This window comes from Ranitomeya imitator, chromosome 1 (assembly GCF_032444005.1).
Source record: "Ranitomeya imitator isolate aRanImi1 chromosome 1, aRanImi1.pri, whole genome shotgun sequence".
Lineage (NCBI taxonomy): Eukaryota > Metazoa > Chordata > Amphibia > Anura > Dendrobatidae > Ranitomeya > Ranitomeya imitator.
Window position 1 is genome coordinate 163,874,448 of NC_091282.1, and position 476,987 is coordinate 164,351,434.

At 44.0% G+C, this 476,987-nt stretch overlaps 1 protein-coding gene across 2 annotated transcripts; it reads right to left on the minus strand.

The window, feature by feature from the left end:
- Nucleotides 1–150,774: 150,774 nt before the first annotated feature.
- Nucleotides 150,775–435,916, minus strand: LIX1 (limb and CNS expressed 1). 2 transcript variants are annotated; one of them, XR_011318406.1, is made up of 7 exons: nt 435,557–435,916; nt 329,243–329,406; nt 296,774–296,914; nt 221,588–221,683; nt 180,132–180,209; nt 154,294–155,878; nt 150,775–154,240 (listed from the first exon to the last, which is right to left on the minus strand). XR_011318406.1 is itself a non-coding variant. In XM_069752093.1 (6 exons), exons 1-6 carry the CDS (start codon nt 435,636–435,638, stop codon nt 155,591–155,593), a joined length of 849 nt encoding a protein of 282 aa, XP_069608194.1. In that variant the 5' UTR covers nt 435,639–435,765; the 3' UTR covers nt 150,775–155,590. The 2 variants fall into 2 exon arrangements, 1 of the variants encoding a protein (XP_069608194.1); XM_069752093.1 differs by having other exon boundaries at nt 150,775–155,878; nt 435,557–435,765.
- Between the last annotated feature and the right edge of the window lie 41,071 nt (nt 435,917–476,987).

Consider the following 476,987-nt stretch of genomic DNA (forward strand, 5'->3'; position numbering starts at 1 on the left):
ATCAGTGAAGCTTCCGATGTGGAGACTTGAGTCAGGACCTTTAGTGAAATCACGATTATGTGACCAGTCATGTGACCGACTGATGGTAAGTCCGTGTGGCTCTCTGTGTGTGTGGCTGGTCCTAGAATGTATGGACTCCTCGTAGGTCCTTTCATACAGATGGATTCCTGTGGGTGGATATTCTTCAATTACTATAATTAATCCCTTTACGACCTTTGACTTACATTTATGTTATATGTCTTGTCCATGAGTTTGATGCGGGCCATCATGTACAGCTAACAGCTGCGGGTGCTCTGCCTGTGGCTGTTAACATGTAAAATCCCACTGTCAATCCGTGGCAATAGCATTTATCACACACTGGAGGGTGCACGTTGTTCCATGCTCCCCTTAGCGTGCCTGTGACGTGCTCGCGTGGCGCTGATAGATTATCATGACAGCAGGGGTATCTGCCTATGACCTCCATGCCTGTCATTATGATTCTCCTGTGACTGTTGGCCGGTGGCTGGCGTTCACAAGAGATTGTGATTTTCACTATACATAGTAAATGCTCATGCCCTGTGATATACTGTATAGCACAAGCGATTGGATGAATGCAGATTCAAGTCACCTAAGTAGTATTGAGCCACCCCCCTAGTGTTCGAGTTCGGTTCGGTTCGTAGAACTGGGCGTGTTCGACGAATGTTCGTCGAACGTTTGACGAAGACCGTTGAACCCCAATGAAACCAATGGCAGGCAAACACAAATACATACAAACACATAGAAAACACATAGAAAACACCTTAAAAGGTGTCCAAAAGCTGACAAACTGCTTAGAAGACACAACAAACACATGGAAAAGTCACAACTACATATAGTCATGCGAAAAGAAAAGAGGTGGAGGAGTAAAAGGAGTAGGAGACACAGATATAGACATGTCATGCCCTTCTAAAATCAAGAAAGGCTGGAGTAAATATCTAAAATCACCCTACCAACACCCAGACGTCGAGACAAAAAAAAATAAAATTAAATATCTTTAGGTAGAATGGTGGCGGGTCCATTCAGAACACTTTCCTTAGAAGACGTAGTGGTACCCCCGTTGGGAGTTGTGCCAAAAAAGGAACCCAATACATTCAGACTAATACACCATTTGTCATATCCAAGTAGCAGGTCAGTAAATGACAACATCGACGCGGAACCAAGTACAGTACTATGTACTGTACCTCCTTTGGTGAGGCAATCAGGCGGGTCAAGAAGATGGGAAGGGGCACCCAAATGGCCAAAACAGACATTGAGGGGGCGTTCCGGTTACTACCTGTGCCTCCGAATAGTGTCATCTCATTGGGCTGCTTCTGTGAAGGAGCATACTACATAGATCGCTGTTTGCCCATGGGGTGCTCCATATCCTGCTCACTATTTGAGGCATTTAGTTGCTTCCTCGAATGGGTCGTCATGGACGCTTGTAAGGCGGCACATATTATCCATTACCTCGACGACTTCTTATGCCTGGGCCCAAAAGATTTACCACAGTGTGAATACACGCAGTAGTCCATCTGTGAGAAGGAGAGAGCTGGAGGGAGAGTGGACACTCCAGAGCCGAGGGGTTAGATTGAGAAAGGAAGAAGACGGTGTAGCTTGCTTCATGGGTGGGGTACTCTGCTGAGTAGCACAAAATGCTACTAGGCCCAAAAGGATTTCCTGGGCTAGATGCAGTTAAAATATAGTACTTAGGTAAACAGGTAGTGTAGCTTGCTTCATGGGTGGGGTACTATGCTGAGTAGCACAAAATGCTACTAGGCCCAAAAGGATTTCCTGGGCTAGATGCAGTTAAAATATAGTACTTAGGTAAACAGGTAGTGTAGCTTGCTTCATGGGTGGGGTACTATGCTGAGTAGCACAAAATGCTACTAGGCCCAAAAGGATTTCCTGGGCTAGCTACAGTTAAAAAATAGTACTTAAGTAAACAGGCAGTGTAGCTTGCTTCATGGGTGGGGTACTCTGTTGAGTAACAGAAATTGCTACAAGGCCCAAAAGGATTTCCTGGGCTAGATGCCGCTAAAAAATAGTACTTAGGTAAACAGGCGGTGTAGCTTGCTTCACATATTCCTCACTGTAATGAGCGGGACCATGTGACCGCTCACACAGGACCTGCTGCCAGCGCTATTTTACTCGCAAGTCATTGACCTTTATGATCTCTTATATAGGCTAATTTGGTAATCATAGGATTTGTGGAGTATGAACGATCAGCACTTTTTGTAAGCATTTGTGTATACAAAAAGGACACCCTTTTATGCTCTAATACATCTATGTAACATCCTGCCTACCCTTTTATTTAGGGTCAGATTAGTGTAGTCGTCGTGGAGCGGGGGCGCCATTTGCGTCCATTTTAGGGTGCCGACCCCCGCGGATAGGAAGTATTAGTGCAGCTAGCAAGATAGGGCATTTTGGGTCATTGCTATTGACTCACTATCTTTTCTAGAGGGGCACTGAGTGTTTGCTTTTTCCGCTCCCTGTCCCAGTAGGGCCCACTAGGGATAGCAGGGAGAGTCGACGAGGAGCGGGGGCGCCATTGCGCAGGTGTTGTAAGGTGCCAACCTCCGCTGTTAGGTAGGGTGTTTTTTAGTCTAGTGTAGGGATTGGCACCATCTCGGCCTTTCCTGTGGTATGCTGTTAATTTTGGTGATGGTGTAGTTGTGCACATATTTGGTATTTAAGTATTTTTATGATATTATATTAATAAATGTTAACTTTTAATTCTTGGGATTTTTTCTGTCAGCGCTGAGAGGAGACATCGCAGGAGCTGGGTGAGTATTTCCCGGCAGGCAAGTGGGGGGGGGCGCACAGGGGATGGGAGGCGGGAGGGGACGCACAAACTTTATTTTTAAGGGAAAATAAATAAAAAAACATTGATTTTTCATTCCTTCTCTCCAGCGAACGCTACTGGGGAGAAGGGATGAATACCGGCTTCAGCACCACACGCAGGGGACAGCGCTTAACTGTAGTGCTGTCTGCTGCACGGTCCGTGTGGTCCTCAGTCGGCACACGGGCGGCACACGGCTGCCTCATGTGTGCCACACTGATGTGCTACATGAGCACACGGACACGGATAATTCCGGTACCGATTTCTCCGGTACCGAAATTATCTGGACGTGTGAAAAAGGCCTAAGAAGATGATCCTATAAAAATGTTGTTACGGACTGTCCAGTTTGTAAAACCTATTTTATTAAACATTTTTATGCCATAATTAATATAAAGAGTCCTATAGTCAGAATCCTCATCTCTTGGTCAGAGTATAAGTGGTTATGAAGAGTGTCTCTCTCTGGAGGGCCTGTCCTGCATGACACAGACAGCCCAATGATGTGAATGGACGTGTGTGTGTCTTAGTCTGATTTTGTCCGTCTGTATATTTCTCTGTGTGTGGTTGAGACTAGAATATATGGACTCTTGATGGTATAGACAGGTGCTTCTCACAAAATTAGAATATCATCAAAAAGTTAATTTATTTCCGCTCTTCGATACAAAAAGTGAAACTCATATATTATATAGAGTATATTACAAACAGAGTGATCTATTTCATGTGTTTATTTCTGATAATGTCGATGATTATGGCTTACAGCCAATGAAAACTCAAAAGTCATTATCTTAGTAAATTAGAATAATTAACAAAAAATACTTGCAAAGGCTTCCTAAGTGTTTAAAAAGGTCCTTTATTCTGTTTCAGTAGGCTCCAAAATCATGGGGAAGACTGCTGACTTGACAGATGTCCAGAAGACAGTCATTGACACACTCCACAAGGAGGGTAAGCCACAAAAGGTCATTGCTAAAGAAGTTGGCTGTTCACAGAGTGATATATCCAAGCATATTAATGGAAAGTTGAGTGGAAGGAAAAAGTGTGGTAGAAAAAGGTGCACAAGCAACCGGGATAACCGCAACCTTGAAAGAAGTGTTAAGAAAATTTTTTGGGGAGATTCAAAAGAAGTGGACTGCTGCTGGAGTCATTGCTTCAAGAGCCACCACGCACAGACATATCCAGGACATGGGCTACAAGTGTCGCATTCCTTGTGTCAAGCTACTCATGACTAGGGTTGAGCGAAACGGGTCGGCCATTTTCAGAAGTCGCCGACTTTTGGCAAAGTCGGGTTTCATAAAACCCGACCCGACCCCTGTGTGGGGTTGGCCATGAAGTCGGCGATCTTCTGAATCTGGTATCGGAATTCCGATACCGAGTTCCGATATGTTTGCAATATCGGAAATCGGTATCGGAATTCATATTTAAGTGTAAAATAAAGAATTAAAATAAAAAATATCGCTATACTTACCCTCTGACGCGCCCTGGTACTAACCGGCAGCCTTTCTTCCTTCGAATCAGCGCTTGCAGGACCTTGCGGTGACGTTGTGGTGACGTCACGGCTTGTGATTGGTCACGCGACCGCCCATGTGACCGCTCGCGCGACCAATCACAAGCCGCGACGTCACCGCAAGGTCCTGCAAGCGCTGATTCTTAGGAAGGAAGGCTGCCGGAAAGAAGCAGGGCGCGTCCGAGGGTGAGTATATACCTAATAGGAATATACTCACCCTCGGACGCGCCCTGCTTCTTTCCGGCAGCCTTCCTTCCTAAGAATCAGCGCTTGCAGGACCTTGCGGTGACGTCGCGGCTTGTGATTGGTCGCGCGAGCGGTCACATGGGCGGTCGCGCGACCAATCACAAGCCGCGACGTCACCGCAAGGTCCTTCAAGCGCTGATTCGAAGGAAGGAAGGTTCCCGGTTAGTACCAGGGCGCGTCAGAGGGTAAGTATAGCGATATTTTTTATTTTAATTCTTTATTTTACACCTAAATATGGATCGCAGGGCCTGAAGGAGAGTTTCCTCTCCTTCAGACACTGGGAACCATTGGAAACCCAATGCACTGCATTGGGTTTCGAGTTTCGGCCGACCCCGACCCCGACTTTTTTATAGGATCGGCAGATTTCACTCGACCCGACTTTTGAAAAAGTCGGGTTTCGTGAAACCCGACCCGATCCTATAAAAGTAAAAGTCGCTCAACCCTACTCATGACCAATAGACAGTGCCAGAAGTGTTTGACCGGGGCCAAGGAGAAAAAGAACTGGACTGTTGCTCAGTGGTCCAAGGTGTTGTTTTCAAATGAAAGTTAATTTTGCATTTCATTTGGAAATCAAGGTTCCAGAGTCTGGAAGAAGAGTCGAAAGGCACACAATCTATGCTGCTTGAGGTCTATTGTGAAGTTTCCACAATCAGTAATGGTCTGGGGAGCCATGTCATCTGCTGGTGTAGGTCCAAAGTCAGCGCAGCCATCTACCAAGAAATTTTTGAGCACCTAATTTTTCCCTCTGCCAACAAGCTTTTGGATGTGGAAATTTGATTCTCCAGCAGGACTTGGCACCTGTCCACACTGTCAAAAGTACTGTAACAAGGTGGCACGGGGTGGTAGTCATGGGCGAGTTCACTAGATCACAGTCAGTGAGCACCCCAGCCCCTTGCCCATGAAAAGACAGTTCTAATCCCAGTCCTAGGTCACAGTTGGTTACCATTTGTCACACGGCTGCTCTCCATGCTTGAATGGATGCACCACACATCACACTCTTTAGGGCCCAACAGTGGCAACTTGTTTAATGAAGATAAATTAGAGAAGAAAGTAGCAATTCCTGAACTGTCCCTATTTCACAGCAACGGCTGCAGTAGCAGAAGCATCAGCTCCCAAACGGCTCCTGGGAGCTAACAGTCTCTTGGAGGGCACTTTCACAGTCCTTGTGCCTGTTCTTATTGCCCAACAGTCCTGTTGCAATCCTTTCCACAGCCGGGGGTCCTTTCTATCCCAAACGGGGACACACACATTCCACAGACTGGGGTCCCTTCTGTCCCAGATGGGGACACACGTCTTGCCACGAGCAATCCTGCCCAGGCTTTTCGCAGAAGTAGGACTTCCTGCTTCTTTGAGGCTGCTAATCCAGCCCCTTAGTTAACTATTCCTATCCCTGAACTAATCACATACATGTTGCATATTACAGTACATGCACAATAGTAAAACAGTAGTACAATATCAAACACATTAACCAAACTTTAATACATAGCAGCACCATGTTACATATATAGCCAAACTATCAGGGCACCACATGGGACAACACACGTGCCCAAAATATATAGGAGGTAGAAGGCAGTTGAGGGTCCCTGCCACCTCCTTCAGTACCAATACCTGGTTTAAAAACAACAGTATCACTGTGCTTGATTGGTCAGCAAACTCACCTGAAATTAACCCCATAGAGAATCTTTGGGGTATTGTCAAAAGGAAGATAAGAGACACCAGAACCAACAATGCAGATGCGGAGAAGGCTGCTATCAATGCAACCTGGGCTTCCATAACACCTAAGCAGTGCCACAGGTTGATTGCCTCAATGCCATGCCGCATTGATGCAGTAATTGATTGCAAAAGGAGTCCCGACCAAGTATTGAGTGCATTTACAGAACATACATTTCAGTAGGCCAACATTTTGGATTTTAAAATCATTTTTCAAGCTGGTGTTATAAAGTATTCTAATTTACTCAGATAATGACTTTTGTGTTTTCATTGGCTGTAAGCTATAAGTCACGCACGCGCCCAGACTGGTTGGCGCGGGCATACGGGGGTGTGGCCCCACTGGACCACAGACCAAACTTCCCTGGAAGGGGCGTAACTAAGTAGCTTCCTAGGTGTTCGCTGGAGCCTCTGATGGTGAGGTCAGACTTGTGCAATAGGAAGCTACCAGGTGCCACTCCAGGGTAATGTCTGGCTGTGGCTGCTCATCCCACTAAAGAACGGAGCGGGCACGGCTGGCACTCTGGCTGACAGGCAGGCACGGCTGGGACACAGGCAGGCAGACGGGTACAACAGACACTGGCGGGCAGGCGGATACGACTGGCTCTCTGGTAGGCAGGCAGGTACGGCTGGAACATAGGAAGAACCAGTAGGGACCGGTCTGCAGGCAGGTATGAGAAACAGGTTGGAACCTGTTCAGACAGGAGGACTAAGTAACAAGTAGAGAAAGACCGCAAGAGCGGATGCAGAGCGAATGCACAAGAGCTAGAACCAAGAACAGAAACGCAGGAGGCTGAGTACGAGTAGAAGGTGGAACTAAGAGAAGAGAAGGAGAAGGCAGAGCCAAGGGCGGAGCCGCAAGAGGCGGAGCCAAGGGCGGAGACGCTGGAGGCGGAGCCAAGAGCGGAGATGCTGGAGGCGGAGCCAAGAGCGGAGACGCTGGAGGCGGAGCCAAGAGCAGAGACGTTGGAGGCAGAGCCAAGAGCGGAGACGCTGGAGGCGGAGCCAAGAGCGGAGACGCTGGAGGCGGAGCCAAGAGCGGAGACGCTGGAGGCGGAGCCAAGAGGGGAGACGCTAGAGGCGGAGCCAAGAGCGGAGACGCTAGAGGCGGAGCCAAGAGCGGAGACGCTAGAGGCGGAGCCAAGAGCGGAGACGCTAGAGGCGGAGCCAAGAGCGGAGACGCTAGAGGCGGAGCCAAGAGCGGAGACGCTGGAGGCGGAGCCAAGAGCGGAGACGCTGGAGGCGGAGCCAAGAGCGGAGACGCTGGAGGCGGAACCAAAAGCGGAGACGCTGGAGGTAATGCCAAGAGCGGAGACGGAGCCAAGTGCAGAAACACAGGAGGCGGAGCCAGATAGAACCGCAAAGAGTGGAGCCAGATAGAACCGCAAAGAGCGGAGCTACAGAGCAAAGCCAGAGAGTGCGAAGCAAGGTCTGAGTGCAGAGCCGCAAGAGTGCGGAGTGTAAACAGACTGAGAACACAAGGAAAGACAAAGCAGGGAAGGAAGCCACAGACAAGGAGACCAAGAAAAGACAAAATACAGACAAGGCAATGGAACAAGACACAGGGACAAAGACACAGGGACCAGGATATTCTGCCTCCTGGAGGGCGGACTACAAGATCAAGGCAATAGCACAGAGAAAAGCCTCCAGAGAGGGAGTAACTCAGAGCAAGGCCAGGCAAACTCAGCAGCTAAACACTAACTGAGCTAACACATTGCACAGGCCCAGACCACAGGGTGGTGCTGCACTATATACAGGAGGCCTTTTGGTAATTGGTCAGGAACTGATTAGACAGATGCACCTGATTCCTATAAGAACCAGAGAGTTCAGGCGCCGGCCCCCTATACACATAGCCATGAGGCATGCAGAGAGCAGAGACACAGAACATGGAGCTGGCATGAAACAGAAACCACATCATGGCCTGGAGCAGTGGGTAAGATTGTGTGAGAGATGTGAGGCCATGATGTGATGCCAGCAGAGTTGTTACAGTACCCCCCCTTTACGGCCCCTCTTCTTCAAGCCCGCCAGAATAACTTGTAGAAGAAGGATAGGAGCACACATAGTCCAGGCCAAAATGACATCTTCAGGGTAGAATAAGGCAGGCGGGTCACCAGGAATCTCATAAAACAAAGTCTCTTGGTGCTCAACAGGGTTAGCTTCCACAATGAGCTGGACCACCTCCTTCAGGTAGACAGGTAACAGGGAATTGAATGCTGCTGTCTTAACATCTTCACCAGCCGGACACATGGAAACTGGAAGCGTTCTCATAGGATTCAACTTTTGCCAGACAGGTAGCAGAGATGTTCTTAGGTACGGAACACAAGAAAAGTCATTAGAGATGAGATTGGAGAACAACAGCTCCACCGGGTCAGAGAAAAATTGAGGTGAACAAACTTCTGTTTTGAAATCTTCACCAGCCGGCCACAAGGACGCTGAAGGTATCCACATAGGAACCATCTTCTGCCCGTTATCCAGAAGAAATCGTCCAAACGGTGGGGATGTTCCTAGGAACGGATTATAGGAATAGTCGTGGGAGATGTGTGGAGAGATAGTCACCGCTTCCTCATCTTCAGTGACGTCAGCACACCTTGACTCGACGACTAATTGTTTACTGGTATAGTCATTGGAGATGTGTGAAGACATCGTCACCGTTTCCCCATCTTCAGTGACGTCAGCACACCTTGACTCGACGACTAGCAGACCAGCTGAAGAAGGTGACACTGCTGAGAGTCTTTGATGCATGGGAACCAGACACTTCTCAAGACTGGGTAAGTTCAAACGAAGCACTTTACTGGAACTCTTGACCAGAGCGGGTGGTAGAGTCCTTGGCTCAGAATGACCCATGGGCATAACAGACAGCATACGGTAGACAAACTTCTTCGTGCATAAGGCTCCAACTTGGAGCTGTAGTTGTCCTTGCAGGACTAGACTGCTCTTTAGCAGGGCTCGGCCATTATCAGGCAACGCCCACACCGGGTTCTGGAGCTGTAGAACGGAGACCATACACTGACTCCGAATGATAGGCGGCTTAAACACACCAAAGCTCCCAGAAGGCAGAGAAACAGTCGTTAACTTTGACGGAGAGGAAGTACTCTCGCCAGGGGCAGCCTCTCCTACTGGCCCAGGGTTTTGGAGTACAGGCTTCACAGGGCAAAGACCATCTGAATGTTCTTTACAACCACAGGGATACCGTATTTCAATCTCAGCACCAGATTCAGGCTGCAGATTTGCCAGACCCCTCTTATTAGACCTCTTGGATCTTGCTCGGGTGGCCGTTTTGGCGGGTTGTGGAACAGATGAGCCTTGGACGGTCATGGATGGAAGTGACGGTTTACCTACAGGTTTCTTTCGTCTGGACCGTCTCTGTGAGCTTGAAGGGGAAGACTTTTCAGGAGATGCAGTACTTGGCTCATCGAAGGCTTTACAGAAGGCCACCAGGAAGGCCGGCAGATTCGAGATGATGGGGTCCCCTGCTTCCCAAAGGGGGTCGCACCACATCAAATCATCTCCTCTAAGGTAGGCCATTAAGAAACCTACTTTCAACCAGTCAGTGGGGAATTGGGGAGCATGCCACTTGAAATAACGCAAGCACTGCTCCAGGAACACACGACATTGCTTTGGGTCCCCATAGTAGCATGGAGGATCGGCTGGCTTGGATTCGTTATTAGGAGCGCAGGCTTGAAGTCGATCAAACAGCTCATTAGAGATGACAATAGGGGATGGAGCAGTGAAGGACTGGCTTTCAGACTGGGTAAACATTTTCCTCGGAGTTCATCTTGCTCCGAGAGCGAAGGCACATGGGACTCAGCGGGGACCATGGCCTGTGCAAACTCAGAAGCAAGAAACAAACTGAGCTAACACATTGCACAGGCCCAGACCACAGGGTGGTGCTGCACTATATACAGGAGGCCTCTTGGTAATTGGTCAGGAACTGACTAGACAGATGCACCTGATTCCTATAAGAACCAGAGAGTTCAGGCGCCGGCCCCCTATACACATAGCCATGAGGCATGCAGAGAGCAGAGACACAGAACATGGAGCTGGCATGAAACAGAAACCACATCATGGCCTGGAGCAGTGGGTAAGATTGTGTGAGAGATGTGAGGCCATGACGTGATGCCAGCAGAGTTGTTACACTATAATCATCAACATTAACAGAAATAAACACTTGAAATAGATCACTCTGTTTGTAATGACTATAGATAATATAGGAGTTTCACTTTTTGTATTGAAGAACTGAAATAAATTAACTTTTTGATGATATTCTAATTTTGTGAGAAGCACCTGTATTTGCGAAGGCACATATGCATGTGCTCTGTATGCATGAGTGTATGTGCTCTGTATACATGTGTGTATGTTGTCTGTATACATGTGTGTATGTGCTCTGCATACATGTGTGTGTGCTCGGTGTATGTATGCGTCTTCAGCATCGGACTGGAGCACCTTAGGCCCACCAGAGAAAATCATTCTTGGCGCCCACTATCTAGCTACATAGAAATAAATACAAGACCACCAATTGTGTGGTAAAACACGCTACTATCAGGGTATAATATAAGGTAGTACACGACTTAATTATGTAGCAGGGGTTGGTGTAACCCCCTCATAGAATATAATGTAGCCCCCTCATAGAATATAATGTAGCCTCCCTCATGAAATATAATGCAGACCCCCTCATGGAATATAATGCAGCCCCCCTCATGTAGGAACAGATGACCCAGGAGGTCGCTTCCAACTCTACCATTCTATGATTCTATGATTCATGGAATATAATGCACCCTCCTCATGGAATATAATGTAGCCCCCCTCACGGAATATAATGTAGCCCCCTCACAGAATATAATGCAGCCCCTCATGGAATATAGTGCAGCCCCCCTCATAGGGTATAATGCAGCACCCAACAAAATATAATGCAACCCCCTCATAGGGTATAATGCAGCCCCCCTCATTCAGTATAATGCAGCCCCTCCACACAGAATATAATGTAGCCCCCTCAGAGTATAATGCAACCCCCTCATAAGGTATAATACAGCCCCCCATAGAATATACTGTAGCCCCCTCATATGGCATAATGCAGCCCCCCTCATATAGTATGATGTAGCCCCAGAATATAATGTAGCCCCCTAAGAGAATAATGCAGCCCCCACACTGAATATACTGCAGCCCCCCACAGAATATACAGTAGCTCCCTCAAAATAGAACGCAGCTCACCTCATAGGGTATAATGCAGCTCCCCTCCATGATTGTACTCATCATCACCTCCATTATTGCCTTCTCACCCACAACACCTATCATTGCCCTTTCTGCCACCTCCATCATTGCCTCCTCCCTCACCACTATTGTCCTTTCCACCACTACCATCATTTTTCTTTCCATCACCTCCATCATTGCTTTCTTCCCCACCACCCCATCATTGCCCATTCCACCACCTCCATCAATGCCTCCTCCCCCACAACCACCATTGTCCTTTCCACCACTACCATCATTTTCCTTTCCACCATCTCCATCATTACTTTCTCCCCCACCACCCCCATCATTGCCCATTCCAACACCTCCATCATTGCCTCCCCCCACCATCATCATAATTGTCCTTTCCACCACAACCATCATTGCATTCTCCCCCACCATTCCCATCACTGCTCTCTCCATCACCCACATCATTGCCAATCTCTAATACACACAGCACCACACACACACACAGCACCATGCCACATACACTCACGCAGGCAGACAAACAGAAACACAGCAACACTCACCTATCCATACGTTCCCTGCAGCCGCAGCACATCCAAGAAGCAGCATCTTCGTTGCTGGCAGCTTTCTCTCTGAAACAGCAGCGCTGATGATGACGTCATCCAGCCACGCTGTGTCAGACAGGAAGTGACGGGCAGAGGACAGGAAGCAGGATGGAATCGGATCCCTGCAGCTCCGCTTCGCTGCCAAGCTCCAGGGATTAGCTGCCCTGCAGGGGCCCACCTCCTTGGCCCCAATGCAGCCACTCTGGATTTACATGTGGGCAGTGTTAGCCTCAGACTGCGGCTAACACTGCCCGCTATGTGAAATGAATACTCACTCTTCTCCATGCCCATGGGGGCGTGGGAAAGAGTGAATATTCATTTCTCTTTATCAGCGGGGACAGGTTCCTGTCTCCAGCTGCTGCTCAGCTGACACCGGGCGGGCCCCCCTAACACAGGGGCCCCATTGCTGCTGGGTGTGCTGCTATTAGTGACACACCACTGGCTGGGGGCCTCTGGAGCAGAGGGGGGCCCTAGGCAGCTGCTGGCCAGTATGCCAGCAGGTGTCAGTGCCTGGGCCCACCGGAGAATCCTCCGGTTCTCCAGTGGGCCAGTCCGACCCTGTGCGTCTTTGCTATGTGTGTGTATACAAATGTGTGTGAGTATTAAATACAATGTGTGTGTCACATACTGTTGTGTATGTAGCATCCACATTTATAAATCCTGGCAGCGCAGACAAGAGTTCATAGGTGTAAAACATGTCAGCAAAATGCTGCTTATTCATTGGGTGATTGAATTGTTTATGGCAGAGCAAAAATCACTGTTCTCAGCAGCACATCACCCAACGTAAACTGATGATATGCTGATGATATTGTAATAAAAACAGACTGATTTACTAATGATCGTTCTGTGGCCATCATTCTTCGTCATCCTGTGTAAAGAGGAAAGTAAACAAGCATCCAACAACTTAAATATTGTCGATCACGCTCATTTAATAGCTTGAACTCAGCACATGTAAATGTTTGCTTGTGATGGTGCAATATGTTAGCATTTAGGGCCCCACTTTTTATAAAACTGGCCTTGCCAATAGCATGGCCTGATTGTAGGTTTTCTGTATTGAACTTCACTAGTTGCCACTTGCCAGTTTATTTTATTTTTCCATTTTAGGAGTCTAAGATACAGCGTGATATATTGTTTGCCAGACTCCACTATCTGGCTAACCGCTGAGTTCTGGATGAGAAGAAAACATCAGCGCAGTCCAAGCATTGGACATGTCATAGTGTTATCTGCCAAAGCTTAATATTGGCCTGGATATAGTTCATGAACAGATTTACGCCAACAAATTGAAAGGACATACTGTCTTGACGTTTAAGTACCGTATGTAATAATTACAGGGCTTAAGTAACATTTTACTTTAGTGACAAGACATTAGTTACGAATGCTTAATGGAGTCTAGTGATGAAGATTGCAACCCTCTAAGATACCTACTAACAGTATATGACATTTATTTATTAATATAGCTTTTATAGATTTAAAGGGGTTTTACAGGGATTAAGAAAATCAAAATCCACAATTAAAAATGTTTCTATGTGTCTAAGAAATCAGTTGACTATCTTTTTTTCTATATTTTTATTCTTAATCTTTCCCAGCACCCAATATATATGCCACATGATGACTAATGTCAATAATGTCAGCTAAACTTCCCTGAAGGGACATGCCTAGTGAGTCTACTGCTCAAAAGTCCATTTCCTACAATGCAATGCAAACCTTGCCTCTCTTTTCCTTATCAGATAATGCAATTATCAACATTGAAATTGCAACGACAAGAAGGACAAGCAAATGGAAGAAGTAGCAGGTGTTGTTAAGATCCGCAAATGATCACATTTTTAAGCACCTAGCCCCAAATCTGTTACATTTGGGAGGGACATAAAAATCATATTGAAAGCAAATTTTTTCTTAGCCACATGAAACCTCAAAAATTGGATCAAGTTATGTGGGATGATTGTGCGCTGCCTCCTGCTCATTGATGTCCCAGTAATTGCCACGTGTCCCAAACTGAGAGGGACAGAAAGCTTGAACTGAGAAATATTGTGGTAGACTGCTACATGCGTAGGCTGAGAAGTTCAACTTTGTGTACCCCAGTGGTTGGGAGAACAACATTAATACTGAAATAACAGTAAGTGGTCCACAGAGGAGAACCTCTGCAAAAATGGACACAGACCAAACCTAAGGCATCAAACAGTGTCTACAAAAACCATCAGAAGACATTTGCACATCACTGGGCCACGCGTCAGATGTCAAGCTATAGGTGTTCTATTGATCTCACACCACCGCTCTCAAAGGCTATCATCATACACAGCAAGATGGCAATGGGGATGGGAATGGAGGTCTATACTCTTCAGTGATGAGTCCTGGTTTTGTCTTGGATGCAATGATAGCCAGAGATTGGTCTTGGTACCATGTGGGCAATGCCATGAGGAGACCTTTATTAGGCAACATCACACTGGTCCTACTCCTGGGATTATTCTGTGGCACAATGTATAATAGCCAAACCCATTTAATCTTCATTCCAGGTATACTAGCAGCTTGGCGTTACATTCATATTCTTGGGGAACTAGTGGTACGGCCATTTTTCCAAAGTGTCCCAGAAGCCATTTTTCAAAATGACAAAAGCAGGTCGCTTGTTACTATCATAGCCTAGAGTATTTTTGGATTTATATGTCATTGAGCAAATCTATGACATTATTGATGACAATTGCAAAGGGAGATCCCAGAAGCAGATCTTGTTGTTTTGCCGAAGTGCATTCAGCATGGCTGAACATTCCTCTGACTACCATTAATAACTCCTTGAGCAGCACATCCATGCTGAACTTTCCTCTCACTTTGCATCTAAAGGTACAGTCACACTAGACGATATCGCTAGCGATCCGTGACGTTGCAGCGTCCTGGCTAGCGATATCGTCCAGTGTGACAGGCAGCAGCGATCAGGCCCCTGCTGTGCTGTCGCTGGTCGGGGAAGAAAGTCCAGAACTTTATTTCGTCGCTGGACTCCCCGCAGACATCGCTGAATCGGTGTGTGACACCGATTCAGCGATGTCTTCGCTGGTAACCAGGGTAAACATCGGGTAACTAAGCGCAGGGCCGCGCTTAGTAACCCGATGTTTACCCTGGTTACCATCGTTAAAGTAAAAAAAACAAACGCTACATACTTACCTACCGCTGTCTGTCCCCGACGCGGTGCTTCTCTGCTCTGGCTGCGAGCACAGCGGCCGGAAAGCACAGCGGTGACGTCACCGCTCTGCTTTCCGGCTGCCCGGCGCTCACAGCCAGAGCAGAGAAGCACAGCGCCGGGGACAGACAGCGGTAGGTAAGTATGTAGCGTTTGTTTTTTTCACTTTAACGATGGTAACCAGGGTAAACATCGGGTTACTAAGCGCGGCCCTGCGCTTAGTTACCCGATGTTTACCCTGGATACCGGGGACCTTGGGATCGTTGGTCGCTGGAGAGCTGTCTGTGTGACAGCTCTCCAGCGACCAAACAGCGACGCTGCAGCGATCCGGATCGTTGTCGGTATCGCTGCAGCGTCGCTTAGTGTGACGGTACCTTAACTCTCTCTTCAACAACCTACAATCTGGCTTCCGTCCCCACCATTCCACTGAGACTGCCCTGACCAAAATTACTAACGACTTACTTACAGCGAAAGCTAACAGACAATTCTCTATACTCCTCCTCCTAGACCTGTCCTCTGCCTTCGACACAGTTGACCACTGTCTCCTACTACAGATCCTCTCTTCCTTTGGGGTCAAAGACCTTGCCCTATCTTGGATCTCCTCATACCTTGCCAACCGCACATTTAGCGTTTCCTACTCCCATACTACCTCTTCATCTCGCCCCCTCTCTGTTGGAGTCCCCCAAGGCTCTGTCCTAGGACCCTTACTCGTCTCAATCTATACACTCGGCCTGGGAAAACTCATAAGTTCCTATGGCTTCCAGTACCATCTATATGCTGATGACACTCAGATCTACCTTTGTGGCCCAGACGTCACCTCTCTGCTGTACAGAATCCCAGAGTGTCTATCAGCCATATCCTCCTTCTTCTCCTCTCGCTTCCTCAAGCTTAATGTGGACAAATCTGAACTCATTATCTTTCCTCCATCACGCATATCTTCCCTACCTAATCTATATATCAAAATAAATGAAATCACACTTTCCCCTGTCCCCAAAATCCGCTGCCTCGGAGTAACCCTTGACTCTGCCCTGTCCTTCAAACTGCACATCCAAGCTCTCGCCACCTCCTGTCGCCTCCAGCTCAAAAATATTTCCAGAATCCGTCCTTTCCTCAACCCACACTCTAGCAAAATGCTCATGCATGCCCTAATCATCTCCCGCCTCGACTACTGCAACATACTCCTCTGTGGCCTAAATTCTAACACTCTCGCACCCCTCCAGTCCATCCTTAACTCTGCTGCCCGACTAATTAATCTCTCTCCTCGCTACACTCATGCTTCACCTCTTTGCAAATCCCTTCACTGACTCCCAATTTCCCAGCGTATCCAGTTTAAATTACTAACACTGACCTACAAAGCCATTCATAACCTTTGTCCTCTGTATATTTCCACACTAATCTCTCAATATCTTCCCTCACGTAATCTCCGGTCCTCCCAAGACCTCCTCGTCTCCTCCACGCTTATTCGCTCCTCACTCAATCGCCTCCAAGACTTCTCCCGAATATCACCCATCCTCTGGAATTCAGTGCCCCAACACATCCGGTTATCCACTACTTTTGGATCCTTCAAAAGAAACCTGAAAACCCACCTCTTCAAGGAAGCATACAGCCTGTAAAGACCACACGGCCAGCTCAACACCATTGGAGCTACTGCAACCCTCGACCTACTGTCTCCTTCCCCATAATCCTGTAGAATGTAAGCCCGCAAGGGCAGGTGTTGTGAATTCCGCTCTTGGGCTCCCTCCGGTGGTTTTAAGTGGAATGGCTGCTCCTTGGATTTAGCTGTCGCAGCTGCTTCCACTGATTGTCTATTCTGCTCGGCTATTTAGCCTGGCTCTTTCCTTCAGCTTGTGCCACTTGTCAATGGTTCCTGGTTGGATTCACATCTCTTTGGATTTCCCTGTTATCCTGACCAGTTCAGCAAAGCTAAGTCCTTGCTTGCTCTTTTCTGTCCACAGGTTGTGGACTTATCCGTTCTGTGCTTTCTATGTTTGTCCAGCTTGTCAGTATGAATTAATTCAGTTATGCTGGAAGCTCTGGGAAGCAGATTTACCCTCCACACCTTTAGTCAAGTGTGGAGATTTTTGTAAACTCTGTGTGGATTTTTTGTAGTGTTTTATACTGACCACGCAGTATTCCATCCTGTCCTATCTATCTAGCTAGACTGGCCTCCTGTGCTCATGCTGGTTTCATTCTGTGTATGTCTTTTCCCTCTCCACTCACAGTCATTACTTGTGGGGGGATATCTATCCTTTGGGGATTTTCTCTGAGGCAAGATAGTTTTCCTGTTTCTATCTTTAGGGGTAGTTAGTTCTCAGGCTGTGACGAGGTGCCTAGGGAGTGCTAGGAGCAACCCACGGCTACTTCTAGTGTTGTGTTGAGCTTAGGGACTGCGGTCAGTACAGGTACCACTTCCTTCAGAGCTCGTCCCATGTTGCTCCTAAACCACCAGATCATAACAGGCAGGGTTCTCGTCCCTCTGTACCAGTCTGTCATTGTTAGTTTTGTTTACTGTAAGTGATATTTGTATTTTGATGTAACCCCTTCTCGTGTACAGCACCATGGAATTAATGGTGCTATATAAATAAGTAATAATAATAACAACCTCATTGATAGCAGCCAAGGCGTGTAAGTGCATGTATTTCTGTTTGTGGCCCTCATACTCACTAATGAATAAACTTAGACTTAAAAAAAAAAAACACATTATGATTTTCATGTTTTTTTTCTTTTTTCTTATAATAATAATAATCATTTTTTTCATGCTTTTTTACATGTTGTAGGGTGGCAGCTGGAAAGGTCGTGAATGGGAGGTATGTGTCTCTCAGATGCCAAACATCGGTGAAGTAGGACCCAGAGAAGCAGGCTCCACCACATATAGTGCTGAGAGGTACTTTTATGAGCCTGGATTATGGGTCCGGGTTTTACGAACAGCTGAAAGAGCAGGGTGCGATCGGCTGCTCACTTTCCTCCAGTCCAGGTCTTGGATGGTTTGATTTAGGTCAGCTGAGGATGGCTCCCTTTGGTTTTGCAAGGTGATGAAGCCTTGTATGTGCTGCTCAGACTTGGAGGCTGAGAGGAAAAGATTCACGGCTGAGCCCGTGTGTTATATTGACTGGTTATTTTCCGTTTTGTTCTGTGATACCTTTGTTTACCTGGAAGGAATTTCTTTTGATAAACCACCTGCAGAGCCAATCCCTCACAGTATGAAGAATTCAATGCCAATGTATGAAGAAAAACATAACTAGAGCAAGATGCATTTTGAAAAACAAAAAAAAACACAAAACAATCCCAATGTCTGAAAAATGTGTAAAAAGCATTGTTATAAGTTTAATATTTTTCTTTTGTCCATATTTGGCTGCAGTTTTTTACACAAATGATGCAGCACTTTTGCAAAAGTAATGCTCCAAAAAAACCTTTAACTGTCTCTATAATGTGTGTTCAAATAGTAATAAAGTTGAAAACAAGAATAAGGATGAGGTAATCCAAATACTTGGCCTGAGCCCAAAATCATAAAACAGGTGTCAATTTTGGCATCATCTCATGTACTACTGCACATTTCATAGAAAATCTCTTGGAAGTATCAGTGTAGGTGGCAGCTCGAATCACTCTCTTTGGGTGTCACTGACTTACTAAGTTCTTTTGGAAAACAGGACCAATGACTAGTAAGAGTAATGACAGGGAGCTAATGGCTGTAATTTATACAAAAGGAACGTTTTGGTTGCATTTTCTTTTTTCCTGGAGTTGCCAACAGATGACAAAAGACAAAAACCCGACAGAGGCCTTGAGTTGACTTCATCCATATGCATGCAGTGTGGGTAGATTTGGGATTTTATAGGACAGCAGTTGGGTTATATCCATGTGTTGAATGTGTGTGGTAAAATGAAATCAATATTTAAGCATTTGCCAAAAGTAAATTTAGGGCAAAATGCCCAGAAACTCTAAAAACAAAACATAAGGGTGTCATGTAGTGTTACATTCCATCTGTATCCTTTATGTTCAGACTTACCACCCATGTAGTAACTTTTACAATATCCCTCAAGATACTGAAGAATAAATCCATACCAACATTAAGTGAAAAGACCCCATTTCATCATTTGTGTTTGTAAGTCAATTTTCTTTTTTTGTCTTGGGGTATTCATTGCTGTTTTTCAGTCCAAATCCTTCAAAATAACACAAGTGGTTCATGAAAATTTTGAATGAATTTTTCGAAAAGTCAAAGATGGTCTTTATTTTTTCTTTAACTGTTTTTTTGCCACTTTTTAGCACAATAATGTGCATGTTTCGCAAAACGATGCAAAAAGTTCAACAAAATATCTGTTGTAAATCACTCAAGTGGCAAGGGACTGAAGTACATTTGCACCAAGTGTTTTGACTTTTTATGTATCAGTCAAAAACAACTAGAAACCTAAAACCCCAATCAATGGCAAACATGTAAGAAAACAGACAAAACGCATATAAAAAAGCATGCATTAAAAGAAGAAAAAGATGAAATGAAAAAAACATGAAAAAACAAAAACTAGACCAAAAAAAGTTAAAATGCAATATTGAATCGGCTCAAAGTACTTCCTAACAATGACCTAAAGTACTGTAACATGGGACAGATATTTGCCACTTAATCTATGACAGGTCAACTTGTACTTGTCAGCCATGAACATGAAGCACTATGTAACAAATGAATGTAATGTTCTGAATGTTTACTTTTGAATAAGTGACTGACAGCAAAAAGATGTCTGCTCTGAGCCAAGAACTCTCAGGTCTGAGCACTGTGGGAGACAGGATATAGTTTGCAATGCTAATGCAATTTCCATTAAAGTATTTGACGAGTTGTAGTGATTTAAAGGTGCAGTGTAGCTTTACCTGAATGATTATGACCTTATTAGAATTAGTCACTTAAAATTTTTATTTAAAAGGTATCTGTGGTCTTTTTCTTTTTACTTTAATCAGTTCTACACGGTCACAGTTTGTGATAAGCGTGTAAGGAGGTGGCGGAGACCCTCAGTGCTCCCTCTCTTCTTTATGTCGAGCACGTGTCCCCCATGCTGTGTTTTGATAGTTTCACTATGTACTGACGTATTACTGTCATGTACTGCTGTTTTATTGTTGTATATGTACTGTGTGACTGTTCTCTTTATTTCATGTTCCTGTATTGTACTGCATTGTATCCAACATGATTAGTTCAGGGACAGTAAGGTAAACAAAACAGTTAACAAAAAGGGGCTGGGTTAGCAGCCCGGAAGCAGTAGCAATTTCCTGCTTCTGCAGCAGAGCCCAGGCAGGATTGCCCCTGGCAAGAGGTGCTCCTCTGATGGTAGCATGAGATACCCCCGGAGGGGAGAAAGTGCTGCCAAAGGACTGCTGGGTAGCTGGAATGGGCACTAGGACTGTGCAAGTACCCACTAAGGGACTGTTAGCTCTCAGGAGCCAAAAGGGAGCTGCTGCTGAATTTGCTATGGAATGCACATGACGTCATATCTCGTTCATTTCATGTTTAATAAACAAGTTTTCTACTGTTGGAACCGGAGCGTGCCGTGTGATGCATATGGAGAACACCGTTACTGTGTGGAGAGCAACCGACTGCTGAAAGTAATTTGACTGTGCTACAGGGCTGGGATTGGAACTGTCTTTTCATGTGCAAGGGGCCGGGGTGCTCTCTGACTGTGACCTAGTGGACACGCCTATGACTACCACCCCGCACCACCTTGTTACAATCGGATCAGCCAAAATGTCTCTTATTATGCTTTGGGGTCTATCAAGACCTGTCTAGCCTCTCCGCTCATCACTGTCACTTTTCTGGGCCTCAGTGCATCTTTTGATCATCGTCACTCATGCTGAAAGCTGCAGAATATCATGACTTCATGATGTCATGACATGTGTCATGACTTTATGCGTGCATGTGATGAGAATTTTAGTGAACTGTGATGATAAAATGATGTGGCAAGGACCAGACAGGTGATTATGAGGAGCAGAATGGCTAGAGAGGTGAGCACGAGATGAGTATAAGGATTTTTTTAACCTTTTGATGACCCTTTATGGTTTAGAGAAATGGGTGGCAATTTGTTGAATTTGCATGAAAGTGAATTACAAAATTCAAATTGCAAAATGCGAGTGGGAAAAATTTGTCAGATTTGAATATAATTCAATTCCAATTGAATATATTCATCATCTCTAGTCACAGGATATGTTTTTACTTCTCATTAATTTAAGAACATTTACTTTGTACCTTCAATCATTATCACAATTTCATCAATAGGTATTATTAATAAAAACGCATTATCTCATTGAATACCCTGCAGAAGCAGGACAACAAATAGGAATGTTTAGGGAGGAATCACAAAGCCCAGGATAAGCCTGGTGGTGACCAAGGATGGAGTATGGTGATGCCGGTAAACTTGGCCTCCATGTTATCAAGAGAGGTCAACTGTCTGAAATTCACTATATTGCGCTGGGATTGCTACAAAATTGGAGAGATTTGCCTCAGAAGAGACATAGAACCACCCCTAAGATGTTTTGTTTTCTCTTCAACCTTGACAAGCAAACTTGAATCAGGTCCTCTGAGATGCAAAAGCTCAAATCCTCTAGGGCAGCTCATAAGGAGTCCTCTGACGTAGTAAACGTAATTATCACCAATGCTAGGGAATGACCACTGATATTGGTGAAACTTGCCTTAATCACGTTGTAGCTTGTTAACGAGCAATGTGGTTTGAGGATATACATGGCAGCTGGAACTGCATGCCACAGCTCCGTTCTCTCTATATTCCGCAGTATCTAGAGGGCTTCTAATGAAAAATTAAATTTAAAGTAGATATGTCACCAGATTTCACAGCTGAAACATATATTAATATTTATGTTTTACACCAGATAAAGACTGTGCTTTTAATTTGAAAATCCATTCTATGTAATCATTTATGAAAGTTTAACTCAATATCCTCCTACCTAGTCAAGTTGGATGGGCAGAGACGGAATACAAATCTTCATCTTTATCCCAGCCACATGGATAAAGCATAAAATCTTTGTTATTGAATGTTGCATAAAAACATGTTGGAACAGAGTAACATCATAAAATAAGATACTGAGTCTACTAGTTTTGAGCGGTTAACTCGCTCTTAATCGTGCCATACAGTGTTCACCTCAAAAACAAACTTTAATATCCACACACAAATTTTTAAAATAAGCCCACTGGGGAGGAGAAAAATTAAAAATCAAGATTACAAACACCAGTATTCTACTTATTTAACCCCTTACTGCCATCGAACGGAATAGTACGTCCGATGGCAGTATCCCCTGCTTTGATGTGGGCTCCGGCGGTGAGCCTGCATCAAAGCCGGGACATGTCAGCTGTTTTGAACAGCTGACATGTGCCCGCAATAGGAGAGCCGATCAAGTTGTGGCAGCTTCTAGCCTACTATGGAGGCTATTGAAACATGCCAAAAGTAAAAAAAAGTTTGTAAAAATATGAAAAAAGTAAAAAAAAAAAAAATTAAACATATACATATTTGGTATTTCCGTGTTCAGAATTGCCCGATCTATCAATGAAAAAAGGATTAACCTGATCACTAAATGGTGCAGCGAGAAAAAAGTCAAACCGCCAGAATTACATTTTTTTGGTCGCAGCGACATTGCATTAAAATGCAATAATGGGTGATCAAAAGAACGTATCTGCACCAACATGGTATCATTAAAAACATCTGCTTGGCCCGCAAAAAATAAGCCCTCATCCAACCCCATATCATGAAAAATGGAGACGCTACGGGTATTAGAAAATTGTGCAATTTGTTTTAAGCAAAGCTTGGAATTGTTTTTTCACCACTTAGATAAAAAAGATCCTAGACATGTTTGGTGTCCATGAACTTGTAATGACCTAGGGCATCATAATGACAGGTCAGATTTAGCATTTATTGAACCTAGCAAAAAAACAGTGTGGGATTGCATTTTTTTTTTTGCAATTTCACCGCATTTGGAATTTTTTTTCCCATATTCTAGTACACGGCATGGTAAAACCAATGGTGTTATTTAAAAAGTACAACTCGTCCTGCAAAAAATAAGTCCTCACATGGCTATATTGACAGAAAAATAAAAAAGTTATGGCTCTGGGAAGGAGGGGAGCGAAAAACGAAAACGCAAAACCGAAAAAAGCTCTGAGGGTTGAGGGGTTAACAATTAACCCTTAGCATAGTAAGGGATATATTGCATCCTGTCTGAATATGGAAAATAACGAAAAATACAAATAAAAAACATAATTAGCAATTAATTAATTTATCTTTTTTATTTTATGTATTTATTTGTACTGCTTCATTTTGCAGTACCCTGCTCCACTCATCTATATTCAGACGCATCCTGCAGTACACCAATCCCTTATGTATGCAGGTTCCTCCTTCTGTACATAATTATTATTATTATTTATTATTATAGCGCCATTTATTCATTGGCGCTTTACATGTGAGGAGGGGTATACATAATAAAAATAAGTACAATAATCTTGAACAATACAAGTCCCAACTGGTACAGGAGGAGAGAGGACCCTGCCCGCGAGGGCTCACAATCTACAAGGGATGGGGAGGATACAGTAGGTGAAGATAGAGCTGGTCGTGCAGTGGTTTGGTTGATCGGTGGTTACTGCAGGTTGTCGGCTTGTCGGAAGAGGTGGGTTTTCAGGTCCTTTTTGAAGGTTTCAATGGTAGGCAAGAGTCTGATATGTTGTGGTAGAGCGTTCCAGAGTAGGGGTGATGCGCGAGAGAAATCTTGTATGCGATTGTGGGAAGAGGAGAAAAGAGGGGAGTAGTGAAGGAGATTTTGTGAGGATCGGAGGTTGTGTGCAGGAAAGTACCGGGAGACGAGGTCACAGATGTATGGAGGAGACAGGTTGTGGATGGCTTTGTATGTCATGGTTAGGGTTTTGTACTGGAGTCTCTGGGTAATGGGGAGACAGTGAAGGGATTGACAGAGGGGAGAGGCAGGGGAATAGTGGGGGACAGGTGGATTAGTCGGGCAGCTGAGTTTAGAATAGATTGGAGGGGTGCTAGAGTGTTAAAGGGGAGGCCACAGAGCAGGAGGTTACAGTAGTCGAGGCGGGAGATGATGAGGGCATGGACTAGGGTTTTTGCAGATTCTTGGTTTAGGAATGTACGGATTCGTGAAATATTTTTGAGTTGAGGGCGGCAGGAAGTGGAAAGGGCTTGAATATGTGGTTTGAAGGAGAGATCAGTGTCAAGGATTACCCCGAGACAGCGAGCTTGTGGGACTGGGGAGAGTGGGCAGCCGTTTACTGTAATGCATAGGTTTGTTGGGTGGGTCGCATGAGATGGGGGAAAGACGATGAATTCTGTTTTGTCCATGTTAAGTTTTAGAAATCTAGCAGAGAAGAAGGATGAAATAGCGGATAGACATTAAAGGATTCTGGTTAGTAGGGTGGTGATATCTGGTCCAGAGATGTAAATCTGTGTCTCGTCCGCATAGAGATGATACTGAAAACCGTGAGATTCTATGAGCTGTCCAGGCCAAAAGTGTAAATGGAGAAGAGCAGGGGCCCTGGGACTGAACCTTGCAGGACTCCGACAGATAGGGGGCGAGGTTAGGAGGTGCTGTGTGAGTGGGAGACGCTGAATGTCCAGTCAGTTAGGTATAATGAGATCCAGCATAGGGCCAAGTCTGTGATGCCAAAGGATGAGAGGGTCCGCAGCAACAGGGAATGGTCCACTGTGTCAAAGACAGAGGACAGGTCCAGGAGGAGGAGGATAGAGTAGTGTCGCTTGATCTTGGCGGTTAATAGGTCACTGGTGACCTTAGTTAGGGCAGTTTCAGTGGAGTGGTGTGACCGGAAGCCTGATTGTAAGCGGTCAAAAAGGGAGCAGGAAGATAGATAGGAGGACAGTTCAAGATGGACGTGTTGTTCCAGTAGTTTTGAGGCATAGGGGAGAAGTGATATAGGGCGATAGCTAGATACAGAGGATGGGTCTAGAGAGGGCTTTTTGAGGATAGGTGTCATTGAGGCATGTTTAAAGCTGGAGGGGAAAACACCAGTTGTAAGTGATAGGTTGAAGAGATGGGTTAGGGTTGGGATGAAGACTGTGGCGAGGTTTGGGATGAAGTGGGAAGGGATCGGGTCAAGTGCACAAGTGGTGAGATGCGATCTTGAGAGTAGAGTGGAGAGTCGATCTTCTGTAATGATGGAGAAGTTTGTTTTGGAGGTAGAGGCCTGGGTAGTTGGGAGGAAGGGCTCTGGGGGTTGTCGACTAAAATTGTCTCTGATGTTCTCAATCTTCTGCTTGAAAAATGAGACAAAGTCTTCAGCTGAGAGGAGTGGGGAGGGAGGAGGTTCATTAACTCATTACTGTCCCCTCTATATAAAGCCTATTCTTGTACATCACTCCTTTCAGCGCCTCTATATACGTACGTACATTCCTCTCAGCTCCCTCTATATACAACCCCATCCTGCAATATATCACTTCTCTCCACCATCTCTATACAAAGTCCCATCCTGCAGTTTATCACTCCTCTCAGTCCCTCTTTACACAGCCCCCACACTCATTTTGACCTCCTCCTGCAGTACATCACTTGTCTCAGCCCCTCCATATACAAATCCCTGTTTTAATACATATGTACTCTTGGCCCCTCTATTTAGAGCCCCATCCTGCAGTACATTACTCCTCCAGATACATAGCCCCTTTCTGCAGTACATCACTCCTCAGTCTCACCTGCAGTACATAAATTCTCCCAGCCTGCTGTCTACAGCCCCATCCTGCAGTACATAGCTCCCCTCAGTCCACTGTATACATCCCTCTTCTGCAGTACATTGCTCCTCAGCCCCCCTGCACTACATTGCTCTTCAACAATCTCTTACAGTACATCATTATACAAGCCCCTCCTGAAGTCCATCACACTTCAGCCCCATTATGTAACACATCCCTCTTCAGTCCCCTCCTACACTACATTGCTCCTCAGCCCTATCCTTCAGTACATTACTCCTCCGCCTCTATAGATACAGCCCTATCCTGTAGTCCTTGCAGGAGGAGGCAAATGCCCACCTGTTTACAAGTCAAATCTGCCCTTGGCCAAGGTCCATGAAAGAATAGTAGTGACCACTGTCATGCCTTAGTGTAGTAATTATCACATTTAAAGATTGTCTTACAAATGTGTTAAAATCCTTCAGAACCCTTCCAGTAAATCCATACAGGACCATAAGAGGTGGGAAGATTTCCAAACCCTGTTGGATCCCATCTATATGATCAAAGGTATTTTATATTATTGCCCGTCTGCTCTGTGTAATACAACTAAGGAAACTATCTTCTCATTCCTACAAGTTTACATTCAAATGGATGTTTGCTTTATATTATGATAAACTGAATTTGTCCAAGTCTGTCTCCTGAGGCCAAATGCTGGTTTTACTGGGAAGAACAGAATTCATGTTCAGTCATCTCAGACTCAGAAATTATTCCAGGCAGATACAATATATTTTAAATTGAAAGCAGGTATAGTGCGGAAGGAAAACCTGCAGTCTGGAAAGTTTAACCCTTGTCTTTCTTTAACAAGAATGATTTAAAATGGCGAATGGTAAACCTGTGGAAAATGTTCAATATATTTTACAGAAAGGCATTTTGTGGCTATTTATGCGGAATGTCGGAAAATAAATGTAATAAAATATAATGAATTCTATTATCATAATGTATTAAGGTTGTGATTTTATACAGTATTTGATGCACACTGCTCCAGTTTGTCGCTCAATGTTAAGGCTATATTCACACGTCCAGTAATTATTTACATTTTTAGATCCATTTTGTCATGAAAAAAATGGAAGCAAAACAACCCAATACAGGATCCATTCATTTGAATGGGGACTGAAATGTCTTAAAATGTCTTCGGATTGCCTCCTTTGCAGCTGCAATCCATTTTTTTAGCTGGATCAAAAAGCGCTAGTTCAACCTTTTTGTCTGACCAAGAAAATAGCAACTAGATCTATGTATTCTTTAACATTGAAGTCTATGGGTAACGGATCATAACACTTGGTCATCTGTTATCTCATCTGTTAATAGATCCTTTACAATCTGTTCCCGATCTGTTACAAACTGAACAGTAATAGAGGCAAAATGGAAACCAAAGTGTCCATTTTTAAAAGGATCTCTCTTTTTGTAAGACAGATTCAGTCTAAGGCCGTGGGTTAGACTAGCGTATGGCATGTGATGCGATATGCTAATGACCCTCGACTCTTACTCTGACCAAAAAGTCACCAAATCCTCATCATGGGAACTTTGCAATAGGGGTCATACTCATTTTCGAGAATAACAGACGAGTGCAATCCGATAAAAAAAAAAATTGAATTGCACTCGGACCAATGCTATTCAATGTGTGACATCTCATCTGCGATTTTTTTGCTGCGTATCTCGGCCAAGAGTCGCCAATGCAAGTCAATGGATGTGAGAAAAAAAACGCACAGCACTCGCACCATGCGAGTGCTGTCCATTTTTTTACACACCGGTGTCCTTTGGAAAGCCGGCAATTCATATGCGGTTACTGTAAAAATCACACTGACAGGTAATAGAAAAGATAGAATAGATATATACACATAGAATGCACATATATATATATATATATATATATATATATATATATATATATGTACAGTATTTATATTACATAAATAGAGAGATAGATAGAAGAATAGCCGGTAATTCATTTGCCGGGTTCTGTAAATTTACTGCAGGAGCCCACAGGACAGAAGAGATGGATTACATACAGTAAATACATATAGAATAGGTAGATATATAGATGTCAGTGACAAATACAATTAGTACAGTGTGTGTGTGCAAATTATCGGACATGTATGTAATTAATAAACGATTATTTTACGGAAAAAATGGCATGGGTTCCTGCGCAATTTTCAAAACCACATGAAAATTCCCTCTCTGAACCCTGCTTATACAGTTACTATACAGATGATCAGGTTTTTAAATACCGTATATACTTGAGTATAAGCCGACCAGAGTATAAGCCGACCCCCCTAATTTTGCCGCAAAAAACTGGGAAAACTTATTGACTCGAGTATAAGCCTAGGGTGGGAAATGCAGCAGCTACCGGTGAATTTCAAAAATAAAAATAGATGCTCCATACCGTTCATTATGGCCCCATAGCTGTGCCATACAGTGCTCTGCACCGTTCATTATTGCCCCATAGATGTACCATAGAAAGCTGTGCCATATAGGGCTCTCCATCGTTCATTATTGCCCCATAGCTGTGCCATATAGTGCTCTGCGCCGTTCATTATTGCCCCATAGATGTGCCATATAGTGCTCTGCGCCGTTCATTATTGCCCCATAGATGTGCCATATAGTGCTCTGCGACATTCATTGTTGCCCCATAGCTGTGCCATATAGTGCTTTGCGCCGTTCATTATTGCCCCATAGCTGTGCCATATAGTGCTCTGCACCATTCATTATTGCCCCATAGATGTACCATAGAAAGCTGTGCCATATAGTGCTCTGCACCATTCATTATTGCCCCATAGCTGTGCCATATAGTGCTCTGCGGCATTCATTATTGCCCCATAGATGTGCATATAGTGCTCTGCGCCATTCATTGTTGCCCCATAGCTGTGCCATATAGTGCTTTGCGCCGTTCATTATTGCCCCATAGCTGTGCCATATAGTGCTCTGCGCCGTTCATTATTGCCTCACAGCTGCCATATAGTGCTCTGCACCGTTCATTATTGCCCCTGTTGTGAATTCTGTGGCTGAGTTCACTTCTGTGGTCACAAGTGGTATTGCAGTCTCTGGGCTTCCTCCCTCAGGTGTTTTGGTGAGCTCGTTGGCTGCCTTGCTATTTAGCTCCACCTGAGTCTGTCTTCCTTGCTCCTTGTCAATGTTCCAGTGTTGGATCTGAGCTACTGCATCTTTCCTTGGGCCTGCTGCTCTGCTAGATAAGTGCTTCTAGTTTGTTTTCTGTTTTTTCTGTCCAGCTTGCTATTAACTTTTGCTGGAAGCTCTGAGAAGCAAGGGGTGCACCGCCGTGCTGTTAGTTCGGCACGGTGGGTCTTTTTGCCCCTTTGCGTGGTTTTCGTTTTAGGGTTTTTTGTAGACTGCATAGTTCTCTTTGCTATCCTCGCTCTGTCTAGAATATCGGGCCTCACTTTGCTGAATCTATTTCATTCCTACGTTTGTCTTTTCATCTTGCTAACAGTCATTATATGTGGGGGGCTGCCTATTCCTTTGGGGTATTTCTCTGAGGTAAGTCAGGCTTGTATTTCTATCTGCAGGCTAGTCAGCTCCTCAGGCAGTGTCGAGTTGCATAGGTAGTTATAGGCGCAATCCACTGCTGCTTATAGTTGTGTGAGGATAGATCAGGTACTGCAGTCTACAGAGATTCCACGTCTCAGAGCTCGTCCTATTGTTTTTGGTTATTGCCAGATCTCTGTATGTACGCTGATTACTGCACGCTGTGTTGCCTGATTGCCAGCCATAACAGTACAAGGAGCCGCACTAATGATTTCCAATAGAGGGAAAAAAAAAATCCTGACATCATTTTTTTTTCTTAGCTCTGTCTTCAGTCTTTTTTTTCCCCTAGACATTAGAGTGCTTCAGGACACAGCTGTGGACATGGATATTCAGGCTCTGTGCTCCTCAATGGATAATCTCGTTGTAAATGTACAAAAGATTCAAGATACTATTGATCAGAAATCGATGCTAGAACCAAGAATTCCGATTCCTGATTTGTTTTTTGGTGACAGAACTAAGTTCCTGAGCTTCAGAAATAATTGTAAGCTATTTTTGGCCTTGAAACCTCATTCTTCTGGTAATCCTATTCAACAGGTTTTGATTATTATTTCTTTTTTGCGCGGCGACCCACAGGACTGGGCGTTTTCTCTTGCACCAGGAGATTCTGCATTGAGTAATGTTGATGCATTTTTCCAGGCGCTGGGATTGCTTTACGATGAGCCTAATTCAGTGGATCAAGCTGAGAAAAATCTGCTGGCTTTATGCCAGGGTCAGGATGATGTAGAAGTATATTGTCAGAAATTTAGGAAATGGTCAGTACTCACTCTGTGGAATGAATCTGCACTAGCGGCTTTGTTCAGAAAGGGTCTCTCTGAAGCTCTTAAGGATGTAATGGTGGGATTTCCTATGCCTGCTGGTTTGAATGAGTCTATGTCCTTGGCCATTCAGATCGGTCGTCGCTTGCGCGAGCGTAAATCTGTGCACCATCTGGCGGTATTGTCTGAGAGTAAGCCTGAGCCTATGCAGTGCGACAGGACTATGACTAAAGTAGAACGGCACGAACACAGACGTCTGAACAGACTGTGTTTCTATTGTGGTGATTCTACTCATGCTATTTCTAATTGTCCTAAACGCACTAGGCGGTTCGATAGCTCTGCCGTTATTGGTACTGTACAGTCCAAATTCCTTTTGTCCATTACCTTAATGTGCTCTTTGTCATCATATTCTGTCATGGCGTTTGTGGATTCAGGCGCTGCCCTGAATCTGATGGATTTGGATTATGCTAAACGTTGTGGATTTTTCTTGGAGCCTTTGCGGTGTCCTATTCCGTTGAGAGGAATTGATGCTACACCTTTGGCCAAGAATAAGCCTCAGTACTGGGCCCAGCTGACCATGTGCATGGCTCCTGCACATCAGGAAGTTATTCGCTTTCTGGTACTGCATAATTTGCATGATGTGGTCGTGTTGGGGTTGCCATGGCTACAAACCCATAATCCAGTATTGGATTGGAACTCTATGTCGGTAACCAGCTGGGGTTGTCAGGGAGTACATGGTGATGTTCCATTTTTGTCTATTTCGTCATCCATTCCTTCTGACATCCCAGAGTTCTTGTCGGACTTTCAGGATGTATTTGAAGAGTCCAAGTCTGATGCCCTACCTCCGCATAGGAATTGTGATTGTGCTATCGATTTGATTCCTGGTAGTAAATTCCCTAAGGGTCGTTTATTTAATTTGTCCGTACCTGAACACACCGCTATGCGCAGTTATGTGAAGGAGTCCCTGGAGAAGGGACATATTCGCCCATCGTCGTCACCATTGGGAGCAGGGTTCTTTTTTGTAGCCAAGAAGGATGGTTCGCTAAGACCGTGTATTGATTACCGCCTTCTTAATAAGATCACTGTTAAGTTTCAGTATCCCTTGCCATTGATATCTGACTTGTTTGCTCGGATTAAGGGGGCTAGTTGGTTTACTAAGATTGATCTTCGTGGTGCGTATAATCTGGTGAGAATCAGGCAGGGAGATGAATGGAAAACGGCATTTAATACGCCCGAGGGTCATTTTGAGTATCTGGTGATGCCGTTCGGACTTGCCAATGCTCCATCTGTTTTTCAGTCTTTTATGCATGACATTTTCCGTGAGTATCTGGATAAATTCTTGATTGTTTACTTGGATGACATTTTGATCTTCTCAGATGATTGGGAGTCTCATGTGAAGCAAGTCAGAATGGTTTTCCAGGTACTGCGTGCTAATTCCTTGTTCGTGAAGGGATCAAAGTGTCTCTTCGGTGTGCAGAAAGTTTCATTTTTGGGGTTCATCTTTTCCCCTTCTACTATCGAGATGGATCCGGTTAAGGTTCAGGCCATCCAGGATTGGACTCAGCCGACATCTCTGAAAAGTCTGCAGAAATTCCTGGGCTTTGCTAATTTTTATCGTCGCTTCATCTGTAATTTTTCTAGCATTGCCAGACCATTGACCGATTTGACCAAGAAGGGTGCTGATTTGGTTAATTGGTCTTCTGCTGCCGTGGAAGCTTTTCAGGAGTTGAAGCGTCGTTTTTGCTGTGCCCCTGTGTTGTGTCAACCTGATGTTTCTCTTCCGTTCCAGGTCGAGGTTGATGCTTCTGAGATTGGTGCAGGGGCGGTTTTGTCACAGAGAGGTTCTGGTTGCTCAGTGTTCAAACCATGTGCTTTCTTTTCCAGGAAATTTTCTGCTGCTGAGCGTAATTATGATGTGGGCAACCGAGAGTTGCTGGCCATGAAGTGGGCATTCGAGGAGTGGCGTCATTGGCTTGAGGGTGCTAAGCATCGCGTGGTGGTTTTGACTGATCATAAGAACCTTACTTATCTTGAGTCTGCCAAGCGCTTGAATCCTAGACAGGCCCGTTGGTCGTTATTTTTTGCTCGTTTTGATTTTGTGATTTCATACCTTCCGGGCTCTAAAAATGTGAAGGCGGATGCTCTGTCTAGGAGTTTTGTGCCCGATTCTCCGGGGTTATCTGAGCCGGCGAGTATCCTCAAGGAAGGAGTCATTGTGTCTGCCATCTCCCCTGATTTGCGGAGAGTGTTGCAGAAATTTCAGGCTAATAAACCTGATCGTTGTCCGGCCGAGAAACTGTTCGTCCCTGATAGGTGGACTAGTAAAGTTATCTCTGAACTTCATTGTTCGGTGCTGGCCGGTCATCCAGGAATCTTTGGTACCAGGGAGTTGGTTGCTAGATCCTTCTGGTGGCCATCTCTGTCACGGGATGTGCGTGCTTTTGTGCAGTCCTGTGGAATTTGTGCTAGGGCTAAGCCCTGCTGTTCACGTGCCAGTGGGTTGCTTTTGCCCTTGCCGGTCCCGAAGAGGCCTTGGACACATATTTCGATGGATTTCATTTCTGACCTTCCCGTTTCTCAAAAAATGTCGGTCATTTGGGTGGTCTGTGATCGCTTTTCTAAAATGGTCCATCTGGTGCCCTTGGTTAAATTGCCTTCCTCCTCTGATTTGGTGCCTTTGTTCTTTCAGCATGTGGTTCGTTTACATGGCATTCCTGAGAATATTGTTTCTGACAGAGGTTCCCAGTTTGTCTCGAGGTTCTGGCGAGCCTTTTGTGGTAGGATGGGCATTGACCTATCTTTTTCCTCGGCCTTCCATCCTCAGACTAATGGCCAGACCGAACGAACCAATCAGACCTTGGAAACATATCTGAGATGTTTTGTTTCCGCTGACCAGGATGATTGGGTGTCATTTTTGCCGTTGGCTGAGTTCGCCCTTAATAATCGGGCCAGCTCGGCTACCTTGGTCTCTTCATTTTTCTGCAATTCTGGGTTCCATCCTCGTTTCTCTTCAGGACAGGTTGAGTCTTCGGACTGTCCTGGTGTGGATTCTGTGGTGGACAGGTTGCAGCAGATCTGGACTCAGGTAGTGGACAATTTGACCTTGTCCCAGGAGAAGGCTCAGCTTTTCGCTAATCGCAGACGCCGTGTGGGACCCCGACTTCGTGTTGGGGATCTGGTTTGGTTATCTTCTCGTCATATTCCTATGAAGGTTTCCTCTCCTAAATTTAAACCTCGTTTTATTGGTCCGTATAGGATTTCTGAGATTCTCAATCCAGTGTCTTTTCGTCTGACCCTCCCAGACTCCTTTTCCATACATAATGTATTCCATAGGTCGTTGTTGAGGAGATACGTGGCACCTATGGTTCCATCTGTGGAGCCTCCTGCCCCTGTTTTGGTGGAGGGGGAATTGGAGTATATTGTGGAGAAGATTTTGGATTCTCGTGTCTCTAGACGGAAACTCCAGTATCTGGTCAAATGGAAGGGTTATGCTCAGGAAGATAATTCCTGGGTTTTTGCCTGTGATGTCCATGCCCCAGATCTTGTTCGTGCCTTTCATGTGGCTCATCCTGGTCGGCCTGGGGGTTCTGGTGAGGGTTCGGTGACCCCTCCTCAAGGGGGGGGTACTGTTGTGAATTCTGTGGCTGAGTTCACTTCTGTGGTCACAAGTGGTATTGCAGTCTCTGGGCTTCCTCCCTCAGGTGTTTTGGTGAGCTCGTTGGCTGCCTTGCTATTTAGCTCCACCTGAGTCTGTCTTCCTTGCTCCTTGTCAATGTTCCAGTGTTGGATCTGAGCTACTGCATCTTTCCTTGGGCCTGCTGCTCTGCTAGATAAGTGCTTCTAGTTTGTTTTCTGTTTTTTCTGTCCAGCTTGCTATTAACTTTTGCTGGAATCTCTGAGAAGCAAGGGGTGCACCGCCGTGCTGTTAGTTCGGCACGGTGGGTCTTTTTGCCCCTTTGCGTGGTTTTCGTTTTAGGGTTTTTTGTAGACTGCATAGTTCTCTTTGCTATCCTCGCTCTGTCTAGAATATCGGGCCTCACTTTGCTGAATCTATTTCATTCCTACGTTTGTCTTTTCATCTTGCTAACAGTCATTATATGTGGGGGGCTGCCTATTCCTTTGGGGTATTTCTCTGAGGTAAGTCAGGCTTGTATTTCTATCTGCAGGCTAGTCAGCTCCTCAGGCAGTGTCGAGTTGCATAGGTAGTTATAGGCGCAATCCACTGCTGCTTATAGTTGTGTGAGGATAGATCAGGTACTGCAGTCTACAGAGATTCCACGTCTCAGAGCTCGTCCTATTGTTTTTGGTTATTGCCAGATCTCTGTATGTGCGCTGATTACTGCACGCTGTGTTGCCTGATTGCCAGCCATAACATGCCCCATAGCTGTGCCATATAGTGCTCTGCGCCGTTCATTATTGCCCCATAGCTGTGCCATATAGTGCTCTGCGCCGTTCATTATTGCCCCATAGCTGCCATATAGTGCTCTGCACCGTTCAGTATTGCCCCATAACTGTGCCATATAGTGCTCTGCACCGTTCATTATTGCCCCATAGCTGTGCCATATAGTGCTCCGCACCATTTATTATTGCCCCATAGCTGTGCCATATAGTGCTCTGCACCGTTCATTATTGCCCCATAGCTGCCATATAGTGCTCTGCACCGTTCAGTATTGCCCCATAACTGTGCCATATAGTGCTCTGCACCGTTCATTATTGCCCCATAGCTGTGCCATATAGTGCTCTGCACCGTTTATTATTGCCCCATAGCTGTGCCATATAGTGCTCTGCACCATTAATTATTGCCCCATAGCTGCCATATAGTGCTCTGTGCCGTTCATTATTGCCCCATAGCTGCCATATAGTGCTCTGCACCGTTCATTATTGCCCCATAGCTGCCATATAGTGCTCTGCGCCGTTCATTATTGCCCCATAGCTGCCATATAGTGCTCTGCGCCGTTCATTATTGCCTCATAGCTGCCATATAGTGCTCTGCGCCGTTCATTATTGCCTCATAGCTGCCATATAGTGCTCTGCGCCATTCATTATCGCCCCATAGCTGTGCCATATAGTGCTCTGCGCCGTTCATTATTGCCCCATAGCTGCCATATAGTGCTCTGCGCCGTTCATTATTGCCCCATAGCTGCCATATAGTGCTCTGCGCCGTTCATTATTGCCTCATAGCTGCCATATAGTGCTCTGCACCGTTCATTATTGCACCATAGCTGTGCCATATAGTGCTCTGCGCCGTTTATTATTGCCCCATAGCTGTGCCATATAGTGCTCTGCACCATTCATTATTGCCCCATAGCTGCCATATAGTGCTCTTTGCCGTTCATTATTGCCCCATAGCTGCCATATAGTGCTCTGCACCGTTCATTATTGCCCCATAGCTGCCATATAGTGCTCTGCGCCGTTCATTATTGCCCCATAGCTGCCATATAGTGCTCTGCGCCGTTCATTATTGCCTCATAGCTGCCATATAGTGCTCTGCGCCGTTCATTATTGCCCCATAGCTGTGCCATATAGTGCTCTGCGCCGTTCATTATTGCCCCATAGCTGCCATATAGTGCTCTGCGCCGTTCATTATTGCCCCATAGCTGTGCCATAGAAAGCTGTGCCATTGCTGCTGCTGCTACAATAAAAAAAAAATGCCATACTCGCCTCTCTTGCTTGCAGCTCCTAGCGTCCGGTCCCGGCGTCTCTCTGCACTGACTGATCAGGCAGAGGGCGCCGCGCACACTATATGCGTCATCGCGCCCTCTGACCTGAACAGTCAGAGCAAGAGGACGCCGGGAAGATGGAGCGGCGCCGGCATGTGGAACGCGGACAGGTGAATATGACATACTTACCCGCTCCCTCTGCCTGTCACACGGTCTTCGGTGCCGCAGCCTCTTCCTCTATCAGCGGTCACCGACACCGCTGATTAGAGAAATGAATATGCGTCTCCACCCCTATGGGAGGTGGAGCCGCATATTCATTTCTCTTATGAGCGGTCCCACGTGACCGCTGAACAGGGGAAGAGCTGCAGCACCGAAGACCGTGTGACAGGCAGAGGGAGCGTCAGGATCGCCGGGACTAGGTAAGTATGCCTCAGCGCCCTCTCCCCCTCACCCGCTGACTCTGCCACCCACCATGACTCGAGTATAAGCCGAGAGGGGCACTTTCAGCCCAAAATTTTGGGCTGAAAATCTCGGCTTATACTCGAGTATATACGGTACATCAGATAGGGATTATATACATTAGGTAGAACTGCTCTATATGGGTATACCTTGACGATTGGTGGAGCAGCTTAGTAGTATACATTTTTTTTTGCAAAAAAAGTATCAACTAAATACCCTGTTTTTTCCATCTTTTAACTAGCACTTGCTTATTATTGTGATTTTTTTTTTACAACAGAGTAGTTTTGACCTCTTTTGAGCTCTTTTGTGTCTTCAAGTTTCTTGGTGGTGTGTGAACAGGTTTCTACAGACTTGTTCATTGTGCAAGTAGCCCATATGTTTCTGGTTCTGTAATTTTCAAAACCAGCAGAGGGAAAACCAGTGACTGGGGGCAGATGTTTATAGCCTGGGAAGGGGGTAATACCCATGGAGCTTCCCAGGCTATTAACATCAGCTCACAGCTGTATACTTAGCCTTTACTGGCTATTAAAATAGTGGACCCCCAAAAAAACAAGACGTGGGGTCCCCGTATAATTAATAACCAGCAAAGGCTATGCAGACAGCTGCGGGCTGATACTAATAGCCTAGGAAGGGACCATGGATATTGGCCCCCCTGACTAAAAACATCAGCATTCAGTCACCCCAAAAAAGGCGTATCTGTAAGATGCGCCAATTCCGGCACTTAGCCTTCCCCTTCCCACTTGCCCTGATGCCAAGCGTACTGCACAGTGTTGGGCTGTGAGCACAACCCCCATCTGTGGACGTTGGGCACTCATCCTCATGGAGTCTGTTTCTAACCATTTGTGCAGACACATGCACATTTGTGGACTGCTGGAGGTCATTTTTCAGGGCTCTGGCAGTGCTGCTCTTGTTCCTCCTTGCACAAAGGCTGATGTAGCGGTCCTGCTGCTGGGTTGTTGCCCTCCTACGGTCACCTCCATGTCTCCTGGTGTACTGGCCTGTCTCCTGGTAGCGCCTCCAGCCTCTGGACACTACGCTGACAGACACAGCAAACCTTCTTCACACTGCTCGCATTGACGTGCCATCCTGGATGAGCTGCACTACTTGAACCACTTGTCTGGGTTGTATAGTCCGTCCCATGCTACCACGAGTGTGATAGCATAATCAACATTCAAAAGTGACCAAAACATCAGCCAGAAAGCATTGGTACTGAGATGTGGTCTGTGGTCCCCATCTGCAGAATCACTCCTTTATTGAGTGTGTCTTGATAATTGCCAATAATTTCCATCTGATGTCTATTCCATTTGGACAACAGCATGTGAAATTGATTGTCAAACAGTGTTGCTTCCTAAGTGGACAGTTTGATTTCACAGAAGTTTGATATTTACTTGGAGTTATATTCTGTTGTTTAAGTATTCCCTTTATTTTTTTGAGCTTTTACGTACTGAGAACTGCATTGTGTAAAAGCTCATGTTAAAAATCGCATTGCAATCGGAAAGCAATCGCAATGCACTTGGATGTACAGTAAATCGGATGCTAGGTGTGAAAATCGCATTGTACTCGTATGACACTCGCATGGCACTCGTATAGCACTTGTCCCGTTTTTTCGGTCCAGAAATCGGACCTTTTTTTTCCTCACATATGGGTATGAGCCCTTAGGCAGCATTCACACATCCGCGTGCCTTCTCTTAGTGCAGTCTAATTTTTTTTTACTTCAGCAGCATTCGGTCCCATAGAGAAAAATGGATGTATTCACACAGCTGTTAAAATCATGGATCTGAGCATGAGATCCTTCTGACTCAGGTATTATTTTCATCCGATCTGCGGATCACCTTCAGCCATTCAAATCTATGGGGAATCGTGATGAACGGATGCAGATTGGAAGGCTTCCAACTTTCTTCCATTTTGCATCCATGTCTCACGTATTTGTTGCTTAGTGATAAGCTTGAATAAAAATATGACCTTCCAAAGGGTTTTTAATTGACTTGGAAGCAAGGACACTTCTTCAGTGAAAAAAAGGAGAAAAAAGCAGAAACAACTAGGATGACACCCAATAAAAATTGGTCTGTTTCTCTTGGATTATTACCACCTGTAGGGGAGGTGACTATAATAAAAGTGCCTAAGGCAGCACGAAAGCCAAATACAGCCCTGCTCTTAGTTACTCATTCACATATAAATTTACTCTACAATATCATGTACATGAACAGCTCAAAGGCCATGCTTATCATTGAATCTACAAGACTGAGGTAAATCAGGATTTTGTTTACAGACAGTGAGAACTGAATCAAAAGTTTTTTTTTAGTTAATTTGAAGAACACTTTGTAATTGCAAGCATCATATCCTGAAATGACATACAAATCAGCAAAGAAACCAAGACAGAAATGAACACTCTCCAGGAAAACAAACAGCAAGCTGAGAACAACAGGGTGCAAATAGTGGTTATGTAAGAATCCTGAGGAAAAGGCCAAGACTTGAAGGCTGTTTTTTAATAAGAAATGCACAATGAGAGAAATGTCCCAAGATTACCTCTAGATCTGCTATTCTCACAGGCAAAGATACAGTCCAGGACAAACTGCCAGTACCCAACTGTAGCATTTTCTTACAATAATATAAGGCAAAGATACAGTCCAGGACAAACTGCCAGTACCCAACTGTAGCATTGTCTTACAATAATATAAGGCAAAGATACTGTCCAGGACAAACTGCCAGTACCCAACTGTAGCATTTTCTTACAATAATATAAGGCTATATTCATATCTCATTTAACAGAGGTATATATTTGGAGTTTTTATCTTTCCCATGTCCTTAGCCATTCATCATGTACCAAGAGTGCCCTTTTGTCACACAATAGGCTGATATGCACAATTAAGACTTTTTGTTTTACTATATACAAAAGTGTAGTCTACTATGTAATACTGTACAGTGGCATGTGTTTTTTTCTCATCTTGCCGGCATATCCCACAGTATGTTTGTATAGTGAGATAGGTCACAGTTATCCCTCAGATGTTGAATGATCATTATGCATAAGCTGAAAACAAGGTATGAACATTTCTAAAGTCAGTTTTTCACATACATGTGCTCTGGCAACAAACTGACACATTATATTCTATGATGCTATTTACATGTCAGGTTTTTTATTTTTGATGAGTAACGGTCCACAAACAAAAAAAGAGAGATCTGTTAGGTTGGACCATTTTGCAAACCAAACAATCCATTTCAGGTGGAGTATGGGAGCTATCCTAGTTGCATCAATATGCAGTTTGTTTTTCATTGACTATTCGCTAAGAAAAGCTTGATAATCCTTCATTTAAGATTAGCTGCTATTAGATATCTAACACAAACTGCTAATTAAAAGGAAACTGGCAGCTGATACATGCTGCCGATTCACAGGCAGCATGTATCTGACACTGGCTGAAAGATTTCTGCCAGGTATGTTTGACTCTGAAACACAGCGGCATTTAAGAAAAAACATGCTTTAAAAGCCGCATGGGACAGAGCCACATGGACAGGCTGATTCCCAGCGGCTTCTGCCTATCCACTCCTCTTGAGTGACAGGTCTCTCCATGTGTGTGTCTATATGAGGAGACCTGTCACTGCAGGGCAGAGGACAGGGAAGACAGCGGCGGATAGCTTTTAAAGAATGTTTTTATCTGAAATGCGTTTCAGAGTTAAACATATAAGGCTAAAATCTTACTGCCAGTGTCTGATACATGTTGCTCATTGATTAGGCAGCATGTACCCACTGTGAGGTTCTCTTTAACCCCTTAACAATCAGGGCAGAGGCAAAAAATCCGCCGGTGCAGCTGCACTGGAGCCCGAAGGTGGAGGGGAGCCCCTGCAGGGTGGCTAATAATGAGGGTCATCTGGCCTGTTTCTCCGGCCCCAAGGCTCCAGGGGGCCCATGGCCAGATTGCCCTCATGTGCGATGGGCAGGTAGCGATCCCTGCATCCCCGTTCCCTACAGGAGAAAATGGCAGCAGTGCGGAGCTGCAGGGATCTGTCCTCTGTTTCCATCTGGCGCTTCCTGTGTGACACACACACGGCTGCATGATGTCAGCATTCAGCGTGTGCCTGTGTAGGAGCGAGAGGAAGCTGCTGGCGATGGTGATGCTGCGGCTGTAGTGGAATGTGTGAGGTGAGTAGTGCTGTTTTTTTTAACAATATATTGGGGTGGAGAGAGCAATGATGGAGATGGGGAGAGGGCAATGATGGAGGTGGTGGAGAGGGTAATGATGAGGGTGGTAGAGTGGGCAATGATGGAAGTGGAAGAAAAGGCAATGATAGAGGTAGCGGAGAGGGCAATGATGGAGGTGGTGGAGTAGAGCAAATAAGATGTATAATTATGTGCTTAATTGTAAAACACTGGGCAAAACCGTCAATGAAAAAAAGACCTGGGTGTATAGGCAGCTGCTACAAAGGGAAATAAAGTAATGGGATGCATTAAAAGAGGCATAGATGCTCATGAGGAGAACATAATTTTACCTCTATACAAGTCACTAGTGCAACAACACATAGAATACTGTGCACAGTTATGGTCTCCGGTGTACAAAAAAGACATAGCTAAACTAGAGCGGGTGCAGAGAAGAGCGACCAAGGTTATTAGAGGACTGGGGGGTCTGCAATACCAAGACAGGTTATTACACTTGGGGTTATTTAATTTGGAAAAATGAAGGCTAAGGGGTGATCTTATTTTAATGTATAAATATATGAGGGGACAGTACAGAGATCTTTCTAATGACCTTTTTACTCGTAGACCTGAGACGGGGACAAGGGGGCATCCTCTACGTCTGGAGGAAAGAAGGTTTAAGCATAATCACAGATGTGGATTCTTAACTGTAGAAGCAGCGAGAATATGGAACGCTCTGCCGTATGATGTTGTAATGAGTGATTCATTGCAAAAATTTAAGAGGGGACTAGATGCCTTTCTTGAAAAGCATAATGTTACAGGTTATATACACTAGTTTCCTTGATAGGGCGTTGATCCAGGGATCTAATCTTATTGCTGCATGTGGAGTTAGGAAGGATTTTTTTCCCCAATATGGAGCTTACTGTTTGCCACATAGGTTTTTTTCGCCTTTCTCTGGATCAACATGTCAGGGCATGTTAGGTTAGGCTATGGGTTGAGCTAGATGGACTTAAAGTCTTCCTTCAACCTTAATAACTATGTTACTATGTAATGTTTGGGGTGGTGGAGAGGGCAATGATGGAGATGGGGAAAGGGCAATGATGGAGGGGGTGGGGAGGGCAATTATAGAGGTGGGTAGAGGGCAATGATGGAGGTGATGGGGAGAGCAATGATTGGGGTGGTGGAGAGAACAATGATGGAGATGGTAGGGAGAACAATGATTGGGGTGATAGAAAGGGCAATGATGGAGGTGGTGGCGAGAACAATGATTAGGGTGGTGGAGAGGGCAATGATGGATTTGGGGGAGAGGACAATGATAAGATGCGGGGGGAGGAGGACAATGAAGGATGTAAGGGTTTGGGATGGGAGTAAGGGGGACCTATAATGGACTTATGAACAGAGTGAGTGGGTGGAAGACGTTAGATATGGATGTAAAATGAATTGGGTGGTGGAGGAGGGTGCTAAGCCCCTGATAGTATTACAATAAATTCTGAGATGTGGAGGATGCTATCAGGGACTTAAAATTTATTGGGGATTGGGAAAAGAGGTGATAAGGTGCATAGGACACTTTATAATGAACTGAAAGGTGGGAGAAGACGCTGTTTGGGACAAGAGATGGGTGAACCCGAATGGCATCTGTACCGAACACCAACTTTTCGGGCACGGAAACTGAACATGGACTTCACCAGGAAGTTCATGCTTCTGTTTGGGTTCGGCTACCTGAACACTGGGTGTTTGTAGCGCTGTCATGTGCATGGCAGCACAGCAAACACCGCTTCTAATCAGCGGTGAAACCATCCCCGCTGGTCAGAGAGCCATAGTTCCCACGCTGTCAAAAGACAGTGTGAGCACTGAGCTATAATCGGAGGTATGCAGTTTACCTCCGGTCAATGATGACAGCTGATGTGACAACTGCTGCTCCCATCATCTGTCTTTCTGCTGCCGCTAATAACAGCGAGAGCAGGAACCACTGATAAGAGTATTCGTTAGCTGGCTCCCACGCTGTAAATAAATAAAAAGAAAACGGTGTGGGTTCCCCTGTATTTTTGTTAACCAGCCAGGCAACACTCACAGCTGGGGGTTGCAACCCTCAGCTGTCAGCTTCAGCAAGGCTAGTTATCAAGAATAGAGGGGTCCTCATGCCATATTTTTTAATTTATTAAATAAATAATTTTTAAAAAACGCATGGGGTCCCCCCATTTTTGCTAACCAGCCTTGCTAAGGCGGACACCTGGGGGCTGGTATTCTCAGGCATATCTACTAAATGCGCCAATTCTGGCTCTTCCAACTTGTCCTATAGCAGTGGCAAGTGGCGCTAATATTTGTTGGGTTGATGTCACCTTTTGTATTGCCAGGTGACATCAAGCCCATGGCTTAGTAATGGAGAGGCATCTATAAGTCACCTATCCATTAATAATCCTATAGCTACATGGTAAATGAAGACACAGCCAGAAATAAAACAAAACAGATTTCCTTTTTTTCAAAATAACAAACACAGTTATACTCACCAAACGCCTATTCCACCGAAGCTCTCTTTCTGTAATAAAATTAAAATAAAACAACAGTATCCCTCACCTCTCAATCGTTTTATCCCATGCCGTAATCCATGTCTGGGGGAGAAATAGTTTTCAACCTGGACGGTACCAAGATGCGACCATCCAGGCTGAGAACCACTGGTGACTGAACTGCTGCAAGCGCAGCCTCAGTGACTGGCGGTGGCATCATCGAGGTTACCTCCGGTCACTAAGGCTCCTTTCCCAGCCGGGCTGAGCTGCAGATGTCAGCCGAGGTATAGCACAGTCCTTTCGTATATTGTGTACTCATTTATTATGTATAGCACAGTTCTTAGTTGCGTAGTTTCTTCTTTTATCATGTATAACACCATCCCTTATTATGTACCATCCTCTCTAGTTACAGTGCCTTGCGAAAGTATTTGGCTCCCTGGAACCTTTCAACCTTTTCCCACGTATCATGCTTCAAACATAAAGATACCAAATGTAAATTTTTGGTGAAGAATCAAGTGGAACAAGTGGAACACAATTGTGAAGTTGAATGAAATTTAATGCTTACTTTAAACTTTTGTTGAAATTCAAAAGCTGAAAAGTGGGGCGTGCAATAATATTTGGACCCTTTACTTTCAGTGCAGCAAACTCACTCCAGAAGTTCATTGTGGATCTCTGAATGATCCAATGTTGTCCTAAATGCCAATCGATGATAAATATAATCCACCTGTGTGTAATCAAGTCACCGTCTAAATACACCTGCTCTGTTATAGTCTCAGGGTTCTGTTTGAAGCACAAAGAGCATCATGAAGACCAAGGAAACACAACAGGCAGGTCCGTGATACTGTTGTGGAGAAGTTTAAAGCCAGATTTGGATACAAAATGATTTCCAAAACTTTAAACATCGCAAGGAGCACTGCGCAAGTTATCATATTGAAATGGAGTATACCACTGCAAATCTACCAAGACCCAGCCAAGAGGCCCATGATCACTCTGGATGAACTGCAGAGATCTACAGCTGAGGTGGGACAGTCTGTCCATAGGACAACAATCAGTCGTACACTGCACAAATCTGGAAGATTTCTGGAAGAGTGGCAAGAAGAAAACCATTTTTTAAAGATATCCATAAAAAGTGTTGTTTAAAGTTTGCAACAAGCCATCTGGGAGACACACCAAACATGTTAAAGAAGGTGCTCTGGTCAGATGAAACCAAAATCGAACTTTTTGGCAACAATGCCAAACGAACTGTTTGGCGTAAAAGCAACACAGATCATCACCCTGAACACACCATCCCCACTGTCAAACATGGTGGCGGAAGCATCATGGTTTGGGCCTGCTCTTCTTCAGCAGGGACAGGGAAGATAGTTAAAATTGATGGGAAGATGGATGGAGCCAAATACAGGACCATTCTTGAAGAAAGCCTGTTGGAGTCAGCGTTGTTCGTTGCTACTCCATGAATTCTTTGTGCATGAAGCTGTAAGAGAAGTTTTATCTTGTATTTTCTTTTGAGTGGATTACCATAATAATTATTTTAAAATTAAGATATAAACTAAAAAAATTTTATTTCAAATTCCTACTGGATTTTTTAATATTTTTTTCTATGGACTGTGTGCTCCACCTTCCGTGCAGGAGCAGATGAGAGGTAGCAGATCCTCAGGTGAGCTGACCACTTGCGTGTTTTTGTATTTCAACGTCGGAAAGGGGTTAAAGGAAACTTGTCACTAGTTTCATGCTGCATGAACCATGGGCAGAATGTTGGCTGTGTGCTTTATTCTGGAATGCTATGGTGTTTCAGAGAAAACATAATTTGAAAAACCAGGGACTATAGGAGAGCCTGACTAGTCTTGTGCAGCCCCCGATGGGCTTCTCGCTGCACTGCTCCAGTTGATTGACAGGTCTCTCCCATGTGTGTGCATTTGTGCCTCCAGGCTCTGATTCATGTTGGCCATGATTTGGGCAGTATGAATAGAGGTTCTCTTTTAGGCCTCATTCACACATCCGTGTTTAAACACATCCGTGAAAAAATGGTACAGTTGTCATCAGTGTTTTGGATCAGTGTGTGTCTGTCTGTCTGTTTTTACCATCACTGCTTTTGACAGATGAATAAATAAATAAATTAATTACAAAGCTTTTCCAATCCTTAGCAATGCTACATATGGACAGCACAGAGATGTAAAAATACAGCTGAAAAAAGGGGCAGCACCGCTTACCTGCCCAGGTCTCTGAACAAATGCACTACGTGATGCAGCCAGCCCATCTACTTACCTACCTATCTATCTTTTTAACAAGTTGTGTGACCCATGGATCAAATGGGTGAATTATATATACCTATATAAGACCAGGTGAATTTACAAAATATGTGGTTAATAAGGTTTTCACAATCTGTACAACTTTTCAATATATTCTGTACATCTAAACTATATACCTTTAGTAGCTTTCAGTTCTACAAGATCAATGATTGATATGATGACTTGGGTATGAGGATGGTTGTTGGATCTATTATGATTTTCCATGATCTGTTGGGACTTTCATTTCAACCCTATTGATATATTATGGGTTAATCCAGGGGTCCCGAACTCCAGTCCTCAAGGCCCACCAACAGGTCATGTTTTCAGGATTTCCTTTGCATTGCACAGGTGATGCAATTATTACCTGGGCAAGACTAAGGAAATCCTGAAAACATGACATTAAACCCCTGGGTTAATCAGTGTCCATGTTTGTTATTGCTATTCTTATCAACATAAAGCAATGAGAAACCTAATGGAAAATAACAAAGTGAGCGGAGCCTTTTCTTGATGTTGCAATATATGAAAAATTGTCTTCAGTTTTATTGCTCTATCTATACATCTTGCTAAGGAGGTGGAAGTGCGGTGTGGCTGTCTAGTCTAAGATTTTATTTTTTTATTTATATAGCGGGTATTGTATCCTATTATAATAACGTGTCCAATATAACTACTAACACTCACTGCACAATATACGATGTAAAAAGTGCAGGATTTCGGTCCAGCAGTAGGTGTTATTCTAAGTACGGGTATTTGGAAACTTTATTAACTGAATAATATGTTGTAATAGTATTCAACTTTATATCTGAGCTACTTTAGAAAGGTGCCATAACCTGTAATCATTGCTAGAGGCGAATTGTGAAAATAAGTCCCAAGCCTGATATCAAACAAATTCATTATGTGCCAGCCGTTCACCTTATGCAAGATCTGATCAAGTGGGCTTGTGATTTAAAACATCTTTCCTTGCTTTATTCTGGTGCCTAGGATGTCCAGGTTCATATGAATAAGTACGGTGTCATTCCTGATCGCTGCCAACATTCCTACAGGTAATAGAGAACAGGCTTATAAAAAAATCCAGCTGGACAGTAACTGTTCTAGAAATGACTTTCAGATGTATAGAACCAAAGTACTTTGTTCTTGTAACATAAAGAAAGAAAATATTATAGCGGTCTCTATCCGAGATCTAACCGGATGGTGGAAACGCAATCACTATACATGTATTTTATATGCATATATATTAACCTTCATCAGAAATGTAACTTTACTTAGAAAGGTGCAATGTATTTAGCTTTAAATGCTAAAAACATTAAACAGCGTCTAGTCTGAAAAATTTTCACTCGCTATGAATACTGCCCAAGGACATATCTTGGGGGACAGGCAGGGCATTTACCCTGAGTGCAACTGGCAGTGGGGCACTATTGAGCAGCCTGATGGGGCGGTCCGAGGTGTCTCCTTGGTGGCTGCATTTTGCCACCCCCCTATAAGGAGAGTCAGCAGTTCTGTGAGCTGGCTGTCAAGCTAACATCGGGCTCAGAGAAGGTGCAGCCTGCCAGTTCCCAGCAAATCAATTGTATTTGCGTTTTTCAGGTCCGAGTGCAAATGAAACCCTGACAGCCAGCAAGTCTAAGTCAGGGCAATGTCAGCATCATGATCAGATCAGCTGATCACACTGCTGACATCACTTGTCGGTGCCATAGAGGCTCATACAACATTGTTGGTAAGTGCTCCAGTGAAGCTGAAGACACCAAAGATTTATTGCATGGCATCGAAAATTTAAAGTATCGGGGGTGACGAAGGGATGGGTGGAGACACAGTATTGACAGTGAGAGGGGGGAATGATTGCAGCTGCACTATGGGAAGACACAGTATGGGAGCAATGGGGGGATGGGTGTAGACACAGCATGGGCAGCAAGGGGGGATGAGAGCAGATGAAGTATGGAGAGCAATGGGGATGGATGCAGATGCAACATGGGGAGCAAGGAAGAGTGGATGGGTGTGGACACAGTATGGGAAGCAAGGGCGAATGGGTGCAGACATAGTATTGGGTGCAAGAAGGGGAAATGGATGCAGACACTGTATGGGGAAAGAGCAAAAGGATGGGTGCAGACACAGTATTGAGAGTGAGGGAGGGGAAATGGGTGCAGACACAGTATGAAGAGCAAAGTCGAAATGGGTGTAGACGGTACTTGGAGTGAAAGGGGAAATGTGTGCAGAGACAGTATTGTGAATGGGGGAAGGGTGCAGACACATTATAAGGAGTGAGGGGGTGGGTGCTGACAGTATGGTGAGCAAGAGGGGTGAGTGCATACACGGTATGGAGAGAATCGGGGGATGTGTGCAGACACAGTATGCAGAGTGAAGGGGATGGGTGAAGATACATTATTGCAACAGGGGGGAATTTGAGGAAACAGTATGATGATGCAATGGGTTTGGATATAGTAAGGTGAGCAAAGGACTGGGATGGGTGCCGACACAGTACAGGGAGCGACAGGGATGGCAAGAGTGTGGAAACAGTATGGGTAGCAAAGGAGATGTGTGAGGAGACAGAATAGACACCGAGGGGGTAAATATGTGAGGAGAGAGTATGGTTTGTGGGGGGAGGGTGTGTGAGGAGACAGTGTGAGGGAGGGGGGAAATGTGTGAGGAGACTAGAGAGAGGAGTAATGTGAGGAGACAGTATGATGGGAGAAAAGTGTAAGAGGGCACAGAATAGAGACTGGGTAGTGTGGGGGGAGGTATAGATGGGTCAAAATAGGGGGACAGTATTCCAAGGAGGGGGAATGTAGTGAGGGGCACAGTATAGAGGCTGGACACTATAGTTGGGACATAGTGTGAGAGGACAGTGTTAAGACGGGGTCCAATATGTAAAGGAGAGGGCAGTGTGGATGGCATATACCATAAGAGCAACAGTGTGTTAGGGGTCAAGTTCCCGCACTGCACAGAGGGAATCTCGAGCCATGTCTGCTTCGGTCTCGCATTCTGCATCAGCCACAGTGGAGCCTGCTCAGTGGAGACGTCGGTCCCAGCATCTCACTCAGCCTGATACTGTGCAAAGGGTTACTGCTGCCTTTCCAGGCTCTGCTTTTGTAGCCAGCACTGGTCAGCTGCGAGCAGGCTTTACTGGGACTAAGTCCTGCTTTGCACACATTGAGCATGCCCACGGGAGGACCTCTCATTGGAGGTCAAGGGTCACATGCTCAGGTCCTGTAGCAGCTCCATTTGTACCACTAGGAAGGTCCTTGTCTACTGCAGCTATATAAGGTTCGCATGGCCGCACGGCCATGCGCTAGTATCAACCTATGTTATGAGCTTTGCTGCTTGGTGGTCATGTCTGCATATGGTCAGGGTTGGCTGAAATAAGCCCCTAGAATACTGGCACCTCCGATGAGGAATTGTTTGTGTGCTATGCTGTCTGCATGACCACTCTTTGCTTTGCTCAGTTAGGTAGCTGTGATCCTCTGTGAGGTTAACAGGGCACAGCGTTTTCATATCTTTGCGATAATGTGAAGTTAACAGAGTTCGCTTGTACCGCCATATAGTGCCGCCAATTGCTTTGCGGCAGATATCTCTGCACGGTGGACCCCGGGCTGTGAACGCACCTTGTTGTTTCCTTCCTATACTCGGTGCGTTCCACTAGCCCTAACACAGTGTGTGGGTCATATTTTGTGCAAGCAACACAATGAAAGGCAATTATTTATCCAGAAACACGGAGTAGGGCAGATATTTTTATTCAGGAGCATTTTAATCACACTGCTATTTTTAAGGACATTGTGTGTGGATGTGCTGCAGAAGACAGGAGAAGATGGAAGTCTGCAGAGAGGACCAGGTGATTGTGAAAAGTCATTATGGCATCTAGACAAGATTAAGTTAAGAAGAAGAACAATTCCAGTCAGAGACTAAATCATCCATAAGGTACCTAATTACAAATGTTTATTTGTGATACTACTAATTCTCATCAATACTATGGTTCCTGTATGGTCCACAGTCTGATATGACTAATAACAACAACCCCCAGCATCTCCTTAAAATTGTTAACATACTGGGAGTTGTAGGTTCATACGATACAAATGTATATGGGGCTGACCTGATATTACAATTAATGTACCATGAAACATGGTTCTGATAATGCATTCATACACTGACCTTGGTTCAGGTGATTTATTCATTTAATGATGGTTTTTCTCATGATATTTTTCTGTATTGATGATGGTTCTGGTAATGTATAAGTTTACTGATGGTGGTTCTGGTCCTGAATTCATGTACTAATCGAGGTCCTGTGATGATGTCAGGGGTGGATTATAATAGGGTCAATCTGGGCGGTAGCCCAGGGCCCAGTGGTGTGAGGGGCCCTGGGCAACTGCTCAGATTGTCCGCCGCCATCAGGGCATTATTGCCCTGACTGGCGTTGGCGTAGTATGGGCCCGGTGGGCAGAGGGGGCCTGTATCGGGCCCCGTCTCATCTGCTCACCGGGCCCCTACCGGCGCTGCGGCAGTTAAACGCTATTGATGTGGGGGCGCGTGCCCACACGCACGTCAATAGTTAACAGCCGCCAGCCAATCGGAGGCTGGCAGCTGACATCTGCAGCGCACACGTCGCCGGCGTCTGACGTCCTTGTCAGTCGCCGGCGAGTGCGCGCTGCTGGAGGGAGCTGCTTCGCCAAAGGAGCCCGGACAGGTGAGGAGAACTCTTTTTTTTTTTTTTTTTAAATTGCGAACGGCAATCCGGGGGACCCGGGCCAGAATGCTGGAGACACTGAGGGCAATATGCTGGACACAGTGGGAGCAATATGCTGGAGACACTGGGGGCAGGATGCTGGAGACACTGGGGGCAATATGCTGGACACAGTGGGGGCAATATGCTGGAGACATTGGGGGCAGAATGCTGGACACACTGGGGGCAATATGCTGGAGACATTGGGGGCAGGATGCTGGAGACACTGGGGGCAGGATGCTGGAGACACTGGGGGCAATATGCTGGACACACTGGGGGCAATATGCTGGATACACTGGGGGCAATATGCTGGACACACTGGGGGCAGAATGCTGGACACACTGGGGGCAATATGCTGGACACACTGGGGCAGATTGCTGGACACACTGGGGGCAATATGCTGGACACACTGGGGGCAGGATGCTGAACACACTGGGGGCAGGATGCTGAACACACTGGGGGCAGGATGCTGGACACACTGGGGGCAGGATGCTGGACACACTGGGGGCAGGATGCTGGACACACTGGGGGCAGGATGCTGGATACACTGGGGCAATTTGCTGGACACACTGGGGGCAATATGCTGGACACACTGGGGGCAATATGCCAGACACACTGGGGGCAATATGCTGGACACACTAGGGGCAATATCCTGGACACACTGGGGGCAATATCCTGGACACACTGGGGGCAATATCCTGGACAAACTGGGGGCAATATGCTGGACACACTGGGGGCAGAATACTGGAGACAATGGGGGCAGAATGCTGGACAATCTGGGGGCAATATGCTGGACACACTGGGGGCAATATGCTGGACACACTGGGGGAAATATGCTGGACACACTGGGGGCAGAGATGCTGGACACACTGGGGGCAGAGATGAAGGACACATTGGGGCAGAGATGCTGGACACTGGGGGCAGAGATGCTGGACACTGGGGGCAGAGATGCTGGACACTGGGGGCAGAGATGCTGGACACACTGGGGGCAGAGATGCTGGACACACTGGGGCAGAGATGCTGGACACACTGGGGCAGAGATGCTGGACACACTGGGGGCAGAGATGCTGGACACACTGGGGGCAGAGATGCTGGACACACTGGGGGCAGAGATGCTGGACACACTGGGGGCAGAGATGCTGGACACACTGGGGGCAGGACTGGAGACATGGGCAGAATGTAGATACGGGGCATGATTGGAGACACGGGGCAGAATGAAAGACATGGGGCAGGATTGGAGACAGATCGTGCAGGATCATGGGACAGGATGGATACGATGGAGACTGATGGGGCAGGATGGGGAGATCATATGGGGCAGGATGGATACTCATGAGGGCAGGATGGGAGAAAATATGGCAGGAGCCAGGAATGAGATACACGGGGCCAGGATGGGGGATGATATTATTACCATAGGGGCTAATTAAGGGATATTATTACTGCAGTGATGTATTTATTTTATTTTTTGAGGACACTGTTTGAAATGGGGGGGCGGTCCTGTTACTGTGTAGAGTGACACTATGTCGCCTCTTTTTCTTCATGTGGTGTAATGTAGAAGTTGGGAAAAATTAAGTAATGTGTTCTACAAGCAGAGCTTGAGATAACAGTGCTATTTCCTGCAGAGACGAGTCCTGGCTGGATGAAGTGATGGCGGTCTGTGCTGGATGAAAGATGAAGGACTTCACCTAGAGACGTCACTGGTGAGTCCGTGTTGCTTACCTATACACTGACACTATACACTGTATACTATATACAGAAGTCCTGTGTACAATGTCACCGGTGATCACTGTATTACCTCTACACAGACACTGCATACTAAGTACAGATCTCCTGTGAATACTGGCACTTATAGTGATAGTATTGTGTTTTGTTTTTGTTTTTTGTTTTTTATTCTTCCTAACTGAAGGGTAAATTGACTAGATCAATGGATGTTTGACATGATATAGTTTCACACAGCAACTATTTTTCTGGAATAATCTGGTTCAGGTATATGATGATCTGGTCGCATGACCCCATCACATGACCGGGGGGCCCACAGTGTCTGAACAGCCTGGGGACCTGGCTACCCTTAATCCACCCCTGTATGATGTACTTATGTACAAATGGTGGCCCTGATTATGTATTCACATTCTAATGGTGGTCCTACTGATGTATTCAGGTACTGGTGCTGGTGATGTATTTCTATACTGATGAGGTTTGCAATGCTGTGTTCCTGTACTGATGAGTATTCTACTGATGTATTTCTGCACTGATGGTGGTTCTGGTGATGTATTCTTGGTTCTAGTCCTGTGCACATGTAATAATTAGTGATGAGCGAATGTGCTCACCACTACTCGTTACTCGCCCGAGTATCACTATGCTCGGTGTACTCGGTGAGCACCGAGTATTTCCGGGCTTATTCGGCAGGAGCTCGGGTCTCCGCCCTGCAATTCCGGCACTCTTTAGAGTGCTCTGTAATGCCGCAGACATCTTTGTTGTGGTATTACAGTGATTGGCTGGCGGCACGGCGTCATCAGGTCTATAAGGGTATGTGCACACGGTGCGGATTTTGCTGCGGATCTGCAGCGGTTTTGACGCTGCGGGTCTGCAGCTGTTTTCCATGAGTTTACAATACCATGTAAACCTATGGAAAACAAAATCCGCAGTGCACATGCTGCGGAAAAAAATGCTCGGAAACGCTGCATTGTTTATTCCGCAGCATGTCAATTCTTTGTGCGGATTCCACTGCGGTTTACACCTGCTCCACAATAGGAATCAGGTGTAAAATCGCAGGTGGAATCCGCACAAAAACTGCAGTAAATCCGCAGTAATTCCGCAGTGTGGTTTACCTGCGGATTTACAAAAACAGGTGTGGAAAAATCCACAGACATCCCACCTACGTGTGCACATACCCTAAGAGACCTGGCGCCGCCCTGCTTGCCGCATTCTGCTCCGGACTTAGCGAGTGTAGGGAGAGCTGCTGCTAATTTGGGGATCCCAAGATTGCAGCGCTAGGTAGGCAGGGGAGTCTATGTGCACATATCCACATCAGTGCAAGGCCTGCAGGCACTGTATGTTAGTATATAGCTCTCACTGCATACCTCCAAAAACTCCATTACTGTCTGCTGCTGCTGCTTATTTAACATATATGTAGCTGCAGCTTTCTGTGGGTTTTTTTTTTCTTCACCTGATACCTGCTCCTTTTATTCTAAAGCAAGCCATAGCCCCCTTATTTTAAACATTTATTTGCTTAGTCACGCTGCCTACTACAGCCAGGTTATTGAAAACTAAGAACGTGCAAATCTACCTTTTTTTTTGTCCCAGACACCAGATTTGAGTGCGGCAAAAAATCTTTTTTTTAATTGTTTTTTGTGTGTCATAGCCAACTTGTTGACACTATGTTTTTGTGCCCCAAAAAAATCAAGGCCACATTTAGATCAGTCTGTTATCTGAGGCTGACTGACGGCTGGTGTATCTGTATTGGAAAAATTGTAGCTTTGCAGGCATACGTATCATAGTTCTGCGTGCTAGCCTTTTTTTGCAAAAATTCACCCCCCCTCAAAAAAAAAATATTTTACACAGTCTGTTATGTCAGGCTGAGGCCTGTTGTATCTGTGGTGGAAAAATCGTAGATTCGCAGGCATAAGTTTCATAGTTCTGTCTGCTAGCCTCGTTGTCCTCATTTTAAATTTTTTGATAAATTTCACATACAAGAGAAAAAAATCATACAGTCTGTTGTTGTGAATTCTGCTTTTGGGTTCCTCCAGTGGTTGAAGGTGGGAATGCAGTTGTACCCGAGTTGCAGTCCTGGTCAGGTGTTTCTGCTAATTGCAGTTCTGACTGGGGTATTTAGGTGTGCAGGATTCATTAGTCCTTGCCAGTTGTCCATGGTTCTGGGAGGTTTTGGATCTTTGTCTGGTTCCTCCTGCCTTGCTGCCAATTCAGCAAAGATAAGTGTCTGGTTTTTGTTTCTGTGGCACACATGATGTGTGCTTAATAATTCTGTGCTATTCATTTGTTTTCTCTTGTCCAGCTTAGACTGTGTCAGTGTTTTCTCAGTCTTGTTGGATTCTCTGGAGTTGCAGATATATGCTCCACATCTTTAGTTAGATGGTGGAGTTTTTTGTATTTTCTGCTGTGGATATTTTTGGAAGGATTTTAATACTGACCGCTTAGTATTCTGTCCTATTCTTTCCTATTTTAGCTAGAGTGGCCTCTTTTGCTAAATCCTGTTTCCTGCCTGCGTGTGTCTTTTCCTCTACTACTCACAGTCAATATTTGTGGGGGGCTGCCTATCCTTTGGGGATCTGCTCTGAGGCAAGGTAGAATTCCTATATCCATCTATAGGGGTATTTAGTCCTCTGGCTGTGTCAAGGTGTCTAGGATTTGTTAGGCACACCCCACGGCTACTTCTAGTTGCGAGGTAAGTTCAGGATTTGCGGTCAGTATAGTTTTCACCAACTCCAGAGAAAGTTCCATGCGGCTCCAAGGTCACCGGATCAGTCTGTTATCTGCGGCTGCGGCCTGGTGTATCGGTGGTTGAAAAATCTTAGTTTTGCAGGCATACATGTCATAATTCTGTGTGCTAGCCTTGTTCCACTCTTTTTTTTTTTTATTTTAAAAATTCTCCAAACCCCCCAAAAAAATTATACAGTATGTTATCTGTGGTTGCGGCCTGGTGTATCGGTGGTTGAAAAATCGTAGTTTCGCAGGCATACGTATCATAGTTCTGTTTGCTAGCCTTGTTCCACTCTTTTTTATTTTAAAAATTCTCCAAACCCCCCCAAAAAATTATACAGTCTGTCAGGCTGATACCTGTTGTATCTGTGGTGCAAAAATCGTAGCTTCGCAGGCATAAGTTTCATAGTTCTGTCTGCTAGCCTTGTTCCACTTGTTTTTTTTTTAATTCTCCAAAAAAAAAATGTTTATACAGTCTGTTATGTCAGGCTGAGGCATGTTGTATCTGTAGAGGAAAAATCGTAGCTTTGAAGGCATACTGATCAGGTATAATTTTGCTCCAAATAAATACATTCGTATTGAGATATTGAAATAATTCAGTAGTCCTTTTAAATGGGCAAGGGACAGGGAAGTGGACGTGAAGCTGATGGTGCATGCAGAAGACGAGGCCGTGGCCAAGCTGAAAGTGGTCCACAGCAAAGACCCAAATGTTCGCGCTCAACCTTCCTGTCCCAGTTTCTAGGAGACAGCAGCACACCACTATTGAAGCCAGAACAGTGTGAAACGGTTGTTGGTTGGATAGCGGATAATGCTTCCAGTCACTTAGCCGCCGCCACCACCACCACCATGTCTTCCACATGGTCAAGTCTGAGTAGCCGTGATTGTGGACCGGATATTACTCACCCTGATCCTCCTTCCTCCCACCATACTGAGTTACCTGAGACAACTGATCCCACCCTTGGACACTCCGAAGAGCTGTTCAGTTTTCCCTTTAAATATTCCGAACTCTCGGCCAGTCAACTTGAAGTGGGGCCAGATGAGATCGCATGTAGCGATGCATAAACATTTGAACAGCCACAGTCACTCAAAGGCGAGGGTGGGAAAGTGTCACAAGAGGTGGATGACGATGAGACACAATTGCCAGAAAGTCAGGAGGAGGAGCAGGGTGCAGATGTGGAAGATGAGGTGGTGGATGACATAGTGACTGACCCAACCTGGCGGGAGGACATGCAGAGCGAGGACAGCAGCACACATGGGGAAGGAGGCATATCACCCCAACAGGCAGGAAGAAGAAGTGTGGTTATTCTACCTATATACAGCACTATTTTGCATTGAAAATAATAAAAAATACAGTCCACATATTTGGCAGTTTGGTATTTCTGTGACAGGCCTCATATATCTGCGTCCTCCAGGTTTGGGCATTTTAGGCCAGTTTTCCATTGTTTTTGCTGTCTGTTACTCTTGTTATATACAGCACTATTTGCAGACCCCCCAAAAAATACCGGCCATATATTTGGCAGTGTGGTCTTTCTGTTACAGGCCTCAAATATCTGTGTGCTCCAAGTTCTGGCAATTTAGGCCGTTATTTTAGGCTGTTATTCCAGTTGTTTTCCTGTCTGTTACTCTACTTATATACAGCACTAATTTGCATTGAAAAAAATAAAAAATATAGACCACATATTTGGCAGTGTGGTATCACTGTCAGATGTCTGATGTATTTGTGGCCAACAAATCATGGAAATTCAGGCCTACATTCTGCTGTATTTGCTGTCTGTTACCCTAGTTTGGTACACTATTTTAGCTTAAAAAAGTTTAAAAATACAGGCCACATACAGTGTGGTATCTCGGTAAAAATACTTCTGTTTCAAGTTGTTTCGGCTGCTTCATGACTGTCTTAAATGCTCCAACTACTACTACCACCATCATCATCTTCTGTCTAGAGGCAGTCACTGCGCACATAGAAAGTCTGAGGAGCAGAGTGTGAATGCTTAGGCGGTGTTGTTCTCTTATCGCTGGATTACGAAGGCAAAATCTTCTAGATTAAATCATGACTGGAAGAGCCAGCGCAAGAGCACGTGTAAGAGCACGTGGCCTGGACTCGCAACTACTGAAGCCTGCTGTTCCTGGTCCGTATTCTGACAATGCATCACCTACTAATCCTGAACTGGATCGATGAGGACATCAAAAAGGAGCCCCTGCATTTTCTATAACAGAAGCTAGATATTAAGACATTTCGGCTGTATTTCAAGAGCTGTCAATTGGTGGTCCTAGATGTGACTTCTACACCGCCTCACACACACCCCAGCTGCTGCAACCCCGACCTTCTGTTTCTTCCACATTATCACATAGAATGTAAGTTCGCAACGATGGGGTCCTCTGCCCTCTGTACCAATCTGTCATTGTAATTTTTTTTTTACTGTAAACGATATCTATTACTTTGTATGTAAGCCCTTCTCATGTACAACACCATGGAATAAATGGCGCTATATAAATAAATCATAATAATAATACTATATGGGTGTTTCCACTAGATAATCCATCCAACATGTTATTGAATCAAAATACCCCAGTGGATCTTGTCACAGTGTCATGTTGACTACAGTCCACAGATGTTAGGCTGGTTTCACATTTGCGTGTTTGCCGCTGTGTTTTTGCGCAAAAAAAGCATGCGTTTTTTTCCTATACTTAACATTAAAACGCATGCTTTTTTTGCATGCGTTTTGACAATGCATGCATCGTTTCTATGCATGCGTTTGGTTGCAGAAATGCAACATGTAGTAATTTCTAGCGGCGTTTTTTTGCCGCTAAAAAACACATGCGTTTTTTTGCGGCAAAAAAACTTATTGCGGTCTATGTAAACGCATGCGTTTTTAAGCAAATGCGTTTGCATACGTTTTTAAACGCATGCGTTTTAATAGAAAAACACAAGAATACACACTGATAAGCCAACCCCCAACCCTAACCCTAACCATAAGGGATCCTAACCCTAACCCTAATGGTTAGGGTTAGGGTTAGGATTCCTAGGGTTTGGGTTAGGGTTAGGGTTAGGATCCCTTAGGGTTAGGGTTAGGATCCCTTAGGGTTAGGGTTAGGGTTAGGATCCTTTAGGGTTAGGGTTTGGGTTAGGGTTAGGATCCCTTAGGGTTTGGGTTAGGGTTAGGATCTTTAGGGTTACTAGGGATCCTAACCCTAACCCTAGCTATTTCTGTTTATAGTGGGTTTTCTTGTTGATTTTGATGATTGGCAGTTGTCACCCACTTCTCATTGTGCGTTTCAAAAATGCAAACGCAGGAAAAAATGCATGTAAACGCGTCAAAACACCGCGTTTGTATTAAAACATGCAAAAACGCATGCGTCTAAAAAACGCAGCGTTTAAACGCATTTTTTCACCAAATGCGTTTGCGTTTAAAATGCTGCGTTTTTAAACGCAAATGTGAAACTAGCTTTATCTAGATCCCTAATCTCACCTCTACTTTACCAGTGTGAGGTTTTTGGAACTCCTAGAGTCAACCCGCAGATCCACGACAACGAACCTCCCAAGGGTGAGCTAGCCAGATAGACCACCCCCTATACAGGGAGCATTAGGGGCAGGCGCGAGGGAGACTATTGCTGCAGAAGCTGGCACCTGGGGACAGGGAATAGGAGATTCAAAAGAGAGTGGGAGAGCGTAGGACTAGACTGAACGGAAGAAGACGCAGAATGGACAGGTACGGACTGAACACAAGCGAGACACAAGGAAAGCTGGGAATGATGAAGGCACAGAGGTGATAAAACAGGTAGTGAGGTGGACACAGGGCAGGCAGGACTGGACAATGCGACGGGGAAGACTAAATACGGTGAAGAAACTGGATAGACTGCACTGAGCAAGGACACAGGACAGACCGAGCAGACACAAGAGAGGACCTGGGTCATAAGAAGCACAAATGACAATCAGGCAAGGAGCAGAGGAAGGATGTACCTTAAATACGTGGTGTGCAGGAGGACTTCCGGGTCAGGGTCCTCCAGGCCACAGAGAGGAAAAGCAGTGCGCCAGTATATCAAAGAGGAAGTGCGCGTGCGCAGAGGGAGATGGAGTGCGCACGCGCACCCGACAGACACCAGGAAGCTGCGGTGAATCAGGAGGAGAAGGAAGAACGCGCGCCTCGCAGGAGGAGCGCGCAGAAGAGGGTAAGTATGTCAGCGAGCGGGGAGCGGAGCAGCAGGCGGGGCGGCAGGAGCAGTGGCGCTGAGCGGTGCCGTGACAGTACCCCTCTCCTTACTTCCCTTCTTTCTAGACCAGAAAGGAGTTTGGCTAAAATACGAGGAGCCTGTATGTTTTCACAGGGTTCCCAAGACCTCTCATTGGGACCAAAACCCTTCCAATCGACCAAAGAGAGAGTTTTACCTCTAGACTTTTTCATGGCAATAATATCTTTAACCTCAAAGATATCCGGGTCAGAAACCGGCAACGGAGTTTGAGCAGGAGAAGCATGGAACTGATTGAAAACGACTGGTTTCAGAAGGGAAATGTGAAAAGAGTTGGGTATGCGAAGTGAAGCGGGCAATTTCAATTTGTATGCAACATCGTTAATATGAGCCAAAACCTCGAAAGGACCAATGTACCGAGGACCCAATTTATACGAAGGAATCTTAAGACGAATGAACCTGGAAGACAACCAGACCTTATCACCTGGCTGATATGACGGAGGGTCCAGGCGTCTCTTATCGGCATGTCTCTTAATCTTGAGCTGTGCCTGTCAGACCCTGGAGAGCTTCTCAGACAGATGATTGGCCGCTGGCACACCCGAGACAGGGAGTACCGGCAGAGGGATACCAGGATGTTGTCTATAGGGAGATTTGGAAGAAGAGTCATTGAAGTGATTATTGTATGTGAACTCGGCCCACGGAAGTAAATCAGCCCAGTTATTTTGATGACCATTGGAAAAATGACGGAGACAAGTCATTAGAATTTGCTTTGTGCGCTCTGCTTGTCCGTTGGTCTGTGGATGGTAAGCAGTAGAGAAATCCAAAGCAACATTCATCAGTTTGCACAGAGCCCGCCAGAATCGGGAGGTGAACTGGACTCCTCTATCAGAGACTATATGTTTGAGGAAAACCATGAATCCGGAAGATATGAGCGATGAAGATTCTTGCCAATTCAGGAGCGGAAGATAATCCATAATTACGGATGGTGCACTCCTCTTTAAACTTAGTTTTTCACAAGCATCCATCAGTTTGTTTGGTTTGCCTCTAACACTGATCTGCCTTCTCTAATTTAGCTTCTCACAAACATGTTGCACTTTGCCCTTTAGAAAGACACGTGCGTCTTTGGCAACATATTTTTGACAGGCATCTTTTAGGCCAAGTCTAACACGCGCACCTGTTACACCGATTTTCTGACGACAGGAAACACATTCTGGTAATTGGTGGTGGCTAAACGACTAATCATTGTAGGCTGTATCCTGGATGTCATACTTCCCATATCCACCATTGTTATTAATCATGTACGTTCCCATTCCTGTCATCACCATGCCGCTTTCCTGATCACTTCATCCAACGATTTGTCCGCCATATTTTTACTAAAAACTTGCACCTTCCCAGCAGCAACTGTGTAGGAAACCACTTTACAGTTTGGCAAGGTGTTTATTATGTCCGTAAACAATAAAAAAAAAAATTTGATCCCCCATAGGGAAATGTTTGTCAGTCCATGCATTTTGTGTATGGCCATTACAAGTCTAGGAGACCTGCTCCTTTACACTGGGCCTACTTTTTAATGAGGCCTTCATCAATGTCTCATCATTCTCCACCACTAGATCACCATAGTTAACGTGTTCCATGCTGTTACAGCCAGTCCAATTTTTGGCAAGGGTGTCTACGATGCCCATAAAATATATATTTTTTAAATGTACCCCCCATGGGGAAATGTTTGTCAGCCCATGCACTTAGTGTATGGGCATTACAAGTCTAGGAGACTCGCTCCTTTGTAATGGGACAGTGTTTCTTCTAAGGGGGATTGGGGTGCGTGCAAATTTGGGTTAAGGCGGCCCTTGCATTCAATGTATAAGGAAACAGTATGGCAGGAGCAACTGAAGAATGTGAAGTGGGTTTCTGTGGTCATCCAGTACCTGGTTTCAAAGGCTTATTGAGGTGCATATGACTTGATAGCAGGGCAGGCCTTGTATTGAATGCAAAATTTTTTCAGGAGGCCCTCCTGTACCTCTCGTGAAAGGGGTATTGGGGTGCGTTGTAATTTTTGGCAGCCCAGCCACTCACTTCATAGGCAATAACAGCATAGGAGAATCTCAAAAAAAGGAAAAAAGTGAAGCGTACTCACCGGTGATGAACCATCAAATTTATTCAGACATAACTTATGTGCTGCAGGGAGGGTTGTGAACACACACGGACGACGGCCGTTTCATGCTTAGAGCACTTCAACAGGTCCTGTGACGGGAGGAAGTGAGGTGGGTCTTTTTACCTGTGAGATCTTCTGACCCCTCCCTCCTCCTCACACGTCACCGTGGCTGAATAACCACATTCCGGAAAACATGTGAAATAACAAGTGAAATAACACACCATATAAAAGATTAAAAACAATTACATATCACAACAAAAAATACCATCTATAATACAAACTGTTCAATATCATAACCCTTTACAGAAAAACTGACATATCAATTTTTTCATTGAACCCTATTGGTCCCGATGCGTCTGCACGCAAAATCCACCTAGCTTCGTTTCTCAGCAAGATGCGATGAAGGTTTCCTCCTTGTTGTGGTAAGGAAACTTTTTCTAACCCTGCAAAGCGCAATACTTGGACATTACCTGCATGTTGTTCTCTTACATGTTTTATTAATCGGGGCACCCTCTTCCCTTTACGTATCGAATTGAAATGTTCCCTGATTCGGACAAACAGCGGTCGAATTGTCTTGCCGATGTAAAAAAATCCACATGGGCAATACAAGACATAGACGACATGTGTTGTCCTGCAGGAGATGAAGTCACGTACTACATGAAAAATGGGGCCGACTTTTACTGAATTTCCTGTGAGGTGGAAACTGCAGAAGTTACAATGACCGCACTTAAAGTTACCTTTTGGAACTCCTGCTTGTAACCAACTGCCCTGTGAAGACACTATTCTGTTACGAACTAAACAATCCCTAATATTCTTACAGCGGCGGCAAGCAAATAACGGACCTCTTTCTGCCATCTACTATATAAAGCTGAATGTGTGTATGTGTGTGTGTGTGTGTATGTGTGTATGTCCGGGATTGCCATCTGCACCGTCGCAGCTACAGCCACAAAATTTTGCACAGTCACACATCTGGACCCCGAGAGCGTCATAGGCTATGTTGTGAGGCAAAATTTTAACCCCGCGCGTTCCAATTCACCAAACAATTTTGCCCCTATCTACATAATGGGGAAAAAAGTGAAAGGAAAAGTGTTGGAGGCAAATTGACAGCTGCCAGATGTGACCAAGGGGGACTTAAAGAATGAGAGCGATGGCGCAAAAGAGTATATACCGTACAGTTGCTAAGGTGGGGCCCCGACATGAGATACTCACCACACACGGGGATATGAACACACACACAAAATGAGCCACACACTACCACGTGCTTAAACACATATACCACCCTCAGCACACATTTCACCACACATACACCAACCTCGCCACATAAAAGTCGAAACACAAAAGTCGCCGCTCAAAACTCGCCACGCGCAAAACTCGCCACATGCAAAAACTAGGCTCACGCAAAACTCGCCACAAGTGCAAAACTCACCTCATGGAAAACTCGCCACACGCAAAACTTGCACACGCGGAAAAATTGCCACATGCACAAAATTTGCAACACATGCAAAAGTTACCTCACACAAAACTTGCACATACTCAAAAGGCACCACACATAAAACTCGCCACGTGCAAAACTCGCCATGTGCAAAACTTGCTGCACACAACTTGCTACACTAACCTGTCACATACAACTCGACACACAAAAAGTTGCTACACTCATGTTGCCACACAAAACTCATCTCACAAAAGTCGCTACATGCATGTCGCCACACACAACTCAACACACAACTTGACAAACGAAACTCGCCCTAAAACACACACAAGTCTGGTATTATCCTTCAAAAATAAAAATCTGATTAATAAGCAGACAAACTACAAGAGCAACAAATGTACCATATAGGAAATACGGCAGCTGTCAGTGACATGACCTGTCTATTATGTGTATGTGTGAGCTAATATATACTGCCAGGGGGGAGGGCTTCCTGTTGGCTGGGGATTTATCAGGCTGCAAATTTATCTTACAAATACTGAGGTAAAAATACTGAGCAAATAATGTGTGAACGAGGTCTAATACAGGAGGAGATGACACACAGGTATATACTATATACAGGGGAGATGACACACAGGTATATACTATATACAGGAGAGATGACATACAGGTACATACTATATACAGGAGGAGATGACACACAGGTATATACTGTATACAGAAGCAGATTACCTACAGGTATATACTATACACAGGAGGAGATGACATACAGGTATATGCTATATATAGAAGATGACATACAGGTATATACTATATGCAGGAGGAGATGACACACAGATATATACTATATACAGGGGAGATGACACACAGGTATATACTATATACAGGAGGAGATGACATACAGGTATATACTATATATAGAAGGAGATGACATACAGGTATATACTATATATAGGAGGAGATGACATACAGGTATATACTATATACAGGGGAGATGACACACAACAGGTATATACTATATACAGGGGAGATGACATACAGGTATATACTATATACAGGAGATGACATACAGGTGTATACTATATATAAGGGAGATGACAAACATGTATATACTGAGGTGAAAATGAGAGGTGTGAGGTGAAACTGAAAAGGTGTGAGTGCAAAATGAGAGGAGTGAGGGAAAATAGTGGAGTGATCGGAAAATGACAGATGTGAGGTCGAAATGACAAGTGTTAGGGGGGAATGAGAGGAGTGAGGGCGAAAATGAGAGGTGTGAGGGAAAAAATGAGAGATGTGAGGGGGAAAATTAAAGATGTGATTGGGAAAATGAGAGGCGTGATGGGAAAATAAGAGAAGTGACGTGCTATAACTAACCACAGATATTTACTATGCCCAGGCAACGCCGGGCTCTTCAGCTAGTTTCTTTTAAATCAGGATCCTGGCTTAAAATCTGCCAATTTTTTCTGATCGCAGCCCTAATTTGTGTGTCCATTGGACCATATTTGAAGCAGAATACAAATTTTTTCTCTTTTTTTGTCTCTTCATTCGTTCTATTTGAAATTGTACTTGTTGCTTTTTCTAATGCCGCATTTAGGATAGATAGGGGATAACCTCTATTTTCAAACCTACTGTATAATTCCTGGGATTGTTTTTTGAAACCGATAGCGCTATTTATTCTTTTGACCCTCAAAAACTGACTGTAGGGCAGAGCTCGTTTGGTGTATGGGGGATGGGCACTATCAAAATGCAAGAGGAAATTTGACGCAGATGGCTTACGGTATACCTCTGTATGTAATCCTTCTGTATCTACTTTTAATCCTACATCCAGAAACACTAATTCTGCTCCACCAAAATGATAGGTGAATTTCATGTTCATGGTGTTGGACAGCTCCAGGTGCTCCACAAACTGTGTGAACGCCACCCGGTCCCCGTCCCACACCATGAACATGTCATCCACAAATCTTGCATAAAATTTAATATGCTTCAAATAGGGGTTATTTGAGGAATAGATATATCTATCCTCAAATACAGCCAGAAAGAGGTTAGCCAGGGTACATGCAACAGGGGTACCCATGGCTGTACCCTCTGTCTGTACCAAGTATTGTCATCACAGGACCTGTTGAAGTGCTCTAAGCACGAAACGGCCGTCGTCCGTCCATTACAATCATGAATATGCGGCTCCACCTCCCATAGGGGTGGAGCCGCATATTCATTACTGTAAATGAGCGGCCCCACGTGACCGCTCATACAGTAGAAGGTGTGGCCAGGACAGGAAGCAGCGCCAGCCAGCGAGGGAGCTGGGTGAGTATTTTAAGAACAGCGGGGGGGGAGCACAGGGGGTGAGAGGGGGGTGGGCACATGGAGCTTTATTTTAAACACGATTATTCATATCTTCTCTACAGCTAACGCTGCTGCAGGGAAGATATGAATCGCGGCTTCAGCACGAGTGGGGGGGGACAGCGGTTACAGTAGCACTGTCTCCTGCATGGCAGACGGACTGCACATGGACAACATCCGTGTGCGGTACGTGTTTTACACGGACCCATTGACTTTAATGGGTCCGTGTAATCCGTGCGCTCCCACGAACACTGACATGTCTCCGTGTATGGCACACGGAGACACGGTCCGCAAAAAATCAATGACATCTGCACAGATGCATTGATTTAACTGTGTCTACGTGTGTCAGTGGCTCCGGTACATGAGGAAACTGTCACCTCACGTACCGGAGCCACTGACGTGTGAAACCGGCCTAAGAGAAATAGGAAGAGCAGCTAGTTGACATGTGACTTTTTTTGTTTCAATAATTTTTATTTAAATTTAAAGATTAATACATAAATCTCCCAACATGGAAATTTTGATAGTACAACAAAAAGTCGCTCTTACATCATTAGAGTCATGAAATATCTATTATAATGGACCTATGTGTACCTACCTATAAGACAGGACAAGACAAAGACAAGACAGAAACAGAAGGGTAAGTGGGATAGGGTATGAATCATAAGAAATCCGATTTACAGTATTCTTTGCCACACTACAGTATACTTTAGGTTAACACCAACAGAGTTCAGATTTTAGGTTACTATTCATAATTTAAAAAAAAAAAACCCACACACCTATATTTATCTCTAAATAGTGATTTGCGGTCGACATGTGACTTTAAGTGTGCAAATTGCATATGAATGAGTGGTCATATGATGACTACTCAAACCTCATGGGGGAGCATCAAACTGAATTCTTGCCCCAGGTGCCAGAAAACCTAGCTACACCTCTGTAGTGTCAAAAATAAACATATAACTATATATTGGAAATATTAAGAAATGCTGCTAAGGTTTGGATATATCCATGAAATATTCAAATAATTGACTATGCATTCTATGAAATAAACCAGGATACCAATAAAATGAGGCCCAGTTGCTTCATTGAGTATACGCAGTATACGCAGGATAAAGTATACAGTTTGCTTCCCTAGACTTGTATCTAAATAATCTTGATAAGATTATGCTATATGAGAGAATTGGATCAAATATCTTAATGACACTCGGATCCGAGATTGATCACAGGATCAGCTTAGTGTGATCTGATTCACTCTGATGAGAGAATCACAGCATTTGATCATAGCATAAGTGAGGAGGAGATTAACAAAATGTCTGCATCTTCTCAATTTTGTGAGTCCTCAGAAATCAGACTGCATTTTTGACATCTGAGTGCAGTCTAATGTTTTACACACACCTATAGCCTTGAATGGATGAGGACAATCCAATTTGGGGAGGCACTCGCCGCAAGCAGCTATTTTTTCCTCATGCCAAATCAGTATGAGAAAATAAATCAGCACTGCCCCGTAAGTGCTATCCGATAAAACATCAGATATCACACGTCTGATGTATATGCTCTTGTGAATGAGCCCTAAGGTAGACTGGCTTTTTTTGTCCACTTGCTAACATCCAACCTCCCTTCTTAAACAATATCTAGGTGTTAGAAATTACTTGATTTTATTTTTTTCAACAGCTTCTGTTTATACTTGATTTGTGATTTAAGTCTTGCAGGGGTTCACGCTCTCAGGTAGCCACTTGGAACACGAAGCCATAGGGATTTTATATCATAAACAAGATAATGTTTATTTCTAGAGATGAGTGAACCTTTCAAGGTTTGGTTCAGTTTGGATTGGCGAACGTCCCGATGTTCACAGAACATGTTTACCGAACGGTTTGATAGAAATACCCGAACCCCATTGACTTCAATGGGAGGCAAAACCAAACGCATAGACAACACCTTCAGGGGAGACAAAAAGCTGCTACAATTAGGGGCAGACACCAGGAAAAGTTTCATCAATTTGACCCATCAATAGCACTATGAATAAATATTTTTTTCAAAAATTGATGTGGGTTCCTCTGTATTTTTGAAAACCAGCCATGCAAAAATGACAACTGCAGGCTGCAACCCTCATCTTTCAGCTTTTTCAAGGCGGATTATCAAAAATAGAGGGGTCACCGTGCCATATTTTTTAATTATTTAAATAAATAATTTAAAAAACGGAATGTGGTCCCCCCATTTTTGACAACCAGCCAAGCTAAAGCTGACAGCTTGGGGCTGGTATGCTCAGGCTGATAAGGGGCCATGGATCCTGGCACCTCAGGCTAAAAATAGCAGCTCAGCACCACCACGGAAAAGGCACATCTATCAGATGCGTCAATTCTGTCACTTTGCCCAGCTCTTCCCGCTTTTCCAGTGGCTTTGGCAAGTGGGGTTCACATTTGTGGGATTGATTTCACCTTTATATTGTCCGGTGACATCAAGACTATGGCTTAGTAATGAAAACCCATCCATAAGATGCCTATCCATTATTAATCCTATAGATATATTGTACTGTAAATAAACACACAGCCTGAATTAAGTCCTTTAACCCCTTAATACTGTATATCCGACATTGGACGCCTCCCTCTGTTTGGTGCGGGCTCCGGCGATGAGCCTTCCACCTTTTCCAGCACATGACAGCTGATTTGATCAGCTGTCATCTGCTCCTAACAGCCGCGGATGGAATGGCGATCCACCCGCGGCTGTTAACATGTTAAATGCCCCGTCAAACTCTGACAGTGGCATTTAGCATGCACACGCAGGAAGCGCGTCATTAACCTCGCCCATCAGCCCTGCTCTATGTAGCACAAGCGATCGGATGATTGCAGCTTCTAGTCTCCTATGGAGACAATATAATCAAGTAAAAAGTTAAAAAAAAAATTAAAAAAAATATGCAAAAATTAAAAAAATATAAAAGTTCAAATCACCCCCTTTTCGCTCCATTCAAAATAAAACAATTTAAAAAATCAAATATACACACATTTGGTATCGACGTGTTCAGGATCACCAGATCTATCAATATGTAAAAATAATAAATTTTATCGGTAAACGGAGAAAAAAATAAAAATGCCAGAATTATGTTTTTTTATTCGCTGCAACATTGCAATAAAATGCAATAACGGGTCATCAAAAGATCATATCTGCACCAAAATGGTATCAATAAAAACGTCATATTGGCATGCAAAAAATAAGCCCTCACCCGGTCCTAGATCCCAGTGTCTGTGAACTCATAATGGCTTGGAGAATCATAATAGCCGGTCAGTTTTAGCATTTAGTGAACATGGTAAAAAAAATCCAAAAAACAATATTGGAATTGCACTTTTTTGCAATTTCACCACACTTGGAATTTTTTTCCAGTTTTCCAGTACATATTATGGTAAAATCAATGATGCCATTCAAAAGTACAACTCGTCCCGCAAAAAACAAGCCCTCACATGCCCATATTGACGGAAAAATAAAATAGTTATGGCTGTGGAAAAAAGGGGAGCAAAAAATGGAAACGCAAAAACAGAAATACCCCTAGTCCTTAAGGGGTTAATTGAAAGAATGACACAGACTCCTTTAATGAATCTAAATTAAACCATACTCACGTCATCACCCATTCCACTGAAGACATGGTCTCTTGTAATAAAGCACAAATAAAAAACAATCATATCCCTAACCTGTCCCTCGTTCTGTCCCATGCTGTAATTGATGTCTGGGGATAAACAGTTTTCAACCTGGACGGTGCCAAGATGTGACTGTCCAGGCTGAGAACCACTGAGGAATGAGTGACTACAGGTGACGTAATCAAGGTTTCCACCAGTCACTGAGGCAGCGTTCCCAGCCAGGTCCCTGAACTACTGTGACCTCGGTGAGATCACTGCTAGCACAGTGAAAAAGTCACAAGGGACAGTAATGTGAGCTGTATTCACTTCAGAACCCGGCGGCAGGGAACAGCGCGAACAGTACTGCTGATTCCCAGGTGCTAATACATGTCACACTGAGAATGTCATCTGTGTGTCATCAGTTTGAACGTGTGTGGGACGTTTTGTGGCCCATGCTACTTCTGGAAACACCGACGCCTGAAATGAACTTGGTCATTTACCGAACTTTGGCTGATTTTTGCTGATTTTTAGGAAAAAAGCTTGTGAATCCGAGCACGAATCCAAATGTGCAATGTTCGTGCCTAATTTGAGATTGGCGAACGTTTTCTGGACAGGTTCGCTCATCTCTATTTATTTCCACTAGCTGAGCTAGTACCAGTTTGGTAATACAAAAGAGCAATCCTCCATAGCAACCAGGAATACTTGCAGTTTGGCGCACATGGCCTGTGCAGTCTTTTCTCAGAAAGATGCTGACTTGTCTCTCTACTGCTCCAACACAGCCCACTCTGCTCATCTTCCCTCAGCTGACTGACCAATGAACACATGACCTGGTTCTATTCATGGCTTTCCAGGTACACCTAATCAGGACCTATAGTGTGAGGATTTAACCCTAATCTACCTGGCTTTCCTACAGCCTATAATGGAAACCATGATTTATTGTTGCATATTACTGATTACTGACCTCATTTACCTATAATCTTTTTGAATAGATTGGTTTGTTGTTCCCATAAAATCTGTCAAAACCTGCCACGGAATCTCTGTACAGTGTCTTAAAGTGAAGCTATCATCGGAAAATTACCATATTGTTTAATTCCTTAATGACATATGCCATAGTGAAAATCATAAAGATCTTCTTGACAAAGAGCGCATCACTCAAAACGCATCAAAAGATGCCTATATTCTCTTTTTTTGTGAACACATAATTTTAATCTTTGCTTCATGTACCTTGGATAATAAAATGTATTTTTTGGATTTCATCTGTGAGCTGGAATTTTCTGCTTTCTACCAGAACAGTACCCGGACCCGAACCCTGACCCCATTCACATGAATGGGGGGCCCAAACATCCAGTTTTTACTGTGCAAGACAGCGCAGCAAACACCACTTCTGATCAGCGGTGAAATCATCTCCGCCGGTCAGAGAGCCGCGGTTCGCTTGCTGTCAAAAGACAGTGTGAGTGCGCAGTTGTGATTGGAAGTATAAAGTTTACCTCCGGTCACTGGTGGCAGCTGATGGGACAACTGCTCCCATCATCTGACACCTGCTGCCGCTAATAACAGCGAGAGCAGGAGTGGCGGATGGGAGTATTCATCAGCCGCTGTAAATAAATCATTTAAAAAAAACAGCCATGGGTTCCCCTGTATTTTTGCTAACCAGCCAGGCAAAACTCACAGCTGGGGGCTGCAACCCTCAGCTGTCAGCTTCAGCAAGGCTAGTTATCAAGAATAGAGGGGTCCCCATGCCGTATATTTTAATTATTTAAATGAATAATTAAAAAAAACAGTGCAAGGTCCCCCCTTTTTGACAACCAACCTAACTAAAGCAGATAGCTGGGGCTGCTATTCTCAGGCTGGTAAGGGGCCATGGAAATGGCCCACCCAGCCTAAGAATAGCAGCCCGCAGCTGCCCAGAAAAGGCACGTCTATTAGATGAGCCAATTCTGCGGCTCTCTGACCAGAGGGGATGATTTCACTGCCGTTCAGAAGCGGTGTTTGCTGCGCTGCCATGCACATGACAGCACGACAAACACCCGGAGTTTGGGCAGCTGAACCCGAACAGTAACACGGACTTCCTGGTGAAGTCCGTTTTCGGTGTCCATTCGGGTTCACCCATCTATATATATAATTGTCTAAGGCTGGAGTCACACTCAGCGTAAGACAATACGGTCCGTATATTACGGCCGTAATACGCTGAAAAGTCCCCAAAATAGTGGTCCGTAGCTCCTCCGTAGGCAGGGTGTTTCAGCGTTTTTTGCGCATGGCATCCTCTGTATGTAATCCGTATGGCATCCGTACTGCGTGTTTTTCTCACAGGCTTGCAAAACCGACATACGGCTATACAAGGGATCCATGTGTAAAAAAAAAAAAAAAACATATATACTGTCTATATATATATATATATATATACTAGCTGAAGAGCCCGGCGTTGCCTGGGCATAGTAAATATCTGTGGTTAGTTATAGCACCTCACTTCTCTTATTTTCCCATCACGCCTCTCATTTTCCCAATCACATCTTTCATTTTCCCCCTCACACCTCTTATTTTCTCCCTCACTCCTCTCATTCCCCCCTAACACTTGTCATTTCGACCTCACATCTGTCATTTTCCGATCACTCCACTATTTTCCCTCACTCCTCTCATTTTGCACTCACACCTTTTCATTTTCACCTCACACCTCTCATTTTCACTTCAGTATATACATGTTTGTCATCTCCCTTATATATATAGTATACACCTGTATGTCATCTCCTGTATATAGTATATACCTGTATGTCATCTCCCCTGTATATAGTATATGCCTGCTGTGTGTCATCTCCCCTGTATATAGTATATACCTGTATGTCATCTCCTCCTATATATAGTATATACCTGTATGTCATCTCCTCCTATATATAGTATATACCTGCATGTCATCTCCTCCTGTATATAGTATATACCTGTGTCATCTCCCCTGTATATAGTATATATCTGTGTGTCATCTCCTCCTGTATATAGTATATACCTGTATGTCATCTTCTATACATAGCATATACCTGTATGTCATCTCCTCCTGTATATAGTATATACCTGTAGGTCATCTGCTCCTGTATATAGTATATACCTGTGTGTCATCTCCTTCTGTATATAGTATATACCTGTATGTCATCTCCTCTTTTATATAGTATGTACCTGTATGTCATCTCCTCCTCTATATAGTATATACCTGTGTGTCATCTCTCCTGTATATAGTATATATCTGTGTGTCATCTCCCCTGTATATAGTATATGCCTGTGTGTCATCTCCTCCTGTATTAGACCTCGTTCACACGTTTTTTGCTCAGTATTTTTACCTCAGTATTTGCAAGCTAAATTGGCAGCCTGATAAATCCCCAGCCAACAGGAAGCCCTCCCCCTGGCAGTATATATAAGCTCACGCATACACATAATAGACAGGTCATGTGACTGACAGCTGCCGTATTTCCTATATGGTACATTTGTTGCTCTTGTAGTTTGCTGCTTATTAATCAGATTTTTATTTTTGAAGGATAATACCAGACTTGTGTGTGTTTTGGTGCGAGTTTCGTTTGTCAAGTTGTGTGTGTTGAGTTGCGTGTGGCGACATGCATGTAGCGACTTTTGTGAGATGAGTTTTGTGTGGCAACATGCGTGTAGCAAGTTTTTGTGTGTCGAGATGCACGTGACAGGTTAGTGTAGCAAGTTGTGTGCAGCAAGTTTTGCGCATGGCGAGTTTTGCGCGTGGCGAGTTTTATGTGTGGTGCCTTTTGAGTATGTGCAAGTTTTGTGTGAGGCAACTTTTGCATGTGTTGCAACTTTTGTGCATGTGGCAATTTTTCCGCTTGTGCAAGTTTTTGCATGTGGCGAGTTTTCCATGAGGTGAGTTTTGCACTTGTGGTGAGTTTTGCGTGAGCCTAGTTTTTGCATGTGGCGAGTTTTGCGTGTGGCGAGTTTTGAGCGGCGACTTTTGTGTTACAACTTTTATGTGGCGAGGTTGGTGTATGTGTGGTGAAATCTGTGCTGAGGGTAATATGTGATCAAGCACGTGATAGTGTGTGGCGCATTTTGTGTGTGTGTTCATATCCCCATGTGTGGTGAGTATCCCATGTCGGGGCCCCACCTTAGCAACTGTATGGTATATACTCTTTGGCACCATCGCTCTCATTCTTTAAGTCCCCCTTGTTCACATCTGGCAGCTGTCAATTTGCTTCCAACACTTTTCCTTTCACTTTTTTCCCCATTATGTAGATAGGGGCAAAATTGTTTGGTGAATTGGAACGCGCGGGGTTAAAATTTTGCCTCACAACATAGCCTATGACGCTCTTGGGGTCCAGACGTGTGACTGTGCAAAATTTTGTGGCTGTAGCTGCGACGGTGCAGATGCCAATCCCGGACATACACACATACACACACACACACACACACACATCCAGCTTTATATATTAGATGTCAGTAGACACATATATGTATATATATTATTACTTCATACAGCGCTAGATAGCTTTAAAGCTGGTAATTCAATTGCCGGCTTTTGCTATCTCCTTCCTAAACCCAACATGATATGAGACATGGTTTACATACAGTAAACCATCTCATATCACCATTTTTTTTTGCATATTCCACACTACTAATGTTAGTAGTGTGTATATGCAAAATTTGGCCGTTCTAGCTATTAAATTAAAGGGTTAAATGGCGGAAAAAATTGGCGTGGGCTCCCGCGCAATTTTCTCCGCCAGAGTAGTAAAGCCGGTGACTGAGGGCAGATATTAATAGCCTGGAGAGGGTCCATGGTTATTGGCCCCCCCTGGCTAAAAACATCTGCCCCCAGCCATCCCAGAAAAGGCACATCTGGAAGATGCGCCTATTCTGGCACTTGGCCACTCCCTTCCCATTCCCGTGTAGCGGTGGGATATGGGGTAATGAAGGGTTAATGCCACCTTGCTATTGTAAGGTGACATTAAGCCAAATTAATAATGGAGAGGCGTCAATTATGACACCTATCCATTATTAATCCAATACTAGTAAAGGGTTTAAAAAAAAACACACACACATTAATAAAAATTATTTTAATGAAATAAAAACAAAGGTTGTTGTAATAATTTATTCTTCGCTCAATCCTTCTGAAGACCCTCGCTCTGTAACAAAGTAAAAATAATAAACCAACAATATACATACCTTCCGAAGATGTGTAATGTCCCACGATGTAAATCCATCTGAAGGGGTTAAAATATTTTGCAGCCAGGAGCTCTGCTAATGCATAAAGTTTTGAGATATATTTGCATATTTGCACAAACTTTTTACTTTAGTTGCCTGTTCTTTATTTCACTCATTGGATTTTTGAGGGAGACAATATACCATATACAATATATTTTGTCTGGGTCTGATTAACCATATGTGGTCTGAAATACAGAACATATTGGATATATTGCTTTTTATATATTTCTTCTTTGTATTTTATTATTTAATTCCTTTTTTAGTCTGGCATAATATATTATTGTCTAGTGTGTGCACAATTTTTTAATTTTCATGTACAAATATCACGTCTATTAAATAAAGATATTTTCTACTATTATTATTCCTGTCTTGGGTCTCTTCTATGGTCTTCCATTGTGTTGTGGTCTGTTGTGAATTCCGCTCTTGGGCTCCCTCCGGTGGTTGTAAGTGGCACTTTTGTGAGTTCTGCTCTTGGGCTCCCTCTTGTGGTTTCAAGTGGTATGGCTGCTCCTTGGAGTTAGCTGTCATCAGTTGCCTCCACTTATCTTCTCATCTGCTCGGCTATTTAGGTCTGGCTGTTCCTTCAGCTAGTGCCACTTGTAAATGGTTTCTGGTTGTATTCACATCTCTTTGGATTTCCCTGTTTTCCTGACCAGTTCAGCAAAGCTAAGTTCTTACTTGCTCTGTTCTGTTCACAGATTGTGGACTTATCCGTTCAGTGCTTTCTATGTTTGTCCAGCTTATCAGTATGAATTAATTCTGTCTTGCTGGAAGCTCTGGGAAGCAGATTTACCCTCCACACCTTTAGTCAGGTGTGGAGATTTTTAGTAAACTCTGCGTGGATTTTTGTAGTGTTTTATACTGACCGCACAGTATTCCATCCTGTCCTATCTATCAAGCTAGACTGGCCTCCTGCGCTCATCCTGGTTTCATTCTGTGTATGTCTTTTCCCTCTCCACTCACAGTCATTATTTGTGGGGGGCTAATCTATCCTTTGGGGATTTTCTCTGAGGCAAGATAGTTTTCCTGCTTCTGTCTTTAGGGGTAGTTAGCTCTTAGGCTGTGACGAGATGCATAGGGAGAGTTAGGAGCATTCCACGGCTGCTTCTAGTGTTGTGTTGAGCTTAGGGACTGCGGTCAGTACAGTTACCACTTCCTTCAGAGCTCGTTCCATGTTGCTCCTAGACCACCGCATCATAACAGTACAAGTGGCCAAAGATGAATTAAATGCAGCTCAAAAGAAGGAAAAGAAAGTTCTGAACCATTTTTTTTCTGTGCTCTAGTTTGTCTCTTTTTTTTTCCTCTTGATATCTGGGTGGTTCAGGATATATGCTCTGGCATGGATGTTCAGGGTTTGTTTTCTCGTGTGGATCAACTTGCTGCAAGAGTATAGAATATCCAAGATTATGTTGTTCAGACTCCGGCTTTAGAGCCTAGAATTCCTACTCCTGATTTGTTTTTTTGGGACAGATCCAAGTTTTTGAATTTTAAAAATAACTGCAAATTGTTTTTTGCTTTGAAACCCCTTTCTTCTGGTGATCCCATTCAGCAAGTAAAAATCATCATATCTATGCTGCGTGGTGACCCTCAAGACTGGGCTTTTTCTCTTGAAACAGGGGATCCGGCATTATTGAATGTAGATGCATTTTTTCATGCGCTCGGATTATTATATGACGAACCTAATTCTGTGGATCATGCAGAAAAAACCCTGTTGGCCTCGTGTCAAGGTCAGGAAGCGGCAGAATTATACTGCCAGAAATTTAGAAAATGGTCTGTGCTCACTAAATGGAATGAGGAGGCTCTGGCTGCTATTTTCAGAAAAGGTCTTTCTGAAGCCCTTAAAGATGTTATGGTGGGCTTTCCTACGCTTAGCGGTTTGAGCGAATCTATGTCTCTAGCCATTCAGATTGATCGGCGTCTGCGTGAGCGCAAAGCTGTGCCCATATGGCAGTGTCCTCTGAGCAAAGTCCTGAACCTATGCAATGTGATAGGATTTTGACTAGAACAGAACCGCAGGAATTCAGATGTCAGAATAGGCTGTGTTTTTACTGTGGTGATTCGGCTCATGTTATCTCTGATTGCCCTAAGCGTACTAAGAGAGTCGCTAGGTCTATTACCATTAGTACTATACAGCCTAAATTTCTCTTATCTGTGACCCTGATTTGCTCCTTGTCGTCCTTTTCAGTCATGGCATTTGTGGATTCAGGCGCTGCCCTGAACTTAATGGACTTAACCCAAGAAGAGGTGCGAAACCGGCTAAATAAGATTAAAATAGATAAATCTCCGGGTCCGGATGGCATACACCCACGAGTACTAAGAGAACTAAGTAATGTAATAGATAAACCATTATTTCTTATTTTTAGTGACTCTATAGCGACAGGGTCTGTTCCGCAGGACTGGCGCATAGCAAATGTGGTGCCAATATTCAAAAAGGGCTCTAAAAGTGAACCTGGAAATTATAGGCCAGTAAGTCTAACCTCTATTGTTGGTAAAATATTTGAAGGGTTTCTGAGGGATGTTATTCTGGATTATCTCAATGAGAATAACTGTTTAACTCCATATCAGCATGGGTTTATGAGAAATCGCTCCTGTCAAACCAATCTAATCAGTTTTTATGAAGAGGTAAGCTATAGACTGGACCACGGTGAGTCATTGGACGTGGTATATCTCGATTTTTCCAAAGCGTTTGATACCGTGCCGCACAAGAGGTTGGTACACAAAATGAGAATGCTTGGTCTGGGGGAAAATGTGTGTAAATGGGTTAGTAACTGGCTTAGTGATAGAAAGCAGAGGGTGGTTATAAATGGTATAGTCTCTAACTGGGTCGCTGTGACCAGTGGGGTACCGCAGGGGTCAGTATTGGGACCTGTTCTCTTCAACATATTCATTAATGATCTGGTAGAAGGTTTACACAGTAAAATATCGATATTTGCAGATGATACAAAACTATGTAAAGCAGTTAATACAAGAGAAGATAGTATTCTGCTACAGATGGATCTGGATAAGTTGGAAACTTGGGCTGAAAGGTGGCAGATGAGGTTTAACAATGATAAATGTAAGGTTATACACATGGGAAGAGGGAATCAATATCACCATTACACACTGAACGGGAAACCACTGGGTAAATCTGACAGGGAGAAGGACTTGGGGATCCTAGTTAATGATAAACTTACCTGGAGCAGCCAGTGCCAGGCAGCAGCTGCCAAGGCAAACAGGATCATGGGGTGCATTAAAAGAGGTCTGGATACACATGATGAGAGCATTATACTGCCTCTGTACAAATCCCTAGTTAGACCGCACATGGAGTACTGTGTCCAGTTTTGGGCACCGGTGCTCAGGAAGGATATAATGGAACTAGAGAGAGTACAAAGGAGGGCAACAAAATTAATAAAGGGGATGGGAGAACTACAATACCCAGATAGATTAGCGAAATTAGGATTATTTAGTCTAGAAAAAAGACGACTGAGGGGCGATCTAATAACCATGTATAAGTATATAAGGGGACAATACAAATATCTCGCTGAGGATCTGTTTATACCAAGGAAGGTGACGGGCACAAGGGGGCATTCTTTGCGTCTGGAGGAGAGAAGGTTTTTCCACCAACATAGAAGAGGATTCTTTACTGTTAGGGCAGTGAGAATCTGGAATTGCTTGCCTGAGGAGGTGGTGATGGCGAACTCAGTCGAGGGGTTCAAGAGAGGCCTGGATGTCTTCCTGGAGCAGAACAATATTGTATCATACAATTATTAGGTTCTGTAGAAGGACGTAGATCTGGGTATTTATTATGATGGAATATAGGCTGAACTGGATGGACAAATGTCTTTTTTCGGCCTTACTAACTATGTTACTATGTTACTATGACTTAGAATTCGCCAGGCGCTGTGGTTTTTCCTTGCAGCCTTTGCAGAGCCCTATTCCTTTGAGGGGTATTGATGCTACACCCTTGGCCAAGGATAAACCTCAGTACTGGACGCAGATGACTATGTACATGGCTCCAGCACATCAGGAAGATTGCCGTTTTCTGGTGTTGAAAAACCTGCATGATGTTGTTGTACTAGGTTTTCCATGGTTACAGGAACATAATCCGGTGCTGGATTGGAAAACTATGTCTGTGACTAGTTGGGGTTGTCAAGGGGTACATAGTGACGTTCCTTTGATGTCAATTTCCTCTTCCCCCTCTTCTGAGGTCCCTGAGTTTTTGTTGGATTTCCAGGATGTATTTGATGAACCCAAGTCATAGTAACATAGTAACATAGTTAGTAAGGCCGAAAAAAGACATTTGTCCATCCAGTTCAGCCTATATTCCATCATAATAAATACCCAGATCTACGTCCTTCTACAGAACCTAATAATTGTATGATACAATATTGTTCTGCTCCAGGAAGACATCCAGGCCTCTCTTGAACCCCTCGACTGAGTTCGCCATCACCACCTCCTCAGGCAAGCAATTCCAGATTCTCACTGCCCTAACAGTAAAGAATCCTCTTCTATGTTGGTGGAAAAACCTTCTCTCCTCCAGACGCAAAGAATGCCCCCTTGTGCCCGTCACCTTCCTTGGTATAAACAGATCCTCAGCGAGATATTTGTATTGTCCCCTTATATACTTATACATGGTTATTAGATCGCCCCTCAGTCGTCTTTTTTCTAGACTAAATAATCCTAATTTCGCTAATCTATCTGGGTATTGTAGTTCTCCCATCCCCTTTATTAATTTTGTTGCCCTCCTTTGTACTCTCTCTAGTTCCATTATATCCTTCCTGAGCACCGGTGCCCAAAACTGGACACAGTACTCCATGTGCGGTCTAACTAGGGATTTGTACAGAGGCAGTATAATGCTCTCATCATGTGTATCCAGACCTCTTTTAATGCACCCCATGATCCTGTTTGCCTTGGCAGCTGCTGCCTGGCACTGGCTGCTCCAGGTAAGTTTATCATTAACTAGGATCCCCAAGTCCTTCTCCCTGTCAGATTTACCCAGTGGTTTCCCGTTCAGTGTGTAATGGTGATATTGATTCCCTCTTCCCATGTGTATAACCTTACATTTATCATTGTTAAACCTCATCTGCCACCTTTCAGCCCAAGTTTCCAACTTATCCAGATCCATCTGTAGCAGAATACTATCTTCTCTTGTATTAACTGCTTTACATAGTTTTGTATCATCTGCAAATATCGATATTTTACTGTGTAAACCTTCTACCAGATCATTAATGAATATGTTGAAGAGAACAGGTCCCAATACTGACCCCTGCGGTACCCCACTGGTCACAGCGACCCAGTTAGAGACTATACCATTTATAACCACCCTCTGCTTTCTATCACTAAGCCAGTTACTAACCCATTTACACACATTTTCCCCCAGACCAAGCATTCTCATTTTGTGTACCAACCTCTTGTGCGGCACGGTATCAAACGCTTTGGAAAAATCGAGATATACCACGTCCAATGACTCACCGTGGTCCAGTCTATAGCTTACCTCTTCATAAAAACTGATTAGATTGGTTTGACAGGAGCGATTTCTCATAAACCCATGCTGATATGGAGTTAAACAGTTATTCTCATTGAGATAATCCAGAATAACATCCCTCAGAAACCCTTCAAATATTTTACCAACAATAGAGGTTAGACTTACTGGCCTATAATTTCCAGGTTCACTTTTAGAGCCCTTTTTGAATATTGGCACCACATTTGCTATGCGCCAGTCCTGCGGAACAGACCCTGTCGCTATAGAGTCACTAAAAATAAGAAATAATGGTTTATCTATTACATTACTTAGTTCTCTTAGTACTCGTGGGTGTATGCCATCCGGACCCGGAGATTTATCTATTTTAATCTTATTTAGCCGGTTTCGCACCTCTTCTTGGGTTAGATTGGTGACCCTTAATATAGGGTTTTCATTGTTTCTTGGGATTTCACCTAGCATTTCATTTTCCACCGTGAATACCGTGGAGAAGAAGGTGTTTAATATGTTAGCTTTTTCCTCGTCATCTACAACCATTCTTTCCTCACTATTTTTTAAGGGGCCTACATTTTCAGTTTTTATTCTTTTACTATTGATATAGTTGAAGAACAGTTTGGGATTAGTTTTACTCTCCTTAGCAATGTGCTTCTCTGTTTCCTTTTTGGCAGCTTTAATTAGTTTTTTAGATAAAGTATTTTTCTCCCTATAGTTTTTTAGAGCTTCAATGGTGCCATCCTGCTTTAGTAGTGCAAATGCTTTCTTTTTACTGTTAATTGCCTGTCTTACTTCTTTGTTTAGCCACATTGGGTTTTTCCTATTTCTAGTCCTTTTATTCCCACAAGGTATAAACCGCTTACACTGCCTATTTAGGATGTTCTTAAACATTTCCCATTTATTATCTGTATTCTCATTTCTGAGGATATTGTCCCAGTCTACCAGATTAAGGGCATCTCTAAGCTGTTCAAACTTTGCCTTCCTAAAGTTCAATGTTTTTGTGACTCCCTGACAAGTCCCCCTAGTGAAAGACAGGTGAAACTGCACAATATTGTGGTCGCTATTTCCTAAATGCCCAACCACCTGCAGATTTGTTATTCTGTCAGGTCTATTAGATAGTATTAGGTCTAAAAGTGCTGCTCCTCTGGTTGGATTCTGCACCAATTGTGAAAGATAATTTTTCTTGGTTATTAGCAGAAACCTGTTGCCTTTATGGGTTTCACAGGTTTCTGTTTCCCAGTTAATATCCGGGTAGTTAAAGTCCCCCATAACCAGGACCTCATTATGGGTTGCAGCTTCATCTATCTGCTTTAGAAGTAGACTTTCCATGCTTTCTGTTATATTTGGGGGTTTGTAACAGACCCCAATGAGAATTTTGTTACCATTTTTCCCTCCATGAATTTCAACCCATATGGACTCAACTTCCTCATTCCCTTCGCTAATATCCTCCCTTAAAGTGGACTTTAGACAAGACTTTACATAGAGACAAACCCCTCCTCCTCTCCGATTTTTACGATCCTTTCTAAACAGACTGTAACCCTGTAAGTTAACTGCCCAGTCATAGCTTTCATCTAACCATGTCTCGGTTATTCCCACTATGTCAAAGTTACCTGTAGATATTTCTGCTTCTAGTTCTTCCATCTTGTTTGTCAGGCTTCTGGCGTTTGCGAGCATGCAGTTTAGAGGATTTTGTTTTGTTCCAATCTCCTCACTGTGGATTGTTTTAGAAATGTTCTTACCTCCCTTCTGAGTATGTTTTCCTGGGTCGTCTTTGTTCGAGTCTAATGTTTTTCTTCCCGTCCCCTCTTCTTCTAGTTTAACGCCCTCCTGATGAGTGTAGCGAGTCTTCTGGCGAATGTGTGTTTCCCAGGTTTGTTGAGGTGTAGTCCGTCTCTGGCGAGGAGTCCATCATACCAGTAATTCACACCGTGGTCCAGGAATCCAAATCCTTGTTGTCTGCACCATCGTCTTAGCCAGTTGTTTGCATCAAGGATCCTGTTCCATCTCCTGGTGCCATGCCCGTCTACTGGAAGGATAGAAGAAAAAACTACCTGTGCATCCAGTTCCTTTACTTTCTTCCCCAACTCTTCAAAGTCCTTGCAGATTGTCGGTAGGTCCTTCCTTGCCGTGTCATTGGTGCCAACATGTATCAGAAGAAATGGGTGGACGTCCTTGGAGCTGAAGAGCTTTGGTATCCTATCGGTCACATCCTTGATCATCGCACCTGGAAGGCAGCATACTTCTCTTGCAGTTATGTCCGGTCTGCAGATGGCTGCTTCGGTGCCTCTCAGTAGTGAGTCTCCCACCACCACCACTCTTCGTTGCTTCTTGGCTGTACTTTTTGCAGTCACTTGTTGCTGTGTGCCCTTTTCTTTTTTGCTTGCTGGTATTGCTTCATTCTTAGGTGTGCCATCTTCATCCTCTACAAAGATTTGATATCGGTTCTTCAGTTGTGTGGTTGGTGATTTCTCCATGGTCTTCTTGCTTCTTTTGGTCACATGCTTCCACTCATCTGCTTTTGGAGGTTCTCTGACACTTTTTGCACCTTCTGTGACCAGTAGAGATGCTTCTGTTCTGTCTAGAAAGTCTTCATTCTCTTTCATGAGTTTCAAAGTTGCTATTCTTTCTTCCAGACCCCGCACCTTTTCTTCTAAAAGGGCCACTAGTCTACACTTCTGACAGGTGAAATTGGATTCTTCTTCTGGTCGATCTGTGAACATGTAGCACATGCTGCAGCTCACCATGTAGGTTGTCACATCTGCCATGTTGCTCCTAGATCCTGCTGACTTGCTGTGTGTTTTCCTTCTTGTGTAATCTACTCAGCCAAGCTCTCTTGCAATAATGTCCTACAGGCAAAAATTCGCGCGCCGTAAGGCGCGCGGTTTGGTGATGCTTCCGAAGCAGCTGGTCCCGGCTGTACCCAACGATCTTCTAGCTTAGGGAGACTTCGCTTCTCCCAGAAGGCACCTGGAATATGCAAATTAGCCTCCTGAAGCTTGAATCCCTGGTTTGGTGATGCTTCCGAAGCAGCTGGTCCCGGCTGTACCCAACGATCTTCTAGCTTAGGGAGACTTCGCTTCTCCCAGAAGGCACCTGGAATATGCAAATTAGCCTCCTGAAGCTTGACTCCCTGGTTTGGTGATGCTTTCGAAGCAGCTGGTCCCGGCTGTACCCAACGATCTTCTAGCTTAGGGAGACTTCGCTTCTCCCAGAAGGCACCTGGAATATGCAAATTAGCCTCCTGAAGCTTGAATCCCTGGTTTGGTGATGCTTCCGAAGCAGCTGGTCCCGGCTGTACCCAACGATCTTCTAGCTTAGGGAGACTTCGCTTCTCCCAGAAGGCACCTGGAATATGCAAATTAGCCTCCTGAAGCTTGACTCCCTGGTTTGGTGATGCTTTCGAAGCAGCTGGTCCCGGCTGTACCCAACGATCTTCTAGCTTAGGGAGACTTCGCTTCTCCCAGAAGGCACCTGGAATATGCAAATTAGCCTCCTGAAGCTTGAATCCCTGGTTTGGTGATGCTTCCGAAGCAGCTGGTCCCGGCTGTACCCAACGATCTTCTAGCTTAGGGAGACTTCGCTTCTCCCAGAAGGCACCTGGAATATGCAAATTAGCCTCCTGAAGCTTGAATCCCTGGTTTGGTGATGCTTTCGAAGCAGCTGGTCCCGGCTGTACCCAACGATCTTCTAGCTTAGGGAGACTTCGCTTCTCCCAGAAGGCACCTGGAATATGCAAATTAGCCTCCTGAAGCTTGAATCCCTGGTTTGGTGATGCTTCCGAAGCAGCTGGTCCCGGCTGTACCCAACGATCTTCTAGCTTAGGGAGACTTCGCTTCTCCCAGAAGGCACCTGGAATATGCAAATTAGCCTCCTGAAGCTTGACTCCCTGGTTTGGTGATGCTTTCGAAGCAGCTGGTCCCGGCTGTACCCAACGATCTTCTAGCTTAGGGAGACTTCGCTTCTCCCAGAAGGCACCTGGAATATGCAAATTAGCCTCCTGAAGCTTGAATCCCTGGTTTGGTGATGCTTCCGAAGCAGCTGGTCCCGGCTGTACCCAACGATCTTCTAGCTTAGGGAGACTTCGCTTCTCCCAGAAGGCACCTGGAATATGCAAATTAGCCTCCTGAAGCTTGAATCCCTGGTTTGGTGATGCTTTCGAAGCAGCTGGTCCCGGCTGTACCCAACGATCTTCTAGCTTAGGGAGACTTCGCTTCTCCCAGAAGGCACCTGGAATATGCAAATTAGCCTCCTGAAGCTTGAATCCCTGGTTTGGTGATGCTTTCGAAGCAGCTGGTCCCGGCTGTACCCAACGATCTTCTAGCTTAGGGAGACTTCGCTTCTCCCAGAAGGCACCTGGAATATGCAAATTAGCCTCCTGAAGCTTGAATCCCTGGTTTGGTGATGCTTCCGAAGCAGCTGGTCCCGGCTGTACCCAACGATCTTCTAGCTTAGGGAGACTTCGCTTCTCCCAGAAGGCACCTGGAATATGCAAATTAGCCTCCTGAAGCTTGAATCCCTGGTTTGGTGATGCTTTCGAAGCAGCTGGTCCCGGCTGTACCCAACGATCTTCTAGCTTAGGGAGACTTCGCTTCTCCCAGAAGGCACCTGGAATATGCAAATTAGCCTCCTGAAGCTTGAATCCCTGGTTTGGTGATGCTTCCGAAGCAGCTGGTCCCGGCTGTACCCAACGATCTTCTAGCTTAGGGAGACTTCGCTTCTCCCAGAAGGCACCTGGAATATGCAAATTAGCCTCCTGAAGCTTGAATCCCTGGTTTGGTGATGCTTCCGAAGCAGCTGGTCCCGGCTGTACCCAACGATCTTCTAGCTTAGGGAGACTTCGCTTCTCCCAGAAGGCACCTGGAATATGCAAATTAGCCTCCTGAAGCTTGAATCCCTGGTTTGGTGATGCTTTCGAAGCAGCTGGTCCCGGCTGTACCCAACGATCTTCTAGCTTAGGGAGACTTCGCTTCTCCCAGAAGGCACCTGGAATATGCAAATTAGCCTCCTGAAGCTTGAATCCCTGGTTTGGTGATGCTTCCGAAGCAGCTGGTCCCGGCTGTACCCAACGATCTTCTAGCTTAGGGAGACTTCGCTTCTCCCAGAAGGCACCTGGAATATGCAAATTAGCCTCCTGAAGCTTGACTCCCTGGTTTGGTGATGCTTTCGAAGCAGCTGGTCCCGGCTGTACCCAACGATCTTCTAGCTTAGGGAGACTTCGCTTCTCCCAGAAGGCACCTGGAATATGCAAATTAGCCTCCTGAAGCTTGAATCCCTGGTTTGGTGATGCTTCCGAAGCAGCTGGTCCCGGCTGTACCCAACGATCTTCTAGCTTAGGGAGACTTCGCTTCTCCCAGAAGGCACCTGGAATATGCAAATTAGCCTCCTGAAGCTTGACTCCCTGGTTTGGTGATGCTTTCGAAGCAGCTGGTCCCGGCTGTACCCAACGATCTTCTAGCTTAGGGAGACTTCGCTTCTCCCAGAAGGCACCTGGAATATGCAAATTAGCCTCCTGAAGCTTGAATCCCTGGTTTGGTGATGCTTCCGAAGCAGCTGGTCCCGGCTGTACCCAACGATCTTCTAGCTTAGGGAGACTTCGCTTCTCCCAGAAGGCACCTGGAATATGCAAATTAGCCTCCTGAAGCTTGAATCCCTGGTTTGGTGATGCTTTCGAAGCAGCTGGTCCCGGCTGTACCCAACGATCTTCTAGCTTAGGGAGACTTCGCTTCTCCCAGAAGGCACCTGGAATATGCAAATTAGCCTCCTGAAGCTTGAATCCCTGGTTTGGTGATGCTTCCGAAGCAGCTGGTCCCGGCTGTACCCAACGATCTTCTAGCTTAGGGAGACTTCGCTTCTCCCAGAAGGCACCTGGAATATGCAAATTAGCCTCCTGAAGCTTGACTCCCTGGTTTGGTGATGCTTTCGAAGCAGCTGGTCCCGGCTGTACCCAACGATCTTCTAGCTTAGGGAGACTTCGCTTCTCCCAGAAGGCACCTGGAATATGCAAATTAGCCTCCTGAAGCTTGAATCCCTGGTTTGGTGATGCTTCCGAAGCAGCTGGTCCCGGCTGTACCCAACGATCTTCTAGCTTAGGGAGACTTCGCTTCTCCCAGAAGGCACCTGGAATATGCAAATTAGCCTCCTGAAGCTTGAATCCCTGGTTTGGTGATGCTTTCGAAGCAGCTGGTCCCGGCTGTACCCAACGATCTTCTAGCTTAGGGAGACTTCGCTTCTCCCAGAAGGCACCTGGAATATGCAAATTAGCCTCCTGAAGCTTGAATCCCTGGTTTGGTGATGCTTCCGAAGCAGCTGGTCCCGGCTGTACCCAACGATCTTCTAGCTTAGGGAGACTTCGCTTCTCCCAGAAGGCACCTGGAATATGCAAATTAGCCTCCTGAAGCTTGAATCCCTGGTTTGGTGATGCTTTCGAAGCAGCTGGTCCCGGCTGTACCCAACGATCTTCTAGCTTAGGGAGACTTCGCTTCTCCCAGAAGGCACCTGGAATATGCAAATTAGCCTCCTGAAGCTTGAATCCCTGGTTTGGTGATGCTTTCGAAGCAGCTGGTCCCGGCTGTACCCAACGATCTTCTAGCTTAGGGAGACTTCGCTTCTCCCAGAAGGCACCTGGAATATGCAAATTAGCCTCCTGAAGCTTGAATCCCTGGTTTGGTGATGCTTCCGAAGCAGCTGGTCCCGGCTGTACCCAACGATCTTCTAGCTTAGGGAGACTTCGCTTCTCCCAGAAGGCACCTGGAATATGCAAATTAGCCTCCTGAAGCTTGAATCCCTGGTTTAGTCCAGTTCCCTTCCACCGCACCGGGACTGTGATTGTGCTATTAACTTGATTCCTGGTTGCAAGTTCCCTAAGGGCCGACTTTTCAATCTGTCTGTACCAGAGCATGCCGCCATGCGGAGCTATGTTAAGGAGTCTTTGGAGAAGGGGCATATTCGGCCCTCTTCGTCACCATTGGGAGCGGGTTTCTTTTTTGTTGCTAAGAAGGATGGCTCCTTGAGACCCTGTATTGATTATCGTCTTCTTAATAAGATCACGGTCAAATTCCAATACCCCTTGCCTTTGCTTACTGATTTGTTTGCTCAGATTAAGGGGGCTAGTTGGTTTACTAAGATTGACCTCCGAGGGGCATATAATCTTGTTCGTATTAAACAGGGTGACGAATGGAAAACTGCATTTAATACGCCCGAAGGCCATTTTGAATACCTTGTGATGCCATTTGGGCTCTCTAATGCTCCATCTGTGTTCCAGTCTTTCATGCATGATATTTTCCGCAATTATCTTGATAAATTCATGGTCGTATATTTGGATGATATTTTGATTTTTTCCGATGATTGGGAGTCTCATGTGAAGCAGGTCAGGATGGTGTTCCAGATCCTTCGTGATAATGCTTTGTTTGTGAAGGGGTCTAAGTGCCTATTCGGAGTTCAGAAGGTCTCTTTTTTGGGTTTTATTTTTTCTCCATCGTCTATAGAAATGGATCCTGTTAAGGTCCAAGCTATTCATGACTGGATTCAACCCACATCTGTGAAGGGCCTTCAAAAATTTTTGGGCTTTGCTAATTTCTATCGCCGTTTCATTGCCAACTTTTCCAGTGTGGTTAAGCCCCTTACTGATTTGACGAAGAAAGGCGCGGATGTGACGAATTGGTCCTCTGCGGCTGTTGAGGCCTTTCAGGAGCTTAAATGCTGATTTACTTCTGCCCCTGTGTTGCGTCAACCGGATGTTTCTCTTCCTTTTCAAGTTGAGGTCGACGCTTCTGAGATTGGGGCAGGGGCTGTTTTGTCTCAGAGGGAGTCTGATGGTTCTTTGATGAAACCATGTGCTTTTTTTTCCAGAAAGTTTTCACCTGCGGAACGCAATTATGATGTCGGCAATCGGGAGTTGTTGGCTATGAAGTGGGCGTTTGAGGAATGGTGACATTGGCTTGAGGGAGCTAAGCACCGCTTTGTGGTCCTGACCGATCATAAGAATCTGATTTACCTTGAGTCGGCCAAGCGGCTTAATCCTAGACAGGCTCGATGGTCCCTGTTTTTCTCCCGTTTTGATTTTGTGGTCTCGTATCTTCCGGGATCTAAGAATGTTAAGGCTGATGCCCTCTCTAGGAGTTTTTCACCTGATTCTCCTGGAGTCCTTGAGCCGGTTGGCATTCTTAAGGAAGGGGTGATTCTTTCTGCCATCTCTCCTGATTTGCGACGGGTGCTTCAGGAATTTCAGGCTGATAGGCCTGACCGCTGTCCTGTGGGGAAGCTGTTTGTTCCTGATAGATGGACAAGTAAGGTAATTTCTGAGGTTCATTGTTCAGTGTTGGCTGGTCATCCTGTGATTTTTGGTACCAGAGATTTGGTTGCTAGGTCCTTTTGGTGGCCGTCCTTGTCGCGCGATGTCCGTGCTTTTGTACAATCCTGTGGGACTTGCGCCTGAGCCAAGCCTTGCTGATGTCTGTTATCTGGGTTGTTTGTGACCGGTTCTCTAAAATGGTCCATCTGGTACCTTTGCCTAAGTTGCCTTCCTCCTCAGATCTGGTTCCATTGTTTTTTCAGCATGTGGTTCGTTTGCATGGCATTCCGGAGAATATTGTGTCTGACAGAGGTTCTCAGTTTGTCTCTAGATTTTGGCGGTCCTTTTGTGCTAGGATGGGCATTGATTTGTGTTTTTCTTCGGCGTTTCATCCTCAGACTAATGGCCAAACTGAGCGAACTAATCAGACCTTGGAGACCTATTTGAGATGCTTTGTGTCTGCTGATCAGGATGATTGGGTGTCTTTCTTGCCTTTGGCCGAGTTTGCCCTTAATAATCAGGCTAGTTCGGCTACTTTGGTTTCTCCTTTCTTTTGTAATTTTGGTTTTCATCCTCGCTTTTCTTCTGGGCAGGTTGAGCCTTCTGATTGTCCTGGTGTTGATTCTGTAGTGGACAGGCTGCAGCAGATTTGGACTCATGTGGTGGACAATTTGACGTTGTCTCAGGAAAGGGCTCAACGTTTTGCTAACCGCCGTCGGTGTGTTGGTCCCCGGCTTCGTGTGGGGGATTTGGTTTGGTTGTCTTCTCGTCATGTTCCTATGAAGGTTTCGTCCCCTAAGTTTAAGCCTCGGTTTATTGGTCCTTATAAAATTTCTGAAATTATTAATCCGGTGTCGTTTCGTTTGGCTCTTCCAGCCTCTTTTGCCATTCATAATGTTTTCCATAGATCTTTGTTGCGGAGATATGTGGTGCCCATTGTTCCCTCGGTTGACCCTCCTGCCCCGGTGTTGGTTGAGGGAGAGTTGGAATATGAGGTTGAGAAGATTTTGGATTCTCGTTTTTCGAGGCGGAGGCTTCAGTATCTTGTCAAGTGGAGGGGTTATGGCCAGGAGGATAATTCTTGGGTTGTTGCCTCCGATTACCATGCCACCGATTTGGTTCGTGCTTTTCATTTGGCTCATCCTGATCGGGCTGGGGGCTCTGGTGAGGGTTCGGTGACCCCTCCTCAAGGGGGGTACTGTTGTGAATTCCGCTCTTGGGCTCCCTCCAGTTGTTGTAAGTGGCACTTTTGTGAGTTCTGCTCTTGGGCTCCCTCTTGTGGTTTCAAGTGGTATGGCTGCTCCTTGGAGTTAGCTGTCATCAGCTGCCTCCACTTATCTTCTCTTCTGCTTGGCTATTTAGGTCTGGCTGTTCCTTCAGTTAGTGCCACTTGTAAATGGTTTCTGGTTGTATTCACATCTCTTTGGATTTCCCTGTTTTCCTGACCAGTTCAGCAAAGCTAAGTTCTTACTTGCTCTGTTCTGTTCACAGATTGTGGACTTATCCATTCAGTGCTTTCTATGTTTGTCCAGCTTATCAGTATGAATTAATTCTGTCTTGCTGGAAGCTCTGGGAAGCAGATTTACCCTCCTGTTGTGAATTCTGTGGCAGAGCTCCCTCCTGTGGTCACAAGTGGTACTTCGGCTGATTCTCTCTGTGAGCTTCTGTTGTGGAGGGAAGTGGTACTGCGGCTTCTGAGTTTCCTCCCTCAGGTGATCTGGTGAGGTCGTTAGGTGCTTCTCTACTTAACTCCACCTAATGCTTTGATCCTGGCTTCCTGTCAATGTTCCAGTGTTGGACTTGCTTTTCCCTGGATCATTCCTGTGGCCTGCTGCTCTGCATAGCTAAGTTCTTCTTTGCTATTTGTTTGCTATTTTTTCTGTCCAGCTTGTCTAATTTGTTGCTGGAAGCTCTGGGACGCAAAGGGTGTACCTCCGTGCCGTTAGTTCGGTACGGAGGGTCTTTTTGCCCCCTTTGCGTGTTTTCTTTAGGGTTTTGTGTAGACCGCAAAGTTACCTTTTCTATCCTCGATCTGTTAAGAAAGTCGGGCCTCACTTTGCTGAATCTATTTCATCTCTGCGTTTGTCTTTTCATCTTAACTCACAGTCATTATATGTGGGGGGCTGCCTTTTCCTTTGGGGTATTTCTCTGAGACAAGGTAGGCTTATTTTCTATCTTCAGGCTAGTTAGTTTCTCAGGCTGTGCCGAGTTGCCTAGGCAGAGTTAGGCGCAATCCACGGCTGCCTCTAGTGTTGTTTGGAGAGGATTAGGGATTGCGGTCTGCAGAGTTCCCACGTCTCAGAGCTCGTTCTATGATTTTGGGTTATTGTCAGATCACTGTATGTGCTCTGACCGCTATGTCCATTGTAGTACTGAATTGCCTTTCATAACAGTACAGGAAGCCCAAAGTACTAATGATTCTCAATAGAGGGAAAAAAGAAGTTCTGAGACCATTTTTTTTTCTTTGCACTGTGTTTTGCCTTTTTTTTCCCCTAGACATTTGGGTGGTTCAGTACACAGGTGTAGCGATGGACATTAGAAGTCTGTCTTCATTTGTGGATCAGCTCTCGGCAAGAGTACAAAAGATTCAAGACACTATTGATCAGAAAGCTATGTTGGAACCAAGAATTCCTATTCCTGATTTGTTTTTTGGAGATAGAACTAAGTTTCTGAGTTTCAAAAATAATTGTAAATTATTTCTGGCCTTGAAACCTCGCTCCTCTGCTGATCCAGTTCAACAGGTTTTGATTGTTATTTCTTTTTTGCGCGGCGACCCTCAGGACTGGGCATTTTCTCTTGCGCCAGGAGATCCTGCATTGAGTAATATCGATGCGTTTTTCCTGGCGCTCGGATTGCTGTACGATGAACCTAATCCAGTGGATCAGGCAGAGAAAAATTTGCTGGCTCTTTGTCAGGGTCAGGATGAGATAGAGGTATATTGTCAGAAATTTAGAAAGTGGCCCGTGCTCACTCAATGGAATGAATCTGCGCTGGCAGCTATGTTCAGAAAGGGTCTCTCTGAAGCCCTTAAGGATGTCATGGTGGGATTTCCTATGCCTGCTGGTTTGAATGAGTCTATGTCTTTGGCAATTCAGATCGGTCGACGCTTGCGTGAGCGTAAATCTGTGCACCATTTGGCGGTATTACCTGAGCTTAAACCTGAGCCTATGCAGTGCGATAGGACTTTGACCAGAGTTAAACGGCAAGAACACAGACGTCTGAATGGGCTGTGTTTCTACTGTGGTGATTCCACTCATACTATCTCTGATTGTCCTAAGCGCACTAAGCGGTTCGCTAGGTCTGCCACCATTGGTACAGTACAGTCAAAATTTCTTCTGTCCGTTACCTTGATCTGCTCTTTGTCTTGTCATCGTATTCTGTCATGGCATTTGTGGATTCAGGCGCTGCCCTGAATTTGATGGACTTGGAGTATGCTAAGCGTTGTGGGTTTCTCTTAGAGCCCTTGCAGTGTCCTATTCCATTGAGAGGAATTGATGCCACGCCTTTGGCCAAGAATAAGCCTCAATACTGGACCCAGCTGACCATGTGCATGGCTCCTGCACATCAGGAGGTTATTCGCTTTCTGGTGTTGCATAATCTGCATGATGTGGTCGTGTTGGGGTTGCCATGGCTACAAGCCCATAATCCAGTATTAGATTGGAAATCCATGTCGGTGTCCAGCTGGGGTTGTCAGGGGGTACATGGTGATGTTCCATTTCTGTCAATTTCGTCATCCACCCCTTCTGAGGTTCCAGAGTTCTTGTCTGATTACCGGGATGTATTTGATGAGCCCAAGTCCGATGCCCTACCTTCGCATAGGGATTGTGATTGTGCTATCAATTTGATTCCTGGTAGTAAATTCCCAAAAGGTCGACTGTTTAATTTATCCATGCCGGAGCACGCCGCTATGCGCAGTTATGTGAAGGAATCCCTGGAGAAGGGGCATATTCGCCCGTCATCGTCACCATTAGGAGCAGGGTTCTTTTTTGTAGCCAAGAAGGATGGTTCGCTGAGACCTTGTATAGATTACCGCCTTCTAAATAAGATCACGGTTAAATTTCAGTACCCCTTGCCATTGTTATCTGATTTGTTTGCTCGGATTAAGGGGGCTAGTTGGTTCACCAAGATAGATCTTCGTGGTGCGTATAATCTGGTGCGAATCAGGCGAGGAGATGAATGGAAAACTGCATTTAATACGCCCGAGGGTCATTTTGAGTATCTAGTGATGCCATTCGGACTTGCCAATGCTCCATCAGTGTTTCAGTCCTTTATGCATGACATCTTCCGAGAGTACCTGGATAAATTCCTGATTGTGTACTTGGATGACATTTTGATCTTCTCAGATGATTGGGAGTCTCATGTGAAGCAGGTCAGAACAGTTTTTCAGGTCCTGCGTGCTAATTCTTTGTTTGTGAAGGGATCAAAGTGTCTCTTTGGTGTGCAGAAGGTTTCATTTTTGGGGTTCATCTTTTCCCCTTCTACTATCGAGATGGATCCTGTTAAGGTCCAAGCCATCCATGATTGGACTCAGCCGACATCTCTGAAAAGTCTGCAAAAGTTCCTGGGCTTTGCTAATTTTTATCGTCGCTTCATCTGCAATTTTTCTAGTATTGCCAAACCATTGACCGATTTGACCAAGAAGGGTGCTGATTTGGTCAATTGGTCTTCTGCTGCTGTGGAAGCTTTTCAAGACTTGAAGCGTCGTTTTTCTTCTGCCCCTGTGTTGTGTCAACCAGATGTTTCTCTTCCGTTCCAGGTCGAGGTTGATGCTTCTGAGATTGGAGCAGGGGCTGTTTTGTCGCAGAGAGGTTCTGATTGCTCAGTGATGAAACCATGTGCTTTTTTTTCCAGGAAGTTTTCGCCTGCTGAGCGAAATTATGATGTGGGCAACCGAGAGTTGCTGGCCATGAAGTGGGCATTCGAGGAGTGGCGTCATTGGCTTGAAGGAGCTAAGCATCGCGTGGTGGTATTGACTGATCATAAGAACTTGACTTATCTTGAGTCTGCTAAGCGGTTGAATCCTAGACAGGCTTGTTGGTTGCTGTTTTTTGCCCGTTTTGACTTTGTGATTTCGTACCTTCCGGGCTCTAAAAATGTGAAGGCGGATGCTCTGTCTAGGAGTTTTGTGCCCGACTCTCCGTGTTTGTCTGAGCCGGCGGGTATCCTCAAGGAAGGAGTAAATGTGTCTGCCATCTCCCCTGATTTGCGGCGGGTGCTGCAAAAATTTCAGGCTAATAAACCTGATCGTTGTCCAGCGGAGAGACTGTTTGTCCCTGATAGGTGGACCAATAAAGTTATCTCTGAGGTTCATTGTTCGGTGTTGGCTGGTCATCCTGGAATCTTTGGTACCAGAGAGTTGGTGGCTAGATCCTTTTGGTGGCCGTCTCTGTCGCGGGATGTGCGTGTTTTTGTGCAGTCCTGTGGGATTTGTGCTCGGGCTAAGCCCTGCTGTTCTCGTGCCAGTGGGTTGCTTTTGCCCTTGCCGGTCCCGAAGGGGCCTTGGACACATATCTCTATGGATTTTATTTCTGATCTTCCCGTTTCTCAAAAGATGTCAGTCATTTGGGTGGTCTGTGATCGCTTTTCTAAGATGGTCCATCTGGTACCCTTGTCTAAATTGCCTTCCTCCTCTGATTTGGTGCCATTGTTCTTCCAGCATGTGGTTCGTTTACATGGCATTCCAGAGAATATCGTTTCTGACAGAGGTTCCCAGTTTGTTTCGAGGTTTTGGCGAGCCTTTTGTGGTAGGATGGGCATTGACTTGTCTTTTTCCTCGGCTTTCCATCCTCAGACTAATGGCCAGACCGAACGAACCAATCAGACCTTGGAAACATATCTGAGATGCTTTGTTTCTGCCGATGAGGATGACTGGGTGTCCCTTTTGCCTTTGGCTGAGTTCGCCCTTAATAACCGGACCAGCTCGGCTACCTTGGTTTCGCCATTTTTCTGCAATTCTGGGTTCCATCCTCGTTTCTCTTCAGGACAGGTTGAGTCTTCGGACTGTCCTGGTGTGGATACTGTGGTGGACAGGTTGCAGCAGATTTGGACTCATGTAGTGGACAATTTGACCTTGTCCCAGGAGAAGGCTCAACGTTTCGCTAATCGCAGACGCCGTGTGGGTCCCCGACTTCGTGTTGGGGATCTGGTTTGGTTATCTTCTCGTCATATTCCTATGAAGGTTTCCTCTCCTAAGTTTAAACCTCGTTTCATTGGTCCGTATAGGATTTGTGAGGTTCTTAATCCTGTGTCTTTTCGTCTGACCCTTCCAGATTCTTTTTCCATACATAACGTATTCCATAGGTCATTGTTGCGGAGATACGTGGCACCTATGGTTCCATCTGTTGATCCTCCTGCCCCGGTTTTGGTGGAGGGGGAATTGGAGTATATTGTGGAGAAGATTTTGGATTCTCGTGTTTCTAGACGGAAACTCCAGTATCCGGTTAAATGGAAGGGCTATGCTCAGGAAGATAATTCCTGGGTTTTTGCCTCTGATGTCCATGCTCCCGATCTTGTTCGTGCCTTTCATGTGGCTCATCCTGGTCGGCCTGGGGGCTCTGGTGAGGGTTCGGTGACCCCTCCTCAAGGGGGGGGTACTGTTGTGAATTCTGTAGCAGAGCTCCCTCCTGTGGTCACAAGTGGTACTTCGGCTGATTCTCTCTGTGAGCTTCTGTTGGTGGAGGGAAGTGGTACTGCGGCTTCTGAGTTTCCTCCCTCAGGTGATCTGGTGAGGTCGTTAGGTGCTTCTCTACTTAACTCCACCTAATGCTTTGATCCTGGCTTCCTGTCAATGTTCCAGTGTTGGACTTGCTTTTCCCTGGATCATTCCTGTGGCCTGCTGCTCTGCATAGCTAAGTTCTTCTTTGCTATTTGTTTGCTATTTTTTCTGTCCAGCTTGTCTAATTTGTTGCTGGAAGCTCTGGGATGCAAAGGGTGTACCTCCGTGCCGTTAGTTCGGTACGGAGGGTCTTTTTGCCCCCTTTGCGTGGTTTTCTTTAGGGTTTGTGTAGACCGCAAAGTTACCTTTTCTATCCTCGATCTGTTAAGAAAGTCGGGCCTCACTTTGCTGAATCTATTTCATCTCTACGTTTGTCTTTTCATCTTAACTCACAGTCATTATATGTGGGGGGCTGCCTTTTCCTTTGGGGTATTTCTCTGAGGCAAGGTAGGCTTATTTTCTATCTTCAGGCTAGTTAGTTTCTCAGGCTGTGCCGAGTTATCTAGGCAGAGTTAGGCGCAATCCACGGCTGCCTCTAGTGTTGTTTGGAGAGGATTAGGGATTGCGGTCTGCAGAGTTCCCACGTCTCAGAGCTCGTTCTATGATTTTGGGTTATTGTCAGATCACTGTATGTGCTCTGACCGCTATGTCCATTGTAGTACTGAATTGCCTTTCATAACACCCTCCACACCTTTAGTCAGGTGTGGAGATTTTTAGTAAACTCTGCGTGGATTTTTGTAGTGTTTTATACTGACCGCACAGTATTCCATCCTGACGAAGGACTAACATCCGAAATGCGCGTCGGGGTGCGCTATTACGGGACCTGGCTGACCCTCATATTAAGGTATATTGTGTATACATCCCCAGTTGTTTTACTCCGTGCACTTGTATTGTTTTGATTGCGGGGCCCCTGCTGTATCTCCTCTTCTGAGGAGTAGGCTGCACATTGCACTGCACAATTAGGGCACCTGGACACCCGGTGTTGCGGTATTGGTATTATACCTAAGAGCCTCTACATACATATTGATAGCCTCCATTTTTTGCGACATTTTGCACATTATGTTCTAGTACTAGGTCACTTTACACAATTGTAAATCCTGCCTTATTACTCTGCTCTTTATTCTCTTGCACCTTATATTAATTGCACTATATATTGTGAAGCATACTACATGCGGTTTGAGAGATATATTGGCAGCTGTTAGTACTTGATATTTGCACCTTACATTTGCACATTATACGGTTTTGCATTCATTGTTTTTTATCTCACAGTTTTAGAAGTTACACTTGTTTTAGCCTGATATATATATATATATATATATATATATATATATATATATATATATATATACTGGCATTATTTTTATCTTGCACTTTATCTCCTTTTTTTGACTTCATACACTACCCAAACTATATATTTTGAGGCATATTGTGAGGCATATTGTGAGGTATACCACTATCCATGTAGGTTGATATATAGTAGTGGCCTTTGAAACTTGATATCCCGCACCTTATATATTGCTATTTGCACAATTTACCATCTGGTTGATATATTGCCTAGTTCTGTATTTTTTTATCATCTCTCTTGGGGCTGCACTACCTTGGATTTAAAATATATGTATACAATTGGGTAAGCCTCTACCATCTTCTTTTATTAAATTTTAATTATTGATGTAAATATTTTCTTGTCCTGTTATGCGCACAAATTGTTATATTATTTTACTTGCCAATCAGATATAATAAAGGCATTCTTTATATCTATCCTTGTCTTGGTCACTTCCTCCGGGTACGTCTATATATTGGCTGTGTTCGTTCTTTCTCGTATATAGTGGTTCTTCCACAACTTTTCTCCACAGAGCACTAAATCACTGGCACATGGCACATATTATTCTTATATTGTTGATTATTAATTAATAGAGGTTGGTGCGTCTGTGGTTGTGTCTAAAGGTACCGTCACACTAGACGATATCGCTAGCGATCCGTGACGTTGCAGCGTCCTCGCTAGCGATATCGTCCAGTGTGACAGGCAGCAGCGATCAGGCCCCTGCTGTGATGTCGCTGGTCGGGGAAGAAAGTCCAGAACTTTATTTCGTCGCTGGACTCCCCGCAGACATCGCTGAGTCGGCGTGTGTGACACCGATTCAGCGATGTCTTCACTGGTAACCAGGGTAAACATCGGGTAACTAAGCGCAGGGCCGCGCTTAGTAACCCGATGTTTACCCTGGTTACCATCGTAAAAAAACAAACAGTACATACTTACATTCAGCTGTCTGTCCCTTGCCGTCTATTTCCTGCACTGACTGCTGGCCGCAAAGTGAAAGTGAAAGCACAGCACAGCGGTGAGTCACACAGCGGTGACTCACCGCTGTGGCTGTGCTCTGCTTTCACTTTGCGGCCAGCAGTCAGTGCAGCAAACAGACGGCAAGGGACAGACAGCTGAATGTAAGTATGTACTGTTTGTTTTTTTACGATGGTAACCAGGGTAAACATCGGGTTACTAAGCGCGGCCCTGCGCTTAGTTACCCGATGTTTACCCTGGTTACCGGGGACCTCGGGATCGTTGGTCGCTGGAGAGCGGTCTGTGTGACAGCTCTCCAGCGACCAAACAGCGACGCTGCAGCAATCCGGATCGTTGTCGGTATCGCTGCAGCGTCGCTAAGTGTGACGGTACCTTAATAGTATTCCATCCTGTCCTATCTATCAAGCTAGACTGGCCTCCTGTGCTCATCCTGGTTTCATTCTGTGTATGTCTTTTCCCTCTCCACTCACAGTCATTATTTGTGGGGGGCTAATCTATCCTTTGGGGATTTTCTCTGAGGCAAGATAGTTTTTCTGCTTCTGTCTTTAGGGGTAGTTAGATCTTAGGCTGTGATGAGATGCATAGGGAGAGTTAGGAGCATTCCACGGCTGCTTCTAGCGTTGTGTTGAGCTTAGGGACTGCGGTCAGTACAGTTACCACTTCCTTCAGAGCTCGTTCCATGTTGCTCCTAGACCACCGCATCATAACAGTGGTCCTTCACTTTATGAGTGGTTTATCACTCGCCTTCTCTATAGTGCACTGGGTGTATGTATAAATTTTATATAGCGTATATTTATTTATCTTTTTATACATATATTTGTGATCTACCTGATATACTACTACCCCAATAGGTGCTACTACTGTGTTTTAATTGCATCTAACCCAGTAAATCTTTTTGGGCTTAGTAGCAGTGTCTGCACGTCAGCGGAGTAGCCCGCCTGTGAAGCTAACTAGACCACCTGTGTATCTAAATTTTTACTGCATCTAACCCAGTGAATTGTTTTGGGCCTAGGATCAGTGTCTGCACGCCTGTGTATCTAAATTTTTACTGCATCTAACCCAGTAAATAGTTTTCGGCATAGGAGCAGTGTCTGCACGTCAGCGGAGTAGCCTACCTGTGAAGCTAACTACACCGCCTGTGTATCAAAATTTTTTCTGCATCTAACCCAGCAAATGGTTTTGGGCCTAGTAGCAATTTCTGCTACTCAGCAGAGTACCCCACACATGAAGCAAGCTACAGCGCCTGTTTACCTAAGTACTATTTTTTAACGGCATCTGGCCCAGGAAATCCTTTTGGCCTCGTAGCAATTTCTGCTACTCAGCAGAGTACCCCACCCATGAAGCAAGCTACACCGCCTTCTTCCTTTCTCAATCTAACCCCTCGGCTCTGGGGTGTCCACTCTCCCTCCAGCTCTCTCCTTCTCACAGGTGGACTACCGCGTGTATTCACACTGTGGCAAATCTTTTGCGCCCAGGCATAAGAAGTCATTGAGGTAATGGATAACATGTGCCGCCTTAGAAACGTCCATGACGACCCATTCGAGGAAGCAACTAAACACCTCAAATAGTGAGCAGGATATGGAGCACCCCATGAGCAAACAGAAGCAGCCCAATGGGAGGACAATATTCGGAAGGCACAGGTAGTAACCGGAACGCCCCTCAATGTCTGTTTTGGCCATCAGGGTGCCCCTTCCCAATGTCTTGACCCACCTGATTGCCTCATCAAAGGAGATACAGTACATAGTACTGTACTTGGTTCCGCGTCGATGTTGTCGTTTACTGACCTGCCCCTTGGATATGACAAATGGTGGATTAGTCTGAATGTTTTGGGTTCCTTGTATGGCACAACTCCTAACAGGGGTACCACTACGACTTCTAAGGAAAGTGTTCTGAATGGACCTGTCACGACGTCTGGGTGTTGTTAGGGTAATTTTAGATTTTTACTCCAGCCTTTCTTGATTTTAGAAAGGCATGACATGCCTATATCTGTGTCTCCTCCTCCTTTTACTCCTTCACCTCTTTTCTTTTCGCATGACTATATGTAGTTGTGACTTTTCCATGTGTTTGTTGTGTCTTCAGAGCAGTTTGTCAGCTTTTGGACACCTTTTAAGGTGTTTTCTATGTGTTTTCTATGTGTTTGTGTTTGCCTGCCATTGGTTTCAATGGGGTTCGACGGTGTTCGTCGAACGTTCGACGAACATTCGTCGAACATGCCCAAGTTCGATGAACCGAAATCAAACACTAGGGGGGTGGCTCAATATTAGTCATAATCCTAATGAAAATGATACTATTCTGGTCTCCAGATCAGGCAGGATTCAGATCTTCTGTTGTAATTAAGGTTCAAGGTTTTATGTTAAACATGAAGCAAGTTTTCTAAGTAAGCCAACATGAATGTCAACTCCGGTTCCCTTCAAACAACTTGGCAATGTACGCAGCGACTGAGAGCAACGTAGCTTAAAGCTTTTGTGTGTTTTCAGTTACCCGGCAGACAGGTATGTTTTCATATTCATCACTTCTAATTATTCCACACTGGTACTTGTGCGCTAATCTTGAAATCTATTCTTTAAGGCTCCACAGACTACCGTCATCCTATACACTGAAGCTCACTTTAATTTACATCTGGCATCTGAGTTGGAAACCAATATTTTACAGCCTTCCCTGTGGCTTTAGATTCGTAATTGCTAGTAAGGTATTTAGGATTATACCGTATGAAAACTATAGCTAAAATTATGTAAATTGCATGAGGGAGCATGAAAACTCAGCCATACGTAGCAGAAAGATAGACATCTATGGACGAGAATGAAAGGAGAATACATTTCAGACAATTTGGATATTTCCCCCAATGTAATGTTATACTTTTTCTTGAAGGTCAATGCCACAAAAAAAATGTTCAAAGACTCTGTCCATGTTTGGTGTAAGTACTAGGAACACTTCTGGTCCTACACTGCTCTTAAATTCCTTTTACACGTGGAGGCCCAAAGAATGGTACACCAGCATATCTGCTTTGAAATGTATAGGAACATTGAAAAAAGGGTATGCAATAAATGGTAAATGTCTTTTAGGTTTATGACGTTGACTCGTTAGTCAATAACTGCTCTGCTAATAACACAGACTAAAAATTACTATATTATTTGGGAAATATGAGCTTGTGAAGAGAATAATCTGTATAGCATCATGATCTTTTGATTCCCATGTTGAGTTTTTTAGAGGTGGTAAAAAAACACTTTTTGAGTGGGAAAGATCTCGGGAAATGCTCTATCTTCGAAAAGTTTTTAGAAGACTTTTTCACTTACTATAGTTGTATTTCATAATTTTCAAGCATTTTGGATTTTTTTTCCTGCAGCATTTTTTACAGCCTTTGGATTGGACAGTGTCTAGTTTGTAGTGAATTTCTTGAACCACTTCAAAGGAGTGACATTCACTTTTTTGTATTCACAGGGAATTTATCAAAATCAGAAGAAGGAAACACTCAAAACAAGGAATATTTTACAATAGAACTAAATAGGAATAGTCTTTTTTTTTGTTGAGTTTTTTGAGCATTTTTTTCAGTAATGTTGTAGAGTGGACCTGTTCCAAAAACAGTCTGTGTGAGAACATATCTTTAGAGGCACTACTTTAGCTTTTACTAAAAAAAATAAATTCATTCAACTCCTCTTAATTTTCATGTACCGTAATTTTTTTGCAGTTGTCTGACCAAAAACACGTGCACCCCTGTTATAAATGCTGCTTCCTGACCAAGTTTTTTTTTTTAATTAATGCTAACACTTGACATACCTTAACTCGTTAAAGGGAACCTGTCACCCCGTTTTTTCAAGAAGAGCTAAAAATAGCGTTAAATAGGGGCAGAGCTGGGCTTTACATTAGTGTATTTTGGAGCCTTTATTCCCCACCTATGCTGCCGAAATACCTTTGTAAAGTCGCCGTTTTGGGCTGTCACTCACGCTGGTCAGGTCATATGGGCGTGGTGACAGCGCTGTTTCTCCCCCAGATCTCCGTTGGTGGCGTAGTGGTGTGCGCATGTCCAACTGGCGAATCCACTGCGCAGCTTCAAGGAAAATAGTGTGATCTGCGCTATTCAGCCGTTGATCGGTGGGCGCGGCCATCTTTGTGAGGCCGCGCGTGCGCAGATGGTTCTTCTCGGCTTCAGGAAAATGGCCGCGGGATGCCGCGCATGCGCAGATGGCGATCTCGACGACCATTTTCCTGAAGCCGAGTTCGCATCTCGGCTGCAGGAAAATGGCCGCCGTGATCTCCATCTGCGCACGCGCGGCATCCCGCGGCCATTTTCCTGAAGCCCCGGGAAGCCGAGAAGAACCATCTGCGCACGCGCGGCCTCACAAAGATGGCCACGCCCACCGATAAACGGCTGAATAGCGCAGATCGCGCTATTTTCCTTGAAGCCGCGCAGTGGATTCGCCACTTGGACATGCGCACACCACTACGCCACCAACGGAGATCTGTGGGAGAAACAGCGCTGTCACCACGCCCATATGACCTGAGCAGCGCGAGTGACAGCCCAAAACGGCGACTTTACAAAGGTATTTCGGCAGCATAGGTGGGGAATAAAGGCTCCAAAATAAACTAATGTAAAGCCCAGCTCTGCCCCTATTTAATGGTATTTGTAGCTCATCTTGAAAAAACGGGGTGACAGGTTCCCTTTAAGGACAAAGCCAAATTCCATATATGCAATTCAAAGAGCTGTAAAAAAAATTTTAACTTGGACATTCAAATCATTTTTGCATCTTTTTTTTGTGATATAAGGGGAATAATTTTTATGTTATTTTCATATTTTCTTCTTTTTTGCCACTTGTATATATTTAAAAAAAAATTCTCTCCTTTTTTTGTCGAGGGTGGAGCTAGTAACAGGAATTTTAATTTCTCAGTGGCTTTTATTTTTAATCATTTATTTTCCTACATTTTATTTATTTGCTTTTTTATTTACGTATTTTCATTTATTTATTATTATTATTATTTATTATTATAGCGCCATTTATTCCATGGCGCTTTACATGTGAGGAGGGGTATACATAATAAAACAAGTACAATAACCTTGAACGATACAAGTCACAACTGGTACAGGAGGAGAGAGGACCCTGCCCGCGAGGGCTCACAATCTACAAGGGATGGGTGAGGATACAGTAGGTGAGGGTAGAGCTGGCCGTGCAGCGGTTTGGTCAATCGGTGGTTACTGCAGGTTGTAGGTTTGTCAGAAGAGGTGGGTCTTCAGGTTCTTTTTGAAGGTTTCGATGGTAGGCAAGAGTCTGATATGTTGTGGTAGAGAATTCCAGAGTAGGGGGGATGCACGAGAGAAATCTTGTATGCAATTGTGGGAAGAGGAGATAATAGGGGAGTAGAGAAGGAGATCTTGTGAGGATCGGAGGTTGCGTGCAGGAAAGTACCGGGAGACGAGGTCACAGATGTATGGAGGAGACAGGTTGTGGATGGCTTTGTATGTCATGGTTAGGCTTTTGTACTGGAGTCTCTGGGTGATGGGGAGCCAGTGCAGGGATTGACAGAGGGGAGAGGCCGGGGAATAGCAGGGGGACAGGTGGATTAGTCGGGCAGCAGAGTTTAGAATAGATTGGAGGAGTGCAAGAGTGTTAGAGGGGAGGCCACAGAGCAGGAGGTTACAGTAGTCAAGGCGGGAGATGATGAGGGCATGGATTAGGGTCTTTGCAGATTCTTGGTTTAGGAATGTGCGGATCCGTGAAATATTTTTGAGTTGGAGGCGGCAGGAAGTGGAAAGGGTTTGGATATGTGGTTTAAAGGAGAGATCAGTGTCAAGGATTACCCCAAGACAGCAAGCTTGTGGGACTGGGGAGAGTGGGCAGCCGTTTACTGTAATGGATAGGTTCGTTGGGGAGGTCGTGTGAGATGGGGGAAAGATGATGAATTCTGTTTTGTCCATGTTAAGTTTTAGAAATCTAGTGGAGAAGAAGGATGAAATAGCAGACAGACATTGAGGGTTTCTGGTTAGTAGGGAGGTGATATCTGGTCCAGAGATGTAGATCTGTGTGTCGTCAGCATAGAGATGATACTGAAAGCCGTGAGATTCTATGAGCTGTCCCAGGCCAAAGGTGTAAATGGAGAAGAGCAGGGGTCCTAGAACTGAACCTTGCGGGACTCCGACAGATAGGGGGCGAGGTGAGGAGGTGGTGAGTGAGTGGGAGACGCTGAATGTACAGTCAGTTACGTATGATGAGATCCAGGATAGGGCCAATTCTGTGATTCCAAGGGATGAGAGGGTCTGCAGCAGCAGGGAATGGTCCACTGTGTCAAAGGCAGAGGACAGGTCCAGGAGGAGGAGGACAGAGTAGTGTCGCTTGCTCTTGGCGGTTAATAGGTCATTGGTGACCTTAGTTAGGGCAGTTTCAGTGGAGTGGTGTGACTGGAAGCCTGATTGAAAGCGGTCGAAGAAGGAGCAGGAAGATAGATGGGAGGACAGTTCAAGATGGACATGTGTTGTGAATTCTGTGGCAGAGCTCCCTCCTGTGGTCACAAGTGGTACTTCGGCTGATTCTCTCTGGGAGCTTCCGTTTGTGGAGGAAACTGGTACTGCTGCTTCTGAGTTTCCTCCCTCAGGTGATCTGGTGAGGTCGTTAGGTGCTTCTCTACTTAACCCCACCTAATGCTTTGATTCATGCTTCCTGTCAATGTTCCAGTGTTGGACTTGTGTTTCTCTGGATCATTCCTGTGGCCTGCTGCTCTGCATAGCTAAGTGCTTCTTTGCTATTTGTTGCTATTTTTTCTGTCCAGCTTGTCTATTTGTTTTGCTGGAAGCTCTGGGACGCAAAGGGTGTACCTCCGTGCCGTTAGTTTGGTACGGAGGGTCTTTTTGCCCCTTTGCATGGTTTTCTTTAGGGTTTTGTGTAGACCGCAAAGTTATCTTTCCTATCCTCGTTCTGTCTAGAATATCGGGCCTCACTTTGCTGAATCTATTTCATCCCTACGTTTGTCTTTTCATCTTACTCACAGTCATTACATGTGGGGGGCTGCCTTTTCCTTTGGGGTATTTCTCTGAGGCAAGGTAGGCTTATTTTCTATCTTCAGGCTAGTTAGTTTCTCAGGCTGTGCCGAGTTGCATAGGTAGCGTTAGGCGCAATCCACGGCTGCCTCTAGTTGTGTTTGGAGAGGATCAGGGATTGCGGTCTGCAGAGTTCCCACGTCTCAGAGCTCGTTCTATTATTTTGGGTTATTGTCAGATCACTGTATGTGCTCTGACCTCCATGTCCATTGTGATACGGAATTGCCTTTCACAACAGACATGTTGTTCCAGTAGTTTTGAGGCAAATGGGAGAAGTGATATAGGGCGATAGCTAGATACAGAGGATGGGTCAAGAGAGGGCTTTTTGAGGATAGGTGTGATTGAGGCATGTTTAAAGCTTGAGGGGAAAATGCCAGTTGTTAGTGATAGGTTGAAGAGATGGGTTAGGGTTGGGATGAAGACTGTGGTGAGGTTTGGGATGAAGAGGGATGGGAGTGGGTCAAGTGCACAGGTGGTGAGATGCGATCTTGAGAGTAGAGTGGAGAGTCCGTCTTCTGTAATGGTGGAGAAGTTGGTTTTGGAGGTGGAGGGCTGGGTAGTTGGGAGGAAGGGTTCTGGGGGTTGTACTAAAACTGTCTCTGATGTTCTCAATTTTCTGCTTGAAAAATGAGGCAAAGTCTTCAGCTGAGATGAGTGGGGAGGGAGGAGGTGCTGGGGGACGGAGGAGAGAGTTGAAGGTGTTGAATAACTGTTTGGGGTTGTGAGACAGGGAGGATATGAGAGATGAGAAGTAGGTTTGTTTTGCTGTGGCGAGCGTGGTTTTGAAAGTAGTGAGGGACTGTTTGAATGTGATGAAGTGCTCAATGGAGTGGGATCTTTTCCATCTGCGCTCAGCAGTTCTGGAAGCTCGCCTCAGTTCTTTGGTCATGCTGGTGTGCCAGGGTTGTCTGTTGATTTTGCGAGCTTTGGTATGTGTGAGAGGGGCAAGAGATTCCAAAGCTGCAGCTATTGTGGTGTTATATAGAGCGGCATCATCATCCGCATTGTGTAGGGAGCTTATGTCTGTGAGAGGGAGGAGGGATTCAGAAAGTGAGTGAAGATCAAGGTGTTTAAGATTTCTGCGAGGGTGTGAGAGTTTGTGGGGTGGGGGTTGTAGACAAGGAGTGGAAAGGGAAGAGAATGTGAGTAGGTTGTGGTCAGAAAGAGGAAGAGGTGAGTTTGAGAGGTTAGATAGGGAGCTGTTGTGACCTGGTGGTCAGGACAATAATGGACCTGGTGGTTAAGAGCACACGGAATGACCTGATAGTTACTGATAATAAAGGACGAGCTCTGGGACGTGGGAACTCTGCTGACCGCAATCCCTAATCCTATCAAAACACACTAGAAATAGCCGTGGATTGCTCCTAACGCTCCCTATGCAACTCGGCACAGCCTAAGGAACTAGCTAGCCCTGAAGATAGAAAAATAAAGCCTACCTTGCCTCAGAGAAATTCCCCAAAGGAAAAGGCAGCCCCCCACATATAATGACTGTGAGTAAAGATGAAAATACAAACACAGAGATGAAATAGATTTAGCAAAGTGAGGCCCGACTTACTGAACAGACCGAGCATAGGAAAGGTTGCTTTGCGGTCAGCACAAAAACCTACAAAAAGACCACGCAGAGGGCGCAAAAAGACCCTCCGCACCGACTCACGGTGCGGAGGCGCTCCCTCTGCGTCCCAGAGCTTCCAGCAAGCAAGACAACAATAAAAATAGCAAGCTGGACAGAAAAATAGCAAACCAAAGAAATACAAGCAGGAACTTAGCTTCTGCTGGGAAGACAGGTCACAAGAACGATCCAGGAGTGAACTAGACCAATACTGGAACATTGACAGGTGGCATGGAGCAAAGATCTAAGTGGAGTTAAATAGAGCAGCCAGCTAACGGATTAACCTCGTCACCTGTGGAAGGAAACTCAGAAACACCCACCAGAGGAAGTCCATGGACAGAACCAGCCGAAGTACCATTCATGACCACAGGAGGGAGCCCGACAACAGAATTCACAACAGTACCCCCCCTTGAGGAGGGGTCACCGAACCCTCACCAGAGCCCCCAGGCCGACCAGGATGAGCCAAATGAAAGGCACGAACTAGATCGGCAGCATGAACATCAGAGGCAAAAACCCAGGAATTATCTTCCTGACCATAACCCTTCCACTTGACCAGGTACTGGAGTTTCCGTCTCGAAACACGAGAATCCAATATCTTCTCCACCACATACTCCAACTCCCCCTCAACCAACACCGGAGCAGGAGGATCAACGGATGGAACCACAGGCGCCACGTATCTCCGCAATAACGACCTATGGAACACATTATGGATGGCAAAAGAAGCAGGAAGGGCCAAACGAAATGACACAGGATTGATAACCTCAGAAATCTTATACAGACCAATGAAACGAGGCTTAAATTTAGGAGAGGAAACCTTCATAGGAACATAACGAGACGACAACCAAACCAAATCCCCAACACGAAGTCGGGGACCCACACAGCGCCGGCGGTTAGCGAAATGTTGAGCCTTCTCCTGGGACAATGTCAAATTGTCCACCACATGAGTCCAAATCTGCTGCAACCTATCCACCACGGTATCTACACCAGGACAGTCCGAAGACTCAACCTGCCCTGAAGAGAAACGAGGATGGAAACCAGAATTGCAGAAAAACAGCGAAACCAAAGTAGCCGAGCTGGCCCGATTATTAAGGGCGAACTCAGCCAACGGCAAAAAGGAGACCCAATCATCCAGATCAGCAGAAACAAAGCATCTCAGATATGTTTCCAAAGTTTGATTAGTTCGTTCGGTTTGGCCATTTGTCTGAGGATGGAAAGCCGAGGAAAAAGACAAATCAATGCCCATCCTTGCACAAAAGGATCGCCAAAACCTCGAAACAAACTGGGAACCTCTGTCAGAAACGATGTTCTCCGGGATACCATGTAAACGAACCACATGCTGGAAAAATAATGGCACCAAATCAGAGGAGGAAGGCAATTTAGACAAAGGTACCAAATGGACCATCTTAGAAAAGCGATCACAAACCACCCAAATGACCGACATCTTTTGAGAGACGGGGAGATCCGAAATAAAATCCATAGAAATATGCGTCCAGGGCCTCTTCGGGACCGGCAAGGGCAAAAGCAACCCACTGGCACGAGAACAGCAGGGCTTAGCCCGAGCACAAGTCCCACAGGTCTGCACAAAAGAACGCACATCCCGTGACAAAGACGGCCACCAAAAGGATCTAGCCACCAAATCTCTGGTACCAAAGATTCCAGGATGCCCAGCCAACACTGAACAATGAATCTCAGAGATAACTCTACTAGTCCATCTATCAGGGACAAACAGTTTCTCCGCTGGGCAACGGTCAGGTCTATCAGCCTGAAATATTTGCAGCACCCGCCGCAAATCAGGGGAGATGGCAGACAAAATTACCCCCTCTTTGAGAATACCCGCCGGCTCAGGAACCCCCGTAGAGTCAGGCACAAAACTCCTTGACAGGGCATGAGCCTTCACATTCTTAGAGCCCGGAAGGTACGAAACCACAAAATCAAAACGGGAGAAAAATAACGACCATCGAGCCTGTCTCGGATTCAACCATTTGGCAGACTCAAGATAAGTCAAATTCTTGTGATCTGTCAAGACCACCACGCGATGCTTGGCTCCTTCAAGCCAATGACGCCGCTCCACGAATGCCCACTTCATGGCCAACAACTCACGATTACCAACATCATAATTACGCTCAGCAGGCGAAAACTTTCTAGAAAAGAAAGCACATGGCTTCATCACCGAGCCATCAGAACTTCTTTGCGACAAAACAGCCCCTGCTCCAATCTCAGAAGCATCAACCTCAACCTGAAACGGGAGCGAAACATCTGGCTGGCACAACACAGGGGCAGAAGAAAAACGACGCTTCAACTCCTGAAAAGCCTCTACAGCTGCAGAAGACCAATTGACCACATCAGCACCCTTCTTGGTCAAATTAGTCAACGGTTTAGCAACAGTAGAAAAATTAGCGATGAAGCGCCGATAAAAATTAGCAAAGCCCAGGAACTTTTGCAGGCTCTTCACAGATGTCGGCTGAGTCCAATCGTAAATGGCCTGGACTTTAACAGGGTCCATCTCGATAGTAGAAGGGGAAAAAATGAACCCCAAAAATGAAACCTTCTGAACACCAAAGAGACACTTTGACCCCTTCACAAACAAGGAATTCGCACGAAGGACCTGGAACACCATTCTGACCTGCTTCACATGAGACTCCCAATCATCCGAAAAGACCAAAATATCATCCAAATACACAATCAGGAATTTATCCAGGTACTCTCGGAAGATGTCATGCATAAAGGACTGAAATACTCATGGAGCATTGGAAAGCCCGAATGGCATAACCAGGTACTCAAAATGGCCCTCGGGCGTATTAAATGCTGTTTTCCATTCATTGCCTTGTTTAATACGCACAAGATTATACGCCCCTCGAAGATCTCTCTTGGTGAACCAACTAGCCCCTTTAGTACGAGCAAACAAATCAGACAGCAACGGCAAAGGATACTGAAATTTGACTGTAATTTTATTAAGAAGGCAGTAATCAATACAAGGTCTCAAAGAACCATCCTTCTTGGCCACAAAAAAGAACCCTGCTCTTAACGGTGATGACGACAGGCGAATATGGCCTTTCTCCAAGGATTCCTTTATATTACTCCGCATAGCGGCGTGTTCTGGCACAGATAAATTGAACAATGGGCCCTTAGGAAACTTACTACCAGGAATCAAATTAATTGCACAATCGCAATCCCTATGAGGAGGTAGGGCACTGGCTTTGGGCTCATCAAATACATCCCGATAATCTGACAAAAACTCTGGAACTTCAGAAGGAGTGGAAGACGAAATAGACAAAAATGGAACATCACCATGTACCCCCTGGCAACCCCAGCTGGACACAGACATAGATTTCCAGTCCAATACTGGATTATGAACCTGTAGCCATGGCAACCCCAAAACGACCATATCATGCAGATTATGCAACACCAGAAAGCGGATATCCTCCTGATGTGCAGGAGCCATGCACATGGTCAATTGGGTCCAGTACTGAGGCTTATTCTTGGTCAAAGGCGTAGCATCAATTCCTCTCAATGGAATAGGATACTGCAAGGCCTCCTAGAAAAAACCACAGCGCCTAGCATACTCCAAGTCCATCAAATTCAGGGCAGCGCCTGAATCCACAAATGCCATAACAGAATAGGATGACAAAGAGCAAATCAGAGTAACGGACAATAGAAATTTAGACTGTACCGTACCAATGGTGGCAGACCTAGCAAACCGCTTAGTGCGCTTAGGACAATCGGAGATGGCATGAGTGGAATCACCACAGTAAAAACATAGCCCATTCCGACGTCTGTGTTCTTGCCGTTCAGCTCTGGTCAAAGTCCTATCACATTGCATAGGCTCAGGCCCATGCTCAGATAGTACCGCCAAATGGTGCACAGCTTTACGCTCACGCAAGCGTCGATCGATCTGAATGGCCAAAGACATAGACTCATTCAGACCAGCAAGCATGGGAAATCCCACCATGACATCCTTAAGGGCTTCAGAGAGACCCTTTCTGAAGATTGCTGCCAGGGCACATTCATTCCACTGAGTGAGCACAGACCACTTTCTAAACTTCTGACAATATATCTCCGCTTCATCCTGACCCTGACACAGAGCCAGCAAGATTTTCTCTGCCTGATCCACTGAATTAGGTTCGTCATAAAGCAATCCAAGCGCCAGGAAAAACGCATCAACATCACGCAATGCCGGATCTCCTGGCGCAAGGGAAAATGCCCAGTCTTGAGGGTCACCACGTAACAAAGAAATAATGATCTTTACTTGTTGAACAGGGTCACCTGAGGAGCGAGGTTTCAAGACAAGAAACAATTTACAATTATTTTTGAAATTCAAGAACTTAGATCTATCACCAAAAAACAAATCAGGAATTGGAATCCTAAGCTCTGACATCGGATTCTGAACCACAAAATCTTGAATGTTTTGTACCCTTGTAGTGAGATTATCCATCCAAGAGGACAGACCTTGAATGTCCATGTTTACACCTGTGTCCTGAACCACCCAGAGGTAAAGGGGAAAAGAGAGACAAAACACACTGCAAAGAAAAAAAAATGGTCTCAGAACTTCTCTTATCCCTCTTTTGAGATGCATTAGTACTTTGGGCCACCTGTACTGTGTGACCTTGTGGTCAGGACAATAATGGACCTGGTGGTTAAGCGCACACGGAATGACCTGATAGTTACTGATAATAAAGGACGAGCTCTGGGACGTGGGAACTCTGCTGACCGCAATCCCTAATCCTATCAAAACACACTAGAAATAGCTGTGGATTGCTCCTAACGCTCCCTATGCAACTCGGCACAGCCTAAGGAACTAGCTAGCCCTGAAGATAGAAAAATAAAGCCTACCTTGCCTCAGAGAAATTCCCCAAAGGAAAAGGCAGCCCCCCACATATAATGACTGTGAGTAAAGATGAAAATACAAACACAGAGATGAAATAGATTTAGCAAAGTGAGGCCCGACTTACTGAACAGACCGAGGATAGGAAAGGTTGCTTTGCGGTCAGCACAAAAACCTACAAAAAGACCACGCAGAGGGCGCAAAAAGACCCTCCGCACCGACTCACGGTGCGGAGGCGCTCCCTCTGCGTCCCAGAGCTTCCAGCAAGCAAGACAACAATAAAAATAGCAAGCTGGACAGAAAAATAGCAAACCAAAGAAATACAAGCAGGAACTTAGCTTCTGCTGGGAAGACAGGTCACAAGAACGATCCAGGAGTGAACTAGACCAATACTGGAACATTGACAGGTGGCATGGAGCAAAGATCTAAGTGGAGTTAAATAGAGCAGCCAGCTGACTGATTAACCTCGTCACCTGTGGAAGGAAACTCAGAAACACCCACCAGAGGAAGTCCATGGACAGAACCAGCCGAAGTACCATTCATGACCACAGGAGGGAGCCCGACAACAGAATTCACAACAGGGAGCAGAGGTGGGTGAAAATGAGGTCCAGTGTGTGACCATCTTTGTGGGTGGCTGTAGAAGACCATTGAGTGAGGCCAAAGGAGGAAGTGAGGGATAGAAGTTTAGTGGCAGCTGAGAGGGAAGTGTCAATGGGGATGTTGAAGTCGCCCATGATGATAGTGGGGATGTCAGCGGCGAGGAAATGGAGTAGCCAGGTGGTGAAGTGGTCAAAGAAGGTGGTGGCTGGCCCTGGGGGACGGTAGATGACAGCCAGTTGGAGGTTGGAGGGGGAGTAGATGCGCACAGAGTGCACCTCAAAGGAAGGGAGGGTAACAGAAGGTGGCAGTGGGATTGAGGTGAAGGAGCAGTTATCTGACAGGAGAAAACCAACTACTCCACCATGCTTGCTGCTGGGGCGGGGTGTGTGAGAAAGGTGGAAGCCACCGTAAGAGAGTGCCAGCGGGGGAGGCTGTGTCAGAAGGGGTGAGCCAGGTTTCAGTGATGCCGAGGAAGGAGAGTTTGTTATTGATAAAGAGGTCATGGATAAATGACAGTTTATTGCAGACAGAGCATGCGTTCCATAGTGCTCCAGATAGGGAAATTGGGGGAGTGGGGGCTGGATGAATGGGTATGAGGTTACTGTGGTTGCGAGGACGTGTAGAGGATCGTGGCAGGGGATTAGAAATGAGTGTGGGGATGTGATGAGGAGGGCCAGGATTTGGGGATATGTCGCCAGCAATGAGGAGCAGCAGACTGAGCGTTAGAAGGTGTGAGCTGGATAGGTCATGATGTGGCCGTGTGTGCCTGGCGAGAAAGGATTGTATGTGGAGGAATAGTTCTGTGGAGGAGGTGAGATGACTGGGCAGGATGGAGGGAGAAATGACTAGTTCCTTACGGGGTGGAGGGACTACAGGAGATAGGAAGAAATAAAGTAGTATGGGGGTGAATGTTAAAAGAAACCGAAACATTATAGTGGTTTTCTATAATTCACAAAATGTGAATGCTTGGTCTGGGGGAAAATGTGTGTAAATGGGTTAGTAACTGGCTGAGTGATAGAAAGCAGAGGGTGGTTATAAATGGTATAGTCTCTAACTGGGTCGCTGTGACCAGTGGGGTACCGCAGGGGTCAGTATTGGGACCTGTTCTCTTCAACATATTCATTAATGATCTGGTAGAAGGTTTACACAGTAAAATATCGATATTTGCAGATGATACAAAACTATGTAAAGCAGTTAATACAAGAGAAGATAGTATTCTGCTACAGATGGATCTGGATAAGTTGGAAACTTGGGCTGAAAGGTGGCAGATGAGGTTTAACAATGATAAATGTAAGGTTATACACATGGGAAGAGGGAATCAATATCACCATTACACACTGAACGGGAAACCACTGGGTAAATCTGACAGGGAGAAGGACTTGGGGATCCTAGTTAATGATAAACTTACCTGGAGCAGCCAGTGCCAGGCAGCAGCTGCCAAGGCAAACAGGATCATGGGGTGCATTAAAAGAGGTCTGGATACACATGATGAGAGCATTATACTGCCTCTGTACAAATCCCTAGTTAGACCGCACATGGAGTACTGTGTCCAGTTTTGGGCACCGGTGCTCAGGAAGGATATAATGGAACTAGAGAGAGTACAAAGGAGGGCAACAAAATTAATAAAGGGGATGGGAGAACTACAATACCCAGATAGATTAGCGAAATTAGGATTATTTAGTCTAGAAAAAAGACGACTGAGGGGCGATCTAATAACCATGTATAAGTATATAAGGGGACAATACAAATATCTCGCTGAGGATCTGTTTATACCAAGGAAGGTGACGGGCACAAGGGGGCATTCTTTGCGTCTGGAGGAGAGAAGGTTTTTCCACCAACATAGAAGAGGATTCTTTACTGTTAGGGCAGTGAGAATCTGGAATTGCTTGCCTGAGGAGGTGGTGATGGCGAACTCAGTCGAGGGGTTCAAGAGAGGCCTGGATGTCTTCCTGGAGCAGAACAATATTGTATCATACAATTATTAGGTTCTGTAGAAGGACGTAGATCTGGGTATTTATTATGATGGAATATAGGCTGAACTGGATGGACAAATGTCTTTTTTCGGCCTTACTAACTATGTTACTATGTTACTATGTATTCCTTTACCTTCCAGTCAATTCCAGTCCAATTCTAGTCTAATTCATAGCAATTAAAAAACTGCAATTTAAAAATGCAATTTCTAAGATGGTCAGACACGTCTGGTCAGACTCATGGCTATGAATTTATGTGCACCTAAGGGCTCACAGCTGAGAGGGAAGATGTGGGCGTGTGTGTCCAGAGCAGATGTTCACAGTTAAGCCAGGTCATAAAGAGGGGGTGGGGTAAATGGCCACTCAGGTATGCAAGGAAGAAGCAAGAGAAGTGAAGAACAAATGGATAGAAAATAATGGGTAAGCAAAGAATGCCATGTGGCAATTACATGCACTTCATATAGACAGACAGAGCAGGAAAGCTGAGTGAATCATACCAGGTGGGAATTATATGCACTTCATATAGACAGACAGAGCAGGAAAGCTGAGTGAATCATACCAGGTGGGAATTATATGCACTTCATATAGACAGACAGAGCAGGAAAGCTGAGTGAATCATACCAGGTGGGAATTATATGCACTTCATATAGACAGACAGAGCAGGAAAGCTGAGTGAATCATACCAGGTGGGAATTATATGCACTTCATATAGACAGACAGAGCAGGAAAGCTGAGTGAATCATACCAGTGGGAATTATATGCACTTCATATAGACAGACAGAGCAGGAAAGCTGAGTGAATCATACCAGGTGGGAATTATATGCACTTCATATAGACAGACAGAGCAGGAAAGCTGAGTGAATCATACCTGTGGGTAAACAAAACAAATGGATTAGATGATACAGGTGGTGATGAGGATGATGAAAGTACAGCAGTGATGAATGGTCAAATGCCCCATGGAATTCTAGTCTAATTCATAGCAATTAAAAAACTGCAATTTAAAAATGCAATTTCTAAGATGGTCAGACACGTCTGGTCAGACTCATGGCTATGAATTATTTCAGATATCATGCTCCCCATAAGGATATCAAAGACCTTTGAGGGGTATTTCAGTAGATAAATACTTTTTTAAATCTGATTTCTCCTGGAATATTAGCCCCAGTTCCAGGAGAAATTCAGTCTCCTAGCTGCATAGCAGAGCTAACTGAGTCCTAAGACCCAGCAGCTCCTGCTCCCTCTCTACACCTAGCTATCACATAACTTCTGTGTTTGGAGGAAGCAACATTAACACTTCCTATCACTGTATACACAGCAACTGTTTAGGTCTGTGTATACAGCAATCAGGAAGGCAAAGACATTAACCCCTTCCCGACCTGTGACACAGCGTATGCGTCATGAAAGTCGGTGCCAATCCGACCTGTGACGCATATGCTGTGTCACAGAAAGATCGCGTCCCTGCAGGCCGGGTGAAAGGGTTAACTCCCATTTCACCCGGCCTGCAGGGACAGGGGGAGTGGTAGTTTAGCCCAGGGGGGGTGGCTTCACCCCCTCGTGGCTACGATCGCTCTGATTGGCTGTTGAAAGTGAAACTGCCAATCAGAGCGATTTGTAATATTTCACCTAAAAAAATGGTGAAATATTACAATCCAGCCATGGCCGATGCTGCAATATCATCGGCCATGGCTGGAAATACTAATGTGCCCCCACCCCACCCCACCGATCGCCCCCCCAGCCCCCCGATCTGTGGCCCGCTCCCCTCCGTCCTGTGCTCCGCTCCCCCGTCCTCCTGTCCGCTCCCCCCGTGCTCCAATCACACCCCCCCGTGCTCCAATCAAACCCCCCCGCACTCCGATCCCCCCCCGTGCTCCGAACCACCCCCCCTGCACACCGATCCACCCCCCCGCACAGCGATCCACCCGCCCGCACACCGATCACTCTCCCCCATGCTCCGATCCCTCCCCCCCCGTGCTCCGACGCCCCCCCGTGCCCTGATATCCCCCCCCTGTGCCCTGATCTCCCCCCCTTATACTTACCGATCCTGGCGGGGTCCGTCCGTCTTCTTCCCCGAGCGCCGCCATGTTCCAAAATGGCGGGCGCATGCGCAGTGCGCCCGCCGAATCTGCCGGCCGGCAGATTCGTTCCAATGTGAATTTTGATCACTGTGATATAATCTATCACAGTGGTCAAAATAAAAAAAACAGTAAATGACCCCCCCCATTTGTCCCCCATAGATAGGGACAATAATAAAATAAAGAATTTTTTTTTTTTTCACTAAGGTTGGAGTTAGAACTAGGGTTAGGGTTAGGGTTAGGGTTAGGGTTAGGGGTAGGGTTAGGGGTAGGGTTAGGGGTAGGGTTAGGGGTAGGGGTAGGGTTAGGGGTAGGGTTAGGGGTAGGGTTAGGGGTAGGGTTAGGGTTAGGGTTAGGGTTTCGGTATGTGCACACGTATTCTGGTCCTCTGCGGATTTTTCCGCAGCGGATTTGATAAATCCGCAGTGCTAAACCGCTGCGGATTTATGGCAGATTTACCGCGGTTTTTCTGCGCATTTCACTGCGGTTTTACAACTGCGATTTTCTATTGGAGCAGTTGTAAAACCGCTGTGGAATCCGCAGAAAGAAGTGACATGCTGCGGAATGTAAACCGCTGCGTTTCCGTGCAGTTTTTCCGCAGCATGTGTACAGCGATTTTTGTTTCCCATAGGTTTACATTGAAATGTAAACTCATGGGAAACTGCTGCGGATCCGCAGCGTTTTCCGAAGCGTGTGCACATACCTTTAGAATTAGGCTATGTGCACACGGTGCGGATTTGGCTGCGGATCCGCAGCGGATTGGCCGCTGCGGATCCGCAGCAGTGTTCCATCAGGTTTACAGTACCATGTAAACCTATGGAAAACCAAATCCGCTGTGCCCATGGTGCGGAAAATACCGCACGGAAACGCTGCGTTGTATTTTCCGCAGCATGTCAATTCTTTGTGCGGATTCCGCAGCGTTTTACACCTATTCCTCAATAGGAATCCGCAGGTGAAATCCGCAGTAAATCCGCAGGTAAAACGCAGTGCCTTTTACCCGCGGATTTTTCAAAAATGGTGCGGAAAAATCTCACACGAATCCGCAACGTGGGTACATAGCCTTAGGGTTAGGGTTGGGTTGGAATTAGGGTTGTGGTTAGGGTTAGGGGTGTGTTGGGGTTAGGGTTGTGGTTAGGGGTGTGATTAGGGTTACGGCTACAGTTGGGATAAGGGTTAGGGGTGTGTTGGCGTTAGAATTGAGGGGTTTCCACTGTTTAGGCACATCAGGGGGTCTCCAAACGCAACATGGCGCCACCATTGATTCCAGCCAATCTTTTATTCAAAAAGTCAAATGGTGCTCCTTCCCTTCCGAGCCCCGACGTGTGCCCAAACAGTGGTTTACCCCCACATATGGGGTATCAGTGTACTCAGGACAAACTGGGCAACAATTACTGGGGTCCAATTTCTCCTGTTACCCTTGAGAAAATAAAAAATTGCTTGCTAAAACATCATTTTTGAGGAAAGTAAAATGATTTTTTATTTTCACGGCTCTGCGTTGTAAACGTCTGTGAAGCACTTGGGGGTTCAAAGTGCTCACCACATATCTAGATAAGTTCCTTGGGGGGTCTAGTTTCCAAAATGGGGTCACTTGTGGGGGGTTTCTACTGTTTAGGCACACCAGGGGCTCTGCAAACGCAACGTGACGCCCGCAGACCATTCCATCAAAGTCTGCATTTCAAAACGTCACTACTTGACTTCCGAGCCCCGACATGTGCCCAAACAGTGGTTTACCCCCACATATGGGGTATCAGCGTACTCAGGACAAACTGGGCAACAATTACTGGGGTCCAATTTCTCTTGTTACCCTTGAGAAAATAAAAAATTGCTTGCTAAAACATCATTTTTGAGGAAAGAAAAATGATTTTTTATTTTCACGGCTCTGCGTTGTAAACGTCTGTGAAGCACTTGGGGGTTCAAAGTGCTCACCACATATCTAGATAAGTTCCTTGGGGGGTCTAGTTTCCAAAATGGGGTCACTTGTGGGGGGTTTCTACTGTTTAGGCACACCAGGGGCTCTGCAAACGCAACGTGACGCCCGCAGACCATTCCATCAAAGTCTGCATTTCAAAAGTCACTACTTCCCTTCTGAGCCCCGACGTGTGCCCAAACAGTGGTTTACCCCCACATATGGGGTATCAGCGTACTCAGGAGAAACTGGACAACAACTTTTGGGGTCCAATTTCTCCTGTAACCCTTGGGAAAATAAAAAATTCTGGGCTAAAAAATTATTTTTGAGGAAAGAAAACGTATTTATTATTTTCACTGCTCTGTGTTATAAACTTCTGTGAAGCACTTGGGGGTTCAAAGTGCTCACCTCACATCTAGATAAGTTCCTTTCAGGGTCTAGTTTCTAAAATGGGGTCACTTGTGGGGGGTTTCTACTGTTTAGCCACATCAGGGGCTCTGCAAACGCAACGTAACGCCCGCAGAGCATTCCATCAAAGTCTGCATTTCAAAATGTCACTACTTGACTTCCGAGCCCCGACATGTGCCCAAACTGTGGTTTACCCCCACATATGGGGTATCAGCGTACTCAGGAGAAACTGTACAACAACTTTTGGGGTCAAATTTCTCCTTTTACCCTTGGGAAAATAATAAATTGCAGGCTAAAAAATCATTTTAGAGAAAATAAAATTTTTATTTTATTTTCATGGCTCTGCGTTATAAACTTCTGTGAAGCACTTGGAAGTTCAAAGTCCTCACCACACATCTAGATTAGTTCCTTTGGGGGTCTAGTTTCCAAAATGGGGTCATATGTGGGGGATCTCCAATGTTTAGGCACACAGGGGCTCTCCAAACGTGACATGGTGTCCGCTAATGATTGGAGCTAATTTTCCATTTAAAAAGCCAATTGGCGTGCCTTCCCTTCCGAGCCCTGCCGTGCGCCCAAACAGTGGTTTACCCCCACATATGGGGTATCAGCGTACTCAGGACAAACTGGACAACAACATTTGCGGTCCAATTTCTCCTATTACCCTTGGCAAAATAGGAAATTCCAGGCTAAAAATCATTTTTGAGGAAAGAAAAATTATTTTTTATTTTCATGGCTCTGCATTATAAACTTCTGTGAAGCACCTGGGGGTTTAAAGTGCTCAATATGCATCTAGATAAGTTCCTTGGGGGGTCTAGTTTCCAAAATGGGGTCACTTGTGGGGGAGCTCCAATGCATAGGCACACAGGGGCTCTCTAAACGCGACATGGTGTCCGCTAACAATTGGAGCTAATTTTCCATTCAAAAAGTCAAATGGCGCGCCTTCCCTTCCGAGCCCTGCCGTGTGCCCAAACAGTGGTTTACCCCCACATATGGGGTATCAGCGTACTCAGGACAAACTGGACAACAACATTTGCGGTCCAATTTCTCCTATTACCCTTGGCAAAATAGGAAATTCCAGGCTAAAAATCATTTTTGAGGAAAGAAAAATTATTTTTTATTTTCATGGCTCTGCATTATAAACTTCTGTGAAGCACCTGGGGGTTTAAAGTGCTCAATATGCATCTAGATAAGTTCCTTGGGGGGTCTAGTTTCCAAAATGGGGTCACTTGTGGGGGAGCTCCAATGCATAGGCACACAGGGGCTCTCTAAACGCGACATGGTGTCCGCTAACAATTGGAGCTAATTTTCCATTCAAAAAGTCAAATGGCGCGCCTTCCCTTCCGAGCCCTGCCGTGTGCCCAAACAGTGGTTTACCCCCACATATGAGGTATCGGCGTACTCGGGAGAAATTGCCCAACAAATTTTAGGATTCATTTTATCCTATTGCCCATGTGAAAATGAAAACTGAGGCGAAAAGAATTTTTTTGTGAAAAAAAAAGTACTTTTTCATTTTTACAGATCAATTTGTGAAGCACCTGAGGGTTTAAAGTGCTCAATATGCATCTAGATAAGTTCCTTGGGGGGTCTAGTTTCCAAAATGGGGTCATTTGTGGGGGAGCTCCAATGTTTAGGCACACGGGGGCTCTCCAAACACGACATGGTGTCCGCTAACGATGGAGATAATTTTTCATTCAAAAAGTCAAATGGCGCTCCTTCCCTTCCGAACCTTACCATGTGCCCAAACAGTGGTTTACCCCCACATGTGAGGTATCGGTGTACTCATGAGAAATTGCCCAACAAATTTTAGGATCCATTTTATCCTGTTGCCCATGTGAAAATGAAAAAAATTGAGGCTAAAAGAATTTTTTTGTGAAAAAAAAGTACTTTTTCATTTTTACAGATCAATTTGTGACGCCCCCGGGGGTTCAAAGTTCTCACTATGCATCTAGATAAGTTCCTTGGGGCGTCTAGTTTCCAAAATGGGGTCACATGTGGGGGAGCTCCAATTTTTAGGCACACGGGGGCTCTCCAAACGTGACATGGTGTCCGCTAAAGAGTGGAGCCAATTTTTCATTCAAAAAATCAAATGGCGCTCCTTCCCTTCCAAGCCCTGCCGTGCGCCCAAACAGTGGTTTACCCCCACATATGAGGTATCAGCGTACTCAGGACAAATTGCACAACAACTTTCGTGGTTCAGTTTCTCCTTGTACCATTGGGAAAATAAAAAAAATGTTGCTAAAAGATAATTTTTGTGACTAAAAAGTTAAATGTTCATTTTTTCCTTCCATGTTGCTTCTGCTGCTGTGAAGCACCTGAAGGGTTAAAAAACTTCTTGAATGTGGTTTTGAGCACCTTGAGGGGTGCATTTTTTAGAATGGTGTCACTTTTGGGTATTTTCAGCCATATAGACCCCTCAAACTGACTTCAAATGTGAGGTGGTCCCTAAAAAAAATGGTTTTGTAAATTTCGTTGTAAAAATGAGAAATCGCTGGTCAAATTTTAACTCTTATAACTTCCTAGCAAAAAAAAATTTTGTTTCCAAAATTGTGCTGGTGTAAAGTAGACATGTGGGAAATGTTATTTATTAACTATTTTGTGTCACATAACTCTCTGGTTTAACAGAATAAAAATTCAAAATGTGAAAATTGCGAAATTTTCAAAATTTTCGCCAAATTTCCGTTTTTATCACAAATAAACGCAGAATTTATTGACCTAAATTTACCACTAACATGAAGCCCAATATGTCACGAAAAAACAATCTCAGAACCGCTAGGATCCGTTGAAGCGTTCCTGAGTTATTACCTCATAAAGGGACACTGGTCAGAATTGCAAAAAACGGCCAGGTCATTAAGGTCAAAATAGGCTGGGTCATGAAGGGGTTAATAAACCATCTCTGTCTTCTCTCTATGGGTCCAGATGTATCTAACAGTCAGATCCCCACTTCCACAGGTGCACAATCATTGTGCAGCTGCTCTATTGTGCAGTGATGTTTTAGAGCATCAGTGCAGAGTAGAACACTGACTGCTAGGACATTTATCATCTACTAGCTGTACTACCCGGGTTAATAACTGCTGCTAGCAAAATGCAAGTGTTAGGAATTATAGGGAACCTGTCACCCTCCCACCCCCCAGGAGTTTGTAACTAAAAGAGCCACCTTGTGCAGCAGTAATTCTACATTCTGACAAGGTGGCTCTTTTAGTTCGGGTCCCTGGCAGGGCTGCAATAATCACTTTTGAAATTTGTTCCTCATACCATGAAATTGTCCCAGGAGCAGGTCTTTCCCTCCGAATCTAGATGCCTCACAACCGTCAATCATGGATTCTGCGCGCCGAGCACCGCCTTCTCTTCCTTCATTAGCGTTCCTGGCACCTGCGCTGTTGTTTTTTTTTTCAGGCATGCACAGTTGGCTGCCCTTCGAACTTACAATGCAGGCGCCGGGGATGCTACTGAAGGAAGAGGAGGTGGCGCCCGGCGCGCAGAGGCCATGATTAACAGTTGTAAGGTGTCTAGATTCGGGGGGAAAGACCTGCCCCGGGACAATTTCATGGTATGAGGAACAAATTTCAAAAGCGATTATTGCAGCACTGCCAGGGACTCGAACTAAAAGCACCACCTTGTCAGAATGCAGCATTACTGCTGCACAAGGTGGCTCTTTTAGTTACAAACGCCTGGGGGGGGGGGTGACAGGTTCCCTTTAAAGAGCATCTCCGCTGAGTCTCTGCTTCTGCATTTCCCATGAGGAAGAGTTGAAGAAATTGAGGTTCTTCTCCTTGTAATGGAAGCAGTGAGCCAATTGAGTGGTAAACCTGTCCTTGAACTTTAAGTGTTGGCATAAATCCTGTTGTAAACATTTATTTTGTTGCACCAAATGATGTCATTTGGAAGCAGGAGTTGTACTTCCTGATGTTGAGATCAAATAACGTAGGCACTACTAATGAGTGGTGCTCAAGTAGGTGCCCAAGTCGTAATAAACTTTTAGATAAACTTGGCACACACGAAACGTAAATGCGGTGAAAAATTTAATGAGGTAAAGTACATACAGTAGACGTTTTGGTCTGTTTAAGACCTTCATCAATGTACCTCACTCTAATATTTCTGAGTGCCAGGGTCATATACAGGACTAGGATCCCTGTGGTGATCAACTCGCTGGTTATGCCGAAAAAGACAAGTCAGAGGATATTTGTGGGTCACAGACAAGGTACCTGCTGGACAAGGTACCTGGGAAAGAACCAAGACCTTGATAGGACATTACAGACAGCAAGGAACTATAGCAAGCGCGCAGTGGAAGGCTCCCAACCTGACTTGCCAAGGGGATTCCACTTGTTTCTGGGCTGCCTGGACTCCTAATGTACCTGTTGCCGGTACCCTGCACTGTGGCCTGCCAACTACAGTAAACCAGTTAAAGACTTTACAACTTGTGTCCTTTGCTCATTGACTGGCAAACACCATCATCACCATACACTGTAGGACCCCTGGGGACCCCACTTCACCTGTGGGAAGCGTCACCATCATTGCTGCAACAACATCCCCCAGAGGACCCCTTTAAAGCAGCATCGGTCCGCCTATTGACCGAACACCACAGCTGACGTCACGACAGACTTATTCACAATTTCCATTTAACCCCTTAATCCCATATGACGTACTATCCCGTCCAGGTGACCTGGGACTTAATTCCCATGGACGGGATAGTACGTCATATGCGATCGGCCGCGCTCACGGGGGGAGCGCGGCCGATCGCGGCCGGGTGTCAGCTGCCTATCGCAGCTGACATCCGGCACTATGTGCCAGGAGCGGTCACGGACCGCTCCCGGCACATTAACCCCCGGCACACCGCGATCAAAGATGATCGCGGTGTGCCGGCGGTGCAGGGAAGCATCGCGCAGGGAGGGGGCTCCCTGCGGGCTTCCCTGAGACGATCGGTACACGGTGATGTGCTCACCGTGTACCGAGCGTCTTCTCCCTGCAGTCCCCGGATCCAAAATGGCCGCCGGGCTGCATCCGGGTCCTGCAGGGAGCACTTCCGGGTCAGGATCAGGCTGCAGCTGCAGCTCTAATCCTGCCCGGCTGTATGTCAGATCACCGATCTAACAGAGTGCTGTGCACACTGTCAGATCGGTGATCTGTGATGTCCCCCCCTGGGACAAAGTGAAAAAGTAAAAAAAAAAATTTCCACACTTGTAAAAAAAAAAATAAAAAAAAAATTCCTAAATAAAGCAGAAAAAAAAAAAAATTATTCCCATAAATACATTTCTTTACATAAAAAAAAAAACAAAAAAACAATAAAAGTACACATATTTAGTATCGCCGCGTCCGTAACGACCCGACCTATAAAACTGGCCCACTAGTTAACCCCTTCAGTGAACACCATAAGAAAAAAAAAAAAAAAAACGAGCCAAAAAACAACGCTTTATTATCATAACGCTGAACAAAAAGTGGAATAACACGCGATCAAAAAGACGGATATAAATAACCATGGTACCTCTGAAAACGTCATCTTGTCCCGCAAAAAACGAGCCGCCATATAGCATCATAACCAAAAAAATAAAAAAGTTATAGTCCGCAGAATAAAGCGATGCCAAAATAATTATTTTTTCTATAAAATAGCTTTTATCGTATAAAAGCGCCAAAACATAAAAAAAATGATATAAATGAGGTATCGCTGTAATCGTACTGACCCGAAGAATAAAACTGCTTCATCAATTTTACCAAACGCGGAACGGTATAAACGCCTCCCCCAAAAGAAATTCATGAATAGCTGGTTTTTGGTCATTCTGCCTCACAAAAAAATCGGAATAAAAAGCGATCAAAAACTGTCACGTGTCCGAAAATGTAACCGATAAAAACGTCAACTCGTCCCGCAAAAAACAAGACCTCACATGACTCTGTGGACCAAAATATGGAAAAATTATAGGTCTCAAAATGTGGAGACGCAAAAACTTTTTTGCTATAAAAAGCGTCTTTTAGTGTGTGACGGCTGCCAATCATAAAAATCCGCTAAAAAACTCGCTATAAAAGTAAATCAAACCCCCCTTCATCACCCCCTTAGTTAGGCTAGGTTCACATTGCGTTAATGGGTTAACGCTAACGGACAGCGTTGCACGGCGAAAATGTCACAATTAACGCCGTGCAACGGGTCCGTTAGCACAACCATTGACAGCAATGTGATTTTCGGGTGTAGCGCATCGCTAGAGCGTGCCATTTTCGGCTCGCGCTAGCAAGGTGCCATTCTTTTGTGGCGCGCCTCAGACGCTGCTTGCAGCGTCCGCGGCGCGCCCGAGGTCCGATCCCCGATCTTCCAGAGCGGGGACGTTAACGCGACCACTAAACACGACACCTAAAAAGACATTGTGTTAGCGCAATCCGCTAGTGCTAAACGGATTTCCCTAACGCAATGTGAACCTAGCCTTAGGGAAAAATAATAAAATTAAAAAAAAATGTATTTATTTCCATTTTCCGGTTAGGGTTAGGGTTAGGGTTAGGGCTAGGGTTGGGGCTAGGGTTAGGGTTTGGATTACATTTACGGTTGGGATTAGGGTTGGGATTAGAATTAGGGGTGTGTCTGGGTTAGGTGTGTGGTTAGGGTTACAGTTGGGATTAGGGTTAGTGGTGCGTTTGGATTAGGGTTTCATTTATAATTGGGGGGTTTCCACTGTTCAGGCACATCAGGGGCTCTCCAAACGCGACATGGCGTCCGATCTCAATTCCAGCCAATTCTGCATTGAAAAAGTAAAACAGTGCTCCTTCACTTCCGAGCTCTCCCGTGCGCCCAAACAGGGGTTTACCCCAACATATGGGGTATCAGCGTACTCGAGACAAATTGGACAACAACTTTTTGGGTCCAAGTTCTCTTGTTATCCTTGGGAAAATAAAAATTTGGGGGGCTAAAAATCATTTTTGTGGGAAAAAAAAGGATTTTTATTTTCACGGCTCTGCGTTGTAAACTGTAGTGAAACACTTGGGGGTTCAAAGTTTTCACAACACATCTAGATAAGTTCCATGGGAGGTCTAGTTTCCAATATGGGGTCACTTGTGGGTGGTTTCTATTGTTTGGGTACATCAGGGGCTCTGCAAATGCAACGTGACGCCTGCAGACCAATCCATCTAAGTCTGCATTCCAAATGGCGCTCCTTCCCTTCCGAGCTCTGCCATGAGCCCAAACAGTGGTTCCCCCCCACATATGGGGTATCAGCGTACTCAGGACAAATTGAACAACAACTTTTGGGGTCCAATTTATTCTGTTACCCTTGTAAAAATACAAAGCTGGGGGCTAAAAAATCATTTTTGTGAAAAAAAAAAGAATTTTTATTTTCACGGGTCTGCGTTATAAACTGTAGTGAAACACTTAGGGGTTCAAAGTTCTCACAACACATCTAGATAAGTTCCATGGGAGGTCTAGTTTCTAATATGGGGTCACTTGTGGGGGGTTTGTACTGTTTGGGTACATCAGGGGCTCTGCAAATGCAACGTGACTCCTGCAGACCAATCCATCTAAGTCTGCATTCCAAATGGCGCTCCTTCCCTTCCGAGCTCTGCCATGCGCCCAAACAGTGGTTCCCCCCCACATATGGGGTATCAGCGTACTCAGGACAAATTGGACAACAACTTTTGGGGTCCAATTTATTATGTTACCCTTGTGAAAATACAAAACTGGGGGCTAAAAAATTTTTGCGAAAAAAAAATAAATTTATTTTAACGGCTCTGCGTTATAAACTGTAGTGAAACACTTGGGGGTTCAAAGCTCTCAAAACACATCTAGATAAGTTCCTTAGAGGGTCTAGTTTCCAAAATGGTGTCACTTGTGGGGGTTTTTAATGTTTAGGCACATCAGGGGCTCTCCAAACCAACATGGCGTCCCATCTTAATTCCAGTCAATTTTGCATTGAAAAGTCAAATGGCGCTCCTTCCCTTCCGAGCTCTGCTATGCACCCAAAAAGTGGTTTACCCCCACATATGGGGTATCGTCGCACTCAGGACAAATTGCACAACAACTTTTGTGGTCTAATTTCTTCTCTTACCCTTGGGAAAATAAAAAATTGGGGGCGAAAAGATCATTTTTGTGAAAAAATAAGATTTTTTATTTTTACGGCTCTGCATTATAAACTTCTGTGAAGCACTTGTTGGGTCAAAGTGCTCACCACACATCTAGATAAGTTCCTTAAGGGGTCTACTTTTCAAAATGGTGTCACTTGTGAGGGGTTCCAATGTTTAGGCACATCAGGGGCTCTCCAAACGCAACATGGCGTCCCATCTCAATTCCAGTCAATTTTGCATTGAAAAGTCAAATGGCGCTCCTTTCCTTCCGAGCTCTGCCATGCGCCCAAACAGTGGTTTACCCCCACATATGGGGTATCGTCGCACTCAGGACAAATTGCACAACAACTTTTGTGGTCTAATTTCTTCTCTTACCCTTGGGAAAATAAAAAATTGGTGGCGAAAAGATTATTTTTGTGAAAAAATATGATTTTTTATTTTTACGGCTCTGCATTATAAACTTCTGTGAAGCACTTGTTGGGTCAAAGTGCTCACCACACCTCTAGATAAGTTCCTTAAGGGGTCTACTTTCCAAAATGGTGTCACTTGTGGGGATTTCAATGTTTAGGCACATCAGGGGCTCTCCAAACGCAACATGGCATCCCATCTCAATTCCAGTCAATTTTGCATTGAAAAGTAAAATGGCGCTCCTTCCCTTCCGAGCTCTGCCATACGCCCAAACAATGGTTTACACCCATATACGGGGTATCAGCGTACTCAGGACAAATTGGCCAACAATTTTTGAGGTTCAATTTCTTCTCTTACTCTTGGGAAAATAAAAAATTGGGGGCGAAAAGATCATTTTTGTGAAAAAATATGATTTTTTATTTTTACGGCTCTGCATTATAAACTTCTGTGAAGCAATTGGTGGGTCAAAGTGGTCACCACACATCTAGATAAGTTCCTTAGGGTGTCTACTTTCCAAAATGGTGTCACTTGTGGGGGGTTTCAATGTTTAGGCACATCAGTGGCTCTCCAAACGCAACATGGTGTCCCATCTCAATTCCTGTCAATTTTGCATTTAAAAGTCAAATGGCGCTCCTTCCCTTCCGAGCTCTGCCATGCGCCCAAACAGTGGTTTACCCCCACATATGGGGTATCAGCGTACTCAGTACAGATTGTACAACAATGTTTGGGGTCCATTTTATCCTGTTACCCTTGGTAAAATAAAACAAATTGGAGCTGAAATAAATTTTGTGTGAAAAAAAGTTAAATATTCATTTTTATTTAAACATTCCAAAAATTCCTGTGAAACCCCTGAAGGGTTAATAAACTTCTTGAATGTGGTTTTGAGCACCTTGAGGGGTGCAGTTTTTAGAATGGTGTCACACTTGGGTATTTTCTATCATATAGACCCCTCAAAATGACATCAAATGAGATGTGGTCCCTAAAAAAAAATGGTGTTGTAAAAATGAGAAATTGCTGGTCAACTTTGAACCCTTATAACTCCCTAACAAAAAAAAATTTTGGTTCCAAAATTGTGCTGATGTAAAGGAGACATGTGGGAAATGTTACTTATTAAGTATTTTGCGTGACATATCTCTGTGATTTAAGGGCATAAAAATTTAAAGTTGGAAAATTGCGAAATTTTCAAAATTTTCACCAAATTTCCGTTTTTTTCACAAATAAACGCAAGTTATATCGAATAAATGTTACTACTAAAATGAAGTACAATATGTCACGAGAAAACAATGTCAGAATCGCCAAGATCCGTTGAAGCGTTCCAGAGTTATAACCTCATAAAGGGACAGTGGTCAGAATTGTAAAAATTGGCCCGGTCATTAACGTGCAAACCACCCTCGGGGCTTAAGGGGTTAAAGACCGTTCCCCTTTACAGTGAGTCCCAAGGCCACGGACTGGGTCGCAGCCACCGTGACATCCCCTTTAATAGCCAACCGGACCCGGTACCGAGTACCCTGCCATGATGGGTGACTCATAACTACATGCATTGAACTTACATACGTGATCTCTAACAAAGGTCTAGAAAGAAAAAGCGAAATGCTGGAGTGGTGCTTTATGCAAAAGCTGAAGATGATGTTAGATTTTCTGCAAAGAGAAACATCTCCATAAAGGCGAAGAATTGTGCTACACTGTGCGTGGACATAACTGGCATAAATATTCTTGTCTCTGCATCAAGAACTTCAAAATAATCCCACATTCTGGAACCAAACTCATAACTCCATTATTTTGTGTAGTTAATGTATTTATAATGTAAATAAATGTGTTTCTGTATAAAAATCGGCTGATAGGCAGCAGATGACTGTGGGTGTAGATGATTGCATGGTGACATTCTGACTGGGGTATGCTGGTCTCTCTATCTGGGATTTTGCCATAAGAAGTATTTACCAACAAGTGACATTAACAATATGGCACATAGTTTTATCGTATGATGAAAAACATGAGTGCATAATTCAAGCATATAGAAATCATGTTTCAATATTTTGCTTAGAGACTTCGATTAAGGCACGTTAATGGAAAATAATAAGAAAAGCTTTTAGAAATTGTTGAGATGAATATGTCATGGTTTAATAATCTAAGAGTTTCAGAAATCAACAGAATATGTTAAACTAATATGGCAGAAAAATAAACTTTCTATTATTAGGGCATGACCACGATGCCGAACTGAGCAGTAAGAGGTTCTCCCGCCAAGCACCGCTTAACCCTTGGGTTTGCCCACAGCATTATCAGCCATTTGATCTTCTCTGATGGGTCCCCATAGAGTCAGGACTGCAGGGCCAGCAGGAGCCATTGCGACAACTCACACCATGGCTCTAGATGCTTTCCTCTCTAAGGAGCTAGCGGGCTCATACGCTTCGGCTCCATTTTTGCCTCGAGGTGCAGGACCCTGTTTTCTAAGTGGAGGATAAAGCAAATGGTGGCACAGAGATAGGGGATACTCAGTTCAACTCAGGGGCGGAGGGGTTGGACACATCGGGGGTCCCAACTCACAATAAGGGATTTGACATCTCTGCCAGTCCACACAACAAAGGGCAAGGATAAACCATGTTCAGCCTCCCTGCAGGAATCGTAGAAGAAAAGAGCAAGGCCAGGGGAAAGCAGACAAAGGGAAACACAAAAGGATACTCATCTACAGCATAATCCACAACCCCAGCTCTCCCTAGACCAGGAAGAATTCCATCAAAAAGTTCTCACACAGAATGGTGCAAAGGAGATTCCTCAGACTGGAGGTACCCCAACAACATACACCAATAACACAGGGATCTGTGATTATTCCCTTGATCAATATGATGATGAATGGCAGATGTATTACCACCCATCTTCCCTTCAACTTGGAGTAAATTAATCACTCAGATACCCTCCAAAGAGGATTTTAAAACCTTAATTGCAGAGGTAAAAGAGGCTTGCAGGTGAGAAAAAGCATGTGTGAGACAGGACCTGCAGTATCTTGCAGGAAGTATGGACTTTCTGGAAGAGGAGCATGATGCAACTAGATCTCATGTGGCTGCTCTGCAACAGCTCATAATGCAACAGAAAACTGAAAAAGACCTGCATACCCATTTAGAAGACCTTGATGATAGAGGCAGGAGATGCAATATATGGGTACCTGAAACTAATGAAGAAGAAAACTCCAAGAATATACTTCAAACAATCTTTAATACAATTCTGGGGGACCCTCCTACCTCAATCATTAAACTGGATAGTGTACACAGGGCCCTACAACCTAAAGGTTCCACTGTTCACCCCGGGACAATATTTGCTGCCTGCTTGACTATGAAACCAAGGAAAGATTAATGACTAAAGCTAGGACCCAAAAATCCATGTCATAAATGAACAATGAGCTTCTGTTGTACCCTGACCGTTCTCTCACATAACTCTTCAGAAGAGGAAACTACTCAAGCCATTATTGAGGATTCTGATGGATCAGCAAATTTCATATACATGGGGTTTTCCATTTGCTCTCATATGAGAGCGGTTTATTTCTTTTTTTTCCATTGGATGCCACAGGAGAAACCTCTTTCCAGGATTATTTCTGGGAGGACATTTTTTCTAATATTGTTCTCTATGTTTGAAATTACATTTTTTGATGTCTATTTATAAATGTCTCCTTTTTGTATCTATCCATCCACTCTCCACTAGAGATGAGCGGTGTTCGAGTTGAACTGTTCGCCAATTTCAAATTCAAGCTGTTTTGGGCGGTGTTCGAGTTGTTCTACGAACCTGAACAATTTGCTAAAAATTCGTCTGTTTGAGTTTCTGTTTGATAACTGTTCGTTCACCAAAAGCCAAACTTGATTTGCACATTAAAACTGTTTATCATTGTTAATAGACTATTTCAGTGTATAGAGGGCGGGGGAAAGATCTGTGCTGAAATAACGCTGATCTCCATTTTTTTTTCTTTCCCGCATTTACAGTGGGGCGGTGCAGTCTCTCAGCCTATCAGCAGTGCGCACACACACAGCAATGTGCATGTGATGCACACAAGCAAGGGCATGTGTCATTGGCTGTGTATGTCACATGTCCTTGCCCTATAAGAACCAGCCATTTGCCCCATCGCCACCATTTCCTCACTGCTGCAGCTTAGTGTTAGACGGCACCGCTGCTGCTGTGGGCACTATACAGACAAAGAGACTATTTTGGGAGCAAATTTTCAGAGAGATAGGTTTAGGGAGTCAGTTGGAGTCGGGACTAGTTGTAATATCAGCCCTTTTCAGGGTAGGTTACAGCAGTTCCTAGCACTTTTTGCAAGGCAGGTCTGTGCCAGTGCTGTGCAAGTGTTTGTCACAACATTTGGTGTAATCCAGCTCAGCCAATCCTTTTGGGCTAGTAGCATTGTCTGATAGTCATCTGAGTAGCCTGCCTGTGAAGCTAGCTACACCGCCTGTGTATCTAAATTTTTACTGCATCTAATCCAGTTAATAGTTTAGGGCCTAGGAGCAGTGTCTGCACGTCAGCAGAATAGCCCGTCTGTGAAACAAACTATACCGCCTGTGAATCTCTATTTTCACTGCATCTAATCCAGTTGATAGTTTTGGGCCTACGAGCAGTGTCTGCACATCAGCAGAGTAGCCTGCCTGTGACAAAAACTATACTGCCTGTGTATCTCTATTTTTACTGCATCTACTCCAGTTAATAGTTTAGGGCCTAGGAGCAGTGTCTGCACATCAGCAGAGTAGCCCGCCTGTGAAACAAACTATACCGCCTGTGTATCTTTATTTTCACTGCATCTAATCCAGTTGATAGTTTTGGGCCTACGAGCAGTGTCTGCACGTCAGCAGAGTAGCCCGCCTGTGACAAAAACTATACTGCCTGTGTATCTCTATTTTTACTGCATCTACTCCAGTTAATAGTTTAGGGTCTAGGAGCAGTGTCTGCACATCAGCAGAGTAGCCCGCCTGTGAAACAAACTATACCGCCTGTGTATCTTTATTTTCACTGCATCTAATCCAGTTAATAGTTTTTGGCCACAGTTTGGCCACTCAGTTCTGCTCGGTTTTCATCCATCGGTTGTTGTGCCAACAACTACAGATACAGAGTTGCCAATTAGTTAAGCACTAAAATGAGTGGCCAAAGTCCTGCTGCTGGGGGAAAGGGGAATAGGCGTGTTGGAAAAAGGAAAAAAAGGTTGTGTCCGTGGGGTAGGTGGTAAAGCAACAGTAACATTTGCAGAAGAAAGACCATCTTCCAGCCAAAGTAAGATGTCTCTACTTCTTTTCGTGGACAATCTGATATGATCCCTTTCTTACGACCATCACTTCAAGCATCGCCAAAAATTCCAGATGAGGCACAAAAACAGCAGGTGCTTGAACGGATATCAAGTGCTCGTTCAAGTGGGCTCTCCTCCATGTCAACTTCAACATCACAACTACTCCAGTCCTCAGAGTTGTCACCCCAATCGCACTTGCTTCTTCACAGCTCCCAAGTCTCCAGCTGCCCATCTGAGCATGGAGTAACACACATGGTTGAGTCTGTAGAGCTGTTTACGCATACTATAGCCTGGGAATCAGAGGTCTGCTCCAGAGCTTCTGTGGAATCCAGACGAGGAAATGATCTGCACTGATGCCCAGAATCTTTGTGAGTCGGATCCAGGCCCAGATGAAGAAGGTTCTGAGCATAATGTAGACCCTCGTTCCCAAACTGTAAATCCTGTTGGTGGAGACAATGAGGAAGATGATGATGAGACTGAGATACCTGATTGGAACGAAAACTTGACTTTTCGGTTGGGGCAGGAAGAGGTTGGCTCTGAGGATGACGGGTGTGAGAACACACAGGATGATGATGATGAGGTTGTAGACCCCACTTACTGTCAACCCCCAGTCCGCCAGTCCATGAGGTCAGCAGAGGAGGTGGAGGAGGATGCTAGTGACGAGTCTGACGACGAGGTGACGGTGCGCGTTACTGGACAGAGACGGAGTACTGGAAGCATGTCAACAACTGCATCCTCAACCCAAACTGTGCCTCAGACCAGAAGTCGTGGTGGCTCTTCAGGTCGCACGGGCTCAAAGCCTTGCATAGCCTGGGCATTTTTTGACATCGCAAAGGATGACCCAACTCATGTTGTCTGTAAGATTTGTCCAACAAAATCTCAGTAGAGGCCAAAAAATTACTAGCTTGAGTACTTCATGCATGAACCGTCACATGGATATGAGGCATAAGTTGCAGTGGGAAGCTCACTGTGCTACAATGAGGCCTAGTGGGCCAGGTCAACTACCGTCTGCCCCATCAAGTGCATCCGCGTCCTCTTCATCCTCTGTGACTGTGCTGACAGCAGTCGCACATGGTTTTGGACGTAGACCTTACACCTTTTTACCCGCAACAGCCAGTGTGATTGGCAGGTCATCAGGACATTTGCAAGTGGTAACACCTGCTGTTGTTGAGTGCTCTCCGACATCAACACCAACTTTTGATCAAGGCAACATAACATCTCCGCCTGCACCTTCCTCACAGACCAGCAGTTTGCCGGGGACACTCTACTCAACTCCGTCTAAGCACGGCAGCCAGCCCTCAGTCCCTCCGATGTGGACAAGTAAAAGACCATTTCCTCCTAGCCATGACAAAGCTAAGAGGTTGAATTTCTCCATCTGCAAGCTGTTGGCTACAGAAATGCTGCTTTTCCGCCTGGTGGACACAGAGGATTTTCGAGACTTTATGTCCCTCACAGTGCCCCAGTACCAGATGCCCAGTCGCCACTACTTCTCTAAGAAAGCTGTGCCTGCGCTACACCAGCATGTCACACACAACATCACCGCTTCCTTGAGAAACTCTTTGTGTGACAGGGTACATTTCAGCACAGACACTTGGATGAGTAGACATGGACAGGGGCGTTACATGTCGGTGACTGGGCACTGGGTAATGACGGCGACATCAGGAGAAGGGGCTGCTGTCCAAGTCTTGCCATCCCCACGAGTTGCTCGTTGATCCTCTGTATCTAGAAGTTCCTCCACTGCTTCTGCCTCCTCAACCTCCTCTTGTTCCTCCACCTTCACCCAAAGCCTGTCTGGTAATGCCACCCACGTTGTAACTGCACAGAAGGAATCCTGCACACCTCCTCACTATGCTGTCACCAGGGCTCAACGGCATCAGGCAGTGTTTACATTGAAATGTCGGGGAAATGTGAATAACACAGCTGAGGAGTTGTGGTCAGCTCTGGAGACCGAGTTCCATCAATGGTTGTCTCCACTCAACCTGCAGCCAGGGAAGGCTGTGTGCGACAATGCTGCAAACCTGGGTGCGGCCCTTTGCTGGGGCAATGTCACACAAGTGCTTTGTATGGCTCACATTTGGAACCTGGTTGTCCAGCATTTTTCATCCCACTATCCCGGACTAGATGGGCTTCTGCAGAAGGCACGGTCGCTGTGTGCTCACTTCCGCCATTCGCATCCCGCAGCTCGAGACTTGCATCTCTACAGAAGTCATTGGGCCTGCCAGTTCACCAGCTAAAATGCGATGTGCCCACACGTTGGAATTCAACTCTGCACATGTTGCAGCAACTGTGGCAGCACCTGGTGCAATACGTTATGACGTATAGCCTGGGCCAACGAGATCAAGAGGTGGGGCAAATCACGCTGCAGGAGTGGTCTCAGATCAGGGACCTATGCACCCTTCTGCACAGTTTTGAAATAGCAACGAAGATGTTTAGTGCTGACGATGCCATTATCAGCATGACCATTCCGGTGATTTACATGGTGGAGCACACCTTACACAGTGTTCGGAGTCAGGTGGTGGAACAAGAGGAGGAGGAGGAACAGGAGGAGTCATATGCGGAAGGAATAATATCTCCAAAGTCAAGAAGGTTGGCAGCACCAAGGTGGCTAGCATTGGAGGCTGGGGGAGAGGGATTACCGAGGGCGCATGGTATCAGCCAAACTGTTGAGGAAGGTGCAGGAGGCGAGAAAGAAGTGGAGGTCGAACTGGTGCAGGGCATGGAAGACTCATCAGATGAGGGAGACCTTGATCAAATTTCTGTTGTGTGAGGTTGGGGGGAGAGGGCAGACGAAGGAAGCATGATTCTCACCTCGCCACCACCAGGACAACAAGGACTTGGTCCTCCTGGATGCTCAAGACACATGAGTGCCTTTTTGCTGCACTACCTGCAACATGACCCTCGGATTGTCAGAATCCGAAGTAATGCCGACTACTGGGTTGCCACACTCTTAGATCCCCGGTACAAAAGCAAATTTGGCAAAATAATTCCTGCCATAGAAAGGGATTCACGCATGCAGGAGTATCAGCAGAGACTGTTACAGAATCTAACATCTGCTTTTCCACAAAACACCAGTGGTGCACGTAGTGAATCTCTGAGTTCTTACTTGCCAACCGTGGGACTATCGAGTCATCACTCAAACTGTAACAGTAACATCGTATCTGGTGGTAACAGCAATTTTTTCCAATCGTTTCAAGTTTTTTTAGACCATCCTTTGCAAGCCCACAGGAGACAAGATGTCTGATGCACAGCCAACGCCTAGAGAGGACGGTACAAGAGTATCTCCAAGTTAACATCGATGCCATGACTGTGGAACTGGACCCTTGCTTATTTTGGGCTTCCAATCTTGAAAAATGGCCACAGCTCGCCACTCACGCCTTGGAGATCTTGTCGTGCCCCGCAGCCAGCGTTCTCTCTGAACGTGTGTTCAGCGCTGCTGGTGGTGTGCTGACAGATAAGCGCACATGGCTGTCCAGTGACAATGTAGACAGACTAACGTTCATCAAGATGAACAAATCCTGGATCCACAAGGACTTTTCTATCCCTGTGTCATCTTGGGGAGACTAAATGCTTGATGATTTTTGAAAATCACCTCACCAACCGTTTTAAAAAACTCTGGCGAAATTAATGCCACTTACGTGGTGTCTGTGGCCGAATTTTTGGAAAAAATGGAGACTCTTTTATTTAGTCCCCTTGCTGAGTTTTGCATGACGTTGCCATCGTCAATTCGAGGTGGGTGGGGTCGTCTGCAGAGTTGTTTACTCATACTATGGCCTGGGAATCAGAGGTCTGCTCCAAAACTTCTGTGTCTGCTAGTCAGCAGAGTAGCCCAGCCATCCACCGCCTGTTTACCTAAGTACTATTTTTAACGGCATCTGGCCCAGGAAATCCTTTTGGGCCTAGTAGAATTTGGTGCTACTCAGCAGCGTACCCCACCCATGAAGCAAGCTACACCGCCTGTTCGCCTAACTACTATTTTGTAACGGCATCTAGCCCAGGAAATCCTTTTGGGCCTAGTAGAATTTGGTGCTACTCAGCAGCGTACTTCACCCATGAAGCAAGCTGCCTGTTGATCTAATTACTAATTTTTAACTGCATCTAGCCCAGGAAATTGTTTTGTACCTAATAGCATTTTGTGCTACTCAGCAGAGTACCGCACCCATGAAGCAACCAACACTGCCTGTTAATCTAATTACTAATTTTTAACTGCACCTAGCCCAGGAAATCGTTTTGTACCTAATAGCATTTTGTGCTACTCAGCAGAGTACCCCACCCATGAAGCAAGCTACACCGCCTGTTTACCTAAATACTATTTTGTAACGGCATCTAGCCCAGGAAATCCTTTTGGGCCTAGTAGAATTTAGTGCTACTCAACAGCGTACCCCACTCATGAAGCAAGCTACACCGCCTGTTTACCTAACTACTATTTTGTAACGGCATCTAGCCCAGGAAATCCTTTTGGGCCTAGACGAATTTAGTGCTACTCAGCAGCGTACCCCACCCATGAAGCAAGCTACACCACCTGTTTACCTAAATGCTATTTTGTAACGGCATCTAGCCCAGGAAATCCTTTTGGGCCTAGTAGAATTTAGTGCTACTCAGCAGCGTACCCCACCCATGAAGCAAGCTACACAGCCTGTTCGCCTAACTACTATTTTGTAACGGCATCTAGCCTAGGAAATCCTTTTGGGATTAGTAGAATTTAGTGCTACTCAGCAGCGTACCCCACCCATGAAGCAAGCTACACCGCCTGTTTACCTAAATACTATTTTGTAACGGCATCTAGCCCAGGAAATCCTTTTGGGCCTAGTAGAATTTAGTGCTACTCAGCAGCTTACCCCACTCATGAAGCAAGCTACACTGCCTGTTGATCTAATTACTAATTTTTAACTGCATCTAGCTCAGGAAATCGTTTTGTACCTAATAGCATTTTGTGCTACTCAGCAGAGTACCCCACCCATGAAGCAAGCTACACCGCCTGTTTACCTAAATACTATTTTGTAACGACATCTAGCCCAGGAAATCCTTTTGGGCCTAGTAGAATTTAGTGCTACTCAGCAGCGTACTCCACCCATGAAGCAAGCTGCACCGCCTGTTTACCTAACTACCATTTTATAACGGCATCTAGCCCAGGAAATCCTTTTGGGCCTAGTAGAATTTAGTGCTACTCAGCACAGTACATAGTACTGTACTTGGTTCCACGTCGATGTTGTCGTTTACTGACCTACCCCTTGGATATGACAAATGGTGGATTAGTCTGAATGTATTGGGTTCATTTTTTGGCACACCTCCCAACGGGGGTACCACTACGTCTTCTAAGGAAAGTGTTCTGAACTCGCCGCCATTCTGCCTAAAGATCTAAAGATATTTCTTTTTTATTTTATTTTTTTAACGACGTCTGGGTGTTGGTAGGGTGATTTTAGATTTTTACTCCAGCCTTTCTTGATTTTAGAATAATAATAATAATAATTTTTATTTGTATAGCGCCAACATATTCCGCAGCGCTTTACAAATTATAGAGGGGACTTGCACAGACAATAGACATTACAGCATAACAGAAATACAGTTCAAAACACATACCAGGAGGAATGAGGGCCCTGCTCGCAAGCTTACAAACTATGAGGAAAAGGGGAGACACGAGAGGTGGATGGTAACAATTGCTATAGTTATTCGGACCAGCCATAGTGTAAGGCTCAGGTGTTCATGTAAAGCTGCATGAACCAGTTAACTGCCTAGGTATGTAGCAGTACAGACACAGAGGGCTAATAACTGCATAAAGTGAATGAGAACATAATGCGAGGAACCTGATTATGTTGTTTTTTGTTTTGTTTTTTTTAATGGGCCACACAGGGATCGTGTGGGCATGAGATGCCTATATCTGAGTCTCCTCCTCCTTTTACTCCTCCACCTCTTTTCTTTTTGCATGACTATAAGTAGTTCTGACTTTTCCATGTGTTTTTTGTGTCTTCTGAGCAGTTTGTCAGCTTTTGGACACCTTTTAAGGTGTTTTCTATGTGTTTGTATGTGTTTGTGTTTGCCTGCCATTGGTTTCAATGGGGTTCAACGAACAATTCATTGAACACGTCCCTGTTCGACTAACCGAACCGAACCCGAACACTAGGGACGTGGCTCAACACTACTCTCCACTAATTTATTCATTTTTCTTGAATGTAACGGAGCCCTATAAGCAGTTAGAGGATCGGTCCCAACCCAGGTCCCAGGGAATCTGTATGGGATCAGCGAGTGAGTATCAACTCTGAATTGAGCATTTTTAATTCACCAGACACTAAATGAACTTGGAAATTATAGGCCAGTAAGCTTAACCTCTACTGTGGGTAAAATCCTGGAGGGTATTCTAAGGGATGCTATACTGGAGTATTATTATTATACATTTTTATAGCACCATTTGTTCCATGGTGCTTTACATGTGAAAAGGGGCAAATGTAGACAAATACATTAAACATGAGCAAAAAACAAGGCACACAGGTACATAAGGAGGGAGGACCCTGCCCGTGAGGGCTCACAGTCTGCAGGGGATGGGTGAGGATACACTAGGAGAGGGTAGAGCTGGTTGTGTGGCAGTTCAGTAAGTTCAGGATAACTGCAGGCTTGTCGGAAGAGGTGGGTCTTCAGGTTCTTTTTGAAGGTTTCTATGGTAGGCGAGAGTGATGTGTTGGGGTAGAGAGTTCCAGAGTATGGGGGAAGCACAGGAGAAGTCTTGTATGCCGTTGTGGGAAGAGGAGATGAGAGGGGTGTAGAGAAGGAGATCTTGAGAGGATCGGAGGTTGCGTGTAGGTAAGTACTGGGAGACCATAGATGTATGGAGGAGACAGGTTGTGGATGGCTTTGTATGTCACTGTAAGGGTTTTGAACTGGAGTCTCTGGGTGATAGGAAGCCAGTGAAGGGCTTGGCTTAGGGGAGAGGCTGGGGAATAGTGGGGAGGCAGGTAGTCAGGCAGCAGAGTGTAGGATGGATTGGAGTGGTGCCAGAGTGCTAGAGGGGAGGCCAGAGAGTAGGAGGTTGCAGTAGTCAATGCGGGAGATAAGGGCATGCACTAGTGTTTTTGTGGTGTCGCGGTCAAGGAATGCACAGATCCGGGAAATGTTTTTGAGTTTGAGACGGCAGGAGGATGCAAGTGCTTGGATATGTAGCTTGAAAGAGAGGGCAGAGTCAAGGATCACCCCGAGGCACCGGGCATGTGGGACTGGGGAAAGTGAGCAGCCATTGACATTGATGGATAGGTCTGGTGGAGGGGTAGAGTGAAATGGGGGAATATGCAAACTGTTTGGGAACAAATCGATTGTATTAAAAGGGGTTTTCTAGGCTCCACATATAGTTACATAGTGCGACTACAGACTGACGAATCCCGACACTCCAATATGCATACATCGACTGGCAGCTTATCTCTGGGGAAAACAATGCTATTGGTAGTCAGAAATCAGATATACGCTATCAACATCTCCCTATCAGTCGGGCGCCTCCATACACCTTAGCCCATTGGCTGAACCTGTTGATATCAGTTCAGCCAACAATCTAATGTCTATCGGGGGCTTTAAATCTCTATTCAGAGGGTCTCAAACCATATTAAGCAATTTCAACCAGATTATATTCCTTATTGGCAACTAACAAGGTAACACTGGTACTCACAGTCACAAGCTGTCATTCTCTATTTGAGGCCATAAACACAGATCATTGAACAATTCAAGCTTTCTAGAACAAATGCACTCTTCGACCCCTGCCAAAACCTTTATGTCTATTCATAACTTGATACTTCTGACTGGATATCAGGCTCCTTGGCAAACCACACACCAGCAAACTTCCAGGAACTAGCAGTTGTTCCAATCAGCAGATTCAGTGAGTAAACCAGATCTTCTGATAAAATAGGATCATCAACATAGCAGCCAAACAAGTCTGTTCAGGGAAGCTAGGAAAATATTGTCTCTACAAAGTTAATTTGGTTTGGGTAATCCCATTTAATAGGTCATCCGTGAAAATCGGTATGATTGGACAGCAAGTCTCGCGACCAGAGAGCGAGCCTGGATACGTACGAAGCGGTCACTCGGGTTGGGAGAGCTGCAGCCAGTCCGCGCATTGAAGTCTGAGGTTGGACTGATTTGCTTGAGCCCTAAATGTGTGCTGAAAAGAACAAAAACTAAAAAGGCCTTTTAGACCGTGAAGAGCTTTTCATGAACCAATAAACCCAACTGCATCAGGACAATAAGGGCTTGTTCACACACTGCGTTTATGCTGCATTTTACTGTACCAGTGAATGAGACTTCTGATATCTCATGCTGCTTGTTTCACCTTACAGATTTGAACAAAATCTTTTTTGGCCAAATCTGCAGCATGTCAATACTTTCAGAGTGTTTCCCCAAAAAAGTGAAGCATAAAAATCAAGTGAAAACGCATAAAAAAATGCTGATTTTACAGAGAATTATTCCTGCCAAAAATGGGTTTGCAGCAGAATAATTGGCCACAAATGCCAAATGCACGCACATACCAACATCGCCATGCATGACAGTGGGTTACATCCTCCATTACATGTGCTAAGAGGAGCCATACCTTTAGGCTATCTGAAGAGGAATAACCTCATGACCCAATATCAACATGGGTTTACTAGGGACCGTTCCTGTCAGACTAATCTGATCAATTTCTATGAAGAGGTTAGTTCTGGACTGAACCAAGGGAACCCAGTGGATGTAGTGTATATGGACTTTTCAAAAGCTTTTGATACGGTGCCACACAAATGGTTGATACATAAAATGAGAATAATGGGGATAGGGGAAAATATGTGTAAGTGGGTTAAGAGCTGGCTCATTGATAAGAAACAAAGGGTGGTTATTAATGGAGCACACTCGGACTGGGTCGCAGTTAGCAGTGGGGTATCACAGGGGTCAGTATTGGGCCCTCTTCTTTTTAACATATTTATTAATGACCTTGTCAGGGGCATACAGAGCAGAATTTCAATATTTGCAGATGACACTAAACTCTGCAGGGTAATCAATACAGGGGAGGACAATTTTATATTACAGGATGATTTATGTAAACTAGAAGCTTGGGCTGATAAATGGCAAATGAGTTTTATTTTTATTTTAAAACATCTTTTTTTTTAATTTTACCACAGAAATAAATTTACAAACACAGGTGTAAGTAATATTAGAAGAACAATCATAGCATTCTACAACTATCTTTGACAGTAATATTAAAGATTACCAGATCTGGCAAATCGTTGTTTAAGCACATAACTTTAACCAAAAACTTTAAATCACGGTCATTCAAGGGAAGAATGCTATAGTTGAATAAATTAACTGGCAAATTAGCTTTAATGGGGATAAATGTAAGGTCATGCACTTGGGTAGAAGTAATAAGATGTATAACTATGCGCTTAATTCTAAAACTCTGGGCAAAACGTCAATGAAAAAGACCTGGGTGTATGGGTGGATGACAAACTCACATTTAGTGGCCAGTGTCAGGCAGCTGCTACAAAGGCAAATAAAATAATGGGATGCATTAAAAGAGGCATAGATGCTCATGAGGTGAACATAATTTTACCTCTATACAAGTCACTAGTTCGACCAGACTTAGAATACTGTGTACAGTTCTGGTCTCCGGTGTATAAGAAAGACATAGCTGAACTAGAGCGGGTGCAGAGAAGAGTGACCAAGGTTATTAGAGCACTGGGGGGTCTGCAATACCAAGATAGGTTATTACACTTGGGGCTATTTAGTTTTGAAAAATGAAGGCTAAGGGGTGATCTTATTTTAATGTATAAATATATGAGGGGACAGTACAAAGACCTTTCTGATGATCTTTTTAATTATAGACCTGAGACAGGAACAAGGGGGCATCCTCTACGTCTGGAGGAAAGAAGGTTTAAGCATAATAACAGATGCGGATTCTTTACTGTAAGAGCAGTGAGACTATGGAACTCTCTGCTGTATGATGTTGTAATGAGTAGTGATGAGCGAATATACTCGTTACTCGAGATTTCTCGAGCATGCTCGGGGGTCCTCCGAGCATTTTTTAGTGCTCGGAGATTGTTTTTCTTGCCACAACATGTACATGTGGGGATCACTAGCAACCAGGCCGTGAGTCGTTCCAGGTTCAATACCGAAAGAGCACTTAGTAAGCTAAGGGAAAATATGAAGTCATAAGTCAGGTCACATGCTAGGGTCACAATACCAGATGAGTAAAGAGGCAATATGAAACGGGTAGTCAGAATAAGGTCCAAAGGTAAGCAGCAGAAGATCAGAACTTACAGCACAGAGATAAGGCGAACACAAACCAGAGAGCACAAGCTTAGAACCAGCTCTGACTGTCCGTTATCTGGGCCAGACAGCTCACCTAAATAGCAGGGCAATTACCAAGAACAGGGAGCACCTGTGGAAATCTCTGCACCTCCCAGTCAGATAGGTCAACCGAGCTGTCAATCAAAGCACTGACAGCTCAGCACGCGCCAGCACAGTATAGGATGACAGAGGAATCGTGACAGGCGTACCTTATACTACAAATCTTACAGAGGCACTTTTAAGATGCACCTGGTTAATCAAGAGGTATGCACCTCCTATTGAATAACGTGCCTCTGACGCCAGGATGTCCCACATTAAGAATGTGATTAATGATGCCAGTCTTAATGAGGGTCTTTGGCTTTAAATCATCAGGACTGGTGATATATGCCAAATTTATAAAGAGATATGCATTCTAAATGAATTTAGTGTTGTAAATTATGATCATTTATTGAAGGTTTTCGGATATGCCCCTTTCTGGCTAAACTTTACCCACTTTTCAAAAAATGCAGAGAAAATTTGCACAATTTTTGTGCAAGTCATAGTTGTACAAATATCAGTTTTACGCCAGAATTCTGGTTAAAACTTATGAATTTCGACCTATGTATTTAACATACAATTTTATTTCAACAGTTGCTTAATTTTGTTTATTGATTGCTGTATAAATACAAGCCACATTATTTCCCTGCCAAATTTAAAGATAACACTTTACTTATCGTTATTATTATCAAACTGTTATGAGAATAGTGTTTATTTGTTATATATTACAGAGCTGGCCTTGAGTGTACAGTACACATTATATCATGGTATATCAATAGCACAGTTTTGCCCGTTTGGCTCTGTTAATACTGTATTAATAATAAGTTATTTGGTGTTTTTCGCATGGTTGCAAAAAAGTAAAAAGATCTTCATTGTATTTTTCTTTTCTGCTCTGTGGATTTTACTTCCCACAATTTCTATTTATTTAGGCTGCTGCCCAGTTTTTGGCTTCTAAAAAACATGTCAGCTGTCAAGTAATTATTTTGATGTCTCGGTCTGTGCAAAACAAGGTTCTTTTATGTGATCAAATTCAACAATGAATCATGTTGCAAACATTTTGTTAAGAAGAGGAGGCAGGCAACTCGAGCCCTGCTTACCTTGCTCTGTGTTAAATTTCTGTAAATTAAGTTTGATATTGAAGATTATGGTACAATGTGTGCTTATTCTTCATGGCTCTAGATTTGGTGACATCATTTAGAGGAATATTAAAGTTTTTAATACTCTGGCATCCAACTTTCTCTCTATGTTTCTCTCAGTATGCTTTGGCCTTAAGGATAATTCTAGTTCATAGCCTCTGTCATCTTTCATTTAGTTTTTCTCCATTTTCCCTTACTGTTGGAGTTCTCTATGTTTTTGAAGCAGCTATCAACAGATTTGGCTTTTAGAACCATCTTTATGTTGATGACATGACACCCAATCATTGTATACAGTAAATTTCTTCAACTGCACTACTGCGAACACTAGTGATTGCCTGCCTGCTCCCTTTAACAACATATTCTCTCTGTAGCTAAAGCTCAATCTTTTAAACAGGCTGTCACCCCTAAAACACTTCTGCAGATATGCATATGGTTTCCTGCACAGAGTCTGACCATACAATGTCCATTGTGTGATACACCGCCTACACAGTAACTACCGGTAACAAAAATAAAGTTGCACTCCGTAGTGCTATAGCATGTAAACATGAAATATACGAAATTAAAATTGCATGACTGCTCTAGATAATAAGAAATCATGTGTCTTCGCATTGTCATCTTTTGTGAACTATGACCACCACACTGCTCTTTTTATAGCAGCTACATTGTCTTCCTGTGAGGTGATTGGGACCATGCTGCTGACCGTCACCTACCATTAACTGTTTTCTTGTAATTTGTAGCTGCTGATTTATTTTATTAGTAATGTAAAGTTCATTTGACCAGTTTAGTGTTTACTGCTTTCCGTGTCCACAGCTTTGTTATATCCTGGGGAGTCCACCCCAGTCCATCGCTTACAACTTGGCATTATCGGCAGGAAAAAGTGATCGTTATGGACAAGAACTCAGAGGGAAGTAATCCCCTGGTGTTTGCCCATGCTCCAGGTCAAGGTGCCCTCGGCCACCAGAGCCAGCTTGTCCCGGCTCAACCGGCCCCAGTGTCGCCAATGCAGCCTGCCTAGCTATGACAACCCTGGTAGGGTACCTTCCAGCGGGGACTCTGTTTCACCACATGGCCAAGTTTGATGGTAGCAACATGGGCCTTCAGAATTGAATCGAGAGGGTTCGCAGAGCAGTCAAGGTGTGTACTCTGACCCAAGAGTTACAGGCAGAGGTAGCTCTGAATGTTCTAGAGGGTGCTCAGTGATGGTCGGCCCTGAATCCGAGAGAGATTCCATAGAAAAGATGTTTGCCCTGCTGGACAGGGTCCATGGGATTCGTGTGCATGTGGCACAGCTGAAGAGCGAATTCTTCAATCGGCCACAGCATGAGGAAGAAACCTTAATGTGGTACAAGAATGCCTCCCAGGAGGTCCAGAGACGTGACCCAGAAAGCATGGGCACCTTTCTGGAGATGTACTGGCCCCTGAGGCACCAGTTCATTGATAGAATAGTTAATGTCTTTACAAGACAAGCACCAATAGATGACTCGGGGTTACTCGGCTTTGACATTCGATGACAGCTACCTGTCATCCTCTAGAAGGGAATGAGGAGTCAAATCCGGTGATCAAGAACTAGGTGAACAATGCCAAAATCACAGAAGAGGCGGCGGTCCTGAGAGAAGTAGTCCAGACCTTGACGACAGCTCTGCAGGAGCAAATGCAGGAGTTCTGTCTAGAAATAGCTCGTATGGGGACTCAGTCCCCCTATACACCGCCAACAGCACAGCGACCCTGGGCTCATATGAAAGGGCTAGCCAGAAAGCGGGACCTCGTGAGTCATGGTCCATCAAAACCGTGACCCTTCTGGAGGACTCAATACTGGTGCTGCCAATGATATGACTATATCACAGGAGAGTGTACTGTATAGAGGAGGTCCGAGTCGGCCTTAAACTCTCCCGTCGCAGTAGTTGGGCTTTCTACGGCGGTTCACCAAATGCCAAGCTCCATGCCCCATGTGCAATGAATACGACCTATATGCCAGTAGCCCCATTATGGAACCCGAGTTAGAAGGTCAGCAGTTATGCTGCCTAGTCGACACCGACACCGGTTGGAGTGCACAATTTTGCCTCTGGAGTTCTTTGAGAGACATTTCGGGCAGATAATGGAGCCGGAAGACTGAAGAGTCATTGGCTGATGGATGCCAATAACAGTAAGATGGATATACAAGGGATAGTGTGACGCTAGTCACTTCTCACAACCATTCTCTGAGTCAGAATGGTCGAGGAGTCCACGGTCAGAAGCCAGGAGAGTATGTCATACACAGATGGAAGAGACAAAAGCATGGTCAGGTAACATTTCGAGGTCAGAATATCAGGAGCATAATGGATCACAGCAGAAGGAGGTAAATAGTCAGATGTCAGAACAAAGTCCAAGGTCAGGCAGCAAATGATCAAGCATACAGAACTCAAGGCTCAGTGAGCAGAAACCTCACTTGTTGAATGTACGTTTGGTAGAGGTCTGGGAGAAGCAGCTCAGTTAAGTAGCATGGCAATCACCAGGGAGGATAGTGAACACTTGGAGACAGCCAATGCCTCCCAGTCAGAGTGGATAGTCGAGCTGTTAGTTAACACAGTGACAGCTCAGCATGCCCCTGCACCAGATTGCATGGCCAAGCTGTCAGCAATTGCATCCCACACACTGAGGTGTGGAATCGTGACAGTCTGGATGCAGGTTCAAATGTTTGGGCAGGACATGGGCAAAAAGGGGGTAGTGCTGGTAGACCATCTGCCCCAAAGAGGATTAGATGTAACACTAGGTATGAATGTGCTGAGACCCCTAGATCTAAGAAGAGCCTAAATATTTGCAGTGGGCAACCACATACCGGCCGACCCAGTAGGTTCTGTAACAAATGGTGAGGAGCAATAGACTGTAAAAGAACACCATGTATGGTTAGTCAATTGGACGAGTAAAGGTGCCGATGAAAACCCCAGTGAAGATCTCGCCACAACAGGAACAGATATTGATGCTGTCGGTTGGGGCTCGGTGACAACTGGGTGGGCTGGAGGTCCGGATCAAGCAAACCACCTAGGGAGAAATGCTGATTCGATCACTGGTAGCCGGGGTCGTTGCCACTGTGAATGGGTGTTTTTACCCCAAACGTTGCATTAACGTCCTAGATAGCGAATTAATTGTTCCCATAAATAGCCTGCTAGCCAAAGTTTATGTTGCCGATGGAGAAATCCTTCACCAGGAAAGCTTCACACTACAGCCAGATAAAAGGTTGGCCAGGACCTATGCCATAGATGTCCAGCAGACAGAGATTTTGACTGAAGAGTTTAATGGCAGAGTGATCATGGGCCAGAAGGGGATGGACCACCAGATCCTGACTCTGGGACATCAAAAGCTTCTGGAAGATACTCTGTGAGACTTCTAGGAAGCATTCTCCAGACATGATGAGGACTTAGGGTGTGCTTCCGCCATTGAGCACAAAATCCCTTCTGGTGACGCCATGCTGGCAAATCCCAGCCAAGATATACCAGGAGTTGAAAGACATTGTGGCCAGCATACTGGAGAATCGGGTGATCAAGGAAATTCAAAGTCCTTAGGCTGCTCCTGTGGTGTTGGTGCAGAAAAAAACAGGACCCTCCAATTCTGTGTAGACTACTGGAAACTGAATGTCCAGACCATTCGTGTTACCTACCCTCTTCTGCAGATCGAAGAGTCATTATCCGCTCTGAGTCATGCAAAGTTCTTCTTGACTCTTGATCTGTCCAGTGGGTACTGGCAGGTACTGGTGGCCTAGAAGGACAAGGCAAAGACAGCTTTCATCCTACCCATGGGACTTTATGAGTTCAATTTATTCCAGTGGTTGATGTAACACTGTCTGGGTGATCTCAATTTTGAGTTGGTATTGATATACCTGGATGTTCGGCACCTCCTTCAAGGATCACCTCCAGAAACTGCCACAGGTCCGAGGGCAGCCGCAAGTCCACAGCCTTAAGATCAAAGCCAAGGAAGTGTCAACTGTTCAACACCGGGTAGAGCACTTAGTACATGTGGTCACCCAGGAGGGGGTACAACTGGTCGCCAGGAAGGTGGAGGCCATCCAGAAGTGGTCAGGGCCAAATACCCTATGGGTATTGATGTTTTGCGTACCGACTCCTTGGCTAACCCTGACTACACTACCTGCCGGTGCTGCCCCTAGTGGTTGCATTATCACTTCTCCAAACCAGGTCAGTCCATAACATGCAGAGTATCTACACATGCCAAAGCTAAGAGCTTGAGAGCGACCATCTCCAATTTGATGGCCAAAGAAATGCTGCCTTTCTGCCTGGTGGACTCTGATGGTTTCAGAAAGTTGATGGCCGTCGCAGTCCCCCCGTACCAATTGCTCTTTCTCCATTACTTCTCTATGAAAGCTGTGCCTGCGTTACACCAGCATGTCGCCAACAACATCACCTATTCCTTGAAAAAATATGTCTGCCAGGGTGCCTTTCACCACTGACACCTCGATGAGAAAACATGGGCAGAGGCGTTACATCTCACTGACTGGCACTGGGTGACTTTGGTGGCTTTGGGGGAAGACAGTCAAGGGGCTGCTCCACAAGTCTTGGAATCCCCAAGGCTTGCCGAACAAACCTCTGTATCTAACTAGTGTTGAGCGATACTGTCCGATACTTGAAAGTATCGGTATCGGATAGTATCGGCCGATACCCGAAAAGTATCAGATATCGCCGATACCGATATCCGATACCAATACAAGTCAATGGGACACCAAGTATCGGAAGGTATTCTGATGGTTCCCAGGGTCTGAAGGAGAGGAAACTCTCCTTCAGGCCCTGGGATCCATATTAATGTGTAAAATAAAGAATTAAAATAAAAAATATTGATATATTCACCTCTCCGGCGGCCCCTGGACATCATCGCGGGTAACCGGCAGGCTTCTTTGTTTAAAATGAGCGCGTTTAGGACCTGAGGAATGACGTCGCGGCTTCTGATTGGTCGCGTGCCGCCCATGTGACCGCGACGCGACCAATCAGAAGCCGCGACGTCATTCCTCAGGTCCTAAATTCCTAGAATGAGGAGTTTAGTGCCTGAGAATGACGTCGCGGCTTCTGATTGGTCGCGTCGCGGTCACATGGGCGGCACGCGACCAATCAGAAGCCGCAACGTCATTCCTCAGGTCCTACGCGCTCATTTTAAACAAAGAAGCCTGCCGGTTACCCATGATGATGTCCAGGGGCTGCCGGAGAGGTGAATATATCAATATTTTTTATTTTAATTCTTTATTTTACACCTCACTATGGATCCGATACCGATACCCGATACCACAAAAGTATCGGATCTCGGTATCGGAATTCCGATACCGCAAGTATCGGCCGATACCCGATACTTGCGGTATCGGAATGCTCAACACTATATCTAACACTTACTCCAGTGCTTCTGGCTCCTGCACCTCCTTTAGGGCCTCCACCTGTGCCTTCAACTTCTTCCCTAATCCGACATGCTTTCTAACAGTGCAGATAGAATCCCCCCACCTCCGTACTGTGAAGGCAGGGCTTACCACAGTTAGGCAGTGTTCAAAGTAATATGCATTGGGGATCACAGTCACAGTCAAGAGTTGTGGACAGCTATCCAGGCCGAGTTAGAGTAATTGCTGTCTCCACTGAATCTGGAGCCAGTGAAGGCTCTGTGCAATATCAGTGCAAATCTGGTGGTGGTCCTACGCTGGGGCAACCATACACATGTGCCTTGCTTCGCTAATATCCTCAACCTAGTGGTACAGCCATTTCTCCACCACTATCCCAGCCTATATGCGCTGCTACAGAAAGCACAGTTGCTGTGTGCTGACTTCCAATGACTGCACCCCGCAGGTCATCGACTTGAATCACTACACAAGTCTTTCGGCCTACTGGTGAACTGTTTGATTTCCGATGTTCCGACACGGTGGAATTCCACTCTGTACATGTTGCAGCCACTGTGGCAGCAGCGACGAACCCTGGAGCAGTATGTCCTTTTGCATAGTCTGGGCCAATGCAGTCCGGACGTGATGCAAATCATGCTTGCAGAGTGGGCACAGATGAAGGACTTCTGCACCCTTCTGCACAGTTTTGAAATGGGCACTAAGATGATTAGCGCTGACTATGCCATCATCAGCATCACTATTGCGGTCATCTACATGCTTGTGCACACTTTGAATAGTCTGCAAGACGAGGAGGTCATTCCAGTGGAAGCAGAGGAGGATGCGGAAGGGATAACAATTTCTCAAGTTTCTGGATTGTCGTTGCACAGGCGGGTTTCATGGGAGGGTTTCTTTCAGCGATCGTGGGGGGCTCATGGTACCAGAAAAACTGTTAATGAAGGTGCAGTAGAAGAGGAACAAATGGAAGAGGAAGAGGTGATTGGTGTGCAACAGTCAGGAGATGATAAAGATAATGATCCCCTCTCTATTGTCCGTGGTTGGCAAGAGGAGATGGAGGAAGCAACCTTGAGTGTTACCCCACCACCAACACACCATGGACTTGGACCTCATGAAAGCACCCGACACATGAGCGCCTTCTTGCTGCATCTTCACCATAATGCCTGTATTCTTAGAGTTAGAAATAGTGCTCACTACTGGGTTGCCACTCTGTTAGATCCATGGTACAAGAGTAAATTTAGCCAGATGCTTCCGCCCCTAGAAAGGGATGCGTGCATGCTGGAGTATGGAAACACTTTTGTACACAATCTTAAGAGTGGTTCTCCCCAAGACATCAGTGAGGCACACAGTATGCATAACAGTTGTAGGTGTCCAACCCCAGGAACGTCAAGTCGCTGTCGCAAAAATATTAGCAGTAGCAGCAGCAGTGTAAGTGGCATAGGCAATTTCTGTGAGTCGTTTCACACATTTGTTAGACCAGCCCGTGCACGAGCAGAACAGAGTACAAGTCTGACATGTTGTGAATAACTGGAGAGGATGATACAGATGTATCTGGAGCTCAATATCAATACCTTCGGGGGTTTTGGACCCTTTTTCATTTTGGGCTTCAAAAATGGATGAGTGGCTTGAGCTCACCTGCCATGCCTTGGAGGTTTTGTCATGCCCGGTAGCCAGCGTTCTCTCGGAAAATGTTTTCAGCGCTGTTGGTGATGTCCTGACAGAAAGTGCATCTGGCTGTCCCCTGAAAATGTAGGCTGCCTAACTTTCATCAAAATGAACAAGTCATGATCTCCAATGACTTTTGCACTCCAGGCGCAGACTGAGCAGACTAGGCGATGGTGTAGTTTTTACTGTCATGCATCAATCTTGCATTATTGCAGTCTGTGCCATCTTTGTGGTGTCTTCTGTGCCTGTTGTATCTGCTGATGTTACAAGCATTTTTTTTAAATGTGGAGACTTCAAGTTGTGTCCCCATCTGTTGGGTTGCCTGTAGTAGAAGGTGTGTCAGAGGCCTATTATACTGCTTCTACTCTGTGGAAATTGATGCCACTTTAGTGGTGTGTGACAATTATTTTTTGAAATGTGGAGACTCCAAGTTATGTCTCCATCTAGTTAGTTGCCTGTAGTGGAAGATGTGTCAGAGGCCTATTATACTGTTTCTACTCTGGGGAAATTGATGCCTCCCTCCATCTGGTGGGTTAACTGTGTATGTAGGGCTCCCAGACAGGCAGATCTGCACTTTCTGTCAACTACCTGTGTTACTTTCCTTACATTTTTCTACCAATATTACAGTATGCAACTGATGTTTGCGCCATCTAAGTGTAGCTGGAATAAAAAAAATGGAGGTATCAGGTCTCCCAGCTAAGAAGGCTTACCTTACAGCACCCATGGCAGTTTCAAATTTTTACTGTGGGTCAATTGATGCCACTGAATCTAATTTTAATAGCATTAGAAAAAATAAGGCAGCACTCCTTTCTTTGGGTGAAAAATATGTGATTTACTCCAGGCTGCTTGAGAAAGGCTTCATAAGAGCCGAAACGTCGCTTGCCATGTGGGTCTGAAGTAAATCACAGATTTTTCACCCAAAGAATGGAGTGCTGCCTTATTTTTTCTAATGCTAGTGGAATGTTTGCATAGTGGATAGATTGCAGTGAAGGCCTGTGCACTCGACAGTATATATTGTGCTGTTCCACTTTATTCTTTTTAAATTAATTTTAGCTATTTGGGAAGCTTTTTGTCACCCCTGAAGGTGTTGTGTATACATTTGGTTTGGCCTCCCATTTAATCTAATGGCTTTTGAGAACGTTCATTGAACCTTGAAAGGTTCGCTCATCGCTAGTGTTGAGATTCTAGCAAATTTATTTGGGTTGAATCAAATTTTGGGGGAAGATTTGTGAAGTCTACAAATTTTTACTTTCAAAAGATCCACTAATCTCTAGTAGCCAACTAATGTGAAATCTAGCTTATAGCATTTTTGCTACATTTATCATTGTTGTTACATTTATATTTATTTTGACTTTTTTATGTTTTGGCATTATCATCATGTGAACCAAATTATTTTACTTACAGGGGTTTTCAAGGACAACCTTCTGTCCATATGCAGCACCACTCCCTGACAATCTACTATCACATCTTAAAGGGAACCTGTCACCCCAAAACCGAAGGTGAGCTAAGCCCACCAGCATCAGGGGCTTATCTACAGCATTCTGGAATGCTGTAGATGAGCTCCCGATGTATCCTAAAAGATGAGAAAAATAGGTTAGATTATACTCACCCTGGGGCAGTCCCGCTGCGGTCCTCTCTGACCTTTCCCAGCGCCTGCGCACTGCAGTATTTTGCTCTGCCCTCAACAGGGCAGACAAAGTATGCCTGCGCCGGAGCTTGAATACAAGAAGAGGACGTCATCGTAAGAAGATGGGAGGCCCCGGAGCCCATCGTACTGCGACCACCCCTGGGTGAGTATAATCTAACCTCTTTTTCTCATCTTTTAGGATTCATCGGGGGCTTATCTACAGCATTACAGAATGCTGTAGATAAGCCCCTGATGCCGGTGGGCTTGGCTCACCTTGGATTTTGGGGGTGACAGGTTCCCTTTAACATGCGGTTCTTTAAAGTAGGAATTAATGATAGTAGCAACTCTCTGCTCTGACTTATACCAGTAAAGTCCAAAGTGGCGGATTTCTTTTATGAACTAGACATATAGGCAGTGATATACAGTATGCAGACGACCCTTTTAATATTCAATTGAAAATGTAGCAAAAAATAGAATCTTTTAAAATTGACTGTACATCTTTATTTGATCAACTACATTGTCATTTAGAATAAAGCAACAAAAATTACATCTTGTGTTATAAAAATGCACAAAACCAAAGAATAACCTAAGTGTTCAATCAATTCTAACAGTATTTATAGGCAGTACCACTACGACTGTAGATATTTGTGTGTCGTGTGTGATGTTTTTTCAAGGGTTCAGGTAGGAAATGTTTATCAAAATCAGATACTGTGCAAGTGTACATTTGCTAAAAAATCATCAATCCATCCTACCCAATCCTGATTAAACATGGAAAATGAACACAAGAATTCGATGGGATTTCATTATAACAATAACATACTGTAGCCGTCAACTATTTTAATACATCCATCCATTAAAGTGTTATTCTCATATTTTTAAGTAGGTATAAATAGGTAGACCTTGTAAAACTAAGCACATTTTTAAATAATGTGCTTTTTCTATGCACAGTTCACCTGAAATTTGAGTTATTGAGCTTTATGGTTTATAGCTCAGAGCCTATGGGATGGACCACCACTGCTGTCTGAGAGCATGAACATGTTAGCAAGATGTGAGTAAAGATCTTGAAAGCACGCAGAGATGCTCCTCTCCCATGTCACTAGCTAATCTGGATCCTTCTTCCTCAGTGTCTGGGCTAGAGAAGTTTGTCACCTCTGCTCACCTAATTCCACCCTGTGCGTGTTAGTGGCAAAAGTAGAACCATCCTCCACGTCACCCATTGCTGGGATGATGGTGGCACCTGCTTATTGAAGCAGGTTGATATGATCCTAGCGCTTCCGATACTGTCTAAATTGCCGCAACTGAAGCATGCAAGTTCAGGCCAGTGACGTGATAGTGCTGCTGGTTTGTACTGTCAATCAAAATGGAGCGAGATTGGGATATGGTGCGCCCCTGAAAATAGATATTAGGATTAGTGATGAGCGAATATACTCGGTACTCAAGATTTGCAGAGCACGCTCGGGTGTCCGCCGAGTATTTGTAAGTATTCGGAGATTTAGTTTTCCTCACCTCAGCTGAATGATTTACATCTGTTACCAGCTTGCTTACATGTGGGGATTCCTTAGCAACCAGGCAACCCCCACATGTACTTATGCTGGCTAACAGATGTAAATCATCCAGCTGCGGCACTGAAAATTGATTCTCCGAGTACTTACAAATACTCGGAGGACCCCCGAGCGTGCCTGGAGCTGCCCTGCAAGATAGAAATGCATGACTGTTTGTGAAAATGGACCCACCCAATGACTATTAACCGGTAGTAGCAAACATGCTGTAAGTTTTATAATTTACATTTTGTAGCCAACGGAAACGGCCACCACTGCAGTCTTGGAGAGGTGGCAGAAAATGCACAATTACAACACTAGGTGTTAACAATGAGTCGATTCGTAGGCCCCTAATCCATTGTCCACATTAGTATTTCATGGCCTCCTATGCGCGTGAATAGTGAATATTCAGCTCCTCCTCTGATTTGTAGGTTCATGCAAATTATTATTTTTTCTCTTTTCTAATGACATTACAACTAGAGTTGAGCGAATATATTCGGAATCGGTCACCGAATCTGAATTTGCCATATTTTTGCCATATTGGTGCCCTATTGGTGCCGAATTTATGTTTGACGATCGATTCTGAACATATTTGTTCATTTCTACTCCCATTGACTCCAATGATGTTCGGCTGTGTACGGCTAATATTGCACATACATTATTCGCCACCGATCGCAATCAGAACTGAATTTTGAAAAATTTGCTCAGCTTTAAGTACAACCTTATTATTTCCTTCAAGCTGCTAGGGAAATTTCACAGAGGGAGACTGTTATTGTTATCCCGTATAATACTGTCATGTTCTACACATCTAACGATAGGTTCCCTTTATCTGTTAAATTATATAACTATAACACAGTAGTATATCCGTAATAGCTAGAACTGCAACTGCAGAGTGGAACCAAAACAGGTCACATTATCATGTTTTTATCTACACGCTTTATTAAAATGTATTATTTACAGACTTGCACATCAGCAATTTTTTAGATTTGAAATGCTTTTTGAATGGAATTTAATTCTTAATCATATTTTTGTAAAACAAAAAAATATCAATTTATGCCTTGTTTTCTTGTGACTTGACAGTGCATTAAGCTTAAATTTACTGTAGTGCTTCTTCTAGCCTGCAGATATCAGTGTTGTAGAAAAAGAATCCGACCTCTCGAAGGACAATTATTGGTCACAAAACTTAGGGGTCTAAATAATATTATTGAACATGTGTATTCTTATTGTAGCAGTGAAAGTTTGCAAAAGTTAACACAAGATGAATCCCTGTAATAAATTATTTTCAGAACTGTTCACATACAAAAGCTACAAGGGTTTAGCAAGTTATAAAGTAAGAAAAAAGTGCAAAATACTAAGTGCAAAAAACGGTGTATTCACTTCAAAAGGTTTAGTAAAAAAGTGCAAAACACTAAAAGCAAATAAACTATAGAGATTAGATGATCTTAACTGGGATTCTATGAAGAAATCATACACAGCTGTCACAGTAATGTGGATCGGGCATAATGAAAGCAAGTGCACTTAGCTTCATCTCCACCAGTGGGGCCATTAGATTTACAACAGACACATCAATATGGAGCTTCTATTACAAAATGATTCGTATTACTGAGACATGACAAACGTTTTTTTTTTTAACAAGATTCTAACTACTGATTTTATCAGCTATTCTATGAGTCCTAGAAGGCCATCCACAATGAATGGCCTACAGTTGGGCTTGTTCCAAAGTAACATGCCATGATCAACTTATAGAAGCCTGAAGCCCTCCTGTGAAGATTGTTTTTACTAAATCTGTGTATGTAGTGTAGTGTCAATGTGTGACTATACTCACCTACTGCTGTCACCTTCTCCGGTGTCCAGCACTGTTCTGGTCCTCTTCAGAGTGACATCACCGCTCTTCAGACTCGTTGCGCTCTGCTTGACCCCGAAGTGGCTGTTACGCTGCAAGTCTATGGAGCGTCAGAATGAGACTCCATAGACTTTCATTTTAAAAGAGGTCATAGGGCATAGAGTGAGCCGGAGAGTCTGAAGAGCAGAAGTGACAAGTCTAAGAAGAGCCTCAAGGAACTGGATCCTGCAAAAGGTGGCAGTGGGTGAGTATATTAACACACTCACACTATACTACATACATATGTATACAGATTTAGCAAAACAAAATCTGCATGGTCGGGCTCATTTCAAGAGTTGGGTAGGGGTATTCCTCATAAGAGATGGCCTGACCATTTGGGGAATTGGAACCATCTCAGATCATTAGGTGGATCACAGGAACTCAGATGAAGTCAATAGGAGCTATGGTATTATTCACCATAGAGGAACTTTTTTCAGAAATCAATAATACAAGTAAGGCCGGGATCACACATACATGTGATACGGCCGAGTCTCGCAGGTGAAATCCCTCCTCTGGCGCCGGCACTTGGGAGCGGAGCGTGCAGCTCCATGTGTTGCTGTGCGGCTGCACGCTCCGCTCCGGAGTGCGGGCGCCAGAGGAGGGATTTCACCTGCGAGACTCGGCCGTATCTCGCGTATGTGTGATACCGGCCTAAAGATAAGAAACTTTGTAATATATCATGTAACAGAAATCTGCATCTTTTTCCTCCTGGACTGATATTTCACTCCTAATTTACAGGTAAAATCTCACATGGTGTGTACATGTTTTCCAATTACTGAGATAGATGACAGTTGCTGTTCATAAAATACTATGAATAGAGGAGGAAGAAGGATGGAAGGACCAGGGGCAGACTCCAACTTTCTGCTTAAAGGGGTTGTCCAGTCTAAAATGAAAAGTCTGCAGTCACTCTGCGTGAATCTCACTGCGAGGATTCACCGTTGCCTGCAGAAGAACCGCGGTCATGTATGCGATATGCATATTCCCGAGCAGAACCCGTCTAGTGGGCATGGCCTCGATAAAAGTGAAGTAAGGGAGGCCGTGCCCTGTCTAGTGGGCGTGTCTTTTTAGTGGGCCTGGCTTTGCTCAATACAAGTATATTGAATGAGGCCACGCCCACTAAACGGGTTATGCTCAGGAGTATGCATATCGTATCGCATACCTGACCGCCATTCATGGACAGACAACAGCGTATCCTCACAGCGCACAGTGTGTGAGACGGGGGGATTCACAAATCTGCAGCCACACAGAGCGACTGCAGACTTTTAATTTTAAACCAGACAACTCCTTTAAAGTTCTCCTGATACTGATCCTGTCTGCTCCAGCTGTAGCGACAATGAGCTCTGTCGTGGCTGCTGTCTCCATCAGATGTAGGTCTTATGATGTTTCATCCATGTGAAGGAGACAATGGACGAGGCAGCCATGTGACATGACATTTTGTGAGTCAGGATATTATACTGTATATTTCATGATCTTGAATTTCTATTGAAAGTTCTTTAAATGAACAGAAATTATAAAATACAAAAAACTAACCAAGCATATTGTACATGTCTGTTTTAGAACATGCATTATGTGATCATTTTGGGCATCCGGGACCATGAATGATGCAGTAAAGGCCTCAGGTTGGCCATAATGAATTAAGATTATAGTATTAGTACCATATTGTACAGATACAGAGCTGATATACAAAATACAAAAATGAAAGCTTCTACCAAAAAAACTTGCCGTTTTGTTACAGTACAAGGCAAGAATGTGTTGTAAATCACTATGAAATACACAACTCAGTAACAATGTCTATAAAAGTTTCCTTGTTGTTGCGCCTGGGTGGTCTTATGAACAAGAACTTGTTTGCTATCAGAAGACTTAGCGCCATAGATCTACTGGTGATAACCATTTAGAGTAAAGTTCAGATGATCAACATGTGTAGGTGAAGTAACGCAGTCGCTGTAGATGTGACTCAGAGCTAAGCTCAAGATTTCCTTCTTTTCTTTGTAGAATCGCAGCTCTCTCCCGGCTTTTCTCGACTCTTCCAATTCCCTGAGAGCAAGCTGAAGCTCCTGAGATATGATTCCAGGACTCTCTTCTTCCTTCATTATCCAGTCTAAGGCCATGTGGCTCCTCATTCGCTCATCTAAGGAGTACTGGGAATAGTAAGCAATAACCTCCTGTTTAGAAAACAAAGACAAGAATATTAGGTTTACCACCGATATATGTATGTTATTGTGTATTGTTAGTAAAGAATCAATTCACAGATGTTCGACCATAATAGACATTTGGGTTAAACCCTTGTAACGTGCAAAGCCATGCCTCATACTTTGTATGATTGTACTATGCAGGCATCACAAGGTAATATTAATAGGAACACTTAGTAATATAGCGGATACATACTAAGGCCTACACTGCTCAAATAATGGTTATATATCATTCACAAAAAAACAGTTAAATAAAAGACAAATAATCCAAGATTTTCTAAAGATGGAACAAACATCACAGCAGTTGTATTATCAAACAAAGCAAAAGTGTGCAATTCCTCTCCATAAAAATCTATTGGGGATAAGGAATCAAGTGAAGTCCATATGTAGGTACTCTATATCTCATTGTTTCTAATGCAGAGTGTCTGTACATGAATGGCCGATTGTTAGTTGGAAACTGGAACCTGGCATCTTCAGTTGGTGGACATTCCTCACTAATACGAGATTTATGGCTTAATCTTTGAAAAGCCCTTAAAAAGGGATTTCTGGGCTTAAGCTATTGATGAGATAGGTCATCAGATCAGTGGGTGCTGACACCTGGCACCCCCACTGATCAGATGTTTTCATCTCAGGCAGTGGCCAAACAGCACAGGTCCACCGTGTAATAACCATTGCATTACAAGCAGTGAAGAAAAAGCACAGCTCATATTTCATATATAGGAACTGAGCTGCAGCGCCAGGGAACAACCACTACCAGTTAGCAGAGCTTTGTTGTTGGATTTGATACACTGTTTGACACCACCAAGGTTGTAAGCCGTTGATTTGTGGGGTCCCCGCTGTCGATCCCTCACTCATTTGATAATGATGACCGTTCCAAAGTGTGAATTTAGACTAGCCAGCAGGAGGCATTAAATGAATGCAAAGATTGGCTGCATTGAAAGTCATTGGCAGTCATTTAACCCCTTAACGACCAGAGGTATTTTTGTTTTTGTGTTTTCGTTTTTTGCTCCCCTTTTTCCCAGACTCATAACTTTTTTATTTTTTGGTGAAAATGGCCATGTGAGAGCTTGTTTTTTTGCGGGACAAGTTGTACTTTTCAACAACACCATTGGTTTTAACATGTACTGAAAAGCGAGAAAAAAAATTCCAAGTGCGTTGAAATTGCAAAAAAATGTGCAATGCCACAGGTTTTTTTTTTTTTTTTACCATCTTCACTAAATGCTAAAACTGACCTGCCATTATGATTCTCGAGGTCATTACTAGTTCATAGACCAGGGGTCCCCAACTCCAGGCCTCGAGGGCTGCCAACAGTGCAGGTTTTCAGGATTTCTTTAGCATTGCATCGGTGGTAATGTGGTCATCTGCACAGGTGATGATTCCAACCCCTGTGTTGGGGACCACTGTCATAGACAGTAAATATGTCTAGGTTGTTTAGTGGTGAAAAAACTTTTCAAACTTTGGTAAAAAAGAAAAAAAATGCCGCCATTTTCCGAATCCTGCAGCGTCTCAATTTTTTGTGATCTTGGGCTGGGTGAGGGCTTATTTTTTGCAAGCCGAGCTGATGTTTTATTGATACAATTTTGATGTAGATTCGATCTTTTGATCGCCTGTTATGGCATTTTATTCTAATGTAGGAGCAGCCAAAAAAACGTAATTCTGACATTTTAAATTTTTTCTCGCTGCGTCATTTAGGTATCGGGTTACTTATTTTTAAATATTGATAGATCGGGCGATTCTGAACGCGGTGATACCAAATATGTGTACATTTGATTTTTTTTTGTATTGTCTAATTTTGTATGGTGCGAAAGAGGGATGACTTGAACTTTCATATATTTTTTACTTTTTTAATATATTTAAAAACACTTTTTTCATACTTCAATAGTCTCCATGGGAGACTAGAAGCCGCAGTACTTTGATTGGCTCTGCTACATACAGGTGATGATCAGATCGCCTGTATGTAGCAGAAATGCTCACTTGCTATGAGCTCCGACCATCTATGACAACTATAGAGGTCTGCTTGAGACCTCTGGTTGTCATGCCAACCCATCGGTGACCCGCGATCATGTTTTCATCCCAACCCATCGCGATTCCACTTGTGGCTGTTAGAGGCACATGTCAGCTGTTCAAAACAGCTGACATGTGCCTGGAAAGATGTGAGCCCACATCAAAGACAGGGATTCCGACATGGGCGTAATATTACGCCCATCTTTGGAAAGGGGTTAATAGTCTGTTTAGACAAGCCAACTGAACTTTCCATGCACTCAGAAATCTTGTTAATAGATTGTGCTATAAGCGTAGACTGCCATCGTTCTCGGCAGCACAGGACAATGTGCTGCTCAGTATCATGATTTTTAAGCAAGTTTAAAAATCATTTCACCTGATGTTTGGCTCTTTTGTCAGGTGACTTGGCAACCTGTTTACACTGACCAATTATCATGAAACGATCATTAACGATCAGCTAGTTCACAATAATCAACCTTTGTAAATGCACTCTAAGGATAAATCATTATCTGAAGCCAGAAAAAAATATTTTAATGAAATAACTGAAGCATATTAACCCCTTCATGACCCAGCCTATTTTGACCTTAAAGACCTTGCCGTTTTTTGCAATTCTGACCAGTGTCCCTTCATGAGGTAATAACTCAGGAACGCTTCAATGGATCCTAGCGGTTCTGAGATTGTTTTTTCGTGACATATTGGGCTTCATGTTAGTGGTAAATTTAGGTCAATAAATTCTGTGTTTATTTGTGATAAAAACGGAAATTTGGCGAAAATTTTGAAAATTTCGCAATTTTCACATTTTGAATTTTTATTCTGTTAAACCAGAGAGTTATGTGACACAAAATAGTTAATAAATAACATTTCCCACACGTCTACTTTACATCAGCACAATTTTGGAAACAAAATTTTTTTTTGCTAGGAAGTTATAAGGGTTAAAATTTGACCAGCGATTTCTCATTTTTACAACGAAATTTACAAAACCATTTTTTTTAGGGACCACCTCACATTTGAAGTCAGTTTGAGGGGTCTATATGGCTGAAAATACCCAAAAGTGACACCATTCTAAAAACTGCACCCCTCAAGGTGCACAAAACCACATTCAAGAAGTTTATTAACCCTTCAGGTGCTTCACAGCAGCAGAAGCAACATGGAAGGAAAAAATGAACATTTAACTTTTTAGTCACAAAAATGATTTTTCAGCAACAATTTTTTTATTTTCCCAATGGTAAAAGGAGAAACTGAACCACGTACGTTGTTGTCCAATTTGTCCTGAGTACGCTGATACCTCATATGTGGGGGTAAACCACTGTTTGGGCGCACGGCAGGGCTTGGAAGGGAAGGAGCGCCATTTGACTTTTTGAATGAAAAATTGGCTGCACTCTTTAGCGGACACCATGTCACATTTGGAGAGCCCCCGTGTGCCTAAAAATTGGAGCTCCCCCACAAGTGACCCCATTTTGGAAACTAGACGCCCCAAGGAACTTATCTAGATGCATAGTGAGCCCTTTAAACCCCCAGGTGCTTCACAAATTGATCCGTAAAAATGAAAAAGTACTTTTTTTTCACAAAAAAATTCTTTTAGCCTCAATTTTTTCATTTTCACATGGACAACAGGATAAAATGGATCCTAAAATTTGTTTGGCAATTTCTCCTGAGTACACCGATACTTCACATGTGGGGGTAAACCACTGTTTGGGCACATGGTAAGGCTCGGAAGGGAAGGAGCGCCATTTGACTTTTTAAATGAAAAATTATCTCCATCGATAGCGGACACCATGTCGCGTTTGGAGAGACCCTGTGTGCTTAAACATTGGAGCTCCCCCACAAGTGACCCCATTTTGGAAACTGGACCCCCCAAGGAACTTATCTAGATGCCTAGTGAGCACTTTAAACCCTCAGGTGCTTCACAAATTGATCCGTAAAAATGAAAAAGTACTTTTTTTTCACAAAAAATTTATTTTCGCCTCAATTTTTTCATTTTCACATGGGCAATAGGATAAAATGCATCCTAAAATTTGTTGAGCAATTTCTCCCGAGTACGCCGATACCTCATATGTGGGGGTAAACCACTGTTTGGGCACACGGCAGGGCTCGGAAGGGAAGGCGCGCCTTTTAACTTTTTGAATGGAAAATTAGCTCCAATTGTTAGCGGACACCATGTCGCATTTGGAGAGCCCCTGTGTGCCTATGCAATGGAGCTCCCCCACAAGTGACCCCATTTTGGAAACTAGACCCCCCAAGGAACTTATCTAGATGCATACTGAGCACTTTAAACCCCCAGGTGCTTCACAGAAGTTTATAATGCAGAGCCATGAAAATAAAAAATAATTTTTCTTTTCTCAAAAATGATTTTTTAGCCTGGAATTTCCTATTTTGCCAATGGTAATAGGAGAAATTGGACCACAAATGTTGTTGTCCAGTTTGTCCTGAGTATGCAGATACCCCATATGTGGGGGTAAACCACTGTTTGGGCGCACGGCAGGGCTCAGAAGGGAAGGCACGCCATTTGGCTTTTTAAATGGAAAATTATCTCCAATCATTAGCGGACACCATGTCGCGTTTGGAGAGCCCCTGTGTGCCTAAACATTGGAGATCCCCCACAAATTACCCCATTTTGGAAACTAGACCCCCAAAGGAACTAATCTAGATGTGTAGTGAGCACTTTGAACCCTCAAGTGCTTCACAGAAGTTTATAACGCAGAGCCATGAAAATTAAAAAAAAAAATTATTTTCTCAAAAATGAATTTTAGCCCGCAATTTTTATATTTTCCCAAGGGTAACAGGAGAAATTTGACCCCAAAAGTTGTTGTCCAGTTTCTCCTGAGTACGCTGATACCCCATATGTGGGGGTAAACCACTGTTTAGGCACATGCTGGGGCTCGGAAGTGAAGTAGTGACGTTTTGAAATGCAGACTTTGATGGAATGCTCTGCGGGCGTCACGTTGCGTTTGCAGAGCCCCTGATGTGGCTAAACAGTAGAAACCCCCCACAAGTGACCCCATTTTGGAAACTAGACCCCGAAAGGAACTTATCTAGATGTGAGGTGAGCACTTTGAACCCCCAAGTGCTTCACAGAAGTTCATAACACAGAGCAGTGAAAATAATAAATACGTTTTCTTTCCTCAAAAATAATTTTTTAGCCCAGAATTTTTTATTTTCCCAAGGGTTACAGGAGAAATTGGACCACAAAAGTTGTTGTCCAGTTTCTCCTGAGTACGCTGATACCCCATGTGTGGGGGTAAACCACTGTTTGGGCACACGTGGGGGCTCAGAAGGGAAGTAGTGACTTTTGAAATGCAGACTTTGATGGAATGGTCTGCGGGCGTCACATTGCGTTTGCAGAGCCCCTGGTGTGCCTAAACAGTAGAAACCCCCCACAAGTGACCCCATTTTGGAAACTAGACCCCCAAAGGAACTTATCTAGATGTGTGGTGAGCACTTTCAACCCCCAAGTGCTTTACAGAAGTTTATAACGCAGAGCCGTGAAAATAATAAATACGTTTTCTTTCCTCAAAAATAATTTTTTAGCCCAGAATTTTTTATTTTCCCAAGGGTTACAGGAGAAATTGGACCACAAAAGTTGTTGTCCAGTTTCTCCTGAGTACGCTGATGCCCCATGTGTGGGGGTAAACCACTGTTTGGGCACACGTGGGGGCTCAGAAGGGAAGTAGTGACTTTTGAAATGCAGACTTTGATGGAATGGTCTGCGGGCGTCACGTTGCGTTTGCAGAGCCCCTGGTGTGCCTAAACAGTAGAACCCCCCCACAAGTGACCCCATTTTGGAAACTAGACCCCCCAAGGAACTTATCTAGATATGTGGTGAGCACTTTGAACCCCCAAGTGCTTCACAGACGTTTACAACGCAGAGCCGTGAAAATAAAAAATCATTTTTCTTTCCTCAAAAATGATGTTTTAGCAAGCAATTTTTTATTTTCTCAAGGGTAACAGGAGAAATTGGACCCCAGTAATTGTTGCGCAGTTTGTCCTGAGTATGCTGGTACCCCATATGTGGGGGTAAACCACTGTTTGGGCACACGTCGGGGTTCGGAAGTGAGGGAGCACCATTTGAATTTTTGAATACAAGATTGGCTGGAATCAATGGTGGCGCCATGTTGCGTTTGGAGACCCCCTGAAGTGCCTAAACAGTGGAAACCCCTCAATTCTACCTCCAACACACCCCTAACCCTTATCCCAACTGTAGCCGTAACCCTAATCACAACCCTAACCCCAACACACCCCTAACCACAACCCTAACCCCAACACACCCCTAACCCTAACCACAACCCTAATTCCAACCCAACTCTAAGGCTATGTGCCAACGTTGCGGATTCGTATGAGATTTTTCAGCATCATTTTTGAAAAATCCGCGGGTAAAAGGCACTGCGTTTTACCTGTGGATTTACCGTGGATTTCCAGTGTTTTTTGTGCGGATTTCACCTGTGGATTCCTATTGAGGAACAGGTGTAAAACGCTGCGGAATCCGCACAAAGAATTGGCATGCTGCGGAAAATACAACGCAGCGTTCCCGCGCGGTATTTTCTGCACCATGGGCACAGCGGATTTGGTTTTCCATATGTTTACATGGTACTGTAAACCCGATGGAACACTGCTGCGGATCCGCAGCGGCCAATCCGCACCGTGTGCACATAGCCTAATTCTAAAGGTATGTGCACACGCTGCGGAAAACGCTGCGGATCCGCAGCAGTTTCCCATGAGTTTACAGTTCAATGTGAACCTATGGGAACCAAAAATCGCTGTACACATGCTGCGGAAAAACTGCACGGAAACGCAGCGGTTTACATTCCGCAGCATGTCACTTCTTTCTGCGGATTCCGCAGCGGTTTTAGAACTGCTCCAATAGAAAATCGCAGTTGTAAAACCGCAGTGAAATGCGCAGAAAAACTGCGGTAAATCCACGATAAATCGGCAGCGGTTTAGCACTGTGGATTTTTCAAATCCGCTGCGGAAAAATCCGCATAGGACCAGAATACGTGTGCACATACCGAAACCCTAACCCTAGCCCTAACCCTACCCCTAACCCTACCCCTAACCCTAACCCTACCCCTAACCCTACCCCTAACCCTAACCCTAGTTCTTACCCCAACCTTAGTGAAAAAAAAAAAAATTCTTTATTTTTTTTATTGTCCCTATCTATGGGGGTGACAAAGGGGGGGGTCATTTACTATTTTTTTTATTTTGATCACTGAGATAGGATATATCTCAGTGATCAAAATTCACTCTGGAACGAATCTGCCGGCCGGCAGATTCGGCGGGCGCACTGCACATGCGCCCGCCATTTTGGAAGATGGCGGCGCCCAGGAAAGAAGACGAACGGACCTCGGGCGGCCAGGTAAGTATAAGGGGGGGGAGATCAGGGCACGGGGGGGCGTCGGAGCACGGGGGGGTGGATCGGATCATGGGGGGGGTGGATCGGAACACGGGAGGGAGGATTGGAGCACGGGGAAGGATTGGAGCACGGGGTGAGGGATCGCTGTGCGGGGGGGGGGTGGATCGGAGCACGGGGGGGGTCGCTGTGTGCGGGGGGGGATCGGAGTGCAGGGGGGTTTGATTGCAGCACAGGGGGTGTGATTGGTGCACGGAGAAGCGGACAGGAGGACGGGGGAGCGGAGCACAGGACGGAGGGGAGCGGACCACAGATCGGGGGGCTGGGGGGGCGATCGGAGGGGTGGGGTGGGTGCACATAAGTGTTTCCAGCCATGGCCGATGATATTGCAGCATCGGCCATGGCTGGATTGTAATATTTCACCAGTTTTTTAGGTGAAATATTACAAATCGCTCTGATTGGCAGTTTCACTTTCAACAGCCAATCAGAGCGATCGTAGCCACGAGGGGGTGAAGCCACCCCCCCTGGGCTAAACTACCACTCCCCCTGTCCCTGCAGATCGGGTGAAATGGGAGTTAACCCTTTCACCCGGCCTGCAGGGACGCGATCTTTCCATGACGCATATGCTGCGTCATGGGTCGGAATGGCACCGACTTTCATGACGCAGCGTATGCGTCAAAGGTCGGGAAGGGGTTAAAGAATTTGTCTCATGAGATCAATCCCTATCCATATGACGTATTCCAGAATATACAAGTCCTAGCAATATCTTCAAGAGTGAGTCCCGCTCTGGCAGACTCAAGCCATGGATTGGCCACCTTGTAGATGTCGCCTGTTTCCTATGGGTGTCGGGAGTCAGGCCCACAACAATCAGCTGATCGTCACAGTGGCTGGATTCATAAGGGGATTGTCTTTGCACAGACACACAGATATCACTTGTAATACATATGCTGTGGATGAAACCATGATAAAACTGTTGGAATGGGCTTCTGTAACATGTGAATTCTTAATTTAGCCTTCTTTGTTGGAATAATAAACACAGTGAAGAGAGAATATAATTTTAGTTACTGATCTAACTAAAGAAAATTGAGAGCGGACCTTTCCCAACACATGGTTTGTGTACGGCATTCTTCCACGTAACACATGGTATTTATTTCAAACAGAGTATAGAACAATGGTGATTCGGTAACTGGAACACAGGATATGCTGCAAAAGGTTTACTGTATAAATCCAGAATGAGAGTGAAATGGCAAGCCGAGGATTTGGTAATTCATTAAGAATGCATGTTTGGCTACTTCTTGGTCTGAAATTGGTTGCAAAGTTACGGAGCCAACACGTATAAAACATGGTATAAAATAGTGTGACACAGAAAGCAGATGTCAAGACCGTCGCCCAGCACTAATAAGACAATGCCCCATTCAATCCACGAAAATGTGATTTAGGATTCTGAAAGGTGATATTATTGTTATTAGAAGAAAATATTAGATAAATGAATAATCCACATTAGGACTAATCACTAAAATACAAAAATTGGCACAACATGACTTCATAATATACATCAAGTATATAGAAAGAATAATTGTAGCCTGTTAAAGAAGCTGATGGTTACCTCATAGACTTTATAATGGTTTCAACATTATATTTCCTTCCATATAAAAAATATTGCTCTTCTGATATTCTGTAATTTACAGGACTGTAACAAAACATTGAAACACTTGACAGAATTAATGAAGGATGGAAAGGTGTTATTAGTATTAGGAGTGCAATTAGTGATGATAACATGACCATATACTACAGGGTGATTCACTCACTACTTTACCAGCAAAAATAGCTGCAACTTTTAAAAGAGATGATCTATCGTACAGACATTTAGACTGTGCATACCTTGGTTCATGAGAAACTGATATTTTAAAGCAGGTGTTGATAATTCCCACCTTTCACATTTAAGCATACCTGCACACGCCATTCCATGTAGTTGAATGTATCATGGAAGAAGTCTGTGGTCATAGCCTGAATTTCTCGCTGTATGTTATCTTAGCATCCCCGTAATGTTTATGGCTTGTTGCTGTACAGCCGACCCTTCAAATGGCCCCGAAAGGAAATAATTCGGCAGTGCTAATTCAGTACAGTCACTGTATGGGCAAACACCACCTTTCTTGGCCGCTCGTTGACATGTGGAATATGACAGGCCTGTCTCCTTGGAAAACCTGTGCAACAATTTACGTGAAGATTCCAGAAGTGGATGGAACATTTTCTTTCTCCACACCAGCGTTACCAGTATTTGTTATCATGTCCTATAATTATGTGCTGCATTATTATCTAATTGCACGATGCTATATTTGTTAAGTGTACAAGACCCATTGTTCGGGGTCCTAGGGGTCTTTATTTCTTTCTGCCTCTATCTTTTTGGGGTGGTCTTTAACACAAGTGTTTTTAATATTCATGTTTTTATGCATCTATTTTCTATGTGGTATATGTTGTTTAGACTTCAAGAATAAATAAATAAATAAATTAAATGTTTTTTTCGCATTTATAACCTTATATTAAGGGTGATCCCCAGTCTTTGGTATGTCTCTTGTTCTTTTTGTTTTTCAGATTCCAGAAGTCGCTGTTTCACATATTGTTTCCTCAGAAATTTTAAGACATTCTCCATCATGCCTATCCAGTAATGTTCCTGAATGTTCCAGCTTATTCGTCAATGACAGAATACACGGTTTGAATGGTGGAATAGAACCTCCAAATGTCTTTAGAAACTCACTTTGGCACCTCTGTAAGGAATCAGTTTTCACACTGAAAACACGTTCCTCCAAACTATATCTGTACATTGTTAAAGGGACTCTGTCACCTGAATTTGGAGGGAACAATCTTCAGCCAGAGGGGCGGGGTTTTCGGGTGTTTGATTCACCCTTTCCTTACCCGCTGGCTGCATGCCGGCTGCAATATTGGATTGAAGTTCATTCTCTGTCCTCCATAGTACACGCCTGCGCAATCTTGCCTTTTTTTTAAATGTACTGCAATGCTAAATTTCTGAACTAATAGTCACAGTAAACCTACAACATACGGAAGCATATACCAAGTAGTAAAAAAATCTAATTTTATTAACAAAAAAATAATAAACATACTGTTAGGGCTAGCGGAACGCACCAAATAATTAAATAGATACAATAAGGTGCGTTCGCAGCCCGGGGTCCACCGTACAGAGATGGAACTTGCTGCTAAGTAATGATGGACTGTATGGCGGTACAATGAGGATACACACATGGGTTAACTTCACCCTGTATGAAGAAAGCGATCTCTGTTAAGTCATAGGGTCGCGGTACCGCACAGAGAGCGCAAGCAAGGAACCACAGAACTCTATCCCAGGACACAGGATTAGAGTTAGTGTAGACCTCTTGCGATCGACACCACAATTGGGGTATCAGAGTAACTAATATGCACAGAAGTGCATGCTGTGCCACAAACCACCCAGACTTGGGTAAGGTAAGCGCTCTAATAGCGCACGGCGCTGCACTGGCGGTCACAGCAGTTAGACGCTGTTTCGTGCGTTAAAGCTGTGAGTTCAGCCGGGCGCTAGATTGCAGCCATACACCTTACGCGAACAGTCATACACAAGGGATGAGTTTTTTAAGGAACGACTTGCACTCATCAACACACACACAATAACAATTGTATACTAGCGCATGGCCGTGTGGTCATGCGAAGCTTATATAGCTGCAGCACGTTCAGGACCTTCCAATAAAGGACCAATGGGATCTGCTGCAGTATCTGAGCATGTGACCCCGACCTCCAATGGGAGGTCATCCCATGGGCATGCTCAGAAAGGGAAAATCTGGACTTAGTCCCAGAAAGACCTGCTCGCTGCTGAACATTGCTGGCTACAAGAACAGAGCCTGGAAGGACAGTAGTAACCAGTCATCCAGTATTAGCCTGAGCTAGATGCTGGGACCGACTTCTCCGCTGAGCAGACTCCACTGCAGCTGGAGAAGAATGGGAGAACGCAGCGGAGATGGTTCGAGATTCCCCCTGTGCAGAGGCGGGAACTCGACACCTAACACATACAAGTTTTATAAAAACTTTTGAAACAAGTATTGTCTTAGCAAGTAGACACAAAAATGGACCTGAAAACACAGGATTATCATAGGAAAATGAGCCAAATTTCAGAATAAGGATGGTAATAACATGTAGCGATATTTACAGTATGTATACCAGAATTACATTGCAGTTTATATGATATATTTAAATATAGTATACACTTTCTTTGCAAGGAAAATGTGACACCTAGGTATACTTCAACAAATTGCTGAATGTTGTATATTCTTTCAATGAATGCATAGTGCCAAAATAATCCTAATGAAAAGGGGATATCCACATAATTCCCCCCCACCCCCCCAAAAAAAAAGTCAGTCAAATATTCTGTGCAATAAGACTGGGCTCAAGTTATTATACTAATTCGCTAACTCATATTATAAAGATCATATATATATATATATGTATATATATATATATATATATATATATATATACATATATATATATATGTTAATAGTGATTGCTCTACATCTCCACCTGGGAGGAATAAGGTGCTCAGTGCTCACTCAGAAAATATTCCATACCATCATAGGAGAGTATATAAAATAAAGTGCATTAGTGCTACTAAGGTTTGTGGTGATTAAACCTGTGGAAAAAGGTAAGCATTGGTTTATATAAGAATGGTATACATGACCTGGTTTTCAGGATGGCGCCCCGAAGCGCGTTTCGCATTTTGCTTCTTCTAATGGGGGAGTCGTCATGGTAGAATAAAGCATACATGGGAGTGCTCCTTTAATAGTCTAGAATAGGTAATTAATATGAAAGGCCGACAAAAACCTCTTTAACTTTGCAACATCTCATCCTGGTAAAAGATCCTTCAGAGTTCTGGATGCTACAAATTTACGGTACATAGCTTTGAAGAGCACTTAGGACTACAAATCTGAGGGTATAGACACCCTGCAAAGGAAACCACTAAGACATGTTTCTGTAATTTCGGACATTTTTTATATCCTAAAGTTAGATTTAAACAAATGTAATTATCAAATTATCATTGCCATTAAATTTCAGCATTTCCAAGAATTTTAATCCCAAATTCGTGTCTATATTTTCTAGGAAATTGTAAATTTAATATAAAAGCTTAAGTAATTCTTTGGAAAAACTACTTTTACAGTTTTTGTCATTCTATTGTCTCAACTTCCATGTACAATCTAATTTAATTTATCATATTTGAACTACAAAGCAGATCCCTAACAAATATAATCATTGCCATATGTTGTTTAATCACTTTCCAATTTTCCCTGGCTTTCTTCTCAGGTCCAAATAAATCCAATTAAATATGAACATAATCCTTAGCTGATAATCTAATCATTCTACGTATGCATCAATCCGGCTTTGGTTACAGCACTAAGCCTATCATCGCCTAAAATCTACATTCACCCACATTTTTCCCATCAAATAGATAGTACTAACAACAAGATAAAAACAAATAGAGATGATCAAAAAGGTATTCTGATCAAACTCATCCTTAAATGGTCAATGTAATTTCAATAAACCTTTCATAAATTAATAGTACAAACAAAAATAAAAGTACATTTTTAAGATATCTTTATTATCTTTGTCTTAAAGAGGACCTGTCACGAATTTTTCAGATTGAACTGGACATAGATTGTAATGCTGGATGCAGAGAACAGAATATTTTTTTAAATTTTGCCTCTCAGTTGCAAAAATATTAGCAAAGTATTTGGCACCTAATGAGTAAGGATGAGTGGACCCATTGAAGTTTGGGTTCTGGCACCCAACCCAAACTTTATTCCAAAACCAAATTTGAACAGAACCCTATTGAAAACAATGTGGATCTGAACTTTTGAACTGAAAACCTCTCTCTCTCCTCCCGGACCTCCGAACATTGCAATGGACTTCTGGGAGAAGTCAGCGATAGGCATTTAGCACTGGACATCAACTGTCTGGTACGAACTCCAAACTTTTAAGTTCAGGTTGCTAATCTCTACTAATGAGTTAACTTTTATGTCTAGGTGGTTGTTATCAGATAGATTTCACTGGGGGCGTATACTTTTTTCCGGAGTATGACACTGAGCAATCAGCATGCAGCAACACTCACAGGAAAGAACATGCCACCATAGTTTAGAACATGTTTCTCAGTGTGCCAGATGTAATGACATACTGTATGTCTGGTCACCTGGTCTAACCTCCTGCATGAGTCAGGGTGGAGAAAAGAGGCAGTGCAGCTGAGTTTAACTGTGTCACATTAAAAAACGCTCCTCTCATAGCACTGTGACCTCTACTGTACTGCTCCATCCCACACACTCCTGCCTTGAGATGTGCCAGTAATTGCTCTTCTATGTGCTCAGGACTACTTGTAATAGCACTGCAATGTGATCAGAGCAGGTCATCATTACATCTCACACAGGAGTAATCTGTCTGTTTTGGACTTGTCCTATGTCATATATAATGATAGCCTGCTATGATCTATCAACAGAATGATTATAATTTGCCTGGGTACCGCAGACATACATATATTTACTGACACACAGTGTGGGGGGAGGGTCAATACAGCAGAGGTGACCATGCTGTGAGAAGGGAAATGCCTATAGAATACTTTGTAGAGTGACACAGCTAAACTCAGCTGCACTTCCCCCTCCCCCACACTGACTTGAGAGTTTAGATCTGGATGTAAGAGCTGTGTCCTTACAGCTCACATTAAGAAACCTGTTCTAAGCTATCATTGTAGTGTGTTCTTTTCTGCTGTGTTGCTGCTTGCTTATGATTGGTCAGCAAAATACAGGGTGAAGAAGTACATGCCCCTAATGAAAACTGTCTAATAACACCCATTTGGACTGCCATGGGGATACCGCAACTGAGAGGAGCCAGAAGATCATTGTGTCTGGTTACACAAACCCCTGCATGTACTAGATCTGCTTCACCTTCCTTTCAGTAGTGCAGATCTTTGTTGCTCTGTTATTGCAAGGGTAAATCAGTTCTGTCCATCTCTTGGAGCACTCCATCCTGAATTGCATCACCTGTTCTGTGTTTGCCACTCCCCTTAGATATCTACATATATAATCGCCAGTTTGGACTTCCGGCCGCTGTCCCCAAATCCCATAAGGCACCGCGGCAGTCTCACTTGCACCTGCGTAAGTAACAGCCGCATCGTTACTAGGCATGCACGGGAATAGCAGTGACGTGTATGTCACTTGCGCAGGCGCAGTTAGTGGCTTTCACTGCACTCCTAATGTGATAGCATCGAGCCTATTTATAGTATATAAATGGAATGCCCGCCAGGGCCGTGGGGCACTCAGTACCGGGTCTGGTACTTAAGGGGATGTGTCATGGCGGCGACCCGGTCCGTGGCCCTGGGCGCCCATGTAAAAGGAATATTGATTAAAGTTTATGTTTGTGATGCCACCTGTGGTATTCGGTCAGTAGGGACCCCCTGCTTAAAGGGGCCCTCTGGGGTGATAGTATGGCAGCTAGATGGTATAACTTCCCACAGGTGAAGTATGTCCCCAGGGCTCCCGGTGAGTAAGTGAAGATGGTGAGAAGTGAAGGACACAGGTTTGCAGTCTCTTTACCGGGTTTACTGTAGTTTCAGGCAACCGCAGTCCAGGGCACCAAATCACAGGACAGGCAGGGTCCGGCAGGCTTGGAAGCAGATCCAGAGTCCCCTTCACCAGGTGGAGATCAAAGCCTTCCTCCAAGCGCGGTGGTGTTGTAGTCCCTTACTGCCTATGGCTTCTCATAAGGTCCTCACAGTTCCTCTCTGTCCCCCATAAAGGTTAGGACACAACCTGTATGACAGGTGAAGCAGGCCTTTTTATAGGGTCTCTATCACGACCCAGGCCCTATAAGTATCACTGTGTCTCCTGGGTGTAAAGGCAGACAGGTAACTTGAAGTTCAGCTGTCCTGCAGGTTTTAGCTATGCCACTTAGAGTTCAGCATGGCCACGATCTTCCTGCTACCAGAATCTGCGCCAGCCAGGGAGGTAGCTAATTCACTGCTCTGCTCCGCTGGTATCACTCTGCTGTGCCTTTTCTCTCCTGCACACATCCCACAAGTTGTTCGTTCTTTCTAAGTTCTCTTTTCTCCAGGAACTGTATTACCTCAGAATACATGGCCCCTTCAGACCTTCTGACACTATGTCTGTCTGCTCTCTTCCCTGACCTCTGACAGTCTGCTCACTAACTGACCCTTTCCCTCCAGACCAGATTGTATTTATAGGGGAGTTCAAAACCAGGTTTAGAGCTCCCCCTTCTGGCCTGGAGTATGAACGTGTTGTGTGTATGTGATTACCTGGTGAAAGATATCCTTCATCGCTTCCAAGCGTGACATCACTCTCCCCGGGGGAAAGCAATGCCACTGTGACGACCACGACCCTGGGGCGTCACATATACAGTGGGGCAAAAAAGTATTTAGTCAGTCAGCAATAGTGCAAGTTCCACCACTTAAAAAGATGAGAGGCGTCTGTAATTTACATCATAGGTAGACCTCAACTATGGGAGACAAACTGAGAAAAAAAAATCCAGAAAATCACATTGTCTGTTTTTTAACATTTTATTTGCATATTATGGTGGAAAATAAGTATTTGGTCAGAAACAAAATTTCATCTCAATACTTTGTAATATATCCTTTGTTGGCAATGACAGAGGTCAAACGTTTTCTGTAAGTCTTCATAAGGTTGCCACACACTGTTGTTGGTATGTTGGCCCATTCCTCCATGCAGATCTCCTCTAGAGCAGTGATGTTTTTGGCTTTTCGCTTGGCAACACGGACTTTCAACTCCCTCCAAAGGTTTTCTATAGGGTTGAGATCTGGAGACTGGCTAGGCCACTCCAGGACCTTGAAATGCTTCTTACGAAGCCACTCCTTCGTTGCCCTGGCGGTGTGCTTTGGATCATTGTCATGTTGAAAGACCCAGCCACGTTTCATCTTCAATGCCCTTGCTGATGGAAGGAGGTTTGCACTCAAAATCTCACGATACATGGCCCCATTCATTCTTTCATGTACCCAGATCAGTCGTCCTGGCCCCTTTGCAGAGAAACAGCCCCAAAGCATGATGTTTCCACCACCATGCTTTACAGTAGGTATGGTGTTTGATGGATGCAACTCAGTATTCTTTTTCCTCCAAACACGACAAGTTGTGTTTCTACCAAAAAGTTCCAGTTTGGTTTCATCAGACCATAGGACATTCTCTCAAAACTCCTCTGGATCATCCAAATGCTCTCTAGCAAACTTCAGACGGGCCCGGACATGTACTGGCTTAAGCAGTGGGACACGTCTGGCACTGCAGGATCTAAGTCCATGGTGGCGTAGTGTGTTACTTATGGTAGGCCTTGTTACATTGGTCCCAGATCTCTGCAGTTCATTCACTAGTTCCCCCCGCATGGTTCTGGGATTTTTGCTCACTGTTCTTGTGATCATTCTGACCCCACGGGGTGGGTTTTTGCGTGGAGCCCCAGATCGAGGGAGATTATCAGTGGTCTTGTATGTCTTCCATTTTCTAATTATTGCTCCCACTGTTGATTTCTTCACTCCAAGCTGGTTGGCTATTGCAGATTCAGTCTTCCCAGCCTGGTGCAGGGCTACAATTTTGTTTCTGGTGTCCTTTGACAGCTCTTTGGTCTTCACCATAGTGGAGTTTGGAGTCAGACTGTTTGAGGGTGTGCACAGGTGTCTTTTTATACTGATAACAAGTTTAAACAGGTGCCATTACTACAGGTAATGAGTGGAGGAAAGAGGAGACTCTTACAGAAGAAGTTACAGGTCTGTGAGAGCCAGAAATCTTGATTGTTTGTTTCTGACCAAATACTTATTTTCCACAATAATATGCAAAAAAAATGATAAAAAAACAGACAATGTGATTTTCTGGATTTTTTTTTCTCAGTTTGTCTCCCATAGTTGAGGTCTACCTATGATGTAAATTACAGACACCTCTCATCTTTTTAAGTGGTGGAACTTGCACTATTGCTGACTGACTAAATACTTTTTTGCCCCACTGTATATATTCACCACTTGCGCCAGGGATTTACTGGTGATAGTTTTCAACTTCCTGGTTTGGTGGTGAAAGAGTAGTCTGAATTAGTAGCAGGCAGTTGGTGTTGTTTCAGGAGATATCTGCGTGGATTTGGTATTGTGTGCTTTAGCCTAACCCCCTTTCCCATTTAGCTTATTCCTTCTACGGTTCCCTTGATTCCCACGCGGTCGTTCTGTGACTGAGTTGTATGACTGTAGTTTTCTATTACCCCTGTCTGTTTTCCCAATCTGACAGGTTTGTGTTATTCTATACCCTTCTGTCCCACACCTCCCTGGATGAGGAGGGAAACAGTGTGCATCTTTAGGCCTTTTAGAGATCATTTCATCTTAAACTTGCTTAACTGTTCACAATAACAGTAATTTTGACAAGTGGTGCCCAAACTTTTACATGCCACTGTATACTTGAACATAGTTTTAGCGGAAACTCATCATAGAGTTTGTCCCCCAAATCTTAAATAAACTAACAATAAATCTTCTGTGGATGCAGGCTTGTGCAAATCCTTCAGTCTCTTCATGCATTGCCACACAGGCTCAACAATGTTGACATCTGTGATCTGTGGGAACCATATCATAATTTCCAGGGTTCTTTGATGTTCTTTTTGCTAAAATGCAACCCCAAACTTGCCAATAACCTTTGCCATTCTTCACTGTTGCCTGCATACACTCATTATTATACTATCCAATTCTACAATATATCATTTCTCTCAGTATCTCTAAATACAGTCCTATCTATATCACAATACATACTAAACACCGCAGGACATAACTTAGACTACACATGACACAACCTACAGTATGTGTATAAAACGCATGACATTATTCACATAATGTGATTGGTGTCTTCAGGAGCAGGAATGCGACAGCATAGCCCACCACTCTTACATCACTTTCAGCCTCTTCTATATACAGCCCCCTCCTAGACCCTAAATATGAAGCCATTATATAATTCCTCTCAGCCCCCTATTTACTGTAACATCCCACTTCATAAAGATAACCATAATGCGGCTATTTCCTCCCGGGTGTGGTGAACTTGCTGAGTGTTAGAAAAATGGTTCCCCCAAACCAAAGCGAACCAGTCGAATCCCACCTATGACCAGTGCTAGTCCTAATGTAATCAAGCATCAGTCTGGCTCAATCCAAAAGTAGCAAACAATATACTTTAATGCTCAAAAGCAACCTAGGGACCTTGTTGCTTAGTGAAGGATCAGATGATTGGGCTCAGTTTAATTTGTTCTCAGGGATGCTGAAGTATAGATTGTGCCCTTTACAGCACTACTCCAGTTTTTTCTATCCTTTTGTTAGGGATCACATATGTGAGTGTAATATACTCGTCGGTAGCGGTCTTCACAAATTTACAGTCCCTCTTCTGCACTACATGATTGCGGCTGTGACCTGTCGAATCACACATTGGTGGTTATGGGAAGCGGCAATCACTCTTTTAAATCTTGTTATGGTATCCAATAAAAAAATGTTGGGTTGCGGTGTACTCATTTATGCTGAGCACTTAATGTGATTCCTAGCAAAGAGATAAAAAAAAAATAGTCTGGAGTAGTACTGAGACTGAGTAGAGACTGAGCACAATAAGTGCTGCCTAGGGGGAGCAAGGTGATGTGCGAGAGATCCACTATGGTGGCATCTACAGGAAGGTGGCCAGCATGTTAGTTCATTATTGAGAAGTCTCCTGTAGTTACTTTAAGGTTTCCTCTAGGATGAAAGGCATGACTTGCTTATATTTTATATGTTGCTATTTTTCAACATACAACCCAAGTAATTACAGAATACTCTTCAGGGAATTTCATATGAAAGTAGTTCTCAAAGCAGATGGTAAAGTTAAGTACACAAATCATTGTGAAGAAATAGTTACTGGCACTGGCAGGAAAGAAACCTAAACACTTGGCCTAGATCTTACTGAAGCAGATAATGGAAAAAAGTATTCACCGCCACAACACACACACAGACTGCGCCTTAGGACAGTTTATGACAAAAATATTTTCACTGCAGCCTGTGAAAATGTCAAAACAATTGTGTTCTCTGCTGTCTCAGTAGTGTCGTATCATTCTCAGATTCCCTCTCAGGGGTGGGGAAATGCACCCTTTATATTTTGTGTTCATCTTAAATTGTATCTTATTTATTACAATTAATGGGGTTTAACACAAACTCCTTGAGCATGTTGAATGCACACTACAAAACGCTTAAAGAATTGCCCCATCAAAGTTTTTATCCTGTTAATATAGTGCCATCATCATATTATATAGCACTGTGTACTTACAATTGCTCATTTTGCCTTTCTACCCAGAGAATTCTTCTCTTTTCTATGCTCTATGTAGAAACAGGAAGTTTCTTGTCCCTGCAGAAATCATTCCTCTCTTCAACTCCTGACCCAGCGGCTCTGCCCCCCCTTCCCCGCCAGGGACTTTAGCAGCAATGTAGAATTGTAGTTCTAATGATGACTCACACATGGAAAACTGTCCTCCTGTTTCTACATAGAGCTTGGAAGTATTCAGCTAGTCTGTTTTTAATCACATGATGTCATAGACCTAATGGAAAACAAAAGAATTAAGTGGGTAGAAACGCAAAATTGTCAATTGTAAGTACATAGTGCTATATATGATGACTATGATGACTGCAATGCATTAAGAGGATACAAATTTTGATGGATGTGCTTCTTTAAAGGGAATCTTTTACTTTTTTCTACATAATCTGCAGAGCATGATGTAAGAGCTGAGACACTGATTCCAGTAATGTCACTTACTAAACTTTTTGCTGTTTCAACAAAATCAGAGTTTTATCAACCGGAGATTATCACTATAGGACTAGATGTCTTGTGCCTCCTAGTCAACTGATCTGTGTAACCACACCCTCAGCACTGATTAGCAGCTTTCTGTCAATATACAGTGTAAAAAGAAAGCAGTCAATCAGAGAAAACAATCAAACTGACAATATATATACTGATTTTCTGTTCAGTGGCTAGTGTGAACATGTGCTTACAGGTGGCATGCACACCAGTTTATATCCCACTTTATACCTTTGTTTTTTGTTTCAAAATGACAGCATGCAGACAACATGCTTATCTTAGATTACAGAGCAAAAATCTGGTGACAGATTCCCTTTAAATGGTTTGTCTCTCACTTAGAAATCCCATCTTTGTATACTTTATTAGGAATTCTGAGTTATAGGGGTGACAACCTTTTTTAAAATCCTCATTGACAGCCTCTTTTAAAATGCAGTTGCCTAGAGATCAGTTGCCAAATCCTAAAGAGGCCCCCAAAATGGCTGGTTTTATCAAAGGGAACCAGGACCTGCCAGGAAATGTAGCATTATATTTATATCATGGTTATCTATAAGCTACAAGGGTGTCTCAAATCAGAGCAGGTGTCATTCCACAGAGTGACTTTCCATTCTGTGATGTTCATATGCCTGAATAGGACAGAAATTATCTAGTGAGGCATCACTTTTAATAATACTGTATTCTTTTTCCGGAATCTTCAACACTTGATCAGAAAAGTGCAGGGTAGTTATGTCTGGACAACCGCAATCAATTGTTTCCTACAGCCATCAATAAACTTCTTACACATCTTAAACTGTCTTTTGGACCACTCTTCCTTTGCATACTGCTCCAGGTCTCTCATATTTGAAGGCGCCTTCTCCCAACCGCAATTTTAAGATCTCTCCACAGGTGTTCAATGGGATTTAGATCCGAACTCATTGCTGGTCACTTCAGAATTCTTAGTATCCAATGGTCCCGAGCGGAAACCTGCCATATTACACTTAGAATAATCGACCATTCATGAAGTATGTTTGGGGTCATTGTACTGCTGGAAGACCCAGCTTTCAGACACTGGGCACTACTTTGTGTCTTAGAATTCTTTTATAATCTTCAGATTTCATGATGTCTTGAACACAACCAAGGCACCCAGTGCCGGAGGCAGCAAAACAACCCCAAAACATCTATGAACTTCCACCCAATTTGACTGTAGGTACAGTGTTAATTTCATTGTAGGCCTCATTCTGCTTTCAGTAAACCGTAGAATGATCTGCTTTACAAAGAGCTCTATCTTGGTCTCATCTGTCGATAAGATGCTTTCCCAGAAGGATCTTGGATTACACACCTACATTTTGGCAAACTGCAGTCTAGCTTTTTATGTCTCTGTGTCAGCAGTGGTGTCTTCCTTGGTCTCTTGCCATAGCGTATCATTTTATTCAAATGTTGATGGATAGTTTGAACTGACACTGATGCACCCTAAGCCTGCAGGACATCTTGAATTCCTATGGAACTTGATTGGGGTTGCTTATCCACCATCCGCACTATCCTGTGTTGCAACATTTCATCAATTTTTCAATTTTTCTCTGCCATCCATGTCCAGGGAGATTAGCTACAGTGCCATGGATTGTAAACTTCTTGATTATGTTGTGCACCATGGACAAAGGAACATCAAGATCTCTGGAGATGGACTTGTAACCTTGAGTTGTTGATATTTTTCTACAATTTTGGATCTCAAGTCCTCAGACAGTTCCCTTCTCTTCTTTCTGTTTTCCATGTTTAGTGTGGCACACACAGGCACACAATGCAAAGATTGAGTAAACTTCAATCCTATCTATCTGGTTTCAGGTGCGATTTTCATACTGCCCACACCTGTTACTTGCTAGAGGTGAACGAGCATCACATGCTTGAAACAAAGTTGTTTATCCACACTTTTGGAAAAGTGCTAACAATGTTGTTCATTTTTGGGGTTTTGTGTGAAATTATGTCCAATTTGACTTTTACTCTCAGTTTTGAGAATTAAAAACATGTGTAATTGCAATCATTTTCTAGGATAAATACTTCATTTTCTGGAGCAATTTCAAGCGCGCCAACACTTTTGGCCATGACTGTATATGGGCAACAAGTGTCTGGCACAGTGTGTGGGCATCACTGTAGTGGTTGGATAGAAAGATGAGCCTGACTGCTGCATTCTGATTAAAGAGGACAAAGATTGGAGAGAGGGAAGTCTGATTAGTATGAGTTACAGTAATCAAGGCACACAGGAATCAGAGTAACAGAAAGAAAAGAGAGGATTCTGCAGATGATTTTGAATGTTGTGAGTAATGGAAGGTTGGAATCCACACACTTACATAGAAATATCAGATTTTCAAAAAGTTTTAACTTTTTAAAGATTCTGTCACAGGTACAGAGAAGACATGATGTCAGAGAAACTGACAAATTCCATTAGTGTTTTATAGTAGTGCATGGGTGATGTCATGGAAAGAAAAATATAACTGGGTGTCATCAGTATAGAGATGGGACTGATTGTCCAGTGGGGACTATGTACACCATAAAATAAAGAGATCCTAGAATAGAACTCTGAGGAACTCCATCAATAACAGGAAAAGGAGAAGTAGCTCCAAAATGATACACTGAATGAGCTACCAAAGAGTTAGGCTCTTTTACACTTACCGTGGTTTTGCATCCCATTTTTGCGTCCCCAATAGATTTCTATGGGGCCGCAAAAACGGGCTGCAATAATTCCATGGATCGCCATACGCTGTATGGCCGTGAGGGCCGTATTTACGGCCGTGAAAAAATATCGAGCCTGGTCGATCTTTTTCACGGCTTACGGACATGGCAAAAAAACGGAAGCTTGTTTTTGTGGTGCACCGTGACTTCCAGTTGTGCGGAACGCCATTTTTTTCCAATACTTTTCCATAGTATTAGAAACCCAAAAACCGGCGATCAGCAAGATTTTTGCAGTCCGTTATTGCGGCAGACTGTGAAAATTGCGACGATATGGCCCGCAAAAAAGCCCGCAATTACGGGCCGCAAAAAACACGGTTAGTGTAAAAGAAGCCTTAGGATGAGAACCAAGAGGTGCAGTAACCTTGAGGTTAATCGAATAGATCAAACGTAGTAGTAATTGATGATCTATGGTGTTAAATGCTGCTGAGAGATTCAGAAGAAGCTATATAGAATAGTGTCTGTTACATTTAGCCATAAAGAAATCATTGCAGAATTTAGTAAGGGCAGTTTTTTTTTAGAGTGTGGAGTGTGAAAACCAGATTGTAAGGGGTCAAGCAGAGAGACAGCTGAATATTTGAGAACAGAGTTAACATTTCAAGAGTTTGGAAATTAAGGCTATGGGATAAGGGATGGGTTGGTCATTAGCAGAGCATGATGGGTCAAAAGATTGTCATTTTAGGGGTAATATCAGCAAATGACAACAAGAACCTGAATGACTGTGCTATATTTTCCATACTTTATCAATTTAGTCAAATGGAACTTATGATACTTGACCCATTAGACATAAGACCCAACAATCAGTGAACAATATGGCTCTGTTTCCATTTGTTGTAATCACTCACTAATACACACACATATGCTTTCACATGTTGACGAGCGCAATGAAATATATTTTCCCTTTACTTATGTGAGATCATTATCACAGTACAATAGGAACTCCAGCGGCCTTAGACATGGGAAAATGTCTCACCGCCTGTCAGTGTCAATGATGTATTTGCCAGTTTTCAGCAATGTTTCTCATTGAGTTGCTACAACCCATATCATTTATTAACAAACGCAATTTGATATAATTGTGCACAGAAAGCTTACTTTATTTTCCCCAGCTCTGTAGTTAATCACACACTCAACAGTTTACTTGCTATTGGCAGCGTAATTGAGAACAAGAATTGGCATTGAAGATGACTCCGAATGCAAAAATCACAGATGTTTCTTAGTAAAGCCATAAGATTCCAGAATTAGGAAAAAAACTCATGCTGGGTAAGTGTTTCTGGTTTAAACGCATGGACTGGGTAATGTGCTAGATATTTCTTACCTGACGAGAGCATTTGGTGTCTCTCAGGGCTTTAAGACTTCCATTCCAGTGTAGAAGCTGAAAGACTATCATCAGTTCCTGTAACAAAGAGGGTAAAACCTGGAATTATCTATGCATTTCACTACACTACATTATTTACTTAGCATGTACAGTACATTATACATAGCTATGCACAGTCCTTACCCTTAAAGGGATTTTCCCACAAAAAAGTTCATTTTAATCAATAAATCTTGGAATAATAATAAGTTCCACAGTTGGATGTGTTTAAATAAAATGTTCCTGTGCTGAGATAATCTTATAATATGTATGTATATATATATATGCCCCTGATATGTACTGTGTAATGGTTGTGTCTGACGATAAAGGGACATGGTCTGATCATATCACAGCTCCTGGGCAGAGGGAGAAGCAAAAGAGAAGATGCAGACAGGACAGCAGGGATCACAGCTGATTCTTTCTTTGAATTAAAGCATTGTTTAAAAACAGGCAGGGAAATGTTTTACCTCACAGAAACAATCATCTGTGACCCTGTGCTGTAACATCTGTATACTCATTTTTGCTTCCCACCCCAAAGATCTATTGACTAAAATGAACTTTTGTTCTTGGGAAAGCCCCTTTAAGGCCAAGGGGGACAGCATTAGGTGGGGTTTAGCATGAAAAGTTGGGGCAATTGTCCATGACTGGGATCGCCCTCAAAACACTCGCCAAATAGTTTACAAACTTGATTTTATCTATGTTATTTTAGTAAATATTCAACCCAAAACTGTACATGGTTTAGTAGGCATAAAATATCTGACAGCATTCTTATAACGGTAGGATAGTACCTGAGTACAAGGTAGAATCTGTGCATAAGTGTTTTTGATTTTGGAGTTCAATGCACAAATTAGTTTTACAGAATTTACATACAAATCATAATGTATGATGACTAGAGATGATTGAATTTTTTTAAAATCCAAATTAATTAGCCAGATTCGGAGGATTTTTCCCCAAAATTTGAATTGCAGGTACTCCAATTGCCCTGAAAATTTTTGTGTATCACACTCAAAGGTCTTCCAGGATTGCATAAAACCTTTTTAATCTTAATGCAATGATAGCCTTAGTAAAGTCAAAGTGACATCACAACTGAAACAGATGGTAGCTCCAGCCCATTTAACAACGCAGTGTACACACTAACAGGATTTCCATGTTTTTTTTTAAATTAAAACAGGGTCAAAAAATTATCATTCTTAGACATTTGCAGTCAGGCAGACTGTTTTGTACAGAAAATTGACTCAAGCTGATGGTGTTGCTGTAAGAGGTAACATCATACTCCTGTGACTGAGACAAGTAATGTGGCAAGGTGGATTGCTGTTAAGGGAACTAGAGAAAAAAAAATCTATAAATCTTCAGCATAGCGAGTGTGAGCGAGCTGAGTGTGAGCTGAGCGTAAGTGTGAACGGCGGTAAGTGTGACTTGTGATTCAGTGAAGAGGTATTTGGAAAGCCTTTAACAAATACCTGTGTGAATTAGTGTGAGTTGCTGAATTGGGGGTAGCTATATTCATAAGGGGTTAACTTAGGGTGGGAGCTCATAATTAAGGGTTTATAAGGGGCAGCTGTTTGGGGCTCAAGTCATTTTTGGAAGTGCATTTGAACAGCAAGGTGGATTGCTGTTAAGGGAACTAGAGAAAAAAAAAATCTCTAAATCTTCAGCATAGCGAGTGTGAGCGAGCTGAGTGTGACCTGAGTGTAAGTGTGAACGGTGGTAAGTGTGACTTGTGATTCAGTGACTTTGGATTCAGGGAGTTTCCAAGGGAGAAATTGCTGTCTGTTTTTTATTAATACATTGTATTTATTTTTATTTTTTTTATTATTTAACTTTTCTGTCTGGTGCAATCCCCATTAGGAAATGTGCTCCACTCTTATTAATGCCATCCAGTGCGCGTCTTGCCACATGTATGCAATCCTTGAGCAGCCGGTCGAGGGTGCATACTGCTGTGCGAGATGTGAGCACGTTGTGCATTTGGAAAACCAGATTCTGAATCTAAATGTGCAGCTGGCAACACTGAGATCCATAGACAATATGGAGAGGAGTCTTCTGCTCACGGAACAGACGCTCAATGGGATAGATGAGGGGGGGGGAAGGTAGAATGGAGCTGCAGGATGGTGAAGTAGGAAGCTGGGTGACAGTTAGGAAGCGGGGTAGAGGGAAGAGTGCCAGGGAGGCTAGTCCTGATCTGGAACACCCCAAAAAGTTTGGTAAGTTGGCAGATGAGGGGGGTGCCAGTACAGGGGTAGCACTGCTGCAGCCAGGCATTTCTTCTGAAAGCCGGAGGAGTGACTGCTACAGTATGGAGGGAAATAGGAGAGCAGGGCAGGCCAGACAGGTGCTGGTAGTGGGCGACTCAATTATTAGGGGAACAGATAGGGCAATCTGTTGTGAATTCTGTTGTCGGGCTCCCTCCTGTGGTCATGAATGGTACTTCGGCTGGTTCTGTCCATGGACTTTCTCTGGTGGCTGTGGGTGTTTCTGAGTTTCCTTCCACAGGTGACGAGGTTAATTCGTTAGCTGGCTGCTCTATTTAACTCCACTTAGATCTTTGCTCCATGCCACCTGTCAATGTTCCAGTATTGGTCTAGTTCACTCCTGGATCGTTCTTGTGACCTGTCTTCCCAGCAGAAGCTAAGTGACTGCTTGTTTTTCTCTGGTTTGCTATTTTTCTGTCCAGCTTGCTATTTTGATTGTTGTCTTGCTTGCTGGAAGCTCTGGGACTCAGAGGGAGCGCCTCCGCACCGTGAGTCGGTGCGGAGGGTCTTTTTGCACCCTCTGCGTGGTCTTTTTGTAGGTTTTTGTGCTGACCGCAAAGCTACCTTTCCTATCCTCAGTCTGTTCAGTAAGTCGGGCCTCACTTTGCTTAATCTATTTCATCTCTGTGTTTGTATTTTCATCTTTACTCACAGTCATTATATGTGGGGGGCTGCCTTTTCCTTTGGGGAATTTCTCTGAGGCAAGGTAGGCTTTATTTTTCTATCTTTAGGGCTAGCTAGTTCCTTAGGCTGTGCCGAGTTTCATAGGGAGCGTTAGGAGCAATCCACGGCTATTTCTAGTGTGGTTGATAGGATTAGGGATTGCGGTCAGCAGAGTTCCCACGTCCCAGAGCTCGTCCTATATTATTAGTAACTATCAGGTCATTCCGTGTGCCCTTAACCACCAGGTCCATTATTGTCCTGACCACCAGGTCATAACAGTACAGGTGGCCCAAAGTACTAATGCATCTCAATAGAGGGATAAGAGAAGTTCTGAGACCATTTTTTTTTTCTTTGCAGTGTGTTTTGTCTCTCTTTTCCCCTTTACCTCTGGGTGGTTCAGGATACAGGTGTAGATATGGACATTCAAGGTCTGTCCTCTTTGATGGATAATCTCACTATAAGTGTACAAAACATTCAAGATTTTGTGGTTCAGAATCCGATGTCAGAGCCTAGGATTCCAATTCCTGATTTGTTTTTTGGTGATAGATCTAAGTTTTTGAATTTCAAAAATAATTGTAAATTGTTTCTTGCCTTGAAACCTCGCTCCTCAGGTGACCCTGTTCAACAAGTAAAGATCATTATTTCTTTGTTACGTGGTGACCCTCAAGACTGGGCATTTTCCCTTGCGCCAGGAGATCCGGCATTGCGTGATGTTGATGCGTTTTTCCTGGCGCTTGGATTGCTTTATGACGAACCTAATTCAGTGGATCAGGCAGAGAAAATCTTGCTGGCTCTGTGTCAGGGTCAGAATGAAGCGGAGATATATTGTCAGAAGTTTAGAAAGTGGTCTGTGCTCACTCAGTGGAATGAATGTGCCCTGGCAGCAATCTTCAGAAAGGGTCTCTCTGAAGCCCTTAAGGATGTCATGGTGGAATTTCCCATGCCTGCTGGTCTGAATGAGTCTATGTCTTTGGCCATTCAGATCGATCGACGCTTGCGTGAGCGTAAAGCTGTGCACCATTTGGCGGTACTATCTGAGCATGGGCCTGAGCCTATGCAATGCGATAGGACTTTGACCAGAGCTGAACGGCAAGAACACAGACGTCGGAATGGGCTATGTTTTTACTGTGGTGATTCCACTCATGCTATCTCCGATTGTCCTAAGCGCACTAAGCGGTTCTCTAGGTCTGACACCATTGGTACGGTACAGTCTAAATTTCTATTGTCCGTTACTCTGATTTGTTCGTTGTCATCCTATTCTGTTATGGCATTTGTGGATTCAGGCGCTGCCCTGAATTTGATGGACTTGGAGTATGCTAGGCGCTGTGGTTTTTTCTTGGACCCCTTGCAGTATCCTATCCCATTGAGAGGAATTGATGCTACGCCTTTGGCCAAGAATAAGCCTCAGTACTGGACCCAATTGACCATGTGCATGGCTCCTGCACATCAGGAGGATATCCGCTTTCTGGTGTTGCATAATCTGCATGATGTGGTCGTTTTGGGGTTGCCATGGCTACAGGTTCATAATCCAGTATTGGACTGGAAATCTATGTCTGTGTCCAGCTGGGGTTGCCAGGGGGTACATGGTGATGTTCCATTTTTCTCTATTTCGTCTTCCACTCCTTCTGAAGTTCCAGAGTTTTTGTCGGATTATCGGGATGTATTTGATGAGCCCAAAGCCAGTGCCCTACCTCCTCATAGGGATTGCGATTGTGCAATTAATTTGATTCCTGGTAGTAAGTTTCCTAAGGGCCGATTGTTCAATTTATCTGTGCCAGAACACGCCGCTATGCGGAGTTATATAAAGGAATCCTTGGAGAAAGGCCATATTCGCCCGTCGTCATCACCGTTAGGAGCAGGGTTCTTTTTTGTGGCCAAGAAGGATGGCTCTTTGAGACCTTGTATTGATTACCGCCTTCTCAATAAAATTACAGTCAAATTTCAGTATCCTTTGCCGTTGCTGTCTGATTTGTTTGCTCGTATTAAAAAGGCTAGTTGGTTCACCAAGATAGATCTTCGAGGGGCGTATAATCTTGTGCGTATTAAACAGGGCGATGAATGGAAAACAGCATTTAATACGCCCGAGGGCCATTTTGAGTACCTGGTTATGCCATTCGGGCTTTCCAATGCTCCATCAGTATTTCAGTCCTTTATGCATGACATCTTCCGAGAGTACCTGGATAAATTCCTGATTGTGTATTTGGATGATATTTTGGTCTTTTTGGATGATTGGGAGTCTCATGTGAAGCAGGTCAGAATGGTGTTCCAGGTCCTTCGTGCGAATTCCTTGTTTGTGAAGGGGTCAAAGTGTCTCTTTGGAGTTCAGAGGGTTTCATTTTTGGGGTTCATTTTTTCCCCTTCTACTATCGAGATGGACCCTGTTAAAGTTCAAGCCATTTACGATTGGACTCAGCCCACATTTGTGAAGAGCCTGCAAAAGTTCCTGGGCTTTGCTAATTTTTATCGGCGCTTCATCGCTAATTTTTCTAGTATTGCTAAACCGTTGACTGATTTGACCAAGAAGGGTGCTGATGTGGTCAATTGGTCTTCTGCAGCTGTAGAGGCTTTTCAGGAGTTGAAGCGTCGTTTTTCTTCTGCCCCTGTGTTGTGCCAGCCAGATGTTTCGCTCCCGTTTCAGGTTGAGGTTGATGCTTCTGAGATTGGAGCTGGGGCTGTTTTGTCGCAAAGAAGTTCTGATGGCTCGGTGATGAAGCCATGTGCTTTCTTTTCTAGAAAGTTTTCGCCTGCTGAGCGCAATTATGATGTTGGTAATCGAGAGTTGTTGGCCATGAAGTGGGCATTCGAGGAGTGGCGTCATTGGCTTGAAGGATCCAAGCATCGCGTGGTGGTCTTGACAGATCACAAGAATTTGGCTTATCTTGAGTCTGCCAAACGGTTGAATCCGAGACAGGCTCGATGGTCGTTATTTTTCTCCCGTTTTGATTTTGTGGTTTCGTACCTTCCGGGCTCTAAGAATGTGAAGGCTGATGCCCTGTCAAGGAGTTTTGTGCCTGACTCTCCGGGTGTTCCTGAGCCGGCGGGTATTCTCAAAGAGGGGGCAATTTTGTCTGCCATCTCCCCTGATTTGCAGCGGGTGCTGCAAAAATTTCAGGCTGATAGACCTGACCGTTGCCCAGCAGAGAAACTGTTTGTCCCTGATAGATGGACTAGTAGAGTTATCTCTGAGATTCATTGTTCAGTGTTGGCTGGGCATCCTGGAATCTTTGGTACCAGAGATTTGGTGGCTAGATCCTTTTGGTGGCCGTCTTTGTCACGGGATGTGCATTCTTTTGTGCAGTCCTGTGGGACTTGTGCTCGGGCTAAGCCCTGCTGTTCTCGTGCCAGTGGGTTGCTTTTGCCCTTGCCGGTCCCGAAGAGGCCCTGGACGCATATTTCTATGGATTTTATTTCGGATCTCCCCGTCTCTCAAAAGATGTCGGTCATTTGGGTGGTTTGTGATCGCTTTTCTAAGATGGTCCATTTGGTACCTTTGTCTAAATTGCCTTCCTCCTCTGATTTGGTGCCATTATTTTTCCAGCATGTGGTTCGTTTACATGGTATCCCGGAGAACATAATTTCTGACAGAGGTTCCCAGTTTGTTTCGAGGTTTTGGCGATCTTTTTGTGCTAGGATGGGCATTGATTTATCTTTTTCCTCGGCTTTCCATCCTCAGACAAATGGCCAAACCGAACGAACTAATCAGACTTTGGAAACATATCTGAGATGCTTTGTTTCTGCTGATCAGGATGATTGGGTGTCCTTTTTGCCGTTGGCTGAGTTCGCCCTTAATAATCAGGCCAGCTCGGCTACTTTGGTTTCGCCATTTTTCTGCAATTCTGGTTTCCATCCGCGTTTCTCTTCAGGGCAGGTTGAGTCTTCGGACTGTCCTGGTGTGGATACTGTGGTGGATAGGTTGCAGCAGATTTGGACTCATGTGGTGAACAATTTGACATTGTCCCAGGAGAAGGCTCAATGTTTCGCTAACCGCCGGCGTTGTGTGGGTCCCCGACTTCGTGTTGGGGATTTGGTTTGGTTGTCGTCTCGTTATGTTCCTATGAAGGTTTCCTCTCCTAAGTTTAAGCCTCGTTTCATTGGTCCGTATAAGATTTCTGAGGTTGTCAATCCTGTGTCATTTCGTTTGGCCCTTCCTGCTTCTTTTGCCATCCATAATGTGTTCCATAGGTCGTTGTTGCGGAGATACGTGGCGCCTGTGGTTCCATCCGTTGATCCTCCTGCCCCGGTGTTGGTTGAGGGGGAGTTGGAGTATGTGGTGGAGAAGATTTTGGATTCTCGTGTTTCGAGACGGAAACTCCAGTACCTGGTCAAGTGGAAGGGTTATGGTCAGGAAGATAATTCCTAGGTTTTTGCCTCTGATGTTCATGCTGCCGATCTGGTTCGTGCCTTTCATTTGGCTCGTTCTGGTCGGCCTGGGGGCTCTGGTGAGGGTTCGGTGACCCCTCCTCAAGGGGGGGTACTGTTGTGAATTCTGTTGTCGGGCTCCCTCCTGTGGTCATGAATGGTACTTCGGCTGGTTCTGTCCATGGACTTTCTCTGGTGGCTGTGGGTGTTTCTGAGTTTCCTTCCACAGGTGACGAGGTTAATTCGTTAGCTGGCTGCTCTATTTAACTCCACTTAGATCTTTGCTCCATGCCACCTGTCAATGTTCCAGTATTGGTCTAGTTCACTCCTGGATCGTTCTTGTGACCTGTCTTCCCAGCAGAAGCTAAGTGACTGCTTGTTTTTCTCTGGTTTGCTATTTTTCTGTCCAGCTTGCTATTTTGATTGTTGTATTGCTTGCTGGAAGCTCTGGGACGCAGAGGGAGCGCCTCCGCACCGTGAGTCGGTGCGGAGGATCTTTTTGCGCCCTCTGCGTGGTCTTTTTGTAGGTTTTTGTGCTGACCGCAAAGCTACCTTTCCTATCCTCAGTCTGTTCAGTAAGTCGGGCCTCACTTTGCTTAATCTATTTCATCTCTGTGTTTGTATTTTCATCTTTACTCACAGTCATTATATGTGGGGGGCTGCCTTTTCCTTTGGGGAATTTCTCTGAGGCAAGGTATGCTTTATTTTTCTATCTTTAGGGCTAGCTAGTTCCTTAGGCTGTGCTGAGTTGCATAGGGAGCGTTAGGAGCAATCCACGGCTATTTCTAGTGTGGTTGATAGGATTAGGGATTGCGGTCAGCAGAGTTCCCACGTCCCAGAGCTCGTCCTATATTATCAGTAACTATCAGGTCATTCCGTGTGCTCTTAACCACCAGGTCCATTATTGTCCTGACCACCAGGTCATAACAGCAATCTGTCACAAAGACAGGGATCGTCGAATGGTGTGCTGCCTACCTGGCGCTCGAGTCCGACACATCGCTGATCGGATGGACAGATTATTGGGAGGGGCTGGTGAGGACCGATGGACAGATTATTGGGAGGGGCTGGTGAGGACCCAGCAGTCATGGTGCACATTGGCACAAATGACAAAGTTAGAGGTAGGTGGAAGGTCCTTAAAGATGATTTCAGGGAATTAGGCCGCAGGCTGAAAGCAAGGACCTCCAACGTGGTATTTTCCGAAATACTGCCTGTACCACGTGCCACGCCAGAGAGGCAACGGGAGATTATGGAGGTTAATAAGTGGCTCAAGAATTGGTGTAGGAAGGAGGGGTTTGGGTTCCTGCAGAACTGGGCCGACTTCTCAGTTGGCTACAGGCTCTACGCTAGGGACGGGCTGCATCTCAATGGGGAAGGTGCAGCTGTGCTGGGGGAGAAAATGGCTAGAAGGTTGGAGGAGTGTTTAAACTAGGAATTGGGGGGGAGGATATTCATTTTATAGGAGGGGAAGATAGTGAAGATTTAGACCTGGGCACAAATAAGGAAGTTGGAGGTGGCGGTGGCATGGGGGGTGGGGTTAGAACAGTTAATAATTTAAGAAATAGAGGTACAGAGAGGAACATCAAGTGCATGTATACTAATGCCAGAAGCCTCGCCAACAAAATGGACGAATTAGAACTAATGTTGTTGGAGCATAATTATGACATGGTGGTGATATATGAGACATGGCTGGATGAGAGCCATGACTGGGCTCTTAACTTGCAGGGCTATAGCCTGTTCAGAAATGACCGTACAGATAAGTGAGGGGGAGGGGTGTGTCTATATGTAAAATCATCCTTAAAACCCATCCTGCGTGATAATATAGGTGAATTTAATGAAAATGTAGAATCCCTGTGGGTGGAGATAAGGGGAGGGGGAAAAAATAATAAATTACTGATAGGGGTTTGTTATAAATCTCCAAAAATAATGGAAGCAATGGAGAATATCCTCGTAAAGCAAATAGATGAAGCTGCAACTCAAGGGGAAGTCATTATTATGGGGGACTTCAACTACCCTGAAATAGTTTGGGGAACAGAAACCTGCAGTTCCAGCAAAGGTAATCAGTTTTTGACAACTATGAGAGACAATTACCTTTCACAACTGGTTCAGGACCCAACAAGAAGGGGGGGCACTGCTAGACATAGTAACATAGTAACATAGTAACATAGTTAGCAAGGCCGAAAAAAGACATTTGTCCATCCAGTTCAGCCTATATTCCATCATAATAAATCCCCAGATCTACGTCCTTCTACAGAACCTAATAATTGTATGATACAATATTGTTCTGCTCCAGGAAGACATCCAGGCCTCTCTTGAACCCCTCGACTGAGTTCGCCATCACCACCTCCTCAGGCAAGCAATTCCAGATTCTCACTGCCCTAACAGTAAAGAATCCTCTTCTATGTTGGTGGAAAAACCTTCTCTCCTCCAGACGCAAAGAATGCCCCCTTGTGGCCGTCACCTTCCTTGGTATAAACAGATCCTCAGCGAGATATTTGTATTGTCCCCTTACATACTTATACATGGTTATTAGATCGCCCCTCAGTCGTCTTTTTTCTAGACTAAATAATCCTAATTTCGCTAATCTATCTGGGTATTGTAGTTCTCCCATCCCCTTTATTAATTTTGTTGCCCTCCTTTGTACTCTCTCTAGTTCCATTATATCCTTCCTGAGCACCAGTGCCCAAAACTGGACACAGTACTCCATGTGCGGTCTAACTAGGGATTTGTACAGAGGCAGTATAATGCTCTCATCATGTGTATCCAGACCTCTTTTAATGCACCCCATGATCCTGTTTGCCTTGGCAGCTGCTGCCTGGCACTGGCTGCTCCAGGTAAGTTTATCATTAACTAGGATCCCCAAGTCCTTCTCCCTGTCAGATTTACCCAGTGGTTTCCCATTCAGTGTGTAATGGTGATATTGATTCCTTCTTCCCATGTGTATAACCTTACATTTATCATTGTTAAACCTCATCTGCCACCTTTCAGCCCAAGTTTCCAACTTATCCAGATCCATCTGTAGCAGAATACTATCTTCTCTTGTATTAACTGCTTTACATAGTTTTGTATCATCTGCAAATATCGATATTTTACTGTGTAAACCTTCTACCAGATCATTAATGAATATGTTGAAGAGAACAGGTCCCAATACTGACCCCTGCGGTACCCCACTGGTCACAGCAACCCAGTTAGAGACTATACCATTTATAACCACCCTCTGCTTTCTATTACTAAGCCAGTTACTAACCCATTTACACACATTTTCCCCCAGACCAAGCATTCTCATTTTGTGTACCAACCTCTTGTGCGGCACGGTATCAAACGCTTTGGAAAAATCGAGATATACCATGTCCAATGACTCGCCGTGGTACAGCCTATAGCTTACCTCTTCATAAAAACTGATTAGATTGGTTTGACAGGAGCGATTTCTCATAAACCCATGCTGATATGGAGTTAAACAGTTATTCTCATTGAGATAATCCAGAATAACATCCCTCAGAAACCCTTCAAGTATTTTACCAACAATAGAGGTTAGACTTACTGGCCTATAATTTCCAGGTTGACTTTTAGAGCTCTTTTTGAATATTGGCACCACATTTGCTATGCGCCAGTCCTGCGGAACAGACCCTGTCGCTATATTAATATTAATAATACCTAATATTAACCAACAGGCCAGACCGCATAGCAAATGTAAGGGTTGGGGGTCACTTGGGAAATAGCGATCACAAAATAATACGTTTTCATGTATCCTTTAAAACAGGGGTCCCCAACTCCAGTCATCAAGGCCCACCAACAGGTCATGTTTTCAGGATTTCCTTAGTCTTGCCCAGGTAATAATTGCATCACCTGTGCAATGCAAAGGAAATCCTGAAAACATGACCTGTTGGTGGGCCTTGAGGACTGGAGTTGGGGACCCCTGCTTTAAAAAGATGTGTAATAGAGGGGTTACAAGGTCACTAAACTTCAGGAGGGCAAATTTCCAACGGATGAAAGAGGATCTTGGTGCAATTAACTGGGACGATATCCTGAGACATAAAAATACACAAAGAAAATGGGAGACATTTATTAGCATCCTGGATAGGACCTGTGCACAGTATATACCGTATGGGAATAAACATACTAGAAATAGGAGGAAACCAATATGGCTAAATAGAGCTGTATGGTGCGCAATAAGTGACAAAAAGAAAGCATTTAGAGAATTAAAGGAAGTAGTTAGTGAGGAGGCATTAAATAAATACAAAAAATTAAATAAATTCAAATCAAGGCAGCAAAGATTGAGACAGAGAGACTCATTGCCAGAGAGAGTAAAAATAATCCCAAAATATTCTTTAACTACATAAATAGTAAGAAACTAAAAAATGATAGTGTTGGCCCCCTTAAAAATAGTCTGGGTGAAATGGTGGATGAGGATGAGGAAAAAGCCAATATGCTAAATGACTTTTTTTCATCAGTATTTACACAAGAAAATCCCATGGCAGACAAAATGTCTAGTGATAAAAATTCCCCATTAAAATGTCACCTGCTTAACCCAGCAGGAAGTGCGGCGGCGTCTAAAAATCACTAAAATTGACAAATCTCTGGGCCCGGATGGGATCCACCCTCGAGTACTGCAGGAATTAAGTACAGTCATTGATAGACCATTATTTTTAATCTTTAAAGACTCCATAATAACAGGGTCTGTACCACTGGACTGGCGTATAGCAAATGTGGTGCCAATATTCAAAAAGGGGACAAAAACTGAACTCGGAAATTATAGGCCAGTAAGCTTAACCTCTACTGTGGGTAAAATCCTGGAGGGCATTCTAAGGGATGCTATACTGGAGTATCTGAAGAGGAATAACCTCATGACCCAGTATCAGCACGGGTTTACTAGGGACCGTTCATGTCAGACTAATTTGATCAGTTTCTATGAAGAGGTAAGTTCCGGATTGGACCAAGGGAACCCAATGGATGTAGTGTATATGGACTTTTCAAAAGCTTTTGATACGGTGCCACACAAAAGGTTGATACATAAAATGAGAATAATGGGGATAGGGGAAAATATGTGCAAATGGGTTGAGAGCTGGCTCAGGGATAGGAAACAAAGGGTGCTTATTAATGGAGCACACTCAGACTGGGTAGCGGTTAGCAGTGGGGTACCACAGGGGTCAGTATTGGGCCCTCTTCTTTTTAACATATTTATTAATGACCTTGTAGGGGGCATTCAGAGTAGAATTTCAATATTTGCAGATGACACTAAACTCTGCAGGGTAATCAATACAGAGGAGGACAATTTTATATTACAGGATGATTTATGTAAACTAGAAGCTTGGACTGATAAATGGCAAATGAGCTTTAATGGGGATAAATGTAAGGCCATGCACTTGGATAGAAGTAATAAGATGTATAATTATGTGCTTAATTCTAAAACTCTGGGCAAAACCGTCAATGAAAAAGACCTGGGTGTATGGGTGGATGACAAACTCATATTCAGTGGCCAGTGTCAGGCAGCTGCTACAAAGGCAAATAAAATAATGGGATGCATTAAAAGAGGCATAGATGCTCATGAGGAGAACATAATTTTACCTCTATACAAGTCACTAGTTCGACCACACTTAGAATACTGTGCATAGTTCTGGTCTCCGGTGTATAAGAAAGACATAGCTGAACTAGAGCGGGTGCAGAGAAGAGCGACCAAGGTTATTAGAGGACTGGGGGGTCTGCAATACCAAGATAGGTTATTACACTTGGGGCTATTTAGTTTGGAAAAACGAAGACTAAGGGGTGATCTTATGTTAATGTATAAATACTGTATATGAGGGGACAGTACAAAGACCTTTCTAATGATCTTTTTAATCATAGACCTGAAACAGGGACAAGGGGGCATCCTCTGCGTTTAGAGGAAAAAGGGTTTAAGCATAACAACAGACGCAAATTCTTTACTGTAAGAGCAGTGAGACTATGGAACTCTCTGCCGTATGATGTTGTAATGAGTGATTCATTACTTAAATTTAAGAGGGGACTGGATGCCTTTCTGGAAAAGTATAATGTTACAGGGTATATACACTAGATTCCTTGATAGGGCGTTGATCCAGGGAACTAGTCTGATTGCCGTATGTGGAGTCGGGAAGGAATTTTTTTCCCCAATGTGAAGCTTACTCTTTGCCACATGGTTTTTTTTTGCCTTCCTCTGGATCAACATGTTAGGGCATGTTAGGTTAGGCTATGGGTTGAACTAGATGGACTTATAGTCTTCCTTCAACCTTAATAACTATGTAACTATGTAACTATATATTACTTCCTCCCCACTAATATGCTTGCTGGAGGCAAAGTAGGCCAAGTGCATCCGTAGTTCGTAGTGCTATCGCCCAGATGGCTGGTGCTTTTAGTGGTAGTGGTGCTTTTGATAGTGGCTCCCACATTTTTTGCTGTTTTTTTTTCTTTTTTTACTACCCTGTCCATTACCATAACCATATTTTTATTTTACCATAAATTTTGTACAATACTAATTAACTTTTGACAATCTTTTCAACCCCAATTATTTAACCCTTATTACACCAAAAAGGATGTAATAAAAAATGATAGGTAAACATGCAGAAAGCAAAATGTGGCAGCAGGCGTCAGTATAGGTATGTACGGTTGTCAAATTGGACTAGTAAACAGGTTTGCAAAAACAGACATACAATGTTAAATGTCTTGATTTTTTAAAAATGTGGGTAGACTTTTACTAACAGTTGTAATTAAAAACCTAGATTGTGAGGAATTATCTTTTGCATTTTTTTTTAAACTATTTTTTCTCTCTTCACAAAAATGCAAATAAAAAACCTCACCGTCTAACACTGATTTCAGATTTTTTTCTGTAAAAACATTTGTGCTGACTCATGCAGTGCATTCACAGTTTGGAAAATAACCAGTGTCCCTAGGCTTTTTAAGATTGGAGGGGATCTTGGGGACCTCTGATTTACCTAAACCTCTTAGACAAACATATTCTCTTCTAAAGTCATCTGTAGTCAAACCTTATGATAAGTCTTATGTGAAATGGGTGGCGGATATACATGACCTGACTGTGGAGGAATGGGGAGAGGTGTAACATACATTTTATTCCTCAATGGTGAGTGCTAGGGACTGTTAGATTCAGACAAAATTTCTCAACAGAGTTTACTACACTCAAAAGGTAGAGGAGGCTGGGATGGCTTTGGATGATCTGTGTTTTCATTGTCAAGCAGTGATGGGCTCCTTTCTGCACTCAATTTTTAGGTTCTGTAGAAGGACGTAGATCTGGGGATTTATTATGATGGAATATAGGCTGAACTGGATGGACAAATGTCTTTTTTCGGCCTTACTAACTATGTTACTATGTTACTATGTTACTAATTTGGTCCTTTCCAATAATGTTTCCATTCTTGTCTGAGCTACTTCTGTTTTTTTTATGAACACTTTTGCAATACTTAAGGTGTTGTCCCCTCAAGTGTGCCTGCTGGGTATTATAGATGAGCTTATTGATGGGTCCAACGATAGACTATTTTTAGATTTCTGTTTTTCTGGGCTAGAAAAATAATTATAATGACAAGGAAATCCACAGAAGTCCCCTGCATGCTCTACTGGCTACTATTAGTCAATAAATATATTCAATTATATACAGTTCCCAAAATAGGATTCTCAACACAGAATTTTATATATATATTTAGTTCTATTGTATATCTGCATAAGGTGTTAATTAATTATATTTTGTGAGAAGGGTAATGGGCATGGGGAGCTGAATGATTGCATATTGTATATGAGGTTGTACAATGCCTTGCGAAAGTATTCGGCCCCCTGGAACTTTTCAACCTTTTCCCACATATCATGCTTCAAACATAAAGATACCAAATGTAAATGTTTGGTGAAGAATCAATAACAAGTGGAACACAATTGTGAAGTTGAACGAAATGTATTGGTTATTTTAAATTTTTGTGGAAATTGAAAAACTGAAAAGTGGGGCGTGCAATATTATTCGGTCCCTTTAACTTAATACTTTGTTGCACCACCTTTTGCTGCGATTACAGCTGCAAGTCTCTTGGAGTATGTCTCTATCAGTTTTGTACATTGAGAGACTGAAATTCTTGCCCATTCTTCTTTGGCAAACAGCTCGAGCTCATTGAGGTTTGATGGAGATCGTTTGTGAACAGCAGTTTTCAGCTCTTTCAACAGATTCTCGATTGGATTGAGGTCTGGACTTTGACTTGGCCATTCTAACACCTAGATATGTTTATTTGTGACCCATTCCATTGTAGATTTTGCTTTATGTTTGGGATCATTGTCTTGTTGGAAGACAAATCTCTGTCCCAGTCTCAGGTCTTTTGCAGACTCCAACAGGTTTTCTTCAAGAATGATCCTGTATTTGGCTCCATCCATCTTCCAATCAATTTTAACCATCTTCCCTTCCCTGCTGAAGAAAAGTAGGCCCAAACCATGATGCTGCCACCACCATGTTTGACAGTGGGGATGGTGTGTTCAGGGTGATGAGCTGTGTTGCCTTTACGCCAAACATATCATTTGGCATTGTTGCCAAAAGGTTCGATTTTGGTTTCATCTGGCCAGAGCATCTTCTTCCACATGCTTGGTGTGTCTCCCAGGTGGCTTGTTGCAAACTTTAAACAACACTTGTTATGGATATCTTTGAGAAATGGCTTTCTTCTTGCCACTCTTCCATAAAGGCAAGATTTGTGCAGTGTATGACTGATTGTTGTCCTATGGACAGACTGTCCCACCTCAGCTGTAGATCTCTGCAGTTCATCCAGAGTGATCATGGACCTCTTGGCTGCATCTCTGATCAGTCTTCTCCTTGTTTGAGATGAAAGTTTAGAGGGACGGCCGGGTCTTGATAGATTTGCAGTGGTATGATACTCCTTCCATTTCAATATGATCGCTTGCACAGTGCTCCTTGGGATGTTTAAAGTTTTGGAAATAATTTTGTATCCAAATCCAGCTTTAAACATCTCCACAACAGTATCGCGGACCTGCCTGTTGTGTTCCTTGGTCTTCATGATGCTCTCTGTGCTTCAAACAGAACCCTGAGACTATCACAGAGCAGGTGCATTTATACAGAGACTTGATTATGCACAGGTGGATTATATTTATCATCATTAGGCATTTAGGACAACATTGGATCATTCAGAGTTCCACAATGAACTTCTGGAGTGAGTTTGCTGCACTGAAAGTAAAGGGGCCGAATAATATTGCATGCCCCACTTTTCAGTTTTTGAATTTCCACAAAAATTAAAAAAAACTATACATTTCATTCAACTTCACAATTGTGTTCCACTAGTTGTTGATTCCTCATCAAAAATTTACATTTGGTATCTTTATGTTTGAAGCATGATATGTGGGAAAAGGTTGAAAAGTCCCAGGGGGCCGAATACTTTTGCAAGGCACTGTATGTATTGAGTATATGTATATGATTCTTTAATTGTTGCTAACTCATTCTATGCAACTACATTATACTGACCTAAAGTTGAAAACTGAACTCGATTTATTGATTCTTCTATCCTTCCAGTAGACGGGCATGGCACCAGGAGATGGAACAGGATCCTTGATGCAAACAACTGGCTAAGACGATGGTGCAGACAACAAGGATTTGGATTCCTGGACCACGGTGTGAATTACTGGTATGATGGACTCCTCGCCAGAGACGGACTACACCTCAACAAACCTGGGAAACACACATTCGCCAGAAGACTCGCTACACTCATCAGGAGGGCGTTAAACTAGAAGAAGAGGGGACGGGAAGAAAAACATTAGACTCGAACAAAGACGACCCAGGAAAACATACTCAGAAGGGAGGTAAGAACATTTCTAAAACAATCCACAGTGAGGAGATTGGAACAAAACAAAATCCTCTAAACTGCATGCTCGCAAACGCCAGAAGCCTGACAAACAAGATGGAAGAACTAGAAGCAGAAATATCTACAGGTAACTTTGACATAGTGGGAATAACCGAGACATGGTTAGATGAAAGCTATGACTGGGCAGTTAACTTACAGGGTTACAGTCTGTTTAGAAAGGATCGTAAAAATCGGAGAGGAGGAGGGGTTTGTCTCTATGTAAAGTCTTGTCTAAAGTCCACTTTAAGGGAGGATATTAGCGAAGGGAATGAGGATGTCGAGTCCATATGGGTTGAAATTCATGGAGGGAAAAATGGTAACAAAATTCTCATTGGGGTCTGTTACAAACCCCCAAATATAACAGAAAGCATGGAAAGTCTACTTCTAAAGCAGATAGATGAAGCTGCAACCCATAATGAGGTCCTGGTTATGGGGGACTTTAACTACCCGGATATTAACTGGGAAACAGAAACCTGTGAAACCCATAAAGGCAACAGGTTTCTGCTAATAACCAAGAAAAATTATCTTTCACAATTGGTGCAGAATCCAACCAGAGGAGCAGCACTTTTAGACCTAATACTATCTAATAGACCTGACAGAATAACAAATCTGCAGGTGGTTGGGCATTTAGGAAATAGCGACCACAATATTGTGCAGTTTCACCTGTCTTTCACTAGGGGGACTTGTCAGGGAGTCACAAAAACATTGAACTTTAGGAAGGCAAAGTTTGAACAGCTTAGAGATGCCCTTAATCTGGTAGACTGGGACAATATCCTCAGAAATGAGAATACAGATAATAAATGGGAAATGTTTAAGAACATCCTAAATAGGCAGTGTAAGCGGTTTATACCTTGTGGGAATAAAAGGACTAGAAATAGGAAAAACCCAATGTGGCTAAACAAAGAAGTAAGACAGGCAATTAACAGTAAAAAGAAAGCATTTGCACTACTAAAGCAGGATGGCACCATTGAAGCTCTAAAAAACTATAGGGAGAAAAATACTTTATCTAAAAAACTAATTAAAGCTGCCAAAAAGGAAACCGAGAAGCACATTGCTAAGGAGAGTAAAACTAATCCCAAACTGTTCTTCAACTATATCAATAGTAAAAGAATAAAAACTGAAAATGTAGGCCCCTTAAAAAATAGTGAGGAAAGAATGGTTGTAGATGACGAGGAAAAAGCTAACATATTAAACACCTTCTTCTCCACGGTATTCACGGTGGAAAATGAAATGCTAGGTGAAATCCCAAGAAACAATGAAAACCCTATATTAAGGGTCACCAATCTAACCCAAGAAGAGGTGCGAAACCGGCTAAATAAGATTAAAATAGATAAATCTCCGGGTCCGGATGGCATACACCCACGAGTACTAAGAGAACTAAGTAATGTAATAGATAAACCATTATTTCTTATTTTTAGGGACTCTATAGAGACAGGGTCTGTTCCGCAGGATTGGCGCATAGCAAATGTGGTGCCAATATTCAAAAAGGGCTCTAAAAGTGAACCTGGAAATTATAGGCCAGTAAGTCTAACCTCTATTGTTGGTAAAATATTTGAAGGGTTTCTGAGGGATGTTATTCTGGATTATCTCAATGAGAATAACTGTTTAACTCCATATCAGCATGGGTTTATGAGAAATCGCTCCTGTCAAACCAATCTAATCAGTTTTTATGAAGAGGTAAGCTATAGACTGGACCACGGTGAGTCATTGGACGTGGTATATCTCGATTTTTCCAAAGCGTTTGATACCGTGCCGCACAAGAGGTTGGTACACAAAATGAGAATGCTTGGTCTGGGGGAAAATGTGTGTAAATGGGTTAGTAACTGGCTTAGTGATAGAAAGCAGAGGGTGGTTATAAATGGTATAGTCTCTAACTGGGTCGCTGTGACCAGTGGGGTACCGCAGGGGTCAGTATTGGGACCTGTTCTCTTCAACATATTCATTAATGATCTGGTAGAAGGTTTACACAGTAAAATATCGATATTTGCAGATGATACAAAACTATGTAAAGCAGTTAATACAAGAGAAGATAGTATTCTGCTACAGATGGATCTGGATAAGTTGGAAACTTGGGCTGAAAGGTGGCAGATGAGGTTTAACAATGATAAATGTAAGGTTATACACATGGGAAGAAGGAATCAATGTCACCATTACACACTGAATGGGAAACCACTGGGTAAATCTGACAGGGAGAAGGACTTGGGGATCCTAGTTAATGATAAACTTACCTGGAGCAGCCAGTGCCAGGCAGCAGCTGCCAAGGCAAACAGGATCATGGGGTGCATTAAAAGAGGTCTGGATACACATGATGAGAGCATTATACTGCCTCTGTACAAATCCCTAGTTAGACCGCACATGGAGTACTGTGTCCAGTTTTGGGCACCGGTGCTCAGGAAGGATATAATGGAACTAGAGAGAGTACAAAGGAGGGCAACAAAATTAATAAAGGGGATGGGAGAACTACAATACCCAGATAGATTAGCGAAATTAGGATTATTTAGTCTAGAAAAAAGACGACTGAGGGGCGATCTAATAACCATGTATAAGTATATAAGGGGACAATACAAATATCTCGCTGAGGATCTGTTTATACCAAGGAAGGTGACGGGCACAAGGGGGCATTCTTTGCGTCTGGAGGAGAGAAGGTTTTTCCACCAACATAGAAGAGGATTCTTTACTGTTAGGGCAGTGAGAATCTGGAATTGCTTGCCTGAGGAGGTGGTGATGGCGAACTCAGTCGAGGGGTTCAAGAGAGGCCTGGATGTCTTCCTGGAGCAGAACAATATTGTATCATACAATTATTAGGTTCTGTAGAAGGACGTAGATCTGGGTATTTATTATGATGGAATATAGGCTGAACTGGATGGACAAATGTCTTTTTTCGGCCTTACTAACTATGTTACTATGTTACTATGATTATAATGGTTGATATTGTTCATACTTTCATAGTGTTTAAAAAATGAAAAATTATGCCTTTAAAAAAACAAAACTATTGCGCCGTCTTGCTTCCACATTCTAGCACATTAAATATAAAGACAAAAAAAGTGTAATTATAATTCTATTGTAGTAGGACAGACACCAGCTAGGCTACATCACTGATCAATCACACTGAGTATAGCACTGCTGCTGGCACTTCTTCCATTTCTTTCTCCCCATAATAATTGAATATCTGTATTAGGCCTTATTCACACGCTCAGTCTTTGGTCAGTATTTTACTTCAGTATTTGTAATTAGGAGTGGAACAATGAAAGGGAAAATACAATAGAAACATGTCACCACTTCTGAATTTTTCTCCACTTCTGGTTTTGGCTTACAAATACTAATGTAATATGCTGACCAAATACTGAACGTGTGAACGTGGCTTTATTATTAGTCTACCAATCTCATCTTCTTCAGTGCTACAATTATACAACATAATACTGACTGGAGCATTTGTCCAATATTTTAGGCTTTTCTCCTACTCTATTGCAAAGTTATAAGCTTTAACATACTTTTATTAATCTAAAACCACCCTAAAATGTCTTCTGCATTCCCTGACTAGGTTTTTATACAGGCTATGATAGTCCCTCCTGATTGGCTGCGCCGTACCATGAGAAGTGATAGATGCAAGGCATTATGGGAAGCCCTGAGGTCAGCCTTTTCTGATGTAATCTACTGCAATGTGTAAAAAGACAGTGGCCATTTTTTTTAATAATTCACACAAATCGAATTCAAGAAAATTCAACACAAATTTGATCTGCATCAAATCAATTTGATCATCTCTAATGATGAGTGTATCACATTCTCAAGAGACCTGCTCAATAGTCCTTCCATCTTCCCTAAGTGTTTTTTTTTACTTTTTTTCTCTGCCTGTTCTGAGTGGGGGAGCACTAAAGAAAAATTGAGAAGAGCAAGCATTAATTCTGCAAATCCTGCTTCATTTAAAACAGTTGTTGAATAAGTATGATGCAGACGAGAACAATTGCCATAGCTTTGAATATTATTATTATTTTTTTAAGTTTAAAAGTAATACATGTCAACTTTAACTAATAAATTACATAGTTCTTTTTTTAATCCAAAAATCTTTAGAGGGGTTCTCCAAGAATGAGATAATATGTCGTCCCTAATATAATTCAAACTGCAGGCCATCCTAGTCACGTGTCAGGCCAGGATGCAGACTGAAGGTACGCAGCTCCTGAAACCTCCGTCTCAACTGACTTGAGCTGTGTTATATACCTCAGTGTGCAGCGAGGAGCACGGCTGTCAGATGTGAAGAAATAAATCTATTCCTTGCTGAGCACAAAGGGCATTATCTCCAGCGTCATCCACCTCAATGTTTATTTGCTTTCACCTCGGTGAAGTTAGTCTCTGTGCAATGTTATAAAGCTGTGAAATTCATTGCAGATGAAGAGGATGAAGCTGGAGAACTCCTAAGCAAGCACAACATGAGTTAAAACATGTTTCTTCACATATTGCAGCCATGCTCTCGGTTGCCGACTGAGGTATTGTGTGATACAGCTCTTGTCAGTTGAGACACACTTCTGGGGAGCTGTATGTCTTCAGTCTGCAGCTCGTACTAACACGTGAATAGGATTGGCTGCAGTCTGAATTATATCAAGGAATCCATTTTATCTCATTATTGGAGAACCTCTGTAAAAGGAGTCTGTCATCTCCTATAAAAATCATACTTATGGTACAGATTTGTATTATTTTATTGGGTGTAAATACAGTTTAATTACATATGTAATTGAGTAGGCTTTAGTGTTCACCTTCAATTACCATCACCACTCAACTTGTAATGATTGACAGCATTGTTGTCTGTTTTGAAACTTCAGCCCTTCAACAATGGCATGCCGGCACCCAATGATTCCCCCCTGTCCTGTCTGCAGCAGCCATTCAGTGGACACAGGATGGTCAATGCCGACAGGAGATGAGAACATACTAACATTGTGTGAGTGCTCAGCTCCTGCAATGTCAGTGTGTGCAGAGCTGTGGATTTAATACAGGCAGTGCTTCTTGTAATGCTGTCAATCATAACAATAGGAGGGGTGGAGGGTGGTAACTGGGGCGTGGAATGGCGCACCGAGCACTTGGCTACGCCAAGGCAGCACCTCTCAATTACAAATGTTCTAAAACGGTTTTTACTTAAAACAAAATAATTAAAACCTGTACCACAGGTATGATGCTTAAAGGGATTAAGTGCCCAATGTGAATGTATAAATGTTTTAACTTGAGTACTGAGGATGACAGATTCCCTTTAACAAAGACCATTGTTCAACAGTGTTTTGGATCAAGTTTCATTAATATTTAGTCAGTGTTTATTTTTTTTTTAATATCAGTGTTTCATTAGTGATTTTCATGTATGGAAAAATAAAAAAAATTACAAAGCTTTTCATATCCATTGCAATGTTAATCATGGATAGCACATGGACTGCACACTGATATCGGTGTGCCGTTTGTGATTTTCACAGAACCATAGACTTGTATAGGTAATTTTAATGACTGACAGAACAAGTGTGTGATTCAAGGACATCTGAATGAGGCCTTAAAGACACTGCTAGCTTTGACCTTAAGGCTATGTGCACACGTTGCGGATTTGCCTCTGGAATTTTTTTTGTGCGGATTCTGCATCTCTTGGCAGAAAACGCAGGTGCGGATTTGATGCATCTTTTTATGTGGATTTTGTGCGGATTTACTGTGGATTTTGTGCGGATTTCATGCTTTTCTACCCCTGCGGATTTCTATAATGGAATGGGTACAAAACGCTGCAGATGCGCACAAATAAATGACATGCTCCTTCTTTTAGGCTGCCGTCACACCAGCAGTATTTGGTCAGTATTTTACATCAGTATTTGTAAGCCTAAACCAGGAGTGGGTGATAAATGCAGAAGTGGTGCATATGTTTCTACTATACTTTTCCTCTAATTGTTCCACTCCTGGTTTTGGCTTACAAATACTGATGTAAAATACTGACCAAATACTGCTAGTGTGACGGCAGCCTTAATCTGCAACGTTTTTCGTGCGGAATTTTCCGCACCATTAGCACAGCATTTTTTTCCATTCATTTACATTGTGCTGTAAATCACTTGTGGATCTGCAGCGTTTCTGCGCGGAAAAAAACGCTGAGAATCCGCAGAAAATCCGCAATGTGTGCACATAGCCTTATAGTATTTTTTTTCCACCTTTGCAAATTGAAAGCCATAAATTTTAAATTTAATTTTTTTTGTACGGCAGGTTGTATATTTCATTTATACCGTATTACAATACATAGGATATATTAGGATACATGGCAGAGAGAGATGGTGTGCTTTCTCACAACTATCAGGTAAACAGGTACCGCAGTAGAAAAATGCCTATATTTTGGATAATACCTTATCTTGAGCTCCTTTATTCTACATTTGTAAAAAAAAAACGTTTCTGTGCACTGTGTTTGTACTTCATTGCTCTGTTAGCTGTTTTCCAGAATAGATCAACTATCCTGCGCTCTGCTTTGACTGCACAATGGCGCTTATAATAACCAGGCAATGCAGAGCTAAGACACAAAGAGAGACAAGCTATGTTGGTGCCTGCAGCAGACAGAACAGTGATGTGAAACTGCGAATACTGCTCTGTTGATGCATATGGCAGAAGATAATACTCTGCTATATGCATCAACATCTGACTGCTGCAGGATTCAAGCACAGCTCAGCCTTGGTTTCTCAGCCTTGAATTACCTAGTTATTACAAGGTCTCTGTTGCAGGCAGAGCAGAACCGAGTGTTACATAGTTACATAGGTTGAAAAAAGACCTTGGTCCATCAAGTTCAGCCTTTCTCCACCAATTTTTCATGTTGTCACTAAATTAACTTTAACCCACAATGTTATGTGTACTGAGGAAATAATCCAGCCCTTTTTTAAAAAGATGTTATAGTGTCTGCCATTACTACCTCTTGTGGTCGTGCTTTCCACTTTCTGACTGCTCTAACTGTGAAGAACCCTTTCATATTTAGCTGTTGGAATGTAGGTCCTACACTACACAGTTGTGCTCTGGTGGAAAACAGCTAACAGGCAATAATGTAAAAAAACACAAGCAGTTTTATTGATACAGGTGTGTTAAGAACAGGTGATTCAGAACCACAATGGACCTTGAAGTTCAGAGCACACAAAGTGACCTGACAATTACCAAAAACATAGGACGAGCTCTGAGACGTGGGAACTCTGCTGACCGCAATCCCTAATCCTATCCAACCACACTAAAGGTAGCCGTGGAGCGCTCCTGACCAGTGCTATGCGCCTCGAACACAGCCTGAGAAACTAGCTAGCCCTAAGAAAGAAAAATAAGCCTACCTTGCCTCAGAGAAATACCCCAAAGGAAAAGGCAGCCCCCCACATATAATGACTGTGAGTTGAGATGAAAAGACAAACGCAGAGATGAAATAGATTTAGCAAAGTGAGGCCCAACTTACTGAACAGACCGAAGATAGGAAAGATTGCTTTGCGGTCAACACAAAACCCTACAAACAACCACGCAGAGGTGGCAAAAAGACCCTCCGCACCGACTAATGGTACGGAGGTGCTCCCTCTGCGTCCCAGAGCTTCCAGCAAGCAAGAAAAACCAATATAGCAAGCTGGACAGAAAAAATAGCAAACAAAAATAACACAAGCAAAACTTAGCTTATGCAGGATAGACAGGCCACAGGAACGATCCAGGAGAAAGCAAGACCAATACTAGAACATTGACTGGAGGCCAGGATCAAAGCACTAGGTGGAGTTAAATAGAGCAGCACCTAACGACTTAACCTCATCACCTGAGGAAGGAAAGTCAGAAGCCGCAGTACCACTCTCATCCACCAAAGGAAGCTCATAGACAGAACCAGCCGAAGTACCACTCATGACCACAGGAGGGAGCTTGGCCACAGAATTCACAACAGTACCCCCCCCTTGAGGAGGGGTCACCGAACCCTCACCAGAGCCCCCAGGCCGACCAGGATGAGCCACATGAAAGGCACGAACCAGATCGGCAGCATGGACATCAGAGGCAAAGACCCAGGAATTATCTTCCTGACCATAACCTTTCCACTTAACCAGATACTGGAGTTTCCGTCTCGAAACACGAGAACCCAAAATCTTCTCCACTATATACTCCAACTCCCCTTCAACCAAAACCGGAGCAGGAGGATCAATAGATGGAACCACAGGTGCCACGTATCTCCGCAACAATGACCTATGGAACACGTTATGGATGGAAAAAGAAGCTGGAAGAGTCAAACGAAAAGACACAGGATTAAGAACCTCAGAAATCCTATATGGACCAATGAAACGAGGCTTAAACTTAGGAGAGGAAACTTTCATAGGAATATAACGAGATGACAACCAAACCAAATCCCCAACACGAAGTCGGGGACCCACACAGCGCCTGCGGTTAGCGAAATGTTGAGCCTTCTCCTGGGACAAAGTCAAATTGTCCACTACATGAGTCCAAATCTGCTGCAACCTATCCACCACAGTATCCACACCAGGACAGTCCGAAGACTCAACCTGCCCTGAAGAGAAACGAGGGTGGAACCCAGAATTGCAGAAAAACGGCGAAACCAAAGTAGCCGAGCTGGCCCGATTATAAAGGGCGAACTCAGCCAAAGGCAAAAAGGACACCCAATCATCCTGATCAGCAGAAACAAAACATCTCAGATATGTTTCCAAGGTCTGATTGGTTCGTTCAGTCTGGCCATTTGTCTGAGGATGGAAAGCCGAGGAAAAAGACAAATCAATGCCCATCCTAGCACAAAAGGCTCGCCAAAACCTCGAAACAAACTGGGAACCTCTGTCAGAAACGATGTTCTCTGGAATGCCATGTAAACGAACCACATGCTGGAAAAACAATGGCCCCAAATCAGAGGAGGAAGGCAATTTAGACAAGGGCACCAAATGGACCATCTTAGAGAAGCGATCACACACCACCCAAATGACCGACATTCTTTGAGAGACGGGGAGATCCGAAATAAAATCCATAGAGATATGTGTCCAAGGCCTCTTCGGGACCGGCAAGGGCAAAAGCAACCCACTGGCACGAGAACAGCAGGGCTTAGCCCGAGCACAAATCCCACAGGACTGCACGAAAGAACGCACATCCTGCGACAGAGACGGCCACCAAAAGGATCTAGCCACCAAATCTCTGGTACCAAAGATTCCAGGATGACCAGCCAACACCGAACAATGAACCTCAGAGATAACTTTATTCGTCCACCTATCAGGGACAAACAGTTTCTCCGCTGGGCAACGGTCAGGTCTATTAGCCTCTTTGAGAACACCCGCCGGCTCAGGCAAACCCGGAGAATCGGGCACAAAACTCCTAGACAGGGCATCCGCCTTCACATTTTTAGAGCCCGGAAGGTACGAAACCACAAAGTCAAAACGGGAGAAAAACAGCGACCAACGAGCCTGTCTAGGATTCAACCGTTTGGCAGACTCGAGATAAGTCAAGTTCTTGTGATCAGTCAAGACCACCACGCGATGCTTAGCTCCTTCAAGCCAATGACGCTACTCCTCGAATGCCCACTTCATGGCTAGCAACTCTCGATTGCCAACATCATAATTTCGCTCAGCAGGCGAAAATTTCCTGGAAAAGAAGGCGCATGGTTTCATCACCTAGCAATCAGAACTTCTCTGCGACAAAACAGCCCCTGCTCCAATTTCAGAAGCATCAACCTCGACCTGGAACGGAAGCGAAACATCTGGTTGGCACAACACAGGGGCAGAAGAAAAACGACGCTTCAACTCCTGAAAAGCTTCCACAGCAGCAGAAGACCAATTCACCACATCAGCACCCTTCTTGGTTAAATCAGTCAACGGTTTAGCAATACTAGAAAAATTATTGATGAAGCGACGATAAAAATTAGCAAAGCCCAGGAACTTCTGCAGACTCTTCAGAGATGTAGGATGAGTCCAATCATAAATGGCCTGAACTTTAACAGGGTCCATCTCGATAGTAGAAGGAGAAAAAATGAACCCCAAAAATGAAACCTTCTGAACACCAAAGAGACACTTTGACCCCTTCACAAACAAAGAATTAGCACGCAGGACCTGGAACACCATTCTGACCTGCTTCACATGAGACTCCCAATCATCCGAGAAGACCAAAATATCATCCAAGTATACAATCAGGAATTTATCCAGGTACTCTCGGAAGATGTCATGCATAAAGGACTGAAATACTGATGGAGCATTGGAAAGCCCGAATGGCATAACCAGGTACTCAAAATGGCCTTCGGGCGTATTAAATGCTGTTTTTCATTCATCGCCCCGTTTAATACGCACAAGATTATATGCACCACGAAAATCTATCTTTGTGAACCAACTAGCCCCCTTAATCCGAGCAAACAAATCAGACAGCAGCGGCAAGGGGTACTGAAATTTGACCGTAATTTTATTTAGAAGGCGGTAATCAATACAAGGTCTCAGCGAACCATCCTTCTTGGCCACAAAAAAGAACCCCGCTCCCAATGGCGACAATGACGGGCGAATATGACCCTTCTCCAAAGACTCCTTCACGTAACTCCGCATAGCGGCGTGCTCAGGTACAGATAAATTAAACAGTCGACCCTTAGGAAACTTACTACCAGGAATCAAATCGATAGCACAATCACAATCCCTATGCGGAGGTAGGGCATTGGACTTGGGCTCATCGAATACATCCCGGTAATCAGACGAGAACTCTGGGACCTCAGAAGGGGTGGATGATGAGATAGACAGAAATGGAACATCACCATGTACCCCCTGACAACCCCAGCTGGACACAGACATTGATTTCCAATCTAATACTGGGTTATGGACTTGTAGCCATAGTAACATAGTAACATAGTTAGTAAGGCCGAAAAAAGACATTTGTCCATCCAGTTCAGCCTATATTCCATCATAATAAATACCCAGATCTACGTCCTTCTACAGAACCTAATAATTGTATGATACAATATTGTTCTGCTCCAGGAAGACATCCAGGCCTCTCTTGAACCCCTCGACTGAGTTCGCCATCACCACCTCCTCAGGCAAGCAATTCCAGATTCTCACTGCCCTAACAGTAAAGAATCCTCTTCTGTGTTGGTGGAAAAACCTTCTCTCCTCCAGACGCAAAGAATGCCCCCTTGTGCCCGTCACCTTCCTTGGTATAAACAGATCCTCAGCGAGATATTTGTATTGTCCCCTTATATACTTATACATGGTTATTAGATCGCCCCTCAGTCGTCTTTTTTCTAGACTAAATAATCCTAATTTTGCTAATCTATCTGGGTATTGTAGTTCTCCCATCCCCTTTATTAATTTTGTTGCCCTCCTTTGTACTCTCTCTAGTTCCATTATATCCTTCCTGAGCACCGGTGCCCAAAACTGGACACAGTACTCCATGTGCGGTCTAACTAGGGATTTGTACAGAGGCAGTATAATGCTCTCATCATGTGTATCCAGACCTCTTTTAATGCACCCCATGATCCTGTTTGCCTTGGCAGCTGCTGCCTGGCACTGGCTGCTCCAGGTAAGTTTATCATTAACTAGGATCCCCAAGTCCTTCTCCCTGTCAGATTTACCCAGTGGTTTCCCGTTCAGTGTGTAATGGTGATATTGATTCCTTCTTCCCATGTGTATAACCTTACATTTATCATTGTTAAACCTCATCTGCCACCTTTCAGCCCAAGTTTCCAACTTATCCAGATCCATCTGTAGCAGAATACTATCTTCTCTTGTATTAACTGCTTTACATAGTTTTGTATCATCTGCAAATATCGATATTTTACTGTGTAAACCTTCTACCAGATCATTAATGAATATGTTGAAGAGAACAGGTCCCAATACTGACCCCTGCGGTACCCCACTGGTCACAGCGACCCAGTTAGAGACTATACCATTTATAACCACCCTCTGCTTTCTATCACTAAGCCAGTTACTAACCCATTTACACACATTTTCCCCCAGACCAAGCATTCTCATTTTGTGTACCAACCTCTTGTGCGGCACGGTATCAAACGCTTTGGAAAAATCGAGATATACCACGTCCAATGACTCACCGTGGTCCAGCCTATAGCTTACCTCTTCATAAAAACTGATTAGATTGGTTTGACAGGAGCGATTTCTCATAAACCCATGCTGATATGGAGTTAAACAGTTATTCTCATTGAGATAATCCAGAATAACATCCCTCAGAAACCCTTCAAATATTTTACCAACAATAGAGGTTAGACTTACTGGCCTATAATTTCCAGGTTCACTTTTAGAGCCCTTTTTGAATATTGGCACCACATTTGCTATGCGCCAATCCTGCGGAACAGACCCTGTCGCTATAGAGTCCCTAAAAATAAGAAATAATGGTTTATCTATTACATTACTTAGTTCTCTTAGTACTCGTGGGTGTATGCCATCCGGACCCGGAGATTTATCTATTTTAATCTTATTTAGCCGGTTTCGCACCTCTTCTTGGGTTAGATTGGTGACCCTTAATATAGGGTTTTCATTGTTTCTTGGGATTTCACCTAGCATTTCATTTTCCACCGTGAATACCGTGGAGAAGAAGGTGTTTAATATGTTAGCTTTTTCCTCGTCATCTACAACCATTCTTTCCTCACTATTTTTTAAGGGGCCTACATTTTCAGTTTTTATTCTTTTACTATTGATATAGTTGAAGAACAGTTTGGGATTAGTTTTACTCTCCTTAGCAATGTGCTTCTCTGTTTCCTTTTTGGCAGCTTTAATTAGTTTTTTAGATAAAGTATTTTTCTCCCTATAGTTTTTTAGAGCTTCAATGGTGCCATCCTGCTTTAGTAGTGCAAATGCTTTCTTTTTACTGTTAATTGCCTGTCTTACTTCTTTGTTTAGCCACATTGGGTTTTTCCTATTTCTAGTCCTTTTATTCCCACAAGGTATAAACCGCTTACACTGCCATGGCAACCCCAACACGACCACATCATGCAGATTATGCAACACCAGAAAGCGAATATCCTCCTGGTGCGCAGGAGCCATGCACATGGTCAGCTGGGTCCAATACTGAGGCTTATTCTTGGCCAAAGGCGTAGCATCAATTCCTCTCAATGGAATAGGACACTGCAAGGGCTCCAAGACAAACCCACAGCGCCTAGCAAACTCCAAGTCCATCAAATTCAGGGCAGCGCCTCAATCCACAAATGCCATGACAGAATAGGAAGACAAAGAGCAGATCAAAGTAACGGACAAAAGAAATTTCGACTGTACTGTACCAATGGTGGCAGACCTAGCGAACCGCTTAGTGCGTTTAGGACAATAGCATGAGTGGAATCACCACAGTAGAAACACAGCCCATTCTGACGTCTGTGTTCTTGCCTTTCAGCTCTGGTCAAAGTCCTATCGCACTGCATAGGCTCAGGTTTATGCTCAGATAATACCGCCAAATGGTGCACAGATTTACGCTCACGCAAGCGTCGACCGATCTGAATGGCCAAAGACATAGACTCATTCAGACCAGCAGGCATAGGAAATCCCACCATGACATCCTTAAGGGCTTCAGAGAGACCCTTTCTGAAAATAGGTGTCAGCGCACATTCATTCCATTGAGTGAGCACGGACCACTTTCTAAACTTCTGACAATAAATCTCTATCTCATCCTGACCCTGACACAGAGCCAGCAAATTTTTCTCTGCCTGATCCACTGAATTAGGTTCATCGTACAGCAATCCGAGCGCCAGAAAAAACGCATCAATATTACATAATGCAGGATCTCCTGGCGCAAGGGAAAATGCCCAGTCTTGAGGGTCGCCACGTAATAAAGAAATAATGATCTTAACTTGTTGAACTGGGTCACCAGAGGAGCGGGGTTTCAAAGCCAGAAATAGTTTGCAATTATTTTTAAAATTCAAAAACTTAGCTCTATCTCCAGAAAATAACTCAGGAATAGGAATTTTAGGTTCTAACATAGGATTCTGAACCACTAAATCTTGAATATTCTGTACATTTATAGCGAGATTATCCATCAAAGAGTACAGACCCTGAATGTCCATGTCCACACCTGTGTTCTGAACCACCCTGATGTAAAGGGGAAAGGAAAGACAGAACACAGTGCAAAGAAAAAAAAATGGTCTCAGAACTTCTCTTTTCCCTCTATTGAGAAGCATTAGTACTTTGGGCCTCCAGTACTGTTAAGAACAGGTGATTCAGAACCACAATGGACCTTGAAGTTCAGAGCACACAAAGTGACCTGACAATTACCAAAAACATAGGACGAGCTCTGAGACGTGGGAACTCTGCTGACCGCAATCCCTAATCCTATCCAACCAAACTAAAGGTAGCCGTGGAGCGCTCCTGACCAGTCCTATGCGCCTCGAGCACAGCCTGAGAAACTAGCTAGCCCTAAGAAAGAAAAATAAGCCTACCTTGCCTCAGAGAAATACCCCAAAGGAAAAGGCAGCCCCCCACATATAATGACTGTGAGTTGAGATGAAAATACAAACGCAGAGATGAAATAGATTTAGCAAAGTGAGGCCCAACTTACTGAACAGACCGAAGATAGGAAAGATTGCTTTGCGGTCAACACAAAACCCTACAAACAACCACGCAGAGGGGGCAAAAAGACCCTCCGCACCGACTAACAGTACGGAGGTGCTCCCTCTGCGTCCCAGAGCTTCCAGCAAGCAAGAAAAACCAATATAGCAAGCTGGATAGAAAAAATAGCAAACAAAAATAACACAAGCAAAACTTAGCTTATGCAGGATAGACAGGCCACAGGAACGATCCAGGAGAAAGCAAGACCAATACTAGAACATTGACTGGAGGCCAGGATCAAAGCACTAGGTGGAGTTAAATAGAGCAGCACCTAACGACTTAACCTCATCACCTGAGGAAGGAAAGTCAGAAGCCGCAGTACCACTCTCATCCACCAAAGGAAGCTCATAGACAGAACCAGCCGAAGTACCACTCACGACCACAGGAGGGAGCTTGGCCACAGAATTCACAACACAGGTGGCAGAATATAAAATCAGACAGGTAGAATATAAAATCTGTCTGTCAGAATATAAAATCAGGCTGGCAGAGTTGCGGAAAGCCACATACAGTGCACAAAAGAACAGAGAGAGATTAGCTTCACAATGTACCAAATATCTGTGGTATGTGCAGCTGAGCATAGCTTGCAAAGCTGACATTCATGAGTCAGAGAGCTTCTAGCACAGATCTTAATCACCAACTTAGACAAGAGAACTCCAGAGAGAGAGGGAGGGCTCTGCAGCACTGAGGACAAGCAGGGTGCTGCTGGGTAATGTTGATTTTGCAGTATAAGAATAGTATAAGAATAGGACCATCCATTCAGTTATGTAAATCTGAATGCACAAAGGGGCAGATAGCGATGGAAATACAGAAAGAAACAAGAAAAACTACTGGTGGGCTTACTCTGTATATTAGCAATAAGTATGCTTTATCTGTGCATTATAAAAATAATGTGATTGTGAGAATAACCCTTTAAATGACAAATGTATACTTGTTTGTCTTTAGTATACAATAGATTACATCACTATCCATTACTGCTTATACAACTTTTTTCAGCGTAACTATTATCCAAAAATGCTTTCATTCCCAACAAAGTTACTGCTTCATAAATGGCAAAAAAAAAGTAAATAAAACTGTCTAAAGTGGATAATATAATAAAAAGAAGAATCAGATGCCAACGCATTTCAGTGGGTCTGTTCTTCAAAGAAATGTTACTTCTTTATTTCATTATAAACTCACTGCAGCCGCAAACCCCGGTTCTGAAACCTGCCACAGCCTTTCCTGAAACCTATACTCCTTGGCCCAAATGGTGAATTTCTGTGTGATGAGGTGGTGGTCTGTTACTTCTTCTATTCTAATTGTGTTTTCTTTAAGATTGTCAGCGCTAGCGCCAGTGAGGGGGATTGTATGACCTGAATTGGGTTGCCAGAACCAATATGGTACATAGACAATGAAACAAATCTGCGAGTTACTGCTCTTACAGAACACTTATTACAGATCGTGCTCGTTATAAAATGCCACCAGTAAACAATCCTGAAACAACATATTACAAAGTGCTAGATATTGGAAAGTTGAGCAGATCATAAACTCTGCCCATGTCACATGTGTTCAGTAACCATGCTTCACTTGTGGTTTAAAGAACATAAAATGGGTTATTGGAATCGTGGGTGGCCTGCGAATGGGGAAGGAAGTGACACGTTTATGGCTAAGAGCACAAACACATTACGAAATGATTTTTTTACGGCTAGCACTAAAGTGGTGAGGTCTTATCTGCTGACCTTTCTAATGTTTTGCAGCAGATTACAGGTTTAGTTAATTCATACTGAATTGCAGAAAGGGGTTTTCTTCCATACATGGAAGAGCTGGTTTTGTTATGCAGAAGTTCTAAGGAACACGATTAGTTTTTGGCTTCGTATAAAAAAAAAAAGTAATTCTGTACTACACACTTTTTTTGTGGACTATTATTATATTCTGATCTTTAAAAAAACTAAAACCACAATATGAATTTAAAAAAGTATGAAAAACCCCTTGGAAATGCTGAAAATCCCCTTGGAAATGCTGCCTTTTTTTGGTTTTGCCTTTTTATTTTTCCTTCTTGTCTTGCAAAAGAAATTTAATTTTTATTTTTCCATTGACATTTCCATGTGAGGGCTTTTTTTTGTATTGGCGGGCTGAGTTGAAGTCATTTAACCATACACAAAAAAATTGAGAAATAACAATAATTCTACTTTTGTTTTTTTTAATGATCACTTTAAAGTAAAAATAACAGTCAATATAAGTATAGTGATACCAAATTTCGTTTTTTTGTTGTAATACTTAAAAGAAATATTCTAAGAGCCATCACTTTTTATTTTTCCGTCGTAATCAGTGTACAAAAGCTTGTATTTCTGCAGCGCACGTTCCAGTTTATATTAGAGTAAATATGACTTTGTGATCTCTTTTTATTTCATTTCTTTTTATGGTGATTTTTTTTTTATGGAAAAATATTTAATATGTTATTATTTTTCACAATTGCGCCCAGAGAAATTCCAAATGTTTATTTATAGAGTTTGCTATTTAACTTTGGTGAGAGGGTGGTGATTTAAATATTTAAGTTTTTTAACATTTTTTATGCTTTTTTGTTTAAAGGGAACCTGTCACCTGAATTTGGCGGGACCGGTTTTCGGTCATATGGGTGGAGTTTTCTGGTGTTTGATTCACCCTTTCCTTACCCGCTGGCTGCATGTTTGCACAGGCGTTTACTACGGTGGACATAGAATGAACTTCAATCTAATATTGCGGCCAGCATGCAGCCAGCGGGTAAGGAAAGGGTGAATCAAACACCTGAAAACTCCGCCCATATCACCGAAAACCGGTCCCGCCAAATTCAGGTGACAGGTTCCATTTAATATACTGTGGTATTTTGGTGTATTGGAAAATTAAGGGTCTGTATGAAGCCCAGCCATGAGCCGGGCTTCATAGATGTGGTAAGATGGCAGACACAGGGACCTTCTGTAAGCCCATAATTGTCCTTCTACGCCCCATGAACACATCGTGTACAGGGAAGGTCAAGAAATAACTGCTCCTCTCATCAGTCCTGACCTCTTTAATTCTGCTGTCACCATTGAGGTCAAAATGTTGCTTTGAGCTAGCTCGATCACAGCAGTCACTCTCGGTTGCTGGCTGTATAAGCAGCCATCTCCCATGCTGTATGGAGTGGGTGCAGCTCCTTCAGTGTAGATCTGCTGTGTGATAGTCTGCTTGGGCAGTAGAAAGAGTATTGTATTGTCAGTGCACTTTAGTCAATAACTATTAACCTTAAAGGGAACCTTTCAGGGTATTCATGCTGCCCAAATCACAAGCAGCATGAATCACTGCATGTCTGTAACCAGGTATATACCATTCTTTTTTAGAGAAAATATGCTTACAAGACAATTGGCAGATCTCTCTGCATTAATATGCGAGGAAAAGTACCATCAATCACCAGCAGCGCTTAGAAAAGTCATCATTGAGCGCGGCCGAATCTTCAAACTATATTTATCTAAAATGCCACAGCCAGGCTGCGATTCATGCTGACCACACCATGGGCAGTAGGAATCGCTTGACAAGTTCCCTTTAAAATAAATATGTCAAAAACTGAAAACTGCCAGAAATCAACAAGTGCTGTTCTCGGTTTTGTCAGACAGTCTCATAGAGAATGAATGGACAAGAGGTGTGCATGATTGACCTCTACTGCATTCAGACAGAACTCTGCAAAGCCTCATTCTTGGGACTAATGGTGGAACCACCAGTGATCAGAGAGTTCTCTCACTGTTGGACTGCAGGGCAATTGTATAGAGCAATAAATCATATACAGGTTCCTCTCACAAAACTTGAATATCATCAAAAAGTACATTTATTTCAGTTCTTCAAAACAAAAAATTTAACTCATATATTATATAGAGTCATTACATTGATCTATTTCAAGTATTTATTTTTGTTACTGTTGATGATTATGGCTTTCATCCAATGAAAACCCAAAAGTCATTATCTCAGTAAATTAGAATAATTAACAAAAAACACCTGCAACGGCTTCCTAAGAGTTTAAAAAGGTCCCATAACCTGTTTCAGTAGGCTCCACAATCATGAGGAAGACTGCCTTCTTGACAGATGTCCAGAAGGCAGTCATTTACACACCCCACAAGGAGGGTAAACCACAAAAGGTCATTGCTAAAGAAGCTGGCAGTTCAGAGTGCTGTATCCAAGCATATTAATGGAAAGTTGAGTGGACGGAAAAAGTGTGGTAAAAAAAGGTGCACAAGCAACCGGGATAACCGCAGCCTCCAAAGGATTGTTAAGAAAAGGCCATTCAAAAATTTGGGGGAGATTCACAAGGAGTGGACTGCTGCTGGAATCTGCTTGAGGTCTAGTGTGAAGTTTTCAAAATTAGTGATGGTTTAAGGAGCCATATCATCTGCTGGTGTAGGTGCACTGTGTTTTATCAAGACCAAAATCAGCGCAGCCATCCACCAGGAAAATTTAGAGCACTTCATGCTTCCCTCTGCCAACAAGCTTTTTGGAGATGGAAATTTAATTCTTCAGCAGGACTTGGCACCTGTCCACACTGCCAAAATACCTGGTTTAAAAACAACAGTATCGCTGTGCTTGATTGGCCAGCAAACTTGCCTGACCTTAACCCCCATAGAGAATCTATGGGGTATTGCCAAGAGGAAGATGAAAGACACCAGACCCAACAATGCAGATGAGCTGAAGGCTGCTATCAAAGCAACCTGGGCTTCCATAACACCTCAGCAGTGCCACAGACTGATCGCCTCCATGCCATGCCGCACTGATGCGGTAATTGATGCAAAAGGAGCCCCGACCAAGTATTGAGTGCATTTACTGAACATACATTTCAGTAGGCCAACATTTTGGATTTTAAAATAATTTTTCAAGCTGGTGTTATAAAGTATTTTAATTTACTGAGATAATGACTTCTGGGTTTTCATTGGCTGCAAGCCAAAATCATCAACTTTAACAGAAATAAACACTTGAAATAGATCACTCTGTTTGTTATGACGCTATATAATATATGAGTTATAGTTTTTGTATTGAAGAACTGAAATAAATTACGGTAACTTTTTGATGATATTCTAATTTTGTGAGAAGCACTTGTATGTCAAAACCCAGCTGATAGATTCCCTTCACTGCTAAATCTCTGAAGTAATGAAATACCGTATATACTCGAGTATAAGCCGAGATTTTTAGCCCAAATTTTGGGGCTGAAAGTGCCCCTCTCGGCTTATACTCGAGTCAAGGTGGGTGGCAGGGTCGGCGGGTGAGGGCGCTGAGGCATACTTACCTGCTTCCAGCGATCCTGGCGCTCCCCCTGCCTGTCACACTGTCTTCGGGTGCTGCAGCTCTTCCTGTCAGCGGTCACGTGGGACCGCTCATTAGAGAAATGAATAGGCGGCTCCACCTCCCATAGGGGTGGAGCCGCCTATTCATTTCTCTAATCAGCGGTAACGGTGACCGCTGATAGAGGAAGAAGCTGCGGCACCGAAGACAGCTGTCCGGGGGAAGGAGCTGGGACCAGGTAAGTATCGCATATTTACCTGTCCACGTTCCAGCCGCCGGGCGCCGCTCCATCTTCCGGTGTCTCTGCGCTCTGACTGTTCAGGTCAGAGGGCGCGATGATGCATATAGTGTGCGCGGCGCCCTCTGCCTGATCAGGCAGAGCGGAGAAACGCCGGGACTGGACGCCGGGAGCTGCAAGCAAGAGACGTGAGTATGGCTTTTTTTTTTTTTACTGCAGCAGCAGCAGCAGAGGCAATGGCACAGCTTTCTATGGGGAAATATGAACGGTGCAGAGCACTATATGAGGCACAGCTATAGGGAAATATGAACGGTGCAGAGCACTATATGGGGCACAGCTATAGGGCAATAATGAACGGTGCAGAGCACTATATGGGGCACAGATATGGGGAAATATGAACGGTGCAGAGCACTATATGGGGCACAGATATGGGGCAATATGAACGGTGCAGAGCACTATATGAGGCACAGCTATAGGGAAATATGAACGGTGCAGAGCACTGTATGGGGCACAGCTATATGGCAATAATGAACGGTGCAGAGCACTATATGGGGCACAGATATGGGGAAATATGAACGGTGCAGAGCACTATATGAGGCACAGCTATAGGGCAATAATGAACGGTGCAGAGCACTATATGGCAGAGCTATGGGGAACTATGAACGGTGCAGAGCACTATATGGCAGAGCTATGGGGCAATATGAACGGTGCAGAGCACTATATGGCAGCTATGGGGAAATATGAACGGTGCAGAGCACTATATGGCAGATATGGGGAAATATGAACGGTGCAGAGCACTATATGGCACAGCTATGGGGAAATATGAACGGTGCAGAGCACTATATGGCACAGCTATGGGGCAATATGAACAGTGCAGAGCACTATATGGCACAGCTATGGGGCAATATGAACGGTGCAGAGCACTATATGGCACAGCTATGGGGCAATAATGAAAGGTGCAGAGCACTATATGGCACAGCTATGGGGAAATAATGATCTATTTTTATTTTTGAAATTCACCGGTAAATGCTGCATTTCCACCCTAGGCTTATACTCGAGTCAATAAGTTTTCCCAGTTTTTTGTGGCAAAATTAGGGGGGTCGGCTTATACTCGGGTCGGCTTATACTCGAGTATATACGGTAATGTCTTCAATAAAGCAAGTCATGTTCAATTATTTCTTTTATGTAATGTTTTTCAAGTACAACTTCTACAGCCAAGTCTATAGCCAACCTTTAGTGTAGTCATCTAAAACAAATATTCTGTAATTCCACTTCCAATGGAATAGAGAAAAAACTATTCCATTGGGTAATAATTGAACAAAACCAAAATTCAATTAACAATTTTGATTGCCTTAAACCTGGTACAGCAAATCTATCCATTTCTCATGGAAGTATAAATGTGGGCAAATGCTGTAACCGTACCGCCTGCTGTGTTTCATTTCAACCATCCCCGAAGAGTTGTTTTCGGAGTCTTTTTTTTGGCCACTCACTGTTCTCACCTATTAATGTTTGGAGGTGAGGAAAGAACTAATTTCCTGCTGGAAAAAAAATATGGTAGGTTCATTTACCTTAGAGGATATTTTCTTTTTCTTTGTAGTGTTGTATGTTTTATTCATGGGTATCTGATCGCGTAGAATAAATTTACTTGCATTAACAAGCTCTATGGGGATACACTCATCACACCCTAAATAATCAGCATCTAAGCATTGGAAATGTTTATTTAATCTGCTCTGATAATTGGCCGATGCATGTTTGGATTTGACTTTCCTCCCATTTACAATCATCTGGTCCCTTTGCTTTCCGCTGGCACCATCTACTTCTCTTTTATGTGGTGTATGGGGAAATGTTTAGTATTGGGGCACAGTAAAAAGCTTGTGTTGAATTCAATTTGTTATGCTAACTGCACAGCTATCCTTTTGCCTTCTTATATTTCCCCAATGTACAGCAAATTTCAGACATTGTTGGCAGCTCCTTCTTTGATGTCTTGAATTTCATGAATGTATTATTACACCTACTTCTACAAAGAAAAACTAACCACTGAATCAGTAACTCAATGAAAAAAAAATCCTGGATAATTTTACACCTAATAATTTTTTTAAAAACAATGTTGCCTTCTTCCTGCTGTTTTTGCTGCTTTTTTTTTTAAACCCATTGTGACCAGATGTTGACTGTAAGTCAATTGAAACTACAAGCAGTACATTTTTGGGGCATTTTTCATGCTCTGGCCATGGCATTTATTTTTTCAGGCATTTTCTTATTGGTTTTTCTATAGGAAGAAAAACACTCCAAAAAAATGCATGTTAAAAATGTATGAACTCAAAAAAAATGAATGGATGGATGTAACACTGACTTCCTGCAATTCTGTTGAATCAAATCTATGGCACCATATTACAACTCTATAATGTGGGAAGTCTGGTTCAAGAGAGTCACAGGAAGAGGAGTTGAATCAAGAACAAACTGTTAAAAAAAGGGCTTAAAGACTCACATGGCTTAACAACATCACACGAGCCCCAGAAAGCCTTGGGCCGGTGTTGCTGGAATGGCGCTGGCACCGGACGTGAATACAGGACGTTATTTCATAAAGGGGAATATAGTAATTGAGAAGGGGTTGTCTACGTGTGATGTTGTTATGTCATGTGAGTTCTGAAGCAGCAGCTGCTTCACTCTTCTTTCGGACATTTGGAGGTAATTAGAGAGCAGCAGCACTTTTCCAGGTGATTGGCCGCTGATTGGCTGCAGGGCTCACGTGACGCAACAACGTCACACAAGCCCTGAGTGACACTGGCACCAGATGTGAGTACAGGTTGTTTTTATTTTATAAGGGGGATATAGAATTGAAAATGGGTTGTCCGAATAGTAGTATGGATTTATAACCACTTAACTAGTAAACTTTTAAAGAGAAATTTTAGTGAAAAAAAACATTTAGCCTGATAATTTTTCATTAGTTACATCCTAGAAAACAATATCAGCAGGCATTTTGCTTGCTATATAACACCTTAATAAGTTCAGAGTCTGCCTGTCAGCAAGTGCCACTGTAGTGGTGGTACCATGTTCAAAAGAAAACTACCACTGATTTAACTCCAACTGTGGGGGTGCAGTAAACACTAGCATCAGCCTTTACTAGGGGCTGCTAACATCTATGCACTAGGAGACAGATCGTCGTCCGCTGTCTTTTACTGTACGTTTCTTTATCCGGTAATGTGACCATACGGCACTGGCATTTTTACTGGATACCGGAGATTAGAAGACTGAGCAGAGCCAAATGGGTTTCAGTCATCTATACACATTTTGGAAATGTATGGTGGTTCATGATGACAGACTTACCTATTGAGATATAATATTTATTTCAAGGTTGGACATGATTGAGTACTATTACAAGCACTTGCTGAGGATAGTACAAATCATTTAAAGGGGTTAACCAGGACTTTTAATATTTCTGTGTATGGGGTTAAGAATATACAGGCAGACAGTTGCCAACTGCATGCCTGTTCTGCACGGGGATAACCTCTGCCAGCTTAGCTTGGCAATCCTCCTGTCGGGCAATCCTCACTCATCAACGCAACAGCTTTTCTTCTTCTGGTTCGAGGCATGATGGGGTATTGCTGTAGACTGATTGACAGCCGACTCGCTCCCCGCAGTTAGACAGCGGGGATCTTGCTGGCAATCAGCATGACATCGGTTGAGCACCCCGTCAACAGAGCAGAATGGAAGAGAAGCCGCTGCTCTGACGACATGAAGTAGATAGCAGAAGTCAAAGAATTGCAGTCAGGAGCGGTCCGTGACCACTCTGAGTCAACGGAGAGGGGAACCGGGCAGAACAGTTAGCGAGTACCGGCCTGTTAGCTCTTAGACTCTCAAGCAAAAATATTTCAAATCCTGGATAACCCCTTTATTAACAACATGTACATACAGTATGTAGAGTTCTCCACTGTACAAAGACCTGTTTCAGCCACTGGGAGACTGTGCATGATATAAATCATTATCCTATGCCAGACTCCAAAAACACCTTTCTGACACTCCATCATGTCCTCCTTACACCATTTTACACTGCACTGACTGATATCCACGACCTTCGGACATATTTTTACAATTATATAATGAAAATCGGATGCAGCACAGACAAGATTCCTGCTCACACATCTGAAATATATCCAGCATCTTTAAACAATTTAGTGTTTTATACATTCCTGAAACCTCCATATATCATTTATATTCATTTATATCTCTATACTATATCAGACAATTCTGATGTTAAGAAACTTTTATGAAAATTGAGAAATACACAAATGGTATTACTTATGATACTGACCTGAAATTCTAGCATAGTTTTTCCAATGTTAGCCTCCAACATATAATGATAGGAACCAATGCTTGTACTAGGATCATCAGCATCATCCTCATTACCCTGTGGGACGCAAAATAGAAATACAATTATATGTATGTGAGTATACAAAAGATACAGTATTGTGACTCAAGTTGGGAAAAACTATTACAAAGAATTAAAAACCCGTCCAAAAAGATAATGAACATCAGATAATAAACATTTCCTTTCTCCTTCCTATGATTTCTAAGTTAACTGAATCCTATCTTAATAAAAAAATTTGCGTGTAAGAGCATTCAGAGTACATCTCCCTCTTATAGAACTAAGCACTTGTGCTAATTAATAACCTCTAGGACCCGGCAATTTTTCATTTTTGCACTTTAATTTTTTCTTCCTCTCATTTTAAGTACCATAACTTTTTCCATTTTTGCACTGATATACAGTTAGGGCCAGAAATATTTGGACAGTGACACAATTTTCGCGAGTTGGGCTCTGCATGCCACCACATTGGATTTGAAATGAAACCTCTACAACAGAATTCAAGTGCAGATTGTAACGTTTAATTTGAAGGGTTGAACAAAAATATCTGATAGAAAATGTAGGAATTCTACACATTTCTTTACAAACACTCCACATTTTAGGAGGTCAAAAGTAATTGGACAAATAAACATAACCCAAACAAAATATTTTTATTTTCAATATTTTGTTGCAAATCCTTTGGAGGCAATCACTGCCTTAAGTCTGGAACCCATGGACATCACCAAACGCTGGGTTTCCTCCTTCTTAATGCTTTGCCAGGCCTTTACAGCCGCAGCCTTCAGGTCTTGCTTGTTTGTGGGTCTTTCCGTCTTAAGTCTGGATTTGAGCAAGTGAAATGCATGCTCAATTGGGTTTAGATCTGGAGATTGACTTGGCCATTGCAGAATGTTCCACGTTTTGGCACTCATGAACTCCTGGGTAGCTTTGGATGTATGCTTGGGGTCATTGTCCATCTGTACTATGAAGCGCCGTCCAATCAACTTTGCAGCATTTGGCTGAATCTGGGCTGAAAGTATATCCCGGTACACTTCAGAATTCATCCGGCTACTCTTGTCTGCTCTTATGTCATCAATAAACACAAGTGACCCAGTGCCATTGAAAGCCATGCATGCCCATGCCATCACGTTGCCTCCACCATGTTTTACAGAGGATGTGGTGTGCCTTGGATCATGTGCCGTTCCCTTTCTTCTCCAAACTTTTTTCTTCCCATCATTCTGGTACAGGTTGATCTTTGTCTCATCTGTCCATAGAATACTTTTCCAGAACTGAGCTGGCTTCTTGAGGTGTTTTTCTGCAAATTTAACTCTGGCCTGTCTATTTTTGGTATTGATGAATGGTTTGCATCTAGATGTGAACCCTTTGTATTTACTGTCATGGAGTTTTCTCTTTACTGTTGACTTAGAGACAGATACACCTACTTCACTGAGAGTGTTCTGGACTTCAGTTGATGTTGTGAACGGGTTCTTCTTCACCAAATTAAGTATGCGGCGATCATCCACCACTGTTGTCATCCGTGGACGCCCAGGCCTTTTTGAGTTCCCAAGCTCACCAGTCAATTCCTTTTTTCTCAGAATGTACCCAACTGTTGATTTTGCTACTCCAAGCATGTCTGCTATCTCTCTGATGGATTTTTTTCTTTTTTTTCAGCCTCAGGATGTTCTGCTTCACCTCAATTGAGAGTTCCTTTGACCGCATGTTGTCTGCTCACAGCAACAGCTTCCAAATGCAAAACCACACACCTGGAATCCACCCCTGACCTTTTAACTACTTCATTGATTACAGGTTAACGAGGGAGACGCCTTCAGAGTTAATTGCAGCCCTTAGAGTCCATTGTCCAATTACTTTTGGTCCCTTGAAAAAGAGGACGCTATGCATTACAGAGCTATGATTCCTAAACCCTTTCTCCGATTTGGATGTGGAAACTATCATATTGCAGCTGGGAGTGTGCACTTTCAGCCCATATTATATATATAATTGTATTTCTGAACATGTTTTTGTAAACAGCTAAAATAACAAAACTTGTGTCACTGTCCAAATATTTCTGGCCATAACTGTAGCTACGGTACATGGTGGCATATTTTTTGCAATGTGAGTTATGAATTTGGATGATGACTTGTATAAATTACTATAATGTCAAACTTGCAGAGGGTTTTTTTTTTTAAGTGGTGGAAAAAATGTGGTTTATGTCGCAATTTTTTTTAAAAAAAAGGATCCAGCGAATGTTGCCGCCGGATCCGTTTTTTTCTCATAGACTTGTATTAGCAATGAATTGCGACGGATGGCCTCACGTTTCATCTGTCGTTCGCCGGATCCATCGAAAATTGTTTATCCGATGGTTGGAGAAAACGAACATAGTAACTTTTTTGTGTCCATCGAAAAAATGGACAGCGATGTCTGTCGTTTGCTAGAATGGAATTCTAGGGCGCCGGATCCGTCAAATGACGGAATCTGGCAATGGATTCCATTTTTTTTAACTGAGCATGCTCCGATTTTTTTAGGATCCAACTAACTGGATCAGCTTGTCGGATCCAGCGAAAAAACAGATCCGTCGCATCAGTTTTTCAAAATTGTGACTGATGGCAAAAAAATGATGAGTGAAAGCAGCCTAAAAGGCAACATTTTGAGGGCAAGCAGACGAGAAATGTGATAATTTAGTACTGTGGCCTGTGGGGCGTTGGCTGCGTATTTCCGCTTGCGTTCCAATGAATGGGGTATAGACAACTGAAGGCTGCGCTGGGACAAGGACGTGGACAGGCTTGATGTTGGTGCTAGTTGACTGTGGGCAACAACAGGTGCAGAGGACGAGGCATCTTCAGGATTGGCTTGTATGCAAAACAGTGGAAGAAGCAGTGATGTCACCTGCAGACAGTGTTCCTGGAGCCTGGGGTTCGGCCCACAAAGTCGGATGCCTTGCTGCCATGTGCCTGATCATGCTGGTGGTGGTCTGGCTGGTAGTTTTGCTACCCCTGCTGATGCAAGCATGGCAGGTGCTGCAAATGGCCTGTTAAAGGTTATCATCAGACTCTTTAAAAAATAACCAGACTCAGAAAGATCTAACAGTTGGAAGGGCAACTTCCGTCATCTTGGTATTACAGGGAACGGATGCACGCCTTCTGTCTGTGGCCATCACACTGTTCTTCCTGCCTGTTGGGGTGCTATGCCTCCTTCCCCATGTGTGCTGCTGTCCTCAGTCTGCATGTGCTCCTGCCAGGTTCGGTCAGTTACTATGTCATCCACCACCTCGTCTTCCACATCCGCACCCTGCTCCTCCTCCTGACTTTCTGGTAATTGTGTCTCATCATCGTCCACCTCTTGTGACACTTTCCCACCATTGCCTTCGTGTGACCATGGCTGCTCAAATTTTTGGGCATTGCTACATGCGATCTCGTCTGTCCCCACTTCAAGTTGACCGGCTGAGAGTCCGGAATCTTTAAAGGGAAAAGTATAAAGCTCTTCGGAGAGTCCAAGTGTTGGATTAGTTGTCTCAGGGCACGCTGCATGGTGGGAGGAAGGAGGATCAGGGTGAGTAATATGCGGTCCAGACTCACGGCTACTCAGGCTTGACCATGTGGAAGACGTGGTGCTGGTGGCAAAGTAACTGGAAGCATTATGAGCTATCCAACCAACAACTGTTTCACACTGCTCTTCAGTAGTGGTGTGCTGCGGTCCCCTAGAAACTGGGACAGGAAGGTCGAGCAAGAAGATGTGGGTCTTTGTTGTGGCCCACTTTCAGCTTGGCCATGGCCTTGTCCTCTGCATGCACCATTAGCACACGTCCACTTCCCCGTCCTTGCCTTGCCCATTTTAAATGGACTACTGAAATATTTTAAAAGTTCTTTTTATTTTTCTTAGTATTCTTAGTATTTTTATGTGATCAGTGTGCCGAAAAAATACACTTTTAATTCAATGGAATGTTGGTAATTTTTTTATTATGTTTTTGACAAGTTTTATTAATAACTAAGGTAAGACACACCAAAACCAGTTCAAAGGAGCACTCAAATGCAACAATTTTTAACCCACAGATAGAGGAGGCATCTGACAGAGAAACCACAATGTTCAATATGTGGCCTTTTTTTATTTTTTGAAAAGAAAATTACTGTCACGAGGTAGGCTAACACAACGTCAAAAAAGTGGAATGTATGCCTGAAAAGCAAGTATTTGTAGAGCACAGATAGACCGGGCATCTGACTGAGATAACAGACTATTTCAATATGTGGCCTGGAGTTTTTAAAAAAAATTTTTTAACCCAAAATACTGTATAGACCAAAGGTAGCCGACAAACAAAAAAGTGGAAAGTATGCCTGAAAAGCAAGTATTTGTAGACCACAGATAGACCGGGCATCTGACTGAGATAACAGACTGATCAAAATGTGGCCTCGATTTTTTTGGGGGGCCCACCAAAATTGTGTCAATATGTAGGCTATGACACAAAAAAAAATTGGAGTACTAAAATTGAAAGATATTTAGTGCAATGATATGCGTGTGGCGTACAAATCACAGTGATAAATATAAGAACTGTATCTAAATATTTTTGGGCAAGCTAAAGATTTGTTGGTCAGCAAAATGGTGTCCAAAAATGTTGTAAGACACTCCAAAAAATACTATAGTACCAAAAAAAAGGCCAGAATTTTCTGCGCCCTCACATTTGATGCCTGGGACAAAAAAAAAACATTTTAAATTGTTAGATTTTCACGCTCTATTTAAGTGACCTGGCTGTAGTCTGCAGTGTGACAAAGCAAATAAATGTAGAAAAAAAGGGTCTATGGATTGCTTTGTAATACAATTAGCAGATATAAGGTGCAAAAAACAAAATCCTGGCCACGGATACCTGCAGCTAGGTATATATAAAATACGCAGCAGCAGACAGTAATGGTGCCTTTTGATATATGCAGTGAGATCTATATACTCACATACAGTGCCTGCATGCCTTGCACTGATGCGGATATGTTCGCATAAACTCCCCAGCATACTTAACACTGCAATCTATATACCCCTGAATTAGCCCTAAAAAGGACTGTTGGCTTATCAGAATTTGTGGATTGAACAATGGTATTTCCACACTAACTAATAATAGAATGAATCTGACCCTATCTCAGCAGCAGCTCTCCCTACACTATCTGATTCTGGAGCTGAATGCGCCGAGCAGGGCGGCGCCAGGTATCTTATAGACCTGATGATGCTGTGCGGCCAGCCAATCACTGTAATACCACAACAAAGATGGCTGCGGCATTACAATGCATCCCTGCATGTTCATTGGTGCTCTAAAAAGCGCCAAAATTTAAAGGTGGAGACCAGAGCTACCGCCAAATAATCCCGGAAATGCTCGGTGCTCGCCGAGTACACCGAGCATAGTGATACTCGGGCGAGTACCAAGTAGTGAAGAGCAAGTTACTCATCACTATTTACTATGCATTGAGGGGCCACCAAAGAGCAAACTTGAACTGCTGCCTCGTAGTCTGTCAAATGTGAGAGTACTGCCATTGTTGAAATAGGGTGAATATATTTATTATGCATCATTATTCCTGTGAATGAACATTGCTTCTGCCAGAATATTAGCTGCCCACAACATCAAGCAATGAGAATGCCAAAATGTAGAGAGTATGTTTGCTGATGCCTGGGAGTGAAGATGTTTGCCAACAATGAGAAAGCAAAGGGGTTGGTGCTCGAGTATGAGGGTCTAAAACATGGCAACTGTGAGTAGTACACAGAATTGCCCAAGATTGCCAATTTGATTTTACAGTATATTGCTGTCAAAAGAGATGAAAAATAGGGGGTGCTGTTCCAAGATTCCACCTCTTTTCAAACGATTTCTTCTTGGGAGAACATTTGCAAATTGCAATCATAAAACAGGTTACCCTTCTGAAGACTCTAACCATCAAGCTTGTTGCTTCACCGTGAGTAAAGTCATTCTGAACTTCCAGTGTGCATTTAAATGTATTGCTTCTACCATACCAAGATGCAGACACAAAAAAGCACTTTACCACCAAGGCCTTTTGTATCTTGCATTCTTAACCCCTTAGTGACAGAGCCAATTCGGTACTTAATGACCGAGCCAATTTTTACAATTCTGACCACTGTCACTTTATGAGGTTATAACTCTGGAACGCTTTAACGGATCCCGAGGATTCTGAGACTGTTTTTTCGTGACATACTGTACTTCATGTTAGTGGTAACATTTCTTCGATATTACTTGCGATTATTTATGAAAAAAACGGAAATATGGTGAAAATATTTAAAATTTTGCAATTTTCAAACTTTGTATTTTTATGCCCTTAAATCAGAGAGATATGTCACGAAAAATAGTTAATAAATAACATTTCCCACATGTCTACTTTACTTCAGCACAATTTTGGAAACAATTTTTTTTTTGTTAGGGAGTTATAAGGGTTAAAAGTTGACCAGCAATTTCTCATTTTTACAACACCATTTTTTTAGGGACCACATCACATTTGAAGTAATTTTGAGGGGTCTATATGATACAAAATAACCAAGTATGACACCATTCTAAAAACTGAACCCCTCAGGGTTCTCAAAACCATATTCAAGAAGTTTATTAACCCTTTACGTGCTTCACAGGAACTGAAACAATGTGGAAGGAAAAAATGAACATTTAACTTTTTTTTGCAAACATTTTATTCAGAATCATTTTTTTTTATTTTCACAAGTGTTAAAACAGAAATTAAACCATACATTTTGTTGTGCAATTTCTCCTGAATACGCCGATACCACATATGTGGAGGTAAACCACTGTTTGGGCGCACCGCAGAGCTCGGAAGAGAAGGAGCGCTGTTTGACTTTTTCAATGCAGAATTGGCTGGAATTGAGATTGGATGCCATGTCACGTTTAGAGAGCCCCTGATGTGCCTAAACAGTGGAAACCCCCCACAAGTGACACTATTTTGGAAACTAGACCCCTTAAGAAACTTAACTAGATGTGTTGTGAGCACTTTGAGCCCCCAAGTGCTTCACAGAAGTTTATAACGTAGAGCCGTGAAAATAAAAAATCGCATTTGTTTACACAAAAATGATCTTTTCGCCCACAAATTCTTATTTTCACAAGGGTAACAGGAGAAATTAGACCACAAAAGTTATTGTGCAATTTCTCCTGAGTACGTCGATACCCCATATGTGGGGGTAAACCACTGTTTGGGCGCACCGCAGAGCTTTGAAGAGAAGGAGTGCCGTTGTATTTTTTCAATGTAGAATTGGCTGGAATTGAGATCGGACACCATGTTGCATTTGGAGAGCCCCTGATGTGCCAAAACAATGGAAACCCCCCACAAGTGACACCATTTTGGAAACCAGACCCCTTAAGGAACTTATCTAGATGTGTGGTGAGCACTTTAAACCCCCAGGTGCTTCACAGAAGTTTGTAACGTAGAGCCGTGAAAATAAAAAAATTGCATTTTTTCTACAAAAATGATTTTTGCCCCCAAATTTTTATTTTCACAAGGGTAACAGGAGAAATTAGACCACAAAAGTTGTTTTGCAATTTCTCCTGAGTAGGTCAGTACCCCATATGTGGGGGTAAACTACTGTTTGGGCGCACCGCAGAGCTTGGAAGAGAAGGAGTGTCGTTTTACTTTTTCAATGTAGAATTGGCTGGAATTGAGATCGGACGCCATGACGCATTTGGAGAGCCCCTGATGTGCCTAAACAGTAGAAACCTCCCACAAGTGACCCCATTTTGGAAACTAGACCCCCCATGGAATTTATCAAGATGTGTGGTAAGAACTTTGAATGCCCAAGTGCTTCACAGAAGTTTATAATGCAGTCGTGAAAATAAAAAATATTTTTTTTCCACAAAAAAGATTTTTTAGCCCCCAAGTTTTTATTTTCACAAGGATAACAGGAGAAATTGGACCACTAATGTTGTTGTCCAATTTATCCCGAGTACGCTGATGCCCCATATGTGGGGGTAAACCACTGTTTGGGCGCACGGCAGTGGTCGGAAGGGAAGGAGCGCCGTTTTGGAATGCAGACTTTGATAGAATGGTCTGTGGGCATTATGTTGCGTTTGCAGAGCCCCTGATGTACCTAAACAGTAGTAACCCCCATCAAGTGACCCCATTTTGGAAACTAGACCCCCCAAGGAACTTATGTAGATGTGTGGTGAGAACTTTGAATGCCCAAGTGCTTCACAGAAGTTTATAATGCAGAGTCGTGAAAATAAAAAATATTTTTTTTTCCACAAAAAAGATTTTGCAGCCATCAAGTTTTTATTTTCACAAGGGTAACAGGAGAAATTGGGCCCCAAAAGTTGTTGTCCAATTTATCCCGAGTACGCTGATGCCCCATATGTGGGGGTAACCCACTGTTTGGGCACACGGCAGAGCTCAGAAGGGAGGGAGCACCATTTGACTTTTTGAGCGCAAAATTGGCTGTCGTGTTTGGAGACCCCTTGATGTACCTAAACAGTGGAAACCCCCAATTCTAACTCCAACCCTAACCCCAACACACCCCTAACCCTAATCCCAACCCGATCCATAATCCTAATCACAACCCTAACGATAATCACAATCCTAACCCCAAAATAACCCTAATGTCAACCCTAACCATAACTCTAATCAAAACCCTAAATCCAAAACACCCCTAATCCTAATCTCAACCCTAACCTCAAACCTAACCCTAATCCCAATACACCCCTAATCCCAACCCTAACCTTAACCCTAATCCCAAACCTAACCCTAATCCCAAGCGTAACCCTAATGCCAACCCTAACCCTAATACCAACCCTAATCCAAACCCTAACCCTAATCCCAACTCTAACCCTAACTTTAGCCACAACCCTAGCCCTAACTTTAGCCCCAACCCTAGCCCTAACTCTAAATTTAGCCCCAACCCTAACCTTAGCCCTAACTTTAGCTCCAACCCTAACCCCAGCCCTAACTTTAGCCCCAACCCTAGCCCTAGCCCTAAGGCTACTTTCACACTTGCATTGCTTGGCATCCATCGCAATCCGTCGTTTTGGACAAAAAACAGATCCTGCAAATGTGCCCGCAGGATGCGTTTTTTTTCCCATAGACTTGTATTGATGACGGATCGCGACGGATGGCCACACGTCGCATCCGTCGTGCACTGGATCAGTTGTGTTTTGGCGGACCGTCGGCACAAAAAAAGTTCAATGTAACATTTTTTTGTACGTCGCGTCCGCTATTTCAGACCGCGCATGCGTGGCTGTAACTCCGCCTCCTCCTCCCCAGGACATAGACTGGGTAGCGGATGCGTTGAAAACTGCATCCGCTGCCCACGTTGTGCACAATTTTCACAACGTCCGTCGGTATGTCGGGCCAACGCATTGCGACGGCCCCGTACCGACGCAAGTGTGAAAGAAGCCTAACCCTATATTTAGCCCCAACCCTAACCCTAACTCTAAATTTAGCCCCAACCCTAACCCTAAATTTAGCCCCAACCCTAACCCTAACCCTAAATTTAGCCCCAACCCTAACCCTAAATTTAGCCCCAACCCTAACCCTAATTTTAGCCCCAACTGCTTTCTCCTGCCGGCCGGCAGATGACGACAGATGGCGGGCGCACTGCGCATGCGCCTGCCATTTTGTTTCCCGATGAAGACGCTGGCGGGCAGGAGAGGACGTAGGAGGATCCAGGGACACTGGTAAGTATAATAGGGTCCCCGAATACCCCTATTTCTCTGTCTGATGTGCGATGACATCAGAAGACAGAGAATTACACATCGCTTTTTTTTTGCGACCCCCGGCAGCCGAGACCCCAAAGATCCTCCCGGTGCCGGCCGGCGCACTGCGCATGCGCCCACCATTTTTTTGCCGGAAAAAGATGGCGGCGCCCATCGGGAGCCACGAGGAGCACCGGGGGAGACAGGTAAGTATCGGGGGGGGGGCGATCTGGGACCCCATTTCTCTGTCCTCCGATGTGCGATCACATCGGAGGACAGAGAAATTAAAAGGGAAATTGCGTTTTTTTTTTTTTTTTGCGATCGCCGGTAAATGGTTGATTACCGGCGATCGCAACTCGGGGGTGGGTAAAAAAAAAACCCCCGAATCATGTTCTCTGGGGTTCTCTGCCGCCGTTAAAAGGCATATCGGTGGTCGTTAAGGGGTTAAAAGAGACACTTCACCAACCAACCACTCCTTACATGTACCTAATTCCCACTTTTTTGACTGTCAAAAAGAAAAGGTTGATAATACTACAAATATACCTGGCTCCAACAATATAATAAACAATAAAAAGCTAAAAAGACCAAAATAGAAAAAATGAACAGATACTAAATGTCTCATAAGAAAGGTTATAGGAACGTAGGAAGGTTTAAAATGTCCATAAAAGCAAATTGATAAGAATTATAAGGTCTGTGTAAAAAATACTATGCAGTTCTCTGTGCATTATGCTTCAAGACCATTACCATATTACAATTTTACTTAATTTGTCAAGTTGCACAGAGCCAAATTATGGCACTCACAATGGTTCAAGTACTGTATACAGGCAAGCCTCCAGTTTCAGACAAAGAAAAAACGTTTGTTGTAGATTTAAACGAAACTCTGATTTTCTTTGGTTTTAAGCAACCTGTGGCATTTGATGGGTCTGTTGTGAACCCACAGGTGTCATAACTAGTGATGGGCGAACCCCTGGATGTTTAGGTTTGGCTGAAAATTTAAAAAAAGTTTGATTCAGGTATCAGAACAGTATCCAAACCCAGATGAATGGGTGGCCCCGAACATCCGTTGTTTGCCACGCTGTCATCTACATGACAGAACGGAAAACACTGCCTCTAATTGCCAATAAGATTATTACTGCTGGTCAGAGACCTGCGTGAGCCAGCAGCTGTTACTGATGGTAAAAAATTCACTGCCAGTCACAGAGGCGTCAGCTGATGCGAGTACAACTCCCATCATCCTACGCCTGCTGTCACAGATTACAGAACATGCATCACTGATGGGAGTATTCATCAGCCGGCACCTGCAAAATAAATAAATAGTAAAAAACGACATTGGGTCTCATCTATTTTTAATAACCAGTGCATGTAAAACTGACAGCAATGGACTGGAACCCTTAGCTGTCAGCTTCATCATAACTGGTTATCAAGAATAGAGGGGTCCCCACGCTGTTTTTTACATTATTTAAATAAATAACTTTAAAAAACTGTGCGAGGTCCCCCCCATTTTTTACAACCAGCCACGCTAAAGCAGATAGCTGGGGGCTGGTATTCTCAGGCTGGTACAGAGCCATGGGTATTGGCACCCCCAGCCTAAAAAGAGCAGCCTGCATCCACCCCAGAAAAGGAGCATCTTTTAGATGCGCCGATTCTCTCACTTTGCCAGGCTCTTCCCACTTGCCCTGTGGCGCTGGTAAGTGGGGTAATATTTGTGGGGTTGATGTCACTTTTGCATTGTAAGGTGACATCAAGCCCAGCAGTTAGTAATGGAGAAGGGTCTGTACTGCACCTATCTATTACTAATTCTACAGTTGTATTGTAAATAAAAAACACCCAGAATAAAGTTCTTTATTCTTAAAAAAAATCATGCAAATGACAGCATGGGAAACACCCGATGTTTGGGGTGCCGAACTTGAACAGTGATAAGTCCGTATTTGGGGTCGGTGCCCAAACACTAGGTGTTCGGTACGGACCCCAAACTTTACTGTTCGGGTTCACCCATCTGTAATCATAACAGCCCTGTCAATGATTATATGATTTTTTTCTGTAACAATTTCTGCCGTTCTCAAATGTAGTCTGTGAGGTGGCCTCAAAACCAAACATTTACTTTGTAAATTCAGTTCTCTTTTTTGGAAATATTATTTTTTCCAGTTTACATTAAATGTAAGCCAAACTAGCAACTCGCCAGCAGTACGGGAAACAAATCCATCCTGGAACAACAAAAAACTTGTACTATATAAACTTAGTGAAAGATGCTTCATGTACAATATCTTTCTGTTCCAGAGTGATTATAGTATTCTTCCATTAAAATGCATGTATTATTCCCTTGATGTGTCAGAAACTAAGCCAGTATCTGAAACATCAAATAGCATTCCACAGGATAGTATTGGGACATTAAATGTGGAACACTCCTTCCATATTAAAATATTTTTCATTGAAAACGCATTAAAATACAAACTAGCCTAGATTTTCCTGTACACAAACACTCCTCCGCAGCATATTTGTTCTCATATATTTGGACTCCCGCGGTGCTGTGGGGCCTCTGGGAAAGACTATTGTCTGCTAGTGCTTGTTCCACTTTGTAATATTGTATTACTCTTGAAAATTGTGACTTGCAAAATCCAATCTCGTTCTCTTCACACACATGTAATTTAAAGCTCCATGTCCCTTAAGCAAAAACTAACAGGGCACCCCATTTAGAATAATATATTCTGTGGTAGAAAAGCCATTAAAACTCTCACGCATCAAGTCACTGGTGTGACTGCTACTTCTACACCCCTGTATCTAAGACATTGCTTTAAAGAAGCACTCCCATCAAAGTTTGTATCCTCTTAATATATTGTAATCATCATATTATATGGCACTGTGTACTTACAATTGATCATTTTACCTTTCTACCTAGTTAATTTTTCTCTTTTCACTTTTTTTCTGCTTTATGCAGAAATAGGAAGTCTCTTTTCCCTGCGTGAGGCATCCTCCTCTTTAACTTCTGGACCAGCTGTTCCACTCCAGCCAGGGATATAGAACTGTAGTTGTAATGCTGACTCATGCATGAAAAGAGATTTCATGTTTCTACTGTTATAGAGCTTAGAAGTACTCAGCTAGTCAGTTTTTAATCACGTGATAAAAACTGGGAACAAGAGGGTTAATCTCCTCCTGCCATTGCAGAAGAATGCGGAGATATAGAATGCAAATGTAATCTGTTTATTCATCAATGTGTTTCAAAGTTTTACAACTTCTTCATCAGGACAAACCATGTGGTTTGTAAAACTTTGAAACACATGGACGAAGAAACCGCTTACATTTGGATTCTACAGCTCCTCATTCTTCAACGGCAGCGCAGATTGACCCATTTGTTTCCAGTTTCTATCTTCTGATTCTCCTCATGGGTCTGCAGCAGACAAACTATATCAGTGGTTGTGTGCACACAACCAAACCAGGGGAGTACCACTGTGCATGGTCATGGCGATTTTAACAGAGATAAGACCCATTTGCTGTTTTTATCCTGTCCAATAGTTCTTCGGTTCACTATTTAGTCACGTGATGTCATAGACCTAATGGAAAAAAGAAGAATTAATTGAGTAGAAGTGCAAAATGAGCAATTGTAAGTACACAGTGCTCATGCTGGAGAAAATTATACATTTGTATAGGAGAGTCAGGAGAAATAGTTTCAGGTCAAACTAGTAGTTGGCAGTGGCATGACTTGAAACTCATGGGCCCCGATGCAAAAGCTCCAACGGGGCCCCCAAATATTTTAAATCTTTAATAGCAAAAGTCTTTTTCTATAGGCCAAAGGGACTTTCAGGGCCCCTTAGGCTCCAGGGCCCGAGTGCGATTGAAACCCCTGCACCTGTTGTAGTTACGCCCCTGGTGGTTGGATAATACATATCTAAGGTATAGTGTTTAGGGGCGTACACATGCAGAAGAGTGCAAGAAAAATACTTGGGCTCTTTGCAATCCAAAAGCTCAACATAATGCACAATTTCACCTGCTTTGGGGAGGGAAGATGGCCCCCTTTCCTCTTGGACCACTGTGCTGCTGTACAGGTTGCACCACTGATATGTCCACCCCCCGGTTCACATACAAGGATATACAATATATCTTGATACTATAGAGGTAACAACAAAGTTCTCATGCTATATTTTATTGAAAATGATTTGCACCCACTCATAGACGGTCTTCTGTTTTGCAGCACTTGCTTCCTTCCAAATCATCGCATTACCTATTAAATCACATCATATGAATTAAATAAGCTAAACACTAACGTCATGGCCTCTATTTAACTGCTGATTTATTCTTGCTTGATATTGGATGGCGATTTTAAGTAATTAATCATTTTTATGAAGATTTCTATGCTTAAAAGGAATACCCTTTGTAGACTTCTGGGCGCGACTTTCCTCTGGGATATCTAAAAGCCAGCATAAATATTTCAACGGCACTGCGTTAATGTTGCTGGATTCAGATGCTATAAATTTTCCAATGCATTTAGAGTTAAAAAAAATACTGACAAAAGTGTGTGTGACCTTACAATATTTGTAACTATGGGTCTATAGTCCATGATTACTAATATGAAATCTTTTCACCAAGGCAGTTTTGTCAGAGGCTGCCCTGTCACTGGGCAATGTAACCTACAGCCTAAATGTATGGCTGCATTTAAATCACATCATTACATATAACACCGTTCAATGTATTCTACTTGGGCTATTACTTCTAGAACATGGATAAGAAAAATCATTCTATGCTTATGAACTTAACTGAAATGTTAGATTTAACAGTCAGCATTTGGTACAGTGTATGTGTGGAAAGGCGAGAGTTGTTAAAGGGTAAGCTTTCCTTTAAATAACCAAGGTCTATTATACGGAATACTTAAATGTTGACCTTATGCCCTATTAAGAGTTCTCAACTCTCAGATGTCAGGGATCGGGATGGGCTTGTTTATCTAGTCCTAACTGTTTTGGGATCTCTCAGGATGAGCTGTATATGTTGGAGCTGTATATCACCTTCATGACCACCAATACGACTTAAAACTGACCTGAGATGTAAGAAAATAGCATCCACCAAAGGGCGAAAATACAGCAGCCGTTAGCTGTACACTATAGCTGACACCCTGCTGCATCAGTCACGATCAGTGTTGGCACCAAACACGGCCATTTAACAACTTTGATGCTGCTGTCATTATTGAATACAGCATTTAGATGGTAAACAGAGTGTGGTGGTCCCTCTTTAACCCATTGGCACCTTGAGATCATCATCGTGTGGTGCTAATGGTTATTATGACAATTCTTGGCCAAAGACAGCATTAGAGTCTGCCGGCCACAGTGACCTGTTCAGAAGTTAGCAACTTTTAGGTCGTAAAAATAACATTTTTCTTTCATGCCATGCCACTTTTCATTAATTCCTAAAAAGCACCTGAATGGTTAATAAATTACACGTCAGCAGTTTTGAATATGTTGAGGGGCACTGTTTTTAATATGCTATCACATTTTGGGGCTTTCCAATATATAAGTTGTAACCCAGGGGCGCAGCCTGTGGACTGATGCATTTCACAAGGAACCTATTATAATATATACTGCATAACATATTCTTGGTGCTGGGGGTTCTGTAACACGGCTCCCCCTTTTCAGCGACGCGATCGGCATACACAGTCTGATCATTAACGGATCGATTTGGGGATGACCGAAGTTTATGGGGTTGGTACAAGTTCCGTTTGTCGACTTAGCCCATCGGCATTACTGTTTTGTTTGCCGGGTCTGTAGTGGATGGTGAAGTCCAGAGGTTGTAGCGCTAAACTCCACCGCAGTAATCTGGCGTTGTCTCCGGAGACCCGATTAAGCCAGACTAGGGGATTATGGTCCATTAGGAGGGAAAACTGTCGTCCATACAAATATGGTTGTAACTTTTTGAGTGCCCATACAATTGCCAGGCACTCCTTCTCGATGGCCGCATAGCTCACTTCACGGGGCAGTAGTTTCCGACTCAGGTAAGCTACCGGGTGTTCTTGGCCTTCCGGCCCGACTTGGCTCAGTACTGCCCCCAATCCAAACATAGAAGCGTCTGTGTGAACAAGGAAACGTTTAGTTGGATCGGGTGCGGCCAATACAGGGGCATTGGTGAGGGCGTCCTTTAGCTGGTGGAAGGCTTCCTCACACTCTGGGATCCAGGTTACCTGGCGGGGTTGGTTCTTACAGGTCAGATCAGTGAGGGGCTTGGCCACGCTGCTGTAATTGGGAACGAATTTCCTGTAATACCCCGCTGTCCCTAGAAACGCCATGACCTGGGTTTTAGTGCGTGGGGTGGGCCATTTGGCTATGGCCTCAATCTTGACTGGTTCTGGTCTCTGTTTCCCACTTCCCACCCAATGCCCTAAATACTGAACCTCTGCTTTGCCCACGTGACACTTGTTTGGGTTTAGGGTGATTCCGGCCTTGTGGATCCTGTCTAATACTGTCTCTAGGTGATTTAGATGCTCTTCCGATGTCGCACTGTAGATGGCGATGTCATCCAGGTAGGCACATGCATAGTCCTGGAGACCATCCAGAGGCCGGTCAGCCAGCCTCTGGAAGGTCGCCGGGGCAGTCTTCATCCCGAATGGCATAACTCGAAACTGGAATAAGCCAAACGGGGTGACAAATGCCAACTTGGGAATAGCATCAGGACTAAGGGGAATCTGCCAGTAGCCTTTGCATAGATCGATGGTGGTCAAATACTTTGCCCCCGCCAGCCGGTCTAACAAGTCATCCACACGCGGCATGGGATACGCATCCGTCACTGTTTTCTCATTGAGCTTACGATAGTCTACACAAAACCGTGTAGTCCCATCCTTCTTGGGCACTAACACTACGGGGGATGCCCAGGGACTATCTGACTCTTCAATGACCCCTAAACGCAACATCTCTTGTATCTCTTGTCGCATCCCCTCTCGTACAGACTCAGGGACGTGGAAGGGGGGTTGTCGCAGGGGGGTCTGATCCCGGGTCTCAACCTTGTGTTGTGCCAGGTGAGTGTACCCGGGTTTCCCCGAAAACATCCTCTGTCGCTGCCTCAACAACTCCTCCGCCTGCTGTCTCTCCCGGGGACCTAAGTCTTCACCCCAGTGTACCTGGTCCCATGTTTTAGACTGAGTCCTCTCCCCTAAGACATCAGGCAAGGGAAGTCTGGCTAAATCCTCTGCTTCAGGTGCACAGATGGCCACTACCTCTTCAGGCGCTCCCGATAGGGCTTCAGCATATTCACGTGGAACATGCGGATAACCCTGGGGTCGTCACAATCGGCAACATTATAGGTGGTGCTGGCTATTTTCCCCACTACCTGGTAGGGCCCCTGCCATGCAGCTTGGAACTTGTTCTGCCTAGTGGGCTCTAACACCTGGACCTTCTGCCCTATTTCCAAGGTGCGCTCTCTGGCCCTCCGATCGTACCATACGCGCTGGCGCCGCTGGGCCACCTGCATGTTCCCATGTACAGCCTGGGTCAGCGCCTGTAGGCAGTCCCGGAATTCCAGCACATAGGGTACAATAGGTAACCCTTCTATGATGCCCTCCCCTTCCCAGTGTTCTAGCACTAAGTCTAGGGGTCCCCTTACCCGTCTCCCGTATACCAGTTCGAATGGGGAGAACTCCGTGGATTCTTGGGGCACCTCTCGATAGGCAAGCAGGAGGCAAGAATTTCTCCCAGTCCCTGTAGGTCCTGGTAAAAGTCCCAATGAGTTAACGTCCCGTTATTGGTTTGCGGGTGGTACGGGGCGCTTCTAATGGACTTTACGCCGCACAGCTTCCACAGTTGGTTGGTCACCTCTGCTGTAAGCTGGGTACCCTGGTCTGAGATAATCTCCCGGGGAAATCCAACCTGTGAGAAAACCTGGAGCAGGGCAGCCGCCACTATCTCTGCCAGTATGTTAGGTAACGCAACCGCCTCTGGATACCGTGTGGCATAATCTACCACTGTCAATATATACCTTTTCCTTGACGGACTGGGTTTGGCTAACGGCCCTATCAGATCGACTGCTACTCGGCTAAATGGTTCATCCACAATGGGGAGGGGGCCTTGCATCGATCTCCCCTCTTGCCAATGCGCTGGCAACTGTCCCAGGTCTGGCAGTATTGACGAACATCATAGGTTACCCCCGGCCAAAAGAAGTTTTGTGTCAGACAACGCCTGGTGTGACTGACGCCGAAGTGCCCGGCCAAGGGTATGTCATGAGAGATTCGCAGTAACTCCTGCCTATACTTCTTGGGAACTACCAGCTGTCGTTTTATAGTGGGCTCGTCCCTGTGTGGTGCTGCTCTGTGATCCAGTAGAGGAGTCCCTGCTTCCATATAAACTGTTCCCCTTCCAGTACCCCTCCTGTGCCTTCCCACGATATCCCTCCAATGAAGGATCCCCAAGTAACTCCCTCTTAAATTAATCTGGGGTGGCCCAAGAAATGTGTCTGGCTATGGGAATACGTGTTGGGCTGGGATGTCTTACCTGGGCCTCCTCTGAGTGTGATTCCGCCTCCACAGCTCGACCTTGTCTCCGGGTGGTCACAGGATATGTCTCAGCCAGAGGGGCAACCGAGAAGGCAGACAACATGGGCCCCAAGTCATTTCCCAGCAAAACGTCTGCAGGCAAATCATCCATCAAGCTGACCTCAACAAGGCCATCCCTAACTCCCCAGTTCAGTTGAATCCTGGCAGTGGGTAGTCGATGTATGGCTCCCCATGCTACACGGACATCCACTGTCCGGAAAATCGTCTCTTGGTCCCGGACGAGATGAGGTTTCACAAGTGTCAAAGTTGCTCCGGAATCTCTTAGTCCCTGCATGCGTTTCCCATTAACCCACACGACCTGTCGATGCTGTTGTCGATTATCTGCCCGGGCTGCCTGCACGGGGTCTACTTCATGCAGCACTTCCTCCATGTCTTCCACCCCTTAGTTAGTTGTAGCCCCCAATGCCGGGTCAGCTTCGCCTTGGTAGCAGTGTACAGTGGCCCGGCGGAAGGTAGCTGTTCCCGCCTTTGGCCACTGGGTATGCTGAGTCCGGTTGGGACATTGTCTTTGCAGGTGGCCCAGCTGACGGCAGGTGTGGCATCGCGCCCCAGGGGAACTGTGGTAGGCCGGGTTTCTAGCTGGTCCCCCTACAATCTTCGGTGGTTTGGGGCCCTCCAGGTCCATGGGCGGACCCCTAGTGACCATCTTTGATCCGGACAACTGAGGCCTCCTGGCGTAATGATGTTCATCGGCCAGATGAGCGGCTTCCTCAAGAGTCATTGGCCGCCTGTCCCGAAGCCATTCCTGTGTCTCGGGGTTTAGTCCATTAAAGAATCGTTCTAACAAGAGGAGCTTGAGGACGTCCTCCTTAGTGGTTGCTTGGCTCCCTTGTACCCACTGTAGCAGTGACCGCCGTAATTTACAGGACCATTCAGCGTGGGTATCGGTTACTCGTTTTGTAAGTCCGCAGAACTTTTGGCGGTATGCCTCTGGTGTCAGCGCATACCGGGCCAAGATCACTTCTTTGATCCGCTCATAGTCCATACAGTCCTAATCAGGTACCGTGCGATAGGCGTCCGCTGCCCGGCCTGTCAGCTTGCTGGCCAGAATCTGAACCCGTTCCTCCGGCTTCACTTGATGAAGGGCACACTGCCGCTCAAAGTCCTGCAGAAAGCCATCAATGTCTTTTTCTGCCTCCCCCAACTGTCGGAAGGCATTATGCTGGATCTTTATGTGGCTTACTGTTGAAGGTACCTGGGCTGAGGCCAGAGCTCCCCTTGCTTGCTGACTCTCCTCTCTCCGCTCTGCCATCTCCATCTTGGCCAGCTCCACTTTGGTCTGCTCTGCCATCTCCATCTTGGTTAGCTCTATCCTGGTCCGCTCGGCCATCTCTTCCTTCAGATCAGTACGCACATCAGCCATCATCTCTCGTATGATCTCTACTGCAGGGTTTGGGCCATAGAAAGCCAGTCTGTTCTTTACCTCCCTCTGGAATTTAGTCTCCTCCACGTTCATATTGGGGGGCGCTGCACTGTCGTGTTCCATGATGGCTGTTATCAAATCCGCTTTTGTTTTGTTGCTGGCGATTAACCCTCGGGCTTCCACCAGATCTTTTAATGTAGTCCTCTTTAACTTCTGGTAGTTGTCTTCCATTCATTCCTTTCCTCCTGTAGATGTATCATATCCCGCTGTCTGCCACCAGTGTAACGGGGTCTACTGTGCTGTAGTACCTCTTTCAGCACCCCCGTGTTTCAGGAGGTCCACTCTGCTTTTGCTGGATTCTGAATGAAGGACACTGGCTGGAATTCCTTGATTAGGTGAGAGCATATAAAAGCTGACTGCTACTCCACGTATTTCCAGTCTAAAAAAAAAACACTTTATTCACAGCACACAGAATATATAACACAGATACACAGGGCAGGCCAATAGAAAAAGCAGGCCAGACATACATTACAATAGCCGCAGGGGGCCGGAGCCTGCTGATATTTACTGTGGGAATTACAAAGGTGGGGGAGGACAGAAGGGGGATATCATGTCCTCTCTGCCCAGGGGCGCAGCCTGTGGACTGATGCATTTCACATGGAACCTATTACACATAATATATACTGCATAACATATTCTTGGTGCTGGGGGTTCTGTAACATACGTCCCTCACAGTCACTTCAAAACTGAATTGGTCGCTAAAAAAGAAGTTTTGTAAATTTCCATGAAAAATTACTACTACAATTTTAAAGCTTCTAACATCCTAATAAAATAAAAGAACATTTTACAGATGGTGCTATCATGAGGGAAAATGTTATTTGTTAATGTTTTTGTGTGGTATGACTGTGACACGACTGTGTTGAAGGGTGCTACGGGCGTGAGACTTTTTCTGATGGTGAAGACACCGGAGCCACGTACCTTGCCTTAGCTCCTGAATCCACCCTCAGTATGTACCCTTCCCCCACCCAGGGAAGAGGGGAATAGTAGGGTACTATAATACACCAACCAGACTAACAAGGTAATACCAAAACAGATAAAGGAAAATACCAATCATACAAATATACACACATAAACAACAGAGGTAAACACCAGGGAGTGGAGGATGGGGTTAAACCAAAGTAGGCGAAAAAAGGGAAATATCAAACACCCTAAACTTAGTAACAGTCACAGATAAACCCACCAAATGCCTTCTCCAATAAAAAACACCAACAACCACCAGCCATGAAGCGTAAGCTATCTCTGACAATGAGTAGCCAGGGTCTGGTATATATAGGACATGGGAGTGGCTAAAAATGCAAAGCTGTGAGCTTTCACACAGGAAAGCTTCCAGGAACTCTCAACTGAGCAGATTAACTCCTGCACTGCTAAAATCAACTTAGAGCGATTACTATAAAGGTGAAGTGCTTCTAATCAGTGTAGGAGAAATCAGACACTGCGGTCTAATGATTATCTAAGGGATAATGATTCAAAGTTTGAAAATTGCTAATTTTTACAAATGTTTGTCAAAATTTCTGATATTTTTATAAATAGATGATGATTATAGTGACCTAAATTTATCATCATCATAAAATGTAAAACAATCTCAAAATCACTGTGAAGTGTTTAAACATTTCAGAGTTATTGTCAGGTTAGATGTGAAAAATTTGGCATGGACTCTAACGGGATATACATAGCTGTCAGGTTAGAGCTATAGTCACTAAGTTCATGTGGTCCGTCCATAAGAAATGGTGATCAGCTGATCGTAGGGGTTGGTGGAACTTGGATGCCAACTAATTTGATATTGAAGGCCTCTCATAAAAATCCCCAAAAACTGGTGAACCCTTGAATACATTCATGATAAATTAAATTAATAAAAAGCACAACATAACTCTTTAATATATCCTGCATAATAATATAGGGTCAGAAGGTGTGTTCTCAACTTTTATTGGCTGTCTTTAGCATATAGTTTTGCTAATTTATGTAGTTATTATTATTATTATTATTTTTTATAGCGCCTTTTATTCCATGGTGCTTTACATGTGAAAAAAGGGGCATACATAGACAAGTACAATCAACATGAGCAATACAATGCACACACAAGTACAGAAGGAGAGAGGACCCTGTCCGCTAGGGCTCACAGTCTACAGGGGATGGGTGAGGATACACTAGGAGAGGGTAGAGCTGGTTGTGCGGTGGTTCAGTAGACTGAGGATCACTGCAGGTTGTGGGCTTGTCAGAAAAGGTGGGTCTTCAGGGTTTTTTTTTTGAAAGTTTCTGTGGTAGGCAAAAGTCTGATGTGTTGTGGTAGAGAGTTCCAGAGTATGGGGGAAGCACAGGAGAAGTCTTGAATGCGGTTGTGGGAAGAAGAGATAAGAGGGGAGTAGAGAAGGAGATCTTGAGAGGATCGAAGGTTGCGTGTAGGTAAGTATCGGGTGACCATGTCACAGATGTATGGAGGAGACAGGTTGTGGATGGCTTTGTATGTGATAGTTAAGGTTTTGAACTGGAGTCTCTGGACAATAGGAAGCCAGTGAACGTCTTGGCAGAGAGGACAGGCTGGGGAATAATGGGGAGAAAGGTGGATTAGTCGAGCATCAGCGTTTAAGATAGATTGGAGTGGTGAAAGATTGCTAGAGGAGAGGCCAGAGAGCAGAAGGTTGCAATAGTCAAGGCGGGAGATGATCAGGGCGTGCACAAGTGTTTTTGCAGTTGCTTGGTCAAGGAATGTATGGATCTGGGAAATGTTTTTGAGTTGGAGTCGGCAGGGGGAGGCATGGGCTTGGATATGTGGCTTGAAAGAGAGGGCAGAGTCGAGGATCACCCCGAGGCACCGAGCATGCAGGACTGGGGAAAATGAGAAGCCATTGACATTGATGGATAGGTCTTGTGGAGGGGTAGAGTGAGATGGGGGAAAGATGATTAATTCTGTTTTGTCGATGTTCAGTTTTAGAAAGCGAGTAGAAAAGAAAGATGAAATAGAGGACAGACATTGTGGGATTTTGGTCAGTAAGGAGGTGATGTCAGGTCCAGATAGGTAGATCTGCGTGTCATCGGCATCGAGATGATACTGCAGACCGTGGTTTTCTATGAGCTGTCCCAAGCCAAAGGTGTAGATGGAGAAAAGCAGGGGTCCTATAGCTGAGCCTTGGGGAACACCGACAGACAGGGGGCGAGGTGAGGAGGTGGTGTGGGAGAGGGAGACACTGAATGTCCGGTCTCTTAGATATGATGAGATCCAGGATAGGGCCAAATCTGTAATACCAAGAGATGACAGAATCTGTAGTAAGAGGGAATGGTTCACAGTATCAAAGGCAGAAGACAGGTCCAGGAGGAGGACCACAGAGTAGTGTTGCTTGCTCTTGGTGGTTAGTAGGTCATTGTTAACTTTAGTTAGTGCATTTTCAGTTGAGTGATGCGGTTGGAAGCCAGATTGTAACCGGTCAAAGAGGGAGTAGGAGGAGGGGTGGGCGGACAGTTCATGATGGACGTGTTGTTCCAGTAGTTTTGAGGCATAAGGGAGAAGTGATACTGGGCGATAGCTAGACACAGGGGATGGGTCGAGGTAGGGATTTTTGAGGATGGGTACGATTAAGTCATGTTTGAAGGATGAGGGGAAAACACAATTTGAAAGTGAAAGGTTGAAGAGATGTGTTAGGGTTGGGATGAAGACTGTGACGAGCTTATGGATGAGGTGGGATGGGAGCCGGTCAAGCGTGCAAGTGGTGAGATGTGATCTTGACAGAAGTTCAGCTCTTTACCCTGCTATCATGGCAAAGAAGCTAGTTGTGGAAGAACAGGGCTGAGCAGTTAAAAGGAGGGGCATTGGGGGCTGTGGGCCAAAGCTTTCTCTGATTGTATTGATCTTCTGCTTAAAGAAAGAGGCAAAGTCTTCAGCAGAAATGAGAGGAGAAGGAGGTGGTGCTGGGGGATGGAGTAGAGAATTGAAAGTGTTGAAATGCTGTTTAGGGTTGTGAGACAGGGAGGATATGAGAGATGAGAAGTTTGTTTTGCCACAGTGAGTGTAGATTTGAAGTTGGCAAAGGACTGCTTGTATGCGATAAAGTGCTCAGCAGAATGGGATCTCTTCCATCTCCGCTCAGCAACCCTGGAAGCCCGTTCTGTTCTTTGGTCAGGCTGGTCAGCCAGGGCTGCCTGTTGATTGTACAAGTTTTGCTGTGCTTGAGGGGGGCGGCCAAATCAAGTGCTGCTGTTATTGTGGTGTTGTATAAAGTGGCAGCAGCATCTGTGTCATGTAAGGAAGCTATGTCTGCAAGAAGGAAAAGGGACTCAGAGAGTGAGTGTAAATTGATGTGTTTGAGATTTCTGCTAGAGTGGTTGAGTTTGTGGAGTGGGGGATGCACACTAGGTGAGGAGAGGGAAGAAAGTGTCAGTAGGTTGTGGTCAGACAGGGGGAGGGGTGAGTTAGTGAGATTAGTAAGGGGACAGAGGCAGGTGAAGATAAGGTCCAGCATGTGGCCATCTTTGTGAATGGCCACAGAGGACCACTGAATAAGGCCAAAGGAGGCAGTCAGTGATAAAAGTTTAGAGGCAGCTGAGGTGGAAGTGTCAATTGGGATATTGAAGTCACCCATGATGATAGTGAGGATGTCAGCAGAAAGGAAATTAAGTAGCCAGGTGGTGAAGTGGTCGAGAAAGGTGGAGATGGCTAGCTCTGGCAGACGGTAGATGACAGCCGGCTGGAGGTTGGAGGGGAGTACATGTGGACAGAGTGCACCTCAATCGAGGGAAGAGTAGCAGAGGGTGGTAGCGGAATTGGGGCAAAGGAGCAGGTATCAGACAGGAGCAAGCCAACTCCTCCACCACGTTTGTTGCTGGGGTGAGGGGTGTGCGAGAGATGGAATCCGCCATAAGAAAGTGCAGCTCCCGAGCCACGTGTTGGGTATCCCTGTCCTAATTAAGTCAGAAAACTTGTTCTCAACTTTCAGTGATTGTGTTTTGGGAACAGTTCTAACCTGTTTATGTAGTAGTCCTAACTGGGCATGGACCTCAACTAATTTGATATTGATAGTTATCCTATAAATAGGCTATCAATGCCAGAAAACCAGGAAACCTTTTTAATAATAAAATTCTTATTGCCAGCAACCATCCTTGCTAGGCTAACTTGGTAAAAAGAACAGTACAAGTCTATAAAATGTCCAATGTATGAGTATATGGTTAAAAGATCTGTATAACTAATTCAAATAAAACTTAAAAAACACCTTAATGGATAAATATATTAAATTACTCAATGTATTTTATCTACAAATGGCACCTAATATAAAAAGCAAGGAAGTAGTTAATTATATGAGGTATACACTATCTCTTGCCTTCCATTAATCTTCCAAGTTGTAAGTCAGTTTTGAGGTTGAATTTTGTTTACCTGCCACCCAGAAGTTAAATCTATTTCTCTAAACTGCTCCCCATCCAAACGTTATTACTGTAAGGTCAAATTACTTAAATGTAGCTGGAATGAAAAGCAGTGCCAACTGCTTCAGTGAACTGCAAACCTCACAGGAACCCGCATAACAAGGGAAGGATTACAATGGCTCCTTCAAATGTATTGATGATTATAGGCCAGTGATAGGGAGAATGTGAAGAAAAATTACGCTGGGCTTGTTTGGAGATTTTTGCTGTAACTATTAAAACTAAGGAAAACATGCCATATTTTCTTTCAAGCCACAAAACTTGTTAGGTAGAAATTTGCTCTGAAGCTTTATAGAAGGTCAGAGCTTTACAAATCACCCAAAATTTGAGGTTTCCTAAAAGTGCAATGTTTAACTCCCATGGAAATGTGTTTTCTGATAACTTAAAAAGAACAATATTTTAGAGCTCTGTGCGGTATCACACTTTGTTATTCCTCTTAGAAATTAATAAATTGTCAAATCGGTATTATCATTCCCTTTGTCAATGGGGATTGTCCCTACAGTGGGTACAGAAAGTATTCATATCCCTTTAGATTTTTCAGTCTTTGTTTTATTGCAGCCATTTGGTAAATTCAAAAAAGTTCATTTTTCATTAATGTACACTCTGCACCCCATCTTGACTGAGAAAAAACAGAAATATAGTAATTTTTGCAAATGTATTAAAAAAGAAAAACTGAAATATCACATGGTCATAAGTATTCAGACCCTTTGCTCAGTATTGAGTAGAAGCACCTTTTGAGCTAGTACAGCCATGAGTCTTTTTGGGAATGAAGCAAAAAGTTTTTCAACACCACCTGGATTTGGTTATCCTCTGCCATTTTTCCTTGCAGATCCTTTCCAGTTCCGTCAGATTGGATGGTGAACGTTGGTGGACAGCCATTTTCAGGTCTCTCCAGAGGTGCTCAATTGGGTTTAAGTCAGGGGTCTGGCTGGGCCAGTCAAGAATGGTCACAGTGCTGTTCTGAAGCCACTCCTTTGTTATTTTAGCTGTGTGCTTAGGGTCATTGTCTTGTTGGATGGTGAACATTCGGCCAAGTCTTAGGTCCAGAGCACTCTGGAAGAGGTTTTCATCCAAGATATCTCTGTACTTGGCCGCATTCATGTTTCCTTCAATGACAACCTGTCATCCTGTCGCTGCAGCTGAAAAACACCACCATAAAATGATGCTGCCACCACCATGTTTCACTGTTGAGATTGTATTGGGCAGGTGATGAGAAGTGCCAGGTTTTTTCGACACATACCGCTTAGAATTATCATCAAAGGTCTATCTTTGTCTCATCAGACCAGATAATCTAATTTCTCATAGTCTGGGAGTCCTTCGTGTACTTTTTGTTAGCAAACTCTATGCAGGCTTTCAAATGTTTTGCACTGAGGAGAGGCTTCCGTCGGGCCACACTGCCATAAAGGCCCGACTAGTGGAGGGCTGCAGTGAGGGTTGATTTTGTGGAAATTTCTCCCATCTCCCTACTGCATCTCTGGAGCTCAGCCACAGTGATCTTGGGGTTCTTCATAATCTCTCTCGCCAAGTCTCTTCTCCCACGATTGCTCAATTTGGCTAGACGGCCAGGTCTAGGAAGACTTCTGGTTGACCGAAACTTCTTCCATTTAAGGATTATGGAGGCCACTGTACTCTTAGGAACCTTGAGAACTGCAGAAATTCTGTTGCAACCTTGGCCAGATCTGTGTCTTGCCACAATTCTGTCTCTGAGTTCCTTTGACCTCATGATTCTCATTTGGTCTGACATGCACTGTGATCTGTGAGGTATTATATAGACAAGTACAGTACAGACCAAAATTTTGGACACACCTTCTCATTTAAAGATTTTTCTTTATTTTCATGACTATGAAAATTGTACATTCACACTGAAGGCATCAAAACTATGAATTAACACATGTGGAATTATATACTCAACAAAAAAGTGTGAAAAAACTGAAAATATATGTTATATTCTAGGTTCTTCAAATTAGCCACCTTTTGCTTTGATGACTGCTTTGCACACTCTTGGCATTCTCTTGGTGAGCTTCAAGAGGTAGTCACCGGAAATGGTCTTCCAGCAATCTTGAAGGAGTTCCCAGAGATGCTTAGCACTTGTTGGCCCTTTTGCCTTCACTCTGCGGTCCAGCTGACCCCAAATCATCTCGACTGGGTTCAGGTCTGGTGACTGTGGAGGCCAGGTCATCTGGCGCAGCACCCCATCACTTTCCTTCTTGGTCAAATAGCCCTTACACAGCCTGGAGGTGTGTTTGGGGTCATTGTCCTGTTGAAAAATAAATGATGGTCCAAATAAACGCAAACAGGATGGAATAGCATGCCACTGCAAGATGCTGTGGTAGCCATGCTGGTTCAGTATGCCTTCAATTTTGAATAAATCCACAACAGTGTCACCAGCAAAGCACCCCCACACCATCACACCTCCTCCTCCATGCTTCATGGAGGGAACCAGGCATGTAGAGTCCATCCGTTCACCTTTTCTGGGTTGCACAAATACACGGTGGTTGGAACCAAAGATCTCAAATTTGGACTCATCAGACCAAAGCACAGATTTCCACTGGTCTAATATCCATTCCTTGTGTTCTTTAGCCCAAACAAGTCTCTTCTGCCTGTTGCCTGTCCTTAGCAGTGGTTTCCTAGCAGCTATTTCACCATGAAGGCCTGCTGCACAAAGTCTCCTCTTAACAGTTGTTGTAGAGATGTGTCTGCTGCTAGAACTCTGTGTGGCATTTGTATCTAATCTTGGCTGCTGTTAACCTGCGATTTCTGAAGCTGGTGACTTGGATAAACTTATCCTCAGAAGCAGACGTGACTCTTGGTCTTCCTTTCCTGGGGCGGTCCTCATGTGAGCCAGTTTCTTTGTAGTGCTGGATTGTTTTTGCCACTGCACTTGGGGACACTTTCAAAGTTTCCCCAATTTTTCGGACTGACTGACCTTCATTTCTTAAAGTAATGATGGCCACTTGTTTTTCTTTACTTAGCTACTTTTTCTTGCCATAATACAAATTCTAACAGTCTAATCAGTAGGACTATCAGCTGTGTATCCACCAGACTTCTACACAACACAACTGATGGTCCCAACCCCATTTATAAGGCAAGAAATCCCACTTATTAAACCTGACAGGGCACACCTGTGAAGTGAAAACCATTCCCGGTGACTAGCTCATCAAGAGAATGCCAAGAGTGTGCAAAGCAATCATCAAAGCAAAAGGTGTCTATTTTGAAGATCCTAGAATATAAGACATATTTTCAGTTGTTTCACACTTTTTTGTTAAGTATATAATTCCACATGTGTTAATTCATAGTTTTGATGCCTTCAGTGTGAATGTACAATTTTCATAGTCATGAAAATACAGAAAAATCTTTAAATGAGGTGTGTCCAAACTTTTGCTCTGTACTGTATGTGCCTTTCCAAATCAAGTTCTATCAGTTTAATTAAACACAGCTGGACTCCAATGAAGGAGTAGAACCATCTCAAGGAGGATAACAAGGAAATGGACAGCATGAGACTCCATTTGCTTAAGAGAATGCAATTTGTTAGCAAACTTCAATGTTGAATTCTCAGATAAAACCACATAATTCCCAATTGGACAATTGGCCTCAACTTTACTACTACATTTCAACCATTATTATCAAAACGGTCTATTGAGGGTAGGTTACTGCTAGACAAGAAGCAATTCCAACTCCAAAATATAAGATTTAAAAGTAAATTTTATTTATCAGGAAATAAAACAATAATACAAAATAAATTCTAAAAAAGACAGGGCTAAAAAAAACCTCCAAAAAGAGAGGGAAATGCACAGGATTAATATTCAATATGCTGGGACCATCAATATATTCATCACTATAACCACTATATACACTGTGTGCAGAATTATTAGGCAAGTTGTATTTTAGAGGATTATTTTTATTATTGATCAACAACTATGTTCTCAATCAACCCAAAAGACACATAAATATCAAAGCTTAATATTTTTGGAAGTTGGAGTAGTTTTTTTTTTTTTTGATTTGGCTGTTTGTGCAGGTAACTATTAGTGTGCAAAATTATTAGGCAACTTAATAAAAAAACAAATGTATTCCCATCTCACTTTATTTTCACAAGGTAAACCAATATAACTGCACAAAATTAAAAGATAAACATTTTTGACATGCAAAAAGAAAACCCCCCAAAATTAGTGGCCAATATAGCCACCTTTTTTATGATGACACTTAACAGCCTTCCATCCATAGATTCAGGCAGTTGCTTGATCTGTTTGTGATCAACATTGCGTGCAGCAGCGACCATAGCCTCCCATACACTGTTCCGAGAGGTGTACTGTTTTCACTCCCTGTAGATCTCACATTTTATGATAGACCACGTGTTCTCTATGGGGTTCAGATCAGGTGAACAAGGAGGCATGTCATTATTTTTTCTTCTTTGAGACCTTTACTGGCCAGCCACGCTGTGGAGTAGTTGGAGGCATGTGATAAAGCATTGTCCTGGATGAAAATCATGTTTTTCTTGAACGATACCGACTTCTTCCTGTACCACTGCTTGAAGAGTTGTCTTCTAGAAACTGGCAGTAGGTCTGGGAGTTGAGCTTCACTCCATCCTCAACCCGAAAAGGTCCCACAAGTTCATCTTTGATGATACCAGCCCATACCAGTACCCCACCTCCACCTTGCTGGCATCTGAGTCAGAGTGGAGCTCTCTGCCCTTTACTGATCCAGCCTCTGGCCCATCCATCTGGCCCATCAAGAGTCACTCTCATTTCATCAGTCCATAAAACCTTTGAAAAGTCAGTCTTAAGATATTTCTTAGCCCAGTCTTGACGTTTTATGTTTCTTGTTCAAATGTGGTCATTTTTCAGTCTTCCTTACCTTACATGTCCCTGAGTATCGCACACCTTGTGCTTTTTGTTACTCCAGTAACATTGCAGCTCTGAAATATGGCACAACTGGTGGCAAATGCATCTTGGCAGCTTCACGCTTGATTTTCCTCAATTCATGGGCAGTTATTTTGCCAAACATGCTTCTTGCGACCCTGTTGGCTATTTGCCATGAAACGCTTGATTGTTCGGTGATGACACTTCAAAAGTTTGGCAGTTTCAAGACTGCTGCATCCCTCTGCAAGACATCTCACAATTTTGGACTTTTCAGAGCCCGTCAAATCTCTCCTCTGACCCATTTTGCGAAAGGAAAGGAGGTTGCCTAATAATTAAGCACACCTTATATAGGGTTTTGATGTCATTAGACAAAACCCCTCCTCATACCGAGATGCACATCACCTGATTTACTTAATTGGTAGTTGGCTCTCAAGCCTGAACAGCTTGGAGTAAAACAACATGTATAAAAAGTATCATGTGATCAAAATACAACTTGCCTAATAATTCTGCACACAGTGTAAATAAAATTTACCTTTAAATCTTATATTTTGGAGTTGGAATCGCTTCTTGTCTAGCGGTATCCTAAATGCAATAGACCGTTTTGATGTACAATTGTGCTCAAAAGTTTACATATCCTGCAGAATTTTTGCTATCATGGCCATTTTTCAGAGAATATGAATGATAATACCAAAACTTTTTCTCCACTCGTGGTTAGTGGTTGGGTGAAGCCATTTATTGTCAAACTGCTGTGTTTTTTCTTCTTAAATCATAATGACAAACCAAAACATTCAAATGACCCTGATAAAAAGCTCACATATCCCATTTCTTAATACCGTGTATTGCCCCCTCTAACATCAATGACAGCTTGTATAGAAAGGTAGGAGACAAAAAAAGCGCAAATAGGGTCTTATCCCCAGGATTGTTTCCAATCAATTATGAGAAAACTGCTCACCTGGTGGTACACAGTAAAAGCGTGTACTTGTCAGCTGCTGCAGATCCACAGGTCGGCACTGCGACCTCTCAGAACCGTTATAATAGATGAATGATCTGTGGAAACTTCCTGAAGAAGAAGCCATGAGCTTCGAAACGCATTGAATAAACCATCCAAACATCCTATAACTATATCTGGAGCCATCATTTGTCGCAGCAGCATGGATTTTATCCACATTCATCTATGATAACGATCAATGACAGCTTGAAGTCTTTTGTTGTAGTTGTGGATGATGTTCTTTATTTTCTCAGATGGTAAAGCTGTCCACTACTTGGCAAAAAGCCTCCAGTTCCTGTAAATTCCTGGGCTGTATAGCATGAACTGTGTGCTTGACATCTCCCCAGAGTGGCTCAATTAAATTGAGGTCAGGAGACTGAGATGGCCACTCCAGAACCTTCACTTTTTTCTGCTGTAGCCAATGACAGGTCGACTTGGCCTTGTGTTTTGGATCATTGTCATGTTGGAAAGTCCAAGTACATCCAATGCGCAGCTTCCAGGCTGATAAGTGCAAATTTGCCTCCAGTATTTGCTAATAATGTGCTGTATTCATCTTTCCTTCAACTTTGACAAAGTTTCCTGTGCCATTGTAGCTCACACATCCCCAAAACATCAGCGATCCACCTCCATGTTTTACAGTAGGAATGGTGCTCCTTTCATCATAGGCCTTGTTGACCTCTCTCCAAAAGAAACGTTTATGAATGTGGCCAAAAAGTTCAATTTTGGTCTCATCACTCCAAATTACCTTGTTCCAGAAGTTTGGGAGGCATGTCTCTGTGCTGTTTTGCATATTGTAGGCTAGATACTTTGTGGCATTTGTGCAGTAATGGCTTTCCTCTGGTGACTCGACCATGAAGCCCATTTTTCTGATTTTATTTGCAGGTTTTTCTTTGCATCCCGAACAATTTTCATTGCAATTGTAGACAATATTTTTCTTGGTCTAACTGACCATGGTTTTATTTTTACAGAGCCCCTGATTTTCCATACACAGTTCAGTTTGAACGCTGCTGACTGGCATTATCATTTCCTTGGATATCTTTTTGTATCCCTTTCCTCTTTTATACTGTTCAACTACCTTTTCCCGTAGATCCGTTGACCATTCTTTTGCTTTCCCATGACTCACAATCCAAAAATGCCAGTGGCTGGATGAAAGATGCAAAAGTCTGTCTGGATCCCAGAAACTCAGTCAGCTTTTATGCACACACACTGTTTACAAGCAAATGGGTCACAGGCGAGGATGTTACCTTTAGTAGCCATTCAAACCCATTTGTGTCAACTTCTGTGCATGTTATCAGACCAACATCACCAGTGTATGTGAACTTTTGATAAGGGTCATTTGAATGTTTTAGATTGTCATTATGATTTAAAAAGAGATAACACAGTAGTGTGACAATGAATGGCTTCACCCAACCACTAACCATGAGTGTAGAAAAAGTTTTGGTGTTATAATCCATATTCTCTGAAAAATGACCAAGAAAGTAAAAATTCTGCCAAGGTATGTAAACTTTTGAGTACAACTGTATAATGGTGGAAATGTCTAACAATTACGGTACTTTATCATTTGGACATAGAGAAATTACATTTCCACCATTGGCAGCATAATTGATTATGAAATCCTGACGACTTCTGAGCCACTTTAGTGCCCTCCTCTCTGTCATTCAAATTAAGTGGTGTCCCATTTATAAATTAAGACCCTAATATTATTTCACACCATTGTTGCAGATTTAACTCTACCCTTAAAACATTCGAATTAAGCCTCCGATGAGGTGTCATTTTGCCAGTTCACTCAAAGCATTAGGCGCAGTTATAGTAAAAATCTGATTTGCCTTCAAATATACCGGCATTATCTTTTCCTCATTCGGTAATCTGTAGTTTCTGTTTATGAAATTTTAAGAACTAAAATTTTCTTAGAGATTCATAAAAATCTATTTCAAACCTAGAAAAAGCAAACGTATTAATTACACGATACAGTATATAAGGCCTGTGACGAAGAGACAGGAGAAACAGGTGCTAAAACACATTCGCGACTATTACAGGAGTCGTCCAAGATCGAATACAATGAAGCTTTGGGTCCACTGGGCCTAAATGATCACAATGATCTCAGTCATTTTCTATTATTAATGCACTGCTATTTCCTTCTTTTCTACCTGTATTTTATTAAGAATTGTATTACTGTTCTTAATTATTATGTATTCAACTCATTGGAATGAAGGAAGAAAGGTAAGGTCATGTGAGGCACCTGGATGAAGGGTCAAGAAGGACAAAAAATGGTCGTAGAGCCGTATACTTGGATGGGAGCCCGCTTCAACCTGCTTCATGTATACTATCTTTGAATGAAGAAACATTTTGAAAAACGAATCTTTCAATCATTCCATTCTTATGGTGAGAATTTCTAAGTATTCCAGTCTTAAGTTTTTATTAGCAAATAGATTTATTAGAACCAGTGAGAATATTGTACTTACTTTGAAAATCCTATAACCTTTTATTTTTATAGCCCACATCATATAAAATGAGCTTGTGCAATGCTTATTCTAATATTAGAATTAAGCAGCTCTAGGTTTTTTAAGCCAGTACACCATTGTCAACAGGTCTACTGTAGATCTATTTACTGATGCAAGCAATTTGTGTTGTTAAAACTTGTCACAAATCCTCTTATTAAAGTACATACACAATTTTGAAATAATTTTTTGCCAGAGTTTCTTCTCCTTTCTCACTTTATGGCTAGAATAAATGGTTGTGGTGTAGAAATTAGACTGGAGGTGAGTGTGCTGCCTGTTGCCAAAATACAGGCCAAACTAGGATAGAAATGCAATCTTGTTTTCTGGTATTTAGTTTGAGGAACAAGCTTAACTGATGGAAGCAATTTTCCACAGGTCAGATGATAATAATTTCTAATTGACCAATTTATATGGACTATTTTTAAAATATAGTAATTATTACCGACATTTACAATGTAATAGATCTCTATGTGTAAAACCAACCTATAACCTTAGGCCTTATACACAGGACCTAGAGGATGTACTCCACTGTATAATGTTTAATTACTTCCTATATGTACAATCCTTATGTGCAGTATCTTTTAGGGGAGAAAAGCTCGGTACATGGAGTATACTATGGAGAGCGCCACTATTTGGTAGCTGGTGGGATCATTTGGAATTCACACCAAAAAACTAGGTATTCCTCCATATGAAGGCAGTGACATATAGTTACACTAATGGCTCTTACATTGTATACATGCTCTATTACAAGTCTATATAAAACCAGGCAAAACATCTCTGTGCCCAAACTCTTAAGGCCCCTTCACATTAAGCGACGCTGCAGCGATACCGACAACGATCCGGATCGCTGCAGCGTCGCTGTTTGGTCGCTGGAGAGCTGTCACACAGACCGCTCTCCAGCGACCAACGATGCCGGTAACCAGGGTAAACATCGGGTAACTAAGCGCAGGGCCGCGCTTAGTAACCCGATGTTTACCCTGGATACCATGCTAAAAGTAAAAAAAAACAAACACTAGATACTTACCTAACGCTGCCTGTCCTCCAGCACTGCGCTCTGCTTCTCTGCTCTCCTCCTGTACTGGCTGGGAGCCGGAAAGCACAGCGGTGACGTCACCGCTCTGCTTTCCGGCTCACAGACAGTACAGGAGGAGTGCAGAGCACAGCGCTGGAGGACAGACAGCGGTAGGTAAGTATCTAGTGTTTGTTTTTTTTACTTTTAGCATGGTATCCAGGGTAAACATCGGGTTACTAAGCACGGCCCTGCGCTTAGTTACCCGATGTTTACCCAGTGAAGACATCGCTGGATCGGTGTCACACACGCCGATCCAGCGATGTCAGCAGGAGATCCAGCGACGAAATAAAGTTCTGGACTTTATTCAGCGACCAACGATCTCCCAGCAGGGGCCTGATCGTTGGTCGCTGTCACACATAGCGATTTCATTAACGATATCGCTGCTACGTCACAAATAGCAACGATATCGTTAACAATATCGTTATGTGTGAAGGTACCTTTAAACTGTAGAAATGCCAGAAAAAGAATAATCTATATGTAAATTACAATTACCCCGAGGCATAAGTGCACTTTGGCAAATGTGCAATATTTAAAGCTCCAGGAGATACTCCTGTTATGAATTACTTTGAGGTGAAGTATGTCTATGTCTGTCCTTAGAAGGTCTCCGCATTCCTGCAAATTCATATTAAAACAACTATCGATTACATTTCTGCTTTCCATCATATTTTCCATCTTTGCAATCAAAACTTTTAGCTTTTATTTTACATGCCACGCTCTTTCCCCCGTTAGTAAATATTCATGTGTCCAGAAAAATAAAGTATGTCAAATAATTTGGGGGACAAAATCTAAGATACAGTAACCCTGTGTAAACTATTTTGGGCCCTAGACAACATGGAAACGAGGCCAGTCATTGTATCTAAGAGCTAAAAAGTTCTGTTCTATCAGGTCTGTCAATATGTGTTTCCTGTACCAGGAAACAGATTATTCCTCTGATTTAGAAAAGGTTTCTGGAATATCTAGACAATTAGCAAAACTTTGAGTTCTCACACTAAACCTTTCACTCGTTGGCCCTTACTGACGAAGATTTCAAACAGTTGGCAAACCATGAGAACAACTTTAAGCAAAGGGGTATATTTGCTTTGGAGAACACATCGATGGGCTTTGAGGAAAGCTCAAAAATGGTTATTCGGAGGAAAATAAGTTTACTCATTTTCAGACTCCTTAGAGCTGAGATGGCACCTGTAACACACTGAGGGAAAAAAGGTTACAAAAAAGGCAGATGGATACTGAAGGAATGAGGTCTATAAGTCCTACATGATGTTGTGCTATAAAAGACATAGGATAAGGTGCATACATGTGCAGTAGATTTCTGAGACTACAAATCAATTCCTTTCATCTGATTGGGCTAGGTTTGTTGGCAAGTCTCATCTTGTTAGGGCATAATAGGTAAACTGTGTACACAATTATCAGGTGAGTATTTTGACCATATTATTTGTATATAAACTTTTCAACTCCAACCTGTATAAACTTGAATGCTCATTGGATGAAGCCGATCAGGTGATGTGTATTTGGGTAACAAGGGAGGGTGAGGTCTACAAATATCAACACCCTTTATCAAGTTGTGCAGACTTATTAGGCAGCCCTATTAACAAAATGGGCCAAAAGGGGATTTATTTGACTCTGAAAAATCAAAAATTGTCATGTCTTAAACAGGGATGCAGCACTCATGAAATTGCTAAGATATTGGGGTGTGATCACAGAACCATCAAAAGTTTTGTTGCAAATAGTCATATAGTCAACAGGGTCACAAAAAAAAACTTTTGAAAGATTTTTTGTTGAGAAAAAAAAAGACACACAATAACTCCCAAAGATTTGAGAAGACTCAAAAATGAAGTGACCAGGGAGCCATTATTCTCCAGAGCAGTCATATACCAGAACTGCAGCCTCCCTGCAGTGTCCAGAAGTACAAGTTGTTAAGTCCCCAGAGACATGGCCAAGGTGAAACCCAACAAACACTGAACAAGACACATAAGTTAAAACGTCAAGAACGGGACAAGAAATATCTGAAGACAGATTTTTCAAAGATGGACTGATGAATTGAAAGTAACTCTTGATGGAGCAGATGGATGACCTACACACTGTATCAGACACCAGTAAGGTGGAATAGTGGTGCTGCTCTGAGATGGTATTATATTTTGGATTGAAGATGGACTCAAAAAACAATAATTCTCAAACCTAAAATTTTTAGAAGATACTTTCTTCAAGGAGCAGTACAGGAAAAAGTCTGAATCTTTCAAGAAAAGTTGTTTTTTTTGTGCAGGACAATGCTCCATTGCAGGCATCAAAGTCTCCACTGCTTGGCTGCCAATAAAGGCCTTAAAGATGAAAGTATAATGACATGGCCCCTTGCTCACCTGACTTAAACCCTAGTGAGAACTTGTAGGACTTTCTTAAATGGGAGATTTATGGTGAAGCAAAACAGTATACCTGTCTGAAAAATGTCTGGAAGGCTGTGGTTGGTATTGACTTTATGGATGGAAGGCTTAGAGCTGATATTGAAAAGAAGGGAGACTATATCGGTCACTGATATTTTTTTATATGTAGTTTTGTACATTTTGAGTTGTTTTTTTTAAATTATTCTCACTTTCACAGACAAAAAACAAACAACTGAGATGGGGAATTTACAATTTTTATTTAGTAGTGTAATAATTCTTCACAGTAATAGATGTCGAAAAATTCTGCACCCATAGATCTACTAAGAAAAACAAAACTTCACTTTCACTTTATTTAATCCTTTCACTCTCGGGTGATTTTCTGTTTTTTCATTTTTTTTTCCGCCCCTTGGTGCAAGAGCCATAACTTTTTTATTTTTCCAGCCATATAGCTGTAATGGGGCTTGATTTTTGTGGGACAAGTTGTACTTTTGGATGACACCATTCGTTCTGCCAAAAAGTGTACTGGAAAACAGCAAAAAAATTCCAAGTGCAGTGAAATAGCAAAAAAATGCAATTACACATTTTTTTTTGTTTTTTTTAATTACCAAGTTTAATATATTGTAAAACTGACCTAGCAATAAGATTCCCTAGGTCAGTACAAGTACGCAGATACCAAACATGTATGTTTTTTTTTTTATTTAAGTGTTGAAAAAAGTTAAAAACTTGTCAAAAAAATTTGCTTTTGTTGCCATTTTCTGAGACCCGGTGTAACAGACCAGATTAACCCCCCCGCCCAGAATATACCCGGAGTTAAAGTGACCTAGGCCAGATTATACCCCGTGTATATTCTGGCATAGCCCAAACTATACCCTGGGGTATAAATTGGACTAGTCCAGTTTATACCCCTCTGGGCCAGAATATACCCCAGCTGCTGTAGATCAGATTTTTCAGCATTTTGAGAACCATTGAGTGATATAATCAATTACGGAGCCCCAGGCAGCAAATGGGGCCCCAGGCAGCACACAGGCGCCCCAGGCAGCGGACAGGGCCCCAGGCAGCGCACAGGGGCCCCAGGCAGCGCACAGGGGCCCCAGGCAGCACAGAGAGGCCCCAGGCAGCACAGAGAGGCCCCAGGCAGTGCACGGACCCCAGTCAGAGCACAGGGGCCACAGGAAGCCCACAGGACCCGAGGCAGCCCACAGGGGGTCCCAGATAGCGCACAGGGGGGCAGAGACAGTGAGCAAGGAGGTAAGAGATAGCACGCAAGGGGGAGAAATAGACAGAGCTGCCTGGGGCCTGGTGTGCAGCCTGGGGCCCTGTGCGCTGCATGGGGCCCTGTGTTATGTCTGGGGCCCTGTGCACTGCCTGGGGCCCCATTAGCTGTCTCTGCCCCGTGTGCTGCCTGGGGCTCTGTGCGCTGCATGGGGCCCTGTGCACTGCCTGGGATCCCGTGTGTTGCCTGGGGCCCCTGTGCTCTGCCTGGGGCCCCGGGTGCTGCCTGGGGCCCCGTGTGCTGCTCGGGGCCCCGTGTGTTGCCTGGGACCTCGTGTGTTGCCTGGGGCCCCATGTGCTGCCTGGGACCTCATGTGCTGCATGGGTCCATGTGCGCTGCCAGGGCCCCCTGTGCGCTGCCTGGGGCCATGTGCGCTGCCTTGGGCCCGTGTGCTGCCTGGGGCCCTAGTGCACTGCCTGGAGCCCTGTGGGCTGCCTGAGGCCCCTGTTGGGTGCCTGGCGTCCTGTGCACTGCCTGGGGCCCCTGTGCCCTGCTTGGGGCCCCGTGGCTGCCAGTGGCCCTTGTGCACTGCCTGGGGCCCCGTGCGCTTCCTGGTGCCCCTGTGTGCTGCCTGGGGCACCTGTGTGCTGCCTGGGGCCCTGGGAGCTGCCTGGGGCCCCATTACTAAGAATGTCACTCAATGGTTCTCAAAAGCCTGAAAAACCTGATCTACAGTAGCTGGGGTATATTCTGACCTAGAGGGGTATAAACTGGACTAGTCCAATTTGTACCCCGGGGTATAGTTTGGTCTAGGCCAGAATATACCCGGGGTATAATCTGGCCCAGAGGTGTATAAGCTGGACTAGTCCAATTTATACCCCGGGGTATAGTTTGGGCAAGGCCAGAATATACCCGGGGTATAATCTGGCCTAGGCCACTTTAACCTTAGGTATATTCTGGGCAGGGGGTTAATCTGGCCTGTTACATCGGAACGTTCTCATTTTTCAGGATCTGGCGCTGTGTTATGGCTTATTTTTTGTACCCTGAGCTGACATTTTTACTGATACCATTTTCGGCTACATACGATATTTTGATCACCTGTTATTGCATTTGATTACAATGTTGCGTTTACCACATAAACATAATTCTGGCATTTAAATTGATTGTCTCATTGCGCCATTTACCGATCGGATTAATTTACCTTATATTTTAATAGCGCGGACATTTCTGAACGCAGCTATATCAGGTATGTTTATTTTTTTCTCAATGTTTTATTTTTAATGGGGCAAAAAGGGGGGTGATTTAAACTTTTGAATTTTTTCAATTGTTTAAATATTTTTTTTTTTTAATTTTTTCTACTTTTTACTGTATTTAATAGTCATCTTAGAAGACTTGACGCTGTGATCGTCTGATCGCCTGTGCTACACATAGCAGTGCTTAAGCATTGCAATGTATAGCTAAAATCACAATCTTCAGCAGACCCCCGGCTGTTAATGACAATCTGCTGACGTCCAATTATCATGTGATAGGCACGCCTATGAGCGGGATCATTGAGGTGCTTCTTGTCTGCACATACTATATGCTGCCACCAGTGCCAGCAGCATTAGACAGGTTAACAGCCCCACCCACATCTATTAGAGGCACTTGATGGCTGATAAATCAGCAGGCATCAAGTGCGGGGAATGATGCAGGCTCAGTATGTGAGCCAGCATCAAAGGCACGGACAAGTCACTTACAGTGGGGCAAAAAAGTATTTAGTCAGTGAGCAATAGTGCAAGTTCCACCACTTAAAAAGATGAGAGGCGTCTGTAATTTACATCATAGGTAGACCTCAACTATGGGAGACAAACTGAGAAAAAAAAATCCAGAAAATCACATTGTCTGCTTTTTTATCATTTTTTTTGCATATTATGGTGGAAAATAAGTATTTGGTCAGAAACAAACAATCAAGATTTCTGGCTCTCACAGACCTGTAACTTCTTCTTTAAGAGTCTCCTCTTTCCTCCACTCATTACCTGTAGTAATGGCACCTGTTTAAACTTGTTATCAGTATAAAAAGACACCTGTGCACACCCTCAAACAGTCTGACTCCAAACTCCACTATGGTGAAGACCAAAGAGCTGTCAAAGGACACCAGAAACAAAATTGTAGCCCTGCACCAGGCTGGGAAGACTGAATCTGCAATAGCCAACCAGCTTGGAGTGCAGAAATCAACAGCGGGAGCAATAATTAGAAAATGGAAGACATACAAGACAACTGATAATCTCCCTCGATCTTGGGCTCCACGCAAAATCCCACCCTGTGGGGTCAGAATGATCACAAGAACGGTGAGCAAAAATCCCAGAACCACGCGGGGGGGACCTAGTGAATGAACTGCAGAGAGCTGGGACCAATGTAACAAGGCCTACCATAAGTAACACACTACGCCACCATGGACTCAGATCCTGCAGTGCCAGACGTGTCCCACTGCTTAAGCCAGTACACGTCCGGGCCCGTCTGAAGTTTGCTAGAGAGCATTTGGATGATCCAGAGGAGTTTTGGGAGAATGTCCTATGGTCTGATGAAACCAAACTGGAACTGTTTGGTAGAAACACAACTTGTCGTGTTTGGAGGAAAAATAATACTGAGTTGCATCCATCAAACACCATACCTACTGTAAAGCATGGTGGTGGAAACATCATGCTTTGGGGCTGTTTCTCTGCAAAGGGGCCAGGATGACTGATCCGGGTATATGAATGAATGAATGGGGCCATGTATCGTGAGATTTTGAGTGCAAACCTCCTTCCATCAGCAAGGGCATTGAAGATGAAACGTGGCTGGGTCTTTCAACATGACAATGATCCAAAGCACACCTCCAGGGCAACGAAGGAGTGGCTTCGTAAGAAGCATTTCAAGGTCCTGGAGTGGCCTAGCCAGTCTCCAGATCTCAACCCTATAGAAAACCTTTGGAGGGAGTTGAAAGTCCGTGTTGCCAAGCGAAAAGCCAAAAACATCACTGCTCTAGAGGAGATCTGCATGGAGGAATGGGCCAACATACCAACAACAGTGTGTGGCAACCTTGTGAAGACTTACAGAAAACGTTTGACCTCTGTCATTGCCAACAAAGGATATATTACAAAGTATTGAGATGAAATTTTGTTTCTGACCAAATACTTATTTTCCACCATAATATGCAAATAAAATGTTAAAAAAACAGACAATGTGATTTTCTGGATTTTTTTTTCTCAGTTTGTCTCCCATAGTTGAGGTCTACCTATGATGTAAATTACAGACACCTCTCATCTTTTTAAGTGGTGGAACTTGCACTATTGCTGACTGACTAAATACTTTTTTGCCCCACTGTATGTCATTGGTCGTGAAGGAGATAATATTCAGTTTTTAGGTTTATTAACCTTTTGGATTGACCGGCAGCACAGTAGCTGTTTAATAATAAAATTAATCATTAAGAAAAAATTAAACTTCCTAATAATTATCACACAGTATATAGAAGCTAATCCCAACACTCAGAGGGTTCACTCATCACCAGCGCCATTTGACGAAACTTAGACCCTTATCTTGTGACTGTACAACAAGCGCAGTAAGGGTACCGTCACACAGTGCAATTTTGATCGCTACGACGGCACGATTCGTGACGTTCAAGCGATATAGTTACGATATCGCAGTGTCTGACACGCTCCTGCGATCAGGGACCCCGCTGAGAATCGTACGTCGTAGCAGATCGTTTGAAGCTTTCTTTCGTCTTCTAGTGTCCCGCTGTGGCGGCATGATCGCATGGTGTAACATATATCGTATACGATGTGCGCATAGTAACCAACGGCTTCTACATCGCACATACGTCATGAAATGATCGCTCCAGCGTCGTAGATTGCAAAGTGTGACAGCAGTCTACGACGATGGAGCGATATTGCTACGATGCTGGAGCGTCACGGATCGTACCGTTGTAGCGATGAAAATTGCACTGTGTGACGGTACCCTAAGGCAAATCCAATTTACCTCTAAGCCAATCAGTTGTTCTTTTGTTGATTTTCTGATGATCCATATGTAGGATGCTAACAGTTGCGTAGGATGCAGTGACACACAGGAGGCAGAGCAAGGGTTAACAGGTTCTTTATATATAACAACAATAATGGTACAAGCAGGGGGGTAAAGGATGTGACTGGAAGATGGGGGAAAGTCAAATGCAATAGAATGTAACAGGTTAACGTATCAGTCTCTGTGCGCTGGAGGAAGGAGGCTGGAAGATCCCTCGGCGGCGCCGCAGGCGGCACGAGATGTCTCCGATCCGATCCTGCAGATGAGCGATGCACTTTCTCCTTGCGTTGACGAATCCTCCGGGTTGTTCGGCACGTGATCTCCTGGTCCGTGCACAGGGTGGAGTAGAAGTGATGGTCGGTGGCACAGAAGAAGAAGCAGAAAGTTCAGTAGGCAAGGCCGCAGCAGAAGCACACAGTCCGGCGGACACAGCCACAGGCACAGGCCGGTCCTTAGCATGCACTGCAAGGATGGGACTAAGCTGTGCCTCCGCGGTGGTGAGCGGAGCCAAGGTACGTACTCTATCCTGGTCACTACCCAGTGCTGAAGTATCTCTGAGCTGAGGGTAGGGTGTGTCGGCAGTCTGGCTAGCTGGAGGTATAGGCACAGCTAGTGGGCGTGGATCCATGGAGAGGGAGTTAACTGTCTCACTATTCACAAGCTCATTCCTCACCAAGTGTCCCATCTTCCCGCTCAAACTGCTATTTATGTCAGACCCGCTCCCATCAGTCAGGTGCCCTGAACTGCTCCGGTCAGCAATATTTTCACCCTGAAACACTGGTGACAGCTAGAGTTGAGCGACCTTGACCTTTTTAGAGTCGAGCCGGGTTTCGCGAAACCTGACTATCTCAAAAGTCGGGTCGAGTGAAATCGGCCGATTATGACGTAAAGTCGGGATCGACCGAAACACGAAACCCAATGCAAGTCAATGGGGCAGCATAGTCGGCAGTGAGTGGGGGCCAGGAAAACACCTAGAGTGCCCATTTTAATGTCAAAACCATCCATTCTTCTTAATGAAGCTTGTCAAGCGTAATTTACCTTATAATAATTGGAAGGCATTTGAAATTGGGGGTCATTTGGCTAAAGTTGTGGTGGGTAGGGCTGGTTCAAGTAATTAGTGGGCCCAGGAAATCTGGACCACGTCACGGCAGTGGAGCAGGGAGAGGTAAGTATTTCAACTTTGCAAGTGCTGTGAACCTGAGCAAGCAGGGGGGGCCCACTCGTTGGCATTGGCACTGGCACAGGGCCCCTCAAAGTACAGCGGTGTGTTTGCACGGCGGGGGCGCCTCCCACCGGCAGCAACACTTTTGCGTACCATGAGAGGCCCTGTGCCAGTGACGTCGCCAACTAGTATTCCTCCCCCCACCTGATGAAGGAACCTGCACTTTCATCTGCACCTTCCTGTTTGTCCCCGTGTAAGGTGGTATGGTATGCGGGAAGGGGGACCTGACTTTCAGCAGGGTCACAATCTTGCAGTGTAGCGTGCACGGGAAATGTTGCGTTATGGGTCAATGTACCAGCAGACTCATCTATCACTGGCTGGGCAATGGGCAGGATGAGGAGGAAACACAGATATAGGCCCAAAGAATAAAGTGGGCTAAATGCAGTTCAAAATTGGTAACACAGGACTAATCAGGGGGCATTGCAGTGGAGGACAACTGGAATGAGAGGCTGACACAGAGAGTAGGCCCAAATCAGTAAGTAGTCGAAATGCAGTTCAAAATTGGCAACAGTAGTAAACAAGCGGCACAGCTTTGTTCAGTGGAGGAGAACAGCAAGGAGTGGCAGACACCGATAGTAGGCCCCAACCCAACTAGTAGGCCAAATGCAGTCAAACATTAACAACTACTTAACGAGCGCCTGAAAACGGAATTTCAGGACAGGAAACCAGGAGAACAGCAAGGAGCGGCAGACACCGATTGTAGGCCCCAAACCAACTAGTACGCCAAATGCAGTTGTTCCGTTTAACCACAATTTAATGAGAGCCTGAAGATAGAAGTTCAGGAAAGGCAACCTGGAGAACACCTTGGAGTGGAACACACCATCTCTCTACACCCCATACCCAATTTGTAGGTCTAATGCAGCGTAGTTTCCAACAACTACTAAACGAGAGCATGATGATCGAAGCATTGGCGAGGAAACCTGGGGAACACCTTGGAGTGGAACACACCATCTCTCTACAGTGGAACACACCATCTCTCTACACCCCATACCCAATTTGTAGGCCTAATGCAGCGTAGTTTCCAACAACTACTAAACGAGAGCCGGAAGATCGAAGCAATGGAGAGGAAACCTGGGGAACACCTTGGAGTGTAACACACCATCTCTCTACACCCCATACCCAATTTGTAGGCCTAATGCAGCGTAGTTTCCAACAACTACTAAACGAGAGCCGGAAGATCGAAGCAATGGAGAGGAAACCTGGGGAACACCTTGGAGTGTAACACACCATCTCTCTACACCCCATACCCAATTTGTAGGCCTAATGCAGCGTAGTTTCCAACAACTACTAAACGAGAGCCGGAAGATCGAAGCAATGGAGAGGAAACCTGGGGAACACCTTGGAGTGTAACACACCATCTCTCTACACCCCATACCCAATTTGTAGGCCTAATGCAGCGTAGTTTCCAACAACTACTAAACGAGAGCCGGAAGATCGAAGCTCAGGAAAGGCAACCTGGGGAACACCTTGGAGTGTAACAAACCCTCTCTCTACACCACGGAAGGGCTGATTCTTAGGAAGGAAGGCTGTCGGAAAGAAGCAGGGCGCGTCCGAGGGTGATTATATTCTTATTAGGTATATACTCACCCTCGGACGCGCCCTGCTTCTTTATTTGTAATGAATGTTTATTTGCAATGTGGTTTTGACTTACTCTATTTTTTTGGTAAATAATGATTTTATTATTTTCATTGTTTTGCATCTTCTTGGCAATAATATAAAGAAGACGCGACAGGACAACACTCGGTGGATGCCATATCTGTGTTTAAAATTGAAAAAACCTTTCAGTTAACTACTTGCAGGAGAAAGTTATTGTAGCTGGTGGCCATTTTTAGTACTGTACCAGATTTTTGTTGTATGTGTTTGTTTTTAGGTTTTGTTTTGTTTTTCAGGTTAGCATCCTCAATAATCAGAACCTCCCACTCCCGTCTCCAAGACTTTACACGTGCTGCGCCGATTCTTTGGAATGCACTACCTAGGATAATACGATTAATCCCCAATCCCCACAGTTTTAAGCGTGCCCTAAAAACTCATTTGTTCAGACTGGCCTACCGCCTCAATGCATTAACCTAACGATCCCTGTGTGGCCTATATTAAAAAAAAAAAAAATTAATTAACTGGTTCATGCAGCTTTACATGAACACCCAAGCCTTACACTATGGCTGGTCCGAATAACTATAGCAATTGTTACCATCCACCTCTCGTGTCTCCCCTTTTCCTCATAGTTTGTAAGCTTACGAGCAGGGCCCTCACTCCTCTTGGTATCTGTTTTGAACTGTATTTCTGTTATGCTGTAATGTCTATTGTATGTACAAGTCCCCTCTATAATTTGTAAAGCGCTGCGGAATATGTTGGCGCTATATAAATAAAAATTATTATTATTATTATTATTATTTTTAATGTTAAAATGTCTGCATTTGATATCTCTCCAGTATTTTCTTTTTCATAAGCAAAATACTTATTTTTATATTTTCTGATGTTGGTTCCAGGGGTACACGGGCAGCAGTGGTGTGGTCAGTGGAGGCCTAGTGGAAGGAGTGACCGCAGACAGGCATCGAAGGCCTAAAATAATAACACATGGCTGTAGGCAATTTTAAATTGGTTCCAGGGGTACACGGGCAGCAGTGGTGTGGTCAGTGGAGGCCTAGTGGAAGGAGTGACCGCAGACAGGCATCGAAGGCCTAAAATAATAACACATGGCTGTAGGCAATTTTAAATTGGTTACAGGGGTACACGGGCAGCAGTGGTGTGGTCAGTGGAGGCCTAGTGGAAGGAGTGACCACAGACAGGCATCGAAGGCCTAACATAACAAAAATGTCAATACAATGGTATTGTCAGTGGCAGGCATTGAAGGATGTCAGCGCATAGACTAAACATTGGTGGAGCTGTGAGATAATTTTGCAAGTGGTAGAGCACTGTTTGAGCTGGGGTGGGGGGAAACTGTCTTGTGGCCGGCGGTACAGGCCCAGGGCCCCTCATATTACAACGGTGTGTCTGACGTTGGGTGCGCACCACCACCGCCAGAGACACTTTATTGTACTAGGAGGGACCCAGTGGCAGTGCCGTCGACCAAAAGCGGGCTCACCCACCTCTTCAGACAAACTGCACTCTCACGGGTGCTGCCGCCAAGTGTCGATACCACGGCCCCGTGTGGGGAGTTTGGCCATTTAGTGAGGTGTAAACATGTCGTATGCTGGACAATCAGGTGCAGAAAATTACGAGATTGGAAAAGGCATTCAGAATAGTCCACAGGCAAGACCTTTTCATAGGAAAGCTAGGTGTCAGCCGGGCAAGGTGGGGCAAAAGATTTCGAAATCCAGTTGTGGTTCATTTTAATGAAGGTTAGATCATCTACATTTTGGGTAGCCAGACGAGTCCTTTTTTCTGTTAGTATTGAACCTGCAGCACTGAATACTCTTTCTGATAGGACACTAGCTGCCGGGCAAGCAAGCTCCTGCAATGCATATTCTGCCAATTCTGGCCAGGTGTCTAATTTTGATGCCCAGTAATCAAATGGGAATGACGGTTGAGGGAGAACATCGATAAGGGATGAAAAATAGTTTGTAACCATACTGGACAAATGTTGTCTCCTGTCACTTTGAATTGATGCTGCAGTACCTGTCCTGTCTGCGGTCATAGCAAAATCACTCCACAACCTGGTCAGAAAACCCCTCTGGCCAACGCCACTTCTGATTTCTGCCCCTCTAACTCCTCTGGTCTGCTGGCCCCTGCAGCTCGTGTGAGAACGATCACGGGCGCTGTGTGCAGGGAATGCCAGAAGCAAACGGTCAACAAGAGTTGATTGTTTGGTTGCTAATATTAGTTCCAAGTTCTCATGTGGCATTATATTTTGCAATTTGCCTTTATAGCGAGGATCAAGGAGGCAGGCCAACCAGTAATCGTCATCGTTCATCATTTTAGTTATGCGTGTGTCCCTTTTGAGGATAAGTAAGGCATAATCCGCCATGTGGGCCAAAGTTCCAGTTCTCAAATCTGCGGTTGTGCTTGGTTGAGGGGCAGTTTCAGGCAAATCCACGTCACTTGTGTCCCTCAAAAAACCAGAACCCGGCCTTGCCGCGCCACCAATTTCCAGTGGCCCCGGAAAAGCTTCCTCATTAAAAATATAATCATCCCCATCATCCTCCTCGTCCTCCTCCTCCTCTTCGCCCGCTACCTCGTCCTGTACACTGCCCTGGCCAGACAATGGCTGACTGTCATCAAGGCTTTCCTCTTCCTCAGCTGCAGACGCCTGATCCTTTATGTGCGTCAAACTTTGCATCAGCAGACGCATTAGGGGGATGCTCATGCTTATTATGGCGTTGTCTGCACTAACCAGCCGTGTGCATTCCTCAAAACACTGAAGGACTTGGCACATGTCTTGAATCTTCGACCACTGCACACCTGACAACTCCATGCCTGCCATCCTACTGCCTGCCCGTGTATGTGTATCCTCCCACAAAAACATAACAGCCCGCCTCTGTTCACACAGTCTCTGAAGCATGTGCAGTGTTGAGTTCCACCTTGTTGCAACGTCTATGATTAGGCGATGCTGGGGAAGGTTCAAAGAACGCTGATAGGTCTGCATACGGCTGGAGTGTACGGGCGAACGGCGGATATGTGAGCAAAGTCCACGCACTTTGAGGAGCAGGTCGGATAACCCCGGATAACTTTTCAGGAAGCACTGCACCACCAGGTTTAAGGTGTGAGCCAGGCAAGGAATGTGTTTCAGTTGGGAAAGGGAGATGGCAGCCATGAAATTCCTTCCGTTATCACTCACTACCTTGCCTGCCTCAAGATCTACAGTGCCCAGCCACGACTGCGTTTCTTTCTGCAAGAACTCGGACAGAACTTCCGCGGTGTGTCTGTTGTCGCCCAAACACTTCATAGCCAATACAGCCTGCTGACGTTTGCCAGTAGCTGCCCCATAATGGGAGACCTGGTGTGCAACAGTGGCAGCTGCGGATGGAGTGGTTGTGCGACTGCGGTCTGTGGACGAGCTCTCGCTTCTGCAGGAGGATGAGGAGGAGGAGGAGGGGGTGCGAACGGCTACAGCCAATTGTTTCCTAGACCGTGGGCTAGGCAGAACTGTCCCAAACTTGCTGTTCCCTGTGGACCCTGCATCCACCACATTTACCCAGTGTGCCGTGATGGACACGTAACGTCCCTGGCCATGCCTACTGGTCCATGCATCTGTTGTCAGGTGCACCTTTGTGCTCACAGATTGCCTGAGTGCATGGACGATGCGCTCTTTAACATGCTGGTGGAGGGCTGGGATGGCTTTTCTGGAAAAAAAGTGTCGACTGGGTAGCTCGTAGCGTGGTACAGCGTAGTCCATCAGGGCTTTGAAAGCTTCGCTTTCAACTAACCGGTAGGGCATCATCTCTAACGAGATTAGTCTAGCTATGTGTGCGTTCAAACCCTGTGTACGCGGATGCGAGGCTAAGTACTTCCTTTTTCTAACCATAGTCTCATGTAGGGTGAGCTGGACTGGAGAGCTGGAGATCGTGGAACTAGCGGGGGTGCCGGTGGACATGGCAGACTGAGAGACGGTGGGAGATGGTATTGTTGCCACCGGTGCCCTAGATGCAGTGTTTCCTACTACGAAACTGGCGATTCCCTGACCCTGACTGCTTTGGCCTGGCAAAGAAACCTGCACAGATACTGCAGGTGGTGCGGAAAATGGTGGCCCTACACTGCCGGAAGGGATGTTGCGTTGCTGACTAGCTTCATTGGCCGAGGGTGCTACAACCTTAAGGGACGTTTGGTAGTTAGTCCAGGCTTGCAAATGCATGGTGGTTAAATGTCTATGCATGCAACTTGTATTGAGACTTTTCAGATTCTGTCCTCTGCTTAAGGTAGTTGAACATTTTTGACAGATGACTTTGCGCTGATCAATTGGATGTTGTTTAAAAAAATGCCAGACTGCACTCTTTCTAGCATCGGATACCTTTTCAGGCATTGCAGACTGAGCTTTAACCGGATGGCCACGCTGTCCTCCAACAGGTTTTGGCTTTGCCACGCGTTTTGGGCAAGATACGGGCCCGGCAGATGGAACCTGTTGCGATGTTGATGCCTGCTGCGGCCCCTCCTCCTCCGCTTCAGAACTGCTGCCGCCTGCACCCTGTTCCCCCAATGGCTGCCAATCGGGGTCAAGAACTGGGTCATCTATTACCTCTTCTTGTAGCTCGTGTGCAACTTCGTCTGTGTCACCGTGTCGGTCGGTGGTATAGCGTTCGTGATGGGGCAACATAGTCTCATCAGGGTCTGATTCTTGATCAGCACCCTGCAAGGGCAATGTTGTGGTCTGAGTCAAAGGACCAGCATAGTAGTCTGGCTGTGGCTGTGCATCAGTGCACTCCATGTCAGATTCAACTTGTAATGGGCATGGACTGTTAACTGCTTCACTTTCTAAGCCAGGGACGGTATGTGTAAAGAGCTCCATGGAGTAACCCGTTGTGTCGCCTGCTGCATTCTTCTCTGTTGTTGTTTTTGCTGAAGAGGACAAGGAAGCGACTTGTCCCTGACCGTGAACATCCACTAACGACGCGCTGCTTTGACATTTACCAGTTTCACGAGAGGAGGCAAAAGAGCTAGAGGCTGAGTCAGCAAGATAAGCCAAAACTTGCTCTTGCTGCTCCGGCTTTAAAAGCGGTTTTCCTACTCCCAGAAAAGGGAGCATTCGAGGCCTTGTGTAGCCAGACGACGAACCTGGCTCCACAGCTCCAGACTTAGGTGCAATATTTTTTTTCCCACGACCAGCTGATGCTCCACCACTACCACTACCCTCATTACCAGCTGACAATGAACGCCCCCGGCCACGACCTCTTCCACCATACTTCCTCATTGTTTTAAAAACGTTAACAAACTAACGGTATTTGTTGCTGTCACACAAATTACACGGTGAGCTATAACTTCAGTATGATTTAGCTACCCCTTTACAGGTGAGTGAGACCACAACGAAAATCAGGCACAATGTTACACACTCTGTTGTTGGTGGCAACAAATGAGAGAGATGCCACACACGCAGGACTGTCACTGAAGCACAAATGTAAATATTAATCTCCCACTGATTTGATTTTTTTTTTTTTTTAAAGGAGACTTTAGGAAAAAAAAATAATAGAATAAAATGATTTTTTCAGGAAGAATTTAGAAACCAAATAAAATAAAATGATTTTTTCAGGGAGAATTTAGAAAACAAATAAAACAAAAAAAGGCTTTCTATGGCCCACTGAGTGAGAGATGACGCACACAGGAGTCAGGAGTGGCACACAAGCCCAGAGGCCAATATTTATCTCCCACTGATTGATGTAGTGATTTTTTCAGGTAGATTTTGGAACCCAAATCAAGCTAAAAAAAATAATAGGCTTTCTATGGCCCACAATTGGAGAGAGAGAGAGAGATGGCACACACAGGAGTCAAGACTGGCACACAAGCAGAAAGGGCAATATTAATCTCCCACTGATTTGTTTTTTTTTTTTTTTTTTTCTTTAGGGAGACTTCAGGAAAAAAAAAATAGAATAAAATGATTTTTTGAGGAAGAATTTAGAAACCAAATAAAATAAAATGATTTTTTCAGGGAGAATTTAGAAAACAAATAAAACAAAAAAAGGCTTTCTATGGCCCACTGAGTGAGAGATGACGCACACAGGAGTCAGGAGTGGCACACAAGCCCAGAGGCCAATATTTATCTCCCACTGATTGATGTAGTGATTTTTTCAGGTAGATTTTGGAACCCAAATCAAGCTAAAAAAAATAATAGGCTTTCTATGGCCCACAATTGGAGAGAGAGAGAGAGAGATGGCACACCCAGGAGTCAAGACTGGCACACAAGCAGAAAGGGCAATATTAATCTCCCACTGATTTGTTTTTTTTTTTGTTTTTTTTTTCAAGGAGACTTTAGGAAAAAAAAAATAGAATAAAATGATTTTTTGAGGAAGAATTTAGAAACCAAAGAAAATAAAATGATTTTTTCAGGGAGAATTTAGAAAAGAAATAAAACAAAAAAAGGCTTTCTATGGCCCACTGAGTGAGAGATGACGCACACAGGAGTCAGGAGTGGCACACAAGCCCAGAGGCCAATATTTATCTCCCACTGATTGATGTAGTGATTTTTTCAGGTAGATTTTGGAACCCAAATCAAGCTAAAAAAATAATAGGCTTTCTATGGCCCACAATTGGAGAGAGAGAGAGAGAGATGGCACACCCAGGAGTCAAGACTGGCACACAAGCAGAAAGGGCAATATTAATCTCCCACTGATTTGTTTTTTTTTGTTTTTTTTTTTCAGGGAGACTTTAGGAGAAAAAAAAAATAGAATAAAATGATTTTTTGAGGAAGAATTTAGAAACCAAATAAAATAAAATGATTTTTTCAGGGAGAATTTAGAAAAGAAATAAAACAAAAAAAGGCTTTCTATGGCCCACTGAGTGAGAGATGACGCACACAGGAGTCAGGAGTGGCACACAAGCCCAGAGGCCAATATTTATCTCCCACTTTTTTTTTTGTTCCAGGGAAAATTTATAAACCCAATAAAAAAAATAATAAATAGGCTTTCTATGGCCCACTATCTGAGAGACAGAGAGAGATGGCACGCTTAGGACTGGCACACAAGCCCAAAGGCCAATATTAATCTCCCTTTTTTTTTAAGGGAGAATTTATAAAACAAAAAAAATAAATAAATAAATAGGCTTTCTATGGCCCACTATTTGTGAGAGAGATGGCACGCTGAGGACTGGCACACAAGCCTAGAGGCCAATATTAATCTCCCACTTTTTTTTTTTTCTCCAGGGAATATTTATAAACCCATTAAAAAAAATAAAAAATAAATAGGCTTTCTATGGCCCACTATCTGAGAGAGAGAGATGGCACGCTTAGGACTGGCACACAAGCCCAAAGGCCAATATTAATCTCCCTTTTTTTTTAAGGGAGAATTTATAAAACCAAAAAAAAAAAAATAAATAGGCTTTCTATGGCCCACTATTTGTGAGAGAGATGGCACGCTCAGGACTGGCACACAAGCCCAGAGGCCAATATTAATCTCCCACTTTTTTTTTTTTTTCCAGTGAAAATTTATAAACCCATTAAAAAAAATAAAAATAAATAGGCTTTCTATGGCCCACTATCTGAGAGAGAGAGATGGCACGCTTAGGACTGGCACACAAGCCCAAAGGCCAATATTAATCTCCCACTGATTGATTTATTGATTTTTTCAGGTAGAATTTAGAACCCAAATAAAGCAAAAAAAAAAAAAAAAAGGGCTTTCTATGGCCCACTGAGTGAGTGATGATGCACACAGGAGTCAGGAGTGGCACACAAGCCCTGAGGCCAATATTTTTCTCCCACTGATTGATGTAGTGATTTTTTCAGGTAGATTTTAGAACCAAAATCAAGCAAAAAAATAAATAGGCTTTCTATGGCCCACTGAGTGAGTGATGATGCACACAGGAGTCAAGAGTGGCACACAAGCCCTGAGGCCAATATTTTTCTCCCACTGATTGATGTAGTGATTTTTTCAGGTAGATTTTATAACCCAAATCAAGCAAAAAAATAAATAGGCTTTCTATGGCCCACTGAGTGAGAGATGACACAGACAGGGATGGCACTCTAGCAGAAATGTCAATCTTAATCTCCCACAAAAAAAAAACAGGGAGTGTCCTTCAATTACTATCTCCCTGCAGTAATCTCAGCCAGGTATGGCAGGCAGCAATAAGGAGTGGACTGATGCACAAATTAAATAAAAAGTGTGTACAAACCAAAAAGATAGCTGTGCAGAAAGGAAGGAACAAGAGGATTTGTGCTTTGAAAAAAGCAGTTGGTTTGCACAGCGGCGTACACACAGCAATGCAGCTATCAGGGAGCCTTCTAGGGCAGCCCAATGAGCTACAGCGCTGAGGGAAAAAAAAAAAAAAAATGTAGCTTCCACTGTCCCTGCACACCGAAGGTGGTGTTGGGCAGTGGAAATCGCTACAGCACAAGCGGTTTGGTGGTTAATGGACCCTGCCTAACGCTATCCCTGCTTCTGACGAAGCGGCAGCAACCTCTCCCTAAGCTCAGATCAGCAGCAGTAACATGGCGGTCGGCGGGAACGCCCCTTTATAGCCCCTGTGACGCCGCAGACAGCAAGCCAATCACTGCAATGCCTTTCTCTAAGATGGTGGGGACCAGGACCTATGTCATCACGCTGCCCACACTCTGCGTTTACCTTCATTGGCTGAGAAATGGCGCTTTTCGCGTCATTGAAACGCGACTTTGGCGCGAAAGTCGCGTACCGCATGGCCGACCCCGCACAGGGGTCGGATCGGGTTTCATGAAACCCGACTTTGCCAAAAGTCGGCGACTTTTGAAAATGAACGACCCGTTTCGCTCAACCCTAGTGACAGCCTGACGGCTCCCACTCAGACTCGCAGGAGAGACTGTTAGCTTGGCTCTCCTCCCTACACATACGGACGACAATGTTTAATTCTGCTACTGTTGTTTTTAGTCCTGTTGAGTATTTACTGTATGTACCAGGGTGACTAGTACAGTTGTTTGTTAGAAATGCATGTCATGGTTAATGTTCTTCTGTTGTATTGTAGAGATACAGTGGGGAAAAAAGTATTTAGTCAGCCACCAATTGTGCAAGTTCTCCCACTTAAAAAGATGAGAGACCAGTAATTGACATCATAGGTAGACCACAACTAACGAGAAAACAAATCCAGGAAATCACCTTGTCTGATTAAGCAAGATTTATTTTGCAAATTCTGGTGGAAAATAAATATTTCGTCACCTAAAAACATGCAAGATTTCTGGCTCTGACAGACCTATAACTTCTTCTTTAAGAGGCTCCTCTATGCTCCACTGATTACTTGTAGTAATGGCACCTGTTTCAACTTGTTATCAGTATAAAATAGACCTGTTAACCTCAAACAGTCACACTCCAAACTCCATAATGGTAAAGACCAAAGAGCTGTCGAAGGACACCAGAAACAAAATAGTAGCCCTACACCAGGCTGGGAAGACTGAATCTGCAATAGGTAAGCAGCTAGGTGTGATTAAATCAACTGTGGGAGCAATAATAAGAAAATGGAAGACATACAAGACCACTGATAATCTCCCTCGATCTGAGGCTCCACGCAAGATTTCACCCGTGGGGTCAAAATGATCACCAGAACAGTAAGCAAAAATCCCAGAACCATACAGGGGGACCTAGTGAATGACCGGCATAGAGCTGGGATCATCGTAACAAAGGCTACCATCTGTTTGTGGCACATTAGTATATGGGAGGGGGAAAATTTTCAAGATGGGTGGTGACTGTGGCGGCCATTTTGAAGTCGGTCATTTTGGATACAACTTTTTTCCAATGGGAAGAGGGTCATGTGACACATCAAACTTATTGAGAATTTCACAAGAAAAACAATGGTGTGTTGCCCATTGTGTTGGATTGTCAATGCAACCCTCTTCTCCCACTCTTGACACACTGATAGCAACACCCCAGAAGAAATGCTAGCACAGGCCTCCAGTATCCGTTGTTTCAGATGCTGCAAATGTCGTATCTTCACAGCATAGACAATTGACTTCAGATGACCCCAAAGATAAAAGTCTAAGGTAGTCAGATCGGAAGACCTTGGTGGCAATTCAACTGGCCCACGACGACCATCATGATGTGTTGCCCTCTTTATGCACTGAAGATGCCATGTTCCCTGAGTTTTTCCAGCAAGATGGTGCACCACCACATTATGGGTGTCAGGTCTGAGCATTCCTACATGAACAGTTTCCTGGAAAGTGGATTGTAGTCGTGGGCCAGTTGAATGGCCACCAATGTCTCCAAATCTGACCCCCTTAGACTTTTAACTTTGGGGTCATCTGAAGGCAATTGTCTATGCTGTGAGGATATGAGATGTGCAGCATCTGACACAATGGATAATGGAAGCCTGTGCTAGCATTTCTTCTGCGGCATTGCTATCAGTGTGTCAAGTGTGGGAGAAGAGGGTTGCATTGACAATCCAGCACAATGGGCAGCACTTTGAACGCATTTTATAAGTGGTCATAGACTTGTAAATAACTCATGAAAGAATAAAGCTATGGTACAACCAAGCACACCATGTTAGGGTTGGTGGAACGCACGAGTATAAATATATGTAATAATAGGTGCATTTGCAACCCGGGGTCCACCGTGCAGGAGAGGAACCTGCTGCTAGTAATTGGCGGCAGTATTAGCGAACTCTGTTACTTCACAGAATCGCTAGGATAGGGAAATTCTGTGCCCTGTTAACCTCACAGAGGAACACAGCTACCAAACAGAGCAAAACTGTGGTCATGCAGTTAGCATAGCACACAAACAACTCCTCACCGAAGGTGCCGGTATTCTAGGGGTTTATTTCAGCCAAGACCTGAATCCAAACACACAAAACTCCTCACCGAAGGTGCCTGTATTCCAGGGGCTTATTTCAGTCAACCCTGACCTCATGCAAACATGACCACACAGTAGCAAGGCTGAAAATATAGGTTGATACTAGCGCATGGCCGTGCAGCCATGTGAACCTTTTATAGCTGTAGCAGACTGGTGGTCCAATAGGAGCTGCTACAGGACCTGAGCATGTGACCACAGACCTCCAATGGGAGGTCGTCCCATGAGCATGCTCAGTATGGGAAAAGCGGGACTTAGTTCCAGAAAGACCTGCTCATTGCTGGACATTCCTGGCTACAATGACAGAGCCTGGAAGGGCAGTAGTAACCAGTCGTCCAGTATCAGCCTGAGACAGACACTGGGACCGACATCTCCGCTGAGCAGGCTCCACTGCGGCTGGAGGAGAATGGGAGACTGCAGCAGGCATGGTTCGAGATTCCCCTGTGTGCAGCGGCGGGAACTTGACACCTAACACACCATTGTTTTTCTCGTGAAATTCTCAATAAGTTTAATGTGTCAAATGACCCTCTTCCCAATTGAAAAAAATAAAGTTGAATCCAAAATGGCCGACTTCAAAATGGCCGCCATGGTCACCACCCATCTTGAAAAGTTTTCTCCCTCCGATATTCTAATGTGCCACAAACAGGAAGTTGATATCACCAACCATTCCCATTTTATTTAGGTTTATCCATATAAATGGCCCAACCTGTATAAAAAAAGTTAATCTCAATATTTTGTTAATGACCAAATACTTATTTTATACCATAACTTGCTAAATAAATCTTGCCAAATTAGACAAGTTGATTTTCTGGACTGTTTTCTCATTTTGACTTTCATAGTTGTGGTCTACCTATAATGTCAATTACAGGCCGCTCTCATCTTTTTAATTGGGAGAACTTGCACCAATTGGTGGCTGACTAAATTGATTTTTTTCTCCACTGTATATGTGTTGGTTTCAGGGACAGACAAATCATTGGTGCAACCTGTACAGCCGCACAGGGGCCCAAGACGTGTGGGGGCCCATTTTTACCTCCAAAGCAAATTGAATTGGGCATCATGATGGACTATTTGGCTGCAAAGTGTCCATATATTGTTCTTGCACAGGGACCTTTTTCTGTCTGCATCTGCCAGTGGTTGGTTTTGTAGGGGCAATTCTACATACTCCCTCAGTATTGTGAGTATGGATTTCCGTTTGTTTGTCTGTCTAAATGTGTTTTAATTGGTTTTTAATGCAGATCTGAATAAAGGTTAAAGATCACCAAAAATTACCCCTGCCTTTTTAATTTTATATTACTAGTAAAAACTAAACAGATTTTTAAATGTAATTTTTAAAAAAACTGTGAGGAAAGGGCTTTTTTTAATGTAGGAAAAATATGCAAATGATTTGATAATTCCAGTAAAACGTTTCTGCCATTTCCTGACATACCTAGTGGCGCTGTGTCACTCCACAGCACTGAAGAGACGCATCTATTCCGAGCAGCATGGTGTTGAGAGCAGACGGCATCTTCATTGTTATGGAGTGAGTGTCTCCACTGCTCCAGGGGACATACTCCTATTATATTGAGAGACTTTTCCCTGCTTGTTTTCTTCACTATACACTACAGCCACACTTGTCTGTGTTCTGATCGGAGTGAAAACGCTCATATCAGAGCAAAGACCACTGCAATGGTGATTGATAACGAAGCTGCTGACGAGCAGGAACAAATGTAATAATATACTGTATATTGCTACCAGAGCTTCTAAGCAAGTGCAGAGATGTCCCAGGGAGCTGCCTGTATGAGAACACTTTCTAGTTTCTCATCTATCACTTAAGCTACTATCACACTTGCATCGTGTGACGTCCGTCGCAATGCGTCGTTTTGGAGAAAAAACGCATTTTGCAAAGTTGCCCGCAGGATGCGTTTTTTCTCCATAGACTTGCATTAGCGACGCAGTGCGACGGATGCGTCGTGTTTTGGCAGACCGTCGTCACAAAAAAAGTTCCATGTAACGTTTTTTTGTGCGTTCCGTCCGCCATTTTCAACCGCACATGCGCAGCCGAAACTCCGCCCCCTCCTCACAACGTCCGTCGGTATGTCGGGCCGACGTCGGGCTGACGGAAGTGTGAAAGTAGCCTAAGCGGTGAAATCTCTCAGTGAGAAGAGAGACCACCACTGCTCCTGGGGACATCACTGAACCATCTGAGAAAACCAATTACTGCCGCTCCAGCAGTATCACACTTATCACACTTGTCCCTGTCCTGTCATCACTGGAAGAGGGTACTGCGGCAGCACTGCTCTCCTCGTTAAGAGCAGTCCTTTGGCGGCAACTTCTCCCAGCGGTGAGAAAAGCTTGGTAGCCTGGTATTAGTAGTGCAATATCAGGCTGTCTGACCTGCACTCACCGCCCCTGCCCTGAAGCTCCTGTCACTGCCACTGCCCAACCTGTGCTCACCGCCTCTACCCTGTCACCGCTCACCACTCTTGTCACGTTCCTGTCATCATTCACCACTGAACTCTGTGTGAACAATGACAGAGTTAAATTGTAGTTCAGAGCACAACTCTGGGCCACAATAAAATATAACCCAACTCCTCCCACAGCTAATAACTGGATAGCCTAGGGAGTGTGCTCAGATGACAGCTGAGAAGCCACAGTGTTGGAGATGCTCCCATGACCAGTGGCTGCTGTATTTCCATTGTGTCAATGTCGTACTTAAACATTTCCACATCAGCAAATAAAAATGGCAGCCCCAAGCTGAATTATTTTGTATAAGTAAATAGATGTTAAAACTGTACATACTATTTTGTATTAAAATAATTGATTATATTATCATTTTTTTTTTTAAATTGCCACACATTCTCTTTAATGTGGATGATCAGTGTTTATTTCCATGTGAGTGCAATAGTTTGAGCCGGTCTACTTGGAGAATATTTATGCAGATTCAGCTCACTGTTTTTCTTTTGATTCTTGGATGGAATAACTCTTTGCTTATTGGCAGAACTCGGAATGAGGATGTTTGGCTAAGAATAATAAGATGCTTTGATCAACTGAAGAGTAATCTATGGTGCCAGCTAAGTGCTATACACTAAAAAGTGTGCAGTAAAAAATAACTACTCAGCACTGGGCCAGTAAATAATAACAAAAGGAAAAACTATAAAATAGATTTCAAAGGAAAATAGTTTTCCACATTCTGTTGTTAACACTTAATGAGCAAAGCTGTCCAGTAAACAGAAAATCATGCTTATGACCAAGACTGCCAGGAGAAGGAACATTGGAATGGACAAGACGTCAACTCTCATTACCACATTATGGGAGTTCTAGATGTGGCCTTGCTTGTATTAGAGAGCTGTAGATGACCTGCAATGTCTCTTGTCATCATTTTGCAGTGGAGAAGTGGCCACACGCGTGCTGTCACTCTTCATTATCTTCTATGGAATATACAACAACAACTCTATGAGTGTCCTCAGTTGTATCTATACCCTATATATATATATATATTTATATATATATATATATATACAGTGGGGCAAAAAAGTATTTAGTCAGTCAGCAATAGTGCAAGTTCTACCACTTAAAAAGATGAGAGGCGTCTGTAATTTACATCATAGGTAGACCTCAACTATGGTAGACAAACTGAGAAAAAAAAATCCAGAAAATCACATTGTCTGTTTTTTTTATCATTTTTTTTGCATATTATGGTGGAAAATAAGTATTTGGTTAGAAACAAACAATCAAGATTTCTGGCTCTCACAGACCTGTAACTTCTTCTTTAAGAGTCTCCTCTTTCCTCCACTCATTACCTGTAGTAATGGCACCTGTTTAAACTTGTTATCAGTATAAAAAGACACCTGTGCACACCCTCAAACAGTCTGACTCCAAACTCCACTATGGTGAAGACCAAAGAGCTGTCAAAGGACACCAGAAACAAAATTGTAGCCCTGCACCAGGCTGGGAAGATTGAATCTGCAATAGCCAACCAGCTTGGAGTGAAGAAATCAACAGTGGGAGCAATAATTAGAAAATGGAAGACATACAAGACTACTGATAATCTCCCTCGATCTGGGGCTCCACGCAAAATCCCACCCCGTGGGGTCAGAATGATCACAAGAACGGTGAGCAAAAATCCCAGAACCACGCGGGGGGACCTAGTGAATGAACTGCAGAGAGCTGGGACCAATGTAACAAGGCCTACCATAAGTAACACACTACGCCACCATGGACTCAGATCCTGCAGTGCCAGATGTGTCCCACTGCTTAAGCCAGTACATGTCCGGGCCCGTCTGAAGTTTGCTAGAGAGCATTTGGATGATCCAGAGGAGTTTTGGGAGAATGTCCTATGGTCTGATGAAACCAAACTGGAACTGTTTGGTAGAAACACAACTTGTCGTGTTTGGAGGAAAAAGAATACTGAGTTGCATCCATCAAACACCATACCTACTGTAAAGCATGGTGGTGGAAACATCATGCTTTGGGGCTGTTTCTCTGCAAAGGGGCCAGGACGACTTATCCGGGTACATGAAAGAATGAATGGGGCCATGTATCGTGAGATTTTGAGTGCAAACCTCCTTCCATCAGCAAGGGCATTGAAGATGAAATGTGGCTGGGTCTTTCAACATGACAATGATCCAAAGCACACCGCCAGGGCAACGAAGGAGTGGCTTCGTAAGAAGCATTTCAAGGTCCTGGAGTGGCCTAGCCAGTCTCCAGATCTCAACCCTATAGAAAACCTTTGGAGGGAGTTGAAAGTCCATGTTGCCAAGTGAAAAGCCAAAAACATCACTGCTCTAGAGGAGATCTGCATGGAGGAATGGGCCAACATACCAACAACAGTGTGTGGCAACCTTGTGAAGACTTACAGAAAACGTTTGACCTCTGTCATTGCCAACAAAGGATATATTACAAAGTATTGAGATGAAATTTTGTTTCTGACCAAATACTTATTTTCCACCATAATATGCTAATAAAATATTAAAAAAACAGACAATGTGATTTTCTGGATTTTTTTTTCCCAGTTTGTCTCCCATAGTTGAGGTCTACCTATGATGTAAATTACAGACGCCTCTCATCTTTTTAAGTGGTGGAACTTGCACTATTGCTGACTGACTAAATACTTTTTTGCCCCACTGTATATATATATATATTCTATATATTTTCTGTAATGAAGTGCAACCAATTGTATGCGGCCAACCCTTTCTTTACAAACATTCAGTCGCGGTTACTTTCTAGTGTCTGAGACTCTAAGGACAGGAGTGGGGAACCTTATTTCTGCCAAGGACCATTAGGATATTTATACCATTCTTTAGGGCCTGCACAAATCAGGCGCTAACTCTGCCCTCCTGATGCTGGCACCGATGTCTGGATGTGATCGTTAATTGCACACACCTCAGCATTCAGTAGGGAACAACTGCATGCACAAGAAAAAGTTAAAGGGTTAGCGGCAGTCAAAATACAGCTGCTGGCCCAAGCATTGTGGTCCCCGGAAATCTGTCTGGGGGCCGGATAATAGGTCATCGAGGGCCGTAAACGGCCTGCAGGCTTGAGGTTCCCCACCCCTGCTCTAGGGCCTGTTAATGATATATATTTTGTACATTATAGGCAAATAACTGTATGCATGAGTTCTGCTGTCCTGCCTGTCTACACACATAGAAGGATTAAGGGCTTAATGTAGTACCCAGCATGCAAGTAGCCCACCACTGTTCTAGATACCCCTACATAAAGGGGTTTTCTTGAAAAAAAATAGAGAAAAAGGTAGATGTTGCATGAAAATAACAACATATGCATTACTTACCTGCTGAAGCCTCTGAAGCTCCAGCACCTTCACAGTTCTTCATTCACAGCAGCAGTAACATCTGACTTACAAGCACTCACAGTAGACAGTGTCCAAACCCCAGCTGACAATTTAAAACATACTTTACACTGAAATAGATATACAAGATACAACGTTTCGTTTCGACCTGTGTTAGGTCTTTATCAAATACTTCACATAGACCTAACACAGGTTGAAACGTTGTATTGCTCCTATGTATGCCAGAAAAAAATACTGTGAGTGCATACATTATCATTTCCTAAGGGGTTCCTGGATATTTTGGACTCTGTGTCCTCTTGGAAAGTGTACCTTCCTTTCTATAATCATGTCTTACATGTGACTACTGCAGCCAATCACTGGGCTCAGTGGTCATGCTAAGGTAGACTAAATTAATATTAGCGTTTTTGTTAGTCATGGGTCATTTTCTCCAAAAGAAAAGTAGTCTACAATGTAATAAATAAATGTTCATTATTTAATACATCTGTTGCTCTGTGAATAAGAACAAAGATGCCCAGTTCTCTGACATTTTTTAAGTAGCAAGAAAAAACCTGTGTTATGTTAAGCTAGCGCTAACCTTCCCTCTTAAAGAACAAAGCTGATTTTAATGCCTAAATTCAACAAAAACTAAACCCGAACAAAATTATCATCCTGTCCATCAAGGAGCCTGAATTACATTACAAACCATAGTACAGGCTGTTGTTTTAAATTGTTTGACTACCTTAGAAATGCTACGTATCAGGAGAATCTGTTTTCATGGCCAAGTGCCACCACCATACAGAATATAAGTCAAGAATGAGTCATGTCGTGCCATAGAAAATAAAGGAAAAAAATCAGGGAAGGCTGGTTAGCAAAATAAGCATGACTTAGGTAAAAATAAGAATTCAGCTAGGAAGGGCTGATTCTTATCTCATCTTAACGTATGCACGGTTTGTACTTGACTCCTGTAGTCTCCTACAATCATTAAAGCGTACAATAGCCCACCTGAACCTATTCCAACCCGTTCAACCATTGTAGAAGAAATTATATATTTCCTCTAATAACCATTTTAAAATGAGGTTGTTTTGTGGTTGAATGCAGTGTAATCCTTACTTAACCCCTAGGCTTAGTGCATCAAAATGCAACACATGATACTGAGTACTATCAAGAGGAGGAACTTGCTTTATCAGAGGTTTATTTCCTACTAGATGGTAGCCCGATTCTAACGCATCGGGTATTCTAGAATATGTATGTAGTTTATTTATGAAGATTTTATAATAATACATTGGATACACAGGATTCGGCCTGTGCATGTCGCTGATTGTTCGCGGTCGACCACATAGTACAGTTATATGAAAAAGTTTGGGCCCCCCAATTATCTTAAGCTTAATGTTTTATAAAAATTGTTTTTTTTGCAACAGCTATTTCAGTTTCATATATCTAATAACTGTTGGACACAGTAATGTTTCTGCCTTGAAATGAGGTTTATTGTACTAACAGAAAATGTGCAATCTGCATTCAAACAAAGTTTGACAGGTGCATAACTATGGGCACCCCACCAGAAAAGTGACATTAATATTTAGTAGATCCTCCTTTTGCAAAAATAACAGCTTCTAGTTGCTTCCTGTAGCTTTTAATGAGTTCCTGGATCCTGGATGAAGGTATTTTTGACCATTCCTCTTTACAAAAAAATTCCAGCTCAGTTAAGTTTGATGGTCGCCGAGCATGGACAGCCTTCTTCAAATGATCCCACAGATGTTCAATGATATTCAGGTCTGGGGACTGGGATGGCTATTCCAGAACAGTGTAATTGTTCCTCTGCATGAATGCCTAAGTAGATTTGGAGCGGTGTTTTGGATTGGATTTGTCTTGCTGAAAGATCCATCCCCTGCGTAACTTCAACTTTGTCACTGATTCATGAACATTATTGTCAAGAATCTGCTGATACTGAGAGGAATCCATGCATCCCTCAACTTTAACAAGATTCCCGGTGCCAGCATTGGCCACACAGCCCCAAAGCTTGATGGAGCCCCTTTTACTGTGGGTAGCAAGTGTTTTTCTTAGAATGCTGTGTTTTTTGGCCACCATGCATAATGCCTTTTTGTGTGACCAAACAACTCAATCTTGGTTTCATCAGTCCACAGGACCTTCTTTCAAAAAGAAATTGGCTTCTCCAAATGTGCTTTTGCATACCTCAGCCGACTCTGCTTGTGGCGTGCTTGCAGAAACGGCTTCTTTCGCATCACTCTCCCATACAGCTTCTCCTTGTGCAAAGTGCGTTGTATAGTTGACCGATGTACAGTGACACCATCTGCAGCAAGTTGATGTTGCAGCTCTCGAGAGGTGGTCTGAGGATTGTCCTTGACTGATCTCACCATTCTTCTTCTCTGCCTTTCTGATGTTTTTCTTGGCCTGCCACTTCTGGCCTTAACAAGAACTGTACCTGTGTTCTTCCATTTCCTTACTATGATCCTCATAGTGGAAATTGACAGGTTAAATCTCTGAGACAGCTTTTTGTTTCCTTCCCCTGAACAAATATGTTGAATAATCTTTGTTTTCAGATTATTAGACAGTTGTTTTGAGGAGCCCATGATGCCACTCTTCTGCGGAGATTCAAACTGGAGAACAACTTGCAAGTGGCCACTTTAAGTAGCTTTTCTCATGATTGCATACACCTGGCTATGAAGTTCAAAGCTCAATGAGGTTAGAAAACAAAAAAAAAGTGCTTTAGTAAGTCAGTAAAAAGTAGGTAGGAGTATTTAAAACAAGAAAATGATAAGGGTGCCCATACTTATGCACCTGTCAAATTTTGTTTGAATGCAGATTGCACATTTTCTGTTAGTACAATAAACCTCATTTCAAGGCAGAAACATTACTGTGTCCAACAGTTATTAGATATATGAAACTGAAATAGCTGTTCCAAAAAATCCAATTTTTATAAAACATTAAGCTTAAGATTAATAGGGGTGCCCAAACTTTTTCATATAACTGTATATAGCACAGCCACGTAGTATATAACAGCCCACGGAGTAAATAGCACAGCCAGGTAGTATATTGCACAGCCACGTAGTATATAGCAGTCATGTAGTATATAGCACTGCCACATAGCATATAGCACAGCCCACGGAGTATATAGCACAGCCCACGGAGTATATAGCACAGCCCACGCAGTATATTGCACAGCCCACATAGTATATTGCACAGCCCACATAGTATATTGCACAGCTCACGTAGTATATTGCACAGCCCACGTAGTATATTGCACAGCCCGCGTAGTATATTGCACAACCCGCGTAGTATATTGCACAGCCCACGCAGTACCACGCACGCAGTATGTAACACAGGCCACGTAGTGTATAACACAGGCCATGTAGTGTATAGCACAGCCCATGCAGTATATTGCACAGCCCGTGTAGTACATTGCACAGCCCGTGTAGTACATTGCATAGCCCGCGTACTATATTGCACAGCCTGTGTAGTATATTGCAAAGTCCACGTAGTATATAGCACAGCCCAAGCAGTATATTGCACAGCCCACGTTGTATATTGCAAAGCCCACATAGTATATAGCACAGCCCACGTAATATATTGCACAGCCCACATAGTATATAGCAATGTGGGCACCATATCCCTGTTAAAAAAAAGAATTAAAATAAAAAATAGTTATATACTCACCCTCTGTTGGCCCTCAGATCGAAGCAGTTACCGACGCTCCTCGCGCGCTCCGGTCTGAAGAGTGCATTGCGGTCTTGCGAGATGATGAGGTAGCGGTCTCGCTCCGCATGGAGGGGTCACCGGGCATGGCGAGGAGCAGGAAAGGCCTGTTCCTGATCCGGTGGTCCGACGGACGGTGAGTATATAACTATTTTTTACTTTTTTAATTATTTTTAACATTAGATCTTTTTACTATTGATGCTGCATACGCAGCATGAATAGTAAAAAGTTGGTCACACAGGGTTAATAGCAGCATTAACCGAGTGCGTTACACCGCGGTCAACGCTGCCATTAACCCTGTGTGAGCGCTGACTGGAGGGGATTATGGAGCAGGCACTGACTGCAGGGAGGAAGGAACGGCCATTTTGCTGCCGGACTGTGCCCGTCGCTGATCAAGTTCTGTGGCAGCCTTCCATTGGTCCTTCTGGGAAGGTCCTGAAGTTTCTGCAGCTATAAAAGGTTCTCATGACTGCACGGCCATGCGCTAGTATCAAATATGTACGAGCACAGCGCCAGTGTAGTCGTGTGTGTGGTCAGGGACCCGGCTGAAATAAGCCCCTAGAATGCTGGCACCTCAGACGAGGAGTTTTGTGTGTATGCAGTCAGGGACCCGGCTGAAATAAGCCCCTAGAATGCTGGCACCTCTGGCGAGGAGTTTCTTATGAGTGAATTCAGAACTGGCTAATAGCCATTAGAATTCCGGCTCCACCGGAGAGGAGCTGCGTGTTTGGTTTGGACTGCATAACCACTGTCAGCTCTACTCAGTAGCTGTGTCCCCTGTGAGCTAAACAGGGCACAGCGTTCTCTTTACTACGGGCTCTGTGAAGTAACAGAGTTCGTTTATACTAATTTACTTCACCGCCTTACTTAGCAGCAGGTTCTTTCCTGCACGGTGGATCCCGGGTTGCGAACGCAACTATCTCACCTAATAAATATATTTGGTGCGTTCCGCCAACCCTAACAATGTTTACCATTGGGTCAATGGCGTCTATGGCCATATTGGGACTACACTCCCTGACAGAAGTGATGTCACTTATCCATGTTATGTAAATAAAAGCTTATAACCTGACGTTAAATTCATCCATTGGTCGTATAAATTATTCTTTTGAAAGCTGAAACCCTCCGAAATGTGGTTTAGGTAAAGAAAATAATTTGGCATCAATGCAGAAATATTGATCAGTTAATGGACACAGAATAGTCAGATTTTGGCAAGGCAAAAGTTTTGTCACCTGGTCATATAATGCACCCAATCCTAGCTTACATCCTCACCTGTGCTCAGTAAATGATTGGTTAATTAGTGTGCGTATATAAAAAGAAACCCAGCCCCCCAGACCTTCACTTGAACTGCAACATGAGCTCTGACAACATGAGACCCTCAGAACAACACTATACAATGATGTCCCACCCTGGGACAAAGTAAAAAAGTTTAAAAAAAAATCCTAAATAAAGAAAAAAAAATATTGTTCCAATAAATACATTTCTTTATGTAAATAAAAAAAAACAATAAAAGTACACATATTTAGTATCACCGCATCTGTAATGACCTAACCTATAAAACTGTCCCACTAGTTAACCCCTTCAGTGAACACCGTTAAAAAAAAAAAAAAGGCAAAAACAATGCTTTATCATCATACCGTCAAACAAAAAGTGGAATAACACGCGATCAAAAAGACGGACATAAATTACCATGATACCGCTGAAAACATCATCTTGTCCGGCACAAAATGAGTTGCCATACAGTGTCATTAGCCAAAAAATAAAAAAAGTTATAGCCCTCAGAATAAATCGATGCAAAAATAATTATTTTTTCTATGAAATAGCTTTTATTGTATAAAAGCGCCAAAACATAAAAAAATGATATAAATGAGGTATCACTGTAATCGTACTGACCAAAAGAATAAAACAAATAAAATTTTACCAAACGCGGAACAGTATAAATCACTGTAATCGTACTGACCAAAAGAATAAAACAAATAAAATTTTACCAAACGAGGAACGGTATAAACGCCCCCCCACCTTCCCCCAAATAAATTAATGAAATGATTTGCCGGTTTTTGTTCATTCTGCCTAACAAAAATCGGAATAAAAAGCGATCAAAAAATGTCATGTGCCAAAAAATGGTTCCAATAAAAAACGTCAACTTGTCCCACAAAAAACAAGACCTCACATGACTCTGTGGACCAAAATATGGAAAAGTTATAGCTCTCAAAATGTGGTAAAGCAAAAACTATTTTTTGCAATAAAAAGCGTCTTTTAGTGTGTGACAGCTGCCAAACATAAAAACCCGCTATAAAAACCCGCTATAAATAGTAAATCAAACCCCCCTTTATCACTGCCTTAGAAATAATAAAATAAAAAAATATATTTATTTCTATTTTCCCATTAGGGTTAGGGCTAGGCTTAGGGTTAGGGCTACAGTTAGGGTTAGGACTAAAGTTGGTTCGGGTTGGGGCTAACATTAGGGTTAGGGTTTGGATTACATTTACGGTTGGCATTAAGGTTGGGATTAGGGTTAGGGGTGTGTCAGGGTTAGGGGTGTGGTTAGGGTTAAGGTTGGGATTAGGGTTAGGGGTGTGTTGGGGTTAGGGTTGGAATTGGGGGGTTTCCACTGTTTAGGCTCATCAGGGGCTCTCCAAATGCGACATGGCATCCAATCTCAATTCCAGCCAATTCTGTGTTAAAAAAGTAAAACAGTGCTCCTTCCCTTCCAAGCTCTCCCGTACGCGCAAACAGGGGTTTACCCCAACAAATGGGGTATCAGCGTACTCAGGACAAATTGGAAAACAACTTTTGGGGTCCAATTTCTCTTGTTACCGTTGTGAAAAAAAATTGGGGGGATAAAAATCATTTTTGTGGGAAAAAAAGATTTTTTATTTTCACGGCTCTGCTTTATAAACTATAGTGAAACACTTGGGGATTCACAGTTCTCACAACACATCTAGATAAGTTCCTTGGGGGGGTCTAGTTTCCAATATGGGGTCATTTGTGGGGGGTTTCCGCTGTTTAGGCACATCAGTGGCTCTCCAAACACGACATAGCGTTCTATCTCAATTCCAGTCAATTTTGCATAGAAAAGTCAAACGGCGCTCCTTTGCTTCCGAGCTCTGCCATGCGCCCAAACAGTGGTTCCCCCCACATATGGAGTATCTGCGTGCTCAGGACAAATTATACAACAACTTTTGAGGTCCAATTTCTCCTGTTACCCTTGGTAAAATAAAACAAATTGGATTTGAAGTAAATTTTTTTCAAAAAAAGTTAAATGTTCATTTTTTTAAACATTCCCAAAATTCCTGTGAAACACATGAAAGGTTAATAAACTTCTTGAATGTGATTTTCAGCACCTTGAAGTGTTCAGTTTTTAGAATAGTGTCACATTTGGGTATTTTCTATTATATAGACCCCTCAAAGTGACTTCAAATGTGATGTGGTCCCTAAAAAAAATGGTGTTGTAAAAATGAGAAATTGCTGGTCAACTTTTAACCCTTATAACTCCCTAACAAAAAAAAAATTTGGTTCCAAAATTGTGCTGATATAAAGTAGACATGTGGAAAATGTTACTTATTAAGTATTTTGTTTGACATATCTCTGTGATTTAAGGGCATGAAAATTCAAATTTGGAAAATTGCTAAATTTTCAAAATTTTTGCCAAATTTCCGCTTTTTCACAAATAAACGCAAGTAATGTCAAGGAAATTTTACCACTATCTTGAAGTACAATATGTCCTGAGAAAACATTGTCAGAATCACCGGGATCCATGCAAGCGTTCCAGAGTTATAACCTCAAAGGGACAGTGGTCAGAATTGTAAAAATTGGCCCGGTCATTAACATGCAAACCACCCTTGGGTGTTAAGGGGTTAAAGGGATTTTCCCACCACCAAAAGTATATTTTAATCAATAGATCTTGGAATAATAATAAGTTCCACAACTGGATGTTTTTAAATAAAATGTCCCTGTGCTGAGATAATCTTATAAATGTGCCCCTGCTGTGTGCTGTGTAATGCTGCGTCTGACTGTACAAGGACATGGTCTCCTGGGAAGGGGAGGCAGAAAAAGAGTATGCATACACTACAGCATGGGATCACAGCTGATTCTATTTGGGAGGTAAAACATTTCACTGCCTGCATTTAAACAATGTTTTACTTCAAAGAATGAACCAGCTGTGATCCCCTGCTGTAATGTCTATACACCACTTTGCTCCCCCCCACCGGACCCAGGAGCTGTGATATGATCAGACCATGTCCCTGTACGGTCAGACACAGCCATTACACAGTACACAGCAGGGGCACATTTATAAGATTATCTCAGCGCAGGAACATTTTTTTTTAAATACATCCAATTGTGGAAATTTGTGGAAGTTCCAAGAACTATTGATTAAAATTAACTTTTTTTGTGTGTGGGAAAACCCCTTTAAGGTTAAAATGAGCCCCGTCACTAACGGGTTAAATCATTCCTAAACGGGGAATACAGCTATAACTGATCACTCTGCGGATAAATTACATTTTTTTAAATTGAATGCAAAAAGAGATGATGTCTGTTCTATATCACACACCCAAATTGTTTGTGACATTTTTTAACATTATCTAGATGTATTTTAAAGGAAAAACCATAAACTGAAGGTTTGAGATCACAAAACACATAAAGCGAGGTCCTCTGAGAGAAGAATGGGAAGATTTACAAGTTTAGCAGAAGACCAAGAATATTTTCATGGCATGATCCTGCCTTCGGTTTGTATAACTTCATCAGTGTTTAGGAGACACTCAGTTCTGATCCTATTTGATGATTTATATTTGAGAGAAAGCAGCAAAGTCTGGACGACCTGTTCTGGGGATTAAAACAAAACTATTTCCACCTCGAGAACGTTCCACAAATAAGAGCAGCGACTGATGCTGGTTCCTTGCGGCTGTTACTTCTTAGGAGAGTAGATTTGGAAAGCACTTTTCACAGTTCTCTGATGAGCAAATTAGAGGTCCTTAGAAACCACAGGAATGCAGACTTAAAGTTTCTTTTTCATACGCACCGCAAAATGTCTATTATATAAACCATTGTAAGGGAGCATTTACAAGGTTAAATCATTGTGCATTACTGCGGTAAATACAGATGAGATTTCTCCTCATCTAACTTACAATCTCATATTTTTTTTTACTATTGATTCACTTGAAAGGAATCAGAAATGTAGAGTTTTTCAATCTTTGTGATGGCTAGGAAATGCCATACCTTAAAATGGTTGTCCACTTTATCTTTATTTTAACAAATGATCATGATTTTGTGGCATTCACTTACTATTATGTAAGTATTACATGTTTTTCTCTTGAACTTGAGCCTCACAGACTTCCCTGTTCTCAAAATGGCTGCTAGTGGAGGAACATATTCCCAGGCTTGTCTATCAGCTGTTCCAAATGAAAACTACTGCTCCTGGGAAAACAGATTTTGAACTGAAGGAGGCTGCTGGACAGGTCTGGTCACATGCTCCTCCACCAGCAACCATTTTGTGTTGGGAACCTAATTTCGTAGCATTAACTTACTATTTTAGTAGTATTACATGTACTCCTCCTAAGCTTGTTCCTCACATACTGCACATCTTTCCTGTTCTCAAAATGGATGCTAGTGGAGGAGCATGTGACTAAACTTGTTCATTAGCTTTTCCAAATCAAAACCATTGTCTATGGGAAAGTTGTTTTTTAATTGGAGGAGACTGATGGACAAGTCTGGTCACATGCTCCTCCACCAGCAGCCATTTTGAGAATACAAGTTCTATGCAGTCAGTGAGGAAAGCTGCAAAAGTAAATGCAGGAGGGTGACCTGTAATACTTATATATGATAAGAGCCACAAAATCATGTCCTAAAACATTCGTTCAAAAAAGATAAAATGAACAAAATCTATAATATAACGCTGGAAGCGTCACTCTTTCCGAATCGTTTATAGACTGCGCAAGCGCAAGCGCCGGCGCAGTCTGGGCCTCACAGAGTGACGCTCCCAGGAGATCGCGGTATGCGTAAACACTGAGCGCACACCGCGATCTCCACTGGAGAGTCAGGGACCGCCAGGAGGGTAAGTATATTCACCTGTCACCCCGTTCCAGCGCTGCGTGCGGCTCCGTCTCCCGGGTCCTCTGCTGTGACGTTCCCAGTTCAGAGAGCGCGATGACGCGCTTAATGCGCGCCGGCGCCGCCCTCTGACTGAACAGTCACAGCCAGAGGAGCCGGAAGATGGCGGCGCGCAGCGCTGGAACGGGACAGACAGGTGAGTATAGCAAGTGCTGGGGGCCTGAGCTAGCGGTGACTCTGGCACCTGACCCCCACAGCGCGCCGGTGTCCCCGCCTGCTCAGGCCCCCAGCACTCGGCGCCCAGCGACGATAGGTGAGTATGGTATTTTTTTTTTTATATATATGGCAGCAGCATACGGGGCATATATAATGGAGTATCTTATGGGGGGCATATAATACAATGGTGGCGCAGGATGGGAGCAGCACATGACAGAACGGGGCGCAGGATGGGAGCAGCACATGAGAGAATGGGCGCAGGATGGCAGCAGCACATGACAGAACGGGCGCAGGATGGTAGCAGCACATGACAGAACGGGCGCAGGATGGCAGCAGCACATGACAGAATGGGCGCAGGATGGTAGGAGCACATGACAGAACGGGGGCGCAGGATGGGAGCAGCACATGACAGAATGGGCGCAGGATGGCAGCAGCACATGGCAGAACGGGCGCAGGATGGTAGCAGCACATGACAGAACGGGGGCGCAGGATGGCAGCAGCACATGACAGAATGGGGGCGCAAGATGGGAGCAGCACATGACAGAACAGGGGCGCAGGATGGGAGCAGCACATGACAGAATGGGGGCACAAGATGGGAGCAGCACATGACAGAACGGGGGCACAGGATGGCAGCAGCACATGACAGAACGGGAGCAGGATGGGAGCAGCACATGACAGAACGGAGGCGCAGGATGGGAGCAGCACATGACAGAACGGGGGCGCAGGATGGCAGCAGCACATGACAGAACGGGGGCGCAGGATGGGAGCAGCATATGACAGAACGGGGGCGCAGGATGGGAGCAGCACATGACAGAACGGGGGCGCAAGATGGGAGCATCACATGACAGAACGGGGGCACAGGATGGCAGCAGCACATGACAGAATGGGCGCAGGATGGGAGCAGCACACGACAGAACAGGGGCGCAGGATGGGAGCAGCACATGAAAGAACGGGGGCACAGGATGGGAGCAGCACATGACAGAACGGGGGCACAGGATGGGAACAGCACATGACAGAACGGGCGCACGATGGCAGCAGCACATGACAAAATGGGCACAGGATGGGAGCAGCACATGACAGATTGGGGGCGCAGGATGGCAGCAGCACATGACAGAATGGGCGCAGGATGGGAGCAGCACATGACAGAACGGGGGCGCAGGATGGGAGCAGCACATGACAGAACGGGGGCGCAGGATGGCAGCAGCACATGACAGAACGGGCGCAGGATGGGAGCAGCACATGACAGAACAGGGGCGCAGGATGGGAGCAGCACATGAAAGAACGGGGGCACAGGATGGGAGCAGCACATGACAGAACGGGGGCACAGGATGGGAGCAGCACATGACAGGATGGGAGCAGCAAATGACAGAATGGAGGCGCAGGATGGGTGCAGAACATGTCAGAATGGAGGCGCAGGATGGGTGCAGCACATGTCACAATGGGGGCGCAGGATGGGAGCAGCACATGACAGAATGGGGGCGCAGGATGGGTGCAACACATGACAGGATGGGGGCGCAAGATGGGTGCAGAACATGTCAGAATGGAGGCGCAGGATGGGTGCAGAACATGTCAGAATGGGGGCACAGGATGGGAGCAGCACATGTCACAATGGGGGCGCAGGATGGAAGCAGCACATGACAGAATGGGGGTGCAGGATGGGTGCAACACATGACAGAATGGGGGCGCAAGATGGGTGCAACACATGGCAGGATGGGGGCGCAGGATGGGTGCAGCACATGACAGGATGGGGACGCAGGATGGAGCAGCACATGTCAGAATGGAGGTGCAGGATGGGTGCAGCACATGTCAGAATGGGGACGCAGGATGGAGCAGCTCATGACAGGATGGGGACGCAGGATGGAGCAGCACATACCAGGATGGAGACCATATACCAATATAGATGCTTGCCACCCGGGCGTAGAACGGGTTCAATAGCTAGTCTTTAATAAAGCGACAGGGCTCTGAGCTCTGTGACCCCACCAATCCTAAGAATAAATGGACCATGGCAGTGCTGCATCCTCCACACAATTTTCCGCTGCTCAGTAACTGGACCCCTGGTAAAGTAATGGCATGTCCTGCCAAAACGCCATCATTTATTGAGGCCTGAGGAAAAATCCCTGTTAATTCACTCATGAAGCATCCTCAATCCCCTTACAGAAGAGGGTTCCACATACAGCCCTACACTTAAGTCTTGTAACCACCCCCAATATTAATATTTTAATCCTGCAATGCTCCATGACGGCTGTGAAAATGAAAAAAAAAACAACATAAAATGGTGTCTTTAAAAAACAAGCTCTTACTTGTTTATATTAAGGGAAAAATAAAAATGTATTTCTACTTGATAAAGGAGGAGGACAATATTAAAACACAAAGACAAAAATTGGCTGCGTCCTTAGGAAATGAATATTTGCTTATGTTTGGGATGTTATTAGGTCATAGAATCATAAAATGTTAGAGTTGGAAGGGACCTCAAGGGTCTTCATGTCCAACCTCTGCTCAATGCAGGAGTCACTAAATCAGATGTCTGTCCAGCCTCTATTCGAAGACTCCAATTGAAGGAGAACTCCCCACCTCTCGTGGCAGCCTGTTCCACTTATTGATCACCCTCACTGTCAAAAAGTTTTTTCTAATATCTAATCTGTATCTCCTCCCTTTCAGTTTCATTCCATTGCTTCTTGTGTTTCCATGTGCAAATGAGAATTAGGATGATCCCTCTACACAGTGACATCCCTTCAGATATTTGTGAACAGCTATTAAGTCTCCTCTTATTATTATTATAATTATACATTTTTATAGCGCCATTAATTTCCATGACACTTTACATGTGAAAAGGGGGCAAATATAGACAAATACATTAAACAGGAGCAAAAAACAAGGCACACAGGTACATAAGGAGGAGGACCCTGCCGTCGAGGGCTTACAGTCTGCAGGGGATGGGTGAGGATACACTAGCCTTCTTTTTTGCAAGCTAAACATTCTCAGATCCTTTAACCGTTCCTCGTAGGACATACTTTGCAGTCCGCTCTCCATCCTGGTAGCTCTTCTCTAAACTTGCTCCAGTTTTTCAATGTTTTTTTTAAATGTAGTGCCCAGAACTGGACATAGTATTCCAGATGAGGCCTGACCAAGGATGAGTAGAGGGTCACTGTTCATTACCCTGAGCGTTGTGGTGGTGTTTACTTGGCACTATATGACACTGCTACTTAGGTGATACACATCATTTGTAGTATTGTACTGTAGAATGATAGTTTTGCAGTGTACGATGGTGGTGTCAAATGTATGGTAGTGCTAGTTGACTAAAGTATGGCACTGTTATTTGGGCTCAAAAGTCTCAATTGCCAATCATATTTTATGATTGACAATAATTTATATGTATATAGTGCAGATGAGGCAACACCATCCAGCATGTTACATTTCGTATTTGACTCAATACATGTGGTAATGCAATGATTTAGCTTTACCTACTGAGTGTAGGCCCGCACTTTTGTAAACTCCTCTAATTTCAGTTGACTTAAAAGCGTAATTTAGACCATTTTTGTTAATGAGTGTTACAGCTGCCAACTGCAGACATATATGAACAAAGTTGATTTGACATAGCTTAGTATTTGGCAAAGGTTGTTGTGGTATAACTACGATTTTGCATGGGACTGCAGATTAACAAATTTGGAAAATAATGCAAAAGGTTACTGTGATGCATTTATCACAAATTTAGCCATTCTACACATCTATGTGTTTGTTGAGCTTTGGTGAATGAGCAGCTATGAAGACAGCTTTCGACTTACACTTGTAGAGGAAACAGCTTCTTGAACACTTTTCATGATGAATTCGTGCGTGATTCTCCGGATGGGTAATTCATTGTAAAGGGAGTTGATTAGGGCAACCTTAGCTGCATCTCTCCGTGCTTCTGCTCTACTTGTGCAACACTGAGGAAACAATCAAGAGACATAAGATTAACACTAACCTACATGAGTTACTTTGTGGCATGGCATTTAGACATTGTGACACATATGGTTAAACTAGAGTTTACAGGGGCCCTAATAAACAGTTTCCAGAGTGAGTTAGTTTCACTGATCCATCATTCACCGTCCAAGACAGCAATGTGTGGACCAACTGCAGGTCTACTGACCCGAACTCAATAGCCTCATAGGCATACATGAGGCTATTGAATTCGACTCTAGAGGCATGCAAACAGTCCGAATTTTGTGATCAGTACTTGGACTGTGAATTTGAAAGTTCAGCATTGCTAGAAGAACTTGAACCAATAATATATATATATAACATAAGTAGGTAAGAACTTTTGTAAGGTTGTGACCACAAACTATTTTTAGTAAAACATGAAAGGGTTGTCTAGATTAGGATAACAGTTTAAGTATATACCCAATTTGGGCAAAATGAAACAGTGACCCTAAATAGACTGGCCTCTGCTCCCTCATATCACCTTTGGGGGCAAGGCTTAAGTTCCACAACAGACCAACCTACGTCACTATCTAGCACTCCCTAGGCTGCGCTGATAGCACCATATTCTGAAAGCAGACAGAAACTGCCATGTTACTATGACAGGGTATGGCATCACTGGCTACAATCACAGTATGCAATCTGCAGAAGGGATACTGCATATTACAGGGTTTTTTTTATCTTTCTCTGCCCTTCTGTGGCAGCTGTAAAACCAGAGATGCCAATCAAAGAAAAGGGGTTGAAGATAGAACTAAAGAAAGTAGCTGAGAAAGTGTACTGAGTTGGCTGGCCACACGCCGGGCTCACTGAGCACCTCATTAACATATCTGAATAAAAATGATTTCTGGTAAACAACAACAGATGTGGATACCATTGGTAGGATTTGTATTAGGGCTATGTCCCCTACAAGGTGCAGTCATTTAGTGCTGAGAGACTCCCCTTAAATTCACCTCTCTGTTGAGGAGATAACAGCAATCAAAGCATTTGGCATCTAATGAATTAACATTTTTAAAGTCCAAGTGTATGTTATCAGCGTTTTAACAAACGGACATAAGAACAAGCCCTCACCATTGCTTAAAGCAGATTTCTCCGTGATTTCCTGCCTTAACCTCCTGCATAAGAAACAAACGTAATACAGCGAAACCCTGAAAACAGGTAAGCTGACTACTTTATTGTTGGGAAACCTAATGCAAGACTCAGTGTCAGGGAGGGGCAGCACAGCTGAGTTTAGATGTGTCACATTACAAACCTTTCTATCAGCTTTCCTTATTACTGAGTGTGTCAGTAATCGTAGTTATGTCTGCTGTGCTCAAGCAATCTGTAATTGCTCTGAAGTGAGATCATGGCCTGTTCTGGATTACGGTACTCCTTTGTGAGATATGATGACTCCCTGCTCTGATCATATAGCAGAGTGAGAACAAATTGAGTGAGTACAACAGACATAAGTGTGATCAGTGTCAGACTGAAGAACATTGGACCCACCGGAGGATTTGATTGAGTGCCCACCTTTCTCCCCCGCTGAAGAACCCCATAGCAACTACAAGGTTTGCACTATGAACTCTCCTGAAGGAGAAGCCAGGGCGCACCGGAGGATTTTCTGGTTCTCTGGTAGGCCAGTCCAACCCTGAGTGTGATTGCTGACACATCTGAGGACACATGTAAGATGGTGATTGGAGGACCTTGCACCCACCTGAGGAGTACTCTGTTGTTTTACAGTGTGTGAATGTTTTTTATACTGCAGTATGGTGGTACATTTATAGGTCACCAGACAGCAGTGTTGATTTAATAGTCATCTTTGTGGCACAGTCTCTGTGGGGTTTGTATACAGGGTTAATTGTAAGTCCGACCAATACTGAGGATTGTGGGTTAGTGACAGGAATAGGAAGTTCAGGCAGTTAAGTATTAAGTGTTAGCAAGGAAAGAAGTACAGGTTAACTCCAGGAAAGAAAAAGATCATTGTTAGGTGTTTGTGGGAATCAGTGAAAAAGGGAAAAGTGTCCTCAACAAAACTTAATTAGCAGCAGTGTTCTACCTGCCACAGTCAAGTTGGGGAACCTGCAGTGAGAGAAGAGAGGAACATCTCTAAGAGACTTGGTGGAATCGGCCCTAGTGCTGGACAGACTTGAGACCTGCAGTCAGTGAGACAGTGTCAGCGGGTCTGGGCACGTATAGGATGAAGATAGTGGGAGAATCTACTTTACTTCTGTTCCCAATTAAAGATTGGTCAGAGTGCAGTTTCAGGGCAAAACATTTAGACCCGGGTGGCGCTACACTAGTAATATGGAGAACCCTTGCTTAAACTGTGAACTGTCAACAACGTTTAAGTACTGTGCCATTGCTAGTAACCATAAAGAACATGACTCTGGTGCAGAAGTGAACAACAAGTGTAATTCCTGCTATTCTTTGTGTGCCGGTTGTTTGACTAGTAAAATGGACTTTGCTTTTAACAAACTGTCTGGTTTCCTCATCATAGGAATGGAGGGGTCCGGTGCCTCACAGACTGTGGCAGGGAAGAAACTAAAGGTATCTACAGTAACCGCATCACACACAAACCCACCCAAGGACCTTGTTTTTCTGTAATGTGCCGGGGTGTCGTACTTATGACACTAGACTACGGCTACCACCCCAGATACGTTTACACAGACAGTGTGAAGGAGGAACAGTACAGCAGATCTGATAATGCTACGAGAGGAGGAGAGCTGATAGAAGGGTTTGTAGTGTGAAACAGTTAAACTCAATTATGCAGCCCCTTGTCCCGCAAGGACCTTAGCTAAAAGGTGTTACTCATCTGTCCTTTCTAGTCATGCAGGAGGTTGGACCAGGAGATCAGACTGAATGTCATATGTTTCATACACTCAAAAATCTGCATTAAGCTATGGTGAGGGCCTGCCTTTCTGTCCTTTTGAGTGTTGCGGCCAGCTTATGATGGGTCAACATTATACAGGGAAAAGTACACGCCCCAAGTGAAAACTGTTTGATAACGTCGTAATGTCATGCATACCCTGGGAGAGTCAATGCTAACATCGTGAGTATAAGTGTTATTTCACTGCTCAAAAAAATAAAGGGAGCACTTAAACAACACAATGTAACTCCAAGTCAATCACACTTCTGCGAAATCAATCTGTACAGTTATGAAGCAACACTGATGGAAACTCAATTTCTCCTGCTGCTGTGCATTTTGGACCAGACAACAAGTATACATTATAGCAATACAAACCCTATAAAGGAGTAATTCTGCAGGTGGTGACCACAGACCATTTCTCTGTTTTCATCCTTTTTGGTTGTTGATTTGGTCATTTTTGCATTTTGCCATTGCTATCACACCTAGAAGTACAGTAACATGAGGCGGTGTCTACTGTACAATCCGCAGAAGTTGCTCAGGTAGTGCCACCCATCCAGGGTGGCACATCAATGTGAGCTGTTGCAAGAAGGGTAGCTGTGTCTGTCAGCACAGCGTCCAGACCATGGAACAGATACCAGGAGACAGGCCAGTGCACCAGGCGACATGGAGGGGGCCGTAGGAGGGCAACAACAACCAAGCAGTAGGACCACTAAGTCCTCCTTTGTGCAAGGAGGAAAAGAAGGATCAGTGCCAGTGCCCTGCAAAATTATCTCCAGCTGGCCACCAACATCCATGTGTCTGCTCAAACTGTCAGAAACGGACTCCATGAGTGTGGTATGAGGGCCTGATGTCCAGAAGTGTATGTTATGCTTACAGTCCAACATCGTGCAGGGTGATTGGCATTTGCCAGAGAACATCAAGATTGTCAGATTTCGACATTGGTACTCTGTGCTCTTTATGGATGAGAGCAGGTTCACACTGAGCACATGTGACAGAGTCTGAAGACACCTGTAGAATGTTCTGCTGCCTGCAACATCCTCCAGCATGACCGGTTTGGCAGTGGGTCAGTAATGGTGTGGGGAGGCATTTCTTTGGAGGTCCGCACAGCCCTCCATGTGCTAGCCAGAGGTACCCTGACTGTCATTAGGTACCAGGATGAGATTCTCAGACCCATTGTGAGACCAAATGTAGGTGCAGTGGGCCCTGGGTTCCTTCTGATGCATGATAATGCTAGGCCTCATGTGGCGGAAGTGTATCTGCAGTTCCTGCATGATGAAGGCATTGATGTTATAGACTGGCCTTCCCATTCCCCAGATCTGAATCCAATCGAGCAAATCTGGGACATCATGTCTCGCTCCATCCATCAACGCCACATTGCACAACATACTGTCCAGGAGTTGAATGATGCCTTAATACAGGACTGAGAGGAGATCCCTCAGGAGAACATCTGCCACCTCATCAGCACCATGCCCAGGCGTTGTAAGGAGATCATACAGGCACGTGAAGACCATACGCACTACTGAGCATCATTTCCTTGTCTTGAAGCATTTCCACTGCAGATGGATCAGCCTGTAATTTGCTTTTCCACTTTGATTTTGGAGTATCATTCCAAATCCAGACCTCCATGGGATATACATTTCGATTTACATTGATCATTTTTAAGTTTTATTGTTCTCAACGCATTCCACTATGTAATGAATACATTTTTCCAACTGGAATATTTCATTCAGTGATATCCATGATGTGCTATTTTAGCGTTCCCTTTTTTTTTTTGAGTAGTGAATTTTGCTGGGGGAAAACATAGTGGTTGAGAAGATGTTGTCCACATAATAAACAACCCCTTTAAGGTTTTACTCTAGTAGATTGCATTCTTATGTCCTGATTGGTTGGTTATTTGGTCCACTTGCTAATAGGCCATTTAACCATAGCTTTTTACCAATGACACAGGTGATTGAGCATTAGTTCTGTACTTATTGGTTGAGGCCAAATGTAAACTATTTCCAAATGGCTGCAATTGGAGTACATTATCTCATTGATGGGTTATTGGAAAGAAATAAGAAAAGAGCTGTATTGCTAAAAAGACTTTGGGCCGAATTTATAAAGACTAGCATTTTGTACACCAGTTGTGATGAACTGTTCACTGCAGTAAGATGCACCAAATTCATTGAAAAGCATGCAACTCTTAATGAATTTGGAACATCTTTCAACTGTGGTGCGCCACTGCCAGAGAAGTTACTCTAGTCAGGGACTGAAGTACATCTCTAGCGTATTTTGCACCGTTTTTAATTATGAATTATTTCAGAACACTTGGTGATGCTTGTCTTGCCCAAGCTACACTCACTTTTCTAATAATTAGCGGAGCTGTCTGGGAGCCGCGTAAAATGCCAAAAGTCGTGAAATCGGTTTTAAAAATTTTGGCAAAAACCATGATAAATAAGACCCTTTGTATCTATAGACTCTAATAATATTTCTGGCCATGAGTACATTGCAACAAGACTACTTGATTTATGATATGACATATGCTAGGTAAGTATGGTTTCGCATACAGAAGTAGAAGCGTGTGCCTCATATTTTACACTATTACACCATCCCCATTTCCACCTGGACTTCCTTTTCATTTGCTTTGAACTTTACACGCTCGTCCTATTTCCTCCCTTTATGTTATGGATCTCTTCCCTCACTCCTCTTCATATCAGCATATAAGACACATTCCAAATATTGCTCAGGTTATTGCTTTCAGATCTGCAGATTCTCCAGCTGTTGACACATGATACTAATCACTATATACAATAACTTGATCCGCAACCTGCACTCAACATGTTAAGTTTCAAAATCAGGGCTGATTTTTTTCTTATCTCTGGTCCTTTGATCTAGTGGCAAAGTATGAATTCTCTCGTTTTGCTGAGTAGGACGTGCCTTGTTGATGAATTTATTTGATACATATTGATCTGGTTTATGATGTTGAACTTTAATGAAAACCATTCATAAAGTTTCTATCCCAAACAAATATTATTTAAGGATGAACCTGTAATACTATACCAGCTGGAAGACAACCAAACCCGGTGCTTTATAGTCTGAGAGAGAGAAAAAATAATGTGGCTGGACATATACATGACCGGCACATTTAGTCATTGCATTTAGAATGTAATGAAATATAAGATACTGAAACAAAAATATATTATTTTATGTTTTTGTTGACGGGGTTGTCCAGCTCTATTAGAGTGAAAGTGAATGACCAGGAATATTCTTCACTATGGACTGGTGGCCATTATTTTGGTAGAATGCAGCTTATGGTTTTCAAACCTCGGACAACTCCTTTCAATGTTTCAGAACAGAAACAGAAGAGTAGTTAACTATCATCTTTATTAATAATTTTTATTTCTATAGCACCAAAATATTCCGCAGCACATTACAGTTTATATTAGTTAGCTAGGAATTACAATAAAGAGATTCTTTAGGTACATAACAGACATATACTATTCATTGCCTATCTTTTGGATGTGGCATCAAGGCAATATTGGTGAGGTCTGGCATCTAGCCCCTCCAGTTATCAGCTGTTATGAGCTCCAGTAGCTACCGCATGTATACACTAAATGGAGGTGCGCTGCGCAGAAATGCAATTCAGCTTCTATTCTCTTCAGTAGGAGTATTTGTTACACTGATCATATGGTAGACTTAAGGGAACCTTTCACCAGAAAAAATACTATTAACCTGCAGATATGGGGTTAATCGGCAGGCAATAGCGTTAATAATGTGCCCGGGGCTCGCACTTAGCCGAACACTGCGAGTAGAAAATGAACTTTATACTCAGCCGGCAGTTCCAGTTTCAGTCACAGGGGCGGCGCTGCAGTAACTGCACTCAGGGCTGCCACAAGGTATTTCGGGGCCCCATACTGACAAAATTTTTGGGCCCCCTTGGGACTCCACCCAGGCTCCAGCCCAGCTCCGCCTCCAACTCTCAAACGTCCCACAGTCCTATTGCCCACTCAGAAAAACTCCACATCTACACCACGTTCTCACCAATCACACATTAACAGATTCCATCTAACAACAGATCACATACACACCCAGCAGCTTTTGTTTTGGCTAAAAGATTTTTTTAAGCCATCACCACGACAAGGTAGACACTTTTGGCAGGGCCGTAGTCTACTCTAACCTATTAAATATTTGTTAAAATATCCAATACTCTTTTTAGGTATATTTCTATTTATGTTTCTTTAAGGGAATGTGTCAAATGATATTTTTAAAATGAACAATAATACCACATATAAGGGACAAATACTGCCACATCATGGCCAGACCACATAATACCCCCACATAGTGACCTATAATACCACATACAAGGGACAAATACCGCTACACTGTGACCAGACCACATTATCATCACATAGTGACTGAATAATACCACATATAAAGGGACAAATACCACCACACCGTGACAAGACCTCATATTATCACCACATAGTTACCGAATAATACCACATACAAGGGACAAATACGTACACACCATGACCAAACCACATATACCACATTGTGACCGAATACTACAAAACTAATCATTAATTAAAAAAAACACAATACTAATTTTACCATAAGTGCCATTATACGCAGAAGCTTTGTATATAGTACACAGTGTATAGTGTCAGGAGTGTCAGTGTACATGTAATACAGTGATCACCAATGACACTATACACAGGAGCTCTGTATATAGTGTCAGTGTACAGGTAATACAGTGATCACCGGTGACATACACAGGAGCTCTGTATATAATGTATAATGTACAGTTAATACAGTGATCACCAGTGACAATATACACAGGAGCTCTGTATATAGTCTATAGTGTACAGGTAATACAGTGATCACCAGGGACATTATACACAGGAGCTCTGTATATAGTATCAGTGTACGGGTAATACAGTGATCACAGTTGACATTATATACATGAGCTCTGTATATAGTGTCAGTGTACAGGTAATACAGTGATCACCCGTGATATTATCCACAGGAGCTCTGTATATAGTGTATAGTGTACAGGTAGTACAGCGATCACTAGTGACATTATACACAGGAGCTCTGTATATAGTGTCAGTGTAAAGGTAATAAAGTGATCAACAGTGACGAGCACAGGAGCTCTGTATATACTGTATAGGTAATACAGTGATCACCAGTGACATTATACACAGGAGCTCTGTATATAGTATACAGTAAATAGTGTCAGTGTACAGGTTACACACTGACTCACCGGTGACGTCTCTAGTTGAAGTCCTTCATCTTCGCCTTTCTTCTTCTTCATCCAGTTCAGACCGCCATCATTTCTTCTAGCCAGGACTCGTCTCTGCAGACAATAACACAGTTATCTAGAGCACATTCCCAAATTTTTGCTCAACCTCTACACTATGCCAGATGAAGAAAAAAAGCAACTCACCCTGCACAGTAACAGGATCTCTCCTCCCCCACATTGAAAACCGTATTCTCAAAAATAATATCCTTTAATTAGCACCTGCAGTAATAATATCCTACATTCTGGACCCCACGTTTACTCCCATTCTGGACCCCACGTGTCCTCCCATTCTGCCTCATGTCTCTCCATATTGCCCCCATAGTAATCTATAACAGTATAATGCATCCCATAGTTATCCATAGTAGTATAATGCAGCCCCATAGCAGCACAATGCAGCCCCATAGCAGTATAATGCACCCCCATAGCAGTATAATGCACCCTCATAGCAATATGATGCAGCCCCATAGTAGTATAATTCACCCCCGTAGTGGTATAATGCACTCCAAAGTAGTATAATGCAGCCCCATAGCAGTATAATGTACCCCCATAGCACTATAATGCACCCTCATAGCAGTATGATGCAGCCCCATAGCATAATGCAGCCCCATAGGATAAAGCACCCCCATAGTGGTATATTGCACCCCCATAATGGTATAATGCAGCTCCATAGTATAATGCACCCCATAGTGGTATAATGCACCCCCATAGTGGTATAATGCACCCCCATAGTAGTCTAATGCACAGCCCCATAGTAAAACACAGCCGATAGTATAATGCACCCCCATAATGGTATAATGCACTCTATAGTAGTATAATGCAGCCCCATAGCAGTATAATGCACCCCCATAGCAGTATAATGCACCCCCATAGAAGTATGATGCAGCCCCATAGTAGTATGATGCACCGCATAGTGGTATAATGCACCCCCGTAGTATAATGCACCCCCATAGTGGTATAATGCACCCCCATAGTGGTGTAATGCATTCCATAGTAGTCTAATGCACCTCATAGTATAATGTAGCCTCCATAGTATAATACACCTCATAGAATAATGCATCCTATAGCGGTATAATGCACTCCATAGTAGTATAATGCAGCCCCATAGTAGTATAATGTACCCCCATAGGAGTATAATGCAGCCTCATAGGAGTATAATGCACCCCCATAGGAATATAATGCACCCCCATAAGAGTATAATGCACCCCCTAGTAGGATAATGCAGCCCTATACTGTTGTGAGTTCTGTTTTTGGGCTCCCTCTGGTGGTTACTGATGGTACTGGGTGACTTGTCTTTCCTGGGTTTCTGGGTTCCACCTGTTCCATCAGCATATGGGAGTTTCCTATTTAACCTGGCTTTGCTGGCATTTCCTCGCCGGTTATCAATGTATCCAGTGTGTCTTGTTACCTCTGCTCCCTGCTCCTAGAACCTTCTGGTCAAGCTAAGTTTGGATTTTCCTGTTTTGGTGTTTTGCTTTATTTGGTTTTTAGTCCAGCCTGCAGATATGTGATTCTTGCTGCTGGTTGCTCTAGTGGGCTGAAATTGCTCCTCATGTACCATGAGTTGGCACATGAGTTCAAGTAATTTCAGGATGGTTTTTTGAAGGGTTTTTCGCTGACCGCGCAGTTCACTTTTGTATCCTCTGCTATCTAGCTTTAGCGGGCCTCATTTTGCTGAAACTGTTTTCATACTGCGTATGTGCTTTCCTCTCATTTCACCGTCATTATATGTGGGGGGCTGCTATTTCTGTGGGGTGTTTCTCTGGAGGCAAGAGAGGTCTGTGTTTCTTCTAATAGGGGAAGTTAGATCTTCGGCTGGAGCGAGACGTCTAGGATCATCGTAGGCACGTTCCCCGGCTACTTTTATTTGTGTGTTAGGTTCAGGGTCGCGGTCAGCTCAGGTTACATCGCCCTAGAGCTTGTTTGTATCTGTGCTTGTCCTTTAGTGATCCCCTGCCATTGGGATCATGATAGTATAACCGGCCCACAAAGTGTTAATTGTATTGGCTGAAGTAGGAGGATAAGTAGTCTGAGGAAGTTTTTTTTTTTTTTTTCTCTTTCTCTTTCCCTCAGAGTTTGCTGCCTAGCCTTATTGCAGCCTGGCTACTTCCTCCTCCTCTTAATCTTTGAATGGCTCTGATCCCAGCTGTTTATCATGGACGTCCAGAGTTTGGCTTCCAGCCTGAATAATCTTGCCACTAAGGTTCAAAATATACAGGATTTTGTTGTACATGTTCCTATGTCTGAACCTAGAATTCCTGTCCCAGAGTTTTTTTCTGGAGATAGATCTCGTTTTCTGAATTTTAGGAACAATTTCAAGTTGTTTCTTTCTTTGAAATCTCGCTCCTCTGGAGACCCTGCTCAGCAAGTCAAGATAATTATATCTTTCCTGCGGGGTGACCCTCAGGATTGGGCATTTGCATTGGCACCAGGGGACCCTGCGTTGCTTAATGCGGATGCGTTTTTTCTGGCATTGGGTTTGCTCTATGAGGAACCTAACCAAGAGATTCAGGCTGAAAAAGCTTTGTTGGACCTCTCTCAGGGGCAAGATGAAGCAGAAATTTATTGTCAAAAATTTCGTAAGTGGTCGGTACTTACTCAGTGGAATGAGTGCGCTCTGGCTGCAAAGTTTAGAGATGGCCTTTCTGAGGCCATTAAAGATGTTATGGTGGGGTTCCCTGCGCCTGCTGGTCTGAATGAGTCTATGACTATGGCTGTTCAGATTGATCGGCGTTTACGGGAGCGCAAACCTGTGCATCATTTGGCGGTGTCGTCTGAACCGTCACCTGAGATAATGCAATGTGATAGAATTCAGTCCAGAAGTGAACGGCAAAAGTATAGGCGGAAAAAAGGGTTGTGCTTTTATTGTGGTGATTCAGCTCATGTTATATCAGCATGCTCTAAACGCACAAAAAAGGTTGATAAGTCTGTTGCCATTAGTACTTTACAGTCTAAGTTCATTCTGTCTGTGACTCTGATTTGTTCATTATCATCCATTTCCGTCGATGCCTATGTGGATTCAGGCGCTGCCCTGAGTCTTATGGATTGGTCATTTGCCAATCGCTGTGGGTTTAGTCTGGAGCCTCTGGAAGTCCCTATTCCTTTGAAGGGAATTGACTCTACACCTTTGGCTATGAATAAACCTCAGTACTGGACACAAGTGACCATGCGTATGACTCCCGTTCATCAGGAGGTGATTCGCTTCCTGGTACTGTATAATTTGCATGATGTTCTAGTACTTGGTCTGCCATGGTTACAAACTCATAATCCAGTCCTTGACTGGAAATCAATGTCTGTGTTAAGCTGGGGTTGTCAGGGGGTTCATGATGATGCACCTCCGATTTCTATCGCTTCATCTACTCCTTCTGAGATTCCTGTGTTTTTGTCTGACTATCGGGATGTTTTTGAGGAGCCTAAGCTCAGTTCGCTTCCTCCTCACAGGGATTGCGATTGTGCTATAAATTTAATTCCAGGCAGTAAATTTCCTAAAGGTCGTTTGTTCAATCTGTCAGTGCCAGAGCATACTGCTATGCGGGATTATGTTAAGGAGTCCTTGGAAAAGGGACATATCTGTCCATCTTTGTCCCCTTTGGGAGCAGGTTTTTTTTTCGTGGCCAAAAAAGATGGTTCCTTGAGGCCTTGTATAGATTATCGTCTTTTGAATAAGATTACCGTAAAATATCAGTATCCTTTGCCATTGTTGACTGATTTGTTTGCTCGCATTAAGGGGGCTAAATGGTTCACTAAGATTGATCTTTGGGGTGCGTATAATCTTATACGAATAAAGCAAGGTGATGAGTGGAAAACCGCATTTAATACGCCTGAGGGCCATTTTGAGTATTTGGTAATGCCTTTTGGACTTTCTAATGCTCCTTCAGTCTTCCAGTCCTTTATGCACGATATTTTCCGTGAATATCTGGATAAATTTATGATTGTGTATTTGGATGATATTTTGGTTTTTTCTGATGACTGGGAGTCTCATGTTCAGCAGGTCAGGAAGGTGTTTCAGGTCCTGCGGGCCAATTCCTTGTTTGTAAAAGGCTCAAAGTGTCTCTTTGGAGTCCAGAAGATTTCTTTCTTGGGGTATATTTTTTCCCCTTCTACTATTGAGATGGATCCCGTCAAGGTTCAGGCTATTTGTGACTGGACGCAGCCTACATCTCTTAAGAGTCTACAGAAGTTCTTGGGCTTTGCTAATTTCTATCGTCGTTTTATAACTAGTTTTTCTAGTGTTGTTAAGCCTTTGACGGATTTGACTAAGAAGGGTGCTGATGTTGCTAATTGGTCTCCTGCGGCTGTGGAGGCCTTTCAGGAACTTAAGCGCCGGTTTTCTTCTGCTCCTGTGTTGCGTCAGCCAGATGTTTCGCTCCCTTTTCAGGTTGAGGTTGATGCTTCCGAGATTGGAGCGGGGGCGGTTTTGTCACAGAGAAGCTCCGATGGCTCAGTGATGAAGCCATGCGCGTTTTTTTCTAGAAAGTTTTCGCCGGCTGAGCGGAATTATGATGTTGGTAATCGGGAACTTTTGGCCATGAAGTGGGCATTTGAGGAGTGGCGTCATTGGCTAGAGGGTGCTAGACATCGTGTGGTGGTCTTGACTGATCACAAAAATTTGATTTACCTTGAGTCTGCCAGGCGTCTGAATCCTAGACAGGCTCGTTGGTCACTGTTTTTCTCTCGTTTCAATTTTGTGGTTTCATACCTGCCAGGTTCAAAGAATGTGAAGGCGGATGCTCTTTCTAGGAGTTTTGTGCCTGACTCCCTTGGAAATTCTAAGCCCTCTGGTATCCTTAGGGATGGGGTGATTTTGTCTGCTGTCTCCCCAGACTTGCGACGTGCTTTGCAGGAGTTTCAGGTGGCTAAACCTGATCGTTGTCCGCCTGAGAGACTGTTTGTTCCGGATAATTGGACCAGTAGAGTCATCTCCGAGGTCCATTCTTCTGCGTTGGCAGGTCATCCTGGAATATTTGGTACTAGAGACTTGGTGGCCAGGTCTTTTTGGTGGCCTTCCTTGTCGAGGGATGTGCGTTCTTTTGTGCAGTCTTGTGAGGTTTGTGCTCGGGCTAAGCCTTGCTGTTCTCGGGCCAGTGGATTGTTGTCACCTTTGCCTATCCCGAAGAGGCCTTGGACGCACATTTCCATGGACTTTATTTCGGATCTCCCTTTCTCTCAAAAAATGTCCATCATCTGGGTTGTGTGTGATCGCTTTTCTAAAATGGTTCATCTGGTACCCTTGCCTAAGTTGCCTTCCTCCTCTGAGTTGGTCCCTCTGTTTTTTCAGAATGTGGTTCGTTTGCATGGGATTCCTGAGAACATCGTTTCTGACAGGGGATCCCAGTTTGTGTCTAGATTTTGGCGGACGTTCTGTGCTAAGATGGGCATTGATTTGTCCTTTTCGTCTGCATTCCATCCTCAGACGAATGGCCAGACTGAACGAACTAATCAGACCTTGGAAACTTATTTAAGGTGTTTTGTTTCTGCTGATCAGGATGACTGGGTTACCTTTTTGCCGCTGGCCGAGTTTGCCCTTAATAATCGGGCTAGTTCTGCTACCTTGGTTTCTCCTTTCTTTTGTAATTCGGGGTTTCATCCTCGTTTTTCCTCTGGTCAGGTGGAATCTTCTGATTGTCCTGGAGTGGACATGGTGGTGGATAGGTTGCATCGGATTTGGAGTCATGTGGTGGACAATTTGAAGTTGTCCCAGGAGAAGGCTCAGCAGTTTGCTAATCGCCGTCGCCGCGTGGGTCCTCGACTTCTTGTTGGTGACTTGGTGTGGTTGTCTTCTCGTTTTGTTCCTATGAAGGTCTCTTCTCCTAAGTTCAAGCCTCGGTTCATCTGTCCCTATAGGATCTTGGAAATTCTTAACCCTGTGTCGTTTCGTTTGGATCTCCCGGCATCGTTTGCTATTCATAATGTGTTTCATCGGTCGTTGTTGCGGAAGTATGAGGTACCTGTTGTTCCTTCTCTTGAGCCTCCTGCTCCAGTGCTGGTGGAGGGAGAATTGGAGTATGTTGTGGAGAAGATCTTGGATTCTCGTGTTTCCAGATGGAAACTCCAGTATTTGGTCAAGTGGAAGGGTTATGGTCAGGAGGATAATTCTTGGGTGGTTGCCTCGGATGTTCATGCTGATGATTTGGTTCGCGCTTTTCATAGGGCTCATCCTGGTCGCCCTGGTGGTTCTCGTGAGGGTTCGGTGACCCCTCCTCAAGGGGGGGGTACTGTTGTGAGTTCTGTTTTTGGGCTCCCTCTGGTGGTTACTGATGGTACTGGGTGACTTGTCTTTCCTGGGTTTCTGGGTTCCACCTGTTCCATCAGCATATGGGAGTTTCCTATTTAACCTGGCTTTGCTGGCATTTCCTCGCCGGTTATCAATGTATCCAGTGTGTCTTGTTACCTCTGCTCCCTGCTCCTAGAACCTTCTGGTCAAGCTAAGTTTGGATTTTCCTGTTTTGGTGTTTTGCTTTATTTGGTTTTTAGTCCAGCCTGCAGATATGTGATTCTTGCTGCTGGTTGCTCTAGTGGGCTGAAATTGCTCCTCATGTACCATGAGTTGGCACATGAGTTCAAGTAATTTCAGGATGGTTTTTTGAAGGGTTTTTCGCTGACCGCGCAGTTCACTTTTGTATCCTCTGCTATCTAGCTTTAGCGGGCCTCATTTTGCTGAAACTGTTTTCATACTGCGTATGTGCTTTCCTCTCATTTCACCGTCATTATATGTGGGGGACTGCTATTTCTGTGGGGTGTTTCTCTGGAGGCAAGAGAGGTCTGTGTTTCTTCTAATAGGGGAAGTTAGATCTTCGGCTGGAGCGAGACGTCTAGGATCATCGTAGGCACGTTCCCCGGCTACTTTTATTTGTGTGTTAGGTTCAGGGTCGCGGTCAGCTCAGGTTCCATCGCCCTAGAGCTTGTTTGTATCTGTGCTTGTCCTTTAGTGATCCCCTGCCATTGGGATCATGACACTATACTGCGGCTTTACAAAACATAAGTTTCTCCTTACTTGGCTGTGGTCCAGCGATGTCCATCACTTGATACATCTGAGGCGCATACGATCGTATGACAGTGACATCATATGCTGGCGACGTGCCCGTTGTCATCAGCTGCCGGCCTGGTTTTGGCTGGCAGCTGTTTACTGCTGCCATGTGGGAGGAATCTCCTGCAAGTGGCCGGGATCCAGCGATGTCCACCACTCGATACATCTGAGATGTGTACCATCGTATGACAGTGACGTCATATGCCGGCGACGTGCCCGCTGACGTCAGCTGCCAGCCTGTGGTTAGCTGGCGGCAGTCAACTGTTGCCGTGCAGGAGGAATCTGAGGTAGGAAATGGCAGCTGGTGCTTATGACAGTCTATGGAGAGGGGAAGGGGAGAAGAGGAAGGAGCAAGCGGGAGATTAGTATATGGACAGATAAATAGATATACATACACACTTTTATTTATTTTGTGGAGTCATCTCTCCCAACTTTTATAAACCAGGAGAAGGATATGTATTGGGACATGTAGACAGTAATTATGTCTCTTCTGAAGCCTCTTAATATTGTCGCCAGCAATACCCCTGTTATGGCCATTATAGAGTATGATGCTTCCAAAAATGCCCCCACCTGCACACTGAGTATGGTATCCCCACACACACACAGCTTTACCCCACACGTGCAGTATACAATGTGATGACAACATAATTTCTATACAAGGTATGATGTTCCCACAGTGCCACCAAAAGAGTATAATACCTCCACAGCAAGTGCCCGCTATAATATGATATCCCCATAGTCCCCGCCATATGCACACAGTATTTTGGCACACAAAGTATGATAGCACCCTTTTAAATATGACGGTCCCCACAAGCCCTCACATTGCTGCGATAATTAGAAAGCTATTCATTTACACCAAGGATTTCTTTCTTTGGCAGCGCTAAAAATTTAAGAGTGGGTGTCAGGTCTAAATATGTTGGTAGAAGCTGAAGTTCAGTTGCCAGAAAGAGGCAATCAGTACATGTTGGGTGTTGTAACTCGGTGCGGTAGTTCTGCCTGACTCTTTTCATATATCATGGTTATGATCGTTCCTCCTGCAGACACAGATCTGGATATCATGATACAAACATTTAAAGATATTCGAAAACCAGACATGTACTCTATCCACATGACTATTTCATGAACTTGTAGACTCAGAGACAAAGAATCTTGTTTTCAACATAAGCCACCTGCCGCGTTTGTCGCTGAGATATTATATGATTTGATAGAGCAATTTTGGCAAAATCAAGTGTTGCAATCTGTGCTATGAGCCGGGTCATTTTATATACTCATTTGTTATTGTTTCGCCTATGGTGCAGTTTAAAACCACAAATTAATTTGAAGGTCTCTGTTTCATCAAGCACTTCGTCTTACACAGTAGCAGCAGGATGCAGTGGTTTTGCTTCCCAGCCGTTTGTCAGAAGGTCTTGGGATTTCAGCTGTGCGGAGAATGTTTGGTTTAAATCATCGTGAGAAACCTTCCCCCTGATCGTCCTGCTGCGCTGCATTGTGAAATACTGTCACCATTCGTGGCAAAGCATGAAAGCAACAGCAATACGATCATTTGGGGAATAACGTAATGGCTTACAACTAGATTTTATTACCACATACAGAGAGACACTATGTTTAATTATTTTAGTCAAAAGCAGAAAAATCATCTGTTTTACCACAATGAAATGCACAATCAGGACCAAAACGTCAAAATATCTTTAGTTTCTGACATTTAGGCAGAAACTGACCTTTTTTTACCTGGCGTGTAAAGCTTTGATAAGCCATAAAATTTTTGCGCAACTTCAGAATTGGGCGCAAATGTTGTGACTTTTAGCATTTTCACACCAGTTTCTCCCAGCACCATAAAAATGAGCAAAGCTCGGGGGGGGAGCATGATGAAGGCATGACGCCACAGCTCATCTAATTCATGAAGAGCTGTGTGGTTCCTTAAGGTACTGTCACACTAGACGATATCGCTAGCGATCCGTGACGTTGCAGCGTCCTCGCTAGCGATATCGTCCAGTGTGACAGGCAGCAGCGATCAGGCCCCTGCTGTGCTGTCGCTGGTCGGGGAAGAAAGTCCAGAACTTTATTTGGTCGCTGGACTCCCCGTAGACATCGCTGAATCGGCGTGTGTGACACCGATTCAGCGATGTCTTCACTGGTAACCAGGGTAAACATCGGGTAACTAAGCGCAGGGCCGCGCTTAGTAACCCGATGTTTACCCTGGTTACCGGCATCGTTGGTCGCTGGAGAGCGGTCTGTATGACAGCTCTCCAGCGACCAAACAGCGACGCTGCAGCGATCCGGATCGTTGTCGGTATCGCTGCAGCGTCGCTAAGTGTGACGGTACCTTTACACCAGAAATTTCTCTAATTGCCTTACCTGCCTCCCAATGGATCCTCCTCTCTGGTCTCTTTCATGTGCAAATAAATGTGTTCATATATTTGGACCAAGAGGTCTCTGACCTCAGTCTCTTAGTGCATCTTGAAATGCAGCTTTTACCGTAAGTGCACATTAGAAATAATAGGAATGTCCCAGAAATGACCAGAAGGTATGAAAAAACAACGTTAACTGTGCTTACCCCTTTATCGCTCACACTTACTTTCACCATGCTTACTTAAGGTACCTTCACACTCAGCAACTTTGCAACGAGAACGACAACGATCCGTGACGTTGCAGCTTCCTGGATAGCGATCTCGTTGTGTTTGACACACAGCAGCGATCTGGATCCCGCTGTGATATCGCTGGTCGGAGCTAGAAGTCCAGAACTTTATTTGGTCGTCAGGTCGGCGTGTATCGTCATGTTTGACAGCAAAAGCAACGATGCCAGCAATGTTTTACATGGAGCTAACAACCAGCTACAACGATAAGTGAGTCGCCGTTACGTCACTGGATCGCTCCTGCATCGTTCTGGAGCTGCAGTGTTTGACGTCTCTACAGCGACCTAAACAGCGACGCTGCAGCGATCGGCTCGTTGTCTATATCGCTGCAGCGTCACTGAGTGTGACGGTACCTTTATGCCTTTATAGTTTTTGTTTCACTAATCCTTACTCTCCTTCTCTACCCCCATATCCCAGCCATCTCCAAACAAATGTTTATCTCACCTTCTGTCTTACCTCCACACCAAACCTCATCTGCATACCTGCTCCTTAACCTCAGATCCCTGCTACTAAAACACAAAAAAGGCAGCCACTCTCCATTTCCCATCTCCTCTCCCTTTCTCAGTTTCTCCTCACTGCTGACAATATACAGTGCCTTGCGAAAGTATTCGGCTCCCTGGAACTTTTCAACCTTTTCCCACATATCATGCTTCAAACATAAAGATACCAAATGCAAATTTTTGGTGAAGAATCAACAACAAGTGGAACACAATTGTGAATTGTGGAATTTCCAAAACTGAAAAGTGGGGTGTGCAATATTATTCGGCCCCTTTACTTTCAGTGCAGCAAACTCACTCCAGAAGTTCATTGTGGATCTCTGAAAGATCCAATGTTGTCCTAAATGCCTAACGATGATAAATATAATCCACCTGTGTGTAATCAAGTCTCTGTACAAATGCACCTGCTCTGTGATAGTCTCAGGGTTCTGTTTGAAGCACAGAGAGCATCATGAAGACCAAGGAACACAACAGGCAGGTCCTTGATACTGTTGTGGAGAAGTTTAAAGCCGGATTTGGATACAAAATGATTTCCAAAACTTTAATCATCCCAAGGAGCACTGTGCAAGCGATCATACTGAAATGAAAGGAGTATCATACCACTGCAAATCTACCAAGACCCGGCCGTCCCTCTAAACTTTCATCTCAAACAAGGAGAAGACTAATCAGATATGCAGCCAAGAGGCCCATGATCACTCTGGATGAACTGCAGAGATCTACAGCTGAGGTGGGACAGTCTGTCCATAGGACAACAATCAGTTGTACACTGCACAAATCTGGCCTTTATGGAAGAGTGGCAAGAAGAAAGCCATTTCTCAAAGATATCCATAAAAAATGTTGTTTAAAGTTTGCAACAAGCCACATGGGAGACACACAAAACATGTGGAAGAAGGTGCTTTGGTCAGATGAAACAAAAATCAAACTTTTTGGCAACAATGCCAAACGATATGTTTGGCGTAAAGGCAACACAGCTCATCACCCTGAAACCACCACCCCCACTGTCAAATATGGTGGTGGCAGCATCATGATTTGGGCCTGCTTTTCTTTAGCAGGGACAGGGAAGATGGTTAAAATTGATGGGAAGATGGATGGAGCCAAATACAGGACCTTGAAGAAAGCATGTTGGAGCATGTAGACATTAATTATGTCTCTACTGAAGCCCCTTTTTTCTTGAAGAAAACATGTTGGAGTCTGCAAAAGACCTGAGACTGGGACGAAGATTTGTCTTCCAACAAGACAATGATCCCAAACATAAAGCCAAATCTACAATGGAATGGTTCATAAATAAACGTATCCAGGTGTTAGAATGGCCAAGTCAAAGTCCAGACCTCAATCTAATCGAGAATCTGTGGAAAGAGCTGAAAACTGCTGTTCACAAATGATCTCCATCAAACCTCACTGAGCTCGAGCTGTTTGCTAAGGAAGAATGGGCAAGAATTTCAGTCTCTCGATGTACAAAACTGATAGAGACATACCCCAAGCGACTTGCAGCTGGCGCAACAAAGTATTAAGTTAAAGGGGCAGAATAATATTGCACGCCCCACTTTTCAGTTTTGGAAATTCCACAAAAATTTAAAATAACCAATAAATTTCGTTCAACTTCACAATTTTGTTCCACTTGTTGTTGATTCTTCACCAAAAATTTACATTTCGTATCTTTATGTTTGAAGCATGATATGTGGAAAAAGGTTGAAAAGTTCCAGTGAGCCAAATACTTTCGCAAGGCACTGTAACTCCCAATCTGGGACTTCCACAGCTGTTAACCCCTCCATTAATTCTCCCTCCTATCACACACCACCTGCCAGAAAATATCGCAATCTCTCCAATATAAAACCCGTTTTTCTGACGCCACCTTCGCCACTTTCTTTTTCTGGAGCGATTTGAAAAGCCCTTTACATCTGCAAAAAGTTCCATGTCATCCACGACCAATTTACCTTTCGTACCTTATCCTTCCTGGGCCTCCTTCAAAGATGGCTGATGCCCCCCCCCAACATGGCCTTACCCGCTGCCCTGTGTTACGAACTGCACCTTCAATCCACTCCCACCTCTACCCTCCCTCGTCCTCCATTTTTATTTAGTGTATTCTGTCTGTATCTACTCTGCCTCAAAAATATTTAAAGAATCTGTCCTTTCTTCAACCCTGAAGCTACTAAAATGTAAGTACATGCCCTCATCATCTCCCGCCTTGACTACTGCAAAATCCTCTTCTGTGGCCTCCCTACTAACACTCTCGCGCCTCTCCAGTCCGTCATTAACTCTGCTTCCCAACTAATCCACCTTTCTCTATGCTACTCTGCTTCTGCCCTCTGCTAATCCCTTTATTGGCTCCCAATTCCCCAACGTATCCAGTTTAAACTGCTAATACTGAGAGTAAATAAACTTAGGCATTCAACTTATGCAAAGTTTTTTGCAATTTATTGTAGTCATCAAATAAACGTTTCGGCCACAATGAATGGCCTTCTTCAGTAACAATTCCTTCAGGAAGATGAAAGCGTTTAGTGAACGCGGTGATACAGCATCGGCACATGAACAGTAACAACTGCGTGAAGGTAAAAAAGTCCAAGTTGGTGTGTCCGGTAATTGGAGGCCCAGAGAGGTGTGCCGGCGTGTATGGCAAAGACGCGGCATCCACCGCTAGTCAGCTCGTCAAATCTAAAAATATACGAAACCACTGCTAAAGAAAGCAATTTGCAGGGTTACATTTCAGCAATTTAATCAGCTTCTCTAGGCCTAGAATCGCATCCATAAATATTACTGTACATTGCTCAGTCTTTCCTTATATTTCTCTTGATGCAAAACTTTGTGAAACATCTACAAGAGATTGTAGTTAAAGCGGTTGTCCACCTCACCTCAACCACTACGTTCCCCCCAGTAAAACAACAGCAGCAATGGTAAAGGCGTATAATGTATCCATAAAAATCAGATGCAGCATGGATGTTCCTCATGGGATGTGACTTTTTTGTGCTCCTATAGACTTTAATAGGTGAGTCTCATCTGAAATACAGAACAAACTAGTGCATGCTATGATTTTCTTTTCACATGGACACTTGGTCCAAGTGAAAAAAAAATGTCATCTGATCAGCCTTTTTAAATGACAGTCAGTGTGCTGTCTTTTTGCTAGCCAATTTTAACTTGGATAGCACACATCCTTATAATATGCTCGTCTGATTGAACTCAATAGCTAAATTTCCAGAAGAATATGAATAAGAAAGGAATATCAAGGAAAATGGCCATTTTTTATCTGTAGAGTAGTCCATCTGTCATCCGCAATTCCACTTTTTACATCCATGCAACATCTGTTTTTACATCCATAATTAAAAAAAATGCAAAGTTTAATTCAGTTTCCTATGAAATCTTTGCAATGGATCAGTTAAAAACCACATCAATTATCACTGTTTTTTTGTGCTGTTCATGCGCCCTCCGCACTCACGGACATCAAAGAGACCGAGAACTTGTCTTAGCCTAAGTTGACATGTGCTATGAAAAATTGCCCATTTTTCATTCACAATAAATAGATATTTTTTTGTCCGTACCGTATAGTCAACCATTTGTTGCTCATATGTCCTTTTTTTAACATCCATATGCCTTCTATTTTTATACATTAATAAAACTAGACAAAGCGGAGTACAGTTTCTTTTATTAATAATAATAATGGTAATTGATCCATTGAAAATAGATGTCGAACGGAAGGGTTTGTGTGCTATCCATGTGATATTCATTTTCCAAATGCATAGCATGGACCAAAAACTAGTTTGTGTGAAAGTAGCCTGTGCGTAATTAGATGTCCGATCACTTTTTCCCTGATTCCTCTTTTCCATGGAATTTTCAAGTTGGCCCTAGGTCCCATCTATGGTAGGAAAAGCTCAAATACATAGAGAGTTTATGTTCTTTTTAAACCATTGTCCATGTTTAGAGATGTATTATACATTAGTGATGAGCGAGCGTGCTGAGATATAGTGTTATCAAACAGGCAATGACCGCATATGTTGTGGCTGTCTAACAGCGGCGAGACATGTATCCGTGGTGACGAGAACATATTACTTGAGCATCCGCGATACTCGGATACGCGATACACCTGAGCATGCTTGGATAACACTATCCGAGCACGCTCGCTCATCACTAGTCATAATATATTCTACGTATAAATGGCCTTATCATTTCAAAGAACAAACACAATATTCCATTAGAATTTCCAAAACTCCAAGAAGACAGTAACTAAGAAATGGGAAGATTAGATTGAACTTTGTCTGTATTCATTTTGGACACAACAGAGTATAATACTGTAAGGACGTTGAAGCCATGGTCCCACTTGGAATTTGTCTATATCTTTTACTTAATGTGTCTGCTAATACCATCAGAGAGATTTACTGCTCCGGACTCAGGAAACACAGTACAAACCTCCGAGAGCGCGAATGTGCAGTCAATACATAATGTCTCCCCGGGTGAGCAAGTGCTACACAAAATACAACATGTCGCATGGATCGGTCCTTCCAACAGGTACAGCCGGATGCGTCCAACAGTGGAAATGTCAGCATGAAATGTGGTAAGAAGTTGTAATGCACAAAAAATATTTGTCTGAAAATAAAACATTTTCTACGTGATTACCATATAGTTCTTGGAAAAATGGAAACAAAGATTGTACACTGTGCCTAAAGTATTATTGTAGGAATTTGCAGATATAAAACAAGTTTAAGCACCATAGATCAATATGTGAAACATTTTCCCTGTGTAAAGAAACACAAATTTATCCTAATAAGCAGTTTGTGTGTAATACTGCTATATACAAGTAATACAAACATACATGTTCCTATATACAGAGCATCAATGTTTTATACCTTACCCACCTTGTGGTGCTTAAACATTTCCATAAGTTCTCATGTAATCTTTCAGGACAGAATGACACAAAATTTCTGATAATAATGCCGCCATATGGTGATTAAATGTCCAACTAAGGACACACATAGTAGTGCCACGTCGTGCCTAAATACAAGCAGTATGAGTGCATATACCATAGAATTCTCGTTTAATAGTTCTAGTTTTTGCTCCTATAGAATAATGTCAGAGGTAAGGTCCATACAATACAGCCATTAAAAGTGCCTATATGCCAGTGTATACGAGTACCATCCACAGTGCCTCTGCCCCTTGAATACTGCCAATCCACCAATGGTGTAGCTTTAAACTCCCAATGCAAAATCACCAACGAGTCCCCCAAGTATCACACATTTTTAATAGTGTTGGATTTTTCACCTGCAGAAAAATGGACCTTTTGGGCCCTATAGGCTCTAAGGCCCAGATGTGATGGTTACCCCTGCACTTACTATTACTATGTCCCTGCAGGCCATGGTGCTCGTTGACAGTGCCAACTACTCTAACCCAAAATTGTGAAAACTGAAGTTCCCTGGTCATGGTATCCAACACAATAGTAATAATTCTGCAGGCTGCACTTACAATGTCTAAAACCTACAGGGAATCATAATAATGTACATATTCTAAAGTTTATTAAATACAATGCAAAATCCAATAAAATACTATGCATATTATACTGTATGAAGAAAAGTAGGGGGAGGGGAGAAAACATGCCCACCATGGAGCCAAGGGACTGTTTGACGTGAAGAGTAAAATTGAGAGGTATCTCCTACCATACAAATACAGGCCAAAAGACTAGATACTGTAAATGCAAGCATTTACTGTAGATGTGTATAGAAAATGTAAATATATGAGGATATTATCACGGTCCCATAGCAAAGCAATAGAGAAAAAAGATTAGTTAGAAATTACCTTTAGCCATGGTGATGGACCTGAGACCATGACCTCAGAGCTCCACCACCTTTAAGTACAATGTGGTGCAAATGCTTTCTGAAGGTTTTTGCAGACTCTATTTGCTGCTTTAAGCTTAGTATGTGATGTCCAATTAATCTTGCATTACAGAATGGATCCATCTTGGAACCAATTGGAAGACCATTTCCCATGTTACTTGTGCTACTGTGAGCAACCTGGGTGGAGTCCACCCAGGTTACTGTGAGCAACCTGGGTGGAGTCCACCCAGGTTACTGTGAGCAACCTGGGTGGAGTCCACTCAGGTTACTGTGAGCAACCTGGGTGGAGTCCACTCAGGTTACTGTGAGCAACCTGGGTGGAGTCCACTCAGGTTACTGTGAGCAACCTGGGTGGACTAAACATGCTACCATAACCTGCAACATCTCCGGACCAGTGGAACTTGATGATTTGTGTACCCAAGTGCCTTCAGCATGGTAGCAGCCAAGGCTGTAAGCGCAGGGATTTCTGCGTGCGTAGCTCATACTCGATACTGAATAAATGGAGATGCTTTAAAAAATTGTTTCTATATTTTTATCATTTGCGTATCATTAACTTGTCTATCCAGCCTGTGATTTTTATAATTCCATGACTTCTTGTTGCTGTAATTTCAATGTTAAGAAGAGTATGTATCAATTACATTTCTACTAAGGGATTCAAAAGCCAAAAAAGGCGACTGTTTCCTTGTTGCTTACTGATCTCCAATACTTGCCATAAATTTTTGTTGACGGGACAAAATTTTTACACTAATGTGAAATTTATTGAATACCAGACAAGGCATGCGACACAAAACAAAGTAAATGAATTTCTTATATTCATGGAAGCAAAACCGGATGTTTATCTGATGTCTGAAGAGGTATAAAACTGATAATATACATATAGGAAGAGATTATCTCAAAGAAAAGAAAAAAAGAAAGATAATATAAAAAAAAGTCCCCAGTGTTATTAAAAGTAAAAACATCTGTGGAAACCATAAAGCACGGAGTGGCCGAGGTCAGGAAGAGGGGAGCCAAATGTCAGATCAGTTGGGGCTAACATAGGTTTTACTGTGGGAAATGGAAATTGTTGTACATTTTCATGACCATACCATGTGGTTTTGAGGATTTACTAGACAGCCAAAAATGGCACAGAACTATTTTTAAAAGCATAGACATATAATATATACTGTCAGTAGAAGATGGAAGGATTAGCGGATAAGTCACCCACCCAACACAACTTAACCACAAATAAAGTATTTGATATTCATGAAACATCAAGCTACACTCTAGAAAAGCAAAAGCGAACACTAGAACATAAAAGAAGGTTTTCATCAGGAACATAAAAGCACAAGAACCATTAAAAACATCCAAAAGCAAAATATTGGCCCAGATGGAGTTGCACATTTTGAAAATGATCTCAATCCTCAAACACAAAGAACACAGTTTAAATCTCACACGTCCAGTGGAAGAATTCCCATCTATCAACCATATCAGTGACCGGCACCACTATGATGTCATTTCTCCATGTTTTTGATGCACAGTTCATTAGGTTAAACCTAAATCCACTAGTTACATCCAATTCATGTTAACGAGGTCAAAGAAGGGCAAATGTGGAGTCCAAGCTGATCATCGGAGCAATTCCATGGAATAGCATATGAAATACAGGAGAAAAACACTTGGAGTTTACAATGCTTAAAGTAGCAAGAATACATGGAAAAATGACACTGTCTTAAGGGGGTCTCATATGCCAGACTGACCGCCCCTTTACTGCTTTCTATCTACCTTATATCTTTCATTAGTGTAGATATATAACATGTTGGATTCCAGCATTTGCACAGATACAATTGACTAATAACATGATTTTAGCAGACATTGTGTTATACGGGACTCCTGTAGTACACCTTCACTTTGTATGTTTCCACAGTATCTGGGCATCAATACTGCTCTGTTGTCACGCTCTTTTTAATAATGTTTGTAATTTTCTTTATTTTTTTTTTTATAATAACATTTGTTAAACTTTAAGCATTATAAACTCTGAGTGTTTTTCTCCTGTATGTAATAAAGTTTCTTAAGTTTATCCATCTGATAATTCATATGTTGTGATAACGATTAAAAAAAGTTGTCCAATCATACATAAAATGTGCCGTTTGATGCTTTTCTTAAAGGGAATGTCACCAGGTTTTTGCCACCTAATCTGAGAGCAACATAATGTAGAGACAGAGATCCTGATTCCAGCGATGTGTCACTTACTGGGCTGCTTAGTATGGTTTCGATAAAATCACTGATTTATCGGCAGGAATTTATCAGTAAACCTGCTGCTCTTTAGTCCTCCATATTTATGTTCTCTGTATAACTCCTCCCCCACCACTGATTGGTAGCTTTCTGTGTATACTGTGCATGGGCAGAATCAGTGGTGTGGGTGTGGTTAGAAGGAGCTCAGCATTTCAGAGAACTGCTAGATCTGCAGCAGATAAAACAGTGATTTTATGAAAATGACAGCAAGCAGCCCAATAAGTGACACATCACTGGAATCAGGGTCTCTTCCCCTATATTTTGCTTTGGGGTAGCAAAAGCCTGGTGAGAGATTCTCTTTAATGGGCTGTGTCTGGAATTGTAGCTCTCTCATTAAAGTGATTGGGGATGGACTGCAATACCAGAAACAACCATGAACAAGTGTAGCACTATTCCAGGAGAAAAAAAAGTGATAGAAATATATTTTAATTTCTGGACAAGCCCTTTAATGTTTTAAACATTGAAATTGAATCTGGTGATAATGGTACTTCCTCATAAGATTGCATTACTCCACATAGGTCAGATTTTATTGCTTCCATGTTTTATAATGAAGAATTTAGAGGACAGCTGTTTTGAGGAGTGGGGGTTAGATTGGTTTGTATTCTTGTTATATCTTGATGCTGGTCAAGTATGTTAATAACTCCTATGAGGATGTTATTTTTCATATATCAGCAAAGTTGGATCTATCCTGAAGGGAAAAGCACTCCGGGGAATTCCTTAAATATAATATATTGCAGGCTTATCATGTTTATCTGAAATGCAGCACAGCACCTCCGTGACTTTCCCAGGGTCCAGGACAATGCGCAGTCCGCAGACAGAATACCAGAAATGCTATAACCATGATTAGGACCAATCCAACTTTAATAAGCCCACCATAAAATATATGGTTTACAGGATCATGGAAAATAGAGCTTTTAATGAAAAATATATTTTTACAGACTCACAATTATATTGCGCTGTATGAGTTATATAACAGTCACAACACTCTGCATCTATAGGATTTGGAATTGTGGTGATTACTGATAAACATAAACTGGCTGCTGTGATTTACTTTATGTAATAAAGGTCCGAACCTAAACATATAAAAAATAAAGACCACTTAAGTATTCAACATTCCTCCAGTCAGCATGTATGGATTTCAGTGCACAAAATGATATTTCAAACTTGTATTCATTGATAACTTGGAGAACTATGTTGAAGGGGTGGTCCAGGTTTGACACAAAAGTCTGTAGTTACTCTATGTGACTGCAGATTTGTGAATCCTCACATCACGCACAGCGCACGGTCAGGATGTCAGTTCACTTGTATTGAGCAAGGCCGTGCATGTCAAGTTGGGATGTGGCCGGGAGTATGTATATTGCATACATGCAACGGGGAGAGGGAGGGGAATCCCAAACACTAGGGAAGGGGGAGTGGAGACTGTTAGACAGATCTAATAACACCCTGTGTCGCCTGATGTCCCTAAATAGGTTCCGCACCTATCGCCGAGCAGGAACCTAATCCCTGCCTGACTCTAGCGATAGGCCCTGAAAGGGAGAGGATGGGGTTATGCTAGTCAGCCCCCACTACAACTAAAGACAGAGAGGGTGGACAAACAAGGATATACATTCAAGAAAAGAGGAGGGGGGAGAGGGAAAGTTAGGAGCTTGACACGCCGAGACATGATTCTGTAATCCGTTGCAAATGAATATAGCTGGTGGGTGCTGTACCTGCTGGTGATTTCAGCTGAAGTAGAAGAAAGGAAAGGGGAATATCCAGCACGTCCATCCAGTGTAAGTAAAATATCCAAAATTTATTGAAGCCGTGGTGCGCCAGAAACGTGTCAGGCAGAGAGAGTCTCTCTCTCTCTTTTAATATTGTTTTTTAAAATGCTTCAATAAATTTTGGATATTTTACTTACACTGGATGGGCGTGCTGGATATTCCCCTTTCCTTTCTTCTACTTCAGCTGAAACGAGGCTATACACTTAGCTCGAGAAGACCACCGAGATATCACGCCAACAATCCTCCAAGAATACTACAAGAAGACACTAGCCGACTGCTAGTACTTCCAACCAGACAGATGAAAATTGAGCTCACACTAGCACCTGGTATTTAAATCTTTAGCAAGGGTGTGTTAAATAGCAGCAGAAGGTGGAGGTTATGGTTGGCTCCTAGAGGGAGAAGGATATCACTCCATAACAGAGATACAAAAATCAAGAAGGTGCTTGCAGAGCTAATCGCAATGACCTTCTACAGCCGGATCCAGGATGACTGTCTGTCACACCCGTGACAATTGCTCCCCTTTAATTGGGTTATTATATGAAAAAATCCCTGCAGTATTGTACAACATTATTTTAGCTTTATTGATGGAAAAAAACATGACTCTCCAGTGTATTTTTATCCCTTTTAATCTTTCTACTCACCACTCTGCAGCTCTTGTCTGTTCAATTACTACGGGCAAGCAGCACAATCATATCTATCTATCTATCTATCTATCTATCTATCTATCTATCCATGAAAGGGAGGGACATAATAAGGAAGTGACTGAAGAGGCTACATGTCTGTCCACCACTATCCACCAACATTTTGACCATATGTGAAATAACGGGGTGTGCTAATAAAGATACAAAATACTAAAGAATATACAAAGCCCCACAATATTTTAAAAAGGATAAATGATGCAAATGCAACTATATTCAGCTTGAATACAAACATTTTTTTTCTGTCAACTATTACCGTATATACTCGAGTATAAGCCGACCCGAGTATAAGCCGACCCCCCTAATTTTGCCACAAAAAACTGGGAAAACTTATTGACTCGAGTATAAGCCTAGGGTGGAAATGCATCATTTACCAGTGAATTTCAAAAATAGAAATAGATCATTCTTGCCCCATAGCTGTGCCATATAGTGCTCTGCACCGTTCATTACTGCCCCATAGCTGTGCCATATAGTGCCCTGCGCCGTTCATATTTCCCCATAGCTGTGCCACATAGTGCTCTGCACTATTCATATTTCCCCATAGCTGTGCCATATAGTGCTCTGCACCGTTCATATTGCCCCATAGCTGTGCCATATAGTGCTCTGCACCGTTCATATTTCCCCATAGCTCTGCCATATAGTGCTCTGCACCGTTCATATTTCCCCATAGCTGTGCCATATAGTGCTCTGCACCGTTCATATTTCCCCATAGCTGTGCCATATAGTGCTCTGCACCGTTCATATCTCCCCATAGCTCTGCCATATAGTGCTCTGCACCGTTCATATTTCCCCATAGATGCTCCACATATATCTGTGCCATTGCTGCTGCTGCAATAAAAAAAAAATGCCACACTCACCTCTCTTGCTTGCAGCTCCCAGCGTCCGGTCCCGGCGTCTCTCCGCACTGACTGATCATCGCGCCCTCTGACCTGAACAGTCAGTGCAGATAGACGCCGGGAAGATGGAGCGGCGCCCGGCGGCTGGAACGGGGACAGGTAAATATGCGATACTTACCTGATCCCGGCGTCCGGCTCCTTCTCCTGGACAGCTGGTCTTCGGTGCCGCAGCTTCTTCCTCTGTCAGCGGTCACCGGTACCGCTGATTAGAGAAATGAATAGGCGGCTCCACCCCTATGGGTGGTGGAGCCGGTTATTCATTTCTCTAATGAGCAGTCCCACGTGACCGCTGAATAGTGAAAGAACTGCAGCACCGAAGACCGTGGGACGGCAGGGGGAGCGTCAGGATCGCTGGAAGCAGGTAAGTATGCCTCAGCGCCCTCTCCCCCTCACCCGCCGACCCTGCCACCCACCTTGACTCGAGTATAAGCCGAGAGGGGCACTTTCAGCCCAAAAATTTGGGCTGAAAATCTCGGTTTATACCCGAGTATATACGGTACTTATATTTGGTAAATGTGTCCAAATAAACATTAAGTGCAATTTTAATTAGAGGTAACATACAGTAAATTAATGATTGAGGTAATCATTATATGAGACAAATGTGTGATTTTCCAGGAACACGGTGGCGCTCTCTCTATGATGTGTAATATAACAGCACAGCTACAAAATCATCTGAACAAGTTCAACAAGTGTATTATACAACATTATACCATAGGGGAACGCCTGACAATAATTTGCACAGTATTACATGGTATTACACAGAACCAATATTTACATTCTATCCAAACAATTTCATGGCCTAAAAATGGAAATAATATGGGAAAAGTCCTGGGAACATGGGAGACTAAAAACACTGCAGAACGTGGATATGAACGCAGCAGATGTGGAACACAAACAAATATTTGGCTAAGTGACTTTCTATCAGCATATTTCATCAGAGAGAACACATTAGTATGCAGGGAAATCTATAGATAAATATTTATACATCGTGCTGCATATTTGACATATTTTCACACACAGATATGACTGTAATAATGAGATCAATTTCACATAGACGCTGTATTTTCTAAAGAAAAATGTCCCCAGAGAAAGGAATATTGTTCTGTAGCCACTGGCTCTATTTAGATCAAACATCGCAAATTACTGCTGGTAGAATATGAGCACTACCGGACGAAACCCTAGGAAGAGCTCCAAGATGCAGCCTAAAATAAAAACACAACTTCATACCTCCTGCAGCAGCACCGTTCCTCCGCTGTGTCTCTTGGCCGTCACGAGATGTGGTTATGTCATGTGACTACTGCAGGCAATCAACAGACACTGATTGGCTGCAGCTTTCACTATTCCATCAGAGAGAAAATACTCTTTCATGGAATATTAAAGGCTGCAGCTGATCGGTGAATGCCGATTATGATATCGTGTGCCAAGCAGGAGGCACAGCACCGACATCAGAGGAATGGAGCTGTTTTGGGAAGGAGTCGAGCTATTTATAAGAGGCTGTCCAGTAGTAGACAACCCCTTTAATGCACAAGTAGTCTGTGTCTTAGCTTATGCTTGCCTGTCATTTATTTCCCATATTGTCAGCTACTTGGTCGCATTATGCCATCATTATGACCAGTGACTTGTTGCACCGGGTAAAGCTTAGGTCTGAAATTCACTTCCTCCATCTTCAGAGACCTTTGCTTCTGCTTTGACCCAAACTAAGCTTTACACTGGAGCACCGCCTGTGCATAAATGCTGTGGTGTATAAGCAAAAGTTCACCATAAAGCTAAAAAAGTTAAAAATATGAGGCAATTGGTAGAACTATACAGGCACAAGAACCTTAAAGTGGTACATTTTCAATAGGTCTTGGAATAAAAATAAGCTCCACAATTGGATGTGTTAAAAAAAAATATTCCAGTGCTGAGATAATCTTATAAATGTGACCCTGCAATGTACTGTGCAATGGCTGAAAGAACATGGTTAGCACCCACCACAGCTCCTAGTCAGGGGTGGAAGCAAAAATGTAGAAAGACAGGACAGCACAGGGTCGCAACTGATTCTCTCTCAGGTAACACATTTCCCTGCCTGTTTTATCACAGCAAAGTGTTTCTGCCACATCTCCAGCCCTCTGAGCTCATCATAAATCAAGTCAGTGACACATGAGCTCAGCGGCTGCCGAAGCGCTTACATCACTGACTTGATTTATGTTGAGCTCAGTGGGCTGGAGACGTGTCAGAAACACCCGCTGCTGTGATAAAACAGGCAGGGAAATGTGTTACCTCGCAAAGAGCAGCAGTTGCAAGCCACTGCTACAGTATGTCATCTGTATATTCACTTTTTCTTCTTCCTCTGGCCCGAAGATGTGGTATGATCAGATTATGTTCCTGCACAACCAAACACACTCATTACACAGTACACAGCAGGGGCACATTTGAAAAATCTTAGCACAAAAACATTTATTTTTTAAACATACCAAATAGTGAAATCTATTTTTATTCCAAGATCTATTGATTAAAATGTACTTTGTTCATGGGACAACCTCTTTGTTGAATGAGATCCTAAGTATCGATGTTACAATAAAAAGGAAAATCATTCTTACCTGAAAATTTCCAAAACAGCTTCCTCCAGGTAAAGTGACGTAACAAACAAATGGTGGATCTGGAGATGGGACGGACTCATAGGCCACCAAGCTTTCACTGGGGAATATTGCCCTTCTTTTCTCTTTTTTCTCCCAGAACTCTTGAAGTAATGCAACTACGTTCACTGCAATGGATAAAGAGAATAGGAAGAATTACATAAATCTCCATTAATTCTGTTACTTTGTTTAGTGATTGGATTATATATAATTTTATTCTTAAGATGCAAGAAAGAAAGAAACTGCAATGTTTAATGTAAAACAGCAGACACTTTGTAAGTTTATTCTTATGTGAAATTAATTTGCATAAATGAAAATTTGCTGATGCAGTTTTTATTTTATGATGCAGTCAAATGCCAAATATGTCACCAGATTACAGATATATCATAACAGAAACCCAAAGATCATATATGGTACCTTAGCGAATTGAATGTAATATGTGGCATTTTGATATCTGTGTACTTTTCGTTATAAAATAATTGCACATTATAATACTTAAAGGGTTTACCCAGTAATATTTAATTTTTTCTTATGTGCCTAACAACTTGAAGGCAGGTAGTTGCTGGATCCTCTGTTATGCCTCATCATATCAATCTGTTTCTTATTTGTTTTTACTTCTGCTTTCTCACAACTCGCCCACCCTTCAACACATTCTATGCACTCTCTCCATATCCACCCTCCCTTCTCCCCTCTCCCATGTATAACTCTGAGGCTCTACTGACATTTCTTACCCACTCCAAACCATCAAATACCTCCATGCAGCACTCAAAACGCTCATACAAATCATCCCACCACCTGCTCTTTCTGTTTTTTCTCCTTTTACTAGTTGCAGGCGACATGTCCCCCAACCCTGGGCCTCCTTCCACCAGCATACATTACTCTCCTCCAGCTGCATATAGAAACCCTGCTAATCTTATTAACATTCAGTGCATGCCTTCTCCTATCGCTTTCCACTGTGCTCTCTGGAATGCACGGTCTGTGTGTAACAAACTAACTTACATTCACGATTTTTTCCTCTCTAATTCCCTTAACCTTCTGGCTATTACAGAAACCTGGATCCAGCATACAGAAACCACGGCCGCTTCTGCTCCCTCTTGTTTGGTGGGCTGAAATTTTCACATACCGCCAGAGCTGAGAACAGACAGGGTGGAGGTGTTGGTTTGCTCCTTTCATCACAATGTGCTTTCCAGGTCATCCACCCGGTTCCCTCACTTACATTTCCTTCCTTCGAAGTCCACGCCGTCAGACTCTTTAAGCCCTTCTCCTTGCTAATGGTGCTCGTTTATTGCCCTCCAGGCTACTCCCGCCTGTTTCTAGACCACTTTGCCAACTGGCTTACTCACTTCCTATCCAGTGACATACCCATCCTCATCATGGGAGACTTTAACATCCCCATCAATGATCCCCTCTCCCAATCTGCCTCTCATCTTCTTTCTCTAACTTCTTCATTTGGCCTCTTACAGTTTACTAATACACCTACACATGAGGATGGGAATACTCTGGACCTGGTTTTTTCGGCTTGCTGCACGACTTTACTAACTCCCCTCTCCCACTCTTGGACCACAACCTTCTTTCCTTCTCTGTCAAGAATTGTCTGCTCTCCCGGGACACCCCCACCTACCACACTTATCGGAATAAATGTACCATTAATACCCAGCAGCTTATGGACAATCTTTAGCCCCCATCTCCACCCTCTCCTGTCCAGACTTAGCATTGTGACACTTCAATAATACACTGAAGAATACCCTAGATAAAGCAGCACCTTCTACACGCAGAAAGACCTGACACAGACAATGGCAGCCCTGGCACACTATGCAAACATGCTTTCTTCAGCGTTGCTCAAGGTGTGCAGAGCGGCGGTGGAGAAAATCTCCTTAGCAGAAGACTTCATCCACTATAAGTTCATGCTCAAAACCTATAACTCCGCCCTGTCACGCTCACGCCCTGACTGGTGGGCGTGAGCTCGGGGGTTTTGTGGCCCCACTGTGCCACAAACCAGACTACCCTGGAAGGGGCGTGACTGACAGCTGCCTGGGTTTTCACTGGAGCCTCTGATGGTGAGGTCAGGCTTGTGCAGCAGGCAGCTGCCAGGTGCTACTCCAGGGTGGTGTCTGGCTGTGGCTGCTGATCCCACTTGGGAGACAGGAACACCTGGATTGGTGCGGGCATTAGGCAGGACTGGCAGAAGAGCAGGGCTGGAACACAGACGAGTAGGCTGGCACGGCTGAGACAGGGCTGGCAGAGACACGGCAGAGAACTCAGGGCTGGCAGAGACACGGCAGGAAACAGGACTGGCTAGGACAGCAGGAACACAGGACTGGAAGGCAGGGCAGGAACGGCAGGACTGGCAGGAACACAGGATTGGGAGGCACTGCAGAGAACACAGGACTGGAAGGCAGGGCAGGAACGGCAGGACTGGCAGGAACACAGGATACACAGGACGGGTTGATGTGGTGTATGAATCAGGCTGCACTCTGATGACACCCGAGTGCAGTCCTATTGTGAGTGTGATGAAGGAACAGGTAGGGACCTGTTCACACAGGAGGACCAAGTAACAAGTAGAAGGTGGAACTAAGAGAAGAGAAGGAGAAGGCAGAGCCAAGGACGGAGCCGCAAGAGGCGGAGCCAAGGGCGGAGATGCTGGAGGCGGAGCCAAGAGCGGAGACGCTGGAGGCGGAGCCAAGAGCGGAGACGCTGGAGGCAGAGCCAAGAGCGGAGACGCTAGAGGCGGAGCCAAGAGCGGAGACGCTGGAGGCGGAGCCAAGAGCGGAGACGCTGGAGGCGGAGCCAAGAGCGGAGACGCTGGAGGCGGAGCCAAGAGCAGAAACGGAGCCAAGTGCAGAAACACAGGAGGCGGAGCCAGATAGTACCGCAAAGAGCGGGGCCAGATGGAACCGCAAAGAGCGGAGCCACAGAGCAAAGCCAGAGAGTGCGAAGCAAGGTCTGAGTGCAGAGCCGCAAGAGTGCGGATTGAAAGCAGACAGAAAACACAAGGAAAGAAAGCAGGGAAGAAAGCCACAGACAAGGAGACCGAGAAAAGACAAAGTACAGACAAGGCAATAGAACAAGACACAGGGACAAAGACACAGGGACCAGGATATTCTGCCTCCTGGAGTGCGGACTACAAGAACAAGGCAAAAGCACAGAGAAAAGCTCAGAGGGAATAACTCAGAGCAAGGCCAGGCAAACTCAGCAGCTAAACACTAACTGAGCTAACACATTGCACAGGCCCAGACCACAGGGTGGAGCTGCACTATATACAGGAGGCCTCTTGGTAATTGGTCAGGAACTGATTAGACAGATGCACCTGATTCCTATAAGAACCAGAGAGTTCAGGCGCCGGCCCCCTATACACATAGCCATGAAGCATATACAGAGCAGAGACACAGAACATGGAGCTGGCATTAAAGAGAAAGCACATCATGGCCTGGAGCAGTGGGTAAGATTGTGTGAGAGATGTGAGGCCATGCTGTGATGCCAGCAGAGTTGTTACATGCCCTTCATCTGGCCAAACAATTCTACTTCACCACACTCATTATCTCACTATCCAACAACCCAAAACGAACTTTTGAAACCTTAAACTCCCCCCTGAAACCTAAAGTACAGGCCTCCATCACCAACCTCAGCGGTGAGGATCTGACCACTTATTTCCTAGAAAAAATCAACCACATCCATCAGGATATCTCAGCTCAATCTCCTCAGTGCCTGGAGCCCCTGCCCTGCCGCACCTCAAGCTCACTAGACATCTTTGAGCCTGCTTCAGAAGAAGAAGTTTCCAAGCTCTTCGCTTCTGCTCGGCCTACCACCTGCAACAGTGACCCCATTCCTTCACATCTCCTGCAGTCTCTCTCACCAGTGGTCACCACTCACCTGACTAAAATATTTAACCTCTCTCTTTCTTCAGGTATTTTTCCCTCCTCATGTAAACATGCCATCATAACCCCTTTACTTAAAAAGCCATCCCTGGACCAGAACTGCACTGCTAACTACAGACCTGTCTCTAATTTTTCCTTCATCTCTAAACTCCTGGAACGCTTGGTCCACTCCCGTCTAATCCGCTATCGCTCGGATAACGCTCTTCTCGACCCCTTATAATCTGGTTTCCGCTCTTTACACTCCACTGAAACTGCCCTCACTAAAGTCTCTAATGATCTAATAACAGCTAAATCCAAAGGTCATTGTTCCCTGCTGATTCTCCTGGATCTCTCCGCAGCGTTCGACACTGTGGATCATCAGCTCCTCCTCTCTTTGCTCCGCTCTATAGGCCTCAAGGACACAGCCCTCTCCTGGTTCTCCTCCTACCACTCTGACCGCTCCTTCACTGTATCTTTTTCCAGCTCCTTTTCCTCCCTCCGTCCCCTTACTATCAGGGTTCTGCGGGGCTCAGTCCTAGGCCCCCTCCTCTTCTCTCTATACACTGCCCCTATTGGACAAACAATCAGCATATTTGGGTCCAGGACCATCTCTATGCTGACAACACCCAATTATACACTTCTTTCCCTGACATCACCCCTACCCTAATTCAAAATACCAAGGATTGTCTGTCTGCTGTCTCTAAAGGTACCGTCACACTTAGCGACGCTGCAGCGATACCGACAACGATCCGGATCGCTGCAGCGTCGCTGTTTGGTCGCTGGAGAGCTGTCACACAGACAGCTCTCCAGCGACCAATGATCAGGGGAAAGACTTCGGCATCGTTGAAACTGTCTTCAACGATGCCGAAGTCCCCGGGTAACCAGGGTAAACATCGGGTTACTAAGCGCAGGGCCGCGCTTAGTAACCCGATGTTTACCCTGGTTACCATCGTTAAAGTAAAAAAAACAAACGCTACATACTTACCTACCGCTGTCTGTCCCCGGCGCTGGGCTTCTCTGCTCTGACTGTGAGCACAGCGGCCGGAAAGCAGAGCGGTGACGTCACCGCTCTGCTTTCCGGCTGCCCGCCGCTCACAGCCAGAGCAGAGAAGCCCAGCGCCGGGGACAGACAGCGGTAGGTAAGTATGTAGCGTTTGTTTTTTTACTTTAACGATGGTAACCAGGGTAAACATCGGGTTACTAAGCGCGGCCCTGCGCTTAGTAACCCGATGTTTACCCTGGTTACCAGCGAAGACATCGCTGAATCGGCGTCACACACGCCGATTCAGCGATGTCAGCGGGACCTCAACGATCAAAAAATGGCCCAGGCCATTCTGACATGACCAGCGATCTCACAGCAGGGGCCTGATCGCTGCTACGTGTCACACATAGCAAGATCGCTACTGAGATCGCTGTTGCGTCACAAAACTTGTGACTCAGCAGCGATCTCGTTAGCGATCTCGCTATGTGTGACGGGGCCTTAACATCATGTCCTCCCTCTATCTGAAACTAAATCTCTCCAAAACAGAACTTCTTGTGTTTCTCCCTTCTACTAACCTCACTATTTCCAACATCGAAATTACCCTGGAGGGTTCAGCCATAACTCCCAAACAGCATGCTCACTGTCTTGGGGTCATATTCGACACCGAACTTTCCTTTACTCCCTATATCCGATCACTCACTCGCTCTTGGCACCTGCATCTTAAAAACATCTCCAGAATCCGACCTTTTCTCACCTTTGAAACTGCTAAGACTTTTCCTGTCACTCTTATTCATTCTCGTCTGGACTACTGCAACTCTCTTCTGATCGGTCTCCCTCTTACCAAACTTTCTCCTCTCCAATCTATCATGAATGCGGCAGCCAGGGTCATATTTCTGTCCAGCCGCTTCACCTCCATGTTGTGCCAGTCATTACACTGGCTACCCATTCGCTACAGGGTTCAGTATAAACTTATCTCTCTCACCCACAAAGCTCTCCACAGTTCTGCACCACCTTATATCTCCTCTCTCATCTCTGTCTATCGCCCTACATGTGCCCTCCGTTCTACAAATGACCTAAGACTAGCATCCCCCGTAATCTGAACCTTGCACCTCCGTCTCCAAGACTTCTCTCGTGCTGCGCCAGCTCTCTGGAATGCACTTCCCCAGACGATCAGACTGATACCTAGCCCCGACCTATTCAAGCGCGCTTTAAAAACCCATCTCTTCAAACAAGCCTACCACATCAACTACTCAGTAAACTAACTTTGCCCTGTTCCCTCCTTCCAAATATTATTCTGAATCTGCACCCTACTATTCATCTGTCTCCTCACCCTCCATGCACACGATAACTGCACTCGATACTTGACTATTGCACTTAAACACACGGGCTGATGACCGCATCATGCAGCTTTATATGAAAATCCCTATTTATTATAATTGCCAGACCTGAAATAACAAGCACTTTTCACCTATTGTGTCCCCTCCATTTCCTTGTAGATTGTAAGCTTGCGAGCAGGGACCTCACTCCTAATGTCACTGTTTAAATTGTCTTAACTTGTACTGAATTTATTGTCTGTAAATGTCCCCACTTAATTGTAAAGTGTTGCGGAATATGTTGGCGCTATATAAATAAAAATTATTATCATTATTATGCCTAGCGCCGATTTCTGCTAGCACAAAGTGGTCACGGGCCCCTCTTGTGGCTTATGTTGATGTCACATCGACAGAGCATCTAGTTATCTTCCACTCTGCTCTCTCGACAGGCGTAATTGTAGATGTCATGCTGATTGACAGCCGACCCCCTGCTGTATAACTAAGGAGGGGTGGCTGTCAATCAGCATGACTTCAGCAGTAGATTTTCCCAGACTTCAGGAAACCTTTGACTGTCAATCATAGCGCTGGGGGCGGGAAAAAGAAGATGAAACTAAATATTGATGAAGCACATGCCTGCTAAACCACCCACCTTACAGGATTTACCTATCGCCGTTCTAGTGACTCATCCGCTATAAGTGTAAATAGGTCTAAAACTATATTCAGATTAATTTCAGGAGATAATGTTAAAAGGGGCAGAACATCTTTTTTTGGTAAAAATAAATAAATAAAGAGCCAAAAAAACAAACAAACACTGTTTTGTAGCCACCGCTATGGGAAGGTATTGGATGATTTTGATTTAACCCTGCTGTTCTGTTCGGTCTGGGGAGACCTATTTTGAACTTTGGTATTTTTTGGGGTGTTCAAGATGCGGTTCTGAAACTTGTGGTTGATTGACTTAAATGAGGATGGGTCGGTCGGCCACGGGTTTCAGAGCCGCATCTTGAATATTTTAAAGAATATTGAAGTTCAAAGTCGGTCATTTTTGACCAACAGAACAGCAGGGTTAAGAAGCACTGTATATATCTCTATGCAGCAAGCTATTCCTAGTGGCAGCTGTGTATATAGCTCACAATGCTCTGGGGTGAGCTGAAGGGCCGATCAGTTAGGCGTTGTGTGCTAGAAATCCTGGTAGGACATTTATAACTTATGGGGTGTGGAGCGAAGGAAAAATGTTGGGGTCAGAGTTTTCCAAAATATACCAAGCACTTTGGAAAATGTTAGTTCAAGGCTTGAATAGCGGTCATTGTTTTTTGTATTTCTGTAATAGACACAGCATTGGTTGCTCTCCAGATATATACTATATAATATTGCTACATCACGATTTCTTATTTCACCCTTGGCTCTACTGAGAGGCTTATATTTCTACAGGGGAGATGGCTGAATGGGAAATATCAAACTAGCAAGTTAACATCTCATACTGATGATGTCAAATAAACTATTACCGTACATTTTCGGCTTGGATCTCAGAAAGTAATGAATGACTGGAACAGCCCTGAGCTGCAAACATTCACAAAGTCTTACAGAATCCCTGTTGGAGTGATTTTGGATTGGCTGTTCTACAGGAATACAACATTTTAGTCAATGTACACAGAACATAAGATTCAGTTTTTAAAACCTTTCAATCACCTGTAACATCAATGGATATTCTATAAAAATGTCAAATAAACTCCAGCCCAAGTCTGCGAAGCAGAAGGTAGAGTCCATTTAAATCAACTTCAGCTGTCAGGCTTTCTTTTCTAGGGGTACATTATGGAACATATTACACCTGAATTCAGCCTTGTTCCGCAGAGCATGGTTATTTTTATGGCATATACATATATAAACAGAACTGTTGCAGTAGAAATATAGGTAATCAAGAAGGATATTTTGAAATTGGAATTCGACAGCTGTGCTTAATTATTGAAAAAACATTCAGTTTGTGGCAAATCGATTTGTAGTGAACTGAAAGTACTGCAAAGTCTACAATTGTCCTAAAAAGATGCATATGACACACTGAGGTCTCCAGTGTCCAACTAATTTCAAGCTCTTTTACACAAACATGCCTTTCTTCATCTATCTTTGCGGCGATGCTATGAGATGTGACGTCTTCTCACTATCCAGATTCACCACAAAATGACTGCTGCATTTCCTGCATCTGCTTTTATACAAGCAATGATAGTCCCTCCTGATTGGCTATGCTATACCATCTCATTTGATAGCTGTAAGGCATTATGGGGAAGCTCACACAGCTCAGTCCAGGTCACGTGAGCTCTTTGGCTAATACAATCTTCTGCAATGTGTAAAATGGCGATGGCTATTTTAGGCAATTCGTGAAAAGCATATCGCAAATTATTCAAATTCTACAGATTCAGCAAATTCCTAAAAGTTCAACACAAATTAAATTCTCATTTAAATGATTTGCTCATTTCTAATAGTCAAGAAATAAACAACATAGGTGTCTGCTATAAAAAAAAAGAAGAATTTGTACCTTCTTCCCTTTTGCTATAGCATATCTATGCCATTAGGATTTTTAGGGTATTTTGATATAATGTATCCTTACTGCTGAGGCTTGTGATTGGTTGCAGTGATCAGGTGACTTCACTGGCGCATAACTGCATTTGCTTCTGATAACGTGCTATTTCAGTTACTTAATTACTCCAGCCAATCATAGGTCTCAGAAATCAGCTGACCAAAAAAATGGGACATCACACATCCTCTCTAGGCACAGAACACCGGAGCTTATATGAATAGCCTGGAATCCTTTATGGCTATTGGCCCCTTCCGAGAATATTAGCATCAGTCCCCAGCCGTCGACTTTCCCTCAGCTGGTTATAAAAACTAAGGGTGACCCCATGCCTGTTTTTAATTCAATTATTTATTTAATACACGCTAAACAGACAGCGGATGCTGTCGCCTGGTCTCCTACTGCCATTACCTGGAAACAGTACAAATTCTGCTGCTTTTCCCTGGCGCCGTTAAGTGTCACACTGATGAAACACGAATGTCATCTATGTGCACATGGGTAGCACGCATTTTGTCCATGCTGCATGAAACAAAGGACTTGTCTGTGTGCACCACCATTGAATACAATGGGTGTGTGTATGCCTGTATTTGCAGTCCTTAAAAAATTGGCTGCATACGAACATAACAAACAGACTTGTTATAGAAATTTCATTTCCACCATGCTTTTTATGTACTCAGTATAAACTGACCTGCGGTGCGTGTTTCAAATCTGCAACATGTAATTTCTCTTGCGGATATGCAGAGTTCCCTGTGTGGATTTTCCCCTTGACTTCCACAGGTAAAATTTACAGGTAAAAATGCACGTAAGGCGGAAACGCATGAGAAAAACGCATATAATCCACACCTAAATATGTGAATAAAGTTTTGTCAAATCAAAATACCAGAACGCATCAAAAACAGAGCAGCTTTATTTAAAACATGACACCAAAAACAGACAAAACAGCAGCCTCAAAAACAAGATAAAAACACATGTTAAAAAAAAGAACACAAAAACACAATGAAAAACAGCAATTTAAATAATAGTTGCAGAAATTCTGCTGTGTCAAAAAATTCAACTTAAGCTCATGGTGGGAATGTTGCCTAAAGGTAGTGTCGCAAGACACGTTTTCTCCTCATCTGACAAAAATGGTCTGATTATTCTGATCAGACAGACTCTGACATCCGTTTTTCTTGGACGTGGAAAGAAAAAATAAAAAATGTTTCTCCATATTGTCATGACTTTCATTGCCAATTTTGATTCAACACTCAGATCAAGATTGGACATGTCTCCGATTATTTCCACTCAGTCCAAAGGATAAAAAAATAAAATTGAACATGTACACAGCCCCATAGAATATCATAGGTACAAGTGCTACACATAAAAACCACAGATAGCACTGTGCACAAGCCCCAAGAAATACTGGTTTCCATTCTAATGGACTTGGCCCGGTGGCTCCAGGGTTAGTGTGCAGCTTTCAAAAACAGGGCCCATGAAAATCATCTGATTATTGGGGCAGCAGTTTTGTGACAACCCTATTAGAGGGCTTTATAGGGGTTTTCTACATGAAACTATGCGTTTTTGTGAGAAGAGATACCTGCCAGGGTATAAACCTACCTATTAATAATAGTATTTTAGAATAATGAGGTTATGCCAAGTGAAAGAGAAGCAGTGGTGATAAGTCAAAGAAGGTCATATATGGTGCCGCATTAGAACCTAGCATGGCTCAACTAATCGTCATGTAGTTACAAACATACATTTCAAGGATTTGTCACCAGTGTAATGTATGAACAGATCATACAGACCACAAGTGCGGCGCTAGTGCAGTGTCAGTATTCCGGGTTTTCCAAGTCACCTTGTGAATAATTTTGCCCTTTGTTAAGATGGAGTTTGCTGTTTTTGTCTGCCCTACTTCCTGTTCGTTTGTTTAAAACCCGGGTCAGGTGTAAGCCTCTTTGCTGGAGTATTCTGCTTCGTTTCCCCTTCAGCTCAGCTGCTTGTTCTGCTGTACTTCTAACCGTGGCTCTGGACTGTTGTGAATTCTGTTGTCGAACTCCCTCCTGTGGTCGTGAATGGTACTTCGGCGAGTTCTGTCTATGGGCTCCCTCTGGTGGCTGTGAGTGAAGCTGCTGCTTCTGAGGTTCCTTGCACAGGTGACGTGGTTTATCCTTTGGTTGGCTGTTCTATTTAACTCCTCTCAGATCGTTACTCCATGCCAGCTGTCAATGTTTTTGCATTGGTTCAGTTCGCTCCTGGATCTCTCTGGTGACCTGCCTTCTCCTGCAGAAGCTAAGTTCCTTATAGACATTATTTGTTCACTGTTTTCTTGTCCAGCTGGTTTTCATGATTTTGTCTTGCTAGCTGGAAGCTCTGGGATGCAGTGTGGCCCCTCCACACCGTGAGTCGGTGCGGAGGTCTTTTTTGCACACTCTGCGTGGTCTTTTGTAGGTTTTTGTGCTGATCGCAAAGTTACCTTTCCTATCCTCTGTCTAATTAGTAAGTCTGGCCTCCCTATGCTGAAACCTGTTTCATTTCTGCGTTTGTGACTTTCATCTTTACTCACAGTCAATATATGTGGGGGGCTTCCTTTACCTTTGGGGAATTTCTCTGAGGCAAGGCAGGCTTTATTTTCTATCTTTAGGGCTAGATAGTTCTTAGGCTGTGACGAGGCGCCTAGGTCTTGTCAGGAGCGCTCCACGGCTATTTCTTGTGTGTGTGATAGGATTAGGGCTTGCGGTCAGCAGAGCTCCCACATCCCAGAGCTCGTCCTGTATGAGGTTTAACTATCAGGTCATTCCGGGTGCTCCTAACCACCAGGTCATAACACTGGACATTCTCTGCCTATGTAAGCTACACTCTCAGTCTGTTGGCTTTGGAACTTAACCCTTGGTTCACTCCACCTGGTAAGAACTCTGTTTTGGAACTGTGTTTTTGGAACTATGTTGCTCGACTGTGTTTTTGCTACTTAATCCTTCATTTACTCCCCACCGGTGGGGGCTACTGGAAATTACACCAGTATAATACTTTAATGTGAACTTGTTCTGGACTTACCCGTGTTTATGCCACAACTGAGATCAACTTGAGAACTTGTTTCTGGACTTACCCGTGTTCTATGTTTCACCTGGGATTAACCTGAGGACTTGTTCTGGACTTCCCTGTATTTAGTACATACCTGGATTTGACTCTTTCTGCGCCAACAGTGTTTTGGATCTGCACCACGTCACCTGTCACACTCACCTTGCCAAGGACTCTGCCCTAAGAACTCTTCTGATTTTCTGTATATGGTTAAGGGACTTCATTGCGGGTTATCAGTATATTGTTTTGGGTGTTATTGCTGTGGTACAAATACACTATTTGCACTAAAGAAACCCGTCTCTGTCTGTTCATTGCCCCACACTACCAGAATCCTAGAGTTCCTACAATAGTGTTACAGGATACTCCAGCCAAAAAAGGATTCTGCTGGGGCAATGACAGAGACACGGGTAGACAAGATGTTTGCTCAGGTTACACCACCTGTTCAGCATACACCACCTGTTCAGCATACACCACCCGTCAGTATGCCTAAATTGCCTCCTTTCTGGTTTAATGGTGACCGAAGTCAATTCCGCGGGTTTGCTAATCAATGCATATTATTTTTTGATGTACATGCCTCCTACTATCAGTCTGATAGATCTAAGGTGCTATGTATTATTATGCTGTTGACATCACGGGCACTGGCATGGGCAAATCCTATGGTTGAAAGTTGCGATGTCCGTCTAAATAATTTGGATGATTTTCTGGCAGCTATGGCGCAAATGTTTAATGATCCCAACCGCCGTGCCTCCACTGAAAAATCCTTGCTTTCCTTACGCTAGGGGAAACGTTCAGTCATAGAATATATTACTGAATTTAAGAGGTTAGTAGTGGATACCAACTGGGATAACAATGCTTTATTGCCAATTTTTAGGAAAGGGTTGTCCAGTACAATCAAGGATGAGCTAGCTCGCTCAGAGACTCCACAGGAGTTTGAGTTATTTTTACAACACTTTGTGTGTATTGATATCCGCCTAACTGAACGCAGACAAGAGAAATGGGCAGCTTTAAATCACATCACTAATTTTACTCTTCCATCTAGGGAAACTACCAGCAAGAACCCGCGGGAAGCTGAGGAGGTGCCTATGCAAGTGGACTCACTACAAAAACGTGAGAGTAACGAATGCCGTGAATATCGTTTTCCTGAGCGCTTATGCTTTTACTGCGGTCAATCGGATCATTTCTTTATTAATTGTCCTAAATGTCCCAGGCGACCTAACAAAGTGTTGGTAGCAGTAGGGGATTATGACAATACGGACACTGAGTCAGAGGTTTCGGAGACCAGTTTACATCTAGATGCTGTGGTTCCCCTAACAGTGATGTCGACTTCCCCTAAAGATCAAGGGGAGAAATACTCACATTATTCTCTTCCTATTCAGATTCTGTGGGAGGGACAGTGGATACCAAGTTCTGCTATGATATACTCTGGAGCAGGTGGAAATTTCATGGATTCTTCTTTTGCCAGGGAACATGGTATTAAGACATAGCTAAGAGCCTCGCCAGTCACCATGGAAACGGTGGATGGTTCTCCATTAGTTTCCGGGCCAGTTGACCGGGAGACGGTGCTTCTGAAGTGTAAGATGGAACCAGAACATCAGGAAACCATATCATTTATGTTTATATCTTCTCCTCATTTTCCTGTAATTTTAGGAATTCCCTGGTTACGGTCACAGAATCCAAACATCAATTTGGAAACCAAGGAGATATCCTTCCTTCCGAAGTGCAGCCCTACCATCAGTCCAACGGTAACGGCTCCAGTTACTCAGAATTTGGAGGAAACGAAATAGGTATCTACTCTCCCTCTGGTTTACCAGGAATTCTCGGACATTTGTGACAAAAGGAAGGCAGACCAACTCCCTCCACATAGACCATATGACTGCCCCATAGAGCTGCTTCGTGAGGCAGCGATTCCTTTCGGCCATGTTTACCCGTTAGCAGCTCCAGAATTAAAGACATTACAAGAATACATAGATGAGAATTTAGCCAAGGGGTTTATCCGACCATCTTCTTCACCAGCAGGAGCTCCCATATTCTTTGTAAAGAAGAAAGATGGCACTCTAAGACCTTGTATGACTACCGGGAGCTAAACAAGGCAACCATCCGTAACAGGTACCCGTTGCTGTTAATTCCTGAATTTTTGGAGAGAGTTCACCAAGCCAAAATATTCACCAAATTAGATCTTCGCGGGGCATATAATTTACTCCGTATACGTCCCGGAGACGAATGGAAGACAGCTTTCAGATGTCGGTATGGACATTTTGAATATTTAGTGATGCCATTCGGACTCTGTAACACTCCTGCTGCTTTCCAACACTTAGCCAACAATATTTTCAGGGATTTACTGATCATTATGTAGTAATTTACCTAGATGGCATCTTGATTTTCTTTGATTCCCTACAGGAACATCAGGAACATGTCAAGACCGTGCTCAGACGTTTGAGAGATAATCATTTGTACATCAAACTCGAAAAGTGTGAATTTCATTGCTCCAAAATTCAATTTTTAGGCTATGTTATTTCTCCCCAGGGATTGAATATGGAGTCTAGCAAGATTCAGGCGATCATAGATTGGCCGGTACCAAGAAATGTTAAAGAGGTACAACGATTCATTGGTTTTGCTAACTTTTATAGACGTTTTATCCAGAATTTTTTGGAAATTGTCCGTCCCATCACTATCCTCACTAAGAAGAGGAAGAAGTTTCTATGGTCTTGCAAGGCCAGGAAGCCTTTGATCGCCTAAAGGTTTGTTTTACCACGGCTCTGATATTGACGCACCCGGATCCTGTACTGCCTTTTGTCATGGAGGTGGATGATTCTGACTGTGCACTGGGAGCAATCCTCTCACAACGAACTGGAGATAAAGGTTTGGTGCACTCGTGTGCCTTCTTTTCTCGCAGGTTATCATCTGCTGAACTGAACTATGATATTGCAGATAAGGAACTTTTGGCAATCATTTCCGCCTTTAAGGAATGGAGACACCATTTGCAGGGAGCAACTCAACAGGTGGTAGTGCTCACAGATCACCGTAATTTGGAATTCCTTAAGTCCGCCAGATGTCTTTCTCCTCGACAAGCTAGGTGGAGTTTGTGCCTGAACCAGTTTGATTTTACCATCTCGTACCGCCCAGGTTCACATAATGGGAAAGCCGATGCACGATGGACTCCGTGCCTCGGACCCCATCTAAGACCATCTTGTCTGATGCCAATTTCATAGGAGTGCTCCAGGACCGGGACTTGTGGAAGGAGATCAAGCTGGCCTATGATGGTGACATATTTCTTGCTGCCCCACCTGACAATGTGAATATTATCTTTCAGAATGGTGTATGGCTTAGAGATTGATGTATTTATGTCCCTGAGGCTGTGAGACTTCGAATTCTCAAATTGGTCCATGACTCCATATTGGCTGGTCATCGGGGGGTACAGAAAATGCAGAAATTTTTAAGTCGTTTTTTCTGGTGGCCTACCTGCTTGAAGGATGTGAATGACTATGTCCGCTCTTGTGAGGTTTGTGCCCGGTACAAAGTTCCTCGTGTTTCACCTACTGGCCTTCTTAAGCCACTACCCATACCATCTCGCCCTTGGGGGTCTATTTCGATGGACTTTGTTGTGGAGTTACCCACCTCTGGCGGTATTTTTACTATTTTGGTGGTAGTGGACTGTTTAGCGAAGGCTGCTCATTTTATTCCTTGCACCGGTCTTCCCTCAGCTACAGAGACAGTGGATCTGGTTATCCAGAACGCCTTCCGACTGCATGGGGTACCAGATGAGATCATCTCTGACCGGGGAATACAATTTACCTCTAGGTTTTGGAAAAGATTTTGTTCTGTGCTCCACATTAATGTTTGCTTGTCTTCTGCATACCATCCTCAGACCAATGGGCAGACCGAACGGACCAATCAAACCTTGGAGCAATATCTACGCTGTTACGTCAGTCATTTGCAGGATGATTGGCTGAAGCTACTTCCGTTAGCGGAATTTTCATATAACAACTCACAGAGCAGTTCCACAAAGGTAACGCCTTTTTTCGCCAATCTGGGATATCATCCAAATATTTTGCCTAGGTCTCCGGTTGTTACTTCGGTACCGGCAGTTCAAGACAGAGTGGCGGTGTTGCAACATAATCTTGAAGTTTTGAAAGACTCCCTGACCGCAGCACAGGAGCGTTACAAGAAGTCGGCTGATAGATTCCGGAAACCGGCACCTATGTATGAGGTAGGAGACTCGGTTTGGTTGTCCACCAAGAATCTAAGATTGGGTGTTCCTTCGCAGAAACTGGGACAGAAGTTCATCGGTCCATTCAAGATCACCGGGATTGTGAGCTCTGTTGCTTGTCGGCTGAAGCTGCCACAAACTCTAAAGGTACACCCAGTATTTCATGTTTCTTTATTAAAACTGGTTTCTCTTAACACATTTCAGGGACGTATCGTACCTCCTCCTCCACCAGTGTTGGTTGATGGCGAAGAACAATTTGTGGTACAGGACATTATCGATTCAAGACTTCATAGGAACCGGCTTCAGTATCTAGTTAGATGGCAGGGTTACTCTCCTGAAAACGATTCTTGGGAACCAGTAAGTAACATCAATGCTCCCCTGAAGGTTGCTCAATTTCATCGTAGATACCCAGACAAGCCTGGTCCAGGATCGTCCTGAGGCCGTTTCTGGGGGGGAGAGTAATGTCAGTATTCTGGGTTTTCCAAGTCACCTTGTGAATAATTTTGCCCTTTGTTAAGATGGAGTTTGCTGTTTTTGTCTGTCCGACTTCCTGTTCGTTTGTTTAAAACCCGGGTCAGGTGTCAGCCTCTTTGCTGGAGTATTCTGCTTCGTTTCCCCTTCAGCTCAGCTGCTTGTTCTGCTGTACTTCTAACCGTGGCTCTGGACATTCTCTGCCTATGTAAGCTACACTCTCAGTCTGTTGGCTTTGGAACTTAACCTTTGGTTCACTCCACCTGGTAAGAACTCTGTTTTGGAACTGTGTTTTTGGAACTATGTTGCTGGACTGTGTTTTTGCTACTTAATCCTTCATTTACTCCCCCCGGTGGGAGCTACTGGAAATTACACCAGTATAATACTTTAATGTGAACTTGTTCTGGACTTACCCGTGTTTATGCCACAACTGAGATCAACTTGAGAACTTGTTTCTGGACTTATCCGTGTTCTATGTTTCACCTGGGATTAACCTGAGGACTTTTTCTGGACTTCCCTGTATTTACTACATACCTGGATTTGACTCTTTCTGCACCAACAGTGTTTTGGATCTGCACCACGTCACCTGTCACACTCACCTTGCCGAGGACTCTGCCCTAAGAACTCTTCCAATTTTCTGTATATGGTTATGGGACTTGTTTCATTGCGGGTTATCAGTATATTGTTTTGCTGTGGTACAAATACACTATTTGCACTAAAGAAACCCGTCTCTGTCTGTTCATTGCCCCACACTACCAGAATCCTAGAGTTCCTACAATAGTATTACATACAGACTCCATGCTTACCCATGAAGCAAACTGTCACAAACACCACAGCAAAAAACACCAGAGCAAAAAACTCCCCGACTCGTGTTTCATCCACGTGCTTTGACACTCCCTTTCAGAAAGCACGTGGGCGAAACGCTCGTCAGACGTTTTTTGTGGTGGTGTTTGTGACCTGGCAGTTTACATCATGAGTAAGCATGGAGTCTGTACTAGCGCCGCATTTGTAGCCTGAGTGATCTGTTCCTAGATTACACTGGTGAGAAATCCTTGAAATGTTTGTTTGTAACTACATGACGATTAGCTGATCAATACTAGGTTCCAATGTGGCACCATTACACTATATGATCTTCTTTGACTTATCAACACTACTTCTCTTTCACTTGGCATATCCTCTTTGTTCTAAAATATCTCATACATACAGTGGGGCAAAAAAGTATTTAGTCAGTCAGCAATAGTGCAAGTTCCACCACTTAAAAAGATGAGAGGCGTCTGTAATTTACATCATAGGTAGACCTCAACTATGGGAGACAAACTGAGAAAAAAAAATCCAGAAAATCACATTGTCTGTTTTTTTAACATTTTATTTGCATATTATGGTGGAAAATAAGTATTTGGTCAGAAGCAAAATTTCATCTCAATACTTTGTAATATATCCTTTGTTGGCAATGACAGAGGTCAAACGTTTTCTGTAAGTCTTCACAAGGTTGCCACACACTGTTGTTGGTATGTTGGCCCATTCCTCCATGCAGATCTCCTCTAGAGCAGTGATGTTTTGGCTTTTCGCTTGGCAACACGGACTTTCATCTCCCTCCAAAGGTTTTATATAGGGTTGAGATCTGGAGACTGGCTAGGCCACTCCAGGACCTTGAAATGCTTCTTACGAAGCCACTCCTTCGTTGCCCTGGCGGTGTGCTTTGGATCATTGTCATGTTGAAAGACCCAGCCACGTTTCATCTTCAATGCCCTTGCTGATGGAAGGAGGTTTGCACTCAAAATTTCACGATACATGGCCCCATTCATTCTTTCATGTACCCGGATCAGTCGTCTTGGCCCCTTTGCAGAGAAACAGCCCCAAAGCATGATGTTTCCACCACCATGCTTTACAGTAGGTATGGTGTTTGATGGATGCAACTCAGTATTCTTTTTCCTCCAAACACGACAAGTTGTGTTTCTACCAAACAGTTCCAGTTTGGTTTCATCAGACCATAGGACATTCTCCCAAAACTCCTCTGGATCATCCAAATGCTCTCTAGCAAACTTCAGACGGGCCCGGACATGTACTGGCTTAAGCAGTGGGACACGTCTGGCACTGCAAGATATGAGTCCATGGTGGCGTAGTGTGTTACTTATTGTAGGCCTTGTTACATTGGTCCCAGCTCTCTGCAGTTCATTCACTAGGTCCCCCTGCGTGGTTCGGGGATTTTTGCTCACCGTTCTTGTGATCATTCTGACCCCACAGGGTGGGATTTTGCGTGGAGCCCCAGATCGAGGGAGATTATCAGTGGTCTTGTATGTCTTCCATTTTCTAATTATTACTCTCACTGTTGATTTCTTCACTCCAAGCTGGTTGGCTATTGCAGATTCAGTCTTCCCAGCCTGGTGCAGGGCTACAATTTTGTTTCTGGTGTCCTTTGACAGCTCTTTGGTCTTCACCATAGTGGAGTTTGGAGTCAGACTGTTTGAGGGTGTGCACAGGTGTCTTTTTATACTGATAACAAGTTTAAACAGGTGCCATTACTACAGGTAATGAGTGGAGGAAAGAGGAGACTCTTAAAGAAGAAGTTACAGGTCTGTGAGAGCCAGAAATCTTGATTGTTTGTTTCTGACCAAATACTTATTTTCCACCATAATATGCAAAAAAAATGTTAAAAAAACAGACAATGTGATTTTCTGGATTTTTTTTTCTCAGTTTGTCTCCCATAGTTGAGGTCTACCTATGATGTAAATTACAGACGCCTCTCATCTTTTTAAGTGGTGGAACTTGCACTATTGCTGACTGACTAAATACTTTTTTGCCCCACTGTATGTCCTTTCCTTTTGTGATATATGTCTTTTAAATATATGTTCAATAAAATGTAATGATTGTATTCTTTTATTCTTTATTCTCTTCCCTCTCCTTTCCAGGTCCACAATCCCAACCCCACTCCACAAACTTGCAAGTTTGCACCACAATAGCTGCAGCTCTGGAATCGGTTGACCCTCTCACACATACCAAAGCTCGCAAAATCAACAGACAGCCCTCGCACACCAGTCTGACCAAAGAACTGAGACATGCTTCCAGGGTTGCTGAGCGGAGATGGAAAAGATCCCATTCCAATAAGGACTTCATCGCATTCAAACAGTCCCTCACTATTTTGAAGGCCACACTCGCTGCAATACAAACCTACTGTAAAATCCCTGCAGGCATCACTGCATGGCTTCCCATCTCCCCTCCTACTCACCACTCTGGGCCATGCTGTGAGTTCTGTCTTCTGCTGGCTCCATGTTCTGGGCATCATATCCTTGCTTGTTGCATACTTCATGGCAGTATGCTTAGGGCGTGGCCCGGGCACTTCCTATTTCTTATAGAGACTGTATGTACCTTCCTAAGGTGTCCTCTGCCAATTGCCAGGAGACATCAGGTACTTATGGCATTCCCACACCTAGGGGGATGCCTGAGCAACAAACTATGTCAGTCTGTCTTTGGCTACCGAGTTGCCAGGTCCTGTCCTGCTATTTTTCTTGTCTCTGCCACCCACGGGGCTTTGTGCCCTGCCCCCCATGCCTGTGTTCTGTGTCTCTTGTTTCTGCCTCCCAGGAGGCTGCATTCCCTGGCCTGAATCATTGGTCCTTTACCTGTACCTGTACCAGATCCTATCTGACCTGAGTCCTAAACCTGTGTCCGTTTGAATCCCTGTCTATAGCGTTCCCTATCCCGCTGTGTTTCCTTGTGTTCACTCCCTCTGCTCTTTGCTCCGCAACCTGTGGCTCTGCTCTTTGCTCCAAACCTTGCAGTTCTACTCTGCTGCACAACTGCGGTTCCGCTCTGCTAGCCGCATTCTGTGGTTCTGCCCTACTTCCATTTCACCTCCTGCGGCTCTGCTCTGCTCTCCACATCCTGTGGCTTTGCTCTGCTCCCGCTCCATGCCCTGTGTGTCCTTGTCCTTATAAGGCCCCTTTCACACATCAGATTTTTGCCATCAGTCGCAATCCGTCGAATTGTGAAAAAAATGGATCCAGCGACTGATGCCGCTGGATCCGTTTTTTCTCATAGACTTGTATTAGCAATGGATGGCCTCATGTTTCATCCGTCGTTCGCCGAATCATCGAAAATTGTTTGTCCGGCGGCTGGAGACAACGGAAAAAGTAAAGTTTTTTATGTATGTCGCAAAAAAGGATAGCGATGGATCCATCACCGTCCGTCGTTAGCTAGAATGGGAGCCTATGGTGCCGGATCTGTCAAATGAGCATGCTCTAATCCAATTAGGCAGATCGGGTCGGTCCAAAAAACGGATCCGCTGCATCAGTTTTTCACAATCTGATCCATCGATCTGTCGAGCCAACGGATTGTGACTGACGGCAAAAAACTGATGTGTGAAAGGGGCCTAATATGAACTGGTTCCTTACGGTTCCTGTCCCTCCAGTCTGAACTAGTTCCTAACAGTTCCCTACTCGTACCTGCCTGTGTTCCTGCCCTACCCGTTACAATCCTGATTCCTTCTGTGTGTTCTGTGCCCGCCTGCCTGCCAGAGTGCCTGCCAGCCGTGCCTGCCAGAGTGCCAGGTGTGCGCGCCAGAGTGCCAGCCATGCCCGCCAGAGTACCAGTCGTGCTCGTCCGTACTTGCTCGCACCTGTCACTAGTGTTTTGTCCCTCAGTGGGATCAGCTGCTACAGCCAGACACTGCCCTGGAGTGGTACCTAGCAGTTACCTGCCGCACAAGCACGACCTCACCATCAGACACTCCAGTCAACACCAAGGTAGCTGCTTAGTCATGCCCCTTCCAGGGTAGTCTGGTTTGTGGCACACTGGGGCCACAATCTCACGCTCACGCCTCCCAGTCAGGGCATGAGCATTACACCTACTTCTCATCTCTCATATCCTCCCTGTCTCACAACCCTAAACAGTTATTCGACACTTTCAATTCTCTCCTCCGTTCCCCAGCACCTCCTCCATCTCCACTCATTTCACCTGAAGACTTTGCCTCATTTCTCAAGCAGAAGATTGATAACATCAGAGACAGTTTTGGTCAGCAACCCCCAGAGCCCTTCTCCCTAACTGCTCAGCCCACCTCCTACAAGACCAACTTCTCCACCATTACAGAAGATCGACTCTCCATTCTACTTTCAAGATCACATCTCACCACCTGTGCACTTGACCCGATCCCACGCCACTTCAGCCCAAACCTCACCACAGTCTTCATCCAAACCCTAACCCATATCTTCAACCTATCACTAACAACTGGTGTTTTCTCCTCAATCTTCAAACATGCCTCAATCATACCTATCCTCAAAAAGCCGACTCTTGACCCATCCTCTGTATCTAGCTATCGCCCTATATAACTTCTCCCCTATGCCTCAAAACTACTGGAACAACACGTCCATCTTGAACTGTCCGCCCACCTCTCTTCTTGCTCCCTCTTTGACTGCTTACAATCTGGCTTACGGCCGCACCACTCCACTGAAACTGCCCTAACTAGGGTCACCAATGACCTATTAACCGCCAAGGCCAAGCAACACTACTCTGTCCTCCTCCTCCTGGACCTGTCCTATGCCTTTGACACAGTGGACCATTCCCTATTATATTACCCTCTCATCTCTTGGCTTCACTGGCTTGGCCCTATCTTGGATCTAGTCATACCTAACAGACCGGACATTCAGTGTCTCCCACTCGCACACCACCTCCTCACCTCGCCCCCTATTTATCGGAGTCCCGCAAGGTTCAGTCCTAGGGCCCTTGCTCTTCTCCATGTACACCTTCGGCCTCAGACAGCTCATAGAATCTCACGGCTTTCAGTATCACCTCTATGCTGATGACACACAGATCTACAGCTCTGGACCAGATATCACCTCCCTACTAACCAGAATCCCACAATGTTTGTCTGCTATTTCATCTTTCTCCTCCGCTAGATTTCTAAAACTTAATATGGACAAAACAGAATTCATCATCTTTCTCCCATCTCACTAGACCCCCTCAATGGACCTATCCATTAAAGTAAATGGCTGCCCACTCTCCCCAGTCCCACAAGCTCGCTGCCTCGGGGTAATCCTTGACACTGATCTCTTTTTCAAACCACATATCCAAGCCCTTTCCACTTCCTGCCGACTTCAACTCAAAAAAATTTCACAGATCCGTACATTCCTCAACCAAGAATCTGAAAAAACCCTAGTCCATGCCCTCATCATCTCCCGTCTTGACTACTGCAACCTCCTGCTCTGTGGCCTCCCCTCTAACACACTTGCACCCCTCCAATCTATTCTAAACTCTGCTGCCCGACTAATCCACCTGTCCCCCCACTATTCTCCGGCCTCCCCCTCTGTCAATCCCTGCACTGGTTCCCCATTACCCAAATACTCCAGTTCAAAACCCTAACCACGGCATACAAAGCCATCCACAACCTGTCTCCTCTATACATCTGTGACCTCGTCTCCCAGTACCTACCAGCATGCAACCTCTGATCCTCACAAGATCACCTTCTCTACTCCCCTCTTATCTCCTCTTCCAACAATCGCATACAAGATTTCTCTCACCCCTACTCTGGAATTCTCTACCACAACATATCAGACTATCGCCTAACATGGAAACCTTCAAAAAGAATCTGAAGACCCACCTCTTCCGACAAGCCTACAACCTGCAGTAACCACCGATCGACCAAACCACTGCACGACCAGCTCTACCCTCGCCAACTGTATCCCCACCCATCCCTTGTAGATTGTGAGCCCTAGTGCACAGGATCCTCTCGCCTTCTGTACCATTGTGATTTGTATTGTTTAAGATTATTGTACTTATTTTTATTATGTATACCCCTCCTCACATGTAAAGCGCCATGGATTAAATGGCGCTATAATACTAAATAATAATAATTCTTGGGTATTAGTGGTTTATGGATACTTTGTATTCTTCTCTAGGTGATATGATTCATTCCACTATAAGTAAATAAATATGTGTTAATGGAGAGACAAACATAGATATGTCTCTAGCCAACATTACTATTCTTTTATGCTTCTTGAATATTTGTTTCTATTAATAATAGTGTAGGGATCTATGAATTGCCAAAACTGAGCTGTGAGATAGTCAGGATGAGGTGAGCTCTGCGCAGGCCTAAATGTCTACGTGGTTTTCATATGGACTGTCTAGTAAGATAATTAATTACTGATCTGGTTTATATGCAGAAGTTTTTGCAATGAAATCAGCAGATTTTTGCTTCTTTGGATTTCATTGATGAATTTATACATGACATTCTAAGACTTTTAAACATGTTGAAAACATTTTAAAACTTGTTGTTACCACTCGTTCACTGCTGGTTCTTAGTGAGAGATTTTCACTCCGACTATAGAGAATGTATGCTGGCACTGCATTCATAATTATACATTAATGCGGACAATTATTCAGCTTATGTATTCTTTATTCTCCCATGTGCCAACCTATACAATCCATACAAAAAAAGTTATACGCGAGAAGGATTGTAATGTTGGCGGTTCAAAGCTACATTCAAACTGGGTGGTCATATCAATAATATTACATTGGAACTGAACTTGACGTCCCTGTTACTGCACTTCTGTTGTGAATTACTGTCCTAATACACATTTGTATGTAGCGAAATCAGTGGCATTTTAGTTGTTTGTCAAAGTTTCCACATTTGTCTGGAGTCCATTAAAAATCTTCATGTACCTCTCTTAGTACACGCCACATATGGGCCAGATGACATTTACGTTTGTAAAAAGAAAAAAATGTAATAAATCTGTAAACGCTTATACAGCTGTATACAGTCTATCTGGAATTGACTTCCAATATGCAAAAACATATCCTAGCAAAAAAAAATATTACCCTGCTCATCCAACGGCATTAATTTGGAAAAATACCCAGCTCAACAGAATTTTTAATAATCAGATACAAATAAAGCTACAGAGAATATAAATAAGCAAACTAGATTCTATAAGGATAACTTTTTTTTGCCATTTACCAGAAATGATTAAAGTTAAGAAAATTTGTAATAATTGACTAATTAATCCATTTGATTCTAAAAGCAACTGCCGCAACCCATGACGAGCAGTGCGAATAGAGAGAAGAAGCGCTAATAGGGTAATAAGGCTTACAAAAAAAAAAATGGGAGCAAATCCCCTATGAAGTGGCACGCTCACATTAGGATTCTGTGTAACGGGCATAACACCTTTAGAAAGTAGCAATGTGATCCACCTGCTGCTGCGAATCCTGGAAGGATGGAGGGTATGCCACATACAAGTATCAGTAGTAGGCAGTTGGCACAGAAATAGGATGTAATGCCTGCATTGCTATTGATTAATAATCCAAACGAAAATCGTTTATTATGATGTATAAATACAAAGTGTTTTTGGCTCAGATTTAGCCCTTCATCTGGAACACCACATCATTAACAGTGTAGTAATAACATCCTATAATATGCCAAATTTCTACATCTAAGAACTAAATAATGACCATCGCCATACACATCTTGAAAGACATTGACACTTTAAATGGAATCTGTGACCAGGTTTTTCCCACCTAATCCAACAGCAGCATAACGTAGGAACAAAGACCCAGGTTCCAGTGATGTATCACTTACCAGGGCTGCTGTCTGTAGCTTTTATAACATTACTTTTTTATCAGCAGGAGATTGACTAGAAGAATAGTAAACCTCCTGCTATGTAGTCCTCCATATTAATGTGCTCTATATAACCATACCCTCATCACTGATTGCCAGCTTTCTGCCTATGCACAGTGTACACAAAGACCTGCCAGTCAGTGGTGTGAACAGAGTTTTACAGAGCTCAGCAATCAGAGAACTGCTAGATCTGCAGCAGAGAAAGTGATTTTATAAAGAATACAGCAAACAGCCCAGTAAGCGATACATTGCTGGAATCAGGGTCTCTTTTACGATGGAGGTCACGAAAACCTGCTGACAGATTTCCTTTCACCCCTTTCTGCCATTGGACTTAATATTCCGTCCATGTGGGGTGGGCCTTAATTCCCAAGGATGGAATATTACGTCCAGCGCGATCGGCCGTGCTCACGGGGGGAGCGCCGCCAATCGCGGCCGGGTGTCAGCTGCTTATCGCAGCTGACATCCGGCACTATGTGCCAGGAGCGGTCACGGACCGCCCCCGGCACATTAACCACCGGCACACCGCGATCAAAGATGATCGCGATGTGCCGGCGGTGCAGGGAAGCATCGCGCAGGGAGGGGGCTCCCTGCGTGCTTCCCTGAGACCCCCGCAGCAACGCGATGTGATCGCGTTGCTCCGGGGGTCTCCTACCTCCCTCCCTGCAGTAAGTCCCGGATCCAAGATGGCCGCGGATCCGGGTCCTGCAGGGAGGGAGGTGGCTTACCAAGTGCCTGCTCAGAGCAGGCACTTGGTAATGCTGCAGCACTCTGAGACAGATCGGTGATCTGTCAGAGTGCTGTGCAAACTGGCAGATCACCGATCTGTATTGTTCCCCCCCTGGGACAAAGTGAAAAAGTAAAAAAAAAAATTTCCAAGTGTGTATAAAAAAAAAAAAAAAATCCTAAATAATGAAAAAAAAAAAAAAATATTATTCCCATGAATACATTTCTTTATCTAAATTTAAAAAAAAAAAAAAAAATTACACATATTTAGTATCGCCGCGTCCATAACGACCCGACCTATAAAATTGGCCCACTAGTTAACCCCTTCAGTAAACACCGTAAGAAAAAAAAAAAAAACGAGGCAAAAAACAACGCTTTATTATCATACCGCTGAACAAAAAGTGGAATAAAACGCGATCAAAAAGACAGATATAAATAACCATGGTACCGCTGAAAGCGTCATCTTGTCCCGCAAAAAATGAGCTGCCATACAGCAACATCAGCAAAAAAATAAAAAAGTTATAGTCCTCAGAATAAAGCGATGCAAAAATAATTTTTTTTTTCTATAAAATAGTTTTTATCGTATAAAAGCGCCAAAACATAAAAAAAATGATATAAATGAGGTGTCGCTGTAATCGTACTGAACCGAAGAATAAAACTGCTTTATCAATTTTACCAAACGCTGAACGGTATAAACGCCTCCCCCAAAAGAAATTCATGAATAGCTGGTTTTTGGTCATTCTGCCTCACAAAAATCAGAATAAAAAGTGATCAAAAAATGTCACGTGCCCGAAAATGTTACCAATAAAAACGTCAACTCATCCCGCAAAAAACAAGACCTCACATGACTCTGTGGACTCAAATATGGAAAAATTATAGCTCTCAAAATGTGGTAACGCAAAAAATATTTTTTGCAATAAAAAGCGTCTTTCAGTGTGTGACGGCTGCCAATCATAAAAATCCGCTAAATAACCCGCTATAAAAGTAAATGAAAAAAATGTATTTATTTCCATTTTCCCATTAGGGTTAGGGCTAGGGTTAGGGCTAGGGCTAGGGTTAGGGCTAGGGTTAGGGCTAGGGTTAGGGCTAGGGCTAGGGTTAGGGTTAGGGTTAGGGTTAGGGTTAGGGCTAGGGTTAGGGTTAGGGCTAGGGTTAGGGCTAGGGCTAGGGTTAGGGCTAGGGTTAGGGCTAGGGCTAGGGTTGGGACTAGGGTTAGGGTTAGGGCTAGGGTTAGGGCTAGGGTTAGGGTTAGGGTTAAGGCTACAGTTAGGGTTGGGGCTAAAGTTAGGGTTAGGGTTTGGATTACATTTACGGTTGGGAATAGGGTTGGGATTAGGGTTAGGGGTGTGTCTGGGTTAGAGGTGTGGTTAGGGTTACCGTTGGGATTAGGGTTAGGGGTGTGTTTGGATTAGGGTTTCAGTTATAATTGGGGGGTTTCCACTGTTTAGGCACATCAGGGGGATCTCCAAACGCGACATGGCGACCGATCTCAATTCCATCCAATTCTGCATTGAAAAAGTAAAACAGTGCTCCTTCCCTTCCGAGCTCTCCCGTATGCCCAAACAGGAGTTTACCCCAACATATGGGGTATCAGCGTACTCAGGACAAATTGGGCAACAACTTTTGGGGTCCAATTTCTCCTGTTACCCTTGGGAAAATACAAAACTGGGGGCTAAAAATAATTTTTGTGGGAAAAAAAGAGATTTTTTATTTTCACGGCTCTGCGTTATAAACTGTAGTGAAACACTTGGGGGCTCAAAGTTCTCACAACACATCTAGATAAGTTCGTGGGGGGGTCTAGTTTCCAATATGGGGTCACTTGTGGAGGTTTCTACTGTTTAGGTATATTAGGGGCTCTGCAAACGCAATGTGACGCCTGCAGACCATTCCATCTAAGTCTGCATTCCAAATGGCGCTCCTTCCCTTCCGAGCCCTCCCATGCGCCCAAACGCTGGTTCCCCCCCACATATGGGGTATCAACGCACTCAGGACAAATTGGACAACAACTTTTGGGGTCCAATTTCTCCTTTTACCCTCGAAAAAATACAAAACTGGGAACTAAAAAATAATTTTGAGGGGAAATTTTTTTTTTTATTTTCACGGCTCTGCGTTATAAACTGTAGTGAAATACTTGGGGGCTCAAAGTTCTCACAACACATCTAGATAAGTTCCTTGGGGGGTCTAGTTTCCAATATGGGGTCACTTGTGGGGGTTTCTACTGTTTAGGTACATTAGGGGCTCTGCAAACACAATGTGACGCCTGCAGACCATTCCATCTAAGTCTGTATTCCAAATGGCGCTCCTTCCCTTCCGAGCTCTCCCATGCGCCCAAACAATGGTTTACCCCCACATATGGGGTATCAGAGTACTCAGGACAAATTGTGCCACAACTTTTGTTGTCCAATTTCTTCTCTTACCATTGGGAAAATAAAAAATTGGGGGTGAAAAGATAATTTTTGTGAAAAAAAATGATTTTTTTTTTTACGGTTCTGCATTATAAACTTCTGTGAAGCACTTGGTGGGTCAAAGTGCTCACCACACCTCTAGATAAGTTCCTTACGGGGTCTACTTTCCAAAATGGTGTCACTTGTGGGGGGTTTCAATGTTTAGGCACATCAGTGGCTCTCCAAACGCAACATGGCGTCCCATCTCAATTCCAGTCAATTTTGCATTGAAAAGTCAAATGGCGCTCCTTCCCTTCCGAGCTCTGCCATGCGCCCAAACTGTGGTTAACCCCCACATATGGGGTATCAGCGTACTCAGGACAAATTGTACAACAACGTTTGGGGTCCATTTTCTCTTGTAACCCTTGGTAAAATAAAACAAATTGGAGCTGAAGTAAATTTTTTGTGAAAAAAAGTTAAATGTTAATTTTTATTTAAACATTCCAAAAATTCCTGTGAAGCACCTGAAGGGTTAATAAACTTCTTGAATGTGGTTTTGAGAACCTTGAGGGGTGCAGTTTTTAGAATGGTGTCACACTTGGGTATTTTCTATCATATAGACCCCTCAAAATGACTTCAAATGAGATGTGGTCCCTAAAATAAAATGGTGTTGTAAAAATGAGAAATTGCTGGTCAACTTTTAACCCTTATAACTCCCTAACAAAAAAAAATTTTGGTTCCAAAATTGTGCTGATGTAAAGTAGACATGTGGGAAATGTTACTTATTAAGTATTTTGTGTGACATATCTCTGTGATTTAATTGCATAAAAATTCAAATTTGGAAAATTGCGAAATTTTCAAAATTTTCGCCAAATTTCCGTTTTTTTCACAAATAAACGCAGGTAATATCAAAGAAATTTTACCACTATCGTGAAGTACAATATGTCACGAGAAAACCATGTCAGAATCACCGGGATCCGTTGAAGCGTTCCAGAGTTATAACCTCATAAAGGGACAGTGGTCAGAATTGTAAAAATTGGCCCGGTCCATAACGTGCAAACCACCCTTGGGGGTAAAGGGGTTAAAAGCATCAGAGAGGACTCATCCCCATTGATCTGTGGAACCTGGCACACACTGGACAAAGTGCTAAATAAGGGACATTCATATAAGGTACAGGTTTATCTCCAGAACTGCTGGGAACTTTACCTCATTAGTTTCTGCTGTGGAAACATTTCATAAATATTCCCTATGGTGTGTATGATTTAGATCACGTCTCATTTTCTGTTATCTCCAAATGTCAAAACAATTTACATACCTAACATTACAGCATCATGAAAGATGAGGCCAAAGAACACACGGACACATTTATCAAGGCCAAATAGGGTCACAACAAGAGATTCATATTTTTTAAAATAAGAGAAGACAGTTCTAAGGATAACATGTTGTTAGATAATATCCCAGAAATGACCCAGGCTTTTGTTTTGACATTTTACCATGACATTTCCACGGGTGTGCAGTGATCTAACTTCTAATACTGTGACAAAACAAGTAGGGGAGGCAGATATTATTTACAGAATAAAGGTGGTTACAAATGTCTCATCTGAATCTGTAGCATACTGATAGAATAGATGGAAACATCGTTTTGGTTCTGAACTGGTGCTTGGTCCTTTTCTGACTGGAATCCATTTTTAGAGCTCGATAACGCCAATGTTATTCAATGAGACAGTTCTGATGACCGATTTTTTCACTGACAGAGTCTTGAAGGGGGTCTGGCGTCAGGTACCCTTGTCAATACTAATACTATTGTCAAGTCAATCAAGAGTGGTGCACTCAAAAATGCAAGGCTGGTGCTCTGAAGGAAGGTAGAGTCATGATATAAGATGCTATCCTTTGGCACTCAATACGTCACATACAATTATATTTAAAAAAAAGTTGCAGTTTGGTTCACAGCCGACTTTTGAGAATATTACAGACATTTAATCCATCCAACGATTCGGCAGTATTGCCTTTATCAAGGATATCTGTAGGTGAGTCAGTCGGTGGGATCCTGGTGCTCCTGTGCTGTGCGGTAGCTAGAAGCATCAAGGATATCTGTAGGTGAGTCGGTCGGTGGGATCCTGGTGCTCCTGTGCTGTGCGGTAGCTAGAAGCATCAAGGATATCTGTAGGTGAGTCGGTCGGTGGGATCCCGGTGCTCCTGTGCTGTGCGGCAGCTACAAGCATCAAGGATATCTGTAGGTGAGTCGGTCGGTGGGATCCTGGTGCTCCTGTGCTGTGCGGTAGCTAGAAGCATCAAGGATATCTGTAGGTGAGTCGGTCGGTGGGATCCTGGTGCTCCTGTGCTGTGCGGTAGCTACAAGCATCAAGGATATCTGTAGGTGAGTCGGTCAGTGGGATCCCGGTGCTCCTGTGCTGTGCGGTAGCTACAAGCCCCGGACAAATTTATTGTCTTGTGCCGGCAAGTCAGGCATATGTAAATTGAAACTTAATATTCACCCGTTCCTCCTTCCATAACTACGTCCACCTTCTGCTGGTGTCCCACTTAAGCCTAGCTGCCATAGGCCCGAGGATGTTATGATCCGGTGACCTAGGAGCTGCATGAGAACTTTCACTGGAGAAGGTGTCCACTATACTGACCGCAATCCTGAACTTAACACCACAACTAGAAGTAGCCGTGGAGTGTACCTAACACACCTAGACACCTCGTCACAGCCGGAGGACTAAATACCCCTAAAGATGGAAATTGGAATACAATCTTGCCTCAGAGAAAATCCCCAAAGGATAGACAGCCCCCCCCCACAAATATTGGCAGTGAGTCGGAGAGGAAAAAACATACACAGGCAGAAAAACAGGATTTAGCACAGGAGGCCACTCTAGCTAGATAGGACAAGATAGGACAGAGTTCTGTGCGGTCAGTATTAAAACCCTTCAAAACATACACAGCAGAATCTACAAAAAAACTTCCTACATCTACTAAGAGACGTAGGAGCGTAAATCTGCAACTCCAGTGAATCCTACAATCAGAGCAGGAATAAAACTGAAACAAGCACACAGCAGTGTGCCACAGATACAAAAAACCAAACACTTATCTTTGCTGAATTTGGCAGCAAACAGGAGAAGCCAGAAAGTGATCCAACACTTCACAAGGAACATTGACAACTGGCAAGGGCTAACGGATCCTGCACACCTAAATATCCCAGTCAGAATTGTAATCATCCGATACACCTGGCCAGGACTGCGAGTCAGAGACAACTGCATATCCACCTACAACCACTGGAGGGAACCCAAGAGCAGAATTCACAACACGAGGATCACATCAGAATCCATGCACTGACCATCTGCTCTCCTGACCTGAGAGTGACAGCTGCATAGAAATACATGATGTCACGCTCATTTCACGAGAGCAGACGACCCGTCCGCAGATTGTGATGCGATCCTCAGGAGAGTAACACAGACGTCTGACTGTATCCAATAAGCGACGCTGGTCAGGAGGGGTGGGTGCATATGTGATTGGAAAGGGGTGAATATTTATTTTGCAATTTACATTTGCTTGACTTGCCGGCATGAGACAATACATTTGTCCAGGGCTTACAGCAGCACGACAGGGCCACGTAGAGAAATAAAGGGTACATATCCTAAAAGGGCTGCCCAAGCACTATTTCAGGATACTATTAGTATACTATACAAAAATGACCTGATATATTCCCTTTAAAGAAAACTAAATAATAAGTAAACAAAAATAAACTTAAAACGAATATCTGTTCATGTGTAGGGTCTTGTGTTAGATCGTTAGACAGCTGGGCAGCAATTCTATAGAAAAAAAATAGCATTTTTTTCCAGATCAGTTCTATTTCATAGCTAATCAGCTGATGGGGGACGTCTTTCCCAAGAAGGGGAATAAGGATCTTTGTGTCCTACAGCAGACAAGGCCGAGGTGGGAAGCTCTCGCTGCAGCCAGTTGTCTTACAGCCTGCCAAACAATAGTGCGATGAAGGAAGGAGGATACCCGACCACGTGGCATCATTATGTGAGACACACAAAAAAAATTTCTTCATAAATAGAGATGAGCAAATATACTTCAGTGGAATTGAATTCTTTTTAAATATGGCAAAAGTACACATTTGCCAAAATTCAGATTTTTTTTTTGTAATTTGCTTCTGCAATATGTCGACCAATAGTGTAAAGTGCCATCAAAAGTTGAAAGAAACCCTAAACTTATACTTATCTCACTGCTCACCTCTCAGGCCCCTCTGCTCCTGGCCAACACCCATCCGGTTATTGATGCATATTTTTATCATAGCCGTGAGACTGAATCCCTGTGCCTCTTCATGCTAGGCCAGAACTTCAAGTGTGTGTGTAAGGTCATGATGTCATGACATGAATTCACTTCTCGGTTCTGCGTATGCACGTCATGACTTCATTACATTGTAACCTTACACACGCTTGTGCAGAACTGTCCCAGGCTTCATCAGACCTGGAAGTCCCAGCCTAGTGTGAAGAGACCAGAGGATTCAGCACTAATGGTGGTGATAAGAAGATGTAACAAGGAACCAGCTGGGTGACGTGGGAAGTGGAGGAGCCAAACAGGTAAGTATAAGTATTTCCTTTTTTACATGTGACGTTTATTATATTTTGGGGTCTGGAGAGACCCCAGAGCATAATAAGATACATTCAAATCACAGAGAATAATTTCTCTGCAAACTGAATTTCCTGGGAAAATCCACAAGAACTGCCAAATTTGTAATTTGCCTGATCTGCTCATCTTTATTTTATAGAGATACAGCAATAAAAGACAAAATAGAATAAAAAAAGAATGAGAAAATTAATCCTCAAAGACAAAAATTTGAGGACCATTCCTAAAGTTGGACTATCAATGCCAAAAAATGTTTAGGTGCGCAGTCACCCTCTGTCTAAAGTAACGTCACATTTTATTCATGCTGAAAGGTATGCCATTGCTATTAGATTACAAAAATTACTTTATAAAAGGAGGTAGCATTAAATTAAATTATACATACCTGACAACATATACATCAAATCTAAATCTTGGCTGTTCTTCACTAGCTCTATTGTAGTCTTGTGCACATTAGAGGATGTGTTTTGTCTCCATGAAATTATAAAGATCTGATTATGGAAGATAACGTCTTTAGTTACTGTATTTAGAAAATCTTGGCTCTGCTTTTCTTTAGTTTATTCTCTAAATACATTTAATGTATAGATTCCTTGCCATAAAAATAGTTTCTTTTGAAGCAAAAGCTTTCATGTGTTGGCCAAAAAAACCTTTTGGTTCTCAGTCATGAAATACCATTATGTATTTGGAGCACCCGCCAGGGCCATGGGGATACTCGGTAACGGGCAGGTTCTTAAAGGGATGTGTCACGGCAGAAGTGACCCGGTCCGTGGCCCTGGGTGTCCAATAAATGAGTCAATGTAATAAAGGGGAATAGTTTATAGGGGAATTGTTTGTGATGCAACCTGTGGTATTGGGCAAGGGATAGCCGACACTGCTTAAAGAGACCGCTGGGGCTGATGGTGATGCAGCAGGGTTGGTACAGCTCTCCACAGGTAGAGCTAAGTCCCGGGGCACTTATGATGTGAAAGACAGTAGTGATGATTGTAGTGCAGTGTGGATGGTGCAGTAAATAACTCTGAGGACACAGCAGGGTGCAGTTTCCACACTTTTACTCACAGTTTGTGGTGCAGTCCATGGCACTGATTACAGATGGTTATGAAGATCCGGGCAGCCTGGAAGCAATTTGGGATCCACCTAACCAGGTGAGTTCAGAGTAGGCCTCCCTATTGCGCTGTATTTTGAGGTCCTTGCTGCCTAAAGCTGTGCTCAGTCCTCTGCTTCTTCATGTTCTTTAGTCCTTGTCTGTATGGCAGACAGCTTGAGTATATTGCAGGTGTCACTCCTTCGTGGTGGCTCCGGGCTCTCATTTGCTGCTGTGCCTTCAGATGTTGTGATGAGCCAGGAGACCTGCAGTCCACTCCCCTCCGGAATTAGCTGCCGTGACTTCAGTACCCGCACAACCACAGACTCTGGCGTCCAGTCTCTAGCACTTGGCCCTGAGGTGAGCTTATCTACATATGCTCTCCTCAGGTTCTTCCTTGACTTCCTCTCTCCTCTCTGTCTGCTCTCAGACTAACTGACTCACCCCGCCTCCAGGCCAGATCTTATAGAGCAGCTCCCCTGAAACTGGGTTTAGAGCTCCCCCTTCTGGTCTGGAGTCAGGAAAGTGTTGCATGCCAGTGTTACCTGCTAAGGGGATCTCTTCTTGCTTCCAGGCATGACATCACCCCCTGGGAGGGAGGCAATGCCACTGTGGCAACCAGAATCCTGGGTGCCACAAATTATTTATGTGCTTTTACATTTATTGCCCTTGCTTATATATTAGTAAAGAAAGAAACATGTTGGATTGGGAATATAGTTTAAATATTTTATAATTTATTTTGCTATTTCAATTACATAAAAAAGAGAAACATATTGAGTCCTTAGTCGATGATACTTTGTAATGGCTAACAGAAAAGATGGTAACAAATTGCAAGCTTTCGAGGTTACTCAGGTCTCTAATATTTGTGGTTACAACTGTGTATCCCTCTCCCATAATGATAGTTCTGCTTCACGTCACTTGTCTTATCTATTGCATTATTCCTGTGCTCTGTTGTGCATAAATACAGTTAAGTCCATATATATTTGGATGGAGACAAAATTTTTCTAATTTTGGTAATAGACATTACCACAATGAATTTTAAACAAAACAATTCAGATGCAGTTGAAGTTCAGACTTTCAGCTTTCATTTGAGGTTATTAACATTAAAATTGGAAGAAGGGTTTAGGAGTTTCAGCTCCTTAACATGTGCCACCCTGTTTTTAAAGGGAACAAAAGTAATTGGACAGATTAAATAATTTTAACCCTCCATCAGGAACAATATTCGCACTAACTCGTAATAGAACAATGTGCCTGTCAAGCGCAGGCTAGAAAAATGCCTAGAATATCTAATTTTCTCAATTTCAGTGATCTAAAAGTGATCACAGACCTTCATAGGGATGTAATAAAAGAGACTACACATTATCAGGTGCAAAACAAACCCATTTACTCAACATAAAAGTAATAACTTTGATATACACAAATTTCAAAACTCCCACCAAATAGCCATTCATTTGTAAGAAAATCTGCCTTATTTATATGAAATATCCACAAACCTTTCTCTATCCATTCATAAAACAAGCTAAATAAACAATTGTAATGACTAAAAACATTACATACCAACCTTATAAAGTGTGATGTGTTCGGGACCAATGAGCCTGAGAAGCCATCACAGCTATATCTTCCTTCCTGAAGCTCTGCAGACCAACTGTGGAATCAGGTTTCACACAGCAGCTAGAGCCAGGAGACTATCTAGGGGGAGGGGGTTTCCTGAAAATCTGGTGAGAAGGGAGAAATGAAAGTAGAAGTGCTGCGCCTGTCAGATCCATTGTTCCTGACGGAGGGTTAAATAAAATGTTCATTTCTAGAACTTGGTTGAAAACCCTTTGTTGGCAATGACTGCCTCCTGAAGTCTTGAACTCATGGACATCACCAGACTCTACGTTTCCTCTTTTTTGATGCTCTGCCAGGCCTTCACTGCGGTGGTTTTCAGTAGCTGTTTGTTTGTGGGGCCTTTCTGTCTGAAGTTTAGTCTTTAACAAGTGAAATGCATGCTCAATTGGGTTGAGATCAGGTGACTGACTTGGTCATTCAAGAATATTCCACTTCTTTGCTTTAATAACCTCCTGGGTTGCTTTGGCTATATGTTTTGGGTCATTGTCCATCTGTAGCATGAAACGACGACCAATCAGTTTGGCTGCATTTGGCTGGATCTGAGCACACAGTATGGCTCTGAATACCTCAGAATTCATTCGGCTGCTTTTGTCCTGTGTCACATCATCAATAAACACTAGTGACCCAGTGCCACTGGCAGCCCTGCATGCCCAAGCCATCACACTGCCTCTGCCGTGTTTTACAGATGATGTGGTATGCTTTAGATCATGAGCTGTACCACGCCTTCGCCATACTTTTCTCTTTCCATCATTCTGGTAGAGGTTTATCTTGGTTTCATCTATCCAAAGAATGTTCTTCCAGAAATGTGCTTGCTTTTTTTTTAGCAAAGTCCAGTCTAGCCTTTTTCTTCTTGATGCTTATGAGTGGCTTGCACCGTGCAGTGAACCCTCTGTATTTACTTTCATGCAGTCTTCTCTTTATGGTAGATTTGGATATTGATACGCCGACCTCCTGGAGAGTGTTGTTCACTTGGTTGGCTGTTGTGAAGGGGTTTCTCTTCACCTTGGAGATTATTCTGCGATCATCCACCATTGTTGTCTTCCGTGGGCGCCCAGGTCTTTTTGCATTGATGAGTTCACCAGTGCTTTTTTTCTTTCTCAGGATGTAACAAACTGTAGATTTTGCCACTCCTAATATTGTAGAAATTTCTTGGATGGGTTTTTTATGTTTTTGAAGCTTAAGGATGGCTTGTTTCACCTGCATGGAGAGCTCCTTTGACCGCATGTTTACTTCACAGCAAAATCTTCCAAATGCAAGCACCACACCTCAAATCAACTCCAAACCTTTTATCTGCTTAATTGAGAATGACATAACGAAGGGATTGCCCACACCTGTCCATGAAATAGCCTTGGAGTCAATTGTCCAATTACTTTGGTCCCTTTAAATACAGGATGGCACATGTTAAGGAGCTGAAACTCCTAAACCATTCATCCAATTTTAATGTGGATACCCTCAAATGAAAGCTGAAAGTCTGAACTTCAACTGCATCTGAATTGTTTTGTTTAAAATTCATTGTGGTAATGTATATAACCAAAATTAGAAAAATGTTGTCTCTGTCCAAATATATATGGACTTAACTGTATGTGATTCTTCAGATTTTGTGTTATTCTATACATATATAGATGGTTAAAAGGAAGCTTGATCCTACTGACAGATAAATACAAGTTACTCTTTTAATGACTAGTTTTCAGGGGCCAAAACAAACTGATGGGGACAGAACAATTGTTAATACTATTGTTCATGATTTTTGGCAAGCAAAAGGGATCTGAAAAATTGAGAAACTAGCATTTTGCTTGTTTGTTGCCAGATTGGCTGCTGACTCAAAAACAGATCAGAACTTTTATGCATGAAGGCCTATTTACACTAGTCAATAATTGGCAAACAAGCATTTATAAGAACTCTTGTTCCTGATCTTCATTCCATTTAAACATGTCACTAATCAGCCAACAATCAAAAGATACAAAGAATAAAGGTACCTTCACACGATGTCGATCGCTGCAGGGTCGCTGTTTGGTCGCTGGAGAGCTGTCACACAGACAGCTCTCCAGCGACCAACGATCCCGAGGTCCCTGGTAACCAGGGTAAACATCGGGTTACTAAGCGCAGGGCCGCGCTTAGTAACCCGATGTTTACCCTGGTTACCAGCGTAAAAGTAAAAAAACAAACACTACATACTTACCTACCGCTGTCTGTCCCCGGCGCTCAGCTTCTCTGCACTCCTCCTGCACTGACTGTGAGCACAGCGGCCGGAAAGCAGAGCGGTGACGTCACCGCTCTGCTTTCCGGCTGACCGACGCTCACAGCCAGTGCAGGAGGAGTGCAGAGAAGCAGAGCGCCGGGGACAGACAGCGGTAGGTAAGTATGTAGTGTTTGTTTTTTTACTTTTACGCTGGTAACCAGGGTAAACATCGGGTTACTAAGCGCGGCCCTGCGCTTAGTAACCCGATGTTTACCCTGGTTACCAGTGAAGACATCGCTGGATCAGTGTCACACACGCCGATTCAGCGATGTCTGCAGGGAGTCCAGCGACGAAATAAAGTTCTGGACTTTCCTCAGCGACCAACGATCTCCCAGCAGGGGCCTGATCATTGGTCGCTGTCACACAGAACGATTTCCTTAACGATATCGTTGCTACGTCACAAAAAGCAACGATATCGTTAACGATATCGTTATGTGTGAAGGTACCTTAATAGGGTCTCATCAGCCATTAGACTCTCACATGTGGATGTCCTGAGGAAAGAGTTGGATTTGACTCTGAAACGTGTTGACAATAAACCACCTTTAATCAGTCTTCTGATCTGTTCTTGAATCAGCAACGCTATTGAAGTCACCCTGCAGGTGAGCAGATTATATTAAATTCTTAACCTCATTACCCAGGTGAAGCCCTATTGTGATTTGTATCTTTTTATTGTTGGCGGATTAGCGACATGTTGAAATAGAAAGAGGATCGGGAACAAGAGTTCTTATGTATGCTGGTTTGCCAATTATTATAAACTAGATTGTGGCCCGATTCTAACGCATCGGGTATTCTAGAATATGCATGTCCCCGTAGTATATGGACAATGATGATTCCAGAATTCAAAATAAAGAGAACGGTATTAAATGGCCACATCCCGTAGGTAATATACATATGTGTGCACAACTGTGTGCTGGCCGGACTAAAAAAGTTCCTAGTCGTAACATAAACATGCAAGGGGGAGTTGTGGAAACCACAAAGAAAACGACAGCAAAAACGGAATGTAATAAATATCAAATAAACCTTTATTGATGTACATAACATACAAAAAAAGATAAAATACGGACCAATACACGGGACCAAGTGCAATATGGCGAAACACACGGGGAAACAGCTACCCGTGTAAAAAGACGTGCGGCGGAGGGGCTGGCTATAAAGGACAATGGTACATAAAGATAGTACTACCTATCATGGATACTGCCCATGCATGTGACCTTGCACCCTAATTGCAAATGTGCACTACTGACATAGTTAAATATTACCAAGATATGTGAGTGCCACAGTGGGCTCACATGTAGGCTAATCAGAGAGGGGTAATATATATATACGCAATTGTCACATAACAGGATCAGGCATACCAAATGTCCAAGAGCTACTGTCCCATAATCCCTACCCGCCAACTATACAGACTCCCCACATGTGAAAAGGCAGCGACGCTGCTCAGAAAGTATACCTGTGATAGACCAGAGAGGGAACCAGCGCAGGACCTCAGGCCGCACGTCTGCCCGACGCGCGTTTCGGAGAAGAACTCCTTCGTCAGGGGGTGTGTCCGGACCGATCACATGCCGGGTTAAATACTACGCTGCAGGATCCATAGACGGCGCGCACCGGAAGTGACGCAGGCGTTGCCGAGGCAGCGTAACACTCCCAGCGGTGGCGGCGTCAAGCGAGGGCGACGCCATAACCATGGCAACCTCCCAAGCGTGAAGACGCCGCAAGCCGCCCGGAGTGGAAGTGCCCAGCACGCATGCGTGCAGGTGCCGCCGCAATGGATCGAGAATACAAATAAGTGGGTACCCAGAATAATAGATAAAGAACAAAGGGCAAAACTGTGTCATATATGCCAATAGTTACATCGCAATAAGGTACCGCATAGATAACCAGATACATATACTGGGCAAGGCATGAGAACGAACTAACACAAAAAACTGCACATATATAAACAAACACTTAATGGTAGCAGCTAGGACAACTACAGAAGCACAAATAACAAAAATAATACACAACGAGAAATCCCAACCAAAACAATAAAACACACATAAATATATACGTGCTAAAACATAACTCCGCCAGATGGATGCGGACCGAAATAACTGTAATATATTCTTGTCTTCCTGATGAAATCTTCAATGGGATACGATATTTCTTGAAGAAGTAAACATAACGGTCCGACAATTCCTTATAATACCTAGCTGAAGAATAATTAAAAACAAAATTAAAATCACATACAGGCACAGTCCACCATATGCCTCACCATACATCGTGTCAAACCAGTGATCACAGAAACGGCGCGAAGCTTATGGTCTCATTTAGACCATTAGGGTGGACACTATTTAGTGTCCACATCCAGCGAGTTTCAAGCTGTGCCAACCTTTGGGAGATCTTACCACCTCTTATACCAACCTCGACCATATCGATACCCTTTACGCGTAGTAACCGACTATCGCAATTATGATGATCCCTGAAATGCCTGGGTATCATTTTCAATGTATCAAGCTCCACCACCTGTGTTGCCGCCTCAATCCCACGGACATGCTCCCTCACTCTAATTTTCAGCTGTCGCGTGGTCAAACCCACATTAATAAGTGGGCATGGACACGACGCGTAGTAAATTAAGTTTTTTGTCGTACACGTGATTGATTTAGATATTTTGAATCGCTTAAGACCAGACGAGTCCACAAAAGTGTCCTCACGTTCTATATTTTTACAGGCCACACATTGGCCGCACGGACGACAGCCACCTCGTACTCGCATATCCGGGGCATATGGAAGTGTCCGCTGGGGATCACCAGCGTAGTGGCTCCTTACAAGGTGATCACGAATGTTTTTAGCCCTCCGATACGTGATCAACGGATGATCCGGGAGTAGTTTAGCTAGAGTGGGGTCGGTCTTAAGGATGGGCCAAGCCCTTACAAGCGTATTGCGAATCGCCCCTGCCCGAGAGTTGAAATTAGTTATGAATCTAATATCCGATTTGTCATTTCTTTGATTATTCCCGTACAGAAGTGCATTCCTATCATTGTGTTTAGCCCTACGGTATGCTCTTTTAATGGCGCGGTTACTGTAACCACGATCTCTAAACCGAGACCAAAGAACCTTGGCCTGCACTTCAAACTCCTCGGTAGTTGAGCAAATACGGCGAATACGCAAAAATTGCCCTATTGGGACTGAGTTGATCATGTGGGCTGGATGGGAGGAGGATGCATGCAGAAGCATGTTAGCGGCAATTGGTTTCCTATACACCGTTGTTTGAACGGTATCCATATTATCTCTAGAAATTCTAACGTCCAGGAACTCAATAGTGGAACTATCGGACGTAGCTGACAGCTTAATATTTCTGTTGTTATCATTCAATCCCTTCACAAAACTGGAAAAAGACTCACTGTTGCCTTGCCAAATGATGAAAATGTCGTCTATGTAGCGCGTCCATAATAGGACGCGCTCCATAGACAGCAGATCATCAGACCGAAGGAGGTCCCTTTCCCACAGCCCCAGGAACAGATTAGCATAGGAGGGCGCAAAGGCCGCCCCCATGGCTGTTCCCTGGAGCTGCAGGAAAAAGGACCCCCTAAACGTGAAAAAATTATGAGTCAATGTGAAGTGCAGAACTTCCAGGACAAAGCTGCGGAAAGCAGGGGAGCAATTGGACGTGGAAAGAAAAAATTCAGCAGCCGCTAGACCATCGCTATGGCGAATGCTAGTGTACAATGATTCCACATCCAATGCCCCCATAATAGTGTCATCACCCAACTTAAGGTCATCTACCCTTCTCAATAGCTGGTTAGTATCCTTCAGGAAGGAGGGTAGTTCTTCAACTAGGGGTTGTAAGATGGAGTCTATCCATTTATTGATACAATCTAAATAGTTACCTCTCCCTGACACTATGGGGCGTCCAGGTGGAACCACAGCATTTTTATGTGTCTTAGGGAGGAGGTAGAAAGTCGGTACCGTGGGTTCCTCCACGGTTAGTGCCATACACAACTCCTTGCTGATGACACCCCTATCAGTAGCTGCACTGAGGATCACCCTGAGTTCGGAGCAGAAGGCGGACAAGGGGTTATATGTCAATCTCTTATAACAGGTAGAATTAGATAGTTGGCGCATCGCCTCCTGTTCATACATCGCTTGCGATGTATGAACAGGAGGCGATGCGCCAACTATCTAATTCTACCTGTTCCGAATGCTATGGCGTTTTATAATGCTATGCTATGGCGAATGCTAGTGTACAATGATTCCACATCCAATGCCCCCATAATAGTGTCATCACCCAACTTAAGGTCATCTACCCTTCTCAATAGCTGGTTAGTATCCTTCAGGAAGGAGGGTAGTTCTTCAACTAGGGGTTGTAAGATGGAGTCTATCCATTTATTGATACAATCTAAATAGTTACCTCTCCCTGACACTATGGGGCGTCCAGGTGGAACCACAGCATATTTATGTGTCTTAGGGAGGAGGTAGAAAGTCGGTACCGTGGGTTCCTCCACGGTTAGTGCCATACACAACTCCTTGCTGATGACACCCCTATCAGGATCAAGCGATGTATGAACAGGAGGCGATGCGCCAACTATCTAATTCTACCTGTTATAAGAGATTGACATATAACCCCTTGTCCGCCTTCTGCTCCGAACTCAGGGTGATCCTCAGTGCAGCTACTGATAGGGGTGTCATCAGCAAGGAGTTGTGTATGGCACTAACCGTGGAGGAACCCACGGTACCGACTTTCTACCTCCTCCCTAAGACACATAAAAATGCTGTGGTTCCACCTGGACGCCCCATAGTGTCAGGGAGAGGTAACTATTTAGATTGTATCAATAAATGGATAGACTCCATCTTACAACCCCTAGTTGAAGAACTACCCTCCTTCCTGAAGGATACTAACCAGCTATTGAGAAGGGTAGATGACCTTAAGTTGGGTGATGACACTATTATGGGGGCATTGGATGTGGAATCATTGTACACTAGCATTCGCCATAGCGATGGTCTAGCGGCTGCTGAATTTTTTCTTTCCACGTCCAATTGCTCCCCTGCTTTCCGCAGCTTTGTCCTGGAAGTTCTGCACTTCACATTGACTCATAATTTTTTCACGTTTAGGGGGTCCTTTTTCCTGCAGCTCCAGGGAACAGCCATGGGGGCGGCCTTTGCGCCCTCCTATGCTAATCTGTTCCTGGGGCTGTGGGAAAGGGACCTCCTTCGGTCTGATGATCTGCTGTCTATGGAGCGCGTCCTATTATGGACGCGCTACATAGACGACATTTTCATCATTTGGCAAGGCAACAGTGAGTCTTTTTCCAGTTTTGTGAAGGGATTGAATGATAACAACAGAAATATTAAGCTGTCAGCTACGTCCGATAGTTCCACTATTGAGTTCCTGGACGTTAGAATTTCTAGAGATAATATGGATACCGTTCAAACAACGGTGTATAGGAAACCAATTGCCGCTAACATGCTTCTGCATGCATCCTCCTCCCATCCAGCCCACATGATCAACTCAGTCCCAATAGGGCAATTTTTGCGTATTCGCCGTATTTGCTCAACTACCGAGGAGTTTGAAGTGCAGGCCAAGGTTCTTTGGTCTCGGTTTAGAGATCGTGGTTACAGTAACCGCGCCATTAAAAGAGCATACCGTAGGGCTAAACACAATGATAGGAATGCACTTCTGTACGGGAATAATCAAAGAAATGACAAATCGGATATTAGATTCATAACTAATTTCAACTCTCGGGCAGGGGCGATTCGCAATACGCTTGTAAGGGCTTGGCCCATCCTTAAGACCGACCCCACTCTAGCTAAACTACTCCCGGATCATCCGTTGATCACGTATCGGAGGGCCAAAAACATTCGTGATCACCTTGTAAGGAGCCACTACGCTGGTGATCCCCAGCAGACACTTCCATACGCCCCGGATATGCGAGTACGAGGTGGCTGTCGTCCGTGCGGCCAATGTGTGGCCTGTAAAAATATAGAACGTGAGGACACTTTTGTGGACTCGTCTGGTCTTAAGCGATTCAAAATATCTAAATCAATCATGTGTACGACAAAAAACTTAATTTACTACGCGTCGTGTCCATGCCCACTTATTTATGTGGGTTTGACCACGCGACAGCTGAAAATTAGAGTGAGGGAGCATGTCCGTGGGATTGAGGCGGCAACACAGGTGGTGGAGCTTGATACATTGAAAACGATACCCAGGCATTTCAGGGATCATCATAATTGCGATAGTCGGTTACTACGCGTAAAGGGTATCGATATGGTCGAGGTTGGTATAAGAGGTGGTAAGATCTCCCAAAGGTTGGCACAGCTTGAAACTCGCTGGATGTGGACACTAAATAGTGTCCACCCTAATGGTCTAAATGAGACCATAAGCTTCGCGCCATTTCTGTGATCACTGGTTTGACACGATGTATGGTGAGGCATATGGTGGACTGTGCCTGTATGTGATTTTAATTTTGTTTTTAATTATTCTTCAGCTAGGTATTATAAGGAATTGTCGGACCGTTGTGTTTACTTCTTCAAGAAATATCGTATCCCATTGAAGATTTCATCAGGAAGACAAGAATATATTACAGTTATTTCGGTCCGCATCCATCCGGCGGAGTTATGTTTTAGCACGTATATATTTATGTGTGTTTTATTGTTTTGGTTGGGATTTCTCGTTGTGTATTATTTTTGTTATTTGTGCTTCTGTAGTTGTCCTAGCTGCTACCATTAAGTGTTTGTTTATATATGTGCAGTTTTTTGTGTTAGTTCATTCTCATGCCTTGCCCAGTATATGTATCTGGTTATCTATGCGGTACCTTATTGCGATGTAACTATTGGCATATATGACACAGTTTTGCCCTTTGTTCTTTATCTATTATTCTGGGTACCCACTTATTTGTATTCTCGATCCATTGCGGCGGCACCTGCACGCATGCGTGCTGGGCACTTCCACTCCGGGCGGCTTGCGGCGTCTTCACGCTTGGGAGGTTGCCATGGTTATGGCGTCGCCCTCGCTTGACGCCGCCACCGCTGGGAGTGTTACGCTGCCTCGGCAACGCCTGCGTCACTTCCGGTGCGCGCCGTCTATGGATCCTGCAGCGTAGTATTTAACCCGGCATGTGATCGGTCCGGACACACCCCCTGATGAAGGAGTTCTTCTCCGAAACGCGCGTCGGGCGGACGTGCGGCCTGAGGTCCTGCGCTGGTTCCCTCTCTGGTCTATCACAGGTATACTTTCTGAGCAGCGTCGCTGCCTTTTCACATGTGGGGAGTCTGTATAGTTGGCGGGTAGGGATTATGGGACAGTAGCTCTTGGACATTTGGTATGCCTGATCCTGTTATGTGACAATTGTGTATATATATATTACCCCTCTCTGATTAGCCTACATGTGAGCCCACTGTGGCACTCACATATCTTGGTAATATTTAACTATGTCAGTAGTGCACATTTGCAATTAGGGTGCAAGGTCACATGCATGGGCAGTATCCATGATAGGTAGTACTATCTTTATGTACCATTGTCCTTTATAGCCAGCCCCTCCGCCGCACGTCTTTTTACACGGGTAGCTGTTTCCCCGTGTGTTTCGCCATATTGCACTTGGTCCCGTGTATTGGTCCGTATTTTATCTTTTTTTGTATGTTATGTACATCAATAAAGGTTTATTTGATATTTATTACATTCCGTTTTTGCTGTCGTTTTCTTTGTGGTTTCCACAACTCCCCCTTGATTCCAGAATTCGCGGCAGACTGTGCCCGTCGCTGATTGGTCGAGGCAATCTTTATGACATCATCGTCGCCATGGCAACCATTATGACATCATCGTCGCTGTGCCCGTTGCTGATTGGTCGAGGCCTGGCGGCCTCGACCAATCAGAGACGCGAGATGTCTACGTCCTTTATGACATCATCGTCGCTGTGCCCGTCGCTGATTGGTCGAGGCCTGGTGGCCTCAACCAATCAGAGACGCGGGATTTCTACGTCGATGCTGTGCCGGTCTCTGATTGGTCGAGGCCTGGCGGCCTCGACCAATCAGAGACGCGGGATTTCCTGGACAGACAGACAGACAGACAGACGGAAAATCCCTTAGACAATTATATATATAGATAGGCCTTCATGCATAAAACTCACATTGATCAACTCTGAAGGAAAAATTTATTAAGGAATGTTTAGCACAACTGTACTGGAAAAACGTTGAATTTTTTGATAAAAATGTCCAATTTCTTTGATGTTCCAACATTATTGCAACTTTTAAAAAAAAAAATAGGTGAGGTTCTGCATAAAAGAACCATGTCTTCATAGAGTTGATACATTTACTTTAACCATATTTGGTGTAAATTTGACTTTCTGGCTCATGATCGCCCAGAGGTGCATCAAAATCTATATATATAATTGTCTAAGGGTTTTTCCGTCTGTCTGTCTTTCTGTCTGTCTGTCTTTCTGTCTGTCTGTCCTGGAAATCCCGCCTCTCTGATTGGTCGAGGCCGCCAGGCCTCGACCAATCAGCGACGAGCACAGCGACGATGATATCATAAAGGACGTAGATATCCCGCGTCTCTGATTGGTCGAGGCCACCAGGCCTCGACCAATCAGCAACAGGCACAGCGACGATGATGTCATAAAGGACGTAGAAATCACACGTTTCTGATTGGTCGAGGCCGCCAGGCCTCGACCAATCAGCGACGAGCACAGCGACGATGATGTCATAAAGGACGTAGATATCCCGCGTCTCTGATTCAGCGACGGGCACAGTATCGACGTCAATGTCATAATGGTTGCCATGGCGACGATGATGTCATAAAGGTTGCCTTGACCAATCAGCGACAGGCACAGTCTGCCGCGAATTCTGGAATCATCATTGTCCATATACTACGGGGACATGCATATTCTAGAATACCCGATGCATTAGAATCGGGCCACAATCTAGTTATTAATAAGTGTGTTAAATATCCTTATTTTGTATATTTATTTAATCAGGATTCTTTACCAGATGCCTCATAAAAAATTTAGTGGTTTATTGGATTTTGGCAAAACATAAAATAGGTGAAATAGTTGCAAATAGATTCTCTATTTGTTCCCCATCTTTCCTGAGATTTTGAATGGCAAATGGTGTCTGTCCCTGTCGTGGAGTATGGTAGTAGTCATCCTTGTTAACTCACATACCAGCTGTTCATTCTGTCTGTCTGAAGTCCATCGAGAGTGAAGGAGCAGGCGGGAGGAGGCCCAAAGTAACAGCCCCCAAGTGATAATATATGTCCCACAGAGCACGTGCTCTCTCTATATAGTGTTAACTTTTACTCTGAGCTAAATACATAGAAATGGCTTTTTGTAATGTCAGCGAAACCTTCCACGAGGCTCAGTACAGAATTGATTATAGTAATAATTTAATTAATATTTAACAAAGTGTAAGCCTCTACCTAACTTTGATATGTAAACCGCCAGTTCTAATAAATTACCCTAAGAATATTTTTGCAAGGTGTATAAAATTGAGTTTTCTAAACCAGACAACACGCTGCTAGAAGTTCATGTCTCCAGACAAAATTTTCCAACTGTAGCTTATACCAATGTAGCTGTATTTGCTTAAAATGATAACAAATAGCTCCATTGTATAGCATTTATGGAACATATTTCTATTACAGCGCAATGGATTACATGTCATAAATTAAAAATACAGTGACATATGTACAGGACGTAGAAGAGAGACAGTATTTGATGACATATTGAAATAAGTATCTATTGAAGATGGGAAATATACATGAACTCCAGAAGTTGCTGATCCGGCCTCTGACATATATTATCCCTTTGTGCCGGAGATGTACTATAGGACTCTTATCAGTGACACAAATGATTTATGTGCAAGAGGTGCAAGCATAATAAAACACCTCGGCTCATTCTATCCATCATACACAGCATAAATGCCAAGCAGGATTATTTATATCTCTCTCTGAGAAGCCACAACCCAAAAATTTACAATGGAGACCAGAGTGATAAAGAAGAGACCACAAGTGAAGTATTTGAGGCTGAAAATCCAATATGAAATCTATTACATAGAGAAATTCCATTGTGAAAGGGCTCCTAAGGCTAGATTACATTTCTTAAATCAATCAATGGCACATAATCAGTAAAACCATATCATTTAAACATAAAAATCATAAGTGCACCCTGCTACAGCTGGCTCCCATTACAAGTTGTAACTTAAGGCAAGTTTTCGGGAAAGTTGTTAAAAAAACAATTTTAGACTACAGAACAGATTGCGAGAGTCTGTGTTACAACAGTGCGATTTGGTAGCCACAAGCTTCTTCTAGAGAGTTTCAATATTATTGTTCAAGTCCAAACACTGGGGTGACGTTAGTTTTTATAGGCAAGGTAAAGCTATGGTTGACAGAATTATTGAAGGAATGTTCAAAATAATTCTTATGGCTACTGCCATTTTTCAAGAAGTTCTCCAGGAAATTACAGCGAAAGCATTACAACAGCGTCTGATTTTGGAAACCCATTTTGAAACAGCCTAAGGCTACAGTCCCACAATGAGTTTTTGGTGAGTTTTGTATGCTGCGTACATTCAAACAAATGTAAGTAACCTACATTTGAAACCAGAAGTTTACATACACTATATAAAAAGACACGTATGCATGTTTTTCTCAATATATGACATGAAATCAGAATAAACCTTTCCCGTTTTAGATCAATTAGGATTACCATAATCATTAATATTTGCCAAATGCCATAATGAGAGAGAGAGAATGTTTTAAGGCATTTTTATTACTTACTGCATAGTCAAAACTTTACATACACTAAGATTACTATGCCTTCTGGACTGCCCATATGATGATGTCATGTGTTTGGAATTTTCTGATTTGGCAACATCTGAGTTAATTAGAGACACACCTGTGGATGTATTTTAATGCACACCTGAAACACACTGCTTCTTTGTGTAGCATCATGGGAAAGTCTAAAGAAATCAACCAAGATATCAGGAAGAGAATTGTGGACAAGTCTGGCTCATCTTTGGGTACAATTTCAAGATACCTGAAGGTGCCTTGTTCATCCGTACAAACTAATATGCAAGATAGGAATGACCAGCCATCATACTGCTCAGGAAGGAGACTGTTCTGTGTCCCAGAGATGAATGTGCTTTGGTCCGACATGTGCATATCAACCCAAGAACAAAAACAAAAAACCTTGTGAAGATGATGGCGGAAGCTGGTAAGATTGTGTCAATATCCACAGTGAATTGAGTACTGTATCAACATAGGCTGAAAGGCCACTCTGCCAGGAAGAAGCCATTACTCCAAACAAAACATAAAAAAGCCAGATTAATGTTTGCAAATGCACACAGGAACTCAACCTTCATTTTTGGAGACTTTACCTGTTGGCTGATTAAACTAAAATTGAACTTTTTGGCCATAATGACGATCGTTACATTTGGAGAAAAAGGGAAAAGCTTGGAAGCTTAAGTACACCATCCCAACTGTGAAACACGGGGGTAGCAGCTTCATCTTGTAGGGTTGTTTTGCTGCAGGAGGGACTGGTGCACTTCACAAAATAGGTGGGATCACGAGAAAAGAAGATTATGTGGCAATACTGAAGCAACATCTCAAAACATCAGCCAGGAAGTTAAAGCTTTGGCGGAAATGGGTCTTCCAAATGGTCAATGACCCGAAGCATGCTGCCAAAATGGTAACAAAGTGGCTTAAGGATAACAATGTCCATATTTTGGAGTGGCCGTCACATAGGCCCGATCTTAATCCCATTCAAAATTTATGGGCAAAGCTGAAAAGGCAGGTGCGAGCAAGGCGACCTACAAACATAGAGCAGTTACACCAGTTTTGTTAGGAGGAATGGGCCCAAATTCTGACCCACTATTTGTTGGCATATGCAACAGATTGGGACTTATTATAAGTGAAAGGAGGACTTTATACTAACCAGACAGCAGATGGCGATAGTGTGTAAAGTAATATACTTGCTGTAATGTGGGGAGGGAAGCTCTCAGTGGTTGGTTGTTTTTTTACTTTCGGTTTTGCTTTTCTTCATGAATGTGTTGTCTTCAGTGCACGGACTGTGTGACACTGAATTGTATCTCATGTTTATCCAGTATGAAGTAAATACTGTTTACTCAAGATATCTTGCTGATTGAAGCTTTCCTAAGTACAGCGGTGACTGCAAGAAGACGCACTCTGCAACAGGTTATGGGCCCAGACACCCCAGATAACCCCAGACACCCCAGATAACTCCAGGCAACCCAGGCACCCCAGACACTACAGGTCTGCACTACAAGCTCAGGCAGAAGGATCCTGGTTTATAGCCCAGATAACGGAGCACACAGATAAGCTCTGTAAACAGAAGGAACTAAATCCAGATACAGAGTGACAGAGGAATTCAGCATCCCAGGAGCTGGATATAATTGCAGAGAATTCACAGGACATACAGGAGAATATCTTCAGTACAACTCTCTAAACAAGTAAGACTATATAAAGATGATGAGTAACACAGAACTGAAATTTACAGTAGCTAAACTGAATAGTGAAAATTATCAGTTATGGAAATTCAAAGTAGAGATGTTGTTATCTAAGGATGATCTATGGGAAGTAATTGTTACAGCAAGACCAGATCAAGATAATCAGACATGGGATAAGAAGGATATAAAAGCTAGAGCCACCATTAGCTTATTAGTGGATGATGCTCAATTAATACATATAAGAAATGAAGAAACAGCTAAGGGAATGTGGGAAGCATTAAGAAAACTGTATGAAAGACCTAGCTTGAATCACAAGTTATTTTTATTAAGAAAGCTGTACAGTATGAGATTGAGTGCAAATGACGATATGCAGAATGTTGTGAGTTCTGTTTTTGGGCTCCCTCTGGTGGTTACTGATGGTACTGGGTGACTTGTGTTCTCTGCGGTCTCTGGTGTCCACCTGTTCCATCAGGTTATGGGAGTTTCCTATTTAACCTGGCTTTCTTGTCATTTCCTCGCCGGCTATCAATATAATCAGTGTGTCTTTTTACCTCTGCTACCTGCGTCTGTAATCTTCAGGACAAGCTAAGTTTTGATTTTCCTGTTCCACGTTTTGCTTAATTTTTGTCTTAGTCCAGCTTGCAGATATGTGATTCCTTGCTGCTGGTTGCTCTAGTGGGCTGAAATTACTCCTCATGTTCCATGAGTTGGCACATGAGTTCAAGTAATTTCAGGATGGTTTTTTGAAGGGTTTTTCGCTGACCGCGCAGTTCACTTTTGTATCCTCTGCTATCTAGCTTTAGCGGGCCTCATTTTTGCTGATTCTGTTTTCATAACTACGTATGTGCTTTCCTCTCATTTCACCGTTATTACATGTGGGGGGCTGCTATTTCTGTGGGGTGTTTCTCTGGAGGCAAGTGAGGTCTGTGTTTCTTCTAATAGGGGAAGTTAATCCTTCGGCTGGCGCGAGACGTCTAGGAATCATCGTAGGCACATTCCCCGGCTACTGCTAGTTGTGTGTTTAGGTTCAGGATCGCGGTCAGCTCAGGTTCCATCACCCTAGAGCTTGTTTTGTTTTTGTGCTTGTCCTTTTGTGATCCCCTGCCATTGGGATTATGACAGTATAGCCGGCCCAAAAAAAAATTGGTCATCGTTTTGGCTGAAGTAGGAGGAAAAGTAGTCTGAGGAAGTTTTTTTTTTTTTTTTGCAGCCTGGCTGCTTCTTTCCTCCTCTTAATCCTTGAATGGCTCTGACCTCAGCTGTTTATCATGGACGTCCAGAGTTTGGCTTCCAGCCTGAATAATCTTGCTGCTAAGGTTCAAAATATACAAGATTTTGTTGTACATACTCCTATGTCTGAACCTAGAATTCCTATCCCAGAGTTTTTTACTGGAGATAGATCTAGTTTTCTGAATTTTAGGAACAATTGCAAGTTGTTTCTTTCCTTGAAATCTCGCTCCTCTGGAGACCCTGCTCAGCAGGTCAAGATTGTTATATCTTTCCTGCGGGGTGACCCTCAGAATTGGGCATTTGCATTGGCACCAGGGGATCCTGCGTTGCTCAATGTGGATGCGTTTTTTCTGGCATTGGGTTTGCTCTATGAGGAACCTAACCTAGAGATTCAGGCTGAAAAAGCTTTATTGGCTCTCTCTCAGGGGCAAGATGAAGCAGAAATATATTGTTAGAAATTTCGGAAATGGTCGGTGCTTACTCAGTGGAATGAGAGCGCTCTGGCTGCAAAATTCAGAGATGGCCTTTCTGAGGCCATTAAAGATGTTATGGTGGGGTTCCCGGCGCCTACAGGTCTGAATGAGTCCATGATTATGGCTATTCAGATTGATCGGCGTTTACGGGAGCGCAAACCTGTGCACCATTTGGCGGTGTCTTCTGAACAGGCACCTGAGATAATGCAATGTGATAGAATTCAGTCCAGAAGTGAACGGCAAAATTATAGGCGGAAAAATGGATTGTGTTTTTATTGTGGTGATTCAGCTCATGTTATATCAGCATGCTCTAAACGCACAAAAAAGGTTGATAAGTCTGTTGCCATTGGTACTTTACAGTCTAAGTTCATTCTGTCTGTGACTCTGATTTGTTCATTATCATCCATTTCCGTCGATGCCTATGTGGATTCAGGCGCTGCCCTGAGTCTTATGGATTGGTCATTTGCCAATCGCTGTGGGTTTAGTCTGGAACCTCTGGAAGTTCCTATTCCTTTGAAAGGAATTGACTCTACACCTTTGGCTATGAATAAACCTCAGTACTGGACACAAGTGACCATGCGTATGACTCCCGTTCATCAGGAGGTGATTCGCTTCCTGGTACTGTATAATTTACATGATGTCTTAGTGCTTGGTCTGCCATGGTTACAAACTCATAACCCAGTCCTGGACTGGAAAACAATGTCTGTGTTAAGCTGGGGATGTCAGGGGGTTCATGATGATGCATCTCCGATTTCTATCGCTTCATCTACTCCTTCTGAGGTTCCGGTATTTTTGTCTGATTATCGGGAGGTTTTTGAGGAGCCTAAGCTCAGTTCGCTTCCTCCTCACAGGGATTGCGATTGTGCTATAGATTTGATTCCTGGCAGTAAATTCCCTAAAGGTCATTTGTTCAATCTGTCAGTGCCAGAGCATACTGCTATGCGGAATTATGTTAAGGAGTCCTTGGAAAAGGGACATATCCGTCCATCTTCGTCCCCTTTGGGAGCAGGTTTTTTTTTCGTGGCCAAAAAAGATGGTTCCTTGAGGCCTTGCATAGATTATCGTCTTTTGAATAAGATTACAGTCAAATATCAGTATCCTTTGCCATTGTTGACTGATTTGTTCGCTCGCATTAAGGGGGCTAAATGGTTCACTAAGATTGATCTTCGGGGTGCGTATAATCTTGTGCGGATAAGGCAGGGTGATGAGTGGAAAACCGCATTTAATACGCCTGAGGGCCATTTCGAGTATTTGGTGATGCCTTTTGGACTTTCTAATGCTCCTTCTGTCTTCCAGTCTTTTATGCACGATATTTTCCGTGAATATCTGGATAAATTTATTATCGTGTATTTGGATGATGTTTTGGTTTTTTCTGATGACTGGGAGTCTCATGTTCAGCAGGTCAGGAAGGTGTTTCAGGTCCTGCGGGCCAATTCTTTGTTTGTAAAAGGTTCTAAATGTCTCTTTGGAGTCCAGAAGATTTCTTTTTTGGGGTATATTTTTTCCCCTTCTACTATTGAGATGGATCCCGTCAAGGTTCAGGCTATTTGTGACTGGACGCAGCCTACATCTCTTAAGAGTCTACAGAAGTTCTTGGGCTTTGCTAATTTTTATCGTCGCTTCATAACTAATTTTTCTAGTGTTGTTAAGCCTTTGACGGATTTGACTAAGAAGGGTGCTGATGTTGCTGATTGGTCTCCTGCGGCTGTGGAGGCCTTTCAGGAACTTAAGCGCCGGTTTTCTTCTGCTCCTGTGTTGCGTCAGCCAGATACGTCGCTTCCTTTTCAGGTTGAGGTTGATGCTTCCGAGATCGGAGCGGGGGTGGTTTTGTCACAGAGAAGCTCCGATGGCTCAGTGATGAAGCCATGTGCGTTCTTTTCTAGAAAATTTTCGCCCGCTGAACGGAATTATGATGTTGGTAATCGGGAGCTTTTGGCCATGAAGTGGGCATTTGAGGAGTGGCGTCATTGGCTTGAGGGTGCTAGACATCGTGTGGTGGTCTTGACTGATCACAAAAATCTGATGTACCTTGAGTCTGCCAAGCGTCTGAATCCTAGACAGGCTCGTTGGTCACTGTTTCTCTCCCGTTTCAATTTTGTGGTTTCATACCTGCCAGGTTCAAAGAATGTGAAGGCGGTTGCTCTTTCTAGGAGTTTTGTGCCTGACTCCCCTGGAAATTCTGAGCCCACTGGTATCCTTAGGGATGGGGTGATTTTGTCGGCTGTCTCCCCAGACTTGCGACGTGCTTTGCAGGAGTTTCAGGTGGATAAACCTGATCGTTGTCCGCCGGAAAGACTGTTTGTTCTGGATAATTGGACCAGTAGAGTCATCTCCGAGGTACATTCTTCTGTGTTGGCGGGTCATCCTGGAATATTTGGTACTAGAGACTTGGTGGCCAGGTCTTTTTGGTGGCCTTCCTTGTCGAGGGATGTGCGTTCTTTCGTGCAGTCTTGTGGAGTTTGCGCTCGGGCTAAGCCTTGCTGTTCTCGGGCCAGTGGATTGTTGTCACCTTTGCCTATCCCGAAGAGGCCTTGGACGCACATTTCCATGGACTTTATTTCGGATCTCCCTGTCTCTCAAAAAATGTCCGTCATCTGGGTTGTGTGTGACCGCTTTTCTAAGATGGTTCATCTGGTACCCTTGCCTAAGTTACCTTCCTCCTCTGAGTTGGTCCCTCTGTTTTTTCAAAACGTGGTCCGTTTGCATGGCATTCCGGAGAACATCGTTTCTGACAGGGGATCCCAGTTTGTGTCTAGATTTTGGCGGACGTTCTGTGCTAAGATGGGCATTGATTTGTCCTTTTCGTCTGCATTCCATCCCCAGACGAATGGCCAGACGGAACGAACTAATCAGACTTTAGAAACTTATTTAAGGTGTTTTGTTTCTGCTGATCAAGATGACTGGGTTACCTTTTTGCCGCTTGCCGAGTTTGCCCTTAATAATCGGGCTAGTTCTGCTACCTTGGTTTCTCCTTTCTTTTGTAATTCGGGGTTTCATCCTCGTTTTTCCTCTGGTCAGGTGGAGCCTTCTGATTGTCCTGGAGTGGACATGGTGGTGGATAGGTTGCATCAGATTTGGAGTCATGTGGTGGACAATTTGAAGTTGTCCCAGGAGAGGGCTCAGCAGTTTGCTAATCGCCGTCGCCGCGTGGGTCCTCGACTTCTTGTTGGGGACTTGGTGTGGTTGTCTTCTCGTTTTGTTCCTATGAAGGTCTCTTCTCCTAAGTTCAAGCCTCGGTTCATCGATCCCTATAGGATCTTGGAAATTCTTAACCCTGTGTCGTTTCGTTTGGATCTCCCGGCATCGTTTGCTATTCATAATGTGTTCCATCGGTCGTTGTTGCGGAAGTATGAGGTACCTGTTGTTCCTTCACTTGAGCCTCCAGCTCCGGTGCTGGTGGAGGGTGAATTGGAGTATGTTGTGGAGAAGATCTTGGATTCTCGTGTTTCCAGACGGAAACTCCAGTATTTGGTCAAGTGAAAGGGTTATGGTCAGGAGGATAATTCTTGGGTGGTTGCCTCTGATGTTCATGCTGCCGATTTGGTCCGTGCATTTCATAGGGCTCATCCTGGTCGCCCTGGTGGTTCTCGTGAGGGTTCGGTGACCCCTCCTCAAGGGGGGGGTACTGTTGTGAGTTCTGTTTTTGGGCTCCCTCTGGTGGTTACTGATGGTACTGGGTGACTTGTGTTCTCTGCGGTCTCTGGTGTCCACCTGTTCCATCAGGTTATGGGAGTTTCCTATTTAACCTGGCTTTCTTGTCATTTCCTCGCCGGCTATCAATGTAATCAGTGTGTCTTTTTACCTCTGCTACCTGCGTCTGTAATCTTCAGGACAAGCTAAGTTTTGATTTTCCTGTTCCACGTTTTGCTTAATTTTGGTCTTAGTCCAGCTTGCAGATATGTGATTCCTTGCTGCTGGTTGCTCTAGTGGGCTGAAATTACTCCTCATGTTCCATGAGTTGGCACATGAGTTCAAGTAATTTCAGGATGGTTTTTTGAAGGGTTTTTCGCTGACCGCGCAGTTCACTTTTGTATCCTCTGCTATCTAGCTTTAGCGGGCCTCATTTTTGCTGATTCTGTTTTCATAACTACGTATGTGCTTTCCTCTCATTTCACCGTTATTACATGTGGGGGGCTGCTATTTCTGTGGGGTGTTTCTCTGGAGGCAAGTGAGGTCTGTGTTTCTTCTAATAGGGGAAGTTAATCCTTCGGCTGGCGCGAGACGTCTAGGAATCATCGTAGGCACGTTCCCCGGCTACTGCTAGTTGTGTGTTTAGGTTCAGGATCGCGGTCAGCTCAGGTTCCATCACCCTAGAGCTTGTTTTGTTTTTGTGCTTGTCCTTTTGTGATCCCCTGCCATTGGGATCATGACAGCAGAAGCACATTTTCTCATTGATGGAAGTGATATCACAGCTAAGATCTATTGGTGAAGATGTTAAAGAAAGTCATGTAGCAGCTATATTGTTGTGCAGTTTACCAGATTCGTATACAGCCTTGATAAATGCCCTTGAGACGAGACCAGAAACTGACATTACATTAGATTTTGTGAAAACAAGACTAATAGATGAATATGAGAGAAGAAAAGAACAAAGAAATGATTCTTCTACTGAAAAGGACAGTGAAAACGCTCTTAAAGCTACAGAATTCCAAAAACCCTATAATAAAGAGACAAGAGAATGCTTCAGATGTAAGAAAAAAGGTCATTTAAAGAAAGACTGTACCATATGGAAAGCAGAACAACAAAAATTACAACATAAAAAGCATACAGAGAAAGTAAAAAACACAATTTCCGATTCATGTGAGAATAATTGGAATGGCACATTTAAAGTAACAGACAAGAAATCATCACTTGGTTGGTTTATTGATTCAGGAGCAACGAGTCATATGACAAGTGACAAGAATTTCTTTACTGATCTTGATTTAGATAAGAAAGAAGCCATTTATCTCGCAGATGGAAGCAAAATAACCGCAGAAGGTATCGGACAAGGTATGCTAAATTGTTCAAACAAGTTCGGGCAAGATTCAAAGATACTTGTACAAGATGTGTTGTATGTTCCAAAATTGGAAGGCGGATTATTATCTGTGAAACGTTTAACAGCAAAAGGACTTACAGTGAAATTCAAAGACAATGAGTGTGCAATTATTGCAGGAAACAAGGTGATAACCAAAGTCAAGGCAGATGAACAATTATATCATTTTGACACACCAAAGGAACAGATGAAGGTATGTACACATGATCACAAAAACTGTATTCACATGTGGCATAGACGTCTAGGACATAGACACCCTGACAGTATAAGGGAACTACAGAGAAAAGAATTGACAAAAGATTTAAAGATATCAGATTGCTCAATTACCATAAGATATGATTGTTGTATAAAATCCAAAGCCACAAGGATATCTATTCCAAAAGAAAGTGAGATGAAAAGTGAAAGACCACTTGATTTGGTGCATACTGACGTATGTGGACCCATGAAAGTGACTACATCAGGAGGCAATAGATACATGTTGACTTTTATAGACGATTACTCAAGATACACAGTCACATACTTAATTAAAAACAAAAGTGAAGTTTTTGATAAACTTGTAGACTATGTAACAAGATCAAGTAACAAATTTCAATGGAAGCCAATTGTCATCAGAAGTGATAATGAAGGTGAATTTACAGGTCACAGAATAGAAGACTACTTAAGACAAAATGGGATAGAACACCAGAAAACTGTTCCATACACACCTGAACAAAATGGAGTAGCAGAAAGGAAAAACAGAACTCTAACAGAGATGATAAGATGTATGCTGACAGATTCCAAACTACCAGAGAAATATTGGGGTGAGGCAGCAATGACAGCTACTTATCTACAGAACAGACTTTTTTGTAGAAAACTGATGAAAACTCCATATGAACTGTGGCAAGGTATGAAACCAAGTGTCAATCATTTAAAAGTTTTTGGATGTAAAGTTTTCATATTCATTCCAACAGAAAAACGTTCCAAACTTCAAAACAGATCCATGGAAGGAATATTTGTTGGATATAGTGAAAATTGCAAAGGATACAGAATCCTAGATCCCAAAACAGACAGAGTTACGGTGAGTAACAGTGTGACATTCATTGAAGATTTGAATGAAGATATTATGATTTCAGTTGAAACAAAAAATGAGAAAACCAATAATGACACAACTGAAGAAATATCTGATGAGAAAGAAGTAGAAGTTAATGAAGAACAAAATACTGAAAGTGAAGAATCACAACTACAAACAGACACAGAACCAAGATGTTCAATGAGAGAGAACAAAGGAAAACCACCAAAACGTCTCTCATACAAGACAAGCACAAGAAAAATCTATGAGCCTACTTCTTGGGAAGAAATATCTAAACTGCCTGTAGGAGAAGACTATGATGAAACATTTGCTCCAGTTGTCAAACACACTACAATAAGAACTTTACTTACAGTTGCAGCAATGAAACAGATGCAACTGAGACATCTGGATGTAAAGACAGTTTTTCTGAATGGAGATTTAACAGAAGACATTTATATAGAACAACCTCCAGGATTCAAAGATCAAAGAAATCCAAACAAAGTTTGTAAACTACAGAAAAGCATATATGGTTTAAAGCAAGCAGCTAAAGCGTGGAATGACAAAATCACGGAAGTACTTACAAATGAAAAATTTCAAAGAAGCAAAGCTGATCCATGCTTATACACAAAAAGGCTGATTAATAGATGGATTTACATACTCATATATGTAGACGACATTTTGATTTGTTTTGAACAAGAAAGGGATAACGAAAACATTCTAAAAATCCTGAAGCGACATTTCGAAATCAAAGACTTGGGAAATGTAAAACAATATCTAGGAATACAAGTAGAAAGAGAAGAAGATGGAAGTTTCCTACTGAATCAAAATCACATGATTCAAGACATAACAGAAAAATTTGGATTAAAAGATGCAAAAACAGTAAAGTCTCCAATGGAAACTAATTATCTCAAAGAGATGAACAGTGAACAAAATATGCTACCAAATAATGAAGAATACAGAACAGCAATAGGAAAACTACTGTATCTAGCGACCGTTACAAGACCAGACATCGCAGCAGCAGTAGGAATCCTGAGTAGAAAGGTATCAAAACCAAATAAAGCTGATTGGAATGCCGTGAAGAGAGTAATACGTTATTTGAAAGGAACTAGCAATGTTAAGCTGAAATTACCCACAAGTAGTGTTGAGCGATACCGTCCGATACTTGAAAGTATCGGTATCGGATAGTATCGGCCGATACCCGAAAAATATCGGGTATCGCCGATACCGATATCCGATACCAATACAAGTCAATGGGACATCAAGTATCGGAAGGTATTCTCATGGTTCCCAGGGTCTGAAGGAGAGGAAACTCTCCTTCAGGCCCTGGGATCCATAGGGATGTGTAAAATAAAGAATTAAAATAAAAAATATTGATATGCTCACCTCTCCGGCGGCCCCTGGACTTCACGCTGCTAACCGGGAGGCTTCTTTGTTTAAAATGCGCGCCTTTAGGACCTGGGAATGACGTCCCGGGTTCTGATTGGCCGCGTGCCGCCCATGTGACCGGCACGCGGCCAATCAGAAGCCGTGACGTCATTCGCAGGTCCTCAATTCCTAGAATTAGGAGTTTTGTGAATGAGAATGACGTCGCGGCTTCTGATTGGTCGCGTGCCGGTCACATGGGCGGCACGCGGCCAATCAGAACCCGGGACGTCATTCCCAGGTCCGAAAGGCGCGCTTTTTAAACAAAGAAGCCTCCCGGTTAGCAGTGTGAAGTCCAGGGGCCGCCGGAGAGGTGAGCATATCAATATTTTTTATTTTAATTCTTTATTTTACACATCCCTATTGATCCGATACCGATACCCGATATCACAAAAATATCGGATCTCGGTATCGGAATTCCGATACAGCAAGTATCGGCCGATACCCGATACTTGCGGTATCGGAATGCTCAACACTACCCACAAGTAGTGTTGAGCATTCCGATACCGCAAGTATCGGGTATCGGCCGATACTTGCTGAATTGGAATTCCGATACCGAGATCCGATATTTTTGTGATATCGGGTATCGGTATCAAATCAATAGGGATGTGTAAAATAAAGAATTAAAATAAAAAATATTGATATGCTCACCTCTCCGGCGGCCCCTGGACTTCACACTGCTAACCGGGAGGCTTCTTTGTTTAAAAAGCGCGCCTTTCGGACCTGGGAATGATGTCCCGGGTTCTGATTGGCCGCGTGCCGGTCACATGGGCGGCACGCGGCCAATCAGAACCCGGGACGTCATTCCCAGGTCCTAAAGGCGCGCATTTTAAACAAAGAAGCCTCCCGGTTAGCAGCGTGAAGTCCAGGGGCCGCCGGAGAGGTGAGCATATCAATATTTTTTATTTTAATTCTTTATTTTACACATCCCTATGGATCCCAGGGCCTGAAGGAGAGTTTCCTCTCATTCAGACCCTGGGAACCATGAGAATACCTTCCGATACTTGATGTCCCATTGACTTGTATTGGTATCGGATATCGGTATCGGCGATACCCGATATTTTTCGGGTATCGGCCGATACTATCCGATACCGATACTTTCAAGTATCGGACGGTATCGCTCAACACTACCCACAAGCGATGATTGCATTTTAACAGGATATGTTGATGCAGATTGGGCTGGTGATCCAACTGACAGAAGATCTACCAGTGGACATATTTTTTTCCTCTCAGGTGGACCAATAAGTTGGACAAGTAAGAAACAGTCAATTGTGACACTATCTTCAACAGAAGCAGAATATGTTGCAGCAGCACATGCGAGTCAAGAAGTACTGTGGTTAAGACAATTGTTGACAGAATTAGGACAACCACAGTTGGCACCAACAAAACTAAAAGAGGACAATCAAGGATGTCTTGTTCTTGCTCAGATGGAAAGAGTCAATCCAAGAACCAAGCATATTGATGTGAAATATCATTTCTTGAGAGATCATCAGGAACAAGGAGTCTTGAAGTTAGAGTACTGTCCTACTGAAGAAATGACAGCAGACATTTTCACGAAGGCGTTGAATGCTGATAAACATCAGAGACTAATAAAAAAGTTGGGTTTGATTGAATAAGTCCTTACTGTTGAGAAAGGGTGTTGGCATATGCAACAGATTGGGACTTATTATAAGTGAAAGGAGGACTTTATACTAACCAGACAGCAGATGGCGATAGTGTGTAAAGTAATATACTTGCTGTAATGTGGGGAGGGAAGCTCTCAGTGGTTGGTTGTTTTCTTACTTTCTGTTTCTCTTTCTTCATGATTGTGTTGTGTTCAGTGCACGGACTGTGTGACACTGAATTGTATCTCATGTTTATCCAGTATGAAGTAAATACTGTTTACTCAAGATATCTTGCTGATTGAAGCTTTCCTAAGTACAGCGGTGACTGCAAGAAGACACACTCTGCAACACTATTGTGAGAAGCTTGTGGAAGGGTATCCCAAACGTTTGACCCAAGTCATTCAGTTTAAGGGAAATTGTACCAAATACTAATGAAATGTATGTAAATGTTTGACTTTGCAGTAAGTAATAAAAATACATTAAAACATTCTCATTATTCTGGCAAATATTAATAATTATGGAAAGGTTTATTCTGATTTTATGTCACATATAGAGAAAAACATGCAGATGTGTCTTTTTATATAGTGTATGTAAACTTCTGATTTCAACTGTGTTTTACTTAATTGGTGAAAAAAATAGTGCAGAAAAACCAACACAACAGTGCATTACATGGAAATTAATCACAGTGGTCGCTATTTGTTTCCCCTCTGGTGGTGGTGCGTGGAATTGAACACTTGGTTGATGTTCCCTCACAGAGTAAAGATGATTGCTGTGTATTTTAAAGAAGCACCCCCATCAAAGTTTTTACGCTCCTAATATATCGCAATCATAATATATACTATGGCACCGTGTGCTTACAATTGCACATTTTTACCTTTCTACCCAGTTAATTCTTCTATTTTATCTGCTCTATGTAGAAACAGAAAGTCTCTTGTCCCTGAATTTATCATCCCCCCTTCAACTCCTGGCCCAGCTTCTCCTTCCTCCCCCATGCCAAGGACTTTGCATTGACTTATGACTCATACAGGTAAATTAACCTCCATTTTCTGCATAGAGCTTACAAGGTTGCAGCTAGTCTGCTTTTAGTCCTAATAGACCTAATGGAAAAAAGGAGAAGTGCTGGGAGAAAGGCAAAATGAGCAACTGTAAGTTCACAGTGCTATATAATATGATGATGATTGCAATATATTAAGAGAATAAAAAATTTTATGGGAGCACTTCTTTAATAGATTTTATAAAAAAAAGCATTACGTTTACATTATGTAACGGCATAAAATTACAGATTACTCGGTGGTCTGATCTCTCACTACTAAAGTGCAGGTGGTTGCAATAGTCTCCACCAGGAGAGGACCCAAGGTCCTGTTCTTCAGTCACTTTATCATTGAGTCCTGTATTTGGCTGCAGCTGTAATGCGACTAAATGTCATCCAATAAATATCCAATGATGCCTAGGTCTAGTCACCTACCTAACCCAAACACTGTCACGGCAGCCATGTGACCTAGTAAAGAGGCGTCATTGCTTCTTTACTGCATGGAGGCCAATGCTAGACTGACGGAGAGATTGGACAGGTGAGTATTTTTTTTTTAATGGCTAAAAAAACTATTTTAGCGTCTTTTCTTTGACCAACTAAGAAGGCTGATATATCTTTCAAAAAGTGGATCTGCTGAATTGAATTTTTTTGGCTACTGTTGGTTACTGTAGATGGAAAAAAAATCGCTCATTGTGACTAATGGCACTGACACTCCAAAACAAAACCTGGACGAACACCGAGCGGAAAACGGCTTCCTGAAATACCATTAATGTATGTCCTTCATAATTGACTAATCTAATTAATAAAAAAGGAGAATATTTTTTTTTTCAAATATTATAATTGAAATCTGACATATCGTAAAAGCAGCTTTAACACTAATTTAGAAGTTTCTGGGATTTTGGAGTACAGATGGTTTTAATAAGAAATATACAGGCTTGTAATTTTCAACAATCTCCAAAAAAAGGACTGCTCATCTACCTTTTGCATCTCATGAATATAGGCATTCTAGGTATATATTTTAGGCTTTTCTTACATAACAGCAGGTAGCAGAATACATATCTGCATAATAAGTAAAGGAATAAACTTTGTCTCACCCCTCAACAAGTCTTTGTTTCAGTGTGCTCTCCTGAGAATTACCACCCCCTATAAGTATTGCTGGTCAGAAGATAATAACCTCTTTCTGAGTGTAACAGTATGTACCTTAAAGAATTATTGTTTTATTAATTCATTATTATTTTTCCATGGGAGTAAAAATGCTCAAGGCTGAATTGCTGTCATATCCCATAGGACAGGAAAGTGTGACTTTGAGTCACTTTTCACAGACAAGCCGAGAATCAGGGTAGTCAAGGAGTCCGAGGTCAAAAGCCAGGAGTGTACGTCATGAACAGAGGGAAGAGACAAAAGTGTAGTCAGGTAACAGTCCGAGGTCAGACTACCAGGAGAAAAGCTGATCAGAGCAAAGGGAGCAGGCTAAACAGAGGGTCAGATCGATGTCCAAGGTCAGGCAGCAAAAAGATCCACAAGCAGAACACAAGGCACAAAGACACAAACCACACAGAGCTAAATGTACATCTGGCAGAGGTCTTGGGCTGACAGCCAGCAAAGCAGCTGGGCAACCACCTGGAATAGGGAACACCTGAAGGCAGACCAAAACCTCCCAGTCCCAGATGTCAATCTAAACTCCGACAGCTCAGCATGCCCCTGAACCAAACTGGACGACTGAGCTGTCAAACTGCAATCAGTAACTGCATGCCAACCAGACACATTAACAGGTGGAATCGTGACACAAAATGGTAAACTCTCTGAGAGGTAAATCTTTATATCCTTTCGCCTTCAGAATGATGTAGAAAAAGAATAATGATGTGCTTTATTCATTTACACAGCTTCTAGATATGAAAGACTGTCCCTGGTTTTCCTGTTTTGTTTTTTGGGGTATAGGTCCCAATTCATTAAAACTGACACTTTATATGCCAGATTAATGAAGGAAGCGCTGGAGTAAGATATGCCAAATTCATCAAGTGGAGTGTGCCACAGCCAGAAATGTACTCCACTTAGGTGGTGTAAGGTTTCATGAATTTGTAAGAAGCACTTGATAACATCCTGTCCTTCCCAATCTCTGGCCACCTTTTACAAATTAGCTGGAACTGGCTGAGCGTAAAAACATCAAAAGTTATATTTTCAATTTTGCAACATTGCAATTAATTTTTCACCATAATTCTAGGGAAAACTGCTTGATGAATTGGAGCCATAGTCCCTACATGGACTGCTGTATGGGAGATGCCTGTTTTAGTATACAGTAAAAGCAAATCCTCCCTTTATGAATGCAAATGTATAGAGTTAGTATCAGCTGAAAGGAGCGATATACATTTAGTGTAGGGATTATCCCATTAGACAGTTAAAGTACCGTCACACTAGACGATATCGCTAGCGATCCGTGACGTTGCAGCGTCCTCGCTAGCGATATCGTCCAGTGTGACAGGCAGCAGCGATCAGGCCCCTGCTGTGCTGTCGCTGGTCGGGGAAGAAAGTCCAGAACTTTATTTGGTCGCTGGACTCCCCGCAGACATCGCTGAATCGGCGTGTGTGACACCGATTCAGCGATGTCTTCACTGGTAACCAGGGTAAACATCGGGTAACTAAGCGCAGGGCCGCGCTTAGTAACCCGATGTTTACCCTGGTTACCATCCTAAAAGTAAAAAAAACAAACACTACATACTTACCTACAGCCGTCTGTCCTCCAGCTCTGTGCTCTGCTCTCCTCCTGTACTGGCTGTGAGCGTCGGTCAGCCGGAAAGCAGAGCGGTGACGTCACCGCTCTGCTTTCCGGCCGCTGTGCTCACACAGACAGTACAGGAGGAGAGCAGAGCACAGCGCTGGAGGACAGACGGCTGTAGGTAAGTATGTAGTGTTTGTTTTTTTTACTTTTAGGATGGTAACCAGGGTAAACATCGGGTTACTAAGCGCGGCCCTGCGCTTAGTTACCCGATGTTTATCCTGGTTACCGGCATCGTTGGTCGCTGGAGAGCGGTCTGTGTGACAGCTCTCCAGCGACCAAACAGCGACGCTGCAGCGATCCGGATCGTTGTCGGTATCGCTGCAGCGTCGCTAAGTGTGACGGTACCTTTAGAGGAGACTGCCAACAATTAGCCAGAGCACAAAGCTACTCTGTAAAAGCTGCTTTACTTGTGGCAAATCCAGTTCTTCGATACATTATATGATCATTCAACCGTAAAGAATGTGCGCAGATGAAAATTTTTTACAGATGAGTATAACTGAAATAGTGATAAAAATAATCTCTGAGCAATAAGATCATACATCATTACCACCATTTACAAGGCACTATAACGCGTACCCAAAAACGGCCAGAAAACCTCAAAACATCCACTTTCGCCACCTTTGCTAACCCCACCCTTTGGAGATCCAGTTTGCAGACCTGCCGAACCAAATAGAGACTGTAGGAGTATACAAGAAACACATGAAACATAACAAGTCATTGCAGGAACAAACAATTACCGCTTAACAGGTAGTTTAATCTAGACAGCGCGTAGCTAAATGCAGATCTACTTCCCTGCAATGCCTGTTCTGCATTTACACAGTCTTCTACTGAAAATCAAAAGCACATGGGCCACTCATATCTGGCTTCATAAGAACAATGGGAAACAAACCTTTGAAGCTTTTCCGAATTTATATAGAAGGTGCTTTCAATTTAATTTATGGTACCAGGGTTTCTAGCTGCCCAGACATTGAATGTACTCGGTGAATTTATAATGTTTAATGATGATGTTCTGGCCTCTGCCCTGGTATTAAAAAACAGCAGTTATCGTGCATGATTACTGCTGGTGCGCGTAGTCATCAGGCACTAATAACGATATGTCACATTCCCAAAAAGCGAGATCCTTGGACGAAGCCTTGTGCAGACCAAAACTGGAATGTTTCCTGGTCATAATCTGCATCAGTGGAAAAGGCTGGAGATAGAGCCTGACAGATGTTCCATTAGCGCTAATCACACTGTGCTTCATTACAGGGAGAATATAATAATCTGTTTATAAGTAGGGTTTATTTCCCTTTTGTGGGCAGCACAGCATATGGAGATGATTTGGAGTGTGGAGGATACATCCTTGTTCAGCAAATTTGCATTTCAAAATAATGTATTTTTGGAGCAGATACACTGACAACCTTGGCATGGTCTTGGACATACACAGCAACCATATCACCACTGTTGCCTAAACTTAACGTGCTGCTCCATTTCATATAAGTTATGTCGGCATTTAGTGTCAGCACATGTAAAATCTTGCACTTTTGTACTTTAGTACCTATTTTGTGGTTTTAACTTCTTTTCAGCTTTCTTTAAATATGTTTTTGCTCTAAAAAAAACTGTCAACAAGATGCTGCTGACAGATCTGTGTGTGTTATAGGAATGCAATGTTGGGGCTGTGATCAAGGGTACACAGCTAGTTATTCTGTGGTCACATGCATTCTGTGCGGCCGCCAACCAACTGGACACATATACAGCTATGTCTATGACATGAGGGTTCAGAAAGATCCAGCTGTCTATAGAGACTAGATGGCATATTAGTGGCAGTGCTGTTCACTTTTTATGGCCCCGATCTTGAATTTCCATGCATGACAGGAAGGATATCCTTCATGTGAGCACTCACTGGATATGCCACCCATCTGATAGTTTTAGCACTCCAGGCGATGGAGGAGAAAAGGTAGAGCTTTGGTTACACATCCACGCTGTTTCTCCATCGCAGTTTTTGGGAGTTGAAAAATGCTGCATTACTCCCATAAACTATAAGGGTATGTTTCCACGGTCAGTAAACGCTGCGGATTGGACCCTGCGTACAGCCGCAGTGTTCAATACGCAGCGGGCAGATGTTACAGCACAGTGCATGGGACTTTATGAAACCCTGCTGCTCGTCTTTCTAGACCGCAGCATGTCTATTTACCTTGCGGAGATGCTCAGTCTTCGAAAGATAATTATCACAGTCCAATGTATAGGATGCTGTGATTCCGTATGGTTCAATGAACACATGCGGAATCACTGTGCATACAGAAGCCAGCAGCGCTTTGGACGGAGCGGGCATGTGCTGCATCCAAAGCGCTGCCAATACGGACCCTAATAAAGATTGCTTGCACATATGAAAGTCTGCTCTTCCCTGGAATCAAACAGGAGAGCAATGGACCCCCAGATGTGGAACCCTCCCCCAGGTCTGGCTTCCTCCTCACCTTCTAAGAGTTTTAACTTTTTTTTTTACCTATAGAGCAGTATTAGGACTTTTTTTTTTCAGGTACCAACTGCAGTTTTTATCATTATCATTTTAGGAAGCATACAAAATACTGATCTTCCTCTTCGGAGTTGAAGTGACCAAAAATAATCAGAGATTCTGCCATTTCATAGGTATACAAACAGTATGCTGTGACAAGGGTATCACCTTCCCGTCATCGTCCTGTGGGAAGTGGGCATTGGAAGGGACACCTCCACCCATTTCCAACCTCTTACATGCCACATCCATGACTGACAGTGGCATCTGGGGGTCAAACTGCTGTAATGGGAGCTGGCACTTGCCAACAACAGCACTTGTTCGCTCTCACTGGCCTCACCCATCATTATTGTATATGCCATTAACCTCTTTTTATTACAGCTAATCATTGCCTTTTCCCTCGGTATGACCAGTTGCCAGTGTGAGACTTGTTCTTCTGATCTACATGCCATTTAATATTTATCTAATGCTAACAGAAAAGCCACCAAACGTACTATACAGAATAGATAGATCTGGGCTCAGTAACTAACTCCTTACTGCTGTTGTTGCTTTTTCTATTCATTCTGCGCTGGAAGCACAGTGATCATTAGGGTTGAGCGAAATGGGTCGTTCATTTTCAAAAGTCGCCGACTTTTGGCAAAGTCGGGTTTCATGAAACCCGATCCGACCCCTGTGCGGGGTCGGCCATGCGGTACGCGACTTTCGCGCCAAAGTCGCGTTTCAATGACGCGAAAAGCGCCATTTCTCAGCCAATGAAGGTAAACGCAGAGTGTGGGCAGCGTGATGACATAGGTCCTGGTCCCCACCATCTTAGAGAAGGGCATTGCAGTGATTGGCTTGCTGTCTGCGGCGTCACAGGGGCTATAAAGGGGCGTTCCCGCCGACCGCCATCTTACTGCTGCTGATCTGAGCTTAGGGAGAGGTTGCTGCCGCTTCGTCAGAAGCAGGGATAGCGTTAGGCAGGGTCCATTAACCACCAAACCGCTTGTGCTGTAGTGATTTGCACTGTCCAACACCACCTTCGGTTTGCAGGGACAGTGGAAGCTACATTTTTTTTTTTTTTCCTCAGCGCTGTAGCTCATTGGGCTGCCCTAGAAGGCTCCCTGATAGCTGCATTGCTGTGTGTACGCCGCTGTGCAAACCAACTGCTTTTTTCAAAGCACAAATCCTCTTGTTCCTTCCTTTCTGCACAGCTATATTGTTTGTTTGTCCACACTTTTTATTTAATTTGTGCATCAGTCCACTCCTTATTGCTGCCTGCCATACCTGGCTGAGATTACTGCAGGGAGATAGTAATTGAAGGACAGTTCCTTTTTTTTTTTTTTTTTTTGTGGGAGATTAAGATTGGCATTTCTGCTAGAGTGCCATCCCTGTCTGTGCCATCTCTCACTCAGTGGGCCATAGAAAGCCTATTTATTTTTTTGCTTGATTTGGGTTCCAAAATCTACCTGAAAAAATCACTACATCAATCAGTGGGAGAAAAATATTGGCCTCAGGGCTTGTGTGCCACTCCTGACTCCTGTGTGCATCATCACTCACTCAGTGGGCCATAGAAAGCCTATTTTTTTTTTTTTGCTTTATTTGGGTTCTAAATTCTACCTGAAAAAATCAATAAATCAATCAGTGGGAGATTAATATTGGCCTTTGGGCTTGTGTGCCAGTCCTAAGCGTGCCATCTCTCTCTCTCAGATAGTGGGCCATAGAAAGCCTATTTATTATTTTTTTTATTGGGTTTATAAATTTTCCCTGAAAAAAAAAAAAAAAAGTGGGAGATTAATATTGGCCTCTGGGCTTGTGTGCCAGTCCTGAGCGTGCTATCTCTCTCACAAATAGTGGGCCATAGAAAGCCTATTTATTTTTTATTTTTTTTGGTTTTATAAATTCTCCCTGAAAAAAAAAAGGGAGATTAATATTGGCCTTTGGGCTTGTGTGCCAGTCCTAAGCGTGCCATCTCTCTCTCTCAGATAGTGGGCCATAGAAAGCCTATTTATTATTTTTTTTATTGGGTTTATAAATTTTCCCTGAAAAAAAAAAAAAAAAGTGGGAGATTAATATTGGCCTCTGGGCTTGTGTGCCAGTCCTGAGCGTGCCATCTCTCTCACAAATAGTGGGCCATAGAAAGCCTATTTATTTATTTTTTTTTGGTTTTATAAATTCTCCCTGAAAAAAAAAAGGGAGATTAATATTGGCCTTTGGGCTTGTGTGCCAGTCCTAAGCGTGCCATCTCTCTCTCTCAGATAGTGGGCCATAGAAAGCCTATTTATTATTTTTTTTATTGGGTTTATAAATTTTCCCTGAAAAAAAAAAAAAAAAGTGGGAGATTAATATTGGCCTCTGGGCTTGTGTGCCAGTCCTGAGCGTGCCATCTCTCTCACAAATAGTGGGCCATAGAAAGCCTATTTATTTTTTTTTTTTTTGGTTTTATAAATTCTCCCTGAAAAAAAAAAGGGAGATTAATATTGGCCTTTGGGCTTGTGTGCCAGTCCTAAGCGTGCCATCTCTCTCTCTCAGATAGTGGGCCATAGAAAGCCTATTTATTATTTTTTTATTGGGTTTATAAATTTTCCCTGAAAAAAAAAAAAAAAAGTGGGAGATTAATATTGGCCTCTGGGCTTGTGTGCCAGTCCTGAGCGTGCCATCTCTCTCACAAATAGTGGGCCATAGAAAGCCTATTTATTTTTTTTTTTTTCTTTTATAAATTCTCCCTGAAAAAAAAAAGGGAGATTAATATTGGCCTTTGGGCTTGTGTGCCAGTCCTAAGCGTGCCATCTCTCTCTCTCAGATAGTGGGCCATAGAAAGCCTATTTATTATTTTTTTTAATGGGTTTATAAATTTTCCCTGAAAAAAAAAAAAAAAAAGTGGGAGATAAATATTGGCCTCTGGGCTTGTGTGCCACTCCTGACTCCTGTGTGTGCCATCTCTCAGTCAGTGGGCCATAGAAAGCCTATTTTTTGTTTTATTTGTTTTCTAAATTCTCCCTGAAGAAATCATTTTATTTTATTTGGTTTCTAAATTCTTCCTGAAAAAAATCATTCTATTATTTTTTTTTCTAAAGTCTCCCTGAAAAAAAAAAAAAAAAATCAGTGGGAGATTAATATTGCCCTTTCTGCTTGTGTGCCAGTCTTGACTCCTGGGTGTGCCATCTCTCTCTCTCTCTCCAATTGTGGGCCATAGAAAGCCTATTATTTTTTTAGCTTGATTTGGGTTCCAAAATCTACCTGAGAAAATCACTACATCAATCATTGGGAGAACAATATTGGCCTCTGGGCTTGTGTGCCACTCCTGACTCCTGTGTGTGGCATCTCTCACTCAGTGGGGCATAGAAAGCCTTTTTTTTTTTTTTTATTTGGTTTCTAAATTGTCATTTGAAATTTCTAAATTCTTCCTGAAAAAATCATTTTATTTTATTTTGTTTCTAAAGTCTCCCTGAAAAAAATAAAAAATAAAAAAAAGCAGTGGGAGATTAATATTTACATATGTGCTTCAGTGACAGTCCTGCGTGTGTGGCATCTCTCTCATTTGGTGCCACCAAAAACAGAGTGTGTAACATTGTGCCTGATTTTCGTTGTGGTCTCACCCACCTGTAAAGGGGTAGCTAAATCATACTGAAGTTATAGCTCACCGTGTAAGTTGTGTGACAGCAACAAATACCGTTAGTTTGGTTACGTTTTTAAAACAATGAGGAAGTCTGGTGGAAGAGGTCGTGGCTGGGGGCGTTCATTGTCAGCTGGTAATGAGGGTAGTGGTAGTGGTGGAGTATCAGGTGGTTGTGGGAAAAAAAATATTGCACCTAAGTCTGGAGCTGTGGAGCCAGGTTCGTCGTCTGGCTACACAAGGCCTCGAACGCTCCCTTTTCTGGGAGTAGGAAAACCGCTTTTAAAGCCGGAGCAGCAAGAGCAAGTTTTGGCTTATCTTGCTGACTCAGCCTCTAGCTCTTTTGCCTCCTCTCGTGAAACTGGTAAATGTAAAAGCAGCGCGTCGTTAGTGGATGTTCACGGTCACGGACAAGTCGCTTCCTTGTCCTCTTCAGCAAAAACAACAACAGAGAAGAATGCAGCAGGCGACACAACGGGTTACTCCATGGAGCTCTTTACACATACCGTCCCTGGCTTAGAAAGTGAAGCAGTTAACAGTCCATGCCCATTACAAGTTGAATCTGACATGGAGTGCACTGATGCACAGCGAAAACAAGACTACTATGCTGGTCCTTTGACTCAGACCACAACATTGCCCTCGCAGGGTAATGATCAAGAATCAGACCCTGATGAGACTATGTTGCCCCATCACGAACGCTATACCACCGACCGACACGGTGACACAGACGAAGTTGCACACGAGCTACAAGAAGAGGTAATAGATGACCCAGTTCTTGACCCCGATTGGCAGCCATTGGGGGAACAGGGTGCAGGCGGCAGCAGTTCTGAAGCGGAGGAGGAGGGGCCGCAGCAGGCATCAACATCGCAACAGGTTCCATCTGCCGGGCCCGTATCTTGCCCAAAACGCGTGGCAAAGTCAAAACCTGTTGGAGGACAGCGTGGCCATCCGGTTAAAGCTCAGTCTGCAATGCCTGAAAAGGTATCCGATGCTAGAAAGAGTGCAGTCTGGCATTTTTTTAAACAACATCCAATTGATCAGCGCAAAGTCATCTGTCAAAAATGTTCAACTACCTTAAGCAGAGGGCAGAATCTGAAAAGACTCAATACAAGTTGCATGCATAGACATTTAACCACCATACATTTGCAAGCTTGGACTAACTACCAAACGTCCCTTAAGGTTGTAGCACCCTCGGCCAATGAAGCTAGTCATCAACGCAACATCCCTTCCGGCAGTGTAGGGCCACCATTTTCCGCACCACCTGCAGTATCTGTGCAGGTTTCTTTGCCAGGCCAAAGCAGTCAGGGTCAGGGAATCACCAGTTTCGTAGTAGGAAACACTGCATTTAGGGCACCGGCGGCAACAATACCATCTCCCACCGTCTCTCAGTCTGCCATGTCCACCGGCACCCCCGCTAGTTCCACGATCTCCAGCTCTCCAGTCCAGCTCACCCTACATGAGACTATGGTTAGAAAAAGGAAGTACTTAGCCTCGCATCCGCGTACACAGGGTTTGAACGCCCACATAGCTAGACTAATCTCGTTAGAGATGATGCCCTACCGGTTAGTTGAAAGCGAAGCTTTCAAAGCCCTGATGGACTACGCTGTACCACGCTACGAGCTACCCAATCGACACTTTTTTTCCAGAAAAGCCATCCCAGCCCTCCACCAGCATGTTAAAGAGCGCATCGTCCATGCACTCAGGCAATCTGTGAGCACAAAGGTGTACCTGACAACAGATGCATGGACCAGTAGGCATGGCCAGGGACGTTACGTGTCCATCACGGCACACTGGGTGAATGTTGTGGATGCAGGGTCCACAGGGGACAGCAAGTTTGGGACAGTTCTGCCTAGCCCACGGTCTAGGAAACAGTTGGCTGTAGCCGTTCGCACCCCCTCCTCCTCCTCCTCATTCTCCTGCAGAAGCGAGAGCTCGTCCACAGACCGCAGTCGCACAACCACTCCATCCGCAGCTGCCACTGTTGCACACCAGGTCTCCCATTATGGGGCAGCTACTGGCAAACGTCAGCAGGCTGTATTGGCTATGAAGTGTTTGGGCGACAACAGACACACCGCGGAAGTTCTGTCCGAGTTCTTGCAGAAAGAAACGCAGTCGTGGCTGGGCACTGTAGATCTTGAGGCAGGCAAGGTAGTGAGTGATAACGGAAGGAATTTCATGGCTGCCATCTCTCTTTCCCAACTGAAACACATTCCTTGCCTGGCTCACACCTTAAACCTGGTGGTGCAGTGCTTCCTGAAAACTTATCCTGGTTTCTCCGACCTGCTCCTCAAAGTGCGTGGACTTTGCTCACATATCCGCCGTTCGCCCGTACACTCCAGCCGTATGCAGACCTATCAGCGTTCTTTGAACCTTCCCCAGCATCGCCTAATCATAGACGTTGCAACAAGGTGGAACTCAACACTGCATATCCTTCAGAGACTGTGCGAACAGAGGCGGGCTGTTATGTTTTTGTGGGAGGATACACATACACGGGCAGGCAGTAGGATGGCAGACATGGAGTTGTCAGGTGTGCAGTGGTCGAAGATTCAAGACATGTGTCAAGTCCTTCAGTGTTTTGAGGAATGCACACGGCTGGTTAGTGCAGACAACGCCATAATAAGCATGAGCATCCCCCTAATGCGTCTGCTGATGCAAAGTTTGACGCACATAAAGGATCAGGCGTCTGCAGCTGAGGAAGAGGAAAGCCTTGATGACAGTCAGCCATTGTCTGGCCAGGGCAGTGTACAGGACGAGGTAGCGGGCGAAGAGGAGGAGGAGGACGAGGAGGATGATGGGGATGATTATATTTTTAATGAGGAAGCTTTTCTGGGGCCACTGGAAATTGTTGGCGCGGCAAGGCCGGGTTCTGGTTTTTGGAGGGACACAAGTGACGTGGATTTGCCTGAAACTGCCCCTCAACCAAGCACAACCGCAGATTTGAGAACTGGAACTTTGGCCCACATGGCGTATTATGCCTTACGTATCCTCAAAAGGGACTCACGCATTACTAAAATGATGAACGATGACGATTACTGGTTGGCCTGCCTCCTTGATCCTCGCTATAAAGGCAAATTGCAAAATATAATGCCACATGACAACTTGGAAATAATATTAGCAACCAAACAATCAACTCTTGTTGACCGTTTGCTTCTGGCATTCCCTGCACACAGCGCCCGTGATCGTTCTCACACGAGCTGCAGGGGCCAGCAGACCAGAGGTGTTAGAGGGGCAGAAATCAGAAGTGGCGTTGGCCAGAGGGGTTTTCTGACCAGGTTGTGGAGTGATTTTGCTATGACCGCAGACAGGACAGGTACTGCAGCATCAATTCAAAGTGACAGGAGACAACATTTGTCCAGTATGGTTACAAACTATTTTTCATCCCTTATCGACGTTCTCCCTCAACCGTCATTCCCATTTGATTACTGGGCATCCAAATTAGACACCTGGCCAGAATTGGCAGAATATGCATTGCAGGAGCTTGCTTGCCCGGCAGCTAGTGTCCTATCAGAAAGAGTATTCAGTGCTGCAGGTTCAATACTAACAGAAATAAGGACTCGTCTGGCTACCCAAAATGTAGATGATCTAACCTTCATTAAAATGAACCACAACTGGATTTCTAAATCTTTTGCCCCACCTTGCCCGGCTGACACCTAGCTTTCCTATGAAAAGGTCTTGCCTGTGGACTATTCTGAATGACTTTTCCAATCTCGTAATTTTCTGCACCTGATTGTCCAGCATACGACATGTTTACACCTCACTAAATGGCCAAACTCCCCACACGGGGCCGTGGTATCGCCACTTGGCGCCAGCACCCGTGAGAGTGCTGTTTGTCTGAAGAGGTGGGTGTGCCCACTTTTGGTCGACGGCACTGCCACTGGGTCCCTCATAGTACAATAAAGTGTCTCTGTCGGTGTTGGTGCGCACCCAACGTCAGACACACCGTTGTAATATGAGGGGCCCTGGGCCTGTACCGCCGGCCACAAGACAGTTCCCCCCCAGCTCAAACAGTGCTCTACCACTTGCAAAATTATCTCTCACAGCTCTACCAATGTTTAGTCTATGCGCTGACATCCTTCAATGCCTGGCACTGACAATACCATTGTATTGACATTTTTGTTATGTTAGGCCTTCGAAGCCTGTCTGCGGTCCCTCCTTCCACTAGGCCTCCACTGACCATTGTACTGCTGCCCGTGTACCCCTGGAACCAATTTTAAATTGCCAACAGCCCTATTTTTTTATGGTAGGCCTTCGAAGCCTGTCTGCGGTCCCTCCTTCCACTAGGCCTCCACTGACCATTGTACTGCTGCCCTTGTACCACTGGAACCAATTTTAAATTGCCAACAGCCCTATTTTTTATGTTAGGCCTTCGAAGCCTGTCTGCGGTCCCTCCTTCCACTAGGCCTCCACTGACCACACCACTGCTGCCCGTGTACCCCTGGAACCAATTTAAAATTGCCGCCAGCCAGCCCAATTTTATTATGTTAGGCCTTCGAAGCCTGTCTGCGGTCCGTTCTTTCTACTACTACTACACTGACCAGGCCACTGCTGCCCGTGTTCCCCTGGAACCAATTTAAAATTGCCTACAGCCATCTGTTATTATGTTAGGCCTTCGATGCCTGTTTGCGGTCACTCCTTCCACTAGGCCTCCACTGACCACACCACTGCTGCCCGTGTACCCCTGGAACCAATTTAAAATTGCCTACAGCCAGCCCAATTTTTTTATTTTAGGCCTTCGATGCCTGTCTGCGGTCCGTTCTTTCTACTACTACTACACTGACCAGGCCACTGCTGCCCGTGTTCCCCTGGAACCAATTTAAAATTGCCTACAGCCATGTGTTATTATGTTAGGCCTTCGAAGCCTGTCTGCGGTCCCTCCTTCCACTAGGCCTCCACTGACCACACCACTGCTGCCCGTGTACCCCTGGAACCAATTTAAAATTGCCTACAGCCAGCCCAATTTTATTATGTTAGGCCTTCGAAGCCTGTCTGCGGTCCGTTCTTTCTACTACTACTACACTGACCAGGCCACTGCTGCCCGTGTTCCCCTGGAACCAATTTAAAATTGCCTACAGCCATGTGTTATTATGTTAGGCCTTCGATGCCTGTCTGCGGTCACTCCTTCCACTAGGCCTCCACTGACCACACCACTGCTGCCCGTGTACCTCTGGAACCAATTTAAAATTGCCTACAGCCAGCCCAATTTTTTTATTTTAGGCCTTCGATGCCTGTCTGCGGTCCGTTCTTTCTACTACTACTACACTGACCAGGCCACTGCTGCCCGTGTTCCCCTGGAACCAATTTAAAATTGCCTACAGCCATGTGTTATTATGTTAGGCCTTCGATGCCTGTCTGCGGTCACTCCTTCCACTAGGCCTCCACTGACCACACCACTGCTGCCCGTGTACCCCTGGAACCAATTTAAAATTGCCTACAGCCAGCCCAAATTTTTTATGTTAGGCCTTCGAAGCCTGTCTGCGGTCCGTTCTTTCTACTACTACTACACTGACCAGGCCACTGCTGCCCGTGTTCCCCTGGAACCAATTTAAAATTGCCTACAGCCATCTGTTATTATGTTAGGCCTTCGATGCCTGTTTGCGGTCACTCCTTCCACTAGGCCTCCACTGACCACACCACTGCTGCCCGTGTACCACTGGAACCAATTTAAAATTGCCTACAGCCAGCCCAATTTTTTTATTTTAGGCCTTCGATGCCTGTCTGCGGTCCGTTCTTTCTACTACTACTACACTGAGCAGGCCACTGCTGCCCGTGTTCCCCTGGAACCAATTTAAAATTGCCTACAGCCATGTGTTATTATGTTAGGCCTTCGAAGCCTGTCTGCGGTCCCTCCTTCCACTAGGCCTCCACTGACCACACCACTGCTGCCCGTGTACCCCTGGAACCAATTTAAAATTGCCGACAGCCAGCCCAATTTTATTATGTTAGGCCTTCGAAGCCTGTCTGCGGTCCGTTCTTTCTACTACTACTACACTGACCAGGCCACTGCTGCCCGTGTTCCCCTGGAACCAATTTAAAATTGCCTACAGCCATGTGTTATTATGTTAGGCCTTTGATGCCTGTCTGCGGTCACTCCTTCCACTAGGCCTCCACTGACCACACCACTGCTGCCCGTGTACCCCTGGAACCAATTTAAAATTGCCTACAGCCAGCCCAATTTTATTATGTTAGGCCTTCGAAGCCTGTCTGCGGTCCGTTCTTTCTACTACTACTACACTGACCAGGCCACTGCTGCCCGTGTTCCCCTGGAACCAATTTAAAATTGCCTACAGCCATGTGTTATTATGTTAGGCCTTCGATGCCTGTCTGCGGTCACTCCTTCCACTAGGCCTCCACTGACCACACCACTGCTGCCCGTGTACCTCTGGAACCAATTTAAAATTGCCTACAGCCAGCCCAATTTTTTTATTTTAGGCCTTCGATGCCTGTCTGCGGTCCGTTCTTTCTACTACTACTACACTGACCAGGCCACTGCTGCCCGTGTTCCCCTGGAACCAATTTAAAATTGCCTACAGCCATGTGTTATTATGTTAGGCCTTCGATGCCTGTCTGCGGTCACTCCTTCCACTAGGCCTCCACTGACCACACCACTGCTGCCCGTGTACCCCTGGAACCAATTTAAAATTGCCTACAGCCAGCCCAAATTTTTTATGTTAGGCCTTCGAAGCCTGTCTGCGGTCCGTTCTTTCTACTACTACTACACTGACCAGGCCACTGCTGCCCGTGTTCCCCTGGAACCAATTTAAAATTGCCTACAGCCATCTGTTATTATGTTAGGCCTTCGATGCCTGTTTGCGGTCACTCCTTCCACTAGGCCTCCACTGACCACACCACTGCTGCCCGTGTACCACTGGAACCAATTTAAAATTGCCTACAGCCAGCCCAATTTTTTTATTTTAGGCCTTCGATGCCTGTCTGCGGTCCGTTCTTTCTACTACTACTACACTGAGCAGGCCACTGCTGCCCGTGTTCCCCTGGAACCAATTTAAAATTGCCTACAGCCATGTGTTATTATGTTAGGCCTTCGATGCCTGTCTGCGGTCACTCCTTCCACTAGGCCTCCACTGACCACACCACTGCTGCCCGTGTACCCCTGGAACCAATTTAAAATTGCCTACAGCCAGCCCAATTTTATTATGTTAGGCCTTCAAAGCCTGTCTGCGGTCCGTTCTTTCTACTACTACTACACTGACCAGGCCACTGCTGCCCGTGTTCCCCTGGAACCAATTTAAAATTGCCTACAGCCATGTGTTATTATGTTAGGCCTTCGATGCCTGTCTGCGGTCACTCCTTCCACTAGGCCTCCACTGACCACACCACTGCTGCCCGTGTACCCCTGGATCCAATTTAAAATTGCCTACAGCCAGCCCAATTTTATTATGTTAGGCCTTCGAAGCCTGTCTGCGGTCCGTTCTTTCTACTACTACTACACTGACCAGGCCACTGCTGCCCGTGTTCCCCTGGAACCAATTTAAAATTGCCTACAGCCATGTGTTATTATGTTAGGCCTTCGATGCCTGTCTGCGGTCACTACTTCCACTAGGCCTCCACTGACCACACCACTGCTGCCCGTGTACCCCTGGAACCAATTTAAAATTGCCTACAGCCAGCCCAATTTTATTATGTTAGGCCTTCGAAGCCTGTCTGCGTTCCGTTCTTTCTACTACTACTACACTGACCAGGCCACTGCTGCCCGTGTTCCCCTGGAACCAATTTAAAATTGCCTACAGCCATGTGTTATTATGTTAGGCCTTCGATGCCTGTCTGCGGTCACTCCTTCCACTAGGCCTCCACTGACCACACCACTGCTGCCCTTGTACCCCTGGAACCAATTTAAAATTGCCTACAGCCAGCCCAATTTTATTATGTTAGGCCTTCGCAGCCTGTCTGCGGTCCGTTCTTTCTACTACTACTACACTGACCAGGCCACTGCTGCCCGTGTTCCCCTGGAACCAATTTAAAATTGCCTACAGCCATCTGTTATTATGTTAGGCCTTCGATGCCTGTTTGCGGTCACTCCTTCCACTAGGCCTCCAATGACCACACCACTGCTGCCCGTGTACCCCTGGAACCAATTTAAAATTGCCTACAGCCAGCCCAGTTTTTTTATTTTAGGCCTTCGATGCCTGTCTGCGGTCCGTTCTTTCTACTACTACTACTACACTGACCAGGCCACTGCTGCCCGTGTTCCCCTGGAACCAATTTAAAATTGCCTACAGCCATGTGTTATTATGTTAGGCCTTCGATGCCTGTCTGCGGTCACTCCTTCCACTAGGCCTCCACTGACCACACCACTGCTGCCCGTGTACCCCTGGAACCAATTTAAAATTGCCTACAGCCAGCCCAATTTTATTATATTAGGCCTTCGAAGCCTGTCTGCGGTCCGTTCTTTCTACTACTACTACACTGACCAGGCCACTGCTGCCCGTGTTCCCCTGGAACCAATTTAAAATTGCCTACAGCCATGTGTTATTATGTTAGGCCTTCGATGCCTGTCTGCGGTCACTCCTTCCACTAGGCCTCCACTGACCACACCACTGCTGCCCGTGTACCCCTGGAACCAATTTAAAATTGCCTACAGCCAGCCCAATTTTATTATGTTAGGCCTTCGAAGCCTGTCTGCGGTCCGTTCTTTCTACTACTACTACACTGACCAGGTCACTGCTGCCCGTGTTCCCCTGGAACCAATTTAAAATTGCCTACAGCCATCTGTTATTATGTTAGGCCTTCGATGCCTGTTTGCGGTCACTCCTTCCACTAGGCCTCCACTGACCACACCACTGCTGCCCGTGTACCCCTGGAACCAATTTAAAATTGCCTACAGCCATCTGGTATTATGTTAGGCCTTCGATGCCTGTCTGCGGTCACTCCTTCCACTAGGCCTCCACTGACCACACCACTGCTGCCCGTGTACCCCTGGAACCAATTTAAAATTGCCTACAGCCATCTGTTATTATGTTAGGCCTTCGAAGCCTGTCTGCGGTCCTTCCTTCCAATAGTTCTCCACTGACCAGATCAATGCTGGCCGTTTACCCCTGGAACCCAGCTGAAAGTGCATGTAGCCTCCTTTTTTTCTTTGTTTTATATTTAGAAAGCCCAGATGAACTACGCTGTGCAACGGTTCAAGCTACCCAGTCGACATTTCTTTTGCGAGAAAAGCCATCCCAGCCCTCCAGCGGCATGAAAAAGTCTGCATTGTCATAGCACTCAGGCAATCAAACAGTAGAAAGGTGCACCTGACAAGAGACGCATGGACCAGTAGGCATGTCCACAAAAAGTTACGTGTCCATTACGGCGCACTGGGTTAATGTGTTGGATGCATGGTCCACAGGGGACAGCCTACAAAGTCTGTCTGCAGTCCCTAATTCCAATTTTCCTCCGCTGACCACACCACTGCTGCCCGTGTACCCCTGGAACTAATTTTACAGTGTCTACAGCCTAATTTTGTTATGTTAGGCCTACTACGCCTGTCTGCGGTCCCTCCTTCCAATACTCGTCCACTGACCACACCACTGCTGCCCGTGGACCCCTGGAACCTATTTTTAATTGCATAGAGCATCCTTTTTTTAATAGTAGGCGTACAAAGTCTGTCTGCGGTCCACTATTGAAATTGTCCTCCACTGCCCAGAGCACTGCTGCTTGTGTACCCCTGTAACTTTTTTAAGCTGCAGTGAGCCACATTTTTGGTTTAAGTCCTACTACCTGTGTCTGTCTGCGCCACTCAATTCAGCTGTGTTCCTTTGAAAAAAGCTGAGCGTCAATAGTCTTGTTTTCAGCCTCTAGGAATTTTAAAACTGCATTGGGGGTACAACTTTGGTAGGGCCTACTAACGGTGTCTGCCTCCCCAAGGTGTGCCCCAGGTTTCCTCGCCATTGCTTCGATCTTAATGCTCTCGTTTAGTAGTTGTTGGAAACTACACTGCATTAGGCCTACAAATTGGGTATGGAGTGTAGAGAGATGGTGTCTTCCACTCCAAGGTGTTCCCCAGGTTTCCTCTCCATTGCTTCGATCTTCATGCTCTCGTTTAGTAGTTGTTGGAAACTACACTGCATTAGGCCTACAAATTGGGTATGGGGTGTAGAGAGACGGTGTGTTACACTCCAAGGTGTTCCCCAGGTTTCGTCCACATTGCTTCGATCTTCCGACTCTCGTTTAGTAGTTGTTGAAAACTACACTGCATTAGGCCTACAAATTGGGTATGGGGTGTAGAGAGATGGTGTGTTACACTCCAAGGTGTTCTCCAGGTTGCCTTTCCTGAACTTCTATCTTCAGGCTCTCATTAAATTGTGGTTAAATGGAACAACTGCATTTGGCGTACTAGTTGGTTTGGGGCCTACTATCGGTGTCTGCCACTCCTTGCTGTTCTCCTGGTTTCCTGTCCTGAAATTCCATTTTCAGGCTCTCGTTAAGTAGTTGTTAATGTTAGACTGCATTTGGCCTACTAGTTGGGTTGGGGCCTACTATCGGTGTCTGCCACTCCTTGCTGTTCTCCTCCACTGAACAAAGCTGTGCCGCCTGTTTACTACGGTTGCCAATTTTGAACTGCATTTCGACTACTTACTGATTTGGGCCTACTCTCTGTGTCAGCCTCTCATTCCAGTTGTCCTCCACTGCAATGCCCCCTGGTTAGTCCTGTGTTACCAATTTTGAACTGCATTTAGCCAACTTTATTCTTTGGGCCTATATCTGTGTTTCCTCCTCATCCTGCCCATTGCCCAGCCAGTGATAGATGAGTCTGCTGGTACATTGACCCATAACGCAAAATTCCCCGTGCACGCTACATAGCAAGATTGTGACCCTGCTGAAAGTCAGGTTCCTCTTCCCGAATACCATACCACCTTACACGGGGACAAAGAGGAAGGTGCAGATGAAAGTGCAGGTTCCTTCATCAGGTGGGGGGAGGAATACTAGTTGGCGACGTCACTGGCACAGGGCCTCTCATAGTACGCAAAAGTGTTGCTGCCGGTGGGAGGCGCCCCCGCTGTGCAAACACAGCGCTGTACTTTGAGGAGCCCTGTGCCAGTGCCAATGCCAACGAGTGGGCCCCCCCTGCTTGCTCAGGATCACAGCACTTGTAAAGTTGAAATACTTACCTCTCCCTGCTCCACTGCCGTGACGTGGTCCAGATTTACTGCGCCCACTAATTTCTTGAACCAGCCCTACCCCCCACAACTTTAGCCAAATGACCCCCAATTTCAAATGCCTTCCAATTATTATAAGCTAAATTATGATTGACAAGCTTCTGTAACAAGAATGGATGTTTTTGCCATTAAAATGGGCAGTGTAGGTGTTTTCCTGGCCTCCACTCACTGCCGACTATGCTCCCCCATTGACTTGCATTGGGTTTCGTGTTTCGGGCGATACCCGACTTTTCGCCATAATTGGCCGATTCCACTCGACTCGACTTCTAAGATAGTCGGGTTTCGCGAAACACGACTCGACTCTAAAAAGGTCAAGGTCGCTCAACCCTAGTGATCATAAATGGGCCACGTTCACACGTTCAGTATTTGACTTTTTACCTCAGTATTTGTAACCCAGTATCAGGACTGGGTGATAAATACAAAAGTGGTGACATGTTTCTATACTTTTCCTCTGACTGTTCCACTCCTGGTTTTATCTTACAAATACTGAGGTAAAAAACTCACCAAATACTCAATGTGTGCACGTGACCTTACTGTCTATGTAGAGATCAATAGATTGGGTTGTTGTGGCCAACAGCAGGTTTATCAGGGACCACTTTTTATGTCAGTACATTATAAGAGGATTTTGACTTTGCAACTTTGGCAGAAGTTACAGCCTCCAAACGGTTTTCTTCAAGGGATAATTCAGATGTGTGTGATTTTTCACATACACAATTTGCGTTTTATCTATGTTTTTGAGCGTCATCATTGTTTGGTCAGTGTCAATTTTTACCATATGAGGTTCTTCAGTGATTTTCACATATGAAAATACAAGTAAATAAATAGCAAAATGATTTTCACAGTCCCCTAGGGAATAATTCTTCAAGACCGATATCTCTCTGAAGAGAAGGAGGCCATGCTAAAGGTGAGGGGGCGTTTTGGAGCAGACGCTCCTGATTCATTAATGAATCAGGCAAGGTGTGTAGTGGTGTGCACCGCTATGCATCTCATCACAAATCTTATGCCAGTCTCTGCTAGAGTAAGATTTGTGGAATAGATCGTTGCCGCTCTTCGCAAGTTTGATAAATGGGGGTCGCTACACATCATCTCACCTTCGTCTTGGTCGAACTGGAGCAAAAATGGCAGGTAAAGACCAGCAGTTGCAATTTTTAGACAACCTTGCATTGCGCCAAAAAATTTACTTTTCAAACTTTTATTTGCCACAAATCTAGCAAAAAAGGCTTTAATGAATCGCCCCCATAGACTTTAGTGGGGGTGTGTTCTATCAATGAAAAATACAGACATACAGTAGGAGAAATACGTATTTGATCCATTGCTGATTTTGTAAGTTTGCCCACTGACAAAGACATGAACAGTCTATAATTGTAAGGGTAGGTTAATTTTAGCATTGAGAGATAGAATATCAAAAATAAAATCCAGAAAATCACATTGTATAAATTATATAAATTTAATTAGGAGCGTCCAACTGAACCAGAACTCTTAATGGTTGGTAGGGGATTAAATATTTATTTCTCACTGCAAAATGCAAATACATTTACCGTATATACTCGAGTATAAGCCGAGATTTTCAGCCCAAATTTTTGGGCTGAAAGTGCCCCCCTCGGCTTATACTCGAGTCACGGTAGCGGTGGGGTCGGCAGGTGAGGGGGTGAGGGCGCTGAGGTATACTTACCTAGTCCCAGCGATCCTCGCGCTGTCCCTGCCTTCCTCCCCGTCTTCTGTGCTGCAGCATCTTCCCCTCTTCAGCGGTCACGTGGGACCGCTCATTAGAGATATGAATAAGCGGCTCCACCTCCCATAGGGGCGGAGCCGCCTATTCATTTCTCTAATCAGCGGTGCCGGTGACCGCTGACAGGAAGATGCTGCAGCACAGAAGACGGGGAGGAAGGCAGGGACAGCGCGAGGATCGCTGGGACTAGGTAAGTATGTTATATTCACCTGTCCGCGTTCCAGCCGCCGGGCGTCGCTCCATCTTCCCGGCGCCTCCATCTTCCCGGCGTCTGCGCTCTGACTGTTCAGGCAGAGGGCGCGATGACGCATATAGTGTGCGCGGCGCCCTCTGCCTGATCAGTCAGAGCAGAGACGCCGGGAAGATGGAGGCGCCGGGACCGGACGCTGGGAGCTGCAATCAAGGGAGGTGAGTATGTGGTTTTTTTTTTTTATTGCAGCAGCGGCAGCACAGATTTATGTGCAGCATCTATGGGGGCAGTATGAACGGCACACAGCACTATATGGGGGCAGTATGAACGGCACACAGCACTATATGGGGGCAGTATGAACGGCACACAGCACTATATGGGGGCAGTATGAACGGCACACATCACTATATGGGGGCAGTATGAACGGCACACAGCACTATATGGGGGCAGTATGAACGGCACACAGCACTATATGGGGGCAGTATGAACGGCACACAGCACTATATGGGGGCAGTATGAACGGCACACAGCACTATATGGGGGCAGTATGAACGGCACACAGCACTATATGGGGGCAGTATGAACGGCACACAGCACTATATGGGGGCAGTATGAACGGCACACAGCACTATATGGGGGCAGTATGAACGGCACACAGCACTATATGGGGGCAGTATGAACGGCACACAGCACTATATGAGGCATCTGTGCAGCATCTATGGGGGCAGTATGAATGGCACACAGCACTATATGGGGGCAGTATGAACGGCACACAGCACTATATGGGGGCAGTATGAACGGCACACAGCACTATATGAGGCATCTGTGCAGCATCTATGGGGGCAGTATGAACGGCACACAGCACTATATGGGGGCAGTATGAACGGCACACAGCACTATATGGGGCATCTGTGCAGCATCTATGGGGCAGTATGAACGGCACACAGCACTATATGGGGGCAGTATGAACGGCACACAGCACTATATGGGGGCAGTATGAACGGCACACAGCACTATATGGGGCATCTGTGCAGCATCTATGGGGGCAGTATGAACGGCACACAGCACTATATGGGGGCAGTATGAACGGCACACAGCACTATATGGGGGCAGTATGAACGGCACACAGCACTATATGGGGGCAGTATGAACGGCACACAGCACTATATGGGGGCAGTATGAACGGCACACAGCACTATATGGGGCATCTGTGCAGCATCTATGGGGCAGTATGAACGGCACACAGCACTATATGGGGGCAGTATGAACGGCACACAGCACTATATGGGGGCAGTATGAACGGCACACAGCACTATATGGGGCATCTGTGCAGCATCTATGGGGGCAGTATGAACGGCACACAGCACTATATGGGGGCAGTATGAACGGCACACAGCACTATATGGGGCATCTGTGCAGCATCTATGGGGCAGTATGAACGGCACACAGCACTATATGGGGCATCTGTGCAGCATCTATGGGGCAATATGAACGGTGCAGAGCACTATATGGCACAGCTATGGGGAAATAATGATCTATTTTTATTTTTGAAATTCACCGGTAAATGCTACATTTCCACCCTAGGCTTATACTCGAGTCAATAAGTTTTCCCAGTTTTTTTGTGGCAAAATTAGGGGGGTCGGCTTATACTCGAGTATATACGGTATATAATTTTTAGAATGTGATTTTCTGGATTTTATTTTTGATATTCTATCTCTCACTGTTAAAATTAACCTACCTTTAAATTTTTAGACTGTTCATGTCTTTGTGAGTGGGGAAACAAAATCAGCAAGGGCTCAAATACTTATTTCCCCCACTGCAAATCATGGTCATGAGGCCTTCTAGATATCTATCTAGATATCTATCTGTATTCGTGCTGTAGGAATATTTTATTCTTTTCCTCAGAAATATTCTTTGGTCATCCTCCATATAAAACAAATATAAGATCTACTCACAGCCTCTCAATAACATTCAAGTTTAAGAATTGTGACGATCATTCCAGAACCTTAATCTTTTTTTTTCAAAGTAGTTCATAGTGGATTTCAAAGTACACTGCTCAAAAAAATAAAGGGAACACTAAAATTCCACATCCTAGATATCACTGAATGAAATATTTCAGTTGTAAATCTTTATTCATTACATAGTGGAATGTGTTGAGAACAATAAAACCTAAAAATTATCAATGTAAATCACAACTAATATCCCACAGAGGTCTGGAGTTGGAATGATGCTCAAAATGAAAGTGGAAAATGAAGTTACAGGCTGAACCAACTTCAGTGGAAATGCCTCAAGACAAGGAAATGATACTCAGTAGTGTGTGCGGACTCCACGTGCCTGTATGACCTCCATACAATGCCTGGGCATTCTCCTGATGAGGTGACGGATGATCTCCTGAGGGATCTCCTCCTAGAACTGGACTAAAGCAAATGCCAACTCCTGGACAGTCTGTGGTGCAATGTGACACTGGTGGATGGTGCGTGCGAGACATGATGTCCCAGATGTGTTCAATTGGATTCAGGTCTGGGGAATGGGCGGGACAGTCCATAGCTTCAATGCCTTCATCTTGCAGGAACTGCTGACACACTCCAGCCACATGAGGTCTGGCATTGTCCTTCATTAGGAGGAACCCAGGGCCAACTGCACCATCATATGGTCTCACAAGGGGTCTGAGGATCTCATCTCGGTACCTAATGGCAGTCAGGCTACCTCTCGCGAGCCCTTTGAGGGCTGTGCGGCCCTCCAAAAAAATGCCACTCCACACCATTACTGACTCACTGCCAAACCGGTCATGCTGATGGATGTTGCAGGCAGCAGAATGCTCTCCACAGCGTCTCCAGACTCTATCACGTCTGTCACATGTGCTCAGTGTGAACCTGCTTTCATCTTTGAAGAGCACAGGGTGGCAGTGGTGAATTTTCCAATCCTGTTGTTCTGTGGAAAATGCCAAGCGTCCTGCATGGTGTTGGGCTGTGAGCACAAACCCCATCTGTGGACATCGGGCACTCAGAACATCCTCATGGAGTCGGTTTCTAACAGTTTGAGCAGACATATGCACATTTGTGGCCTGCTGGAGGTCATTTTGCAGGGCCCTGGCAGTGCTCCTCCTGTTCCTCCTTGCACAAAGGCTGAGGTAGCGGTCCTGCTGCTGGGTTGTTGCCCTCCTACGGCCCCCTCCATGTCTCCTGGTGTACTGGCCTGTCTCCTGGTAGCGCCTCCAGCCTCTGGACACTAAGTCGACAGACACAGCAAACCTTGCCACAGCTCGCATTGATGTGCCATCCTGGATGAGCTGCACTACCTGAGCCACTTATGTGGGTTGTAGAGTCCGTCTCATGCTACCACGAGTGTGAAAGCACAACAAACATTCAAAAGTGACCAAAACATCAGCCAGAAAGCATTGGTACTGAGATGTTGTCTGTGGTCCCCACCTGCAGAACCACTCCTTTATTGAGTATGTCTTGATAATTGCCAATAATTTCCATCTGTTGTCTATTCCATTTGCACAACAGCATGTGAAATTGATTGTCAAACAGTGTTGCTTCCTAAGTGGACAGCTTGATTTCACAGAAGTTTGATTTACTTGGAGTTGTTATATTCTGTCGTTTAAGTGTTCCCTTTATCTTTTTGAGCAGTATATATTTTGGATCATTGACTTGCTGCAATATCCCACAACTTTTCTGAGCCAGCTTCTTTACTGACGGTGGAATATTGGCGTCCAGGATTGATTTCTATTTGGTGAAATCCAATGCTTAGATGTTGCCAAATGTTAGATTCCATTTTCCACTATGATGGATCCAGCAAATAAACAGAAATTGTGCATTTAAATATGCAGCAATATGTCATACACTAACAGTTCCCCATAAGACCACCGATTTAAGGATCACTTCTATAAAGAACAGCTATTTATTTGTGACAAGACTTCAACATCCCCATTGACACTTCCCCTCTCAGATGCCACTAAACCTCTATCTCTCACTTCCTCCTTCGGCCTCACTCAATGGTCTTCTGCAGCCACTCACAAAGATGGTCTTCTCTCGTGCTGCGCCAGCTCTCTGGAATGCACTTCCCCAGACGATCAGACTGATACCTAGCCCCGACCTATTCAAGCGCGCTTTAAAAACCCATCTCTTCAAACAATCCTACCACATCAACTACTCAGTAAACTAACTTTGCCCTGTTCCCTCCTTCCAAATATTATTCTGAATCTGCACCCTACTATTCATCTGTCTCCACACCCTCCATGCACATGATAACTGCACTTGATACTTGACTATTGCACTTAAACACACGGGCTGATGACCGGATTATGCAGCTTTATATGAAAATCCCTATTTATTATAACTGCCAGACCTGAAAAAACAAGCACTTTTCACCTATTGTGTCCCCCCATTTCCTTATATATTGTAAGCTTGCGAGCAGGGACCTCACCCCTAATGTCACTGTTTAAATTGTCTTAACTTGTACTGAACTTATTGTCTGTGCATGTCCCCGCTTAATTGTAAAGTGCTGCGGAATATGTTGGCGCTATATAAATAAAAATTATTATTATGGTCACACATTGGACCTCATCTTCACCCACCTCTGCTCCCTATCTAACCTCTCTAACTCACCTCTTCCTCTTTCTGACCACAATCTACTCACATTCTCTTCCCTCTCCATTTCTTGTCTACAATCCCCACCCCACAAACTTGCACACCCTCGCAGAAATCTTAAACACCTTGATCTACATTCACTCTCTGAATCCCTCCTCCTTCTCACAGACATAAGTTCCCTACACAATGCGGATGACGCTGCCGCTCTATATAACACCACAATAGCTGTAGCTTTGGAATCTCTTGCCCCTCTCACACACACCAAAGCTCGCAAAATCAACAGACAGCCCTGGCACACCAGCCTGACCAAAGAACTGAGGCGAGCTTCCAGGGCTGCAGAGCAGAGATGGAAAAGATCCCACTCCAATGAGCACTTTATCACATTCAAACAGTCCCTCACTACTTTCAAGACCACACTCGCCACAGCTAAACAAACCTACTTCTCATCTCTCATATCCTCCCTGTCTCACAACCCTAAACAGTTATTCAACATCTTCAACTCTCTCCTCCGTCCCCCAGCACCTCCTCCCTCCCCACTCATCTCAGCTGAAGACTTTGCCTCATTTTTCAAGCAGAAAATTGAGAACATCAGAGATAGTTTTAGTCGACAACCCCCAGAGCCCTTCCTCCCAACTACCCAGCGCTCCACCTCCAAAACCAACTTCTCCACCATTACAGAAGATCGACTCTCCACTCTACTCTCAAGAACGCATCTCACCACCTGTGCACTTGACCCGATCCCTTCCCACTTCATCCCAAACCTCGCCACAGTCTTCATCCCAACTCTAACCCATCTCTTCAACCTATCACTAACAACTGGTGATTTCCCCTCAAGCTTTAAACATGCCTCAATCACACCTATCCTCAAAAAGCCCTCTCTTGACCATCCTCTGTATCTAGCAATCGCTCTATATCACTTCTCCCGTATACCTCAAAACTACTGGAACAACACGTTCATCTTGAACTGTCCTCCCATCTATCTTCCTGCTCCCTTTTCGACTGTTTACAATCAGGCTTCCGGTCACACCACTCCACTGAAACTGCCTTAACTAAGGTCACCAATGATCTATTAACCGCCAAGAGCAAGCGACACTACTCTATCCTCCTCCTCCTGGACCTGTCCTCTGCCTTTGACACAGTGGACAATTCCCTATTACTACAGACCCTCTCATCCCTTGGCATCACAGACTTGGCCCTATCCTGGATTTCGTCATACCTAACTGACCGAACATTCAGCGTCTTTCATTCACACACCACCTCCTCACCTCGCCCACAATATGTCGGAGTCCCACAATGTTCAGTTCTAGGGTCCCTGCTCTTCTCCATTTACACTTTTGGCCTGGGACAGCTCATAGAATCTGACAGTTTTCAGTATCATCTCTATGCTGATGACACAAAGATCTACATCTCTGGACCAGATATCACCACCCTACTAACCAGAATCCCTCAATGTCTATCTGCTATTTCATCCTTCTTCTCCGCTAGATTTCTAAAACTTAACATGGACAAAACAGAATTCATTGTCTTTCCCCCATCTCTCGCAACCCCCCCAACGAACCTATCCATTAAAGTAAACAGCTGCCCACTCTCCCCAGTCCCACAAGCTCGCTGTCTCAGGGTAATCCTTGATACTGATCTCTCCTTCAAACCACATATCCAAGCCCTTTTCCACTTCCTGCCGCCTTCAACTCAAAAATATTTCACGGATCCGTATATTCCTAAACCAAGAATCTGCAAAAGCCCTAGTCCATGCCCTCATCATCTCCCGCCTCGACTACTGTAACCTCCTGCTCTGTGGCCTCCCTTCTAACACTCTCGCAACCCTCCAATCTATTCTAGACTCAGCTGCCCGACTAATCCACCTGTCCCCCCGCTATTCCCCAGCCTCTCCCCTCTGTCAATCCCTTCAATGGCTCCCCATTACCCAGAGACTCCAGTACAAAAGCCTAACCATGACATACAAAGCCATCCACAACCTGTCTCCTCCATACATCTGTGACCTCGTCTCCAGGTACTTTCCTGCACGCAAGCTCCGATCCTCACAAGATCTCCTTCTCTACTCCCCTATTATCTCCTCTTCTCACAATCGCATACAAGATTTCTCTCGCGCATCACCCCTACTCTGGAACTCTCTACCACAACATATCAGACTCTCACCTACCATCAAAACCTTCAAAAAGAACCTGAAGAGTCACATCTTCCGGCAAGTCTACAACCTGCAGTAACCACCGATCGACCAAACCACTGCACGACCAGCTCTATCCTCACCTACTGTATCCTCACCCATCCCTTGTAGATTGTGAGCCCTAGCGGGTAGGGTCCTCTCTCCTCCTGTACCAGTTGTGACTTGTATTGTTCAAGATTATTGTACCTGTTTTTATGTATACCCCTCCTCACATGTAAAGCGCCATGGAATAAATGGCGCTATAATAATAAATAATAACAATAATAATAATAATTATAACATAGTCTATGTAATCCACTGTGAGGCTGTCATCAATGTTTACCCATACTGGGCCTCTTTCTTTTGCTTGGGTTTTCCCTGTAAAGACCACGTGTCACTTGCTTACCCTTCTCTACACTTCTGTTCCCAATAAAACTAAATGTTGACATTGTTTGGAATAAAACAAGTTAGCCAACCTGGGTAGAATAATTGGGAAGACCTTACTAAGTACTGAAGACAGGGAGGCCATGCTAGGGGCAGAGAAGACTACAGTACTCCAGCTGTTAGGAAACCAATGCTCAAAGCATGAAGTACAAACTCTTAATAGGGTATCCTGGGAAGTCACAGGTGGAAGACCACCACAGTATATTATTTGGATATTCAGCTTACAGGTGACATATAACTATACATCCTCCATGCAGAGACTGAAAGGGAGATAGAAGGAAAGTTTCCTCCCTGCATGTCAGTACAATATATTGAGGGGCAGACTGTAAAGCCCGTTCATTAGCTATGCCAGCTCCCTTCTATGTCTCTCTGTCAGCCATGACAGAGAAGAGACTGGCTTAGCTAACCATCACTGGTCATGTGCGGGCGAGGACTGGAAAGCTCCCTTTATGTGCTGAAGAGAAGGTAGAAGTGGAGCTGCCGGGGGGAGGAGAGAGGATGCGGCACACATGGCTGCAGATACAAAAAATATAGGATGTTCAAAAATAGTATATATTTCACATTTAATGAAACAGTTTTCTTCTACCGGTCAACCCCGTTGATGAAAAATTGTATAAAATAACACCATAGTCTGCTTTCTCTCACAGACCCATAGATAATTAATGGAGCGGAGATCAAGAATGCACATTTCCACTCCATTCAAGATAGGGTCCTATATTGCCCAGTTCTCAGGATCGCAAGATGTCCCAGTTGTCTGACCCACAGAGGTCAGCAAGTAATTCTCTAACTCCATGATAGGGGATAACTTGCTATTTTGGAAATAAACCTTTAGATATTCTATGTGTCATTGTGTATTGTTCATGTTTTTATCATTCTTCATACTTTTTATTTTTTGTTGAGAGGACCATCCACATGAAACTCTATATTTTTTGCACAGTTTTGGGTGCATAAGAGGTTTTAGTATGTCTGCTATTAGATTGCAAGAAAACCTTCATCGCCTCCTTGTGGAGATTAAATATAGTGGATAGGTGTAGCACAAATATATGACACATATGCTGTCTACCATCATTTAACTGAAATACTGATTGTTTTCCTATGGACAGACTGTTCCACCTCAGCTGTAGATCTCTGCAGTTCATCCAGAGTGATCATGGGCCTCTTGGCTGCATCTCTGATCAGTCTTCTCCTTGTTTGGTATGAAAGTTTAGAGGGACGGCCGGGTCTTGGTAGATTTGAAGTGGTATAATGCTCCTTCCATTTCAATATGATCGCTTGCACAGTGCTCCTTGGGATGTTTAAAGTTTTGGAAATCATTTTGTATCCAACTCCGGCTTTAAACTTCTCTACAACAGTATCACGGACCTGCCTGTTGTGTTCCTTGGTCTTCATGATGCTCTCTGTGCTTCAAACAGAACCCTGAGACTATCACAGAGCTGGTGCATTTATACGGAGACTTGATTACACACAGGTGGATTATATTTATCATCATTAGGTATGTAGGACAACATTGGATCATTCAGAGATCCACAATGAACTTCTGGAGTGAGTTTGCTGCACTGAAAGTAAAGGGGGTGAATAATATTGCACGCCCCACTTTTCAGTTTTTGAATTGACACAAAAATTTAAAATAACCAATAAATTTCGTTCAACTTCACAATTGTGTTCCACTTGTTGTTGATTCTTCATCAATAATTTACATTTGGTACCTTTATGTTTCAAGCATGATATGTGGGAAAAGGTTGAAAAGTTCCAGGGAGCCGAATACTTTTGCAAGGCACTTTATGTATAACTCATACATACACTCTGGTCCTGGCTCAGAAACCAGCAAATCCCAGCAGTGCACAGAGCGTGCGCTTGGTGTATTCGGTTTGGACCGGACAACCTCTTTCATGCCAGCCAATCTCAGTCAAGATCAGCAGTCAGACAATCTGTGGTCAGTTAATTGTTTTATTAGAGTATGTGCCTGGTAGTTAGAATATTGCCCCTCTAAGGACTGCATATGAGCTGGGACAGAAGCATATGCAAAGAATGGCTCTCACCTTGGAGGATTGGCTACCTATCGAATTCAGTGGGCATCTGCATAATCCCATGGCAATAACAGGTGATTGCTAAGGCTCATGGCAGCTCTAAGGAGCAGCTTTAAGAAAGGGATTTTTCTCATGCCTCTATATCACCATAGCCCATAGAGCACATTAATATAGTAACATAGTAACATAGTTAGTAAGGCCGAAAAAAGACATTTGTCCATCCAGTTCAGCCTATATTCCATCATAATAAATACCCAGATCTACGTCCTTCTACAGAACCTAATAATTGTATGATACAATATTGTTCTGCTCCAGGAAGACATCCTGGAGGAAGACATAATGTTATTATAGGTTCTCTTTATCACTGTTCACCCCAAAATGATGCTTAACCCCTTCATGACCCAGCCTATTTTGACCTTAAAGACCTTGCCGTTTTTTGCAATTCTGACCAGTGTCCCTTTATGAGGTAATAACTCAGGAACGCTTCAATGGATCCTAGCGGTTCTGAGATTGTTTTTTCGTGACATATTGGGCTTCATGTTAGTGGTAAATTTAGGTCAATAAATTCTGTGTTTATTTGTGATAAAAACGGAAATTTGGCGAAAATTTTGAAAATTTCGCAATTTTCACATTTTGAATTTTTATTCTGTTAAACCAGAGAGGTATGTGACACAACATAGTTAATAAATAACATTTCCCACACGTCTACTTTACATCAGCACAATTTTGGAAACAAAATTTTTTTTTGCTAGGAAGTTATAAGGGTTAAAATTTGACCAGCGATTTCTCATTTTTACAACGAAATTTACAAAACCATTTTTTTTAGGGACCACCTCACATTTGAAGTCAGTTTGAGGGGTCTATATGGCTGAAAATACCCAAAAGTGACACCATTCTAAAAACTGAACTCCTCAAGGTGCACAAAACCACATTCCAGAAGTTTATTAACCCTTCAGGTGCTTCACAGCAGCAGAAGCAACATGGAAGGAAAAAATGAACATTTAACTTTTTAGTCACAAAAATGATTTTTCAGCAACAATTTTTGTATTTTCCCAATGGTAAAAGGAGAAACTGAACCACGAAAGTTGTTGTCCAATTTGTCCTGAGTACGCTGATACCTCATATGTGGGGGTAAACCACTGTTTGGGCGCACGGCAGGGCTTGGAAGGGAAGGAGCGCCATTTGACTTTTTGAATGAAAAATTGGCTGCACTCTTTAGCGGACACCATGTCAAGTTTGGAGAGCCCCCGTGTGCCTAAAAATTGGAGCTCCCCCACAAGTGACCCCATTTTGGAAACTAGACGCCCCAAGGAACTTATCTAGATGCATAGTGAGCCCTTTAAACCCCCAGCTGCTTCACAAATTGATCCGTAAAAATGAAAAAGTACTATTTTTTCACAAAAAAAATTCTTTTAGCCTCAATTTTTTCATTTTCACATGGACAACAGGATAAAATGGATCCTAAAATTTGTTTGGCAATTTCTCCTGAGCACACCGATACCTCACATGTGGGGGTAAACCACTGTTTGGGCACATGGTAAGGCTCGGAAGGGAAGGAGCGCCATTTGACTATTTGAATGAAAAATTATCTCCATCGTTAGCGGACACCATGTCGCGTTTGGAGAGACCCTGTGTGCTTAAACATTGGAGCTCCCCACAAGTGACCCCATTTTGGAAACTAGACCCCCCCAAGGAACTTATCTAGATATGTGGTGAGCACTTTGAACCCCCAAGTGCTTCACAGACGTTTACAACGCAGAGCCGTGAAAATAAAAAATCATTTTTCTTTCCTCAAAAATGATGTTTTAGCAAGCAATTTTTTATTTTCTCAAGGGTAACAGGAGAAATTGGACCACAGTAATTGTTGCGCAGTTTGTCCTGAGTATGCTGGTACCCCATATGTGGGGGTAAACCACTGTTTGGGCACACGTCGGGGCTCGGAAGTGAGGGAGCACCATTTGACTTTTTGAATACAAGATTGGCTGGAATCAATGGTGGCGCCATGTTGCGTTTGGAGACCCCCTGATGTGCCTAAACAGTGGAAACCCCTCAATTCTAACTCCAACACTAACCCCAACACACCCCTAACTCTAATCCCAACTGTAGCCATAACCCTAATCACAACCCTAACCCCAACACACCCCTAACCCCAACACACCCCTAACCCTAACCACAACCCTAATTCCAACCCAACCCTAGCCCTAAGGCTATGTGCCCACGTTGCGGATTCGTGTGAGATTTTTCCGCACCATTTTTGAAAAATCCACGGGTAAAAGGCACTGCGTTTTACCTGCGGATTTACCGCGGATTTCCAGTGTTTTTTGTCCGGATTTCACCTGCGGATTCCTATTGAGGAACAGGTGTAAAACGCTGCGGAATCCGCACAAAGAATTGACATGCTGCGGAAAATACAACGCAGCGTTCCCGCGCGGTATTTTCCGCACCATGGGCACAGCGGATTTGGCTTTCCATATGTTTACATGGTACTGTAAACCTGATGGAACTCTGCTGCGGATCCGCAGTGGCCAATCCGCACCGTGTGCACAAAGCCTAATTCTAAAGGTTTGTGCACTTGCTGCGGAAAACGCTGCGGATCCGCAGCAGTTTCCCATGAGTTTACAGTTCAATGCAAACCTATGGGAAACAAAAATCGCTGTACACATGCTGCAGAAAAACTGCACGGAAACACAGCGGTTTACATTCCGCAGCATGTCACTTCTTTCTGCGGATTCCGCAGCGGTTTTACAACTGCTCAAATAGAAAATCGCTGTTGTAAAACCGCATTGAAATGCACAGAAAAAACGCGGTAAATCCGCCATAAATCCGCAGCGGTTTAGCACTGCGGATTTATCAAATCCGCAGCGGAAAAATCCGCAGAGGACCAGAATACGTGTGCACATACCGAAACCCTACCCCTAACCCTACCCCTAACCCTACCCCTACCCCTAACCCTAACCCTACCCCTAACCCTACCCCTAACCCTAACCCTAGTTCTTACCCCAACCTTAGTGGGAAAAAAAAAAAATTATTTTTTTTATTGTCCCTACCTATGGGGGTGACAAATGGGGGGGGGGGGTCATTTACTTTTTTTTTTATTTTGATCACTGAGATAGGTTATATCTCAGTGATCAAAATTCACTCTGGAACGAATCTGCCGGCCGGCAGATTCGGCAGGCGCACTGCACATGCGCCCGCCATTTTGGAAGATGGCGGCGCCCAGGAAAGAAGACGGACGGTCCCCGGGAAGCCAGGTAAGTATAAGGGGGGGGAAATCAGGGCACGGGGGGGGAAATCAGGGCACGGGGGGGGCGTCGGAGCACGGGGGGGTGGATCGGAACACGGGGGGGTGGATTGGAGCACGGAGTGGGGGATCGCTGTGCGGGGGGGGGAATCGCTGTGCGGGGGGGGTGATCGCTGTGCGGGGGGGATCGGAGTGCGGGGGGGTTTGATTGGAGCACGGGGGGAGCGGGCAGGAGGACGGGGGAGCGGAGCACAGGACCGAGGGGAGCGGACCACAGATCGGGGGGCTGGGGGGGCGATCAGAGGGGTGGGGTGGGTGCACATTAGTGTTTCCAGCCATGGCCGATGATATTGCAGCATCGGCCATGGCTGGATTGTAATATTTCACCATTTTTTTAGGTGAAATATTACAAATCGCTCTGATTGGCAGTTTCACTTTCAACAGCCAATCAGAGCGATCGTAGCCACGAGGGGGTGAAGCCACCCCCCCTGGGCTAAACTACCACTCCCCCTGTCCCTGCAGATCGGGTGAAATGGGAGTTAACCATTTCACCTGATCTGCAGGGACGCGATCTTTCCATGACGCATATGCTGCGTCATGGGTCGGAATGGCACCGACTTTCATGACGCAGCGTATGCGTCAAAGGTCGGGAAGGGGTTAAGTGAGGAATCACTTCAATTTAAGAACATGATTATTAGGCAGAAGAGTTATTAAAATAATATTGTTTCTACTGTACTTGTTGGTTGCCAAAAGTACTTCAATGGTTATTCCCATTTTATCCAATTATGGCATATCCACAGGATATGCCATAAATGTACAGTAGGCGCAGACCCTATTAATCAGACCCTCTTTCATTTTGAGAACAGAGCCCCATTATCAGAGGAGAGGTTGGAAGAACCTGAATTCATGACGTGGCTCCTGTTCTTAATATTATAGTAACATAGTAACATAGTTAGTAAGGCCGAAAAAAGACATTTGTCCATCCAGTTCAGCCTATATTCCATCATAATAAATACCCAGATCTACGTCCTTCTACAGAACCTAATAATTGTATGATACAATATTGTTCTGCTCCAGGAAGACATCCAGGCCTCTCTTGAACCCCTCGACTGAGTTCGCCATCACCACCTCCTCAGGCAAGCAATTCCAGATTCTCACTGCCCTAACAGTAAAGAATCCTCTTCTATGTTGGTGGAAAAACCTTCTCTCCTCCAGACGCAAAGAATGCCCCCTTGTGCCCGTCACCTTCCTTGGTATAAACAGATCCTCAGCGAGATATTTGTATTGTCCCCTTATATACTTATACATGGTTATTAGATCGCCCCTCAGTCGTCTTTTTTCTAGACTAAATAATCCTAATTTCGCTAATCTATCTGGGTATTGTAGTTCTCCCATCCCCTTTATTAATTTTGTTGCCCTCCTTTGTACTCTCTCTAGTTCCATTATATCCTTCCTGAGCACCGGTGCCCAAAACTGGACACAGTACTCCATGTGCGGTCTAACTAGGGATTTGTACAGAGGCAGTATAATGCTCTCATCATGTGTATCCAGACCTCTTTTAATGCACCCCATGATCCTGTTTGCCTTGGCAGCTGCTGCCTGGCACTGGCTGCTCCAGGTAAGTTTATCATTAACTAGGATCCCCAAGTCCTTCTCCCTGTCAGATTTACCCAGTGGTTTCCCGTTCAGTGTGTAATGGTGATATTGATTCCCTCTTCCCATGTGTATAACCTTACATTTATCATTGTTAAACCTCATCTGCCACCTTTCAGCCCAAGTTTCCAACTTATCCAGATCCATCTGTAGCAGAATACTATCTTCTCTTGTATTAACTGCTTTACATAGTTTTGTATCATCTGCAAATATCGATATTTTACTGTGTAAACCTTCTACCAGATCATTAATGAATATGTTGAAGAGAACAGGTCCCAATACTGACCCCTGCGGTACCCCACTGGTCACAGCGACCCAGTTAGAGACTATACCATTTATAACCACCCTCTGCTTTCTATCACTAAGCCAGTTACTAACCCATTTACACACATTTTCCCCCAGACCAAGCATTCTCATTTTGTGTACCAACCTCTTGTGCGGCACGGTATCAAACGCTTGGAAAAATCGAGATATACCACGTCCAATGACTCACCGTGGTCCAGTCTATAGCTTACCTCTTCATAAAAACTGATTAGATTGGTTTGACAGGAGCGATTTCTCATAAACCCATGCTGATATGGAGTTAAACAGTTATTCTCATTGAGATAATCCAGAATAACATCCCTCAGGAACCCTTCAAATATTTTACCAACAATGGAGGTTAGACTTACTGGCCTATAATTTCCAGGTTCACTTTTAGAGCCCTTTTTGAATATTGGCACCACATTTGCTATGCGCCAGTCCTGCGGAACAGACCCTGTCGCTATAGAGTCACTAAAAATAAGAAATAAGGGTTTATCTATTACATTACTTAGTTCTCTTAGTACTCGTGGGTGTATGCCATCCGGACCCGGAGATTTATCTATTTTAATCTTATTTAGCCGGTTTCGCACCTCTTCTTGGGTTAGATTGGTGACCCTTAATATAGGGTTTTCATTGTTTCTTGGGATTTCACCTAGCATTTCATTTTCCACCGTGAATACCGTGGAGAAGAAGGTGTTTAATATGTTAGCTTTTTCCTCGTCATCTACAACCATTCTTTCCTCACTATTTTTTAAGGGGCCTACATTTTCAGTTTTTATTCTTTTACTATTGATATAGTTGAAGAACAGTTTGGGATTAGTTTTACTCTCCTTAGCAATGTGCTTCTCTGTTTCCTTTTTGGCAGCTTTAATTAGTTTTTTAGATAAAGTATTTTTCTCCCTATAGTTTTTTAGAGCTTCAATGGTGCCATCCTGCTTTAGTAGTGCAAATGCTTTCTTTTTACTGTTAATTGCCTGTCTTACTTCTTTGTTTAGCCACATTGGGTTTTTCCTATTTCTAGTCCTTTTATTCCCACAAGGTATAAACCGCTTACACTGCCTATTTAGGATGTTCTTAAACATTTCCCATTTATTATCTGTATTCTCATTTCTGAGGATATTGTCCCAGTCTACCAGATTAAGGGCATCTCTAAGCTGTTCAAACTTTGCCTTCCTAAAGTTCAATGTTTTTGTGACTCCCTGACAAGTCCCCCTAGTGAAAGACAGGTGAAACTGCACAATATTGTGGTCGCTATTTCCTAAATGCCCAACCACCTGCAGATTTGTTATTCTGTCAGGTCTATTAGATAGTATTAGGTCTAAAAGTGCTGCTCCTCTGGTTGGATTCTGCACCAATTGTGAAAGATAATTTTTCTTGGTTATTAGCAGAAACCTGTTGCCTTTATGGGTTTCACAGGTTTCTGTTTCCCAGTTAATATCCGGGTAGTTAAAGTCCCCCATAACCAGGACCTCATTATGGGTTGCAGCTTCATCTATCTGCTTTAGAAGTAGACTTTCCATGCTTTCTGTTATATTTGGGGGTTTGTAACAGACCCCAATGAGAATTTTGTTACCATTTTTCCCTCCATGAATTTCAACCCATATGGACTCGACATCCTCATTCCCTTCGCTAATATCCTCCCTTAAAGTGGACTTTAGACAAGACTTTACATAGAGACAAACCCCTCCTCCTCTCCGATTTTTACGATCCTTTCTAAACAGACTGTAACCCTGTAAGTTAACTGCCCAGTCATAGCTTTCATCTAACCATGTCTCGGTTATTCCCACTATGTCAAAGTTACCTGTAGATATTTCTGCTTCTAGTTCTTCCATCTTGTTTGTCAGGCTTCTGGCGTTTGCGAGCATGCAGTTTAGAGGATTTTGTTTTGTTCCAATCTCCTCACTGTGGATTGTTTTAGAAATGTTCTTACCTCCCTTCTGAGTATGTTTTCCTGGGTCGTCTTTGTTCGAGTCTAATGTTTTTCTTCCCGTCCCCTCTTCTTCTAGTTTAACGCCCTCCTGATGAGTGTAGCGAGTCTTCTGGCGAATGTGTGTTTCCCAGGTTTGTTGAGGTGTAGTCCGTCTCTGGCGAGGAGTCCATCATACCAGTAATTCACACCGTGGTCCAGGAATCCAAATCCTTGTTGTCTGCACCATCGTCTTAGCCAGTTGTTTGCATCAAGGATCCTGTTCCATCTCCTGGTGCCATGCCCGTCTACTGGAAGGATAGAAGAAAAAACTACCTGTGCATCCAGTTCCTTTACTTTCTTCCCCAACTCTTCAAAGTCCTTGCAGATTGTCGGTAGGTCCTTCCTTGCCGTGTCATTGGTGCCAACATGTATCAGAAGAAATGGGTGGACGTCCTTGGAGCTGAAGAGCTTTGGTATCCTATCGGTCACATCCTTGATCATCGCACCTGGAAGGCAGCATACTTCTCTTGCAGTTATGTCCGGTCTGCAGATGGCTGCTTCGGTGCCTCTCAGTAGTGAGTCTCCCACCACCACCACTCTTCGTTGCTTCTTGGCTGTACTTTTTGCTGTCACTTGTTGCTGTGTGCCCTTTTCTTTTTTGCTTGCTGGTATTGCTTCATTCTTAGGTGTGCCATCTTCATCCTCTACAAAGATTTGATATCGGTTCTTCAGTTGTGTGGTTGGTGATTTCTCCATGGTCTTCTTGCTTCTTTTGGTCACATGCTTCCACTCATCTGCTTTTGGAGGTTCTCTGACACTTTTTGCACCTTCTGTGACCAGTAGAGATGCTTCTGTTCTGTCTAGAAAGTCTTCATTCTCTTTGATGAGTTTCAAATTTGCTATTCTTTCTTCCAGACCCCGCACCTTTTCTTCTAAAAGGGCCACTAGTCTACACTTCTGACAGGTGAAATTGGATTCTTCTTCTGGTCGATCTGTGAACATGTAGCACATGCTGCAGCTCACCATGTAGGTTGTCACATCTGCCATGTTGCTCCTAGATCCTGCTGACTTGCTGTGTGTTTTCCTTCTTGTGTAATCTACTCAGCCAAGCTCTCTTGCAATAATGTCCTACAGGTAAAAATTCGCGCGCCTTACGGCGCGCGGTTTGGTGATGCTTTCGAAGCAGCTGGTCCCGGCTGTACCCAACGATCTTCTAGCTTAGGGAGACTTCGCTTCTCCCAGAAGGCACCTGGAATATGCAAATTAGCCTCCTGAAGCTTGAATCCCTGGTTTGGTGATGCTTTCGAAGCAGCTGGTCCCGGCTGTACCCAACGATCTTCTAGCTTAGGGAGACTTCGCTTCTCCCAGAAGGCACCTGGAATATGCAAATTAGCCTCCTGAAGCTTGAATCCCTGGTTTGGTGATGCTTTCGAAGCAGCTGGTCCCGGCTGTACCCAACGATCTTCTAGCTTAGGGAGACTTCGCTTCTCCCAGAAGGCACCTGGAATATGCAAATTAGCCTCCTGAAGCTTGAATCCCTGGTTTGGTGATGCTTTCGAAGCAGCTGGTCCCGGCTGTACCCAACGATCTTCTAGCTTAGGGAGACTTCGCTTCTCCCAGAAGGCACCTGGAATATGCAAATTAGCCTCCTGAAGCTTGAATCCCTGGTTTGGTGATGCTTTCGAAGCAGCTGGTCCCGGCTGTACCCAACGATCTTCTAGCTTAGGGAGACTTCGCTTCTCCCAGAAGGCACCTGGAATATGCAAATTAGCCTCCTGAAGCTTGAATCCCTGGTTTGGTGATGCTTTCGAAGCAGCTGGTCCCGGCTGTACCCAACGATCTTCTAGCTTAGGGAGACTTCGCTTCTCCCAGAAGGCACCTGGAATATGCAAATTAGCCTCCTGAAGCTTGAATCCCTGGTTTGGTGATGCTTTCGAAGCAGCTGGTCCCGGCTGTACCCAACGATCTTCTAGCTTAGGGAGACTTCGCTTCTCCCAGAAGGCACCTGGAATATGCAAATTAGCCTCCTGAAGCTTGAATCCCTGGTTTGGTGATGCTTTCGAAGCAGCTGGTCCCGGCTGTACCCAACGATCTTCTAGCTTAGGGAGACTTCGCTTCTCCCAGAAGGCACCTGGAATATGCAAATTAGCCTCCTGAAGCTTGAATCCCTGGTTTGGTGATGCTTTCGAAGCAGCTGGTCCCGGCTGTACCCAACGATCTTCTAGCTTAGGGAGACTTCGCTTCTCCCAGAAGGCACCTGGAATATGCAAATTAGCCTCCTGAAGCTTGAATCCCTGGTTTGGTGATGCTTTCGAAGCAGCTGGTCCCGGCTGTACCCAACGATCTTCTAGCTTAGGGAGACTTCGCTTCTCCCAGAAGGCACCTGGAATATGCAAATTAGCCTCCTGAAGCTTGAATCCCTTGAATATTATGGCAGGTTATTGTGGGCTCTGCATCTACTGTACACTTATGGCACAACCTACAGATATGCCATAAATGGATATGGCATATCTTCTAGCTTAGGGAGACTTCGCTTCTCCCAGAAGGCACCTGGAATATGCAAATTAGCCTCCTGAAGCTTGAATCCCTTGAATATTATGGCAGGTTATTGTGGGCTCTGCATCTACTGTACACTTATGGCACAACCTACAGATATGCCATAAATGGATAATAATAAATAATCTTTATTTTTATATAGCGTTAACATATTCCGCAGCGCTTTCCAGTTTGCACACATTGTCATCGCTGTCCCCGATGGGGCTCACAATCTAGATTCCCTATCAGTATGTCTTTGGAATGTGGGAGGAAACCGGAGTACCCAGAGGAAACCCACGCAAACACGGCGAGAACATACAGATTCCTTGCAGATGTTGTCCTCGATGGGATTAGAACCCAGGACCCCAGTGCTGCAAGGCTGCAGTGCTAACCACTGAGCCACCGTGCTGCCCCCGATATATAGAAATAACCTTTTAAAGAGAACCTAACAGCATGATTTTGTAAAGTACAGACGTGGCTCTAATGGCACTGTAATGCTGATTACATTGATGCCACTGGTGAAGAAATCTGCTTTGTTGTTCTTCTTTAATCAATATTTGAAGTTTTCTGCTAATTAGGTTTCTGTGCTCAGGGGCCGCACTGTACGCGGGGTCTTCTCCTCCCTGTCTGACTGTGACTCCCTGACCCCTCTTTAAAGGGAGTATGTTTTCCAGGGTCTCCAGACAGGAGACCTAAAAGGGTATTTAAACATACTTTTGCGTATGTTCTTAGCATCAGCAAAAAGATGTGCCGAAAAAAAACAAGTTCTCAGAATATAGTCTCTTCATGTGCAATGCCCTGGACTCTCTGTGCTAAATGCCCCAATGCAGTTATGGCTCTAGTATCCAACCAGGGGATGGTGAGAAAATGAGATGGACTGGGGAGCGTCCAGGGCCGAGAGCCTGAGGCAATGCACATGAAGGGACGGCCTTTGAGACACTTCTTGGTCTTGCAGATTGGACAGAAAGTTTTCAGGTCTCCTATCTAGTGCTGTAAGCAGCTGACTCCCCCTAAAAGGATCAACCTTATTACACAAGAAACCCCACTATCCTGGGAGATGCAATCATTGCTCAGTTAAATGGGTTTAACTTGTTTTATTAATTAATTGGTTCCCAGAGGGTGAAAATAACAAATGCAGTTTTCCCTCTTCACAGCTGCCTCTGGTGTTGGCTGACTGGCGGCAGCGTTGTTGATATGGGGTCACTGCTGCAACCTATCACTCCGTTCAGCTGCTTGTTCGCTTACACTGGCAGAGAAGCTGCTGGGATGTTAAATATTAGAGGCAATGGTAAAAAGCCACAGCTGGGGCACGAGAGGGTGAGGTAAAGCTATGTTTGTTATTTGTGGACGTCTATGAAGTAAGAAAAAATTATTCCAGGAAAAACTCGTAAAATAACAGGGAATAATAATTATAGAATAACTATGTTATATCTATACTATATCTATATAATTACGGAATGAGATCACTGCATCTATGGTTACCCCAAAGGACAGCATTAGGCAGCTTTACATGAATTCTGAGGTCCATCATATTCAGTACTGTACAGAGATTTTCCCAGAAGTGGCCGCCACCAGACAAAGCATTCAGCACATGTGTCTACAAACCACAAACATGAAAGATATTTTGTCATTATCCATAGCAAAAATGTCTCTAGTCAGAGCATTACAATGTAATATTGTCCTAAAGGGAAATTCTAGCTGTTACGTACTACAAGTGCATCATCACGATCCAATACATCCACTGACTCGTACATTTCCAAACTGTAACGACCGCCTGCCACTCTGAGCTCTGGGGCAAGAGAACACCAGAACAGGCTCACTTAGTTAAGATACTTTAATTAATATTTCATCTTTCACTGGTTGAAGAGAAGCTCTATCATCCGCATAGATATGATCTCCACCAAGTCCTACCAACCCCATATACATGATCTCCACCAACTACCATCATCCGCATATACATGATCTCTAACAAGTCCCAACCTTCTCATACACATGATCTTGACCAATTTTCATCATCCCCATATACATGATCTCCACCAACTACCATCATCCCCTTATACATGATCTCCACCAACTCCCATCATCCCCTTATACATGATCTCCACCAAGTCTTATCATCCTCTTATACATGATCTCCACCAACTCCCATCATCTGCATATACATGATCTCCACCAAGTCTTATCATCCTCTTATACATGATCTCCACCAACTCCCATCATCCGCATATACATGATCTCCACCAATTCCCATCATCCTCTTACTCCGCCAAGTCCCATCCTTCCCATACACATGCTCTTGACCAATTTTCATCATCCCCATCTACATGATCTCCACCAATTCGGATTACCCGCATAACCATGATCTCCACCAATTTACACCATTCACATCTACATGATCACCAAGTTCAAAGCACACAATTTAGACCACACAATAATTTAACTATGTATAGTTGCAGTTCAACTACAAGTATCAGCATAACCTGTCAACCCCAACTTGCTGCTTTGCTTCCTGGACATTTACATCATGTTTTAACCTAGGAGCCAGAAATGTGTCTACACCGTGTCCAAAATGATTATAATATGAGACCCTCGGAAACACAACGAACCACCACAAACCGCAGCTAGAATGATTGCTATATAACACTATGGACACGTAAATAAACAACTGGATTATGTATACAGTGCTGGGATTGGTTTTGCTCAGCATTGCTGTGAGTCCTGCAGGCAGGGCATGCTGGCCCTTGTAGTTTTTCAGAAGCTGTACAGATGTAGGATGTCTGAGCAGGCAGCTGGTGGGACTAGACGTCCATAACTTCTTCCTATGCTAGTACAGCAGATATAAGAACATAAAATCATTAAAAACCATAGTTATAATCCCATGTTCTATAATGTAAACCAGTGTTCCCCAACTCCGGTCCTCAAGAGCCACCAACAGGTCATGTTTTCAGGATTTCCTTAGTATTGCACAGGTGATTGAATGCTTGCCTGTCCAGGTGATGGAAAACATGACCAGTTGGTGGCTCTTGAGGACCGGAGTTGGGGAACACTGATGTAAACGCATAGTGCTCTACATGTGGCCGTATACACGGTGTGCAGCGCATTCAGAGCACCTGTGCCTGTCTCCACCTCTGCACACCCTACCTGCACACTATTGAGATTATGACATATTTCTTTTTAGGTCACCATTGATTCCATGGTGCTGAACATGAGGAGGTTACATAAATATAAATGACAGAGAATGAGCGAACAGTGACAGACAGGTACAGAGGGGAGCGGACTCTACCCTTGCGGCTTACGTGATAATTGGGTATACGTACTTTTCATGCAGTGCTAAGAAAATAACCAAAATGACGAGTATCCCGCTAAGCAACAAATCTAATTACATGAAACCTAAATGACTGACACATCAGTTTGCCAGTTCCTATAAGCACCTCCATGCGAGTGCACTATACTGCAGCCATGTCCCCACAAGAAGTCTGAGAAGTTTTAGGTCCTACTTACAGTCTTTGAACACCATGCCGGGGTCACTTTGTGGCAGCACCTGGGTGACCAGGATTTGTAGGGAGTCTAAGGTCCTGTCCATGATAGCTGGGTCGCCTTCTTGCAGCTGTATACACTGTACCCTGTCCTCATGCCTGGATTATCCCATCTCTGCACTCAGTGTGTGCAGTTCATTGATGCAGTGGATTAAGGAGAACTCTCTTTTAACATCTGCCAATCAGGCATTGGCCAGAATCTAAAGCCCCTCAGGGGGTCCTCCTCCCTGGCTTGCTTATCTTTGTTGTAGGCTGAGCTAATTAGCTGTATGACTGGGCTGACAGATCCATTCCCACTGCTTCCCTCTGTGAAACACACCCACCTACAGGCCAGCCAGAGCAGGCTGCAAAATCCCAGGCATTCCTCCATTCAATCCCTCCCACAGCCCTTCTGTGTATTCAGCAGGAAACAACCAGCCTTTAGTGCACTTTACTGGAAAGGTTTTCTCTTTCTAGTTTGTATTTATTTATTTCTGTACCAATCATGATAGATATAATTATTGCTAATATTACATTATATTTCATTTATTTTTCATTCTTCTAGCAGTAAAATAGTAAACAATGTGAATAAATGATGGCCATTCATAAAGAACTGAATTCAGGAGGTGCAGGGCAAAGAAGGCATCAGGAGCCTGGCATGGCAATTGTACCAGAGGCCAGTGAAGGGAATTTGGCTCTGACAGTGCTACATTGTATAGAAGGGAAAAAATGAGAACTTCCACTATTATAGTCAATTATCAGCGATTTTTCTTCCAATGTATCAGGAACACTTTTTACTGGTTGTAATTTTAGGATAAGTACAGGTGCACCTCACAAAATTAGAATATCATCAAAAAGTTAATTTATTTCCGTTCTTCAATACAAAAAGTGAAACTCATATATTATATAGAGTCATTACAGAGTGATCTATTTCAGGTGTTTATTTCTGTTAATGTTGATGATTATGGCTTACAGCCAATGAAAACCCAAAAGTCATTATCTCAGTAAATTAGAATTCTTTATAACACCAGCTTGAAAAATTATTTTAAAATCCGAAATGTCGGCCTATTGAAATGTATGTTCAGTAAATGCACTCAATACTTGGTCGGGGCTCCTTTTGCATCAATTATTGCATCAATGTGGTGTGGCATGGAGGCAATCAGCCTGTGGCACTGCTGAGGTGTTATGGAAGCCCAGGTTTCCTTTGATAGCAGCCTTCAGCTTTTCTGCATTGTTGGATCTGTTGTCTCTCATCTTCCTCTTGACAGTACCCCATAGATTCTTTATGGGGTTGAGGTCAGATGAGCTTGCTAGCCAATCAAGCACAGTGATACTGTTGTTTTTAAACCAGGTATCGGTATTTTTGGCAGTGTGGACAGATGCCAAGTGCTGCTGGAGAATGAATTTTCAATCTCCAATAAGATTGTTGGCAGAAGGAAGCATGAAGTGCTCTAAAATTTCCTCGTAAATTGCTGCGCTGTCTTTGTTCTTGCTAAAACACAGTGGACTTACACCAGCAGATGACATGGCTCCCCAAACCATTATTGATTGTGAATACTTCACCCTAGTCCTTGGAAATCAAGGTCCCAGAGTCTGGAGGAAGAGTGGAGAGGCACACAATCCAAGCTGCTTGAGGTCTACTGTGAAGTTTCCACAATCAGTGATGATTTGGGGAGCTATCTCACCTGTTGGTATAGGTACACTGCGTTTTAGCAAGACAAAAGTCAAGGTCCCAGAGTCTGGAGGAAGAGTGGAGAGACAGACAATCCAAGCTGCTTAAGGAGGTAACTCCCTGTCTTTCTCTCTCACTCTTTCTCTCACCCGATGAGCTGGAGGAATCACTTTCCTACAACATTTTATTTAATCATTAATTGTATAATGATGAATGATTTATTTTATTTGTTTAATTAGCCATTGTATATCTTGTACCAGGTCCAATATTATCATGGCTATAAAGAGTTAATGTTCTGTCTTCCTCCACGTAGGATGCTATGTGGATTCCAACATACGGCTAAACCTTCATCCACATCCCAGTAAACAGACTGTGTTGATGCTTAAGTCTTATTTATTAGGGTGATGATAACCAAAACTATAACGTTGAACAACAATGGTGGACAGTATTCATAGTAGATGATCGAATAGTGAATGATGTTGATGTACAAAGTGGATGTTCAGTGAATAATCATAGTGGATGACTGATCATAGTGGATGACTGATCATAGTGGATGACTGATCATAGTGGATGACTGGTGAAAAACTGTAAAGAATAACAGCATTTCAGTATATGCACATACAGGGTGCAATCACATAAATAACTGGCACATTACAGCAAGAATTATACAGAGTGCATTACACAGTAATTCTAACAGCACTGCCCTATTCTATACAAGAATGCATCTATCTAAATGCAGAGTACACATTAACCTAACTGCAAGCTGCAAAGCACATCTGCCTAACTATATCTGACTATAGGAGCTGCATAAGGCTTAAATACTAACACAAACATAAGATGCATTAAACCTTTATAAACGTACCGAGATCCGTTAGGACAGGGGTAAGAAAGTAAGCGAGACAGGAGCACGTGTGCCTCTCTGCAGATCTGAGGAAAAATGGCTACTGAAGCTTGTCTTCACAAGAAGAATGTGGGCGGAACTAACCCATAAGACATTGCTCTTAGGAGGGAAAGGTTGGTAAACAACATGAAAAGTAGGCAACTGATGACCTCCAGTGGCCACAACTTGAATAACATGATAATTAACTCTCTGCACATTAAGATGGGCAGAACACTCCCCGCTTGGCGTCAACAGATGCCACAATTAGGTTCTTTTGGGGAAAATAATAATACAAGCTTGGTAACGGGCCTGAGGAACAGTTTGTTTTCTCCAAGCTTGCACACTCTGACCTCTACTTTCTGCACTTTCCCATCTTTACTGGGAAGGGTCTTAATGACTAGGCCGAGTGGCCACTCGTTCCGATGTGACTGACTGTCTTTGACAAGTACAACATCGCCAGATTGAATGTTTGGGCGGTCTTTCTGCCACTTTGTCCTGGTTTGCAGAGTGGAGAGATACTGCTTCCTCCATCTATTCCAGAAGACGTTGGACACGCTTTGTACTTGCCTCCATTGTCGTCTGTAGAGGTCTTTGTCATTGAATTCTCCGAGTGGAGCTTTCGGGACACAGGTTTTCTGTGTGAGTAACATTGCAGGAGTAAGGATGGATGGATCTCCAGAATCACTAGAAAGTGCTGTCTTGTAGGACTGCGTTACATGAAACAGACAAGCTATAGCTCGAACGAGTGACTTCCAGGTCGAGAACCTGCTGAACCGGTGAGATTCGAGGTGGCAGCTTGAAATCTCTGTATGTAGAGCAGACACTTGAGGTCGGATCTCTTCGTCTGTGTCTGGACCCACTAGTTCGAAAGTTTCAGGCCTGCTGATGTGGGACATCGAACGGTACAAAGAGGTAGGACCTGTGAACCATGAAGTGTCCTTCAGTAGACTGGATGCAACGGATCTAGTCGCATGGTCCGCAGGATTGTGGTGAGTAGGTACGTAGTGCCACTGATTAGGGTCGGTGGATTTTCTTACCCGAAGTACCCGGTTGCTGACGTAGACGTAGAAGCGTTGTGTCTCGTTACAGATGTACCCCAGTACCACCTTGCTATCGGTGTAGAACTCTGCATCCCCGATCTTCAGGCCCATCGCATCCGAGACCAGCTCGGCCAACTCAACTGCGAGGACAGCAGCACAGAGTTCCAGTCTGGGTATCGTGTGTTCACGAAGTGGCGCCAATTTCGTCCGGCTCATAACGAACCCGATATGGCATTGTCCGCTTACGTCTGTGGATTTGAGGTACACTACTGCTGCAATCGCTTTGACTGATGCATCACAGAAAATACAAAGTGTTTGCGTTTTGACCTTTGTGGATGGCACAGGAGCATACGGTCGTTTCACATGAAGGTTGGTCAGGGCTTCAAGAGACTTCCTCCACTCTGCCCACAGGTCAGCCTTTCCCGCTGGAAGTGGATCATCCCAATCAGTAGTGTCTTGGGTGAAGTCCCTGAGCATCAGCTTTCCTTGGATGGTTACTGGAGCTACGAACCCCAAGGGGTCGTATAAACTATTCACGAAGGAAAGAACTCCTCTGTGCATGAAGGGTTTCTCATCCTTGCTGATCTGAAAGGTGAAGGTATCTGTCTTCAGGTCCCACAGCAATCCAAGGCTCCGTTGCATGGGAAGGGGGTCGATGCTGAGGTCTAAATCCTTTAGATCACTGGAATAGTCTTCAGAGGGAAAGGCTTCCATCAACTCTCGGCTGTTGGAAGAAATCTTGTGTAACCTTAGGTTAGACTGAGTGAGCATGTCACGAGTCCTCTTTAGTAGACTGATTGCGGCCTCACTTGTCGGTGTGGACTTCAAACAGTCATCCACGTAAAAATCCTTTTCCACAAAGGACCTGACGTCTGAGCCATACTCTTCTTCACCCTTTTTGGCAGAATGTCGGAGGCCGTAGATTGCGACCGCTGGGGAAGGACTGTTCCCAAAGATGTGTACCCGCATCCTGTACTCTGCGATGTCTTCGTCCGGGTCGTTGTCACGGTACCAGAAGAACCTCAGGTAGTTTCTGTGTTCCTCTTTGACGAGAAAACAGTGGAACATCTGTTGTATGTCGGCCATAAATGCCACTGAATCTCTACGGAAACAGAGTAATACTTCCAGAAGTCTGTTGTTGAGGTCTGGGCCCGACAGTAAGACATCATTCAATGACACGTCTTCGCATTTGGCACTTGAGTCGAATACCACTCTAATTTGACCTGGCTTCTTAGGATGGTACACTCCGAAGATGGGCAGGTACCAACACTCCTCTCCGTGTCGAAGTGCAGGTGCAATCTCTGCGTGGTTGTTCTGGAATATCTTTCCCATGAAGGTAAAGAAATGTTCCTTCGTCTCAGGTGACTTCTGAAGCTTGTGTCTTAGGGAGATGAATCTGCTGTAGACCAATTCCTTGTTGTTGGGTAGGCGTCTCCTCTGAGGTCGAAATGGTAGAGGTGCGACCCAACTATTCGCCGTATCCTTGACTATTTGTTCGTCCATGATGTCCAGGAATATCTTGTCTTCTATAGACATCGCTACCTTGTTGTCTTCCTTCGTCCTGTGGAAGACTGTACATCCTATGTGGTCTTGTTCACCTTCACAGGCGTGGTCTTCGTTGATAGGAACTGAGAAAGGGCAAGGTAGGGGAGTGCTGCTCGGTAGTTCCTTTACCAGCAGACTATTGTGACACGGCTGGAAGAGAGATGGACGTCCATTTTCTAGTGTGCTGGTAAGCATACTGTTGACTGAGACCGGCTTGTGTGCTCCTCCTAGACAGACATCTCCTACAATGACCCATCCAAGGTCTTGCCTCTGCGCGTATGGAGCATTCAGTGAGCCGTTGATATATTCTCTAGTCTTGTGGACTCGTAGTATATCTCTTCCCAGAAGTAAAGCTATTGGCGCTTCTGGTTCCAACTTAGGTATCAGGTGGGCTATACGCTTCAGGTGGGGGTGATACGTTGCCACCTCTGGTGAAGGTATCTCAGACCTGTTGTCAGGAATCTGGTTGTACTCCAGGATGGTCAGTAGTGACAGACAGGTCTGGCCATCCATGGACTCCACTTTGTATCCGGTTGCTTTCCTCCCCGCCGTCTCGACGGTACTTTAACATGTCCTAAGGGAGTAGGGAGAACTGGGGCCTACAATGCTGAAGTTGTCAAAGAAGATGGACCTGGCTAAAGACCTATTACTTTGGTCATCTAGGATTGCATATATCTTGAGCGCTTTGTCTCTGTGGCCTGTTGGATAGACTCGGACAAGGCAGATTTTTGAGCAGGATCTTCCTCCCTTGAGTCCCTTACAGATCTCCGTACATTGAGAGGTGACCGCAGGGGTGTCTTCGTCGGTGTTCTTCTGTTTCTCATCGTGCTCCTCTGCTTGTGACAACACTCCTGGAGGTGGTCCAGGATGCAAGGCTGTATTGTGATCCGTGCTGCTGCATTCTGCACATTTCACGCTAGCTCCACAGCTCCTGGCGAAATGAGAGGTCGTAGCACAGCATTTGAAGCAGATGTTGTTTTCCTTGAGGAAACCTTTGCGATCCTCTAAAGTCTTCTCCCTGAAGGCTCTGCACTTTAGTAGAGGATGTGGTTTCCTGTGTAGAAGACACTGCTTACTGACATCCTGAGGTTTGCTCTCTTCCGTAGGGGGCTTAGTTGTCTTGTGTGGAGGACCTGTGGAATCAATATCAGTTTTATGGACTGCCACGGGTGTCTTACTGGGTTTGACACCAGGGGTAGTGGAACATGACAGAGTGAAATCAAAACTAACTCAACAAATACAGTAAAAGGAGGGAATGGTACGTTATGAATTTGTTTATACCGTGAACCATGTATAATCCACCTTTCTTGAAGATTGTAAGGAAGTTTTTGTACTATTGGATTGACATCCCTAGCAGTGTCTAAGAATGCCAATCCAGCCAAGTGACCTTCCTTCTGGGCGACCCGTAACTCTATCAATAAATCATTCAATTCTCTAAGTCTTTGATAACCCTTGGGCCCTATCTTAGGGAAATCATCAATTCTTTTGAATAAAGCATTCTCTATTACTTCTACGGACCCATAGCATTCGTCAAGTCTTTCCCACACTTTACGTAAACCTATGTGTGGGTATTCTATGTTAATGTCTCTTAGTCTTTTAGCATGCTCGACCGATTCAGTTCCAAGCCACTTTACCAGGAGATCTAACTCCTCACTACTAGAAAGGTCCAGTCCCTGAATGGCGTTCTGGAACGAAGCTCGCCACGACCTGTAGTTTTCGGCTATGTCAGTGAACTTTACAAGTCCTTTTGTTACCAGTTCTCGGCGGGCAAAGAACTTTGCCAAGTCTATGGTGGCTTGATCAGTGTTGGTACGAGCCGGTAAGTTATAGCTATGTCTAGTGTGTGGTGCGTCACCATACCTGTGAGACGCTCTTGGCTTCGGACAGTCTGCATAGTACCTTTCTGGTGAAGAAGATGTCTCTTTAAGGTGAGGTGGGAGCTGTACCTTCTTCTCAGTGGAATGGTAGCTGTGGTCGACTCCTCTGTGTTGGACGTCTTCTTGTTTGTAGTAGTGAAGTTCGGGGTTGGATCGATGATAATCGGCGTAGGCTGATCGTTGTAGTCTGTCGAGGGTGTTGTCCATGCTGGAGTGTCGATGAACGTACTCTGCGACGCGCTGAGCTGGATCTTGCTGCTCTAGATCTGTTCCAAGAACGTTGCTGCGTCTCTCATAATCAGGATCCTTCATGGCTTCCAAGTACTCTGCCTTAGCTATTGCAGCTGCTGCCTCTTTGTCTACCATAAGCCTTTCTAGAGACACTTGCAGGCGCGCACCTTCTGCTTCTTGCTCTGCCCGCAAATGTGCGGTTTCAGCCTGCAAACGTGCGTTTTCTGCTTGCAGGCGTGCAGTTTGTTCTGCCTGCAAACGTACCTTTTCTGCCTCATGCTCTGCTTGTCTCAGCTTTACATGCATTTCTTTCTCGGCAAAGGAGGACCTCGCTTTGGCTGCTTCAGCTTCAGCACGAGCGACAGCAGCCAGCTCTGCTAATGATGACCTGTTAGAGCTTGCTCGTGACCTCGTCTTGAGTGAGGATGTCCTGTTTCGAGACATTGTGCGCTTAGCTGCGTACTGCTGAGTGTTTTGGCGGGAAACTGAGTCTAGGTGCGGTGAGCTTCCGCGTGGCGGGAATGATGTAGCTTCTCTTGGCAGGCTGCAGTATAGTCCCGCGGCTGTATGGCGGCTGCTGTGATACCCGAATGCGGAGTAGTGTGGGTGTTAGCGGTTCCATACAGTCTGAACAACTACAGCCTGCGACCGGCTATCAGTTTCACTGAAGGCAGCTAATCTGTTCTTACTTTACAATCACCGCCTACGACTGGCGGATCTCGTTTTTCACTGTTCTGTCTTCCTCCACGTAGGATGCTGTGTGGATTCCAACATACGGCTAAACCTTCATCCACATCCCAGTAAACAGACTGTGTTGATGCTTAAGTCTTATTTATTAGGGTGATGATAACCAAAACTATAACGTTGAACAACAATGGTGGACAGTATTCATAGTAGATGATCGAATAGTGAATGATGTTGATGTACAATGTGGATGTTCAGTGAATAATCATAGTGGATGACTGATCATAGTGGATGACTGATCATAGTGGATGACTGATCATAGTGGATGACTGGTGAAAAACTGTAAAGAATAACAGCATTTCAGTATATGCACATACAGGGTGCAATCACATAAATAACTGGGACATTACAGCAAGAATTATACAGAGTGCATTACACAGTAATTCTAACAGCACTGCCCTATTCTATACAAGAATGCATCTATCTAAATGCAGAGTACACATTAACCTAACTGCAAGCTGCAAAGCACATCTGCCTAACTATATCTGACTATAGGAGCTGCATAAGGCTTAAATACTAACACAAACATAAGATGCATTAAACCTTTATAAACGTACCGAGATCCGTTAGGACAGGGGTAAGAAAGTAAGCAAGACAGGAGCACGTGTGCCTCTCTGCAGATCTGAGGAAAAATGGCTACTGAAGCTTGTCTTCACAAGAAGAATGTGGGCGGAACTAACCCATAAGACATTGCTCTTAGGAGGGAAAGGTTGGTGAAAAAAACATGAAAAGTAGGCAACTGATGACCTCCAGTGGCCACAACTTGAATAACATGATAATTAACTCTCTGCACATTAAGATGGGCAGAACAGTTAACATTAGCATTAACCTTCTAACCCCAAGAGAAGGGCAATCCTTCAGCCATGATTCCCTAGAGGTTTCCTCCACAGGGTTTTTTCTTCTTCTCCTGAACGCTGTAGGATGACTCTTTGTGAGTTGGAGGTTTGCCAAGTTTAGTCCCTTTAATGCTTTTGCATTAAGGACATTGTAATGGTAACGCCAATCAGGGGCGGGCACAGTGGTTAAGCACAGGAGTGAGGATAGTAGGGTCATTGGTGCCCTGAAAGTTTACTGGCTCTGCTTGAATGGTTCCCAATGCGTGCATCCTCTTTATGGCCGTCTGTCCTGGTGCTGTATGTCAGACAGCTGGGCATATCACAGTACTTGTGAATCCCAATGTACTAGCACTTCACCTGACTCCTACCTTGATTGTTTTATTCCTGTGATTTAAACAAAGCTGTGGCCAATTTGTCAACCAGAATGTTGTATTTTGTGTATTTATTCTAGTGCCAAGGTTTACTGTAGTTATGATTGTTTTAAGATAGAGTGGGGTCCATTCCATATCCAAAAGACAAGGATTCATATATTGTTCTTCCACAGGGCCCTCTTCAGACTATGTCCACATCTGCTGTATTGAATAATGACATTTAAAAAAATTAAAATAAAATTAGATGATTTATTCCCATGAGCTGGAACAACTTTTGCATTTTTGTACATCATACAGCTACATAAATGAAAAACGTATTGCTCTTACACAGTGAGAAATACAATAGTTGCATTTGATCCTGACACCTTTAGGGTTCAGTGAACCACTACGTTTCTGAAGATTTCACCACAGGCTGACAACCCCTTTAAGATGATTTGATAGGTCAAAGCGTTTTTTTCCTGCCCTAATCGGAATCTATGTATATGAATTTACTTCACATAGTCGCATTTCACCACGGGTGAGGTGATGTTTTGTGGTATCTGGCTCCAAAACATTAAAAGCAGATCAACGAAAGTTGTTATTTTGAACATTTAAAAGTTCTGCAGAAGTTAGAAATTATTATAACATAGAGAAAAAAGGGGTTACTTACTAGTGATTAGGGCAGCACAGTGGCTCAGTGGATAGCACTGCAGCCTTGCAGCACTGGAGTCCTGGGTTCTAATCCCACCTTGGACAACATCTGCAAGGAGTTTGTATGTTCTCCTCATGTTTGTGTGGGTTTCCTCCAGGTTCTCCGGTTTCCTCCCACATTCCAAAGACATACTGATAGGGAATTTAGATTGTGAGCCCCATCGGGGACAGTGATGATAATGTGTGCAAACTGTAAAGCGCTGCGGAATATGTTAGCACTATATAAAAATAAAGATTATTATTAGTAATTAGTGAACGTAGACTGCTAATGTGTTATCCGAGCATGCTTGGGTGCTAACCTAGTGTCTTTGGCGTGCTTGAAAAATATGTTCTAGTCCCTGCGGCTGCATGTCTCATGGCTGTTTGACAGCTGCAGCACATGCAGGGATTGTCTATTTGTTAGGCAATCCCTGCATGCCTTACAGCTGTCGAATAGCGAGACATCCAGCCTTGGGGCGCGAACATATTTTTCGAGCACGTCCCCTCATCACTGTTACTTACCAATTCCCATTCCCATATCTTGTTCTCCAGCAGAATTAGAATAGATGCTGTCCCAACAGTCAGCTGAGGCCACTGGTCATGACTTCTTGAAGGATTATATCCCGCTCATCACACACCTGACGGGTCGGGACGCATCACTACAGCTCCTGGTAGAGACTATTGGACTTGTTTTTTTTTTATTTATAAGTATCCTTTTTTCTGCAAATTTTTGAAACCCCCCTTTAAGTACTGTAAGTTGTAAATACCAACATGGATCATTTTTTGTTTTTAAGCTCTTTCCACAAATGCTCACATTGAGAGCTGTGGAATTTACATCTCTGGACCAGATATCACTACCCTACTAACAAGAATCCCTCAATGTCTGTCAGCTGTTTCATCCTTCTTCTCCGCTAGATTTCTAAAACTTAAGGTGGACAAAACAGAATTCATCATCTTTCCCCCATCTCACTTGACTCCAAAAACAGACCTATCCATTAAAGTAAATGGCTGCACACTCTCCACAGTCCCACAAGCTCGCTGCCTCGGGGTAATCCTTGACACTGATCTCTCCTTCAAACCACATATCCAAGCCCTTTCCACTTCCTGCCGACTTCAACTCAACAATATTTCTAGGATCCGTACATTCTCCAACCAAGAATCTGCAAAAACCTTAGTCCATGCCCTCATCATCTCCCGCCTCGACTACTGCAACTTTCTGCTCTATGGCCTCCCCTCTAACACTCTCGCACCCCTCCAATCTATTCTAAACTCTGCTGCCCAACTAATCCACCTGTCCCCCCGCTATTTCCCAGCCTCCCCCCTCTGTCAATCCCTGCACTGGCTCCCCATAACCCAAAGACTCCAGTTCAAAACCCTAACCATGACATACAAAGCCATCCACAAACTGTCATCTCCATACATTTGTGACCTCGTCTCCTGGTACTTACCTGTACGCAAACCTCCGATCCTCACAAGATCTCCTTCTCTACTCCCCTCTTATCTCCTCTTCCCACAATCGCATACAAGATTTCTCCCGCGCATCCCCCATACTCAGGAACTCTCTACCCCAACACATCAGACTCTTGCCTACCATGGAAACCTTAAAAAAGAACCTGAAGATCTACCTCTTCCTACAAGCCTACAACCTGCAGTAACCACCGATAGACCAAACCGCTGCACAACAAGCTCTATCCTCGCCTATTGTATTCTCACCCATCCCTTGTAGATTGTGAGCCCTCGAGGGCAGGGTCTTCTTTCCTCATATACCAGTCGTGACTTGTATTGATTAAGATTATTGTACTTGATTTTATTATGTATACCCCTTCGCACATGTAAAGCACTATGGAATAAATGGCGCTATAACAATAAATAATAATAATAATAATTTGGAGGCCAGGTCAACATTTTGCTGCATTATCCATATCCAGTTTAAAGAGACCCCTGTCATTAGGGAATACCATAGGCAGGTAGGACCGAACTTGGTCTGTATGTTTACATGGGCAAACAAGGTTTCCCAGCATAACATTGCTAACAGTATCACACTGTCTCTGTCAGCTTGCTTATTTCCAGTGTCTAAGTGTCATGTCTTCTACATGTAAGTGACCGATACAAATGATGTAAAATAAAACACGATTCATCTGACCAGAACACGGTCTGGGCCAAGGATCTGCATGGCCACTCTGACAGTTCTGGATCTATGCAACCTTGTATACAACAAGCTGTGATGAACTGGTTGTTCTGACACCATCCCAGCATAGACCAGTTTCATATGTCAGAATTTCTTTTTTTGCATCTGTGAAAAACAGACCAATTTCCAACAGACCAAGTGTTTTGGATCGGATTTTCACCAATGTTTGATTTGTTTTTCAGTTCTACCATCAGTGTTCCATCCATTTTCTATAATGCAAAAAAAAAAACAGAAAAAGATTTCTGAAGCAAGCATTGTCAAGAAAACAATAAAAAATGGACAGCAACGCCAACAGGATACAACTAGGAAGCCATCAGTGTGCTGATGAGTTTTTCACTGACCCATGGAATTGCATTGGACATCTCGGTTTTTATTTTTTTGTACACACTTGGTCGGCAAAAACTGGACAGCTCAGTAGAGAGCTCCAGCCCCATGTGTAAGTGTTCTATCCATGGAAAACAGGACTGGAATGTATATGAGAAAATCACGCTTGTGAAAGAGGCTTTACCATTAGCTTTTTCAGCAATATTTGTCATGGCTAGCTCTTCCGAGTGCCTGGACCAGACAGGCTAACCAAAGGCATTATTAAACATTGGGAGCCCAATAAAGTGTCATGGTCCAGTTGTCCTTTCTTGGACCTTTGTAAACCAAGAACAACCCAAAAGACCTGGCATTCTCGAAATGCTCTGGCACAGCAACCTAGCCATTGCAAAATGGTTCTTGTCAATGCCAATCAGAACCTTTTTTAATCAATTTTTCTTTCTTCCAGCAAAACTTTCAGAATTAATTATTCACATGCAGCCTATTATATCCAACCCCCCGAAAGATGCCATGTAGACAAAATAATTGTGCTCGGTTCATCTGTTAGTGGCTTTATAGTTATGAATTTATATATACATACATATATACAGTATGTCTTCCCTTAATACTGGCTAAGATCTATATTTTAGTTTCTGAATGGATGTTACATACACTAGTCGTATAACTTTTTCCAAATGCCCAAAGCAGCAACTGTTTCTGGAGGACATCTGGGGTACCAGTCTATAAAACACATGGAAATAGCATATAAGATTTAGTTCCTATAATTAAGGACCAGTAATTGTTACAATATTCATAATTGGCTGAATTCAGCAGCTGGCTTGTGGCAAATATGGAGTGCAAGGAAAATTCTTTATAGATTCTTGTATATATGTTCCAGAACAGAAGCAAAAAACCCCCTAATATTTCCAGCAGGAAAGTTTTGGACAGAGCCATCTGGAAGGATATGTCTTAACATTGGGTGCACACGACTGAGACTATTTAATATTTCATATTTCATACATATTCTATAAAGATTTGCTATGCGGTGTCATCCAAATCTAGCAATGCAGCTGTCATATGCAGCATCTGTCTCCGACAAGCACAATGTAATGCTGCCTGTGCTCTGTAAGGTCCTGCGTTCTTTGGTGGTGGGCAGAAGTACAAGACATTATGAGTCCTGGTTGCCAATGTGACCACCTACTCCTTGAACTAAGTATTTACAGACGGAAAGGGGAGAACATGCAGATGTAGGATAAGTGGATGCAAGGGAATTAAAGTCAATGGACACAGGAAATGCTGTTCTGCTCAAGGCTAAAGTCTTTACCGGAGAAGGGAACATGAAGAAGTCTTTTCCCGGGATTGCGCTACGCCTTCCAGAGCTGGAAGTAAACAGCTTGAAACAAGTCTTATTTAATCTTTCAAGGAGCTGAGGATATTGTTTCACTGAACCATCAAAGAACGTTTCCCCAAAAGCATTTCCTCACGGCAGCACCAACTAATCCTCCATTGAAGGTTCCTTTCCAGTCTCATTGGCCATTCCTTATTTAGACTCCATGCTTAATAATGGTGCGGTTTAACATTTTCAATGAAACAACTGGAGCAGCTGCCACTCATCTGACCTTCTACTTAATGAATAGTGTCTCCTTAATTACATGTATTTAAACATTTCCTTTCTTTTAGATATTATCTTCTGATGGATCAAAGCAGGCAGTAGTTTAAAACCCCGGATGGAACCCTATCCAGTACTAACAAAAGCTTCACGTGGAGGACACTTCCAACAACGTCTTTCCAGATTTCTAATTCACTTCGAAGTATAGTATTCCCAGAAATGTAGCAGATTGCCAAGTTTTTAGTCGTTTTAATAATTCATCAAATTCTCTCATTACACTGGCTGCTTTTTTTTTTCTAACACTTTGACCTATTTTATGATTTCCCAGTACAATGTGTCATCAGGAATGTTGGATTTATCATTAATGTTAGTGGCTCGGCAGTATATCATTCCAGTAATCATACTTTTTCATTTCTTAATAAAAGGATGGGCAATCTTTGGCATGAGAACCATAAATTCATCCGGGAAGATAGACTGTAGGAACAGCTGGACTGTCTAACATTATCCATCCCCTCGATGACTAAGTCTTAGAAAACGTTTCCAACTTCGAAATACAAAAAAATATTGAAGAAACAGCTCATATGTTATTAAGTTTATATGACCCCATTAGTTTGGTGTAATAGTTGACACTTTTGGCTGCATTCTTGAGCTGTTATCTTGCCAAGTTCATATACCTACAAATACAGTATATACCATGAACATCTTATATGTTCTTTTAAGATCTTTTCCAATTAAAACCCATCACTTATCATTGTTCTATAGAGTTTGCTCAACAAAGCCCGATTTGTAATTTCTTTTTCTGACATTAGGACATATCTGAACTGAAAATCAAAAATCAGTCTGGAATTCTACTAGGCTACCGTGAATTCATGACTTGTGGCTGCGCCGATCTATTGTTTTTGCGGATGGCGCTTGTGCTGGTTTAAACTGGGTGCTCCTCTAGGGGCGAATTCCTCCTATATCACGGTGGGCTTGCTGTATAGTGCTCTATTGATCAATATGGGGCATTTTTGCCACTCAGGGCCCGCGTTTGGTGCCTGCCTTTATTTATTATTCTTTACCACCCCGGTGTGTGGGGGGGCGCCTGTGCGCTTATTTGCAGTGCGCGCGCGCCGATCTTTTTGTCTCATAGATGACGCATGCGTACTGGGTTTATTTACTTTTTATCTTTTATCCCCTGTGTATGCTGGGTGTGCCCCTGTGCCTGTGTGTGGCCGGGCGCAGGCGCAACTGGTCTAATCACACCAAATATGGCGGCGCCTGGTACAGACTATGTGCGCTCCGGCTCCTTATCTATTCGGTGTCTAGTGCGCAGGCGCCGCCTCTCAGATCGGTTTGTGGGCTGGGCGCACGTGCGATTTGGCATCCTGTGTCCACAATGGCGGCGCCCAGCACATACCATGCGGTCAGGAGCGGTCTCTGGGATCGGTGTCCGGTGCGGTATGAGACTTATCTTTTGTCTAATCAATGATCCGTTTATGTATTTGGGGGTGGGAACCCCATACTAGGATGGACATAGGCTTATCCATTGGTCCGTATCTATGGACTCTGATTGACTATACCCGATGTTTCCGGATTCTGGGAGGAGGAAGGGGTGGTTCCCTGCTGATTGGTCAGCAGGTGGTACATTTCACTATATAAGCACCCTCCTCTGGGATCTAATCAGGTCTGCCTGGGCATCAGGGCACCTGTATCTATGACCTCCGGTTTATCACCATCTCTGCCCCCTGAGGAACCGTATGACGGGGAAACGCGTCGGGGCGTTGTACTGACAGCTAAGTGTCTACTTTTGGGGTTAATACCCTTCTCACTGGCTGCTGCTGAAACCACCTATTTTTGTCTATCTGACTGTGCATGTGTATAGGCACCTACCATTGGTTATTAGAGCCCACTGGTTATCGTTTATTTTATCCAGTGTGCAGCTAAGTGTATTCCTTTATTATCATTTGTTCTGTACCAGTATGGCATCATGACATTACTGTGTGCTTATAGACACTAGTAGCTATACTGAGATGTGTTACACTGTTTTACATTTTGGAATATACTGACTATAACTATTGCTATACCAGGGGGGTGCTGTCATGCACCTTGTCTATCCTAGACTAAACCAGGTCATTTGTTATTCTATACCAGTCCTTCCATTGTCATCTCGTCATTTATGCACATAGCTGTATCCCTTTGAGGTGTGCAGTAGGACGGATACACTGAATCGCTATGAGCATATAATCTTTTTTTTTGGCTCTTACAATATTTTTCTAGTGTCTCTTTGTCCTACATGGGATGTCAACTAAGGAGGACGGTATATGTTTTTTTTGTGCACCTTAGTTTTCTCTACCCTACACCTTCCTTCATTTCTTTATATTGCTTATTGTTTTCCCTCCTATAGTTGGCTAGTTATATTAACAGGGCTAGCAGGTGTCAGCCGTCGCGGAGTGGGGGCGCCAAAATATCTATCAGGGTGCCAACCTCCACTGTTAGGAAGGGATAGCAGGTGAGCGTAGGGCTATCTATGAGGTAAGGTGCACTAGTAGATTCGTTTATATATTACTTTTTTCTGTTTTCACTGGGAAGTGGTATTTTTTAGATTATCTTTAATAAAATATAGATTGTTTTAAAGGGACAACATGTTACACGGTCTTTGATTTTCCCTTTTGTCTAATTTTTCTTTTGATGCTTTTTCTAAAAATGCTGTCAGCAAGTAAATTATAATTTTTCTTCGATTAATGGCAACAATTACTGACCCATTACTGATTAACTATGACTGTAATAGGACTACTTGGACAGTCTATGTGCTGGATCTACCTTGGCAAGGCAGAAAGAAAGTTTTTCTGGAGCCTGGATTTCTTATGAATATCATGACAATCACAAATGTCTGTAGACATCATGAATCAAAAATGTTATATTAATAAGAACTTATTCTCATATGTCATGGTCACAAATAAAATATTTTTTACACTTTTTTTCTTGCAAAAAAAGATCCCCCTAGAGAACGGTCAGGCTGGTGAGGATAACTTTCATCTGCAGCAGTCATGTACAATGAGTCTTCCCTTCGACCTTCATGCTGACTATGTGCCTGATAATAAAAGCATACCTGTTTCAGTTAACTTTTCAGAATATGCTGTCCTGTGAGTAATTTCTTTTTCTTTTGCCATAACGGAAAAACACTGATGGCACACTGATTCAAAACACGGACACCGCAATATTTTTTTTTTATATGGACGTGTGAAGGGGGCCTAAGACAAATTTGTGATTTTTTTTTCACAATGGATGGCGAGTTCAGGAGTTGGGGAATAAATGGCTCATAAGTTAGGCTGCCGTCACACTAGCAGTATTTGGTCAGTATTTTACATCAGTATCTGTAAGCCAAAACCAGGAGTGGGTGATAAATGCAGAAGTGGTGAATAGAGTTGAGCGACCTTGACCTTTTTAGAGTCGAGCCGGGTTTTGCGAAACCCGACTATGTCCAAAGTCGGGTCGAGTGAAATCGGCCGATTATGACGTAAAGTCGGGATCGACCGAAACACGAAACCCAATGCAAGTCAATGGGGCAGCATAGTCGGCAGTGAGTGGGGGCCAGGAAAACACCTAGAGTACCCATTTTAATGTCAAAACCATCCATTCTTCTTAATGAAGCTTGTCAAGCGTAATTTACCTTATAATAATTGGAAGGCATTTGAAATTGGGGGTCATTTGGCTAAAGTTGTGGGGGGTAGGGCTGGTTCAAGTAATTAGTGGGCCCAGGAAATCTGGACCACGTCACGGCAGTGGAGCAGGGAGAGGTAAGTATTTCAACTTTGCAAGTGCTGTGAACCTGAGCAAGCAGGGGGGGCCCACTCGTTGGCATTGGCACTGGCACAGGGCCCCTCAAAGTACAGCGGTGTGTTTGCACGGCGGGGGCGCCTCCCACCGGCAGCAACACTTTTGCGTACTATGAGAGGCCCTGTGCCAGTGACGTCGCCAACTAGTATTCCTCCCCCCACCTGATGAAGGAACCTGCACTTTCATCTGCACCTTCCTCTTTGTCCCCGTGTAAGGTGGTATGGTATGCGGGAAGAGCAACCTGACTTTCAGCAGGGTCACAATGTTGTTGTGTAGCGTGCACGGGGAATGTTGCGTTATGGGTCAATGAACCAGCAGACTCATCTATCACTGGCTGGGCAATGGGCACGATGAAGTGGAAACACAGATATAGGCCCAAAGAAGAAAGTGGGCTAAATGCAGTTCAAAATTGGTAACACAGGAATAACCAGGGGGCATTGCAGTGGAGGACAACTGGAATGAGAGGCTGACACAGAGAGTAGGGCCAAATCAGTAAGTAGTCGAAATGCAGTTCAAAATTGGCAACCGTAGTAAACAGGCGGCACAGCTTTGTTCAGTGGAGGAGAACAGCAAGGAGTGGCAGACACCGATAGTAGGCCCCAACCCAACTAGTAGGCCAAATGCAGTCTAACATTAACAACTACTTAACGAGAGGCTGAAAATGGAATTTCAGGACAGGAAACCAGGAGAACAGCAAGGAGTGGCAGACACCGATAGTAGGCCCCAAACCAACTAGTACGCCAAATGCAGTTGTTCCATTTAACCACAATTTAATGAGAGCCTGAAGATAGAAGCTCAGGAAAGGCAACCTGGGGAACACCTTGGAGTGTAACACACCATCTCTCTCCACCCCATACCCATTTTGTAGGCCTAATGCTGTGTACTTTTCTACAACTACTAAACGAGAGTCGGAAGACCGAAGCAATGGCAAGGAAACCTGGGGAACACCTTGGAGTGTAACACACCATCTCTCTCCACCCCATACCCAATTTGTAGGCCTAATGCAGCCTACTTTCCGACACCTACTAAACGAGAGCATGAAGATCGAAGTTCAGGAAAGGCAACCTCGGGAACACCTTGGAGTGTAACACACCATCTCTCTCCACCCCATACCCAATTTGTAGGCCTAATGCAGCCTACTTTCCGACACCTACTAAACGAGAGCATGAAGATCGAAGCTCAGGAAAGGCAACCTGGGGAACACCTTGGAGTGTAACACACCATCTCTCTCCACCCCATACCCATTTTTTAGGCCTAATGCAGTGTACTTTTCTACAACTACTAAACGAGAGTCGGAAGACCGAAGCAATGGCAAGGAAACCTGGGGAACACCTTGGAGTGTAACACACCATCTCTCTCCACCCCATTCCCCATTTTTTAGGCCTAATGCAGCCTACTTTCCGACACCTACTAAACGAGAGCATGAAGATCGAAGCTCAGGAAAGGCAACCTGGGGAACACCTTGGAGTGTAACACACCATCTCTCTCCACCCCATACCCATTTTGTAGGCCTAATGCTGTGTACTTTTCTACAACTACTAAACGAGAGTCGGAAGACCGAAGCAATGGCAAGGAAACCTGGGGAACACCTTGGAGTGTAACACACCATCTCTCTCCACCCCATACCCAATTTGTAGGCCTAATGCAGCCTACTTTCCGACACCTACTAAACGAGAGCATGAAGATCGAAGCTCAGGAAAGGCAACCTGGGGAACACCTTGGAGTGTAACACACCATCTCTCTCCACCCCATACCCAATTTGTAGGCCTAATGCAGCCTACTTTCCGACACCTACTAAACGAGAGCATGAAGATCGAAGCTCAGGAAAGGCAACCTGGGGAACACCTTGGAGTGTAACACACCATCTCTCTCCACCCCATACCCATTTTTTAGGCCTAATGCAGTGTACTTTTCTACAACTACTAAACGAGAGTCGGAAGACCGAAGCAATGGCAAGGAAACCTGGGGAACACCTTGGAGTGTAACACACCATCTCTCTCCACCCCATTCCCCATTTTTTAGGCCTAATGCAGCCTACTTTCCGACACCTACTAAACGAGAGCATGAAGATCGAAGCTCAGGAAAGGCAACCTGGGGAACACCTTGGAGTGTAACACACCATCTCTCTCCACCCCATACCCATTTTGTAGGCCTAATGCTGTGTACTTTTCTACAACTACTAAACGAGAGTCGGAAGACCGAAGCAATGGCAAGGAAACCTGGGGAACACCTTGGAGTGTAACACACCATCTCTCTCCACCCCATACCCAATTTGTAGGCCTAATGCAGCCTACTTTCCGACACCTACTAAACGAGAGCATGAAGATCGAAGCTCAGGAAAGGCAACCTGGGGAACACCTTGGAGTGTAACACACCATCTCTCTCCACCCCATACCCAATTTGTAGGCCTAATGCAGCCTACTTTCCGACACCTACTAAACGAGAGCATGAAGATCGAAGCTCAGGAAAGGCAACCTGGGGAACACCTTGGAGTGTAACACACCATCTCTCTCCACCCCATACCCATTTTTTAGGCCTAATGCAGTGTACTTTTCTACAACTACTAAACGAGAGTCGGAAGACCGAAGCAATGGCAAGGAAACCTGGGGAACACCTTGGAGTGTAACACACCATCTCTCTCCACCCCATTCCCCATTTTTTAGGCCTAATGCAGCCTACTTTCCGACACCTACTAAACGAGAGCATGAAGATCGAAGCTCAGGAAAGGCAACCTGGGGAACACCTTGGAGTGTAACACACCATCTCTCTCCACCCCATACCCATTTTGTAGGCCTAATGCAGCTTACTTTTCTACAACTACTAAACGAGAGCATGAAGATCGAAGCTCAGGAAAGGCAACCTGGTGAAAACCTTGGAGTGTAACACAACCTGTCTCTACACCCCATACCAAATTTGTAGGCCTAATGCAGCGTAGTTTCCACCAACTACTAAACGAGAGCCGGAAGATCGAAGCTCATGAAAGGCAACCCGGGGAACACCTTGGAGTGTAACACAACCTCTCTCTACACCACGAAAGGGCTGATTCTTAGGAAGGAAGGCTGTTGTAAATAAGCATTGCGCGTCCGAGGGTGATTATATTCTTATTCGGTATCTACTCACCCTCGGACGCGCCATGCTTCTTGATTTGTAATTAATGTTTATTTGCAATGTGCTTTTGACTTACTCAATTATTTTTTTAATTATTGATTTTATTAAATTAATAGTTTAACATCTTATTGGAAATAATTTAAAGGAGACGCGACAGGACAACACTCGGTGGATGCCATATCTGTGTTAACAACTCCAAAAAACTTTCCGTTAACTTCTTGCAGGAGAAAGAAATTGTAGCTGTTGGACCTTTGTAGTACAGTTCCAGATATTTGTTGTGTGTTTGTTTTGATTGTTAAAATGTCTGCATTTGAGATCTCAACACGATCTTATTTTTTATAATCAAATTAATTTTTTTTATATTTTATTAGGTTGGTTCAAGGGGTACACGGGCAGCAATAGACAGGTCAGTGGAGGCCTAGTGGAAGGAGTGACGGCAGACAGGCATCAAAGGCCTAACATTGGGCTGGCTGTAGGCAAGTTAAAATTGGTTCCAGGGGAACACGGCCATCAGTGGCCTGGTCAGTGTAGTTGTAGTTGAAAGAACGGGACGCAGACAGGCTTCGAAGGCCTAACATAATAACATAGGGCTGGCTGTAGGCAAGTTAAAATTGGTTCCAGGGGAACACGGCCATCAGTGGCCTGGTCAGTGTAGTTGTAGTTGAAAGAACGGGACGCAGACAGGCTTCGAAGGCCTAACATAACAAACTTGGGCTGGCTGTAGGCACTTTTAAATTGGTTCCAGGGGTACACGGGCAGCAGTGGTCTGGTCAGTGGAAGTCTAGTGGAAGGAGTGACCGCAGACAGGCTTCCAAGGCCTAACATAACAAACTTGGGCTGGCTGTAGGCACTTTTAAATTGGTTCCAGGGGTACATGGGCAGCAGTGGTCTGGTCAGTGGAAGTCTAGTGGAAGGAGTGACCGCAGACAGGCTTCCAAGGCCTAACATAACAAACTTGGGCTGGCTGTAGGCACTTTTAAATTGGTTCCAGGGGTACACGGGCAGCAGTGGTCTGGTCTGTGGAAGTCTAGTGGAAGGAGTGACCGCAGACAGGCTTCGAAGGCCTAACATAACAAACTTGGGCTGGCTGTAGGCACTTTTAAATTGGTTCCAGGGGTACACGGGCAGCAGTGGTCTGGTCAGTGGAAGTCTAGTGGAAGGAGTGACCGCAGACAGGCTTCCAAGGCCTAACATAACAAACTTGGGCTGGCTGTAGGCACTTTTAAATTGGTTCCAGGGGTACACGGGCAGCAGTGGTCTGGTCTGTGGAAGTCTAGTGGAAGGAGTGACCGCAGACAGGCTTCGAAGGCCTAACATAACAAACTTGGGCTGGCTGTAGGCACTTTTAAATTGGTTCCAGGGGTACACGGGCAGCAGTGGTCTGGTCAGTGGAAGTCTAGTGGAAGGAGTGACCGCAGACAGGCTTCCAAGGCCTAACATAACAAACTTGAGCTGGCTGTAGGCACTTTTAAATTGGTTCCAGGGGTACATGGGCAGCAGTGGTCTGGTCAGTGGAAGTCTAGTGGAAGGAGTGACCGCAGACAGGCTTCCAAGACCTAACATAACAAACTTGGGCTGGCTGTAGGCACTTTTAAATTGGTTCCAGGGGTACACGGGCAGCAGTGGTCTGGTCTGTGGAAGTCTAGTGGAAGGAGTGACCGCAGACAGGCTTCAAAGGCCTAACATAACAAACTTGGGCTGGCTGTAGGCACTTTTAAATTGGTTCCAGGGGTACACGGGCAGCAGTGGTCTGGTCAGTGGAAGTCTAGTGGAAGGAGTGACCGCAGACAGGCTTCCAAGGCCTAACATAACAAACTTGGGCTGGCTGTAGGCACTTTTAAATTGGTTCCAGGGGTACACGGGCAGCAGTGGTCTGGTCTGTGGAAGTCTAGTGGAAGGAGTGACCGCAGACAGGCTTCGAAGGCCTAACATAACAAACTTGGGCTGGCTGTAGGCACTTTTAAATTGGTTCCAGGGGTACACGGGCAGCAGTGGTCTGGTCAGTGGAAGTCTAGTGGAAGGAGTGACCGCAGACAGGCTTCCAAGGCCTAACATAACAAACTTGGGCTGGCTGTAGGCACTTTTAAATTGGTTCCAGGGGTACACGGGCAGCAGTGGTCTGGTCTGTGGAAGTCTAGTGGAAGGAGTGACCGCAGACAGGCTTCGAAGGCCTAACATAACAAACTTGGGCTGGCTGTAGGCACTTTTAAATTGGTTCCAGGGGTACACGGGCAGCAGTGGTCTGGTCAGTGGAAGTCTAGTGGAAGGAGTGACCGCAGACAGGCTTCCAAGGCCTAACATAACAAACTTGGGCTGGCTGTAGGCACTTTTAAATTGGTTCCAGGGGTACACGGGCAGCAGTGGTCTGGTCTGTGGAAGTCTAGTGGAAGGAGTGACCGCAGACAGGCTTCGAAGGCCTAACATAACAAACTTGGGCTGGCTGTAGGCACTTTTAAATTGGTTCCAGGGGTACACGGGCAGCAGTGGTCTGGTCAGTGGAAGTCTAGTGGAAGGAGTGACCGCAGACAGGCTTCCAAGGCCTAACATAACAAACTTGGGCTGGCTGTAGGCACTTTTAAATTGGTTCCAGGGGTACATGGGCAGCAGTGGTCTGGTCAGTGGAAGTCTAGTGGAAGGAGTGACCGCAGACAGGCTTCCAAGGCCTAACATAACAAACTTGGGCTGGCTGTAGGCACTTTTAAATTGGTTCCAGGGGTACACGGGCAGCAGTGGTCTGGTCTGTGGAAGTCTAGTGGAAGGAGTGACCGCAGACAGGCTTCGAAGGCCTAACATAACAAACTTGGGCTGGCTGTAGGCACTTTTAAATTGGTTCCAGGGGTACACGGGCAGCAGTGGTCTGGTCAGTGGAAGTCTAGTGGAAGGAGTGACCGCAGACAGGCTTCCAAGGCCTAACATAACAAACTTGGGCTGGCTGTAGGCACTTTTAAATTGGTTCCAGGGGTACACGGGCAGCAGTGGTCTGGTCTGTGGAAGTCTAGTGGAAGGAGTGACCGCAGACAGGCTTCGAAGGCCTAACATAACAAACTTGGGCTGGCTGTAGGCACTTTTAAATTGGTTCCAGGGGTACACGGGCAGCAGTGGTCTGGTCAGTGGAAGTCTAGTGGAAGGAGTGACCGCAGACAGGCTTCCAAGGCCTAACATAACAAACTTGGGCTGGCTGTAGGCACTTTTAAATTGGTTCCAGGGGTACATGGGCAGCAGTGGTCTGGTCAGTGGAAGTCTAGTGGAAGGAGTGACCGCAGACAGGCTTCCAAGGCCTAACATAACAAACTTGGGCTGGCTGTAGGCACTTTTAAATTGGTTCCAGGGGTACACGGGCAGCAGTGGTCTGGTCTGTGGAAGTCTAGTGGAAGGAGTGACCGCAGACAGGCTTCGAAGGCCTAACATAACAAACTTGGGCTGGCTGTAGGCACTTTTAAATTGGTTCCAGGGGTACACGGGCAGCAGTGGTCTGGTCAGTGGAAGTCTAGTGGAAGGAGTGACGGCAGACAGTCTTCGAAGGCCTAACATAACAAAATTGGGCTGACTGTAGGCACTTTTAAATTGGTTCCAGGGTAACACGGCCAGCAGTGGCCTGGTCAGTGTAGTAGTTGTAGAAAGAAGGGACCGCAGACAGGCTTCGAAGGCCTAACATAACAAAAATGTCAAAACAATGGTATTGTCAGTGCCAGGCATTGAAGGATGTCAGCGCCTAGACTACACATTGGTGAAGCTGTGAGAGATAATTTTGCTAGTGGTAGAGCACTGTTTGAGCTGGGGGGGGGAACTGTCTTGTGGCCGGCGGTACAGGCACAGGGCCCCTCATATTACAACGGTGTGTCTGACGTTGGGTGCGCACCACCACCGCCAGAGACACTTTATTGTACTATGAGGGACCCAGTGGCAGTGCCGTCGACCAAAAGCGGCCACACCCACCTCTTCAGACAAACAGCACTCTCAAGGGTCCAAGCGCAAAGTGGCGATAGCACGGCCCCGTGTGGGGAGTTTGGCCATTTCGTGAGGTGGAAACATGTCGTATGCTGGACAATCAGGTGAAGAAAATTACGAGATTGGAAAAGTCATTCAGAATAGTCCACAGGCAAGACCTTTTCATAGGAAAGCTAGGTGTCAGCCGGGCAGGGTGGGGCAAAAGATTTTGAAATCCAGTTGTGGTTCATTTTAATGAAGGTTAGATCATCTACATTTTGGGTAGCCAGACGAGTCCTTTTTTCTGTTAGTATTGAACCTGCAGCACTGAATACTCTTTCTGATAGGACACTAGCTGCCGGGCAAGCAAGCTCCTGCAATGCATATTCTGCCAATTCTGGCCAGGTGTCTAATTTGGATGCCCAGTAATCAAATGGGAATGACGGTTGAGGGAGAACGTCGATAAGGGATGAAAAATAGTTTGTAACCATACTGGACAAATGTTGTCTCCTGTCACTTTGAATTGATGCTGCAGTACCTGTCCTGTCTGCGGTCATAGAAAAATCACTCCACAACCTGGTCAGAAAACCCCTCTGGCCAACGCCACTTCTGATTTCTGCCCCTCTAACACCTCTGGTCTGCTGGCCCCTGGAGCTCGTGTGAGAACGATCACGGGCGCTGTGTGCAGGGAATGCCAGAAGCAAACGGTCAACAAGAGTTGATTGTTTTGTTGCTAATATTAGTTCCAAGTTCTCATGTGGCATAATATTTTGCAATTTGCCTTTATAGCGAGGATCAAGGAGGCAGGCCAACCAGTAATCGTCATCGTTCATCATTTTTGTAATGCGTGTGTCCCTTTTGAGGATACGCAAGGCATAATCCGCCATGTGGGCCAAAGTTCCCGTTGTCAAATCTGCGGTTGTGCTTGGTTGAGGGGCAGTTGCAGGCAAATCTACGTCACTTGTGTCCCTCAAAAAACCAGAACCCGGCCTTGCCACGCCACCAATTTCCCGTGCCCCCGGGAAAGCTTCCTCATTAAAAATATACTCATCCCCATCATCCTCCTCATCCTCCACCTCCTCTTCGCCCGGTACCTCGTCATGTACACTGCCCTGACCAGACAATCGCTGACTGTCATCAAGGCTTTCCTCTTCCTCTGGTGCAGACGCCTGATCCTTTATGTGCGTCAAACTTTGCATCAGCAGACGCATTAGGGGGATGCTCATGCTTATTATGGCGTTGTCTGCACTAACCAGCCGTGTGCATTCCTCAAAACACTGAAGGACTTGACACATGTCTTGAATCTTCGACCACTGCACACCTGACAACTCCATGTCTGCCATCCTACTGCCTGCCCGTGTATGTGTATCCTCCCACAAAAACATAACAGCCCGCCTCTGTTCGCACAGTCTCTGAAGCATGTGCAGTGTTGAGTTCCACCTTGTTGCAACGTCTATGATTAGGCGATGCTGGGGAAGGTTCAAAGAACGCTGATAGGTCTGCATACGGCTGGAGTGTACAGGCGAACGGCGGATATGTGCGCAAAGTCCACGCACTTTGAGGAGCAGGTCGGATAACCCCGGATAACTTTTCAGGAAGCACTGCACCACCAGGTTTAAGGTGTGAGCCAGGCAAGGAATGTGTTTCAGTTGGGAAAGGGAGATGGCAGCCATGAAATTCCTTCCGTTATCACTCACTACCTTGCCTGCCTCAAGATCTACAGTGCCCAGCCACGACTGCGTTTCTTGCTGCAAGAACTCGGACAGAACTTCCGCGGTGTGTCTATTGTCGCCCAAACACTTCATAGCCAATACAGCCTGCTGACGTATGCCAGTAGCTGCCCCATAATGGGAGACCTGGTGTGCAACAGTGGCAGGTGCGGATGGAGTGTTTGTGCGACTGCGGTCTGTGGACGAGCTCTTGCTTCTGCAGGAGGACGAGGAGGAGGAGGAGGAGGAGGGGGTGCGAACGGCTACAGACAACTGTTTACTAGACCGTGGGCTAGGCAGAACTGTCCCAAACTTGCTGTCCCCTGTGGACCCTGAATCCACCACATTTACCCAGTGTGCCGTGATGGACACGTAACGTCCCTGGCCATGCCTACTGGTCCATGCATCTGTTGTCAGGTGCACCTTTGTGCTCACAGATTGCCTGAGTGCATGGACGATGCGCTCTTTAACATGCTGGTGGAGGGCTGGGATGGCTTTTCTGGAAAAAAAGTGTCGACTGGGTAGCTCGTAGCGTGGTACAGCGTAGTCCATCAGGTCTTTGAAAGCTTCGCTTTCAACTAACCGGTAGGGCATCATCTCTAACGAGATTAGTCTAGCTATGTGGGCGTTCAAACCCTGTGTACGCGGATGCGAGGCTAAGTATTTCCTTTTTCTAACCATAGTCTCATGTAGGGTGAGCTGGACTGGAGAGCTGGAGATCGTGGAACTAGCGGGGGTGCCGGTGGACATGGCAGACTGAGAGACGGTGGGAGATGGTATTGTTGCCGCCGGTGCCCTAGATGCAGTGTTTCCTACTACGAAACTGGTGATTCCCTGACCCTGACTGCTTTGGCCTGGCAAAGATACCTGCACAGATACAGCAGGTGGTGCGCTAAATGGTGGTCCTACACTGCCGGAAGGGATGTTGCGTTGATGACTAGCTTCATTGGCCGAGGGTGCAACAACCTTAAGGGACGTTTGGTAGTTAGTCCAAGCTTTCAAATGCATGGTGGTTAAATGTCTATGCATGCAACTAGTATTGAGACTTTTCAGATTCTGACCTCTGCTTAAGGAAGTAGAACATTTTTGACAGATGACTTTGCGCTGATCAATTGGATGTTGTTTAAAAAAATGCCAGACTGCACTCTTTCTAGCATCGGATACCTTTTCAGGCATTGCAGACTGAGCTTTAACCGGATGGCCACGCTGTCCTCCACCAGGTTTTGGCTTTGCCACGCGTTTTGGGCAAGATACGGGCCCGGCAGATGGAACCTGTGGCGATGTTGATGCCTGCTGCGGCCCCTCCTCCTCCTCTGCTTCAGAACTGCTGCCGCCTGCACCCTGTTCCCCCAATGGCTGCCAATCGGGGTCAAGAACTGGGTCATCTAATAACTCTTCTTGTACCTCCTGCGCAACTTCGTCTGTGTCACCGTGTCGTTCGGTGGTATAGCGTTCGTGATGGGGCAACATAGTCTCATCAGGGTCTGATTCTTGATCAGCACCCTGCGAGGGCAATGTTGTGGTCTGAGTCAAAGGACCAGCATAGTAGTCTGGCTGTGGCTGTGCGTCAGTGCACTCCATGTCAGATTCAATTTGTAATGGGCATGGACTGTTAACTGCTTCACTTTCTAAGCCAGGGACGGTATGTGTAAAGAGCTCCATGGAGTAACCCGTTGTGTCGCCTGCTGCATTCTTCTCTGTTGTTGTTTTTGCTGAAGAGGACAAGGAAGTGACTTGTCCCTGACCGTGAACATCCACTAACGACGCGCTGCTTTTACTTTTACCAGTTTCACGAGAGGAGGCAAAAGAGCTAGAGGCTGAGTCAGCAAGATAAGCCAAAACTTGCTCTTGCTGCTCCGGCTTTAAAAGCGGTTTTCCTAATCCCAGAAAAGGGAGCGTTCGAGGCCTTGTGTAGCCGGACGACGAACCTGGCTCCACAGCTCCAGACTTAGGTGCAATATTTTTTTCCCCACGACCACCTGATGCTCCACCACTACCACTACCCTCATTACCAGCTGACAATGAACGCCCCCGGCCACGACCTCTTCCACTAGACTTCCTCATTGTTTTAAAAACGTAACCAAACTAACGTTATTTGTTGCAGTCACACAACTTACACGGTGAGCTATAACTTCAGTATGATTTAGCTACCCCTTTACAGGTTGGTGAGACCACAGCGAAAATCAGGCCCAATGTTACACACTCTTTTTTTGGTGGCTGCAAATTAGAGAGATGCCCCACACGCAGGACTGTCACTGAAGCACAAATGTTAATATTAATGTCACACTATTATTTTTTTTTTATTTTTATTTTTTTCAGGAACACTTTAGAAACCCCCCCCCAAAAAAAAAATAGATTTTTGCAGGGAGAATTTAGAAAACAAATGTAACAAACTATATGCTTTCTATGGGCCACTGAGTGAGAGATGACGCACACAGGAATCAGGAGTGGCACACAAGCCCAGAGGCCAATATTTTTCTACCAATGATTGATGGAGTTATTTTCTCTGGTAGATTTTGGAACCCAAATCAAGGAAAAAAAATATAGGCTTTCTATAGACCACAATTGGAGAGAGAGAGAGAGAGAGAGAGAGATGGCACACCCAGGAGTCAAGACTGGCACACAAGCAGAAAGGCCAATATTAATCTCCCACTGTTTTTTTTTTTTTTTGTTTTTTTTTTTTTTCAGGGAGACTTTAGAAAAAAAAATAATAAAAAAAATATGATTTTATCAGGAAGAATTTAGAAACCAAATAAAATAAAATGATTTTTTCAGGGAGAATTTATAAAACAAATAAAAACAAAAATAGGCGTTCTATGGCCCACTGACTGAGAGATGACGCACACAGGAGTCAGGAGTGGCACACAAGCCCAGAGGCCAATATTTTTCTACCAATGATTGATGTAGTTATTTTCTCTGGTAGATTTTGGAACCCAAATCAAGGAAAAAAAATATAGGCTTTCTATGGACCACAATTGGAGAGAGAGAGAGAGAGAGAGAGAGAGAGATGGCACACCCAGGAGTCAAGACTGGCACACAAGCAGAAAGGCCAATATTAATCTCCCACTGTTTTTTTTGGTTGTTTTTTTTTTTTTTTTCAGGGAGACTTTAGAAAAAAAAATAATAAAAAAAATATGATTTTATCAGGAAGAATTTAGAAACCAAATAAAATAAAATGATTTTTTCAGGGAGAATTTATAAAGCAAATAAAAACAAAAATAGGCGTTCTATGGCCCACTGACTGAGAGATGACGCACACAGGAGTCAGGAGTGGCACACAAGCCCAGAGGCCAATATTTTTCTACCAATGATTGATGTAGTTATTTTCTCTGGTAGATTTTGGAACCCAAATCAAGGAAAAAAAATATAGGCTTTCTATGGACCACAATTGGAGAGAGAGAGAGAGAGAGAGAGAGAGAGAGATGGCACACCCAGGAGTCAAGACTGGCACACAAGCAGAAAGGCCAATATTAATCTCCCACTGTTTTTTTTGGTTGTTTTTTTTTTTTTTTTTTCAGGGAGACTTTAGAAAAAAAAATAATAAAAAAAATATGATTTTATCAGGAAGAATTTAGAAACCAAATAAAATAAAATGATTTTTTCAGGGAGAATTTATAAAACAAATAAAAACAAAAATAGGCGTTCTATGGCCCACTGACTGAGAGATGACGCACACAGGAGTCAGGAGTGGCACACAAGCCCAGAGGCCAATATTTTTCTACCAATGATTGATGTAGTTATTTTCTCTGGTAGATTTTGGAACCCAAATCAAGGAAAAAAAATATAGGCTTTCTATGGACCACAATTGGAGAGAGAGAGAGAGAGAGAGAGAGAGAGAGAGAGAGAGAGAGAGAGAGAGATGGCACACCCAGGAGTCAAGACTGGCACACAAGCAGAAAGGCCAATATTAATCTCCCACTGTTTTTTTTGGTTGTTTTTTTTTTTTTTTTTCAGGGAGACTTTAGAAAAAAAAATAATAAAAAAAATATGATTTTATCAGGAAGAATTTAGAAACCAAATAAAATAAAATGATTTTTTCAGGGAGAATTTATAAAACAAATAAAACCAAAAATAGGCGTTCTATGGCCCACTGACTGAGAGATGACGCACCCAGGAGTCAAGACTGGCACACAAGCAGAAAGGCCAATATTAATCTCCCACTGTTTTTTTTTTTTTTTTTTTTTTTTCAGGGAGACTTTAGAAAAAAAAATAATAAAAAAAATATGATTTTATCAGGAAGAATTTAGAAACCAAATAAAATAAAATGATTTTTTCAGGGAGAATTTAGAAAACAAATAAAACCAAAAATAGGCGTTCTATGGCCCACTGACTGAGAGAGAGAGAGAGATGGAACGCTTAGTACTGGCACACAAGCCCAAAGGGCAATATTAATCTCCCTTTTTTTTTCAGGGAGAATTTCTAAAACCCCAAAAAAAAAAAAAATAGGCTTTCTATGGCCCACTATTTGTGAGAGAGATGGGACGCTCAGGACTGGCACAGATGGCACGCTCAGGACTGGCACAGAAGCCCAGAGGCCAATATTAATCTCCCTTTTTTTCTGGGAGAATTTATAAAACCAAAAAAATATTTAAATAGGCTTTCTATGGCCCACTATTTGTGAGAGAGATGGCACGCTCAGGACTGGCACAGATGGCACGCTCACAACTGGCACACAAGCCCAGAGGCCAATATTAATCTCCCTTTTTTCAGGGAAAATTTATAAAACCAAAAAAAAAATTAAATAGGCTTTCTATGGCCCACTATTTGTGAGAGAGATGGCACGCTCAGGACTGGCACAGATGGCACGCTCACAACTGGCACACAAGCCCAGAGGCCAATATTAATCTCCCTTTTTTCAGGGAAAATTTATAAAACAAAAAAAAAAATTAAATAGGCTTTCTATGGCCCACTATTTGTGAGAGAGATGGCACGCTCAGGACTGGCACAGATGGCACGCTCACAACTGGCACACAAGCCCAGAGGCCAATATTAATCTCCCTTTTTTTCAGGGAGAATTTATAAAACCAAAAAAAAAATTAAATAGGCTTTCTATGGCCCACTATTTGTGAGAGAGATGGCACGCTCAGGGCTGGCACAGATGGCACGCTCAGGACTGGCACACAAGCCCAGAGGCCAATATTAATCTCCCTTTTTTTCAGGGAGAATTTATAAAACCCAAAAAAAAATAAAATAGGCTTTCTATGGCCCACTATTTGTGAGAGAGATGGCACACTCAGGACTGGCACACAAGCCCAAAGGCCAATATTAATCTCCCACTGTATTTTTATCAGGGAGAATTTATACACCCCACAAAAAAAAATACAGAAAAATGAAAAGGCTTTCTATGGCCCACTATGTGAGAGAGATGGCACACACAGGGATGGCACTCTAGCAGAAATGCCAAATTGCCAATCTTAATCTCCCACCAAAAAAAAAAAAAACAGGGAATGTCCTACAATTACTATCTCCCTGCCTGCAGTAATCTCAGCCAGGTATGGCAGGCAGCTACTATCTCCCTGCCTGCAGTAATCTCAGCCAGGTATGGCAGGCAGCAATAAGGAGTGGACTGATGCACAAATGAAATAAAAAGTGTGGACAAACAAAAAAGATAGCTGTGCAGAAAGGAAGGAACAAGAGGATTTGTGCTTTGAAAAAAGCAGTTGGTTTGCACAGCGGCGTACACACAGCAATGCAGCTATCAGGGAGCCTTCTAGGGCAGCCCAATGAGCTACAGCGCTGAGGGGAAAAAAAAAAAAAAAAAAACTTCCACTGTCCCTGCACACCGAGGGTGGTGTTGGACAGTGCAAATCGCTGCAGCACAAGCGGTTTTGTGGTTAATGGACCCTGCCTAACGCTATCCCTGCTTCTGACGAAGCGGCAGCAACCTCTCCCTAAGCTCAGATCAGCAGCAGTAAGATGGCGGTCGGCGGGAACGCCTCTTTATAGCCCCTGTGACGTCGCAGACAGCAAGCCAATCACTGCAATGCCCTTCTCTAAGATGGTGGGGACCAGGACCTATGTCATCACGCTGCCCACACTCTGCGTTTACCTTCATTGGCTGAGAAATGGCGCTTTTCGCGTCATTGAAACGCGACTTTGGCGCGAAAGTCGCGTACCGCATGGCCGACACCGCACAGGGGTCGGATCGGGTTTCATGAAACCCCGACTTAGCCAAAAGTCGGCGACTTTTGAAAATGTTCGACCCGTTTCGCTCAACCCTAGTGGTGAATATGTTTCTATTATACTTTCCCTCTAATTGTTCCACTCCTGGTTTTGGCTTACAAATACTGATGTAAAATACTGACCAAATACTGCTAGTGTGACGGCAGCCTTAAGAAAAAATTCACTGACAAGAAATATTATGAATTTTCTTATATTCATTAGTACTACTCATTTATGCAAAGTTTGTTGAAAGTACATTGACTTGTTAAAGTGTAGTTTGTGGAGCTTAGACTGAACCTGTTAGCAGGTTTTTAGACCCCCATAGAAACGTAATCACAGTACAGTAAAGATAACATATATTCATAATACAAATCAATTTCTTCGTTCTCTCATAATCCATTGGCGATTTCTTATAAAAATGAGCTTGGCATAAGTGAGATGTGAGTCTTTGCAACCAGCTTTCCTGAGATCTCATTCCCGGGGGTGGTGTATGCGCAAATGGATATTCCCCACAACGTCATGACGGCACCTGTGCAAGATGTCAGCTTAGGTAGCAGGTGACAGAAGAATGACCTGTCAATCACTGGCAAGAGGACGACCCCAGAGGAAGAACGTTGCTGGTTGTAGTCACTTCCAGTATTGATGTCTCTTGTCCCTACACGTTTCGCGGCTCCTGTTATTGGGGCTCATCAGGGGACCACAAATAGGAGTGTGCTCTCCCTTTGCTATTATGGCACATGCCTATTTGTGGTCCCCTGGTGAGCCCCGATAACAGGAGGGGGTGAAACGTGTAGGGACAAGAGATGTCAATACTAGAAGTTACTACAATAGGCTAAGTGATCCATTGTGATCTTTCTTTTCAATTTAAAAAGAACTAAGTTTGATATATAGCATGATATAGCATCTTTTCTGTATAGAGATGCATCTGAAGGTGACTTACATACATTTGTATTAACCCCTTAAGCCCCGAGGGTGGTTTGCACGTTCATGACCGGGCCAATTTTTACAATTCTGACCACTGTCCATTTATGAGGTTATAACTCTGGAACGCTTCAACGGATCTTGGCAATTCTGACAATGTTTTCTCGTGACTTATTGTACTTCATGTTAGTGGTAAAATTTATTCGATATAACTTGTGTTTATTTGAGAAAAAAATGGAAATTTGGCAAAAATTTTGAAAATTTCACAATTTTCCAACTTTGAATTTTTATACCCTTAAACCACAGAGATATGTCATGCAAAATACTTAACAAGTAACATTTCCACATGTCTACTTTACATCAGCACAATTTTGGAGCCAAAATTTTTTTTTGTTAGGGAGTTATAAGGGTTAAAAATTGACCAGCAATTTCTCATTTTTACAACACCATTTTTTAGGGACCACATCTCATTTGAATTCATTTTGAGGGGTCTATATGATAGAAAATACCCAAGTGTGACACCATTCTAAAAACTGCACACCTCAAGGTGCTCAAAACCACATTCAAGAAGTTTATTAACCCTTCAGGTGTTTTACAGGAATTTTTGGAATGTTTAAATAAAAATGAACATTTAACTTTTTTTCACACAAAATTTATTTCATTTTGTTTTATTTTACCAAGGGTAACAGGAGAAATTAGACCACAAAAGTTGTTGTGCAATTTGTCCTGAGTACGCTGATACCCCATATGTGGGTGAAAACCATTGTTTGGGCACATGGCAGAGCTCGGGAGGGAAGGAGCGCCATTTGACTTTTCAATGCAAAATTGACTGGAATTGAGATGGGACGCCATGTTGCGTTTGGAGAGCCCCTGATGTGCCTAAACATTGAAACCCCCCACAAGTGACACCATTTTGGAAAGTAGACCCCTTGAGGAACTTATCTAGATGTGTTGTGAGAACTTTGAACCCCTAAGTGTTTCACTTCAGTTTATAATGCACAGCCGTGAAAATAAAAATTCTTTTTTTTTTCACAAAAATGATATTTTAGCCCCCAGTTTTGTATTTTCACAAGGGTAACAGGATAAATTGGACCCCAAAAGTTGTTGTCCAATTTGTCCTGAGTACGCTGATACCCCATATGTGAGGGGGGAACCACTGTTTGGGCGCATGGTAGAGCTCGGAAGGGAAGGCGCGCCATTTGGAATACAGACTTAGATGGATTGGTCTGCAGGCATCACGTTGCATTTGCAGAGCCCCTGATGTACCCAAACAGTACAAACCCCCCAAGTGACCCCATATTGGAAACTAGACCTCCCAAGGAACTTATCTAGATGTGTTGTGAGAACTTTGAACCCCCAAGTGTTTCACTGCAGTTTACAACGCAGAGCCGCGAAAATAAAAAAATCTTATTTTTCCCACAAAAATGATTTTTAGCCCCCCACATTTTTATTTTCCCAAGGATAACAAGAGAACTTGGACCCCAAAAGTTGTTGTCCAATTTGTCCTGAGCACGCTGATATCCCATATGTTGGGGTAAACCCCTGTTTGGGCGCACCGGAGAGCTCGGAAGGGAAGGAGCACTTTTTCAACGCAGAATTGGCTGGAATTGAGATCGGACGCCATGTCGCGTTTGGAGAGCCCCTGATGTGCCTGAACAGTGGAAACTCCCCAATTCTACCTGAAACCCTAATCCAACAACACCCCTAACCCTAATCCCAACGGTAACCCTAACCACACCCCTAACCCTGACACACCCCTAATTCTAATCCCAACCCTAATCCCAACCGTAAATATAATCCAAACCCTAACCCTAACTTTAGCCCCAACCCTAACCCTAACTTTAGCTCCAACCCTAACCCTAACTTTAGCCCCAACCCTAACCCTAACTTTAGCCCCAACCCTAACCCCAACCCTAACCCTAGCCCCAACCCTAACCCTAACCCTAGCCCTAACCCTAGCCCCAACCCTAGCCCCAACCCTAGCCCTAACCCTAGCCCTAACCTTAGCCCTAACCCTAGCCCTGATGGGAAAATGGAAATAAATACATTTTTTTAATTTTATTATTTTTCCCTAACTAAGGGGGTGATGAAGGGGGGTTTGATTTACTTTTATAGCGTTTTTTATATCGGATTTTTATGATTGGCAGCTGTCACACACTAAAAGACGCTTTTTTTATAGCAAAAAAGTTTTTGCGTCTCCACATTTTGAGACCTATAATTTTTCCATATTTTGGTCCACAGAGTCATCTGAGGTCTTGTTTTATTGCGGGACGAGTTGACGTTTTTATTGGTAACATTTTTGGACACGTGACAGTTTTTGATCACTTTTTATTCCGATTTTTGTGAGGCAGAATGACCAAAAACCAGCTATTCATGAATTTCTTTTGGGGGAGGCGTTTATACCGTTCCGCGTTTGGTAAAATTGATAAAGCAGTTTTATTCGTCGGGTCAGTACGATTACAACGATATCTCATTTATATCATTTTTTTTATGTTTTGGCGCTTTTATGCGATAAAAGCTATTTTATAGAAAAAATAATTATTTTGGCATTGCTTTATTCTCAGGACTATAACTTTTTTACTTTTTTGCTTATTATGCTTTGTGGCGGCTCGTTTTTTGCAGGACAAGATGACGTTTTCAGCGGTATCATGGTTATTTACATCCGTCTTTTTGATCGCGTGATATTCCACTTTTTGTTCGGCGGTATGATAATAAAGCGTTGTTTTTTGGCTCGTTTTTTTTTTTTCTTACGGTGTTCACTGAAGGGGTTAACTAGTGGGACAGTTTTATAGGTTGGGTCGTTACGGACGCGGTGATACTAAATATGTGTACTTTTATTGTTTTTTTTTTTTTTTTAGATAAAAAAATGTATTTATGGGAATAATATTTTTTTTATTATTTATTTATTTAGTAATTTTTTTTTTTTTTTTTACACATGTGGATTTTTTTTTTTTTAACTTTTTTACTTTGTCCCAGGGGGGGACATCACAGATCGCCCATCTTACAGTTTGCACAGCACTCTGTAAGATCGGCGATCTCACTCACATCGCTGCAGGCTTACAGAGCTGCAGCTGCAGCCTGCTCCTGACGCGGAAGTACTCCCTGCAGGACCTGGATGCAGCCCCGCGGCCATTTTGGATCCGGGGCCTGCAGGGAGAAGACGCTCGGTACAAGGTGAGCACATCACCTTGTACCGATCGTCTCAGGGAAGCACGCAGGGAGCCCCCTCCCTGCGCGATGCTTCCCTGTACCGCCGGCACACCGTGATCATGTTTGATCGCGGTGTGACGGGGCTTAGTGTGTCGGGAGCGGTCCTTGACCGCTCCTGGCACATAGTGCCGGATGTCAGCTGCGACAGGCAGCTGACACCTGGCCGCGATCGGCCGCTCTCCCCCCGTGAGCGCGGCCGATAGCTATGACGTACTATCCCGTCGGTGGGAATTAAGGCCCACCCCACCTCGATGGGATAGTACGTCATATGGGATTAAGGGGTTAAATGCACTATGTACAGTGCCTTGCGAAAGTATTCGGCCCCCTGGAACTTTTCAACCTTTTCCCACATATCATTCTTCAAACATAAAAATACCAAATGTAAATTTTTGGTGAAGAATCAACAACAAGTGGAACAGAATTGTGAAGTTGAACAAAATGTATTTGTTATTTTAGATTTTTGTGGAAATTCAAAAACTGAAAAGTGGGGCATGCAATATTATTCGGCCCCTTTAACTTAATACTTTGTTGCGCCACCTTTTGCTGCGATTACCGCTGCAAGTCGCTTGAGGTATGTCTCTATCAGTTTTGTACATCGAGAGACTGAAATTTTCCTTGGCAAACAGCTCAAGCTCAGTGAGGTTTGATGGAGATCGTTTGTGAACAGCAGTTTTCAGCTCTTTCCACAGATTCTCGATTGGACTGAGCTCTGGACTTTGACTTGGCCATTCTAACACCTGGATACGTTTATTTGTGAACCATTCCATTGTAGATTTTGCTTTATGTTTGGGATCATTGTCTTGTTGGAAGACAAATCTCCATCCCAGTCAATCCCTTGTAGATTGTAAGCTTGCAAGCAGGGACCTCACCCCTAATGTCACTGTTTAAATTGTCTTAACTTGTACTGAATTTATTGTCTGTACATGTCCCCGCTTATTGTAAAGTGGTGCGGAATTTGTTGGCGCTATATAAATAAAAATTATTATTATTATTATTATCCCAGTCTCAGGTCTTTTGCAGACTCCAACAGGTTTTCTTCAAGAATGGTCCTGTATTTGGCTCCATCCATCTTCCCATCAATTTTAACTATCTTCCCTGTCCCTGCTCAAGAAAAGCAGGCCCAAATCATGATGCTGCCACCACCATGTTTGACAATGGGGATGGTGTGTTCAGGGTGATGAGCTGTTTTGCCTTTATGCCAAACATATCGTTTGGCATTGTTGCCAAAAGTTCAATTTTGGTTTCATCTGACCAGAGCACCTTCTTCCACATGTTTGGTGTGTCTCCCAGGTGGCTTGTTGCAAACCTTAAACAACACTTTTTATGGCTATCTTTGAGAAATGGCTTTCTTCTTGCCACTCTTCCATAAAGGCCAGATTAGTGCAGTGTACGACTGATTGTTGTCCTATGGACAGACTGTCCCACCTCAGCTGTAGATCTCTGCAGTTCATCCAGAGTGATCATGGGCCTCTTGGCTGCATCTCTGATCAGTCTTCTCCTTGTTTGACATGAAAGTTTAGAGGGACGGCCGGGTCTTGGTAGATTTGCAGTGGTATGATACTCCTTCTATTTCTATATGATCGCTTGCACAGTGCTCCTTGGGATTTTTAAAGTTTTGGAAATCATTTTGTATCCAAATCCGGCTTTAAACTTCTCCACAACAGTATCACGGACCTGCCTGTTGTGTTCATTGGTCTTCATGATGTTCTCTGTGCTTCAAACAGAACCCTGAGACTATCACAGAGCAGGTGCATTTATACTGAGACTTGATTACACACAGGTGGATTATATTTATCATCATTAGGCATTTAGGACAACATTGGATCATTCAGAGATCCACAAGGAACTTCTGGAGTGAGTTTGCTGCACTGAAAGTAAAGGGGCAGAATAATATTGCACACCCCACTTTTCAGTTTTTGAATTTCCACAAAAATTTAAAATAACCAAGAAATTTAGTTCAACTTCGCAATTGTGTTCCAATTGTTCTTGATTCTTCACCAAAAATTTATATTTGGTATATTTATGTTTGAAGCATGTTTTGTGGGAAAAGGTTGAAAAGTTGCAGGGAGCCGAATACTTTCGCAAGGCACTGTATATTGAGCACATATGCACTTTACATTAAGCTGTGATCTAGTTGTGGAGGTATTCAGTCAATTGGCAAGAGTTGTTATTTATTGCCATACAAACCTCCTGCTCCTTTGCCTCAAACTATTAGAGATATTGTTCTATACACACAGCATAGCGAGATCATAGACAACCAGTTCTATATTCTATGCATGCTGGGTTATTTTTACGGGTCTAGAATATGGGCATGCAGGGACTTTTAGGGCTGGCGACAAAGAGCAAGGGTGCCATATCGAATTCTAGGGTTCCAACCTCCGCTGGTAGGTAGGTCATCAGTGTATAATGGACCGCTTAGGGCCAGTGTGGGAATGCTAAACCACACTGTGTATAATTCCCTGCTTAGATATTCCCCTATTTCAAGGGCCTGGGAGGTGCTATTTTTACGTTTATCTCCTAGAGAATTGTGAATGTATTTTTTAACTACATGTAATATTTTTCGTTTATGATGCTCTCCAAAAGTGACATGACACCAGCAGAATATTCCATCAAAATCTGCATTGCAAAATGTCACTTCATCCTTTCTGAGCCCTGCCATGTGCCAAAACAGTAGTTTTCCCCTAAATATGGGGTTTTGGTGTACTCAGGAGAAATTGCACAACAAATTTTGGGCTCCATTTTCTCCTGTTAACCTTATGTTAATAAAAAAATTGGAGCTAAAAGAACATTTTTGTAGGGCAAATATGATTTTTTTTTTATTTTCACGGTTCAACGTTATAAACTTCTGTGAAGCACCTGATGGATCAAAGTGCTCACCACATATCTAGATACATTCCCTTACGGGTATAGTTTAAAAAATGTGGTCGCTTGTGGGGAGTTTCCACTCTTTAGGCACATCAGGGGCTCTCCAAATGCGACTGCTTATTATTTTAGCAAATTTTACATTCAAAAAGGTCAAATGGAGCTCTTTGCCTTCCGAGCTCTCATTTGCATGCTCAGTTGCACAACAAATTTTGATCCAGTTTTTCCTGTTCCCCTTGCAAAAATAAAAAAAAAATTGGGTCTAAAGTAAATTTTTTGAGAGAAAAGTTAAATGTTTATTTTTTCCTTCAACGTTCCATTAATACCTATGAAGCACCTGAAGGGTTTCTAAACTTCTTGAATGTGGTTTTGAACACTTTGAGGGGGGAAGTTTTTAGGATGGTGTCACTTTTGTGTATTTTCTGTTATAGGCCCCTCAAAGTCACTTCAAATGTGATGTTGTCCCTAAAAAATGATTTTGTAAATTTTGTTGGAAAAATGAGAAATCTATGGTCAACTTTTAACCCTTAAAACTTCCTACCAAAAAAATGTTTCAAATATTGTGCTGATGTAAAGTAGACATGTGGGAAATGGTATTTTGTGTGACATAACCTTTTGATTTAAGGGCATAAAAATTAAAAGTTTGAAAATTGCTACATTTTCAAAATTTGCGAAAAATTTCCAATATTTTTACAAGTAAATGGAAGTCATATCAAACAAATTTTACAGTGTCAGAATCAGTGGGATCCGTTGAAGCGTTCCAGAGTTATCTATCTATATAATTGTCAAAGGGTCACTTCCGTCTGTTTGTTTGTCAATGAAATCCCGCGTTGCTGATTGGTCACGGCCGGCAGGGACGGGCACATTCCGGCCGCGAATTCGCCCCTTTCTACTCTCCGTCAGTGCCCCCTCCATACTCCCCTCCAGTCAGCACTCACACAGGGCTAATGGCTGCATTACACCATGTTATGCCGTGGTGTAACACAGTCCGTTAACGCTGCTATTAACCCTGTGTGATCAACTTTTTACTATTGATGCTGCATAGGCAGTAAAAAGATCTAATGTTAAAAATAATAAAAAAATAAAAAATCATTATTTTCTTACCCTCCGGCGCCTTTCCCGCTCCTCGCGACGCTCCAGTCCCAAGAATGCATTGCGGTCTTGCGAGATGATGATGTAGCGGTCTTGCGAGACCACTACATCATCATCTCGTGAGATCGCAATGCATTCTTGGGACCGGTGCATCACGAGGAGCATCGCTAAACGCCTGGTCTGGATCCGGGGGCCGCTGGAAGGTGAGTATATAACAATTTTTTATTTTAATTATTTTTTTAACAGGGATATGGTGCCCACATTGCTATATACTACGTGTGCTGTATTAGACACTACTTGGGCTGTTACATACTGCATGGGCTGTGTTATAAAGTGCATGGGCTGTGTTATATACTACGTCTCTGTGATATATACTACGTGGCAGTGCAATATATTACATGGCTGGGCAATATACTACGTGGCTGTTATATACTGCGTGAGCTGTGCTATATACTACGTAGGCTGCGCTATATACTACGTGGCTGTGTTATATACTACATGGGCTGTGTATGTACTGCGTGGCTGTGCAATATACTACGTGGCTGGGCAATATACTACGTGGCTGTGCTATGTGCTACATGGCTGTGTTATATACTATGTTGTGGGCTGTGTAATATACTGCGTGGGCTGTGCTATATACTACGT

What these genes read in the sequence shown, in the direction of transcription:
- LIX1 (XM_069752093.1), bottom strand. Translation starts at nt 435,638, where the DNA reads ATGGACAGGACCTTAGACTCCCTACAAATCCTGGTCACCCAGGTGCTG. An exon ending in CGGCATGGTGTTCAAAGACT is followed by an intron (nt 329,407 to 435,556) that starts GTAAGTAGGACC and finishes TATCCATTGCAG; the next exon opens with TGAACGTAGTTGCATTACTT. An exon ending in GCTGTTTTGGAAATTTTCAG is followed by an intron (nt 296,915 to 329,242) that starts GTAAGAATGATT and finishes TTGTTTCCTCAG; the next exon opens with TGTTGCACAAGTAGAGCAGA.